The sequence below is a fragment of the Ursus americanus genome, chromosome 6 (assembly GCF_024610735.1).
Source record: "Ursus americanus isolate L20-20 chromosome 6, mUrsAme1.1.p, whole genome shotgun sequence".
Classification (NCBI taxonomy): Eukaryota; Metazoa; Chordata; class Mammalia; order Carnivora; family Ursidae; genus Ursus; species Ursus americanus.
The window spans coordinates 46,519,810-47,084,166 of record NC_142132.1 but is presented as its reverse complement, the minus strand read 5'-3'; the positions used below and the strand labels follow the sequence as shown (position 1 = coordinate 47,084,166).

The window sequence follows — 564,357 nt, the reverse complement described above, 5'->3', positions numbered from 1 at the left end:
AGACAGGGCAAAGAGCAGACAGTGCCGAGGAGAGCCAAGCATGCTTTCGACCACGTCAACCTCCTGCTAACAGCCTTCCTTGGCTCCCCGCTGTCGGGCGGATAAAATCCAGACTCCTCGGGCTGGCATGCAAAGCCCCCCCCCCACGCTGACCCCAGGGTGACCCCTCCATTCCTCCATCCCTGGACTGTCTACCAGCCCTCCCAGGGCCGGGGGGTCAGCCTCCTGGACTGCTCCCTGCTCCACCAACATGCCAGCTGCTCCCACGCCCCACTGGCTTTGTACCTGCTCTTCCCAGAGCCTGAGACACCGTTCCCCGCTGTCCCAGCCTCAACTTTATCTCATCTTCATGGAAAATTCCTTCTTATTCTTTTAGACCCACACCCAATGTCCTTTTTCTCGCGGCACTTAGCCCAAGCCCCTAGCTGGAATCAAAGAATCTGTCCTCCAGAGCGGAGCTTTGTATTCAAAACAAGCAAATCCACAAAGCTGTGCTCTCACAGAGACAAAATTCTCCCTGTCCGCGGTGAAGGGCGTCCCCACGCCATCCCCGCAGTGCCATCACTTGATTCTCAGTCTGCGGAGTAGGAAGGAACCCAGTGACACTGGCTGCCATTGACCAGCAGGGACCTAAGGTTCGGAAGCCTGTGGGGACTTGTCCATGGCCTCTCTGTCCCTGGCTAGCTGTGTCCCACACAAAGCTGGCTCTCGGTTCCGGGCGCTGGACGGTAGACTCCCAGTTCTGACTCAGTTCGCCTGTCCTTCCCTCACTTCTCGAGGGCAGGCCCTTGCCCAGGTCCCATCGTGCCTCCTCGAGCACAGAGCTGGGTGTTCAGCACGCAGGTCTGATGGTTTCCCAACAAAGGGGAGGACTCAGCAGTCCAGGGGCAACAGAGGGACAGGGTCCCCACTGTGCCCCGCAGAGCAGTGTGTCTGGAACAAGTGAGATAAAGGGCAGTGGCAGCCTGGGACAGGCAGGGCAAGGCCAGCCGGACGGTTCACAGGCATGCAGAGGCAACAGGGAGTCCCTGGAAGGTGTGGAGAGGGGGATGCATTGCAGGCCCCCTCGCCAGAGCCCCGAGGAAGGAGCCATCACTGTAAGAGGGAATTCCCAGCTCAGACCAGAACCCACAGGTCCCCCAGGTCAGCAGCAGCCCTGGGGGCCGCCCTCCCAAGGAGAGGTGGGGCAGAAGAGGCAAGCTCCAGAGGGGTGACCCAAATGTACCCCTCCCTGGGGCTTTTTTGCAGCCCATGTTGGAAAAGGCTTGGCTCTCTGGGAGGCTGGGAACATCAGGTCCTCCCAGACCAGAGACAGAAAGAGTAGGGAGCTGGTCCTCCTCCCCTGGCCCTGGGAGTCCCGCATCCCACCAGCGCCCTGTCGAGGGAGGAGCCGCTCTCTCTGCTGCCTTGGCCGAGGCCTGCTCCGGGGAGCGCTCCACACACGGCAGACAGCTCCTCGCACTGAGCCAGTGTGTTACACTCATGAAGACATGGGGGGTCTGGATTCACCGAGATGGTCTGCAAGGATAGCCGACGGGAGGGGAAAGGAGAGGCCTCTGAAGGGCCCGCGGGGGCAGCAGCCCCGCACCCAGCCCTGCAGGGAGCTCTTAGCACACTGCATTCCTCACAGGGAGGTACCCCATCAGGGGTAGATGGACGTGGTCCCTGCACTTGCCCCTCCCCTGTCACCAGCACAGGTCATACAAAGACTCGGGCTCCAGCAGGGGTCCCAGGTCCAGGTGCAGCCAAGACACCTGCCAAGAGAACATACCCCAGTTCCACGTGGGTCCGGCAGGGCTCCCCACAGCTTTCCCCTGTCCGGGCCTTCTCCTTATCTCTCTCAGGTTGACGTCCTCCTGGATCGCTACCTCCAGATGCTTGCACAGACCATTTCCCCCACTTGAGTTAGGGCAGCCAGGTAAAATACAGCACGCCCGGTTGAATGTGAATTTCAGATTCTCTATGAATGAGCATTTGGTATAAGTATGTCCCACATTATACTTGGACATACTTATACTAAAAACTTATTTACTGTTTACCGAAATTTAACTAGGCCTCCTGTATCTTTAGGCCCTCCTCCCTCCATCCCAACCCCAGTGACAGGTGCTTTTCTTCACACGAAGTGGGTGGACCCTGCTGGCTTTGCCTCCCCAGGGCCTCGGGCTTCTATCCCATTCCAGGTTATCTGTTGGTATGTCATGAACTACTCCGAAACTTACTGGCTTCAAGCATCAACTAGTTGATTACACCTTGTAGTTTGGTAGGTCAGGAATTCCGGCTGAGCTCAGCCAAGCGGACTCTCCTAAGTCCACGTGGTCTGGATGGAGGTCACTCGTGTGGTATCCAGCTGGTGGATGGGGCCATCCGAAGGTTTGGTGCTGGTTGCATTCACACGCCTGGTGCATTCACACACGATGACCGTCCCCCCAGAGCACCTGCCTGTGGTCTCGGCAGCCCGGAAGCTTTTGGGTCGTCGGACTTCTTCCATGGAAGTTCGAGGCTCGCACATAGAGTGCCCTATGAGGCCCGGGAAAGCTGCCTGCAAGGTTTCTTATAACCCAGGTTCAGAGGTCCCAAACTTCTGCCATGTGCTGTTGGTCAAGGAGGTCACTCAGGCCAGCTCAGATTCAAAGGTCAAAAATTACCCCGCACCTCTCGGCGGGAGGATTAGCAACGGAATCACAGCCCTCTTAACCAGATCACACATCGCCCCTCTCCGCCCCCTGCACACGGCCCTGGCTCCCACCTGCCTCCCTTGTCTGTACCCTCTCTGGTCTCCTGACCAGTCTCCCTGCCTCTGCCTTCTCATCCATTCTTCCGCTCGTTACCATAATACTTCATTTTTCCAGGACGTCGGTCTGACCATGCCATTTTACTACCTAGGCATTTTTAGTGGATCCCTTGTAGACTCTGAGGTCGACAAAGGTAAGCACCAAGTCCCTTTTCTTACTGGGAAATGCCCAGCACCTAGCACAGGGCCTGATACATAGCGGGTGGTCAGGAAATATTAGAGAAACGAATGGCTGAGTGAATGAGCTACAGGGTAATGTCCAACACCTGACTTTCCCAAGCTTTTGCAGAAGTCCCCACCCATCTTGGCACCCTGCATGGAACCCATAGGACTTTTCAACACGTTCCTCCATTCGGTGACTTCTCATCAGCTGTTCCCTTGGCAGACGATTTTACCTACCTTGTAATCTCTTCTGCATCCCTCACCGCCCTGCACAAATGTCCCTCTTTTCCCAAGCCCTCCTGCCCCACTTCCCATAGCTTTTCCCAGGTCAGTCAATAATGTCTTTGTCTCAAATATGAATCCCCTCTAAGTTCTAGCTTCTCAAACACACAGCACGAGCGAAGGGCTTCCTCGGGTGAGAGACAGCCTACACTGCATCAAGCGTGTTAACACACATTTATGGAAAGCAAACAAAACGTCTCTCCCTTCTCCCTGCCTGTGCCGCAGCCCCCAAGGCCGTGAGGAAGCCTTACCTCTTGACCACCATTTCCCGCAAATGTGCACCGTGGGGTATCTGGCCCTACCCTCCCGCGGCTGTGAGCCAGCACTCATTAGATACTTACTGTATACTGAGAGGCAGCACCCCTTCTATTCCTTTGACTATATTCCCTGGGAACCTGCAGCGAGCGGGGCCGGCAGTAGCTGCTGGGGACTGGCCCCTGACGCACAGAATTCACAGTCCGGCGGGGAAGGGGGGCAGGTAAATAAGCCGCAGCAACGCAGAGCCTGATGGTGTATGTCAGGAGGGCCCCCCCAGGGGATGTCCCCCCAATCCCCATCTGAGTTGGGGGTGATTTCCAGGGAAATGAAGTCTAAACTGAGATCCAAAGGTAAGTAGGAATTGGTGCGCATGCTTCAGAAAGAGGGAACAGCATGGTCAAAGGTCTGGAGGTAAGAAAGCAGTTGAAGAAACAGTTTAAAGATATTATGTTGGCTCGAACATAAAGCAGAGAGTGGGGGGAGTGAAGGCAGGAGAGGAAACCAGGGGCCAGGTCATGAAGGGCCTTACACATCCAGTAAGACGTTTGGGCTCTGGCACAGAGGACGATAACGCTAATTAATGATAGAGCTAACCTCTGTTGACCAAGTGCTGTGTGCAGCCCAGGTGGCCTGACCCCAAAGCCTCCACCCGTAAGCGCCCCGTTGTTACTGCTGGGGTGAGCTCAGTGGATGAGGAACAGTCCCATTAGCACATTCATGGCCTTTCATCTGGGCAGGACACAGCACCACCATTGTGAGGGCCAGAGAAGCCCTGAGACTCCCTGAGTCCTTGCTAGGCGGCCTCAGTTTCCCCATGCATAAAATAAGGAGTCTGGACAACTTCAGCTGCTACCAGGATGGGGCCCTCTTCAAGTATCCCTCTACTTAAGCCTGCCAGTCCCCAGAGGGCCGTGCTCATACGTGCCCTTCCCTGGGCTCCCCCAGCACACCGGGCACAGTGCCGGGCTCCGGAAGGGACTCAAGAACACTCGACCCGAGTCTGCTTCATCAGAGCAAACTCAAAGAACCCAACCTCCATTTTTTACGGGTGCCTCTAAGCAAGCAGATGCCCTTCACCTAAGAGCTCCCTGCTGGAGTTCAGACAGGGCAGGAGGGACAGGGGCACCCGGTGAACACCACCGTCCTGGCACCCAGAAGCTTGCCAGCTGGGCACATCCGCTGTCTTGGGACCAGATCCAGGTCACCTCACCTGGCCTCCCCCAGAAGTTGGCAAAGGTTCTGAGCCAGGGAGGGGCTGGCCCAGGCCACCGCAGGTCAATGGCAGGTTGGGTCTGGATATAGGGTGGTCCCCGCCCCAGAAGCTAGCAGTCCCTCCCACATCACATCATTAGAATGTTGACTGAGAGGCTGACCATCGGGTCATTGGGTCATCATCCAAAGCAGTGCCTTTGCCACCGCAGTCATTCAGAGAGAGGGAACGAGTAGCCCATGTATGTGTCTCAGTGTCTACAAAATGTTGCCAAGGGCTGCAAGCTGCCCTTGATGAAAGCAGGAAACCTTGGCCATAGATCAAAGCCCTTCGAAATAGCAGGGGTGGAGGGAAGAAAAGCATGGGACCAGATGGGTCTGGGTTCCAATCCTGCTGGGCATTCCCAGCTGGGACCCGGGCCAACGGGTGTTTCCTCATTTCAGAATGCTTATTTCCATAGCTGTGATAACAGCCCAGTGATGATGGAAGACAGTGTCCCAGTATTAGACATGCCCATTGACGGTACCATGCCCCATGTGAAGTCTGGGGTCGGCTTTACCCCAGTGCTGCTGGAACAGTACTGCACAGGCGAATCCGGGGGCTCCTGTCAAAAGGCGGATTCTGACTCCGTAAGTCTGCGATGGGGCCTGAACTTCTGCATTTCTGACTAATTCCCAGGTGACACCCGTGCTGCTGGTCCGTGGACCACACTGGGAATAGCATAGGCTCAAGATTCTTCAGCAGGAACTTCAACGGAGATCGGAGATCGGTCCCGGGTAAAGGAGTTCATACTGCTATCTCTACTTTTTTGGTAAGTTGGTGGGGGGAGGCGGAGGGAGAGGGAAGTGACTGCTAATGGGCACAAGGTTTCTTTGGGGGGATGAGGAAATGTCCTAAAATTAGATTATGGTGCTGCTTGCACAACTCTGCAAATAGACTAAAAACCACTGTACTGTACTCTTTGAATGGGTGAACTTTAAACAATAACACTGTTAAAAAAAAAGTAAAAGAGCAGTAGTTTCTTCATGGGTCCTTGCAAGGAAGAAATCAGTATATGTAAAATGCCTAGTTCCCTGGGAGGATTCAATAAAATGAAATTCTCTGCCCCTAGAAGCTTTGGATTTTCAGACTGGAAATCTTTGAAGCAGGACCCACGTGTATCTAAAACGAAACCAGCAAGTCCTTTGCATTCACTGCTAAAGCGGGGAGGGGTTTCAGAGACAGGTGATGGGAGGCTCCAGGAAAATGCTGGGGAGGACCAGAGGAATGGTTCTCCTGTCCTAAGCCTGGCCACTGTGGGCCCCATACAAGGGATGAGTAGATCCCTCCTGCATGCCCAGGGCCTGAGCCCTTCCTCCGTCCTGTCCTCCCTTCCATTCTAGTGATGGAATCCAGCCTAATCCAGGGTTTTGATGATCCCTCGGCCCAGGAGGCTCTTCTTCTTGCAACCTTCCATGCCCAGTGCCAAGGCCACCTCCTCCAAGAAGCCTTCCCTGAACTTTCCTACACCTGGTTCTGCCTCTCCTTTAGAGAAGGCACCATCCTCCCCAGCCTGAGCTATGAGGTCACATGGGCTCCCTCTGAAGGATCCAGTGGGTAGCTGGCACTAGATCTCCTACAGGAGGCTGCTCTGGTGCTAGGCCTCTACTATGGGGCATACATTAGAGAATCATTCATTCACTCATGCATTCGTGCATTCATTCATCCCTGGCTAAGCCTGCATCTCAAAGATCCTCTCCTGTGCAGTTTAGTCTTGGATTGCTGGCCTACAGTGTGCCAACCTCCTTGACTTATCCTGACTCTGGGGCAGGGGAGCCTGCACAGGCCCCTTGGGAACCTCAGCCACCCCATGTCATGGGTACCCTGGAGAGAGCCCAGGGCTGAAAGCTGGGAAGTCTGGGTCCTCTTCAGCCGGATGACCACAAGCAACACCATCCTGGTCTCGGTTTTTCCATCAGCAGAATGGGGATAAAAGCCGTGCTTGCTGCCTTCCTCCCAGGGCTGTTGAGAAATTAGAAGGGTTCCATCTGGGAGCTCACCCAGCCCTCCGGGAGCACATCCAGCCTTTGGAAATACTCTCCCACCTCTGAGGTCAAGCAGCCGAGGGCAGAGAAAAGACCCTGGACTGGAAACAAGGCAGCCCCGCTTTCTTCCCGTGCAGCGGCTCAGTTTCTCCTTCGCCTTAAGAGAATGACAAGGCCTCCCCCGTGGTACTTCTGGGAGGGGAGAGGCCTGCCAAGACCATTAGCGTCAGAGCTCTTAGCCAGGAGAGGAGAAGAATGAGCAGAAGGTGGGGCGGGAGATCCATGAACATGTTGTCTGGGGAGAGCCATGGACCCTGACGAAGCAGGTCAGGCTTCACTCGCGGGCGCTTGAGAGCATGGACTCTGGCCCTAGACTCCCTGGGTTCGAATCTCGACCGCACCACTTACTAGTTGTGGGACACATACTTTTTATCGCTGGTTCCTCATCTATAAAACGAGACAATAACAGCAACTGCCTCATGGTTTGTTAAGAGGATTAATTCAGTTAATACAGGTAGTTTAGAACAGAGCCTGGTGCCTAGAAATACTGTGCAAGTGTTAGCTATTAGCGTTCACTCCTTCATCGGGCACCTGCAGGGCTAGGCACAGGGAGCACAAGGCTGAAGGGACCCCACCCACACAGAGCCAGCAGTCTTGCAGGACAAACAGACCAGACCAAGACCACGTGAACCAATAGACAATGACAGATTGTGGTAGTGCCAGGGAAGAAGCAAACAGAAGGTGGATGAGCTGCCGAGGAAAAGAAAGGGAATGTATTTTGTGGCGATCAGGGAGGGCCTCTCTGAGGAGGTGTGAGAACTGAAGGACCTTGAAGAGCCGGGCATGAAAAGAGCAAAAGAAAAGGGGGTCCAGGCCATGGGGACAGCGTGCAAAGATCAGCACACCATGAAGGGAGGCTTGGCAAAGGGGCCAGGCTGCCCAGAAGCACATGCAAGCCCGGCCCAGCTGTCACCTGTCAGTCCTGCCTGCCCCCCACCTTGCCCCTTCTCACTCCAGGCTTTGCTCTCCAGACAACTCCAAACAAACAGGTCTGACCTTGGGCCTTGCCACCAGGGATTGGTCCTGGGAGGACAGAGCAGCCTCGGAGGCCAAGGCTCTGAGAGCCAAGCCAGGACAGAGAAGGGCTGAGCCAAGAGGGGAGGTTGGGGGCAGGGACACAGAGCAGCCCAGCTAGGCCAGCTGCATCCCTCGGGGCAGAGCCTAGGGAATTCTGACCTGGTGTCACAGTCCCCCAACAGCCTCTCAGGGCGGGGAGGGAATCCCAAGAATCACCAAGCCCAGCCTTCCTCAGGCGCCACGCTCTACCGTGGTGGGCGCCACGGGGCTGTCCAGCCCCACCCCCCCCCCCCGCACCTCCAGGGATGAGCACTCGTGTGGTCTTATCCTGAGCCTGGAATCAGTGTCCCCAGTTCTGCCCTCCAGACCAAAAAGGCCCCAGGTCCTCCTCAGTCCAGGACAGCTGAACCCTACACCCTGCCAGAACCCTCTCTTCTGAGACTGTACGGCCAGGCTCAGCCAGTGGCTCCCTCACGGACAGGCACCTTCTGCCTCATACAGCCAGTCCCTAGGAGGGTGGAGGCACAGGGAGCCGTTCTTGTTCTGCTATGCCCCGTGCTCCCCAGGGCCCCGGGGCCCACCTTCTTCCTCAAGTGAAAACCTCCTTTCAAGAAAGAAGCACGTACCTTGTAGTGATGGGAAGCACCATACCTTGAAGATGTCAATGGTAAAGTCCCAGTGGTGATGCTGTGCAGGGGTTTTACAAGACGTTACTCCTGGGGGAGATGGCGTAACGCGTACACAGGGTGGACATCTGTGGTGTTTCTTAAAACTGCATGTAAACTTACAATTACCTGAAAATAAAAGATTTAATTAAAAATAATATATAAGAGAAAGCAGCATGACATACAAAGTATTATTGTAATTATTATGAATTCCTGGTTTTCTTCCTCGTCTTCCCTCTCTGCTTCTTCCTCCTCCATCAGGCACATGGGTTTCCAAAGATGCAGTTGGACCCTTAAGTGACTGAGGATCTATGGTCACTGATGCCCTTCGAGGGCAGCCCTGAGCCCCAAGCGGCTCCAGGCACAACGCCCCCTTCAGCTTCAGCCCGGCGATCAGCCGTTCTCCTGGGTCATGGCAGAGAAAATCAAGTGTGCCCATTGTACAGAGGGGGAGACTGAGGCCCCGAGGGGAGGAATGGCCAGCATGGCCTACCTGAGGTCGGGCACACACACTATGTTTATGGCAGGGCCATGTGTCTGTGAGCCAGCCTAACTCTAATGATCAAGACACACATTAGCACGGGGCAGGCCCTCAAGTCCTCAGACATTTTAATCCCTTCCTTCCTTTGTTCTTTCCTCCTGCCTGCCTTTCCCCTTTGTTTCTTTCCTCCCCACTCAAGTACTGAATCAGACTCCAGGGGCTAGTGTTCCAGTTACCTAGTTCTGTGTAACAAACTACCCCAAAAACTTAGTGGATCAAATTAACAACAGTCATTTCATTTGCTCACCAGTCTGCCGTGAAGGCAAGGCCTCGTTGGGAAGGCTCATCTCTGCTCCATGGAGCACCAGCCGAAGCCGTTCCCCTGGAGGCTGGAGGGTCCACTTCCAAGATGTCTCCCTCCCATGGCTGGCAAGTCTGTGCTGCCGAGGGCTGGCGGCCTCCGCTCCTATCTGTGCAGACTTCCACATGGACCCTCCACCAGCCGGCTGCTTGGACTTCCTCACAACATGGCGGCTGGGCTCAAGGAGCGAGTATCCCAGAGACAGGAAGTGGAAGCTGCTGCTAGTTTCTAAAGACCTGGACACTGGCCCAGTGCTACGTCTGCCATATTTTACTGGTGGAGGACTTCCAGAGCGAGACTGAGGGGTAGGAGCACAGATCCCATCTCTCAATGGGAGGAACATCGAGACATGTTGGTTTTAAAACCATCACAGTATATAAGAGGGCATATGAAAATCAATTGTATTACTATCTACTACCAATGAACAATCTGCAAATAAAACTAAGAAAACTCATTCACGATAGCATCAAAAAGAAGTATTAGGAACAAATTCAACAAAAGAAATAAAAGAATTGTACCTAGCAAACTATAAAATACTGTTAAAAGAAATTAAAGAGGCCTACATAAATGGAGATCTGAGTAAATGTGCGTGAATCGGAAGACTCAAAATTGTTAAGATGGCAAGTTTCCTCAAGTTGCCATCAAAATCCCTATCAAAATCTCAGCAGGCTTTTTTTGTTGTAGAAATTGACGAGCTGATCTTAAAATTTATACAGAAATGAAAATAACCTAGAATAGCCAAAACGATTCTGCAGAACAAGAGGAAAGTTGGAGGATTTGCACTACTAGATTTCAAATTTTACTATAAAGCCACAGTAACCAACACAGTGTCACATTAGTAGAAAGATAGACATACAGATCAATGCCGCAGAAGAGAGAATACAGAAATAAACCCTCATCCGTATGATCAATTGATTTGCAACAAAGTGCCAAGGCAATTCAATGAGAAAAAGATAGTCTTTTCAACAGATAATGCTGGGACAATTGGCTATCTGTGTGCAAAACAAAACAAAACAAAACTTCGATTCTAACCTTACATCATATACAAAATTCACTCAAAAGAGATCACAGAACTCTATAAAAGCTAAAACTATATAACTTCTAGGGGAAAAAGTAGGAGGAAATATTTGTGACTTTGGGTTAAGCAAAGATTTCTTAGCTATGACACCAACACGTGGTCCATAATAGAAAAAGAATGACAAATCAGATGCCATTAAAATGTAAAACTTGTGCACTTCAAAAGATTCTTTTTTTTTTAAGATTTTATTTATTTGACAGAGATAGAGACAGCCAGCGAGAGAGGGAACACAAGCGGGGGGGAGTAGAAGAGGAAGAAGCAGGCTCATAGAGGAAGAGCCTGATGTGGGGCTCGATCCCATAACGCCGGGATCACGCCCTGAGCTGAAGGCAGACGCTTAACCGCTGTGCCACCCAGGCGCCCCACTTCAAAAGATTCTTAAGCGAATGAGAAGACAAGCCGCAGACTGGGAGAAAGTGTTTGCCAACTATGTATCTGGAAAAAGGATATAGGAAGAAATTGTGAGAATATAGGAAGAGATTTTATAACTCAATAATAAAACCAACAACCCAATTAAAAGAAAAAGATTTGAATAAACGCTTAACCGAAGATCCACTAATGACTAATAGGCCCCTGAAGAGCAGCTCAGCATCATTAGTCAGCAGGGAAACGCTCATTAGAGACACCCCTACATATGCAGTGGAACGGCTCCCATAAAAAAGATAGGCAACAACAAGTGTTGGGGAGGAAGTGGAGAAATGAAAACCTTACACGCCGCTGGGGAGACGATAAAATGGCACAGCCCCTTGGGAAGACCGTGTGGCAATTTCATAAAAAGGGAAGCGCACACTTAGCTAGGACTCGTAGGTGTCTGCCCGGGAGAAGTGAGAGCCCCTATCTGCAGAAAAACTCAGATGCAAATGTGCATCGCAGGTTTGTTGGACATCGCGCAAACTTGGAAGCAGCCCGTGCTCTGGTGATGGGGTAAATGCAATGCGGGCGCCCAGACGTGAGGAGACTACTCGGCGATGGAGAAAGGGGCGAGACGACAGGGACGTACCTCAAACGCACGGTGCTGCCTTACAGACACGAAAGACGAGCTGTTGCATGACCCCCTTGCTCCAAATGCCTAGAGAAGGCAGAAGCATGGAGAGAGCAAGTGGATCAGGGCTGAGAGCAGGAGCGGGAATTGATGGAAAACAGGCAGGAGGGAGCTTTCAGGGGTCATGAAGATATTCTGATGCTGGATTGTGGGGATGGCTGCACACCGTGCAAGTTTACTGAAACTCATCCTTCCCAGCACTTTCCAATGGGCAAGGATACTTCAGTACAGCTGGTTTCTCAAAAAAAAAAAGAAAAAGAAAAAGAAAAAGAAAAAAAAAAAACACAGCAAGGCACAAGCATATGAACAGGGCAAGGGGACAGGGTGGGGAAGAGCGGATCCTGGGGGAAGCCTGCCTCTTGAGAGGCCGGTGCTGCACGCAGACCCCAGAATATGCGCCCTTTTTTTGTTTTTGTTTTGTTTTGTTTTTTAAAGATTTTATGTATTTATTTGACAGAGAGACAGCCAGCGAGAGAGGGAACACAAGCAGGGGGAGGGGGAGAGGGCTTCCCGCTGAACAGGGAGCCCGATGCAGGGCTCGATTCCAGAACACTGGGATCATGACCTGAGCTGAAGGCAGACGCCTAATGACTGAGCCACCCAGGCGCCCCACAGAATACACACCCTTCATCAGCCTGAGCCCTCGCTCCACCGGAGCCTGGGGGTCAGGGACAACTCAGGCCTCTTTACCAGGCTCCCTACGAGTTCATAACTCACATGGGGACATAGACCATTATTCTCTCAGCTGTGTGGGTGGTGCTGGCCTTTCTTGCTGCCCACTTACTTTTGTCACCAGGGCTGCATAACCTGGGATCTCAACCCTCTGAGACCCTGAGAAAGTGTGGTGGGCCCTGGAACATGTCATTGAACCTCCCTGGGCGATGTGGTAACACAGCTTTCTGCCTCTGTCATGGGAACATGGGGGGGCCGATAGGATCCGTGGGCAGAGTGGACGAGTTAGAGTCTGAAGAACCAGCTAGTCATGAAGTAAACATGGTGGGCTATTAAACCACCAAGCCACGGGGCATCGTGGGACATGGGAGAGAGACGTCTACACCAAGATCCAGCCGAATGCTATTGTTCCCCAAACCCCAGTTCACAGAAGTCTCAGGGGGGCAGGAAAACCTTTGGAGATGCAATCCCACCTCTACCTTATTCAGGGTCCCTGCTGGCACAGCCTAGAGGGTTGGTGGCCCAAACTGGGCCTGGACCCCTCTAGCACCGGAGGGCTCACTGCGTTTCTAGACAGCCCTTGTCTCTCTGAAGAACTCCACATGTTCAAAAAGCAGTTGCCACCTTACGTGAGACGTGGCATCTCTTGTGACCTCCTCTAGCAAGTTGGGGCTGGGAGCACTGGGGTGTATCTGATTGCCCAGCCCCCAGCAGTGGTCTGAAAATTCCAGGGCTCAGTGATGCTCGGGACGTGTATTTTGAAAAAGTCTTCCAGTTATACACAATGCTCACACACAGAGATCCAGAAGCACTTTCTAGGACAATGGGTCTCGAGGTCTGGTCCATGGTCCAGCAGCAGCAGCATCACAGAGAAGTTATAAGAAATGCAGATGATGTCAGACCCCACCCCAGACCCACTGAGTGGAAACTCTGATTCCTGGAACCCACATGCTGTGGTTTAACCAGCCTTCCAGATGGTTCTGATGCATGCAAATGTTTGAGAACCAGTGTTGTCATAAGATGCCAGATTTGAAAAACAGATTTAACCTGAGCCCAGGATGGGAGATGAATGTCACCCACCGAGTGTCCCAATTCCCCTCAGCAGCTCTTAGTTTGAAAGCCACCAATCATAATGCTTTGGGGGACAGTGATTTCAGTTTCCCCATGAGGAAAAAATTTTTGATGAAACAAAAAACCCGACCTGAAGCTTTCCTTCCATAAGAAAGGTGGTGGCAGGTGATGACAGCCCATCAGTCAGTCCTAGGGTGACAAGCACAGTGACAAAACATCAAGGCGGGCCAGGCAGGCTGTGTCTGTCCCTACACCTGTCAGGCCATGCCCTGCAAGCCAGCAGTGCCCAGGGCCAGGCCGCCAAGGCGGTGGGGGGTGGCAGGTGGCCATTGTTCCTATCTGGCCTCCAGCAGGCACAGTGGGGTCTGACAGCCTCTGGTGAACCGTTTTGTCTCACGGCCGTGGCCAGTGCCCACAAGTGATGTGGGTCGTGGGTCTGCCACCCTCGCCCTGGCTGGCAATTAGCACTCACGTTGCTGGTTGTCGAGAACTCCTGACACTTGTGGGCAGTGAGGCTTGTCAGGTTGCTGGGTGGCCCACGTGGCTCATTATGCCAGAGGCACGGGGTCCCCCCCCCCCACTCCCAGATCCTTTGATTGCTGTGGGGCAGAGAGGGCAGGTGGGCCATCTTGTCACTTCCACTCTCTTTTAAAGAAGGTGAACCAAAGGCTCTGGTGACCGCTTCCTGTCTCTTTCCCCTCTGGTGTCCCTGAATCCTGCACAGAGTGACCCACGGGAAGGGCTCTGGCTGGGCTAAGGCTGAGCCAGAAAACAGACTGGCTGTGAAGGGCAGATGGCTTGGGAGTCTGTGGGCTTGGACCCTCCCAGCCTGGGAGATGGGGCTGGTCAGTCCTGGGCGGGCTTTGGCAAGTCCCCCTGTCAGAAAACTGAGGCAGTGGACCAGTTCAGAATTACCAAATACTGGCCACACCCATTAGTGGATCATAAAAAATTTAGTGCATCAAAACAGCATTTTTAAAACTGAGGAAAGAATGGAATGGAGTGGAACCAAATGTAAGGAATAGAATAGAATAGAATAGAATAGAATAGAATAGAACAGAACAGAACAGAACAGAACAGAATAGAATAGAATAGAATAGAATAGAATAGAATAGAATAGAATAGAATTTCAAACATGCATTAAGGGTAAGTATTGCTTCCTACACATTTGTTCCAATGATGTGTATATAACATGTCTGTATACACTGGGGTACAAAGTAAAAAGTTTTCTTCTTATGAGCAAATACAGTTTGCAAGTAGCTTCTGGAATGGGGGCTGAGCACTCCATCCTTTCCAGAGTGTGTTCATGGGAGAGGAGCTAGAGGAAACAAGAAAAGGCGGAGGCCCAAATCGTGGCTTCAGAGACCTTCCAGTCTCATCAGAGTGAAGGCAAATGGACAACAGAGGAGTCCACGTGAGACCCAAAGGGCCAGGCACGGTCTCATTCGTTTCCTGTGGCTGCCCATCCTTGCCCAGTGCCTGGCGCAGAGGGGGCCCTGAACACTCCTGAAAGTGTTTTCCAAGTGGGACTGACGCAGAGGGAGGAAGGAGTCCTCGTTGGCTGTTTTCTGCGTGCTGGCCGCCCCACTGGTTCCTCCCGAGCTCCTTCGGCCCGAATGTGGGGGCTCCCTCCCAGGTCCATGCATTTGAAGAAGAGCGCACACACATGGCGAACACTTTTGCGGTGCATATGCCGCAGTTCACGTGCGCAGAACTTTCCAGGGCACTCCATCACAATCATGCTGTTTGATCCACACACGACACACCAGAACATCTAACACTGTGCGCAAGAATTGCAGGAAACATGACGGGCTGGGGCCGCGTTCGAGAATGACCGGGGACCGATCGTCCCCTTGCATTTTGCAGTTTTCTATGAAGCTCTTTCTTCTGCACTAGGGTACACTCGTCCCTCTAAGATCAGCTCCCTTATCCCCAGTTTATGGGTGAGGAAAGAGAAGCTCAGAGAACTTGCAGTAGCCTGGCCAAGTTCATACAACCAGCAAGCAGACAGGCTGGGAGGTTGCCAGCCCTACCTGGGTCCAGGGGTCTGTCCCCTCCCCCTCCCCCTTCCCGGGCAGCATGTGATCGGACAGCCTGCATGGTCCCTCCCCTTTCAGACAAGTGCCTCTAGTTTGGAAAATCCCTGGTGAGCTAAGTCATAAGTCAAGTTCGACAGGGTCCAATAAAGGCTTTCTATTCTTCTCTTTGCTATTAAATCATATTTTATTTAAAAGGCTGAAGTCCCACAAATCACCGCTAAAGCAGCCTGCCCCACGCTGGCTAGGCCTCCATCCACCAGCCCTCCTCCCCGGAACGTGTCGCTGGCCCCGCCCCCCCTCCCCTCCCCCTGCTGCACAGAGTGAGGATATATGGGAGCTTATGACTATTATATTGTATCTGTCTTAAAAGCCAGCCCCTCTTTGCAGACACAGACACTCCCCAGCTCACATTTATCAGTTTTATTCCTTTAATGATTCAAACTTGTGCTGTGATGTGCTCCTCGGAACGGAGGATTTTATGGATTTAACAGTTTTATTAATTTAAGAGGTTTCCGCTGAGCGCCAGAATGGCTCAGTGTGACAAAGAAGGTGTCATAAATGAATTGATTTGTCACGTATCAGAATGCGATCCAGCAGTGATTTCATTATTGGAGTTATTTTCCTCCAATTATCTGCAAACTTAAAATGCTAAAGAGCAGCCCCCTGGCCCCCACCCCCAGCAGCAGCCAGCCTGGATCATCTGAGCAGGAAATAAACGCAAATCGGTGGCCTAAATATGCTACCATGTGTGGAGGCCGCCCATGCCTCCCCCTCCCCTCTGCACTGCCACCCCGAGAAAACAAAGCCATGGCATGTAGGGTGTCTTTGTGAGGCCTGTGGGTCCGGGCCATCTGCCACCCCACGTGCAGTGTCCGGGGGACTGGGCTTGTCCTCGGTGGGTCCCGGGGCCTGGAGGAGCCTGGGCATCCCAGTCCACGTGCGGTCCACCGAAAAGCCAGCGGAATGGCATCTGGCCACAGCTTCTCCCATCTGTCCTGGCTTCTAGACTGGGGTACGGTACACGGGAGAGTGAGCACTGGACAGAAAGCCTAGACGGACAGGGTTCTAGTACGGGCTGCCTCCATGCCTCACTCTGTGGCCTAGGCAGTTCCAGACCCTAATAAAGTTCCCTCTGTGTCTTAAATGTGACTGTACGCTCTCACGCCGGGGCTGCCACATGCTCCTTCTCACCGTAGAGGCCGCCTCTCCCAACCCCACCCCTCCCTTGGGTCTCCACTCCCAGCCCAGCCCCCCCAGTACTCACTCCTCCACCCTCAAGCTAGGGCCACACTCCCACAGACCCTGAGTTCCTGGCTCTGAGCCCTTCCCCGCCTGCCTTACTCTGGCCCACTGAGTCCTCTGCCTCCCCAGGCCTCAGTTTCCCCATCAGCAAGACGAGGGCATGAATGAAATTTCCGTTCCCAGCCAGAACGAGTTCCCCTGACTGCAAGGTCCCTGAACCCTTCATCCGCTGCTGAATTTATTTGTTCATTTATGCTGCAAAGAGCCAGCACGTGTCGGCCCCCGTTAGGGGCCAGGGACAGAAAGTGAGGAACTTGATGACACCTCTTCCAGATGGGGAGATGTGACAGGGGCCCCAAAGCAGGTGTGTCCAGTGCCCTCCCGGGGCCCTGTAGAAACTCTGACAAGGCATTACTGGGGAAGCTCTGACTCTCCACTCGTCCATCCACTCTGGCTCTGTGCTTTTTGGGCCTCGGTCTCTCTCTGATCAATATGGGGCCATCTGGCTTGCCATGGGAACAGGAGGGGAACAGTAGGTTCAAGGTGACAGAGTGGGGCGCGGGAGGGATAACCAAGCCAGAATTCTCATAGGCAAACTGGCTTCCACCTACTTCCCTGGTGAAGAAGATCTAAGAAGACCCTGCTCCAATCCCCTCAGACCTAAGGGGAAGGGAGAGGAGGAAGAGCCCCCACACGGGACACATCTACTTTGTCCTGACAAGATTTTACAGGTGAAGAAATGAAGGTCCAGCAAGATGAAGTGACCTGCCCAAGGTCACACAGCTGTCTGGGAGGGGGGCGACTCCGAAGCCCTCCAAAGAGGCCACCTCCCTGCCCCTCCATGCTACCCACTTAGCTCACATCCTTGCAGCATCTACCCAGCGAAGCATCCAGAAGAAGCAGGGAGAGAGGATTGGTGGGGTGCAGGTGAGGTGCACACGGGCTTGAGACCAGACCCAGCTCAGTCGCTCACTCACTGAATGCCCTCAAGGGGCTCGCCACCCTCTTTATCTGCCCCAGGGGCTGAGGCTATGAGGGCCCTCAATGAGTGAAGGACAAAGGTCATGGTAGACCGTGAGGTGCCGTGCCCATGAGAGCCAGCGCACCTGTGGGGGCCAGCAGCCCTGGACGGCCACGGGAGTTCGGAGGGCCTTCTGCCGGGTACTTGCCTCCTCTTCCACCCTCCAAGCGCCCCACGGAGACCAGGCCTTCCAGAGTCTTCATGAGGGTGGAAGGGAAGCCCTACACCTGCTTGTTCGTCAAGGAGGCTGCCCTCCTCACAGCCGCAGAGCCAAGAAGAAATCAGAGAGTGGCACCCCAAGGGATAGGGGGTCTCAAAGGGCACAACATGGGCATTCCTGAAGCACCACCGGCTAAGCAGCCCCACGGCAGAGACCCTAGAGCAGGTCAGACTGCCCAGTCTAAGGAACAGGGGCCCCGGCACTCGGCGAGGGCCTGAAGGGAATCAGCTCAGTTTCCTGGGAAGCAGCTGGAGGTCTTGGGCCCAAAGTCCCCTGGCAGGGGGAGCCCAGGCCCAGAGAAGGCAAAGGATCCACCCGGGCCACTAGGCAATGCTAGAGCCATGCGTAGGAACCGGGTCTCCTGAATCCCAGACCAGAGATCCCGAATACTGGGACCCTGAGGCTGAGAGTCCGTCCACCCCCTGTGCAGTGTCCCTCTTCCCTTAAAGAGTCTCCCCAAAGAAGCCAGCTGCCCGGAGGAACAAGCTCCTCAAATGACGGGGAGCTCACGGCTCCACAGGAAGCCCATGCCAGTTTCCTCCTGTTCAATTCGAAAGTTCCTTGCCCGCACCCATCTGCATGGAAACCCACTTACCCTTCACACGCACACACGCACAGACACACTCAGCCCTAGTTGTATAAAGACGTGCACACACGAAGCCGTGCTCACCCAGATGAGTTCACACCACACACGCGCACACGCACACACACCCCCCCAAACGCCGTACTCCTGCACGTGTGCGCCCAGATCAGATCACCGTGCGGACCTCGCTCTGCCTGCCCACCGCTGATCGGGGCTGCCTGAGGCCACACCGGGCCGTGGGCAGCGCCTGACGGATGGGCTGATGCTGCTGAAACCCAGGAAATGACCAGGCTCGAGGTGAAGCGTGGCTTCTCCCTTCTGCCCCAAGCACTTCATTACCTCCCTGACCTCCGATGGCTAATAAAGGTGCCTAATTCACGTGGCACTAAAATAGCTTCCTAATGTGCACCAGAACCATCTCCTGAAATTAATGCTATGACAAGTAATGAGGGTCTCCATTAGCTCATATCTGCACGTGGACATTCTCATTTTCACGGAGTGCGCTAACGTCTCCGAAAGCCCCCCTTCGGGGAGCTTACCTTCCCAGGCTCCAGATGTGGAGCAGATTGGAAAGCACTAGAACATGTCACCAGGCTACCACAGACAGACAACGGCCAGCCAGTTACTCCGGATAACAGCAGTGACCAAAGACCCCCAGCTACTCTGTCCTGGGGATGGCAAGACAGGCCCAAGGTGTCCCTGAGCTAACCTGGGTGAGGGAGTACCAATGTACCCATAGTGGGTGTTCCCAGGAGGTTATAGTTCACTCAGCCCAGGGGAAGTCCAGGAAGGCTTCTTGGAGGAGGTGGTAGTTCACCCTCCTCCTTGCTCCTTTTGGTGTTTGCATGAACAAGAATGGCAAACGGAACAGGGATATGATGCAAGCCTTCATCTTTGCATTCCTTGATGTTGGGACTAATTTCTGGGACTCCTTCAAAGATTTATTACTGCATCTGATTTATGATTTGGGGCAGAGCCAAGCCCTTCACACCAGAGCCCTTTCGTCTCCACCGTGCGTACATACACAGAACTTGTCAAGTTCGACTCTCACCAACTCCTGCCAGACTTCCAACAGACAGTGCCTGAAACATGCTGAACTAGCAAGAGCCGTTCAAGTGACTTCCTTCACCCCCTTCTTCCTGACCTATACCCTGAACAGTCCCCCTCCCACCTTTCTTCCTTCCTTCCTTCCTTCCTTCCTTCCTTCCTTCCTTCCTTCCTTCCATCCTTCCTTCCTTCCTCAACTCAGAAATTACCTCTTCCAGGAAGCCTTCCCTGGTTGAGGTGCTCCTGCTATATGCTCCCACACCCCCTGAATTGCCCCCATCAGAGTATGTCCCACGTAGGATTTTCTAGTCCAGCTACTTGTCTGCCTCCCTACGAGACCGTGAGCTGCGTGAGGGCAGGGGCCAAACTGTCCTATCGTCTCCCACACCCACAACGATGGCTGTACACAGCTCCCCAGGTGTGTACTTTCATCGCCATTAATCTCTTTGATCTTCCAACTCTCTCAGGAGGCAGAAAGGTTATTACTAAAATTCCCATTTTATAGATGGGAAGCTGGAGGTCCTCAAAAGGGGAAGCAGCTGCCCAGCATCACACTTCGATAGCAACTGACAGCTGGAAGGTGGAGACAGACGTGTCCTCACTGACGCCAAGTCTGGTTCTCTCCCGCGGCCCCTGGCACCCCTGGAGTTGAACGCTGGGTTTGAGACAAACTGCTGTGTAGAGGGATTGATGCATCTTGAACCACTGCATTGATCAGTCCTGTTTTCTGCATAAATTCTACACTTGGGCACCCCAGCTTCTCTGGCAAGGCAAGTCCCCTGCGCAGCCCTGCCTTGGCAAATGGTTTCCAAACAAGCATGCAGACCCCTTTTCCCCTTCTCGCTCAGCCATGAACCCACCCAGGGATCTCCTTGGGCCTCCGGAGGAGAGAATCACGGCTCCCTTCTCCACCCTGCAGGATGCTCTCTTGCTCCCTGAGAGCCCGCCCTCCGTTAGCCATTTTACCTCCTGGGTGGTACTTTCAGTCAACACCCGCCCATTCCAAACATGCACGATCACCCGGGCACACGAGGCTCCCACGCACAGCAGCTTCCTCTCTGGCGCATTCCAGGGCTGCTTATCTGGGCTTGGCAAATTCAGCCCTGCATCCCCCTTCCTGTGTGGACGCCAGCCTGCTGGCTGGTGGTATTTCCCAGAATGTCCACACTGCCTGATTGGTAGCACGGCCCCACGGTTCTGCTTCCTCTCTGCTCTCCCAGGGCACAAGAGGATAGAGGGTGTGGGGGGCTCTTTGAAGAAGGTCCTCAGCTGCTGCTGTCCCTGAGCACCTTTTCTTGTGTGGTTTATGGCATGGACTCAGCCCCCAGCCTAGTTGTCACTTCCTCCAGGAAGTCTTCTCTGATTACCAACACGGCTTCCAGTCAGAGGACTTTTCTAGTTCAATGACATGACTCAGGATTTGGGTCCAGGATGGCCAGGCACAAAAGGCACCCTTAGACATGCTCAGGGATCTGGACTCAACTTGAGGTCCCTGCAGCCACTGAGGAATTGTAAGCAAGGAAGGATTTGCTCGATTGTGCCTCAGGAAGATCCCTCAGTCTGAATGATGGAGAAGCAGTTAGAGGGAAGAGCCACTGGGTAGAAGAGAAGCAGCCAAGAGACCGTGGCAGTGACTAGGTAGGTCAGAGGTTCGTGGGCAGTAGGGGAGGAAGGAAGGAAGCAGGCAGGAAGGAAGGGGCAGTGGGAAGCAGGACTTCCCAGTGGCTGACAACGGATGGGGCTTTGGTGACAAGAAGAGTCCAGGGGGCCCCCAGGATCTTGTCTGGGGGACTTAGGTGGGTGGAAGGGCATCGCTGAGCTGGCAGGCTGGGGGCGAGGTGAGAATGCCCCGGAAGGCTGGGAAAATCACTTGTAAACCACACAGTCCTGCTCCAGTGCTATCTTGCTGGCATTTTATGAACGATTTCCACCGTGTGCAAAGTTTAGCCAGGAATTCCCAGGTCAGCAGGCAGGGCCCTGTGCCCACCTCTCTGCTGACCTCCCTAATCGTGAGCATGTCCTGGCTTCACTCCGCCTCCTCCAGGAAGGAGCCTGACCTCCTAGGACCTCTTCTCCTGCCTCCCACCAGACTCCTGTGAGTCCCGAGCTGCAGAGATCACTGGTCCTCTATCACTCACATGTTCCCTCGGTTTCACAGTCACCTGTGAGCAACACCCCCCCCCCCAAGCCACCTCTCCCACCTAGACTGGGGAGGGCCTGGCTCAGGGCCAGGGGCGGGACCGACACCCAGGTCACTGAGAACAGGGCCGGGGCTGTGTGCCTGCGGCAGAGGAACACAGCGGCCAAGGAGGAAGCTCGGGGCACGCCGTGAAGGCGCAAACATGGCCCCGCGACTTTCTAGCAGATGCCATGAGTGATTGGCTTCATCTGTCCGTGCCTCGGTTTCCTCGACTTCGAGAAGGGGATCTTAACAAGAGTAGCTTACCCCACTGGTGGTGGGTTTGTCGATCCAAAGGGTGGCTGCCGGAAACCTCTTAGCCTGTTACCTGGCCTGCAGCAGGTGATCCGGGAATTAGGGGAAAAGCCAGTCACTAACGGCCCACGTTGGAGGCGAAAGGAATTAGGCTGCACTTTTGAAAGAAGGAATGTCAAAGAATAATGGGCACGTTTAAAAACCTCACATTTGGCACCTCTGTGTGATGAAATGCGACCTAATTGTTATTAGCCATGGTGGCAGCTGGGTAGAGCACACGAGCTGACCTCACCCCGAATCCTTGCTCTTAAGCATTATCTCAGGGTGCACGCTCAGCCATGCGGGTGAAATCGCACCCCTTCTCTCCCCAAGGGCACAGCAGGAGCCTCTGATATTCCAACACTCCCGTGCTCAGAACTCAAGGGAGCCAACTCCGCTTCCCCAGGGCCGGTGGGGGCCACCCCCGCTGTCTGCTTGCGGAGTGCCCCGCTCCGAGTCTGAGAGGTGGCCTTGCCTTCCCAGCTGCCTGGTGACAGTGAAGAATGACAGGCTCTCCGTTCAAGGGTGCGCGGCGGCGCTTATCACAGGAGAGTGATGTCTGCAGCACTGAGCCGCAGGTCGTGCTCGCCCGGTCAGCGCTCCGCGGTGCGCAGGGCGGCGCTTGACAAACTCCCCGTGTGTGCCCAGTGGCCAGGCGGGAGTGGAATGAAATCAGAAGGGAGGGAGAGGGGCCCGGTGTCTTGACCAGGGGCTGAGTGGACACACCAGGCTCTAGGAGAGGGATCTAAGGGGAGAAAATGGGTGGCCTTGGTCATAAAGGGGATTGATGGGCCAGGCACCTGCTGAGGTCAGTGGAATGGCCCTGCTTCTTGGAGAAAGGGTGTCCTCAGAGACTTCCATTCGCTGAGGTTCAATTAGCCCTTAAGCTGTGCTGGGGCAGGAGGAAGCCGGCGAAGGTTTTCCAATTATGAGCACCAGAAGGGAAGACTTCGGAACCCGAAAAGGCCTGAAACTGGCCCTTGTCCGTGGGAGAGACAAGGAGCTAGCGAAGGCTATGCCTTGGCTCTGGACTCAGAGCTGAGGTTAAATGACCTCCTCAGGCAAGTCCCTTCGCCTGGCCAAGACTGCTTCCCCCTCTGTTGCACAGAAGTGACAACACCATTTATGGAGTGCCAGCTATGTGGCAAGCCCCTTGTTACCTGTCTTATGGTCTTAACCCACTTAACCAGAGCTGTAATCCTAGGTGGGGGCTTCGACTCTTCCAATCAGCATTTCACAGCCCCAGAGAATCCAGTAACTTTCCCAGGTCTCACTGAGCGTCGCATGCCAGGAGTCAAGCCAGCTCGCATCGGAGCCATTGGCCATTCCACTTTTCTGCCTCTTGTCACGCTGGACACGGCCACCACTCAGGGCTTCTAGGGACTGGACAAGGTACACTAAGGACAAACGGTGGGTCTCTGTGCTGGTCCAGGAACAAGAACACTCCACGCATTAGCTCATTTAATCCTCACAGTTATCCCATGAGGCAGGTGGTCTCGTGATCTCCGTTTACAGGTGAGGCGAGTGGGAAACAGGGAAGTTGAGTTACCTGCCTCAGTCACCAAGCTTCTGAGCACAGACAGTCTGGCTCCGGTCCTGTCCTCCCCACAAAGCACGGGCATGAAGGGGCCCCGGCTGGTGCCTTGTCTTGGCACACGCAGGGCTCGGGGAGGCCATCTCTACCCCAGGGCAGCCCTTCTCCCTAAAAGAAAGCCGAGTACGGTGAACAACGAGGGAGGCTCCCCACCAATGCCCTCGGTGAGGGAGGCTTCGGGAAGGTTCAGGAATGCACCCTGCGGCCCCAGGTCTCTGGGGCTCCTGGTCTGCATGTGGAGTTAGACAGACTCAGAAATGCCTCTGGTTCAGGGAAGATGGAAGGAGAGCTGGGAACGAGGCCCCCAGCATTCGGGGGCTTCTCAGCACATAGGAGGTGGGCAGGTGGCAGCGTGTCAGAAAGAGCACACTGCTGACAGGCGACGGAGCCCGAATGAGAGCTAGGAGGTGAGTGGCTATCAAACAGGCGAGGCCGAGGTGGCAGACGGACGGAAGGGCTGTCAGGACCTGCCATTCCAAAAAGTCCTGCAAGGCTTGGCCAGGATCGGGGGGTCACGGGGAGCAGCCAGCAGGTGGACAGCTTTGGAGAGTGATGGGAAGGAACGGGCAGCCCGACGCCGCACCCCAGCCTGAGGCTCCGGCAGCCCTGCTGCTGCCCAGGCAGGAACTAGGCGCCTTCTTCCCGAGGGGTCCCACCCTCCTCCCAGTAGCTTTGCTCCCATCCTCCAGCTGCCTGGGACCCCACCCCTTCAATCATTACCCCAGATCATTAAACTGGAAGTCCGTAATGCTGACACTCCCTCGTAGAGCATTTATCTGGAAAGTCATAAAATCACACCACAGACTGTAATTAACGATTAGAGATGCTTATCCCTTAGCCAGCTCCGGCCTGTGGGAGTCTGCCATGGGCACAGAGGCCAGCTTCCCTCCCCGGAGCGGAGGCGGGTGGCTGCCACTGCCAGGTTCCTGCCATCCAAGTTGCACCAACACAGGAAGGAAAGGTCAAGCCCCTCACTGGGGTCCCTGGAGGCTCAGCAAGCCACCTTCCCCATTCCTGTCCCCCACCACCTGACCATTCCTCCCTCCCTTGGTATGAGCTGTGCCCTTTACCAAGAGCACTGTCCTGTCCACCCCTCAGGGATCAGCCACCTCCGGGGAGCCCTTCTCGACGATTCTGGGTACAGAGAGGCTCCCCTCAGACCCTCAGGACTCCCACCTGCTCTGACCTTCACCGGGATGCGCGGACCTCTCAGCGTGTGTCCTGTGATGGCATCTTGATCACACAGGCGGACTGGATGATCCCAGAGAGTACAAACTCGCTCGTCTCCGGTCCTCTGTCCCTCCCCTCTCCCACACCTAGCACAGGACTGTGCACCCAGCGGGTCCTCAGAAATGAGCCACGACACCAGAGTGTTAGAGCGGCAAGAGGACACCCCCTCAGTCGAGGCAGAGCACTGCACGCACGGACGTCTCTGTGCAGCTCCGAGGAGTAGGCTTGTCTCCTTCTCAAAGGGGCTTATGACCCAGACAAGGCCAAGGACCAGTGCAGACCAACTTGGAGAACAGAGTCCTGGACCAGAAGTTAGGAGCGTTCTCAGGGTCTGGCAGTACCTTGGGTGGCAGAGCCAGGACCCGGACCCAAGTCTTTCGGCGCCAAGGTCCAGCTCCCCAGAAGGTGTGATGGCTACCTGAAGTCACCCGGAGAAGGCTGGGCAGGATCCTGGGCCCCAGGGTGCAGGCTGGCTCTACCACGACTCTCTGTGTGACCTCAGGCTTGTCCCTGACCTCCTGGGCATCAGGGTGAAGATGACGAGCAGGGTATAAGTCTGCCGGTGTGCAGGCAAGCTCTGAGTAAATAGCCAGGCCAACGCATTTGTCTAACCGAAACCAAGAAGGGGTCTGGGGTGGGAGAGGGCTCTGGGGGCCAAGTGGGCCTCTCATTCCTCCTCGGACACAGGCGTTGACCCTTCTCTTCCTATCTGCCTGGCCTGGGTGCCTGTAGGCTGTGGCTCCCATGGCGCTCTCAGGGAGGAGGTAAGGGCCAGGCCGGCTACGCAGATCCCTGCCCCCCGCCCCCCAGTGATGGCATTCACCCGCCCAGTGCTTCCGGCCACTGAGCCAACTCTGAGCAGCAGCCACTTGTGTTCCATCTAATCCAAGCAGCCAACCCCTGCCCACCCACTCCTGCCGAGAGCCTCCCCTCTGACCTGTGAGGCACCGAGGCCAAAGTGTTAGGTCATCCAGTCCAGCCTTGCCCAGCGGCTCACCCCAAGATGCTCGGTAGGGACGAAAAGGGCCCAGGACTCAGAACAGCTATGCAGGCAGCAAAGCTGGTCTCGGAGATGCAGAGCCCACCGCACGCTAAGGGCTCAGACAGGGTTTTGGGAGAGAACAAAACAAGGTTCTTAAGCTCCGTCTGTATGGGCCCATGTGTTTGCATGTATGATTCGTGAGCACGGAGACAGATGTGTGAGGACACAGCCCAGGCCAGGAGCATCGTGTCTGCTGTGAAGCGAGAATCACAGAGGGTGCTGGCCACTGGCATTTGCTTTGTAAGACTCCACGCTCCTCACCGGTCACAGGGAGGATGCATTTCTTTTGAAGCTAAATCAATTATTTAAATAAAGAAGCGTTAGGAAAAGAAAACTGTTTAACTTTGTTTAACCCAGTATTTCCCAAATTTATTTGATGATGAATTGTTTTGTGTAATGCCTAGAAACATCCGCTGGAACTGGGGATATGCACAGAATACACTTTGGAGAAGGATAAACTTGTCTAGTTTTTAATAAAGCAAGCCATGCCCTCTTCTGACTCTGAGAACCAGAAAGAGGCAGGGGCTTGCAGAATCCAGACACCCCGCCCATATTGGGGCTGGACTGGAGCCCACAGACCTCTCAAACCCAGTCCAGACCCTGCTGCTGTGCCCTATTCCCTCCTGGAGTTGGGGTGAGCTGCGGGCAGAGCATGGAAGGGGGACAGCGGTGACATAACAAACATCTGGCAGACGGAGAGTGACAGGGCCACAGAGGAACACCTGTGTTGGAGTTGGCAGGGGCAAAGCCCTTCTGGAAAGGACAACTGAAAATCAGGTGGTGCTGGACAGTCCCTGACATCTGCAGTCGAGGACTTCCGGCCACTCCCAACTCCATGACCAAGCCAGTTGTTTAATCCCTCTGGGCAGAAGACAGATGCCTAATGCAACGATCTCTAAGGTCACTCGAGACTGAAATTCCAGGACTCTGGGCTTTACCATGATCCCTGTAGGTACAGTCCTGTGGATTACCACCTCCACCTTACAGGTGATGGAACTGATACTCAGCAAGGGTCACTGACTTCTTCAAGGTCAACAGAGAAAAGATGGGAGTGCTCTCTGCTTCATGGCCTGAGGGACTGTGGCTTGTGTCTGAGCCAGCCCCGGAACCAGACCGCCTGGGGTTCAAATATGGGCTCAACCTCTTGCTAGCTATAGGATTTGGACCTCCACTCGGAGCCTCAGTTTATCCCCGTAAAGTTGGAAATGCCAGCTCCCTGGGTGCATGGCAGAGTCCAATAGCATCCAGATTCAGCCCAGGGCCCGGTACACTCAGAGCTTCGGAAAATGCGAACTATTACTGGTACTATAGTTCAATGAACCACCCCATGGTTAAGAGAGAAAGGAGAGGTAAGACTGACCTCAGGGTGCACTGATGTGGGGTCAGGAAGCCTGTAGTCCATGTTGGTCCCAGAACTATCTACCACGTACTGAGCCAACTCCTCGGGCAGCGGCCAGTTTGCTGCCCATTGGAGGCTCCATTTGGAGCCTCAGTTTCCCCATTTATAACAGGAGAGGCTGGACTGGATGACCCCTGGGAGCTCCTAGATCTATCATTGGGATGGAATAAGGTCTCCAGAAGACGCTCTTTTCCCACCATGGGCTGGAGAAGTTGGCTCTCCAGCAGCCTGCAATCCTCTTCTGGGATGTGGGTGTGGGAGCATACAGTAGGGAGGGAGGGACAGGCCCAAGACAGGAGTAAGGAGAACATGAATGGGGCAGTTCCTGTATGCCAGGCACGGTTCTAGGAGCTGTCCACAGATTAACTCATTCCAGTCCTCGGAACAAGCCAATGAGTTCTGAACCAGTTAACCCGTTTTACGGACAAGAAAACTGGCATCCAAAAAGATTAAGTAATATGCCCATGGTCACAAGGTTGGTGAAGCAGGAATTAAACCCAGACGTCCTGGACCCTCACACTCTGAAGGGAGCGGAGCGGGAATCCTACTGGGGACCGATGTCTGCCTCCCTCTGGGACCTGTTCAGTTATAGGGTCATGGTGCCCAGGGCAGGGAAAGCAGAGGGTTCCGCCTTCCCCACATCACCACGAAGGAGGCACCTGCTGCCTGAAAGAACCACTGGGTCCGAACTGCTTTTGTGGCCTCTGGGCCCGGGAGCCGCCCCGGTCACCCCAGCCCCGCCGCCCGGAGCGCCACTCACTCTGAAGCTGTTTGCTCGCAGACGCCACGTGCGGGATGTTTGTCAGCTCTCGACACTAATATTATTTAAGGCCCAAAGTCTAATGTAAGGCTTCCTTTTAGCAAGATTGTCTCATTTAATAAAGCTCCCTGTCTCTGTTCCCCCAAGGTAATCACGTTGATGGTAACGCATTCCCCGCGCTGTGATTTGATCTGGGAATAGAATTATCACACAGCCTTGCTTTGTTGTCGGATTTGTATTTTTATTTTTTTTCCCCTGGAATAAATAAGCAGAGAGCCAGCCAGGTGAAAGGCAGTGCTCCGCTCACCTGGGGCCTTCAGTCGCTGGCCTTCTTATGGGTTCGCTCCTCGTCCCCTGGAGTCACTCATTGGCCCCTCCATTGATTTGATCAATGCACATTTCCCCAGTGTCGGTTCCCTAGGCTGTGCCCAGGCTCTGGCTGCGAGTGGGGGGCAGTGAGACAGGAAAGCCCTGCCCTCGACGAACGGATGGTTAGTGCAGTGGCCCGCACACCTCAGCTTCCTGGGGGGGCTCCCCACCCCCCGCCCCAAGGTGGCACCAAGATGGCAGTCAGGCAAAATGGGGGTGCTCACTCACGTGGAGGCGATGCTGAGAAAGAAGGCCTGGGTCCTGTCCCTGCGTTGTGGGTGTGGCCTTGGCAGGTCCCCTGATCCTTCTGAGCCTCTGTGTGCATGGGTAGGAAGATCGGAATGAGCACAGGAGTTTGGAGTCAGACGGGGCCCGGTTCCGATCCCAGCTCGGCCTCTTCCTGATTGCGGCTCGGTGCCCTCTTCTGAGACACAGCCTGCTTCACCGGGATGCTGTGGGCCGGGCCGGGCTGCCTGGCCCCGGGACGGAGGGCCTCCTGAAATTCCGTGCACCCCAAGAAGGGGGAAAATGGAATGATGTTGGCCAAGTGCCTCGCTTGCGGCAAACACTCGGCACGCCATTGCTGTCACCGTTGCTGTCATCATCATCACCGTCGAGAAGTGAGACGTGAAAGCTATTTTAAAACTAGGGGCCTAGACTGGTGGGTGTGACCGAGGACAAGGCCCTTCAGCCCTCCCGCTTAGGTGTCCAGCTATGAAGCAGTATTATTCCCAAACCCAATGGCCCAGTGTGCATGAGCAGGCCGGGGGACCCGTCCCGCACCCCTCTGTGCCGTCTATCCCTGAGCTAGGTGACCAAGGGAAGGCCAGGCCCTGGTGGGCCCCAGGGACCCCCCAGCCTGGGGATGCCACAAACAAGGTCATACCAGGCTAGGAGCTGAACCAGTCGGCAAAGAGGGGGTACAGGGTCACGGGATCTGGGGTTCAGCCAGCCCTGCTGCAAGGATGAGCTCCCAGACATCACAGGACATGGAGCCAGGAGATCTGGGTTCAACTCCTGCCTCCTCCAGGCACTCTCTGTGGGAGGCACTCTGAGACTCAGGTCCCTTTAATGACCTGCGACGGATGATGTGTGATGCTGTGCGTGGGCGGTGCGTTCGCGGGCAGGACGTGGTCGCTCGAGACGGGGATTGAAGAAAGTTTAATAAAGGGACTTCTAGAAGGTATGGGCAGGGTCAAAGGAAATCAGACGGGCCAGGGTTCGCAGCAGTGGGAGCTGCTACAGCCCCTTGGGCTAAACACAGAAGGGGAAGAAACCCCCGTGGGATGAGAGAGCGGCCGCGGAGGAGAAGACAGGCCATCCGGAGCTGCGGGGTGTGGTGGGCGAGCACAGGCCAGGGACCCGCAAGGAGGAAGCTGCAGAATGTGGGCTGACTGAACCAGTGAGAGAGAAAGGGAATGAATGAATGAATCTCATCTCCTGCCGAGTCATCCTTTCTGATGGCCCTTTCTGCAGGACGGCTTCCCTATCTCCCACCCCACACACTGCACCCTGTGCGACTTCAACCCTCCCTGCATCTGGGCGCAGCTGTGATGACAGGAGAAGTGACACTGCGTGGCATCTGTTAGGTCATAAGGAGGTGCGGTTTCCACCTTTCTGTCTCCGGGGCACTCACACCTGGAAGCCAGCCACCGTGGCGTGAGGAAGTGCGAGCAGCCACGCGGGGAGGCCACGTCCAAGTGGCGGATGGCAAGGAGGCCCTTGTGGGACTGGCCTTCTCAGGCTGCCGTCCACATAACCGGGCGCAAGCACACCCCTTGCCCTCCCCTCCCCTGGAACTCCCTCCCCACCACACATCCACGGCCCCTTCACAGTAACCCACTGCTTTGGGCTGCGTGTTTGCCCCCCCCCCCAAAATCGTATGTTGAAGCCCTTATCCCCAGTGCGATGGTATTGGGAAGTTGGGCCTTTGAAAAGTAATTAGGTCATGAGGGTGGAGCCCCCATGACGGGATCAGCGCCCTAATAAGAGACACAGAGACATGATCTCTCTCACCTCCAAGTGAACACACAGCAAAAAGGCAACGGTCTGCCAGCCAGACTCCAGGTCAGCAGCAACCTGATCTTGGGCTCGCAGCCTCCGGAACTGTGAGACACAAATGTCTGTTGTTTAAGCCCCCGGGTCATTGGTGTTTGCTACAGCCACTGCTGGGCCAACTAAGATGTCGGCCACCTCTCTATCCTCCCCTCTTCCTGGACCCCGTCCAAAAATACACATGGATGTAATTTTCCTGGAAATGCCCACAGGAGACCTTGAGGGCAGCATCTGAGTAAGAGAGCTGTTGTGGACAAGATTTTGTCTCCCCAGAAATCTAGAAGGGTCCGCCCTAAATCCCACATGTGCCTTCTGTTGGCAGCCCTGGGCTGGGCTCACTGCCGGGTGCTAGAAAGTCATCAGCAAAGCCTCCCCGGCTTCCCTGGGTACCCACAGCATCTTATGCCTGCTCCCTCCACCCCGCCCCAGCCTCACGGCTTCCCGAACCACGACTGCCACGGCAACAGAGTCCACGTCTTCCAATGATTCCTGACTCAACAACAACCACACTTAGCATTTCCGTCACTGTTAATACAAATGATGTGTTTCCTCCCCGGACCCTCATGACAACACATGAGGAGTGTGCCTGCCTTGTTCCCCTTTCACTTGCTGAACCAGCTTGGAGAACAGAGGTGCCTTGCCCAAGGTCACCGAGACAGCGAGGACCAGAGCCGGGACTCAGAGCCAGGTCTGGTGGACTCCGAGGCCGGTGCTCTCTGCCCCTCCACCCCCCATCCCCCTGTAATGATTGATCGCCTTCCAGCTCCCACACTGAACATGGGGCTGAGCACAGAGCAGGCACTCGATAAATATTTGTGGAACTGAACAAAACCTTAGCAAATTCTTGTTGCGTGAATAAACTTCTGATGCGGAATAGAAACCCAACCACCTCAGTGATTTCCAATTCAAACACCACCAAACGCAGCGCGCATTGTGATGCACTGATGTCTTTTGTTTTTTGGAAGGGTTTTGTTTCCCTCAGCGATGAGGGTTGGCAAGGAGGTGCACAGAGTCCCCTGGGGAATCGCTTCAGCACGGCATTTCAGATGTGAGGTTGAGAAGCATTCTAGAACAAATAGGTTCTGGGTATCACAGCACCACTGAGAGGGAGGGGGGCAAGGACTCAGGGTCCCACTGAACAGGTGACAAGCCTCAGGCCCCCAGAGCCAAGGGACCTGCTTGAGGTCACTCAGAGAGGGAGGGCCCACACCAGCCATCCCAATGCCAAGGCCGGGGTGAGCTATAATTCCTCAGCTCCCTCCACTTCCAAAGTGACTGGCTCAGAACTCCATGGCCTCGTAGGAAGGATAGAGGGCGTGGTGCTAGGAAAACGTGGGGCAGCCTCCCTTGATCAAAGGGCCAGGCTCTGGATTCTGGCAGAGACCAAATAGACACACAGGCCTTGTCATCCCTGGTCACCTCCTCCTGCCTCCCCCTCTCTGTTTCTGCATGCAGCAGGCAGGTCATAAGAGCATGTGGGCTGAGTCTCCCAGAGCCATGCAGCTTTGCAGAGGGAAGGGAGGGAAGTTGGCAGCCCATACGCCGTCTTGGCAACTGATGACTCTGGCTGGGCCGGGGGTTCTCTGAGGCCCACAGGCCCGCTATCTCAGGGATGGAAGGGAGTGTGATAGAGTGGACCCTGCCCCAGGAAGCCCTCTGATCCTTCAGTTCCTGCGTGACACCTTCCCAAACCTCAATTCCCCATTCGTCAGCCTGGGTTCTTACTCCCTTTCAGCACTACCTCTAAGAGTGCATAGCCATCTCCAGAGATAAAATGGCGATACTTAATGTTATACTTGCTTTATGACTAGCTCCCCAGCCCCTGGTCCTGACTCAAGCTGTCCAAGGCCTGTTCTCAGGGCCTGGAGGTCAGTTGCCCTGGCCTGGGCCAGCAAAAGGCCAGCCTGGATGACCAAGTGTGGTTGTCCATGGCAACTGGAATCAGATTGCATCCAAGGGACAAGGTCAAGCCTTAGCTAAGGAGGGAAACAAGCCAGTTTCTCAGAAGCAGCATTATGCGTCAACACAGAAGGGAGATAAGGCAGGGGGTCAGGAACCACAGATAGGAGGCTGGTCAGGAAGCTGGCAGCGGGGCAGTGCCGCCGACAGATCAGGAAGAAGACTGTGAATGAGATCCAGGGAATGGCCACTCAGTACAAGGCCTGGCAGGCCACAGCCCACAAAACATCGACCAGGACGCCAGGGGTCTGCGTGGCCAGAGGCTAGAGGGAGACAGGCTTATGTGGCCACAAGAAGACCCAGCACCCCATTTTCAGCTAGTAGTTGAATCCTGGGTCAGCCTGGGAATATTGTGCCCAGAAGTTCTGTGTGCATGCATTTAATTATATCCCACCTTGCTCTTAGGGAAAGGATTCAAAGCATACACAAATCCATAAGGAATTTATAAGGATACTTGAAATATTATAGTAAAACATAAATTGGAAATTGATAAGAAAGAAGCAAAACAGAGGAAAGGGCGTTAATAAGTCAGAAATCTAGCCAGTTCAAAAATGAGGATGACAAAGTCCTAAATGTTATTTTGAAGGATTAAAATTTTAGATCTGAGCTTCCTGGTAGCAAGTGCAAAAGGAGAAACCTAGTCAGTTACACATTGTCCATGAAATTAAAAAGAAATATATAAAGCCTGATATCTAGAAAAACCATAACTGCCTCTGGTTGTAGAGCAGGAATTTTTCCTGGCAGACTTCATTATAAAATTCTCAGAACTGACACAAAGACAAATCTCATGGAGAGGTGTTCTGGGAAGTGAAATTATATGAACAGACAATGCAATAAGAGCAGTCCTATGGAGACCAAAATAATGTGCTATGGAAATCCTCCTCTCCTGCCCTGGCTAAAGGCACAGGCAGATGGGGCTGGGTTATTTTAAGCAAGTTGAACTATTGCCGTGACTGCTAATCGCATCGCTGTTCTTTATTTATTTATCTAAAATTTATTTGTGCAACCTACGTTTAGCAAGGACCTAATTAGTACTAGCATTGTATGGGGCGTCAGAGAAGCGGTGGTGAGTAGAACAGACACGAACCTTGGCTTCCTGGGGCTTAAGGTCTTAGAGGGGAAGCTGTCATGAAACAGGCAGTAACAGACCACCATGTAACAAGGGCCTGACAGGGAGCCTGAGCACAACGGGAAGACCAAAGAAAGGCCTGATGCTGCAAATCAGGGAAGACTGCCTGGAGGAAGTGAGGCCTGAGGGAGGCCTATAGGACAAGCCAAGCTGGCCAGGGGAAGACTGGCAGGAGAAGCAGCAGCGGCTGGACCACCCAACGTCAGCATGCTCCAAGGCCTCACGCCCCAGAGCTGCCACTGGGAAGGTCCCCTGCCCTGGGAAGGGGCCTCAGAGTCCAGCCCTGGGTGGGTTGGGTTTATCGTCCAGCCACACTGTCAGACTCACTTCAGGCAAAACCGCGAGTATGCCAAGTTGGGAGCAGATGCCCCAGCGCCCTCTCTGGGTCTTTTCAACTCCTGGGTAGTACTGCTCCCCTCCTTCTCATGGCTTGGCCCTGCTGCCCCAGACTCAGAGATGTGCTCCCTCCCTGAGTTGTTCACAGTCAGGGAAGACTCGGCCGGGGGCGGGGGGGGGGGGGCGGCAGCAAGCAGTCCTGCAGCCAAGTCACCCCCAGCTACGAAAATCAAGTGGGTCATTTTAGATCTGAAAGGGCCCTTTGACACCGGCCAGCCCAACTGCCTCACCTTACAAACGGGGAAACTGAGACCCAGAAGGGGGAAGGGACTTATCCAAAAAGTCACACAGGCTGTGACACCAGAAGTCCAGGGGCAAGGAAGAGCAGAAGTAGGGAGGAGACTAGGTAAGTTGTCCAGGAGCACTAGGGAGGGAGCACAGAGGAAAATTCCAGAAGAGGCCCAACCAGAGTAGGAGAAAGAGTCCACCGCTCAGGCCATGCCATCTGGAGCTGTGGTTTTCGCAGCGGTTCAGTAAGGTGGACGTGCCCCGTGGGGTTTTGGGGGGACGAGAGCACCTTGTAAACTGTAAAGTCCTGCGCATATGAACATGGCACAAGGGGCCAGGAAGAGGGTGAGTCCGCAGATAGTCATAATGGACTCTGAGTACCGCTCTGGCGGAAACCCTCCGGCACAGGCATTTACCATCCCTGTCTCCCAGACTAAAGAAACTGAGTTCAGTCTCCCGCCCAAGATCTCCGAGCTAGGAAGAGGTGGGGCAGGGATTATGCCCAAGAGGCCCTGGGGCAGACCCAGATCGGAGGCGCTCATCTGAGAAGGGAGTGGGCAGAGGGAGCGCAGCGGATACCGCTCCCAGGAGACGCAGGGCCCCCCAGGCTCGCGCCCTTCCCTTGGAGCCACGCTTGGCCCGGAGCACGTGAGCCCGGCCGGCTGCCCAGGGGCCGTGGGGGAAAGGTGCTGGGCGTGGGGCCCTGAGAGGACCGCGTGGCATGGCCTGGCTGGCTAGCGACCACAGCATGACAAATCACTCGCCAGCTCAGTGGCATGGAGCCGTCTTACTCTGCACCCGGTTTCTGCGGGCCCGGGGTTCGGACAGAGCGTAACCGGGATGATTTGTCCTGCTCCACATGTCTGGGGCCTCTGCTGAGAAACCTCCAAGAGCTGGGAGGTTAGACGGCGGGGCTCAGCGGGGGCCGGGCCCGGACGTGGCCTCTCCGTGTGGTGCGGGCTTCCTCACCACGTGGCAGTGGTTCTCCTCACCTCCACATGGAGGCTCGGGGCTCCAAGAGCGAGTGTTCCCGCCAACAAAATGGAAGGTGCATGGTCTTTCCTGACTCAGCCTCCCCTCTGACATTCTCTGTGGGGTGAAGGGGTCACAAACCTGCCCAGATTAGAGGAATGGGGACACTCCATTTCTCAATAGGAAGAGTGTTGAAGAATTTGTGGCCGTGTCTTTGAGACCACCACAATTGTCACGGTGGCCCAGCAGACTTGAGGGGAGCACGGCCGGGACCCAGCCGTCCGTGACGGCTTTGCAGAGACTGAAGGACTCAGCCAGGGCCACACGGGCCTCCACCTGTGCTGCCGGCCTCCTGCACCCCACCTTTGGCTCAGACTGTCCCCTAGAATGATCGAGTGGTTGGACCAGGCACTCGCGCGGGCAGGACTCCAAATCTCATCTCTGCTGTGGCAGGACGACCTTGAGTGAGTCGTACAACATCTCAGGGCCTCTGGGCTCCTCTCCTGCACAACGGTGGATGCTGCCTCCCTTCCAGGGTTCTGAAGAGGAATGGAAGAAAGAACATATGGGAAACGCAGACACCCCGTAGGCTCCTAGTGAATGCTGGGTTCCTTCCAGGGAGAATGGGGTAGGGTGGGGGTGCCACATGCGAGGAGAGGATCTAAGGGCCTGACTCACCGGGTTCTCTCCCAGGGACTTAACCAAAGCAGCATGTCTGCACTTGAAGCTGCAGCGGGCACCTCTTGGGCCTGTGGCTCCTGGCTCTAATTACAGCTTTCTGGACATGTTTCCTGTGTGGGAGCTGGCAGGGTACCTCAGACGAGCCACAGGTAACGAGCAGCCGGCTGTAGGGCCTCCATCCGGGAGGGCACTGACCCTGGAGCAGGCCCGAGCAGGCCCGCCTAGGAAGGCAGAAGGCCCTCAAAGTCACCTGGTCTCACACACACACACACGGGGCCACCAGCACGGCCACAGGACCTCCGGGTCCTCCAGCGACAGGAACCTCATTACTTCACAGACAGCGTGCTGACCTCCAGACAGGACGGGAGGTTAGAGGCAAGTCCCGCATCACGATGAAGCCTGCCCTTCAACTCCCAGCTATGGAGCCTCAGGTCCACCAAGAACAACGCAACACAGAATGGAAGAAAGGGGAACAGTCTCTGGGGGCGGGAGGAACCCGGTTCAAATCCTGACTCTACCATTTTCAATTCTACAAGCTTGCTCAAGTCCCTCTACCTCCTTGAGCCTCAGTTTCTCATCCCTCAAATGAGAATACTCTACCCAGTGAGGGGAGGCTGGGGGCGGCGGGTGGGGTGAAACGCCACAGCACATGTGAGAACACCCGGCACACCACAGATGCCAACTCAGTGTTGTCTTCTCCCCCTTCCCTCTTGGCCACGTGGCGTTAGGGTGGCCTCTCTAGGCTTAGAGGCCAGAAACACGCTCAGACTAAAGCAAGTGACTTCTGAGAACCAAGGCGGCAGAAGGCCATCGCCTCAGCCACACGGCAGGCCTCATGGCACGCTAGAGAGGACCGGGGTGGGGGGCGAGCTTTCCCGTTTCGGCTGGCGCAACTGAATGTCTACTGAGTGAGGAACGGGAGGATGGATGGATGGATGGATGGATGGACAACTGAACAGTTTAAACAAGTTTCTAAACAAAAGCACTAATTTGCAGAGATATTTGCCCCATGAATCTCAACGTACCTCCCTGCTGATTGTAGCAATATTTACTGCAGCAAAGACATGGAAACAACCCGAGTGTCCGTCCGTGGACAGATGGATAAAGAAGAGGTGGTATATAGACACAATGGAATATTACTCAGCTATAAAAAAAATGGGATCTTTCCATTTGCCACAGTGTGGACGGACCCAGAGCATAGTCGGCTAAGTGAAATAAGTCAGACCAAGACAAATGGCATATGAGCTCACTTATATATGGAATCTAAGAAGCAAAACAAATAAACAAAATCCAAGCTCATAGACACAGAGAACAGACTGATGGTTGCCAATGTGGCAGGGGCTTGGGGGGCAAATCGGTGAAGGGGATCAAAAGGTACAGACTTCCAGCTGTAAAGAGAAGAAGTCCTAGAGATGTCATGTACAGCAGGGTGACCGTAGGTAAGTAATACCGTATTGATATTTGTAAGTTGCTTAGAGAGTAGATCTTTTTTTTTTTAAAAGATTTTATTTATGTATTTACTTGACAGAGAGGGAGAGACAGCCAGCGAGAGAGGGAACACAAGCAGGGGGAGTGGGAGAGAAAGAAGCAGGCTCCCAGTGGAGGAGCCTGATGTGGGGCTCGATCCCAGAACGCCGGGACCACGCCCTGAGCCGAAGGCAGACGCCCAACGACTGAGCCACCCAGGCGCCCCTAGAGAGTAGATCTTAAAAGTTGTCATCCCAAGGAAAAAAAGACAAAGAAATCTGTGACTTGTGTATGGTGACAGACGGTACCTAGACTTACAGTGGTGATCATTTTGTAATAGATGCAAGTATTGAATCATTATGTTGTGCACCTGAAACTACTATAATCCTGCATGTCGACGATAACCTCAATAAAAAAATACATAAATAAACAGGTTTCTAGGTCTAGCCAGGAAACACCCATCCTCTTTCAATGCCAGCCCTTCTGGATGTCATATTTTTGTTGAGAAATTGTGGAGGCAGTGATTTCTAAAATTCATAAGCATCGGGAGAGGCCTTGTAGAATGCAGATTCCCGGGGGCCACCAGCAGAGATTTTGTCTGGGGTGGAGCCTGGAGTCTGCATTTCTAACCAGCCCCAGCCTGCTGTTGCTGCTGCTCGCAGGCCACGCTTTGAGAAGCTCTGGAATAGGGCAGAAAGGCTGACTTAAAAAGACCTATCAGAAAACAGGCCCATGGCCAAGATGGGGTCACCTGGCCGGGGTGGGGCTTTGGCAGGCAGGAGAAGGAAGAGGCCCCTCCCAGCCCTGGGATGCCAAGGGAGACATGACCAAGTCCACCTCCCACCTCTTTAAATCTCCTGCCCCCCACTCCCTCCCACCCTTGGAGCAGCCAGTCTGGGCTCTCTTACGAGCCATGGTGGCTTCATTAGGTCCAGGAGTTCACACCTCCCTGTAGAGGTTCAGCCTGCACAGAAATCCCAATAAATAGATGAGGTGTGCAGGGGTCACGTAGGCTAGCCACCCAAGACAGGCCTTCCAGCAGAAGGGGGGAGCCCCGGAAAGAAGGCACCCTAGCCTCCCGGCTTCCCAGACACACACACACACACACACACACACACACACGCATGCACACACATGCGTGTATATACATGCGGGGGCGGGAGAAGGCCCAGCCCCCTCCCCCAGACACCCTCCTCACTGAGGGTCCTGTGGCTGATGGCCGCAGAGCCAGAGCTCAGGACTCAGCTCTGGCACTGACTTGCTGCGTGGCCTTAAACAAGTCCCTTTCCTGCTCCGGGTCTGAGTTTCCCTGCCCGAGGTGGTTGGACTTGGCCTTGTCTAGGGAGAGAACTGGTATGACCTGAGCCACCAATGTGTTCACTTATTCATTCTTACTTCAACAGATATTGACTGAGCCATGCCTGCAAACCCGGATCTGAGCAATGGCACCAAACAAAAGAGAAAGGAAGCCCGTGCCTCGTGGAGCTGGCCCAGCTCTCGGCACCAGATGTTTCATCCCTCCTTGTGGCTTCGCTCCAGACGGCATGAGAGCTGGCCGTCCTTATCCCCCGCGTAAAGACCAGGAAACTAAGGCACAGAGTAGGCGGCAGAGCTGGGGTGCAGACAGTCAGGGCGTCCATAAACCATCACACAGCCCTGAGACCTCTGCCCCTCACCCTCTAGATCTCTGCTTGGGTGGGGGTCCTTCCCGCCCCAGGACCCCTCACCGCCACCCGCTGAGGTCCACCACCCCAGAGGGAAATGGAAAAACCAAAGGCCGTGGGAGACAACTGTTCCCACCCAGCCCCAGATCTGGGGATTCGGGGCTGGGCAGAAGCTTCTACGACTGCCCCCCCCCCACTCCCGGGAGGGCCATTCCAGTCCAGGCGGCTCCAACCCTCATGGGGCAGTAGGTGCCCTGAATTCCCCGGTGCTCTAGGAGCCCCGGCACGCCCTTTTCAGTGCTCCATTCCCCTCCCCCGCTCACCACTCACCCCAAAGGCCCATGCATGACCCAAGAGGCAGAGCACACGCACAGTGCAGGCACCAGAAAAGGAAGATGAGTGCTGCTTCTGTGCACTTACCCGCAGTTTTGCAATCCAGAAACTAGAAGCAGGCTATTTCCACTTCCAACACACAGGAAGCTTAGCGTCGCTATGGAAAATAAACTTTATTCTGAGTTACTATGCAGGGTGGGAGCGAGCACCGTGATCATTTGAGTGCTTGGGGCCCTAAAGGTCTCAGCCGGCCTTGGCCCCGTGCCTCGCCTTCCCACTTTGAAGATGTGCCCAGTTGTTTCCCAGGGCCTGGAACACTCTCCCTCTCCCTTCTGCCTCCCTAGATACGCCCATCTGTCATGGCTCCGTTCACCTCCTATGTCCTCAGGAAGCTACCAGAAGCCCCACTGGCTTTCCCGGGTCCCATGGATCCAGCTCCATCTCCAAGAAGCACTGCGCTCTTGAACCCAGTGTCCTGCCTCTGGCCGACTGCTGGGACCCTATGGCATCTGTCAGGTTGAGGAGGAGCCCGGCTGACAGGAGTCCCCGCAAGGGCCACGTCAGGGACAATCTAACACACCGGTTCTTCCAGAGGCTCTGCAAAGTTAGAAGGCTGCCTTATATACTCTCTTTTCTTTGCAAACATACAGAGAGGTTTTCCAGAGGCATCAACAAATTAAATCCAAAAGCGGACACGAGAACCCAGCTGTCTTCTCTTAGGTGAGTCATTATAGAGATCCGCAAAAATGTAAAGTGATTTTTTTTCGTGTTAGAAAATAGTTATTTTTCATGAAAATGTATTATGTTCATATGCAATGGTTTGTTCTTGTTCTTCGAGAATAAATATTTTATGATTTCTCAGCTTTAATTTCTAATATGGTAAATATCAATAGATACAACCACATAAACAAAAGCTCTTTCAAGTCTCCAATAATTTTTAATAGCGTAACAGGGCCCCGAGGCCAAGTTTGAGAACTGCAGGTTGCAGAGAAAGGGCCCCTTCCCCGCAGATGAACAAACGAGGGTGGGGTGTGCCCATCAGGGGGCAGAACCAAAGGCAGATGGAGGCAGGGGGCCGGGCAGGGGGCCGGGCAGGGGGCTGGGCAGGGGGCCTGGCAGGGGCCGGGCAGGGGGCCGGGCAGGGGCCAAGAGAGGGCCCAGGCTGCAGACCTTGAACTGGGAAGTAGGAAACAAATGGGGCAGGGGAGAGCCAGAGAGGAGATCTGGAAGAGAATCTGAGAGCAAAGTCAGTGGTATGGCAGCCGTGTCTACGGGGAGCAGGGGCTAGGGTCCAGAACGGATATGCGGAGAGGGAGAAGGGATCTTGGGAGCTGATCTGGAACCGAAAGAAAGAAGCAGAGAGATAGGAAGGAGGCCCACTGGGGGTGATGCCGAGCTGCAGCTCCGGGGACTTCTGGGTGCTGGGGGCGGACGGGGAGGGCTCCTGCCCCCTATCCTCTACACCACATGCCACTGTCCTGTCCTGTCCTGCCTGCAGCCCAGGGACTGGCTCCCCCAGGTCCCCACGAGGTTTCCCTTTTCACTCAGCCCTCCCTTACTTAAGGTCAGCTGAGTACCTCTGTTCTTTGCCTTCCTCTGAGCCCAACCAAAATAGCTGTGAGTTCTGTTCTAGCTCTGGGACCCTGGGCAAGCACAGAGCCTCCATCCCTGGTTGTCAACATGGAGACGAGTCCAGCTCACAGAACAGGGGAGGGCTCCCGGGGACTGACGTCAGCACATATGTAGAGGGCCTGGCACGTGCCGGACGCCCAACAGGTGCAGCTAATATTAGTCTGCTTGCTCCTGCCTCGACGGTTACCGTTATTATTAGTGGCGGTATTAATATCCCAGCAGGAAACGGTCTTCAAGGTCACAGAGCTCCCGATGTGACTGAGGGACACAGAAGAAGGCCAGGAGCCGTCAGAGGCAGAGCCGAAGTCAGAACCCACTTCAGTGTTCCGGGGAGACCGTAAGCTCCCTGGGGGCCAGAGACCCGCCAGAGCTGTGCACTCACAGCACCACCCCTGCCCTCTCTCGACAGTTACTTTTGGGACACATATCATGGGCCAGGCCCTATGCCAGCTGCTGTCTGCCCGCAATAGGGCTTGGCCCCAGATTGGTTCAATCAATGTTTGTGGATCGATCCTTGTCCTCTCCCATCTGGCTGGCCACCGAGAATCTAGGCCAGGCATGGAGTTTGGAAAGGGCCCCATGAGCTATCCCACAATCACCAATAACAAAAACACAGCTCAGTCCCTTAGCCAGGGAGGAAACAAGACCCAGAGAGGTGTAGTGCCCGTCTCAGGACACACAGCCACAACTGGGAGAGCTGGGGCTGGGAACACAGGCTTCTCAGTGTAGGTTCTAGACTCCAGAGTGTGGCTGGAGATGGCCACAGAGGGCCCAGGCAAATGCACGTGGGCCAAGACATGTCTGAGAGCGGGGAGCAGAGAGCAGGGTCTCGAGGGTCTATGTGGGCAGAGAGGAGGGTGTGGGAGGGGAATCTTTGCTGGTGTGGAATCCCAGAAACCGAGCCCCTAGAATAGTCCCTTGCCCCCCCTCTGTCCCGCCGAGCAGCTGCACCCACGAGGATTTCATGCTCAGGCAGCGGGGTGTCAGTGCCCACCGAAGCCAACTGTCCCAGCCAGACGCGAGGCTCCCCGAAGGCAGGCCCGGGGTGTCTCGCTCACCGTAGCTTCCAGGGCTGGCCCGGAGCAGCGCTCGGTAGCCCTGCTGAGCGTGTGCCTGCAGAGCTGACTCCAGGAGCCGGGAAACAATGGGGAAGCAGAGCCCTGCACCTGGAACAGTCTCCATTTCTGCGCCACAACGGCTTCACCCCCCTTTCCCGATCCGCTTTGGCTCTTGCGACCCAATGGAAAGAGAGTAGCAGAAAGGAGAGCCTGGAGTGGGGGCTGTCCCTACAGCTGAGGCATCAGTAAGACCCGGGCAGGGGGGTTCAGGGCCCCACCCCGAAGCCGTCGGTCTGCTGGCTGCTGAGGCCGGGCGTCCAGGTGTAGGGACCCCGGACACCCTGCCATGGAGCTGAGGCCAAAAGGCTGACCTTTGGCTCCCACTGGATCTGCAGCTGATCTGGGCTGGCTTGGCAGAGAGCAGGATCTGGGGGCAGACCTTCCTCTCTCGGCTACAGGAAGGAGCGACACTGCGGTGGCCCAGCCTGGTGTGCACACGGAAGGAAGGAGGTGGGGCCAGCACCGCTGGGGGACAGCTCCTCTTGCACGGATCCCTAACAGGCCACGCAGGGAAGAAAGGGAAGCTGTGCTCCAAGTGCCCCTTGGAGGGGGTGGGGGCAAAGAGCTGCCCTTGGTCAGCACCCAGGAGGCCTGAGTCCTGGTCCAGCGCTGCCTCAGGCTCCCTGGGTGTCCTCAGCCAAGGTGGTGACCCACCGTCTCTCAAGTCCCTGAGGGGGCTCTGTCATCAGGTGACGTGTTCACCCCCCCCCATCGCCACCTACACACACAGGCACACACGCACAGCCACTTGTGCCCAGCATGGGCTCCATAAAGCCCCCCCAGCCTGCTGGGGAGGGGATGGTGAGGCAGCCCAGGCAGCAGGCCCACAGCAGGACCCCAAACAAAGGAGGTGGATTGGGGGGGGTCGTTGGCAGCGCGAGGAATGGGGGAGGGCGGCTCGGCCGGGGAGGGATGTGGCTCCGAGCCTAACAGGCCACCAGCAGCCGCGGCATCTGCTTTTTCTCACCTCTAAAGGGAATCGATTTGTCTCTGACTGATTTCCCTGACGTCTAGTTTTCTTCTCCGCCCGGCTGTCAGCCCAGCCACTGTGCGGGGGAAGGGGGGGGAAGAGCCCTGGCCGCCTGCCTGCCTGCCTGCCTCCCCCCACCAGCCCCCCCACCTGCCCAGCATGCCTCCCCCCACCTCACAGCACCACTACCCCCCGCGCTTTCACACCACGCGCTGCACTCACACTCACGTGCCCAACAAAGAAACCCACACCCATACCACAGCCACCCTCCCAGACACCCGCACTCCCACCCAGACAGATACACGCACACGCATTCCCACCCAGACGCAGCACACACGGCTCCACGCACGTTCGCCGGCACCCCCAAAGCACTACCACAACCCACGCACGCACCGATACACACAGGGTCGTGCACGCTCACCCACACGTGCACACGTACGGCATTGCCACGGACACCGAAATAGACATCTACACACACAGCACAGACACACGCACACACACCCACACAGCCCACATCCTTACTCACACACACTCCCACTCCCTGACACCCACCAACACTCCCACGCCCTGCATGGACACCCCACGGTCACCTTTCCTGACACCCACGGGGACACACGTCCCCACACGCCCACACCACATCCACACCCACGCCACCCTCTCCTGCCTCAGCCCCACTGCCCTGCTGAACTGCCGTGGACCACGGCTCCTCGGCTCTTCTGGAGCGGGGTTCGAGGATGTCGCCCTCATGCTGCCACTGCTTGCGCTCAGCAAGGACCCGGAGTGGGGAAAGGCCTGGGTAGGGGGAGGCAGGTGGACGTGAGTGGTCAGGAGGCGGCCGTGGGTGGGCTGAGGGCGGGACCGTGTTCTTGGGCCTGGACGGGCACGCCGCAGAGCAGGCTGGGTGAGAGCTGGACCCTGGCGGGGTGTGAGTGAGCTGGGGTGGGGGGCTGTCGGGGGCGGGTGGTGAAAAACCCTCAAGGTTACCAGGATCAGCCTGGGTTTTCCTGATCACAAGCACATCAGCGGGGCTTGCAGCAACATGGGACCCTGGCTGGTCAACAACCATGCTGGCAGGGAACAGAACAAGATACAAACTGACGTTTTCCCAAAACATCTTCACTGCCATGAGAGCATGTGATTGCATCCTGCAAACACCCACTGGCGTTGGCCTAATTCCCATCTCCTGGGTGGGGAAACTGAGGTCTGGATCAGGAAAGGGACTCATCCAGGGTCCCACACGCTTCCTGAATTTAGAACTCTGACTCGAATCCGGGTCTCCTGATTGCATGCCCAAGAATTCAGACCAAACCAACCAAATCCGGAAAATAATCCACCTGCCCTCAAAAACGCCATAAGGCCAGTCCGTGATGGCACCACTCTCCAACTCGGGGAACAGGGAAGGAGCCCTCGGCCCAGGCCCTGGCAGGACACACGTGCGGAGGAGGTGTGCACACACACGTGTGCGTGTGGAAGGCATGTGAAGGTGTGTGGAATTGTCAAGGCATGTGATTGTCAAGAGGTAAGCAGGGCGTGTGGGAGCAGGCTGTCTGGGCAGATGTTAGGGGAGGGTGTGTCTATGTCTAGCAGGGTGCGTGTGGCTGTATGGGTGTGGGAAGCCGGGGGGGGGGGGCGCGATATGGGAAGACCCAGGCATGACTTGGGTTCACGTACATGAGAGGGGTAGGAGGGCCTTGTGAGCCTGTGGGGCTGCGTGTAAGCGTGAGAAAGGCAATGGGTTTGCCCACAGATTCACACATCAGGATGGGAGTGTGGGGGTGCACACCGTCTGCAGCGTGTGCCCACGGTGCTGTCCATCCAGCCCACGGGTGGGCTCCGCTCATGCCCCCTGTGTGTGTCCTGGTCCCCTGCCCCTCCCCTGGGCTTTATCTGGCCAGGAAGCTCTGTTCTCGGCTCAGGCAGCAGATAATTGATTAATAGAACTGGTTCTTGGCTCTTCAAGGTCTGGCCAGAGGTAAGCAGGGGCGGGAGTATCAGCACAGAGGGGGTGCTGAGGATTCAGGAACCACAGACGCCCCCATTCCGAGCCCCAGTCCTCCTCCCTCTGCTGTGAGTGAGCCACACCTTCGCCACGGTAGTGCACGGAGGTCAAAGCCGCCCTGGAGGGCAGGGCCCGAGGCAGGGAGCCCCCCTGCCCCAGGGCCTGGCACAGAAGCCAAGCTGAGCAATGCTTGCTGAGTGAGCTTAACTCCCAACCGAGCACTCACTCATTCAGGCATCCTCTACCCCAACACCCGGCCTAGCGCCTCCCGGGTACCCGGGGGGGGGGGGTATCTCCTGGAGCCCCAGAGGCCCGTCAGACCCAGGCCCTGCCTTGGGGCCATCATAACCTGCAGGCCTCTGAGGGTCTCCTGCAGGCCAGCTAGGCAGACAGGAAGAGTCCCATCAACTCCAAAGGCTTGGTCACAGAAGAAGAAGCCACAGAGCTCAGACCTACAGTTATTTTGGGCCCGGGGGTCTCCGGCAGACGTCAGGAGGGAAGGCGTACTTGAGAATGAATGAGCGTGGCACGCCTGGGGACAGCACTGATAGGAGTGCCACCACCCACCACTTACTTCCTGTTACGTGCCAGACACGGCGCTGCCAAGCACTTGAGAGCCCGAAGCCCTGGCAGGTAAGTACGCTTATTATACAAGCTAAGGGCCTGATCTGGAAGACTTGAGACAAATGAGGGAGGTGGACACATGGGATTTTAGAAAGACCCGGCCCCTGCCCTAGAGGAAGCAAGAGAAAGATGCCATGATTGTCAACAGAGAACACACAGCCTCTTGCGAGGCTTTTTTCAGGCTTTCACAAAACTCTCCCAGGACCAGATCCCCAGGATCACTGGGGCTTTCAGGGATGAGGGCAAGAGGACCAGATTGGTGGTGGGGATGGGGGACCGGTGCCCTTAACTCGGGTGGAGCGGGGCAAACTCAAGGACCTTGCAGTTGGGGCAAGGTCCAGCCACCACTGGGCTCCGCAGTCCTGCCTTCAAACAGCGACCAGGGTGCTGTCTCCACTCTGTCCGGCAGCCCTTTTGGAACATCTCCACGATCACGGCCTCCCTCCACATGGCCCACTCCAGACAGGTGAGCTGAAAAACTATCAAAGCCCAGGGCCAGAGGGACCCCATTTTACCAATGGAGAAACTGAAGCCAGCGAGAGCAGACAGCAGACTGGCTTCTGGTCACACAGCTGGTCTGCATCGGGGCTGGGGTTTGAGTTCCAGTCTACTGCTGACCTGTAGAGTGTGGGGCTCAAGCCAGTCCACAAGGGATGTCACTGAACTTTCCAGCCATCCTCTCTCTCTTTCTTCCACCTCTTCTCCTGCTGCCCCTTTCTCCTTCTTTCTCTTTCTTCTTTCTTCTTCCTTGTACCTTCTCTTGCTTAAGGGAAGAGTGGTTCCAGATCAGAAAAATCAGAAGCCTTCCTCCCTGTGTGTGGTAGGCAGAACACTACCCCACATCTTAGTCCCTGGAAGTGAGGAGTACATGAGGTTATCCAGACTGAGAAGGAAGCCCGCAGATGGAACCGAGGTTGTAGGTCAGCTGACCTGGAGATGGGGGATGCTGCTGGCCTCTGCAGGTGGGCCTGATGGGGTCACAAGGGAGGGCTCACATAAAGGAAGCGGGAGGCAGAAGAGAGAAGCGGGGGCAGTGGCAGCCGGAGAGAGACCCAGCAGGACATTTCTGGCCTTGAAGAGGGAGGAAAGGGGCTGTGAGTCAAGGAAAGCCGGAGGCCTCTAGAAGCTGGAAAAGCAAAGAACTGGATTCTCCCCTAGAGTCTCCAGAGGGAATGCAGCCCTTCCGACGCCTTGACATTAGCCCAGTGAGACCCATTTGGAGTTCTGACCTCCATAACTATAAGATAATAAATGTGGGTCGTTTTGAGCCATGACTTTTGTGGTCATCTGTCAGCAGCCATAGGAGCTAATCCACAGTTTCATGCCCCCCCCCCGCAAGGCGCATTCCTCCAATGACAGGGAGCTCTCTCCAAACTCAGCCAGCTCTCACCATTACTAAACCCCTCCTCATGGGATCCAAATTGTTCTCCCAGGACAGCTTTCCAATATGCCAACTCTGCCCCCCTAGGGACCCCACAACAAGCCACTTTCTGCCTTTCTAATGTTTGAAGGCAGTGACAGTGGGATGAATCCTTCTCTGTTCTTTCCTTCTCATTACCCAGCATTCCCGGAATTCTCTTCTGCTGGCCCCACCAGAAACTCCTCTCAATGAACTCTTATTCTCTGCTCCTAGCTTTCTTCAGGATTCCAGGGCTCACTCTTGCCCAGGCCAAAGTTCTCAGGAGCATAGATTCAGCCTGCCTACCAAGGAGGCCCTGGGGTAGGGTGGAGGTCGTGGTTTCTGCTGACTGTGTGGCCTTGGACAAACTCACACCGTCTCTGGATCGCTGATGTCCCATCTGTACAGTGGGATGAAACTCCCTGAGTTCCGTGGAGGGTCTTGGGGCAGAGGGGGTCTTACCCGCCCTGATTCCTTTGCCAACACAGCTCCCAAGCACCTGCCTTCTCTCCATGTGGCTTGTCATTAATAGGGGAGGAGAGAGGAAGGGAGGGGAGGGGAGGAGACGGGAAGGAGAGGAAAAGGGAGGGGAAGGAGAGAGGAGAGGAAAGGAAAAGAAGAGAGGGAGACATACATCCCTACAGAAATTGTATTCGAGTGTTTTATTATGTGCTCTGGCTCGGGCAGCACCTTAGTTAATGGTGTGTCAGATGATGGTACAAATTTATAGCTGAAGGTTTACATCACAGACAGCTGGAATGAATGACAATAAATTAATTTAAAGTGCTACCAAAGTGTTCCCCAAAGTATATGTGCTTATGAGCTCTGGGCTAATAATTTATAAATGCATGCCTTTTATAATCCCAGTCTTAAGGCTTGAAAGCAGCTAGTTAAAAAGCAGTCACATGACATAAATTACTTTTATTAATATCACAAGTGCATGATTAGGGTGGCGGAAATGGTGGTCACCCGCCCATGGTTTCTGCAGCCAAGACCCCTTCCTTCCTTCCTCCTTGTCCTCTCATTCTGAGGGGCTTGGACCTCACAGTCCCAGCCTCCATCCCCTCCCAAAACTCCTCTAGCCTACCAGGGCCTGAGCGACGCCCCCACTCTCTCATCCCCCCTCCTGGGGTGCGAAGCACTCCACGTCCATTATGGGTTCTCTCCTGTGAGGAGTAGTGGTATCTACGTGCTCCTCAGATAGGAGAAAGCAAATGTCTTTTATGTGCAGACGATCAACACGTCCACACAGACTCAGACAGAGTTCGCTGAGCCTCGGTGCTTCACCCGTATGGTGGACATCACAACATCAGGGCCATGGAGAGAACTGGCGAAGGCCACATGTTGGCACTCAACAATGCCTGTCGTTCTTGAGAGGCTCTCTCCACTACCTAGCCCACAAAGAGAGGGGAAAATCCGAAGTGGGTGATATAATCCAGAACCTGGGGGTTGGTTGACCTAGTCCAATCTTCTTGATACAGGGTAAAATGACTAGCCTCCTAGACATCTCTTCCGGCCCTCTTCTATCTAAAGCCAATCCCACAACATATGTCATGGGCCCCAACCCCTGCCATTTTCTCGATGGATTCATCAATTTTCTCTTATAGGCTCACCTCCTATGTTACATGAAAGATTGCCCAAATTCTTAGCAGCTTTTCTCATCAAGAGTTGGAGTCTCTTGCCCTACCCCTTCAGTCGGGGTTGGCCTGTCACTTGCTTGACCAAAAGAATATGGCCGGAATGAAACCATGCCACTTTCAAGATTGGCTCTTAACATATAGGCAGCTTCTGGTTTGGAGCACTGGAAGTACTCTTCCTTGGAATCCAGCTGTTACGCTGTGAAGAGACCAGTCTGGGTGGGAAGGCCACATGGAGAAGAACCAAGATGTTCCTGTTGGCAGCCCCAGCCGATGGCCGGCACCAGACTGCCAGCCATGTGAGTGACCCATCCTGGGGTTCCAGTCAAATCTACAGGTGACCACGACCCCAGACGAGCCATCTGAGCCGAGCCAGTCCAAGAACTGTGAAAGGTAATAGCCCATAGTAGTTTTAGGGCATCAAGTTTGCTGTGGTTTGTCTCTCAGCAGTAGATAACCAGACACCCCTCTCTACTGGCTGCCTCGTGCCAGCTTCCATGTACGCAAGCATCGCTCATCTGAAACCCTCCCTTGATCCCACGTGCCTCGCCGTCCCCACCCACTCCCCCCATTCAGGACCACACTGCAGGACAGAGAAGTGCCTCTAAACTGAATCCTCTTCCGCCCGCTCCTCACCAGCCAGTGCTCCAGCCTTTGCTGCCGGCCTTCCTCCAAGGAGGACATCTCTAAAGTCGACAGAGGCTGGCTGTCCTTGGGCCCTGCACTGGGGTGGGCTTGAGCCCTGAGCGGCTTGCCTCCTGGTACCTGCCGCCTCCCGCTTCGGGACCCACCCCGTTGGCCCCTCAGCACCCTGCTTGGCCTGCACCTTCTCCTCCGTGACATTTCCCTCCATCTCACTATGCCTCTTTCCTTCCTCTTTAAATCCTGGTGTTCCTCAAGTCTCTATCTTAGGCCCTCGGCCCTCCATGCTCTTCATTCGTTCCCCCCCTCCTCTGAACTCCTGACTCTGTGTGTCCAGCCCAGATTCCCTCTGCAGGCCCAAACCCCCAGCTGCCTGCTGCATTTCCCAGATGTGCAGACGTCTTTCTTTTACTCAGCAAATCCCACACTGGCTCATGGTCCGTCTACTGCTGCCCACTCCTTCCTCGGTCCTCTTCCATGGAGAGGCACTACCATTCACTCGGTTGTCCAGGTCCCAAATCTGGGATCGAGTCTTCTTTCATTCTACCACCTCCCCACATAAAATCAGCCACCAGATCCTGGCAAGGCTGTTTCTAAGTCAGTCTAACGTCTCTTCTTCCCGGGTCACCACCATCCCTTACCTGGGACACTTACAACACCACCATCCAATCCTTTCTCTTCTCTACAGTAGAGAGACCCTAATTATAACACTTCACAAACTGAAAGCCAAACCCATCGATGGGACTTACAGGCCCTCCCCACCTGTCCTAGGACCACCTCCTCAGCCCCAAATCTGACCATTCCCCATGTTCACACTGGGCTCCTTCCTCTGAAATGTGGGGTGCTCACACAGGAGACTTCACACTGTTGTTCCTCTACCAGGTGCACCCCTCCCTCCTCCATGGTCCAGCAAATACTACCCCCTACAGCCCTTGACTTCCTTGGGAAGGCTCGTTTGCCCCACCCCCCACCCTGGAGTGACTGCCCCTGCCATCTACCCCACTGCATCTCTGTCCTGCTTTTCCTCTCTCCCAGCACTGATCTCCCTTGTTGTTAACTGCCTGGTGAGTTATTTGTCTTCTCAGCACAACAGTCAGTTCTGAGGGGGCAGGAGCCCTTTGTTATGACCTAGGACAACAGTTGGCCCAAAGTAGATGCTCGATAAATATTTGCGAATTAATGAATGATAAGCAAGTCTTAGGAAAACATCATCAACTTACCTCCTTCACACTCTCCAAAGTCTGATTTAACACATTTGCAAAGGAGTTCCCACTCTCCCCTTCCATTCCTCTACTTAGCCCCTCAACACCATTTATTGAGCACCTAGTGTGTGCCCAGCCCTGGAAGGAACACGTGAATATCAAATGTATGAATTGACCAAACACCTCAGAAATAGAAAGGACCAAGCTACTGAGGCACACAGCACGCGGATGAATCTCAAAGCGATACGGTAAGTAAAGAAGCCGGTGACAGACTACACACTGGGGGATTCCATTTATATGATATTCTAGAAAAGGCAAGACAGTAGGATTAGAAAACAGATCAAGACCCTCAAGGCACGTATCACAAGAGAACAAATCGGGTGGAAGCAGAGCTGTCTTTTAAAAACTAGCCTCTAAAGTTATCAGGCATCAGGGCGCCTGGGTGGCTCAGTCGGTTAAGCATCTGCCTTCGGCTCAGGTCATGATCTCAGGGTCCTGGGATCGAGCCCCGCATTGGGCTCTCTGCTTAGTGGGGAGCCTGCTTCTCCCTCTCCTCTCACCTCTCCCCTCTGCTTGTTCTCTCTCTCTAATAAATAAATAAAATCTTTTTAAAAAACAAATAATGTTATCAGGCATCATTTCTGTCACATTCTATTCCTTGGAAGCGAGGTGCTAAAGCCAGCCCATATTGAAAGGGAGGGGAATAGAATCCACCTTTTGATGGGAAGAATGTCAAAGAAGTTGAGGACACCATTTTAAACCATCGTAAGTACTACCATTGGACTGCCAGGCAATGCCATATCCACCAGGCCCAGGGGCCAGATGCACTAACATTCGCAGTGTCTGCAAGCGATGGGGCACCACAGACAACTGGATGGCCCAAAGGCAGTATTTTTTTTTCATTCTAAGAACATTGTTATGATAACATTAAGAGAGTATTTTGGAAGAAAAGAAAATCACTCCTAATTGCTGCTTATTCTCTGTGTGACCCTAAGTCCTTTACCCTCTCTGTGCATCAGTTTCCTGATCTGTACAACAGGCATAATTACAGTCCCTACTACATAGTGTTATTGTGAAGATTAAATGAGATAATCGTGTCAAGTGCTTAGAGAAACACATGGCATACGGCAATTCCCAGTAACACTTAGTTTTTCACGGGCTGGCTAGAGGAGTAAATGAGATGATCCATGGAAAGAGCTTAGGCAGCACCTGCCTGGCACACGAAAATAAATCAATTACATGTTATTGTTATTATAGTTATCATCATAATTAGCCATAACCTCCTCAAAGCCTCCAGGGTAATATATAAATTCCTAGACGGCCATTCAAGGTCCTTTGCAAATACATTACTGTCTATCCCCCTGCTCACCTATAACCTTCCCTGCATACACATCACAGATGCCATCCCTGCACATGCCCCAAGCTCACAGCTTTCCCCTATGCAGCCCCTTCTCCTAAGATGTCCTCCTCCACACCTCTTCCTGGTGAACTTCTACTCACCGTGAACATTGGCCTGGGATTCCATAATGTCCACTTCTAGCCATGACAGAGTAGCCGGTAATCCAACTTCCCTACCACCATAAAAAAAGGAAAGAAAAAGAAAACTGAACAAAGAAACACCTATTTTCACATAGAAGCACAGGTCAGTGACTCCTGATAGAAGGGAAACAGAGGACATAAGCTATATGATTGTCTATCATTTCTAACTGGAAATATGTTCCAGACCACTGAACAAAGAAAGAGAATCCAAGAGGAGCACAGCAATCTCACTGAGCTGATGAATCAGAAATTGCAGCACAGGAAGGCCTTGGCTGCTGGAAGTTGTGGGTGGAGTACCAGAGAGAAGGGAGCTAAGCAGAGAAAGCTCTAGAAATCTGCATAGTCTTACAATGAATTATAAGTGATGTGTGTCTAAGGTGAGACTTGATAGGGCCATGCAAAGACGAACTATCAGAGAAAAAATTACTACCAGGGAGCTGTGAATTTGACAAGTCGCAGAGCTCATACAGCTCTGGGGGACTTTGAGTTCCAACCAGTCAGAGCAGAGAGGCTTTATTGATTGACTTAACAAAGCTTAAAAATGAGCCTCAAAAGGCGCAACTTGATCTGCAAGTAAACTAATTGCCTGTCAAAACAATATCTTTATTACTCTTTGACGTAGACCACAAATTCCAAATAGTCTGTAGGGAAGCATCACAATGTCCAGCATTGAAACAAAAACTACTAGACATTCAAGAAAGCAGGAGAATGTAACCCACAACTAGAAGGAAAATAATTCAGTAGAAACAGATCTAGATGACAGAAATAATAGATTAGCAAACAAAGACATTAACGTATTTATTATTAAAATGTTCAAGAGTTTAAAATATATATATAATGAAGAGATAAATGGAAACCACACCCACAAAAAGAAACAACAGAACTTCAGGAGCTGAAAAACATAATCTATGAAATGAAAATTTTACAGGAAGGAACTAATAGCAGATAAGACACTACAGATGAAAAGATCCATGACGTTGAAGATAGGGCAACAGAAACCACAAGGGAAATTAGAAAATATTTTGAACTGAATGAAAAGATAAAAACACAATATATCAATACTAGTTGTATGCAGCCAAAACAGTGGCTCAAGGGACATGTAGAGCTTTAAATGCTTATATTAGATAAAATGATACTTTGTAAACATTTGTGCGGAAAAGAGTTAACAGAGTCAGCTTGAGACTGCTCTCCTTAGAAAAAGGCCTGTTTATAAGGTGGATCCCTGTATGGAATCTGGGAACTTATGTTTCAGGAGAGTTCCATCATTCCTTGGTAAAAGGGGCTTGCTGACCCTATACTGTTTAAGTCAACAATATGGTGTATGCTGAACACTACTTTCTTTCCGGTGGTCTGGAATGTCAGTATGTGGCAGGTAAAAAGTGCCTGTGTGGTGCACCCACATTAAAAACCCTGGGCGGTGAGCATCTACTGGGCTTCCCTGGTACACAAAATTTCATATGCGTTGTCCCCGCTCATTGTTGCATCCTGCATAACTCCACCACGAGCAGACTCTTAGAAGCTTGTGCCTGGTTGCCTTCAAACTTCACATCATGTGTCCTTTCCCTTTGCACTTTTGCTTTGTATCTTTTGTTATAATAAATCTTAGCAACGAGTATCACTTAAATGCCGAGTCCTGAAATTTCTTCTGGAAAATCATTGAAACTGGTGATGGTCTCGGGGACCCCAACACACCATTGATCACCTAAGGTAGTTTTTAAAAAAAGGAGAGTAAATTAAAACTAAAGTAAATAGAAGGAAGGAAATAATACAGAGCAAAAATCAATGAACTAGGTAATAGACATACACTAAAGAAACTCAATGAAACGAATAGCTTATGCTTTTGAAAAAGATTAATAAAAATCAATGAGACTCTAGCTTGACAGATTAAGAAAAAAGAAATAAAAGATAAGTTATCAATTTCAGGAATTGAAGTGGATTCATCACTACAGATCTTACAGATGTTAAAAAGATAAGAGACTATTATGAGCAACTTTAAGATTATAACTTTTGGCAACTTAAATAAAATGGTGAAATTCCTTGAAAAACACAAATTACCAAAATTGACACAAGAAGAAGAACACAAATAATCCCCTATCACGGAAATGTAATTCATAAAACCTTCCCACCAAGGAAATTCTAGGCTCCCCCATGGCTTCATAGAGAATTTAAATCAAACATTTAAATGAGAAAAATACAAATCATAACCTCTTTCAAAATAAGAGGATGGAATATTTCCCAGCTTTTTCATAAGGCCAGCATTACCCTGAGAGCAACACCAAACAAAAACATCGCAAGAAAACTACAAACCAATGAAAAATTAGAGCAGCCCTTTTTTAAAAAAAATTAAAATTGACAGGCTGATTATAAAATGTATAGGAAAATGAAAAGGACCTATAATACCAAAACAATTTTGAAAAAGAACAAATTTGAACTTACATTGCTTGATATCAAGACTTACTATACAATGTGGTGTCGGTATAAGGAAAAACAAATGGATCAGTAGAACGGAATAAAATTTCAAAATAGGCCCACACACCTGTAATCAATTGGTTTACTTTTCACAAAGATGACACAGTTATTTAGCGGACAAATGACTGTATTTGTAAAAATAAATATATAAACGAGAGTGTTAAAATAAATGGATATCAGACATCCACTTTCCCCCCTAACAGGTAAGGAGCTCGGAAGTCATCACCCCCATCCTCCTAACAAGAAAAAAGCTAAACAAACTAAAAATCAACTGCTCTTCTTAGATCCATCAACACTGAGTTCATGGAGCAAACTCCCACCTCAAAAATTGGAGAGACAGACAGACAGCTACAAAGAATCACAACTTCTTGCAGCAGAAATCTCTGTGGGAATCGGTACCAGGTTCTTTGTATCTAGTACATCAAGTCTGTTTTCCAACACAAATAATCACGAGGCATACTAAACGGCAAAAACAAACAAAGTCAAGTTTGAAGAGACAGAGCAAGCATCAGAACCAGATTCAGATATGGCAGGAATATTGGAATTACCACACCAGGAATTTAAAACAACCATGGGGGCGCCTGGGTGGCACAGCGGTTAAGCGTCTGCCTTCGGCTCAGGGCATGATCCCGGCGTTCTGGGATCGAGTCCCACATCAGGCTCCTCCACTAGGAGCCTGCTTCTTCCTCTCCCACTCCCCCTGCTTGTGTTCCCTCTCTCGCTGGCTGTCTCTATCTCTGTCAAATAAATAAATAAAACCTTAAAAAAAAATAAAAAATAAAAAAAAATAAAAATAAAACAACCATGATTAATATAATAAGGGCTCTAAAGTAAAAAGTAGCAACATGCAATAACCAATGGGTAATATAAGCAGAGAGATGGAAATTCCAAGAAAGAATAAAAAAGAAATGCTAGAAATCAAAAACACTGTAACAGAAATGAAGACTCTCTCTGACAGGCTCAGTAGTAGATGGGATACAGCTGAGGGGAAAGTCTCTAATCTTGAGGATATCTCAATAGAAACCCCCAAAACTGTAAAGTAAAGAAAAAAAGACTGGAAAAAAGAACAAAATATTTAAGAACTGTAGGAAAACTACAAAAAGAGTAATATAGTGCAATGGGAGTGGAAGGAAGGAAGGAAGGAAGGAAGGAAGGAAGGAAGGAAGGAAGGAAATATTTAAAGTGATAATGACTGAAAATTTCCAAAAATTAATGTCACCAAACCACATATTCCAGAAAGCTCAGAGAACACAAAGGAAGATAAACATCAAAAAAAAAAAAATCTACACCTGAAACTGCACAAAATCAAAGATAAAGAAAAAAATATTGAAAGCAGCTGCAGTTGGGGAGCGGGGACCCACCCTTGTCTATAGAGGGCAGGAATAAGAATTGTATCAGACTTCCTGGAAACCATTCAAGCAAGAAGAGAATGGGGTGAAATATTTTAAGAGCTGAGAGAGGGGAAAAAGATCACCAATCTAGAATTCTGTATCCTGCCAAATTATCCTTCAAAAGCAAGGGAGACAGACTTTCTCAGAAAAACAAAAATTCAGGAAATTTTTGCCAAAAGATGTGCCTTGCAAGAAATATTAAAAGAAGTTCTTCAGAGAGAAGGCACATTATACAGGTCAGAAACTCAGATCTATAGAAAGAAAGGAAAAGCGTTAGACAAGAAAGAAGGTAAAACAGAAACTTTGATTTTTCTCTTTCTTAATTGATCTAACAGAGGACAGTTTGGTCAACATGATAGCAACAATGTAATCAATGATTATAGCTTAGGAATAGGTGAAATTAATGACAGCAATGATACAAAACAACAGGAGGAATGAATTAAGCATACTTTGCTATTATAAAGTGCTACCTGTGAAGCCCTGTAGCATTATTTGAAAATGGACTCAGATCCATTATAAACGAATATTGCAAACTCTAGGGCAACCACTAAAAAGGATAAAAAAAAAAAGCTGTGATTGATAGGCTAAGAAAGGAGACAAAACAAAATCACATAAAATGCTGGTTAAAACTACAAAAGGTGGGAAAAGAGTGGAAGACAAACACCAGGAAAATAAACCAAGGAAAAAACAGAAAACAGTAACAAATATGGTGAATAAAACAAATGGATATGCACATGGATACCATCTACAAAATAACATTTTATTTTCATTTATTATTTTTATTTATTTATTACAAAAATGAACTCAACATAAAGAGCTAAAATTATAAAGTATCCAGAAGAAAACTTTTGAGAAAATCTTTGGAACCCTGTTAGCAAGCAAAGATGCCTGTGACAAGTCATAAAAATCACTAACAAGCAAGCACAAATCAACAACTTGACCTTAGCCCTCCAAAAGACACCATTAAGAAAGTGAAAAAGTAAGCCATTGACTATGGGAAAATATTTGCAATACGTCTATCTGGCAATGAATCTTGTATCCCGAATTTTTATGAGGTGTTCTCACAACACACAAAAAAGACAAACAGCCCAATAAAACTGGGCAAAAGAGTCCAATGGATGCTTTACCAAGGAAGATACATGCATGTAAAAAGGTACCCATAATCTTCAACATGGTTAGTCATGATGGAAATGCAATTTAAAACAGATGCCATTACACACTCACTAAAATAGCTAAAAGTGAAAAAACTGACAATACCAAATGTTGGCAAGGATATAGAACACGTAGACTTCTCATGCACTGCTGGGGGATAAAATAGTGCAAACGCTTTGGAAGAGAGCTTCGTACAATGTGAAACATACCATCCCATAACCCAACAGTTCCATGGCTACACACTGACCCCACACGAATGGAAACACGTTGACCCCGATTTGCACGTGAGTGTTCATCGCAGGTATAGTCATAAAATTCGAAAACTAGAAACAACCCAAATATATATCAGCTGGTGAGTGGATAAACAGCCAGTGGTAGGTCCACTCACTGGAATACCGCACAGCAGTGAAAAGGCCAGAACTACCCATATATGGCGCAGCGTGGATAGAGCGCTTGCTGTTGAATTCCACCCATAAGAAGTTCTAGAACACACAGAACACATCTATAACAATAGAAATCAAATCGCTGGTTCCCTGTGTGGGAGCTGGGAGAGGGATCGGCTGGGAAGAAGCAGGCAGATAGCTGGAGGGCTGTTGGAAATGCGCTTTACCTTAGCGTGGCAATGTTTACACCACGGCCTACGTCTGGCAAAACTCACTGAACTGTACCGTTAAGATGTGTGTATTTTGTAAATCGTTCCTTGATAAAATTGACTTTTTTAACAAGGGAGAAAGAGAAGGTCCTTTGGGGAGGAGGGAAGGTGGAGCCTGGAAGCTGCAAGGGACCCTCTGAAGAGTGTGAGCACCATTCCAAGCCTCTCTTGTGGGTCCCTGGGGCTGCCTTTTCCCAGTGCCTTAGCAGAGGCGGCCCACAGAGAAGGCAAGGCTAGGACCACGGGCCCCAAAGACCTGATCCATCGATGGTTTTTTCTTTCAGTTCAATTTGGTGATTATTTATTGAGCACCTACTGTATACCACCTCCTATGGTGCCAGGAGATCTCGTTGCACTAATCTGTTATAGATTTTGCAGTCAGACTGCCTAGATTCCAAACCTGGCTCATGACTGAATAGCTGGGTGATCTTGACCACGTTCCCCCAACTTGCCTCTGTTTCCTTCTTTGTAAAGCAGAGAGATTCATTGTGTCTCCTGGCAGTTTTTCCGTACGGATGAAATGAGGTGGTTCTTGTAAAGCACTTGGCTGAGCGAACTGCAATGGTAGCAATTATAGTAGTTGCTGTATCTGCACATTTGCATGCGTCCTGCATGGCTCCAGGCCTCCAGGCAGACCGCCAGGCTGCAAACCCTCTCTTTACTTCTCACTGGCTGTGGGGACTCGCAGTGGTTTATTCAGCCCCTCTGTGTCTCCGTTTCCTGTAAGGTAGGCATGACAGAGAGCTTCCTTCACAAGGCAGTTGAGAATTAAATGAGCTAATAGAAGCAAAGCACTTTGCTCACTGCCTGGCCCATTGTAAGTGCTTAAGAAATGGTGACCATTCTTACTCTTGGCATGAGCTTTGCATTTGAGTAAGGAACCCTGAAGCCCAGAGATGCTGGGCCAGTTGCCAAGGTCACACAGCAAGTCAGGCGGGATGAGAACCCTGTCACTTGACCCACATGCAAACATGTCAGGAAGGAGGCTGACTGATAGTCCTCTTTCTTCCCACCACTCCACATGAGGCCTCCTAGGCCTCCCTCCCCAAACATGAAGGAGCCTGAGGAAGGCTCAGGGCACCAGGAGCTGGGGCTGACTTCTGTGGCCTGCCAAAGCAGAGCTCAGACTCCTACCTGTGGGGGCCCCAAGGAAACCAAGAGGGAGCACATGCTTCCAGAGGCCAGGATACTGACCCCTCTGGCCCACAGACAAGGGGGGGGGGTCACCCTAACCTTCCAGGCTTAGACCATGTACTACCTCCTCCATGAAGCCATCCATGACTGCCTCCCTAGATCCCCAGGCCAGGAGGGGCCACAAAGAGACATTGTATGAAAGAGTAAAAATAAGACATTCCATTTCACTCTCGGTTCAGATTTGAGACTCATAACACTGAGAGGAGGAGTCCGTGGGAGAAAATGCTTCAGGAAGTGTCTAACATGGGACCAAGCCCTAGAAGTCTTCAGCAAATGTTAGTTTCCTTAAAAGTCAGAGTGAAACTGAGGGACTCGGGCCTGAGAACACGCAGTTCATAAGCGGAAAAGCTGACTTTCTCATTTCTCCATACCTGCCAACCTCCTAGGGCCCTAATAACTGCAGGACAGGGAAACCGAAGCCCAGAAAGGGCAAGTGACTGTCCCAGTCACTGGCAGAACCCAGACTTGACCCCAGGCCTCCTGACACCAAACTCGACCCCATACATTAAGTCTTGGGCTGAGCTGGTAGACGTCACTCCCCAGGCCCAGACCCCATGCTGAAGAAGAGCCCATGGCAGGTCTGGGCAGGGCTGGGGCTGGGGCTGCCCCACTTGGGGATCAAGACGCAGCTTCAGGAGGTCCAGGACAGGCTCTGCAGCTGAGCAGGGCTGTCGCACGCTGCTGAGGAGAACCAGAACCTGGAGGCTCTAAGCTGAAGAAGGAGAAATGGCGGATGGGCCATGGGCAGCTTGGGCCAAGCAAAGGCAGGGTTGATGTCTCCTGGTACAGAGCTGGAGTCCTCCTTTCCTTCCTAGCTGTGCCACTTGCCCAAGTGGGCCTTACTGTCCTACCCGTCCCCCCGCATGGGGCTGTCTAACAGCCAAGGAAGCATGAAAAAGACAAAAAGCTGCAGAAGCTCTTGTCCCTACAAATGGCTAACAGACACATGAAAAAACATTCAAAATCAGTAGCCATCAGGGAAACTCAAATCAAAACCACACTGAGATACCACCTTACGCCAGTTAGAATGGCAAAAATGGACAAGGCAAGAAACAACAATTGCTGGAGAGGATGTGGAGAAAGGGGATCCCTCCCACATTGTTGGTGGGAATGCAAGTTGGTACAGCCACTCTGGAAAACAGTGTGGAGGACCCTTAAAAAGTTAAAAATTGAGCTACCCTATGATCCAGCCATTGCACTACTGGGTATTTACCCCAAAGATACAGACGTAGTGAAGAGAAGGGCCATATGCACCCCAATGTTCATAGCAGCATTTCCACAATAGCCAAATTGTGGAAGGAGCCGAGATGCCCTTCAACAGATGACTGGATTAAGAAGTTGTGGTCCATATATACAATGGAATATTACTCAGCTATCAAGAAAGAACGAGTTCTCAACATTTGCTACAACATGGACGGCACTGGAGGAGATAATGCTAAGTGAAATAAGTCAAGCAGAGAAAGACAACTATCATATGATTTCTCTCATCTATGGAACATAAGAACTAGGATGATCGGTAGGGGAAGAAAGGGATAAAGAAAGGGGGAGTAATCAGAAGGGGGAATGAAGCATGAGAGACTATGGACTCTGAGAAACAAACTGAGGGCTACAGAGGGGAGGGGGGCGGGGGAATGGGATAGACCGGTGATGGGTAGTAAGGAGGGCACGTATTGCATGGTGCACTGGGTGTTATATGCAACTAATGAATCATCAAACTTTACATCAGAAACCAGGGATGTACTGTATGGTGACTAACATAATATAATAAAAAAACATTAAAATAAAAAAAATTTAAAATTGAAAAAAATTTAAAAAAAAAGAAGCTCTTGTCCCTGGCCCACCCATTCCAAGAAAGATGTCCTTGGACGATCACAAACTCAGTGAGCCTCAGTCTCTTCATCTATCCAATGGGGCTGAGTACTATGACAGAGGCATGAGGCTATACCAAAATGGATAGGTGCAAGAAATACACCTTCTAGATTTTTCTCTCAAGAAACTAAATTCTGACCATCCCACCTCCATCATCATCAGGCTGTCACCATCAGCCTCAGGAAGGGAGAAACTCACTGCGCCCAGGGATAGGGCAGGGCCTTGATCTGCAGTCTGTCTGGGCACTGGGGAGGCCCTCGTGCTCTAAGATTGGGGTTGCCCCACATCCCATGGTGTGTCCTGCTTTGCTGGCATGAGGCTGGACCCGGCGCAGGATTGGTATCCCAGGCATGTCGAGGCCTGTGCAGAAGGCCCTCCATGCTACCTCATGGCATCCTGTGGGAGACGACCAGAGAGAGTACTGGGCTTGGTGTGGTTTCTGCTATAGCCCCCCCTTCGCCCCCAGGTAAAGGACTGCAAAAGCCCAGCCAGCAGGGGAATGGCAGCGTAATCTCTGGGAAAATCCTCCTGCACAGAGCCCCCTCAGATCGTAGGGGGGTAGTCAGTGGGAACACGAAGCCCATTTGAGGTCTGGCAACTGGGCTGCTGTGAGGACAAAGGGAGGGCCCATATAGGTACCAGCCTGGTGCTTGTCTGCAGAACGGGCTTCCAATCCCCAGCTCCTTTATGCTTTGATCCCTACAACCCCATGAGCCAGGCGCTGCTGGTGATGAAGGAGAGGCCTGGAGGGGTAAGAGCCATGGAGAATGTCACCCCGTGAAGCAGGGTGCCCAGGACATCCACTGAACACACCCTCCCTGCCACCAGAAGAGAGGGCGAGGCAGGAGCATTCCCGGGGCCTCTGGTTGCCAGCCTTACAGGTGATGTGGGTCCTAATGAGAGTTAAAATTAGAACTAATTGGAGAAGTATTTTTATTACAGGAATGAGCATGTGGGCAGTAAAGGAACCCAGCATGGCAGGAACAGGCACGGGGCTGGTGAAGAACAGGGTCCTTCCTCTTGTGCAAGAGACTCCGTGCTGGCCAGGAATGAAGGGCAGCGGGGGTGGCAGGGGAAGGCTGCCTTGGAAGCTGGCAAAGAAAGATGTTTGCTATTGACCAAGGTCCAGAAAATCAGCCTCTGAATACAAGCAAGGAAGCCTGGGTGCTTGGGCCTTGGTTTGTTTGTCTGGGAAATGGGTTCGATGGCCATCGTGAGACTCAAACACTTTTCTTCTGCCTGTAAAGAACCTTTGTGAGTGCAAGATTACTATGGTCTGAATGCTTGTGTCCCTCCAAAGTCCTAGGTTGAATCCTAACCCCACGAGGTGAGGGTGATAGGAGGTGAGGAGGTCATGAAGGAGGAGTATGGTGGGATTCATGCCTTCTAAGGGAGACCCCAGAGAGTTCCTTCCCCCTTGTAAGGACTCAGAGAGAAAATGGCCAACAGTGAACCAGGAAGCGGCCCTCACCAGACACAGAATCTGCAGGTACCTTGACCTTGGCCTCCCAGCCCCCAGAGTGGTGAGAAATAAATGTTCAAGCCACCTAATTTGTGGCATTCTGTTCTAGCAGCCTGAGATACTCCCCATCTGACAAATTGCAGGAGAAGGGGAAGAGTAAAGTTTCCTCTCGTGTCCTGGCTTCCTCTGCTACTTCCAGCTGCGGCCTATCCCCAGGGAAACCCAGCCCGGTGACGGAGGGTGGCTCATCTTTAAGAAAGCCTGTGACACTCATCAGGGGAATTATTTATTCGCTTTACAAAAAAGGCACTTCCTTCACAAAAGGAGACTCTCCCCCCTTCCCCCTCCAGGGAGCTCCCTGGCATTCTGAGCTTCCCTGCCCTGCTCTGGATGTGGGAGAACCTGGAGGTGTGGTGAGGAAAGTACAGACAGGCTGTACCAGCTACTACCCTGCTCTGGGGGCGAATCTCATCCCCCATAAGTGAGGGCTTGGAGAGAGTTGTCTCAAAGGTTGGGGTGGTGCCGGGAGGCTTGAAGCAAGAGGTAAGAAACCCAGTGGATGGAGTTCAGTGAGAAACAGGAACCACGATTCTCAGATGGGCCTGGATTGCCAACACTTCTCAGGGCCACTGGGGCCACTGGGAAGAGGAGGAGCCCCATCTCACACCTGGCTGTTGGGGTGGCTGGGGTTCAGGACCCCCTTTAGACACCCTATTTCTCGTCCCATGGGACAAGATAGCTGAACGTGGGAGAAGGCCAAGGGCAGAGAGCCTGTCCTGGGCAAGAGTCTGGTGCCAGACCAGCTGGGACAGTCTCCATGATTCTTGGAGGGGAGAGGGGGAGGTCACCTTATTTTTCTGAAAAGGTCAAAATGCCCATCAACAGCCTCCCAGCTTCCACTTCTCCCTTGTAAGTACTCCTCTACTCTGCTGCCTACATGGTCCTTCTGGAACATGATCTTGATCACCGCACTCCCTTGCTCACCCACCTTCAGTAGCTCCCTATCGCCTCAGCCATTTTCCCCAGGCTGACAGTTGAAACTTTCCAAGGCCCTTGTTAAGCAGACGAAGGCCCCAGCCCCCTGCCTGATAGCCTCAAAGTCTATCAGGCTCTCTCAGGGCTCCTCCAATGTTCTCATTTGACAGCTAAGCCATCTGGTACTCAGAGAGGCTAAGTGCTTTGCCAGAGGTCACACAGCAGGAGGACTTGAAACTCGAATCCAGCTCTGGTGACTTGGATAGAGTTCATCTACTCTCCCCAGAGGGGCCACAAGCCGAGAGCAGACGTTGCAGAAAGCCGTGTCCCTTGGCTGAGGAGAGCCTGGCCCCTGTGTGGGTGGAGAAAACTGTAGGTGAGGAAGGAAGAGGGTGAACGGTGAGCTCGGAAGGGCCGTGGGCAGAGCCCAGACTACCAGTCCGGAGGCCCCAGGCCCCAGCCCCCTTTGTTGAGCCCCCGTGGCCTGCTGTGGGAAATGGATAATAGATCCCCTGACCTCACGGGTTCCGGAGGGAGTGAGCAGAGAGTGGGGGCTGCCCAGCCCGGAGCCCACAGCCCCTGCCCTTTGCACAGGATCCGAAGGCTCGGGGCTGTGGGTGCAGGCTTCGCCAGCCCCAAATCCTCCACGATCCCCCCAGCTGCAGCCCACGGTGGGGCTTTGCACGCCCTGCAAACAACCCCTCGCCCCCTCATCAAATGGAAACTTTTTTAAAGCAACAGAAACCAACCTCTGGGTGCAGCTCCGCCAAGTGCACCGGTGATGGGGAAGGAGATCCGGCAGAGGAAAAGGCTCAGGGCGGGGGTGGAGGCCAGGCAGAGGCGGTGCCAGGAGGGCAGAACGGAGATCTGATAAGGGGGTTCTGCTCATCTGGGCCCCGCGTGAGCGGGGGAGGCACAGGGGGCACGGCCACAACTCAGCCCCTGCCATCGCTGAGCAGGAGGCAGGGCTTGGCGGTGCCCCCCACCCCCCACCAAGTTGCAGGCCCTCAGACCACAGGGTTCCAAGGCTCAGCAAGCTTCTCCCACCCCCCACCCCACCCGCCGCCGTTGGCTGTTTCCCGAGGTGTCTGCCCTCTTCTGGGCTCTGCCTCCCACCCCAAGTTGCTCTGAGAGAGGCAGTGGGTCTGGGCAGGGGAACCAGCCACAGGCTCCAAGGTCAGATCCTCTCTTTGTCTAGCTCTGCAGCCAACTCACCAATGGCCTTGGCCCGTCTCTGCCCCAGTGGGCCCGTGTCCCCATTCCCCAAATAGAGGTGCTGTCTGTGGTAATGGCGTCGGGGACGTGGGGCTGGCCTGGGAATTGGAGGCTCGAGAGCCTGCACTTGCTGTGCGGCCTGGAGTGAGCGACTTCGGCTAGGGTAACCGAGACTGTTGAGTTCAGCGCCGCAAGTCTGCAGCAGGAAATTCCACGGTCCTCGGAAACCACCGACCCCCCTTCACCTCTCAAGACTGGGGTTTCCTCTGCTGAGACTCTAGACGTCATTCCCAGCTCCCTGCACGACGCTTTCCATGATTGAGACATGACCTGCCCTCTTGGACAGACTCAGCAGCCCCACCTGGAGAGACGGGGAGCGCACCTGTCCCCGGGAGGCCAGGCAGCCCCTGGGCCAGGCAGGCAGAGTAGCAGGTAGGTCTCTCTGGAACCCCCAGGGGGGCAGGTTCAGAGAGACGAGGCACCCGGGGGCGGGGGGGGGGGGGGGAGGTCGAGGCTTCGCACAGCCTGGGGGCTAGACCGTGGAGGACTCCGCGCACCGCGCCCTGTACTGAGCGCTCAGCCAGACGGAGGAGCTGGACTGGCCCTCAGGGGCCTCACCGTGGAATCTCTAAGTCTACTGCCTTCGTTCTCTGAATTCCGCCGGCCGCGTCTACTGCCAAGTGACTTGCATCTAAACAAACACATAAAAAAGAAAACTGCCACAGACAACAAAGGTTTGTCTGTTTTGGGTTTTTTTTTTTTTTCTTAAGTGAAGATGGGCTTTTCACAGAAATTAAAAGTCCCCAGGAGGCTCTCAAAGTGGATGCCTCCACAACCCCCCCCCCATGCGTCCCTGACTCCCTGTGCAGCCGGCCCCAGCAGAGGCAGACCACCCCAGAGAGACCAACCGGAGGCCAAGTGGACACCCATGGTCCCCACCACACTGCAGGCCACAGGGCAGCTCTGCCTGGCACGGCCACCCGCCAAACACCAGCCCCTCAAAGCATCTCACACACAGCTTTACGGGTGGCCTGGGTTGCCGGCCCTTCCTAGTTTCTTGCGCCTAAGTGACCTCACACTTCCTAGCTGGGTCGCCCTAAACAATTCACTGACCCAGTCTCTGAGCCTCGGTTACCTCGTCTGCAAAAGAAAGCAAGGGCAGCAGGGGCAGGAAGAGGAGGAGGCCCTGCTCTCACCTGCTGGGCTGCAAGCTCCGGCCCAGTCTCGTCCAGAACCTATCCGCTGGAAGGAGGAGAGGGGCCACAGGGGGTGAGGGCAAGAGGATAGAGGTAAGTGCTGTCAAGGTCACAGTGGCCACCTCGGCTGGTCTGTGGCCTCGGAAAGGGCCAAGGCTGGACCTGCCCTTCCTCTCACCCCAGGCACCTGCTAGGCCAAGTCACATGATCCCTCCCCCACCACACAAGCAAGCTGCATGAGTTAGATACCCTTGCACTTGCCTGTTCACTGTCCTACATTCTCAGGGCTTCTATCCAGAACATGTTGGTGCTCCCATTTCCTTAATCAATTGCTGACACTTGGAAAGGAGTGACTTGTCCCGTATCCCACTGCATAAAGCAGAGCGCGGATTGCAATTAGGGTTGACAAGAGGTCTGGGTTCTTCCCACTGCATGCGAAGATCCCACAGCCAGTGGCCCGGGGCAGGAAAGGGGTCTTTGCAAGCCGCCAAGGTTTCTGAGCAGGGGAGTAACTTGATTGGGTGGGCCATTCGAAGTTGGACTAAGGACCCTGAGCCTGGGGACCCCAAGACCATCACGGAGGCTCTGATGGGGGTGGGGTGCACGGGGGAGAAGGTGCGGGGCAAGCCATGCTAAGAGTTCAGACCACCACCCCTCTCAGAGGGACTCAGAGGCGGGAAGAGGAAGCCTGGAGGAGGAGGCGTGGGGCTGGGGAGGACACGCAGAGCATGCTCCCAGCATTCCACACTGAGTAAGCCACGCGGTGGGCTTAGTGGGGTCATCAGCTCACCTCCCCAGATGGCAGCAGCAGGGGAGCTGTGGGTCTCCCCCAAGTGCAACTTGGCCGGTCGGGGCGAGACCCCCGAGCCCGCCACAAGGGCCGTGCCTGCTCCTGCACCCACTGTTTTTGCAAGCTGATTCCCCATGCCAGATTGATGAACAACGTAATAAAGGGGGCAATCACATTATTCCTGAATGCATTTTAATAAAAATCAAATAAAAGCAATTATGTGAATTTTCAAGAGGATCACCTCTCCTCCTTTCCCTGAGGTAGGAAACAGAATGAATTCAGGAAATCATTAAAATCAGAAACCCGAGCTGTGCGGCACTGCTGCGTTGGCGGCCGCCGGGCCACACAAAGGCAGCAGGGGAAGCTGGCCCCCAGCGCCCGCGCCCCTGCCTCTCTTTCGCTCTTTGAGTGAAAATTCCACCTATGGGTGAAGAAGGGTAATTAAGGGCCAAGAGAGATGCTTTGAATCCAGGCTGCCTTTTCCCCTTCAGTACCAACTTCCTGGCTTCAAAGTTGCCTCGGACAGCCCGCGTGCAAGCTGTCCAACCTGGCCGCGCCGGAGGCCTGCAGAGGGCGGGCGCCGGGCGCAGAGTGGCCCCCGAAAGCCACGACTCTTTCCTCTGTGGGGGGACACGCAGCTCTCAGCCCAGCTTGAGGCCAGAATGCTGGGACTGGGTGCAGAAGGATGGGGTCCCATTGAGGGGCGATGGACACCTGTTCCCCCCCACCACCTGCATTCTCAATAGGGACACGGGCTTTGTGATTTGCAAGGCCCTTCCCACCTGATCATTCTAGCCCCATGTGCCCCTCAGATGGGTATGTTCTCTTGGGGCTGAGGATGCTGAGGTTGGAGGGGGCCCCTGTCACACCCAAGGTCATCCCGCTGGGAAAGCAGAGACTGGACTGGAGTTCGGTTTTCCCCGGGGTTGTGAGGCAGGCCGAGGTCCTGTGGTTCAGGTGGTCTGGACACAACGTAGTTTTACCTTGCATGGCACTTACAAGATCAAGACAGGACCACCCCACTGCCGTTTCCTAGGCCCGGGCCTGGCCCACCACCTCCAAACACTGCGAAGTGAGTGCGTTCATCGTCTCAGTACAAGTTCGGGACCGAGCTTCAACGGAGCGAAGTGACCTGCCCACAACCCCACAGCTAGAGGTGAGGAATCCTGGATTCACCCAGGGCCATCAGAGTCCAGAGCTGAAGATTCTGACTGCCAAGCCACAGTGCCACCCTTATCACGGGAAAGAGACCTTCACTCAGGACCTCCGGGGTGCATCTGGGTGCTGGGGAAGGAAAGACAGTGATTGTCCCTTTCCCTGCCCTCCCCATTCACAGGGGCTAACCCACGTCACCCTCCCATCTGAAAGGCCAAGCCAATGATGCTCCAAAAGGAGCACCCAACCCCCTACAACCATCTCCCTCAGCCATCGGGGTCCTGATTTGCAGATGGAGGGCGAACAGGAAAGCTGGTGGCCGCAGGGCCCCTTTTAGGGCAGCCTGAGTTAGAGGAGCAAACCGGGACCAGGAGGCAGGAGGCGAGCAGTGGGCAGCTTCCACTGCCTCTCTGGGCATGCATGCACGTGTGCACCTGTGCATTTGTGTGTGCACACTTGTGCATGTGTGCATCCATGCTTATGGGTGTGAGTGTGGGGGTGAGGAGTGACCGGCCTCCAGTTCGAGGCTGTCCCACACCGTCCCATCCCACTCAGCTCAGTGCTTCCCCAGCCCTGCTGCTGCTAACAGCTATGGCGCCCTCCTACAGGACGCTCAGGGAATAGCGCCCCAAAGTGCAGTTGCCAACAGGCGGAAAGGAGGGTGCCGGGGAAGATTCTGGGTGGCTCCTCCATGTGCCAGGCTTCCCTGGGAAGTAGGGGTTTCTGGCAATCCCCTGGGTAGCATCTGGCACCCAGGACTGAGAACCGGGCACTGGCATTAGGGCTTCTGGTCTCAGCCTCCCATCTCCCCTGCTGTCCCTCTCTGTTCTCTGAGGCCCTCAGGGACTTCAACTGGGAAGCGGAGATGGTGGCACTTGGCTTTTAGGGCTGGTGCATGGGAGAGCACAGAAGGGGACAGCAAGACGGTGTGTGAACCCTCTGTCAGTCTCGTCCCCCCCTGCGTGGCCAACCCCGCCGGTCTGGCCCACAGCAGGTCCTCCATGCACTTGTGCTGTGTGATACTCAAAAGAAAACAGGCTTGTCCAGGAAGGGGCTGAAAGCAGGAAAAGGAAGTGCCCCTGCATGCTCTACAGGGCCTGTGGACGTGGAAGCACGTGTGTGCACACACATGTGTAAGCACTTGTGGACATGTGCACTCCTGTGCCCACACCCACTGACCTGCACACGCGTCGTGCACACACAGGTCAACATAGCAAAAAGGTAAACAGCAGCCCCAAGCCCAGGCAGTCTCCTCCGGCCTGGCCTCCAAATCCTGCATCCAGGCAGGCCTTGGAGCAAAGCCGGTGGGATTTCTGAGGTTCCAGCCCATGGAGTGCCATAGGGAGGTCCTCATGCTATCACTTTCACCCTGATTCTAACCTGGCCACTCTGGAAGCACCTGCCCCAGTGTGATACCCAGCTGTGCCTGGCATCCAGGGATAGAGGCTGCTCTTGGCATCTCCTAAAACATTTGCCCTAGGATAAGGCCTGACAGAAAGGTACCCAAGGAATCAGACTGGGTAGAGGAGGGCACACCCAGCTCTGCTGGGGATCATAGGATGGGGTTCACAGGGAAGGCCTCCCAACCAATGACACCTTGGAGCTGAACCTAGGAGCTGGTTTTTCTCAAGCAGACTGGGTGGAAAGGCATTCCCAGTGAAGGGAACAGCTCATGCAAAGGCACGGTGGTATGCCTTGCTCATGGAATGCCCAGCTGCCCAGGCCCCCAACTTCAACTTGGCTGCACCAGGAAGAAATGTGCTTTCAGAACACTCTCTGGGGAGGGCAAAATAAAGCACCACACTGCAAATATCCCCCCAGGCATGATAAGGGGTACAGATGGCAGCCCTGAGAGGGAGGGGCACACGGGGGCGCAAGTGACTCTCCAAAGCTCCCCCTGTCCCTTTAAAGAAGGCCCTTCTCCTGGGACTGCAGCATGTGATTCAATGTCTCAAAAGCAGTTAGCCCAGGATCGCACACGTGTGCTCCAAGCATTTGTTCAAAAGAGGAAGGGCGTCGGGACTGAGCTGCCGGTAGTGGTTCCCTCTGGGACATGTCTGTAATGCTCCAGTTCTTCCCTATGACGGTCATAAGTGTTCACTGTAATGAGTTTCATAGCTCACAGTCTTTTATATGTATGAAATTGAAACAGACTGTAATAAAAGTTCTAATTGTATTTATGCACAAGTTTACGGGGCTGTTCTGAAGCCAGGTTGGCTGAGATGCCTCTATGTGATTACCTGAACCTGGCATCCTCACAGGGGCCCCTGTACTCGGGGGTGGCGTGGGGTCTGGACTCTTGTCCCGGCTTCACTGGGTCCATAGAAGATTCCAGATATTTCCAGAACAAGACCGGGTGTAGCTAGGAAGGTGGTGGATGAATGCCCAGCCAACTTCCTGTACGGGATTGGACACATCCCTTCCTCTCTCTGGGTCTCACTGTCCCCTCCGCACAGCAAGGGAATACAGGCGGCCTGTGTCCTAGCTTTGAACCCAGACTCTGCCAACGTGGGACAGTTACATGGAGCACTCCCCTACTTGGAGAGTGGGACCCCACAGAGCTGCTCTGAGGGCTAGATGACACGATGCTCTTTAAGACACAGTTCCTGGCAGGGACTGAATCCTCCATAAGCTCACCAGAACAAACAAACACCCCCAGAGCAAACAGGGCGAGACTGGAGGCTGGGAGAGCTATGCTCCAGGTCTGGACCCCACCACTCACTGGCCTGCAGCTTCTGGCGTCCTTTCGTCCCTGGGCCTCACTCTGCTCCCGTGTAAAATGGGAACCACGGGGCCCCTTGGGGAGGAGAGAGAAAGAAAGTTCTTGCAAAGGGGAGTGTGCTGTAAAGGCCAGGGTCAGTAACCAGAGCTCTAATCCCCAAGACCCCCTCCCCGGGAGAGAAATCCCAACCTGCTGCCTGGGGGCTATGCCTGGGGGCCTCACCCAGGGCAGCCCTAATCTCAGGGCAGGCCCAGAGCCTGCTCCTGTTCCTGCTCAGAGTTAGGGGCCTGGGCTGGATCAAAGGAAGAGAATTAGCATCACAGAGAGCCCAGGGGGAGGGGAGGCCAGGATTAATTTATCTCCTCTTCCTGCTGCTCCTTCTGCAGCCCCTTGGTTTGGGGGAAGGGGAACCGTCCACCCCCAAGCCCCTACCACACCCCTGAGGCCCAGTTCCTATAGAGGGAGGCCGAGCAGGGCAAGGATTTGGGCGGGACCTGCGGAGTGTCCACATTCTGGAGCCATGGGCTTGAAGGGTCAAGAATGGGCCAGAGGGCCATCCACAGAGGCTGGAGGCCAGGGGGACGCAATGTGAGTTCACAGATCCCACTGGGTCATTTGGAGGACATAGGAGCATATGTGCCTCTGTGTGTGTGTGTGTGTGTGTGTGTGTGTGTGTGTGTGTGTGTGTAGGGGGAGATCTAGGGGTATGTGAGGGACACTCACATGTGTATGTCAGGCAGTGTGGCCACTGGGTGCCTAGGCATGAGTGTGCGTGTGTGTGTGTGTGTGTGTGTCTGCGGCAGGGTGGGCATGGTGCCTGTACCCATGGATGTGTCTGTGACTCAGTGACAGCGAGACCCATGTGGGACTGTCTCTGTGGGTCTGCACAACCGCGGTGTCCAGTGTGCAGGCATACGCACACGTGCAGACAGAGGAGCTGCTTGTGACCTTGGAAATGAGCAGAAAGGAGAAGTGTGAGGGTCCCCCCACAGGGAAACAGCCAGAAGGGGTGCAGACTGCCCCTTGCAGGCCTTGCTGCCAGGCTCCGTGGGCTCTTTCCACCTCTCAGGCTTCACCTGTCTGCCATGCAACTGCAGTGGGACCACCAGGCTGAACCTGTCTGTGCCTGTTTCTTTGCCCGAGTTGGGTGTCATCAGTGTGGTGGTGAGGATTAAATTAGTTAATATAATGGAAGCGTTTAAAACAGCCCTTGGCACACAATGAATGCTCTCAAAGCATTCATTAGTACATTAGTGCTACCTGGAGGGGCGCAGTGGGCCCGAAGCCGGCCGGCCGGAGGAGCCGGGTCAGCCCACAGCCTGCCAGGCGCTGTCCTTGCAGAAGCCTCGGAGGGAGATTGGTTTTAAGCCAGCAGAGCTGGGCAGCCTTTGGCAATGCCGGGAAAATGGAGCATGTGGTGTGGGAAGAATCACGAGGCACAACCTGAGCCAACTCGGCAGGCTTGGCACTCACTGGCCACGCACATGGAGCTCCTCCCACCCACCCCTATCCGGCTTCCCATGCCCTCCCCTCCACATACCTCCCACCCACTTCCTACCCCAGGAGTGTCGGGCATGGCTCCACCACCAGCCCTGTTTTCTCCTTCAACTGGCGCCCCAGGTCCACTCTTCATGCCCATTCTGCAGATAGGGAAACTAAGGCACTGAGAAATGGAGGGATATAACCAAGAGCTGGATTCCGGAACCCAGGACTCTGAGTACTCAGAGTAGCTTAAAAAGAAGCAAAATGCCAATCTGGCCCCTAGGGCAGCCCAAGTGGCTCTCAGCTCTTCAGGGTCTGTCCTGGCTTTCAGAGTCCCTGAAACAGTTCCCTCAGCTTTTTCTGAATCACAGACTAGACGACTAACACACCGTCCTTCCCTGTATTCGCCTTATCTGCTCGACCTGCCCACCGGCACCCAGGAGAAGGTCTAGACTGACACCTAAGTGAATCCCTAATATACCTCTTCCACTGTTGCACTTTCACTCCTGCTGTTCTGCCTTGTCTTTACCCACCCAGATCTTCATCAGTCAAGGCCCATTGCAAACGCCCCTTCTTCCACGAAGCCTTCTCTGATTGCCTGATTGCCTAATCCATTAGTGGCCTCTCAGTCCCCTGCCCCTAGGGACCTAGAGACATCCCTCTCTTCAGTGTTAACCACTTTACCTGTTCAGAGGTCCTAGAGGACAGACCAGGAGCTTCCCTGTCCACCCCAACCCCACAGGACAGGACAAGAATGTCAACGGCCAGGGTACCCCATGGACAGCTCCCCCACCCCATGGCTCTAGAAGCCCCTTCAAGCCCTTCTCCCATGGCCATTTAATATAGCGTTCCACAGCGACAGCCCTGGAACTGATTCTCTTGATTCAAATCTCAGCTCTCCCACTCGCTGTGTGACCTTGGGCTTGCTATCTAACCTTTCTGTGCTTCAGATTGCTCATCTATCAATGGGAGGAATAGTTCCAATGCCACGAGGCTGTTGTGAGAATGCAATGAGTTAGCGCATGTCAGTTCTTCACACAATACCCTGCACGTAGTCACATTGCTATATGTGTTCACCATTGTTGTTAATATTTATACCGCTGTCATAACCGGGAGGGCACGCAGCAGCACTGGACACAATCTCTGTCCCCCAGAGATGGGAGTCCCAGACTGGAACAGGAAAGGGGAGTTACATTTCTAATCTCATCTAATGGTCAGACCACCTTGGAAGTACTTATGACCAGCCCCACTTTACAGATAGGGAAGCTGAGGTCCCCACGGTGGTAGGAGCTTCCCTAGGGCTCACGGCCCTAAGTGGCAAGGCTGGGATTCAGGGCCAGGTCGCAGGGCTCCAAAGTCCACGCTCTTTCAGCAAGTCCGCTGCCTCTCAGTCTGGCGGAAAGATAAGCCGAGTACACAGATAGCTGTAATCCAAGGTAGAAAGTGATAAGTGGCAAACAGGGACCGAGAAAGGCTGTGGGAGGGCGGGCGCCTGCCTGCCTCGGGAGGGGTAGGGGTGGAGGGCAGGGCATGCTTTTGAGAGCCGGTGACATCGGAGCACAGCCTCCAAGGGGGCCAGGCCGAGTGGGAAGACTTTCCTGTTGGAGGGGCCAGTAAGCAAAGACATGGGTGGCCGGGGCCACAGCATCTAGCAGGTGCCTGATGGGTCACAGAGTCCCAATAAATATTTGTGAAAGGGAGGGAGGAAGGAGAGGCAGAGAGGGAGGGTGAGTATACCCTGACCCCACCTGGCCCAGGAACTTCCCCTGTCATGGGGAGAGAGAAGTCAATTCCTCCTATTCCCTGAACGGCTTCATGGGGGCCTAGGGGCCCCCTTGTCCTAGGACATCCCAGAGAAGTAACTCAGGACCCTCAGGCTGGAGCTCCTGAGAATTAGACATTTTGTTCAATACCAGGGAGAACTTCCCAACACGTATAGCTCGACAGGGCTTCTCCGTGGGGCAGCCCGGAGACGTGTTGGAGCCGGCTCGGACCGGTTCACGAGAGCCGATGGCTAAATTCTCTGGAATTCTGCGAGCTGGTGGAAGTTAAGTCAGCAGCGTGACATTGGCCACAGTGGGAGTATTTACACCATGGAAATCAGCAAATGGTATCCATCGGGTTTTCCCCATTTTGGAGAGCCAAATGTTAAACACCTACCACCACACCACTGACCAGGGTCCGCCATGTGAGGGAGCAAGCTCCCCATTCCCAGAAGGATGCAAGCAGAGACAGGCACCTCCCGAGAAGAATGAGACCTAGGGGTTCTAACTTTGATGACCTCCGAAGCCCCTTTCTGGTCCTGAGAGCCCATGAAAAGTCAGGTTTGAGAAAAAATTAATCAAATATTCATGCTAGGAAATCATTAACCACTTGACTCAGAGGCTGGGAGTAGGGCAGCACCCCGAGGACATGCGTAAGGGGCCACATGTTGGCAGATTTCACAGGTAGAAAGCCTCATCCAACATCGCACGGGGACTGGGGGCAAAACCAGGACCAGAACCCGTGTCTCCAGCCTCCTAGCCAGGGCTCCTTCGGGGGCGTATGTGCTGGGCTGGTGGAGACGGGGACACCTTCCCGCACAGTCTGTGTGCTGTCTCTCCGTCAACAGAATATAAGCTCTGCATCAGAGAGACCCCACCTGCATTGTTCACTGTCAGACTCCCAGTGCCTAGTTTTGTGCCTGGCATGTTGCAGGTGGTCGATAAACGTCTGGTAGATGAATCAGTGTGTCTGGGATCCCGTCTTGTGGCAATATTTGAAGGCCATCCTCTGAGACCATTACCACTCAGGTCCCCACAGCCTCCTCAGTGACATAAAATCAGAAGACCGGGATTCAAATACCAATTCTGCCCCTTCCTGTATGACTTTGGCCAAACCACTGGGCCCCTTGAGCCCTCAGTTTATTTCTCTACAAAGTGGGTTGTGCCGTTTCCGCCTGCCTCTTGAGGCCGCTGGGGCACTCGGGTAAGACATAAAGTGCTCTTTACAAACTCTCAAGCCCTGTACGCGTAAGATGAAAGGGGATGCTCGGGAAGCTGGCTTTGATGGCCAGGCCAAGCCCCAGGGCTCCCAGAGGACACGGGATAGAGGCCGGGCCACTACTCTCTTTGGGCTGATGCTTGGGGTCATCTGGGTCAGACCAGCTTTTTGGAGAACAGAGGTGAGGGATGTTGCCAAAGGGAACTCAAGGTTCTAAAGGGGCAGGGAGGTGAGGCTGAACGAAGGCAGCAAGGGAGAGTTGGGAGAATCCTCTTCCTCCAAAGACCAAGTCTCTTAGAGCAGAGGCAGCCGGCAAACCAGGAACTTCAGAAAGCGTTTCTCTGCCTGCTTGGCTGTTTGTTGCCACCGGCACCCTACCCCACGCCACCCCTCCCAACCCCCACCCCTCCCCTGCTGCAGATCGCCTTAACGGGCGAGCTTGGACTGGCACTTGCCAAGTCAGGTGGGGGTGGGATGGAAAATCCTGGTATATTCCGAAATCAAATCAGTGTTCCAAATGATTCCATGGAGAAAGGGTTTCTGCCACTCTCCTAGACAGGCATCCAAAGCTCCCCCGCCTTGGTAGAGTGGGGGGACAGGGAGGGGGTCCCGCTCACTCCGGGTTGTGGAGGATGAGGAAGAAAGGCAGGGGGTGGCAGTGCTCCACAGCCCTCCCAAGTGGCATCTGATTTTTGCAAAGGGGGTGAGGGCAGCGGGAGACTCAGAGCTGGGGCCAGGGAGGCAGGTGGAGAGGGTGCCCATGGAGGGGACAAAACGTCAGCCTGGGCCCCCAGGGGGGAAAGCAAAATAGAAAGGCCCTGTGTCAGCAGCCAGGCCCCTGGCGGCCGGGCTCTCGGCTCCATTCTGTTCGGCGGGATTCTAGTTGGCACCAGCTGCAGTCAGGAACAATGCCTGGATTTCTTTCTTTCTTCTTCTTTTTAAAAAAAAATTTAATAGAGGGGAGAGAAGAACTGGGGCCGCTCGTTGAACAGCTCAGCATCATGGAGGCGTCTGGGACCGTGTGTCCTTGAAAAACAGCACAGGCTCAGGGACCCCACAGCTGGCTGCAAGGTGCAAGACGGCACATCGTACTGGATGCCTGGGGTCCCAGCCCGCTGCTCCCTCGCACTTGCTGTGTGACTTAGGCAGGTCCCTGCCTCCCTCTGGTCTGCTTCCCCAGCAGAGCTTGCCTTCCAGACCCCACTCAACGCCAACTCCCCTCCTTCCCTCAGATTTCAGAGTGGGATTTGATGGGGGTAGTCCTTTCTGATAGCCTAGGGGCTCCTGGAGGGCTGGTCTGGCTCATCCTTGGGCACCCCTCGCATCTCCCACTGCCCTTGACCGCCTGTCAGTCACTCAGGCACTGTGCTGGGTGATGGGATAGGGCAGTGAGCCACCCTCTGGCCCACAGTCTCAGCCTGGGAGGAGATGGGTGCACATCAAAGTAATTTCCCTGCCTAGTGAGATATCATGCTGGGCAGATGAAATTCCCGGTGCCTCAGTTTCCTCATCTCTCAAAATGGAGACGTTACTACCACTAATAAAAAATCAGCTTGTGTGCAGAGCAAAGGAGATCGCGTGCATGAGATGCTCGGTGTCCGGCACACAGTAAGCTCTGATATGTAATCGTTACGATGATGACGATGCCGGAGGCAGGGGCAGCAGCACGTGGGGGCTGAGACCAGGTAGACAGCACATCTGCTGGAGGTATCAGAGGCAAGCCTCTGAGGACATAGCCGTGGATATGGCCTTGAAGACTGCCAGGGGTATGTCCCAGGAGGCAGGAAGAGTGTGAGGAGGTTAAGAGTATGTATAGAATCCTGGCAATTCTGGAAGGCACCCAATGTGGTTACATGCGTGGGTCAGGGCAAGGGGCTAGGAGCCTTGAGGCCGGCAGACTGCTGTCCAGGTCAGGAGAGGAGATGTTGAGGCTCTGGGATCTTCTCCCACCCCCTCCAGTGCCAGAGAGGAGGGACCCTTCCCTCGGTGCCGGAGCGGTCAGGATAGAGGGAGGAGGACTGACCCTCCTTTGGCTGCTTGTTCCCGGCCCCCCAGGGGTACAGGCCCTCCTAGCTACCAGATGGCTCTCTGGCAGCGCTGGAGAAGAGGAGCGAGCGCTGGGTCCGGACACCTGGTTCTTGTTCCCGCTCTGACACTTGCCAGCTGTGTGGCCATGGGAAAGCCACCACCTCCTTTCGGGGCTCAGTTTCATCCCTGGGAAAAGGGCCATTGCAAGGCTCAGAAGATGAGCGGTACCTTGTGAAGCAAGGTGTTAAGGTCGTGACCTACTCACAGCCCTGGCCCGTCCCCTCTGAACGCACATGTTTTCCTTTCCCTACACAGCGTAAGGAGATCTTCTGAGGGCATTCCCCAAAGCAGGGCCCCGCTAAACCCTGAGGTACCCCCTAGCTCAAGAGTCAAAGGCTCAGTCAGAGGCAGAAGTACCACTGGACATCCCGTGTCCCATACTCTCCTACCTGACAGGCAGGGAGACAGCAGCACAGAGAGAGTCTGTGATGCGCCCCAGACACCCTGCAAGTGGGACAGTGGTGGGCTGGGAGCGAAGGTGTCCTAAATCCCAAAGCAGGCTCTCCGTTGCCTCTCCTGGGCCTCCCAGCACAAGAAGGGGGCGGTGTCTGAGCCGGGTCTGGAACCATGGGGCAGAGGTCCATGATGGGAATGGAGAAGATAGCGTCCCTGGTGGAAAGCCTGGAGAGCCAAGGCCAGGAGGCTGGGCAGGCGTGGCTTCAGAGAATGGAGTGGGCAACTGGACTGGCAAAGAGGGAGGAGGCAGTCCAGGGGCACCTGCTATGCTGAGGGGCACATCTACTCTCTGCTGGGCCCAACCACCTACCTCCAGACACACAGTCACCTCAGAGCGGGGCAGGGACCAAATGCCTCCTGGATCCACCAACGTACGGAGACTAAATCTACTCCCCATGACCCACTGCCATGGGAGGGGACCCGATCATTCCCTGGCAGGTGAGTGATCATTCCACCATCCACCCCAAAGGACCCAGAGGGTCACCTTGTCTGCACCATAGCCTGGTGATGAATTAAGGCAAGTCCCCATTCTCCATCCTGAGATCTGGCCCAACTCACCAAATAACTGTGAGGCCCTAAGCAAGTCACTTAACCTCTCTGAGCCTTTGTCTTCAGTGGGGAATTACATCTTCTGGCTTGTGGAGAGGATTGAATGAGAAAGTCCTGGCAAACAGGAAGCTCTCAATAAGGTGACACTCCTCCTGCCCTTTTAGTCCCTGAGCTCCCTTTTGGGGAGTGAGGGGTGAATTGTGAAGACAGACAGGGCAGTCCTGGAGAGGTAGGATTTCACCCCCACATGTGCCAGTCCCTTGCTCCCCCAGGCCACTGAGGGCCTCCAGCCCAGGAGGCCATAGTCACTGCACCCTGTACAGGTCTTCTGTTCCCCCCAGACTTATAGCCTCTCCCCACTGCCTTCCTGCTGGCCTCCTGGACCTCCTGGCTCCTCATTTCCCAGGCCTAGGCCTAAGCAATGGCTTTCTTTCCCACTGATGGTTCCTGGAAGGCAAGGCAATTTATAAAACGTAAGTCTACTCTGAAGGTAGGTGTGAGCAGGACATTGCATGGGCACCCACAGGCCGGCCCTGTGCAGACTGCACCCTCCTGATGGGCACTGAGCTGCCTCTGGAGCCACGTGATTCCTGGGCCCTGCGTTAGCTGAGTGGGATCTATCTTCCAGTTCTCAGTGGCTGGGAAGTGAGAGCACTATTCCCTCTGCTTCACCCCCAGATCTCCAAGCCCACAGAAGTCAGGGCCAGAAAGGTGGAGGCTCAGGACACGTAATCCCCAAAGAGGCCCCGCCACTGCCATGAGACCTCACCCTTGGTTTCAAGAAGCCCGGAGAGGGTTAGCAACTTGCCCAGGACCACACAGAGAGTCTATGGAAGAGGAGGCAGAGCTGGGCTAAGATGTCAAACAGGAAACTTTGTTCACGAGAGCCTGAGTTTGAATCCTGATTGACCAAGTGACTCAAAGCAGCAGTTTTCTCTGAAGGGAAGATAGTACTAGAACATCTAAGGCGGGGTGAGAATTCAACGAGCTAATGCTGAGACCCTCACCATGGTACCCAGCACACAGTAGTACTAAGGAAGTCACAGCTTCTTCCAAGACCCCACAGGGATCCAGCCTGCCTTGTTATTTCCCTGAAAGATGAATAGAGAGAGCAAAGGCCTGAGTCCCCAGGACTGGAGGCCAGGATCCCCAGGAGGGCTGGGCAGACTCAGGGCCCAGGTGAGGTTCCTCAGACTTGCGGCCATCAAGTGTCATGCTTGCCCAGCTAGGAAGAGCTGAAATTACCCTTCGCTTGGGCCCGCTTTATAAACTGGGCTGGGCTCCTCTGCCCTCTGCGGTAGCATGCTGGTCTTCAGAGGTAAAGGAAACGGGGGTTGGGGGGTATCTTCTAGACAGGAGCTTTTGAACATGAGTGATCACCCCCAAGGCTGCCTCCATTCCCCATTTCTTGGAGGTGGTGAGCCCATGTCACTCACTGAGGAATTTGGACAGAAATGTTGAGAGGACAGTATCCTGAGCCATCCTGACCCATCTAGTTCTTGGCTGAGGCTGGATTCTTGCCCTCCAGCCTCTTAAACCCAGAAACTCTGTCCTGAGGTTTTGGACCGGGGGTGGTTGGGGGCGGGGGTGTAGCTTTCTGGCTGCTGCAATGCTATAGACTTCCCAGGGGGAGCAGCTGTGGCTCCAGCCACCACTCAGCCAGCTGCATTACACCTTCCAGCCCTGGGTCAGGCCTCCAGGGGTTTCTCAGGCTACCCCCATGTCCTGACTTATGAACCTGGGCCACCCAGAGGCTGAGGGGGAGGGGCTCAGGTATGTACTCCCACAGGAATGCACTGGGACCATGCTTCTCTGGTGTCCTGAGAGGTCTGGAAGGCTCTCATCACATCCACCTTTCCCAAGGGTGCTCAGCTGCCACCTGTGTGGGAACGGCAGCTTGATAACAGTCCATGTGACAGGTGGAAAGACTGAGGCCCAAAACGGAGTGCCTTCCCTTGCACCTAATGGCATCGGGCGGCAGAATTTCCCCTGGGAACATCAAGCAGGTTCCGGGCATCCCCTCCCACGCCCCTGTGGACCTGAGCTGCAGTCCTTTGAGCCCTCAGGAATCCAAGCTGAGTTCGCGGGCTGTCAGACTAGCGAAGCCTTGAGAATGAATTCAGAGTTGGCAAATTCATTTTGCCTCCTTTCCCTCGGTGGTGGAAGGAGTGATCTAGCCGGCCCTGAAGGAGTTCAAGCCGAGGTCAGAGATGCCCACTGGAGGATGTTTTTAAATAGGGTGGGGGGAGGGTACTCTGGCCTGCTCCTCACTCTGGCCCAGGGTCAGCGCTGATCACTGCCCAGGAGGCCTGGACGATCCTGGAATCTGCGTGGCACGTCCGCACTCCCGAGCGGGCCTCGTCAATCAGGTAATGGCCCTAGCCGGTCCCGGACGTCTTCCGCTAGTCTCAGTCCCCCGGGAGACCCCCGCCCGGGCTGCCTCCGGGTGCCCGCCCCCGGCGGTGTCATTGTTCTCTGACGTCACGCCGCGGCCCCGCCCCTCGACCCTCACCGCCCCCCCTTCCCTCCCCCTCCCTCCCTCCCCACCTCCGGCTCCTGGCGCCCGAGACCCTCTCAGCCTGCAAAGCCCAGGCCTTGCAGGGCTCCCCCCGCGGCCCGGCCCGGGCTGCGCCCCCTTGCGCTCTCCCCAACTTGCCTTTGTTATTCCAGCTCCCTTCCTCGCCTTGCCTCCGACACCGCGGCAGACTGCAAAACACGGAGCGCGGAACCGCCGCCACACCTGGAATACCAAGCGGGCGCCGGGCCGAAGCCTCCCCCGCCTGTGCAGGGAGGAGAGTGCTTGCGTGCGCGCGAGTGTGTGTGTCCAACCCGTGCCGCGCGGGCGCCGATTATGATTTGGGACTGAGGGTGCCGCAAATCACAAGCGGTGGTGGGGTTGGGGTTCTGGGTGTGAAGGAGTGGAGGAGGATATCGGCTTGTGTGTGTACGTGAGCATGAGGTTTTAAGGCACAAGGGAAATGTTTCATGTTTTTGTTTTTTTGAGTGTATTTGGTTGTACAACGATGTGTGTGTATGTGTGCAGTTGCGTGTATGTAAATGTGCTTGCTATGGCCATGTACACAGGTATATTTGTGAGGGAAAGTGTACGTGTGTGCGTGTTTGTGCGCGCGTGTGGAAGCGTGTTTGTAAAACTGAGTGTGGGCGCGAATGTGTGTGCTGTTTGTGTAGGAGTTTCCGTGTGAGTGGCAGTGGACGAGAGCCAAGGTGGGTGCGCACTTAAATCCTCTCGGGGGTGGCTCCGCGAGGGGAACCCCACGAGGGGGTGCACCCAACTGCGCCTTGTAAGTGCCATCGCTCTCCGCGGCCCCCGGGGCAGTGCCCAGCCCCGGACTTGGAACTGGGCCTGGGTCCCGGCGCTCCCACCCCGCCCACGTGCATTGGGCCTGGGGCGCTCCCGGCCCGCCTCGGGGACTCCAAGCGTCTCTGGACCGCGCAGGGTGCCGGGGTCAGACCATGCGCACTGGTCCTTCCCAGTTGTCGGGGGCACCGCGCTCCAACCTCCCCCAACGTCGCCCTTGGTGGTGGCGGTGGTGTGTGTGTATGTGGTGGGGTTCCTCTGTTCGCCCCACCAGTCAGTCCCCGGGCTTTGGGAACAACCCCAAAGCCTCCTCCCGGGGAACGCTTGGGCGATCCTTGCTAGCAACTCGTTTGCCCCCAAATAGGGTACCTTGACAGCGTTCACTGCCCGAGTGCACTCTAGTCCCGGGCGCGCGAGCCAAGGGGGTGCCGGGTGTGCCGGGTGGTTTTTGCCCCCTCCCCAATGTGGTCCCTTCCTAGGCTCAGCATTTCTCTCCTACTCTAAACTTGCAGGAGCGGGGAGGTGGGGGCGGGCAGGGAGAAGTGGAGGAAGGGGGAGAAAAGAGGGAGGTGAGTGACGGGGTGGGGGGGTGACGCGCGATGCTCTTCCGAGCCACAGAGGGGGGAAAGCTTGGAGAGGGCCGGGGCCAAGGAGCGGGGAAGAGAGAGCAAAAGAGGGGACAGGGAAGGCAAGGGAGAGAAAAGGGCGAAAAGGAAAGAGGGGGAGTGAACGGCGAGAGCGCTGAGAGAGCGCGAGCCGAGCGGAGCCCAGCGCTGGCGGCGGCGGCGGCGGCGGCGGTGCCGCGACACTCCGTTCCATCCGTGGTTCCGCGCCTGCTTTTGCGGGCGGCCGGCGGCGCGGGGCCCTTTGGAAATAGAATAGCCAATGTAATCTGACACTTCAACTTGCTCGGCTCCGGGCGAGTTGATTCACTTACTCACCCCCTAACGCCGAGTTCCTTTTCACTGTCTGTGGACATTAAAAAAGCGAGCGGCGGCGGGCGCCCGGGAGAGCAGGCGACCGGGCGGCGGGCGAGCGAGGAGCGACCCGGCGGCGGAGCGAGCGAGCAGCGCCGGCGCAGCGCGGTGACCCCAGCCCCGGTCGGCGCGGAGCAGGAGCCGAAGCGGAGCCGTTCTCGGCGCCCTCGCTGCGCTCCTCCCGGCCCGAGCCGGGCCTGCCCGGCAGCGGCCGCGGCGGCAGCGGCGCGTCCTCCAGCGGCGGCAGCGGCGCTCGCAGCGCCCGGTAAGTTTGGGTCCAGACCCGGGCGCCCGCTGGCCGCGGGCCTTCCTCTCGCTCTCCGTGGACTCTTGGGGTGCGAGCGTGGGGCGCTGGGGGCTGGGGGCTTTTCCCTTGAAGGGTCCGCCGGGGCCAGGCAAGCCGGGCGAACGGCCGCCGGCCGAGCTCCGCTGCGCTCCCCTCGGCGGCCCGGGGCCGAGGCCCAGGCGACCGGCGAACGCCCGGCTGCGAGGAGCCGGCTCGAGCTGCGCGCGGGGGCCGAGGCTCTTCGGGTGTGCGGGGCGTGAGTAAGGTTGTGCGCGCGCGGGCCCTGTGCCCGCCTCCTGCCGGTGCGCCTCCAGCCCTCGTTCTGTACACCCGGGCAGGACCGGGATTCGGGCAGGGAGGATAGGACCCGGGTAGGACCACCTCGGTCTCCCTCACCTCCTTCGGGGAGACGCGAAGTTGTGCTCCTGTGTGTACGAAAACCGCCGGAGACGGCGCTGGATTTCGGGGTGGCAAGGGGTGGCGGTGCTAAGTTGTGCATCTGAATTTCCAGGGAAAACACACACTTTTGTAAATGGGAGGTGGAGGCGCGGTTAAGTTGTTTGTGTGTGAATTGCTCGGGGAGACGCGGCGCACGGTACTAGACGGGGAACGCCAAGGGGTGTGTGTGTAGGGGCTTCCCGTAGGTCTTGAGAAGCCCGAGGGGCGTTAAGGCCATCGGCTGGACGGGGCTGCCCCGGCCAGGAGGGGAGCCCAGAGGGAAGATGTGTGTGTGTGTGCGCGCGCTCGTTGCAAATACGAAAGTAATTTCTCCGTGTTCTTTCTTCCTCCGTCTCCGGCGGCGGCGGCGCGGCGGCCCCGGGGGAGTGGGAGGCCGGCTGGGCGGAGGTTGGGGGGCCCGGCCAGGGCCGGAGCTGGGGTGGGGGGGCGGGCTCTGGAAGCTTGTTTCACATTCCTGGCGTCAGGGCTGGGGAGAAAACTGGGGAGCGCGGCCTCGGCGTCTGGGGCGCGGGCAGCGGGCGCGCGTCGCCCCCTCGCCGGGGACATCTGTCCAGGAAGCCAGGCGGGCGGGGAGAGGGCGCGGTGCGGAGGGCAGGCTCCCCGCCCCGGAGCAGCGGGGGCGCGGGCGAGGGGCGGCCGCCTTCCCGGCCATTGTGCGCCAGCAGATTTTCACGGGAGACTGCCCCGGAGCCGCCGGAGAAGGCCGGGAGTCGGCCTCAGCCCCGGGTTTAAAAGACACTCCAGGAATGTAAACAACCCGGGCAGGAGGGCGGGCTGGCGGTAGCGCGCCAGGGCAGCCGGCCCGGGCCCCCCACCCCTCCCGAGGGGACAGCCCGACGGCAGGGCCGCCCAGCCCTTACCCCTCTACCTGCCGCAAACTTTTTCCGCTTCTGCCTTCCAATTTCCCAGCTCGCCCCTCTAGCGGGGCACAGAACGAGGGCCTCTCCCAAGGCTGGGGCACAGAGCGACTGACACCCGGCGCCTGACCCTGGAGGCCTGGCGGCCCGACCCCTGCTTGGGTGTCCCGAACCCAGACTGTTCTGATTGAGAGCCGCAAGCTTCCTTGGGCAGTACCCGAGTAACTGGGGCTCTGAGAGCTGCCTGCCTGCCTGCCTCTCTCCCTCCCTCCCTCCGTCCCTCCCGCTGCTCCTTCCCCACTCTCCCCCTTCTCCTCTCCCCTGACTGCTTTTCCAATGCCTTGACATGAGGGAGGAAGATTTAACTTGGCAGCCCAAACAAATGTTCTCTCAGAGGTCCTCCAAGAAGCTGGCGGCTGCGCTGGCAGGGTGAGGGCACTGCTCGGCCAGTCTTTTCCTCCTCCCTGCTCTGCCATGACCATTTGGAGCCCCCTGGGTGGACAGCCCGGGGCATGGGAAGAGTAGAGCCCAACCGTGCAGATTTAAAAGGGCAGTGAGAAGCCGCCTGTGGAAGCCCCGGGCTTGGCGCTGGGCAGAAGCCGCAGGGAGCTGCCTCCTGGTGCCGAGGGTTTTCTGGAGGATTTTCTTGAGCAACAGTTTGTCTCCCTGCTGCAACCTGGGAACGGGGCCTGGTAGACCAGAGGGTTAACCCGCGCTGTCTCCTCCTCTCCTGTGGGTGTAAGGACAGGCTGGTTACACAGGGCAGGGCAGGAGGCCAGAGGCTGTTCTCAGAGGTGCCTGCGTTTGCTTATTATTGTTTTTTCTGAAGGTAGAGATAAAGAGGCAGGCGCTGTGGTTGGAGAATGGGCAGCTTGGCTGGCGTTGAATTCGGACTTGACTTCGCTGGCGTTGGTATGGTCCCGGGAGTTTAAAAGTTGTGTGTAAGCTATCGGGGAAGTTGAGACCAGGGGGCAGGCCCCTCGCTTTCTCTGTCCTGGCTGCTTTTTGAGGAGATCCAGAGCAGGAGTTGGGGTGATGTGGCGGGGGGGGAATTCCTGGCCCCTTGCTTCCCCTCTGCCTGGCCCTGGTGCTGTGGTTTGTGAATGCCCCAAGCCTCGCGCTGACCTTTCTCTATCCAGTTGAGGATGTTGAAACACCAGCATCAAACAAAAGACACATTGAAAGCCCTATCTGCCACAGAGCACGTGTGACTTTGGGGCCAAGGGAATGCATCTGGAGGGAGATGGTGTTTTCTTCTAAGTTTTATGATTTCGGTCGGGTTTTGTTTTTCCCAAAAGGACAGAAGCATCTCCTTGTCCCAAGTCACGAGGTTATGAAATGCTGTTTTCACATGTAAATCTCAAAACTTTAGACTTTTGAGAGTTGGTAAGAGACGCTGGAGCTGGGGTGGGGGGAGGCGCTCAGAAGTAGGGAGTTTTCAAGAGTTTTAAATGGTTCTTGGATTGGGGTTTTGAGGCATTCAGGGTATGGCTCACAGAGAAGAGTTGGGAATGAGAAATTGCCGGACTTCTGGGAAACTTTGATAACTAGCCCTGTCTTTGCAAAGAAGGATTTCTGGCTTCTTGGTGGGGACAGTATGTCCCTTTTTCCTCCTAAGGAAAGAAGGGAGGGGGTCCTCTTTCCTTTCATGGCCAGGAGCAAAGTGAAGAAAGGTCTAGAGACTGTGGGATTTGGCCACAGAACCACAGGCTCTCTCTCTCTCACACACATGCACACTCCCCTCGCAACGGTAACACAACACTCTCTCCATACATGGCCCCCAGAGATGTGCCCCCACATAGGACAGGTGCCCACCGGCAACTCATCCTGGAAAATTGCAGGGGGAAGGCTCCCACTGAGGAGAGCTGCACACTTCACTTTTTCCCTGATTGACAGAGATGGGGGGGGTAGATAAGGAAGGAAGGCACTTTGAGGCCTACTGTGTCCTGAGAGTCGTGTCACAAGAGTACCCGTGTGTGAAGCCACGGATACGGAGTTCTGAGGCCTTGGCTAGGGTCCAAAAGCAGCCATGACCCTCACCTCAGGGTGAGGCATCACTGAAAGAAATTTGGGCACCAACAAGTTAATTTCCGGAAGCTTCTCTGGGCACTCTGTCACGGAACCAGGAAGCAGGGCCTGCCAGGTTGTGACTGGGTCTCATACGTTTTCATTCATAACTTTGCTCCCAAGGGCTTCTGCCGGGCTCCTATCACCGCCCCATCTTTATGAGGTTCCTCGGGTTTTGTGTGGACAACAAAGGCCGGGCTGCAGTAATTACCCTGGACCCCGCTGCAGCCTTGCCTGGTGACTGCTCTGACCTCTCAGCAGGACACAGTGGCCTCTGTCCACGCCCTCTGAGGGGGAAGCTCTTTGTCCCTAGAGCCCCTGACAAAGGTGGGGGGGAGGCAGAGCTTTCCTGGGCTATAAACTCTAGGGGTGATTTTGAGGTTGGGCCTTGCCCTCAGGGAGGATCAAGAGAGGCTGAGAAAATCAGTCCCACACACAGCCTCTGAGAAACCCTTTGTGATTCTTGGGTCTTCCCAGTGCTTGAGGAGATGGGGGAGACGTGTCAAGAGGCTGGTTCCCTTAGGCCAGTGGCTTCACCCTGCTGGGACTCAGTCTCCTAATCTGTAAAATGGGTCCAAAGGCAGAGCAACTCTGATCCCACTAGGCTGCTGTGAGGATGAGGCAGAGATGAGTAGTAGAGCCCTTGGTGTGTGTCCTCTGAAGCCCTGGCAGGCTCTGGGTGCAGAGTGGAGCACAAAGGTGTTGCCTTGGGGGTGCTAGAAGCATTTTCCAGAAGGTGCTTCCCCAAGCCTACTTCCTTGGCAGCTTATACCCAGTCTTGGCTTGCATTCCCCCTGTGACAGGGCGCTCACCACTCCGAGCAGCTTCTGCCTTCAGTGGACAGCTCTATGAGTGTGCTCTGTTGCATGGCATGCTTTCTGGAAATCATTTCCTCCTGACCCTCACTCTGGGCTTGAGGTGCTGGGGGTCCTCCAGACCACAGTCTCCTCCTTTCTTGAATGATCACAGATTCAAGACCAGGGGTCAAGCAGATCATACTGATGGGGGGGCAGAATGTGGACACCCTCCAAACGGCTGCCTTCAACCGTTATTGGGAATGAGCTGCCGGGAGTGAGAAGAGGTCTTCCAGAGGGGCTCACCGTGATCTGTCAGTGTACGTGCTGGGTTTGCCTCTTGGTACTTTTCCCTCCTCGGATTGACAATGAGGAGAAAGAAGGAGGTACATGATGGGGGGTAGGGTCAGGTCAGGGGCCCAGCATTGGTGCCCCAGATAATTCCTAAGAGTCCACAGTTGTGACGATTGTGGCCTGTGAGACACCCAGAAATGGGGAAGATAGTTCCTGTCCCTCAGGAGCTCACAGCCAGTAAGGGCAGGAAGATCAGTCCAAATAAATAATTAACCACTACCAGCTGGCTGCCTGCCATGGGGCGTATGACAGTAATAACCACGGTCCCTCGCCTTTGTGTTTGGCACTTGGGGGATTTAGAAGCACTCTCCAAATTTATGGCACTCCGGCAGCCACCGCGGAAGCTAGCTACTCTTTGGAATTAGCCCCACTTAACAGACAAGAAAACCGAGTTTCAGAGAGGTAAGATGACCTGTAGCCAAGCCAGGAATCAGCCCCAGGCTTTAGAGCTGCGGCACTGCTGCGGCCTTCCCAGTCCTCCAAGCAGGCAGGGACACGGGTGCAGAAGTCGGTGTGGACCCCGTGGGATGGGGACTCGGGAACTGAGGTTAGGGAGGTGGAGCCGCCCGCAGGAAGGGTCACAGAGGGGCCTACCTGTGCCCCCCCACCCCCACCCCAGCAGCGTGTTCCTTTCTTTTGGCCTGGTGTCTTACAGCTGAGCTTGCTCTGAGCCCTAAATGCTGCCGTGACTGCTGGGGCACACGTGTCTGTGCATGGGTCTCCAACCCCAACCCTGGCCCTAGAGCAGGAAGCGGAGATGTTTCCAGGCCCCAGGTCCCTGTGCGGCCCAAGGCTCTTCCCTGGGCTGTGATGGTTTCTATAGATACGGACGTTGACTCAGCCTGCCCCTCCTCTGGCTGAGTCAGTCCTCGGGCTGTGTGGGGTGGCCGCCCTGTGGGGGCTCTTGAGTTCCTCCTACCCCCAGACACATCCCTCCTGCTGCCCACGTCCCTGCGCCCGCTGCTGTGGAGTTCAGCTGAGTGCTACCCCAGGACGAGGCCGTAGCTGGTGGGGTACAGAGCAGGACGCGGCCAGGCAGGCCAAGCTGGCACCTCCCCAGGAAGCCTGGCCCAGCCTGGCACACCTGCACAGGTAATGACTGTAGCCCGGGAGGGCCCCGGGGCCCCCGCCTGTCAGGCCCAGCTGCCGGGGTTACTGCAGGATCATGCTGGGGGAGGCCGGGGTGTCTGAGCTAATTAGATTTCTTAGATTTCAATGCTCCCCTAATCCTGTTAGCCCGGCTGTAATTGTAACCACTTGAAGGTTTCAGCCGTGGCAGGCTGTTGAGGACAGACGGTGTGGGGACTCCGCTCTGCCCCAGCCCCAGCCTTAGACAGCCAGCTGGGGACTGGGGACTCCTTTTCCAATTCTCCAGGGTGGGGGCCTGAGTGACCATAGGTGTTGTGCTTTTCTGTGGAGTCTTGGCCCCGCGGACCGTCAGAGCAGGCATGGCCCTTAAGGGTCATCTGGCTCCAAGCCTTCGCTGTGTGGATGGGACCACAGAATTCTGCACCGGGGCAGGGGCTGGCCCCGGGCCTCAATGGCCGGTAGTGGCAGGGTGCCTGGGTCTTGCGGTCTGGCTTTGTGATCTTTGTCCCTGGAGACTTCAGGGCAGGTCTGGAATTGTACAGGACTCATGAACCCTCCAGAGAAGTCTACCCCAAAGATAGGGGCTAGGGGTGCTTCATTTGTCCCACAGCCTGCTCCCCAGTTGGCATCACACCCCCCCCCTACACACACACATGCACGGATCCGCGTGCCCTCACACATGCTGTCGCCTCTGCTGGCCCAGGTTTCTCCCGAGGACTCAGGCCTTTTCTCCTAGGGCTCTCAGAGATGGGGGCTTTTCTCTTCCTCCCCTGTCCTAGATTCTTGATCTCTTGGAGGGTCCAAGTGAATGCAGATTAGTGCTTTGCCAGAAAATGGCAAGGCTATTCTGATGGGGGTGGGGGTGGGGGTTATGTTAGAAGACAATCTCTTTGTGCTTTCAAAGGCTCTTCCAAAATTATTTTTTTGGCATCTGGTGTGAATGGAACTTGCAGTCTGTCCCTATCCTCTCTCCTGCCCTACCCCCATCCGCATTTCCCAAAACTTCAGTCATCCACCCACAGAGGTTGGTGCTTGCAGGGGTGGTGAAGGTGGGGGGTGGTGGCTGTGATGCCTTCAGAACCCCTGTCGGGAGGTTCCCACCCAGCAGTCACATCTTGTCCTCCACTTGGCCCTGGAGCAGCAGGGAGAGGTGTTTGAAACCTCCCTTGCACTCTGGAAGCTCCATGGCTCTGAGCACGTAGTACAGAGCTGAGGGGCTGGAGGGCTCACCTAGCCTGACCGTTCCTTTCCTAGCCCAGCAAACCCAGCTATGGGAAGAAAGAATTGGCCGTATCCAAGGGCAGCAGTGAATTAGTGACACAGCCAGGCCTGGAACCCTGTCTGCCCAGCCCATTAGCTCATTAAACATTTACTGAGCATCTACTGTTGGCCGGGCACAGCCCCGTTAGCCACGCTTCGGAGCTCATCAGATGTGCTTCCATCCTTCACCAGGAAGGACCACATGAGCCTGGGAAGGACGGGGTTCATTTCTGAGCTCTCGGGGTAAGGAATAAGCATGGGGCTTTTCAGGAGTACTCCCAGATCCTGCACAGCTGGGAGGGCACGGGCATTAGCACTCCGACCCAGCAACATGTTTCTTAAAAGGTCATCGTAGCTGGGTGGCATTGCAGATTCGAGGGAAGTAAAATAGAAACCCTCCAGGGAGGGTAGAAAGTTTCTCAGCTGCCCAAGTCCAAGAAGATGGCCCGCTGCCTTGTTCCTGATAACACTTCCTCTGCGGTTGGGGAAGCAGGGAGGGAGCCCCTTGCCTCCCACCCTGGGAGCCACATGCATCAGGCCCAGGTGAGAGCATGTGAGGAGGAGCCAGCAGGCTTAGAACAAGGGAGAAGATGCCAAGGGCCTGGACCTCACCCTGTCCACAGGCACTTACCAAAACCCCCACCCTGCTCTCTGGTAGACCTCGGCCAAAGCTGGGAAACCTGGCCCACGGCCGTGACCAGCCAGCCCTGTGGCTGAAGGACAGATGGGATAGGGAGACCTCTGGGAAGGGTCCTGAAACCCTTACTTGGCATTTGCAAGTGGGTAGGCCTTTTCGAGGGTCTCTGTCCAACCTTGTCATTTGGCAGTTGGGGAGACCCAAAGCCCAGAGAGGCGAAGGGACCGGCCACAGCCACAGGGAGGCTGAGTTGTCTGAGTGGGTGGGGAGGGGTGGAATTTTCTATTGCTGTCATGTTTCGGTGCTCCTGCTGTTGTTTATGTCTTGAAAACAACTTCCCAGAGTCTACCAGAAACATCGTAATAGCCAGTACTTCTTGGGCAACTGATTTGTTTTCAGCTCTGCTTAGACTGCTGCCTTCATTTCTCAGCTCCGCCCTTTGTGGCATCTGTGACTTAGGATAGGTTCTGTTTAACTTCTCCAACTCCCGTCTCCACGTCGGCAACGCAGACATCTTCATAGTATAAAAAGTAACACACTGCCTTCCCCCTGGGCTGCGAGAACGGAGCGCCTGCAGCGCCAGGCACAGAATAACTGCTCAACAAACAGGTCCTCCCACTGACGGGTGAGGAGACTCAGGTCGGATGGATCGCCCAAGGTCCCCTGGTAATCTCAGGACCAAGCACGGCTGGACCTGGCATCCAGACTTGCTGACCCTCCGCTCCCGGCCGTTGTCCGCAGTCTCCCCTTTGTAGTGGGAAGGTCGGGTCGGGCGGGTCACCTCTAAGAGGCCCTCCGTGATAACATTTAATTGAGTTCCTTTTAATTCAGCCTACCAGTGAAGTGTGTTCCCCTTGCCAATGTGGTCCGAGGGGGAGATTGACATCTGGGTTCCTCCCTGCAAGCCTCTCTTTTCTCCCCTGTGAGGTGAGGCCAGTGGTGACACCACCTCCCTCCCGGGCTCGTCCCATGTGGAGAAAAGGAGAGCATGAGAGACTGGGCCTCGTCAGCCACCAACCATGGCAACGCGCTGTGGGACCTCAGGCCATTGACAGATACCTCTGGGCCTCAGTTTCCTCATCTGAAAATCATGAGCTGAGACCACATCAGGGTTTCCCAGAGTGGGCTGTCAGGAACCCCAGTCCACCAAAGGAAGGACCGCGGAGCACGGCCTCCCTCTCCTGGGACACTGCCAACCCTATGCCTCCCTTAGCGGTTCCCAAGTGAGAGGACCCTCCTCCCACCTCCCTTTTTTATGCAAAATAGCTTTTGAAGACACCAGTGACTGTCCCTTCCAGCTCTGGCATTGATGGCTGGTCCCCTGGTTGGTTTCTCTGCCGAAGAAGAAGCACTGTCCCAGAGGGGCTGTGCACAGGGGGGAAGTCGAAGGCGGCTTCCACATGGACAGTCCTCCCCGCCCGCCACCCCCCGCCCCCGGCCTGCTTTCTTGGCAGTGCCCCCTGACTTCTGCCCCTCAAGGCCACAGTCCTCCGTCACTATCTCTGGCCTCCTCTTCTTTTATTGTTACGAGACCACAAATCTGTCTGTGGCCGGGCCGTCCCAAAAGCCAGAGCAGCTTGACAGAGGGGTGGGACCTCTGCCATGTCCCTAGAGATGGGCCTCGAAGACACAGCAGCTATCTGAGCAGAAAGAGCCTCGCGCTTGGCCTGCCGGGGCCGCACACCCCTGAGCCCGCACACACTCTTTTGCAAACACGTATTTTTCTGGAGAGATGATCCACGGCTTTATTCTGATACTTAAATCAGTTTGGACCCGTGAAAGCAGTGTAAGAACCATGGCCTTCATCGAAGGGTCTAAAATTGCCCTGGCCTTTGAGTGGCAGGACTGCTGTGTTGTCTTTCCCCACCTCCTTCCCGCAGGCCCTTCTGTTCCAACTCATTGGTGCCACTGCCCTAGCCACGGAGGTGTCTGTGTCTACAACGCCTGCTAATCCAGCTTGACATTGTACTGGGGAGGGCACCAAGGCCAAGGGAGGATGAGGGACCTGACCAAGGTCACTACAGTGGCAGGCCCCTAGGACACAGGACCTGGTACAGAGGCTGGGGCGGCCCCAAGGGATGGCCTCCTGGGCTGGCTGACCGCACGGCTGAAACCATCTGGTCTTGTCCTCCGCGAGTGCCTGTGATGTGTACCAGAACCTCCAGAGTCACGGTCCCCAGGAAGCTAGGGACTAAGGTGAAGGGAGGAAGTTCCCACCCACTGCCTCTTCTAGAAAGGCTGGGCAGGACTGGTTTGGGGCTTATGTCCTCTGGCTCAGGAAGCCAGTTTCCCCCTGCTGTCCGCACTGCCTGTTTACCCTGCTCTCTTGGCTTAATATTTCCTCCTCTAGGGCTGCGGGGTTCACTGGTGTTTACAGACAGAGGGTCACTCTCTACGTTCGGGATGCCTGGCTGGAACGGATTCTTCATGAGCCCTGCTGCTTTTAGTGGGAAGAGGCAGCCTGAGGCCCTGCGGGGGATTCTGGGCCGAGGTGAGCTCTGTGCTGGCAAGCCCACCATGTGACCATGGATGATTCTGCCTCCCTGGCTCACAGCCCTCAGGTCCCTGAGTTTCTGGGGTCCTGAAGAGTGGGCTCTTTGGCTGCCATGGGCACGTTGGGGGGACTCCTTGGCCTTCCACCTCCCTACCGGGTTTGCTCAGCCCTCCTGAGCTCCAGGCCCCCAGAGTACTTCTGATTCTGGAAGAAAAGAGGACACCTCGGGTGCCATTTCTTGCCTGGTGTTTGGTGACTGGGCCGTGGCTGCAGAGGGCGCTTCCTCGAAGCTGTGAGTTCAGCATTGATTGATTATCTGCGGAAGGGGGGCTTTCAGATCCTTCCACCTCAGCCTGGGTTCACACCGTCAGTCTGACGTGAGCTTCAGCTTCGAGGCCGATCCTTCTAGGCAGAAGGAGTGGAGCCGCTTGGGGGTTTGGAATCCTTGAGGGCTCCAGAGTTCTCCGAGCTTCTTACCTGATGGCTGGCTCCCCTCCTAGCCAGCTCGCCAGAGTTATGATTGCCTCTCCTGACAAGGGCTGCAGACACCACTCCGCCTGCTATTCCGGGGACCTTTGAGTCTCAGGACCGCAGGGAGCTTGGCAGCCACCTCTCTGATACCTGTTCCACGGGGGACTTATGCCGCCTCTGCAGCATCCCCACAGAGTACCTTCTGGTGTGGGCTTGTACACCTCCGGGACAGGCTGCTCCCCGCCTCTCTGCAGCTCTCTTCACCTAGGAAGCTCACCTAGGATGCCTCCTTCCAGGACCCAGTGCTCCTCTCAGGACCACGGAGCATCTGGTGAATGCAGTTCTTGTGAGCTCCCTTCCATACCCTGCGTCAGAGATTTCTCCTCTAGGCTGAGTGCAAGGCTGGAGTGAGCAGAGTGGGCTTCCCGGAAGAGGTAGCCTTCTCTTCCTTGGGCCTCCTCATTATTTCTGTCTCTGTTCAAGAGCCTGGGCTTTTGGAGACCTCAGGGCTGACCTGGAAGTGATCTGACCCAGATATGAGACATGGAAGTAGGCTGGGGAGGTCCCAGCTGTGGCTCCGTGGGGTCTGAGGGGAAGAAAGTGGCTTGGCTTTAGCTCTTCAAGGGGAGGGTCAGACACGCCACATGGTTTGAAAAAGATGTCTATCTTCCTAGCCTCTGCCAGCAGGCTCACCTCCCCCTGGGACTGGGAGGGTAGCTGGGGAGGGGGAGAGGGGAGCCATGAGTAGTGCCCCCTCCCCTTTCGGCCTCTCCCTGCCTCCTTCCTGAGCCGCTGTCTGCCCAGCTCTGCTCCCTGCTGCCCTGTCAGGGGACATTCTGCTTACGTGTCCTGCGGCCCCAGAGACCTGGAGTGTCTGCGGAGGGCCCTGGATTTGGAGTCACAGCTTCTGGCACTGTCTCCTCGCAGCGGTCTCCCCCCGGGGCTGTCGCAAGAGTCCGAGGGGAGGGCCAGCACTTCGCACGCCGCACCGTGTCACCGCATCAGGGAGTGTGATGGTTTATTACGCGTGTGGTGACGATAATGTCAGCACAGAAAGGCCTTGGAGATCATCCAGGCCAACCCTCTCATTTAGCCGCTGAGTCTGACCCCAGAGGGGACAGAGGCCTCCCCAAGGTCACAGGGCAAGTCCGTGGCAGAGCTGAAGCACAAACCCAGGCGTCCTGCCCATCCGCCAGGGCCCAGTCCCCCGCTCCGCTTGTCCCTTGACAGAAACCCTTTGCTAGAGAGATGCAGCGGGGAGACCCCTCTGTGGCTGTGGCTGTGGCATCGGGCTCACCTGGGACTTACCATCTTCATCTCACAAAAGCTCCTGGGCCTTATGCCCCTGGCTATACTCACCACAACTGCTGGCCCTGGGGGCAGGCAGTGTTCCCTGGGGTCTCCATGAGACAACTGGCTCCCCCAGCCTGGCCCCCCTCCCTGGGGCTGCTGCCCTGGAACGGGGCACTCCCCTTTACTTCCTGGCCCAGGCAGGGCTGCCTGCACCCTACCAGCTGTCACCTTGGGTGGAAATGGAGGCTCCAGAAGCCCGCCTGAGACCCCTCATCTAGGTATCTGACCCGACTGGCTGCAGGGTGTGACCCGGGCCCAGGACCATGGCTTGAATTTGTGGCCCTAGTTTCAACCTGGTGTGACCCCTCCCGTGGCTCTGAAGACTTGAAGATGCCCAGACTGTTGGAACAGGAGGGACCTGGGCGACCAGCTTAGTTCATCCCCTTCTCATCCCCGTTTCTCTGAATTAGGGAACTGAGGCTCCGAGAGGGAAGGAAGCTAGCTCACAACCAGCAAGCTCCCTCCCCGCTGCCAGCCGGGCCCCCTTCTATCTCCTGCCCCCTGAAGCTGAGTCCCAGGCCTGCCCAGGCCTGGAGCATATGGAGTAGGGACACTGGTATCGAATAGCAACTGCCGATGCATCCCTGCAAGACTCTTCCAGACCCTCAGGCAAGGCCCTGCTTGCCTGCCAGATCTGGGAGGGAAGCACACATTTCCTGCTGGTGGGTCCTTGTACCAGCCTGAGAACAAGGTTTCCTGGCTCATCTGGAGCCCCCAGTGTTCTGCCCCTGGGAGAGCAGAACCTGGGATCCTTCTGTGCCTCCCCTAGCCTAGCTCCCCACGAAAGATTACTTACTCATTCACCAAGTTTGTTGAACACCTAGTACATGCCAGGCACCATTCCAGGCCCTGGGGGTACAGTGGTGAACTTGACAGAGGCCTTGCTTTCGTTGTTATAGACGAGACAGACAGTAAGTCAACAACTCCGTGTATGATGTCATTCTGAGCTGTAATAAGTGTTTTGAAGAAAAACAAATTAGGATAAGGTGATATAAGGAGGTGGGTGGGGATTGGGCTTCTTTAGATGGAGTGATCAGGGAAGGCTTCTCTGAAGAGGTTACATTTGAGCAGAGACCTCGAGGGAAGGGAGTGAACCCCTTGAACATTTGGGAGAAGGGCACTCCAGACAGAGGGAATGACATGTGCAAAGGCCCTGTGGCAGGAGTGTGCTTGACATGCTCTAAGAAAGGCAGGGAGGCCAGTGTGGCTAATGGAGTAGGAGAGGGAAGAAGAGAGGAGAGGAAGTTAGCAAGGTGGAGCGGTCACAGAAGGCCTTTTGGAGCACGGGAAAGGCTTCCGACTTCATGCTCAGCAATTTGGGAGCCACTGGAGGATTTTAATTAAACGACTGAGACTCTCTGATGTGCTCTCTAAGAAGATCCCTCTGGCTAGTGAGCTGAATGCAGACTATAAGGGACAAGGGAGGAAATGGGGAGACCAGGTGGGCAGCTTTTACAGTGCCCCGGATGAGGATGCCGGTGGCTTGGACTAGAGTGTTCGGCGGAGGTAGTGAGACAAGATCAGATCCTGGATGTATTTAGAAGGTTGACCAAGGTCATGCCCAGAAGCCCGTGGGGAATGCCTGCCCCCTCTTTAAAGCAGGCTGAGGGGCTGCAGCTGGAGAGCTGGCCGCGATCTCCAAGTCTTGTGGGTCTGAGCGCTTTTCCTTTTCTGCTCTCACCACTCCGGTAGCCTTAAGCTACGGCCGTAGGGTGCCGTAGGGGCCTGGTGAGGTGTTCCCTGCACCCTCGTCCGCACTTGTCATTTTGCCCTTCATCCGCGGGCCTGCATCTTTTTTCATTCCTGTGCGCGCTGCTGGCTTTCTGACATGCTGTCACCCTCAAGCCCTGGGGCCTTGGCCTCTGTCCGTTCCTCCACCCCCACGATTCTATCTGGTGAACTCCTGTGTATCCCTAAGAGCCCAGTCCAAAGCTACCGCCTCTGAACTCCCTTCCCTGACACTCTTGGACCCTGGGGATTTCTTCCTCCACTGAAAATTCTCCTGTTCCGCTCCCTCCTGCACTCCATTGCCTGGGATCAACCGCTACTGGGGCTGGGGCTGTGCCTCCCTTCACACCCCCTCTTTCCGCTCTGTGTCCTCACAGCCTGGCCCAGGGCCCGGCACAGAGGAGGGAACAAAAACATTTCAGTGTATTCCTGGAGCAGTAGCTAGTTACTATGGAAACAAGGAAGTGTTGCAACTTCCCTAACTTTTGAGGTTGGGGTCACAGAGGGCAGCTCTGTTTTGTCCCCATGGGATCAATCCAGGATGACGATTTTAGGGTTCTTATGGATTCAAAGTCACCTTAGGCAGGTCCTTTCCCATCCCTGGGCCTCAGTTTACCTATCAGTAGCATGGGAGCCTGGGGGTTGCTCGGCTCTCTAAGGCCGTTTCTAATATCCCCTATCTCTGTGCCCCCAATCCTGCCCTATAACTACAGGCAGGCCCTTTTTTTTTTTCTCTTTGGGCCTCAGTTTCCCCATTTTGTTCATCTCTCTCTCTCCTCCGAGAAGTTACCTGCCTGAGTCAGATGCTTCCAGAATCCCAGAGTTTCAGCAGCCAAGTGACCCTCGATAACTAACCTGGGATTCTTGGGACCTGCAAAGGCACAAAGACGGAAGTCTTGCTTTCCGAGCGGCAGCAGGAGGAGCAGGACGGTGGGTTGTAGGGAGAAGCCAGGCCAGCTCACTCTGGTCTGAACCTGCGCAGGCCCCTGGTCTCCTTCCCTCACCTTGAAGGTGGCCAGTGCCAGTGTTTGTCAGGGGGGCCTTGCCCCTGCGGGAGGCCGTGCACTCAGCCTTCCGGTGTGAGCAGAGGGTTACGGCTGACAGTGCTGGAGGGGCCCCAGGGGCCGCCCGCAGTGGTGGGGTGCAGTGGGTGGGCAGTCCCTTCTGGCCATGTGTCCTCTCCCTCCATTTCATTGCTCAGCTTCGTAGCACCCCCTCACCCCCACCCCCCACCCCCAGCAACCCCTGCCTGGCTCTTTGGAGTGACTTGGCCATCCCCAGCAGGCCCAGAACGGGAGTGATCTGGGATGAGAGGGCCTCTGGGCTCTCTGGGCCTGCTTGCTCATCTGGAAAGTGGACAGTTCTCACCTCCCAGGGCTCCCAGGAGGGGAGACTGAAGAAGGCAGTTTGTGTCCAGTAAAGACGGGTGTCGGTATTGCCCGCTGGAGACAGGCCTAGGCCTCAGCTGGAGGGATGCCCCTGTGAACAGCTTTTTCGGGAAATGAACGCTGGAAACTTTTCAGCGTGGGACTCTGGTGTTGTGTCTGAGAAGTACCTCCACCTCTGTGTCTGAGCAGCTCCCGGTGGTCAGGAGCCAGGTAGCCATCGGGATGTCCTTCCCTGGCTGTTAGCCTGCCCGGGGTGTCTGCTGTTAGGCTGAACAACACCCTCAGGGCAGTATCGGGCCCTGGAGGGGGCCCTGACCAGGGTCAGAAGACCCATTTCCCATTTCAGCCGTGGATCAGCTTCCTGACCTGGTCAAGGCCCTGGCTCTCCCTGCCCTCAGTTTCTCCATCTGTGCATTTAAGGCCTCTTCTGGCTGGAAGTCCTTTTGGAAGCCTGTTTGCATGTTTTCACCTCCAAGATAAGCAAGGCTGCCTATACCAGCTCCCCAAGATCGAATAGTGTTTATCTCACCTCTACTCAAAAAGTTCTCACTTTTCTTAAACAGGGGACTGCCATCTGCCCACATGGCTTTGGACTTCACCGTGTGGATGGTGGTCTAATGAGTCACCCAGCCCCTCCTTGCCAGCAATCCTGTTTTTGTCCTTGCTTCCTCCTGGGGGCCTCAGGTGTCTCCCTCTAGACTGCCCCAGCCCTCTGCATTCTCCCCCCCGGACTGTCCCGTCTGTGAGGGTACCAGCTGGCTCTTATTGCTATGTCCCCAGAGGGCCTAGAGCAGAGAGGGTGTTCAGTAATAGCTAGGTGAATGATGGAATGGAAGTGCTTCACTGCCCGGATAGTTCCAATTGTCTCAGCACGTCAGTTTTACTCTCCTATATTCACTTGCCGGAATTTTGCTCAGTATAAAGGATCTTTTTTTAAAAAAATTCAGTTGTTAGTAAGCTCCAAGGCCAGAACTGGTCTTCTATACTTTTGGCCAATCCCCATTTTTCAAAACTGGGGCTTTCTGTCTTGTGTTTTTGCATTTCCTTTATTCGCTTTGTTTGAGCAGCTACTTTTTCTTTTTGGGACTCTGGACAGTAAATAATCCTACCTCACATTTTATTGAGATTTCTCATGCCAAAAAGGCAGGGAGGGTTAGTAAACACTCAGTTTGGGTGGTTCTTTGCTTTGCTGTGTTTTTTCCTTTATGTATTAGATTGTATCTGTTTTTCCTGCCTGGTCCCCGGGCCTCTGACACCCCGTCCTCCTGGGGGTTGCTCAGGGGCATTGCGTCTGCTGGCTCCACCATGTGTGGTAGTGTGCGTTGCATACTGCTCAACTGGGGGACACACACATTATAGCCCCCACACATTATCCATTTATTAAATGAATTTCTGGTGGTTGGTAGTAAAGTATTTTGAGGAAGAGGAGCCTTGTTCTCATTCTCATAAAGCCACTGTGAGGATTAGGAGTAGGACTGCCATTGGCCCACTGCCCTGACTGAAACTTGGACTCTCCCTTGGCTCCTCCCCAGGACTAAACCTATGACACTGGGTTTCCGTGTCCCCACCTCCCTGCCCTGAGCCTGGCCTGTGGGAGTAACTCATCAGGGAACTGAAGCCTCCAGACTCCACCTTCCAGATGTTTTTGAAGCTGCCCATCTTCTCCACCCCCCATGCAGCAGCCTTCTCCCTCAGGTGTCTACCTCCGCCTCCCCTTTTCTGGCCTCTCCCCGACTTGGCCCCAAGTGTGACCTTAATAAAACACATCTATGATCTTATTATCTTCTCCGCTCTACCTACGACTCCTCCGTGGCTCCCTACCACCCGCAGCCTGGCACTCAGGGCCCTGTGTTCTCTGGCCCCAGCTGAACTTCCACTTGTCTGTGTTTTACACATTCCGTACTCTGCCCTGTCTGCCTGGCAAACTCCTAGGCATCCTGCAAAGCCCTGTAGAAGCCTTGGCTAGCCCTTGTCACCTGTCAGATCAAGTGGGCTGGGCCCTCACCTTTGCCCTAGTTCCCCTAGCACTGTTTTCTGACCACTGTTGCAGTCGTCACCTGGCAGGACTGTAGCTACCAGCAGGGTACCCCAGCCATAGGCAGGCTGGGACTACCGACACCCAGCCCCACACGTGGCATCTAGTAAACATTCCAGAATGCTTGCTGACTAAGTGAGTAACTAAATGATGGCTCCACTTTACATAGAATCGGTAGGTTTTGTGGTTTGGAGTAGAAAAAAAAATATATATATATATATAATATATAAATATATATATTATATATATGTATGTAAATATGTATGTTTTTGTGGGGTTTTTTGCACTCTAAGCAAATGCCATGGAAATGACTTGCACACTTTGCTTGAGAAAGAATTGAATAATCTCAGCCCTGGGGTCACAGCTGGCCCATGTACATGGCCTGACCCCTGGCCCCTTCTTTTGCATTCCCCGTCTCCAGTTAGAGCCAGAGGGGTGGCTAGGCTGCGCTGGGCCCCCAGGAGTGTCTCCTAGCCCTGATTGTCTTACCCAAAGCTGCCAGGCTCTGAGGCCGCCTGGGTGCCAGCTGTGCCCACGTTGCTGCCCTACTCCGCTCAGCTTCCTGGGAGAAATGGCTCAGCAGCCACAGCCTGGCCAGGTCGCAGCGCCTCTTGGGCAAGACTCCCTGGGCAGGGCCAGGGGCTGGAGCCTCGCATGAATGGCCCACGCACCAGGCGAGTCTGTGGGCAAATGAGCTCCAGCTTACCCTGGTGCTGGGGGCGGGCGGGCGGGCAGGAGGGACACCCTTCTGTTGGGTAAACATGGGTGTTCAGGCCTGCCTGGGCACATCCCTGTGCCATATTGGTTAGAGGCGCAGGACGGCATTTGGCAGAGCTGGGAATTGCCAGGTGTCAGGCCAAGGGTGACCGAAAAGGACACTTGAGAGTCTCCACAGACCTTGCCTGGGACTCGGGCCTTCCAGCTTTGTCAGAAGCAGAGCAGAGGCTGCAGGAGGTCCGGGGGTCTTCAGGCCCACCTGACTGCCGGCCCTCCCAGTCTTGAGTCTCTTCTCTACCTCCCCACGGGCAGCTCCCTGGGACCTGGGGCGGGTGGGTGGGCCACAGGGAGGTGACTTTGCTGAGCCAGGGCTGAGATCAGAGCTTCTAGTCAGGTGTCCCCTCTGCAGATGTATTTCATCCCACACTCACCTGAGGCAAAGCTTCTGTCCCTGGGAACCCCTGCGTGCACCAGGCATGGCTCTTTGGGGTCTCGAGATTGCTACGACAGTCCTCCGAAGTAAGCTGGTGTTATCCCCATTTTAACCAGGAGGAATCTGGAGCTCAGAGGAGTCAAGATGCGTTAGGCCTCACAGCTCCTAAGGGGATTCTGCTCTTTCTCCCTACAGTTGGGCCCCTTTGCAATTTTTCTTTTTAAATCCATGCCTCTTGATACAGATGAGTAACGCTATGGGCATGGTTGCCAGCCCCTGCCTCTGACTGGAGAGCCTGGCAGGTGCCTGGGCCGGTGCCTCATGGGGGAGGTGGACGGGTGGCTGTAAAACCCTGAGCAGCTGGCAGAGTTCAATGCCACCAAGGAGAGCACCTCTGTGGCCCATGGCTGGACCCTCAGCATATTGGACCATCCTCCCCCCATGTAGCTGGAGCCAAACCCTGCTTCAGTGCAGGAAAATGTGCCCTTGGCACTTGTGTAAACACAGATTGAGGACCACACCATTGACAGAGAAAGCAAGATTCCACCCCCCGCCCCCCCCCCCCCCCATGAATCCAGCACTGTGGGCGGGAGCGTTGCCTACTTACTCTCTTGGAGATGAACTTGGCTGAGGCTATTTCTTATCTTCTCTGATTTCCTCTTGGCTAGTTTTGGCCCAATGCTGTTGGAGTCCCTGCTTCCTTCTAAGGGAAGCAGCAGACCCGTCTTCCTGGGTCTCGAAACATAGGACCTCGGAACCCTAGGGCTGCGATGTCAAATCAGACAGAAGTCCGGTGGACATGGGCAGAGCTGGGTCCTCTGGGGACTTGGGGTGGCAGCTGCATGCTCCCTGAAGGTAGATCCCCAGCAGGACACGTCAGCAAGCGAGTCTCCATCTGGAAATAAGGATTAGCCCCTGGCTTTGGAGGGCTGCCCGAGTCACCTCTACAGGCCACACCTGGAACAGGGAGCCAACCGGCCCTTTTCAGGACAGGGGCCAGACCTGCCTTGTCCTTTGTCCCTCTTCCCCCTTCCTCCTCCCAAGGCCACCTGCTCCCTTTTTACCCACATGCGCATGTCCAAGTGTGCGCACGTGAGTTCCTGGTTTGGGGAAGGGAGGGGCAGCTTGAAGAGAGACAGGACGAACCCGAGTGTAATTTTATTTCTGTGGTTCTCCTTTCAAGCTGTCACGGTGAATCTATTTTACTTGTCACTTTGTAAATCATTATGCAGGATTAAGCCTTTTACCAGCTTTTAAGGCGTCTGCAGCCCTCGACAACCCACCTCTTCCCCACGCTGCCTTCCGAATGTCCCTCGCTGCTCTGGGCTCCGGCCCACTGCTGCTGTTCAGGCGTGTTCAGTTGGAATGAACGTGGGAGCCTGGGGGACCCCACGCCTGTCTTCAAGTTTAGCTGGCCCATTTTACTGATGGGGAAACGAACTCAGGAGGGGCGGGGTGCCCAGGCTGTGCCCTGGATGCTCGATTGTTTCTGATGTGCCTTGAAGCAGTCGGGGAAGGGGGGGGAGGGTCTGACAGTCATGCAGGGCACCGCAGTGGGAGGGTTTGTCCTCATTGCCCCCAGGGGCTGGGCCCATTCCTCTCCTCGTAAGACTGCTCAAGACCCACAGGGAGCTCCAGCTTGGAAGAGGTTGAAGGGAGGCAGGGATGGGGTGGGCTGCCCACATGTGCTTGGAGCCCAAGAAGGACCCCCTGTCTGCTCTAGGGTGCAGGGCCAGGCATTCAAGCTGGGGTGACAGGGAGCTGGAGATGTAGCTAGAGGCCCCCACACTGGCATGCATGCCATGCCCTCCTGAGAAGGCTCCAGGATGCAAGAACAATGAAAGCGTTCGTTGAAATGTTGGGAGTCGCAGACAGTGGCCAGGGCCCACTAGGCCAAGAGCCAGCAGTGTGCAATGCTGCATTCCCCATCGCCAGCCCATCTGGAGAGGCCTGCTGAGCAACACAGAAAACAAAAAGACACCCCCTTGCAAGGCTGACACACGTTTGGGGAGCTGAGGCTTGCGGGGTGCCTGTTGTGAGAAGGACAGGGATCTATGTGTCCGGGGGGCCATGCAAGGGCAATTCCTTCTTGTTGCTCGGGTTCCAGTGTCCTCTCCTGCCTGTCCGCTGGTAGAGGCCCCATCTTAGAGGCCACCATTCACCCAACCTGCTTCCCTCGTGCTCCACCCAGACCTCCTTTGTCTTGAAACTTAACAGATGAATCACTGGCTTGGCATTTCAGTCCAGCGGGAGAGCTGCTGGAGTAACCCTTAGGGCAGGGCTCCTGCTTGGCCTGGGGAGGACTCCCGATGGAGAACAGGAACCCTCCTGCAGCCTCCAGATGCTGGGTCAGCCCCCCACCCCCATGCTGGGTGGCAACTGCCTCCTTATTTTCCTAGCTTTAGATGAGCTCCTTCTAGAAGGCCAGACCCTCTCCCTTATATCCCTTGGCATGGGGGCACATGGGGCACAGGCTAAAGCAATATTTCTTGAAAGGATGGCCCAACAAAATCCTGAGACCCTCACTTTTAGGAGTTTCACAGTCTAACTTGGAGACTCAGCCTTGGCTGCATGGCAGAGCAGGAACAATACATCCTGAAGTACTAGAGAGATCAGCTAAGAAGTTCCATGGGGAACTTGGAACCAGTGAGAGATGAGAGTGGGTTAGAGTGGTCAGGGAGGGCCTCCTGGAGGAGGGGGCATTTAAGGGTGGTGTTGAAGATGGAGAGGTTTTCGCCAGAACAAAGCAGGAAGGAGGAGGAGGAAAGACACTTCTGAGAGGCAGAAAGGTGGTGACCAAAGGAAGAGAGGTATACATATCAGGGGTCTGGGGGAGCTCAGCCAGGGCCCCGTATCTTCAGGGGAGTAACCAAGGCCAAGTCTCCAGGAACGGCTGGGACCCCAGAGAGAAGGCAGGGTGAGGAGGGGACATTGATCCTAGGGCTGGGGCAGAGAAGCTTGAGCAGGGAAGGGCGGGGACAGAGTAGCATTTTGGGGGGTGAATTAGAAGGCAGGGAGCTGCCCAGCTTGGAGGGGGAGACCGAAGCCTTGCTGATGACATAGGTGAGTGAAGTCCCTCAGGAGCACCTGTGCTGGGTGGCTGGGCTGTGAGAGCAGGCCGGGGGGGGGGGGGCTCCTCCAGCGGGGCTCCTCCAGCACTGAGGAGGGGGTAGAGAAAGCAGGGGCTTCTGAAGGTCCAGCGCCGGTTTGTCCTGACAACTCCCTACTGGGTGATGTGGTCCTCAGCCTCTGTCGTCGGCCTGCCAAATGGGGAGACTTAACAGCCCCTGCCCGCCTTTCTGCCGGCTGCTGGGAGGAGGTAAAGAGGCATGGTTAGGGGAAGGTTTTTGTGAGCCGACATCGTTGGTGGGGTGTCATCTCATTCTGGAAAATCAGTGGCAGTGGTGACATGGCCATTTCATGGCTCCTGGCCTCCCTCCATTCTCTGGCTTGGAGGCACCCTGTGCATCTAGGTGTCATTCTCAACAAGCCATGTGTCTTCGGACCCGTCCCTTCCCTCCTGCAGGCCTCAGCTTTGCTTTCAGTAACTGGGTCCATCCCGGTAATCCCTGCTCCCCCCCACCCCGGTGCAGAGTGTGGCGGTAAATGTGTGCCATGTACAGACACCGCCTCTGGAGTTCCCTGCTAGGAGACCGAGGCTGGGGCGTCCTTCTGTGGGCAGGGCCTGGCAAGCCCGGTCGTCACGACAGCACCATGATCCCAGCACCATGATCCCTCCTCGTAAGCTTCGGAACTTCCAAGAGGACCCAGTACATGCCTCTCAGTCTCTGGCGACTTCTGGGTCCATTTTGTGTGTTCTTGCACTTCCTGCCCACTCCCTGAAGAGTCTGGCCCCAGCAAGCCATTCTCAGATCCCGGCTATTCCCCAGCAAGCCTTGCACACGCATGTGCCTTGAAGTGATGCTCCTGGCTGTTCGGGAATCCCAGCGCCAGCTGGCAGGGGGGCGGTCAGGTAGCTTGCTTTTCTGTAAGATGGGTGAAGTTTTTTTAGAACAGATTTTGTTTTTCTGATCACCAGAGCTGTTTGCATATGAGGCAGGCAGTCGAGGGGCTGAGTCAGTAGGAGAAAGGCTTCTGGGGACTCACTGTCTAGAGCATAAAAGGGACCATCCTGAAGCCATCCAGCAAGAGTGACTGGGTGGCTGGTCCAGTCATAATAATGGTGGCGATTATTTTCTGATTCTTCACCACCACTGCCCTGTTCAGGAGACTTACTAGGGTCTCAGCACTGTGCCAGGTGGTGTATACACATTATCTCATTTAATCTGCCAGAGAACCCTGTGAGGAAGGGACTATTTTTTTTATTATTATATTATGTTAGTCACCATACAGTACATCCCTGGTTTTTGATGTAAAGTTCGGTGATTCATTAGTTGCGTATAACACCCAGTGCACCATGCAATACGTGCCCTCCTTACTACCCATCACCGGTCTATCCCCTTCCCCCACCCCCCTCCCCTCTGACGCCCTCAGTTTGTTTCTCAGAGTCCGTAGTCTCTCATGCTTCACTCCCCGGAAGGGACTATTTTTATCCCCGTTTAACACACATGCACAAATGAAGTGGTACTCAGAGAGATTAAGGCCACAAAACTAGAATGTGTCAGAGTCACAAGTCTCAGTGTCTAGAACCTTCTCTCCCACTGCCCTCGTTGACCACTTCACATGCCCTGGATGCCTCTTCAGGGCCCATCCCTCGGTCAGTCCCCACGAGACAGCGTGAAGCCTTCTTCCTCTTTCCAGGAGGTTGGGGTACAGAGGACTTTCTGTATTGGGGAGATAAAAGAGCCCGTTTGGGATGATTTTTATCAGCTCGAGCAAGCCGGTTTGACTTACAGGAAGAAGCCAATTTGCATTTTGGGAAAGAGCTGAGTGTAAAGGCCACGGTGAGCACTGGGTGGATTTATAAATAAACAGTCGGCCGGAGGCATTGTATGTCCCCAGCCCTACAATGCTGGGCTCATACTGACACCACAGACCCGTTGGGCATGTCGCAGCTCCCCTTTGGACAGAAAGGGCCTAATCGAGTAAAAGCATGCCAAGAAACCCATCCTCTGGCCTGGCTTCCCGGTGCGGGCAAGCCAGGGAGTCCACCGGCAGCCGGGCCCATTTCCCGGGGCCATGGCATTGTGAGCCGGGGGCACACTTCAGGAGACTTCCATTCCTTGGCCTTGAAATGAGTAGGACTGACTTCCCAGGTTATTTTGAGAATTAAGGGAGGTAGGGTCGACTCCTGCCGACATACCAGTCGTCTCTGCCCTGCTGTGGGTTAACTGGGTGATTTGGGGCAAGTTCCCGGCCTCCCTGGACCTCACTCTCCTCTTCGGAAGGCAATGGAGTGGATGCTAGCCAGGGGCCTAGGACCCTCAGGCCAGAGGGGTCTGCTCCGGTCCCACAGGGTCCAGGAGCTCCAGCTCCCTGGCCAGCCAGATTCATATCCCACAGCCTCCCCGTGTGGGACCCCCGGCCTTTGGCTTCCCTGTCAGCGGTGGGGGTGATGGAGGTTGTTAAGAGGGGGTGTACTAATGCATGCTTAGTACTTAGCATGGAGCCAGGCACATGGGAAATGCTCATAAATCAATTATATCTGGAATCCTTATTTCAGGGGGAAAAAAAATTTATCTTCAAATCAGAATACTATCTGTTCAGTCAAATATTCTGATTTAATTCCAGATAATACTATATACCAGTAATAGCCATAATGCCAGTAGTTAGAAGACCACCCCTATCTGTTCACCTTGTGAACACACAGAACTTTCCACAGTGACTCTTGTTCAAGGCAGCCTTGCTCAGACGGACTTAACCAGCCTGGTCATTCAGTCTCTCCAGTCTCCAGCTCGCCGCTGGGCCCGATAAAGATCATCAGTGCTTCTTATCTGGCTGCTCTGAGGGCGGACCTGCCACTTCCCCGGCCTTCTGATCACGCCTGTCTGTTGCCTGGGGCCTGGAACGTACCTGATACATGCCACCTCGTGAACAAGGATCCTTGGCACCCGTTCACGCAGGAATATCACCTGGACCCCGGCACCCCCACAGGGATGCCCAGTTATTCTACAGGGTGCCGTGGGTCTTTTCCCCGCAAAGTCCAGGTGTTTCAAAGTTTCTAGAACATGCTGAGCACTTTCCAGTCTCAGGGCCTGCCTCTGCACGGGATCCCTCTGCCCGCATGCCCCATCATCTCATGGCTCTTCTCAGAAAGGCTGAGGCTTGTTTCAAGCCTTTAGGGGATCCGTGTCTTGTGGCCACCTGGAGCCCTCGTAGCTCAATCGTCGTGGTCAGTTTGAAGGCCAGCAGACATCGGCACTAAAGGCTCCATAGGTGTGCACTGTGCACGGCCACCGAGGAAGATGTGCACTCCTGTTGCTGAAACTGACCTCTCCCGAGGTCCCTGTGAGACTGGGTGGGGGGGAGCCCAGGCTTCCCACCCCCATTTTGTAGGGAGACCAATTGGACAGATCTTGGTGCCGTTAGTTACATGCTCTGCTTAGTGGAGAGACCAGGATCAGAACCGGTTCCTGGCCTGACCTTAAGCCCTCCATTTCCCACTTGCCTGCTGCCTCTGAGGGGTCCTAGAGGATGCTGAGGGGCAGGAGGGGCTGGGTGAGGAGGAGCGGGAGATGAGTGCTAACGGACAGATGTTTGCCCCAGGAGCTGGAAGGGAGAGTGTTTCATAGGCCCTCTGGCGTGGAGGTCAGGGGTGGGAGGAGGACCATCAGCCCTGAAACAATCAGCCTTCTTCTCGAGAACTTCTTGATTCAATATGCTGCCTTCAGGGACTGCTCGAAACTGGCTCCTCTGTCCCTGCCTACACTCAGACTCGGGCACTCATTCCCACATGGGCGAGGGGCCTGCAAGGGGTAGCGCCCCGCTAGGCTCTGGGGCTGTCACGGTGACCAGACAGATAAGGTCCCTGTCTGCAGGGAGCCAAAGGGGGAAAACAGGTCAACCAATGCCCCTTTATGAATGTGGTAAAGCGCTGAGAAAGAAACACGGGGGCTGCTGCATGGAGAATGGGGAGGGGTGGGTGTGGGGGCCCTTGAGGCAGGAAGGCCTTTCTGAGAAGAGCCACGAGGTGATGGGGCATGCGGGCAGAGGGAACATCCCATGCAGAGGCAGGCCCTGAGACTGGAAAGTGCTTGGTATGTTCTAGAAACTTTGAAAGGACTCATGTGGCTGGGGCCTAGTGGCCTGGGACAAGGTGGGCCCTACCCACACCTTCCACCTCATCTTGGGTCTTCCACTGGCCTCCAGACGGCCAGCAGAGCTGCCAGGCCTGCTGTGGGCACAGGCCCAGGTGTGGACACAGGGCCGTGTCTGCTCGTGGGTTCCATACGGGCCAGCTCCCTGCCCCAGCCAAGGGGCACATGACAAGATGACATCAACGGTTATTTCTGCCTCCCACCAGCCACCTCCATCATAGCAACATGAATGGGAGGCCTGCTCTGAGCTCTTGCTCTGTCCCCCAGCTTGACTCTGTTTGGGGACACCACACTTACCACCCTTCACCACCTGGTATTTCAGTGACCCTTCTGCTGTCAAGGAGTGAGGAGGTTGGTCACCAGGGGTCCTGGAACGAGCACAGGTTCTCCCACCTGAGTTGGCCCCGGCCCCAAGACCTTTATTTACTTTGGTCCTTGCCTAAAAACTCTGGTAGCAAAGCTGCCTGGAATGAAATGTGAAGAACTCAAGATAATAATAAAATCAATTGGACTGTTTCCCCAGTAATTCTAGAGACTGATGCATCATTAATGTTGGTAATACAGTGCCTGTCAGATCACAAACTTCTCAATAAATGTGCAGCTGGCGAGCTCTGATAGAAATTGGAGGCAAGCAGAGAATGAGATTTGGGGCCTTTGATATATGGGGTGTCAGCGGTGCGGTGAAGTTTTTATCAATTTCTGTCACTTTGGGCTTTTGTGCTCACTACATATGTGGTCTTCATGGCACCTCTCTGCGGGCTGCTGGGATGCTAACTGCCCTCCCCCCGTAGCAGGAGGAAGAAGAGCTCCTGGAGGGGCCTTGACGTCCCGCTGGGAGCCTTCTGTGGGGCCTCATGACCAAGAGCTTCTCAGGCCATGTGAGCCCATGAGATGGGCAAAATCCGAGGCTTTGGGACCTGACCCCATGTGTCACTGAGCCACCCCACGAGCGTTTATTGGAATCCTGCTGCGTCCGGAGCACCACTGGGCTCTGCCCTTGGGGGCTCCAGGAGCCTTGATGGAAGCTTTGGGCTTGGGGAGGGAGAATGGTCGAGTGGTCGTTTCCACCTAAGGGTCAAGGGTCAGAGGGAAAGTGGAAGGAACTGAGGGTCTAAACTAATGCGGTGGATCGGGGAGGAGGGCCTGTTCGGCAGGGGGCACTCAGGAGTTGATGGGGGAGCAAGGAGTTCGACAAGGTGAGGCCCCCAGGGTGGGGGCGAGCAGGTGGGAACCCTTTAGAAGCAGCATCACGTGGTGCTTCGCGTGGGCCCCGGAGCCAGACCGCAGGGACCGAATCCTAGCGCCCACGCTTATCAGCGGGGCCACCGCAGGAAAGTGACTCGACCACCCCGTGCCTCAGTCTCTTCATCTGCAAACTAGGGCTGTAGTAGCAAAGCCACCTACCTCGGAGGGATCGCGTGAGCGTCAGTGGATTAATGGCAGTATGGGGCTCAGAACAGGCCTGGGTGTGCTGGGAGCCCCTGACCAATACTGGCGTTACGTTGGCACGGCTGTCTTGGTGGACTCCAAGAACCTGAGAGCCACACACACGAGCTTCAGGGAGGTGAGGGAGGACATTCCGACAGCTGGGAGGAAGCGGAGCCGGGATTGGAACCCAGCTGCTGTGGAGGCTGGGTTGGGCGCGGCAGGTCAGGAGCCGGAGGGGGGAGATGCCGTGGGGACAGGGCCGGCACCTGTTGAAAGACTGGACCTGTGAGGGTGCCATCATGATCGGCGAGGTTAATTAGCAAGTGGCCAGTGGATGGGTTCAGGCTTTTGTAGCCTTTGGTCACTTGTTGGCACATCCGGGGGGGGAGGGGCGCAGTTCTGAGACTCAGGCTTGAGCGGGGAGCATTGAAATCGGCTCCTGGGGTTTGGCGGGAGGAGGCTGGCTCCACCTGGCAGGTGAGCCAAATGGGAATCCCTCTGTTAGCAATGCCAGCCATGGGTCCCATGCCCCCCACTGCACCCTGCCAGAGAGTAGGCCCTGAAAGCCAGCAAGGCCTTGCAGCCTCCTTGACACCCACCCCAGAGCCACAGCCTTGGAAACCAGAACCTAGAGGACTTCCTGGTGGTGGGAGGGACTTGGGGGCGGCATTCTGATGTAGTCATGACTGCCACCGGCCAGCTGGGACCTACCCTGATGGCCTGGGAGTTGGGTACGCCACAGCTGGGAAGCCAGTGCTCCTGGGGGTCCCCTGAGCACTGGGGCCCTGCTCTACTGGACAGGGGTCCCTCCCCAGTCTCCCTTTAATGCATCCCTCCCTCTCCTGGCTTTGCAGGAACCTGGGATTTGCTCACTGGTTTTGCATCTGTGTTTGCTTTGAAAGGAAGGCCAGGTTGCAAGGCCCCCTGGGGCCTCAGGAAAGAGGAAGCAATCTTGTTAGTCTGGGGTGTGGAAAAGGCAGGGGGCCCTGCGCTGCACTTCGAGCAAGGAGAGGTGGCATCGGGGCCCAGCTCACCCCAGGCTCCCTCTGTACCTCTTGGAGCCTCTGTGACCCTTACAGGTCCTCCTGGTGCTGATACTGGGACTTGCTCTGGGTTGGGGAAGACGGCTGGTCCTACATTGTGCAGGTGACTTGCCTGGGAAGAATCTCTCTCCATACACCCCTCCCCCTACCCGCCCACCCGGTGGCTGGGCTTGGAGGAAGTGTCCCCTTCCGCCCAGAAAGAGTTCAGGCCCCTGTGCGAGTGGGGGCTGGGTGAGGCGCTGAGAAGCTGCAAGGTAGAGCCGCTGTAGGAGGAGGGGCAGGTGGCTGTCTTCACTACCTAGAGTGCTGGGTCCCAGAGGCACAGGAGCGTGGGTGGTGACTCCTCCTCCCTGCGTGAGTCTCACCACTACTGCCTGTGTGACCTAAACAAACCCTCTGAACATCACTTTGCTTATCCCCAAATTGGGAGTCCTTGCTTGGGGGTGCAGTGGGCCATGCCTTATGATGCTCAGAACGTGTCTGCTGAGTACCAACCCTGTACCAGGCTCTGGGTGACAGGTCCCAGCCTGACCCCAGGAGCTCAGAGCCTCACTAGGGAGTAAGACAGGCCAGCATTCCTACAGCAGCGGGATCTAGCGGCTGTGATCGTAGCCTAGCTGAGTGGAGCAGCTCAGGTCAGGCTGCTGGAGAAGGGTATTCAGGGAGGGCTTCCCACAGGAGGTGACCTTTGAGCCGCACCCCAAAAGATGAGTCAGGCAGTGCTCAGTAGAAAAGGCATAGTGGGGGAGCATCAGGCCTGGGTGGGTGGGAGCCAAGGAGCTCAGTGGGGGACCCGATCACATCCTCGGAGGGCCTTAAATGCCATCCACGCCTTAAGGTTTATCCTTGATGCAGAGTCAACAAGAGAAGATTTGGAGGGGAGGAGTGACCCAGCCAGATGTGATTTACAGAGCAATCACTGTGGTGGCGGCTTGGAGGGTGTCGTCACAGGGCCCTTTAGAGCCCTGCTACCATCCAGAACGGAAGGCATAAGGCCCTGTATTGGCAGGGACCTGGACACGGGAGACAGGAGCAGGGGTGCAGCGGTGCTGCATGGGACAGGTGAGGGGGGCCCCTGGGTGCCGTGGTATCTGAGGGGTGCCCTCGACCCTCGGGGCTTGTGCACACAGAATCCCTGGGCGCTCATTTCATGGCGTCTGCGGGCGGGGACACGTCAAAGGCTGGTGGAGCGCTGAAGGTCCAATGAGCAGCACAGAGGCTGGGACTCCGAGGGGTCCTGAGACCACTGGAGCCTCTCAAGGCCAAGGGTGGAGCTGATAGCAGGTTGCAGACTCTCGAAGGGATACATGGAGGTGTCGCAGGGGTGGACTTGGCGGGAGAGAAGAGACAGGACTGAGCTCTTACCTTGAGAGTTAATTCAGCAAACGGTTACAGAGGGCCCTTCCTGTGCCCGCTTTGTGGGTGACGGGGGCAAGGTTCTTGCCCCGGGGGAGCTACTGACTGTCTAACGGAGCAGGGCACGTGGCGCTGGCAGGGTGCCGAGCTCACTCTGCTGGAGAAGGAGGCAACTCAGTCAGTCCTCTGGGATGACTGGGGGATTCTCAGGCCAAGAAGTGGGGGAAGGGCATCAGAGGCAGAGGGAACAGCCCCTGCAAAGACTCAGAGGACCAGAGAGATTTATCAGAGAGCTACAACCCTTCAAGTCAGGCCAGAAGGCATGGACTTTGTTCCCACCTAGGGGCAACAAGTCAGCCAGGCCTCCCAAGTCAGAGAAGAAAGGCCCGCGGCTGCTAGAGCCTGAGAGGCCGAAGAGCCTCAGCCTGATGGGTATTCGGGGGTGTAGTGGAGGTCAGTGCTTGCCGGTCACTGCCTGCCCGGGGAGGGTGACCGAGCCGGGTGCCAGTCCTCCAACACTCCGCATGTTTCTTCTTGCCATGGCCACATTCATAGGAACCGTGAGGTCAGACAAGGGCCTGTTTGTCCAGAGGGAGGGGCCGCCTCTAGGCAGGTGACTGGCACCTACCCCTCTGGTGTTAAAGTCCATCTGGGTGAACCAGGGCAGGGAGGGGGGGAGGAGGGGAGCCAGGTGATGCCTGTCCTGGCAAGTGTACGCAGCCATCCTGCACGAAGACCGGCCGTGGGGCCCCAGGGGCCGGTACTGTTTCTCACCGCCGTGTCCCCACCCCGAACACACTCGATAAGGAAGCGCCGTCAGCGCTCGACGCTCTGGGAAGGAGACATGAGGGACAAGGTGTCAGTTACTCATTGCCACTTGCCACCGCACAGAGCGGTGACTGAGGACCAGAGAGGGGAAGTGGCCGGCTCCAGCTCACACAGCGAGTTGGACAGCCAACCAGTTCCCAGCTCTCGTAGCACCATGGCCCCCAAAGCTTAGAGATACACTGGCTGGGCACCCTCAAGACTCAGGTTCTGGCTACTTTCTCTGGGCCCCCTGCTTTAGCTGCGTCTCTAACCCCCAAGAGGAGGAGTGGTCAGCTCCCTCCTGATGGGCTCCTAGCTCCCGCCGCTTTCCTTACCTCCCTCCTCCTAAAATGACCCAAGGAAGCAAACCCAGAAAGCCCTGGTCCTCGCCTGCATTGGACCAGGTACCGCCCAGGCCAAGTGGGAGATGTGCCTGGGTAATGTGGACACAGCGAGGTCCTGAACCCCTCCTGACAGGGAGGCAGAGATCCCAGCTCTGGGACTGTGTAAACATAGTTATTTTTAGCCCTAGGAGGGCTGTGGGCGCAACAGCAGCGTGACCCGCATTTGGCTCGGCCCCGTCCTCCTGCCCCACCGGGGAGAGGGGGGCTCCTTTGCCCCCCTCTCCCCGCCGTCAGCCTCGGGGCTGGGCCAGTGGATTCCAGGACCCACTAAGAGAAGGAGCAGGGTGGGGGATCTCAGCAAGGCTGCCCACGGCTGGGAGCTGAGGCCAAGCCCAGCTCACCAGGGGCAGGATGTGGTTTTCAGAGAGGCGACATTTCAAGTTGCAAGAGAAATATTGGAGCCACACGATTTCATGCTTTTTCCATGGGCTTTTATTCTCTAATCTTCATACCTTCCTCGGTCTGGGCATCAGGAGGCCTGGTCCCGAGGAAACATGCTTCCGCTCCTACCACCGAGTGCTCGCGGGCATATGGGGCGCCTCTTGGCATCTCACGTAGGCCCTCACCAATGAAGTAGGATCATTCCCAACCTGCTGTGGGGGCGGGGCTGAGCTGACGGGGTCGTGGATGCTCACTCACGTGTTCCTTCAACAGACACTCACGGAACATCGGTTTGGTGCCAGGCCCTATTCTAGCTGCTAACTGTAAAGCAGGGAGCCAGCCTGGCAAGGTGCTGACCCTCCTGGGACTAACGTCATCGGGGTGGGGACAGGAGACAATTAACAAATAAGTACATGCTTCAACAACAATCAGCCTACCATCTGTACGGTACAGGAATAATACAGAGTTAGAAGTTGTGGAGTGACTGGGGTGGACGAGGGGCCTGTATTTTAGACAAGGGCTATGAGGAAGGACCCCCTGAGAAACTTAAATAAAACAGAGCTCACCGTGCTGGGGATAGGAGGTGGTGAGAGGGAACAGCAGGTGCAAAGGCCCTGGGGCAGGAAAACCAGTGGGGCTGGAGAGCAGCAATGGTGCAGGAGCAGGCAGTGTACTTGGTGAGGTGGGCAGGGGCCAGAAGCACAGGGTGTGGGGGCCATGGGGATGCCTTGGGAGGGCTACAAATAGGAAAAGGTTGGCTCCATGCCTGCAAGGGGGAGCAGGAGGGAAATGAGAGTGGGAGGCCAGTGAAGGGCTATTGCCCTCACCCAGGCAAAGGACCTGGCGAGAGGTGGGCAGGTTAGAACCCAGGCAGGGTGGACGGTGGAAGTGGCAGATGGCCTGGCTGAGAGGAAGCACCAGAATGAAGGAGGGCTCCTTGACTTCTGCATTGGATGCCTGGGTTGTTGGCGGGGAGAGGGCTATTGATCCGGACGGGGCCAGTAGAGGGTGGAGGAGGAACAGGATCTGGGGAAGAAGCTCTTGTGGCTGCATTGCATTTGCTCTACCTGTCAATGTTCGAGTCCAGAGGGTTGCTCAGGGAGCAGCCGCATGGGGAGTGCCAGGCCCCAGTCTGGCACGGCTGTCCTCCCGGGGGCTCTCTGCCAGCCTCCAGCCAGGCTGTGTGGGCGGTTGCTCCCTCGGGGCCTGGCCTGGGGTTTCGTCCCAGTGCATGATGGATGAGGGCCTTCCGGTTCCCTGACTTGGAAGCGGGCGTGGGTGGGGGTGGGCAGTGCCTGCATCCTTGGGGCACAAGGGGTGGAAGGCTCTGCCCAAAAGGCTGGACTGCACGGACCAGAAGGCTCCCTGCTCGGGGACGTTGGAGCACCATTTGCCGCCAGCTGGACCCAGGGCCTGGGTGTCCCCTACCAAGCCTTCTCAGTTGGATTGACTTACTGTGAAGCAGCCGTGGGTCCTCGTGTGTTTGAACCAGGATGCCAAGGACAGAGGGAGTTAGCAACACGTTTGGGACTTTTTTTAAAGTAAGCTGTCCGCCCAACGTGGGGCTTGAACTCACAACCCCGAGATCAAGAGTCCCGTGCTCTACTGACTGAGCCAGCCAGGCGCCCCGACACGTTTGGGATTTTTAACAGCAAATCTGGTTTGCCTTCATTTTGACATCAGCCAGCTGTGTGACCCTGAATATGTGCCCTCCCCTCTCTGGGCCTTGGAATTCCCACCTGACGCTAGGATGGAGTGAAAGGTCCTCAGGGTCCTACAGCTTGAGATGTTGCATTTTGGTTACAGAGGATTGGTATTGAGGGTCGTGATGCGGGTAAAGACGGGGCTATGGAGATGCCTTGCAGGGCCCTGGAGTGCCGATGAGTATGCCATAGAGGCCACCTGAAAGATGGTCATAGGAGATCAGTCGGAAATGCCAGGCTGCCTATGGAAGGTCAAAAGGACTAGCTTACCATACAAGCAGTTGTGTCCTCAGGAAAATCACTAAGGATTTTTAAAGCCTCAGTTTTGCCATCTGCAAAATGGGGTCCTAAACCTCAAGGACCTCAGAAGGATGAATAACTGCTTAGGTCATGTGAGGAGAGTGACCTCGGAGCTCAGCTTCTGGCTCATGAAATGTCTTCCGTTTCTGGAGGTGGCCTTTTCCCTGTCCCTCTTCAGTTGACAGCAGGAATCCAAATTTCAGGGGAGGGGCTCTTCTGCTGTTGGGGCTTCCTCTGAGAGCCACAATCCTGGGCCTGGGCAGCCTGCCAAACCTAACTCTGGAGGCAGTGAGCCTCGCCGTGGCCTTGGGGACTGGCCCGCTGGCCTTGGCGTTCTGAGCAACAGCTCAGGTAACGCGAGGCGAGGCGCTTTGGGGCTCCAGCCAGAGGCGGTAATGAGCCCTGAACTCACGCCAGTCTTGTTTTGTGTTTTATTTCTCAAAGAAGGGATGGGCTTTGATTTCCTATCATCATCGATGTGGTTGCTGTTGTGGTTGCTGTTGTGTGTGTGTGTGTGCACGTGCGTGCATGCGTCTCTGTGTGTGTGTGTGTGTGTGTGTGTGTGTGTGTGTGTGTGTGTGTGTTTTGACTGCTCTGGGTTTTGGAGCTGTGGTGGAAAGTGCGGAAAATAGCAGATGCTGTATCCATTTGCCACCAAACTGTCTTGAAACGCTATAAATATTTTCTAAAAAGACTAGCTTCCCAAGCCCGATGTGTTAGTTATCTCCTCCCCGAGAAACCGATTCCCGAAAATTAAGACAAATAACCTTTTAAATCACAGTTGTTAACCTCAGGTGTAAAAACCGTTACCACGCCAGCCGCAGGTCAGAGTGACTCCCTCCGCCTAAGTGACTCCAAGTGGCTTCGAGATGGTAGTGGCGGCAGAGAGGGACGAGCCTTGTGCTCAGTCGGGAGGCCTGAGTCAGAAGCCTGGCTTGGCCGCTCGCTGCTGTGTGACTTCAGGCCAGCGGCCTCACCTCTCTGAGCCTCTTGTTTCCTCATCTGGGTGACAGACCTGTCACCTGCCTCCTCTGAGAGCTGGCAAGCGTCACTGCGCTGGGTTTGTGCTCCTCGAGGTACACAGAGGTGACTGTCGGGGGTTCATGCGCTACGTTCCTCACGACTGAGAGCACTCCCCTGCCCCCCGCCCCTCCCCCCCCACCCTGTACGCTCCAGTCATCTGGCTGCTTCGAGGACAGCCTCCAGGGCCTGGGATGCTTGCTGGTCTCCCTTGTCAACAGGGAGAGGCAGGGGCCTTGGAGCCTCTCGCAGGCCGGCAGCAGAGAAATGCCACGGTCCACACCCCTTGCATTGCCTTTTATGTTCAACGTCTTTGTGGCGAGGGAGGCTAACTGTGTATTTAAGGTAACACTATAAAGTTTTTTTAAAAACATTAATGTAGTTTAACAAGAACTGTGATTTCAAGAACGATATTAAGGGGCGCCTGGATGGCTCAGTGGGTTAAGCGTTTGCCTTCGGCTCAGGTCATGATCTCAGGGTGCTGGGATCCAGTCCCGCATCGGGCTCCTTGCTCGGCGGGGAGCCTGCTTTTCCCTCTGCCTGCAGCTCCTCCTGCTTGTGCTCTCTCTCTGACAAATAAATAAATAAAATCTTAAAAAAAAAAAAGAACACTACTAAACAAATGGCAGTCTAGATGGCAGGAGGAGTTGACGGAAACCAGGTGGGCGGCCGGGACACCTGGGGCCAGTGCACTGTTCATGCTGTCCTCGTCTCGCAGCCCCCTGTCGACCTCCTTCACCTTCTGTCTCCTCATAGAGGAGTGGACGGGGACGGGCGATGAGAAGGACACGCTGGCAAACTGTCTTCTGACCGCACGACACTCTCAGGTGACCACTAGGCTTCGTCACAGAGGGGCCGCAGGGTCCCGCTCCCAGGGTCCAGGCCTTACTGGTGGAGGGTAGCAGTCGCTCCACCAGCCGGCATGTCTAGTGCCATAGGTTTCGTTTTATGCTCCACCTGGGAGGGACAGCCCGGAGTGCTGTTTCGAAAAGAAACTCTGAGGTCACGTTTGACTCTGAAAGAGAGTCTGGGGATGGATGGTCAATGGCTGCCATGGTGTGGTAAGGGAGCTTGGTGACATAACCTGCCTTCCTGTCCCTCGGGACCTCCTCCAAGCCCGTGGCTGGCCCCTGTCCATACCGCATCGCCAGCACCAGGCCTGGTGGTCAGCCAGCGATGGGGCTAGAAGCTTCTGTCGGAACAAAGCAGGTGCTCCACGGGCAGCCCATTAGGCAGGGCGTCCCCCAAGCACACTGGAGGCCGGGAGGGTCCGCACCCGGCCCTGTGCTCCTGAAGCCCGTGTGCTGATCTGTATACGCCGCGGCTAGCCCCGGGCTGCATACAGGGTAGGCGCCCAGGAAGTGTGTTGACAGACCTGAGAACAGTCGGTGTGCTGCCACAGCTTCATACCCCTCATCCGTTGTTCTTGGGGTCCCCCCCAGAGCCGGCATGCAGGCTTCTGGCTTGGAAATCCTGGCTGCCATGTACACAGACGTCGTGAGCATGCTCTGTCGTCCTCTGGGTGCTCAGTCTACCACCGCTCTCATATGTCAGTAGGGGAGGCAGCCCCGTAGGTCCCCATTTTACAGAGGAGGACACTGAGGCCCAGAGTTGGAAGGGACTTGCTTGAGGTCACCCAGCGAGTTAATGCAGAGACCTGGCCTGAACCCATGGCACTCATCTGGCCATTTCACCTTCCACTCACGCAGAAAGCTCAAAAGACCTTATGCATCCTGGGGCACCTGGGTGGCACAGCGGTTAAGCGTCTGCCTTCGGCTCAGGGTGTGATCCCGGCGTTCTGGGATCGAGCCCCGCATCAAGCTCCTCCGCTAGGAGCCTGCTTCTTCCTCTCCCACTCCCCCTGCTTGTGTTCCCTCTCTCGCTGGCTGTCTCTAACACTGTCGAATAAATCAATAAAATCTTAAAAAAAAAAAAAGAAAAAAGATTCTCTTTCTCAAAAAAAAAAAAAATTATGCATCCTGTTTAAACATCCTAACTTCCTAACTTCCTTCCTTCCTTCCTTCCTTCCTTCCTTCCTTCCTTCCTTCCTTCCTTCCTTCCTTCCTTCCTTCCGAATCTTTGTAGCCTAGTGGGTATGAGCTCTGGAGCCAGATGGCCTGCTTTGCATTTCAACCACTTCTGGGCCTTGTGACCTTTGGCAAGTTCCTTGATCTCCCCGTACCTCAGTTTCTTCATCTGTAAAATGGGCATAAATACAACATAGGGCTGTTGTGACCGTTAACAGGTTAGCAGTGCCTGGCTCAGGGTGAGGGTTCTCAAGGGCCAGCTCGTGAGTGCAGTGCAGGGGCTCCCTCTCCCAGGCCATGTCCTGATCATGGGCACTGAGGAATCATAGAGGTGGGTCAACAAGAGCATCTCATGGTCTGGTGAACGTGAGGTGAGAGGTGGATATGTATACCGAGGAAGCATCTTGGGTGGACAGGCGAGGTCCAGGGCGTGGTGGACCCCGTGGGGTGGTGGGAGTAGGGACAGCATGCATCAGTCCCAGTGCATGAGGGGGTGCTGAGAAAGGCTTACCCATCAGAGGGAGGCTATTAGGGCAGGGCTTGTGGAGGGCAGGGAGGGCCCGCCAGGCAGGGGGACCTGAGTGTCCAGGGCACCGAGGCATGGAATGGGTGGTCCCCAAGTCTAGTCCTAGAATGCTGGTTCAGGGGGGCTGGCCCTACTCTGGGGTGGGGGCAGAGGGGCGTTGAAGAGAAGTGGAAAGGCCAAGTTGGTTCGTTCCAGTGGTAGGCAGCGAAAATCCTGCCCAAGAGCCTTGGCGTGGAGTGACTGTCTCGCTCCTCAGCTGATGAGCCAGCTTGTGGCTGTCTGTCTGTCTATCTGCTGGCCTGTCTGTCTCCTCTCTGCATCTGTCTGCGCAGTGCGGTGTAAACAGCCCCTCCCCAACACATAGCCACCGCAGATCTGCTCGCACGCCTGGTGCTGACACCCCGGCCCACCCGGAGACCCATTTATTCTGCCGCTGGGGCATGGGGCCGTTTTAATCATCCTCGCTCTGCCACGAGATACAGATGGTTGTATTATTAATAGTCATAATTAATCAGCCCCCACGGAGGCTCTTTTCCCTGGGCGTCAGATCCTCAGGACGAGCAACCCCACGAGGGCCCGTTCCAGTCTCTGCTTTATAGACCGGGAACGTGAGGCCAGGAGGAAGAGGTGACTCACGGGACGGCTGGTGACAGCAGCCCAGTCCGTGTTCCTGCCCAGAAAGGGGCTGTCCACCACCCCCACCCCTGGCACACCTAGGCTGCTGGGGGAAGCCTTCAGGGCTGGGATGGGAGAACAGCCCTCAGCCTGGGGGGCGAAGGAAGGGGTCCCCCCCGAGAGCAGAGGAAGAAAGGTAGAACGGGAGCAAAGGCAGAGGGAGGCAGGGCCTCGTGGGCTCACGGGAGCAAGGTCGGATTGGGGGCGAAGGTGAGGAGGCGGCCTTGAGTGGAGGGTAAGCCAACACCAGCTACCCCTCTACCCCCACCCAGACGGCGGGCCTGGGCCTGCAGCTGGCCGTTTCCCCCGCTAAACACTGTGTCCCACGGACAGTGATTTCAGGCTCGCGGCAGGCGGGTTCCTGACTCCGTGAGCACAGCGGCAGCAAGGGGCTCCTCGCGCAGTCCTGCGGATGGCCGCCTGCCCACCTGCTCCCCTTGCACACGCCTCTTGTCTTCCTCAGATCGACGCCCACACACCCACACATGCATGGACACATGGTGACCAGTGGGACCGGCCGAGACGCCCTATCCTGATCGTTAGGCTCATCGTGAGACGCGGCCGTGGCACGTGAACGCAGAGTGCCCTGGCCCAGAGTCCTGTGGCCAAGCGGGGAGGTGGGCTCCTGCTCAGAGGTGCTCCAGCCCCTTCCCATTCCCACTGGAGGAGGCTGGGAGGAGGGGACGCAGCACCAGGCCCCAGGCCCCCATGTAGCGCCCCGAGTCTCCTCTCCACACTGTGTTCACCAGCCCACACGTACGCTGTGCCAGGCCTTGGGGACAGCCCTGTGTCATGGGAGAAGCCCGGTCAGGAGTCAGGCAGATCAGGTCACACACCCGGGCTCTGTCATCAGCGTGTGGCCGCAGCCTTGGCCTCGGGATCCTCCCATCCGTAAAGCAGTTTCCACAGCAGCCACCTCGTGGGGGTCAGCATGAGGATTCGAGGAGTAGAAAAGCTGCTGGCTAAGTCAGAGCCCTTCCCCGTCAAGCTTCACTTTCCCAGTCTGTGACGTGGGCAGAGTGACCCTTGCTGGCCCTCACATAGGGCTCTTTCGAGAGTCAGATGAGAAAGGGGCCCTGTGAAGGGTGGGGGTGCCCAGGGCACTGGTTTCAGCTCTGCGCGTGCAAGATGAGGGGCTCTGGACACATGGGGGTGGGGCCGGTACAGGGGCCCGGGCCTCCGTCTGAGTCCCCAGCTGCCACGCTGTAGCCCCGGGGCTTCGGCACGGACCCCCTCTCCATCTGGATCTCTAGGAACTGTGCATAGCTCATCTTTGAAGCGGCCGTCGTGACAGTACGTACTGTGACACGCTAGGAGGATCCATGAGAACTGCGCCTTGACCTTAGCACAGAGCTTGACACACAGCGGCCACTCGAGTCAGCAGTGTTCGTTGGTGTCATCGCCAGCCTGACCACCATGCAGGTGGACGCTGGGGTCGGAAGCACAGATGAATGCATTGTGAATGACCTACTGACATCACATTACAATAGTACCTGTGTTTCCAGACTTCACATCCGTCCGTCACCACCCAGGAGTCCAGGCCCTTCTTCAGGGCAGCTCAGAGGAGGTGTGGCAGAATCACCCCCTTGGCCTGAACGATGGCGCCCTGTGGTCCGTGCTGACCTCGGCTGACTCCCGGGAACCAGGTGCCCAGCCCTGCACAGCTACCTGGCTTCCCAGCAGGAGGCCAGCGGTCACCTCTGCTCTTGCTTCCGCTGCACCCCCGCAGGCCCAAGGCCCTGAGAAGGGGGCCTGGAGGCGGACGTGATGTCTCACTTGAGCTAAGTGGCGTCTACAGACCCCGCTGCCCGCCCGGGCGCTTTCTTCTGCTGGCTGCAGCCTGAGCCAAGACACAACCCCTACCACGTGTGCGCTCCCTGGTCTGTGCCCTGCCCCCGTGTCAGCTTCTGGGGTCCAGAAGAGGTGCAGAGTCCCCGCCCTGGCAAGGGCTTTGCTGAAGAAAAGAGCCCCTGACACCTAGGCCAGGGCTGCAGGGGCTCAGGGGTTATGCAGGCCAAGATGGGCCCAGATGGGCAGGGAAGAGAGGAGGCAGGACAGGCTGGGGCCAGACCTTGAAGGACAGGGCAATTTAGTGCACTGGAAGGGACAGCCTTCCAAAAAGATAGAAGTGTGTGGGCAAAGGTTTGGAGTCATTCCTAGGGAAAGGCATGCCCTCTCCCATAAGACATCTGGGCTGCTCTGGCCCAGATGGCCTCGGTTCTCAGTGACCAGTGGCTGTGGGATGAAGCAGATGGCCAGCAAGGGGCGGGGCCACCCCGAGGCCGGAGCCAAGCAAGGCCAAGTGGCCCACACAGGCCAGAGCCCGAGACTTTGGCACCAGCCACTCAGCTCTCGACTCGAGAGTTAATGATTCAGTTGTGGCCAATTTCTGCTGGCCATTGCCTGGAAATTCCCAAGCCTGCCCCTTCCCTTGGCTCTGGGAGCTCCAAGAGTACAGTCTCATTTACACTTGGCTGAGAACATCTCACCCACTATCCAGGGAATGGCTTTTAAAATGAAAGCAGGAGTGATGCAGGTTAGCCATGAGGAAGAACTGATTGTGTGGGTGGAAGGCCAGGGGCTGGAGTGGTTTGGTTTGTACGTAGTGAAGTTAGAGGCCCCTCTCTGACTCGGTGTGCCCAGTGCTGATGGAAGGAGCCCTGTGTGTGTTCGTGGTGCCCCCTGTTTAGTCCAGAGCAAGTGTGAACAGAATCCGGTTTGGTGTAATGTGGAAAATGTTACAGTGGTTATGAGGGGGAAATAGAGCTTGACCCAGAGCAGGTCTTGACTGGGTAGAGAAAGCAATAACACATGCAAAGGCCCTGGGGCATGAAAGTCCAAGGGAAGTTGTTAGAGGAGGTTGAGTAGTTGTGGTGTGGCTGGAGTGTGGAGGGTGTGAGAGATGTCAAGACGTGTGGACTCAACTCACAGGTGAAGGGCTTCGAGGACTGGGGAATTTGGCAGTGGGAGGAGCTGGCAGGGGCAGTCAAGACTGGTTCGATGTGGGTTTTGGGGTCATTTGCCCATTCACATCTTGATTCTGTGGTCAGCAAACCTTTTATGGTAGCCTGCTCTGTGCAGGCCCAAGCCCTGCATCTGGGTGGAGGTGGGCTAGAGGGAAGGGGTTAAATGTAGCAGTCCAGGGGAGGGGTGCTGAGAGGGTGAGCACGGTCGGTGTGGAGGCAGGGAGATGGCCGATGACCTTTTCAGATCCACCCGGCCCAGTGTGTTCCTTGCAGACTGGACAGACAGCCCGGAGGTTACCCCTGTCTGGAATGATCATGTGGTCTTACTGATTCCAAATGTGTATCCGTCACTTTGCTGATGAGCAGACTGAGGCTCAGAAAGGGGGGGTGAGTGCCAGAGCGCAGACACAGCTCAGGGCCCCCCCTCCCCATCCTGGCTGGTTGCACACATATCCCAACCCCCCTGCAGATTTACAGATATTTCTCCAAATCAGACGGAAGACAGCAGCCTAATCTTCCAGGTCGAAATGTCCGGGAGCTTGGGGAGGAGGCTTCCTTTATATCTTCAACTTTGCAAATTTAATTTCTTCCGATTATTTCTTGACAGTCCCAGGCGTTGGTGGTAAACAACCGCTCTCCCCAGAATGTTTCCCTGTGACAGCAGCTTTCTCTGGCGAGGGTGCTATCAACACTTGGCAGGGCCTCCTCCCGGCTCCCAGCTCCCGGCTCCTGAGAAGTGAGAGCTTCTGAAAGGCATTCAAGAATGTGGCTCACCCGGTGTGCTGCCGGGCAGGGGCTGGGCGGGCAGGGGCCTTGCCTCTTTGTTCCGCATGGCCGCCAGGAGCCCAGCCTGGCCTCGGAGTCTCGCACGGCCCCTGGTTGTGGATGGTCCCCAGGCGGAGAGGTGGGGCAGTATCAGGTGTCCGCTGGCTCCCGAGGCCCTGGTGCCCGGGTCCTTGGCACAGCTCAGCAGCCACAGGGAGCTCGTCTCCAGAGCGTAACTCTGCCAGGCCTATCTGTGGCCGGGAGACCGGCAGTGTCCCAGCCCTGTGGCCTCCGTGGCCTGCGTCACGCTGGCTTAGGTGTCCTGAGTCAGAGCCAGGAAATGGATCTGCGTACGGGGGTGGAGGTGCCATTGCCCTGGGTGGCTGGGGTGAACCCCAACCTCCTGCCTGTCCATGCTGCGGGGGGCCTGGCTTGGTCTGGGTTTGAACAGGGCCTGGAAGAGAGGCTGAGGTGGCAGCCAGGCCCCTAACCCCACACGGCCAGTAACTGCCATGGAAGACACACGCGGCTGGGGACGAGACAGAGCGCTCAGACGGAGGCCGCAGTGCGTTTGCCCACCCGGGAGCACTCTCCTGGAACACCCCTCCCGGACTTGCCCTCTGGGCAGGAATTTACCCAAGAATTACTTCTCTGGTGAAGCCTTCCCCTACAGCCCCTCCTCTAGCCCACGCTGCCCTCTTTTCCTCTGAGTCACCCTCCGGATCTCCACCAGGGCCCCTATCGCAAGGTCCTGCGGTCACCTTTCCCTGCAGAGGGCTCCCACGGTTACCTGTGTGAGCGCTTTGAGCTTATCTGTGCTCCCTGCATGCCTGACACATAGTAGGTGCTCAGGAAAAGCCTGCTGGGTTTACGGAAGGGGTTCCTAAAGGCGCCCTTGGAGTGTCCCTTTGTTACTGACGCGGCGGAGGGGGAGGAGGGAGTTTGCCAGCAGAGAGGCTGACCTCCCTGTGCCAGCGCCCCCCACCCCCCCACCCTGGGCCCAGGGAATTGCTGGGGGCTACAAGGGACCCCTCCCCACCTCCATGCAGCCGGGCACCTTCCTTGCTGGCAGGAGCCAGCTCCCTGGGTTGGCCGTGTGATCACTCTCCAGAAAACACCCCAGTGGAAACTGCATGAATGATTGATAAGAGCTGAGAGCTGTTTAATTTTTTCCCCCTGTTTAATGGCTATCAATAATTTAATACGCTCTCTGTATGTTTTTAAGAAATAGCACCCATTTTGCCGTCTCCGGTTTAGCGGGCTAAATGATTTAAGTGTTGGAAACGGGCTCTGAGGACGGAGGTTGAGCAAGTCAGAGCGATCTGGAGGCTGGGGGTGGGGGGAGGCGGGTTCAGAGCCAGCCAGCAGCCTGTGGCCTGGGTGTGTGTGTGTGTGTGTGTGTGTGTGTGTGTGTGTGTGAAGGTGGGAGGGAGGGAGGAGGGAGGGGGCGGGTAAAAGCCAGCGCCTCTCTGCTAAGAGCAAGATAATTGCTTTTCCGGGTCTCTCTGAGCAGCAGCTTGAACAGCTGTCAGCTCGCCGCCCCCCCACCCCAATGCTGAGCTTTTCTGGATGACTCTGGGGGGCCCAGGGGGCTAGGAAGGAGCTTCAGCTAGTGCTACTGTGGGCTGAGAACCCCCCTCCCCCTGACATCTTTGCCCCCTTCTAAAGCTTTTAAATCATTTTTATTTTAATGATGCAGTTACCCTGCCGCCAGCCTTGTCTTCCAGATGGGGTAGGGCTGGTGTTGGAGCGGGGAACTCAGAATCACTAATCTCGCGGCCCAAGGGGACCAGGAAGGTCATCTGCCAGTGCTCCCCCAAACTTTCCAGATGCAAAGGATCACCTGGGAGGACTCGTTAGAAATTTAAATTTCTGGGCTGCATTCCAGACCCACAGCCTTCCATTCTCAAGGGAGAGGCCTGGGAAGCTGTGGGTTTACCAGGCAGCCCAGGTGATTGTTATCGGCAGAGAAGTTTGGGAAATGTCGAGTCCAGCTCTAGTTCTGGTGCTTGCAGCATACACAGCACCACGTGGGCACTCCCACTGCTTGCACACCTCCAGGGACAGGGCGCTCACCACTCTGGGAGACAGCACACCCCCCTGTGGAAAGTGTGCTCAGTCCAGAGGTCTCTCTGATGTTAGGCTGGGCCCACTCAGGCCGTCCTCGTGTGGGGTTACCTCTGCCATAGGACAGACTGCCTCTCCTAGGACCTCGCCCATTCTGGCTGTCCTCCGGCTTATCTATGCCTCTCTGTTGGGCAAGGAGCTTCCTTTCCTAGAAAAGCACTCTGGGTACCAGAGAAAATGACCAGGGATAGCCCAGGCATGGGGGTGGGGAGGGGGTGGGCAGATACCATCCCTGGCACAGCAGGGACCCGGAGGGAGGCAGAAAGAGACCTGGGCTTCAGAACCGCCTTGGCCTGTCAAGGGCCAGTCCTCCCGTGGGAGAGAAAAATGTGACTCATCAGAGACTGTTGACTAAGCTAGATCTCTGGGATGACAGTGAGGGATCTGAGACCAGAAGAAACTACCCCAAGGTCATGCATCTGTTAAGAACAGAGCTGGGGGGCGCCTGGGTGGCACAGTGGTTAGGCGTCTGCCTTCGGCTCAGGGCGTGATCCCGGCGTTATGGGATCGAGCCCCACATCGGGCTCCTCTGCTATGAGCCTGCTTCTTCCTCTCCCACTCCCCCTGCTTGTGTTCCCTCTCTCGCTGGCTGTCTCTATCTCTGTCGAATAAATAAATAAAATCTTTAAAAAAAAAAAAAAAAAAGAACAGAGCTGGGACAGCAAGATGGGGCAGGGGGGCCAGAGAGGGACATCAAGGATTGAGGCCCTGGCACTGGGGGTCCACTGAGACCCCAGTCACCTCCGGGCTGGGAGCCAGGACAGGGGAGGGCTCCTCGTTCTCGCTAGGAGCTGATAGAGCCAAGTCAGTACATGCAAGGATTTGTAGCAGAGCCGAAGCCCCATCTGTCTGGCATCACAGCTCTTCTTCGCTCTCCCTGGTCTTTTGCATTGTTTCCGCAGAGACACGACTATGTCAGCCTTGCTCTTTTATTTTAATAGATCATTAAGAGGAAAGGAGTGGTACACATTTCACAGGTGTCATTGTGTGCTGCAAAACGGGGCACCCCTCAAACCCTCCTCCATTGCGTAGACCCTTGTTGTACCCTCAAATTCAGCCCCACCCTCGATGTATGTGGGAGAAGCCTGGGTCCTGGCAGGTGCTGGCATACAATCCATCTTGTGATCACAAGTCCCCCCCAGGACCCCTTCACCGAAACCTGCTCTGGTCATCACAGCATCACTCTGGGGCGGGGGGGCGTAGGTCTCGACTCTGGAGAGAGAGGAGGAAGGGTGCCACCGAACCCTGACAGGGCTCTTGCTTGCAGAGCTCTGAGAGCTGGTGAGGCAGTGAAAGACTAATCCGTGCTCAGGAAGGCCCAGCCCCAGAGAGAGAGCTGTGGGAGTCTGGATACCTGGGCAAAGCCTGGGACAGTCAGGGAAGGCTTCCAGGAGGAGCTTGAATCATGGAGGGAAGAGGAAAGGCATCCCAGGTGCAGGGACGTGAGGCGGCACTGTGAGTGTGCAGGGGAAAGTGAGGGTCGGGGGCTGGGCTAGAGAGGTGGGCAGACCAGGGTGGGGCTGGACCTGGTATGGCTGGGTGGAGAGCCACGGAAGGCTGGTTTATTTTCAGCCTCCATTGAGGTGTTAAATCCATGCAGAAAAGTGTGCATATCCAAAGTGTAGCTTGACAAATTGTCACGAAATGAACACAGTCGTGTAACCACCACAAAGATCAAGAACATTCCAGACGCCCTGGAACCCCCTGTGTGCCTCCTCCCAGTGCCTGCTTCCCCTCCAGAACCATGACTCCTGATTTCCAACGACATGCTCTCCACATATCCTGCCCAACAATGCTAACACCCCAAAACTTAGTGGCTTCAAACAAATGACCACCATTTATGCCATCTCCTGGTTCTGGTGTTTGCCTGGGCGCTCCCTCTGCTGGGTTCCCCCGGGCTCATGTGACTCTAGTCACCCGAAGGGCCGGCTGGACCAGAAGGTTGGCGTTGGGCTCAGTCACATCTGGCAGTCGGCGCTGGCTGTTGACCGGGTGGCCTCAGTTGTCCCCATCCTCCAGTAGGGACCACTGGCCTCCGACACGGCCAAGGCCTGAAACAGTATGCCCCGGAAGGCCTGGTCTCTGTAAGCCAGAAAATCTTCCTTTCACTAAATCCTGTTGGTCAAAACAAGTCTCACGTCCAGCCCAGATCCAGGGGGTGGAGACGAGACTCCCCCCTCCCTTGATAGGAGTTATTGCTGCAAAGAATCTGTTGCCATATTTAGTCGACCACAAGCACAGAGTAGTGTCTGTTCTTGACTTTTTTGTAAATGGGCCCCTTAAGTGTCTTCTCTATGGTGTCTGGCTTCTTCGGGTTGTTGGGTTTGTAAGATTTCTCTGTATCATTGGATCTAATTGCAGATCCTTTGTCCTCATTGCCGTGTGGTATTTATTCCACTGTGTGGACACACCAGGTATCCATTCTATGCTTGATGGCCATTTGGGAGGCCTTAGGGTTTTTGGCCATTATGAATAGCACTGCTCTGAACATTCTAGAACACGTCTTCGGGTGCCCCCATGCACACATATGTCTAGACGTGGAGTTGCTGGGTTGCTGATAAGCCACGGGGTGGGAGATAGTTCCAAGTGAGTTTCTCAGGCAGTGACCAGGATGCGCCCCTCCAACAGTGTTTGGGAAGCCTGCAGAGGCTTTGTAGAGGGAGTGACGTGTCCGTGGGGCTTTTAGAAGATCCTCCTGGCTGAAGATCTCTGACCGAAGGTGCCCTGTAATGTCCCCAGTGAGCCCACCTCGAGCTACAGGCCTCCACGCTGGGGGATGTAGGGCCAGCAGACCAGATGGCCTCCCGGACCCCCGAGACTCAGGGGAGCTGGGTGCCTGCAGGGCTGACACACGAGGGAGCAGGAGCCAGAGGGGTGCCACGGTGGCCTCCCTCTGTGACAGCTCTGAGCAGTGGGTAAACAGTCCCCAAGGAGACTGGGGTCTACCTCTGGCCGTGCTGCTCTCTCTTGCTTTGGGACCTTGGGAGGAAACCCTTTCCCCAGCAGGGCCTTGGTTTCCGCATTTGGGAATCAGCAGAGAAGAGTATCCACCTGACCAGGTCTCCTGCCTCTCCCCAGCCTGGACGCTGTATTCTAGAATCTAATAAGGAAGGGCATCAGGAGGCCCTCGGAGAGCTCAGCGGGCTTCCCAATTTCAAGACGCACGTCAGTTGGCCAGTTTTGTTCATCTTATTCACTAAACACCTTCACAGCCCTGGCCCCGTCCGTCAGTCACTCATTTGTTTGTCCATCCCTCCCTCCAACAGTCCCTGGCCTTGCTAGCCCCAGAGGAGAGGGATAAACTCTACCTCATTCCTGTGGTCCAGAAGCTCCGCCCAGGGAGGAGACCGGCCTCCAGAAAGCTGGAGAAGACACGGTCAGCCAGAGCCCAAGCCCCTGGGAGGTGAACAGGGAAAGGAGGGGCTGGTCTGTAGAGACACTTGAGCACCGTCGAAGGCCAGCAGGGCTCTGAGACACAGAGAAGTGAGGGAAAGGGCTCAGAGCAGAGCGGCAGACCTGTCCCAAGGCCGGGGGCCCGGGGACCCGGACTGGCTGTAGCACTGAGGTGTGTGTGGGCCCGCGCACTGCTGCTGCTGGCACCCGGCTGTGGAGAGGAGGCCCTCAGGGCTGGGGACCGGGCCAGGCCTCTGACACCAAGTTCAGGAGACAGGCCCTGGCTGGGGAGGTGGGGGGCAGCGTCCAGTTTCTGGGATGGCTCCACATTGGTGGGCCAGCCCAGCCTTCTGGGAGATGGCCAGAGGAGCCCGGGCAGGCAGGGCCTGGTGGTCAGTGGAGCAGGTGGGGGCCACTGTGGTTGGCTTGGAGCTCACTGTGCCCTCTGCTCTGTCCCGCAGGACTTGCAGTGCTGTGTTCGGCCAAGTCGGAGCGCGGGGACCGCCTTCTTCCCACCTCGGCCTCCTTTCCCTGACGCCCTTAGCAGCCTCAAGTCCTCGTCGTCCGCAGTGGCCTCGGCAGGTAAGCAGAACGGGCTGGCCCCTGGCGCTGTGTGTTTGCTGCCGTGGGGGCCGGGGAGCGGGCAGCTGGGCTGCCATCACGGAGGAACGAGGGGACAGGGCCTATTTCTCAGTTTCCTCTTCTTCCTCGGCCTCTTCCTCTCAGAGGGAGTCAGACAGTGGAGGGGGTTGTGCGCTGACCTGGGACTCTGTTCCCAGGGCCCGTGTGGCCTTAGGCAGGCCTGGCCCTCCCTGGCCCTCCCATCTGTCCTTGCGCATAATGATGGTGGACGCGCTGGCGTGCTGAGCACGTCACTGTGTGCCAGTCTCCTCGCTAAGAACTGTGTAGTTATTAACTCTCTCCGTCTGCACACCAACCTGTGAGGCAGGTGTGGGTATCAGGTCCATCATATAGGCAAGAAGACTGAGGCTTGTGGTTGGGAAGTAACTTGCCCAAGGTCACATACCTGGCTGAGCCCCCATGGGGTTCCCCTTTGGGTCTACATGGCTCCAGTGCACCAGTCCCTAATCCCTGGACCGTTCTGTCCCTGGCCGTGCCTGCCTCTGTTAGCCTCTTCCTGGGGGCAGGAACTGAGGTGGTCACGGGGCCTTCAGATGGGCGGGGTCCTAATCCAACTTACAGCAAGGGGAGGGGCCTCTTACAAGGTCAAGTGGCTGCCGTGGCCTGGGGTCGTGCCACATTTGCGGATGTGATGTGGCATGAATCAGGCCTGGCCTCTGGGGTCCCCAAGGTGGTACCTAGGCCCCTTCTAGAGGAGGGACATGTTGGCTGGATAAGGTTCTCTCTCCCTCTGCCTCCCTAGTTCAGTTTCCCTAGCTTGCATTAAGCGCTTACTGTATGCCAGGCCTGATGTTAGGCCCTAGGATATAGGGGAAAGGGGCTCATCTCATTCTGTGCTCTGGCGGAGAGGTGCGGAGACCACAACACATGTGCAAGCCCCGTACCAGTGGGGCATTCTGGGGGGGCATTCTGGAGGGGGTAACCCAAAAGTGAGTAGAGTTGTAAGGAGACAGGAGCAGGGAATAGGTAGGAGAGCCTGGCAGGATGGGGATGAAGTTGGCAAGGGGATGGGAAGATTGTTAAGGGCCACAAATGCCAGGATGGAGAACTAGATCCCAAGGGCACTGGGGAGCCATGGAGGGTTCTAAGCGAGATAGGGGCCTAATGAAGGTGGCTGCATTAGAGAGACTATCGGAAGGGCCCTGCTGGAAGCAGGGAGACTAGGGGGACTGTCCCAAGAGCACAGCAAGAGGTCAGATGCCTCAGGTAGGGCCGGAACAATGGGCACAGAGCAGGAGTGAAAACATAAGACACTGAGGCAGGGAAGTTGGCAGAATTGCAGTTGGCCGGGCTGCGGTGGGGGCAGGGCATAAGGGTGGGAAAGCGGCCATGATGTGGGGTGGGGGGTAATGATAGAGCTCTGAGTGAGTGTGGGGAGTCTGGGGTCTAGGAAGGCTTCTTGGAGGTGGTGGGCCCGGTTGTGGTGCAGTGTGTCTCTGAGGGGGCCAAGATTCTCGTGAGGAGGAAGATGATTTGGGTGGTATTATAGTTACACACGGGCGTGGTGTTTTCATCTACAAGTATTGATGCACATACAAGTTCTAGAGGATTCTCCCAATCCACAGTCATACCTGTATCCATGAACACATGTGCACACATGCTCATGTACACAGACACGCATGTGCTTGTAAAGCTGTCCACACACGCTGAGGGTACACAGATGTGTGCGCACACCCACACACGAACAGTCACGTGTGGGAATACACGGAAGAACACTCCCTCACACGCACGGGTACACAGACAGGGCTCACGCACACTACAGACATACACGTGTGCACACAGACTTGCACGCCCATACACGCTCACGGACACACGTTCACAAACGACCGTGGTGACATTCCACAGCAGACAGGCAGGGACAGGTGCTCACAGGGCACACGTTCCCCCATCCGCACGGGGACGCACTCGCGTGCGCACAAGGAGCACTGTGTTCCAAGGAGAAGGAGCTGTTCAGCGGTCGGTAGCTTCTCACCGGTCAGAGCTTCCATGGCACCGGGGGTGTGTGGGGAAGAGATTTGGGAAGGACCTCCAGGAGACAGGCAGGGCAGGACGAGAAAGTTGCCAGGTTCCTTTAGAGACACAAAGCGACCGAGCACAGAGCCCAGCCCTTGTAAAGTCCCCGAGAGGTGAAAGTTCATTCACTGGCCCTGCCCCGCTCCCCCACCAGTGTCCGCCAGAATCTACTAGATTCTGGCTGTGTAATTTGCGGGGCCCAAGGCAAGACAAAAATGAGAGTCTCATTGTTCACAAATGATTACGGATTTCAAGATGGTGGCAGCAGAGCGTCAAACCGGGCCCCGTGCAGTTGCCCGGAAAGCCAGCCCTGCCGGTGTGAAGCGTAGTGATTGCGGGATTGAGTGCCAAGAACTGAGTCTGTGTGCAGTCTCCACCGGTAACTTAGCAGGTGGACCTTGGGCAGGTCCCCTGTCGCATCTGGGAGTCTTGTCTGCCAAGAGGAGAGACACGCCCCTCCTCCCCCAATGCTGGCATCCATCTTGTCCCCGGCAGCCTGGAACAGTGGCTTCAGTTGGAGTGGGATTACAGCCCCTCTGTCAGGCAGTGGTGTTCAAGGAGTCCCTGACCTTTGGCGGCCTGGTTTTTCGTGCTTTGCCAAATCCACCAAGGGCAGAAGTGGTTGGGAGGGTCTGCTCTGTGTCTTATTTGCCGAGTCTTCTGCCTGATTGTCCTTTGCCTGCCCATCTCTGCTTGGAAGATGCCATGGAGCCTTCTCTGACCCCCGCCTCTCCCTCCCGACCTTTGCCCTGGGACCTTCCAGGAGCTACCATGACCTCTTACACTGTAGACTTCTTTGCCGTGTGCAGAGCTCTTTCACACCCCACCAAGCCACTGAACAAGCCCTTGAGAGGTCCTCTCCTGTTTGCCAGGTGGAAACCAGAGGCTCAGAGGTACAGCCCCCACCCTAGCACCTGGGTGAGGGCAGGCCCACAGCGGGCAGGGGTGCAGGCAGTGACAACAGAAAGAGGCCCCTGGGCTCCGCTCTGGGCCAGCTTCCCATTTCAGCGTTCTGGAAGACCGGCTTCTACCCCTGGGATAGAGCTCCAGCCTCTAGCCCAGTAGAGACCCCAGAGGTGCCTGGGATGCCGAAGAGGGCCTGGTGGAGCTGGAGGTCTGGCCAGCTGGAATAGACCAAGCCCCAGCCCTACTCCTCCCTGCGGGTGACTTGGCCCTGTTCCCGCAGCCAGGCGGCCTGGAGCCAGATGTATGTTGTTCCAAAGCTTGGGCGAGCCCCACATCAGGCAGAGAGGTGAGAAGGCCCCCGCTGGTCTGGGCCGTAACAGCCCGCAGAGGCTGGACACAGGGAGAGGGTCTGTCGTCAGGGGCGTGACCTGTTGTACGGACAGTTTGCTGTATGGTGAAAATGCATATTATGGTGTGGCCCCATGCGGCCAGAACCTTGTGAACAGCACCGTAAACACGTTTGGTGGCTGAATGCAGAAGGTACTGACGTGGTCAAGGGTCTAGACTCTGGGCCAAGGCTTCGGGGTTTTCCAGCTCTGCCACTCCTCTTTGTGACGCCAGATTAGTGGCTTGACCTCTCTGTGCCTCATTTCCTCATCATTAAAGTCGGGATAATGATAGGACATAGCTCACTGTGTTGTGAGGAGTCCGGTCAACTAAGCCATGAGAATCTTGGCAGTGGTGCCTAGAACGTGGTTCGCCCCCCACAGCGTACGGATGGCTGGTGGGCGGGCAGCTGGAGGACAGCGATAGAGTGGACCCGAGCGCTGTGGGCACATGGCGGGGGAAGGGGGAGGAGTGACATGGCTGGTGTCATTTAAGAAAGGACGTAGGGAGACAGCAGGGTTGGGGCTGGGCTGGATTCGAGTTTCATGAGGTAATCACAGTTGTTGATCCCAGCTCTGTGGGCAGGGACGCGGGGCGACAGCCACACTCCCTGGCCAGCCCCTCCGTCCCCTGGTTTGTGACTTCGGGCTGCCAGCCTGAACACCATCAGCTGTCAGTCAGCAGACTTCCAGGGTTACACGGCACAGGGCGGGCTTGGGGCTGGCTGCAAAGACCTTGACAGCAGGCCTGGCCACGGCCACGCAGCTCGGCCGGCATTCCCGGGGCCCCATGTGGCATGCCTGTCCGTCTTCAGCACCAGCTGAGAATGCACACCCCGTTCTCCGTGCCTGGAATTTGTTGCCAGTGGCCCAGGCCCCTCCACCACCAGCCTGGGTAGCCTGTCCTGAGCCCGCATCCCTGACCTCAGCTGGAGGTGGAGATAGTCTGCAGCCCACTGATCATTCCTGCCCCAGGTGAGCCTCTCTCTGGGTCAGCGGGGGGGGGGGGGTGAGGGGGTGGCTGCTACCCTGGCAGGCTGCCTGCCCCCCAGCTGGACTTGGTTCAAACTTCAACCCTGCCGCACATCTGCTGTGTGACCTTGAACAAGTTGTTGCCCTTCTCTGAGCAGTTCTTTATTGATACATAAAAGCAGAAGGCTGGGACAGGTGGGGGGTCACAATGGTCTCAAGGGCCTCAACAGCGCAGTGAAGCTAAGATTATCCTATTATGCAGATAAGGAAACTCAAAGCACAGAGAGGTTAGGAAGCCTACGCAGGACCACGGAGCTATGGGTAGAGCTGGGATTCAGCCCAGTTTTATGTGATACCATAATATGCATTTTCACCATACAGCAAACTGTCCGTGATGGGTACTTGCGTGTTTCTGGGTGGTCTGTTCACTCTGCCAGCCAGTCTACTGAACGCGTACCAGGCTCCGGTACGTGCTAGGTGCTGGCGTCCAAAACAGAATCTGCATTTGAGAAGCTGAGCAGTGAGCAGAGTCCTCCTGGGTTTGGAAGTCCCGGGGTTTCCCGTGCAAGGCATGCTAGCAGGGGGCCCTTGGCGAGTGAAGGCAGCAGCAGCTGGGAGGAGCAGCTCTTCCTTGATACTAGAGGAGGCAGGCGGGGGGACTGCCTTGAGGGGGAGGCTGGATCCCTACACGGTGCGGGAGAATAGGGTCTTCCTGCGGGGTCTCTGCACAACGTGGCAGGACTCATCCAGTGGGATGTCCATTTGGAGAGGAAGTTTCATTCAGCCACAAGTGGAAGTGGACGCTGAGGCAGCGCCTGAGGGCCTCAAAGGCTGGGCCAGAGTTTGACCTTGATCCTGTAGAGAGTGGGGAGCCAAAAGGGCGGTCGAGCATCAGTAGCCCCTGTGTGAAGGCCAGGAAGGGAGGGTGGGCTTTGGCCCATGAGCTGGGGCTCCCAGCCCCACCCAGAGTGGTGACAGCAGAGAGACACAGGGCTGGGCCTTGTTTACTCCAGCGAGTTGGACCCCCAGCTTTACCAGGCCCTCTTCAGCACCCCAGGCCCCTCTGGGGCCTCTCCTGGGCCAGGGGCTGGAGCTCTTTACCAGGGGGAAAAGCCAGTCTTCCAAATTGCTCCCCAGAGCAGAGCCCAGGAGCACCCCTCTGTTATCCCTGTGCGTACCCCAGCATGATGTGGGCCTGACCTTAGCCCTGTTGAGTGATGTGGTAGAGACAGAGAAGCCTAGAGACCAGCCCAGGGTCATCCGGCATCACCGCGGCAGGTGCAAAAGGCCAGCAGGCCAAGCGAGAGGCATTTTTCCCGAGGGTGGGAGGGAAGGTCTGCGTCCCCCTCTGGCTCTCCCAGAGTCCAGTGTGAGCCTCGCCAGCTGGGTGTGCTCTCCCCTGTAGGTAGGCAGAGTTGCACATATGCCATAGGGGCCCCTGATCTCAGCCACCAACAGGACTCTCCAAGAACAGCCTGGGGATTTGGTAAATTAGGGCGAGAAGGATTCCTTGGGTGTTACTCACCCCGGGTGTTTCTCCCTCCCACTGATGTTTGCTCACCTGGCTCTGTCTGTGCCCTGGAGTCGGTGTCCCTCTGGTCCATAAGCCACGCACTTAGGATGAGAACAGCCACGCCCATGCCCTGGGTCCCAGGTCCCAAGCCTCAGTGACTTTGCGGGGTGGGAGCAGACACGCGTGGGGCTGCAAGGGTGGCATCTTTGTTTGAAGCACATAGCATCCCAGCTGCCCGGGGGAAGAACAGTCTTTGGAAAGCATTCGGCCCAATGCCTCATGCTTCAGATGAGGAAACTGAAGTGTGGCCCAGTGTGGCACTCCATGCTTTCAGCTGAGGCCGCTGCCACCCTCAGCTGCTTTCGAAGCACGGCAGGGGTCGGCCCTGGCAGGGCCCCAGACCTGCAGTGGGGGTGCTGGCCTGGCCACGGGGCACAGTGTTTGAGGAAAGGCAGGACCAACCCTGAGTGCCTGGGGGCACCGAGATTAGGGCCTGGGAAGTTCTGGGGGGTCTGTGGAGATCCACCCAGAACCAGGACTGAGAACAGCATTGGGCACCCTCAGACCTGGCTGTGTTAAGCCTCTTTTGTGTTCCACCTCCCATACTCACCTTGTCTTGCCAAGGCCTGAGACCATTAGGGCTTCTTCTCCCATCTGTTTACCAAGAGAAGGAGTGAGGGCTAGAGATTGCGGGCCCAGAGGCCAGGGCGGAGAGAGGGCTCTGGAGTCAGGGCCCTGTTTGAAAGCTGACAAGATACAGGGGGTGAGAAAGAACAGAAGGCTCAGGAAACCAGGGACCGCCCAAGTCCCTCATCAGCACCCTGGGCTGAGCCACAGCAGGGTGTCCAGTGGCCTGCCGTCTAGGAGGCTGTGGATCTGTGTATGGTATCCAGAAAAAAATGTCTGGGTTCCAAGGGACTCTAGGGTCAAGGAGGGCTTCCTGGAGGAGGTGGAGCTGCAGCCGGACCCTGAAGAAAGAACATGATTGTGAACTGAAAGCATTCCAAGCAAAGGGACCGGTTGAGCCAAGGCCCTGAGGCAGGCACACAGGGTGGGGGTAGGGGGCAGACCAGTGGGGCTGGGTAGAAGGCCCAGACTGGGCAGTGAAGGCGATGAGGTGGACATGCCCCCTAGAGGCCAGATAGCAGAAGGAGAAAGGAGTTTGCACTTTGCTTCTAACTTGTTAAATCCCTGAGCAGGTTCTTGCCCAGATTCTGTGCCTCAGTTTCCCTCAGATCTCCCCGGAGTTTCAGGCACAGCAGGGCAGCGCCTCAGCGGATGTGTCTGCCTTTGGGGAGGATGTAGGCAGGTGCCAGGATCCTAGGGTCCCTGGGAGTTGGCGGCCAACGGCAAGGGTACTGCTGCTGGACCCAGGGCTTCTCTTTGGCTGGGGGAGAGCTGACCTCAGACTCCAGGGGTTTACCAGGAGTCTCACCCAGCCTGGCCAGATAGGGCATTGGGCCCCCTGGAGAAGACCCCCCATGGGCTAAGCATCTGGCTCCCAGAGCAGACTCCAAAGTTGAAAGTCTGCAGGGCAGGCTTTCCCCCATCCTTCTGCAGGGAAGGGGTGAGGGGGTGGCCCTCCGCAAGATGGAGGCCAGCTCGGAGCGGGACACCAAGGAGGGGACCTCAATTTGAGTCCTGCGCGCCAGCACTGGGCCTGTGATATGCTGCCAGCTGTGTGTGCGGGCCCTCCCCGTAGCCCGGGGCTGCGCCCACACTGTGTTTGCTACTCGTCCACTGACCCACAGCAGCCTCTCTCACCCTCTCCTATCAGCGGGGCGGCAGCCACGGGCTCTGGGACACCTAGTACCCAAGATTGCGCAAATCTCCCCAGCAGTTCGCGCAGCGGCCAGCCCTGGGTTCCCGCTCGGGAAGCCCAGAACTCTCTTCTGCAAGAACACAGCAACCGCCCACGGCAGGAAGGACAAGTCACCTTCCTGCAAAGCCTCTTCATGACCCCGGCTCCTGCTACCCTCAGAAATAATAGAACGGTGGGCTTTGTGGGCCCATTTTGTAGAAACTGCAGGTTGGGAAGAGAAGACAGGAGTTTTGGCCAGGGTCACGCACACAGCCAAGCCTGAGCTCACACCCAGGGTCCTAGGCCCCTGGTCAAGCTCCTTTGGGGACCAAGCCCGTGCTTCCTGTTTGTGGCCGGAAGGCAGATGCACCAGGGCCTAGGAAGAGGAGGTGGAGGAGGAAGGGAAACCCAACTTGGGGGTCCAGGGACTGAGGAGCCGAGGACAGAGACGCCAGTCGTGTCTCTTTTCCTTGGCTCCGGCTACTTTAATTGGCTGGGTCTGCCAGTGTACTGACATTTACCTGGTGGGGAGGAGGGCCTCCTTCCTCTTGAATCAAGATGCTAAAAATAACCGGGCCCAGCTTTCCAGGGCCCCTGCCCAGCCAGCGCCTGCCTGCCCCCCTTGGCGACCTTTTTCCTGGGTGCTGCGAGCTAATTGCTCCGTGAGCATGCAGCTGCTTGTGCTGGGGACTTCACGGCAGGAATGGCATTGCACGCTCAGCTCAAGACTGAAGAGGGGTCTCTGCAAGGCCTACCTGACCGCCAGGGATGGGGGCGATGGGCCCCTGCCTGAACCCCGGCACTCGCCCCCTTTTCCCCCTGGGTGCAGTACCCTGCCAGGCCGGCCACCCTACCCCTGCCTACCCCTTCCCTGAGCTGCCGGAGTTTCCCCTGAGCTCTCTAAACTCGGGGGGGCGGGGGCTGTGCCCCTCATCCTCAGACTTATCTGGTGCTCACCTCAAGTCCTAACACAGACGTACAAGTTGTGTCCTCCTGTTACATGCTGCATGTTCATCCTGTCACATGAGCAGCCAAGGGGAGCCCAGACATTGCAGATGGACGTGTTTCAATCCAGCTGTGCAACCTTAGCAAGGTTCTGAGCCTCTATATTCTCATCTCTGAAATGGGCATCCTACGTGATCTTGTGTTTTTGGAAGAATGAAATGAGGTCACTTGCAGAAAGTGCCAGATCCAGAGAGCTGGGCCCCCAGGGCCCCCAGGAGGCATGAGTACCTCTGGGGGCTTCCTTTTCTCTTACTAAGGTATCAGTAGGACCCTAGGAACCTAATAAATTTGGTAGATGTGTTTGGACCAGAAGGGGAAGGTTTTGACCCAGACTGAGGACCAAGGACTCAGTTTCCCTGAGAACAGGGGTCCTATGTATACATGTCCAGGGTGGCCCGCCACGCCTGCCCAGCCTGTGCGTTTGTCCACTTCTTGCCCTGGGTCAGTGTAAGCAGAATTGTGTTGACCCTGGCCTGCAGGTCCTCCGCTGTGGGGTCAGCCCAGTGGAAAGAGAAGTGATTTTCTGGGCCCTGTACTTGCCAGCCGTGAGAACCTGGGCCAGGGACTGAGCTCCTCTGTGCCTCGGTCCCGCCTGTGAAAATGGGGGTAGTAACGTCCCCTGCCCCATAATCATGGTGAGATTAAATAGCGCACATGTATGGGGCTTAGATCGGGCTCTGGCCCGGGGTGAGTGCTCGGTGCGTACTGGCCGGTCCTCGAGGTAGGACGATAGTGGGGGCGGTCAGGGGTAGTAACTGGCCACGTGCCACTGGGTGAGTGGCTGGTGCCAGCTGCTTCATCTCCTTGCTGGCTGTACCCAAGGTGCTCTTGCAAGCTCTGTGCTCCAGATGAGGAAACTGAGGCACAGCAGGGTCACATACAATCTGAAAGCAGGAGAACCAAAAACAGGAAATTAGATTCAGCCCCGCTAGGGTGAGCAATGGTTAGGATTTGCCTGGGTTTTAGTACTGGAAGTTCCATATCCCACACACCTCTCCGTTCCAGGCACACCAGGACAGCTGACCATGCTAGCTCCATCTAAATCCTAAGCCCCCCAGACTCTCTGGACCCCCTCCTTGGCTTTAGGGGTGGCTGGTGTACTCTGGGTTTGGGAGCTCCCGCTGGGTCCCTTCCCCCACCTCCTAGATCCCTCTTCTAGACTGATCCTCCTTGCCCATCCCCCACAACTTGGCCACAGTTCCCCCCAACCCCCATCCAGCTTCCTCTTCTCCCTCCCTCCCATCTGCCAGCAGGAGGAGTGCGGCTGTCCCCCACCAGGCTCCACTCTCCCTGTTCGGCACGGGCTCTGGCACCACTGCTCCTGACTTTCTAGACATGGTCTGGAGACCTCTTCCTTAAAAGAGGGAAGGCAGAGTGAGCCCCCACCCCCAGCCCTGGCCCAGGCAGCCTGGCGAGATTGCACTGGCCCTTCCGGTGAATTGATGGAGAGCATTGCTGACAAAGGAGAAAGGTCAGCAGGGGGACAGAGCCGAGGAGGTGGCAGCCTGCCGGCCAGCAGTGCCCTCCCCCCAAGTCCGGGCTTCCTAGCAGGAGGGGCCCAGTGCTCCTCAGGGTCCTGGTCAATTCCTATTGACTCCGGCAGCCACTGGTTCAGCATAGCTGAACGTCCAAGCCCCCAGAGGGCTGGGGGAGATGCCCGGATCATCCTGGACACCTCCCCCTCCCTCACCCCCACCTCCAACAGTCAGTTCGACCCCCTGACCCGTCTCTGGACCTGTGTTCCCCTCACCACCCCCTCCTTCTGCTGGCTTTGGGGTCTCACCATCTTCTTGCCTCGCCATTACTCACCCCTGCCCAGCCCTCTGCTGCCCTCCCTGGCTTCCCACTGTCACCAGGAATAAAGTCCAAATTCTGAAGCTGACACTAAGGCCCTTCTTGAGCTCGGTGAGGCTGCCCCACGCTACCAGGCCTCTGCTGAGGGCTTCAGCCTGCCTGTGCCCTCCCCACCCTCAGACAAGGACTGAGCCTCTCCCAGCCCTCTCTCCCTACTTGGGGGTCTCTCCCCCACAGACATGTCTTTCCAGGACCTGGCCCACTGCTTTCCTCCCCAGGACCCCTGCCCTCTGGGGGAGGTTGGAAGAGGTCCTCTGTGAGGTAGCAGAACGCCCTGAGTGCCAGGCTGGCTCTGCTCCCCCTGCTCCAGCCTCACCCAGGCTGCAGGGCCACACCGGTAGCAAGAGCTTGTGACCAGGACACAGGCAATACATTGCCCGCTCCGTGCCATGCCTCAGACTCCCCCTCGAGCCATTCAGTGCACCTCTTGCCCTGGCTTCTGGAGGGCAGGAGCCATGTCTCCCCAGTTCGTGTAGAGGCTATGCCCCAATGAGGCCAGGAGGTACGCTGGATAGTGCGCAAGCTCTGGGATCTGACCCCACCTCCGTCACTTACTAGCTGTGTGACCTTGGCCGGTCACTTAACCTCTCTGAGCCTGAGTGGTACCATTTGTGGGATATGGGTAGTAATAGTCTCTCCTTCACAGGAGGGTAAGAGTCAGCGTAATAACAGTTGTTGAGTGTTTGCAGGGCCCTGGGACATCTTAATCAATAAAGCCATCTCTCATCATTACCAGCAAGAGAGGGCAGATACCCTATTCAGGAGATTAGGGGCCTGCCCTCCAAATGGGCTTATCCTGGTTATTTGAATGGACCTTCCACTTCTGCCCCCTCACTGTCCCCTCTTGGCCCCTCATCCTGTCTCAGCAGTCCTCCCCCACAGCTCCTAAGACCCCCGGAAGCCCAGAGCTCCCTGGCTCCGTGTTGTCTCCCACACGCCTGCCTTACCCACGCTGTCTGCACGGATGCCTTCAGACCAGGACTTACTATCGGTTTCTCCCACAGCCCCTCGCAGGTGCCTAGAGCACCTAGGTGCCTAATAAGAGTTTGTTGGGTTGCACTGATGTTCACCAAGGCCAAGTCACCTCTAAGAACAGTACAGCAATGAGCAGCCAGCCTCTGGGCTCATCCTCAGGCTGCCGAGGGGCATTTCCAAGAGCCGGTGTGAGCTGCCTGGCACCCGGTGACAGGTGACGGCGCCTGCCCGCTCTGGCCTCACCTCTGCGTTGAGAAGGCAGGGAGGAGACTGGGGCGGTGCTGGGGTTGGAGGACCGGGTTGGAAGGTGCTTCAAGGCTGGTGCCTCTCCCTGTCCTCTGAACTGTCTTGTTTGCCTGGGTCTTTTCCCCACCCCCACGGTTTTCTGTTAAATTGTGTTATTATATTTAAACAAATCAATTCCACTGCAGAGTTTTCCTGTCCTAATGATGAGTTTGCAGCACAAATGCCATTGATTTCTCACAGCCCTGAAAACCAGTTGATGAATAGCACCGGGCTTGTCTTTGGAGAGGCACTTAGAGCAGCTCTGTGCGCCCCCCTTTGCTCCCCCGCTTGCACTGCCCCCCCATTACGACCCCATCCCACCGCGAATTTCGGGGTTGTGCGACAAAAGGACACCCCCAGCGCTGCCAGGGGTGGAATGTCATCGCAAGGAGCCGGCCCCTTGTGCTGGTAAAACAATCACAGTGGAGATTTTTATTGATTTTGGCCAAAGGCAGGAGCGCAACTTACAGAGCAGAGCAGTGGTGTGGTGCGATCTTTGTCTTTCCCTTACAAGTTCCGAGCTCCGTCCCTAGTGACAGCAGATCGCGGCTCCGGCACCATTTCCAGACCGTGATGGGGCTGCTGTTTAAGGGGATGGTCTGGAGGTTCCAGAGCGGGCCAGGCTGGGGAGCGTGAGGTTCCCCTTTGTGAAATCCTTCAGGAACCCCACTGTTGGAAGTCCCTACGCAGGGCTTTGCCTTGCAGACCGCTGCCAGGGGCTTGTTGGAGCTTTTGAATGGGCCCAGGTTTGGGTGGGCAGGTATCATTGCTCCCAGTTTAGAGATGGGCAGCCTGAGTCAAGGGCAGTCCCCAGAGGGGGGGCAAGGGCTGCTGGCTGGCTACAGCCAGAGGCTCCCCAGCCCCTGTATGCCCCCACCTGTCTCCGCCACGGGTAATGACAGGAAGTTCGTCTGACTCCCAGCCTTTCTGTTGTCCCTGTCCCTTCACCTGCTCCTTGGCTTTCTGACTGTGGAGCCCAGGTTGTCAGCTGGAAGGGCCGTAGGTGGTCAGCCTGCAAGGGTCTCAGTTCAGTTCTCTGCAGCATGCCGCACAAGTCTGGGCACTGGGCTGGGGCAGGGCAGGACGGAGCAGCGGGGACAGCGGCAGATGCCGTTGCCTGCCTCCCCTAAATCCCTAAAAGCACGTAGGCTTTAATAAGCCCCGGGCACATCAAACTATGTGGGATGGGACTGTGGGCCGACTTGGTCACTGCCTGTCCCCCATTCTAGTACCGGCCTTTGTTTTGGAGACAAGAATGTGTGGCCTGGAGTTGGGAGTGACTCCTCAAGGTCACAGCGCAAGGCCGCAGAGCAGGATTTGAGTCTGGGAGGGGGTGGGGCCTCTGGCAGTGCTGTCGCCCCTCCCCTGGGGCTTGGTGAGGCCACCCTAGCAGTCAGGGTTAGGGGGCAGGGCAGGGCACTCTGTTCTAGGACAGACGGGGCCCTGGCTCAGGAGACCCAAGAGTGGCCCAGTGGTCCCCCTTCCCTTCGCTCTGGGAGCAGTCACCCACCCTCCTCCCTGCAGACAAACCTCCAGTCCCTTATAATCAGGTTAGCCTCCTGCTCTGAGCTCTCGCAGCTGAGCTGAGCCGGCTGCTTCTAATGGCCTGTGGCCCCTCCCCCTCTCCCTAGCTCTGGGGGTGGGGGAGGGGAAGCCAAGAAATGAGCTGTGAGTGGGAAGGGGCCACCCCACTCTCTCCATTCAGACGTCTCGGATCAAGTCCAAACCCTTACGTAGCCTGGCATCCAGGACCCACTGCAATGAGGCCCTGCTTAGTTTTCCACCCTCCACACCCCTGATACACTCTTTCCTACAGTCACAGGATGCTATTTCCCACCTCCCTGTCTGTGCACAAGCAGCTCCTTTTGTTACTTCCCACCTTCTCAGAAAACTCCTATGCATCCTTCAAAACCCAGCTCTTATCTCTTGCTCTGGGCTGCCTCCTCTCAGGACTCCTGCCTCTGTACCCCCACTGGGGTCTCCACTGGTCTGAAATGTAACCCCAGTGTTTGGGAACTTTATTCTGCACCTGTTTCTCCCGAGTTTCTGGAGGAAACGGGGAATACTCTAGAAGACTATGCCACTGGGTGTAGGACAGAGAATGCTTAGTGAAGGAACAGGGCCAGCAAAGAAGAGAGAAGTAGGGACCAGGGGAGGGAAAGAGACAAGAGTGCACAGAACAGCTGTTCCCAGCCCCTCCACACAGCTCCAGCCTACTTCCTGTCAGGGAGGCCATTCCCAGTGACACATGCAGGGCCTGAAATAGACACGTGGGGGCCTTGGTGTGCACTTCCAGAGCCCAGCACTGAGCACTAAGCACCCCTCCATTCCTTGGACACCGAAGCTCCTCTCTTCCCAGCACTCTGCCCCTGCAGCCAAGAACAGCCCCCCCAGCAGTGCCCAGGCCTTGTCCCTCTGTTCCTGCTAACGTTGTTTTATAAATAAACTATATAAATAGGCCCCTCTGATTCCTCGGAGCGCGCAACGCTTAAGGACTGGGGCACGGCTGCAGGCATAATTGTACTACCAAATCCATCAGCTGCCTAATTACCATTTATTTTGCATTTATTTCTGCTAATTAAAAAGAGAGAAACTCCTAACAACTTTTACGTAAATACTATATTTGTTCTATGTAAAGATGGGATGCTAATTTGCTGGTGATTAGCTGATTATCTCATTTTGTAGCTGTCACACAGGATGGCCCTGTCTCCCCTTGGCACCCCAGAAGTCACTTGAGGCCCCTGATCAGGTGTGGGAGGGATGGGTCATGGGAGGTCTCTGGAGATGGTGAGAAGGTCTGTCTGGGACCAGGAGGTCACCAGGAGCTCCACACATCACCACAGTTCAGAGAGGCCGAGAGGAACCTTTTTGGCTCATTCACTGTTTCTGTACAGAGGAAGACATTGAGGCCCAGAGAGGTCTAGCATCCCCCAGTAAAGCAGTAGTAGAGACAGACCCCTGCTCCACGTGTTTGCACTCCCTTTCCGGTGTTCATCTATCTGTCTGTATTGGGCTCGAGTCAGGAGGAATTTGCAAGGAGATGGCTTTTTCTGCAGCTGAGAAATATCTGGACCAAACTCCAGCCCCCACAGAGAGAAGATGTAGTCTGGTCTGAGCCAAACCAACCCTTCTGTGTACCCTTCTGGAAACTTACACCTCCTCCCACTTCCCCATCCAGCGCAGGGCCCTGCTCCCACAGCCCCCTGAGCACACCTCCAGAGGCTTGCCCCCCAAGTCTTGGCCAGTTTCTCCAGGATCTGCCTGCACACAGCATCGGGTCTCAAGCACTGTGGGCTACCAGGGCCTGTGTGAGTGTCTGAATTTCAGATCTTAATATTATGTACTTATCTTTATGGGAATCAGAGAAAATATAATTAATATAGCAAACCCATGATTTCACACAGTATTGCTTTGAAAGAGGGTATGTCAAAAGTGATTTCAATAACAAAACATAAATAATTTAAGTGGAACACGGATGTGGTTAAAGTATCTTGTAACTGAAGTTGGGGACATGCTCGGGGAGGCTCTGAGAACACCAGGTCAGGAGGCCAGGGTCGGTGGCGGGGACCCGAGGTCAGGGTTGCCCAGTCCCTGGCCTGCAGGCCACCACTGCCCCGTCCCACACCCAGGCCAACAGTGTCCCAGGATCATGCTCTTTTCACTGCTGTCGGTAGGAATTAGCCCACCACAGAGGAATCATTTGCCCCCAGAAGCAGTCTAAAAGGACTGTTTCAGGGAGGCGGGAAGTCGGACTCTCCTCTGTCTCGCACAGAGCGACCAGTCACTGTGGGTGAGTGACTTCGAGGGGACTTCCTGGCAAGCCAACTCCCCGGGCCTTGGTGGGCGAGACCCTGGCTGACCTTCTGCTCTCTTTCTTCCTGGAGAGTCTGAAAATGGCCCGTTCTAGATATAGAGGCGGAATGATGACGAGGCCAGGTGTGCTGTGGGTGGCCAGAGAGGTCAGGACCACGGCTGGCACGGCCTGCTGGAAATCTCGGAGACCAGAGACCCAATCCTGGCCACTGCTCTCTGGAGACTCAGTCTCGCCCCCTGTAAAGTGGGAGACGGTTGTGTTTTCCTCCCAGGGCTACCGAAAGGGTTCTGAGGGCCATGTGCCAAGTGTCCCTCAGAGAAGCACTCCTCACAGCTGGTGGTGAGCCCGGTCACCCGCTCAGGCCCCCCCTTAGCCATTCGCCGCCGCCACGGTGTCTATGTGAGGTTACTGCCGCCAGAGATCTCCCGCTCATCTGCCTTTTTATCGCCCTGCACACAATCAGGGGAAGCCTGGAAGGCTGGGGGGCGCGGGCAGATGGAAAACAGAGAAAACAAAGGCCTGCTCCAAGGAGGCCAAAAGGCAGGGTTGTGTCCTCCCTCTGCGGCAGCCTGGCCAGCCGGTCCCACTAGCACCGGGCCTTGACCGCCCCCGGGGCTGCTGGCGACCTGCCTCACCCCTACAGAGATCAGCCTTAGGCCTCATGTGGGGTCACTGCTCCCTGGGTGGCCCTGGGGAAGCCACGTTGCTTGTGTCTGTAAAATAAGAGAGTTGGACAGCGTGCTACGTGACCTTCAGCAAACCCCACTCCTCACTCCCGACAGGGGATCTCTTTGGGTGGGCCCAACTCATCTCTGGGATACCTCCCTGGCCCCAGGGAGTCAATGGGGTGCCCACTGCTGCCCACAGAGAGGACCCCAGCATGCCTTGAGCAGAGCGAGGAAGTACGGGGCTCCTGTTTACCATCAAGAAGTTGGCTCTGGCAAGTAAGGATTGGTGCGGAATGAATGAACGGTTTAATCAGAAGGGACTTCATGCACTGTCCACCCTTGGTCACCGCTGCTGTCGGAGCCTGAGTCAGAGAAAAATCTCCCGGGCCCTCCAGAGCAGGACCCGAGCGCAGTGGTTGAGGACTCATCCCTGCACCGACGCCAGGCCGTCGGGGTTCACATCCTATCTGTGTGACCTCGGGCTGGTTTCTGAACCTTGCTGTGGCTGTGTCCTTGTCTGTTAGAATAGTAGAGTAACCTACCTTGGAGGCTGTGGTGAGATTAAATGAGTTAATTCACGTAAAGTACTTAGAACGGTACCAGAGCAAGGTCCTTTAATGTTAGGTATCACGACCGTTGGCAGTTGCCTCACTGTTACTGATCGCAGGCCGACTCGCTGGGGAACTCGTGAAGCTCCAGCCCCCGGGCCCCACCCCTGCACCGCCCCGGTCAAAGTGGGAGTTTTGCGGGCAGCTATGGAGTGTTCTAGGTGGGGCGGGCAGCAGGTTGCTTCGGGAACATTTCTGTGTGAGCATCTCTGCTAAATGGTTTAGAGGGGCCCGGACTCCTGAGGCTCTGGGAATGTGGTGTTGTTTCTTTCCTCTTTTTAAATATGTATTTGGCATTCTATATATATTTCTGAAGAGGACCCCAAAATAGTATACGCTTCAGGCCCTGCGAGCCCAGTCCGCCCCCCCTGCTTATTCCTGTTGTCTTTACTGTATTTCTGAAGCCCAGCCCTGTGCAGCCCACCTCGCGGCCCCCGTGGGAAGATGGCCCAGGCCTCAGGGCTGGAGGGACCTACCTTCTCACCCTGTAAGCCCTGAGCACCCCAGACTGCAATCCACACCGCACGCCCCAGGTTGAGGGAGCCTAAAGGACAGAAAGCAGGGAGAATGGGACCCTCGAGGAGCCCCTGGATATGCAGGGCACAGAGCCGTGTGCCCGTGGGGCGAGTGCCCCTGCGCTGTAGGCCAGAGCCCGGTCCCCTCCCCTCCCCTCCCCTCCCCTCCCCTCCCCTTCCCTCCCGCGGCCCTTTCTGCACTGCGTGGGCCCCAGTGGGCAGGCACAAGCGGTGGTTGGGGTCGTGGGAAGCAGGTTGCTGAGTAGGAACGGTTGCTTCTGAGGCTGTCACCAGGGTGGCTGGCTGTGTGCCAAGCTCCGGGTTTTGTGCTGGGTAGAGGCCCAGGCTGGTGCCTGCCCTCTGAGAGCTCTCGAGGTAGCTGGAACCACAGATTCACACCTGGAAGGGCAAAGAGTGGGCAGGGGGAGGTGGTCTTAGACCCCTGTCTCCTCAGGCATCGTAGAGGCTGGAGTCAAGAGAGCCCAGAGGTCACGAGGGCTGGACACTTGCGGAGGGCCTCCTGGAGGATGGGCCCTCACCTGGGGAGGCCCCTGGAGGCGTGGGCACTGTGGACCCTAGCCCCTCCACCAGCAGCAGGGCCTCTCGGCCCGGGCTCTGACAGGGACATTTATAACTCACAGCTGTGCGGTCCTGGGCCCAACTGACTGTGGTAAACCGATCGGGCTTCAGGAAGTCAGTCCCGAGGCCACTCCCCACCCCGACCCCACACTCTCCTTCACCTCCTGACACCCACATCCTGTTCTCAGCGGGAGGGGTAGGCACCAGGGCACTGGGCTGGGGGCCCAGTCAGGGTCTCCAACCTGCGGGCAGAGTGGGAAAGGGCGGAGGGGCTCGGTGAGGTCCAAGAACCACAAGACAAGGCCTCTGGGGTCCTCAGGCTCTACCCCTCAAGGCATACCTGGGGACACTCAGGCCCAGAATGGACACCCAGAGCCACAGGATCCCGGGGCCGGGGCGCGGCGGGGGGGGGGGGGGGGTTGGTTGCTGTGTATTCTGTCCTTTCAAATCTAACCAGAGAGGGGATTATGCTTCTAGCCCCTGCTGACCACCTCTGGCCTGAGGGAGCCTGGGGCAAGGGGCAGATGTGGACCAGAGGCCTCAGAGAATGCTGGGAAAAGATGCCGTCTTGGACCCTGGTCCTCGAGCGTGGCCTGCAGCCCGCCACTGGGACACCCCATCCTCGGGACACATTCCTCACAAGGCCTCGTGCCCACCTACCAAGATTCTCACAGCCAAGTTCACGTACGGGGAAAGAAATGGTCTCACCTAGTGCTGGGAAGAAAGGACAGTATTAAGTTTCTAGCACATCCTGACTGACCGCTTTATTACCTCCCCGGGCCTCGTTTGCTAGTGGCTTCTGGAGCCCTGTGAGCCAGCTACCCCTCCCCATGACTCTTTCTCTTTCTGTACAAGGAGAGGGCTGATAAACAACAGTGAGTTTGTCAAAGCTTGGCCCGTGTGACTCCGGTCGCCTGTGACAAGATCCCGGAATTAGGTAGTTAATGAAAGACGTACACTTTTCTTTCATCGGTCGTATGCTCATTACAGCATATTGGCGATATATAACGAGCAGACCAGATGGGTTATGTCATGGATATGATCAGTTTGGACAAGGCCAGATTTATTGAAGCAAAAAAAAAAAAAAGGGTGACTTGAAGTAAAGGTAAATATTAATTAAGTCAATAATATATACGTTAATTAAACCACTGTACAGATAGGACTCAGCTGGGACCAAGAATCAGCCAGGGCAGGGAGTGAGCTGGTTTTCTGAAGAGGCAGGCACACGTAAAATGGCTCCAAGGGTTGGTCAGAGATCCGGTGAGCAGTTCATAATGAGGGAGGAATTCAGGCAGGGGTCAGAGAGTGGCTTTAGAAGTGGCTGCCGGCCGGCCCCGTGAGATAATTCCCCGGAGCCAGGCACAGCAGAGAGGAGACGCTGTGGGGGCCTGTAGCCGGCTAAAAATACCCCAACAGCTTCTCCCTGTCACCCTGCCTGGGGGCCGCACAGGAAGGCCATGGCTTTCTGCTTTTCTCACCAGGAAGAAAAAGACAACAACACAAGGCCCCCGAGCCCCAGAAGAAACAAAACTTAAATATGTTTTTTAGTCTTAAAGATTCCCACTAGGAGGAGTTGGCTGGCTCCTGCCGCGGGGCGGGGGAGACAGAGCCCCGGATAAATCAGGCATCCCGGGGTGTGCGTCAGTGGCCCAAGAGGCCGCTGAGATTAGCCTGGCCATGGGGGACCGAGATGGGGGGGAAGTGGACTGCGGTCTGTGTCCCTGTCTGTTCACACATGTCCTGTCTCTATTCCTGCGTACCCAGGACGAGGAGGAGGAGCCGGTGGGTGGCAGACCGATGCTGTGAGGGGGTGTGAGGAAGAGAGCCGCGGTCCGTCACTCAGCTACCAGACCTAGAAAGGTAACAGCAGACCCCTGCTGCATGCACGCTCCACAGCCGCCTTCACCTGCCTGGCCAGGGGCACGGTCAGGCAGCCAGGTCACCACGGGGCTGGCCGAGCTGAGGGTCATCGGTGTCCGCCTGCAGCCCTTGACCCAGGCTCCCGGGCTTCTGTAACTCCTCGTGTGTGTCCTCTACCAAATGCCGCTGGGCTTCAGTTTGTCCATCTCGAAAATGGGTCACCGTTTGCTCCAGTTCTTGAGGATTCCGTGAATCAGTTGGGCCTGACTGTTGTTTGGAGTTAATCTGTCTTAGCAGCCTGGTTCCGTTTGAACTCCGTGGGCATGGCGGGGGGTCCTGGCCCTTGTGCATGGAGCCTTACGGCCACATGTCAACAGGACCAGACGGGGCTTGAGAAGAGAGGGTTTTCCAAGGTAGAACTGGCCAGACATGTGAGTCGTTGGAAATGTGGCCGTGGTCTCCTTTGTGGCAGTATTTGAAACTTCAAAGCGATTTCCCTGATGGCGCTGGGCGGGAATGATTATCTGCATTTTTACACTGCAAGACCAAGGCACAGGGAAATGAGCGGTCCTGCCAGGGGTCACACAGGGAGCTCTGCTCGCACCATGGAGGCTCAGCTCTATCCTGTCTGCTGTTACCCGTTTCTATATTTTGACTTGTACTACGCTGCTCTGGTCTGGCCCACTCGCCCCATAGAAGTCTGGCTGTTGAGCCCAAGCTTCCACCAGTGTTTATTGTGTGACCGTGCTGGGACCCATCCCCCTATCCCTCTGTACACCCGTCACCCAACCTCTCACATAGCCATCTTTCCATCCGTCCATCCTCCCACCAAACCACCCTCCCATGGCTCCTCTATCCATCCATCCATCCATCCACTCATCTGTCCGTCCACCTACCTTCCAGCCATCCATTTAGCCATCTGCTCACACACCCAGTACTCGCTGACTCTCACCCCAAGCCAGGCCTGCACTAAGGGCTGCGTTTAGAAGATGGATCAGATCCAGCCCTGCCCTGAGATGCTGCAGTTTGCAATGGAGGCAGGCCCACCTCCATAAGTTCAGTGCTTAAGACTGACGTCGTGTCTGTGGCTACATGGGGAAGGGAGGAGGAGAGGCCATGTGCTCGTTCTGCAGCCAGGCATTCAGGGAAGGCTTCCCGGAGGAAGTGGCATCATTCCTTTATTCATATCCCAAATGTTCATTAAGAAAGTCCCTGTGTAGGGAACTGCTTGATGTTTTGGAGACCCAGCAGGAAATAAAATGAACAAAACCTCCTTTCCTCATGGTGTTTACTTTCTCATGAAGAGGCATGGACAGTAAATACCTAAAATGTGACATATAATATGTCAGGTGATGCTGAGTTCTAAGAAGGGAAGTTAGCTGAGTAAAGGAACAGAGTCTGCTGGAGGGGTAGGGTGAAGTGGACATCCTTGGACAAAGGATGGTCACAAAAGGCCTCTGACAAGGCAGCATTTGAACAGAGACATAAACAGGGATGCCATGTGGCTGCAGCGAAGTGTGGGGCTGGGAAATCAGAGAGATTCTGGGGGACCCACTCATGGAGGCAGGCAAGGGTGGAGCAGGGAGGTGGCCGGGATCCATGTAGAGCCAGTGGCGGCTGGGTCTAGGGCCAACACAGGAAGGGGCGGCGGACCACGGGAGTCTGAATTACTCCAGAGACCTTGCAGACAGGCGTGCGTGTGGATTAGAGGTGCTGGAGGAGAGAAGACGGGGACAGTCAAGGAAGGCTCTCGGGTTTGAGACAGGAGCCACCGGTAGAACAGAGCCGGTCATTTACTCAGCCAGGAATGACGGTGGGGGAGGGCCAAAGGAAACTGAGGAGTGTGTCTTAGACACATGAACTTGGAGATGCCTTCGAGACGCCCAAGTGGAAAGCTTGAGCCGGCAGCTGAGTATAGGAGTCTGGGAGGCAGAGAGGGCCTGACTGGAGATAGAAGTGTGGGAGCTGTTGTGCAGCGATGAGGTTGCAAGCCGTGAGGCTGATGAGGTCATGTCAGGAGCAAAGGGAGAAGGAGCCGATCAAAAGCCTGAGTCTGAGTCATGGGCATCCAGCCCTTGGAGGGAGAGAAGACAGGGTGGGGGCAGCAAAGGAGACAGAGAAGGTGCAGGAGAACGGAGAGAGCAGGCTCTCAATCGACGAGGAGAATGTTGCTGGCAAAGCAGGGAAAGGACACTCCAGGAAGAGGGAACAGCATAGGAAAGGCTCAGAGACCTCAGTAAATGAGCCATATTTGGAGAGGGATGGAAGAGAGGGAGGAGAAACCAGAGTACCTTCCCCCTCCACACCCGGCCGCACAGGGGCAGGGCCCATGGGTGTCTGGGCTGAGCGTGAGCCCACGTCCAGGGGCCCTCTGTGTCACCTGGGCCAGCACTCTCTGGGCTCAGAGAGTCTCTTGCCCTGATGTCTTTGCACTTTCTGCTAAGAAGTTTCCACCTGTCCTGACCTCCCACCTCCTCTTTAAGGTTCTTGGGCTCAGGGGACCTCCCCCTTGCCTGGAGCACTTGTCTGAAAACACAGGGCTCAAGGCAGCAGCTCTGAGCTGCCTGCAGGGGGAAGGGCACCCAGCAGCTTCCCATTGAATCTCTAAGCACTGCTGGATCCTTTATCTTGAAAGAAACTGTAGAAACTTCCTGGACTATGAGTGTGTGTCAGAGCTGCCCGCTCACGCTCACCAGTTAGAGTAGAGGAGCTTGCTGCCTTTGGTGGGCAATTGTGTGCGAGTTTGGGGGGGGGGGAGGCATCCTGCTTTGTGAGTCTCCAGGGCTTCGCACTCAGCACTCAGCTGTCAGCAGAGAGATGCCCACGGCTCTGTCAGAGATGCCCACGGCTCTGCAGAGTGGAGCCACTGCCGGGGGGGGGGGGCGGGGGGGGGGCGGCAGGGCAGGCGCGTTGGGCACATGAGTGGGACGGGAGGTAGGGTGAGCGTGCCGCCAGCTGGGGGGCTCCGGGGGCACGGTCCCGCACATCTGCCTAAGCTCACAGCCTCATAGGACTGGGATGTGGCCAAGGCTTGGGAGACTTCTCCTCTGAGATTAGGATGGAGCCAGGCAGGGACTTGGTAGCCCCCCAGTCCCTCTAGGAGATGCACCTCTGACCTTGCACTGGGGACTGGGGAGCCACGGGAAGCCGCTCTGATGATGCACGGCTCTGTGGCAGGAGGCTGTGGGTAATCTAATTAGCGTGCTGGGCGGATGGGACAAGTAATCCTGTGCCTTTAGACTCGCTTTTCTTTAAGCCCGTCCCCACCCAATCTCTCCCTAAATCCTTCCACTGCCGGGGTGATGTCGGGTGGGAGTGGACTTATCTCCATTGAACAGATGGGTAAAGCAGGGCTGGAGAGGAAGACGCTTGCGTGCTGTCACAGCTACAAAGTGACAGGGCAGAGCTCTGCACCGAGCCCACCTGAATGCCGAGTCCCGACTTGCGGGCACTCTCCCCTAAGCCTCCTCGTCCAAGTCCTCATTTTGCAGATGAGGAAATAGAGGCCCAGAGAAGGGAAGATACTTGCCCGGGGCCACACAGCAAACCACGGGCAGAACCTATACCAGAATCTGCTCTGGCCCCCTGCGTCCACCCAGCCCCCCCCCCCCCCCCCCCCGCCATGAGCAGGTGCAGGGACAAGGTCCTGGCCCATGCCCACTTCCTCTTGGAGCGCCCACTGCCTTCTGTCCCCCAGCAGCCTTTGGCACTCACTCTGGTTGAAGGCACCAAGTTCCTCATCAGAAGGCTCCATTGTGCCTATTGTTTAAATATAGATTACTAATGAAATGCCTTTTCATTGCCTTCCCAGTGAATAGTTTCCGTGTAAAGTTAATTTGCAGTGTTATGTAAATTCTGTTTAACTTCAATCAAGTTTCTAATTATGTTTTTACCGCAGTAATTCCCATTTGATTTGTCATCTCCTGTTAGGTATTTAATGTTCGGTGGGCGGGTGTGCGTTCCCTCTGCCTCTCGGTTTTCCAGGGCCCTCTCCCTCCCTGACCCAGGCTCCCTTTCGGTCTTTCTGCTTCTCACTCCTACCTCTCCGTCCCTGCCCCTTGCTTCTGGGTTATTCCCCACATCACCTCCTTCCCCTTGCTTGCTCCTCCCTTCCCTTCTTCCCCTCCACTCTTTCTGGCTGTGTCTGCCCTCCTCCCCTCCTCCCCTCGGCCTCCCTCCAGCCTGCCCTCCTTCCTGCTGTCAGCTCTCCTGGCCCCCTTCTCTGTTTCTCCAACCACTCCTCTCTTGCTCTTTCTCTCTGTCTGTGTTTCTGCTGTCTCTCTCCACGCTCCCCTACCCCACCAGCTCTCTCTATCTTCCCTTGTGCCTTTCCTCACCCCCTCCCACACTGTCTTCCTCCTGGTCCCTGCACTCTGGGGACCCTCACAGAAGCTTCCTGGGACAGTGGGGGTGTGCATCCCTGGGGACCCCAGGCCTGGCCCCCTCAGAAACCTTGTCAAGGGCTTTGTAGAGGATGGCCCAGCCCAGTGCTCCGGGCCGGGTCCTGGGGACCTCGGGTTCTGGTAAGAACACAGACACTCCTAGCGGGCTCAGGGGGCAGATCCTGGCCCACCCCATATTAACTCCATGACCTTCAGGATACTGAGCGCTCATCTGTCACATGGGGTCCAGCATCACCTACCTAGTGGAGTGGCTGTGAGGATTCGGTGATACAGCACAGGCCTAAGGACTTAGCCAGGCCTGGCCGGAAGTGGCTTCTATCTGAGAGCTCCCAGCCCCTCCCCTTGTCTCTTTGTCGCCTTCCTGAGGTGTCTGGGAGGTGGGTTTCTGTGCTGCTGGACTGATGGGGGTCAGGCCTGAGGCCAGGGCAGGGGGCTGGTGGCATTTCCCCCCCAGCCGATCTCAGCCCTGCCTGTCAAGAGATGTGCCCCCCCCTTCTCCCTGGGGGGCTGTGGGGACAAGCCTGCCATTCTAGGGAAGTGTCCGAGACACAGAACCTCAACGTTGGAAGAGCCCTCAAGACCCTGGCCCACTGACATTTCCCGAACAGCTGACCAAAGGCCGAGCTGCTTCTGCCAATTCAGACTAGAGATCCCCTTCTCCCAGCCTTTCTCTTCCCTGGATGCCCTGAGGGCCGGCCATGGAGCCCTGCTGCAAAACCCCTGCTCTGGTACAAGGCCTTGACAGGTCTGCCGCTGACTCACTCCGAGACTCCTCCCAGAGCCTCGGCTCCCCTCCTGCCCCACATCCAAACGCTGGGCTTTGGGATTCTCCCGGGCTGGGCGGCCACAGTTTCCCAGCAGGCAGCTGCCCTCTGGGTGGGGAGGGCGGAAGGAAAACACCCAACAGAGGCCAGCGGGCTGGGTGCAGGCTCCTCCCCCTCCTTCCCCCCCTCCTCCCCCCACTCCGCTCTCTTCCCATCCAGCATGGCCCCGGCGCGTCCAGGAAGCAGAAAACAAGTGTTTGGAGAAGGCATTCTTCTGGGTGAAGAAAGGCAGGCCCAGTCACTTGTCCTTCAGAGACATGGGAACCTGAGCTGACCCAGTCCCTGCCCTGCTGGGCCACATGACCACCTGACCCACTGTGAGTGGTTGTGTGTGTGTGTGTGTGTGTGTGTGTGTGTGTCCGTCTCTGGTCCAGGAAACCTTAGCCAGTCACGTGGCCGCTTTCCCTGTTTGTCTAAGTAAGCAGTTCAGGCCGGCTGCAGCCAGGAGGCTGAGACAGGGAGCCAGGGGAGGGGGCCTCACTGGCGTGGGCGGTGGACATAAGGATCACTGGGGACAGAGGGGGCAGCCCTGGAATTCTTGGGCCTCTAGGTTTGGTGTGGGAAGGCCTGGCCTGGGGAATGGCCCTGCTTCTGATCTCCTGCCCTCCTTGGACCTCTCCTCCCTCCATCTGTGCAGAAAAAGTATTGGCCTTGCTGACTACAGGGAACCCTCCCGGCCCCGAAATGTCCTCTGACCAGGAAGAGCTCAAAAGGGCAGAGCCCCAGCCTCACAGAGGGGCAGGCGCATACGCACCCACCATCTGTCATATCCCCTGGAGCGTGTGTGGAGCGCTGGCCCCTCAGCAGGAAAGCCCAAGTCAGGCCTTCCCATATGCATCCAGCGGGCCACTGATTAATTCAACAGACAGGTGGTGAGCACCTGCTGTGTGCCAGGACCTGGGCTGGGCTGGGCAAGGCGTAGGGTCATCAGAGCACAGATCTTCTGGAACTTCTTTGGAACCCCCCCCCCCCCCCGTGACATATTTTCTTCCTGTTGGATGGGCAGGATCACCTTTTGTTGCGTAGACCCTTGGCTCCCGTCGTGAAGCAGCCATGTCCCACGGCACTGCCAGCACCCGCAGGGCAAGGTTCAGAGATGGTGCCCAGTCTCTCACAGACTGAGCAGCTGGGGGAGGGTCCCCTTCCTCCGGAGTGGTGGGAGCCAGAGCGGATGTAGGCAGAGTGCAGAGGCGCTGAACCCTGGGGACTTCAGGGCCTTCTCTGAGGCCCGCTGGGTGGAGAGCCCCAGGGGAAGTGGGCCTCCTCCAGGTTTACCCAGCCGGCTCGGCATGTCTTAGCTATAGAAGACACAGTGCCCCTGGGACCTAGAGGAGCAGGAGGGCTGTGGGGGCCCATGGGGGCCATGCCTCTGAAAGCCCACCTGGGTTCATGTGCCTGTTTGCCCCCTTCCTCCCTGCTCCTTCTCTTTCTCCTTCTTTTGACAAACATTTCCTGGCAGCCAAGTCTGTTCCAGGCCTGGGCTCAGTACAAAACCCACCCCCGGCCCTGGAGATGCTCCCTGCCAAGCCAGCATCAGGCAACGTCTCAGGGTGGACCAGGGATCCAGGCTAAGCAGAAGCCCAGGAAGGAGGCAGCCATTGGATGCCCATCAGGGTGCGGCTGACCCCACAGGCTACCCTGGGCTCTGGGCAAGCCTAGGCATACTTTCCCCAGATGGGCTGACGGCTGAACCCACCAGGTGCCCAGGATGAGGGGCACAGAGAGCTGGCACCCAGGCCACACAGAGCATTGTCAGACCTTGCTTCTGTTGCAGTAGGATTTGGGGGTATTCAGCCTGGAATAGTCCCACAGGCTCATGAGCCCAAGGCTATCTGTTATAGCCAGGAAATTCCTATTCAAGAAAGGGATAGAGGTGGGGGGGCCAGTGGCTGAGCTGGTGACATGGGCCAACCATCCTGCCACCCACAATTGGATATGGACCCTGGACAGGCCAGAGTCCCAGAATGCCACCTAGGGCAGTGTGTCCCCGGCCTTAGCTTGCATGCCCCCAAGGTCAGAAAACTCACTATTGCCCCGTGGCTGTCTTAGTAACTTCCTGGTAACTTGTCCCTTGCTACGCACCAGGCTGGAGTCTGGCTTCTGCCTTTCACCGTGCTCACCTCAGGCCCACAGACCTTAGGCCTTCAGACCCTGACAGAATCCCTCCAGGCGAAGCATCAAGCTGGGCCCACAGACGACCCCATCAGGGCCTGTTTGATTAGAATAATATGGATAAGTCATCAGTGCCCTGCACTGGGCAGCCGGGGTGTGGCCAAAGTGAGCCCCTGCCCTCAGGGTCAGACCCATCCCAGCATGGCGCCCAGGGAGGTTCTGAGGCTACCCACGGTGCACACGGGAGACCTGGCTCCCAGCTCTGTCCCTGTCCCTGGAGTGATCTCAGGCAGGGCCCAGCCCCAGTCAGTCCCAAACTACCTCCCGTCTGGAGGAGTCTTCTGGACATTCTGGCCTCTCTGCTTTCTGAGGTGCCTGTTTGCCCAGCAGCCTTGAGAGAGACCTGGGGTGCTGGGGCTGCCTATGCCCTAGGAAATCAGGAGGGGCAGGGTTGGGGGCTAAGGGCCTTTGTTCAAGCCTTTTCTCCCTCCCTGGGCCAGGCCACCAACCTCGACATCCCCACTTAGGCACACGTGAGTTTCCAGCTCCTGAGACACAGGAAATAGGTTGGGTTCACTCAGAGGCCATGGGTGACCCCACAGCCCCTGGGCCAAGCTTCCAGCACCCCTCTCCCCCCAGACCCCTGACACGTGTAAGGATGCAGGCATGCAAGGCTGGGAGTGGGATGAAGGGCTCGCACTCCGGGTCCGTGCCTGGGCTGGACAAGGTGCTGTTCCGGGGTGGGGGCCGCACTGCCCAGCAGGCATACCACACCTTCTGCGGAAAGGGCTCTGTCCCCCCCCAATCTTTCACCACTAGGAAGTTCTGCCTCCGAGGCCTGACAGCTGTCCCTTCTTCAGCTTCTCCCCTTGTCCTCGTCCCTCCCTCACGGCTCCTCAGAAGGGACACAGCCCCTCTGCCCCTTGTCCTCGTCCCTCCCTCACGGCTCCTCAGAAGGGACACTGTCCCTCAGCCCTTGGGAGGGGCTGATTCCTGCAGCCCCCGCTCAGCTGTGCCTGGGCTTATGTGCTGCTGGGAAGAAAACCCACTGCTGCTTTTGTGGAGTCCTTTTGCTGGAAAACAAGTAGCTGGAGGTCTAGAGGTCAGAGGTCAGAGGCCAGAGGCCACCGAGCAGGCCAGGGCAGTCTGCCTACTCTCGCCCCAGAAAACTTGAGTGCTTGTGAGGAGGCCCCCACGGGGCCCTGCCTCTGTCCCGGGCCGGGTGCGGCCGGTGGGACAGGAAACCAGGGAAGGCCTGGAGGATGGGACACAGGGTGGTCTGGGCCTGAGCCAGGGATGAGGCAAAGCCCAACCCCATTCTGGCCCCAGGGCCACAGGCACACAGGTCACCCACCCGACAGGAAACCCTGCCCGGCACCCCCTTTGTCCCACCCCGTGTTTCCCGCGGGTGGCGCTTCTACTATTTCCCGTGGGAGCTGCTGCCAGGAATCATACCCTCTTGAGAAAGGAAGCCGGACCTCAGGCTCTCAGGCTGCCCTGCCTCTGACCTGCACTGACCCCCTCCTGGGTCCTCCCACGGGTAGAAGCTTTGGGGCCACGCCCATGCCTCACCCCACACATGCTGATGACTTATCTTCTCCCAGACAGTCGGTCACCTTTAGGGACTAGCAAGAGAAACCTCATGGTAGAGCTGGGCCTGGGAGCCCAGAGACCAGGGTTCGTGGTCTAGAATCTACCATGAGCTTGCTGGTGCACTTAGGCAAGTCACTCCACCACACTGAGCCTCAGCTGCAGAGAGAAAAGGGAGAAGCAGCAGCTCTGCCCAGCTAAGAGCATCCCATGAGATAAAGGATTTGGGGGTAGGAGAAACTTATACCCTATAAGGACAGCCAGGCTTGGGATGAACTGCCCCAGAGCCTCTCTCATGCACCCCAGACATTGGTCTCCAGCCCAGCCAGGGCACGTTGTCTATGCTGAGCCCCAAGCAGGGAGAGAGGCATGGGTGGCTGCTAGTGTCCGCCTGATGGATGGGGGTGATGATGCTGGCACGGCCCCTCTTTGGGTCATCCCAGCCCTGGGCAACAGCACAGGGGCAAAGCTGGGTGTCTGCACCCAGGAGGGAGCCCGCCTTTCTCCCTCCTCCCAGGAGCTGAGTGATGGCGCATGCCGGGGTCTCTGCAGTACCTTCGTGGGATCAGGCACGAGGGGCAGGTTAGCAGGCCTGGGGCCCAGAAGCCAGGAAGGGGGCCGTGCCGAGGGGCAGGTTCTGCTGCCGGTCCCCTGTCCTCCTCCTCCCTCCTGGCAGGTGCTCGGAGGCCTTTGGTTTTTCTTCAGTCATGATGTTGAGCCTAAGGCGCAGGGATCCCCGAGGGGATGATACCACGAGCTCTGCGTGCTTCTGTCGTCCTCTGTGGCGGTGCTGCTCTAAGTCTGTCTGCAGAAATGCGTACTCCCCATTTTATGAGGTCACTGCTCTCCTACCCCCCATTTGCGGGGGAGAAAACTGAGGCACAGAGAGGTGAATCAACCTGCCGAGGTGGTTATGCTGGGCTTTGAACCGGGCAGCCGGCCCTAGACTCAGTGCCCTTGGCCGCTGCGCTGCCCTGCTTCTCTGACCCTTGGCCCCCTCCCCAAGCCAGGCGCCCACAGCCTACACCCAGCTCGGTATCAGTAGGGGGACAACCTGGGGTATCACTGCTCCCAAAGTGGGACGGACGGAGGGTCAGGAGGCCAAGTGAGCAGCTCCAAGTTGCCGTGACATTGGATAGACTAACAGACGCGGGGCTACCCTGAGCTTGTCAGCAACCGGAAGACCAGAGGTCTATGCAGCCCAGCCGCTTCTTGTGGTGCGGTCACAGCCCCAGTGGCCTTGGACACCTCACTCCCTGAGCCTCCGCATCTGCCTCATGGGCCTTTCAGAGTCCTCTGGGAGGAGTCCTTGATATTCTGGGAGCACCGTGGCTGTGCCCCCGCAGCCCCTCGGCGGGTGTTCATTTCTGCCCCAGTACATCAGGCCGCTGGCACCCGGGATATTCCTGGCGGCAGGATTCATGTGGGCAGGGGTGCAGAGGTGAGAGAGCCAGACGTGTTTAGGGAAACATTACAGGTCAGAGGCAGGCTGAGGTCTCAAATATGAGGCTGAAGAGTTAGAGCTGAGCCTCGCAGACAATGGGGAGCTGTGGAAGGCTCTTGGATAGAGGAGTACCACGTTGTCGGGGAGAGGAAGTGGCAGCGAGGAAGCCTGACCTGTTCATCCAGGTATGGGGCTCTGATTCAAAAGGACTCATGTGTCTCAGGAGGTTGACCCAAGTGGGTGGCTTGGCAGGCCTCCGTTTTCCTCCTAGAAACCGGGTCCGTGGTCCCCAGGGTGCTAGCCAGCCCAGGCTGGAAATCTGCCGAGCACTGCAGGGAGGGGCCAGGGTCAGTGCTGATGCCTCTTCCTCTGCATGTCCCAGAGTCCGCGTCCCCCCTCCTTGGGCTGGTCTGGGTTTCCCACCCGGCCCTGGGTGGGGCCCCACTGCTCCTTCCTCCCTCTGTGGCTTTCTGGTCCTGAACAGGAGGGGCCTCGAGGTTGCAGTGGGCTGTGGGGTGTGAGCCAGGGTGGGGACTTTGGCGGTGGGTGGAGTCACGGGATGGGTGGCCATGAGTCAGGAATTGCTGGGCCCGTGTGTCATCAGGCTGCGTGCTGTTCTGGCTTCCCCGGCCCTCTGCCTCCCATCTCCCACCCGCATCTGCGCCTGTGGGCTGCTCTGCTGGGCTGACAGTGCTCTGTTTCCAAGAGCTCAGAGCCAAGTTGGAGAAGTCAGGGCACCTGGACTCCAGGTCTCAGCCCCTGCCCCCAGCAGTCACGGTGATCGTGGGCATGTCCCTTCCCTCCCCGAGCCACACTTTCCCCGGACTGAAGAGTGAGGGTGGGGCTGGCCAGAGGTTCTCAGCCCCTGCTGCACGGAGCTCTAGGGCAGCTTTGAAAAGTAGCGCCCCGGTTTAGTCACATTCCTGGGGCGGAGCTTGGTGGGGCGCCCATGCTCTGGGGGGCCTGTGGTGGGCTGCGCCGTCCACGCCATGGGCCTGCCTGTGGATTCCGGAGCTCTGAGCCTGCACCGAATCTAGCAGTGCCACTTTCTAACACCATGAGCCGCTGACTTCGTGTCTCCAAGCTTCAGCTTCCTCATCTGTGAAATGGGGGTGCCAGGACCTCTCTGTAGAATCGCTGAGCCCTGCGACCAGTGCTCAGCGTCTGATAGACACACGCCTGGGCTGGATGCGGCTGGCGCTGTGCGAGGGTCAGCTGCTGTGCTGTCTGACCTAAAGCCGTTTTCACCCTGCGCCTCCCCTCGCGGCTCCTTCATGCGTCCGGCAAATATTCCAGGGGCCCCAGTGCTGGGTGCTGTGGACACGGGAAGAAGACACCCATCATGGGGGCTGGCCGCAGCCCCTCTTTTTAGCTTATCCAGGGGTCCAGTCCAAGAGGTCAGGTTCTGTCCCAAAGATTGATGGGCACGTGAGAGGTGGCTCCCCTCAAATCCTTGGAAGTTGCTGGGCTGAGGGAGCCCCTCCATCTGAAAGAATGCAAGGAGACCCCACACTCCAGGGAGAAGGAGGCCTTCCTAAGCTAAGTCCTGATGCCTCAGCTGGGAAGCAGCTATGGAGGGCCTCGTGCCTCCTAGCAGGGCCCTGCCACGCACTCTGGGTGTGTGATGGCTCCCACAGGGCTGGGCTCCGGGGCCTGCCCAGGAAGGCAGGGTCAGCCAAGGCTGGCGGTATGTGGGACAGAACGGGAGCCGCCTCACAGCTTGTCACCTCACCTGGCCACATCCTCCATCTCCCAGAGTTCCTCCAGCGCCCTGGGGACTAGGCAGACAGGGTCCTCTCGCTTTACAGATGGAGGACGGGACTTCATGGGATGGCGAGGCCCTGGCCCAGGTCACGGAGCATAAAAGGGCAAAGGCAGGGTCAGAACCCACCTCCGTTCGAGCAGGGTCGGGGGGAGACAGGCTTCCCTGGGCAGCTGCATGGGAGAGCATCTTGGGATGAGCTCCCAAGGGCGGCATGATGAACACACCCTGCACACCGCCCCCCAGCAGCACCCCTGCAGACCACCCTGGGGCTGCCCTTGACGGGAGGACTGGCCTTCCTACCAACAGCGAGAACCCCTGTGGCCTGGCTCCTCCGAGGGCCACGAGTCGAGCCACGCATTTACCCCAGTTAGACTTCCTCCTTTCCCATTATACCATTGAGTAAACTGAGGCAGGGGTAGGCACAGGGACTTGGCTAAGGCCAGGTGGCTTGTAAGCAGCAGAACCGGGATTTCCTTTACGCCTGTGTGACCTTAGTGCCTCAGCTCAAGCCTGTTACCTCCTGCCAGCAAGAACAGGGCTTTCCTTTGTCCGGAGTTTGTAAATCTGGGCCTCGGCCACCACCTCAGCCTGGCCTGGCCCCCACGTGGCCAGAGTCTGAGAGGGACGCCTGTGCGGGGGGGCTGTGACCACTGGGGGCTGGCCCTGGCCCAACAGAGGGGTCATCAGGAATGCTCAGGGCTAGACAAGGTGCGGGTGCCTCGGGGAGTCCCTGGGCCCTTCGGCCTCTCGACCTCCCTGCCCACCTCCTCGAGTGGAGGGAGCGCAGGGCTTGGAGTCCAGGCTGCCCATGGAGCTGCACAACCCTGTGCCAATCACGGGTGAAATGTCAGCTAAGCTGATCCTTCAGCCCATGTTAGCCAGATAAGGAGACTGAGACCTGGGGGGACAGGTGACTTGCTCATGAGTCCTTAGCTCCTTGGTCCAGGCTCGACACCAGAACTGACCTGCTCTTCAGTTCTTATCTTGGTCGTGGGCCCACCCCTGTTCCACTTTGGACTTATGTCCCCTCCCCGGTAAGGTGGCAGGCTTAAACTGAGCATTTGCAAGGACTCTTCTGAGAGCTTCTGCCAGCCTCGGTTAATGCTGTAGAGGAATTGGGCTTGGGGAGTTCTAGGGGTGGAGATAAGGGGTATTCCTCCAGGGCTCCCCTCAGATAGGCAGTGCAGGACCAGGTGACAGGTGCCAAGCCACTCCAAGCAGAATGGGCAGAGGCGAGAGACAAAGTCCCTAAGAGGGGGTCATTGACAGAAAATTCAGCTTAGATCCTCAGCCTTGGGAGTGGCGAGTGCCCAGGTGGGCGCCAGGAGCCCTGGTATGGCCAAGCCCAACTGGGTGCCCTCTAGGCAAGACCCTAGCCCCTGGCAAGGGAGAGGCTATGCCTATCCCCAAGGGGCTGATGGGAGGGTGGGTGTGGAAGGAGCATCTGGTTCAGAGCTGACTCCTAGAGGGTGCCCAGCACCTTTGGCTGTTGTATGGAAAGGGATTGGGAGCAGGTGACCCTCGTGAAGGCCCTCTCTGGGGAATGGACCCCCTGGACCTGCTCCTGAGTCAGCCCTAGGAAGGGCCTGAAGCCAGGTTTCATCTTCACAGAGTCCCGGGTCTTTCTCCTTCTCTGTGAGAAGAGATCCAATGTCTTTCCCCAGGCAAGACCCCAAATCTGTGCTTGGCAGCAAACCAAAGCCAGTAACAGCCCCTGTTTATGGAGCATTTCCCATGCAAGCGCGGAATGGGCATCTCCTTGTTAAGGCCTTACAACTCTGACACGAGGGACTCCTATCATCCCCATTTTACAGATGAGGGAACCAAAGCCCAGAGAGATTCAGTCTCTTGCCCAGCGCCTTGGCCTAGGAAGTAGTGGAGCAGAGGCCCCGAGTCCTGCTATGTCAGAACCCAGAGCTGCACTGTGTGCCCTCAGGCTATGGTGTGTCCTTCCCCCTTTGCACGAGCCCAACACCAAGGGGCTGGGCGGCTTGCTGGGGTGAAGCCCACCTGCGTGCCCTGTGAGGGGCCGGATGCGCAAACGCTGTCCCTTGGGGCCTGGGCCACGCACACTACTAGTGAGGAAGTTCTGGCTCTTCGAGCACTCTCTGGAGAAGGCGCCACTCCAGCTTGCCCTGAAAAACAGAGCAAATCAGGCTTGGGCACTGGGTGAGGCTTTGGAAGGGCCCCCCGGGATGTGTCTATATGTGGTCGGGGATGGTGGTGCCCCCGCTCCTCCAATGCAGCTTCTCTCCTGTTTGCTGATGCCACCTACAATTCTCTCCTCAGTCCAGAACTTTGCTCCTGCCAAGCCTCTGGGCTTTTGCCCTCCTGCCTGAGAGACTGCCCAAAAGGATGATGTCCCAGGCCCTCTGTTTCGCTGCCAGGCCAAGATGGGCACACCGACCAACACTCTGTCCTAGAATTCTCCATCTTTCTGTGTTTTGCCTGCCGCACATCAGATGGTGTGCAAACCCCCTTGGGAAGCATACAGGCTGGCACTTGTCAGCCTTTGACCCTGTCTTCCCTCTCCCCACCCACCACCCCAGCCCTGCCCCATCTCGTCCTCCTCCAGCAGATGGTAGGCACTGTCACTAGTTGTTGAAAGAAGGAAATGGATGGATGGATGGATGGATGGATGGATGGATGGATGGATGGATGGATAAATGGTTGGATGGATGGATGGATGGATGGATGGATGGATGGATGGATGGATGGATAGGTGGATGGTTGGATGGATGGATGGATGGATGGATGGATGGATGGATGGATGGATGGAGAGATGGATGGAAGAATGGATGGATGGATGGATGGATGGATGGATGGATGGATGGATGGATGGAGAGATGGATGGAGAGATGGATGGAGAGATGGATGGATGGATGGATGGATGGATGGATGGATGGATGGAGAGATGGATGGATGGATGGATGGATGGATGGATGGATGGATGGAGAGATGGATGGATGGATGGAGAGATGGATGGATGGATGGATGGATGGATGGATGGATGGATGGATGGAGAGATGGATGGATGGATGGATGGATGGATGGATGGATGGATGGATGGATGGAATGAAGGAGCAACTGCCAGAAGTCATGTCTCCATTTTCAATAAGGGGAAACCAATCTCAGATGTTGTGAGGGTGGAGAGGGCAGTTCTGGGAGCCCTACTCTTCTCCATCTCCTGCTCTTTGGGTCCCCCACGGAACCAGGTATGGCCCCAGGTTTGTGCTGGGCATCTCTTGGCACCAGAGCTGTCCCTACATAGAGGCATCCGTCAGGGCCCCGCAACAGACTTGCCAGGCCTACAGTTCATTCCTGAGTCCCTGCAGGTCAGCTATGACACTGGTCTGCCCTTCCCCCGCTGCTTGCCAAGATTCCACGCTGGAGAGAAGGAGGCCGGAAGCCCAGGGGCCTGGGCTGGGCTTCCCTGGGCCTGGGTGTGGGCAGGCTGTCAGAACAGCTCTGAATACTCTCAGAGGAAGTGAAGACAGACAGGATTATTGAACCAAGGGTAGCTCGGGATTCTTGGACAGCCCTACCCAGGAGTTCTCCAGACCCCAGACAACCACTTACTAGGTCTGCTTTCTTATCTGTTCCTTAAGGACAACTGCAGCTACTGCTGTTTGGTGAAAAGACTCAGGATTTCAGTGTTACCCTGAGCGCTCGCGAACCCCCCCCCCCACCACCACCACCGCCCCCCCCCCCCCCCCCCCCCCCCCGCCGAGCCTCCAGGCTCAACTCTGCTATACCTGGAGTGAGTGGACAAGGGTCTCACAGCCGAAGAGATGACCGGGCACTGGATTTTACTTACGCAAGGAGAAGAAAAGAAACAGCATCAAAATGTCTGGGAGTTTGGGAATGGAAAGATCATGTGGGGGATGATCAGGGAGGCCAGCATGGTGGAGGTGATCTGTTGGGCATCGAAGGAAGGGGCAGAACTGTTGAAATATGGTTGGGGTAAGACCGTGCCCGTTGTCTACCATTTCAGTTTCATGACCTCTGGTCTCTGCTGGGCATTTCTTCAGCTGTAAGATGGCTCCCTGGTGACAGGATTATGGTGAGGATGGAGTGGGGCAGCGAGGGCTCCTGGGGTTGCTGAGGAAGGGCCCTAACAGGGGTGCCTGGGTGGCTCAGTTGGTGAAGCATCTGTCTTTGGCTCAGGTCATGATCCTGGAGTCCCAGGTTCAAACCCCGCATCGAGCCCCACATCCGGCCCTAGCAGACTGGAGAATCTGTGTGTTTACAGCAGGCTGAGTTTCTCACGTGTGCGTGTGCACACATGTGTGTCTGTGTGGGGGGTGACTGGCAGCAGGGGTGAGGAGCTGGAGGCCGGGTGCTGGAGCCCTCAAGTGCAGGCCCAGAGGTGGCCCTAGGGTAGCTCCCAGCCCCACCACACCACGCTGGGGTAGTCCAGCCCCCTCCCCCAGTGGCCTGTGTGTTGGTCCGTGCTCTGGCCGTGTCCTGCGTTACAAGATCCGCCCGGGGCCTCCCGCTAGTCAGGGTTCAGTCAGAGGGACAGTTCGAAGCTGCCCTTTTTCCTCCTGGCCAGCAGGCCCAGGCTTCCAGGACCCTCAGTCTGGCCCTTCCCTATGGTCTGGCTTCCTTTCCCCCAACCCCCTCCCCCCACCCAGCTTGATGAGGTCAACGAACATGTATTCCAGGAATGTGGGGGGGCGGGGCGGCCAGCCTGGTTTGGATAACCATCGGGGTAAATATTTGCCTAGCTCCTGGAGCCTGTACCGTCCGCCAGGGGAGGGCGAGGGGCCTGTTCCTAGGGTCATGTAAGGGGATGCTTTCCTGGGTAGATCTCTGAGGTGGGCGAAGCCGTGTCTCCGCAGTGAGCCTGGGAGCTGGGTCTGAGGCCACCCCCCTGTGCAGGGCCCGAGACAGGGCCCCTGGCCCACAGGACCAGCAGTGGGTTGGCCCATCCGTAAAATGGGGATAAGAACAGCCCAGCTGAGGAAGGTGCGGGCCACGGGAGCCGGTTCAGGGCAGTTCAGCTGGTGAAGCAGCAGGATAGACCCAGTTTGGGTGGGTCCCATGTGACCATGTTTTGGTCCCAGCTTGGCCGCTTCTGACCTTGAGTAACTGCCCCCTCCTTCAGACTTCAACAGCCATCATTTCCTGACCTGCTCTTTCATATGTGACCCCTGGATCCACACACCCATTTCGTCTTAAGTCCTCACAGCCACCGAGGCGTGAGTCGCAGCATGTGACAGGAGCCCTGAACTCCGGCTCAGGGACGCCATCCGTATGGCCACCTGCGTACAGTCTGACCCCCTCCCCCCAGTAGCCTGTGGGTAAGTCAGTGCTCTGGCCAACGTGGGGCTCTATGAGGTCAGCCTGCCGCCTCGCTGGTGGACAGATCTGGAGGGGCCCCTCGTCCCTGTGTAGAAAGGAGATGAGGGCTCAGAGATGCCAAGTGGCTTGCCCAAGGTCACCCAACATAAAGGATTCCAATCCCGCTCTGCCCACCCTTGCCCTTGACCTCACCACTGAGGACAGGATGAGGGCTCCAGCCCAGAATGTGGGTTCTGAACCTTCGGCAGCTGTAGAGAATAACCAGTCACTTAGCCACAGGCCTGGAGCCACAGTACAGAGCCGGCAGGGTGCCTCTCATCCCGGATGCCCCATGACATGGGCCCCTCTGTCCTCCAGTGAGCCCCGATCAGCCCTGCCGCTCTCCGGGCCAGCCCCAGCCCCAGCCCCAGTCAGCTTGTCCTGGTGCCTCCCCCCAAGCCAACAGCCAAGGCCAGGGCATCCCTGCAGGAGGAAGGGATGGGCAGGTGGGTGTTTTGGGAGAATGTATCTGGGTCCTGGGATGCTCCCCACCCCACGACGACCTTGGCCGTGTCCCAGACCCAGAGTTGCCACTCTCCAGCTGTGAGACCTCTGGCAATCCTGTCCTCTCTGAGAGCTCAGTTTCCTGCTCTGCAGAATGGGCACCCTTCCCTGCCCTGCCCTGCCCTGCCCTGCCCTGCCCCGCCCCTGCCCCTGGGAGCTCTAGATAGGCAAGGAGAACGGAAGCATGGTTGGCCTGCGGTCTGCACATCCCTTTCTGCCCTTGTGGATTTTGTAGTCAGAGGCTGCCCCTCGGCCAGGTCCTCACTCCCCTCCCCACCCCTAGAGTGAGAGTCCTGAGCTAAGGATGCCAGGAGAGCCCTCTGGGCAATGGGGTACCCACCCCTTGGGGACACTGGGTGGGCCCCACCACCCCGCCTTGCCCCTGAGTTTCAGCCGGTCTCTTCCCCGCTGCGTGGCACCGAGAGCCGTTAAAGCAGAGAACATTTCCCTGCAATGGACTGTGTTGTTTCTGGTGGTCAGGCTGAGAGCAGGCACGGTGACAGCTGGTCCATCTCCATCCTTCTCCCTCTGGTCTCCAGGGTGCCAAACCCACATAGACTGTGAGCTTCACCTCAGGGCCCCCAGGGGGCCGGGACAGGGGAGATGACATCACCTCCGTGTTCACAGCTCTTCCGTACCTCTGTGAGTGGTGCCCAGCCCAGTGGCAGGGGAGCCGGGTGCCCAGAGCCGTCTGTCTCTGAGCTGGTCCTCCGGGAGTGGGCCGAGCATGGGTGGGGCAGATCGCCTGCCTCCGCATGTTATAGCTGTGTTCTTCGTACTTATTAGCTCCTTCTTACCTGTGTGACCTCACGGAAGTTATAGAACCTCTCTGGGCATCATGTGTAAACTGGGAGTACCACTTTAGTTTCTGCCTCATAGCATTTACCAAAGGTTAAAGAACTATCCCAGGCAGAACTCCAACATGGACTCAGTGAAGGCAGGCCTCCTAGTCCTGTCTCTTACCCAGGCTCACACAAAGGGGGGGTCACTTCCCAGCCAGGGCCCGAGTTTATATCCTGGTGCAGCCTCTAACCTATCTGTGCACTTGCTGTGTGACCTTGGACATGTCTCTTCCCCTCTCTGGCCTGTGTGCCCCTTTGCCCAAGCCCACCAAAGAGCCTGGGGGGCTGAAGGCACGTGTGTGTGCGCTGTGAGCCAGAGCGCCCCTGAGAGGCAGGACGGGCGGGTGTCATTCCTTGGGGCCTGGACACGGCTCGCTGTGTGAGCGAGGGCTTTCCGGCTCTGGCTTCGATCTCAGCTGCCAGAATCGTGATTTTCTCTCTGTCAGCGGGTCTGCGGGCCAGCTTGCCTGTGGGAAAGGCCTGAGCCGTGGGTGGTGGGGAAGCAGGAGGCTGGTTCCAGTTCTGCCCCAGCCACTGACTTGCTCTGTGACCCTGCGACAGGGGTGGTCACGGCCCCTCTTCAGTCCTCTGATTCCTCCTCTGAGAAATGGGAGAGTTGGGAGTCCATGGGCACCAGGGCTGTCTGTGTCCCCACGTCAAATGGTTTGGGCGCTGCCAGAACCAAAGGGTCGGGGTGCAGAGACATTGTCTTTCCCTGCCGGGGCAGGGATGCCAGCCCTGGCTTTGGGAGCTTGGGGCTTAGGGGCCTAGTGCCCCATGGAGCCCAGCACCAGTCCCTGCAAGGTCACTGCAGCCCCAGCTGACCTCCCCGGAAAGCCTCCTGTGTATCTAGCACTCCTGAGTGCTACTTTCTACGGTCCGCACAACGCTTTGAGGGAGGTCCCCTCGTGGCCCCTATGGTCCCATCCTGCTGATAAGAAAACCAAGGCACAAAGAGGTTTAAGAAATTTGCCCAAAGACACACACTTGGTAAGAGGGTAAAACCCAGGCTTCAAACAGCCACAGCACGCACTTGTCCTCCCGGGTGCGCCTGCCGGCTGCCCAGTGCAGTGGGCCAGGTCTGCAGCCTCCCACGGCCCCTGGCATGTGTGGGAGCCCACAATTCATGTGACCCACACTCCTTCCTCTGTGAGCCATGGGGCTCACCCCGAGAGGCACTCGGCCCACAGTTAGGTTTCCCATTTCTTAGAGGACGCACAGCCCAGAAAAGCGTGGGAATTGCCTGGAGCTACCCAGTGAGGCGCCCTCATCGCTGGGGCTCAGATGTGAGGCTCTGTGGCCTGCACCATGTAGCCAGGACTCCAGAGAAACCCAGCTGCTGGGCCTCTGGGTCCGGTCCTCCGAGATCCCTATGGGGAGCAGAGCAGAGCGAGGAGTGCTGGTGGCCCTTGAGGAGATGGGCGAGCAGGACTCCTCCCCCACACCATGAGGGTAATCAAGCCCCAACAACAGTGGGGGGCAGGGGACCAGAGTGCCCATGACTTCTCCCTCCCTCTGTCATCACCGCGTACCCAGTGCACTAGCGGTTCCTGCCACTCTGCCCGCTGTCCCCTCTGCTACGCGCACCACCATCTCCTGCCTGGACCCCGGGAACAGCCTCCACACTGTCTCCTCCATTTCCTCCTGTCCCTCCCAAGCCTGTCTCCCCCAGCAGCCATAGGAGCTTCGCAAACCAGAACTAGGGTCATGTTCCTCAGCTGTTCAGACCCTCCTGAAGCTCCTGTCCACCTCTCAGTGATTGGCCATCCACTTGACCCCCACTCACCCCACCTCTCCTTCCCTCACCACCCCTACCACCCACCCACTCTCAACTCCTCCCCCAAACCAAGCTTTATTCCCTGTCTTCGAGTCTTCACATAGACTGTTCTCTCCGCCTGGAATGCTGTTCCACGCATCTTGGCCTGCCTGTCTCTGGCTCATCCTTCCATTTCACTTCCCCAGAATCTCGAGTCTATGTTGTGTAGCCTCTATAACTCGTTCTTTCTGGCAGATGCCCTTTCTAGTTACATAGTGTCTAATTATCAGAATCCCCGCAAGGACAGCAGCCACCATGCCATTCACAGCTCGGGTGTTTGTTCAGTGTTTCTTGAGCAAATGAGTGAATGCCGAGTGCTTCCATCACCGTGTGTCCTCAGATGCTCCTAGAAACCCTGACATTTGACAGGTGAGGCCAGGAGCATATCCACATAGCTGGTACCTGGCAGACGTGGGGTGTCGGGGGGCTGCTGTGTCCGGGCACCCCATCTTTGTGCCCTTCTTCCTCTCAGTCCCCCTGATTCCCCAGCTGTCAAATCGGGATGACCGGGTTTTGCTGGCAGTAAACTTCCCAGTAGGTGGGCGGGTGGGCGGTGGCGGCCCAGTGAGTTCCAGGCCCTGCGGCGAGGGGCCCCTCTGACCACCCCTTCCTATTGCAGCAGGATGGAACTGGAGTGAGGCGGAGGGGCTGAGCGCTGCTGACCAGACGTGGGACGCTGGTGGTTCGTGGGTCACTGAGGTAGGTGTGCCGCGGGGCCGGTGGGGGCAGGCTTGGCCCGGATGCTTGGAGAAGGGGTAGGCAGGTCCTGAGTGGGAAGCGGGTGCTGGCCAGGGCATGCTGCACCTTTGACTGGGCCTCAGTCCTCACGGGCGGCGTGAAGTGCCGCCACCCCGGCTTGGACCTCCTCAGCCCCCGGAAGGGCCCCCAGCGGGCTCTAAGGCCTGGCCTTTCTCTAGAATGGCTGCCAGGGCAGGGGGCGGGGGAATGCAGCCAGGGAGAGGGGCAGGTTTGGTGTCCCCAGCCTTGGCACAGCAGCTCTGTCTGTACCACTCAACCGCGTGGCGCGTGGGCCCCATCTGCCGAGCGACATGGCAGCCGCGCAGGAAGAGGCCTGGCTGAGCAGAGGGGCCCGTGTGCTGAAATGGGTGCCCCCTTCTCTCCCGCAAATACACGGAGGTACGCACACGAGGACACACGAATCTCTGGGCTCTGGAGTTAGAGTGACTGCGTTCAAATCCTGGCTCTGCCACTTGTCCACCATGACCTTGTGCGGTTTCTCTGTGCCTCGATTTCCCTGTCTGTAAAAGAGGGAGGCGTTCCCAGCACCTGCCCCCACAGGTGCGCCGGCATGCCCAGTACCAGTATGCACGCAGGGGGATAGGTCAGCATTCTTGCCGAGGATGGGAGACCCTTCCTTCTTTCTAGACACCTCAGTTCCCACCAGCCCCTCCACCCTGAGCACCCATCAATGCCAGAATGGACGCGGACTGGTCATCCACCATCATGAGGGTCTGAGGCTCCCCGGGGAGCCCCTGAGAGGAGCTGGAGCCAGAAGGTCCTGGGGCTGAGCCTCCCAGCCCTGCCTCTGGCCTGGACACCCGCGTGTCTCATCACAGAGTGGCATTTCAGGGTTGATCACACTTGGCCCCATGTCAGAGGGTGACCTGTATAATCCCTCTTTACTCTGCAGCTCCCAACCCAGAGATGAGAGGCCTTCACAAAAGTGCTGACTTGGGCCAGGGCCCTTTGTCCCAAGGCTCTGGGGCCCAGCCAGGGGAGGCAGAGTCTCTGCTCTGGCTTGAGACTTCGCCTAATCATCTCCCTGCTGCCCTCGGCTCCTCTCCTGAGGCCCCTTGTGCTCCCAAGACACAGGGCCAGGCGAGCCCAGGGATGCTCCATGCTACCGCCGAGCTCTGGAACCAGGGAGCAGGGCCGCAGGAGAGCCCAGCTCCCTGCTATCAGCTCATGACCTTGGGCTAGTCCTTTCTCTCCGGTGAGAGTGAGAGCCAGTGTTCTCATCTGAAAATGAGGATAATTATACCAACACTGCTGAGAAGGCCATTATGGGGATGCTTAGAAGCCTGAAATATTTTTAAATGTTAGAGCTTAGTGGGAGTCTACTGTGTACCAGGCACTACGCTCCTTAAATACATATTTCTCCCCGCAGTAATCCCGTGAGGAGGTGTGTTTAGTGCCTCGTTCTCCAGAGGCTCAAAGTGGTTAAGAAACCCATAGAGCTCTAAGTAGTGGCGTGGGGATTTGAACCGTGGAATTAAGTGGTCCACGATGCCGTAGAGACCGGGGGCTGAGCCGCTGGCAGGCCCGAGGTGGGTGCTCAGGAAACCACCTTCCTTTCTGCCTGGCGCCTTTGCCCGGCCCTCTAAGCCTGGCTGCCCTTGGGAGCCAGAGGGTGGCCCCCAAAGGCTGGTGGCCACCCCTCCTCGGAGGGCCTGCCAGCAACTCGCTAAGGCTAGGGGAACCCACTGCTAATTGTGGGGTAACCTCTGAAATTCTCCTTCACGGTGGGTTCTCTTTTCGGGTGTTTTTCAAGGTAATTCATTCCCTTTCCAGAAATTGCCAGTGGCGGAGCATTAGGCAGCTGGTAATTAATCATAGGAGAGGCTTGGAGTTTATTCTTTAAAAAGAAAAAAAAAAAGAAAGAAAGAAAAGGAAGACTAGAAAGCCTTGATGGAAAAAGAAAAGAAAAGAAAACCACTCCAAGGCAAGGGTGGTAATCAATACCTCAGTGTCCTAGAAACGGCTGGGGGCGGGTGGCGGACATGCCGCTCCTCCCTTTCTTCCTGGGGCTGACAGATGGTCAGCGCCTGCCGCAGCATGTGGTACTCTCTGCCCTTCGCCGGCAGCTCCCTGGGCCACTTGGAGCAAGGCACTGCCTCTCCCTGGACTCGGCTTTGCCGCCTGTAAAATGGGTAAAGGGCAGGTGTCAGACGAGTAAAGAAAATTCAATGATTTATTTGTTCACTCCTGCATCCTGGTGCCCAGCACAGGGTTGTTGCCCAATTGATATTTTATTCGTTGAGCACGTGAGTGAATGAATGAATGATTTTCTTGGTCCTCATTAGCTATCACCAGTCAAGGAGATGGTACTGGCTGTAGAACATCGTTTCTCAGGTTCTGTTGTAATTCGGAGTGATAGCTGGAGTGAGGGGGCAGCTCTGTCGCTTTGCAAACTCCTGATGAAAGGACACTCTTGCCCAGCAGACTGGTTGGCAGCACTCGGGCCCCTAGTGGCAACCGCGCTGTCTCCCTGGTATCCTCAGGTTCAACTTTCCAAGAGTCTGAGCTGTCTGGAGATTTTTCTTTTAAGTTGCCTTCTGGGTGGGTAGTGAGTTCCTCATCACCAAAAGTATGCAAGCTGGGGCTGCACCAGGCACTCGGGCAGCAGACTAGGCGGGGGTGGGGTGGCAGGCACTCAGAGCATGCCTATGTTTGAGAGAGAACGTCAGATTCTCCGGGATGGACGCAGGGGAGGCTGGACCAGCAGACAGGGGAGCCCCTTCCCAGAGGTCCCCTGGGGAGGGCTGTGGAGGCCGCTGAGAAGAGGGGATGGCCGTGCAGGACACCTATGCTTTGGTGCCTGTTCCCTTGGGGGGGTAAGGAGGTGTGTGTGTGTATGTGTGTGTGTGTCTCTCTCTCTCTGTCTCTTTCTAGATAGTTCTCCCTGTGCATGGGCCTCTCTCCTGCCCAGCTCCCCTGTCTTCTCACGTGGGCAGCCCCACTCTGCCTCCTTAGCTCACCTGCTTTCTCCTGTCTAGTCATGTCTACAGCTCCCCGTGGAGCTCCCTCTGGAATTTCTTTCTGAGCCCCAGGACCTTCTCATGTCTGCTCTCCTTACCCTCAGAGGCATCCCTAGCCAGGCATCCCCTCAGACATCTGCTCCATGTCATCACCTCTGTCGTCGCCAGGACTGAGCAGAACTGAGAATTCCCGAGCTTCCAACTGGCGCCCTTCGCCTTGATCTTCCAGCTCTGGCAGCGCCCGGCTCCCTCCCACCCTGCTCTTCGGAGGGATCTGAGGCAGTGCCCCCCACTCCCAGCCTCGGAGGGGGCGCCCTGTGTGTGGCCTGTCCCCAGAGACCCACCGTGCCACCCTGTGCTGTCCTGGGCACGTGGGCCTCTGGCCACAGGCGAAAGCAGGGCAGCGAGAGGGGGCCTGTGTCCACTAACAGGGGCACTTAGAACCTGGCCTTTCCCTCCAGCGCTAATAAAACCCCTGCTATAATTAGAAGTGAGGTGTCCAGGAGCTGGCTGCCTGGCGGGAGCCCGTGTCCGCTCATAAAGAAATAAGCTGTCCTCTCCGGAGGGGAGAAGGAGGCGGAGGGTGGCCTCCCAGAGAACCATGGGCCTGGAGGGTCTCAGAGGCCTGCGAAGTAGGCCGGTGTGTTCTGGTGGCCAGGTGTCTCCAGTCCGCTGGATGCCCCCTGGGCACTCCCTTGGTCCCCATCCCCGGCCAGTCAGGCTTCCTGGCAGCGCCAGCTGTGTGCCCAGCGGACTCCACCTGGCGCTCCAAGCCACCACCATCTGCCCCAGGCTCCTCACATGGCCGCATCACACCCTAGCCGTCCGCCAGGGCCCTGGGCTACCACCCCCTCCGCGTCTTTATCACCCGTCCCCACGGCTGCGCCTTTGCTCCTGCACTTCCTTCTGCCTTGAAAGCCCTCCACCCCTGTTGCTGGGCAGCCTGAACCTTTTGGAGCCTTCCTCGAGCCCTGCTTCCTCCAGAAGGTCGGACGTGGCCTCCTGCCCGCTGCCCCCCCGGGCCCTGCAGCCTCCACTTCCCAGAGGCCCTGGTCATTTCCTCCCTGACCGCTTCTGAACCCGAAACCCTCTTTATGCTCTTAGGCCCTTCAGAGTGCTCGCCAGACTGGCCCCACCTCGTCTTTGCTTTTGTCTTGATTCAGTATTGGAAGGATGACATACTGGCTCTTTCACACTGTTTTCCTTTGACACCTGGTGTGTATTTAACACACACGCCACGTGCAGACTCGTGTTCAGTTGCCACATGTGGTTTCCTCATTTGCTGGGGGGAAACTGAGGCTAGGGAAGGAAATCTTGCAGATGAGAATTGGCAGAGGGAGCCAGGCTGCCACCGTCCTGCCATTCAAAATAAGACAGGGGCATGCCACACCGGTCATAAAAGCAAACTGGGGCAGGCAGGACTGCGGCTAGGACCTAGGCAACCAGACCTCAAGAGGAATAGGGGATCCCCCTCACAGGGGGTTCCAGTACTCCTGGCGCTTCCCTACCTCAGCCCCAAACAGCCCTAGACCAAGGGGACAGTCACAGGCTGTGCCGCATGGGGATCAACGCTGCCCCTCATCACTTCAGACACAGCCTGTGGCCTAGGACACTGGGGTTCAGGGGGTTAGAGCACCCAGCTCCTCCCAGGAAGAGAGGACGCCCCTGTCCTCCCGTCACTGCTGCACCATCCAGGACGCATTCTGAACTGCAGCAGGCCCAAAGTGTGTGTTCCCGGGAACCCGGAGGATTCCCACAGGGTGGGGAGATGCCTGGGGCAGGGCTAGCTTCGGAAGCAGGAGGGGGAGGAGGGAATTGTCTCCCCAGAGCCTGGCCCCACCCCTGCCAGCCTGGAGGGACCTCTCAGGAGCTAGTTGTCGCCTTTAGTTCCCACAGCCCCCTCCCGCAGCACTTTGCGGCCTCCTCCGTTGACAGGTGGACTCTCGTTTGCCTCTGGTCAGGCATCGTGGCAGGACGTCTTGGAAGGTTCGGGTGCTGGACTTGTCCTCCCCACACCACAGGCAGGGCTAGAGCCACTGCCCAAGGAGGACCCCCTCAGAGGGGCCACCTCCTCCTGCCGGCTGGGGGCTGCAGAGCTCGTGGGGGCTGAGCTAGCCCAGTGAGACGCATCTGTCCCCTCCTTCAGCCCCATGCACCCATGGCTTCTTGCGTCTGCACCTCCAAGCCAGCCACTGCTGGCGCCCCTGCTGGACCCAAAGCATCTCAAAGGCGCGGGACAGACTGAACCATGTCCCGGGCCCAGTTCCTGGGGCGCCTGTGCTGAAGAGCAGCGAGCCAGCAGGCACTCAGCCGGTGCGCCCTCAGCTCTCTCTGGGGATGGCGAGGAGGTTCTCTGGTTTGCCGGTTCTTAATGTATTGGGGGGGGGGGGGTTGTGTTAAGAAGGGTTCTGAGGCTCTGCGCAGGCTCCGTGGCAGATGTGTTGTGTGCTGCCTGTGCACGTCTGTCCTTCCAGCCCCAGCTCCCTAGGCATCCCGTCTAGCTGTCAGGTGTCTCAGGTCTGCGCTGTGGCCAGTGCGGGCACAGGGAGGAGACAGTGACCTCAGTGGGGCCTGCAGGTGTCCGTCTGCCGAGGCTACTGGGCAAACTGCCCCGAGGACCTTCCAGAGCCCTGGGGTTATGGGGACCACAAAGCTCCCAGAAAACTGTCTGGGGTGCACCAGCCCCAGGCCCCCCAGGCTAGTTAATGGGAATCTGTGAAAGCTTTTCCCTCACATCTGTCTTTCCTGTTAAGTGCTTCTCACCCTGTTCGGTTCCGGTTTGGGAAGCAGCATGTCTTGCCTCACAGCTGTTTGGGACCCTCCACTGCTTCTCTGAGGCTCTTCGGGGGCCTCTTTTGGCACTCATGGAAGCATCTCTGCTTCAGAACCCGCATGGAATGCTCCCATGCTGCCTCCTCCGTCTGGCCCACACTTGGGTTGGCCGGTGGGACAGCTCTCGCTGGGTGGCCCCTGCTGAGCTCTCTCTCAGCCCCACCCCCAGCCAGACTCCCTACCACAGCCAGTCCCCAGACCCCCGTCCTTGTCACTGCCGGGGGAGCCAGCCCCCTGCGCCCTCATCCTTTCTGTCCCCAGCAAATGCCCTCTCTGCCCTGCAGCTCCAGGGTGGCCAAGGATTGAGCCAGGAGAACTTTGATGAACTAAAACCTGTAAATGATCTGTGAGTGGAAGAAACACAATAAAAACCCTTGCATCCTTTAGCCAGCTCGGCCCATCCCCAGTCGCAGCTCCGGGAGGGCTGGTCAGGGTCATCCCATGCCTGCCGGGGGCTCCTCTCACTGCTGCTTGCACACCTCCACCACTGGAGAGCTCACCGCCTCCCATAGGGGTTTGCACATGCACGTGAATTTCAGTGTGGTCAGGGGCACAGTGTGACGTGTGGTTAAAGCACGGGTTTCAGGAATAGGTGGTTCAGGGTTTAAGCCCTTGCCCTGCTACCTATCCGCTGGGTGAGTCTGGACGAGTTACTCCATGTCCGATGCCCTCTGTTAGGTTATAGATGAGGAAAATCTATAAACAGGGAGAAGCCTGCCTGCAAGGGGGACAGATACGCAGCAATGGCTGGCTGGCACGAGTCTTCTCTGGAAATGGACGATGGATGCCCTCAGGGAGCTACCCCCCACCCCTCAGCACTGGAACATCTGCCCGGGGTTGGCATCGAGTCTGGTACTCAGATACTTCCCTCCCCAGGGATCCTGGCCTCCCAGGTGCTCTCTGGAGCTCTCCCGTGGAAATTTTCAGGACGGCACTTCAAGATGGAGACACCATACTTCCCCCAAGTGCCAACATCACCGGGGCGCTGGTCCAGTGAAGCTTCTCAGGCCTCTCCCTTGAAGTCTGCTGCTGTGGGTCTGGGACCCAGGGCTCTGAATTTGTGACCAGTGCCCCATTTTAACGCCTATGATCAGGCCAGTCTGGGACACAGTGGGGCCTGTCACAGGTTGCCGGCCTAGAGGCTGGGCCCTGGACAGCGTCAGAGCCTCACTGGTAGAACCAGGACAAAGCCGTCCCTCCCTGTGGCTGAGTTTTCTCATGAATACACCAGGGTTCAGCAATCTGTAATGGCTCTTCCTGCTCTTCCAAGTCTGTGCTAGTCAGAAGGACGTCCCCTGGGGGTCCTCTCTGCCAGGATCCCTGAGGCAGACCTCTGGGTTTCAGCCCCATTCCCTCTGGACACAGAGCACTCGGGTCATCAGCCACCTGCCAGCCCCAGAGCCCCAGGGACAGAAAAGCTGTTCCCTGGGCGCAGTGTGCCATTGAGTGGCGGTTCCCCTGGGCCTTCCAGGAGCCCTTTAGATCAGCAGGCATCTGCCGCGTCCACTCAGATCTGACATCTCTTCTGGAAGCTGAGAAGGACCACTAACCTGGAGCCGGCCGAGGGAGGCAGAGTAGAGCGGGGTCACCTGGCTTCTCTGAGGGGCATTGGAGCTTTATCCGTTAGCAGACATGGAAGCCTGGAGTGTCCGAACTGGAGAGTGGCCCTGTGGAGCACCTTCCTTTTCTAGGTGGGGAAACTGAGGCCCCAGGTGGAAAATGACTTACTAGGTCATGCAGGGAGAAGGGGGGTGCAGTGCTGGAACCCAGGCCTTTCGGCTTGCAGTCTGGTCTCTGGACAGTGCCTGGCCATCCACCACACCTCTCCTTGGGCTGTCTGTCTGGGATGGATGGCCCCACCGGCCCTGAGCCCTCCACCAGCCTCTGCAGCCCCTGGGAAGAAGTGAGGCCATGTCAGGACAGGGACCAAGGGGCTGCCTGCTCCTGAACACTGGGCCCTTCTTTGACCTGCACTGTCAGCCTAAATCAACAGCCCCTGCTCGGCTCCCAGCGCTCCCACCCCAGCCAGGACAGCCCCCATGGAAAGTTTCCAGGAATATCCACGCTGAGGGCAACATGATCCAGAAATGAAAAAGGCTCTCACTCCCTGGCTCCCTCCCATTTTCCACTCGCTGGTGCTCAAGGGAGTTAATAAGCAGAGGTGAGAATGCCGGCCCTGTCCTAATGAGACCTCGTTTGAGGTGGCTGGGGCCTGGCAGGTGACAGAGGAGGAATTATTCACTGCTGGGGCGTTCACCCTGCCCCCCGACCTGGGATGATGTCAGGACCTGGGGCGTAGAGTCTGGGCTATGCTGTCACTCCGATGAGGGACCAGGGCTCCTCTGACCACTGGCATCCAGCTCGCACAGCCAGGCTTGGGTGTGGGCCGGAGTGGGCGGCTTAATCTCCTCCCTGGGCCGGGAGCCCAAGCGGGCCCTCAGTTCACAGCCGGCGCCTGGTGCAGGACCCACCTCAAGACCTTTGCAAAAGCCAGCCCCTCCTCCCTACACTTTCCATTTGTAGTCAGTAAGGCAGCAGTATTTAGTAAGCACCTACTGTTTGCATGGATCTGTGCTCAGCTTTTGGGGAGATAAGGCAACCGAAGACCCCATGCCAGCCGTCAGGTTGGCACAGTCTAGGCCAACGATCGCTGGCAGGGAGAATTAGTCACACCCAGTGCCCTGGGGCCAGGAAGGTGCTGAGATCAAAGAGAAGGAGTTCTCGGGGAAGTGTGAGATATGGAAGGCTTCCTGGAGGAGGCTGATTGGAACAGAATGACACTCTAAGAATTTCAAGGATTTCAGGTGGGGCTGAAGGTGAGACAGGAAAAGCACAGCCTCAGGTCAGGGTATAGCCCCCACCAGGACCCCGGATGAGTGCCCGCTGCATATGTGTGTGTTCGTGCAGCCTGAGCTCATGCTTGGTGGTGGGGGAGGGGGAGGTGGCCGAGGTGATGGTATTTGTACCAGAGCACCAGTGAGCACACACCTGGGCCCTCTCCTGTGGCAGGAGCAGCAGGAAGGCCGCTGGACAGAGTGAGGCTGGGGCTGGCTGTGGAGGCAGCCCGGGGCTCAGCCTGGTGCCCTGTAGGCCATAGGCCTATCGAGTGAACGAGCGGTACAGACTATTCCTTCATCGTCGGGGGGCTGAGCAGCACGTGGTAGGTTCCCCGAGCGTGCGGATTGCACGAAGAGCACAGGGCATTGGCTTGGCTATCTGAGGAAGGAGAACCCAGGTCATAGCAGAGCCAAGGAGAGGGGGGCCAGGCCTGGGGAGATGGGGGCAGAGCCCGGAGCAGCCCAGAGTACTTCCTCCGAGCCGGGGGTAGACGATGCCCGTCGGGGCACAGAGTGAGGACACAGTGGGCGAAGACGCTCAGGGCCTACCTGCAGAGGAGTGGGAGCCTCTGGGGGCATGCTGGTACACGCATTCGGGACACACCCCACCCTAGAGCCTCAGGGACACGAGGAAATCCCTGCCCGCCACACACCTGTCACTAAACGGCGGAGGCCAGGGGAGCCACAGAGCCCTCGGTCGGTACTAATAACGAGAGCAGTCACACTGCCGGCAGGGAGTATAGCCCTGCCCTCGGTCCTGACGCTCTTTGAGGTGGGGGCCAGCAGCATCTCCGTGTAATGGATGAGGGAAACTGAGGCAGGGGGTTAGGGGGAAAAAATCTCTGGGGGGAAGAGCAAAGCCAGGATAGGCACTTCTGCTGTCTGACCCTGCCTCCCCTGTAGGGCTCGTCCCACCCAGCCCTCACTGCCGACACGTGAAGCATCTTTTTGACGCAAGGAAGGAAGACGCAAACTCTGAACAATCATTTGAAATCTTCCATTACCGATCAATCAGTACACGGGCCCTTCTGGTGCCTTCCCAGCTCTGTGGGCAGATGGACACCCAGTGGCTAGAGAATGGACCCTTCCCCCGAATTGGCCTTTGGTAATGCAAGTAAATGATCTGCCAGCCCTTGGTGCCCGGCAGTTTGGTAATTCAGGTGTTTAAATGGTAATGACTGTGTGGCCAGCCGGGGCAGGAGGCAGTGAGTCAGATGGCAGATTCAACAGGAATTACAGGCCCTTAATCTCCGTGCAGTATGACTTTTCTAGATCTGCCTGCTCTGCACGAAGAATGAGCTGACCAGGGACACCAGGCCCCCTCCCCCTGGGGCTGGTGCACGGTTCCCCGGGGCTGGGCCATGCTGGACCCTCTTGGCTCTGTCAGAGGGGGTTTGGCTGTGGACCTTCTGGGAGGTGGCAGGAGCTTGGTGGCTGTGAGTGCAGAAGAGGGGTAAAGGGTCAGGGGACAGCCTGTGTGTCCCAGTTGCCAGCAAATCCCTCAGGCTCCAAGGATAACCTGCTTTTTTAGGGGTTACGGGTCTTCTGGAGAGTAATAGGAAGAAATTTAAGAATAGAGCTTGACCAGCAAACAGAGAGAGAAGTAACTTGCCCAGGGTCATGCAGCCAGGAGTTAAGATCAACAGCCCAATCCTTGCTGTTGGTCACTGTGATATTGCCGTGTGTGTGTGTGTGTGTGTGTGTGTGTGTGCACGCGCACACGAGTGTTTTAAGGGAGTCTTAATGACAGTTGTGTTAACACCTGCCCTATATATTTTATACACATTATCTAATTTAATCTTCCTAAACTGTGTTTAGCAAATGAGTAAGCTATGGGACAGAGAAGTTAAGTCACATGGTCACATAGCCCTTGGGAGATGGGGTCAGAACTTGAACCCTGCTCCGTCTGACTTTCAAGCCTGAGCCCAGCCAGACCCAAGGCCCAGAGCTCTGGGTGTTACCAGGGAAGAGCCATTGGCAACTAGGAAGATCAGAGGTGGCTTCCTGGAGATGGGTTTATTTTGTCTCCAACAGTCCAGGTATCTTGAACCTTCAGGTCCCAAGTGGTGCGTAAGGCCAAGTCCCTGACCTCCCAGAGGCTCTTCCTCTTGGTCGTAAAATGAGAACAAGAAGGCCTCCTTGCCAGGGCTCGGGAGGACTAGGCAGGTGGTCGGTGTGTTCCCAAGGCTCGGCTGGGATAGCCGAAGTGGCTGACGTAGCCTTGGGTGAGGTCTGCCCGGATCGGGGCCCAGAGCCCTTCCTAGCGTCAACTCAGACGGCTCTCGCAGCCAGCGGGGCTCGGCTTCAGGGATGCCACTGCGAGGGGCGGGGAAGGGCGGAGACAAAGTAGGTGGAACAGTGTGAGTGAAGACAAAAGGCACCGCCAGTCCCCAGTGCCCAGTTGTTGGCTGCAGAGACGTGAGTGGGAGCAGTGGTGTGTGATGAGGCCCGGTGGCTCGCGCTGTCTGTGACGGCCAGCGAGGAGCCAGCAGACATTTTACCTGTTGAACGACACAGCGCGTCACTTCTCACTGAACTGTCACTGAAATGCAGCGTGTCAGGGTCCAGAGACAGAAGGTGGTCAGGTCGTGGTTCTGCTCCCCTGGGTGCTGCCAGGGAAGGGGTGCCCGTGTCGGGAAGCCCGGCTGTCGCTGAGATGTACTTCCGCACATCTGGGCTTTAAAGTGCAAGCCCATTGGGCGCGGGGATTGGAAGAGGCCAACGAGTTCCTTCAGAAACGGGGCTGGGATGGAGAGAGGTACACAGAAGGCACATACACAAGGCACCTGCTAAATGTGACATTCCAGAGACATGGCATGGGAGGGGCCAGGGCGCTAAGGAGCCAACAGATCCCATCTCCTCTATATAGGGGAAACTGAGGCCCAGGGACAGGAAGGTGCTTGTTCAAAGGGACCCGGGTCATTAGAGGTGAGCATGGATGCTTCCTTGCACTCCTGCCCCCCTGGTTGGGGGGGGGTTGCCACCTCCCGCTCAGCCCAACCTTCCTCCCCAGGCCTCCCCACGAGCACGAGCGGGAGGCAAGGCTGGAAGGGACAAGGGTCAGCATGCTTCACCCAAGGCACCTCGCTAAGTCTCAGAGGGCACAGAGCAAGGGGATTCCTCACAGGACATGGTAGGGTCACTCGGGGCTCCGCAGCCTGTCTTTCTCGGTTCCTAGACACCAGCCTTGCGACACCTGGCCAGGGAAGGAGGGCGCCAGTGACAGCCGGTCTTCCCAGAAGAGTCTGCCGGGGCTTGGAGCTCATGCATCTGCAGCAAGCTCTGTGTGTCTGCCCCGCGGCCACCTCCATACCCCCTGCTGGCCCTGGCTCCCTGTCCTCCCCGTGTGGCCCTCCCTGACATACTTCTCCTTCCACCCTCTGTGGCTCTTTCAGGCACCCATTTCTGTCTGTCTCCTTCCGTGGCTCTCTTGGGTGTGTCCTGCCCAGGGCAGTGGGTCCGCACAACTCCAGGGGATGCCCTCCCACAGATGTTCTCTGTGGGCCTTTTCCTCACTCTCTCGGTGTTAGATTGTCTCTTGGCGCCTCCCTCTTTCTTACTGGCTCTTTGCTGGGTTTGTCTCCGTCTCTTTTCTTCCCTCTGGGATGTGTCCCTGCATGTGTGCGTGCCCGTATGTGTGCGTTGCTCCCCCCCATACGTGTGTGCGCGCACACGGTATCTGCCCCTTGCTGGGGCAGGGTTCCTCCCCGTTCCTGAAGGCACAGTGTGGCTCCCTGTAGGCCGGCCAGCAGGAGGGCAGCCTGGAGCTCGAGCCCCAAGCACCCACCCCCTTGGCAGCCTTGGTGCAGTCCGTGCCGAGAAGGTTCTGTGTCCGTGTCTATAGTGGGCCTCCCTGGCCCAGCTCGCAGGACTCCTGGGAGCCAGTGCGAGCCTGGCCTTCGCTCGCCTGGAAAGTGGCTCCCGTTTGGGAACAGGAATGCCCTGGATGGGAAGAAGGAGGGAGGGGACAACTGGTGAAAAAAACAAACCAGCAAGGGATTATGATCCCTGAAAATGTGCCCTTTGTCTAAGGCTGGAATGTGCCCAGAGAGGGAGCCGCGGGACCCAGGGAGGACGCTGCGCAGAAGGGGCCCGGGTGGCAGCCACGATGGAGGGGTGGGATGGGGTGCCACTCGGGCAGGGATGTGTGTCCTCTTTCCCTAGAAATATCATAAATACGTGGCTAATGAGAAAAGCTTCCGGGTCTCCCCAAACCCACCGTGTGAGCAGAGCCTCCTGCCCGACCGCCGGCCCCTGTGAGTGGGTTATGCAGCACTGCCTGTGTACGGCACTCTTCTGAGCGTGTGGGAAACGTCAGTGACCAGGAGGCAAGGCCGCTGCCCCCACGGAAGTGACTTTCTAGCTGGGGGAGAAAGAGCGTAGGTGTTTCGAGCTTCAAGGCCTTCGGGACAGTCCCCCTGCCCATGCGTGCAGCAGGCAGCGGGCTGTGGTCCGCGAGGGCCCCCTGTGCACCTGGGCACGGCCTCCTCCCCGCCAGCGCAGCCCAAGGCTTTCAGGGCACGGGGGCTGAACGCACAGCCCGACTGCAGGCAGTGCTCAGTTTACCAGGCATTTCCAGAAGCACCTGGAGAGGGGAGAGGCCCCCGGGACCTGTGTGGTGGGAGGCTTTCAGCCAGCTGGGGCTAGAGCAGCTCAAACAGCGAGGAACAGAGCTGAGAGCGGCCCCAGGAAGGGGTGGAGAGGGGGGCTCTGCAGTGCAGCACGGGGCTCCCAGCTCCGTGGTTGCCCACTGCCCGACCCTAGAGAAGCTCCCGAACCCCGCTGTGCCTCAGTGTCCTCATCTGTCGGATACGAAGGTCAGACAGCTCACCCAGCCTTGCTCTGGGCTGAAATGCGATCACAGTGCCCGGCTTCTAGGCCCGTGGCGTAGGTCATCTGTCCGTACCATCATGGGGGGGGAGCAGGCCCACTTTGCCAGGGGACTCAGCTGGGAATCTACCAGTCTGGTGAGAGGGGTTAGAGGTCATTCTTTCTTTGCCAGTAGTCTGGTGGCATTGGGAAGCCTCGTCTCTCTGTGGGCCTCAGTTTCCCCCTCTGTCAAGGGAGGAGGGCTCGCTGACGTGGGAGCCCAGGAGCCAGGGATTGCAGTTTGTGGAGTGGGGTCACGGGGTGCATCAGCTACTAACAAAGCCTAGTCAACGGCCAGGCACGTGTGGCCAGAGCTGTTCCGGAGTCGGGCCCCTTGGGGATCCCACGGGGTCCCTCTGGGGCCCTGAAGCTGCCCCAGGCCTGCCAGGGGCTCCCAACTGCAGCAAGGCCTGGAATTTCTCTCCTCACACTGCCCGCGGCTGGTGGAGCGCAGGCTGCTCACAGCGCCTGGCAGGGACCCGTAAATTGAAAACATGATGTTTCCTGTCAGAGGCCAGCGCGGGGCTGGACTCGGTGTGGCCTTGGAAAGCTGGCCTCGCTCTCAGGAAGCCCTGCTCCCCACAGCACCGCCACAAAAACAGTGGAAAAGTGAAACCTTTTCAAGTCTGTGTTTCCACTGTAAACAGGGGATGAAAGCTGGCCCCTCGCCTCTTGGCGCTGCTCAGCCGTTCCCCGCCCTGCGCCAGCCTGCCCAGCCTTTGGAGACACCTCAGCTGCCCCCTCTGCCCCAGACAGCGTCCCTCCAATCAGAGAAGCCCTGTCCCCTGAATCATGAGGGCTCCCAAGTTTAGATCAAGCATCCAGCCTCAGTACCCATCTCGTGAGGTGAGAAGGACCAGGGCACAGAGAGGGATAGGACTTGCCCAAAGTCACACAGCGAACTGAAGGCAGCCCTGGTCCCCTCCCTCCTACCTGCAGTGACTTGAGGGGGCCTGCAGGCTATGGGGGGGGGGGGGCTCTGGGGGATGGGCACGCGTGCCTACGTGCAGCTCCTGCCTCCTGCAGCAAAGGGCTCCTTTGACTTTGTCCCGCAGATGAAGAGTAGCATTTAGTGGAAGTGACTTCTTTCTTTTCAACTCTCAGAATGTCCTTTTCTCCTTATCGTGAAAGTAATACACACTTGTTGTGGAAATCCTGGAAGTCACAGAAAAGTTGAAAGAAGGAAAACAAAAGCTGTCCGTAGCCCTCCCAACCACTGGTCTTCCTGATCCACGTTCTGGTGTATGTCTTTCTGGTCACTTCATACTTTAACTTCTCTTTTGGACTTATGTCACAAGCGGGTTTCAGGGTGATTCCGTGTTCCTAGAAAACATGATTCTTTATGGCCCCGTGGGAGGGGCTGTTAAGTATCCCCCGTCACAGGTCTGTTTGGCCCCTGGCCTGGGTGTGATGTGGCATTGGTGGGGACACGGAGGGGAGAGGCCCTGGCCCTGGAGTTCATGGTGAAGGTGTCCCAGCCTGGACCCCAGGCCGGGGAACCTAAGCGGCTCTGATTTGCCACATGACCGTGGGCCCATCTGACCTGCCTCCCCATCTGTGAAATGGGCGTATGGGTTCCATCAAGTCCTCGTGGCTAGTCTGCCTGCTGCCGAGGCCCTACTTACCAGCCGCCTACAGACAGAGACTCGTTCCTTTGGTCAGTCCAACACTGAGTGCCTACTATGTGCAGATGTTGGCACATCGGCTTGACAAGAGGCCCCTGTTCCCAGTCCTGTTCTCCCCACAGTCGTGCCTCCCACACTCCTGCCCTTTCTAACCCTCAAGCTTCCCAGGCCCTCCTCCTCACGAACCCCTCACCAGGCGGGAGCTGGGGTCCCAGGAGGAGCCATCTCCGGCCCCCTCCATCCGCCAACGTCCTTGGTGGCCCTTAGACAGCTTTATGGAGGACGGATGGAGGCTGTCTCCCTCCTGGCAGGTTTATTTCTTCATTTTTCAAGCCTTGCTCTGATTTTTCCATGTCGGCTTCCCTGGTCCCCCCACCCCTCCCTCCGCATGCTTCCCCTCCCTCCCCCTCCAATCTGTCAGCCCAGCCAGGAGAGAGGGCCACTGGCCTCCAAGGTGATTGAATTATTGGGGGGGAGACAGGCCAGGGTTTTCTGCGTGAGTGCTTCTGGCTTCCTGCCCTTGGAGAGGGGCTGGAGGAGGGGTGCGACTGGCGGCGACTGTGGGCCGTGGGTTTCCCAGACAGCCCTGCTCTCTCCTGTCTGGGCCACAGATGAGTGCTGCCACTGATGCTGTGGGCTGGCCGAAGGCCACTGCCCCTATGCCCGGCCCGGCCCAGCGCTGCCCTGCTCGGGCCTCGGTTTCACCTCCGACTGAATGGGCAGGTCTCTATCCAGGCGAGGAGAGGAAGGAGAGGCGTGAGGGCAGCCTCGAGCACTGACTCCCATGGGGGAATCTCTTACACAGCTGCTATCAGTGCCGCGGGCCCGGCACCCAGGATGAGGAAGAGAAGGAGGTGGACTCCTAAAACGCCTACTGTGTGCACAGACATGTTCACCCGCATAACTTCACGTCCGCCTCCTCTCTGAATAGTTAGTAGCTCAAAGATAGGTGGCGACAGGTATGAGTTCCTGGCCTTGTTTTTACAGCGGAGAAGTGTGCCTGAGACGAGCTCCTCCTGCTGACCCACAGACTCCTAGACAACCGGGGCGCTCTGTCTGGGCCTTTTCAGGTTCTCCAGGGAAAGCAGAAGGCCGGACACTTGAAAGGGACCCAATACATGCTTGGTGAACTTCCTTCTACTGAAGCGAGACCAGAGCGGTGAAGTCACTAGCCCAAGGTCACACAGCTAGAAATGGAGCCCCGCTATGCCTGTCCCCAGGCCACCTCTCCTGGTCTAGGTGTTGGCAGGGAAGGCTGCCATTCCGGCCGGCGATGTCCAACCCCATGGCCGCTGTGGTGGGCTGAGAGCTTGGTGGCTCCAGGTCCCACCCCCTTCCCGCTGGTGTCTGGCCGCTGCTGGCCAGGCCGAGCACACACACTCTCTCTCTCCAGGCTGCCTTCCCCCAGAGGAGGGGCCGGGAGGGGAAGCCCCCTCCCCCGCTCTGCTCCATGCTCCGCTCATGGAAATGAAAAACACATTGGCTTCATTATCCCGGACTGAATGAGCAGGGTTGCCATGGCGACAGCCATCTCAGGCCCGCGAGGGGGCAGGGAAGGGGCCGGCAAGGCCATGGCAAGTGGGGACGGGGCAGCAGGTGAGCGGGCGCACGGGGCAGGCAGGCACTAGGGGCAACTGCCACTCGTGCCACCCACCCCTGCGCCGGGCCCCTGGCTGTAGATCCCCACCCTTGGGCAGAGAGAAGCAGGCAGGCCCCATCCTCCACTGACTAGCCCCTCGTCCACCTGTACTCCGGCCTGTCCTTCTGACCTCTTCCTGGAGGATGGCTGACGGTGTAGGTGGGCTTATGCCTTACACCGTCCTAAAGGTCAAGAATGAGGAAGAAGATGCGAGGTGGGGGGCCAGATGAAGGCAGGAAGCCCACTCCCCCCAGAGACCAGTCCTGGGGCTCCACGGGCCTCTCCAGGGGCAGGGACGGAGGAAATGCATGAGGGTGCCAGGCGGTGCACAGCCCCGCACTGCTGTGTGACTGGGCCCATCCCGGTGCCCCGGTCCTCAAGCATAACCCCCTTATAAGAGGTTGGGTCTTCAAATGCCCGACAGCGAAGCAAGTGTGATGGTGATTGTGGGGATGCCAGCAGTGGGGCCTGGTCCGGCGCAGCCTGTGCCGGTGCGGGCCCCAAGGAGGTACCCTTGCCTCCAGGCCTGAGCTGGGTCGTCCCCATGACCCTGACTCTGGCCACAGCCAGGCGCCCTGCTACCTATATGGGCTTATCTCTTCCCAGGGCCTGTCACCCCAGGGCTTGATTCTGAGAGCAGCACCCCTAGGTAGGGCCAGGCCCTATCACCTCTGTGCTCAGGCTGGTCCAAAGGAAACTGACTGTACCCCCTTTCTCCTCTGGGCTCCCCGGGGGTGTGGGAGCCCAAGCTGGCCCTGTGGAGTAGCCCCAAGCAAACACTAAGGCCTGTCTTAGAGCAGATTGTCTCAGCCGGTCCCTTCTTGTGATCCAGAGGCATTGGGACAGTGGCCAAGGGCCCCTGCTCAGGAGTATTGAGTGCTCACAAGGGACTTTCCTTTCAGGCAGCCCTGGTCAGAGAAACCCCACACTGACTCCAATTCCAGTCTCACCCTTGTCCCTAACCCCAACTTCAGACCGAGCCTCAGCCCCAGTCTTCTGGCCCAGCCCACCTGGGCACATTTCCAGCCGAGCCTCGTCCAGCCTCTGTTCAAGCTGTCCTGTCCACCTGAACCTTCCCTCACAGCCTGCACTTCGCCAGGTCTGGCCTCCTCCTGCTTCCTAGAAGGGGAAACCCATGCTGAGAGAGGGCACATGACTTGTCCAAGGCCACAGAGAGTCAGGGAAACATGGCCTGGGGAGAGGTGTCTTTCCCAAGAGATAGAACCTTCCATTCCCAGTGAGCTGGATCAGGGGTCCACGTGGCCCTAGACCAAGAGCCTGACAACTCTAGGGGCTGGAGACAGTCTCCCTGCCAGAGCGAGTTTGGAGGGGAGGCTGAGCACGCCAAGCTTTTAGCTCCTTGACAGCTGTTCCTGGTGGAGAGGGGCCCAGATGGAGAGCTGAGGGGCCGACCCCAGCCTTGCTGACCAGGCCTTAGTAAACTGACACAGTCGTGTGGCCCCTCCCACAAACGGGCCATGTGCCTCCGAGGAGACAGGTGGTGAGCAGCCGAGCTCGGCAGATGTGGTCGGGGTGTCCGTGGCACTGTCGTCGCCTTGCCTTCCTGCCAAATAGATCTTGGTGCCGAGGGGAAGGCAGCACAGGCAGGAGAAACCCCAGGCCCTCCCTGGGGCAGAGGAAATTCCGGGGTTCCCAAGCAGCCACCTGCCACTCAGCTGCAACCAGACCCCAGGGGCTCATTCGAAAATGCTGATTCCCCAGCCCTCCCAGGGAGGCTGGGACAGAGCCCAGGAATCAGTGTGCTTGCAGCTTCCCAAACCCCAGACCTCAAACCCTGGGCGGCGCTTGCCCTGCTGCCTCCAGGGGCCTGGCCAGCCTGCCTCAGTGTCTCAGGCCCTCTGCCTTGAGCCTCCCTGCAGAGGTCCCCTCCCTGTGCTTCTGGTCCCGGGGTCACGTCCCCTTGCTGACCCTCCCTGGGTCATGTCCTACAGAGGGCCAGCCTCAAGCAACCCTGGGGCCTTGTGCCTAGCCCTTCCCCCACTCCCTCTCATCCGTTGTCCACCCGCCCCAAAGCCCACAGTCCCCATGGCATTTGTCCCCCACCATTGACCTCCTCTGACTGTGTGTCCCGGACCCGCCTCCCAGCTACCACCACGGCTACCGCCCAGCTCCCTGCCCATCGGCTGAGGGCAGCCGCCGGGCAGAGCTGTCATTTTCCCTGCCAGGAATTATAGGTTTGGGACTAAGGGAGTCTGAAGGGGAGGAGGAGGGGCCGGGCCTCTCACCCTGATGCCAACCCCAAGAGACACCTCACGGAAAGGGTGGCCTGGTGTGGAGTGCTTTTTGGGCCGGATGGGGATTCCTGTAACCTCGTGTCACCCCAGCTCTGTGTGTGCACGTGTGCGTGTATGTGCATGCACGTGTATGTGTGTGCATGTGTACACGCCTGCGTGTGTGTGCATGTGTGCGTGTGTATGCATGTGAGTGCGTGTGTATATGTCTGCGTGTGTTCCTGTGTGCACGTGTGTGTGTATAATCTCTCAAGAGTCACGGACTCTCTCATACTCATTTAATTTAATCCTCCCGAGTATCATGTCGACAAACCAAACCCATTTTCCAGCTAGAAAAGACACAGCTCAGAAAGGGCAGTGGACTAGCCTGGATCACACAGGAGACTACAGCAGAGTCAAGACTAGGCCTCCCCTGGCCCTCAGCTGCCCCGCCCCGCAGGTGGCAGCTCCTCCTTGCCCTGCCCGCCACCACCCCCACCCTGCCCTTCTTGTCCTCCTACCCACGGGGGCGGAGCAGAGGAAGTGATCGGGCTGTCACAGACCTCCACAGGGGCCCAAGTGCTGGGTCCCAGGGTCCAGGGCCGTGTGCCAAGCCAACAACCTGGCTGCCGGGGAAGGCTCTGTGGGGCAAGGTGGGAGGAAGAGGGCCCGTGTCCCTTCTCTGCTCGGCCATCACAGTGCCCCCTGGAGCTGGGTTTGGAGAGAATGGTGTGAGCCAGGCCTGGAGTATGGCAGCCCTGGTTCAGCGTGTGCAGAAGCTGGAAGCATCTCCTGATGGTTCACCCACCCGTGGGGTGACCCCAAGCAGACCCAAACCTGGGCCCCCCATTATCCACTCTGGAGGGAACTGGAGTGAGTGTCTGTGTGCCAAGAACAGGGCCCAGGGACCGCTAATGGGTTTGAAGATTTGAGGGAACACAGTGGAGCTCTGGGATCGGGCTGCCCGTGTTGGGGTCCGAGCCCAAGTCACAGAAGCTCTTGGAGCCTTGCTTCACATGAGGCAGACCTGAAGCACTTAGGGCAGAGCGATGAGGCGAACAATGCGTGTCAGTAGATGTCTGCTAGGGCCCCCTTCTCGGTTCTACGGGTGCTAGCGGGCCTCCTCACCGTCTGACCGGCGAGGACTGCAGTGTGAGGGCTGGCATACGGTGGGGCCTGTGTGGGGGTGTAACCACCTGTCCCTTCTGGGGCTTCCTCAGGCCCGGGATGGCTCAGGAGCCAGCATTTCTGATGAGGACTGGGCCACGAGGTCGGCGGCCACTCCCTGGGCTGAGCTGGCCCACTCAGCTGGGCCCGTTTCAGGAGCAGGGAGCACGAGGGAGCCAAGGCTGGGGGAAGGCCTGCCTGTTCTTGGGAATTCACGGCATGTCTGCCTGTCACAAGTACCTCGATAGGGAAGATTTGTGGGTGAGATTTGCAATTCTGTTTTCTCCGAGGGTTATAAATCAGCTGCATGCACACCCTGGCTGCAGTGTGGGCCTGAGGCGCACACACACGCACACGCACACGCGTGCGCTGTGCAGAAATGCAGTCCGGCTCCTGCCTGCCATTCCCTGGGCTAGGAGAAGGAGCTCTCCAGAGAGTTGAGCTCTAGGAAGGGAAAATCGCAGGTCCCCAACTGCTGCCTAGCCTTACAGGATCCCAGAACCATCCAGACTCAAGTGCTCCAGGCTGGGAGGCAGGATGTCCCAGTGGTTGGAGAAACAGCACAGTGTGTGGGTGACTAGTGTAAGGTCAAGAGTCTGCCTGCCTGGGTCCAGACCTTGGCCCTATGCCTTACTAGCCATGTTGCTTACAGAGCTCTGTGCCTCAGTTTCCACATCGGTGAAATGGAACCAATTATAATATGTACTTCATAGGAGGGCTGAGGAATGAACTAAGTTAATATGTGTCGAGGGCTTTAAACGCCACAGGCACATTGCGTGAGCTCAGGCAGGCTTGGCCACTCAGCACCAGCAACGTCATGAAGAGCTAGCTGTATTTTGGCATGAGACTAGGGCTTGACTCCCTGCCCTCCCTCTTGCTAGCTGTGTGAACTGAGGCATGTTACTGAGCTCGCCGTCCCTCATCGGTGAACGGGACCATGACTCCCTACTTCATGGGGCTGTTCTGGGCATAAGGGAGATGGAGCTTATGAAAGACATAATATCAGGCCCTCAGGCCGTGTCTACACTCTGGTTCGGAGCCCCCAGCTGGCTCTGCTCCCCGGCCTGTCTTCCTGGGGAATGTGTAGAGGCCCAGGGTGTGGAGGGGTGAGTTCTGGAAACTCTGTCTCCCTTTTGCCAGCAGGGGAGTCAATCTCCAGCCAGGCCACTCTCCTGTCCCTGCCCCTGGCACAAGAACAGGCTTGGGGGCTGGCAGGTGTGGCTCCCAGCTCTGCCACTCGCTTACTGGGTGGCCTTGGGCAGGTCGCTTGACCCCTCAGTCCCCTCCAACAAGGAGTAACGGTGCCTGCTTCACCAGGCAAGTAGAGGGCAGGTTAAAGGAGCTAATGCGTGTGGGGCACTTAGCACAGCACCCGGCGGCCAGATAAGTACTCTACTGCGAAGGCAGGGCCCCTGGCTGCCTTCTCTCCTTCCTCCCACCTGCCCCCCACTCCCTCCCACACCTGGTACACCGAGGGCGTCTTCCCCAGCCAGGTGTTTAAATATTCCTCTCTGGGAAGATGGGTCCTCCAATCCAGGGGGTGGCTGGGGAGCCACTTGAGCGACGCTGGGTGGAGGGAGATGAGCTCAGAAATTTGGACCTGCTCTCTTCCGAGACAGTTCCCCCGTGCCAACCACACGAGGCCAAAGCGTGCCGGACAGGAGGCTCGGCCTTGCTGGTCCCTTGACTGTCCACCCTAAAGCCTTCACTGCTCCCTCGGGGTCCTCGGGTGCCGTCACATGCAGGCTTGTGTCCGAGTTGTTTCTGGCATTTTCACCTGCTCTGTCCTAAAGCCCTAGGAAGTGGTGATCTGAGGATGAGTAGCTGCGTGCCCAAGGGCAGGGGGAAGAGAAGGGGACTGGGGCCCACTCTCTGCACCTCCCCCCTCCCCCTCCAGCTCGCAGCCCAGGCGAGCAGGACAGTGAGGCCTTGGCCATGGGTAATTGTGGGGAGCATCCCAGGCCAAGCTTCGGTCTCCCAGCAGAACTTTGGAGGCTGGACTTCTCTGTTGCCAGGGAAACCAGTGTGTTCCCTGGAAAGAAAACCACAGTGCTCTGGCTGTTAAGACACCCCCCCTCCCCTCTCCCAAAAATGAGTTCCCTCCAAAACTGATGCCCCCAGAACTGTCGAGTCGGCAGCATCCCGCCTCCTCCCGGAACCTGCTGAAATGCTAGAAAATGAAATCTGCCCCTGACCTTGTGCTCTTCACCTCTTCTTTAAACATTCCACTGTAGCACAAGGACATGTTTTGTTTTTTCTTATTTATCTTCCTCCCATGCCAGCTGGGGCTCTCAGTCCTTCTCTCCTCTTGTTGACTGGAGCCAGAAGGGGAAGGACTTCCACATTTTTTTTTTTTTTTTTTTGCGTTCAGCTGTCAGCAGAAATAAGACAAGCAGGTTTATATTTGGAAAGCAGAGGGTCTCCGCCACCAGATCGCTATGTCCGGGATAGGTCACAGCCTTCGTGTCCCCTCACAGCTTGAAATTTGATCTGCAGATTTGGAGGGGGGGGGCTGTGTGCAGCAGGCCTGGCTTTCCTCACGTTGACTTTTAAATGGCATTGGAGGGTCATGGGTGGTTCCTCAGTGGCTGACAACTCGGGGCCCAGGCCAAGATGGTTCTTCTCAGAAAAGAATCCTTTGGGAGGACCTAGAGCGGTCAGGTGGGGGCAGGGTCTGGAGAGCCCACATTTCCTTCCCATCCATCTTCTGACCCTGTGCAGGGAGGCAGGGAGCCCTCACTCAGCGGCACGGGCGAGGCACCTGGGTCTCGGAGAGTCCTGAGATTGTCTAAGGAGGGGAGTCCGGACTCCCAGCCAGGCCACAGTGACCCTGTGCATCATCTTGTTAGGAGAAAAGCCAACACAGGGAAGGAGGGAGAGAGAAATATGGCCAGTGTTCACTTTCAAGAGCCTTGAATGCTTTGGGGGTACGGTAGAGAAGGGAAAGAATGTGAAGGGACCTTGTTCCAAATCCCAGGCACCGTCCCGCCCCTCTTGGGCCTGGGTCTCCCCCTCTGCACAACTTCCTCGGACCTACCTCCTCCCAGCGCCCCTCCCAGGCCTGCCCCCTGTCCCTGCTCTCAGGGCCACTTTGTTTTGGTGATCTGAGCAGTTAATTTTCCACCTAGAAGTGACTCTCTGTTCCGTAAGTAATTTTAAACAAATTCTGTTCCTGTCCTTGCACTTCCAAGGGGTAGGGGAGAAAAACAGGAGCTGGCCGGGTTTCCCACCGTCCTCTTTTCCGTGGAGGAGGGTTTGCAAGCCGCGTGCACTCTGGGGCAGGTGCGGCAACGAGAGCACAGCACTGTGTCCCTGAGATCAGCCTCAAGGGGCCCAAGACCCGGCCCCAGGTCAAGCATGTGGGTCCCAAGGAGCCATTTTGATGCGGTGTCAAGCCCTCTTCGGCCCCATGCTGGATTTGCAACAGGTCTTTCTTGGTGACTCCTGAAACCCTCTGTCAGATCTTGCTATTAGCATGAGGCTCTAAGAGTGTAGAGTAAACTAATGAATTACGGCATGATTACACAGCACATAATTAACTTTGTAATTAATATGCAACTGCCACTTAAGCTAAAACACTGCTTATAGAGACGTACGGCAATAGTAAATCACAGGTCAGAAATAGCGCTTTGGAATTTTCAAAAGAATGAGCGTAAGCAGGGAATCACTTAAGGCAGCAGGGCGAGTTAATTAAAAAACAGATGAATTGTGAGCGTCCTGCTTCATCTCAGGACCCTCTCCCTTAAGAAAGACCCTGATGCCACCCTTCCAGACTGGCCAGGGTCTGGTCAAAAAGAGACTGGGCATGCGGTTGTTTTTCCAAAATAAGACAGGCCTTCCCTGCCCCGTCCTAGCCACCCCCACGCCTTAGCCCTCTGCCCAGTCCCACCGCCCCTGCTGGGAGCCAAGCCCCCGGCCCTTGGGACCTGGCTCCACCTCGCCTCCTCCAGAGAGCTTGCGGGAATGCCCCCAGCCCAGCCCCGCGCCTTCCATCATCCGGCCCCTGTGGTGGGTTCTCCCTGCAGGTGGGTTGGTGCAGTTTGTGGGCCTTCGCCCGGATTCTGGGTTTCTAGAATGCAAGGATGTCATCTCACTTTTTTTTTTTTTTTAATTCTTTCTTCCTCCAGCCTCCTGCCAGAGCATTAAGCTAGAAAATGCCTTAGGAACCATCTCACCCACCCCCATTTCACCAAGGCCCGACAGTCCAAGAGCTGAGTGCTGGGGTCACACAGGGGCATGGGCCCACGCCTGGCAGGAATCCGTCCCCTGTCCTCTGTTCTAGCTATGCATCAGGCTGGGGAGGCCTTTGAAGTGTGTCAAACCCAGGTTCCCATCCCAGCAACTCCACCACCCTGCTGTGTGACCTTAGGCAAGTTACGTAACCTCTCTGGGCCTCCGTTTCCTCATCTTGTAAAGTCTGAGCAGTGATGCCCAACTCCTTGGGTCAGTGTGAGGATTAAGTGAGGGAATGTGTGTGAAAGGGCCAGGTACATGCTGAGTGCCCCCGGCTACCCTCAGAGCTTTAGGGGTGCTTGGGGAAGTATGTGACATCTCAGTCAGCCCCATTGTTCAGGGGCTGAGAAAACAGGCCCAGAGAGGCCAACTGTGTGTCCACGGTGCTGCATGTGTGTTGGCATGCTTGGGAACCCCAGGCCAGGAGCCCCCTGAGAACGGACCCCTTGCCCACATGGCCCACTTTGGGCTGGGCACAGCTGGTGCAAGCTAGCCCAGAACAGCGCCTGAGGATGACTGACCTGAAGGCCTCTTCCAGGGCCACCTGGGGCCGGCCCATCCGCAAAGCCCCAGGATGGTGCACAGGGAGCCTGGCTTGGGGGATGGGATGGGTGCTGGGTTTTGAGGTCTGACAGGTGTGGGTTCAGATCCCAACTCTACCATTTTGTCATCTGGGGTGAATTCCTTCATCATTTCCTGTCTTCGTTTTCCCGTCTGTAGATGGCGCTCTTCAGTCTCTGCCTTCAGGGATATTGTTATAATGAGAATTCACATAAAACGCCAAGTAGGCTGCGTGACACACAGCAGACACTTCATGCTGCCCGTTCTGTTCTCGTTATTATTCTCAACTACCAGCAGAGGTTTCCGAGTGGCTGCTAGCAGGCTCCCCACCCCCACGGCCTCCAGGGTTCTCTGAACTCTGGCCTTCTTGGCCACCTTGGCCCGTGCCCTCCCTTGGCAGTTCTTGGCTTGGGTGGGGCGGAGGAGGAGCCGGGCTCTGCCTCAGGCAGCTCATGTGACCTTCCAGCTCTAGCCTTTGCCCTGGCCTGGGCAGCTCTCCTGACCTGGGCCAGCCTTGCTGGGGGCGGGGAGCCGAGGGGGCCGCCCCGGGGCAGGCTCCAGGCTGGTTGGTGCATCGTGCTGGCCTCGATACTGGATTCAGAGTCCAGGGCCCCACTCGTCAGAGGTGGTGGGTTTCTTATCTTGACACAGGTGCCCTGTGGCTTCTCTTCCCGCGGACATTTCAGTTTCTGGTCCCCCTCCCTCGGCCCTCTAGCCCGCCTGTCTTCCTCTCTCTCTTCTCTTCCTGCTGCCTGGCCTCTACCCTACAGCCACCCCCGCCTTAGGTCAGAATTTCTCAAAGCCAGTTCCTGGGAAAACTAGTTCTATGGAATTTTAAAATGTGCTTAGTGAGAAAAAGTGGTTTACAATCTAGTAACTTCGGGAAAAACCAGGTTCTTCAAGGCCCTCACATAGGAGAGTGCCTTTGTGGTCCGCCAGGGAGGGTAGAATACACAGCTTGCTTCCAACTAATCAGACCAGAGAAGCCTTTGTTTAGGGAGGCTCTCAAGGGCCCGGTTTCTGAGGAATAGACCTCAGGCAGCCTCATCCCGGGTGTGTAGGACTCCACCCTCTTTTTGCCCAGAATAGGCAGTGTTTTCTCTCTGGCCTTCCTGCCTCCATTTGTGACGCTGCCCACCTGGACAGACTTCGCATGGGTGTCCAGACTGCTTCCCTGGGAGGAACAGAGCTCAGCTCACACGTTGTGAAGCGCCAACCCGATCCCGCCTTCCATCTGGAACTCTCCACGACTGGCCTTTGCACTTGGACAGATCCCTTCAGCTCCTCAACCTGGCATTCTGATCAGGGGGCATGGGGATACCTCAGCCACCCATGTCCTCATAGGCCCAGCCTTGAGCCCGTGGGGTGGTTCCCAGGGTTGCCTGTGTGAGACCAAGCAGGGTGGGCGGCCCCTCACCCCTCCCTCATCCAGGGCACAGCCCCTTTTGTTGTTGCAAAAACTGAACTTCTGCCTGAAATGTTGCTGCCACTAGATTTAAAACTAGATTTAAAAACTAGATTTTTTGAGTACATTATAAAAAAAAAAAAAGAAAAGGTTGAAGATCTTTAGTGTCTAGGGCGGTGGCATTTACCACCCACCCCCAACCCCAGCAAGCAGCGGCTCCTCTCTGGCCCTGGTTTCCTCCTGCTTGTGATGGAGACAGACGATAAGGCCCACCTGGGCCTTGTGTAGAGGCAACGCTCTCATGTGCTCGGGCTTCCTACTCCCTCACCCAGTGAACAAAGCGGGCACTGTTATTACTGCTTCGGTTTGACGGATGGGGAGCCTGAGGCACACAGAGGGTAGCATTCTGCCCCAGGTCACAGAAGCTAGCAAGTGGCACAGCCAGAACTTGAACCCAGGCAGCCTGGTGATCTTGACCGCTAAGCTCTACCGCCTGTATAAGGGGAGGTGATCCAGGGCCAAATGAGGCTCCGACGCCAGGGCTTTGTAAACTGTGGAGGGCCTTGCACAGCCAGAGTGCACATCGGCATGCGGCTTCGGAACCCCTGGTGTGAATTTTGTCTCTTTGCCAACATTCAGGAAATGTGTTTTCAGGTTGCCTGCGGGATGCCCGGTTTGTGCCTGGAGGGTTCCAGGGATGAGGCCCCTACTCCCTGCCTGGGACAGGGGTGGCCCCGTCCCTGAGTAGCCTCACATGCAGCAACTCCCTGAGTACAGATCAGATGACAGGCACCAGACCCAGCCGACTCACCCCCTGCTCTCCAGGCCTTCCAGAGGGCGGGCGCCCTTGAAGGGTCAGTGCGCCAGCCTTAGCCCAGCCAGGATGCTGAGAATGTCTGCATGGAGCACTGGGACCTCACTGTCATTCTGCAGGGAAGCCGCAGGTGCTTACCAGCTGGAGAGGAGCCCCTGCTCGCCCAGCAGGCCCCGGGTTGAGCCCTCTGTGGCCACAGGGAGTGCCTGTGTCTGCCGGGAGTGCCTAGAGACGGGGAGGGGCAGAGAGAGAGTTGAGTTCAGGGCAGCTAGGGCCCGGATGTGAGCCCTGGCCCCACCGCTGACCCAGAGTCTTCAAGGCTCTGCTTCACCCCCACCCCCCCACCCCTGCTGTGGGCCTCAGTTTCTTCATCTGTAGATGTTAGGATAGGCCTGAGCAGATGCCCGGATCCCTGCTAGATCTAAGGCATGAGGACTGTGGGTTTTTTTATCATCTACCGTGTTTAGTGCAAATAAATATCTGCTTTCTGATTCCTTTATTTCCCTCCCTAATTTTTTATTTCTTGAGAAGTCAAAAAAAAATAAAATCTGACCATTCATAGCAACTAGCTAAAGGAGAAGGCACACACAGTCAACAGAAGCCCAGGCTCGGGACAAATCCCGTCCTGGGTCGGCCACACTTGCCTGCGCGACTGGGTAGAAGTCGCCCATCCCTTCCGAGCCCTAATTTTCTCATCTGTAAAATGGTTCACAGCTGCTGTGAAGCTGTGGTACGGGGCTGCTTCCAACATGGTTGGCTCACCTGAGTGGTCCCTATGTGGCCTCTCTGCTCCGAAAGAGCCCGGCTCTGACTTCCGGGTTAGGGGAAACAGTACAAAATCAGAATTGAGAAATCCGAGTGCAGATTTGGCTGACGCCTTGATGGGTCATGACCCCAGGCTAAGCCCTCCCGTGGCTGGGCCTCTCTGTTCACTCTCCTTTCAAAGATGGGTCTGCCAGGAAGTTGTCTCCTCCTGAGTCGGTACCAGGTGGTTAAGAATGACTGGGCAGAAGGGCGTGTGGAGGATTGGCTGGCCCTGCCTGGCTTCAGTGGGAAGAGTACGGTGACTGATTGGCCGTGCTGCCGTGGGAATGGGAGGTAGGGGTGACGTCTCAGCCTGCCATCCCTGCCCCCCGGGTGGCCCTTAATGGCTCCTCTAGGTGTATCTGGCTCTCCCTCAGCCCGAGCTCCTGCAGAATGCCAGGCCGGTGGTTTGGGGGCCTGGAGGAGCTCGGCTGGAGAGAGGGCGGTGGAGAGCACCTCTGTGTCTCTAGAGGACTCTAGCTGGTGATCCGGGGGTCCCGTTTGCATCTCCAGCTTCATCCCACCGCTGTCCTCCAGCGGCCCTCAGAGAACCGTCCCCGTGCTTCCCCTGCCCTACCCCATGGCATCCGAGCCTTCGGAATTGCCGGCAAGAGCCTCAAGTCAGAGCCGGGTGAAGGCCGCTGCCTGAGCGCCGTGGTCCTGGGGCAAGTTCATGAGCCAGGCTGCCGCAGGCACGCCTCCCTGTCTCTGCACTGTCCTCAGCACTCCTCAGGCGCCTTCCTCGCACGCAGGGCGGCTGGGGCCAGGGGAGGAAGCGTCTCGTGGAGGAAGGCCGGCCGCGTGCCCAGGGAGAGCATATGGGTCCCAGTCCTGGCCCTGCTCAGTGCTCGGTAGCAGGGCCTCGAGCGGGCCAGAGGACCTCTCCGAGCGCCGGTGTCCGCGTCCATAGTACCGTCCGGATAACTGGAACCCCCCAGAGGCTGTGGGATCCTGAGGCGTAAGGTGGGGTGAAGTAGAGAATCTAACGTCCGCCACACGCAAGCTCAGGACTCGTTTAGGTTCTCTTCTCACCCTGATGAAACACGCAGCAGGGGCAGCACGGCCCTGGGGATGCGGGAAAACCCAGTGACCTTGTCCGGGATCGAATGTGGCCTTCCTTTGCCGTTTGGGGAGAGAAGCTGTCAGAGCAAGTTCAGTGTGAGGTCATGGAGTTGGGGGGGGCAGGAGGGTTCGGGCGTCATCCCGTGCCCCGGAGGGATGGGGCACACCCCGATGCGGCTGGGATTCCCAGCACGGTGTGGGCTGGGACCGCAGGCTGGCACTCTTGTCGGGGGCAGTACTGACACATGTTCTCCCAAGGAAGTTACCCCGCCCTCTGGCTTAGCGTGCGGGTTCCAGAATGGGCTGGCCGGCCGCTCTGCAGGGCCAGCCCTCAGGAAGCCCCCCTCTGAACAGCAAGGGTCTGTCGTGTTGTCCCATTACCCACCATTGACGGTGGGTGTTCCTCTAGACCAGGGTGGGTGCTCCGAGATGGGGTCGTGGAGAGAAGCAGGCCCACCCTTCTAGGAGCTTCGAGTGCCAAGCCAAAGCATCTGCCCCGTGCGGCCAGGAGTCTGGAGCCTTGTCACGTCTTGGCATGGGGGCACTCCCTGAGTTGAGGAGGGAGGAACTGGATTTGGAAGAGCTGTTGTCCAGATCAGAATTTCCCTTTTCAGAAGCCGGTCTCCTGAGTGAGTTCCCTTTCTCAGCTCCTCAGCCCGGGGGGGGGGGGGGCGGAGAGGGCTGTCCCTTCCGGGTTGACAGATGACAACCCCAGGCCCAGGGAGATAAAGTGGCTTCCCCCAGCCTCTCAGCCGGGAAGGTCTGACTGTCAGGGCCCACCCCCTATCCGGGGGGCCTCACCCTGTGCGAGGGCTCACGCTGGCCCGGGCGAGGGACTGCTCCAGCTGCCTGGCCAAGAATGGGAAGCAGCTGGGCCTGGTCAGCTGCCTGGAGCTGCCTCTTCCCTCCCTCTCCCTTCCCATCTCCCGTCCCTCTGCCCTTCCCTGACTTCCCTGGGCTAGGGCACAAAGTCACTCTCCTCTGACTGGCTTTGCTCCACCCCCGCCCTCTTTCTCTGCCACCAAGTGGTGTGCCTAGTGCAGGCCACCAAGGAGTGGAGGAGCCATGTGCTGTGTGACCACAGGCCGTTCCTGCACCTCTCTGAGCTTCTGCTCCTTCACCTCTGAGACGAGGAGGGTGTCAGATTAGATCAGTGCTTCCCTAACCTCAGTCACTTCCATCCCATTTATACTATGTTGAAAATGTTTCTTTAATCCACTTCGGTCTGCCATGGCTGCTCCCCAATTTAGCCTCCTCCTAAATAATTATTTCCACAGACTCGCAGTGATCATTGTTCTAGTGCAAGCACTTCACTGTGGACATGCCCAAGTGTGCCCACTGGCCACCTAAAGTCCTCCTTATTCTACCAAGGGTATAGGCATCACCCTTTGGGAAGCTTAGACTGGGTTAACGGGAGTCACTCCGAGGCCCAAATTCCTCTGATTGGGGCCAGGTCACTGGGTTTTCAGCTCTTGCCACTGTGGGTCATGTGTATGCCCAGCAATGGCCGTCCATCCACCCGTCCGTCCATCCATCCATCCATCCATCCATCCATCCATCCAATGAGCATTGCTGAGCGCCTGCTGGGTACCAGGCCCCTAGGGCTAGGGTCTGGGAACCCATAACCAGAAAACAGCCCCACTGATGGGGCAGGCAGATACAAAGACATAGCACTGGTCTAGTACCACCAAGATGGTGCGTGACCGGGACACTGGGGGCACAGGAATGGCAGTGAGTGGCTGTGCTGGGGGAAGTCAGCCAAGAGGGTGGTGGTTGTGCCAGGCCTTGATAGATGAAGGGGGCCAGGAATTCTGGGCTGAGGAACAGAGGCAAAGACACGGAGGTATGATCTTCAGAACGTGGTCCAGGATGCAGGGAGCAGCCCCATGTGGAAGACACCAAATGTGGCTCAAGTAGTGGGAGGTGGCGGCCGGGCCAAGGAGGACCTCGGCTGACACTGTCATATGCAAGGTTGGCAGGTCACTGCTGAACACCGGGCCCCTGACATCTGCCCCTCCTGGAGTCTGAGAGCTGGTAAAGGAGCCAGAGGGGATCCATCCCCTGGACCCCCAGGCTCTCCCACCAGGCTGAGCAGTGGGTAGGTCCCACACTCGCTGGCCCTGGCGATGCCTTGGAACACAGCCTCTGCTCTACCGGCTGTAGGTGAGTTCCCCCCGCCCCTGCTGCCAGCCCCGCTCGCCCCGGGGGAGCTGAGCTGCAGATGTGCATGGAGATTGAATCATTTCTGCACACCACTGCTCACACAGCTCCCCTGGGGACCCCGCCACTTGCCTGTGCAAGCTGTCAGGAGATGTGTGTGCTTGAGTGCATCTGTGGCAGCCCTTGCGTGCGTGTGTGTGTGTGTGTGTACCTGCACTTGAGTGTGCAAAAAGGTGTACCTATGTATGTGAGCGTGCACACACGTCTACAAATGCCTCTCCCCTGGGTGCGTGTGAGCAGAGTGTAGCAGTTAACTGGTTTGGCCTCAAACGTGAAAAATAAAACATCCTGATGTTAGTACAGCTGATGTTGGCCCACCACCCTAAGGAGCTGCCTCCGGGGCTCCAACAGCCCACATTTCCGTGGGGCAGCTAAGAGCACACTGCTCTCCATTTCCAGGGAGGAGCCTGCCAAGGGCCATGATGCTTTCAGGGAGCCAGCCAGATCGGTGCCAGTCCCACTCAGCCCTTGTCTCCCTCCGTGCCCCCCTCTTTCCACCTCCACCGTCCTGCCACACAGGGCATGGGACCAGGTGGTTCCCGGTATCCTTCCGGCTCTCGACATCTGACTCTGAGCTGCCCCCCGTGTGGAAGGGTGGCTAACTTCTCTTGAAAGTGCCTTCTGTGCTAGGTACCACCAAGAGTCAACTTGGCCAGCACTCTGCTAGGTGGTGAAGAGTGGAGAACAGGAGCTTGGCCCTTCCGGACTTCCCTGGGTCAGAAGACCACACAGACTCGGATGTCCCTAGCAGAGAACACCTAGATGCGGCCTGAAGCCAAGCTGAGCCTAGGGGGCGAGGAGGAGTGTGTGTGCAGTCTTAGGCTCCCCCAGACCAGGGGCTCCCCCTCCCGGAGTTTCCGGGGCTGCCTTAGGACAGGCTTTGTAGTTTCAGGTCAAGCATTCGACACTTGTTGAGAGAGTTCCAGGGAGCTAGAGCTCCCGACACATGAATCCTAAGATGTTGGAGTTCGAAGGGCTGCCAAAGGCGGCCTGGTTTTCCGGGTAGGAAAACTGAGGCTGGAGAAAGGTATCAGAGCAGGGTCCCCCCAAATTCCCCAAGCTGACTAGCTTTGTAAGTCCTACAGACACATGGCTGCCCTGACCAGGAGGGGGGGGCCAGGGGCCACAGGGGGTTGGGGGCTTGACTCCTTGAGCCCACTCCCCATTCAGAGACGGGCGGGCCACGGGGAAGGCCTGAGGCCTTGAGTGCACCCCGAGCCAGGCCGTCGGCCATCTCCAGTTGGGAGGGAGCCCGGCTACCGTGGGCACTGGAGCTGCAGCCACGGAGGATTTGTAGCTACTTGTAAAGGCTTAAAGAGGCCCAAGGTCTGAGGAGGGAGGCAGCAGCCAAGCCAAGCAGTGGTCCCGCGGCGGAGGGCGACCTCTGCTGGCTGCCAGGCATGCCACCTCCCCGCGCTGCCGGCTTGCGGGGAGCCCGGTGGCCCTGGGAGGGCCTTGGAAGTGGATGAGTTTGGACAGGTTGGATGGAACAAGGGGACATCTCTTTGGTCCCAGACACAGCCCTTGAGTGGGGACTTCCAGGAGGCTGATCTCCAGTCTTGGAGGAGTGGAAACAAAAACACATGAAGGGTTAGAAAGGCAGAGGGTTTGAATCTCAGCTCAACACCTTCCTGGCTGTGTGACCCCGGGCAAGTTGCTTTTTAGGATTCAGTATATTAGCAATGCACGGGATCAGGCCTGCTGCCTAAACGTGGCGGGTACAGGACAAATGGGAAGATTCCAGACTGCCCCACAACGAGCAAACTCTCCTAACTCCTTCAAGCCCACGCTTCCCCTCTCCATGCCCAGCACCCTTAGCCTTCCAGGCCTTCACGCTTTTTCTGTGTGGGCTGGAGCTGCCAGCCCATCCATTCCTGGTGTTAATAACCAAAATTTTCCACTGCTCTCGGCAGTTTAAAAACATCACCTCACCTGTGAATGTCTCCTTAATAAACTGGACATTTTGTTCCTTTATAGATTAAGACGTATAGGACACACAGTTGTCCCTGTGATCTGTGATATCTTTCCTGCTAGCTTCCTTGCCGGTGTTCTAGGCCTAGACTAGGGGGGCACTGAGCAGAAAGAAGAGCCTCTGGGTGCCAAGGTGGCTGCCTAGGTGGGTCTGGGCACCTGATGCCTGCTTTGGGTTTCCCTGCGTGGGCTGAGTGCCCCCTCAGTCTCCAGAAACGATCTGCCAGCCATTCAACAAACATTTATCAAGGCCCTGCTAGAGCTCTGACCCTAGATAAAAATGCTGTGTACATCCTGGGAAAAGTCTACCTAGAGATAGAGTCTTGTGAGGTCGCTTGATCCCCGCTCACCATCCTGCTCTACAAATGGGAAATCCAAGGCCTAGAAAGCCAGAGAAGTCTGCTCGAAATTCCTCTGTTTGGGGCACTCAGGTACTCCTTGCAGGAGAAAAGGGCCCTGAAGAGAGAGCCCCACAGTGCAGGTTTCTAGCCTTCTGGGTACTTAGCTTCATCAACAGCGCCCCCTGCTGGCCGGCTTCGCACCATGGTTTGTCCCTGGCCCCAAGAGCCCTCTAGGAGCTCTAGGAGCGCTGGCTGGGACTCTGTACGAGCAAACCCAGGAGAAGAAACTCAGCCCCTGCCTGGGGCACCTACAGGGGTAGCAAGCGGAGCAACTCTTCTCCCATGACACGTGCCTACCGCACCGCAGCAATCTCCAGGGGGGACCCCGGCCCCTCCCCACTAGCTGCCCCAAAGTTTAGGTTGTAATGCAAAAGTCAGGATTCTAGAGCTGGCTGCTAAAACCTCTGAGCCTTCGTTTCCTCATTTGTCAAGTGGGGCTACAGTAGCAACGTCTGTCTATGCCCAGTGCCTGGACCAGCCCCTGACTCACAGGAGGAGCTCAGCAAATAGTCACTGCTGGGTCGCATAGAGGCAACACTGGTTTGGCCCCAGAGAATGGTTTCATTCTGATCTCTCCGTGGTTCAGAGACCTGCCGTAGGACCCAGCCCCGTATAGATATCAAAAAGTACTTACCGGGTGAGTTGGAAGCATGCATGGGTGGGCACATGGAGACTAGAGGTGTTTGGATGGATGCATGGATAGGTGGATGGATAGACAGATGGACAGACAGGCATGTAGATGAATAAATGACGGATGGAGAAGTTGGCTACCTGGGTGTATAAACGTGTGATCAGTGGGGTGAATAGAGGGAGGCTGGAGGGTAGAAAAAAATAAATGTGGGGCACTACCCCCACTTTTACCTTTTTGTGGGAGAGCTCCAAGGAAGAGTGAACCCAGAAAGCGTTTATCAAAAGTACAAATCCCCAAATGACCCAGAAACTCCACTTCTAAGAATATGCTCTCTAGATTAATTCACACGTGGATGATGTGGCCAATATAAAAGGTGATCCTGCAACCCCGTTTGCAGTCTGAATGTGGGGACGGCTTCAGTCTGCAGCATGAGCCCCCTGAGCAGAAGGGCCTCAGCCAGGGCCTCGGGCCTTAGAGCAACGCCTGGCAGGGGTGGACATTCAGAATTTGATTGGATAAATGATTCATCAGTACCTAGGAAGACTGTTCTGCCATTAAAAAATGAAAAGGCTCTTTACAGCTTGATGCGGAATAAACTTTGAGATATGGTTAAGAGGAGAAAAACAAGGTCCCAATAGTGTGTACAGAAGGCTATCATTTTATGTGGTTTTTTTTTTAAGGGGTGGCAGGGGATAATACCCATAGATCTTTGCTTCTCTAAGATGAGACCCTCACGAGACTAGTGACATGGGTCCTCCCAGGAAGGCCATCTGGGGGCAGGGGACGGGGCCAGCTCTTCACTGGGTACCCTTGTGGACTTTGATTTTTGACCCACGCAAATGAGTTGCCTTTTCAATACAAACAGAACAATAGGCCGAGCTTTGAAGGAGCTGTGAGGTAGAGATCTCCTCGGAAGTGTAACCAGGCCTTTCTTCTCCAGGTTGGGCCCAGACATGTTCTGTGGGTAGTGCCCTTGGCCAGGGTGCTCGCCTGGGGTCAGAGAGCCAGGACGTGGAAGCAGACAGGCTCCTACTAGCCATGGGGACTTGGCCGATCTCAGAGCTCAAAACCTCAGTTTCCTCGTCTGTAAAATGGAGATAATTCTAGTCTTACAGAGGGGGCATGAAGAGTAAAGGAGAGAATACAGAAAGTGCCTGGTAAATGGGACTTTGGTGACACAGCTGGAGATGAGGGGACATCCAGGGGGCAGTGCCACAGGAGAGCGGAGAAGGCTGGGGGCCAGAGGCCTCTGTCCAGCACCCTGTGTCTGTAGCCTGAAATGCCCACTGGGTTATGGGAGAGCAAACCCAGCGGCCGTGGGCAGACTTCTGCTTTGGCCCAAGGACCTAGACTACTGAGCAGTGGGTGGACTCTCTCCTCTCTCTCCAGCTTTCTCTCTCCCCCTCTCTCTCTCTCTCTCCATCTCTGCCTTTGCCATTGTGGCCTCTCTGGAGAGGCCTGGGGACTTTCTGAGCTTTCTGGAGCTGAGGGGGCTTCCTCCACTTAGCTTCACCCCCCCGGAAGGAAGTCACATTCATGTTAGAGTTCCTGAGGCCCACGGCTGTTCAGGAAGAGAGCCTGGTGGCCGTGACATCTGTGGACCCTGCCCCCTGAGCCATGAGCTGGCAGCCAGAGCCCTAGTTCCTGGTTTGGACTCTGATACTGGCTCCCTGTGCCCCCGTGGGTAACTCCCGTCCCCCTCTGAGCCTCAGTTTCCTTGTCTTGTCTTGGAAGAATGGAATCGGGGTTCGTAGCGTGAAGAACTCGAAAGCGTGGGGGTTTGGGGTGGGGGGATCGTGGTACCCATGGCAGGTTGCTGCACTTACACCACGTACGTGGGAAGACCCCTCCACGTGTGTTTGCACACACGCACACACACACACAGCTACGTCAGGTAGGCTAAGCCCTGAACTGGGGATCTGAAGATGGGGTTGCCATCCCCACCAGCCCCCCCAGTACACACACGTGTGTGTAGAAATGTGTGTGCCCGAGTGTGCTATTCCACGTCCCGTGGCGCACATGCGTACCCAGTGCCGACGGGAGTCATCCACAGAGAGCACCCAGGAGCACCTCCTGCCCTCAGCCCAGATGGGCTTCCCCGTGCGCCGAGCAGCTGTGGCCGAGGTTCCTCCCTCCAGCACGGGGCTGGCTGGGACAGATGCCACCACAGCTCACAAAGGGGCCTCGAACCTGCTGGGAGCCACTGGGGCCAGCACATCCGTGTTGGGGCCGGGGGGTGGCTGTGAGGCTGTCAGGCTTGGTGCAACCCCAGTGACACCCACTGTCTTCTGTCTTCACAGGCTGGACAACGTTCATGGCTCTCGGGTAGAACCCAGTGAAACGGCCAGAATGAATTCTATGGACAGGCACATCCAGCAGACCAATGACCGACTACAGTGCATCAAGCAGGTGGGTGTGGCCTGCGCTCCGCCCCCTCCCCTGCCCAGCGTGGCCCAGCTGGCAAGAGCAGGGCGGGCAAGGCAGACAGAGCGGCGGGTGGGGGAGGGTGCTGGCCTGCACTATGGAGCTGGGCTTCTTGGGTGCTGGCCGGAGGTGATGGCAGGCCAGGGCTGACTGCCCAGGTCTCTCTGACCACCCCGTGAGAACGTTGCTGGCATAGACAGGCCTGACGCTGACATCACACATCAGGGTTCATATGCCAGCTCTGCCCTGTCCCTCCCCTCCCCTCCCCTCCCCTTCCCATCTGTGTGATGTGGGGCGAGCATCATGCCTTCTCTGGCTCTGCTGTGCCATCTGGGCCACTGTGAAGAGGCAGTAAAGTACTTAGTCTCCTTCCCAGACCTGAGCTCCCCGCCCCTCTGCTTCTGTGGTTCTCTATAACGAAACAGAAAAGAAAAAGTTCTGGGAAATTAGAGCATCTTACAGAAAAGGAAACTGAGGCACAGAGAAGAGAAGAGAGCTGAAGTCACACAGCCCAGCTTCACCCATTCTGGGAGGGCCTCATCCCCCAGGATGGCACGCTCCCTCCCCTGCCCATGCTCACACCACGTTCGGGAGGCGATTTGCCTGCCAGCATCCTCTCTGGACTGTTCAGAGGTGGGGCGTGTTCTAGGTGGGCTCAGGGCCCCCCCCTTTAAGAAGCCTGGTTGAGCCCGGGCTGGCGGGCACCCCCCAGTGTTGACCAGGAATGGTGTGCCGTCTTCTGGGCACAGCCTCCTTGCAGCCCTGTGTGGCAGCGTCTATGCAGACTCCTGAGTGTTACTGTACTCCAGGAGGGAGTGATATGGTAGAAGGGGCATGGGCTTTGACGTCAGGGACCTGGGCCCAAATCCTCACTCCTCCATATGGCCACACTGTAGTCTCAGGCCTGTCCCTTTGTTTCTCCGAGCCTCAGTTTCCCCACCTGTCCCATGGTCCAGGCTGTCATAGCGTTGCAGGGGCTGTTGCCCTCAGTGTCTCAGCAGCAGGGAGGGAAGCGCAGGGGTGAGGCCCCTGGCTTCGGCAGCTTAGCAGGACACTGGGTCACCAGCATGGGCCACTGGCCTCAGGACCCCTGGGGGGCAGAGCTTCCAGCCCCAGCCCTACAGCCTGCCCTCCCTGAGCGCCAGTGGAGCTGAGGCCGGTCCTCGGGAATGAGGGTGTGTGTCCTCTCATAAATACCAAAGAGAGCTCTCTCGGAAGCCTGGGCAGGGTCTGAGGAGAGGAAATTGAAGAAGACTTGTTACAGATTGAACCCAGCCCGAACAGCTCCCCCAAACGCCAATTACGCCTCTGCTCACGGTCACAGAATAGAAGCCAGACGGTGCCCTCCCTCCAGCCCTGCGCTCGCCTCCTCCTCGAGGCTCTCTGCGGGGCTCTCTCCCAGCTCGGCCCCGGGCCCAGCTTCTCCCAGCCCTGAGGGACCCGCGGTCCGTGGCCTCCACCCCCAACAGCACAGTCACGCCCCCCCACCCCCTGCATGAGCCCCTCCTAGCGCCAGGCACACAGCTCCTTCTGAGACCTGCTCGCCACCTGACCTTTCTCCTGTGCCTGGCTCTGCACCCCCAGAAATCAGGGCACCCTTTACCCCCTCGGAGCATGGTCCACGGGGCTCAGATTTGCCAGTCAGCCAGTCTGAGCCCCCATTCCACCACTTGCTAGCTACCTGACCCTGATTAAGCCGCCACTTCACCCCACTCAGTCTGTAGAATGACATCATAAGGGGCGCCCAGCCGGTGTGTGCCAGGGCGCCTGGAAGGCCAGGGATCTCCCCGGCTGCCCTCCCCCGGCCTGTCCGACCCGCACATGCGCACACACACACACACTCCCAGAGCTCTGCGCTGGGGCCAGACCCTGAAGCATTTGCAGGGGTGAGCAGGCTGTCCGGACGCCCCCTGCACCATCCAGAGCTCCCGACACCCCCCACATCCCCCTCCACACCTCCGGTCAGACACAGCTCAGCACTTAACGTCTGTCTGCTCTACAGCTGCCCCAGCGGGCGGCGCGTCTGGCTGAAGACTGTTGATTCTCAGACGTCCTCTATCCTAATCAGAAGAGAAAGGCGAGCAGGTCTGCGTGCTCTGAGGATGACAGATGTGTTGGCTGGGCCTCGCTCTGGCTGGTGGGTCTGTGGCTCCCATCGGGGGCTTTGCAGCCTCGGACACCCAGCCCTGACTTACTTCTACAGCATAGCTTCCCCCCCACACACACACACACACCCGCCCCACCCTGGTTCTAGCCGTTGCCCATGCTGGCCATCCCCCAAGCACCCTGCTGCCTCTCTTCCCTCCGGGCCTCTGGCTCAGCTGCCTTTCCCCCATCTCAGCCTCATGTACTGGGAGAACCAGTGCCCTGTCTACAATGGGCCCCACTCAGAGGTCACAGACACATCTGGGCTGCATGTGCAAAGCCACACAAATTGGCTAATTCCTGCACAGCCCCACAGGCCCTTCTGAGCACCTGCACTCCCCATCGCTGAGCCCCACCGCTCCTAGGCACCCAGCTGCCTCACCCACCCTGCTCTTTCTCCCTTGAGCCATCGGCCCTGTGTGGTACATATCAGGCCTCCCACCAGGCTGAGTTCCTTGAGGGCAGAGAATGTGCTGTATTCATCTCAAAGTCAACAGAGCCTAGTGCAGCCCCAGGCCAGGGCCCACATAAGTTGAGGGGGAGCAGGGGAGGGATGAACTGACCGATGGATCGCTAAGGGAATGAGTAGAAGAGTGGATGGATGGACATAGGGATGGGCAGTTAGGTAGATACAGATGAGGAGTGGATACATGGATGGATGAGTGCATGGACAGGAGGTTGGATAACTTCTGGATGGATAGATAGGTAGATGGATGGATGGATGGATGGGAAATGAATAAAGCAGTGAACATTCGAATGGGTAGATGGACGGGGATGGATGGGTGGATGGATGGATGGATGGATGGATGGATGGATGGATGGATGGACGGACTGATTCATTTTTGGATGGATGGACAGATCGTTTGGTTCACAAATGGACTATTAAGAAGATGTATTCATCACTTGGTCTGGGTAGCCAGTCCCACGGGTTTAGGCTTTGGTGTCCCCTAATCCTCCTGCCCCAGCAGACTCAGTGGCCACTGGCTATAGCCCAGATCTTCCTAGGAATTGTGGAGACAGGCAGACCGTCTGGTGGGAGGTGCAGGTTAGTATCCAGGGAGGCTTCTGTCTACGATTCACATCTGTGCTCCCATCCCCAGACCATCCAAGGCTGGCCAAGCTCCCCCATCGAGCCCTGTCTGTGCCACATGCTGCTAGGGACCTGTTCGGAAGCGGCCAGGTGGCCCGCCTACACCAGAAAGGACCATCCTTTGGACAGTTAATAGCTCACCAGCCGTTTCTGCGGGGGCCTGGCCTTGTGCCAGTCGTGAGAGTTGCAGAGGTGAACAGGGCACTATTTCTACTCTCCAGAAGCTCCTAGGACAGAAGGAGCTGTACAGAGGTCAGAGCAGTAGCAGTCTTTACCTGGCACCTGCCCTGTCATGGGGCTGTCATGCTTTACATTGTTCCTCGACTGCGTGGCAGCCCTGCAGGCTGTCAGCACCCCATTTTACCAGTGAGGGGTCTGGAGCTCAGGAACCCGCCCAGGACTGTGGGGCTCAGTGGCTAAGATGGGGTTTGATCCAGGCCACTGGCTTCTGTGCAGTCCAGTGACCTCACAGTCGAAACGGGAAACAGAAGCACAGAGAAGGGCAGGGGCTTGGACAAGGCCACAGAGCCACTGAGCAGCAGCCCCTGAATGGGAGGCCTGTGTTCTCTCTACCAGTGAGCTGCACCCACCAGGGACCACCCAGAGCCCAAGCTGAAGGCCACGTGAGCTGGCTGGCGTCAAGGTGGAGAAGCTCGGAGGTGGGCTGGGCAGGATATGGAAGCCTGCAGGCTCGGGGACCGAAACAAAACCGGGCCCCTGAGACTGGCCTCAGAAGCCACTTGTGAGCCCAGCGCCCCAAAGGGGGTGCCAAGGGTGAGGGTACTCTGGGCAGGCAGCTCTGAGAGCAGCCGGTGGTGGCTGCTGACCCTGCTAATTGGGTGTGACATCACGTAAATAAACGGAATAACTCAGTTAGCCGAGAGAGGCTGCCGGGCAGGGAATTAGCCGATTTGCATGGCTTTCCACATGGAGCGGATGGCCCCCCTGCCCGTGGCCTCAGGGGTGGGGGGGCGTGTTAGAGAGGGAGCACAGGAGGCAGAGGTGAGGACTCCCCGCTGCCCTCTCAAAGGGCCCTGTCCCCCGTGTGGACGCTCCTCCCGTCTCCTACACGTCTTTGCAGAAAGAGCCTGTGTGAGCCAGGGCCGAGAGGTGCCAAGTGCAGCTGTGCTTCCCGGGGAGCCTCCGGGAGCCAGAGTCAGGGCCAAGGGCAGCCCCACGTGGGAGCACCCCACGCGCCAGGCGCCCTGCCAGGGGCCGCATGAGCCTCATCTTGTCTAACCCTCCCCGGCCCCGTGCTGGAGGGCTGTGCCTCCGCTCGCTTGCCCTCTTTCTCGCCCTCACCGCTCTCTTCCCTAGAGGCACCATGTTCTAATTCATTTCACTGTCTTCCATCCATTTTTAAATCTTTCTTGCACGAGCCACGTTGTAAGAATAGTCATGAAACCCTTCGCAAAAGAAATAAAAATAACCGCCACCAAGCCGTGAAGGGTCATCCCCCTTTTATAGATGGGACAGCGGAGGTTCGGGAAGGTGAGGGACTGCCTGGGGTCAGCAGCTAGCAAGAGGAGAAGGCAGAGGGAGCCTCCGGGGCCCTGCCCCACAGAGGCTCCCACTGTACATTCCATTCCTTCCCAATTTCGGGGACCTGGCAGCTGCGAAGATCCCTCCCCGCCGTGGCTGCAAGCAGACTCGTGTTGCGGGTTAGGGTAGAGTGCCCGCCCCAGGGGAAGCTACTGTTCCTGTCTCTCCCAGCAACAAGGCAGCAGGGGCCTTAGAAGGTCCCACCATCCCTTTTGCAGTTGGCTTGCGCTCGGACCCTTGCAGACACACCCTAGGTGTCCCGCTGGGGGACCCACAGTCTCTGACACCCATTGCTGGAATTCCAGCTCTGCTCCTAACCTGCTGTGTGACCCTGAGCAAGTCACTCCTCCCCTAGGCTAAGGCTCAGCTCAGCGGGCCCTGGGAAGACCTACATGGGAGTTAGAGAATGCAGCTACCCCCACCCACCATGGCAGCCCTGTGGCCTGGGTCTGAAGCAGCATCTAGAAGGTTGGCACCAGGATTCAGTCTCTGCTGACTCAGATCCCGTGACTGGGAGGGGCTCGAGCTCAGGCGTGGACCCCTCCCGGCAATGCCAGCAGCCCCCGAGCCTAGCCAGACTGGGCCCGGGAAGTCTGGCTTTGGGGAGCTAAGCCACATATGCCAGACCCTGGTGTGAGAATATCCTGGGCACAGTGTGCTTATAGTTCAACTCCTGGGCAGGGTTTGGCCCAGAGACCTCTTTGTAACCCACCTGACCCTCATGGCTGAGCTTCCTCTGAAGCCAGAGCTGGTGGGCGTGTAGACCTGGGCTGTGCTGGTGGTGGTGGTTAGTGGGAGAGGCCTTCATCAAGAAGGAATCTCCAGGGCTAGCCTGCCCTGGCTTGGGGAGAGCCGGCCCTCAAGCACGGGGGGGGGGGGGGGGCCACAGGCCACCCTCCTGAACGCTGCAGAGTTCCCCTGCCCCCACAGTCAGCATCCAGAAAACACGTTAAGTTGTCTTTCTTTAGACCTTGGTTTTCCTGTCTTTGCAATGGGGCTATGAATCCCCATCCTGCAGGGATTGAGTGGGATGGATGCACAGGGGAAAATGAATGACAGGTTGTTTAAGTTTCACCCCCAGCGAGGCCTGGGGTCTTTGTCATCCCTGACCCACATGCTGCCCTGCTGGCCTTGCTGCTGGAGCTTCACGCCGCCTCTTTCCCTCTCCCACAGCACCTACAGAACCCCGCCAATTTCCACAATGCCGCCACGGAACTGCTGGACTGGTGCGGAGACCCGCGAGCCTTCCAGCGGCCCTTCGAGCAGAGCCTGATGGGCTGTTTGACGGTGAGTGTGCGTCCCCGCTCCCCGCCCTGCCCACCGGCCCTGGTGCCCCGGGAGGACGCCCCGGGGGCTCATGTACCTGGCCAGATGTCAGAGAGGCCGCAGACAACAGAGGATGAGAGCTGGCCACCAGTGCCGGAGGGGACAACCCCCAACATACACCTTCGGGGAAACCAGTGTGATGGGGAGATCCGGCCCTCAGGATGGTGTGGGCTCCCCACGCTTGATGGGGAAGCACAGGGCCTACTTGGGGCGAGTTCTAAGGCTGATGAGGGCACGTGCTCTGCCCGAAGCAAAGCGGCGTCGCGGAGGGTTTTTAGCCATCCTTTTCCCCAGTCGTTCATTCATCCGGTTGGGCAAACATAAAAAGCTCTTTTTGTAGTCATCCATCCTTCTATCCGTTCATAAAGCTTTTATTGAGCTCCTATTATATCCATCCATCTATCCAAATAAACGCTGATTGATCCCTCATTTATCACGTCTGATCCCCTCTGCTAAGTCCTAGGAAATCACAGAATAAGACTTTGCCAAGCCTGAGTCCCTCTTTCGCGGGGGAGCCCGATGTGGAAAGAGAGGGCCAAGAGAATTGTGTGCAAGGGGAAAGCAGCAGCGAGCAGGGAAGTGCTGACGGCCCGGGAGGTGGGGCAGCGGGTGGAAGACTGAGGGAAGGAGCCCCAGACACCCCTGCTGGATTCCCGAGCAGCGGGGCAGAGTGAACGAACACGTTCTAGGCACTTGGAACAGCATGTGCAAAGGCCCGGGTGGACAACAGAGCCCAAAGAGCTGGAGTTCGCTCAGCTCAGTGAGGGCCCAGGACACAGGCTGGACAGAGGCCAGGCCTGGAGCCTGTGGCATGATTGGCCGCGGCTTGGGAATGACTGCAGCCGCGTGACCTGCCTCTGTAAGCCTGAGCGAGGCTTGGTGGCCAGGGAGGGCAGCCGCCCAGAAGGCCCTGAGTCAGCTTGGAAGAGAACATGGGTAAACAGATTGCCGCAGAGCCCAGCTACCCCAAGGCTGGGGAGGAGGGGCCCGAGGTGGATGCCTGGCCAGGAAGGAAGAATAGGTAAAGGGCGGGGGCACCCTGTTCTCTGAGAAGCTCAAGATGGGAGGGAGGCGAAAGGCCCAGCGCGGCCCTGGCCTGGAGCGAGAGGAGGAGTGACATGATCCATCGATAGCTCGTGGGCCATCCTTACAAAGCACCCCTCTGTGCCTGCCACTGAGCTGGGCCCATGACATACCCCTTCTCACAGAGTCCTTGCACTCCATGAGGCTGGCCGTGCCAACATCCCCATTTTATAGAGGAGGAAACTGAGGCTGGCTGGGATGGCTTCCCAAGGTCGCACAGCCAAGACCCCACTGCCTCTAGAGGAAATGCTCCTGACCCGTAGGGATGTCGGCCAGGGGTGCAGCCGAGACCCTCAGAGGTCCTCCATTTGTTCAAGGCTGATGCCATCTGGCCCCCTGGGAACCACCAGGCCAAATCATGTGGCTACCTACACAGCCCACCCTCCTCATCTCCAGGGCCCTGGGCTCCCCACCCTCTACCAGCTCCCGTAATCCTCTTTGCAGGGATCCTGGTTCAGGCTAAGCCCCGCGGGCAAGGACAGATGTTACCAGAGGCCCCCCCTCTGTTTCCATCCCAGCTGCTGGCAGCCATAAGTAGGAGGTGGGGACCACGCACAAGGTGTGGACAGACTGGCCGCCACAGTCCCCTAGCACCCTGTTTCCCAAGCCTGACCCTGCCTGTGTTGTAGGGATTCAGACGATGGCCCTGGACAGGCTGGATGGGCACGGGGGCACGAGCTGACCAGTGACTGGCCCTGCTCCAGCCCTGTCACTCATTTATTCAGTTGACAAACATTCACTGAGGCCCTGTGCTCACTGGAGGCAGACCAGCAAGCACGGTGGACCTCTCTCAACAGTGTACGTTCCAGTGGGGGTTGGGGGAGGTGGGCTCTAAACACTAAAGGAGGAAATAAGGACATACGCCAGCGCCCTGTGAGAGGAGGTGGGGTGCTGGTCAGGAGAAGCCTCCTGAGGGGGTAACCCACACCTGAGACCAAAGTGGCAAGAAGAACTCAGCCAGGAGAAGGGAGGGTCTCCAGGCAAAGAGAATGGCTAGTGCAAAGGCCCTGAGGCTTGAATTGTTCAAGAAACAGAAAGTCGTCTCAGGGGGCACCTGGGTGGCTCAGTCAGTGAAGCGTCCTTGGCTCAGGTCCTAATCTCATGGCTCATGAGATCGAGCCCCGACATGGGGCTCTGCACTCAGCGGGAGTCTGCTTGGATATTCTCTCTCTCTGCCCCTTCCCCTGCTCACACACACACACACTCTCTCTCTCAAATAAATAAATCAATCAAGAAAGAAAAAAGAGGAAAGAAAGGAAGGGAGGGAGAGAGACAGAGGGAGTCTCAGATGGCTGGAGCGCAGGAGAGGGAGAAGGGTACAAGATGAGGACAAATAGGGAAGCAGAAATACGCCAGCACAGGACCTGCAGGCCGAGGGAGAGGAGTGGATATTATTTGAAGGTTGACGGGGGGCCTTGAAGGATCTTCAGCAGCTGAGTGATAGGATATGATTTATGTGAGGACAGGAGTGCTGAAGGGGAGCATCCAAGGAGGATAGGCTAGAGGAATTTTGGAGGTCTTCCTGGAGGAGGGAGCCCAGGGAGGAGCCTATAAGATCTGGCTAAACAGCGGGAAGGCCGCGGCTTCCGGGGCAGGGATGACGGTGTGAACAGAGGCACAGTGCCAGGTCTTCTGGGCCTCTCCTCATCGCAAGCCAGTTTATGCACACACTTGCTTGAATGGTGGGCTTTGACCCCCGCCTCTCTGGCCTGCTGCTTAGCCAGAAAGGGGCCTTTGGTTCACCCACCACAGTGGCAGAGATGTTGAACTTGACTGTCCCTTGGAGCTCAGTAGAACCAGCGGCAGGAAAGTGCCGGGAATGGGGAGGTCATAGCAGACCCCTTCGGTACCCGAGGCACTTTCCTGGGCCCTGTCTCCTGGCATCCTTAGGAAGACTGCAGGCCAGGCAGGGAAGGGATCTTCACTTCTGCTTTACAAACAAGGCAACTGAGAAAGGGGGAGCAGCTCGCTAGAGCCCCAGGCTGGTACTACTGACCCCCCAAGGCCCTGCTGCTGCTCCTCCTGTCCCCCTGCACATCCTCAGCCTTGTCCCATTGGAAGGGAGGGGATGAGACCGCAAGGGGCCTAAGCAGGGCAGAACTGCTGAGCTCCCCCCAACACGGGCACCCCTCCCCATCTAGGTAGCAGGGCGAAGTGCTCCCGGTTGCAGCAGCCCCCTGGGTGACCCCTGGGAATGAACTTCTGTGGATCCGGCTTACTTGGAGGATAGAAATTAAAAGCCACTTAGCCTCCAGCAGTAAACGGGCCCATTTTTGTCATACTGGGGTGGGGCCCTGGGGTGAAGAGCTGCTGGCAGTCCGCTACCCCACGCTCTAACCCCACAATGAAGAAGTGTGGGAGCCCTGAGGCCCCTCCCAAGGAGTGAGGGCTGTGAGCTCTGGTCACCACTTGCTTTTCAAACCAGGTTTTTCCTGACCGTGCTGGCAGCTTACTTCCCGGCCCCTCCCTGAGCAGCAGGGCTGAGCCCCCTGTCTGAGTATCCCCCTCAAAATCAGGCCTCTCTGGACTCCCTCCTTCTTCCTCCCCTAAGGTGGAACATGCTTGATATGCTCAAGGAACAGAAAGGAGGAGGCCAGAGAACGGGTGAGGGGGGACAGGAAGGAGAGGAGGTGGCAGAGGGAAAGAGAGGCCAGCCAGCTTAACAGTGGTGCCCCCCCATCTCTCCAGGGAGAACTTGCCCATAGCGGCAGAGAATTCACCACTGAAGCTGTCAGGGTATGTTCACAAATGACGTTCGTTGAGCTGTGTGCCTGGTCCTGACTCTCATCTCCGCAAGGAGGGCATTTCACAGATGGGGAAACTGAGGCCCAGAGAGGCTGAGTCACTTGGGTGAGGTAGAACAGCTAGTAAGTGGCAGAACCAGAAGCCCATCGCATGCCTGACTCCAAAGCAGCAGCAGCAGCCACAGATACCTGCCCACCCCCGCACTGAGAGGAACAGCAGAGTGGGGAGAGGGCACTGCGCTGAGGGGCTTCTGTCAGAGCCATGAGACAGCACGGGGCACATGGAACTCAGAGCCCACTGCACCGGAGCCTGGCAATAGAGGACGACCTTGTGCTTTTACAGAGGAGGAAGCTGAGGTTCAGAGAGGTTGGGTAACTTGCCTTAGGTTGCACAGTACAGGGTAGAGCAGAATTGGAGTATGGGCCCGGCACGCTTCCTGTTCTCCTGACTCCCTCAGAGGATGTCAGAGTCCAGCCCCGTGCCTGGAACAGAAATCCTTTCTCTCGCATCCCACAGACAGCTTGTCCTGCTTCGTAGCCAGGAGGCTCACCGCTTTTCAAGGCAACACACTCCCTCGGTGGGACTGACTGGTCGCCTGACCTTGAGCACACGCCCTCTGTCATCTCTGGGCTTCAGTTTCCCTCTCTGACACAAGGGGCTGGACTCCCTGACCCGTAGTTCCCCCTGGGCCCCCCGGGGTCTGCGTCCCAGAGAGCCAGGAGCTGGCTGGGCCTGAACAGCCAGCAGAGGGCAGCAGCGCTGCGGCCTCTCCCTGCCAGCCTTGGTGGAGGAGGGGTCTTCCTGGCCCACCCGCACACAGCACCCTCACTGGGGGTGCCATGCCCACTGAAGTGGGGGCAGGCCTCTGAAACACAACCGGCTACTAAGCGAAGTCCACCCTCCCCCACACGGTCAGCCAGACCCACCTCACAGGACTTTCCCGGGGGTCCTCAGGCTGGGCCAGAGGAAGTCAGGGGGTACACATAAGGTCTTGAGGGCCTCAGGGTCCAGCTTAGCCACACTGTGCTGTGCTGCCCTTCAGCAAGGTCCTGCCCTCTCTGGGCTCGGTGAAAGGTGGCTGTTGCCAATGACCCTTCTGAACGCTAGGGCTCAGGGGATTTGGTGACAAGCAGACATTCCCAGGCCTGCAGGACGGCCCTTATACCAGCACTAGGCCCCTCTTGCTCAATTGAGCTAGCTTTTTTGTTGTGTTTTTTTGTGTTTGTTAAACCCCAGCGACAGGATTAGCCAGTATTGGCCAAACAGAGGGACCTTTGCCTTTCTGCCCTCAACACAGGGCCTGAGGCTTCTTCTCCCTGCAGTTGGGGGTTATGGCCTTAACCCTTTGTGGGCTAAAAAAGAGATCCTCTCATGGAAACAGCCCGGACATTGTAGCCTGACTGCCTGGGATCGCATCCAGGCTCTGTCATGGACAAGACTCGTAACCTTTGTCTCATAGCCATACTCAGTTTCCTCCTCCGTGAAACAGACACAATAATACCACCTTGTGGAGCCGTTGTGAGAATCTGGCACTTCACTGCTTACAAAGCGTTCACGTGGCCCTCCTGCTGGGGAAACAGTGTTCTCATTACTGTTTGCCCCCGTCAACAATTCCACCAACAGCAGCCTCACTGATGCACTAGTCCAAACAAATTATCTATGCTCACTCACATCCACCCCAAGGTTCCACCATAGTCAACATCTAAGCTGAAGTGACTCTTCTGGGCCCACTATGGTGAGTCCTAGCTCTGCCTGATCTTGGGGACCTGCCTTAGCCTGCCCCCATCACCTGCCTCACCTGCTAAACGGACAGTGCCGGTCTCCAGACCTGAAGTGTTCAGCAGGCCGCAGAGAGCTAGTGACCTTGGTTTTTCTGCTTGGACAGTGAAATGAACAGTGGGAATGCCCTGCCCTGAGGTAGCCCAGAGCCTCTGGTTCGGGGGGTGTATGTAGCGGTAGAGTGTGCTGTAAGAACTACAGTCGGGGGCAAATAGAGCCCATGGAAAAGAGGCCTGGAGGAACAGAGGAGCTCTGCGTCAGGGGCTCCTGTTTGCAGCAGAGAAGCTGAGCAAACATTCAAGCCTGAGAGGTCCTTTTTCCTCCCTGCCCTGGGAGTTCCCAGGAGGTGGGGGGGGGCAGGGAAACAGCGCCCATTCCAAGAGGCCATGGTGGTCCTGAGAAGAGGGCGTCCACTGGCTCCTCCCTGGTTCACCATGCGCACTCCATCCAGGCCTTAAGTGTTCACACTTTTTAAATGACAGTGTTGGCCTAGATTAGCGGTTTTCCCACCCTTTGAGCCCTTGTAATGAACCCTTAAATATAAACAGATAACAGCAGATAATGGGGAAGCTACTCTAATAGTTACAGGTGCCAGGCCAAACCGCATGGCAGCCCGAGGCCCTCAGAGGACCTCCGAGCGCCTCTGGAGCAGGTGGTCTCTAGGGGCTTGCTGACGGAGTCTTCCCTCTCTTGAAAGAGCGAGCGCCCACATCTGGGAGCGCTCCTTTCCCACTCAGCCGTAGCCGCTCCGGCTGCTTCCTGCACTGACTCCGTTTTCCAAGGTCCTTCCTTCTTCATAAGGAAACCTCATTCTGTTGCTACTAATGAGGGAGGCGGGCAGGAGGGAGCAGGTCCGGCTGTGGCAGGACACCTGGGACTGTGCGGGGAAGGAGCGAAGCCTGATGGGTGTGACCCTGCGGAGCCGTGGAGGGGCCTCCCAAGAGCACCCGCCCCACACTGCCCCCAGGGACTGACAGCCCTCCCAGTCCCTCACCTCTCCCCCTTCTGGCCCATACTTTAGAGGTTCTCAAGGAGAAGGGAGGGACCTCAGGGCTCCAAATCCACAGCTGTTAGCAGGTTTCCATCGACCCCCTGAAGGAAGCCTCCCATGCGCCGAGCAGGTGCTTGGCGCTGGAGACGGACCCCAGCTGAGCAGGAGGGCCCTGTGGTCTCTGGGCCCAGGCCTGGCACAGAGCCGAGCACTGAGGAGCACAGACCTGTCCATCTGGAGAAGCCTTAGCAGTCTGTCCGGCAGCTCCAAGCTGCAGCTCCGCGGAGTGGTGTGTCCTTAATCCGTGCTTCTCCTCAGGCACAGGTTTTGACTCAGGAGGGGACCATGCCCGGAATGGTGAGGGCAGCGAGCACCCACAAAGGTGGGTGCAGGAGCTCGGGGAGGGGATGGGGAGAGGTGCTAGGTGTGGGACACTTCCCGGGGACGGGACTTAGAAGGGAGTTTGGGGAGCTGCCCCCGGGAGGGGGGGGGGAGCAGGCCTGGCTCGTAGCCATCCAAAACAGGGCTAGTATAGCACCTTCTGGAATGTGGCCAGATCGAGTCCTTGAAAGCCGCGGGGCCTGGGCTTTGGGGTTAGGCCCACCGGCAGACTAGAAGGCCCTGAGGGCAGGGGCCAGGATCCCAGGGCCTGGCATGGAGGAAGGTGCCTATCAGTGTTCATGGAGTGACTGAGCAAGGCACAGTTTGAGTCCCAGCTCTGCCTGATCTTGGGGACCTCACCTGCCCTGCCTGCTAAATGGACACATCCGCCACTCTGGGCTCGGAGGCCTGGCACTGGCAGTGACTCACCCTGCCCTTCTTCTCTCTCTCTTGCCGACAGGTGGTCAGTCGGGTGGCAGCTCAGCAAGGGTTTGACCTGGACCTCGGTTACAGACTGCTGGCGGTGTGTGCTGCGAACCGCGACAAGTTCACTCCCAAGTCTGCGGGTAGGTGACTGCTGGGGGTTCCACAGATGTCACGGGGCGGTGGGAGTATAACCAGATTCGAATCCGGGGCAGCACGCCCCCCCGCCAGCTGGTGCCTTGGTTCATCCAGGTGTGGTGTGAACCTCCAAGGAACAGCAGCTTGTCCACCAGGCTGTGCAGCCCGCGGCTGAGGCTTGTCCCTCCTCTCAGACACTGTTCTTACCTGCGGGGGTGCCTCGGGGCCAGCGAGGGGCCCAAGCATGCCACCCCCCGACAGGCTAAAGGGAGACACACATCATCCCATTTCATCACCGTAATGACCCCTTGGGGTAAACGTTGTGATCATCCCCGTTTTACAGACGAGGGAACCGAGGCTCCGAGACGCTGAAGAGGTTTCTCCAGGTCACATAGCTGGAAAGTGACAGAGCTGGGGTTTGAGCCCAGGCCTCTATGCCAGAGCGGGCATTCTTAACCCTGACACTCCACTGTATGCATTCAAACCATCTGCCTTTAAAATAAAACACAAGCTAGAAGTGAATCGGTACATGCAAGGTTCTAAAAGCGCAGTATTCTCTGCATAACGTTCTCCGTCGCCACCCTGTCATTGCGTGGGACCTCCTGCCCCTGTGCTAAACCAAGGCCACATAAGCTGCTGGCCACATTCTGTGCGTGAGGGCTTTAAGCACACCCAAGATACAGTTTTACATCTCCCGTCATCCTCATTGTCTTGCTTAAGCTGGGGGCACGGTGTAAACTTTCACTCCGACAAACCTGGGACAGCCTGGCCCTGTCACTTGCTGAGCGTGTGGCCTCTGAGCCTCAGTTTCTCTCCTTGGGAAGGCAGGAATGACAAGGAGTCTTACCCTGCAGGGTCATTGTCAGTTCTAGATATATGTGCACTGCCAAACGCAGCGTCTAGATGTTGTTAACATTTTTTATGTTCGAGCAATTCATTGAAAAAGAAAAAAAATCAATTCTTTCCTTTGTGTAACAATAAAACAGACGTTTTCTCTGAATTCGTCAATCAGTTCTTTGGAGTAGATCTAGAAACAGGCTTCATGAAAATGTTTAAAAGACATCTCACGATGTATTTTCATAAACCGGCTCAACCTATAATCTCTCGAGTGCGGGTCCGTGCTCCTCCCCGTGCACGTTTGCAGACCACGCACGCGCACTGTGGGTCGTTTGCGGGAGGTGTGCGAAGCAACGGCTAGCTCTGAGGTCCTTGCCGCACCAGCCAGTGGTGGGATGGCGCTATCGTATTGAGCTGCTGGCCAGAAAATGGTCTGGGAATCTTATAAGTGATGTCTATTCCTAATGGAATCTGCAGTTTTAATAATAACTTAAGTCGATACAATTTTGACAAGGTAAAAATTGCTACTTATCCAAGAAACCTTTATCTCCATATCTCTGTTGAGCGCCTGCTCCGTGCGGGCACCTGGCCAGGTCTGGGTTCCGATGAGGAACAACAACCGATGCGGTCCCACCTCGGGAAACTGAGTCTAGAGCAGGGGTCGACAAACTTCCATGAAGAGCCAGATAGTAAATCGTTTAGGCTTTGCAGGCCACCCAAAAGCAACCTCAGACAATATGTAAACAAAAGAGTTGGCTCGTTCCAATAAAACCTCGCTTATGAAATCAGGTGATTGGCTCTGGTTTCCCAACCCCGGTGTAAAAGAAAAGAAAAACATCAACTAATCATAGGCGTATGCGGGCGTGCATGTGTGGGTGGGCGTGCGTAAATTCAAGCTGTGGTAAGTTCCAACAAGGAAAAGTTCAGGGATGCTAAGAGACCACTCCGGGGTGGGGGAAGGCTTCCCTGAGGCCCGGAGATTGAGAAGTGTTGAATAGGTCAAGAAAAAAAGGAAGAGCTTATTCGCAGGTAAAGGGAACAGCCTGAACAAAGGTCCCGAGGTAGAAGGAAGCGAGGCTTTGTGGCAGAACCAAACCAAGGGCAGTAGTTCCAGAGCCCGGAGGCAGGAGTCGACAGCAGTTAGACAGACACACGGGCCCTGGCTTGAGGGTTGTGGTTTTTGTACTGAGAATAAGAACATGGCTAAATTCTCCTTTTGCAAAGATCGCTCCGGCTACAAAGGAGGAACAGATTGCGCTGTCGGGGGTGGGGGGCGGGGGGCAGTGTGGATGCAGGGAGCGGGTTGGCAGATTGCTGGGGACATCAGGATGATGGTGGCTGGACCAGAAAGGTTCCGCTTTCTGTGGGATAGAGTGGAGAGAAGGGGATGAATCCAAACACTGTGTAAGAGGCAACCCCAAGACAGGGAAAGCGTGGCCAGGGGGAAGGAGGAAAACATGAGAGTGGGCCGTCCCAGAAGCCTCAGCTGCTCCTTTATTGGGGAGGAAAGGCTCAGGTCCCTGTGCAGCCCTTCCTCAGCGGTCTCTCTTGCCCTTGTTGGTCCGTGCTGGGTGCTCTCTTATACTTCGCGGCAATGCTCAGCTCTCTGAGACACGGGTATTGTCTACATTTGGGGATGAGGACATTGAAGCTCAGAGAGGTTTGTGACTTACCTGTGGTCACACAGCTCATCAAGGATAGAGCTGCGACTTCAACCCATGGCCTCCTGATTCCAGGCCCAGTCTCTGGCCACTCCATCATAGCTGACGCTGGACCTTAACTTCGGAGGCCCCTGTGCTGCCGGGTAGGAAGCCACTCTTCCACCTGGGAGAGCCCTTGACTTGCTTCAAGTCACTCTAGGGTGGCCCTGCCCTCGGCTAAGTTGCATTTCCAGCATCACCTTTCCTGAAATAAGGGCTTTCTTCTTCCCTCTGTTTGCACTCCCAGTTGTGCACAGCTCTTCACAGTTTATCAAGCCTTTTTCCGGGCATTGTATCTGTTAGTTAAGTCACGTGATTGACCCTGAGGTGAGGCTTCAGCATACCCATTCTGCAGCTAAGAACACTGAGGCCCGAGGCCCGGCAATGCCTGTGGCTCTGCTGTTGCTTTAATCCCCTTCTTGGAAGTCAAACCCCTGTCGGCACCAACAGGCACCAACAGCCGTGAGGAACTACCTCTCAAAGGTCGCCCCCGCCCCCTGGAGAAGTACAGGTCTCAGGACTCAGGTTCCCGGCTGGGCCCCTGCTGGGCCCCTCCTCTGGGAAGGCGGCCCCCCGGCTTGAGGGCCAAGGCTTCAGCTGCTGTGTTCATTGTCAGCATAAAGGGTCTGCCAGGCTGGACCGTGAGAGGGGTGGAGGCCACAGGGAGCTAAGCGGTGACCCTGAGTTCCAGAGGGGGCTCCAACACGGGCTCCCGTCTCCGCCATGCTGCCTGCCTCCCAGAGCCGTGGCCTCATCTGTAAAGAGGGATTCTATGCCTCCCTCCCAGGCTGCCTGTGAGGATTAATAAGATTCCCTCCTCGTGGAAGTGAGGGGCCCCGCCAATTCCTGAGGCACAGTGGGGCCAAGTAAACAGTACTTTCCAGCCCTCCTTCTCTGCTCCAGTCGGCCTTCCCCCTGCCACCCTCCCCCAGCACACCGCAAGCTTCCTGACCTCTCTAAGGCTCTTTCTGCTCCCCCAAGGTTGTGTCCCGCTGCTCCATTTCCCTGAGCTCTGTGGGTGGTGCACGACCTGTTGTAACCCCACCTCTGGGTGCAGCTCTGAGGGTCCCTGTGGGCTCAGATGTGTGCGCAGTGGCCACCCCGGCCACAGGCAGGCCCACAGGCCACTGCAGTTCTAGAACCTGGTCCGTCCGTAGAGCTCCTGCAGCCAGCCCACGCTCCCTCTTGCCCTCCTCTCCAGCTCTGTCTGGGCTCCCATTGTGCCTGACTGGTGTGGGCAGTTTTCACCCTCCTGGTCTCTCCCTCCCCTTTCTCTCTGAGGGTCTCTGATGTCCTGCGTCTGTCTCTGCCTCGCTTCTGCCCCTCAGACTTTCTCCCTGTGTGATGTGGGTGGATGTCTGTGTGTGTGCGTCTGTGTCTGGGGTACATGTCCGTGTATATATGTGTCTGTGTGTGGTAGTGAGCATATCTGTATGTTTGTGTGTCTGTAGGGGCTACATGTCTGTGTGTCTGTGTCTGCGTGAGGTTATGTGTCTGTGTGTGTGGTGGTGAGCTTGTCTGTGTGTGTGTCTGGTGAGGTTATGTGTCTGTGTGTGTGGCGGTGAGCTTGCCTGTGTGTGTGTCTGGTGAGGTTATGTGTCTGTGTGTGTGGCGGTGAGTATGTGTGTGTCTGTGGGTCTATAGGACACATGTCTCTGTGTGCGTGTCTGTTGGAGATACGTATCTGGGTCTGGGGGGTACGTGTCTGTGCAGTGGTGTGCATGTCGGTGTGCTTGCATTTGTGTGTGTGTGTGGTGGTGAGTGTGTGTGTCTGTGGGTCTGTAGCGACGTGTCTGTGTGTGTGTCTGTGTGTGTGCATATGTGTCTGTGGGTCTGTAAGGACACATGTCTGTGTGTGTGTATGTCTGTGTGTGTGTGTGTCTGTGGGTCTGTAAGGACACATGTCTGTGTGTGTGTATGTCTGTGTGTGTGTGTCTTTGGGTCTGTAGGGACACATGTCTGTGTGTGTGTGTCTGTAGGGACACATGTCTTTGTGTGTGTGTGTGTGTGTGTGTCTGTAGGGACACGTGTGTGTGTGTGTCTGTAGGGACGTGTGTGTCGGGGGGCTGGGTGCATGTCTGTGTGCGTCTCCCCTCTCCCCCTCCGCCTCCCCCCTTCTCGCACTCCGTCTCCCTGTCTGTGTCTCTTGTCAGGAGGCCAAGCTGGGGCCAGACGAGGGCCGGTGGGATGAGCTCATGCGGCGAGCAGCGAGGAGCGGGGCTTTGTCAGGAGGGCCGGCGGGGAGCGGGGCTGGGCTGGGCTGTGTGCGCCGGCATCGCCGGCTCTGGAGCAGGAGCTCGGCCCGGGGGCAGTGCCGCACGGCGTGTGCGTGTGCGCGCATGTGTGTGTGTGTGTGTGTGTGTGTGTGCGCGAGAGAGAGACAGAGACGGAGCGTGAGCGCAGAGCAGACACTGCAGCAAACCGCCAAGTCAGGCGTCTCCACGTGGGCCCCTCAGCTACCCAGCCCCCAGCTCTTTGTTCTGGTGCAGCCCTTAGCCGTGCGCTCGCACACGGGAGCACGCGCACGCGGGCACGACGGCCAGGAGCCTCCCTGGGGGCAGGTCCTCGGGGGGGCCCCCGCCCCTCCTCTGCCTCGGTGCGGAAGGTCACCTGCCTTGCGCCTCCCCTCGGCCCCCCGAGAGGCCGCGACGGGTCCCCCTGCCCCCACCACCACCGCGTGCCAGCCCTCAGCGACTTGGCAGGCGGCGCGGAAATGTCAGCCTCCTCGGCACCGAGCGGGCCCACGCCTGCTGGCTGTGTAGGCACCGAGCAGCAGGCAGTCACCGTGTCCCGAGGTCCCCGAGAGCCCCCTGCGTGCCTCGGCTGCTGTCCCCGTTTGAATGACTCCGTGTCCCCTCAGCTGACCCCAGCAGAATAGGGGATGTCAGAACCCAAGGGAGGGGGACCCCGGGACCCAGAGAATGGAGCGGGACCTGCCCCAGGTCACAGTGAGGCAGGGCCGAGCCCAGACGAGAGCCCCGGGTGCCTGCTGGCCATCCTCTCGCCCCTCCTGTCTCCCTGCAGAAGAGGGTCTGCGGTGGCTCTGGGCCCTCATCTGGGAGAGGCCCGGGGCTGCTGGCAGAGGGGAAACATGCGGAGAGCCGCAGGTACGGGAGATGCCAGCTTCCCAGGAGCGCCCGGGCAGAGGTGACCAGTGGGCTTTGGAGAGGGACCAGAGAACTCAGCAGACAGATCAAGGCTGGAAGAGGCTGCCCCTGACCCCTCCAAGGAAGAGGCCAGCCTTCTTTAGGGACAAGAGGAGGGCGGTTGTTGCCAAACACCCGCCTGCGGGCTGGATGTGGCCCGCAGACAGCTAAGCTCCGACGTTTGGTGGTTTTTAAAAACGCATATTAGTTGCCAACATCTGCTCTTTGGGAGATGGCACGGTCAAGTCCAATGCCTGTCTTCCTTTCAATGGGAACCTTGGACCCACAACCCACGGCTGACTGGGGCGTAACTGACCCCTCAGATGGGCTCTGTGCTTCCGCCATTGTCTTTTGCCTCAAGCATTTGCTGAATTTGAGAACCCACCAGGCCCCGTGGCCCTGTGTGTTTCTGACCTCTGCTCTAAGCACACCCTCACATCCCAACACAGCAGCCTGAGCCCAGGGTCCTGGAGTGGAGCCCTGGGCAAAGTGCGGGCAAAGTGGATCACTTGCTTTGTGTCGACAAACACCTGCTTGGTCCAATTTCTCTGAGGTGCTAACAGCCCCCAGAGGAAATATTCATGGGAAGGGGACTGAGACATGCCCTGGGCCCCTGGCCAGCCTGGAAGGTGAAGCATCAGGAATATGATGAGGCCCCTGCCTTTCCCTCCAGGTCAGTGGCCCACGGTTCACGCAGGAGGGGCTCGGGAGAGGCTCAGTCCTTTGAAGCTCTCAATCCCAAGGGACCTTCTTGTAGCAACTGGTATAGCAGCCCTGGGGTTCAGACACAGACCCCGACCCAGGGGCCCCATCCATGGCGCATTGTACCTTCATCACACGGTTGGGATGGGACAGGCATCAGAGGCCAGCCAGGTCATTTCCCCACTTGTACCCAGGACTCTTAAGCAAAAGAAGGAGGCTGGTAAACTGCTTCCTTCTGTCTTTGAAAACAATCCTTCTTGCTCCCTCCTGGCTGAATGGGGGCTCTCAGACCTCCCTGGTGGTGGGGATATTGCAGTCTCTCTTAGAAGCTCTGCTTCCAGCTCCACCTTTACGCCTCCCCCAGGACCTTTCCCTGCCCCCTCTGCCTCTGCCCACCCCAGAGCACGCAGCCACCTTCCCGTCACCGTCACCAGGGAGGACAAATGGCCTCATTCAGGGACACCCTGCCAGATCTGTCTCTCTAAGACAAAGCTGTGCGCAGCTCTGCGTGAAAAATGGCTCACGGCCGCCCAGTGAGCGGGCGGGATTGGTGGGTGCAAATTGCAGGGGATTTGTTAATGCTCACTGGCTTCCCCAGAAACAGCGGGGCAGGCGGGCCCTTGCCCTTGAAATGCCAGGCCGTCAGGCTGGGCGCCTTGTCAAGGCTGGGGACAGACTTCCTCCTGGACACCAGCCCCCACCCCCACATCTGAGCTCAGCAGAGCTGGGATGTGGGGGAGGGATTTGGCTTCCTTCCTCCTGCACTCCGGGGCAGGTCCCGCTCAGGAAAGGGCTCTGGATTTCATCACCAGGCCCCTGGGAACCAACTCATGGTCAGCCCTGTTTAATGGATGAAACCTGTTCACAAGGCTTGCTCACCTCCTGCTGATTCACTGCTATGGGAGAGGCCGCCGGGGCTCTTATCAGCATGCCCATTTTATAGAAGAGGAAACTAAGGCTCTGATGAGAGAAATAGACCCAGGCCATGTGACCTGTGCTGGAAGAGCACTTGGGCCTTCCAGCTGGTCAGATCTGGAGCATAGGGAGCCAACCCCCCTCCGAGTGACCCTGAGTGAGAAGGTGGAGTAGGTCGTCCTGGGCCAATGGCCCCCGGCTCCCCTTCCCTCCCCCAGCTCCCTGAGGGCTGAGGCCTGGGATCGGGTGGCCTCACTCTGCTCTTGGAGAAAAAGAACAGTGGGGAGGAGCCCACGTGACAGGGTTTGTGGACACAGCGTTCCCAGGCTAAGGAATTGGGGGGAGGGGTAACTGCGACAGTCCCTGGGGTGTCCAGAGTGAACAGTGAGGAGCCAGGCAGTGCCATGGAGGAAGGGGAAAGGACAGATTTGGAAACAGCTACAGGGCCCTGGAAAAGAGAGCTGAGTATTTCGATGGCCACTCCACAGCCATTAAAAAACCGGGTCTCCCAAGAACTACTATATGGAAATGCTTATGATATAATAGAAATTTTTAGAAGGGTAACAAAAATGGTAAGTTCAGCGTGACCTCAACCAGGTGCACGGGAAATAGAAAACAGAAAAGAATATACCAAAATGTCAACTTATAAATAATGGATCTATCTGGAACTTTATTTCCCACATTTTCTGCGGGGAGCACGGATTCTGTTTTTAAGCAGAAGCAGCCATGGGCATTGTTGGTTCCTCTGGCGTTTGGCTGGTGCTGGCAGGGGTGGAGCGAAACGAGAGTGCCCTCGTCTCTAGGCTGGCTCAGCAGTTTTCCCAGTGCAGCCCTCTCTGGTTCCCCAGGAGCCCCGGGGGGCAGGCCTCTGCTTGTCAGGAGGCTCTTCTTCCTGTCTCCCTCTCTTCTGCGGGATTAGCTCATCGCTGGCTCCCCCACAGAGCCGGGGTGTGCAAGGACACAGCTAGCTGCCTGAGGCCCAGCTGGTGCATATCTGCTTTCCAGGCCCGTCCAGAATGAGAGGGGGCAGAAGGCTGAGGGCATCGGCTCGTGCAGGGGGGAGGCGGGGGGGGGGTTCTGGGGGCCAGGACCCTGACAGGCAGTACAGAGCCCTCTCAGGATGGGGCTGCTTCTCCTACCTGCACCCTCCCAACCCCAGTCCAGAGCCCCAGCTGGGACTGCACACACTCAGGCGGAGTGATTGGGGCGGGGCTGGGGGGGGGGGTCTGCAAGGGGAGGGGAGGGGTTGGTGAAGCTCGTGCAAGGGGAAGGCGAGGCTGCCGGAGGCTTCTCAATCAAATGATGCGTGTCTGAGTTTGGGTTCCCCCAGACGCAACCCCCAACCAACATGCTGGCATGAGAGGTTTATTTAGGAGGGGCCCAGAGAACACACGTCGTAGAGAAGCGGGGAGAGACGGGCGAGGGAAGGAGTTCGATGAAAACGTGTGGTTAGGCACTGTACCTGCTGTGACCACCTGCCAGGGAGCTCTGCGAGACAGTAGAGCACACCCCTCAGCCTGAGAGGCGAGGACAAGGAGCTCTTTATCCTGCAGCTGGCATCCGTTCTTGGCTGAGGGCTGCTTGGGGCTGGGGCGTGGGGGCACCGCCCAGCGCTCGCCTTGGCGACGATGCCCGGCAGAGTCGGGACACACGCGGGAAGCAGAGGGGGTGTGACGACTCACCCACAGGGGCAGAGCAAGGCACCGGCCCTACATACATCACTTGCAGCCCCTCCACAGCATCTCTGCTGTGTTCCAGTCCTGTTCGTATTATGGTTGTGTCCCTCATAGTGTGACCTGCTTCTTTTGACTTTCAAGATAGAAATTTGAAGAGGCAACTTTCTATCTTCTATGCTACAGTAACTGGCAGACCAGCCTCCCTCGCCACATTTAGAAACTAACTGTCACAATCAAGACGGCCTGGAGACCATGCCCTGTGTCTGGGTTGGGCCACAGGTGTCTGGCCCATCCCTAGAGCCTGGGCCAGCTCTCTGACAGTTAAAAAAAGAGGTGGGGGTTTAGGAAATTGGGAGTCCCCTTCTTGAAATAGCAATATCCCAGATGTGGGAAGAGATCGGACATGGCGTGGTTTTCTCACTGGGGCCCGTGCCCACCTGACGCATCGCATGGGCCACAGGCCCTAGTCCATACCTGAGTGTGCTCCTGTCAAGGAGGAAAGTCCTGTCCAAGGCGACGGGGGCCTGGGCTCCACCCCCTACCTCGAGGCCCTTCCAAGTCAGTTTCTTCCACAGGTCAAGGGCTTCACTCCTTTTCTCTACCTTCATGGCTACAGAAAGAATGATGAGGTCACGGGCGTGAGAATCCCTCTCAAAATAAAAAAGTACTGAACCGGAATTTGCAGGCAAGGAATGATCACTCTTGTCCAGTCCCACTTCGTGCCAAGCACAGGGGCTACAAGCATATATAAATGCACCACACACAGTCGCTGCTCTCGAGATTGGAAGAAAATGAATGGTCCCATTCTGTGGGTGAGAAATGACAGTAATCCTACGCACAAACACAGCCCTTGACACAGCCTCCCTTGTCCAGCCCCCTGAGAATCCCCAGGGCAGGCCGAGCCCCCGTTTAAAGGGGATGGGACTGCAGCTTCGAGGGGTGGGCAGGTCGCCTCAGCTGGAGCAGAAGGGGGACCAGAGCGCTGGCCAGCCCATCCCTGCTTCTCTGCATGCGTCCCCCAAGGAGTGGGCTCAGCCTCTGGGGAGATGCGGGCCCACGGTTACCGCCCTACGGGCACCAAGGTTGTCACCCTTCAGCCACCGTGCTGTCCAGCCCCAAAGGCACGTTCGGGACAGAGATCCTGCCGAAACAACCCCACTGCCCCGGGTGCCCTGAGGATGCCATGGCTGCCGGAGAAGTTAATAAAGCCATCGGCAGCAATTAATTCTGCAGAGGAAAGAGCCAGGTAAGAGGATTAAGGAAGCCAGAGCTTTGGTTTTAAGATGGAGCTTAGCATTCCCACCAACAGAGGAGGGATTTCAGGGGGATCGGCGCCGGGCGTGAGAGTGAAATGGAGCAGGGGCTTGGCAGAAAGCGGACGAGGTGGTGACAGGACTTCCGAAGCAAGCTTTGCAAGCCACAGCCTTGTGAATACCTTCTGGGTTAAACGGACAGACGGACCGGGATGCTGGTGCCGGTACCGGTACCGGTACTGTCCACCTCGCCTTTTAGATTTACAGGGCAGGGCCTCGGGATTGGCAAAAAAAAAGCCTGATTTCTAGCCCCTTCAGTCATGACGATGGCCAGCATGTGGTCAGTGTGTTCTCGGTACAGGGCCCTCACTGCATTTGGCAACCATGAACCCATTTATCCCTCCATGATGATCCCAGACCCACATCTACCCCATTTTACAGATGGGGAAGATGGAGTGGTTTGGTCAAGGCCGCTTGGCTAAAAAAAAAAAAAAAAAAAAAAAAAAAGCCAGAATTGTGGTTCGAACCAGAATATCTGACCCAGAGGCCATAGGCTGCCCCATACTCTGTGTGAACAGGTCGAAATGAAGTCCAGGGAAGGACACGTTCGTGACTCAGGAGAACATGTCGGCATCACCTGAATTACTTGCAGGTGGAGGTATTAAGTATCCGACAACAATTTGTCCTTGTCCGTACGTTAAACACCGTCCTGTTGTCGGGCTTACTTGACACTCACAGTCCCATGGATGGTGAGTAGCAGACAGGCTGGCACGTTAGAGTCAACATTCGGTGCGTGCCAGATGTTATGATCAAAGTGTCCTGGTCAGCCCCAATTTCAAATAGTTTTCCCCAGAAGCCTTCCAGCTATTTCGTAGGGAGGAGTAGTGGTTAAAGGCATGGACTCTGGAGCAACCTGCCTGGATATGAATCCCCCCCAGCCTTCCACTCATCAGCTGTGTGACCTTAGAAAAAGTCACTTACCTTCTCTGTGCCATGGTTGCCTCCTTTGATAAAAGGGGGTCATAAGAATGCCTATGTCGTGGGCATTAAGTGGGTGAACGTATGTACGGTGCTCAGAAAAGGACCTGGGGTATAGCAAGTGTTATAGACATGATAGCAATTTTATTCCAAGTTTTGGCGTTCAGAGTGTCTTAGGATGCCTCTTGTACCTGGAGGTTTACACAAAAGTCTGTGCCTGACCCTGTGCCGTGACGTGGGGTGTGGAAAATATGGAACCTGTATGTGTAGACGGGGCCAAGATAAATGCCACCCATGCCCCTCCTCCGAGTGGGTAGGAGATGAGCTGCGTGATGGCCCCTTCCTGAGGCTCCAAGAGAGGTTCACATGGCGTCAAGAGCACATCTCCCTTCCCCCCAAGAAGAGGAGGTTGAGCCCCAGAGGGGGAGGCAGGCTGCCTGCCGGTGTCGAGGCAGAGCTGGCTGAGGGAGGCCAGGCAGGGCCAGCAGGGCCCTGTCTGTGCCTTGGGACAGCAAAGTTTGAGGGCCTCTTTCGTCCCAGCAGCGCTTTCCAAAATTCTCGAGAGAGAGAAAGTAACACTTCAGGTACCATTTACTGGGCTCCTGCTTCATGCCGTAGGCTGTACTGGCTGTTTTATGAACATCAGCACTGATCCTTACAAGGAACCAACCCATTTTATAGATGGGGAAACTGATGCACAGAGATTTAGTCACCTGTCCAAAGTAACCCAAATCCTTTGTAACAAAGCAAGGGATGATTGGATAGATGGCTCTGAGCGGGTGGATGTTCGATTAGTTGGGACCGAAGAGAAGGAGGAAAGAAGCGAGAGAAGGAGGAAGGGTGTGGAACAGAGCCAGCCCCAACTCCAGGCACTTGCTCCCTCTACTGCTCCCTGGTCGTGCCTTCTCTCTCTGGGATCAGGCTCCTTGGGAGTGAACCCCTGCCAGTCCCCAGGGCCCGTCTGGCAAGCAGGGTCAGAAAGGAAGGTCTTGCACAGCAGACCCTGCCCTCTTACCACGCCTCAGCTGCCATGTCAGCGTGCACAGCAGAGCCGGGAGAGGCCAGGCCTTGCAAACTGTGGGTCTCGGTCTGCAGGCCCCTCGTTCTCCTTGCCTGCACATTTTCAGCTTCCCTCAAATCAGGCCCAGGTAGCTTCTGTGATAGGACTGGTCTCAGGACACGCACTGCCAAGATCTGGAAACCAAAGGGGGGCAGCATGAGGTAGGGGTCCAAACTCAGGCATCAGGGTCAGGCTGACTAAGGCACAGCCCAGCTCCATCACTGCCATGCCACATGTGACCCTGGCCCTGTCTCCTACCCTCTCGTGAAATCATCAGTACTAAGTACTTAACACAGGCTGGCATCTCAGAAGGGCTCTGTCCCTAATCATTCAGATTAAGTCTTACATTGCACCGCAGGCTCTGAACCCTACTTGCTGTGTGACTTTGTGCAAATCACTTGGCTTCTCCCAAGCTTGGGGTCCAGCCGATCTAGTATCCGGGTCTCCCGGCTAGAGCAGCAGTGATTCTGTTTCCATGGCAACCCAGCTGCCTCTCAAGGGACCATCTGGATCACATCACCCTGGCAAGGTGCTGCCCAGGCAACCAGGTGTTTGCGTTTTGCAGTGCGAGCTCTGCAAGGTGGTAATTCCCCTCACTGGGGACAAGGTGGTGGACAGGCAGTGGCTGGAAGGAAGCATGGGCACCTCGGCCAGGCCTGCCGCCCGCCCCCCCTTCCTGCAGGCGAGAAACACACCTCAGAGCTTGGGAGCTCTGACCAATGACTTTCCTTGAAGAGCTGTTAACAGTTGCTTCTTTATATTCCTGGGCACATTTCCTGGCTTGTTGAGGCTGGCCAGGTGGGAAAGGCTGCCTGGGGCTGGACTCCTGTAGGGAATTCCAAAGGACCCAGTCTCACCTGTTTGGGGTGAAGAGCTACTATTGTCTTCTGGCGGGAACAGGAATTACTGGGGTGGGGAGGGGGAGTGAAATTAGGAGTCTGCCTTTCAAACAGGCACATAATTATGACAGCAGAACCTCGGTGCAAAGGATAAACTAAATTCACGCCTTCGACAAGCGGGCACGGGCACCCATTATATGCAGACGTTGTGATTAACCATGGAGTAAGCCTAGAAATTGTCTGTACCCTCCAGGAGCTTACAGAGACCCTACATGCTCAGGAAAAAGGCAATGCCAACAGCCCCACATCAGCTGAGGGTGAGGCTGAAATGGGGCGATGTGGAACCCACAGGGGCCAGCCGCTTCCAGTAGGCCGTTCCCAACCCAATGGGGTTGGACAGTTCAGAGAGAGCCCCTGCTCTGCCTCCACTTCATGTAGTACTCTTGCCGTAAACAGTCCGTGAGGCAGAGATCTAGCCCCTTTTCCAGCTGAGGAAGCTGGGGCTCTGAGAAGGGAAGTCATGCCCAGGCTCACACAGCTGGGAAATGGCTGGGCGGGGATCAGAACTGGGGTCTTCTGCCTCCTCCGGGACCCCCTGTGGGCGTCACTGCTCTCCTAGCGGGCTGCCTGGGGAGGCTCCCATGTCCCCTATGCCCTGAGGCCTTCCTCTAAGCTGAGCAAAACAGTCCTGCCTCTCTGTCCCTCTTTCTCCCTCTCTTCCCCTCTCTGCCTCCCTCCCTTTCTACCTCCCCTCCCTTCCACTCCCCTCCCTCCCTCCTTCCCCTGTCTCCTTCTCCCCCTCTCTCCCCCACTGTCTTCTCCCCTCTCCTCCCTCTCCCTCCCGCTCCCTGCTCTCTCTCTCCTTCAGTTCCTTTGTCTCCCCTTTCCCCTTGGGACCGCAGCTCCATGCGCCACTGGGCCCACGGGCTACAGCTCAGCCCTGCCCGGGAGCCAGGAGCCTAGGGCAGCTGCTCCAGCCAGGCCGCAGGCTCCCGGCCGCAGGTGCGGCACCCGGGTCCTGCCCCGGGCCAGCCCTGCGCCTGGCCCCCAGAGACCTCGGCTGCAGTGCAGGGCTGCCCCCCTCCTACGCACCCTCCGCCCAGGAAGTGACATAATTGCCTGTATTCCCATTTCCTCCAGGCTCCCCACTCTCAGATGTGTGCCCCAGATGTTTAGACTCACTTCCTCCTAATTAAGCGTCTGCTGGAGGCCGGGAGGCAAGGGGCGGCTTCCAAGAGAGAAAATGGGAACCCACCCTTTCTGGGGACAGACGGCAACTGGCGGGCTCCCGAGCTCCCCGAGCTCCGTGGGGAAGCCGAGCGCTGGGAGGTGCGGCCCAGTGCCCCTTCGGCTGGCTGCCAGCCCAGCTGCTGTGGAAGCCCTGGCCCCTTGTCGGTCTCCAGGGGAAGATCTGGGTGCCCAGCCCCTGGAGGCAGGGCTCCCGTATCTGGTTCTTTTTCTGCTATATAAGAAAGAGGAGGAGAAAGGCACTGTCTCCCCTCTAAAGAGCAAGGTCGGGGAGTGGGCAGGTGACCACGCAGATTGGATCTGTTTCCTCTGAGACACTGGTGCCCTTCTTTTGGCTGAGGCTGGGCTTCAGGGTCTGGGGCCCAGGCCCCCTCCTTGTGCAGAAAAGGTCACCCGGTGTCACATTCACATGTCCACACAGCCAGGAGTCATGCAAAGAATAATGGCATCCAGGGGCGCCTGGGTGGCACAGCGGTTAAGCGTCTGCCTTCGGCTCAGGGCGTGATCCCGGCATTCTGGGATTGAGCCCCACATCAGGCTCTTCTGCTATGAGCCTGCTTCTTCCTCTCCCACTCCCCCTGCTTGTGTTCCCTCTCTCGCTGACCGTCTCTATCTCTGTCAGATAAATGAAATCTTTAAAAAAAAAAAAAAGAATAATGGCATCCAGGTGGAAGATACAGAATGGGTCTGGGCACCAGAGAGCCCAGCGCCCCCAACGAGACAGCTACTGCAGAGGGGGCCCCCTGGGGCCACGCAAGACACAAGCCGCGGGACCACCAGGGTTTCCAGTTCTGTGAGAAATCTCCTGAGGTGTTTAATGTTGAGACCACTCCTAATTTAAGACCAGTGCAGGGGCGCCTGGATGGCGCAGTCCTTAGGGGTCTGCCTTCGGCCCAGGGTGTGATCCCATCGTTCTGGGATCGAGCCCCACATCAGGCTCCTCCGCTAGGAGCCTGCTTCTTCCTCTCCCACTCCCCCTGCTTGTGTTCCCTCTCTCGCTGGCTGTCTCTCTCTGTCAAATAATAAATAAAATCTTTAAAAAAAATAAATAAGACCCAGTGCAGGCTAGTCCAGCTGTGATGGAGGGCTGGCTCTCAGGCGGCCAGTGGAGGCATGGGACTTAAATCCCTGGGATCCAAGACCAGGACGGATGGACCCATGACTCTTGGGAGAAGGAAGGTCAGTCCACAGAGTCCGTGGGACCGGGTCATGTTCACGGAATACAGAAAGAGACCTCAGGCCATGTCAACAGGGAAGGGTCCTGAGGAGCACCTGAATGGGGCTGAGGGTGCGAGGGCAGGCCCCTGGGAGGCATAGCAATCACCCATATGGTAAGTATCCAACGTGCAGGCAGGCCACCCTGGGCTTGCGTCCTGCTCCCCTGCTTTCAAGCTGTGTCACTTTAGGTAACTGGCATAACCTCTCTGAGCCTCAACTGTGGCATCAGGAAATGGGGCTCACCATACCTCCCTGCGAAGGTTGTTTGTGTTGGGGTGTTGAGGATTAGACGGGATGATGCTGGGGGGGAGCCGCGCCTGTGGGTAGTGAAAACTAGGTACATCTGCCACATCCCAGTAACAGGCAAACTGGGTGGGTAGATAGCAACCTTCCCACCCAAAAATCAGCTGTGAGAGGAAGAAGGCTAGGTCAGGGAGGAGGATTCTGTATGTTGGACAGAAAGGGGGAAGCAGGCAGACAGTGCCCTTTTGGAGAACATGAGGTATGTAATAATAATAAGGAATAGTATAAATAGTACGGGTCTGTTGTTTTTGCTGCTACTATTACTCTCAGATGTGAATGTCCGAGTACAGAGGGCTTTGGGGATCACCTGGCCCAACCTATTTTTATCCGAGAGAAGATTGCCTTGGAGAGAGGGAACGATCTTCCCAGCGTCCCTCATCATGCCAGGGGTGGGGCTGGTGTGAAATGATAGTTACCACCTGACACTCTTTTTGTTACTACTAGTAGTACCATTACTCCCACAACAGCTATTATTACTGCTAATGCTACCATCATTAATACTACCGTGCTAAACCCCTCGTGCTATCATTTTTCTCCTACTGGTCAATTAAAGAGTTAAGTTTTATTGAGTCCTTACCATGTTCCAGACGCTGGACCAAATACGGCATGCACATCCTCTCATCTTTACAAAAATATTGAGGAGACTCAGAGAGGTTAATTACTTGCTCAAGGCCACACAGCTAGCAAATGGCAGGGCTAGAATTAGACTCGGGCAGTCCCACTCCAGACCTGCACGCCCGGGTACCAGGTGAGTTGCCTTCCAGAAGGAGGAGGGAAGCTAGACCAGCTCACGGTCCCAGATGAACGAAGGCCTGATGTGTCTCTGGAGCAGGGCTGCCTTGTGCGTTAGCCCAAGGACCGCTGCCTTTGGGGAGAGTCTAATAACCTCCCCCTTGCCTTGTTTCACGAAACCCAAAATTCCAGCTGAAATTCAACTGGTTTTCTTTACATTTAAGTAGTTGTCCGTCTGTAAAGGAGCCTTCTTCGTTCGCTCTGGCATTTGAGAACTGTGGTGGCAGGGGAGGCAGTTCTGGCTCTGTTTGCAGGCTGGGTGGCCCTAGGCCTGTCCCTTCACTACAGAGCCTCACAGAGCAGGCATCCTATCCCTCTGTCTTGGAGGCCACTATGTCTGGAGGGTGTCTCTGCCCTGAAGCGTCACTCTACCTCCCCTGTGACTGAGGGACTCCTGGCACAGCCCCAGGTATAATATTTCCTACAGATGAGACCTCCCCCACACCCCGCCCCGGCCAAGGCCCAGGCCAGTGATGGCAGGGAACCAACTCACGGTGTCCGGAAAAGACCCGGAATTTAGAGTTTTTTCAGCCATTCATTGGGTAAATATTTAGTGAGCACCACAGCATCCCAGGCCCTGTGCTGGGTGCCTGGACACAGTGCGTGTGAGGCGGATGTGGTCCCTGCCTTCCGGGAACTCAAGGCTTGCTAGAAAGGACAGACTTGGAATAAACACCCTCCAGTGATGATGTCATTGAGATCAGTTCTGCAAAGAACGTCTTAGAGGCTGTCTCGAGGAAATGACCCTAGCAGGAAGGAGAAAATCCACCCAGAGAGGAGGGCAGAGAAGGGCATTTCAGATAGAGGGAACAGCATGTGCCAAGGCCCCAGGTGCAGAAGAAATGTGGGTTCAAATCTCTCTACTTTACCTGAACTTGGTGTCCCTGCATAAGATGCTTCTGGGCCTCAGTTTTCTCACCTGTAGGATGGGAACAATAGCACCTGCCTCCCTGGTTCTGAGCGACTGAGAGACAAAGGAATGTGAAGATGCTGGCATCTAGCATTGCTACCTTGAATGCCTAAGGAGTCTGGAGGCTGCCACTCGGCTCCCGGTTTCCAATCACCCCCTGACACCCAGAGGCCTCTGTCAGTACCGGTTGTTCCTCAGCGCAATTAGGTAACGAGGCCAAATTCAATTACACACCACACTCCCAGGTCTGTCTGGGGCCCGAGGGAGGCGTGGGCTCCCCTTGCTGGGGGGGAGCAGCGGAAGCGCTGGCTGGGTTCCCAGGGCTGTGCCTTGTTACCATGCATCCCAGAAAACTGCCTGCATCCCAAATGGGGAAACGGAGTCAGGGAAAAGGAAGTGCTGCTTGGCCCCAAACCATAGTACCCCCAGGGCTGAGATCTCTGGGCTGATTTCCTTTCCCCTCCTTAAGCACCCCATCTCAGACTGCTGGCCCATGGCTTGCACCACCTTTCAGATTTGTCAGGGGTCCTGGCTCCTCATTCCTCTGGACAGGCCCCCAAATTGGAGGGTAGGGTTCAGCTTCTCTGTCACTCCTGGATTTGTGGCAGTATCCCCTCCATGCTGCAGGCTGGCTCCCAGTCACTGTTCAGCACTTTGTGTGGCATGTGGGTTTTTGCAGTGAGCCTACCTCCAATATACCTGGGCAAGCCAGGGTTCATAAATGCCTTTAAGGGACTCGCTGGAAACCTCTAGACAAGAGCAACTCAGGTCGAGGGTAGCAGAAGGGCCTTCCTTGAGACTATCGTAAGACTTCCAGGGCTTTGAATGGCAATCTAGGGAGCTCAAGCTTGAACTTGATCCTGGCAGCACTGGGGAGCCATGGAAGGTTTTAGACAAGGTAGTAACATGGTCAGATTTGCCTTTTATAAAACCTTAGCAGCTACAGGAGGGACCGAGGGGCCGGAGGCAGAGACAACAATGTGGATGCTCTTCTGGGTGTCCAGAAACGAGACTGCTGGGGTGGAATTGTGCCATGTGTAGAGGGAAAAGGACAGACGGGAACTCTCCAGCAATGCCTCTTGCCCATGGTCAGTCCCTGGCCACACAGAGCTGGGCCTCAGAAGCTCCGTTGGTGACTTGGGGTGGTTTTAAGCTTCGCTGTGGAGTTACTGGTTTCTGAAGACAGTATATAGCACCTTTTGGGGGGAAAAGTCTTAACTTTGGCTTCATATCATTCTAAGTGGTTTTATGGGGTGTTTTGTTCTAATCACAAGAATAATATATACTCCTTATAAACAATTAAGGCATATAGAATATTATAAAATAAATCTGAAGTCCCGCAGACATAGGATAATAACTTGGTCAATAATCGTTATTCAACAGATATTTGTTGGGCACCTCCTATGTGCCAGGTACAGAGCCACCAGGGATATAGCAGTGATCACAACAGACAAAAATCCCTGCTCTCCTGGAGCTCGTGGTCTACCAAAGGATATGTTTACAGATACACCGTGCACGCATTTACAAGAGTGGACCTTAGTAGACCCACTACTTTGGAATTGGCTTCTTGGTCTTAAGAGGATTGTGTATACTGTAGGCATCTCGCCTGGCTTGGACCATCCTTTATAAGTTATCAATGTGTGTGTGGGGGGGGATGTCAGCTCAATTGTGACAGTGTTTTTTGGGGCATTCCCAATCAGACTCAGGGAGACCAATGCCCTTAGTAGCAAAGAGGCCAGCATTTGCACTAGATGCCCACACTGTATGGGGGAAGCTGTGTCCCAGAAAGAGATGGTGACGTGCTCTTGGTCACACAGCAAGCCCCCAGCCTCTCTACTGGGCAGCATCTCTCAGTTGGGGCCTTGGCCTCCAGTGGAGGGGTGTGCTGTTCCCACCTGCCAAGCTCAGCTCAGATCCTGATTTCAACATCAAGCCTCCCACTCCTTGCCCTGCCCTGGCGGCCACTTTGGATTTTCCCCAGACAGACATTCCTCCGTGGCCTGTCTGCTCACGTCCAACTGCGCCCCCCCCACCCCCGGGAGAGGGGGGGACACCTGGGACCACACGGGGGAGTGAAGGAAGCTGCCAGATTCCCTGGGCTGCTGTGGGCTGGGAGCAAGTGTCTGGAAGGGAGTGGGAAGTGGGGACAATGTCCTCTCACTCAGGATTGTCAGGAGGAGGGAAGGAAGCACACAGGTGATGAAGGGCTCCTGGTAAACTTTAATGCGTCTGGAAGGTTCGGAGAGCTGCTCTGTTGCTGCCCAGAACATACTGAGGTGCTTGGGCATGCTTCTCAAACACCCATCCTCTCCTCTTACCTATGAGAGCACCCGAGAGCAGAAATGGCCACCGAAGCCCTGGCCTGCTACTCCGAGATTCCCTCTACATTTTTGCATCCTCAGCTTACACACCTCAGGTGACAGGGTGCTCACTACCACCCCAAGACAGCCCTGACTGTCCTTCTTTTGAGCCCAAATTGGATGCCCCCACCCATCTTCCTGATGTGCGCGACCCTCTGTGGATGAGGAAAGGAGCAGAAAGGTCCAGAGTCTGGCCCCCAACCTCCCTGTGAAGAGAAGGAAGATAGAGTTGGACAGACCCTCCCCATCCAAATGCCATCAGCTCCTAAAAAGAGGCAGCTGATGGACAAGAGCCCTTTAGAATAGTAGACCTCCCCATCTGTCTAGCACTTGACAGTTCGGAGAACATGCCCTTGCTGGTACTCTTGGTGGGAACACAGCATCGGGAGACATGGCCTGGGGCTATGGAACAAGCCAGAGGTCTTAGGGCTAGTCCTGGCTCTACCACTAATTTGCTGTGTGGTGGCAGGAAGCCCAGGCCCCTCTCTGAGCTCCCGTTCCCTCATTCCAAGTGAGGCTAGGGCCTCTTTACTCCAGTGCTAAATGACGGTCAAGCAGAGGCTCTGCAGGGCACAGGGCTGGCTGTAACCGGCCACGCAGGCTTGGGGGCACAATGGGGTCACTACTGGCTAGGGGCAGCCTACATTCATCTCCTCCAGCCTTGGGCCAGAACGTGTGTGTGTGTGTGTGTGTGTGTGTGTTGCCGTAACTCTGTCCCCTGTCTGAGCTTCATTTCTGCTTCTGGGGAGTGTCAGGAGTGGAATTCGACCGCCCCGGCCCAGACAGGGAGAAATGCTGCACGGGCAGGGAGGCAGGCAGACAGACAGACAGCTTCAGCAGGAAGGGAAATTGCCTTCCCAACTGCAGGGAGCTTATGTCAGTCCAAACCCGGGGGCCGTCCGGAAGCCCCCTGTCAAAGCTGTGTCCAGGGAGAAGCAATAAAAGCCCAGGACTGCTGAGGCACGGACATTCGAGCTGCCTCGGCCGTCCCTTCCCTTCAAAGGCGACTCCAGAAATCAATGGAAAGAGATTCATTAGAGGCCTGGGTGGCGAGCCCCCCACCGCCTCCGGTGGCCCCTTTGTGAGCTGGCCTGAGCTTCCTGTCTGAACAGGCTGCCTCCACATAGAAGCCACCCCGTGTTCTTCCAGACAGTGGGCAGGGGGCGGGGGGCAGGCGGGGGGCGCAGGACACCACAGCTCGTCCTGTTCAGTCATTCATTCCTTGCCTCACTCATTCGTTCAGGCAGCTGGTTCTCGTGTCCTTGCTAGTGCAAATATCCCGCCTTTGCCCGGCACCCCTTAGATCCCTGTCCACACAAGACGTCCAAAACGGACAGAAGTCGTTGCTGATGTGGGGCTTGCCCTCTAGTCAGGCGACAGCGTTAGCAAGAGAAACAAGCAGCCCTAAAAGCAGAGGGGAGAGCGAAGTCAGGAAAGAGTGGGAGGAAGCGTGGGGAGGGGCTGCCATTTGGGGCAGTGTGGCTGAGGAAGGCTCCCAGAGAAGGGGTCACCTGTGCCAGGCCTGCAGGGAGGCGGGACGTGCACTTGGCCACCTGGACAAGAGCGTGCCTGGCGCACCTCGGAGGGTGCGTCTGGGGCACCTGCAGCCAGGAGGGCAGGGAAGCTGGAGCCGAGTAAGCCAAGGGCAGACTGGAAGGAAATGAGGTCAGGGAGGTCACGCGGGGGCTTGTGGGTAATCATAAGGGCTTTGGGCCTTCAGGCTGGCTGAGCCAGAGCCACCGCAGGGAGGGATCTGGGGAGAGCAGGGATGTGCGGGACTTCAGCTTTAGAGGTGTCACCAGGGGCGCTGCTTTGTTAGGAATGCCACAGCAAAGTACCACCTGCCAAGCAGCTCCGGCTGGAGAATCACAGGGCGCTGTGGGCCAGAAGCCTGCCGACCTGAGATGGCGCTATCGTGGCAGCAGGGCCCTGCGCCCTCTGAAGACACTAGGGAAGGATCTGTTCCAGGTCTCTCTCCCAGCTCGTGGCACCATGACGCCACTGTCACTAGGCGTCCTCCCGCGTGCGTGTGTCTCTCCGTGTCCAGATGTCTGCTTTTTAAACAGACGCCAGTCATAGGGGAGTAAGGCCCACCCCAATGACCTCATCCTAACTTGATCATCTGCAAAGGCCTCCTTCCAAATAAGGTCACATTCACAGGTACTGGAGACTAGGACTTCAGCATCTTTTGGGGGACATAGTTCAGCCCACACCATCACAGCACAGACTCAGCCTCTCAAGAATGGTCGCTGTTAACTCCTCTGGTCTCCCTGACGACCTGGTGTTAGGTGGGTTCACTTGCATCGTACGAAGGAGGCGGTACGGGCCCAGGAAGCCTAAGGGACTTGTCCAGGGCCAGCAACCCGTCAGTACTTGTTTCCTGAGCCTCGGCCTCCAAATCCAGGCCCATCGCCTCCCTCCACTGCTCCTCAGCTAGCAGGGACCTGGCCGGTTCCTTCCTGTCCGCCAGCCCCTGCCTGCCAGCCTCTCTGTCCCAGCAGCACGGGCAGACAGCTGAGGGGGTGGCCGCCTTCCCAGCTGAGCAGTTAAAGGGCAGACAGCTCTTGAAGACTGAAGCCACCCAAGTGCCCATTTTGTGCCCACCTCCTGGGTTCCCTCCCCCATCTTCTGTCCTCCTGGAGCCTGGCAGGAGGCTTTCCTGGGTCCCCAGTAACCTTGCCATCGTAGGGCCTCTCAGAATGGAGATGTGGGGCAGGGGTTCGTTTTGTTTTCTGAAGAAAATGATGGTAAGATTTGGGTGGAAGCCAAATGCAGACTTCTGGGAGCGCAGTCGGAGTCTGGGATGAGGGCCCTGCTCGGGGAGAAATCCAGGAAGGGAGGGTGGGGTGCAGTGATAGGAGCTTCTGAGCCAGGGAGGTCTCATTCGCCACCGTGTCCCCAGTCCCCCCTCATGGGGAGCCTGGCCAACCAAGATGTCAGGTGGATGCTTACAATCACGCAGATGGTAAATAGGAGAAAGAAACACAAAGAAAATATTTCAGTATATGTAATGCGGTGTGCTGGAAGAAATATAAAACAAGAGTCAGGGGATACAGCTCTCATCAGCGAGCTGGAGTGACCACGGTGGCCCCTGACCTCTGGATCTTTGAGTCCCATCTTAGGAATATAACATGATAGGTCCAGGGCAGACTCTGCAGTCAGACTGCCAAGTAGTTTAAATCCTTCTGGCAAGTTGTCCAAACCTCTCTGTGCCTCAATGTTACTGTCTGTAGAGTGGGAATAATGATCACAGCTCATCAGAGAGGGTAAGGATCACACGTTGATACTTGGAAAGTGCCTTTAAGCGGGCCCGGCAAACAGCAAACACCCAGTCACCCTGAGCTCTGTACGATGAGGAACCAGGAGAGGCCTGGATCCAGCTCGGGGGTCCCAGCTCCGTTTCCCAAGTAGGAGTGCGCCGTCCTGCGGCCCCCATGCACGGGTAGGGTTGTGAGGCCTGGAGGAGACACCTCCATTGGCTGGCTGCTAGACTTCTGCGGGGCCTTCTTCAGGAGTGTACAAGTAGAGTCGAGGGGATTGACGGGGGCGAAGGGAGAGGGGAAAGGGGACAGAGGGAACAGCATTATCAAAAACCATAGGAGCTTGTGCCCTGGCCCCTCGGAGGAGGGCAGGAGAAGGTCTCTGGAGGCAGAGCCCCTGAGTCAACTCCGGCCCCCAGTGCAGTCCCTTGAGCCTTCCTGGGCGGGCCGAGCACGACCCGTGACCCCCAGTACGTGCGCCTTCCTTTATTGAACAGACTCTGGACCCTGAACTTCCTTCGTGGGTCCTGAGAGGGACCAGTTGTGGGAAGGTGGACAGCCCAGGTGGCTCCCAGGCCCTTGCTCCTGCCTGTCACACTCACGTGGCTCCCCACAGGGCCTCCCTGTCTGTTTCATCCTCCCTCTGAGCGCTCGGGCCTGCATGGGTGACATCTGTGAGTCATCGGGATCCTTGCTGAGACCTGCTGAATCAGCTAGCCCCGCTCTGTGGCTCTCAGCACTGAAGGCCCAGAAGAGCCACCTCTGGGGTTCATTGTTCCGCCTCTCCTCAGCCTCTGTCGGAGGAGGCTTGGCGTTTGTCTGCCCCCAGGCCTCCCACACAAAGCCTCGCCTGGGTGGCGACCGAGTCCTGAGCCTGGAAGCCCTGGGCGGAGCCACTTTCGACCCCTGGGTGATTTACAGCCTAGATGGCTTTGCTCGCTCTCTCCTTACCGGCCTGGCCTGGGCCGGGCTCCCGGAGGCCCTGCGCCCTGGAGGTTAGCTGCGGAACCCTGGAAGAGGCTTTTCCTGAATCCCCAGGCGCCACGGCGGTCCCCTCCCCCCACGGTCCCGCAGAAGTGCGTTCCGCATGACAGGTTCCCCCAGCCGGGGGAAGAATCCCCCCGCCCGCGCCCTCCAGAGCGAGCCGCGGCTGCCTTCCTGGCTGCAGCGCCGTGATTTATTGGCGGCTTTTCCTCGCCAGGGCCCATGGCAGGAGGAGTTCAAACACCCGCAAGAAAAGCCACCCGCTATTGATCCCCACATCAGGCTTCCCGAGCGCTCGCGGGCATTCATCAAGGAGCCGGGGCCGCAGCTCTCCCTTTCTTCTTCCTTTCTTCTGCCTCCCAAGTCATTCCCCCGGGCTGTGCCCCCCTCCCCGGGGTCACTCGGAGAGCTCGGCGAGCGACTGCCGGCAGAGGTGGAGGGCGGCTTTGTCTGCAGCCCCTTTCCGGCAGATCCTTATCAAGGAGTGCGCCCAGGGGGTGGAGCAGGCCACTTTGGGCTCGGGGCTTTGGAGCAGATCTTTGGAAGTTGGAGAAACGGAGTTGGAACGTGAAGTCCGGAGAAGCCCTTCTGAAGCAGGAACTGGTTAGAGTACCCGTATTTCTGTAGGCTTGGGACGTGTGGCGTTACTAAGAGCTTGCTAACCTAGTGGGCCCGAGAGGGGCTGAAATAGGGCCAAGCGGGCCTTGAAATTAGCATGTGAAAACCCTAGCTTCGGCCGGGAAGCCCTGTGTGCCGGCTGGTGAATGGATGCTTGAAAACAATTTGTTTTTCTAATTACGTAAATCTGCTGGTGGATAGTATTTTTTTTTTTTTTTTTTTTTTTTTTTTGCTTACCTGGAGAAAGTAAAAAACGATTGGTCCCAGGCCTGAGGAATTTAAATAAGCATATTAATGCTTTTCTCACCCCGCCCCCCCCCCCCATTCTGCCAGAACTGAGAGGCTGGGGAGGCGGCTCGGTAGGGCTGTCTTACTCGTTTTCCAGGCAGTGACGCCCGGTCTGTGTCCCTCTGGTATAAACCCCAGCTCCAGTCCGGATTCTGGCTCAACGTACAGGAAGTGGTTTTTCTGAACTCGGTGCCTGGGGGCTGGCTACTTGGTACCAACGCTAACAGGGAATTTCAAGAATGAACCTGAAAGTTCCAAACATTTAGGTCTTTGGTGGCTTGGAAGGCTCTAAGGATCAGATTAATACTGTAAACTATCAGGGCGCAGAATTTCTGGGAGGAGAGGATCCAGGAGGCATGTATTCCGGTTATTTGAAGTCTTGGCTATGTGAATTCTGGGTAATCTGACACCATGTTAAAACCAGATTAATGTTAGTGGTTTTGTGGACTTCCATCTCAAGTGTTTTCTTCTGCAATTTGGGCCAGATTGTCAGGCCCCATCTGTTTCTGGGTGTCACTGGCTGAGCACTGGGCTTGGGAGAACATTGTCTAGGGGATCTGCAGTGGGGACTGCGCCAGGCAAAGTGAGAAAGATGGGAGTCTATATAGAGCCATAGGGCTCTTCCCGCTTGAGATCCCAAGCCCCGATGGGGCTGCTTGGGAGGGCAGGGCCCCAACGAATGTCTCACTAAATGACTGTTCCCCGCAGAAACCATTCTAACCCAAAATAAGGAAGACTCCTTGGAAGAGGGGAGACTAAGTGGAGCCTGGAATTTGTGTAGAGCAGAGAAGTCCCTCTTTCTGCGGCTGCCCCTGGGGTTGGCCCTGCAGGAAGGGGATGCCAATTAATCTCTCTTGCAGGAAGCTAGTTCTTGTCCAAAAGGCAGCAAGTTATGAAGTATGAATTAATCCATTTAACCAGCTCCTCGGAGGGAAAGCCCATGACAACTGCATTTCCAAATGCCATCCCCGAAAGTGATATTTCAAGTGGCAGTGGGTGGGATTAGAGCCTGCTAACGATTTATGTCAAACAAGGAGCAAGAACATAATTTCTAGATAAGTGATTTGTCTCAGCCACTTCCAGGGCGGGCAGGAGGACAGACAGTAAGGTTTAGGGGACAGCCAGAGGCTGACTGAAAAAGGAGGGGAGCATCCGAGAATGAAGTCTAGAGAAGCAACAAAGGCTAGGGGACCTGGTCAGTTCCCCGCAATGTCTCCCAGAGCAGGGCACAGCAGCCAATATAGAGGAGATTTTAAAGACAGCGCTGGCTGTCTTTCTTTAGGATGAATGATGGGACCCCTCTTACCTTCCTAGTCATTTGAGTTAGTTAGGTCACCAAGAAAATTTCATTGGCAGGTGGGTAGGGCTCGGGAAGGGGACTATCAAACCTTTCTCTCAAGAGGGTAATGGTAGTGGAAAGAGGGAGGGACGCAGAGCTCTTTGGGCAGGACAGTGGGTGGGCTTCCAGGGGTGTCTCGGGGGCGGAGGGGTGGAGAGGGGGCAAGCTCAGCTCAGCGCCAGGAGACCTTGCGAAAGACAGGCTGGAAGGAAGAGGCTGCGGCCACCACAGGATGCAATGTCAGGAAGGCAGCAGCTCCCGGGGCGGGGCAGAGCCGAGTCGCGCACCGCAGCCGCCCCCGGCTTCCCTACAGCCGCTGGCCCAGGGCACAGGAACTCCCCGAAGTCGGGGAGGTAAAGCGTACGTACGCCCGCTCACCCTGCCCCCAGCTCCGCGTTCGGGGAATCCCGAAGGTAGAGGGGCCCCTGTGCCAGGTTAGATGCCAGGTCTTCTGCTTTCTCCGCCCCCTAACCGGTTCCGAAAATCCTGCAAACCGAGGTTGCAATCCGGATGACCCAGTACCGCCCCGCCCCTCCCCTCCCCGCCCCCCCCCCGGCCGAGACCGCCCCCAGGCTAGCTCCCTCCTCCACCCCCACCCCGCCGGGGACCCTCATTAGCATGACCACTTGGGAGGATTCGCTGGGGGGCGGTGGGGGGGCGGGAGACACCCCAAGTCAACCACCTCCAGCGCCTTCTTGGCGGCCCCCTCAGGCAACAGCGCTCCGGGAGACCCACTCGCACAAGTGTTGCTTCCAATTAATTGCCCAGGCGGCGGGGGGGGGGGCGGTAGGAGGGGGCCCTGGTCGCCGCCCCCGCCCGGAGGCTGGAGCGCCGCTCGTCGGGTTGTGCGTTCGCTCGGCGGCGGCGTGCACCAGCACCACCCCTGCGTGCAAGTTTGAAATGTGAGCTGCCTCCGATTCATACTAGCTCGCGCTCCCTCGCAGCAAAGTGGCTGGGCCGACGGTCTGCGCGCGCGAGTGAGTGCGGGCGGCGGGCTGGGGGGGCGGGGGTGCGGACCGCGAGGCTCGCGGGGCGGGGAGGGCGCGCGCGAGCCGGGGCTCCCTGGAGACGCCGAGGCAGGTCTGCTAGCCTTTCATCTTCCTCGCGCGCTCCTCCTCCTCCCTCCCCTCCCCCCTCCGCGGCGCGCCGGGCCTCCCCGGAGCCCCCAGCCCCACGCGGGCGCACGCAGGGTGGGTGGTCGCGCCGGCGGGGTCCCGGCGCGGGGCGCGGGCCGTGGGAAGTTTCGCTGGCGCGCCCCGTGCGCCCCCGCCCCCCGCGCGCCCCCGGCCCATCCCCGTCCCCGGAGGGCTGTCGCTTGCGCCCGGGCGCGCGGCTGGCTGCCTCCTCGGCGGCGGCGGCCCCATTAGCGGAGCCTCCGCCTGTGATTGGCTTCGCCCGGGAAGCTGGAGACGGGCGATGAATAATTGATGTGTGCGGTGCGGTAGCCGGACGGCGGCGGCGGTGGCGGGCAGCAGCGAGCGGGAGCGCGGGAGCCGGAGCGCCCTCGGAGCGGGCAGCGCGGAGCGAGCGGGCGCCGGAGCCGCCCGGGCCCCCGCGCCGCCGCCGCCGCCGCCCCGGCGCGGAGCGGGGATGCAGGCGGCGCCCGCTGCCTGCGCGCAGCCTTTGTTCGGCGCCGGCTGAACCCTGCCCGGAGACGCTCGCCGCGGCCGCTCTCGGCCCGGCCCCAGCCCCCCGCGGGCGCCAGGGTGGGACCGCGGCCGGTGCAACTTCTAGGTGAGTGCGGGGCTGGAGGGGTCGGCGCCGGGGCGCCCGCGGGCCGGGCCGGGCTCCCTCCGGGCGCGGGGGTGAGTGTGCGTGCCTGTGTGTGACAGAGAAGGGCCGGTGCATTGTGGGTAGCGCCGTGTGCTGCATGGTGTCAGCCCGAGGCTTGGCCGCGAGAGTGGCACAGGCGTGCACCGGGCCCGTTTTGTGCGCCCACAGAAGGGGCCCTCGTTTTTCCGCGGTGCCTGGGGCCTGGGTGCTCCCCCTCACTCTTCCCGAAGGTGAAGTGTTGGCTCTCCAGCAGACATTTTACAAGGCTCCGTCCTCAGTTGGCTCCTATTGCAAAAATAAGAATCAGCCAGGAAGCTTTCCATGGAGGCAGCGGCGGAGGGTCTTTAACTTCAAGCTGCTCCTTTGTCAGGTTGCAGCCCTAATGTTGAAAGAGCCCAGAGACCCCCACGGGCGCTGGTGATGCCACCATTGCGGCAGGGTGCCCTTCCGAGAGCTGGTGGGCACGGAACAGACTTCTGACAAGTGTTGGCTGGGAAGCCGGCTGGAGAAGGAGCGAGAGGGTTCGCAGTAGCAGGCTGGAAGGCGCCTTCCTGGGGGTGCCCGCCGCCAGGCTGTGAGGATCTTGTTTAAGGCCTTGGAGAGAGGGTTTCTCAGAGGGCTGCTGGGGCTAACGGGTTGTTTCCTGCTCCTGAGCACATGGTTTTGCTGTTGGGGTCTTACTAGCCCTGGTGCCCAAGCCACTAGATAGGTCCTGGTTCCTGGGTCCACCTGGAGGCTTGCCCCGAGGAGACTGGGAGAGATCAGGCTGGGACTTCCCCTGCCCTAACCCTTTGCACCAGTGCAGGGAGGTGGCGCCTCCTCAGATGGCCTTCGTGTAACTGTCATTCTCAGGGTGGGGGTCCAGGACCCCTGTGCTTGACCGTCACACCGGACTGCCAGATGGGCACTGGGCATGGCTGGTGGCTCTTCCAGCAGGAAGATTTTGTGAGGAAACTGGCAACCAGTTGGTGTCAGAATGTTGCTTAATGGCCCAGCCTGGAGAGTGGGTGCAGTATGGGACAGAAGTCCTGCTGGGGGGTGAGTTGGCGTGGACAAGGTGGTGCCACCCTGAATTCAGGCTGCCCCCGATGGTGTATACGGCCTCAGGCCCCTCCAGTCCTGGGGCTGGATGTTCATCTCCCATCCACTACAGAGCAAAACGTTCTGTCCCGTGGCAGGGGCCAGGGTGGGGTGGAGGGTAGCTCTGAGCCTTAGGGTCCACGTGGCTACTAATAAGCCTGTTCCCCTTTTTTGTGTATTAGCTAAGCAGTGACTACCCCCCAACTAGCTGGATTCAAGTCCCCTCCTGAGCTATTTTTACCATGAACTTCCTTAGTGAGAAACCACCGAACAGCGATGCTTTGGTGAGAATCTGGGTCTGAACCGGAAGCAGCAGCCTGCACAGAGTTTGACTTGCTTGACAAGGCCGTCTGCACTCCCCTGCACAGCCGCCCAGCCCCTCCACCGTGCTCCCTTGTCTCTGGGGTCTCACGACAGCCTGTGCACTCAGGGACTTGGGAGCCCCGGTTTCAGATGGGAAAACGTGTGTGAAACCCTGAGACCACCCAGTAGGGGACCGAGGAAGCCAGTCTTAGCTCCGACTGGAAGGAGGCCTTGACCCTGAGCTCCTTGAAGGCAGGGGTCATCTGCTCCTCATCACTGTGTGTCCCAGTACCCAGCACTGTGCCTGGCTGGCAGCAGACCCTCGGTGACTGCTGAGGGCTGCATGAGCAGAAGGCGGGTCTGGTGCTGCTTTCTCTACTAGGGTGGGGAGGGGACAGAGGACTGAAAGAGCACTTCTGGATCTGAGTTCGTGTTGGTTGAGCACTAAGCTCAGTCCCTGGGAACTTTCAGATGAGTCCCCACTCTGGTGTCAGCCAGTCAGACTGAGAGAGGTGCCCCCACAGATACTCAGCCCAAGTCCTGCCTGGGAGTTTCCTGATGGCTCTTTCTGGGTCACAGCCTGGGGAGTAAGGATGGCAGAGTGCGTCTGGAACTGTGCTGTCCAGTATGGGAGTCCCCAGCCCTGTGTGTCTGTTCAGGTTGTAGAACATTTGCTCTGTGACAGAAAGTTCCACTGGACAGCGCTGGCCCAGAAGGATGGAGACTCAGAGCAGAAGTGAGGTGAGGACACGAGTCCAGAGCCCACAGGTGTGACAGTGCAGATAAAGCGATCTAATTTCTTAGCACTTGTATTTTCTGACAGCTTCCCTGCGAGGGGAGTCCAGACCAGCCAGGTACTCCCATTTAGTGCAGGAGAAAGCTGAGGTTCAGTTTTGCCCAAGGTCACCCAGCGAGTGGCATGAGCCCCTGCTCTACCAGTGCTCTGCCACCCAGCAGAGGTCAGCCAGGGGGCAAGGGTGGGCAGCGGTCCCAAGAGCAGCCTCAGACCTCCCTGAGGACCGGTGGTGCCTGCTAGGCGTCAGTCTTTGTGAAGTCATCCATCGATCGGGCGGGAGCGCCAGCTCAGCCTCTGGTCCCCAGGAACAGAGAGTTCTGTGCTGGCAGAGCTGGGTGAGGGAGGTGTTTACCTTGATCGATGCCGCTCTGGTCCCCACGGAGAGGCTGGCTTGTCTCTGAAGGGAAGGACCCCGTCGGTGGGCCTGCGGCCAGGCTCGTTAGCACCACCCCAGAGAAAGGTGTGCAGACCCCAGCCCAACGGGAAGAATTATCTGGGGACTTTGGTTGGCACAGGATGCCCTTTGCTCCCTCCCTGCCAGGGCCCGCTGCCCCTTCTGTCATGGGGCATTTGCTTGGCACACTTGCCCTCGCTCACCCTCCCCCGCCACCCCCCCCCCCCCAGAAGCCTCAGCTGCTGGAGGAAACTCTCCCAGGGCCTGGGAGAGAAGCATCAGCCTCATGGGGAATCTGCTCAGGGAAAAACAAGCCCCTGCCCTCCAAGCACACCCAGCTTCTCAGGGAGCTCCCAGGCCGCTAACCACAGGCGGGGAAGGACAGTCAGCCCACGGCCCAGACTAGGGAAGGGACTCCCTGCCCCAAGGTCACACAGCAGGGCAGGCCTGAATGGAGCTAATGCCCTCTCATGGCCCACTGCAAATCCCAGTCTGTCATTTTGAACTTGAGGTTTATATAAGATTTAATTGTGTCTTGCTTCAGTTTCCTGTTCCAGCCCTGAGGTGAGGTCACTTTGTGTCTGGCCTTGGCCCTGTGTCCTGAGGTACCCCCCCCCCCAACATCAGCCTCACTGCAGCTTCCAGGTCTTAAATGGCCCTGAGCTGACTGAAGGGAAGGGTCTGAGAAGGGGGGGCCCTCTGCCAGGGACCCCCACATACCTGGCAGGTGGTCTTCAAGGGCCATCCAGGGGAACTGGAGGGATGAGAGGACCCTTGGCCATATGCCCAGGTTCCCAGTCCCCTTGAGTAAGGTAGGGCGGTGTTCAAAGTCCCTGGGCCTTTCCCTGGGGTCGGGGTGGGCTGCCCTGGGAACGCCCACAGCACTCTTGCTCCCCGGAGTCTGATGTGCTGTGCGTTCTTCACAACAGACCGGCAGAGACAGGCCCTCACCCTGCTGCCCAGAGCATTAGGCTGGGCTGCCAGGCAGTGGCCAAGCAGGTGAGAAAGTGGGCCCTTTTCTTGCCTTTCGGTACCCAAGCCGTGGCACTGACTTCTGCTGGAAGCCAGCTCTCAGGCCTTCTCTGAGCCCCCTTCACCCCTGCTGGGTCCTCCCTGCCCCGCCCACCAGTGGGTAAGGCCCGCCCCGTGAGTGCCCCGCCCAGGGCAGTAGTGGGTGCTTCCTGCATGTTTGGTGAATGAAGAACAGGGGCTTTAGCCGGGATACGCGCGTTCCTGGACGCTGAGGCTCCCAGTCCCTTTGGAGATTCAGTAGTTCCGAGGTAGGGCCTGGCCTCTGTGATTTGGCTTTGGTTTTGTTAAGTTCCTCCAGATCATTCTGATGCCATTCATGGAAACATGGCTCCCAGGGCCTAGCCCTCAACTGATAACATCTGTGATCTGGTTCCAAATTAGCGTGAGCCCTTTGGCGAGTCACTTCCCTTCTGGGGCCTCTGTTCTCATCTCTGTACTGAGAGCATTGCTGTGTGTCTCATCTCTCAAGGGTGAACTCCACTCGGGGAGTCTTGTGCTAGAGGGAGTGTGTGTGTGTGTGTGTGTGCGCACGCGTTTGTGCTGGGGGAAAGGCTTGGTGCTGCCTTTGGGCACTGCCAACAGCATCTGATGGTGCTGGGGGAAATATTGAGGTGCAGCAGGGCGAGGAGAACTGGGTGAACAGAGGACCCTAAGAACTGTGGAAGGCAGAGGGGAAAATGGTAAATTCGAGGCTGGAGTAGCCTGAAACTCCTCTCAGATGGAACTTGATTTCGGAAATGGTGGGATTTGGGTCTTGGGCGCAAAGGGCAACGAACCTCAGGTAGGAGGGTGGGAAGATGCAGAGGTGTGGTAATCTAGGGGAAGGGAAGGTAGCCCTCCGGATGAAGCACCAGAGGTAAGCGTGGGAAGTGGAGCCGTTGCCGAAACTCCATGGGGAGCCATGGAAGGCTTTGGGTCCACAGATGCCTCCGGGACTCCCAGGGCTTCCAGGAGCAGGGATGCTGCTGCGTCGCAGGCAGGGATCCGTGCAGGGAAGTGGGGAGCAGCACGAGGTCTCAGTGCGAGGTCACAGTTCTGCTGCGGGAATATCCCTGCCTCTGCTGACGCAATGGAAAGCCTCCTCTTGTTGCAGGGTTCCTGTTTTGTGGTCGCCCATGGTGGGGGGCGAGGGCAGCCAGCTCTTCTTCTGAGGAGCTCCGGGAACTTGGTGGCACTTGTCCAGACCTCCCCTTCGCGCCCTCAGCTCTGTCTTGAAAAAAAGAGATGTGTTTGTGTCTCCAGCTCCCCAGGGGTGACAGCCAGGCCCCGGAGGTTTGAAATCAATGTGGGCAGCTCCCTGGGACTGGAGGGGACAGGTGACAGAGGATAGCCTCTGGGCTTGCCAAATTCATTCTCGTACTATCTCAGTGGTATCCTGAGTTGGAGCCCGAGGCGGCTGGAGATTTATAGGCACCCTCTCCACCTCCCAAGAATGTAATCTGGTTAGCAGGCTCACCGGGTGCACAGAAGATTAGCTGGGTCTGGTTCAGTTCCTACATGTGGGCGGGGGGCTGTGAAAGATTGAGGGGGGTAGGGGAGAAGCCCAGAGAAGGCTTCTTCTCTCTGGTCTCTGTCCTGTGGCTTCCAGGCCCAGCTCAAATGTCACCAGCCAGGAGGCCTTCCCTGGTCCCCCAGCCCCAGCACACAGACAGACAAGGGACCCTGTCTCCTGGCAGCCCTTCTCCCTCCTGTGGTTGTCCGGGTCCCACCACCTGATGCCGGTCTGTTTCATGTGGTCACGTGTCTACCCCACCAGGCTGTGAGTTGCAGGACAGGACATCCATGCCTTATATCCGTGCTGGGTGCTTGGTAAGAGTGTCTTAAATAAGCAGCCCAGGGCATAAGTGGGTCACAGCAAAGGCAGTGACCCAGGAAGAAATGGAGAGGCCTGAGTTCCTGGCCCAGCTCTGGCTTCCCGGGTTGACCGTGTGACATGCCCTTGTCCTTCTTGGGGAACCCACCTGTAGGGAGAAGTGCTGGGTTTACTGGGCTGTCCTATAGGATGGCCAATAGCCACGTGTGGCCACTTAAATGTATATTAGGAAAAATGAAATGAAAGCAGATTTTCAGTTCCTCAATCACAGTAGACTCATTGCAAGCTCTCAGTAGCCCCAGGAGGCTACCGTGTTGGACAGGGCTGGGGTTGAACGTTTCCCACCCTCACCCTTCTGTTGGATGGTGCTGCCCCTGCGGGGCTCAGCGGGGCTCTGTAGCTCTGCCCTTGTGCTTCTGTAGGGGGGCGGGGTCCCAAGGCCTGCCTCTCATCCCCTGGCTCGGGGCCCCAGACTTCCCCCCGCCCCGTCCTTTTGTGAAGCACGGGGTCCCAAAGGACCTCCCTGCCCCATCCCCACTGGGACTCTTAAAATGGGGCCACCAGCATCCTTCCAAAGACTGTCGGGGAGTAATTATGAAACCCACATCTGTCACTTACTGGGTGACTTTGGGTAAGTCATTTCACTTCTCTAAGCCTGTTTCCTGGTCCCCAAAACAGAGCCGCCTGTACTTGCCCCTGCCTGGCAGGGCTGCAGCGGGGACTCAGTGAGATGGGGTGGGCAGGCACTGAGCTCGGTGTCCAGCACGTAGGATTGCTCATTACGTGGCAGCGTCCATTACCGTCGGGTTGACTTAATTCCCTCACAGCGGACGTGTAGCTTCCAAACCAGCTGGGCTTTTGGTTTCTCCCGAATTCCTGAGTCTGAGAGACTGGGTTCTTTCTTGTCCCAGCTCCACCTCAGGCCTCAGTGTCCTCGTCTGTGAGATGCTCCTCCCGCTGTGTGTTGTGACCAGAGACCTCACTGTGCTGGCTGGAATGTGGGGCCGCCCAGGGGCTCGTCCCCGCTCCTGCGTGACCACAGTAACTGGCGAGCCTGTGCAGGCCAGGGGAGGCAGCGAGGGTGTGAGTGTGCCTGCCACTCGTCTGTCCTGACGGGGGGCTGCGGGGCCGCCCCTGCTGGCGGCCTTCGGGAGGTCCCGGTGTGTGTCCTAGCAGGAAGTGTACATGGGCCCCCACGTACCCACTTTCATTTCCCTCTTGGGGAAGGAGCTGTAGGTCTATGCTTTGCACTCCTGAAGCCCTCTGGGTGGCTTGCACGAGAACCTCCCCGCTTTGAGGTGCACAGACCGTTTGCTGGGGTCTGCGAGCCCCCAGACTGTGTGGGTTGTGTTTCCCGGGCACAGGGTCCCCTGAGCCATGCCATGTGGATGTGGCTCTTGGGACCACAGTAGCCCTGAAGAAGGTAGGCTGACAGGGTAAGGCTCTGGGTCCAGGCCTGGCTTCCAGGGGTCCAGAGGGCTTCTGGAAAGGTGCTCTGTGAAAGGAAGTTCTAGGAGCTGGGGGAGGAGGTCCCAGGAGCTTTTGTGCTTGGTGCTGGGCTCTGGGCAGCGGAACAGGACTCAGGCCCGGCCTTGAGGAGTGAGGCAGCAACAAGTCTCAGGGAACAGACTGCGTGTAGGGAGGGTGCAAAGGTAACTGGGGTGGAGGCCCAGATGGGGGGCTCCCCGGGGATTTGTCCCCATGCAGAGAGGTAGAGGAAGTGAGGGCTAGGCATTCACAGGGAGGATTCTATGGTATGGGGCAAGGGTGAGGGGGGCCAGGTGGGAGGGGTATGGCCCTCCTGTGGCTCCCCCTATTATAGGTTGGCGGTCCTTAAGTCCTTGGAGGTCCCCCTCCTGAGCCTTGCCCACCAATATCTCCCCCACCCCTTCTCCTGCCCCTTCTACACACCGGAACTGGAAGAGACATACTCTAACCCTCTGTAAAATGGGCCAATAGTGCCCATCTCATAGGGTCGTAGGAGGATTAAAAAGTATGTTCCAGCTATAGCTTTAAACACAGTGCTAGGGCCTAGTCGGCCCTGACTACTACTGGCCCTCCTTGCTGCCCCGTCATGGGTGTCCTTGTATTTGTGCAAGGCCCATTCCTCTGGGGACACATCCTCCCGCTTTGCTGCCTCACAACCCTCCACCACAGCCCAACCTCTCAGAACACCCCCCACCTCCACCCGCCCATGTGCCTGCGTGGGGTGCCTTTACTGCAGCATAAGCCCTGAACTGGTGAACACGCACAATGCCCACCTCCCCTGGCGAGCCTGGGAAATCCTGGAGCCAACAGCCCCGCTGCCTACCACTGGGGCCTCCCAGAGCTCTTGGCCAGGAGCTCAGGGCTCCTCAGCGTTTGCTGAGAGAAGCTTGTGGCTTCTCTGCAGGGGCTTTGGGACAGCTTGTGTAACCCTCTGGTGTGTCTGCTTTTCATCTGCCAACAACAGGCCCCTAGAAGCTCTTGGGCAGTCCTGGGGGTGCCCTGGGGAGCGCGGACACCACCGTGCTAGGGGCTTAAGGCAGTGGGACCCAAAGCAGAGCACCCTCCCCCCAACCTTAGTGGACCCAGGGCAGCCTTAACCACTGGCCCTCCACTTTTGAATGCCCCCCCCCCAACCAGGGTGGCAGCCCGGCCCAAGGAGGGGGTGCCCAGAGGTCAGCATTTCAGGTCACCCTTTTCATGCTAGGAAAAGGTGCCAAGGGCCAAGCATTGCTTCTGTTTGTAAGCACGGGCTCTGCAGGGTATGGAATTCGCCCTTCTGTCCAGACCACTTTGACCCTTGAAACAGGGGTGAGTCCTCTGCCTTCTCCGTGCCCGCGCCCAAAGGCACAGTGAGTAGCAGGCAGCCCTCCTGGGCCTGCCCTCACTGGGAAGCAAGGAGCATCACTGCCTGGTCAGGTCACCCTCCTTACCCAGCACCCACAGCCCGCGCACCCGAGAATTAAGCCTCCCCAGCATCAGGCCTGTCGGGCTGATAATCCTCTCAGAGCTTCGCATGGAGTTGTACTTTCTCCAAGAAATACGTTTGATGACCTGGATAAGCTCTTTGTCCTCAGGTTACCGTCTCTTCGATGGAGATTGCTTCCCAGGTTGGGGCTTCCTGATTGCTCCCTTCTCTCTCGGGACTGTGGGGTGCCCCCCGCAGTGCCCTTGGGCTCCTGCCCAGATGGAACCCAGTCTCTGTCCAGGCCAGGACCGGGCTGGCTTCCCTGGACACCTCCTTGGTCTTAGAGACCTTTTACCTGCAGCCTGACAGGTGACCTGAGCTCGAGGTTTCTCTCTGCCTCTTAAGCTGCCTCTTCCATAAAATGGGGGCACCGCCCCCCCACAGGCCTGTTGTAACAGGAGCTAGAGCGCGCGTGCAGGCGTCCTGCTGAGGGCACGGAATGCACGCCCTCCGCGCTTGTGCGCTTACTAATACGCTCGCCTGTGACCCTCTCCCAGTTCACCGTGCAGTAATTACAGCGCTCAGCACAGCCCTGCGTGTGTGCAGGAATATTGGATTTCTTCAAGTTCATGGCTATAGTGCATTCGAGTTTTTATGATCCACACCCAAATGGGCAAAAAAGTACCTACTGCTGGTTCGAATGAATGAGTAAACAAACGAAGAGCTGGTTCTGGGTGGGGCACTGTGGGGAGTGTGGAAAAATAAAACACGGTCCCTGCCTTCTGGGAGCCCGAAGTCCCCAAATGAAGACGTCAGCTGGAAGGCCCTGGGTGGACAGGGCCGTGGGTGTGCCTGGCAGTGGAACGAGGGTGAGCCTGTTGCAGGGGGTGGGTACGTGTTGGAAAATCGTAGAAGCTGGAACATTTGAAATGTTCTGTGGGTTTTGAATTTGGGTACAGATACCACACAGCCATGCGGTGGAACGCGCCTGTGGACGCGTGCGGGGACTTGACAAGTTCAGTGATAGCTGCATGAGCGTATGTGGCCGTACTCGTGTGGGTTTGTATAGCTTTGCGAACACCGGGGTGTTGGGAGTGTCTCTGTGATGCGGGAGCCAGGTGTGTGTGTGTGTGTGTGTGTGTGTGTGTGTGTGTGTGTGTGTGTGAGAGAGAGAGAGAGAGAGAGAGAAAGAGAGTTAACATGTTCCCATCCCTTTGGGGCATGCAGGGGCCCACATCAGCCCCTTCACCATGCTGGGCAGCATAAAGCAGAGGCAAGGCCGGGCTGTGGGCGGCCAGCCCCTCCTCTCACCAGTCGTGTGGCCTCAGGCAAGTTACTACGTCTAGAAACAGGGATGATAGCAGCGACCTTGAGATGGCTTGTGAGGACCTATGGAGTCCGTGTGCCCAGCACAAAGGGTGCATTTCATAAATATCAGTTGTTCTCATCGTGCTAGGGTAGGAGGGATGCTCCCTGACTGGCCTGGGGGCCCATGCCTCTGAGAAGGCGACCCTAGATAAAGGCAGTCACGGCGCCCAGCCCTGTCCCGCCCCTTCCCCAGTGTAGGCATGCCCTTGGCCCACTCACACGGGAAGGTGGACATGGAGCTCTGGGACGGGTCTCGCCCCGAGGCCTGGACATGTCTAGGGATATTCTCCCCGCTGAGGAGATGGCCGAGGGCATCCAGCCCAGTGGCCTTCTCGGTGCATCGCTCCAGGGACTAAGGGAGGGCCTGGGAAGGCTTGCTGGAGCTGACCCCAGAAGGCCTGTCCCATCCTCAGGAAGGTGACTCTGGACCCTCCCAGCCCTCAGGAAAGGGTGTTCCGTGGCTTCCCCGGGAAATCAGCCCTGCCTCTCCACAGCTTCCTCTCTGCCTGTCTCAGGGATGGCAGAAGAATGCTCTCAGAGCTATTTGCAGAGAGAGACTTCCAGATTGGTGGTCTGTCAGAGCACCGCAGAGCCGGGAGACTGCTGCATCCCACCCTTCACGAGAAGGCACTTGCCTCTCGGGGCCCCTACTTTCCCCATCCGAATAATGGGGCTGTTAATTCCTGTCCTACTTAGCACTAGGATTGACTCAGGGCAGCCCGCATCTCTGTGCCCTCACCGCCCTGTCTCTTGGCCTCAGCCGCCGGGGCGGGGAACAGCTCCCACTCGAGCTGGCCCTGGCCTTTTCCTGCCAAGCCTCAGCATCCTGTTACCAGCTCCGTGAGCTCGCCTGGGCCGCTCCTCCCCTTGGAGGGCTTGGTGTGGGGAGGGGAAGCACCCTGGCCGGGTGGCCTTACCTTCAACTTCCCACCCTGGGCCCCGACTTCAGGGTGCTCCATAAGCAGAGGTCGGGGGTCATGGGCTGCCCCACCCTTGAGGTTACAGGTTGGAGCAGAGTCTCTTACCCACGGGGTACCTTCTCTCCCCTCGGAGGGGAGCTGCTGTCATTGCCAACACCGGGCAGATTGGGAGGCTGAGGGGAGGGGTCGGGCGGTGTCAGCGGTGAGCTCAGGCTCTCCCTCTGGCCTTCTGCCTTCAGAGCCGGAATCTTCGTTGCCCGCTGGTGACTACATCCGCGGACGCGTGGGGTCTAGACCACAGGATGCGAGGCTTGGTGACCGGCTCCTGAGCAGAGAAAGGACAATACAGTGACCCCAAAAGATAGCCACCTACTGGACATCCCGCATGCCCGGCATGGACGCATGACGTGCCCACGGCCCTCCACACAGACACAGGCACACACGTACTCCCCACCCCGGGGGTATTCCTCTCCATCTAGACAACTCGACTGCAGTTTCAATTCGTGTTTTAGCCAACTTTGTTTTTAATGTTGAACAACTATCACTTGTTTGTATATACTTCGGCAGAACAGTCCCTGGGGGAGAAGCCGTCTGTTTTCTTAAGCGGAATCCTGGAAGTCCAATTAGGGAATGATTGTTCCACTTCTAAGATTTTTCCAGCGGCTGCCTGGCATGCCCTGCTGAGCCCCTAATTAGGCAGCCGGGGCACCCCGGTTCAGGGCCCAGCCCGGCTGGGGGTGGCCTGTTGGAGGGCCAGGTCAGGGCGAGTTCGGGGCCTGAACCCAGGCCGGGGAGCACCTGTAAGGGACAGGGCACGGTCCTCTCCTGCATTCAAGAGGGCTGATCTGACTGCTTACCATCCACGGTCTTGACTGCCTTTCAGGGCACCATGCAGGACACGACAGCAGTCAGGGCGCTCTGGGTTTAAGGGAGTCCACACCAGTAGGTCACGGTGGCCTTCCAGCCCACGCTGAGACTGTTTGGAAGGCTGCTGAATGCCATGCTCACTCCCGCCGCTGGGAGTTCATCCGTGATAGGGTCCAGCCTGCCGTCCCGTTCGCTGAGCTAATTAGAGCCAGGTCTGTGGGCCGCCCAAGTCCTGCCTCACGGTCGGCGTGACATTCGGTATCACGGAGCCCAGGAAAGGAGGATCTGCTCGGGTGGGGGAAGGCCTCCCTGGAGAGGCCAGGCAGCTCTGTGTATGGACAGTGATGAGGCAGGCGGTGCAAGGACAGCTGGCAGAGACCAGGGCGTGGGGCCTGTAGGCTTTGGGAAGCAAACACCCGATACTTTCACCAAAGACGTGATTTTCATTCACTACGTTGCCCAGTGGGCCCCGTGCACTTTTGCTGGGGAAGAAGAGCATGTAGTTGGAAAAAACACATGCCTTGTAGCCAAGCACAGCCTGCAACCTAGAGGCTTGTCTGAGCTGTAGCAGCTGGTGTCTGCTCGCTCCCCGTGAGCCTTGGCCCCCATCCTGGGCTGGCTCAGTCCTGTGGTGCCACCGAGGGCCTGTGGCTGCCCCAGGGGGCATGGCCTCTCCCCCGGCCCAGGCCTGTTCCCGACAGCCTCTGGGAGGTTCGGATTTCTGCCAGGTGGGCAGCTCCCTCTGTTCCCCGCAGCAGTGGCTCAGCTCCCAGTACTGCCAAGCTCCTGCCACCTGAGCCCCCCAGGTGCCATGTGCCACCCTGTTTCCAGGCAGCAGGTAGGTGGCCTTGGGGCAGGGGCGAGGGGAAGAAGGGAGGCAGATCCCAGATGGGGCGGGGAGGGTGCTCTAGCCCTGACGGGCCAGTAGGGTCGGACCTGCCACCTGGCACCTGGGTTGTCCCGCCGCCCTAGGAATGGGTGAGAGTAAGCCTAGTAGCACCCACATCTGTGTATGTGTGCGTGTGTGTAGGGGGCATTCCTTACTATATCTCTCTCGGTGTCTCTGCAGGTTTGAGCAGTGGGGTCTGTCTGGGCGTCTGTGTGTCTGAGTATCTGACCATCTCTAGCCCAAGCCTGGCCATTCCCCAGGCTTCACCGCCCACCTCCCTGTGTCTCAGTGGGTCTCCAGCTGCACCGACCATGTCTCTCGCTGTCTCTGTATCTCTGCGTCCTTGCCTGTCTCTGTCTCCATTCTGAGCCGATGAGGGTTCCTTTGCCATCAGAGCCACCTCCCCCCACATCGAATTGCTCTGCTTAATTTCATTTTCCTGGGGCTCCAACTCACAGAAATAAACCCTCCCTTCCCACCCCTGCACTTTTTTGATTTCACAAGCCTGCTGGAAAACAATAGTGGTTTCCGCATCGATCATAAACAGAAGTGATTACCATACAATTACAGCCTGAACCATCAGCCTCCGTGCAATCACTGCGCCGCATTGTAAATCGGAAGACAATTGCCTGCAGAATTACCCCCAAATTGGTTTAAGTGGCAACAAAAGAGTGTTGGCATTTTGGCATCGTGGGGAGGGGTGGGGGGGGAATGCTGGTGGTCCTGGCGGCAGAGGGTCCCCACTGGGGAGCTCTTGGGGTGGCTTCCTTGCCTTCAAGCAGGTGGCTTGCTAGGGAGAGCTGCCTGCCACCTTCCCCCACCCCATTCTTTCTCCTGCAAGTATTGCTCCTTGCCCGTCTTGGCACAGTTTGTTATAAACTCATTTATACTAATGTGTGAGTGGCTAAGTGTACCATCAACTGAGACAACAGAGGAGGAGGAATCTGGGGAGAGGGGGTGTCCCGGGAGGCCTCCTCGGCTCCCCTGCTAGGCCCCTCTCCCCACTCCCATCTCCTGTGTGGCTCTTCCAGGTCACCTCATCTCTCTGGACTCCTCTGGTCTGGCTCCCACCTCACAGCCTTCCCTTCTCCTCTCCCAGCCTGGTGGAGCTCTCCCGCCAGGAACCTCCTACATTCCATCCAGGGAAGACTGTTCTCTCCTACAGCTGCAGTGTGTCCCCTGCATCCTTCCCAGCTGCCCAGGCTGGCCCACTGCTGGGAGCGTGCTGGCCACCAGCACAGAGTTTCAGGAGAGGCTCCCAAGGCGGGCCTCTGTTCACCCGGGCCTGCCCCTTTCCAGCCTCGGGCTTTATGAGAAGTCCACTGGCAGCTGGATGTCTCTTGAGTGTCTGAAGACCGGACTCTGCAAAGTTCTGGCTGATTCTGCAGGAGGCTTGTCTTCTCTTGGGGAGGTGATTTCTCTCTAGGGTGAGGCTGTTCTGAAGTTCCTGGGAAAGCCTTCCCGCTGGTACACTTAGATCCTATCAGATGTGTCCAGATCCAGGGTATGCGTGCATTTGCCTGTCCCATCGGACCCTCACCAAGGGGCTTGCACATGCCTGTGATTTTATTCTTGTTTCTGATAAAGGAGACCCTGAGGGTGACGTGGCTTGTGCCAGAGCCTGTCAGTAAGGAAGGGGGTCTTCAGGCCCCTGTGAGAGTGCTCATTCCTAGGGGCCGTCTCTCCAGCCTGGCCAGCCCTGCACACAGGCTGGGGGAGTCACCTGGTCTGTGACCTGCCCTGAGACCTCACGCAGTCCCAGTCGTTTGAACAGGTACCCCGTGAGAGAGCACTTGTGGGGTGCTGTATCCTGTTCCCAGGTTTGTGAGCGCCCCTCGCCGCCACTGCGGTCCCATAAGGGGACTCAGCTCCCCCAGGACCCTCAGGTTCCTGGTGCCAGAAGCCGGTGTGAACGCACTTCTGCTGGCCTTCCTGCCTGTGCTCAGCGGCATCCCGTAAAGCAGGAACGACGTCCCTGAGCTTTCTCGCTAGTCCTAGAGTCACCGAGGCTCCATGTCTGGTTGCTCTGGTCACTCTGCAAAAGCCTCAGGATGGGGTCCCATCTAGACTTGGTATGTTTAGAACCACAAATTCCGTTGGCTGCTCCAGCTCTGCCCTGTGCTGGGAGGGGCCTCGGGGCTACCCTGGGCTTGGCCTAAGGGGCTGGGGCAAACTGGACCGGGACTGTGGGGTGCCCCTCTGCCTGGCACCCACCTCCTCGGCTCTGGCATTGAGAGGGGACCGATCCAGAGAGAAGCTGGCCCACGTGGCATCGCCCACTGTGGTGGTCAGGGGAGAGGCTGCCGCCAGCAGGACATTTCTTGAGAGTCCGAAGCCCCGACTCCTAAGTTCCAGTGTCCAGTGGGAAGACGGGGCGGGGGGGGGGGTTCAAGATCGCAATGACCTAGACTCAAGTTCTGCGCCTGCCCCTTTGTGGTCCGTGCCATCTTTAGCTCTAAGGCCGCTTTCTGTTTCAAATGGGAGCGTACCCACCCTGCCGGACTACGAGACGACAGGTGACCGTGTTATTGGTTCAGGGTGTCTGGATAATAGTGGCTGTTATCCTTGGCCTCAGAAGCCAGCCCTCCCTTTGAGAAGGAAGGGGGCCTAGCCTTCGGGGAGCGTTGGGCACACGCAGAGCCTTGCGCTGGCCATGCTAAGGCTGTCTGGTGTACCCTTGGCCACAACCCCGGAAAGGAAGCAGCCCCTGGATTTGCGACGTTCAGCTCCGGAGCCAGAACCCTGTGCGGCCATGTACACTGTCATTTAATGAAGTAGAAAGAGTGAGATGCAATTAAACGCTCCGCTCCTCGCAGGAGCCCCACATCAGGTGCTCTGTCCTCACATGTGGCCTGTGGCTCCAGGCTGGACGGTGCAGATATAGGCCACGTCCGTCCCTGCAGAGGTCGTGTCAGACGGTGCCGCACTGTGTTGTCGCCCCATTTCACGGGTGTGAGGTCGAGGACTAGGTCAGTGACGTGTTACTCTCGGGGTCCCAACCAGAGGAGAGGGAGCTTGGGGCGTAGACCTGGGCCCACAGCTGCATCAACACACCGAGCTCTCCTCTGGCCAGCTCGGAGATCTGCCCTTTCACGAGCCCTCCGTGGGCTCCCTCGTGGCGAGGACTAGGTCCACTCCTACCCCGGCACCCGGCCCGAGGCCTGTGCCAGGGTGGACACGTGGGACGGTGTCTGCTGAGTGGATGGGGGAAGGCACGACCGGGTGGGCGCCGCCTGCGAGGACTTGGGTGCACGCTTAACTCCCCTCCTGCAGGAGGAAGCACAGAGCCAGCTGCTGGGGAGTGATGGATGGCCCCTCTCCAGAGATAAATGTGGCAGTCAAGGTAATCGGATTGTGTGTGACGGTCTAATTTGTAGGCGAGGGTAGGAAGCGCCCAGCCATGCCTTGCCCCAGCCGCCCATATTAGTTTAATCAAATGCCCAGTATCTAAATGACTGGGCCCCCGTGATGGATGATCTGAGCTTTGTTAAGTGCTGTTGCCCTGTCAAACCGAACTTCCCAAGGCCCTGCCAGGCTCCTGGGCTCTTTAATTTGTTTTTTCTTGCTTGGTTATCTCTGCATGGGGCAGAAAAGGGAGGGGGGCTGGGGCTCTTCTGTCTGTCTTAAGTCTCTGGTTTTTTTTAGAAAAGAAGAGGCCAGAGCTGAGGGAGGAGTGAAATGGAGTTACCTTCTGCCTCTTCTGAGAAGCCCTCCTGGGTCACTGCAGACAGTCTCGGGGAATCCTCCCCCCCAGGGCCCTTGAAACTGGGCCTGACAATGTGCTGTGTGTCTTCTGTCTCTTCCAGACTCTCCCACCACCCTGGGCTAGCTTTTTCATTCTCTTAATGGGGAATTTTGGGATAGCAGAGGTTCTTTGCTTTAATGGCAGAAAATTTATCAGCTTTCCCTTATGGTTAGTGTTGGTGGTCTTCTTGGAGAACGTTCCTCAATCCCAAGGGCATGGAGATATTCTCCTATACCATCTTCTAGACAATGTATTGTTTTGCTTTTTTTTTTTTTTTTTTTTTTTTTTTTTTGGTCTGTGGTGTGAGGTAAGGGTCAAGTTTCCAGCCTGGTCCTTCTGTGCTCTGAGCATCTCCTGTGTGCCCCCAGGCAGGCTGGATCCTTGGAGAGGCAAGAGGTAGAAAAGGTTCCATCCTGTCCTCCAAGAGTGACAGTCTCTTTGAGCCACACCATATGTTCCTAGAAAGAAGGTTGAGAACAGCGTGTGTAAGACACCACCCTTCATGTCAGAGGTGGGTCTGCCCACACGTACTGTGGCCGGGGCCAGCTTTTACATTCACGTTGTTACCCGCGTGTAGGTCATTGTTCTAGGCACTGAGGTTGTGACAGTAAATGCAACACGTGGAAACCCCTGCCGAGGGAGAGCTTCTGGTCCGGCTCAGGGAGTGGGGCATCAGATAATAAATACGATCAAAAGCAGAAGGGAGTGAGTGCTATGGAGAGCGATCGCTCGGGGGAGGGAAACGGGGAATCGGGAGGCAGGGCAGGTGTCGCAGTGTATACACTGGCAAGGTCAGGGAAGCCCTCACCGAGTAAGGACAACTGAGTAGGGGGATGAACCACGTGGTTATCCAGGGTGAGAACCTTCCAGCCAGACATCACTAAGGCCATGACGTATCAACTAACAGAACTAACAGAACAGCTCTGGGAGGAAACCCCAGAGCCTCTAGCATGACTCCCCTGGTTGAGAGGAGCTAAGCAGCAAGCGTGAGGTTGGAGGAGACTGTGTTTTCCAGTACGTGCCCTTTATCGACTTCTGTCTGTATGTCATCACATGCACGCATGACTTCTTCAAAATCACATTGAAAAGTTAAAGAAGGGAGGGCCGCGAAGTGGAGCAGAGCTGGGACCATGAACGGCCGTGGAAAAATGAGGGGTTCTGAGGCTAGCAGCTGTGGGCCCCAGTGGCTCTGCGGCTCTCTGTCCGAAATGTCAGCTGTAGAAGGAGAATGCGATTGCGTATTATGTAAGAGGTAATGGTGTTAATTGAAAATAAATAGTCCCATGCTGCCGGTTGTTATGGCTGATCGTCCTTGGGCAGGTTCCTTAACCTCTCTGAGTGCCAGTTTCCTCCTAGAAAATGGGAGTCGTGATCCTGACATCACAGGACTGTCAGGAAAATGAACGGTGCAAAGGGATGTGTTGAGTTTCTGCCTGGCTTGCGGTTGACCTTCATGAGGGCATGTCCCCACGTGGCCTGGCCCTCTTCAGGGCAGAGGCAGAGAGTAGATCCCTGTCCTCAGAGCCTCTGAGGGCTTGAGATCCCAGGAAGGTCCAGGCTCTGCATTCCAGCCCCCTCAAAGGCAGTTGATTTGCTCCGGACCCCCAGGCCGATGGCCGTCCAGACCCTGGTGCCTGCTGGGCTGGGACCAGCCAGTCATCTGGCTCCGACGCCCCTCCCTGCCCCGGTGTTTCCTTCTCTCTGGGTGCTGTGTTAATTTTTCATGGCTTCCATCAGAGGCAGAAGGCAGAGAGCCGTTTCCTGCAGGGAGAGAGCAGGCGCTGGAGTGGGGAGGAGGGAGGCAGAGCTGCGTGGTGATTAAACACTGCAGAGACCTAAACTAATGACGGCTCCCTCCCCCAGCTGCTTGGGAAGAGAAACACAGAGCCAGGCCTGAACCGAAGGCAGCCCAGGCTGCTTGTCTGCCCCAAGCCCACCTCCCCAGGGCTGCCTCCTGAGAGCCACAGCCATGCTGAGCCCGGCAGGACCTAACTCCGTCCTTCCAGCCGCTCTATGAGGCAGAACCCAAGGCAGAGAGGGCTCAGGGCTGCCCGGCCAACACACTAGCAAGTTCCGGGGAGACAGGAGCTGTTGCCTCACGGAGTGTAGGCTTGCACAAGACGGTGTGTGCAGAGTGCTCAGAACAGGGCCTGGCCCCAGTCCAGTTCTCCGTGCAGAAGGAGCCACTGTCCGGGTTGTCCCATTACACCTTCGGAGCAGGTAGGTGAGACTGGCTGATGTGCAAGGGGAGAAAGAGGCGCATAAACCCGCCAGGGTCTTGCCCAAGACCGCACAGCACACAGCTAGTAGATAAAACTGGGACTCACCCAGTTTGGACTCCCTACCCAGTGTTCTCTCGCCTGTACCAAGGCCAGGGAGAGAGTCCAGGGTCAAACCTCTAGGGCCTTGAATGTAACAATCGAGGAAGTCAGCAGCAGTGGGGAGACCATGTGCCAAGCACAAAGTTCCCCTTGGCCTGAGAGCTGGTGTGTGTTCTGAACCCAAAGAGGGAAAGGGAAGAATTAGTCCTTCTTTCTCTGTTCATGCAGCAAATGGCATCTGAGCTTGCCCCTCAGGCAATAGCAGTGGTTCTCAAAGCGGGGTTCTCGGACTAATGCTATCAGCATCACCTGGGAACTGGCTGGAAATGCAAATTCTTGGGCTCCATCCCACCCCACTGAATCAGATACCCCACTGGGGGTGAGGCCTTCCAGATGATTCTGATGCACAGGCAAAATTAGGAACCCCCGGCCTGGAAACCCAGGTGGTTCAGTCCTGCCCTAGGACCTCAGCATCCAGGACACCGATTCACCCAAACATCCCCCAGGTGTGTTACCCTCTGAGAAACAGGTGCAGCCAGGAAGCACTATATGTAAATGGAATTCTTATAAATGATTATTTTCATTGCAACAAGGCAGCTGGATATTTAAAGAAACCTCACAGAGAATCATTTCATCTCATAAAGGAGCTTCTGCACAGAGAAAACTCTTCTCCCGTTTCCTGCCCACCCCCCTCTCCAGTGTTCTAGAAATTCAGTCTCTAAGTCATGTTTTCTTCAAGTTGGTGTCCACCTCTCCATAGCCAAAACAGATAGACTGGATGACAGAGAGTCGCCAGAATGCACCGGGGGCCCCAGCAGTCTAGGGAAGCCCAGCAGGACCAGTCTGGTGTTTCAGGCAGCCAGGTTACCTAGAGCCAACCCCTGCTAGGCACCCGGAGAGGTGGTGACAGCCAGACATGGGTGGCTTCCAGGGTTCTTTCAAACATCCACATACGCAGGGTTTCCCAGAAAAGGAGTGATCGATCAGGAAGCCAAGGCAGAAACACGAAATGTGTAGGTGATGGGCTGCTCTTGCTGGTTATGAGGATAAGAGGGGAAAAAAACCCAAAAAACCCTGCAACACAGTTTTGGATAGAGAACCCACGGGAAGGTTGTCATCTCCCACTGTGTGGGGCCAGGTCACCTGCCCCTGAGCTAAAACACCTGCCTGATTTGCAGAGTGACTTGCAACGGGAGGAAGAAGCCTGTGTCCACCTCTAAGCCCCCTGCCTTGTGGCTCAAGCCTTTAGCCCGGGCTGGGGAGGATGGAGGCGTGGTCTGCCTCTCTTATGCTGTGGACCCGACATTCTTGCAGGATGATGAGGTCGCTCGGGCAGGGGAAGCAGCGGAGGGTTGTGGGTGGTCCACATGGTTGGAGGCAGAAGAGCCAGGGGTCTGGTCAGCAGGTTGGTCCTGAACTTGCTTTTTCTCAAAGAGCAATGAGTGACCTAAAGCCAATTCTCAGTAGTCAAGTGCATAGATCACCTGGCAAAGTGCCACCTGCCCCAGATCTCTCTCTTGCCTTTGTCACCATGGCACACACACCCTCAGTCACTCTGGGGCTGGGGAGCTTTCTAGGTGGTTCCTTAATAGAAACAAAGGTGCCCTGGGATCAGCACCTTCCCAGGGCCTGATCCCGGGACCCTAGGATGGTCTGCTGTGGCTCTGTGAGCCCAGGCTAGGTGAAAAGGAACCTTCATCTGAGGGCCCTGATCTTTGTTGCTGGCTTATGCTCCCAGGAGATTCAAGAGCCTGGGTTTGACCATGGGAACCAGAGCTAATAGTGGGGGTGCACAGCCAGGCCTCTCAGCGCTCAGACTCACAGCCGTCTTGCCTTCTTCGAAGGTGGACAAGCATGGTGTTTAGACTCAGCTTCTGGTTGAGCCTGGGAAGGCCTGGCTTTACTCTGACCTCTCCTTATGCTGGGAGCAGGAGGACACAGACCAACTGCCAAGCGTTAAGCTGGGAAGCCTCAGGAAAGTCAACTACTCAGGGAAGAAACTGATTCCTGTCACCTCCCCGCTGCCATCCCTCCAGCTCCCTTCTAGTGAGCCACGGGCAGTGGTGTTCAGGCCCCAGGAGAAACGCTGTGTAGAAACAGGCTCTCCAGGTCGCACCTGCTGGAACGAGGGGCATGGGCATTCCATGACTCCCAGGGGTACGCTCTGTGCCTATGGGGCCCAGGTCTGGTCTTGCAGACCCACTGGGGGTGTCACCCCAGGGCCAGCAGTGTGGGGAGAGCACCCTCGCTGTCCTAAGCCTCTGGGCTCTCCTCTGCCTTGTTTGGGCTCTGCCTTGAAGCGAAACGGAGCAGAGATTCTCGACTCTCAGGACCCTCCTCCCAGTTAATATTCTGGTCAAACCTTGGGTAGCCAAAGGGATCTGTCCTGTTGGAAACCATGTTCTCCCAGAATATGGCCCAGAGGCCACCTGGCTTCAGTCTGTTGTGGGGGTGGTTCAGGGCCCTTCTCCCCTTCCCAGCATGCTTGCTTTGCTGTTAATGCTGTGTAATTTTCAGCTGAGGTGATCTAGACCCCCACCGTAACTCTGCTACCAGCCAGTAACCCTGGGGTAAGAGGAGGAAGTCCTGCCAGGCCCACCCCTCAGGCTGGGAGGACTGAGGGGCACCACTAAGGAAAAGGGGGCATTCTCTTTCTGATGCAAAGAGCCCCTTGAGCTGGTTTGGGGGTATCTTTACAATTAAATGGGTTATCCTGGAAGGCTCCAGATAATGGTGTGAGATAGGCAGGGAATCTTCCAGGCTGGGATTTTCCTAAAGTCCACAGACAGGCTCAGCCTGTCTGACATCTCCTCCCGGGTCTGATGGGTCTGACGATCCTGCCGGGCAGGATCAAGCACGGCCGAACCGGTTTGGGAATCATCCCTGCCAGCTCTGGCTCTGAGGTCCCCTGGAGTTCAGTTCCCAGGGTGAGTTCACATGCCTTGAGACTCCTAGGTCCTGCCAACCCCGGGCAGCCCTTGGGGAGAGAGGGCGGGAGCGTGTGAGGAGTGTTCTGGGAGGAAGGGCACAGCCCAGAGGCCCTCTCTGGCCAGCCAAGGACCTGAGAGGATGGGATGTGGAGCCCAAGGACATAGGTAGGGCCAGGCAGGGCAGGCCTTGAGCCTCCATGCATATCCGGGCCAGCGGTAGCCCCAGCCTGCTCAGTCCTCCCTGCACGCGGGCCGGAGTGTGTGCACAGGCGTACATGGAGAGAGGCAGGGTCACTGGCAGCCAGAGGGCCAGCAGATGATTCCTCCTTGTTCTGACTTTCTTGGCCACACAGCAATGAGCGATGACAGCAGGGAGCAGAGTGTGGGAACGATGTAGCCCACTGCTCGGTGTGCCACTGCTGCTGCTGTATAGTGAGTAAGGTTTTCCCCCAAGGAAAACATCTCTTGTTTTATGGTCCAGGGCTCAGCTGTCAGGGCCACCAAAGTCCAGCCTACAACCCCCCAGGAGCAATGTTTTCTGGAACCAGAGAGAAGTCCTAGCCCCTCAGCAGCCCCAGCGGCAGAGACCGCAGAGTCCTCCTCTCCTGCCGACCCCCTCCCCAGACCCACTGACCCCCAGGTCTTGCGCATGCTGGCTCTCAGACCTCAGCACATCCCCTCCCTGCTCTGGGCTCCTGGTTTTATTAAATGGGGTACCTGGGCAAGGTGAGATCTCTGGAGCCCTTTCCATCTGTCACCCAGGGAGGAGGGGATGGACGTGTCCAGACCAGACATGAGGATAGGCAGCTCCTCCCAAAATCCCATAGCACCTGTAGGGTTGAGAAGGCTGGAGGCTAGCCTCAGCCCTGAGAGCCATGACCCCATTATGAGACCAGGGCTGATTCACAGGGCTGATTCTCCAAAGCCGCAGACTTTGGAGAGTGCAACACCTACCCCCACTCACATATGGCCCAGAGACAGGAGGAAGTTGCCTGAGGTCACACGGGAAGTTGGTGGCAGGCTGGGGACAAGGAGCTGGGATGGCGCTGAATCATGGGACGGGAGGTGGGCAGAGGCACAGAGCTGCCTCCCAGGGCTGTGCCTGTTCTCAAATCTGTGACATCACAGACTCGGGGGGCAGGGGTGAGAGGGAAGCCATGCTGGACCAGCAGCAGGGTCACGGTCCTGTGGCATGATTGCAATTGACTCACCTTCTCTTGGGCCTCCATTCCTTCTTCATAAAACACGGCCAGCCCCATCCTTGGCCAGCCCCTTCTGGGGGGTTGTGAGGCTCGGCGAGGCAGAGGGCACCAGGCAGGTAAGAAAAGTCAAGGGCTGTCTCTGTACCCTCATGATCCCATCAGGTCCTCCCTGTCCGTGCCAGGGCAGAGTCACCCCATTTCACAGGCATGCACAGGGGGCCTCCGGCTGGCCCACTGGGTCTCTTGAGACCCAGCAGCTGCTGCCCCCGGCTCTGCCTCTTTGTGGTCATGAGCTTCCTGTGCCGTTTTCTGGGAGGAGATGACCCAAGAGAACTGGCAGGGAGGGGCCCCCTTTTTCCATTTCCGGGGGGCCCAGCAGAGGTGGACCACCGAGGAGGACAGGCAGAGGAACAATCCCATGGACAGCTGTGTTCTCAGGAGTCATGGGTCAGAGCAGGAATCCTGACCTTGGCTCCTGTCCTGTTAGACACACCGAGGGATGGGGACCGAGGAGGGGCCGAGGGTCTGCCCAGGCCTCCCAGCTGACCCACCCCTTCGTTGGGGCCAAAGGAGAGGCTCTTTGTCAGCCGCTCTGTTGGCCCAGTTGGACAGGAGGGCTGCAGAGCCCGTCCCCACTCCCAGGCACTCCTGAGGGGCGAATCCACCCAGACTGGCCACCTGCCCTGTGTGGCCCAAGAGCTGGGTCAGAAGTGAGCAGCTTCTGGGGCTCAGATACATGGGGGCCTGCCATCTGCCTGATTCAGAGAGTCTGACTGGGAAAACGGAGGGTGCGGGCATAGCTGGGAGCTAGGGAGCGACGCTGCCTGCCCAGAGAGCACCCAGCGAGAAGGAGGTGATACGGGGCTGGCCCCAAGGTGTAGAGGCTTTCTGTGATCCTCTTGGAGATGAGGGAAAGGAATTGTATTTTATCTGAGCAACAGCTTGTAGAGGGGGAGACAGAGAAGCCTCTTAACCCTAAAAGGAGCATGTGCTTGGTAACAAAAACAGAACTTTCTTTGTATATCGTCCTTCCTGGATGCCAGAAATTACATTAGCTGGTTTAATCCTGACACTTTAGGAGGTAGATAATGTTTATTCTCCCCATTTTACTAAAGGGAAAACCAAAGCACAGAGAGGTTAAGTAACTTACCCCAGGTCACACAGCTGCCAAGTGGCTGAGCTAGGATTTGAACCCAAGCTGACTGGCTCCAGGGTGTGTGCTTGGCCACTGTGCCTCCTGGGGGCAGGGGGTAGTCAGCATTTTACATCTTCTGAGTTTCCGGCTGAGACTCTGGCATAGGACTGCCACTTCTTCCGTGTGATTGAAAGTTTGGGTCCTTCTTTCATCTTGGGACTCCTCACACCAGGCCTGTGAACAGAAGTTCCTCTTATTGTCTTCCCACTTTACAGATGACACGGAGGGACCAGTCCACACCTGAGTCATGTCAGCCCCCGTGGCCTTCTCCCCCCTTCGTCCTCCCCTCCCAGTCCCTCACTACTCTTCTCTGCACGGCTCTGGAGTGTGGGATCTTGGGCCCCAGGCGCAGGCAGGAGTCCCCGCTGCCTGAGTCCCCACAGTCTCTGACTCCCAAGCTTCCCCAGGGCAGTGGTCCCAGGGTCCCAGGGTTGGGAGATGAAAGGGGAAGGTCAGAGATTGGGAGGGCATGGCCTGGGTCCTAAGGCAGGAGGAGAAAGAGCCACGGCATCGCCAGGGAGCCCTGGGTGTGGTGCTCTGGGAAGGCCCTTGGCCTTCCCCTGTGGGGCGGACACCGGGTCAGGCCATGAGCAGGGAGAACCCAGGGCTGCAGCCAGCCTGCCAAAGTATAGGGGCCCATGTTGTTCTAGAATCTGTTTACCTTTCCTTCCGTGTTTTGGTGCGGCCCACCAGCAGGAGTGCACAGAACGGGTGTCAGTTGACTCAGATACAGATGTTTTCGGATGCCAGCGCCCATTAGACACATCATGTTGGGATTCCATGCAGGGCTCATGCTGCTGAGGCCAGGCCCCTGCCCCCCAAGGAATGGCGAGGAGGGATGGGGGCTGCTGGTAGATTTAAAAGCCACAGGGAGCCTGTCACAGGGTTACCCTGATTGTCCAGCTCTCGGACGCGGCGAGCGCCATCTGTCCAGCGCTCCCATCTTCCGTGTATGAGGTTCTCCAGCTGTGATTCTTTTCAGTCCGTTGGTCATGTCGGTGTGTCGCCTTTGCCAAGGGCCGTGCTGGGTGCTGGGGTTGCAGACGCGAACCCCTCGGATCCCGTCATGGCCCACGGGGCTCATGCTCTCGCGGGACAGCGGTGCACCTTTCCCCTGGGTAGCCCGGCCCTCTTCCTCATTTCTGGAGCCATGAGCACCTTCCATCGACCAGGCCGTGTGCGGCCTCCGGGAACACAGATTGGAAAAGAGGTGATCAGAATACATGTGTGGAAAAATTCCTCTGGCCGCCTCACAGTGTGGGTTGGCGGGAGGTAGTTTTGGAGACAGAGATAAATGAGGGGCCGGGCTTGTCATAATTCAGGGGAGAAGGGACAAGGCTGCAGAAGGTGATTGGAACAGGCAGGAAGCAAAGGGGACGCGCTACAGAGATGATCACCTGCAGGGGCCCCCCGCATGTGGTGGGGTGGGGGGCGTCTTCCTGAGGTGGCTCGAGGTGCTCCTGGGGCTTCGGGGGGCTAAGGGAACAGGAGGAACTCAGACGTGGGGTGGGGGCCGGGAGGAGCCCCGCGTGGAGGCGGGTACTTCCCCCTCCAGCACCCCCGTGCCAGAGCTCCCCGCTCGGAAGTGGGGTGTGCTCCCACTGCCACTTCAGAGGGTCCTGCGTGCGTTTAGCGAGCCGAGAGCACGGACACGTGTGCACACGGGTCCTTCACACTTCTCATCGAGCAGTGGCGTGCTCCCAAGGTTCTTCGTGCCTGGCCCTAGAAGACTCTTTCCTCACCCCCTTCCCCAGGGCACACCTGCGTCCTGCCCCGTCCCTGGGTCTCAGAAGCCCCTCCTTTCTCCCTCCTTCCCTTTCTTCCTCCCTCTCCCCCTCCCTCTCCCTCTCTCCCTCTCTCTGGCATACACACACACACACACACACACACACTCACTCACTCACATACACTCACAGAGTTCCTCTGTTCTCCAGCAGCCTTTTAGCCGCTAAGATGCTCTTTGATACTTAATATGCCTTTGTTTCATTTCGCGTGTAGCTTCCCCGGGCTGCAGTGCATTTGATAATTCTCTGGCTGGGCCTCGCATCCAGGTCTCTGCGCCCTCCCCCTCATGCCGCCCAGGCCGTTCCCGTCCCTTCCCTATCCCCAGACCTTGCCCAGAATGAGCAGACCAGGCTTCACACTGAACATCCCCTGCTCGCCTCCATAAAGAACAGACGCCTTGTTTCCCGTGGCACTTGGCTGCCTCTGGTTCCTGGCTCCTTTTCAAGCTGGAGTCCAGCCTGGCAAGGGGCAACCTTCCTCATGTGCCCGGGTGAGCTCGTTCACCCCTTTGATGCTCCCACTCCCAGACCCCCAGCCTCTGCCTCTCCTCCACCCACACCGGCCCATTGTCTGCTGGTGGCTAGCCTGGCCTGGAGAAAGCAGCTCCACCCTCCCTACCTGGAGCCCCGGTGATTCCCAAATCCGGCCAGATGGCCGTGCAGCCTCTTCCCCCACCCCCACCACCTCCCTGGGAAGACCAGCCCGTCCCACTGGTCTATCTGGTCGGCCCATCCTGGGTGTCTGCTCTGCCAGGAGCTGCGGGTACAGACACAAGCACCGGGCCTGTCACTCTCCCCAGGGAGGACACATCTGGGACAAGCCTGGACTAAGACGCTGTAGGACGCCACTCCGGACCTGCCCTCACTTTAACATCTGGTTTCTTTTGCTTGTCCCTCGAGCCTACTGTGGTGGCTGTGGCTGCAGAGGGAGTGGCCAGGAAGATCTTGGGGAGCAAATGTCTGCAACTCTCCCTCCCCCCCTCCCTCAGACCCTGCCTCGTGATGCTCAGAACTGGAGCTCATTTCCCCTTCTCTTCCAGAAGAGTTCGTGCCGTCTTAGCCATAGTATCTTCTGGCACAGGGCTCCCTAGATACGCCTGCTGTATCTCATTCATAGAAGATGCCCCCCATTGTCATACACACCACTGTTTTAGGGACCACTGGGAAGGAACTCATGCCACGAATCACACCACGACGTGGCATCTACTGTAAGACACGTGCTGTTGGCCAATGACCTTAGTTGTTGAAGTTCAAGGTGGGTCTGAAGTGGGAATCCTGGTGCCCCTGTGGCTTCCTGGGTAAGCTGCAGAGACAAGTGCGGGCAGTGGTCAACCGTCATGTCTTCTCCCAGCCGGAACCCCCTCTCCCTTCCACTGACCCTTGGGCTGCTCTTTCCCCTATGACGTGGCCATCTGGAACTTGGCTGCTAGAGACTAGGGCCCAAGATGGGGCGAGGTGAGGCGCCCCAGCCTGGGTCTTGGGGTGTTTTGGATCCCAAGGAACCCCTTGTTGAAGATGGCAGCTGTTGGGCTAGGATCCTAGGGAAGCCAAATACCTCCCTTCCGAGGCTGAAGGTACCTTTCCACTGGCTAAAGCAAAGGCCGAACTGCCTCTAAAGGGGGAATTGACTTTAGCCTTCTGTGTCTCAGGCAAAGCAGGGCGCATGATACTGTCCTCACTCTACCCCTCCATACCCACCTCAGCAGCTCAGAAAGGGGGCAGGAGAAAGGGACCACTTGGCAGCCAAGCGGGCAGACATACTAGTCATCTGCTCCGGGGCCTGGGACTTAGAGACGCCCTGCAGCCAGCCCAGCCCCTGGGCACTTCTCGAGCTGCAGACCTCCCCAGGTCGCTTGTCTGTGTTGTATGGTCACAAGCGGCCAGAGACACCAGAGCTCCATCCTGGTGGCCACTCCTCTACTGACCAAGGTCAGTAACACTAATTGTCATTGTAGCAAACGTGTGTATAGCCCCTACTAGTGCGGTCCCCACGCTGCGTGACGGTAACTGACGACTGCCCTACGAGGTGGGGAGTGGGATTACCACCACCCCATTTTAGAGATGAGAAAACCAAGGTGCAGGAAGGGTAGGCAACTTGCCCAAGGTGCCACACGGGGGTGGAGACAGAGCTGGGATCAGGTCTCGTGCGTTGGTTCCAAAGCCGATGCCTCACCAGCTTCCCTCAGGGCTGTGTGAAGGGCGTGGGATCGACTGGCTGCTTTTCTGGGGCTACTGTGGGTTACAGGGTTCCTTCATTCCTCTGCCCACCCTGCCTCCCTTTCTGGCTTCTGTTTGGATACTTTGCAGGTGATTGACAATGCTGATTTATAGCTCACATCCGCTCCCTGGACAGGCAGCTCCTATTAAGCCCATTTCACAGATGGGGAAACTGGGTCTCCACGCCTTATGAAATCTTACAGCCAGAGAGAGGCAGGACAGGTTCCAAGCCCCATCACCTGGGGCTCCCTTACCCCTGCTCCCCATGGGCTGCCTACCATTGTTCCCCCCCCTGCCCTCTCCTGGGGCGGCGTAGGCACTGGTGTCTGTTGGGGCTGCCTTGACACCTCCTAGGTGGGGCCGGGCTGGCTTCTTCCCATTCACAAGGCACTTTCCTCCCACAAGTGGAAACAGGGAACATTCACAGACCCTCACCTGCTGTCCAGAGAGCACACAGTGCTTTCCCAGCCATCCACGCTTACTACACCAGACGCTGTTCTTAGCACGTTGTAGGTGTTAGTGTCATTCCAGTGTCAGAGCAGTCCTAAGGAGTGAGCATTATCATTACGCCTATTTAACAGATAAACTGAGGCCCAGGGAGTTGGTGTAATTCGCCCAAGGTCACACAGCTCTCAGTGCTGGAACCCAGACTGTCAGGGTGAGTGGTACCCCCGGGACCAGATGCAGGACTGGCCGCGGTGGCTGTCCAGGCAGCAGGTGGGCACTCCTGCCCCTGCCTTAGCCCCTTAAGATGGCTGGTATCTCTTCCTGAAACTCCGCCCAGTGTGGGCATCCTTGTGCACACCGCACCGTGCCTTCCCATCTCTCCCACCGCATCCGGGGACTCTTCATGCCTGGCATCCCTCCCGAGCCCCAGAGCCTGTGCTCGGTGGTCCCTTTTCCTTTGCCACCGCACAGAGGGCCCAGAGCAGAGACCCACAGGACCCGCCGGACGTGCAGGCGGGCCTGGCCCCATCAGAGCACACGTGCTCTGCCCCGCCCGGATGCAGGCACAATGCAGTGTGCACCCAGACACCCACCCTGCTGGCCTGTCTGTGTGACCCCCTACCTGCCTCTGGCTGTCAGTCCTCCTGTGTCTCGGACAGTGCCCAGACCCCCTCTTGGGCTGCACATTCCCATCTGCTGTCATTAACCGGCCTTGCGTCAGAACAGCTTGTGTGGGTCTGCAGCACGGGAGCGCGTGCACCGTGTCCGTGCTGCTGCCACCGTGCGTCCGCCAGTGCGACTTCTGTGCTAGCAGGCTGCTTGGGCCGAGGGGGGAAGGCTGGTGCCTTCCTCGCTCCCTGTCCTCCTCCGTGGCTGTCCTGGCATCTGGGTTCTGTCGTGACTGGCAAATACACATGTCACATCTGCTCACAGCATCCCAGGCTCTTCACAGCCAGGCCCTGCGATGCCACCAGCTTCCTTTCATTCCCTTTATGGAAAACCACTCCACTAGCGATTGGCAGACAAGGGCTGTCCTTGACCAAGCAGGGGGGTGGCCCGTGACATTGGAGGAAAGCTCCCGCCTGGCGTGGTGGCCCCCGGGAGGAGCGCGGCCTGGGAGGGGCGGCCGCGGGCCGCGGGCGGCACCATCTGTGGCTGTCCTTTGTGCTGGCAGCCGAGCAGTCCTTCCCTCGCTGCGATCCGGCAGGCCTCGTGCTTGGCGTGCAAATGAGTTCCCAGATGCCCAGTGCCCGCCCCCCCCGCAAGAAGCGGTAACTAGGGGCTGGGGAGAAGAATGGAGCAATCTGGAAATTCATTTCTGTTTGTTCCAACCTCCCTGAATAGGCTGCCTCCCCTTCCAGCTGCGGCAGATGTGTGCTGGATGCCCGCTGTAGGGGCGTTTTGCCACGGTCGGGGCAGACACAGGCCGGGCTAGGGGCCTCTCCGGCACCCTCCTCCCTGTGCAGGGGGTGGCAAGATGTGCCTCACAGAGAGGGGCAGGACACATCTTTTAAGGCGTAGCTCCCCCATTGGCACCCCCTCTCGGAGGCAGAAACAGGTGCTCTCCCGGCCGGGGGCACAGGCCGCTGTTCAGCCCCTGCTGACCTCCTTGATTGGGTGTCTCTGGGTACCGCCTGAGCAGAGCAAACGAACCTGGTACCCTGGAGGGCCCCTCCCCACCCTGCCCCGTTCCCTGCAAGAGCCGCGGCCCTTCCCTTGCCCGGCAGCCCCCGCGCTTCCCCAGGGACAGGTACACGCCCCCCTCGCAGGCAGCTTCCAGCAGGACTGTGTGCACAGGGCTCTCCCACTGGTCCTAACAGCTGCCTCTTGCCCCCTGCCCACCCGGTGAGGGGCAGGAAAGAACCCACCGCTCACCACGACTGACAGCTGATGCGGGCCACAGGCAGAGTCGGACAGGGCTGCAAGGGTCCCAGCCCTGCCTCCCGGGTCTGCAGGCTGACAGGGCACCGGGTCCGGGATCTGGGCGGTTTGACGTGACAGCCCTGGGCAGCCGCGGCAGGGCTCTGTGCCCCAAGGCATCTTCCCCAGTGCCGGCTGAACGTGGTAAAGGGGGGAAGTTCAGACGAGGCCGGAGGGCTTCCTCGCTGAATTGGCGGGGCTGGGGACCTTGGCCACTCAGTTTCTGCCTTCTGAAGGGTTTCAGTTTGCTCTTCCACGTTCTGGTCCAGGCTTGGGCTTCACCAACGGGGGGCGGGGCGGGGGCCATCTGCGTGTCCGCCCTTCTAGCTGTGGTTAGTGTGAGCGAGTGACTTCCCCTGCCTGAGCTCAGTCTGCTCATCTGTAGAATGGGGATAGCAGCTGGCGTTCTGGATCGTGCAGAGCAGATTTGGGAAAAAGGACACCGAAGCAGGTCGTACAGCGTCTAGATGGGAGAGCCTGGACGTGAGGAAATGGGCTTTGCGTCCAGCAAGTGTCCAAGCGGTCGTGGTTCCACGGGCTCCTAGCTGCCGGACCGGGCTGACTACCGCCAGAGCTCTCAGACCTGGCTGGCCGAAGTCGTCATGGCAGGGGTGGGGCAGTGGCCAGGGTGTGGTCACCCCGTTTCTGCTCCCACACTGTCTCAGCAATTCCCCCGTCCACCCCTCACCACAGCTCTGGGAGGAGGGCAGGGCAGGGCTCATTATTCCTCTTGCCCTGCAAGCAAACTGAGGCCCAGAGAGGATCTCTGAGCTCCAGTGGTTCACACAGCAAGGTGGTGACAGCCCAGCCTTCCCAACTTGCTCATGTTCGTTGGACAGACTGGCCAGACCAACTGACCTGGAAGGTGCTTTTGGCCCCTGGTGGCCACGTTAGGACAGTGAAGGGTGATTCCCTGGCACCCCCGTTAGCTTCACCTGCTTTTCCCTTGGTGTCCAAGGGCTCAGAGCCTGGATGTGGAAGGTTCTCCTGTGCTTCTGTCGTCCATGCCCCCGGCCCACTCTAGTTCAGCCCCCCACCCCACCCCTGGGCTGCCCTCTGCCCTACAAATCCTTAGTCCTCCGAAGCGTGGGTGCCCAGCAGCACAGGGACCAGCCGCAGGTCTCACTGGAAGGCATGGGCACTTCTGCTGGGGGGACTTTCAGGGAGAAGCCTGCGGGCACTCCTGGGATTGTCAGGAGGCTCCAGGAAGGCTCCGGATTCCAGGTGACTTTTGTCCCTCCTCCCCTACCCACAAGGAGAGGCCATGTTGAGCGGATGGTCTGGATCATTTGCTGAGATGTCTGGGGGAGGCCAGCACTCCCTAAGCTTGCCGCACACAGGGTCTGTGCTGGGCTCCCTCCCTCCCGCTCCGGTGGTCTCTCCTTGGCAGCATTTCTGATGCCCCGTCCATCCTGTCCGTGCTCTCCTCTGTGCCGCCTCTGGCCTGTCCTTCTCAGAGTGGTGGCTATTAACATCGGCCCTCCTTCGGGGTGTTAGTGCCACTCTACAGGGGAGAACACCGAGGCCTCCCGAGGAGGCTCGGTGGCTCTCCCAGTGTCACACGAAGGTGGGAGCGCCCAGTCTGGGAGGACGAGGTGGGGTGGGCGTAGCAGGGTGTGGTGGCCACAGGGCCCACTGACCGTCCTGCCCTTCCTTGTAGCCCTGCTGTCGTCCTGGTGTGAGGAGCTCGGCCGCCTGCTGCTGCTCCGACATCAGAAGAGCCGCCAGAGCGACCCCCCCGGGAAACTCCCCATGCAGCCCCCCCTCAACTCCATGAGCTCCATGAAACCCACTCTGTCGCACAGGTGAGTGGGCATGTACCTCCAGGGGTGGGCCGGGGGCTGCCGGGTGGGTGCTGGGCAGGGCCCCTCAAGTGGTAGAACTGGGTGGGGCTCTCTGAGCAGCCAGGTTTTCTAGGTTTTCTAAAGTGCAGTTGTGTTTTAAATCCTGGTGGGGTGAGCACGTCCCCCATGCCAGCAGCGGTTGAAAGCACTGGTCTTACGCAGCCTGGCTGCTTTGTCCCTTCGGTAGAGGGCTGTCTCTTCCTTTAGGTTCTAGACTTCGGGCCCAAAGTGGACTAGCCTGAGCTCAGGGCCTTCCCTTTCTCCTAAGCAGGGTCCTGGGCAAACCCAGAGATATCCAGGGCCTACAAGGGGCTCAGGAATGTCACAGAGCTGGTGCTGCCACCCACAGATGGGGACAGACCCAGCCCTGGCCGACAAGGCAGGAGCTGAGTGAGGCCGGGCCGTCAGCGCAGGGGCGGGGTCCAGAGAAGCCCAGGGCCACAGGTGGGGCCGCCTTGGTGGAGGCCGTGGGGCCCTGAGGAACCGGCCAGTCTGCCCAGCAGCAGCCTCTGTAGGCGCACGCGCCCGGGACCAGCAAGCCGTGCGGGTGATGATTCTGCACTTCCCTAGCTGAGCCGGGCCGCTCTCCCTGCGCGCTCTGCCGGCGGACCCTGGAGCACCAGGGCCTGCCCTGCTGTCTGCTTTCCCTCTGCGGGTCCCGCTGATGACAGGCTTGGCAGGGTACATTTGTAGTCAGAGCTAGGCTCTCATGCACAACGCAGCCTGAGCGAGGCACCCGCAGCCCGGAGCACACGGCAGGTGACCTGGGTCCCACCAGGGAGGTGCTGCCACGAAGTCGGGCATTGGCCACACTCCACAAATTGCAGGAGGGGTTTCTGATTCTCAGAGCCAGGAGGGAGCTCCATAGGTCCAGCACCCTGTGCAGACAGGATGGCCCCCAACACGCGGCTCTCTGCCTTGGTCAGAAGCACTTTGTACGACAGCGAGCCCACCACCACCCCCCAGGGGCGCTGCCGCGCCACCCCCTCGGCCCAGCCTGTGACCCCTCAGACTCAGGACAGCTCCCCTTCTGTGTGGATGTTCCTCGGTGGGGGGCACTGCTGGCATTGGGTCCGGGGCATTTACTGTCTCGGGCCCTGCCCACTCGGTTCTTTTAGTGCCCCCACCCCCATGTTGTAAAAGCACCTTCACACACTTTGCGGGGGAGGGTACCACCCGTGGTTAAGAACCGCCGCTCTCGAAAGGCAGAACCCACCTCGGGCCGCCTTCCTCCCGTTGCCCTGGCTCAGCAGAAAGCCGCAGGGCACCTCGGTCTGGATTGCTGCCAGCCGCTCTGCACAGACTGTGGCTGAAGACGGCCTCAGCTGCCTCCCTTTCTTTTAGCTTCTAACCGCCCCGCTGGACTCCTCCCGCCTCTCGTTGCCTCCCGTCTCTTGTCCATCCAACCTTTCCTCCTCCGAGCCACTTTGGAGAGCAGTCACTGATGGTGGGCCAGGGCCCTGCAGCCCCACGAGAGACCTGCCTCACACCTTCGCGGCTCTGGACCCCGGCCAGGCCTTTGCCAGGTCATTGCAGAGCTGAGCTGTAGGCCCGAGGCCGTCCTGTCCTGGAGTCAACCGGATGAGGGATGTCTGTGCTCCGGGAGCTGCGTCTCACTAGTTGGGGAGGAAGTAAGACCCACTGAGGCAAAACTGAGACCTGACACATCGAGGCAGGGTGAGGGTTAAGTGACAGGCAGGCCTGGCCTTGGGGTCAGAAGGAGGAAAATGGCCGGGCTGTCAAAAGGCTGCCCAGAGGACATAGGCCATGACCTTCAAGGACTTGGTCTAAGACCTAGGCAGGTGCATTCTACGAGTTTGAACTGGCTTTCCCTTGGGGGTCTGGGACACAGTGCCCTCCACTGATGCCTCCACTGGCTTAGCTCCCTGGAGGGACCTGTGAGTGACAGAGGAGGCAAAGAGGCGGCCTCTCAGAGACGGAAGAGCCCTGTGCTCTGGAAGATTCACCAAGAACGGAGGGGTGACCGGTTGCTTCCGTAGAAGGTGGCCTCCTTACATTCTGTACCATACATTCCACCCCAAATGGCAGAACTAGAAGGGAAAGCCGGCCCAGAGCAGGACAGTGACTTGCCCAAGAACACACAGCCAGTAAGGGGCAGGACAGCGCACTGAACCATACGCAGTGCGCTGCCCTTCTCTGTGCCTCTGGCCATTCAAGATCAGCAAGGTGGTGTCTGGTTGTTAACCCAGCTGTGATCCAGACCTTGCCCTATTTCCCAATTCTGTACGAGGGCAGTTGAGATCGGAAAGAAGTGTCATCGCTTGAACAAAGACTGGTCCACATCCCTGCAGGTCCTACACTGAGGCCGAGGGCACATCGTGGCTGGGGATGGGAGGTTGGCTGGTCCCTACTTGTAGCTTCATGAATTTCCCAGGAAACCCCAATAGGAGGCAATCACCTTAGTCAAGTACTTTTCACAGAGGAAACTTTTCGAGCTCCCTCCTCCACCGTTGTATGGAATGACTTGGAGAACAGAAGCCCCTCTTGCCCTTTTAATTCAGGAGACCCTGGACCATGGGTGACATTTAGCATTTGGGGCTTGGAGGTGTGTGGCCGTTTAAAAACTCAGGGGTCCTTGTCTACGGGCTCTGAGGACAGGTAAATAGGAGAGGGTGGGGGTCCCCGGGAGCTGTCTCTGTGGGGCTCCGTGACTGTCACGCTTCTATAGTCCTGGCCACTTAGGGGGAAGGTGACACGGAGGTGGGCGCCACAGCACCAGGCTGGGGGTTGGGGTCCGTGACCCCTGTAACTGATAGGCGCACGGTGGCACTGAGTACCGTGCATTCACAAGGAGTCAGAAGGGGTCAGGCTCCCGTAGCCCGGTGGCTGCTGCTGAAGGGGACGGCGGTCAAGGGGACAGCAAGTACGCACACATTGGGAGAGAGCTTTAGGGTCTGTGGAGCTGGCCTTGGAGTGGCTCTGAGTCTGGTCGGGATGAGCGAGCATGGGTGGGTGCTGTCCTCCCCACTCTGCAGGCATGCGCAGAGCTTCAAGCAGGAGAAGGCAGGCCGGGAGAGGCCAGCCCGGGGCCGGAACGGGCCTCGGGCGCACAGCCCCACAGTGACCTGGACGTGCTGCCCGCAAACACTGCTGCCTTATTTCTCTGATTTAAATGAGTGGTTAAAAAAGCCATTGGTGATTAGCACACTGTCCATATGCAAATCAGTGCTGCAAAAGTAATTAAAAGCCTAATAGATCTTGTTTACACTCCTAACTTAATTACAGTCAAAGCCCGCTAGAGCTGGGGATGACTCCAAAATCAAGGGGTGCCTCCCTTCCTCTTCCGGGGGAGGGGTTTGCGCCCCCCCCCAAAGGAGAGGTGCCTGTGTGTGGCCCCAGGGCTCCCCTCTGTGCAGCAATTGGGGGGCAGAGGCACGGAGCCGGCCACTCTGCCCTCTCCCGGCTGGGGGACTCTGGGCAGCTCTGTAACCTCTCTGTGCCTCAGTGTCCTCATCCGTAGCTCTGGAAGCAGCAGTGCGGGGCCTCCAGCGTGCTCGCTTTGGTCAGCTAACAGAAGGGCTCCGTCAGAGCTGACCCCCCAGCCTTCTCCTTTCCTTGGTCCGATCACACCGCCTTTGCCACGTTCATTGGTAGCTGCTTTTGTAGAGCTGGACCCAAAGCTCGGGTTGTAACAGGTCCTTCTTGCCCCCAGAAAATTAAAAAAAAGAAAGGGAGGGAGGAAGGAAGGAGGAATTGAACGAGCCATAAATTCTGCTCCATCGGTTCCAGATTGCTAAGATACAGGATCTTTTCCTTTCCTCCTTCCTACTGAAAAAATTTAAAAGCCTCTAATATGCAGTTAGCTGCGCAGGTCCCTCTACGTTTCACCGCGAGGAGGGAAGGAAACGGCCCGAGTAATTGTGATGATGGAGAGCCCCGTTAACGGCTCCCCTAAATGAAAGAGGGTGGGAGCTTCAGTTCCTCACTAGCTTGGTGTTTCATTAGTGGTAACTCTACAGCCTTTGCATGGAGACGGGACCAATATAGCCGGATCGGGGAAATTAATTCGGGTCTGACAATACCCTTAATAGGAATTTGTTATTTCTCCCAAATAAAGTGGCTGTTAGAAGCGCAAGGGAAGAAATAACTCAGCCCTCCCCGCCTCTTCCCTCCGTGAATGTCTGTGTAGACACTGCCACAGGAGGTACCCAGGAGCCAGGAATCAGCACTCCCCTCTTGCTGGGCTTTACTCATTTTCTCACATTTAGTCAACATCAGTCAGTGCCTGTGGAGCTCCCAAGCAGACGTGTAAATCGTCCACTCTAACTGCAGTGTGAAAAGCTCTTTTATGTGACAAGAGCTGAGGGAATAGAGGAAAATGTCCTTGGTTCTGCTTGAGAGAATCACAAAAGGGAGTATCCAGGCTGGGCTTTGAAGTATAGGTAGGAGTTCACTAGCGACAGGAAGGCAAAGGAACGCTAAGGAAAGCCTCAGAGGCTTGGGAAATCTGTTCAACAAGCAGGAATGATAAAAACACCCCCTCTCATAGCATTTTTGCAAAACTTCTAAGCACCATCACCGTATCATGAAGTAAATGGGGGTACTTGCACGCAGTCAACCTGGAGAAACTGAGAGAAAAGTGTAAGTGCAGGTTAGGAGGGACACGGCCAGGCACTGTGCCAAACTTCACCTGTGTTCATAGGCTTCCTCCTAGGAGCGTGTTAGTCTCATTTTGCAGGTAAGAAAGTTGAGCGACCGAAGTGATATGTCCGAGGTCATAGAAATTGTCAGTGGCACAACCAAGGCTTGACCCCAAGGACTCTGAAGTTTAGAGCCCAGATAGTTAGCCACTGTGCCACAGGACCTCCTCGTGCCATCTGGGTAGCAGCCTCACAAATGGTCAGTCGGAGGCCCTGAATATTTGCCAGGATACGCTGTGCAGCCCAAAGCTAATGATTTGATGGATAGAGTGGCTTTTTTCCTGGGTGTTCTCTGCAGTCAGTCTTTGAGACTAAACTTTACATGTCCTCTGTCCCTTCATGCTGGGTGGCTTCCCCAAGAACCTTCGGGAAGCTGTGCCCCTTCTTGGAATTCTTGGGGACCGTGAGACGTTCCTCATAGCGTGAGCCTCCCTCGCATTATCACCATCTTTTTTTTTTTTTTTTAAGATTTATTTATTTGAAAAGGGGGGAAGGGGCAGAGGGAGAGAGAGACAATCCCCAAGCCGACTCCCTCTGAGCACAGAGCCTGATGCAGGGCTCGATCCCACGACCCTGACATCATGACCTGAGCTAATCAGAGTCGGTCGTTTAGCCACCTGAGCCCCCCAGGCGCCCCTCACCATCTTGTGCAGGGAAGTGCTAGCTTACCAGATCCTTAGCTCGCTGAGACAACGGGATGTGGTCAGGCCCACCTGGCAGTCTTGCCCTTGACAAGCTCTGGGGCCTTGTGAGCCTCCGCTCCTACAGCTGTGTCTGTTGAGCCCACTTTAAGGGAGGAAATGAGCTCTTAGGTGAAAATCCCTTCACATAGTTCCTTGCTTCTAGAAGCCACTCAATAGATCATAGCAACAGCAGCAGTCAGCAGTTTTAGGTGCCCCAGGTAAGCTGCCTGTGGTCACTTTGCTTTACCTGTGTGAGCTCACTCAAACCTCACGACAGCCTTCTGAGAGACGTACTGTTATTATCCCATTTTACAGACAGGGACACTGAGGCATAGAGAGAGTGAGGAGCCGTTCATTAGCTTCCCTTTGTCCCTCTCCCTGGAGGGTGGGACCTCTTACTTCCTGGGTGCCAGTGCCCATGGGGTCACAAGCACACTGTGGGTGGTCATCAATCAGGTTTAAGGACTGGACACCGTTAGCCGTTCTCAGGCATCCGTCTGAAGACAGTGTGGAGAGTTGGTGTTTCTCTGGCACTCTGGTTAGCAAAGGCTTTGTGAGTCCTAGAGGTGTGTGGAGACGTCATGCCAGGTACAGGTAGCCTAACTCAGCACTCCTGGGGCAGAAGGGAAAAGGCAGGAGGCTCTCATTTGGGCCCCCGCTCAGGCCCTACAAATGTGAGGAACAAGTGGAGCTCAAGCCATTGAATGTCTCAAGGGCTTCCTGGAGGAGGTGGCCTTTGGAAGAGGAAGCTGGGAAGGATGAGTGGCATTTTTCAGGGTGAGGATGAAACATCCAGACTACGAGGAGGCGCAGAGGTTGGAGAGCAGCTGCCTCCCTGTGAGGACGTGCTTGGCAGGCAGAACGCTGCTGAGATTCCAGATGGCCGCCGGGACTGGTGCCTCTCTGGGTGGACCAGGGCTCTCGGGGTGGTTTCGTCTGGGCTGGACTGCAGCCGGGGGCAGCTATGGCATGAGGCCGTGCTATGCGGTGTGCCCGTTGGGGGTGCACAGAGCTGGGCAGGATTACTCAGAGTGGGATTCTCACGTTCCAGGGGCCCTGGCGTCCCTTTGAACTACAACCAGCTACGGAGAAGAGGAGAGAAGTGGTTCCTAGCAGGCAGTCCCAAAATGCCAGGGATCCCTGACCTGGGCTGACCTCATCTGCAGGTCAAATAGTACTTGCCAGAGGAAGGAAGGGCCTCAGAACACCCTCCCACAGGCCCCCCAGCCCTCCTCTTCATCACCCTAGGCCCACTCCCACCTTGGGAGGGCCCAGGAGCCAGGCTTGTCCTTGCTCCTTGGGCCACAGGGAGCTGGAGCCGGGCAGCCCCCCCGGTGGCGGTGTCTGAGTCCAGGCAGAGGCGTCGGCAGGGCTGACTGCCATGGGCCTGTGGGGGCGAGAGCTTCGCTGCGACAGCAGGAGCCGTCTCCCCAGGAGATGAGTCACAGCCGTGTTGGTGCGGCTGCCACTTCTGCTTCTGCAGCAGGTGCGAGTGGGGGCGAGCAAGTCCCTGAGGCCGCCCCTCCACGCGTGTGCGTCTCTGCCCCCGCGTGTGCACGGCAACATGGCAGCAGGGTGCGTGTGCAGACACACGTCCGTGGCCCTAGCCACACACATGCACTCCTGGGGTGGGCCCGGGGCTCTGGGCTGCACCTTCCAGCCAGCCGGTGGGCATGCCCAGTTTGGGAACCATGGTTAAGTTTGCTTCTCACCAAGGTTCGGGTGGAGGGGACGAAACAGGAAGGAGTGGTTTCCGCCCACAGGGCCCACCCACGGAGCCATAGGGCAGTCAGGAGCTTGTTTGCGGGCCTGTGCAGTATCCCGGTGAGCCGGGGCCTCTCCACCCGCGGTGGTGAGGCACCAGCTGCCCACTCCCCCCGTCCCAGGCTGGGGGCGGGGGGCGGCTGCCAGGCTCCAGGGTCTCCCAGAGGGCTTTACTTCTGAGCCTGGTGGGCACATTCTAAAAGGACACGAACTGGACACCACCCTGGGGGGTTGCTGGGAGCTTGTGGGGCAGCGAAAACGCGCACTTGTGCTCTGTTAAGTTGCTGGGGGTCCTGTGTTCCATCCTGCACCCCTGGGACGATGGCCCCAAAGGACAGCTGGTATCTAGGAGTCTCCTCTCTGTTGTTTAAAACTGTAGCCTTCAGGGCCTCCCTGCGGGACTCTGGTGTGCCGGGCCTGGACTAGGTGGTACCCCCGTCCTCCGTAATCTCGCCCAGCGAGGTTCTCCCAGCCCAGCCGTGCTCAGGAGCAAGCTCATTGCTTCCTTCCCTGGGCTTCTCCGCCCCTTCTGAGCTCCCCAGGCTCCCGGGGCCCCAAGCAGCCATCCCAGATGCGAGTGTAAGCTGTCTATCCGCTTTGGCCGCTGCATTGGGGCCTCACCCCCTTTCCACTGACCCATGCCATGTCTGGCCGGCAGGAATAGGGGGCAGGCAGGAGGTCTGGGTTCCTGAGGGCATCTCCTCTCCCCTGGAAATCATGAGTAATGCCCAAGTCTGTGTCCCTTTCTCTTTGAGCAAGCCAAACTTTGGGCTACGTGCTCCTCTCTGAGCTGCATCAGACTTACGCTACCAAGGCCTGGGTTGTTCAAACCTCTTTGACTGAGACCCACAGTAAATATGCACAGGACACCGTGACCCAGGGCACGCACACACTCGCACATAAAGTCAGGACATGGAGGAATATTATTTATTCTTTACCATGTGCTCACGCTTACCTACTTTCTGTTGTACTCCCTCTTTTGTTCTCCTCATGCTGGTTTGATGTCATGACCCACAGCTTAAAAACTCTGAGAGCAGAGTGGGGGAATGCCCTTCTTAGGCCCATTTGACAGATGAGGGGACTGAGTGCAGACAGGCAGGGGAACTTGGACCCTGAGCCAGGAAGGGACAGGACTTGTACCCAGGGTACAAAAAAAAAAAAAAAAAAAAAAAAGCCCGGGCAGGAGGAAAAGGGAGTGGAGGGGGTGGGATTGCTATTATCCGAGGAGGTCAGGGCCGGCCCCTCCAGCGAGGTGACTTCTGAGCAGAGATAGGAAGGAAGCCAAGGGCTGGCCGGGCAGAGAGGGTGTCCAGGCCAGGGGGTGGGGAGGGGAGAGCAGGCCTGGGTGGACAGCGATGTGGCCTGCCTCCAGTCTGATCACCCCTGCAGGGCCCTGCCTGCCTTGACTGTTGGCTGCCGAGGGCTCTGCCCGGCAAGAAGCAGGGACCAGACTCAGCCCCCCGGGACCCCTCTGCCTGCCTGTCATGCAGGACAGTGCCTCCCTCCTGTAAGTCCTGACCTCTGGGCTGGCTCCCAGCACCTCCAGGGCCGGGCCTGGCTTGTCTGCTAGGCCAGGGTATGAGTTCTTCAGGAGTGAGCGAGCACTTTTGCCTTCTGCCGACTTCCTGTGGTGACGGCACAAGCCAGACAGAGGCATGAAATGCTTCCCTAGCACACCAACCTCCCCCAGACTCCCTTCCCCCATCCTGGTACCCAGCAGTGCTGCCCTGCAGGCCTCCCCCTCCTCGCGAAGCCGTGCAGGGCTGGTACAACAGATGTGGGTGCTCTGTGTTTCTGCTCCTTTGGGGACCATGTCTGGGATTGTCTCTTAATGAGAGGTGCCAGAGAGTCAAAGCAGAGGCATCTCCATCTCAGCGCTCCCAGGGGCTGGGACCCCAGCAGTTTCTTCATGCTGTAACTCTGACAGCCCCTCCCGTCTCCCGGGGGTCACTCTTCACCTGTACCACAGCAACTTAATAGGAAGCCATTATTGAGCACTTACTGTATGCACGGCAAGGTGTTGGGCCTAAGGTGAAGCCCGTGCTTCTGGTGTTTGGGGGCTTCTCAGGGGATGTCACCAAACAAGGTGGGTGCTTCTGGGCCTAGGAAGGAGACTGGGGACATGGGGCAATGGGGCATCGGCTGCGGGTGCTCAGGCAAGGGTGAGAGCCAAGGTGGGAGGCAGGATAGGGTGGGATTAGCCAGCAGGGTAAATCATTCTGAAGTGTGTGAGTTTGGACTTTGCCTTGTAAACACTGGGAGCCATTGAAGGTCTTTGATTGTGGAGAGTGTCTTGGGTGTTTGAGGGAGCTTAACTTGGCGGGGATGTGTACAGGAGACTGGGGTGGGAGCAGGGATGGAAGCGTGGCGGGCAGGCCCGTACCTGTGATCCAGAGTCAGGAAGGAAGGGTGACGTAAGGAATCTCTTGCCAAAGGCCAGGTCAGCTGGGCTGGGTGGCCAACCTGCTACAAAGGGTCGGGAGGAAGGGGGAAGAGGCGAGATTCAGACTGGGGCCCTTCCGATGTTTTCTGAGAAGGGACCAGGAAGTTCCAAGGAGAAGCTGGTGCAGGGGAACCAGAGCTCTTTCTGGAGAGCCACTTCAAGTCAGAGCGTGGTGGAAGGAGGAGCTCAGGTGGGGCCTGTGGGTCTCTCCTCTTCCTGTGGACTTGGGGCTGAGGTGAGGCCGACAGCCATGGGGGTGGTACCCCCACAGCGAGGGGGGGAGACATGGTCACTGGCACGGTCTGCCACCACACGAGGTGTGCCTGTTTGGCATCGGCCCCCGTGCCAGGCCTGGGGGTCTAGAGTGGACAGAGATGGGGGTCACCTAGGTTTGACTGGGAGCCGTGGAGGATGGTGGAGTGATGGGGCCCTCCTGTGTATGCAGTTCCTGAGGCTCCCCCTCTGTCTCCCTCTGCAGTGATGGGTCATTCCCCTATGACTCTGTCCCTTGGCAGCAGAACACCAACCAGCCTCCCGGCTCCCTCTCCGTGGTCACCACGGTTTGGGGAGTGACCAACACATCCCAGAGCCAGGTAAGAGCCTGTCCTGCCCCCTGCCGCAGCCGCCCCCGGCAGGACCATCCCTTGAGCCCTGGGACCTTTGGGTCATTCTCCCATGGCAGCCGTCCTCACGCTGCCCAGCTGGAAAGACCAGCGCTAGGGGCACGCTCAGCTGTGGACATGCTGCTACCCTCCATGCCTGCTCAGGAGGGCGGCGGCTGGCCCCTAGGCAACCGTCCCCACCCGAGGGCCTTTCTGGGGGAATGACTTTCATCTGAAGGAGAGCCGGGAGTTCCTCCCTAGCCCATGTTTACTTGGGTTGGATAAATAGGAGAACTTCCTGGGTTATTGGCCTCAGGGCTCCAGCGTCTGGGGTCTTTGACCCTGGGTAACCTGGGTTAGATTTCAGCAAAATGGTGAGCTTTCGGCTTGTGACAAACCCCTCCCCAACCCCCTGGCCAGCCCTGCCTCCCGCTCTCACCCCTTCCTCTTTCCTCCACGCCTTCCTGTCCAGCCTGCTCGGCCTCTGCCACGGCTTGGGGCTGGTGGCCTCCTCTGAGGGGCCCCTCGGCCGGGATCCTGCTGCCCTCCAGAGCTGGCAAGTTGGGCTTCTCTTTGCCCTGACAGAGCAGCAGCCCAGGGCCACCATGTGGCCCAGCTCTCTAGGCATCCAGGCCCCTTAGCAGGGGAGGGCCGAGAAGTCCAGTGCCGTCCACCTGCCACCAGGGGCAGGACCAGCCCCTCCTGGTAACGTCACGGGCCAGGGTTCTCATCCCCACGCTGCCAGCTTCCGGGCTGCGTTACCTGCTTCGAAGCATTTGTGTGGTCTGGGGACAATTCATGCCTCCACTTTCTCCCGCTTTCCCTCTGCTCTCCCTGTTGCACCATTTCAGCAACCCCCCCCCCATGTCTCCTCTTTCCCTCCCATGCCCCCCGGGGCACCACTTGGGTGACACCCACTCTCTGCCCACAGGTCCTTGGGAACCCTATGGCCAATGCCAACAACCCCATGAATCCAGGCGGCAACCCCATGGCTTCGGGCATGACCACCAGCAACCCCGGCCTCAACTCCCCCCAGTTTGCCGGGCAGCAGCAGCAGTTCTCGGCCAAGGCCGGGCCCGCTCAGCCCTACATCCAGCAGAGCATGTACGGGCGGCCCAACTACCCCGGCAGCGGGGGCTTCGGGGCCAGGTGAGCAGCCCCCAGGAGCGGCGTTGGCCCTGCCCTTCCCTTCCGTCCCGGAGCAGCAGTCAGTGTGAAACGCCAGCACCGTGCTTCCGGCACCTCTCATGCTCCACTGTCCTCTCCGTTAGAGGACACGGTCATTCCCCCCGCGCTCGGGCCAGCGTGTGGGTTGGACACTAGAGCAGCTGGTGGTCGTGATAGCCGCCAGGCCCATGGTGCTAGAAGGCCGCTGCTCTGTGCCCGTGTCCGTCTATGCTGGCAGACGCTGTGAGGGCGGGGCCGGCGGGGGCAGGAGCTGCTCCACGCAGGCGCAGGAAGGCCACTCTGCCCCTCCGGCGTTGCAGGCAGGACCGTATGAGGCTGAGAATCGCCAGGCGAGAGAAGGCCGGGGGAGGAGCAAGGAGCCCCAGGAAGATGCTACTGGGATGTGGGGGCTGGGCAGAGAGGCACCGCATTCCTCCTCTGCGGCCCTGCCCTGTCCAAGGCCACCTCTTTGGCTTCAGGCCACCGTCCACTGCTAGGGCCCGTGGGCAAGGCGCTCAGGGCTTTTTGAGGCACCGTGTCTTCCTCCAGAAAGTGGGCTGCCCTTGGCAGTGAGGCGCAGCGGTCTAGTGCCCGGGAGAGGCCACACTGGCCGGCACCCTGCCAGGGCTTCGGGGACTCAGCAGCTTGCCTGTCACCAAGGGGCACGAAGGGCTGCCAACCCCCGGGAGGCCCCTCTCCCCTTTGGGTTCGGAGTCTGGACGCCTCCCCTGCCTAGGAGCTGGGGGCAGGAGGGCATGGAAGGACCCGTCTTCTCCCTCCCGGCTGAAGGCTTACAGTGAGTTGGTTCATCTTCAGAATCAGGCAGTGTCTAAGTCTCCCCTTCTTCTCCCTTGCAGTTACCCCGGGGGTCCTAATGCCCCCGCAGGCATGGGCATCCCTCCGCACACCAGGCCGCCTGCTGACTTCACTCAGCCCGCGGCTGCTGCCGCAGCAGCTGCGGTGGCGGCGGCGGCGGCCACGGCCACGGCCACAGCCACAGCCACTGTGGCAGCCTTGCAGGAGACGCAAAACAAGGATATAAACCAGTATGGACCGGTAAGGGCCCCACTAGTCCAGCCTTGCCCCCCCCGCAGAGTTGGGGTGTTGGTGCCATGTGTGCTGGAAGAGCTGATGGTGTCAGGGTGCGTCTGGGTTTCCTTGGAGGCATGTGGACGGGTGTGTGTTAGGACGTGGGTGTGTCGGCGTGGTTGGGTGTGGTGGGGGGAGGCCGTATGGGTGCTTGTGTTTGTTCTGCGTGGGTTTGTGGCTCGTACGTGTCTGCGAATGGGGAAAGAGGGTCTTTATCGCCCTCTGGGCGCCTACTTACCAAAATGCGGGCTCAGTGCCTAAAACGCCTTGTCACTAGTCTGTCCCCATGGTGGCTTCGGAAGACCATATACTCCTAGTCCTCCCATCTGTGGATTGAGCCCAGGTCCCATTTCTGCTCCCCTGACCTTCAGAAGGACTGGTGGGGTGTGAGGAGAGAGGGTTCCCCACAGGAACAGGGGACAGGAGGTGGGGACTGTAGGAAGGGGACAGCCGGGCAGGTGGGCAGAGGTGGGAGCTGGGACTGCCTCAGACTTTGTGGATGGAGGGCGTGTCTCCACTGGCCGAGGGCGGGGCCAGGGCTTCCAGGAAAGGGGCTCCTGTCTCCATCCTCATCCCCCTCCATCCTCCCATGCCCCTCCCCACCTCTGCACCTTCTTCCCTGGTTCCCTGCCTGCCTCCCTGGAAATGCTGCCTGCTCTCTGGAGTGACTGCACCCCACCCCAAAACACCCCTTGGGCTGCATCTTTCCTGTGCGGCCTGCAGAGGGCAGTGGTGAGCGCAAGAGGCCAGACATCCCTTGGGGCCTGGTCACCAGCTGCAACCACACAGGAAAGTGCCCCCCCCAACCCAGAGCCTCCCACCTCCCCCACCCTTCCCTCCCTGCACTTTCAATGCATGTGGCATTTTATTCTTTTTTTTTTTCTTCTTCTCCCGTTGAAGGTCTGTTCCTCTTTCCAGATGGGTCCCACCCAGGCGTATAACAGCCAATTCATGAACCAGCCCGGGCCGCGGGGGCCTGCCTCCATGGGGGGCAGCATGAACCCCGCAAGCATGGCGGCTGGCATGACACCCTCGGGGATGAGCGGCCCTCCCATGGGCATGAACCAGCCCCGGCCGCCCGGCATCAGCCCCTTTGGCACGCACGGGCAGCGGATGCCCCAGCAGACCTACCCGGGCCCCCGGCCCCAGTCCCTTCCCATTCAGAGCATAAAGAGGCCATACCCGGGAGAGGTGAGTGTGACAGCAGACAGGTGGTGGCCAGGGTGGGAGGCGGGGAGGACCCAGGCCTTGAAAACAGAGGGGCTGTGGGCAGGACTTTGGAAGGGCAGGAACTGACCGGTGCCAAACCTGGACCAAAAGTCCGAGCCTTAGGACGGAGGAGTCAGGCTCCTGGCTTGGAGACCAGATCTGCCATTTCCCAGCTGGAAGTCCTTGATCAAGTCCTGTCCCCTTCGGGAGTCTTGGTTTTTCATTTGTAAAAGACAATGCCAGTCCAGCCCACCTCCTAAGGGCTACTTGGGAGACATGGACGTGGGGCCGGACGGGAAGCACTTGGCCCGGGGCCGGTGTGGGCAACAGCAATGCGGGGAGCGTGGTGTTTTGTCTCGGCACAGACACTAGCCGGGTGACTTTGGTGAGGAGCGAAGGCTCCTTGGGTGCACGTGTCTCACCTGCCCACGAGGGCTTCTCACTGGCAAGAGTGAGAGAGGGAACAAAACCCTGCAGATTTCTAAAGGCTGTGCATGTCAGAGAAGTGATTGGAAGGCAGACAGCGTGCTTCTTAGGGCTCTTCTCTGCCAACTGTCAGCTGCTCTTCCGGGAGAAACGCTGCCTAATTGGCTGCCTGGCCAGCTCAGCCAAGGGAAAGGTGAAGATTTAAGGAAGTAAAACCCACACCTGTCCTCTGGGAACCGAGACTTCAGCAGGAATGGGGGTCACCTTCCTGGAAGCCTGTCTAAGCAGGAGTCCATAAGGAAGCGATGAACAGGGGGTATCCGGAATTCAGCATGAGGTCAGAGAAGGAGGACTTCCGGGAGGGGGTGTCATAGGGCCTTCAGTGAGCAATGGGAAACAGGTTGGCAGCAAGTGACCTATCTGGGTAAGGCTGCTGGTTCACCTGCAAAAGACACAGGGACCGTAGAATCCTAGCCCAGTGCGCATTCCTCAGGAAGCCTGCCTTGATTCCTTACCTAGGCAAAGCTTCTCACCGAGCAGTCTCCCCCACAGCTCTCTGCTTGCTGCCCATTCTCAGACGGGCTCCCCGCCCCATCCCCACCCCACTTGCCTCAGAACTGTGGCCTTCAGCTTGGTCTTGCAATGGGTTTAGAATCCAGAGCTTAAGTTTCTCGAAGGCCCGTGTGATTCCCTCAGCATTCTCCCTACCTCGGGCTTGGCCATTGTTGGAGGTGTCTTGAATCCAGAAGGGAGAGGTCAGGGACCTCCTCAAACACCCGGGAGCCTGGCTGAAGCCCGCACAGTCCTGGGTGGCACTGGTTCAGGGAGGCACCAGCCAGAGAAGGACGGTGACTCTCAAGGTCCTGGCTGTCCTTGGGGGGTGGGGTTCAAGCTCCTGGCCTCACTCTCACTCACAGCCCCCATGGGAGTTCTGGGCCCTCTTTCAGCCCCTCTGTGCTCAAACTCTCAGCGTCCCTGCTGGCTGGGCTAGGCATGCATCTGCGGAGCCAGCCTCGGGGCTGCCAGCACCCCAGCAGGTGATCCCAGGAAAGGAAAGGCAGAGAAATTCCCAGTCATCGCTCCGGTGTCCACCTGCACCTGTGCCGTGCTCTGGCGAAGGCACACTCCAGAGGCCTTGAATTATTTCTACTAAATCATCCTCTTCAGAGAACGTGGATGCTGCCCGGCTACGGAATGCCTGCCGCTGGGCTGGGACACTGGTTGGTCACAGCCTGCATGGCCTGACCCCGTCTGGGAAGGCGGGCCTCACCCTGCAATGGCAAGCTTCTAGAATCTCTGAATTCTTGGAACGTTGGGGCAGGTGGCAGGTTGGCTGATTCCGCACAGGACTCCGCTTTGGTGGCCTGATGGGCAGGCCCCCCGCTCTACTTGCACTCCTCTGGTGATGTGACGGGAACTACACCGTCACGCAGAGCAGCCGCCGTAAGGCCACAGTGTGAGTGGCAGAGTTCTTCAGCACTGACTCGGACACCTCCCATCTTCTGCTGCTTACCTCTGGATCCTTCTTTCATTTGTTGAGGGAGTATTTATGGAGGGTCTGCTCTTTGCCAGACGCTGGGACATAGCCGGAACCTCGAAGCCTAGGGCAAGAGATTTAAATAGATAAGGAGTTTCAACAGACCAGGAGAAGAAACGACTGACCTTGTAGGATGTCATGGCCTGGAGTGTTTGGGTGGCTGGTGGCCCTGAGGGTCACCTAATCTTACAGAGGAGGGAGGCAGCTGCAGGGTGGACATTGGCAGGTCACCTTGTAGATCTCCAAGGACAGGGGTCCTGCCCCTCCCTCGAGCTGTCTCCTCTTCTCTCTCCGTTGCCTGTCTTGAGAGGGTTCTGAAATCTCCGCAAGTCTGCTGCTCCCAACGTTTGCACACATGGCCCAGAACTGAACATCAGTGTGTGCTGTTCAGTGTGGCGTATGGGGCCAGGGCCTCCCATATGCAGCCTCCAAATGCAGGGGTTGAGGGGGTCACCTTTCTGGAAGCACATCCCGTTGTCTACATTCCCCTGCCATACACCAAGCGCTGGGAGAGACATAAAGGGGGTTTAGAATCGAGCCCCCCTCGATGGCATGAATGAGAGGCTCTGAAATGCCCTCATTTTGGGGGGCAGCGTACTTGGAGAAGACCGCTTCACAGGGAGGTGGCCCTCGAGCCAGACAGAACGTCGTGTCCCTGGATGTCAGGGTAGCCGGGGGTTCGGGCATCCTCTGGTGGCCCCTCTCTGGGTGGAGAAGGCAGTTCGTTGGTGGAAAACAGCAGGGACAAAGGTTAGGGGCCAGGGCACTCCTGGCCTTCTGGTGAGTGGCTTGGCTCTGCGACACTGACCACCTTTCTCCTCTCCTCTGTCTGCTGCCACAGCCCAACTATGGAAACCAGCAATACGGACCAAACAGCCAGTTCCCCACCCAGCCAGGCCAGTACCCCACCCCCAACCCCCCACGGCCGCTCACCTCTCCCAACTACCCGGGCCAGAGGATGCCCAGCCAGCCGAGCACCGGGCAGTACCCACCCCCCACGGTCAACATGGGGCAGTATTACAAGGTGAGTCCTACCACCCCACCGGCCCCTTGCTTCCTCACCACCTCATATCCCCATCCCCACCCCCACCCATGGCAGCTTGGTCCTGAAGTCACCAGGGGGCAGGCGGAAATTTCCGGATGTGTCCTCGCCCGCTGGGAGCCATGGCCAAGATGTCAGGCTGGCTTCTCTTGGTTCCTGTTGTCGTGGGTTGACAAGGATTTGCCCCTCCCCTTTTACTGTTTACAGCACACACCAGATGATCATAAAGGAAACATGTTTTTTTTTTTGGGTTTTTTTGTTTTTTTTTTTTTTTTAAAGATTTTATTTATTTATTTGACACAGAGAGACAGCCAGCAAGAGAGGGAACACAAGCAGGGGGAATGGGAGAGGAAGAAGCAGGCTCCCAGCAGCGGAGCCTGATGTGGGGCTCGATCCCATAACGCCGGGATCACGCCCTGAGCCGAAGGCAGACGCCCAACGACTATGCCACCCAGGCGCCCCAGGAAAACATGTTTTTTTTAAAGGAAAAGCATCCACCTGGATATATTAATATTAGCTTCTAAAGCCTTCTTCCTCTAATGCACGTGGGCATCAGTATGTTTATGGTTGTTATTAAGGTTGTAATTTTAAATCAGTCTTTCACCCGACATGAAATCACGGGCGTGGTGCTTATTGCTACGGAGTCTCTCTGGTTCTCACGGCTTAAGGGAGCCTCACCGGACCACGCCGTATTTCATCATTCCCTTCCTATCAGACGTTTACGTTGTTTTTGATTCTTCACTTTCGAAGTAACACCATGATGAATTTTTTCAGGCACATTTGCCAGGGAATCATGCTAACGTCCATGACCACCCACCACGGCTCCAACTTTTGCAGTCTAGGTGTTTCTAGTCTTGCAATTTCTTGCTATATTACTAGCTGTGGACAGGGAGACGAAATGCTGTCCCCGGGATGGAGGAGGGCGTGACCTGCTCCACCCCGGTCCCGCTCCGCACCCCAGCACTGGATGGGCCTCGTCAGCACCCCCTGTATCCTACTCCTGGCCAGTTTTCATATCGGGAGAGAAAGCAGGCTTCCGGTAGCTTTTCTGCCTGCCACTTTCACCTCATTGTGTGTCTTGCTTTAACAGCCAGAGCAATTTAATGGACAAAATAACACGTTCTCGGGAAGCAGCTACAGTAACTACAGCCAAGGGAACGTCAATAGGGTATGTTGCAGTGTTCATCTGAGTGCTAACCCACCTGTACTCGTGTGTCTAAGGGGCCTGGCCGTTCCCACTGCAGGCCCATGTGGGGGTGCACTTCGGGTCGTCAGCTCTGGAGTACGGTGCTGCTCAGACAGAATCCACAGGTCCAGGCAGGTGGGCCAAGGAGGAGTAAGGACTAAGAGCAGAAGGGAGAGGGGCTCCTAGGGAGCCAACTTCCCGGGGTGCTGCAGGCCCAGCTCCATCTGAGGACCCCGCTGGGCTAGGGGTGGAGAGTGTAGCCCAGAGTGATGATGTAGGCGGTCAGAGACCTGAGTGCTGGCCGGGATGGAAAGATTCCCACAGGGGGACTGGCTTTCCTCCCTTGGGGGAGCAGGGACCATAGCCTCAGGATTACAGGGTGGGTAGGGTGTATGTCCATAGCCATAGTGCCTCCTATCCCTCTGACCCCGTAACCTATGTGTGGCTTCTCTTTCCCTCCAGCCTCCCAGGCCAGTTCCTGTGGCAAATTACCCCCACTCACCTGTTCCAGGGAATCCCACGCCCCCCATGACCCCCGGGAGCAGCATCCCCCCGTACCTGTCCCCCAGCCAAGACGTTAAGCCACCCTTTCCACCTGACATCAAGCCAAATATGAGCGCTCTGCCGCCACCCCCAGGTGAGTGCCCTATGTCCTACCTCTGTCTGGCCAGCTCCACCTAGGGCCCTGCAGTGGCCTGGAGCCAGGGGGCTTGGAAGTTGGACTGCCTGTGGGGGTGGGGCATGTGGAAAGAGCGGGAGGGCTTGGAAGCAGATAAGCCACACCCACAAGGGAAATTTGGGGTGGAGCTGGGCTGCCAACAGCCCTGAGCCGCTGGAGGTTGGGAGCAAAAGTAGCTTCCAGCCCTGGAGAACTGGGCGGAGGAGCCTGGGGCTTCCAGAGTAGGGGGTATATGGGGTCAGAGGGGAGTAGAGCCAGGATGAATGGGACATGGGACCCAGGGATGGTGGGCCTGGGGTGGGGTGGACTGACAGAAGCAAGGGGCTCTCTGGCTCTCTGCTGTGCCTATAGCCCAGCTTCTGGGGCCCTGTTTACACACTCAACTGCATGGTCCCACGAGCATGCAGCTAAGAGTGCACAGCACGTGGGGAGCGAGCTCCACCCATAGCCCCGGAGCCCATGCTTCTGTGTGCCCATGGTGGCCACGGGCATGAGACTCATCCAGCTCCCTCCCTGCCCAGCCAACCACAACGATGAGCTGCGGCTCACGTTCCCGGTGCGGGATGGCGTGGTGCTGGAGCCCTTCCGCCTCGAGCACAACCTAGCCGTCAGCAACCATGTCTTTCACCTGCGGCCCACGGTCCACCAGACACTGATGTGGAGGTGAGTGTCATGCTGGGGGCACAGGCCCAAGCTGGGTGGGGGAGGCCTCTGGTGGTGACCTCCCTGGCCTAGGCATTGCCCTGAGCACGTAGGAGCAGCACCTGCCCACTGCCTCACCTGTTCGGCATCATTGACTGGGCCCTGCTCTGGGCAGGGTTTGGGGGATGTCGTGGGGAACCTGCAGGCAGGCCGGCCTTGGCAGGTATAGTGGCCCAAGGGCAGGGAGCAGCTTTCACTCACTGTAGTCCTGAGGGCGGGGTCAGGGATGACCTCCCAGAAGACAATGTGGCTAGCTCAGACCCAAAAGCCAGTAAGGCAGCCAGGAGGGACCCTGAGCTGGCAGGAGGAACTTGAACGTGGCTTGTTGTGGCTAGAGCAAGAACGTAGAGGGATGAGTCTGGGCTGGGCAGGACCAACAAGCCCTCCAGGTTGCCAGCGGCTGGCCACTGAGCCAGGCCGCTGCTCAGACATCACGACACACCACAGGACAAGGGCTGGAGGTCCCTGGCTGGGCCAGGCCCTGTGTTCTCTACCTTCTACACCCAACCTGCCTTGATCTTGTCAGTGGGCAAGGCTTTTCCCATTGACCCTGAGGCGAGATAAGTCGATTAGCCTGGGGGGAGTTCTCACAGCAAGCGACAGAGCTGGGACTCGGTCCCAGTTCTCTTGGATGCCAGAACCCGTTGGTGTCTCCACCCTCTGTCCTTCCTCCTCAGGCAGGACCCACACTGCCCTGCCACCACTGTGACCAGAGTCTCTCAGCCGCCCAATGGGCACCCAAAAGGCACAAGATGGCTTACAAGCTCAGTGCCTTGACCACGCCAAGCGGGCTTCAGTGGGGTCTGCAGACAGAGCTGGGGTGGGGGGAAGGGCACAGGTGCTCAGGCAGGAGGGTGGAGAGGCGCGGGGTGGGGGTGTCCCTGCTCACCCGTCCCTCCTTACCTGAGTGCTTTCGCCTGGGAGGTGCCCTTTGGCCCTGGCCTGCTTGGTTTCCACATGTACGTGGTCACTGCTGGGCTCACGAGGGTCTCCTTCCGTGCTGTGTCTTAGGTGCCCCTCTGGGCAGGGAACTGAACCAGACATGGCCCAGGCCCGGGTGATTCTCCCAACTGAAGTCTGGGTTGGACATAATCAGCCTTCCGGCTGGTCTTGTCACATTAGTGTCTGTCCTTTTTGTCCGTCTGTCTCTGTCCTGGGAGAGCAGCGGTCACCCTGTAGGGAGGGGTCCGGAGGAGACCGGCAGAGCTGTGGGGTGTGGCTGGAGTGAACAGCGTGGGGGAGTTTGGGTTGTTGGGACGGGTTTTGACTGGGGATGTGGGCAGGGGGCCGTCCAGGGTGGGAGAGGAGAGTGCAGGGAAGCAGGGGCAGCCGTCGCAGCTGAGGACTGGGGCCGTGGCGAGGTGGAGGCGCGCTGCCTGGCCGCGTGTCACCGAGGCCGTGCCGTCTGAGCCCCGCCCCGCCCCTCAGGTCTGACCTGGAGCTGCAGTTCAAGTGCTACCACCACGAGGACCGGCAGATGAACACCAACTGGCCGGCGTCCGTGCAGGTCAGCGTGAACGCCACGCCCCTCACCATCGAGCGCGGCGACAACAAGACCTCCCACAAGCCCCTGCACCTCAAGCATGTTTGCCAGCCGGGCCGCAACACCATCCAGATCACTGTCACGGCCTGCTGCTGCGTGAGTGTGCGGGAGGGGGCGGGCTGAGGGCGTGGCGTGGGGAGCCCCGCGGCGCTCCAGTCCGCAGCCCTGTCCTTGCGGCTCTGGCCCCGTCCCCATAGCCACTGAAGGGACCTTTCAGAAACGTGCGTCCACACACGTACGGTGGTGCCCTGGGGCTGTGGGATAACCTTCAGAGCCACCACCGTGCTCCGGCCATAGATGTGGCCTTTTCCACTCTCACACCACAGGCCCCATGCAGTCCGCACACCTACCTGCACTTCCTCCCGCGGGCCCTTCCTCCTGGACACCTCCCGTGCCCTCCACCATCTTCCACTGGTGAAGGTCTCTGTGCCTCGAAGCCGGGCGCTGTTCTGGCTTCACTCACAAGAAATTTTATATTCTGATCACCTTTTGACCCAGACCCAACTCCATCAAGTCTGGAGTTAACTTTCTCCCTTCTTCACCCAACCCTGGTATCTTAGAATCGTGTGTGTATATGTCCCTCCGATCTGTGACCTGCTCTGGGACCACATCTGAGCCACTCTCCTATCCCCCCAGAGATCAGGGCCTGGCACACAGCTTGCCCAGGGCCCTGTGTGGGAGTAGATTGCCAGTCCCGCTCTGCTGGCCCCGGTGGGGGACAAGGAGAAGGAAAATCACTGATCCTGCCCTTAGGAGCATAGGGACACCAAGGCTACCTAGAGTCGGGAGTCACAGGATGGGGAGTGCTGTCAGAATGAAAAGCCTGTACAATCCTGGAAGGCTTCCTGGAGAAGTGAAAACAGGGATGACACCCTCTGGCAGGAAGGGTTGAGGATACATAATGGGGAGCAGTGCTGGGCGAGGTTAGGAAGTCAGGCCAGCTCCAGTCCTGATGCCAGGTGTCCCGTAACCTCATGCCAGGGGTGTTTCAGTGTGGCCAGGCAGCTGTCCCAGGTGGTGACCCTTGCCTGGGTCTCCAGGCTCACAGGTCCCAGGACACATCCTGGGGTCTCAAGGGCCCCTCTTCTAGAGTGGCATCACTATGGATCGTGGGCCCTTTCCTGAGCTTGGCCTTCAAAGGGGGCCTTCGGGCACACGTGGGGCCGGCCGTGGGGGCACCGCAGGGTGGGGGCTGAGCACACACTCTTTCCCGGCAGTCCCACCTCTTCGTGCTGCAGCTGGTCCACCGGCCCTCCGTGCGCTCCGTGCTGCAAGGCCTCCTCAAGAAACGTCTCCTGCCCGCAGAGCACTGTATCACAAAAAGTGAGTGTGGGCGCGGGGAGGGAGAGCCGGCCCCAGCCCGTGCTCAGCGTCCGTCCGTGCTCGTCATGTGCCAGGACCAACCTTGGGCTCCGTGCACAAACCCCGGGGCCCGAGTGTCCCTTGGCCCCAGTCCCCACCCCCAATTCATGTCCCTCCCTCCGGAGCTGTGGGGACAATCAGATGAGCATGGCCTGTGAGACCTGCCTAGCCTAGACGAGCTGGCTCCCAGCACAGGGTGTGAGGCAAATTAAAAGGAAACACCATAGTGTAGACAGGACAGGCAGGCTTCCTGGAAGAGGTGATCACCTAGAAAATCACTTCTAGAAACTGGGCAGAGGGGATCTTCAGCAGAAGGGGGGGCCGGGGGTGGTTTCTTGACTGGCCTCCCCACCTGGACAGCTCGTGGCTAAACTAGAGAGAGGGACTTGGCCCAGAGCCCAGTCCTTTGGAGGAAACACCCAGGTCATTAGCGAGGGACACCATGCAGGGAGGGGCCCCACAGCCCCTCCCTGTGACTGTGCTGCTTCACATGACCTCCCGAGCCCCCGGTTCCCGCCAGGTGCTTGTCCGTTCCCATTCCCACCCTTGCAGAAGTGAGTGCAAGAGCGCCTGACCCAGAAAATCAGTGGGCAGTGCCAGACTGGGTTTCTGCACGTGTGGTAGGAAGTGCCCCTTCCTGATGAAGGCGGGCCTCTTCTGCAGAGACTGGGGAGCTGCCATGGTGACCTCTAGGGACACATGCCTCCCGCACATCACCCATGGGGGCTGCCGTTCCGGAGTGCTGGGTGGCCCAGGGCACCCGGAGGGCCAAGCTCCCCTGTGATCAGGCCGGGGTGCGCCAGTTATTCCTGGGGCCTCCCAGTGTCTTCGGGGCAGTGGAGAAGCGGCCGGGGGCGGGGGCGGTGTTTGAGCCCCAGCAGGGAGTGCCACCTGTGCGGGACAGCCCTGTCCTCTGCACCCACCTGTGCCTCCTGCCCCACAGTCAAGCGGAATTTCAGCAGCGTGGCTGCCTCGTCGGGCAACACGACCCTCAACGGGGAGGATGGCGTGGAGCAGACGGCCATCAAGGTGTCTCTGAAGTGCCCCATCACATTCCGGCGCATCCAGCTGCCTGCTCGAGGCCACGACTGCAAGCATGTCCAGGTGAGTGGTCCCGGCGGCAGCGGCTCCGGGGGAGTGGGGGGGGGGGTGTCCAGCTGGGACGCGGAGGGGCAGGCCGAGGGGCCAGCGGGGTCTGGCTCTGATCCCCGGGGCGCTCTGTGGCCATCAGAAGCCGATCGTACTCACCCACCCCAGCCATCATTTGTCTTTGGGGCAGCTTCTCTACGTGCCCAGGGCTTGGTTCCCAGAGGACCGCAGAACCCACTTAGTCCCCGTCCTGACAGATGTCGGGTGCCAGCTGGAAGTCCTGCACACACGGCCATAGCTGGTTTGGAGCCCAAGAGTAGGGACACCTCTGCCTGATCACGGCTGTGTCCTGGGACCTTACCCCCAGCAGGTGCTTAGGAAGTGGCCAGGGTTGCTTCCGTAGAGCACTGTGCAAATGTGGGCAGCCTGGGTGGGTGGGATTCCCTGTGGGGGGTACTGCTCAGGAAGGAATCCCAGAAGAGGGTGCAAGAAGGCATCCCTGTGGAGGCTGGGGGCCAGGCCAGGCGAGCCCTCAGCCCCACCCTCCCGTATAGGGAGCAGGTCTAGAGAGCTTCCCTCTGGGAAAACAGTGTGGGCACAAAGAGTTTGGGCTCTCGATTTGTCTGACACACGTTGACTAACTGGACTGGATGTGTTCTCGGTGCCAGGGCTGGGCTGACGGGGCGGATGGCGTCCACACTGCCCCCGGCCTCCATGAGAGGGGCCATCACGTGTCAGGGTCAGTGATGGGCACCGTTGGGCGCCGCGAGATGGCCACCCACAACCCCGCAGCCCCAGTCTCTCCCAGCACGCCTCTCTGTCCCCTCTGGGAGACCTTCATGAGGGTCCCGGAGGCAGTGGCACTTACATTCTCTGCATCTTCTCATCTGTCCGTCTGTCTGCCTGTCTCCTGGCCTCTGCAGTGCTTCGACCTGGAGTCGTACCTGCAGCTGAATTGCGAGAGAGGGACCTGGAGGTGTCCTGTGTGCAAGTGAGTAGAAGCCGCCCCGGCAGGCGGCTCCCCACCCAGCGGAGAAGGGGAGGAGCTCCCCAGCCTCCCTCTGGCCCTGCTGTCCGGGGCGCAGCTGCCTGCACCTGCCCTAAAAGCAAAGCAGGGAACCCCGACACGGCAGAGGTGCTCAGAGCACCTGAGTGGGCAGTGGGCAGTCCTCTTGTCTCCAGCTGTCACAGGGCAGCTGCCTCCTGTCACCGTGTCCCATAGGAACCGGCAGCAGAGGCAGAGCTCTTCGACACAGTGGGGAGGGCTGGGCTCTGCTCCTACTCTCCAGGGTGCAAGAGCAAAGGCAAGCCCCCCTCTTTTTTTTTTTTTTTTTCCCCAGTAAAACCGCTCTGCTTGAGGGCCTGGAGGTGGATCAGTACATGTGGGGTATCCTGAACGCCATCCAACAGTGAGTAGGCCTCCCCGGCTAGGGCCCTGTGTGGGGGGGTGGCAGGGTGCTGGCCTGATAGGATAACGTGAGCACGGGGATGCTCCTGATACCCGCTCGCTCTCCAGGCTGGCAGAGAGCTCGCCTGCTCCAGCTCTCACTTCCCAGTGACTCTGCCTCAGGGACTTCTCTACCTGGGGGCAAATGAACTTTCCAGAAAGGACCAAACTCAGCCAGAGCAAGACAGTGCTCCAGACAGCCACTCCTTGGGTGGGAGGCCTTGGGACCAGCTACCCTGTGCCCAGCCAGCCACTTGCTTTTCCTTGCCTTAGTCTCCCCGTAAAATCCCTCACACCTCTGTCCTGTGCAGAGCGTGGCGAAAATGGGGACGGGAGCCTGGGCAGAGACATGTCACTGCGTGTCGGAGCTGGAGGCTCAGGACCTCACTTCTGTCCCCTTCCTTCTCCCAGCTCCGAGTTTGAAGAGGTCACCATCGACCCCACATGCAGCTGGCGGCCAGTCCCCATCAAGTCAGACCTGCACATTAAAGATGACCCAGATGGCATCCCCTCCAAGCGGTTCAAGACCATGAGTCCCAGCCAGATGATCCTGCCCAACGTCATGGAAATGATCGCAGCCCTGGGCCCTGGCCCGTCCCCCTACCCACTCCCGCCTCCACCGGGGGGCACCAGCTCCAACGACTACAGCAACCAAGGTGGGTGATACTGGACAAGGAGGGGGAGAGGAGGCCCAGCAGGGGCCCAGGATTTCTGGGCTCACGTTGGCAGGTGCAGGGGGGTTGTGGTAACGTATACCCCCAAAACACAACCCAGGTCACTGGACTTGGGGGTACGGTGGCCCATTCAACACCGTCCTCCTCTCCTTTGCCGCCTGGTTCCATCCAGTCCTGTGGGTCAGCACCCAGTTGGGAAGGCCTGAGTGAAGAGCTGCCCCATGGGCCAGCCTCCTGCTTCTCCCACGCTGCCCTGCCCGCCTCCCCAAGCTCCAGGGGACAGACCACTCCTTGACTTCTTTGGAGCCTGCTTTGCTGGGGTCGCTAACAGAGCACTCCCACTTAGAGTTCTCAGCCCTTCCTGGGGCCGTCCCGTGTTTCTCTGTGACATCTGTGCTGTCCTGTCCCCACAACACTCCCATCCTTCCAGGGGCAGAGTTTAGGGGCCTGGAGCTCCAGTCTTTGGCCACCAAGGTCACCGTCACTACCTCTCACTCTCCCTGCCGCCCAGACCAAGCTGTACCCTACTGCCCTGGGTTCCTAGAAAGTTCCCAGCCCCCTTAAACACAGGGCATGGCAGCTCCTCACAGGATCCGGGCTCCCGGATGATTAGAGGCCCGGAGAGGTGAATCCACATAGCAGGGTCCCACAGCGTGCAGAGGACCCCTCTTTCCAGCATGCTGGCCTTGCTATGGCCGTGCAGTGGAAGGAGCTGTGGCCAGGGAAGCCAGACAGCTGACTTCTCTGGAATCTGACGCAGCTTTCTTTGCGGGCTGGGCAGTTCCTGACTTCCCACTCTGGGCCAGGGTCTATCCATCGAGGAGGTGGAAACTCGTGGGGGCAGTGGGATACCGGTCTGGGGGTCTAGCTCAGCAGATCCTGTGGAAGGCTCGGACTTGGGCCTCGTCCTGCCTACCCTCCCCCGACCTCAGAAGCCTGGCCTACCCCTTGCTCAAGCTCTGCCCCCATAACTGTAAAACAGCTCGTGTCCTGGGGTGCTAAGGCCCACCAGAAAAGGCCGCATCACTGCCCTGTCATACAGCCCAGAGGTCTGAGGCCACAGGAGCTGACTCCAGCCAAAGGGGGCAGGACTCAGATCTTAATTTACATATCCCCCCCCCCCCGCCGTCTTTCCTCTGGAGTAACACTGCCCCGCTGCCGTCTTGTTCCCTCCCCAGGCAACAACTACCAGGGCCACGGCAACTTTGACTTCCCCCATGGAAACCCTGGTGGCACGTCCATGAACGACTTCATGCACGGGCCCCCCCAGCTCTCCCACCCCCCGGACATGCCCAACAACATGGCCGCCCTCGAGAAACCCCTCAGCCACCCCATGCAGGAAACTGTGAGTACCTCTTTCTCACCCTGACCTTCCCCCGGTCCCCAACCCCTTCGCCCCCATCCTCTGTGTGGGACTGATGGGAGCAGAGAGCTCCCCGAGGACCTTTCTGATGTGTGCCTAGTTCTCTCCCAGGCAAAGAGGAGGACTGAGAATGAGAATGGGTCTGGGGGTGCTCAGAGGGAGGGAGCAGCCTGACCCAGGCTGGGTCGTGACCCATTGCCATCCTCGGACTTGGCTGTTCACTCAGGACACTGGATTCTCAGCTGGGGGAAGCTGTAGGCTCCTGTTTGCGCGCACCACGCATACACGTGTCCACCTTGCATGTGTTCCCACCACGCCCCTGCACACACCAGCCCCCCACCCCGCACCCTCTCTCCCTGACTTACACACACTCTTCTGCGGACTAACTGTAGCCCCAGCCATCTAGAATTTTGTCTCAGACCCAGGCACTTGCTCCCCAGGGGTCTGAATCTTTAGGGTTTCACCACCTCCTGCAGGAAGAAATGCTGGCAATTCTGTTTAGCCTAGAATATTCCCTTCTTGTCCTGTGTCCCATGTTAACACTCACCCACCAGTGGTAAGAGGCCCGGCCACCCCCCAGGTCCTCAATAGTGAGCACTGCATGGTTCTGTTCAACTTCACAGACATTTCTTGGGCCGGTGCCCCAGGCCAGGCCTTGCACCCAGTGTGAGCAAGACAGACATGGGCCTTGTGCCAATGGGGCGAAAGTTCTGGCAGTGCTCGGACAGAGGGAGTTGGGGTTTTGGGAACATGGAGGCCTGAGGGCTGAAGTCAGGCCTCAGTCATCTTGGACGTCCCTGGTCTCTCCCCTTAGCAGGAGGGATGGTCACAGCAGGCCTGGCAGTGGGGGTGGGTGGGCCTACACCGGAGGACGAGGCTCCGGGCCCTCTCATCTTCCACCATGTGGCCTGGGAGGAAGGGCCCCTGGATGGTATTGTGTTGCATACGGAGTTGGCCCTGCCAGAAGCCGTCTTGTGGGCCAGAGCCACGGATTCTCAGCAGGAGTGACTGTTAACTGGAAGCTAACGGGGTGAGGGCAGTGTAGCAACTTTCCTCTGGAACTCCAGAATCCACCCCAGACATAGCTGCTGTCACAGGGCTTCTGACTTCTGGGGGCCTCTCTCCTAGGCCCCCTTCCTCAGCATTCCATGCCCGAGTCACCCAAATCACACTCCACACACACTCGCGTGTCACACACCCTGACTCACGGTTCTCAGTTCTGGAAAACGTCAACGGGAGGCCACGTCCTTCTGGGTCCAACAAGGCTTTCTCCTGCCTTCTTAACCGGCCCACCTGGGGTCTTTGCAAAGGGACCTAAGCCCTTAGGTGACTTCACAGGCCCCCCCGCAAGATGCTCCCCAGATAGGCGCTGTCTTTCCCCATGTCTGGGCTTTCGCTAGCCGGCAGCTGGACCCAGAAGGACAGCCGTGCAAGAGGGACGGTGCAGTCACAGATTCACCGCCCTACACCAGAGCAGCCTGGCCCTGGCCGAGCACCCGCCAGGAAGGACACCCCCGCGCGGGGACTGGCGGAAAGGCTCCAGTCAAGTGTTGGTTCGCCAGAGGACCCTCCCTTGCAGGAGAGGTGGCAGGTTGACCAGCAGGTCCCATAGAGCACCTGCCCCTCTGGACCCTGGGACATTCCAGCAAGTTGTCAGGGCCAAGGTGCACAACTGTGTCAGCAGATCCGGGGACTGTCTGTCCTGGTCTGGGCTGCTCCAGGAGTGTGGGGCCACTCCCTGCCCCCCAGAGTGGGCACTGCGGGGCACCCACAGGCATGGGTGGGGGGTCACAAGCTGGCCTCATACTGACAGTTGTGGTGGCCATCCTTCCCGCCTCTCTCGGTCCTTCTTACCTCTTGTTCATCCCCCGCACAGTCCCACAGTCCTGCAGTCAGGTCCCAGCTTGGAGGGGCTCGCTGAACCGAGCCCACCACAAGGCTGGGAGCAGCTTCAGGAGAAACGGGAAGAGGAACTAGGGTCTGGAGCTGAGGCTGCCGTTTCCAAACCCATGAAGGAAAACAAAATGTCATGTGGCCTGGACGATGGGGTGGGTAGGAAGGTACAAAAAGACCCAGGAGACCCATGCTCATCGGCGGCCTGGCAAGTCAGTCTCTCCTCGACAAGTGTAGTGCAAGCAGGGTGGGGGCAACCTGTCGGGGCCCTGGCAGTGGGCCGAGGGTGTGGACTTGCGTGCCAGGATCGAGACTGTGAGGGGAGGCTGCCTGGGACAGCACACAGGCCAGTGGGGAAGTTTAAGTGTCACCCAGCGTATGGCCCCTGGCCAGACACAGCCCCGTGTTCCAGTGCATAGGCACATGGCAGAGCACGGGCCCTCTGGTTTGTCAGGGAAGTGCCACCTGCCCCAGCCTCAGCAAGGCACCCACGTCCCCTCCCCCGACTGACTCAGTGAGCCCTCGGGCCCAGGGCGGGGCCTGGAGGGGACTGCCTTCCTCAGCTCCTGGGGCTGCAGCCTATTGCCGCCTAGGTGGGTGACCAACAGGAAGGGTCTGGCATTGCAGAGAAGCCCCCCGGCTCTACTCCTCCGGCTTGGGTTCAATTCCACCCTGCCCCAGGCAGCAGGCAGGGCTCATCCTGAGGTGCCCGCCCCTGCCACCTGGGGCTCTCGGAAGGAACCTCTGTGTCCAGCGTCACCCACCGCCCAGGGCCCATGGCGGGGCGCAGACCCCTCCTGAGCTGCACGCCTGCCCATGCTGTCTGTCCGTGTCTGCTCTCCGCTGCCCTGGCCCGCAGGGGGTCCTGCACCACGCTGCCAGCAGCACCCCTCCCGCCTCCCCGCTCCCTGGAAACATGCCCATTTTGCTTCTCCATTCTGCCGTTGCTGTTCCTTGTGGTGATGGGATCCGGGCCGCAGAGGCGGAAGGGCTTGCCGGGGCCTGGACCCCGCTCTCAGCGTCTGCTTGTCTCAGAGCCCCTGGCCGCCTCCCTCCCAGACCCACACGGCCTCAGAGGCCCCCTCCCCGCCTCCCCCTCCACAGCCTCCCTGACTGGCAGTTTGGGGGGAGGACTTATGTTTGTTTGTTTCTCTGCAAAACAACAACAACAAAGCATTGAGCTTCGTGAGGGGGTGGCTTTGTTTTGAGGGTTTGTTATTTTCCTGGTTTTGTTTGGTTTTCATTTCTCCAGGCATCTCGTCGCTGTACCTCGTCACCTCACATTTCTTTTCTCCTGCTCTCTCCTCCTCCACAGATGCCACACGCTGGCAGTTCTGACCAGCCCCATCCCTCCATACAACAAGGTTTGCACGTCCCACACCCCAGCAGCCAGTCAGGGCCTCCATTACATCACAGTGGGGCTCCTCCTCCTCCTTCCCAGCCTCCCCGGCAACCGCCACAGGCCGCTCCCAGCAACCATCCACACAGCGACCTGACCTTTAACCCCTCCTCAGCCTTAGAGGGTCAGGCCGGAGCACAGGGAGCATCTGACATGCCGGAGCCTTCGCTGGATGTAAGTTGGGGTCACCACTGGCCTTGGCCTGGGGCTAGGCCTGGTGCCGGGTCCTGCCCAAGAGCAGGGGTGGGTGTTGAGGGCTCAAGGCCCAGGGTGGAGGAGGTGCAGCTATGAGGGGGTGGGTGGGTGGTGGGTGGGCCTAGCCAGCCTGCCTCCCCTGGCTCTAGAACCAGGGAAACCCCCAACAGGGAAGCCTCCCCGAGGGTACCAGCATCCTTTCCCTGACCTTGCCGGCACCTGCCCTCTGGTCCCCTCTGCCACAGCCCTGCAGCGCCACCCTGCCCCGCCCCACCTTCCCCCCAGGCCCTCACAGAGTCCCCCCTGGGGCAGGGTTCTGGAGGAAGCCCAGGAAGGCCCCTGCCCTTCTTCTGACCCCCTCCCCGTACCCCGTCCCCAACATCAAGCTTGCCATCTGCGTGTCTGCCACACTCTGGCCTGAGGCAGGAGAGGGGCTGGAGTGACAGGGTCCCTCTGTCTGTCTCGCTGGTGTGTGTCTGTGTCCAGTTTCCTGTCCGTGCGTCGTCCATGCCCTGTGCTTCTGCTTGCTCCATCGCTCACTCTGAGAAAGGACCAGCCTCGGGTCTTGCCAGGGTTCCAGGGGCAGAAGTGGGTGACTGAGATTCAGGGGTCTCCCACGTTGAGACCCGAATGGTCTGGAAAGTGGGGTGGAAGGAGGCTCCGTGTGGTGGGGGCTGGGCGGCTGGCTAGGGTTGGCCAGGAAGGGAGGCAGCAGCTGCCCCTCCCCTCCCACCCCACGCCCCTGGGCTGTAGATTCCCAGAGAGGAATCTGCTCCCTCCTCAGCCACTCCCGGCTGCCCGCCCCAGCCCCACTGTCACCCTCAACCCCGGCAGCATCCGTCTTTATGGTGAATGGGGTTTATTCAGCGGTGCGGCCATCTTGGATTCTCAGCCAGCTCCCCTCCTCAGACCAGGCCAGCGGGGGTGCTTATAGGTGCATGAGGATCCCCATTGTGACAAAAAGCCTCCAGGGGCCTCACAATGGAGGGTAAGGACAGTGTGCAGCCTTGGCCCCAGGGCCGCAGGGAAGGACGGTGCTATGCTGCCCTCCAGTCGTAGGCTCACCAGGGAGCAGTGAGCTCTTGAAGGGAGGTCCAGGGTGGCGAGAGAGCTATGGGCACCACGCGGCCTTACGTGCAAAGCCACACGGTTTCGACTGGGAGACCCTCGTGACCCACACCCCCTCTGGGCAGAGTCTTCGGGCCGGAGGCACACTGGGATCAAGAGAAGGCCCCTTGACCTGCTATGAGCCTTGCCAGCTGGTAGGCCAAGGCCCCCCACCACCACGCTGGAAGTAAGCACAGGTGTGCCGCAGACTAGCACAGTGGCCTGGGTGCCTTTGAGGACAGCCGGCACGGTTAGCTTCCCCTGTTGGGCCAGGACTCCGGGCAGCAGCTAGAGGGCACGTGCCCCCGCAGTCCTCACCCTGGGCCATCCCAGCCCCTCAGCTGACACCTCATGTGGGCTTCTGTACTTCTTTTCCAGCTCCTTCCAGAACTCACAAATCCCGATGAGCTCCTCTCGTACCTGGATCCCCCTGACCTGCCGAGCAATAGTAACGATGACCTCCTGTCTCTCTTTGAGAACAACTGAAGCCCACCCCTCCATTGGGGCCATCCCTCCCCACTCTGCCTCCTTCCCCATCTGTCCCCCACACACTTTACCACTGGGAGCCCATGCCCTCAGACCGCCCCTGCTGCGGCCTTCTCAGAGCGGAGGGGCGGGAGGGTGCACTGTGAAGGCTGTGTGGGTCTGGTGCCCCTGAAGATGACCCTCGCGGTGGGGAACCGGCCCGGCGAGAGGGCACACGCTGACGAAGGCATCCGGTCCCTCTGTGTGTGCTGATTCCAAACGACCCTCCAGTGCCCCTGAGGTTCTTCCGGTTTCTAAACTGTAATCCTGCCTCCCTGCTTCCTGGCCCAGAGCCTCCTTCAAGTGACTGTGAGCCTGAGAGAGGGGCACCCCGAGACCCAGGCAGGCCCCACCCCCCAACCTTGGAGGAACAGTGACGGTTGGCGGCAGTGAGAACGGCCCACCCACCACCACCACCACCACCCACCACAGAAAAGCACAAACCTCTGGGAAAGAGAACTCTCTCAGGGGCCAAGGTCGTCACTTTGACCCCTGACCTCTAAGCCAAGATACCCTGTAAAAACACTCCTCTCTCAGAAAGCAGAGAAAAAGGACAAGATTCTGTGTTTGAGAGAGGGTGTGCCATTCCTGCTTGGGGACTGGTGGGAAAGGGGGTCAGGGCCTCCTCAAGAGCCAGGACAACACAGCTGGCCCCACGACCTCTGGACTCAGGCCGCGGAGGGAGGGGGGGCGCCCTGGCCTCCGGGGGCGGGGGCGCGGACAGAGAGAGAGTACCCAGCCGAAATTATTGTGCCCTTAGTTGGGGGGCAGGGGGATGCCGCCAGCCAGAGTCGGATAGGAACGGCAACTTACAACTTTGCTCCAAGCCACTCCCTGTTTTTAAATGACAATTTAATTAAGCTACGAAGTCATCTGAGAAAAGGGACGGTGGACTTGGACGGCAAGCAAACCATTTCTCTCCATGCGTCCTGTTTCCTTCCTCCCACCCCCACCCACCTCTCCCAGACTGTTACATGGGACACCCGCTTCCCTCTGTCCCTGTTCTCCCTTGTCCACCCTGCCAGCCGGGGGTGCCGGTGGAGAGGCAGGGGAGGCGCGGGCTCGGGCGCCTGCGTAGCCTTGGCAGCAGGCACCCCGGGCGTTGGCGTCTCTCCGGCCCGGCTGCCCCGTCTGTCCCTGTGCTCCAGGCTGCCCCGGCTGCACCCCAGTCCGTCACCACACGTGCCGGAATGTGCCCGCCAGCATCCCGTGGTGTTTCCGTGCCGCGCTTGGCTGCCGGCCTCTCTCTCCCTCTGTGTCCCTCTGCCCTGCAAAGCTGCCCACACTCCTGCTCGCTCGAGCAGAAGCAGCCTCTGGTTTTCCCTCCACTGCTTCGCTCCATCCGGCTTACTGCTCTTGGAGTCTCCTGGGGAGCTTGTGTGGGTGTCCGTTTGTTTGGGGGGTCCTCTGTGCCCCCACCTAAGTCGCATGGCCTGTGATGCTGCTGGGCCGTCGGGTCACTTGGGTCACGTCTGTGAATTCGTTGCGCCCCCTCCCTGCTGCTGCCTGGGGCCTCCTGCTTTCCGTCCACTGTCCCGTGTTCTCAATCTCCGTGTCCCCCCTTCCCCCCTCCCCGTGGCGGGTGGTCCCCAGCACTCCTCTGGATTTGACCGGAACGGTGGCCCCAGCTGTTGGTTTTCCAGTCACTCTACCAGACAGCCGGCACAAGGTTCTCTGTAGGAAAGCTGCCATGATCCCCGCCCCCTTTTCCTTTGTCCCGTTGTCGAGGTTTTTTCAGACAGTGTGGTGTTCAGTATGCAAATCAATTATTTTAAGAATTGCTTTTGTAAATATCTTTGTGAATATTTTAGTATTGTCTTTGATAATATTCAACATTTTCATGACCTGGTTATAGCCTTTGCTGGTGTTTTTAAAATACCTTGACTCAACAACAGAGACCGAGTCCTTTTTTTTAAAAAACAACAAACAAAAACAAAAAAGCAACCAGGGCTATTTGTACAGATGAAGGGACAAAGTACGTGGGTGAGTGAGATCAGGCCTCCCGCTGTTCAGAGCCACCCCCGGTCGGCTGGTGGGGACTAGACGCTGCCAGGTAGCATGTGGCCGTCCTTGCCCGGTGGCCGAGAGCCCTGGCAGGTGGCCACACTCTGTGTTAGGCCATCTGGGAATGTTCTGCCCCAGACAGACTTACAAATGCCTTCCTTAGAAGTTCCTGCTTCCTGCCGTGCTACTTTTTTCCCAGAAAGGCCTGGGGTCCATTCTGGTTCTTATCGGGTGTCCCCACTCTGCTCACCGACCTACCCACAGCTTTCTAGTACAGAGGGTCGATCTGCTCCCCACAGCCCGGGCTCTGGGCACCTCCCTCAACCATCGCCGTGGAAGCCAGGGCTCGGTCCCCTGAGGCAGGTTTCCGGGGGCCCCTCCCACGCGAACCTCCACCAGCACGTTGGGCAAAGAACCTTCCTGAACCGCGGTGCCTGAAGCCCGTGCTCTGGGGACGTACTCTCCCAGAGTGATTTTGGAGCCAGGCCAGGGGGGTGAGGGAGGCAGAAAGGTGTCCGGGGCTAGATCAAGCCCCGGCTGGTGACAGATTCAGGTGACAACAGCCTCCCTGAGCCAGGGCGGTTCTGAACTCTGGGGAGATGCTTCCCTCATCCTTTTGGACGACTACTTGGAGCCATAAGTAACCTCAGCAAAAACGAGGCCTCAGCAAGCCGCTTCCGTAGGACAAGCATTCACCCCGGCCATAGACGCGTTTCCGCTGCCACCACAGGACGGACAGGGTGCCGGCGGGCAGGCGGGAAGGCCCGAGTACAGGCAATCACCCCATCTTCTTGGTTCGAAGCTTTACCCGCGTATCATGTTCCCTGTAGCCATTTTATTTTTTAAGAAACTTCTAATACTTTCTCCCTCACGGAAGCCCGAAACCCCCCAGAGAGCTACCTGTCTGCTCCCTCGACCTGACCATCTAGACAGGACGACGTCAGCAGCAGCGACTCAAGGGACAAGGGACGTGTGTACATATGTAAATGAGAAATAGAGACACATTAACAGATGCATTCATTTCCCTTGGAATGTGTATTGTTTTTATTTTACGGAACAAAACAAAACAAAAAAAAAGGCTTGGAACTCCATCTTAACGTGGAAAAACTAGAACCTGTCTGTCGCGTTTGTGAGGTCTCTCCACGTGTCTCCTGTACCGTACTCTGACCCTGCGTGCAAAGGAAGTTCTGTTCTGTTTTTCTTTTACCACATGTACTGTTTAGCTTCAGTGTACTAGTCCTGCCACCTGTGTATTTTTAGGGTGCTATGGAAATAATGCGAAGAAATGGGGATTTCAGAAGAAAATTGTAACCAAATTCATACTTTGTATAATTTTTGATATCATGATTGCAGGTGATTCACACGTACACACATAAACACGCCCACCGTAGCCTGAAGTGACCCCCACAGAAACCGTCATCGTCTTTGTACATCTATGTACAATGCAACCATTTCCTACTTTAAACTGGTCAGAAAACTAATTGTGGTTTCTAGTCTTGCAAAGCTGTATGTAGTTAGATGATGTGACAACCTCTAATATTTATCTAATAAATATGTATTCAGATGAAACCTGTATATTAGGTGTTCATGTGGTTATTTTGTATTTAAAGATCAAATTATTTGACTATTGCTAGACATTTCTATACTCTGTTGTAACACCGAGGTACCGCATTTGCCCATGTTAATTGTTTTCTAAATAAATTGACAAAAAACGAAGGTTTGGCGAATTAGCTATTTTGTGAATTTTAAGGAGTGGTTTGGGTGTTTGTTTCTGCTTCTAAACCACCACCCCTGCCCGGTCACCCGGCAAAAACCAGCAAGCAAGCGCGCAGTCAGCCAGTTTGGTGTTGAGCTGGAGGAGCCCTACTGTGGGTGTCCCTGGACGAGGCCCCGGGACCTGGGGCCAGGTGATCGTGGCGGGAGCCCAGTCTGCAGCAGACTGCGTTCCTGGCAGGGGGCAACTGGGGTCTCGGGGATGGTGTGCAATGCTGGCCTGGCTCAGAGAAGCCCCTTATGGATTTCCTAGGTTTCCCAAGCCCCAGAGGGTGCTGTCCAAAGCATCCAGAATGAAGAGCTGGAAGCCCAGCGAGGCTTCACAGAACCTGGAGCGCTGCTGACTCAGCTGCTCTCCCCGTTGGCTGGCTCTTTCACCATCTCCCTCTTTCACCTACTCCCTAGCACCCCTGCCCCCCATCCTCTAAGGGGACCTTGGCTTTTCTCTTCTCCGTGACTGTGCTTTGGTAGGGCTCTGTAGCCATGGTTCTAACTCTCCTTTATAGCCTCAGCCCCCGACACACACTCAGTGCCCTCCCTGTGTCTCCTGCTGGAGTTTGGGGAAGTGAGTCTGATTCTCGGAGCCCAGCAACGGGCCGCCCCCCCACCTCCAGCTCTGGGCCTGCCCACAGGAACAAAACACAGGTGGCTACCCGGCCTTCCCACCACAAGGACTGGGTGGGGGCACGTTCCAAGGAGGAAGTGGGGGCTGGCAGGCACCCCCAAATGTATCCCCCTAGAGTGTATGTGGAGTGTGTATGGAAATGCATGTCAGGAGAGGTTGCAGGTCCCCTAAGTGTGAGGGGGTGGGGGTACGCAGGAAGCAGCCAGGGTGAGGGGTGCGTGGTTATGTCAGCCACGGAACCGCCTGTGGGGAACGGGGTGCCTGGAAGTCCCCTGTCTGTGGGGCTTCTCCAGGGTGGCCAGTTTCTCTTTTCGGTGGGAGATGGAAGGTGGGGGGGAGGAGAAGTTACATCAAACATGGAATCCTGTTCACCGCTAAGCCACAGGCACTGCCTTCTGCCGGCATCACGGGGCCAGGAGGCGTATGCTCTGAGATTAGACACCCCTCCTAGAGGAGGGGCCGGTAGCAGCAGTAAGAGGGGACCGCCGCAACCTCCGGTCGCCTTAGCACAGTGCTTCTCTGGGACCCGTCGAGGGACCCGCGAGATCCACTTGGGCCGTAACCAGCATTCTTCATGAAATGGCTGAGAGCCCAGGAGGACAGCCAGAGCACTTGGGAGGGTTACGGGGTAAGGGTGGAGATGGACGGTGAAACGGCTGTTGCAGTTGTGCGTGCGTGCGTGTGTGTGTGTGTGTGTGTCTGCTGAATCATGATGTCAAATTAATTCTTACTTGTGGGTTGTGGTTGCCAACAAAAAGTTTGAATGCCATGGCCTTCAAGGCAGGAAGTGGGCAGGGCATGGGGAGGGAGAGGCAAGGCAGTCGGCTCCCCCAACTTTACATAAAAAGCAGCCCGTCCATCCGGGCGTTCTTGCTTTGGAGCCTGAAACGCCCGGGCCACTGAATATGGGCCTGTGGCCGCCTGGGGAGGCTACGTGGAGACCCGCCCGCCCCACCCCACCGGCTCCTCCTGAGACGGTCACTTCCTTCTCCGGGCCTAGAATGAGAAGTCCCCAGGAAGAGCCCAAGGAGGGCCTGGCTCAGGGCTGCTTGGAGGGCGGCCCCCCACGTGGGACCACACGTCACCTCCTCCAGCTTATGCGTCATCTTGGGTTTCTGTTCTCTGCAACCCACCCCACGAAGCCCCCACCCTGAATCCAATGACTGTCCCTCCACATAAGACCACAGGGTGCTGTTGGGGAAAGTCACTCAGTCCCCCAGGTCAGTGCCAGGACAAATTAGGGTCTCTAGCCCCCCTGAGACCTCAGGGCATGGTCTCTGCCCCCCCCATCCACACATGTCCCTTGTTCTGTCCTGTGCTCCCATCTCCTGCTCAACCAGGCCCACCCCACTCTAAGCAGGTGACCCAACCATCACCTAAGCACCCCCACCATGCTCCCCCACCCATGACCCTACCTCACCCTCCGCCAGCCTTATCTTCTTCTGTCCAGGCCCAAAGGATTTGGTGGCCCTTCTCCAGTCAGGGCCAGCCCTTTCCCCAGCCCCTGACAGCACTACCTCCTCTCCCGGAGGGGCTTCACTCCATCCGCTGGCCCCTTTCCTGCACCTTCCCCGGGGTCTGGAGCTTTGGGCCCTGGCATGGTGAGGTCTAACACCCCACATTCTCACCCTTTGCTGTCCACCTCTCTCCACTCCTTCTCATGCAGACTCCTCGGCCGAGGAAACTGCCATGCTCACATGTCATCCTCTACTCCCTTCGGCTCATGTCTCAGAGGTTCTCTGAAACTTCCCTTGCAAGCCCACCTGTGACCTCTTGGTCACTAAAGTCCGTGAGGCTCTTGGAGGCTGGCCCTCACAACTGCGTTTGACGGTAGCCGTTCTCCTTTGAAGCTCTTCTCCTGGATTCCATGACAACCCATTCCGGTGGGCCTTCAGCTCTCCTTGAGTGCCTCTGACATGCCCGCTTTGTTGTCTTCATGGGTTCCTGTGGCAACTAGGTCCTGTGGAGCTCCCTCCAGTCCCCCTGCATCTGGCACGCAAGATGCATCCTCTCCCCACCAGCAAACTGCCCTCCGCTGCCAGAGACCTCCTTGCCTGGAAGGTTACCCACTCCCCCACCCCCACACCTGCACCCCTGCCAGGAAGCCCCCAGCCAAAGACAGTGCTAACAGCAATCCCAGGACAGCCTCTTTGCTGCGGTGTGGTTAGTGTTCCAGTGTCTTCCCTGTGGATCAGGCTAGACTTTCCCTGAAGCCGTATGCTTGCTCGACCCTGTCCCCTTCTGTCTTCTGCCTCACAGCCTCCCTTGGAGGTTCCCCTGAGAGCAGTCCCCCGGTGAATCACGGGAATCGGAGGCCCATCTCAGGCTCTGCTCCTAAGCAGCCAGACCTAAGGCAGCAAGTGCTGGGAGCGGGCCTGGGAGCCAGCCTCAGAGGACAGGCTGCTGGAGACGGTCACTGGCTGGATGGGAACGGGCCCCGGTCGTTGGTGACAGCACTGGCCTAGGACAGCCACCATGAGCCGTGACTTCCGCCTGCGGAGAAGGGGGATGGCACGGGGGGGGGGGGGCTGCGCCCGCTGGGGCGGCATCACTGGCCTTGAGAGCTAGCAGGCAAGAGGAAGCGTGGAAACTACGGAGTGGAGTGTGTATTGCTAAGTGCCACTGATTCGTCGAAGAAAGGAAATTACAATCTCAGATCTCTTACTTGGCGATTTAAACCAAAGTTGTGCAAGTCTGACGATAGCACTGAAGGCAGGAAGTGTTGCAACAGGCGCTTCCCACGGCCGGAGCCAGCCACGCGGGTCACAGCCGGGCTTCAGCGGAGCGGAGGGAGAACTTCAGAAAGCGCTCAGCGCTCTGTCCCATCAGGTGTCCTACACCAAGGTCGGGCCCCTAATAGGGAAGGAGTGAGACCCCAGGGGTGGGGACACTTGCACCCACACTTCCCTCTTGGCAAATATCTGTTGCCACTCGGAGGGTCTTTTACAACCAGCTAACGGAGAAGGAAAATTTCTGAACTTGGCTCACAGGTGAGCCAGCTTGGGATGTGGGTGCAAGACACAAGGGGAGCCCCACTCCAGATGAAAAGACCGAGCTGAAAGGGAATCCTTCCACTAGGCAGGAATTTGGGCAGGACACCTGACCATCTATTCTGCACGGAGAGAGAAGCGACCTGAGAAAGGGACATACACATACCCATGGGCCGTAGCGAGTGGCTTAACTAGTTGGTCAGAGGCCTGGAAAGAGCAAGACTGGACTTGGAGGGACAGGGAGCACCTGGCAGGGGGCAGGCGGGTAGGCCTGTGGGAGTGGGCAGGTGTGAGGATCCACGTAGCACATTTTTACACACACCGGAGAGCGTCCAGTGCGGAAGACAGTGGGTAACCGAGGACGTAGGACAACTTGGCCAGCAGACATCGGCAGTCTCTGTTCTCAGCCCTCGGCCCCATCTAGGCTTGAGCCATCTGGGCTCAGGAACAGAGCATCTCGGAGGCAGAGATCAGGTTATACAGGAGCGCGCCAGCTTCGCTGCCCTCCCTCCAAGGCTGGTCCAGCTGCCGCCACAACGGAACGGCTGCCCTGCCTTCAACAGAGACCATGCTGAGTCCTAGACATTAACACGCCATGAGGAGACCAACCAGGCCCTGGGCGGCACGTTTCTTACCCAGGACGCCTTCTATCCTGGAAAGGGCACCCGGACTGACCCATACTCCGGGGGAGGGTGTTCCTCTCCTTGGTATGGGGGCTGAGGCCGTGGCCACAGCCCGGGAGCTCGCTGACACGGCTCTCAGACACCACTGCAGACCAGGAGAGCCCACACACGGAGAAGGAGGCGTGGCTGCGGATGCGCACTCGTAGGTTCCGCGGGGCGCAGACCTGATGCCGGGTCCAACGGCCTCTTCCAGATGCAGCTGAGGTACCGGAGGGGTGGCATCCTGGGAGGACGGCGTGCTACCCTCCGGCTGCACCGGCATCGCCCACCGATGACCGCCCGCGGCTCCCAATGGGCAGGCGGATTAAACTCAAGGCGAGAAGCAAGTGGGGCTGAGCAGTGCAAGGGGAGGACGGGAGGACGGTGTTAACATGGGGGCCCCACCCAACCCCCGTGCTGGGCCCAGGCACCCCTTCCCCAGCTGTGGGAGTGTTGGCTCTTCACAGCTCACAGCAGCCCTTTCTCTAGGGAGTGGCCCTGAGGTGGCAGGAGCTGCCTCATCTGGGAAGCGGCCCCCTCGTGGGGGCAGCCCACAAACAATGGCCAATACAGAGTATAAAATGCCAGGCCTCTGTCCTTACCAGGAGACTAGGCTCCGGAGCCCTCGTTCTGTGATCAAGCCAAGGGCGGGGGGCCTCCCCCTGCTCCACTCCCCTCTTCCAGGTGCTTTCAGAAGAGCCCCCCCTCAATACAGCAACTTCGCAAGAATCCCGGTCTCGGGCTCTGCTTCCCGAAAACCCCATTCAAGGCAACAGCTCTTCGCTCTTGCCTTCTCTACGCGAGGGTCTTGCACCCTTTCCTCGGTCTGCAATCTCTCCGTGTGCGTCCCCACCTCTCCTGTGACCTTTTTCTCCAGTTCATATATGCTTTTAAAATTTTTAGTAGTTCATTTTTCCAACAACATTGAAGTACTTGAAAAATATCGAAAACCTGACAAAGGGGTAATAAAACTTACATTATTTGAAACTTAAATATTTCATTTATCCCTGAAGCAGATCTATGATCCTTTTACTTTCCCGTCTTCAGTGGAAGCAAACTCATCAATAATACCCTAAAAATATACCTGTTACCTATCTGCTTTTCAACTGTGAGGTTTGCCGTGTGTTATCATCTCTCATGATCTAGTGCCAAGCTTGAATAAAATTTCATGTTGATTTCAGCTTACTAGAACCTCATTCACAGGACCCCACTGTGTCTATTAGTGTTAAAGAAATGATCAAGACCACTTTGCAATTTGCATAAGATTGCACTAAGCAAAATCTGTGAAGCAGTTGCAGAGGAAAAAGCATGATGGCGTTTTTTTCAGCGTATTCAAACTGATACCTGCATCCACCGATTTATACATTTCTGATTTCTTTTTTATTTTCTAATTCAGATATTATATTCATCTATCTTCCTACGTTTTAAAGTTTTGATGACTTGACTCCTTAAATATCTGTTGACTCTGTCATCTTCTCTCCATCCCTAATCCTGCTACTGAAATTCAAGACCACCGTCAGTTCCCATCTGGACAATACAGCGCTTTTACACGGGTCTCTTTGCCCCGGTCTTGTTTTCTTCAGATCCATGGGATACAGACTTCCGTCAGTCACTTAAATGTGGTTCTTCTAACCTTCCAGACACCTGGGAGTATCCTACCTCCCCACCCCGTACAGGGGGACCCGTGTGAACAATTCTGGAAAACAGGTTGTGAGCTTAGAAAATGTGGGGTCCCTTCTAGGCCACAGCATTTAGTTACTATCGTAAGGGTCCCCAGCACGCCCGTCCCCTGCCCCGTGACAAGGAGGCTATGGGTTATAAATGGTGCAAGTACAGGATGGTGGGGCCTCTATCAGCCTGGGTCCCCGAGTGGCTTGTGGAGCCAAGCAAACCACTGATCTATGTTGGAAATGTAGCTTGAATTTTTAAAAAAAAAAAATCTTTATTATTTTTAAGCAGTGAGTGGAGTGTTCCTTTCCCCCTGCAGCACACCCAGCCTAGCCCGCGTCCGTCCTTGCACGGCGAGCTGCCGCTGGTCATACTGCCCGCACCGGACGTTTGCTACCGGCCAGGTGCTACGCCAATTGCTTTATTTGCTTAATTTTGTTTATTCATTACAACGAAACCACAGGGGAGATGCCATTTTATAAAAGAGAGGAGTGAGGAGCAGACAGGTTAAGTAATTCACCTTCTCCAAAAGGAGGTTCCAGACCCTAGTGCCTATAGCACCAGACAGGGAAGGGTCAGGTGTAAGATACAACTTATGGGCCAATTAAGTACACAGAGATATTCCTCATTTTCATTAAGACATACGCTTTCTCACATTTTTCCCCAAAGACACCACCTCTTAGCTGATTGTTCGTTTTGGTAAGAGACATGGTTCACTAGTTTTCTGTTGCTGCTGAAAACAATTGCCCCAAACTTAGTGACTTAAAAACCACACAAACGTACTATATTACATTTATGAAGGCCAAACGTTCAAGATAGTTCTTTTTTTTTTTTTTAGATTTTATTTTTATTTATTTGAGAGAGAGCACAAGTGGCAGGGGTGGGGGCAGAGGGAGAGCGAGAAGCAGACTCCCCGCTGAGCAGGGAGCCCCACACGGGACTCAATCCCAGGACCCCAGGATCATGACCTGAGCTGAAAGCAGACGCTTACCCGCCTGAGCCACTCAGGGGCCCCTAGATAGTTCTTACCAGGCTAAACACCAAGGTGTCAGCAGACCTGTGTCCCTTTCTGGAGACTCTAGGGAAGAATCCATTTTCTCACCTTTTCCTGCTTCCAGAGGCAGCCATGTTCCCTGACTCGTGGCCCCTTCCTCCCTCCACCTTCAAAGCCAGCAACAGCCGGTCTAGTCTTTGTCACACCTCATCCCTCTGACACTGACTCCTTCTGCTCCATATTCCACATTTAAGGACTCTCGTGATTACACTGGACCATATCAGGATCATTTCTCTATCTCAAGGTCAGGTGACAAGCAACCCTAATTCCATCTGGAACTTGAGCTGCCCTTCGCCACGTGCCATAACATACTCAGAGGTTCCAGGGATTAGGGCGTGGACGTTTTAGGGACCCCGTTATTCTGCCTCCTCATGGATTCTGAGAATTATTTCTCTACTGTAAGAAAATAGCAGGGGCAGCTGCTGAGAGCAGCGAGGCCAGGGCATCAGCATTGGGACGGGAGTAGGGAGCGGTAGAGACTGTGGACACCAGCAAGCATCGGCTGTGACCAAGGGGCATCTGTGTACTGCCAGGTCAGGCTGCAGACCCACTTGTTGCCAGACTTCTAATTTTCCAAAAGGATCTGAAAATGCAGACTTTTTAAAATATTAACAAGCAAACCAAAACATGCACAGACACCATGTAGCCCAAGAAAGCCCATATGTGCGCTCCATCGGATTCAATGGCCCCTAGTCCTTGACCTTGACCCGGGGCCATATGCCAGTATAAGTGGCAGGACCGAGGGGCAAGCCCAGAGCTGTGGGACTCTGGAGGGCAAAGCTTAACCGCCATGTTTGCTCCTCCAGGTCAGCTGGACAGACCCAGACCTGCTTAAAGCCCTTCAGAGGTGCCCATGGTCTGCACATCCCAAGACTGGTCCCATCTCCCACCATCTCAGCCCTGAACTCCACGCTCTCCTTAGCCATCGTCGCACACCGCCCTGCTCTCCCTTCCATATCTATGCCAATGACTGTTCCCTGTCCTAAATGCCACACTAGACTTCTGCCCACCCCTACCCTCCTTCCCTGGAAACCACCACCTGCCGTTGCTAAGGGACTGCCAAGTTTGGCCCACACAACCAACCCCACATCCCCAACCCCCCCACCCCCCGCTCTCAGCCAGCTAGACCAGGAGAGACACACAACCCAAAGGATTAGCTGGCCAGTGACCCATCACATTCCCTCCCTTGCTCAAGAATTTGGCCTGAGATGAAAAGGCTGCAGGGTGGCTGCCTGCGGCCCCAGTTGGGCTGCAAGCCTGGCCTCCTCTCTCCACTCTTCCTGCTTATAAATGCTCTCTGTTGTTAGGCCCCATCTTAACCCAGGACTTTCGTCCCTTCCCCCAGACTGCATGAATTCTTTGTCCCTTCCTAGGAATTTTCTGATATCAAAAGTTAAGTCTTCTGACACCTGCCACTAGACCAAAAGGAGATTTCTAGCTTTTAATTAAGAGGGCGCCTGCTAGAACAAGACTACACAGCCAACAAAGACCAGGCCTCAGCTTTAGCAGCTCAAGAGACTCTGAGGTCCCGCCAGTGGCCCTATCTTCCTATTACGACTGCTCACTGTCCAGGACCCAGTGTCACCCCCGTGAGGCAAGAAAGACCACCCTAGCCAGAGCGCTGCTGGTAAGGGAACACGTAACCACACAGACCCTGCCCTCGGGAGCACCCCAGAGTCTCTCATTGCGTTGGTTTTAGAGCCTGACATTCGAGGTGGTTCCTGGCTCCCAGAGTGGACATTTATTTATTTACTTATTTTATTTGAGACAGAGAGACAGAGATAGCAACAGAGATAGCAAGAGAGAGCACAAGCAGGGAGGAGAGGGAGAAGCAGGCTCCCCATCGAGCATGGAGCCCGACACAGTGCTCGATCCCAGGACCCTGGGATCATGACCTAAGCCGAAGGCAGACGCCTTATGGACTGAGCCACCCAGGCGCCCTGGAGTGGACATTTTCTGTCCTGCCTTACTGCAAGGACACAGTACCTTCTTCTTCCGGGCACAGTACCAGCTGATTTTGGGACATCACTCTGTTCCTCTTTCTGCCCCTTTCTGATATGCGAGCTGAACTATACTGCCGTAATAGTTAACACCGTACTTTCAGTGGCTCACGTCACAGCTCGTTGTGGGTATTTCTGGTTGGGCACCATCTGTGTGGTCCCTCAAGAACTCAGGCTCTTCTCCTCTTGTAACTCTGTCCCCCTTTCCTGTCCTGGAGCTTTCTGCATTAGGCAGGCAGGTGGGAAAAGACAGGGGTCCCCCTCCGCCCCAACCAGGGAGTGAGGCTCTGTTCCCACGTCCTATTCATTGGGACTCAAGCACATGGCTACCTACCTGCAAAGGTGGCAGGACGGAGTTCAGAGAGAGGGCAAAGATCTGAACAAATTTGGCCTAACCACATGGGGCTACAAGGGAGAATCCTAGGGAAGGATTCTGCTTGGCCAGCTGGGTTCTTTGTCCGCTTGCCGGACCAGTCATTGTGGACTGGAAGGCGGGGCTGTGTCCGTTCCCGTGGCTTTGATGCTCACTTAGCCAGTGTATCAGTTAACTTCTGCTGCATAACAAACAGGTAGTTACTATTTGTAGCTTAAAACAGTTATTTATTTTTGCCCATGAGGCTGTGGGCTGAGTGAGCGGTTCTGCTGAGCTGGGCTCTTCCAATCTCAGTTGGCTCGCCCCTGTATCCGCAGTCAGCAGGTACGTTGGTTTAGGATGGCCTCACTCGCGTGTTTGGTCGCTGGCTTGCAGTCAACTGGGGTGATGGGGTAACTGGGCCATGTATGTCTCACCACCGTCAGGCCAGCCTGGGCTTATTCCAATGGTGTTAGCAGTTATGAGAGATGAAGAGAAGGTAGACAGGATTTCTTAGAGCTCAGAATCGAGACAATACTACTTCTCCCTCATTCCTTTTGTCAAAACCAGTCACAAGGCCAGCCCCAATTGAGGGCATGGGAAAATAGACTCCGCCTCTTGATGAGGAGAACTTCAAGGTCATATCACAAGAGGTGTGGATGGAGGGAGGAAATTACAGGGCAAACAACGGCAATCTACCACAGCCAGTTTCTGCTACATGGTTCCATGGGAGCTGACAACAGCCCTACTCCCCAGTCTGTCATGACAGGGTCTGGGGGCGAGCCCAGAATCCCGCAGCACCATTCAGAATCCTTCCTCAGATTTTCCTTTCTGGTGCTAGAATGGAGAGACTCTTTCCCTGGCCATCAGGTTCTGAGGATGTGAGGAAGTAACTGGCTGTCATGTGTCAGGCCGCATGGAGAAGGAAGCCTGCAGGAAGGGACCATGCGGACGAACAGAGAAAAATGTCAGAGACAAAGAGGCTGGTTCTAGTATTTCTCAGTCACACCCATGTCTTCCTCAGTTACACGAGCCAGTGATTCTCCTCTTCTCTAAGCTAATTTGAATTGGGTCTCTGCCAGGCACTGCGGCAGTTGCTGGAGAAACAATCCGACAAGGACAACCTCTTCCTTGTTGATTGGCCTAAACCAGGGTATAGTTGCTTCAGGATAAATTTATGAAGGGGCCCTGAGAGAGATATAGACTTGGGCAGGGCTGGCACCAGCCGTCCCTCCTCACAGCTGCACCATCCCATCCCAGGAAGGGTGAGTTTCCTGGGGCCCACAGGAGAGAGAACCTGGGGACTTGGAAACTCCAAGGTCAAACTAGGTAGCGTCTCGGGGCCTGGGATCACAGTCACCATCCCAGGGCTGAGGATCGTGGGGTCCACCGTCCTAGGCTTTTCTGAGTTCCTGCATCCAGAACGCATGCTCAGAAAATTCCACTATGGCTGGACAAAGTAAGATGCCTAGTGTAGACGTGAGTTAGCAAGCTTTGGGTGCCAGCAACAGAAACCAACTCTGATTACTGTAAGAGAAGGAAGAGGGCATTTGTTGGTAGGATGTGGGTGAATTGAGAGGCTGGGAGGGAGGAATGGAAAATGAGCTTCTAACAGACAGGACTATCACTCCAGACAGGTTGAGAGGAGGAACGAGTAGCATAGCTTATCAGGCACAGCCATAGGAAAGAATGAAAGAATGCTTGTGGGTTTTTTTTTTTTCTTTCCTGTCCTGGTATCACATCCTGCTAGAGAACATCGGGTTCTTGGTCAAGCTGAGGTCACAGGAAAACCGTCCCCCACTTCAACCCCCACAGACCTCTGAGGAAGAGTCTAGTGGAAGATGCCTCAGGGATCCCTATAGTTTATACCAGGAGTTCATAAACTATGAGTCCAGAGCCAAATCCCAACTAGGTTCCTATTTTTAGGGCCCATAAAGCTAAAAGTGGTTTTCATATGTTTTAGTGGTCACATTCTAAATGATTATATGAGTACTTACATCATGGCCTCAATTTTGCCTCTTGGCCTGCAAAACCTAAAATATTTATTATCTGGCACTTTAAAAAATATGTTTGCAGACCCCTGACTTACACCATAGGGCTCAGGCATCTGGACGCGTTGATCTGCAAGCACAGAAGCTGTAGAATGAGAAAGAGCTCCTCCAAAGGAAGTAAGAGTGCTGGCAGGAAGGGGAGAATTATGGGAGAGCAGACAGACAAAAGTCTGGTGCGTGTGTACGCGCGTGCACACGTGAGTATGTCTTCAAGCCGAGATATCTCCCCACCAGTTCTGCAGTCTAGGAAGAACTTGGGAATTGAAGTGACGGGGTTTGCACAGGATGCCCTTCATTGTCATTGTCATGTTAACAGAAGAGATACGCTGTAATGCAGTTCAGAGCGGGGAGGAGTGGGAGCTCTCTACTCAGCAAGTAACAGCGAGGTGACTGTCAGGAAAAACGTCAGGTCGATTTCAGATGGAGAAACGTGGATGTTCCTTACAGTGTTCAGAGATTTTAGCCACCATGGACAAAGTCCAGCTATCTCGAAGCCGCCATGAGGAAAGACCACATGGAGACACCACAGAGAAAGTAAGGGATACCCACAGAGTCCTGGCTGTTCCAGCCCCACCTGTCTCTGTCTTTTCAGCTTGGGCACCAGACACGGGCATGAGGAAGTCTTCAAGGTGACCCCAGCCCAGCCACCATCTGGCCGAGGCTGTAGGAGACTCTGAGAGAGAACTGCATAGCTGGGTCCAGTCAACTCCCAGACCTGCGAACACAATCAGCGGTGGTTTTATTGAAGCTGCTGTTTGGACCTAGTTTGTCATGTAGCCATTGGCCACCAAACCAATAGTATGAAGGGAATAGATCTTTTCCACATATGATGTGTTGGATTTCTATTTTAGAAGAGCACAAGCTTGGAGAATGGAGGGATGGGGGTAACCCCTTGCCATTCTCCCCAAACGTGAGTCCCGGGGCCAAACCAAACAAGACCCCTGGGCTCCAGAGTAGTGCAAGGACTCCAGGTCTAGAGAGGTGGCAGTTTCTTCATCCATGTGGCCTCTGAGGTGAGCAGGGCACTTGCCCCCTAGTGGTGTGCAGACGGAGAAATGAGAGCATATCCTGCGAACCTCTTTTCTCCAGCATCAGGAGGAGGCTGGGAGAAACTCTGTCCCAGGGTTTAATTCACAGGCCCAGGGTGTGACGCCCACTGGACGAGGGAAGAGCCCCAGGAACTACTGGGTCGCCTGGTGTAATGGGAGCTCCCTTACCTCTTGCTGCAGCAGGAGAAACAGGGATAGTGACAGGACCCCAGGCAGGCGATTCCAACAGCCCTTGGGTACCTGACCCCAGGCAACTAAAGCGAAATGGGCTGGAAAGATCCAAGGATGGAGGTGACATAGAGGTCTCAGATACCCCACACTGCCTACTGGAGACCCAGGCCAGCCCCTGCTGCTGCCAGAACAGACCAGAAGGAACAAGTGTAAAAAGGAGCCAAGTGTCCACAGGCCCTGAGGAAGGCTGCTCCGAGCCCCCATCTACATGTGAGCATGAGTCACAACATTAAGGAGGCATACTTGCAGGTTCCTCTCCTGTAGCTTCCCTTGTAAACTGCACATGTCCTGGGAGAGGAAGCCCAGAGGACAATTTCATTCTCTGGTGTTTGTGACCTGAGTCAGGCTGAGGGCAGGGAAGGAGGTTCAGACCATACAGTCCTTCCACATGCTGCTCCAGCTGGAGAGATGGAAATACCCACAGATAGTGACCCACGACACCAGCTCCTGGCCCATGATCCTGGCTGGGCCCGGAATCACTTCCTGATGTGGGACCACCAATCCAAGGCTTTCAGAGCTGACCACACTGCAAGGAACCTTCCCAGGGCAGAGAGAGAGAAACCAGCTTTCTGTCAAAATTCTCCAGACAGCTGTGTGAGCTTGTAGAATCCAGCCGTTCTCCAGGCCCTCAGTTACCTAATCTGGATAGTGGACATCCTGCCTTCTCATCTCCTCTTCATGACTCCCCACTTACAGTACAGGCAGGGCAGGTGAATGGGCAGATAAGACCAGGGCTGCATAAGGGTTCTATAGCTATGAAGGGAAACGTACCTGGAGGAGGCATCGTCCCTGCTCTGATGTCAGGAGAGCCGGTCCTAGGTTCCTACCTCAGGGAGTCCCCAACCTTGTCAGGGAGGCAGACCCACCCTCCCTCACTTGGGAAAGCCCAGAGGGGTTAGTGTTGAAACAGAAGAGCATACGGCATTATGGGAACGTCAATGAGGCCAGCAGGGCAGGGGCTGGGTACAAGGCTTCACCTTTACCAAGTGCTCAATTAATATTTGTTTATGCAGACAGTCCAGAAGCTCCCTGATGGACATAGTCCTTTTGTTTGCTGCCTGGAATAGAGCCTTGGTATATAGCAGATGTCTAATAATTACTTGAATGAATGAATGACTGAATGAACAGAAGAGGGGTAAGAGAAGGCTATCAGGTGAGCTGAACCACCAAGAATGAGTCAGAAATGATATGGAACAACATTCCAGGAAGAAGATACTGTATATGCAACACTCAGACGCACGCTGGTATACAGTGCATCTGGAAATGGCAGAATGCCCACGGTGCCTATAGACGAGGGAGATGAGGAAACTGGGTCTTTACCCTGAGGACACTGGGAGCTACAGAGGGTAACTGGCTAATTAATATGGTTGAGCTTTTAAACTTTACAGAGATACAAACCATACAATTCACCCATTTAAAGTGTGCAATTCAATGGCTTTTAGTATATTCAGAGCTGTGAATCACTGAAACATTTTCAGTATCCCAAAAAAGAAATCCCAATACTATTAGCTATCGTCCCTCGACCATCCCATCCCCCCAGCCCCAGGCAAGCATTAATCTATGTTCTGTCTCTATAGATTTGCCTACTCTGGGCATTTTCTATAAAGGAAATCATACACGAGGTAGTGGCTAACCTTCACTTAGCATAACGTTTTAAAGATTCATCTGTGTTGCAGCACGTGTTGACACTCGATTTCTTTGTATTAACTGAATATTATTCCAGCGTATGGATTTGCTGCATTTAGTTCATCCGTTCATCAGCTGATGGACGTGTGGTTTTTCACGAGATCCTCTTATGGCTAAAATTAACAAGACCGACAATATCAAACGTTGACATGGATGTGGAGCAACTGGAACTCTGGTACATTATGGGTGGGAGCCTGTAATGGTACCACGGCTTCGGGAAAGTTTGGCCTCTCTTATAAAGATAAACATACACCTACTACATACCTGAGCAAGTCAACTTGTAGGCATTTCCTCAAGAACAATGCAAATGTATGTCAAAACAAAAACCTGCCGCATTTTTCATAACAGTAAAAATGGTAAACCTCCTAGTTATCCATCAATAGGAGAACGAACAAACAAACTGAGCTATTTTCCTAAAATGGAATCTTATCCCACAAGTCACAAAAGATGGATGAGGGTGGAAAACATTATGCTGAGTGAAAGAGCTAGAATAAAGGGTTATGTACTGTGTAATTACTATGGAATCCCATTTTTTTGGTGAATTTCCAGAACCCACAATACTTATCTATGTGAGTAGAAGTCAGAACAGAGGTTGTTTAGGAAAAGAGAAGGTGATTTGAAGGGGGCACAAGGGAACTTTCCAGGGTGATGGAAATGCCCTATACCTTGACTGGGGTGTTAGTTACACAGAGATATACATTTGTCAAAACTCTTTAAACTCACCTACGGACGGCCAGCAGACACATGAAAAGGTGCTCAGCATCACTAATTATCAGAGAAATACAAATCAAAACTGCAAGATCTCGCCTCACACCTGTAAGAATGGCTATTATCGAAAAAACAAGAGATAGCAAGTGTTGGCCAGGATGTGGAGAAAAGGGAGCCCTCGTGCACTGTTGGTGGGAATGTAAACCGGTGTAGCCACTGTGGAAAACAGTATGGAGGTGCTCAAAGAATTGAAAATAGAACTATCGTATGATCCAGCAATTCCAGTTCTGAGTATGCATGTGAAGGAAACAAAAACACTAACTCAAAAACGATGTCTGCACCTTATGTTCACTGCAGCGTTATTTACAATAGCTGAGATACAGAAGCGACCTAAGTATCCGTCAATGGATGATCGGACGAAAAAGTGCGATATATATATATTATTTATATATATATTATTATTATATTTATATATATATTTATATATTATTATATTTATATATTATATATTTATTATAACTTATATATAATAATATATGTTTATATTATATATAATTTATATATATTATTATATTATATATATTTATATATATACAATGGAATACTATTCAGCCATAAAAAGAAGGAACTCTTGCCATTTGTGGCAACATGGATGGACCTCAAGGGCATTGTACTAAGTGCAATTAGTCTCACAGAGGAAGACAAATACTATTTGAACCCACTTATGTGTAGCATTTCAAACAAACAAGCAAAAAGCGCAGCTCATAGAATCGGAGGATGGATTGGTAGTGTTGAGGGGCAGGAGGTGGTAGAAATGGGTGAAGGGGTCAAAAGGTTAAATGAACATCAGGATCTGGAAAGTTCTTGGGGTGCTGGAATAATGAGCCGAAGGGGGAAAAATAAGAAAAATTTCATAGCAGTGAATGTCAAGTCCTGATTTTAGGTTAAAACACTTCACAAGAAGGGGCTTGAGGATTTGTGCGTCGGCTCACGTGAGATAAAACAGAACAAAACCCTCTTTTGATTTTGTTAAGGTCTGTGCATCTTACTGAAATCAGGTATACTTGACTAAAGCCAGGGTGGGGGGAGCACGCTCTGGAAGCCTGAGGAGCACGGACCAAGGGGCTCAGGCTGGAGCACGTGGAGGGGCCTCCTGCAGCCTCTACGGCAGGGCTGAGGCCTGGACCAAGGGCAGGGGCCACGGAACGGGGAGGGATGGTTGATGAGCCGGAGCCAGGGAGGAGGACAGGGCACTCCGGATAGGCAGGAGTGGGGCCAGTGGGGAGAGGAAGGAGGCGAGGTGACTTACAGGTTCCTCTCCTAGCACCTGCGGCACGTTGGCCCTCAGCCTGTCCCTGGTCTGCCCCGTGGCTTCCTGCCCACGCGGCTCCACTTCTGGGTGCTCGGAGCATCCTGTCCCATCACCCGTGTCTCGTGATGCTCCCTGACTCAGGGGAGAGGCAGCACACATGACTCCAACCCTGTGAGGTCAGCAGAGCGGAGCGGGCTTTCCAGCTCTGCTTGCGGCTCTCTGGGAGAAGGGCGTGGGCCTGGCAAGCCCCTCGCCTACTGGGTGGTTCGGGGCGCTCCCATAGCAGGTGTCAGCCAACCGCCCCGTGTAAGAGGAGAGACCCCGAGGGGAGGAGCTCAAGGCCAACATGCCTCCGATTTTGCCGGGTGGGCACCTGCTGGCACCACAAAGACCCCTCCCTCCCAGAGGCCTGGGGTGGGAAGCTAATGAGGGGTACCCTCCCCTCGGAATAGCATGCAGTGGGGCAGGGAGGCACGGAAACCCCAGCCACCTCCCTCTGTGCCTCAGCAGGCGAGGTGTGCGGTGGCCTGGGGCAGAGCTGGCAGGAAAGTCCCAGATGTGTGTCACCTTGTCGTCACTGACCCCACCCCGTGGACTTCCCCATAGGTGCCTCCTCTCCTTGGCATCCCATCCGGCCCCCTGCCCCCGGCAAAGACCAGCCTCTATCAAGAAATTCCTCTGAGATGTTTTATAATGCGTCCCAGGAACTGTATACCTTGGAAGGGCCATGGTAGTGCTCCCTTTAGGCTCCTCCCTGGATCCCATTCCCATGCCTGTGCACCGAATTCTTCCAGAACACGGAAAACTCAGATGTGTTTTTTCAAATGTTTTGTGTACCATAAAAGTGTGCTACAAAGTATAATGACTGCACCCATCACCCAGGCAGAGTGTGCTGACTCTTACACATCGCACCACCACTGAGAACAAGATACAGAGCATTTCCAGAACTCCAGAAGACTACCCCCTTGCCGCCAACCCCACCCGTGAAAATCACCACTATTCTGACTTCTCTGACCACAGATTAGTTTTCCCGACTCTTGTGCTTCCTATAGATGGGATCCTAGAGTCTATACTCTGGCTTTGCTCGCCCAAGCTTCCGTCCGTGAGATTCTCCCACGTTGTATGCGTCAGTAATCTGTTTCTTTTTTCTCACGAAGTGGTGTCCATCGTACGGCTGTACCACAAGGTACTTACCTATTTTACAGTTAATGGGCATCTGGTCCTTTCCAGTTTGGAGCTGTTATGAACAGTCCTGTAAAGTATTTGCATAGACTCACATACTCGTTTCTCCTGCTGTACCGGGGGCTGGAATTTCTGGATCATAGGTAAGCATATCTTCAGCTTTAGGAGATAACTATCAAACAGTTTTCAAAAGTGATTGTACCAATGTACACTCCCACTAAGAACCTATGGAAGTTCCAGCCACCTACATTCTCTCCAACACTTTTTAATTCTAGCTGTTCTCGCGGCTGCATAATGATAACCCCCTGGGACTTTGACTGGCCTCCCCTGTTGACTAGTGATGTTTGGTGCCTTTCCACGCACTTCTGGGTCATTTGGTTGCCCCTTGTTTTGTGAAATGTCTGCTCAAGTCTTTTGACCAGTGTTTACTGGGCTGTCTACCTTTCAGTATCGATTTATAGCAGTTCTTTTTACTCCTAAACATATATACAGATATATGTCTTATGAATACCTTCACCCAGTTTATGGCTTCATTTTTCATTTCATTTTTAGATAATTTTTTTAAGTAGGCTGCCCACCCAATGTGGAGTCCAACACAGGGCTTGAACTCATGACCCTGAGATCAAGACCTGAGCCGAGATCGAGAGTCAGTTTAGCCAACTGAGCTACCCAGGCGCCCTTAAATGATATCTTTTGATGCCCAGAAGTCACTAATGTCAATGAGGTCCAAGTTTTCCATCTTTGCTGTTATGATTAGCACTCTTTGCATTCCCTGCAAGAGATCTTGGAGAAGCCTAGGTTTTTTGCTGGTAAAGGTCATGCTGGCTTCGTTTCTGGCCTCCCTCTGGTGCAGGACTCAGTCACTTATTACTCAGCAGCCCCGGCTGTGAAGTCAGCTGTTCATCAGTTTGCCCACCCACCCGTTCCCCTCCCCTTCCACCCTCTGCCACTATGCACACATTCATCCATCCATCTGCCCATGGGTCTACCAAGTATCTATCGCCATCGCCCAGAGCTGAGTGACAACAGGCAGGAGACAATGAGATGGTAGCAGAGTTACGGAGATGAACGAGACCCCCAAGGAGCTCATGATCTGGTGGGGAAAATATAACAGACACAGAATCCCCGACAGATTTCTATCCAGCTCCATGTTGTCCTGAAAGCCCTGTAGCTTTCATTCATTGTTCTCCAAAACTTCCACTCATCTGTCCCTGCTCCATGGCACTCTTTCCAGTATTTGCCGACAGTCCAGTCCCCATAGCTCTGAGCTACAAATGGCAAAGGTGATTCCCACTCCCCTCATTCTAGATACCACATTGATGTGGCCTGAGATGTTTGGCAGCCCTGGCCCATCATCGGCTCAACTCCTGCTTGTGACTCGCCCGTACTCAGAGAGGTGGCCCCCAGTGGGGGTGGGCTTAGTTCCCTCAGGCTGACTGGGCAGCAGCGGATGCTTGAAGGCTGGCCCCGTGGGACCAGCTGATGGCTCAGCCTGGCAGTGGGCCTGAGCCGGAGTTTCAGTAGTCCGCTGGAGCCGGCTGAGAGTGAAATAGGGGCTGGGGGGAGGGGACTGCACAAGCTGCCATACAGAATAGTGGCCTCCTTCCTGGCTGAAGGAGGCAGACTCCATTCTCTGCTTGTCGCAGGTCAAGCTCGGACCAGGGGCTTGAGGTGTGGCCTGGGCCCCCAGTGGGGAGGGAAGAGAATCCACACCCCTCCTGGGGGCCCCACATCTAGCCTCTAGCCACCAGCTTGGCAAACGCCCCTCAACTCCCCAGCCTGGACTTCTGCCAGCCTCCCTCCTCGGACCCCTTCCTAGGAGCAGTGGTTCAAAACCAACAAAAACAATGAAGCACCCACCGGCCCTGGCCCTGACCAGCCCCCGTCACTCGTCTATGATCTGACCGCCCAGGATCCCTGGCAGGCCTGACCGCTCTCCTGCCTGCACAGCACCTGCCCTGTTGAGGACACTGGTCCTTTGTTGGAGGAGACGACTTGCGGGGACTGCCCTGAGGAGGGGCTCAGCCTGTGGGCCAGGCTGGCGCCAGGCGGGACCAGGATCTTCAGCAAACAAGGCCTCCTACACAGCCAGCGCGGCGGGGGCAGGACTGGGCCCAGCAGCCCAGCCGCAGTGCCTGACGGGCCCGGAGCAGGGGTGGAGGACGGGAGGGGAGCAGGGGTGGAGGACGGGAGGTGGGCAGGCCTCCGGCCCCTAGCCTCAGGACCCACACCATACACACGGTCACGCAGATGCCGCCTCTCCCTCTCCCCACCTCCCCGCTCCAGCTTGGCCCCTCACGGTGACACTGCCAGGTCTGCCTCAGGGGATCCCATCCGCACCTGCCAGGGGTGACTGGACCCACCTCTCTGGTCCCTCCACAGGCAGGGAGAGCCCGACAGTGACCCCTGTGCTCACTCTTCCCCCAGAAGTGTAGGGGTGACAGAGACCCCCTGACATGACGTCAGCCCCTTGTGGGCTTTATGGCCATGCTGACTGAGAGGCAGGTCTGACCGGAAAAGAAGGTCATTTCTACCATTTCTCTGTGCCGCTGCCTTCCCCGCAGCTTCTCACTGGACCCCCACAACCACCTTGGAGCGTGTACAGATAAGAACATAAAGTGACGGCCCCAAGGCTCCAGGGTAGTTGGCGGGGGGGGGGGGCTGGTGTGAGGTCAGGCTGCCAGGCTGTCTGATTCTAGCGCCCACGTCCCCAGATGGTTGGTGCAGGGGTGAAGGGTGGAGGCCGTGATGCTCAGCTCAGCTCAGCAATCTGCTCCTCATCCCATAGGAGACAGGAATTCGATTTCCTGGGGAGAGATGTGTGTTCTGGAATGACAGCTGTAGACACGGTTTGGGCAGAGGGACCAGAGAGGAGGCTGTCTCGATAACCAGGAGGCAGCCACGGAGGGTGGCCGGGGCTCTCCCTTCAGGAAAGCATTTGAGGTTTGGGGGTGAGAAGTGGAGGAAGCCTGCAGCACGCCGAGCTCACACTCCTCCGGGCAGCCCGAGGAACAACCGCGCACAGTGGGGCTACACAGGCCTGACCCTCTGAGCTCGGTGGGACCCCTGTATCAGCCACCTGTGCTCGGGGGCTCCCGTGCGGTGGGCCCAGGCTTCAATCAGCACAGAAGCCTGGGGCCGCCCCTGCCCAGTCCAGCTCCCCGCTCCGTCTCTTACACACACGATCCCCCGGGAAACCCGTCACAGCCTCTGCTTCCACGGCAGCAGTGGAACAGGGGAGGGGGGTGGGCTGGAAAGAAGCTCCATCTCAGTGTTCCCACTTTCTACTGCCGTCACTTCCGGGACCCCACCCAGCCTCTTGGCACCCCGGTTTCCTCCTCTGAAAAATGAAGCTAACGATCTCTGGAGCTCATAATCTCTTCCTCATGGAAAGCACGACTGAAAGAACATGAAGGACCAAATATTAATCAAGGCACACAGGTATGAAGATACTAGCCTTTGCAACACTTGTAACGAATAATTTGCTTGACCGTAAGCTCCCTGAGAGCAGGGACCAGGTCAGTCTTGCTCCCTAGCAAGAGTGGGTGCCGCACAAAGGTTTGCTAAATGACAGATGGGTGGGGATAAATGGCATGAGACGGTCAGGCGGAGGGAGGAACCAAAGGTGACACCCGTGTGCAGCTGGGGGACCTGGGAGATGGCGGTGCTGTCATCTGACCTCTGGGAGAAGGGGTGAGGGAGGGCAGAGACGTAATGAGTCCCCACTGGGCCGTGTTGTCTGAAGAGTCTAGAGACCCAAAGGTTAGGTGCCCAGGGGGGGCTCCGGGCAGCCCATCAGGGGCCCACCACATCACTCCACGGGGCGTTCTGGTTAATTCCAGCTGCATAACGAACCACCCCACAGCTAGTGGCAGGCAACACGAGCAATCTTTCGTTATTATCACCCCTCGTGGCTCTGAGGGCTGACGGGACTCAGCTGGGCAGTTCTCACCTGGGACTCTCAGGTGACAGCAGTTGGGGGGGCTGGGGCTGGAGTCTGTTCTACGGCCTCCTCATGCACATGTCTGGCAGTTGGGAACCTCAGCGGGGGCTGTCAGCTGGAATGCCTTCGGGTGGCCTCCCTGAGTGGCCTGGGCTTCCCTATGGCGCTGCAGCGGGTGTCACAGCAAGAATCCGGTGGAAGCCGTGTTACCTTTATGGCCCAGCATAGGAAGACCTTCGGCCTTACTTCTGCCTCATTCTAGCAGTTAGAAGTGAGTCACCGAGGCCAGCCCACAGTCAGGTGAAGAGGACTGACCCCACCTCTTGATGTCAGGAGCGGCAAGTGAGATTGTGGACGGATTTTAAAACCACCCCAGCAGGGAATCACTGGCAGCTCAGCCCCGTCAGACTCCAGAAGGAGTCCTGCTTCTAATGGGTGCATTTTAGAAGCTCAAGGGACAGTTGGCCTGGCCAAAGAGCTCAGCGTCTGTGGCACGTAGTTGAGTCTTAATAACAGCTGCTCAGTGAAGAAGCGAATACACGAGTAAGGAAGAGAAGCAGGGAGAGTGACCAGGACCTGACCTTGCCCCCAGCTGTCACATTTGGACCACAGCTGGTCCCCCAGCCTTCTGTGTCCTAACTCTGCTGGCGTTCAGGCTACCAGGATGGAAAACTGCTTCCGTCCCCCCTGAAACTTGGCCCTGCCCCCAGCCCCACATCCTGCGGTCAGAAACCCTGCTATGGAAGACCATCCCTTGCCAGTGGCGGCTCCAATCGAGTCCTTTCCAAGACCCCAGCACGGGTCGGTCAGGACCTCCCCCACTGCAGGACTTCTCAGATGCCAGCTGATGGTTTAGACTCTCACCCAGAGATGCTCAGCCTGCCAAGATCCCTCCCAGACCACCCCTGCCGAGCCCAGAACAGTCCTGGGATTGAGTGAGAGGCAGACAGAGAGGAGAGAAGGCAAAAGATAAATCTCTGGGAAGTCCACTCAAAAGGGCCGGGAGGGTGGAGGGAGGGCTGAGAGGGCGATGAGAAGGAGCGCTGGAGAGGACAGTGGGAAAGCAGGAGACACCCAAAGACAGCCTGGTGTCCGAGAGAGCCAGCTTTGATGAGGCTGTTGAAGGGGGCCCGTCAGTGGCCGCAGGGACAGCCTGAGGAGCAGCCACTGTAAGGAGCCAGGAGAAGCCACTGGGGAGACGAGTATGGGTGGGGCGAGGAGGGCAGCGAGCTGAGGGGTGAGTGGAGGCGAACACGCAGAGGTGTTTGCTGCTAACTTCACCACCACCTTAGAGCCTGCCAACGAGCCGTGCAGCCTGGAAACCTTGAACTTTCAAGGGCAGTGCCCGGGAAGCTTCTCTAGTTGACGCAATCACAGCCCAGAACATTCCAGGCTGTGTGGGTGTTTCTCCAGAACGGGCACCAGCAGAGGCCAAACACCCTCTGAGATCCCCTGATAACAGCCCAGGTCTTCGGGTCAGAGACGTGTGCGAGGTCTCTAAGCCCACCCACTGCGCTCCCCGACATTTGATGGCGTCCTGGGCGCTCTGAAAGGTTCCAGATTAGAAGTCCTCCATTTGGGGGCGCCTGGGTGGCACAGCGGTTAAGCGTCTGCCTTCGGCTCAGGGCGTGATCCCGGCGTTATGGGATCGAGCCCCACATCGGGCTCCTCCGCTACGAGCCTGCTTCTTCCTCTCCCACTCCCCCTGCTTGTGTTCCCTCTCTCTCTGGCTGTCTCTATCTGTGTTAAATAAATAAATAAAATCTTTAAAAAAAAAAAAAAAAAAGAAGTCCTCCATTTGTCCCAGTGGATGTTCGCAGATGCCACACACAAGAAGGGTAGAGAAGTGGGGTGGCACCTGTCCCTGAGGAAACGGCCAAGCTAATAGCCCTGGAAATAAGCGTAGCAATACTAACTGTTCATTGCGTGCTCAGTGGGCCCGGCAGAGGGCCTTACGGACATCACCTCATAACAGCCCTGAGGTGGAAAGCAGGGCTCCGCAGCACGCCACACAGCACCTGTAGTCTACAGGGAGAGAACTCATGTCTATGAATTGGGTTCCCGGCTGGCATCTGAATGGGATTTGGCACATCAGGGCCTGCCTGGTGCGCTGGTAGCCTGGCCTACCGAAGACCTTGCTGGAGGCTGAGGAATCTCCTGGGTGAGGTCTGGGCCCAGCCTGGTCCACGAAGAAATCTCTGTGTTCAGAGGGAAGGACAATTCTGACTTCGCTCTGGTCCCCCAGTCCTGTCTCCACCAGGCTCATGACCATGTCCTGAGGGCTTTGAGAGGCGGCTGGTACAAAAGGAGGGGAAAGAGAGTCTCTTCGCTAAAACCCTGGTGAGATGTTGAGGCCCAAGTGGCCCTGTCAGGGGACCCCACTCAGGGCTGAATGGTGTCCTTCCCGAGTGTGGAAGTCTTCACCCGCCAGGATCTCAGAAGGTGGCCTTCCTTGGAGATAACGTGTTGCTGTTGGAGTTAAGATGACGTCATTAGGGTGGACCCCAGTCCACTGTGAGTGGTGTCCTTCTAAAAATGGGAATTTTGGACACACACAGGCATGGGGGGAAGATGGTGTGAAGACACAGGGTGAAGATGCCGCCGACAAGGTGAGGAGAGAGGCCTGGAACAGACCCTACCCTTGTAGCCCTCAGAAGGAACCAACCCTAGAGACATCTCGAGTCTTCCGACCTCCAGAACTGTAGGACACACTTCTCTGTCTGCAGCCCCTCAGTCCGTGGTACTTCGTTTCGGCTCATTGACGGGGGCAGAGCAGGGAGGACCCTTTGCAGAAGCAGACTGGTTTGGGGGTACCTGTGATGCCTCCTGGGGTGGGGGGCAGGAGAGCTCGGAAGGAATCTCTGAGCAGCAGGTAGAGCAGAATCTGAGATCTCGTAGTACTGTAATGCCCCTCGTGTGGCCACCCTGGAGAGCTGCGGGGAGACATCCAGCTACAGAGCGCAGCAACACCATGGCCGTTAGGGAGGGAGCAGACATGTCTGCCGCAGCGGACTCGCGGGGAAGGAGCCAGTGTGTGGAGGAGCCCTGGCTGGGTGCTAGTGGGATGTCTCTAGAAGCAGACACCAAGACAGGATTAGATGTGAAAGAAGCTTATTAAGGAAAATGCCTGTGAACGGAAATGGGGTGGGAGAAGGGGAAGGGTAGGAGAGCTGTCAGACTGTTATTCAAGTCTGACCTTGACTGAAGGAGAGAGGGATGGAAGGAAGGCGGTGGGGAGGAGAAAGAGAGGGAGAGAGGGACAGGGGGGAGGTTTGGTTGGATGGCACCCTCTTGCACAGCCCTTGGGGAAGTCCTCCAGCCAAAATCCGCCGCCAGAGGGGGCCACGTCTCCCAGAAGGGGGGCTGCCTTAGCACCCCTGCCACAGTCTGTCAGTGGCTGTGAGCTTGGCTCGGGAGTGAACGTGAGGATGGATTTCAGAGAGTGGCAGCCTGGGTCCCCCCAACCCTGCCCCCAACCCCCAGGCCTTGCAGGCAGAGATGGGAGCAAGGCTCGCTCGGGCCACCACACCGGGGGTGTCAGGGAGGGAGGCTGGAGCTGCTAGAGAACCACGAAGAAACATTCGGCTCCTGGGGGTAAATGGTGGGCCGGCACGCAAGGCTGGTGGTGTAAAATGATACCCCACACCTTCCGTGGACATTTCCATTCCTCTTTTTCAAAACCCTGCCTTTTTAAAAAAGTAATCTCTATGCCCCACGGCGGGGGGGGGGGGGGCTCAAATTCACAACCCCAGGATCAAGAGTCACATGCTTTACTGACTGAGCCGGCCAGGCGTCCCTTTGTGTGGACGTTTCTTCCATAACTTGCAGTGAGCTCGAACATTCTTTTTCTTTGGGCTACTGGCCATTTATTTATATTTTGCATTTTGTGACCTGCCTCCCCATTTCCTCTCTGTGTTTTCTCCTGAGGTGTTAACATTATTCTTGTTGATTTTCATGAACAATTGTTGTGTTAAAGTGACGCGTGTTTCGCGGATATTTTCCCCAGTTGTTCAGAAGGCTTTGAATCACATAATGGATATGAATTCCAGCCCATAAATCCAAGTGTGCAAGAACCACAACTAAATGTACTTTCTGTAACAGAACTTAATTTCTTTTTCAAGTTCCTGTTTTGGCCAAATGGTGGAAACTATCTGAGTCATCTGGGGAAGGCCCTTCCCCCACCCTTTCACCCAGCATGGCCTCTAAGCCCCTGGGGTTACGGAGTGCCAAGAGAGCAGGGCTGGGCCTCTGTCGGGCACTGTCCTTGCCGGTACCCTGGCGTCTACTGTCCTTGTTTCCATCTGGTTCTTGTCCCTGCCCTGCCATGATCTCTAAGGCTTCAGACTTACTGGGTCACTGTGCCCTCTTGGGCCACCCCTCCCCTGCCCCCCAGGAAATCAGGTTCATGGCTCCCTATGCTACACCGTGGCCGGGGGAGGGCGCAGAGCCCCACTTGCTTAGACACACAAGAAAGCTTTCTTGTCTAAATAAGCCCAGATCTGGCTCCTGCTGGTCTTGCTTCAGGCCTGGAGAACCCCACTGTGTTGTCTGCCCAGGACAGTCCTCATCGCCCTGGAGACGGCATCATGCCCACCCCCTCCCCTCTCCAAGGAACAGCCTTGCTGGAGCTGCTCTACAAACCTGATTCCCAGCGTCCCTGCCCCCCCTTCCAGGCTGCGTCCTGCTGAGTCTGTTGGGCTTGTCCTCGTGCCCCTGAGGCCTGCACAGTGATCCCGACGTGCCCGGACTCGCCCAGCACCGGGGCCTCGGATACCGACATGCTGTTTTAGCCCGTGAGTCGATCCATTTTCAGAGCCTCTGCTCATCTTTGTTATCTAAATTGACACCTCTCCCAGCCTGGCCTGCACCTGCTGACCTTTTGTACTAATATTCAGCGACAGTGGAGGGTAGAGCAGCCAAGTTCTGGGATTAGGCAGAGCCAGGCCAAATATAGCTCAGCCACTTATTTAACCCGAGGGAAGGCCCGTGTAACCATGGACAGCTTACATAACCTCTGTCAGCTTTGGAGACCTCATTTACAAAGAGCAGTTAACCCTAGTACCTCTTCTCAAGGGCCACGGGAGGGTTAAGAGGTAATGTCAATTCTTACCACGCACAGTTTATTAAGCACACGGTAAATCATAGCCGTGCTTATAGTCATCGAGCACCTAAGACTGCAGCGAACTGGAAAAAAAGACAAACACTTGTCGTCAGTGATGGGCAATCTCAATCGGAGGGCAGGCGATGTTGATTCGCAGGGGACTTATTCTAACAGAGGCGTGAGCAGGATTAACGTTAGTAAGGAGAGATGGACGGTCAAGCTAATAGATTCAAGAAACTTACCCAGGTCAACAGGAGAAGCAGACCAAATAAGGCAAAGGAGACTGCAGAATGGCCGGCTGTTTGCCTCCTGCAACCACAGGGCAGAGAGCCCAGAGCTCAGACGAGGTCTGGCCAAGCAGCATTTCAGTCTTGGCAAAGGATCAAGTCCCACTCCTAGGGAGCCTGGCAGTGGGGCTCTCCCCTCAGCATAACGATGCCACTCAGTACATGGAAAACAAAGGTGGAACTGGGGCACGCACAAAGGCCAACCTGGGCTGTGCTTGAGAACCTCCTGGGTCCTGCCAGCCAGCTCCTTTTCCCATTGACTCTAGTTAGGGGTTGTGTGAATGAGCTCAGTGTACTAGGGGAAACCACCCCTACAGGGCTGGAAGGCAATGGTAGCTTCTCTAGGGCAAAGAGGCCCAGCCAGTGGCGGAGGACAGTGCAAGCTTTGGAGTCAGCAGGACCCAGGTTCAAACCCAGCTCAGTCATGTGGTATCTGTGTGGCCTTGGGCCAATCACAGGCTCCCCCTCGGGTCTTGGCGCTGTCAGCCCTCACATGGGGACCACAGCCTGCCCCTTGCAGAGCTATCACAAGGACTGGATGGGATTGTGCGTCTAAGTCACCAAGCACAGGGCCCCGCTAGCTGGAGAAAAGGCCACCTAGAGAGAATGATACCTGGCGGAATGCGTCTGCGAGGTGCTGCTTGGAGCCCACCCACTCTTAAAGGAAGACACACAGCCCAGCAGAACTGGGAAACATTTCAGGCTCCATGCTAGTGTGACTTTGGACAAATCGCTTACCCTCTCTGGGTCCCCATTCCTTTGTTTGTATGACAGGGATAACTTTCACTGTGCAGGGTCCTCCTGAGGACCAGGGTGATGTCTAGAAAGTGCTTAGCGCAGAGTCCGGCACGGAGTTATAAAGTGAGGCACCATCCCTTCCCAGAGGCCACAGAGACGCCATGGCCAAACCCCTGCTCAGGCCCTCCCCCTGACAGCTTCCTCCCAGCTCCTCCTCTCTCGCAGCCTTCACCATGGGCACCTTCGGAGGAATGAGACAAAAATAGCCAGCCCACTGCACGTCTTCACAGAGACAGCGCAGCTCTGTCTCCCGGGGCCGGTTCTCTCCAGCTGTGCCCGTGAGGTCTCTGCCAAGAGCCGCTGATGACACAAGCCGGCTAAGATGGCGGTTCAATGACTGGCTGTGTGTGGAGCAATGGCATCTGAGCTGGCCTTTAAAGGACCCCAGCTGGGGGTGTCTTAGTTCCCCGTTGCTGCCTAGCAAATGACCCCAAAACTGAGGGGCTTAAAACAACAAACATTTATTATCTCACAGTTCCTGGAGTCAGATGTCCAGGTGTAGTTGAGTTGCATGCATCTGGCCCAAGGTTTCTTGGGGGTTGCCAACAGGTCACTGGCTGGGGCGACAGCCACCCCAAGGCTCCACTGGACCCACAGGATCTGCTTCCAAGCTTGCTCACGTGGCTGTTGGCCGACTGCACAAGATCCACGTTCAAGTCCCCCACAGAGCTGCTAGCCAGCCTTGGTGGCTCACCTCGGCTCACCTTCTATAGGCTGCATGGGTGTCCCAATATGGCCGCCGGTGAGGAGAGAGAGAGAGAGAGAGAGAGCCCAAGACAGAAACCACAGATGCTTTGTAAGCTAGTCTTGGAAGTGACATCCCATCACTTCTGCCACATCCCGTTCACTGGGAGGGAGCCATTAGGTCCAGCTCACATCCAAGGTGAGGGGACTACAGCAGGCTGCGGCCAACCAGGGGAATCCCATCAGGGTGGGCACGGGGAAAAGGCAGAAAGAAGAACAGAAAATTGTAACTTTTTTAGAGAGTGGAAAGAGCCCGAGCCCAGTGAGACAACTCAAACGCTGGCTGTTCCGTGTGGCCCTGGGCGGCCTGCCATCCAGCTACTTAGAGTCCCAGCCTCCTCTTCCATCAAGTGAGGTAACAGCCCCGCCCAGCCAGCCTCTTGGGCCATTTTGTGGACAAAAGATTCAGTGGCCGTGAATACACTTGAGGAGGCCTCCAAACAGGACACGGCAGCTGGTGTAAGGATGGCATTATCAAGTTATTAAGGGGAGTCTTGGGCAGACAGGAGCAAAAACCCACCCACAGGGGCACCCGGGTGGCTCAGTCGGTTAAGCACCTGACTCAATTTCAGCTCAGGTCCTGACCTCAGCGTCCTGGGTTCAAGTCCCGCCTCGGGCTCCGTGCTCAGGGTGGAGTCTGCTCCAGATTCTCTCTCTTCCTCTCCCTCCCCCACGCTCGCTCGCACTCCCTCTCTCTCTCAGATAAATAAAATCTTTAAAAAAATGCACTCATAAAACCGCCACGGGCACAGCTGAGGGTACGTATGCACGGGGCACGATACCATGCCCTCAAGACCACCCTTTCTGCCGTGGCCCTGACTCCTCCGCTGGCCCGGGCGAGGTGGGGCGCAGGCGTAGCCGGTGCACGTCCCTTCGCTCACCGACGCCCTTCACCATGTCCTTCTCCTTAATACGGACGATCCTGTGACACGGGCGTTATCAACCCCTCTTTACAGATGTGGACAGTGAAGCTCTGAGAAGCCAGAAATGACCTCCCCGAGCTCACACAGCTACATGCGGTTTGGTCCGACTGTCTCCTCCTGGGTCAGGCCCCGCGGGCCCCGCTCACAGCGCAGCCCCACCCCCAGGCCCGACGCGCACGGCACCTTGCTCCCCTCGTGTGCGGCACCTAGCACCGTCCAAGAGCATCTCCCTTCCCCTCTGCTTCTTTTCTTGTTGTTCTCTGTCTTCCCAGTGAGCACATAAGTTTACTTTTCTGTCCAATGACCGCCGTTATTTCTAATCCCTGGAGAGGTGCCAGGCGCCCAGCAGGGGGGCAGAGCAAAGCCAGGGAGGGAATGAATGAAACGGGAAGCTGGCTTTCAGCGGAGTTCTGCCTGTCTCAAAACCCACACTTTCAGGCCCCGGGGCTGGTCGACAGTCACCCTTCCCCTAGGGCCTGCCTCCACCGTCCTTCCCAACTTTTCCCTTTGGGGACAGCTTCTCCGGAAGACCTCCTCGGCCCCCAGGACCGTCCACATCACGGTGGCTAGCAGATACATTCAACGAGTCAGCTTCCTCCACTCCCTTGTGTGACCGGGTGGCTTGTGGGAGAGCCAAGCCCCTGGGGAGGTGAGGATGGTGGGGGCCGGCCCTACCCCCTGGCTGCCTCTCCCAGGGGCCCCCAGCACCCACACACCCAACTTTGAAAGCCCAGCTGGACTCTGGAAAGGGGAGTTTCCCCAGACCCTCCTCTTGGGCCTCTTTCTGGTCACAGTGCCTCCCACCCCCCTGGGCCTAGAGGGAAACCTCCCCTGCGGGCCTCTTCCTGCTTCCCATCATGCTATGGTTCACAGCACACTCGGGAACAGACTCACCCATGGTTCCTGGAAGCCAGCGGAGAGACACGGAAGCTTTCATGCTGCTCTGTGAAGGCCGGGAAGGCCACGGGGGAGTACCCCAGAGTGCAGCCATCCCGGGGCCTGTGAGCGGGGTCTGGCTCGCTTTCTGAGCTCTCAGCCAAGGACTTTTCTTCCAGGCTCCCTGTCAGCTGCCCATGACAGGTACTCTCCTGGACCCCAGCCCCCTCCAATGGAACCAAGGGAGATGAAGTCCAAGGCACATTGTCCCTGCGACTGATACTGGCTATGATCATTCACAAAAATCCACCCCTTGCCCACAGCAAGGCCACTTCCCTCCAGCCCCTCCTGCAAGGGTCTCCAGGACCACGGTAACTTCATCCCTCACAGCAGCCACAATATTCACCGCTGCCACACACACAGGCTGCCTGGGAGAGGCTTGCTCAGTAGCACTTAAAACCACATGGCACTGTAACTGCCTGTCCCGGACTTTGTCCCCTATCTCCAGGGCAAGGCTCAGGCCCAACATACAACAGGTGCTCTGAAAACATGTCTGCTGAGTGAATCGTGCAGAAAGGGTCCCGGCAACAGTGAAGACAGGGTTTTTGTCCACAGTCCAGGTACTTCCGGGCTGTGTGACCATGGGCAGGTCCCTGTCCCTCCCTGAGCCTCGGTTCTCTCATCTGTGCAGTGGAGATCAGAACTTGCAAACTACTGGCCCAGGGTTCCCATCTACATTGTGGATGTGTTGTTTATGGTTCATGCGGTGTCTAATTTTATTTTAAAATTCGTTCCCAACATTTAAAAATGGGGAGATTTCCACAAAACCTAAGGTTTTCAGCTTTTGTTGAAAACTGAGAAGATCTGGCTATACTGGGTCCCTGGTCTCACATACACAATTGGCTGTCCCGGACAGCAGCGGCCCCTTTAACCGGGGTGTTTGGACACAACACTGCCTCCCCTCACTCCCTAGAGCCTTGCCCAGTATGCTTCACTTGTGTATGTCACTGCCTGGCCCCTGTAGGCATCTGAATTTGTCACCCCTGAATGTCAGCACGACCTGTCTGTTCCTTGGCTCTATGATACCTAAAGGAATCCTACGGGATCCCCAGGTGACAAAAGCCATTAACACCCTGGATGAGAAGCCACTTCAGCTGAGTGGAGAGAAACTGCTCTTTCTGAGGATGACACAGAGTCTATAAATAGCCTCGGAGCCAGGTGAGTGCTGACACCTGCCCGATCTCACCTGCGCTGGGAGTCCTCGAGTCCTCGAGGCTGGGTGTGTTCCCTTCAGGGCTCAGCCCAGGGACTGTCCCTCCTCCTGATGCCACTAAGGACAGTACAAGTAGGAATGACTTCACAGCTCAGCCTGTGGGGAAGGTGGAACTTTTCTCTGGCTTGGGCAGGAGGTAGTGATGACATTTGATTTTCCAAAGAGGGTAGAAGTGACATGAGTGAATGAGGCCAGTTCTCAGTCTGGAGTCCTAGGGATGGGAGTACTGCACCATCAATGGCTCCCCAGTGCTATCCAACAACGTTAGACCTCTGCCTGGCTTTCAGGACCCTTTGTGATTGCCCTCTACTCACACCCCAGCCTTTCAGCTTATGGCCAACATTGCAGCCTTTCCTTGAAGGTACCCTGGTCTGCCTCTGGCTCATTCCCCATCTGGAACCTCCTCTCCACCTCTTTGTGTCTCTGCCCTTCAAATGTGGTTGTGTCCAGGCTGATCCCCCAGGCAGAAACCACCTTCCCTGTCCCTTGAGTTCCTCAGCTTCTCTCTTGCCGTGTTGTCTGTCCCCAGCTTATCTCTCCTGCCCTCCCCACCCCATTCCCAGCAGCATGATGGCAGAGCCAGACCCTTCAGTAGGCCCAGCCCTGACCCTGGAGTCAGACAGAGTCCTCCCAGCTCCAACACTCCAGCCCCGGGCAACTCAGTCTCCCATCTCCTAGGGCTTTCCTACCGGTACACAAAATGAAACTGCCTCCCAGGCTGTGGGGGGAAGCAGACACACAAAGGGCGGGGGAACGGCTCTGAGAACTAAGGTGGTTGAGCGAACGAAGGCAGCTCTTCCCTGGGTTAGGGCTGCTCAGGCTTCAGTGGGGTGGGGGACACACGGAGGCCCCCCAAGGAGCAGGCTTGAAGGACAACAGGGCACTGCTAACCCACCTGGCATAGTGAAGGGCTGTGTGAGCTGAGGACCGGGAAGTGACATGGCAGTGATTCCTCTCTTCCTCTTTCAAATCTATCGTATGCACTGATACGGCCGGGGCGGGGTGGGGGGATCTGGGAGACTGCTGAGGGCCTGGATGGGGCAGGGAGCAAGCTGGCTCCCCACTCAGGCCCATTCTACTTCAGGGCACGGTAATCATGAGCAAGGAGGAGCCATTCCCTGGGACAGAGTGAGGCTCCATCCTGGGCTGGAACCTGGGGAGCCTCTGGGCTCCAGGATGCCGCTGGGGCATCACTGAGTCACCAGGCTCCTCCTGGGCCAGGAATAGAGAAGGGGACTGTAAACTTCCAGAAAAGGGCCAAGCCAGAATTCTAATGAGCCTAGGACACGCTGCTTTAACCTCATGAATTCATTTGGGCCAGCATTTTGCCATCTGACCGCTTCCCAGGAGCTGATTCAGGTCTCAGCTCAAGCCCGCTTGACTCCAACGTTCAGCTCCCACCCTCTTCTTGGGCCCCTTGGACCTCTGAGCCCCTGCAGCTGAGACCCACTGCTGTCTGAGCCTTACACCTGCAGCAACGGCAGTCTAGACCCCGCCCATCACTGATGCTCACAGCATAGTACTTAACGGTGGACACCCTCCTCCTCACCTTCTTGAAACAGACCTGGAAAGAAGCAGGGTAAGGACTACCATCACATCCTTATTCTCCAGAAGGGAAACTGAGGCTCAGAGCGGTCCGAGAAGACTGGCTCAGGCGAGCAGCGGAAGATGCCGGTGCTCCTAGCCCTGGGCAGTGCCTTCCTCACTCTGGGTCTTTGTGTCCCATCTGGAGAGTGCAGGTGTTAGCTGAGATGCTCTCCCAGGGCCCCTATTACCTACTTACTGTGGACCCCCCACACCAACCATACTTCTGTGAAGCCCCCCTCAGCATGAGAGGTAAATCCTCTTCACCATGGTTCTCTGTTCCCCTTCTTTTCTTGTCTTACCTTTTCACTTCTTGCACTCCCTATGAAATGGCCCCTGTACTGTGTTACCTTGCAGGTGTGTTGTTGGGGTGACTGGGGTGGGAGGGAGCCAGCAGCCAGCTGACCCCGTTGCTGGGGACCAGGCCTGTGAGTCTATGGGGTTGGGGATGGGGCATCGGACCCAACCCTGGCGGAGGGCTGGGGCCGGCCAGAGCCTGCTGGGCCCCTGCTGAGTTCCAGTCTGTGGGAAGAGGATCTGATGTCCGGAAGCATCTGCAGACAGGGCCAGACTAGGGCTAGGAGGCCTGTGGTCAGCAGGGGAGGGGTCTCTGCCTGTGTCCTCCTGCACCTCTCACTCTAATCCACCTCTCACCCCCACCTTCTTTGTCTCTCACCCACGTCTCTCTTGGTCTCTCTGTCTGCAGGGCCTATGCCCGGAGGGAAGGGCTCAAACATAGATTTTTGTTATATTCAAATAAAAACATATGGATGCTCATATTTTGGAGTTAACCACGTTTTAGCATATTTCCCTCTCTCTTTTTTTCATCTAGGAACCTTACAAAATGGAACCGGCCCCCTTTTGCCGGGTCGTGTCTGTCCCTCAGGTCTCTGGTCCTTGGGGAACCCCTTGAAAGGAGTTCACGCTCCGTAGCCCCAGCCGCCTGGCTGCGCCGCCCGCTGGGGCCGCCAGGGGTCGCCCGCGAACAGGCTCGGAGGGGGCGGGCTGGGCGGGCAAGGGCGGGGCCTCGAGGCCGGCCCAGCCAATAAAAGTGGCGGCGCGCGGAGGTGGCTGACTGTAACCGGTGCGCGCGCGTAACTGTCGCTTCCGTCGTCTCCGTTCCTACCGCCGCTCTCCCGCCGCTTTCCCGCAGCGACCCGCAGCCGCGATGCTGGCGCTGCGCTGCGGCCCCCGCCTGCTCGGTCTGCTCCCGGTCCCGCGCTCCGCGCCGCTGCGCCTCCCCGCGCTCCGCGCCTGCAGCAGCAGCAGCGGCGGCGGCGGCTCCCGAGACGCGTCCTCTTCCTCCCGGAACCCGCTCGTGTACCTGGACGTGGGCGCGGACGGGCAGCCGCTCGGCCGCGTGGTGCTGGAGGTGAGCGTCCTGCACCGGGCCGCGCCGGACTGGGCATGGGGGACGGGCCCGGCGCTGTGTCCAACTTGCTGGGTGACCTTGCCCCTTACACCTGGCCATGGGCCTCAGTTTCCCCATCCCTAGAAGGGGGCATCAGATGGGTCTCTTCCGGTCTCCTCTCGGCACTTTGGCGTAGTAGAGGCGGCAGGGAGGTCAAGTGTGGAGGAGAAAGCTCAAGGTCAGGTCATGAACTGTGAGAGCCGAGCCCTGCTGGCTGACCCCGGGGTCGGGGAGAGGTCCCGAGACCTCGCGGGGTCAGCGCCCAGACCCGGAGCTCCGGGGCAGGGTCGGGGGGCTCGGGGGTCGGGGCAGTGGGCCGGCGGGGTGCTCACGTGGCGGTCCTTGCATAATGCGAAGCCGGCTCGGCCCCGCCCCCTCGGTGGGACTCACCCGCCTCCCGGCGCTGGGGCAGGAGCCGAGGTGGTTTCCTGCCGGCCAGCCTCCTCTCGTGCAGGGCGGGCCTTGCGGGCTCCGGCCCCCAGGCTGACCTGGGACGGCCCCCCTGCAAGTCGGGGCAGTGTGCCCGGGGCCCTTCACCCCAACTCTAACCCCGCCACACTCCCGGACTCAAAAAGTAAGAAACAAATAGAGGGAACAAACGAGGGGGAAGCTCAGGTGTAGCCCTCAAGCCCGAGCCCCTTTTGAACAGAGAGACCTCCGTTAGGCCTCAGTTTCCTCTTCTGGGAAATGGAGACCACCCTCCTTATTCCCGTTTATTTTAGGGGTTCGGCGCCACGGTGGCTCTGGAAGCCTGGAGGCAAGGGGCCGGCTTGGTTGGGCCTCTAACCTCTCGTTACCCCCCTCCCACTCCTGGCCTCTCTAAGCCCATTTCCCCTCTGCGCATTGAGCTTGGAGTGGCGCCTCTCCGGGTCCTGAGTCTCTCACACTTGGGGCCCAGCTGTAGTAGCTCTGTCAGTTTTGCCCCTGGCAGTGGACCAGGATGGCAGTCATCTCTTCTGACAGTTAGGGAAACCGAGGCTGCCTCCGCCCAGCCTGGGTTCAGGAAACAGCTGGCAGAGATGATAGCTGCCTAGGCTGCCTCCTGCCGAGGGCTGGGAGCCCCGGGAATGGAAGGGGCTCCTTGGCCGCTGTGGGGGTTGGGTGGTGAGGAGGTTCCTTCCATCACCTGCCTCTGGACTGACCGTCTTCTCTTGTCCCTCTTCTCTCCCCCTAGCTGAAGGCAGATGTCGTCCCAAAGACAGCAGGTAAGACGGGGCTTGGGACTTCTGTGTCTGGTCTAGATGGAAGAGAGAGGGGCCAGGCCAGGTGGGTGGGAGGCTGAGAGGAATTGGGGCAGAGACCTGAGACCAGATGGGAGTTCCACATGAGGCTCGGCTGCTGGGTACCCTGGGCCAGCTTTCTGTCCCTCTCTGAGCCTCGGTGTTAGCCCTGCCCACCAGTCCAGTATAGCCTTAGAATCAGTAGAAGCACATGTCAGTTTCCACCAGGACCACTACTTCCTCCTGGTGCCCGATGGGGCAGTGGCTGCGTGGCCCAGAGACTCCCTGCCAGGAGCGTGTGCTCTTGTCACGGTGCTGGGACACTGGGACACTGAGCTTTGAGAAGAAAGTGACTTGCCTGGGCTTACGCAGCCAGAGCAGACCCAGAGAGCGGGCCTGGGGTCTTTCCACCCTCTGTTCACCTCCTGGGGGGGGTGGGTAGAAGGGTGCTGACTAGAACGAGTCATGACCTTGGAGTTGAATCCTGGCCCTGCTGACCTGCGTCTTCCTTCAACCCTCAGAGAACTTCAGAGCGCTGTGTACCGGGGAGAAGGGCTTCGGCTACAAAGGCTCCACCTTCCACAGAGTGATTCCATCCTTCATGTGTCAGGTATTGTCGTCCTGTCTGCCTCGGTTCCCCGTCTGTGAGTGGGGCTGCTAACAGGGGCCACCTTGTAGGGCGGTTGTGAGGATTAATGAGTTACTGAATGGAGAGCGACGGGTTACTCTGTTGGCCTGGCTTCTTACCCAGAGACGGTGGAGCTGGTTGGGCTGCCCTGGCCGTTGAGCAACAGGGCGGGTGGCAGGGTGGCCGGGCTGGCAGAGCCTGTGGGAGGGGAGGGGGGACTGGCATTGAGATCTGGATGTGCACAGTGCCACGGGGGGGTACGTCTTCAGGCTTTGGAGGACCAGCATATGCCGGCAGGCTCCCACCATGTCCCCCTGTGTGTCCCACTGAGCACTTGGCGTGGGAGATGGTACCGACAAGAACGCACAGGTCTGGACTTGGAGCTTCTCCTTCTAGAGCGGGGCATCTTTCTCGGTTAAATGAGTGCTCGTGAGTCATGTGTGCTGCCTGTTTTTCAAAAACATCAGTATTGCTGTGTCAGAAGTTTGGGGATAGATGTGGACAGCAGGAACTTCCCCAGGGGTCGGGACCCCAGCTGTGTTGGGAGTCACCCTCTGTTAGGTCAGGCCCTGGTAAGACGGGGGTTGATGTCTTGAGGCCAGCAGACCATAGAGGCAGGGGCATGCATGTCATGACCTCTCCGAAGTCCTTCCAGCCTGGGATTCCCTCCCCCGTTCCCTCCACTCCGACCCGGGGCTGTCATGCTATTGTGGTGAGTGGCAGTGGGTTGGGGCCGGGCCTGCTGACGTGTCGAATGTGGTGAATGCAGGGACGGGAAGGGAGGCTGTGGCAATGGGACAGGCCTGGCCAAGCCTGTGGCTTTCTGCCGCAGAGGCCCTCCCAGCTCTGCCTGAAGGAGGATGTCGGTGAAGCCGGAGCTGAAGGGGGCTGTCCTGAGCCAGGCGAGGGTCTTCCTCTGAATAGCGGCGGGTAGGGGCGGGCCTTCCAAGGCTGGACGGCTCTCTGAGGCATGAGTTGGCGGCACCAGGAGGCCCAGGCCAGGGTTTTGAATCGTCCCTGTCTGGGGATAGCCTGCTGGCATCTGTGGACGCTTAGGTCGGGCTGGTCGGGTCATCCCTCTCACCTGAGGATCAGATCTCAGGAAGACAGCCATGAGACCTTGGCCAGGGGCTGGGGCTTGCAGCCGTTGGGCTCTTCTGGTCGCGGCTCACTGTGGAGCCTCACGCAAGCTGTGAGGACGGATGCCTTTCCTGGGTCTGCAAGGCATAGGGAGGCCCCTGGACCTGGTGAGGAGGGAGATCCGGGCAGGGAGTGGGGCTCAGCGTAGAGAACTGGCTCTGTGCCAGCCACTGCTCCCCCCAACAGACCAGACTTGGGAACAGGGACTCCCTGGCCACCTCCCTGTCTCCCCTCCAGGAGTGGTGGGTAGAAAATTCTAGGTCACTACCTACAAATCCTCTCAGAATGGCCGTTAGATCTTTTGCGAATCATTTAAAAAACTTGCCCAGATTAAAAAAAAAAGTGAATCACGTGGGAGGTAGTTATTAATGGCAGAAAACACTGAAGCTTTATTTTTGCTTATTTTCCTTGTTATTTGGTGAGTCCGGACATCCGTGGATGTGTTCTGACCCCTCGGCCTGCGGGGCTTCTGGCTGGGTGGGCCCCAGGTGGGTTGGCGGGTCCCTCCCCGCGCTGCGGCGGCCTCCCCCTGCCAGCTCCGGGGGGCGGCGGCTCAGCAGGTGCTCTGTGCTCGCAGGCCGGCGACTTCACCAACCACAACGGCACTGGGGGCAAGTCCATCTACGGAAGCCGCTTTCCTGATGAGAACTTCACACTGAAGCACGTGGGACCAGGTGAGTGGGGGCCGCCGATCCCGGGTCGGCATGCCCCGAGCTCTGGCCCGGCCGCGGCCACGTGCAGCACACCTGGGAGGCTGGGACCGTTGCCTGATACGCGGTGATGCCCCTTCCCTCCTTCAGCACTCCGTGTCGGAGTGTTGGTTGTCCTGGAGCTCTGTCATGCTGAGCTCTCAAAAACTAAGCCTTTGTTTGAGAAGCTGAGGCAGAAAGCCAGCAAAACCCAGCGCTGTGTCACGTTTAAGGCCCAAGTGTCGAGGTCAGTGTGCCGGAGTCCCCTGCTGTGCCACGGAGAGCTTCCACAAGGCCCTGTCCTCCCTGTGCAGCACAGGCGGACGGGCCCCGGGAGCCGGTCACCCTCTGGGCCCTGCTGGTCCTCTTCAAGCTCCAGGACCGTCAGACTCCGGTGTCCTTGCTGTGGTGGGAGCTGTCCGCTCTTGTGAATGGCTTCCCAGTGAGGTGCCTCCTGGGGCGGCGTGGCTCACCCCTGCCTGTCTTCACAGGTGTCCTGTCCATGGCAAATGCGGGCCCCAACACCAACGGCTCCCAGTTCTTCATCTGCACCATAAAGACAGACTGGTGAGTTCCCCACTCCAGGCTCCAGGCCGTCTGAGCACGAGGGGCGGCCTCGCAGCCAGAGGAGGGTTTGCGTGCTTCCAGGGGAAAGTAGCGTGAGGCTGGCCTGTGCTCTGGGGCAGGAGCCTGCAGCTGGGCTGTGTGTCCGCATGGGAGAAGGACTGAGGGCGAGTTTGGGTTGTTCTAGAGCTTTCATTTGCTGTCACCTGGAATTTTCTCCATGTGCTCTGTGCACACACACAAAAGTACTTTTACCGAATATGTCTGGGACACGCGGCAGAACTTACCAGGCCTCGCGGTGGCCTGTGGCGGCACCCTGTTTGCTTGGTTCAACCTGCTGCTTCCTGGTGTACCTCGAGCCTGGAACACACCTTGGAGCCCTCTTGCCCATGTGCCTGTGCATTTTAGGGATGTCTTCCCTGGTCGATGTCTCACTACCAAATAAGTTCCTTTGCCCAAAGTCCCCTGTGTCCTAGGGGGACGTCCTGAGACATGTGGAGGTGAGGGGACAGTAGCTGACCAAAAGTAAGACTTAATAAAGTCCATTTCCTAGAACTTCAGGGAGACCTGAGTGGCAGGTGGATACTAGCTGCCTCTGGCCCTCAAACCAGAAGGGACACAGGTGTCCGGGCTGGGCAGCTCGTTGCTGGCTCTGCCTGCTCTTTGCTCCTTCCGTGGAACCCCTCATAGATCCCGCATTTCTGCCCTTGGCTGTAACCAGTGCTGGCCTTGCTGGCGCTGGACTAAGCTGCCTTTTAGATTCTTGGAACTCTCTCAAATTAAGAGCCGCACTTGCTCTCTTGGCTCTTACCGTGCTACTCATGACCGTTCAGATGGTTCCCTTTACACAGGCCTCTTATTTCTTGAGAGTAGTTTGATACCCTGTTATCTTCCCTGTGCAGAGCCAGAATAATTCACTTTTCATAGAGGAGGTTACCAGGATTCAGGTTAAGTGGCCTGGGGCAAGGTCACATGGTGTGGGAGGCAACATGTACCCCGTAAGAGAGGGATCCTCCCTTGTATTTTGGGGAGCTCAGCAAGGCTTGATACTGAAGCTGTTAGGAGTGGGTCCAGATTTTCAGTGTGAGTGCCTTTCAGAATTGCTGTCTCACATAAAATAGTTCCAGGACCAGGTAAGCATGACACTGGGTGACACTGTGCTACTCTTACTCTTACCTGGCTCGACTCACAGGTTGGACGGCAAACATGTCGTGTTTGGCCATGTCAAAGAAGGCATGGATGTCGTGAAGAAAATAGAATCTTTCGGTTCCAGGAGTGGGAAGACGTCCAAGAAGATCGTCATCACAGACTGCGGCCAGTTGAGCTAACTGGCCACAGGGCGCTGGGCCGGTAGCAGCCGCACACGTGTTCGCTCACCTAGGCGGCCACCTCGGGCGCCAGCAAAGGTGCCCCGTCCAGTTGCCTACACTCGTTCCACCGTCACTGTGTGCTTGAGGAAGGCCTCTCCGGAACGTCCGATCTCCACCAGGACACTGCCTCCCCAGTGTCCGCCCTTCCTCACGACCCGATTTCTAGACACCAGTCGTTTATGTGATGTCACCACTCGTCATCAGGCCTTCTCTGTGATCCCCCAGCCCCAGTTCACGGGTGCCTTGGACATCGGGGGTGGTGATGGCTTAGCTTCGGGGACAGGTTTCTGCCTTTTCCTCGATGGAGGGGGGAAAGCCTGCCGCTGCAAAAGGGCCATTATATCTGTTTAATGTCCTCTTCTAATTGGAATAATGTAATTAACAAGATAGCCTGGAGATGCAGCTGTGACACTAACTATTCCGGGCCGTGGTCGGACCCCAGTTGGTGGCCAAAGCCACAGAACCCCGGAGGTTGGCCTTTGGAACACAGTCGGGGCTTTTGTGAAGGGTCCCCGGCCACGGCATTTATCCCACTGTGATCCATGTCACTGTGAATCCTGTCGGTTTGCTGCTGTGGATTTGAAGGAGAGGCCGTGGGGGTAGAAGCAGACGAACCTGGGAACAGACCCACTGCGTACTGTGCCTAGTCCTGGAAACGGCCCGTACGTGCTCTGGAAGAAAGGAAACATGTCTTTTCTGGAGGGCTTTGATTTTTCTGTGCTTAATTAATCTACTGTTTGTATATAATACACTTGTGGCACGTTTATTTGTGTTCACTTGAAATGTGAAAATAAATCCTATTTTCTGTAGAAGACTGGTGTCTGGTGATTTTAGGAAGCAGGGTTTATAACTCGGGTATTTGGAGCCAACCTTGACTGAGTTAAACTACATACATGCCTGGGCTATGCTGAGGGTGTTTACTTGGACCATCTCTTTTAATCACTCCAGCAACAAAACACGGTACTGTCGTCGTCCTTAGAGATGAATTGGGCTCAGACAAGCGATCTTGGCACCCACAGCCTGTCTGTGAGCACTGGCTACCCGCCCCCCCCAAATCCCAGCTCCACCTCTTGGTGACCCAGAGTCTGTTTTCTTCAGCTGCATAATAGGTAACAGTAATGGCCCATCCTTTTAACACACTCTGGAGTGACAGGGATGACGACATTTCCCGTGCGTCAGAGTCTTAGAGAAGGATCTGTATTCATCTAAAGTTAGGTGTGGAGTTCACTATCCTAGATTTGCCACTTAGATTTGGAATTCTAGGTGATTCTGAAGTCTCAGGGCAAGGAGATTGGGGAGTGGGAGAACAGGATTCAGAACTCACTTAGCCAGAGATGGCAGTCTGAGTAATGGAATAATCACATTCTAGTCACAATACGAATGGAGTTATTTCACATTGGGCTTCCCAGAGTTCGATTATGTGTGCCTTCTGTCATTCTAAGGTCACGGTGGCTGGAGTTGGGTCATTTGGAGTCTTGGAAGGTTTCCGTGATGGGGGTTTCCAGAATTCAGCTGTATGGACTGGGAGCTCAGCTAGCCTAGCAGTTTTCAAACAATTCTCATGCACCGTACGGGTCCTCAGAGCAAGGGGGAAACAAGGGACATGGGCCCCTAAACCCCATTTTCAATCAGATACCCTCTTTTTTCTTATTGGGGCTCTACAAAGGGTTTCATTTGAAGAAGGGGATCCTGAGCCCAACAGTAATCATGACGATGGTGATAATCACTGGTGATGACTCATCCAGTCCAGCATTTTACGATGTGTGGACTGCGGCCCTGAGCAGGGTCATGATGCCCCAGGCGACCCTGTGAGTCTGCTGGCAGAACAGGGCTTAGAACCTGGGACGGGCCAATCCAGAGGGCTCCCTGTTGGGGGCCTCTCCCAATGCCCCTTGGTCCTCCGATCCCCACATTCAGAGCACTGGTGACTTCTGAGGTCAAACCCGCAACTTCTGTCCCTGTGGAGTTTTCTCTTGACCTCTGGGGACTCTAGGGAAGGGAAGCAGTGGTGCTGGTGGCAAGTGTGAGGGGCAGCCCCTCGAGTTGTGACCTGCCGGCCCCGTGATGATTTCTCAGGAGTCTCAGTTCTCAGTCTTGCGTTGATCCCACAGTGCCTTTCCTTTTCCATGAGCAGGAAGTACGTGTGTGTCCCTCTACCTGGAGGAGTGTGGTGTGGAGCAGGGGACTGGAAGGCAAGAATTGCCTAAACACAGAGTTTCTAGAAGATGGGGCCACTTGCTCCACTTGCCAGTTCTCTTCTAAGCACCCCGCTCAAGGGCCTGGGCCTGGGCTTACTGGATCAAGACGGAGCCTGATAAATAGATAAGAGGGTGACTTGCTGGCACGCGGCACCTGATTCATGAAAGAAGAGGTGAGTCATACACGTGCTCTCAGATGTCATCTGTGACGCCACAGAGCACAGTGTGTAAATACCAGGAATATCCTTTTTATGAGACGACACATGATAAGCTTTTCAAAATGACTTCGCTGAGGTTTGATTGGCACATAAGAGAACTCACACATTTTAAGTGTACAGCTCCATCACTTTTGACAAATTCACACACCAGATAAATTCTAGAACATTTCCATCTCTCCAGAGTCGCCCCTGGGCGCCTTCCCATGCAGCCACTGAATCCTGTCACCGTACGTGACTCTTGCCCGTTCTGGGACTTGGTGTGTATGGAGTCATGCAAGATTTGTTAGTCTCTAGCATGTCGTTCCATGAAAAGGAATGTCTGTGAATGTTTCCCGGGTCCGATGAGGCCGGAGGCAATGCTTCTAGGAATCCTGGGGTGCTGGTAAAGCGCGAAGAGCCCTGGGCCGCACTTGAGACCTATTGAATACGAATCTCTGTGGGTAGGATGTAGGAATCTGAATTTTAAGATAATAATTCTCAAGTTTGAGAATTTGAGCACAGGCCAGGGTAAGCGAGATTCAAAAGGAAACCACTAGACCACTAGCATCGTTGGTTACTTCTGGAAACATTTTTTTGCTGGAAGCTCTGGGGATCTGAAGCAAGCCCTCAGCTTATAAAAGGTGCCTCATGACTCTTAGATGGTGGGGGCGAGCAACCTGTCCAGCCCAAGCTTCGTGGGCTGCCGCTCTTCCAGGGCTGGCAAACGTGGCTTCCCAATGCCTCACCGTCGTGAGGTGCCTTTGAGGGGAAGACCTCTGTGTGGTGGTCTCAGCTCTTCTTTGTCATCAGGAGGAAGGTCTGGCTTGGGTGGGTCCAGACTGGACAGCATTTCTCAGCGAGTGGCTTCTGGGAGCCAGAAGTCAGCTGGGTGTCCAGGCCACTGGAGCCTCCCAGATCCGTCTCAGCCTTAAGAGGCTGTCCAGAATTATGATGGTATTATTATTATTATAACATTGACAGTTAACTTTATGTGTCAACTGGACTGAGCCAGGGGTGCCCAGACATTTGGTCAAGCATTATTCTGGATCTGTCTGGGAGGGTCTTTCTGGAGGGGACTGACATTCTCACTGGTAGACTGAGTAAAGCAGATTGCCCTCCTTGGTGTGGGTGGGCCTCATCTAATTGGTTGAAGATCAGAATAGAACTGAAGGCTGAGGGAGAGGAACCCCCCTTCCCTCACTGTGCGACAGCGTCAGCCTTCTGCCGCCCAGCCGGAACATCTGCTCTTCTTGGGGCTCGAGTCTGCTGGCTTTGGACTGGAGCTTACACACATCGGTGCTCCTGGTTTTCGGACTTGGACTTGGACTGGAACTACACCAACAGCTCTTCGGGGTCCCCAGCTTGCCAACTGCAGCTCTTGGAACTCCTCAGCCCCCATAATTGTGTGAGCCAATTCCTTATAATAAATCTTGTTCTCTCTTTCTATATATATACACACACACACACTATTGGTTTGGTTTCTCCAAAGAATCCTGGCTCATTTCTTTTCTGCTTATAAAACCAAAATACACTTGTAAAAATTCAAATGTTACATAAATATATAATACAGAGAATCTAAATTACCCGTAACCCTATTATATTAATAGTCAGTATGGGTTTCTGCATTTGCTTAGAATATAGAACGCCGCAAAAAACATTCCTGCCCCGACAACAATAAAAGGGTGAGTAAACTACAAAGTCATGACGTTTCTTGAGTTCATCAGAAAGGCAACGAGGTCATCTGAGTTCTGAGGAGAGAGGACAGCCAAAGCGTCTCGCCTGTGGCACAGCACTGCAGGAAGTTCGGCCGCGAGGAAACCCAGTACAATGTGACTGGATCGTTAAGGCAAAGAGGGGACTCGTTTGTCTGCAATGGCTGGGCCTCCTCACAAAGCCCAGCGTACATTCGCTCGCAGGCTCTCTTCCCCAGGCCTCCACAGGAGCCTCAGGAGAAAGGCCCGAGACCTGCCTCGCTGCTGAGGGCCTGCCGTGATCTTCAGCTCCTGGCATGAAGTCTTGCTCACTTCCTCAGATGCTCTCCTAGGAAGCAAAATTCTTAATCCACTAGAGAAAGGGCCGTAGTCCCTCCATCTCCAGGAAGAAGTAAAAGCTCATGCCAGTTGGGGGAAAGGTAGACGAGAACACCCTATAACCACCAGGGAGGGTCAGGAAACCATCCAGAGCCCAAGAACCCATTCTGATACCAACTGGAAATGAGCTGCCACTGGAGAGGAACAGACGCGCACCCAACACATGGCTAAGACTGGAGCCAGATCAGGATAACACGCCCCGACCACAAGCTGCAGGAGAAGGAAAGGCATGGAGAGGGGTACCATCTATGCTGCACCCCACTGGAAGTGGAGTACAAACCCTGAGAAAAAGCCTGCCGCGGCCCAGCTGCACCCCAAGCACCGTGGCCGCTGCCACACGAGTCTGCATCTGCGGGGCTCTGAAGGTAGGGACAGCAATGACACAACCCACACCCACCTCTCCTCCTGCATCAACTGATTTCCCCCAGTAGACTAGAAACAGAGCAGCGTGCCCCGAGAGCACACCAAACTGCTATCTCTTCTATGGTACAAATAACGTTCAGCATTCAAGGCGAAAACACTGTTGATAAATAAAGCCATCAACGGAATCGGACTCAGATACAACCGTCCCAGATGGGGCCATTAAAATAACCGTGATTACTATGTGGAAGCATCTAGTAGGAAAGATGGACAACATGCATGAACAGATGGGGAGTAATTTTAGCAGAGAGAAATTACAAGAAAGAGTCTAGCCGAGATACTACAAGGGAAAATATATATATACCAATAAGAGACACGAGAAATGGAGACGTCCGCGGATGAGCTCCGCGGTAAAGTCCGCGCAGTGGAGGAATACGTCTGGTTTGCCAGAGATCACAGAGCTGACACCAAGGTACTGTCAACAAAGGAAAAAACAGAGAAATTAGACTTGATGTTAATTCAAATTAAAACTGTTTGTGCTGCGGAGGACGCCATCAAGAAAGTGGAAACCCACACAATGGGAGAAACCGATTGTTGATGCTAGGATGTAAAATAGCCCAACTGCCTTGGAAAACAGTCTGGCAGCTCCTGAGACAACTGCACCCACAGTTAGCAATTCCACTCCGTGGTGTATACTGGAGAGAAACGAACATCTACACGGCGACTTTGATGCAAACGCTTACCGAAGCATTATTGATAATAGTCAAAAGGTGGAAACACCATGTTCCTCGATGAGCAAATAGGTCAAAAGTGGTGTATCCACACAGTGGACTATTACTTGGCCATAGAAAGGAATGAGGTGCTGAGCCACGCTACGACCTGGGGGAAGCTTGAAAACACCATACTGAGTGAAAGAAGCCAGGCACAGGAGACCACAAACTGTATGATTTCATTCATATGAAATGTTCAGAACAGGAAAATTTCTGGAGACGGAAAGTAGACTAGTGGTTGCCTAGGCTGAAGGGGTAGGTGTCGGCGGGGCGGTAAGTGGTTGATAGGTAAGGTGTATGAGGTTTCTTAACGGGATGATGGAAATCTCCTAAAATGGACTGTTCTGGTGGCTACGTGTATCTGTGCCTAGACTAAAAACCATCGAATCATGCACTTTAAGTGGATGAATTGTATGACATGTGAACCATAGCTCAATAAATATGCTTAAGAATATATATTAGTGAAGTCTCACAATTCTTTGGGTGTATGATCTGTTTTCTCTGGAATCCTCTTGTTCCTCTGGAAGATGCTGGGACTTGACCTAGTTATGGGACTGGTGGTGGTGGGTCTAGGGCATTGCCTTTCAAAGCATCTGCCCTGGATGAAGTGCTCACCGTGTTTGTAAGCAAAGAAGCCTGTTCCTCTCCGACACAGAAGGGCAAGCTACTTCCACTGGCAAGGGAGGGATGGAATGACGTGAGGGTTCAAGTTTTTAGTTTTATCTGGATCCAACCAGATGGCCCCATTACAAATTTCATGATCCCATTCTTTTTTTTTTTTTTAAAGATTTTATTTATTTATTCGACAGAGATAGAGACAGCCAGCGAGAGAGGGAACACAAGCAGGGGGAGTGGGAGAGGAAGAAGCAGGCTCATAGCGGAGGAGCCTGATGTGGGGCTGGATCCCATAACGCCGGGATCATGCCCTGAGCCGAAAGCAGACGCTTAACCGCTGTGCCACCCAGGCGCCCCTCACGATCCCATTCTTGCCCTCTCACATGAAAAACTTAGTGAGACTATGATTTTAAATGATTGAAATTGAATTTCAATGGAATTGAAATTTAATTCCACAACCTACATAATCAAATGTTCGTTTGATTTTAAGGAATATCAGTCTAGTGTCTGTAAGAAAGGAGAGAATCTTTTTAGAGTTGTCATGGAAGCTTTCTGGTTCTTGACCAGAACTTAAGCTGAAAGTTTGTCATTCTCTTTTGGTAAACAGTCGAGCATGCTCAAAATAATCCACCCCACATCACAGTCCTTATGGTCATCATTACCGCTGCAGTAGTCAAGTGGGGCAGCCACCTGGCCTCCCAAGGCACATGCTTCTTTCGTCAGATAACCACAGGCGAGAACGTGATGCATTGTGACGTCACTGCATGCCATGCATTGCTAACATTCCGTTTCCCACTAGCAGGTAGTTCAGCGCTATCTTCAAGCCCAAGGACACAGCCAAACAAATCTCTAAATCCCACCTTTGTGGGGTTATCTCCTGTGACCACTGGCCAGTGTTAATTCTATATTGGTCAGGGTCCAAACAGGATACAGAAACAGCACAGTAATTCTAACAGGGAAGGTTGAATATAAAATTTATATACTGCCACCAGAATAGACACATAGATCAATGGAACAGAATAGAGAGTCCAGAAATAAACCCACGCTCTTATGATCAATTAATCTATGACAAAGGAGGCAAGAATATACAATAGGGAAAAGACAGCCTCTTTAACAAATTGTGTTGAGAAAACTGGACAACTACATGCCAAAGAATGAAACTGAGCCACTTTCTTACCCCGTACACAAAAATAAACTCAAAATGGATTAAAGACCTAAATGTGAGACCTGAAACCCTAAAATTCCTAGAAGAATACATAGGTGGTAATTTGACATCAGCTGTAGAAACATTTTTCTAGATATTCCTCCTGAGCCAAGGGAAACAAAAGCAAAATTAAACTATTGAGACTACACCAAAATAAAATACTTTTGCACAGCAAAGGAAACCATCAATAAAACAAAAGGCAACCTACAGAGTTGAAGAAGACATTTGCAAATGATGTATCCAGTTAGGAGTTAGTATCCAAAATACATAAAGAACTTCTACAACTCAACACTAAAAAACCATAATCCAATTTAAAAATGGGCAGGGGATCTAAAGAGAGATTTTTTCAAAAAAGACATACAGATGGCCAACAGACACATGAAAAGATACTCAGCATAGCTAATCATCACAGAAATACAAATGAAAACCACAATGAGATACCACGTCACACCTGTCAGAACGGCTAAAATAAAAAACACAAGAAACAACAAGTGTTAGTGAGGATGTGGAGAAAGGAGAACCCTCTTGCACTGTTGGTGGGAATGCAAACTGGTGCAGCCACTGTGGAGGGCAGCATGGAGACTCCAAAAAAAAATAAAAAAATAGAATTACCATATGATTCAGTAATTCCACTACTGGGTATTTATTCGAAGAAAATGAAAACACTACTTTGAAAAGATAATATGCACCCCTGTTTATCGCAGCATTATTTACAATAGCTAAGATATGGAAGCAGCCCAAGTATCATTGCTAGATGAATGATCAAAGAAGATATGGTATATATATATATATATATATATATATATATTGGAATACTACTCAGCCATAAAAAAGAATGAAATTTTGCCATTTGTAACAACATGGATGGACGTAGAGGGTATAATGCTAAGTGAAATGAGTCAGTCAAAGAAAGACAAATACCATAAGTTTTCACTCATATATGGAATTTAAGAAACAAAACAAACAAACAAAAAACCAGACTCTTAGATACAGAGAACAAACATGGTTGCCTGAGGGGGGTGGGGGATGAGTAAAATAGATCAAGCAGATTAAGGGTACACTTATTGTGATGAGCACTGAAAAATGTATAGAACTGTTGCATCACTATATTGTACACCTGAACCTAATATAACATGATATGTTAATTATAACTGAATAAAAGAAATTATTAACCATAATATGCATTTATCTACTAAGGGGAAAGAGAACTCTGAGGAGTAAAGTGTCTCTCCAGTGCCCTCTACTGATAAAGTTTAATATAATTGTAGATGGCAAAGGAGAGTATCACAAACAGGGTGAGGCAGAATTTAGAGCTAAGAGACAAGCATCACACGTGGTGAGCTTTGCTTTCTTAGCCAGTCTGACAATCTCTGCCACTCAAATGTTTAAACCACTTATATTTAATGTAATTATCAATATCATCAGATTTAAATTGACCATCATGCTATTTATTTTCTCTGTCCCATCTGCTTTTTCCTTTCTTCTTTTGGATTGAGCTTTTTTTCTCTTAAATGATTCCATTTTATCTCCATTATTGACTTACTAGACTTAGTTCTTCATTTTATATTTTTAGTGGTTTCTCTAGGGATACATTATATAGCGTAACTGACCACAGATTACCTGCAAATATATTGTACCACTTTACATATAATGTAAGAATTGCTGGATCATATAGTAATTTTATGTTTACTGTTTTGAGGAATGGCCAAACTGTTTTTCAAAGTGGCTACAAAATTGTACATTTTCACCAGCAGTGTATGAGAGTTTCGGTTTCTCTACAGCCTCACCACACTTCCGATTATCTGTCTTTTCAATTCTCGCCATCCCAGTCGGTGTAACGTAGTATCTCATTTCAGTTTTGGTTTCACTAATGATGTTGAGCATCTCCTCATGTGTTTCTTGGCCATTGGTATGTCTTCTTTGAAGAAATGTCTACGCAGATCCTTCGTCTGTTTTTAAATTGGGTTATTTGTCTTTTTATTGTTGAGTTGTAAGAGCTCTTCATATGTTCTAGATACAAGTGCTTTATCAGATATGGGATCTGCAGATATTTTTGCTGAGTTAAAATTCTACATTGACAGTTTCTCCTTTAAGTAATTTAAAGATGCTGCTTCCCTCTCTTCTGGCTTGGATGTTCCTCCCCCCCCCCCGCCCCCCTTATGAGACGTGTGCTACAATTTTAATCTTTGTTCTTCTGTATGTAATACCCTTTCCCTCTATCTTCTTTTAAGATTTTCTACCTGATTGGGGTGCCTGGGTGGCTCAGTCGTTAAGCGTCTGCCTTCGGCTCATGGAGTGATCCCACGGTCCTGGGATCAAGTCCCACATCAGGCTCCTCCGCTGGGAGCCTGCTTCTTCCTCTCCCGCTCCCCCTGCTTGTGTTCCCTCTCTCCCTGGCTGTCTCTCTCTCTGTCAAATAAATAAATAAAATCATGGAAAAAAAAAGATTTTCTACCTGACTTTAAGCAATTGGATTATGATGAAACATATGGTTTCCTTTATATATTTCTTGTGTTGGGTTTATTGACCTTCTTGGATTTATAGATTTCACAAATTTTGAAAATTTTTCATTAATTATTTCTTTATATATCTTTCTCTTCCTCCTCTCCTTTGGGGATTCCTAATTTGTACATTAACCCAACAGGAGTTGCCCCATCTCATTGACGCTCTGTTTTGTTTTGTTTTTTCCAGTCTTTTCATGTTGGTGCATTTCATTTTGGATAGTTTCTACAACTATGTCATCAAGTTCACTAATCCTTTCTTTCTTTCCTTTTTTTTTCAGACCACTACCATGATTTTATTCTTAAATAAATGCTCAGTCTAAGGCCAGATTAGGCAGACAAGTGGGCCTAAAGCCGAGGAAGTGCAGGTTTTACTAATCCTTTCTCCTCTTCATTTGCTGTTAATCTCCACTGTATTTTTCGTACCAGAAAAATTTTTTCGTCGCTAGAAGTTTGATTGAGGTATTAAAAAATATTGTTTCTGTATTTCTTTTTAACATGCTCATGCTTTCCTCTACCTTCTTGAAAACACAGAATACGGTTATAACTGCTTTAATGTCTACTCAGCCATTACCTGTGATTTCTGTGTCTGTTTTTACTTATTTCTACTTCTTTATACGCCTACCTTTTAACAGATGCCAGACATGTTACCTTATTAAAATGTGTTGGATATTGTTGTGTTCCTGTAAATATTCTTAAGCTCTGTTGTGGAATGTAAGTAAGTTATTTGGAGATCGTTTTAGTCCTTTAGGCTTGCTTTTGAGCTTTGTTAAAGAGACCAGCACATCTCTCAGTGAAGAACTAATTTTGTCCTACTTCTGAGGTCATGTGGTTCTCAGTGTTCTGCCCTGTTTACCGTGAGGTTTCCCAACCTGGCTGGTGGGGACTCTGACTATTTCCGTCCCCCTGTGAACTTTGGGGATTTAGTTCTGCCCATTCCTTCCGGGGTGGGGAGTGGTCCTTTGGTCAGCGTTGGGTCATCTCACATGTAGGGGCCAATCTGTTCTCTGCTAACTGGGTGAGGGGGGCCCTCTGCACGGGTCTGAAGGCTCTCTCTGGGACCGGACCTTCCTCCTCTCCATGACACTTTTCATTCTCAGTGCCTCCGTCTTCTTTCCAGTGCTCTGATCCAAAAATGCTACCTAGCCTCTGCCCCCTAAGTTCCCCAGTCAGCCTCCTCAAGTAAGGGAGCTGGCTGGGCTGCGTGGCTTCCCCCGCCCTGCCTGGAGACCTGGAGACTCTGTCCAGGCCGTACTCTCCACAACCACAAGCCTCACCTCATTTGCTTGTGTTTCTTTTTCTCTGGAATCCCTGGTCTGTCCAACAGCTGGACAGCATCGGGTCACATATTTTGTCTGTTGATTTGGTTATTTAAAGTGGGAGGGTGACTCCAGTCTCTCTGACCCCAGAAGCTGAAATCTTCTGCATTGGTTTAGTTGTTTACAAGGAGAATACGTTCTCTTCTTACTTGGGTGATAGACAAGTCAGCTCAGGACAGGGGAAGAGGCTGGAGATGCCCACATGTTCCTCCGAGAGAAAGCAGCCAGCCCAGCTGTCCTCGGTGAGCTGCAGGAGAGGAACGTGCGTCAGACCTCACTCTCCCTCAGACAGCCTCGTCCGATACGGGGCAGCGGGCAGCATCACAGCCTGTCCCTCTCCACAACTGTCCACGTTCCCACTGGGCCCCCCCAGGCCCCCTCCCTGCACCAGCCCCAAAACCGTATGGATGATCCCAGGACAGCCTCTGGGATCACAGCTCAGAGGAATCATCAGAGTGAAGGATTCTAGATGGAGCCAGGTGCCCTACCTACTGTGTAGATGGGGAAACGGACCTGGAGGGGCAGAGCAATGAGCTCAGTGACAGTGGCCTGAGACCTGTCAGGTCAGACCCTGGCTCTCCTGACCCCAGATCTTCCTACTGCACAAAACAGAAAAGTGATTAAGAAAAGATCGCCCGATCAACATGACACGTCACATCAATAAAAGGATAAGAACCATAGGATCCTCTCCATAGGTGCAGAAAAAGCATTTGACAAAATACAACATCCACTCATGATAAAAACCCTCAACAAAGTAGATTTAGAGGGAACATACCTCAACATCATGAAGGCCTTCTATAATAAACTCCCAGCTAAGATCATCCTCAATGGGGAAAAACTAAGAGCTTTTCCTCTGTGCTCAGGAGCAAGACGGGAACCATCTACTCTCACTGGAATTCCTAGCCTCAGCATGCCGACAACAGAAATAAAAGGCATCCAAATTAACAAGGAAGAAGTGAAACTTACACTCTTTGCAGATGAAATGATACTATGTATAGAAAACCTGAAAGACTCCACCAAAAAACTGCTAGGGCTGATAAATGAATTCAGTAAAGTCGCAGGATACAAAAATCAATGTACAGAAATGTGTTGCATTTCCATACACCAATAATGAAGCAGCAGAAAGAGAAATTAAGGAATCAATCCCACTTACAATTGTACCAAAACTAATAAGATACCTAGGAATAAACTTAACCAAAGAGGTGAAAGACCTGAACTCTGAGAACTATAAAACACCGATGAAAGTAATTGGAAATGACACAAAGAGGGGCGCCTGGGTGGCTCAGTTGTTAAGCGTTTACCTTCGGCTCAGGGCGTGATCCCAGGGTCCTGGGATCGAGCCCCACATCAGGCTCCTCCACTGGAAGCCTGCTTCTTCCTCTCCCACTCCCCCTGCTTGTGTTCCCTCTCTCGCTGGCTGTCTCTCTCTCTGTCAAATAAATAAATAAAATCTTTACAAAAAAAAAAAAAGAAAAGAAAATGACACAAAGAAATGGAAATGGAAAGACATTGCATGCCTGTGGGTTGGAAGAACATTGTTGAAGTGTCTGTAGTACCCAAAGCAATCTACATGTTTAATGCAATCCCTATCAAAATACCACCAGCATTTTTCACAGAGCTAGAACAATTCTAAAATTTGCACGGAACCACAAAAGACCCCACAGAGCCAAAGCGACCTTGAGACAAACAAAGCTAAAGGCATCACAATTCTGGACTTCAAGTTATATTACAAAACTGTGGTAATGAAAACAGTATGGTACGGGCACAAAAACAGACGCATAGACCAATGGAACAGAACAGAAAACCCAGAAATGAACCACAATTACATGCTTCAACAAAGCAGGAAAAAATACGCAATGGGAAGAAGAAGTCTTTCCAACAAATGGTGTTGGGAAAACTGGACCACTTTCTTGCACCCTAAATAAAAACTCGAAATGGATTAAGACCCAAATGTGAGACCTGAAACCATAAAAAATCTTAGAAGAGAGCACAGGCGGTAACTTTTTGACATCGGCCGTAGCAACTTCTTTCTAGATATGTCTCCTGTGGCAAGGGAAACAAAAGCAAAAATAATCAGGACTACATCAACATATAAAGCTTCTGCACAGCGAAGGAAACAACAAAACTAAAGGCAACCTACAGAACGTGAGAAGATATTTGCAAATGACATATCTGATAGAGGGTTAGTGTCCAAATTATACAAAGAATGTATTAAACTCAACATCCAAAAACTGAAAAATCCAATTAAAAAGTGGGCGGAAGACATGAATAGACATTTTTCCAAAGAAGACCTACACATGGGCAACAAACACATTATAAAATGCTCAGCGTCACTCATCATCAGAGAAATGCAAATCAAAACCACAATGAGATGATGTCGCCTCACACCTGTCGGGATGGCTAAAATCAACAACACAAGAAACAACAGGTGTTGGCGAGGATGCAGAGAAAGGGGAGCCCTCCTGCACTGCTGGGGGGAATGCAAACTGGGGCAGCCACTCGGAAAATAGTATGGAGGCTTCTCAAAAAGTTAAAAATAGAACTACCCTGTGGCCCAGAAATTGTACTACTAGGTATTTACCCAAAGAATACAAAAATACTAATTCAAAGAGATACATGTACTCTGATGTTGATAGCAGCATTATCTACCATAGCCAAGCTATGGAAACAGTCCAAGTGTCCAACAATTGATGAATGGACAAAGAAGATGTAAGATATATATGCATATATATGTGTGTGTATATATGTATACACACACACACACACACACAGAATATTAGCCATAAAAAAGAAAGAGATCCTGCCATTTGCAAGGACATGGATGGAGCTAGAGTGTATTATGTTAAGCAAAATGTCAGTCAGAGAAAGACGAATACCATATGATTTGACTCATGTGGAATTTAAGAAACAAAACAAATGAGCAAAGTGAAAAAAAAAGAAAGAAAGAAGAAGAAAGAAAGAAGAAAGAGAGAAAGAGAAAGAAAGAAAGAAAGAAAGAGAAAGAAAGAAAGAAAGAAAGAAAGAAAGAAAGAAAGAAAGAAAAGAAAGAAAGAAAAAGAAAGAAAGAAAGAAAGAAAGAAAGAAAGAAAGAAAGAAAGAAAGAAAGAAAGAAAGAAACCAAGAAACAGACTCTTTAGCAAACAAACTGATAGTTACCAGAGGGGAGGGGGATAGGGGGATGGGTGAAATAGGTGATGGGGATTGTTGTGACGAGCACCGGGTATTACATGGAAGTGTTGAATCACTGTATTGCACACCTGAAACTTGTATTGCACTGTATGTTAACTAACTGGAATTTTTTTAAAAAACGCTTTTATTTATTTATTTATTTATTTATTTATTTATTTATTTATTTATTTTTGAAGACTTTATTTATTTGAGAGAGAGAGCATGAGTGGGGAGGAAAGGGGGAAGCAGGCTCCCCACTGAGCAGGGAGCCCGATGGGGGGCTCGATCCCAAGACCCTGGGATCATGAGCTGAGCCGAAGGCAGATGTTTAATGGACTGAGCCACCCAGGTGCCCCCAAATAAAAACTTTAAAAAAAAAGAAAAGCGATTGACTTTTAAAAACAATAATGCTTCCAATCCTTCTATTCGGAAATGACAAATACATTAGTGAACAAAGAAGTACAGTCAATTCTTAGACAAATGAGCCCGACCTACGTGCTAACAGGGCAAGACAATGATGTGGACAAAGCTGGTTACAGAATAGCATGTCAAGTGTGAGCCCATTAACGTGTGTGTCTAATCCCGTTAACGTGTGTGTGTACACACCACAGGCACACAGATTTACGGAAGCAAAAAGATTACGGAATGATATGGCCAAACCCTTCACAGTAGTGATCTCTGGGGGAAGTTGGGCCACTGGGTGTGAAAATTCACATCCTAGTTCCTATTTCTCTGTGTTGTACCCATTTCATATCATGCATGAATTATTTTTATAATTGAACTCAGGTGTTAGCACTTGACAATATTGCTCATAGGTGCTTAAGGTGGCGAGGCCTAGGTAGCCCTGCGCCGGCGAAGTCTGGAATTACCTGGAACTGGGGAGGAAAAAAAATTTCCCAGCAGGAAGTTGCTGTTCTCAGATATCGCCACCAGAGGGAAGCAGAGGACCGGCCGATTGTTGCCAGAGGACTGAGGGGTGGAGGGGTTGGGTGGCTTCTGAACTGGCGAGGATGTCAGGGGAGAGAGAACCTGACCACAAGGTTTGAAGCTGACTCCACTGTGGTGCGGGGCTGGGGTCAGGTCCCGAGGGAGAGGAGGACGAGATACATGCTAGCCAGAGGTCTCTTGCCTCAGCCCGCGGAGGAAACTGAGGCAGAAGCCCAGTCAGCGCTGAACTAACATGGTGTGGGTGCCTGGGGAGGGGAGGAGAATGGCCTGCAAGGAGCCAGCAAACCCAAGTCCCTTCCAGAAGCGAGGCATGGGCTCCACATCTGCCAGCTGCTCAGAGTGAAGGTTTCAGAACACAGAGCTCAAGAGGTAGGAGGCGGAAGGAGACCCTGGGGACGCCCCCTTCTGAGGCAGTGCAGGCCAGGGGACTGTCACCACCTCTGTGAGGGCTGCAGTAGCTAACAGTTCTTGAGCACGTTCTAGCTGCCAAGCACTTTGCCTCCTTTTAATCGTTAACAGTGACCCTCGGGGAGATAGACGGGCACTATTCCCATCTTGCGAGAGAGGACACCGGGGCTCGGGGGGGGGGGGTGACTTACTCAGGACGACAGCTGATGAGCTGCGGCTCAGTGTCCAGTCCATCTGACCCAGAATCCCTGCCGGGATGAGGGTGGGCAGGCAGAGACGGAGGTCGAGGCAGGTGCCGTGGTCCCAGACTGGGTCCCAAATCGCCCCCTGGGCTGCAGGAACTGTATGTGGAGGGGCCTGTGGGGGCTGAGCCCGACCTCAAGGAGTGACCACAGGTGGGGGCGGTGGCACGTCAAGAGGGTGGTAAAGGGGACTGCTGCTCAGCTCCCAGCTCGGACTGCGTGGGGACGGGAGAAAGTACTCTTCGCATCTTGGACCAAGATGCAGGATGTGGGAAGGTAGCCTGCCTGCATGCATGGCTCTGGGGAGGAGAAGGAAGAGCAAGCATCCAGGGAGAGGAGGCACAGATGCTGGGCCTGACTGGCCCTGGAGGCAGTGGAGGCAGAAGCAGTGGTACCGCCTCGTCCCCCCCGAACTTTTCAAGGGCAGAGGTGGCAGGCGGGTTGGGGGCTGTGAGGGGCCTGGGCTTGGCTCTGGCTCCCACCGCGGGGCGTGCACTCCATGGTTATTGGCTCTGAGCAACTGCAGGAAGGCTGGCAGGCCAGGCTGGGCGGGTGTGAGGGGCCTGAGAGCAGGCCAGGTCAGCCCGGATGTCCGACTGGCTGTCTGGGAGGGTGCACAGCTGCAGGAGGCAGGGATTAGGCCCCCGGGGCTGAACATAGCCTCGGAGACAGATGTCTCTGGGAGGGGCCCAGGGAGGGGCTCTACTCTTGCTAGCCAGGTGATCTTGGACAAGTCACTCAACCATCCCAAACCTCAGCTTGCCCATCTGTCAAGTGGTCCTCGTCCTAGCTCCCAGCTCGCAGGGTGGTTGCAAGCGTGGAAGTCACATAGTTCAGGGGCTGGCACAACGGGGAACCTGCTGGATGCTGGCCAGGTCTTATTTCCTCATTTACTCCACATTCAACCCCGCGAGGTGCCAGGCCACACTGGCGCTGGAGATGCATAGAGAGAGCCCTGGCTGCTGGCCAACAGGACCCTGCAGGGCGCTGGGTGTGGGTGAGGCTGTGTCTGGGGACCGCCCCCAGCCCTTCGCCTACACTTGGCCTGGGTGCACTCCCTCGGCCTGGCTCCCCTTGCAGCTCGTCTGCTGCCCCGGAGGAGTGGAGGGGGCAGCACATGAGACCCCAGGCGCTCATCACTCCAGCGTCCTCACCATCCTGCCCGTCCTGTGTCCTGGATGATTTGAAAACAGTGCAGGCTCCGCCCCCCTGCGCCCATACATCCTCCAGTACCAACAGACGAGGACGGGGGTGTTCACGCCCCCAGGGCTGTCATCCCACCTCACAACACAGGGACACTCTCCACCGTTTGAGATGCGAGGACGGACTTTCGGTCCCTGCGTTGGGCCGAGGGTCGGGGCTTGGCTTCTCCCACCTACCCGAGGGTGCCGTGGTCTGGACTCATGGTGAGGGACTCGCGGGGACGGGGATGTGGGCAGATTCACAGGGAGTCCCTTACCCTTCCGGGCCGGAGTTTCCTCCTCCCTAAAAGTGACCCTTGGGTCGGAGGGGTCAGGGAGAGGAGCTGCCCTGGGGACCCCCAGCTTGTAGACAGCGCAGTAGCACCGTTCTGGCTGGAGAGGGTGTCCCAGGGCTGCCCACTCCCGCAGGACTCGCCGGGGCGCAGCCAGGCGTCTGAGGGCGGGTGTGAGCGCATGGCGTGCGTGTGTGTGAATACGTGTGTGGCGGGGCGAGGTGAGCGCGGGGCCTCTAACAGCGCTGGATGAAGTGGGTGTGTTTAGAGGGCCCTTTGTGCCTGAGGACAGACCGTTCCTGGCTCTGCACAGAGTTCCAGGGAACAACCAGATTCCTGACTCTGGAGGCGGCCGCCCTCCCCCCGCAGGCCGCCCCCCTGTCCCAGCTCCTCCTGCCCCTTCTCCCTCCCCCAGAGGCCACGGGGGAGCCTGGCCAAGGCAGCCCTGGCTGGGACACTGCTTGGGGTGCTGTTGGGATGCCCGACCCTGGGTTTCCGAGGCCAAGGGGAGAGGGGTCAGGGTGTCTGAGGGCAGGCGGGGGCCCGACTCCCAGCTCCATGTGGGGCCCAGCCCCAGCTCGGGGCACACACCTGGCCACAAGGAAGTCCTCCACAAGGAAGTCCACTGGGAGTCTGTCGTCAGCATCAGAAACCGCAGCGCGTGCGGAGGCCAGATGGCACAGCAGAGCACCCCGCTTGTCCGTGTGGGGCGTCATGCCCTCCCTGGGCCTCCGCTTCTCTACCTGCCCTGTTAGCCTCTTGTTCCCTGCCCTGGCTCCTGCTGGGACTGTTAGGGGCACACGTGAGGCCACGGAGAAGACACGGGCCTGCAGCTGGAGGGCGGCGCGGCCCCGCCTCCCAGTGTGAGGAACCCCAGCGCGCGGCGGGGGCCCCGTGGGAGGAGAAGCAGCCATCAGCCCACGCGGCCCGCAAGTGTGTCTCGATTGCCCCCAGCACACAGATAAGGACGCCGAGGGGTGCTAGGAGCCTTGTCTGGGTCCCACGAGGGGTCCCAGGGCTCCCAGCAGGTGCCGGTGCTGAGATGGGAAGGGGGGGTGAGACACTGGCCTGGTCTCCCTCCCCGTGTCTAGAGCAGGCACCGAGGGGGCTCCGTGCTCCCAGGCCTGGGCTCAGCCCCAGTGCTGCCTCCACATCCCTGCACGGGGACTGAGAACTCGGGGTTCAAACCCTGTCACTGCCCCCCGCCCGTGGGGTGACCCCGGGCAAGCCTTCCCCTCCGGGGTCCTCAGTGTCGCCCCGACAGAAACGTGAGGGGTGTGAGTAGGTGTCCGGGGGAGGCAGGGGCAGGCCCAGCGCGGGGCCGTCCTCTCCGGTCCCCTGACACCCCTTCTGAGGTGGACTGTGTTCTCTCGGGGCCTTGCAGCCAGCTGCCTCTAGACACGGACGTTAAGTCTGACCGGAAATCCTTCCTGTCCAGGGGAATGACTGGTTTCCACAGCTCCGGGAGATGTCGAAATGCAGGCTGTGTTTGCCTTCGGTTTGTTTTCTTTCCACGGAAAACAAAACACACACATGGGCGCAAGCACATCGACGCACCAGGGTGGATAACCGAATGTTAACCTCGAAGTCTCAGCCCCGGCGCACAGCGGGTGCCCAGGGAGCGCCTGGCGGCCAGTCAGTGGACCTAGGGGTCCTGGGCGGGGGGCTTGGCTCCCCCTCTGACTTCCTGTGTGACCTCGGGCAAGGTGTTTCCGCCCCTGTCACAGACAACAGGAGCAAGAGAGCCACGTCCCTGGGGACCCCCCGGGTGCCAGGCCAGGCACTGGGCCTTGTGCTTACAAGGCCATCTGATCTGCCCGATCTGCACACTATCCCTGGGGCAGCTGGGGCTCAGGGAGAGGCGGAGGAACAGCTCAGCTTCACACAGCCGGGGGAGGCAGGGCTGTGGGGCACAGGGGCACCCTGACAGACCAGGGCTCCAGTCCTTGGATCTGTACAGATCCCTACTGGGGAGGGCGGCCCCCTCCTGGGGCTGCTGGTGGGGTGCCTGCCACCAGACAGGCACTCCTGGGAGATAATCCCCTCCTCCTCCTCCTCCTACGTGTTGGGGTTGGGTCCCCCTCTCCACTCACCTGCTTGGCTCTGGTTCCAAGTCCAGGTTGACTCTGGCCCTGTTGGCCACATCACTCACCCTGAGGGCAGGCATCTCGGGGTGAGTGTGCCCGCGAGCAGGGAAGGGCTTGGTGGCTTCTGGGAGTCACTGGACACTCCAAATAATACAGGGGCAACACTCCCTGCTTCTGAAGTCAGGGATTTCTGCTCCTGCCAGTTCCCTCCCCCTCCCCCACCGTGCTCCCTGACCCCAAGGACCCACATCTTTTCTCTGCTCTCAGAGGCCACATGCAGTCTGGAGGCAAGTTCTGGCCCACAGACACATGGTTTGACCTATATACTATTTACAAGTTTAGTAAGCTAGTTGCCAAAATTTAAAATCGTAAAATTTCACATAACCACCTGGATCTTCAGGACCACTCCTCACCCCGTCCCCCGCGCCAAGCAGTATATTCTTAGATAGCAGTAATTGGCCAGAGCTGAGGATGGAGTGCTCCGCCAGTGCGGCCAGAGCCTCTGCCCACTGGCCTCCCCCCTGACATCACCACTGTGAGGAACCATTTCAAAGCCTGGCATTTCTCAACATTGTACACTGGACTTCTCTGGGGCTTTAAAAACCTGAGGACACAGGCCAAGTTCTCAAGCATCTCCTGGGTGGGACCACAGCTCCCATCGTGATTCCAGCGAAAAGCAAGTTTGAGAGTGACCAGAGCGCTGGCCCCAGGCCGAGGGGCCCCCATGTGTCGGTGGCTTCTTGAGAGCCACTGCTTCCTGTCCACGGCTCTCAGCAAGAACCCCACCTTCTGACAGCCCGGCCTCATCCTGGCTTGTTCAGAAGAGAGAGATCCTCTGTTCCCTCTCCTGGGGACTTCCCAGGAGGCCTGGATGCTTCTGATTGCTCATCGTATGATGCCCAGGGTCTAAAGCCCAAATCCTGGGCTTGGCAAGAGGGCCAGCCACGGCGGTGGGGCCCAAGCTGTTGCCTCCAAGGAAGATTCACTCCTATATATGGTCACCCGGGAGTCCCATTGCTGAGCTAACGTGTGACCTAATGTGCCGACAATCTCGCCCAGCCTGGGGCCCAAGCTGGGGAGGGCCCTGACTCTGGAAAGAGCGTCCACTTGGGGGCAGAGGGGCTGGGAGCAGGCAAATCAATGGGAGGAGGCAGGACAAGGACAAGAGGACCCAGACCCGGGACAGGAGAAAGGCAGCTCGAAGTCCTCCCCACCCCACTTGGCCTCACGCATCGGAGAAGACGTCCAGCTCCCCACGGATGCTCTGTGTAAATAAGGAAACCCAGGAACCTCTCTTGCTTTTAAAAGTTCTTTTAATACAGCATGAAAAGGCTATATTGCTATAGGCAAGCTGTATACAGATTTTCCAGGAATAAGGCACACAACGGAATGCCATCCCGAGGGCGGCCCTTCGGAGAGGTCGGGAGCCTTCTCCATGCACCCTCCGAGCTGGGCCCACGGGTTCTGTTTGTCTTTTTAGCTGGACACACACGTATTAACAGATACAGACACGGACAGGGTCACCACACGGGAGCGGAGGAGGTCCGACGGCGAGGCTGGCGACAGACGGCAATGGGCCCTTCTGCCACCATCCCTTGGGGGACGGCTCAGCCACCTCCCTGCGGGCCGGAATGCCTCCCAAACTTCAGGATTAGTTGTTGCACTGGGCTACAATGTAGTGATGCTGGATTAAATATTCATTTAGAGTAGATTCAAGTCTATTAGACGTTGGAGGGCAGGTGTAAAGGCTCTGGTTGACGCATCCAAGTTCAAAGAGTGCGGGGCCCAGAGGCGTGGCTCAGATGGTAAAGCTCCACAGAGGAGCGTGGAGAAGTCTGCTCCCGTTCCCTCTTCCCTCCTGGGCCCCGCTGACGGGAGCCCTCCGCCAGGCCAAGGAGGCCATCTTTGGAGCTGGCCAACCGTGGAGGGGCTAGTTCGTCATCAAAGGCTGGCTGCGTAACACTGCGAGGCCCCTTCTTCCCCTGGCCCACTCCCTGTCCCCCCCCACCACAAAGTTAATAACCATAATAACAAGATAATAATAAGAAGGTGCAAAAGAATGGATTACAATGCTGTGTTTGTTACCCTCAGCTGAAGAGGCTCAAAGGGGTCACTATTCCCTTTTTGGCTACGTATCTAATAATCGCTTCCCTTAGAAAAAGCAATACTTTCCAAAATACACGTATGTATAAATACAGGACACGAACATATTAATAAGTCTAAGCACTTGAATAATATGCTTGGCTACTTAATACTGATATTTTCATCCAAGGAAAACAACAGAGAAGAACAACAATATGGCTTAAAGAATTGCAAAGATTTTTTCTTCCTCATCAGAATTATGTACCAACTTCATATAATATTCTATGTAGATAATATTTCCTTCTTAATGTAGTTCGGTTGCATACTTTTTACAGATCAAAGCATAGTAAAAAATCAAACCAAAAACAAAACGAAACAAACAAAAAAAAAACCAACAACAGGAAAAAAAAAGAAAAGTTCTCACCATAAATATTTTCTGGCAGCGCAACCAGAAGGTTTGCAAAAATACTTCCAGAAACCTTCATCTGATATTCTACCGCCCTCCTGAAAGCTCTGAACTTCGAAAATGCCTCTCTTTTTGTTTTTTTTTTTCCTCAAAAATCAAACAATTATATTTTTCTTTTCTTTTTCTTTTTTTAAAAAAAGGCCCTCAAATATATACAGACAAAGATCACCATGAAGATGTTTTTCGGGAGAAGGTAACAAATTCAGTGTTGTGAGAAAAATGGGTAACCAGAAGAAATTTTAACATCTATGATTTTTTTTTCAAAATACACACATAGTATTTTTCTTAAAAAAAAAAAAAGGAATTCTGTGTCAAGTATAACTCAAAATAAATACAAATTCACAAGTAGAACTATCGAATACTTCATATGGGTTAAACACTGTTATCTCTCAGCTAGATCCCTAGATCTACTCACTGCAGGCGATTGTCCCTTTTGAACATACAAGCCACACACTTTCTTGTCTCCCGGGCTCTCAGGCCCTCTGAGCACTCTGTCCTCACAGTACCCGGCCTGGACAGCACAGCCCCTGCTGCCCACAGAGAGCTCCCACATTCAGCCAGAGCCGTGCAGGGGTGGGGAGTGCGGAGGGGCTGCCTCGGGCAGGAGGGCCCAGCCCCCACACTGGCCTGCTCCGCGCAGATGGCAGGGGCGGCCGCTACCAGCTGGGCAGCCCTCCTGAGAAGGTCACTTTGGGGTGATATCCCATTTCCTACTGGCCCGGGGAAGGCCCTGGTCTCCAGCAGTCTGGAGCCTGCGTTCTTTTTAGGGTGTGGGCTGCCCCCACCACCGCAGCACGGTTGGCAGGCTCCGGGCCTCCTGGGGTCAAGACCCCCGCCACCGGGTCCAGGTCCCTGGAAGGGCTGGGTCCTGGTCCTCACGGAAGAGACCAGCACATGGGCCACCACTGTGGACACTACCTTCCTCAGTGCACTAGGATGACTGACAGTGACAGCTTCCCCTTGGGGACAGAGAGCCTTGGGCCGGGATGACTCCAGCTCACCTTGCCACCGCAGAGAAGACAGGGAACAGCTGGGAGGGATTCCTCGGTGGGAGGCGAGGGTGTTCACAGTCGGTTGCTGGGCCCTCTGCCCCTGTGGGCAGCGGGGAGGTGGCCACAGGGCTCAGGCTGGAGCGAATATCCTCTTGTTAAGTGCTCAGAGGGCATGGCCCCTGACATCTCCCCTGAACCGCCCTCCCCCCACCCCGGGGTGCAAACACACTCACACCATCTCTTCAACTTGCTCCCTGGACCCCTGGTTATCACTTCACTGTTAATTCCTCAGTTGTACACAGCATTTTCACTTGAAAACAAAAGGCGACCAGGCCCCAGTTGGGTGACCTTGAGCCATGGTAAACACTGAATTTCAGGCCCATTTCATGGTCTGATTTTTTTTTTTCCACAGAGGCATAATGTTGGGGCAAAATCAAGTGACCCATTCCCGCCAGCCGACTCTCTCCCTCTCCCTGGGAGAAAGGAGGGACGATGGGACAGTAAAAATAGGGCTTCTCACAGGGGAGAGAGGAGAGAGGTGAGCGTGATCCCTCCCGCCAGCCAGGACAGCGGTCTCCCTGACCAACATGACTTGCCCAGGGGCCTCCCTGCTCCCTTGGGAGGTAGGAAATCCTTGTCCCCATTTTATAAAAGAGAGATTCTGTAGCTTAGTTGGGGTTGCCCTGTGTGAGGGGGGGATCCTTCTCCCTCATTTTTGCTGGGGTGGGGTGGGGACATCAGACAGGGCGGGGGTTACAGGCAGTGACCGGGAGAACCGGCATCCTTCAGCTCTGTCCTAAGTGACTGACAGGTGACTGCGTGTGGTGTGGGGCTTGGCGAGCCTCTCTTGGTGAAGCTCCATGTGAACCCCACAACACCAGAGCTGAGATGGGCCTGTGCGCCCCGGAGCCGCTCTCTCACTAACTAGCAGGCGCCCTGAGGGCCGGAGATGGGAAGTCCTTCCCGAGGCTTCGTAGTGTGTGAGCAGCAGGGCCGGCACGTGAACCTAGGTCTCCAGACCACCAGGTCCGTGTCTGTCCTGCCAGAGTGTCTTCCCCACCGGGCCCTACGGCCTCGATCAGGGCGCGGACCCCAGTGTGGGTGGGGGTGAAGGAGAGCGGTAGGGAAGCAGCCTGACAAAATCCAAGCACGAAATCCCATCCCAAGGGGGAGACGTGTGTGGTGGGGGGCGAGGGGAGGCGTTGTCTGAGGTGCCCCACGTCACACCATGGAACACTGTCCCACATTCAGCGCCTCCCTGTCCCTGACCTCTGGGTCTGGGGTATGCCATACTAATGATGTCACAGGCAGTGGGGTTTGGGGCTCATGGTGGGCAGGGGGCAGAACGTCCACTCCCCAGCAGCTGCTAAAACAGGCGTCAGCTCGCCAGGATTGCTGACTCAAACTGGACAGAAACATACGGCTCTCTGAGAGTGGCTTTGCACACGGGGCAAACTGGAAGGTTCTGGGTAGAGAAGGGGGCCTGGCTAGTCTTGGGGAGACAGTCCCCTGCAGGCCTTGGGATTCACAGTACATTTAGTGCACTTGTGGCCAATACAAGGCTGCTCACCCCAAAGGGAGTCTCAGAGGAAGACCGCCGGCAGGGGACACACCAAGGGCTTTCTGGGGTCCTGGGTGCTGACCTCTGCTCACCCTTGTCCCCTCCACACAGAGCCCAGGCCCACCTGTAGAGAGTCCCAGAGGCCCGGCGTCCTGTGGGGGCAGCCACATCCATAACACTGTTTGTCAACACACATGAGACGAGAACCTAAGACAACCCTGCCTAGGCGTGTAAGGCTGCAGGACCCGAGGCACCGCGGAGAGACCCAGGCAGGGGCGGCTCCTCCGGCGGCCGGGCAGGCGGCTGCAGGCACGGCGGGCGGCGGCCGGCTCACTGCACCCGGCGGCAGTAATAGCCCAGCACCTTGCACTTCTCACAGAGGTGCTGGGGGTGCTCCTTGCTCTGGTCGGACACATCCAGGCCGTCGGGCTTCTCCAGAGGTCTCTGCAGAGAGGAAGGGGGGAGTGGAGAGAAAGACAGAAACACAGAGAGAAGCAGGGAGAGTGAGACAGATGCAGAGAGAGGCACAGAGAGAGCACGAGACAGACACACAGACAGGGGTGGGGGTGCCTGGAGAGAGAGTCTGGAGTCACAGAGGTTGTTTCCCTAGGGGCCTGGGTCCTTCCTGCCTTTTGCCTGTGGCAGGTGCACGGCTGGGGCTGGGGGGCGGGGGTAGGGGGCGGAGAGGCTCCTGGACCGCGAGGTCTGGGTGCCACTTTGCCCTCCCCCAGGACTGTGGGAGCAGCCACCCCCGAAGCTCACAAAAGCCCAGGACACAGGCAGGATGGTGAAGCACAGACATGACCCAGATAAGGAAATCAAGGCCCAGAGCAAGGAAGCCCCAGGCCCACATCTGATCTCCAGCACACCTGGCGCTCCTTCCCAGGCTACCTGTCACTCCCGGGCTTGAGGTCAAGGAGCCCTCGGCTCTGTGAGGTTAGCAGCCAGTGCCTCTCACCCCAGGGCCTGGTGCAGTCCTTCCCCTGTCCGTTCAGTAGCCAAAGGAGTTGTAGAACCCCACTGTGTCCTAACAGGGAAACTGAGGCCCAGAGAAGGGAGGTGGCTTGCCAGACCTGTGGCGCTACTCACGCGCTATGTGACCTCCGGGGGCCTCAGAAAGTGGGCCGTCATTGCACGTGGGTTGTGGGGCAGATGTTTGTCAGCTAAGCAGTCTTAGGCACGCAGGAGAGCACTTCTGCAACGCAGGGTGTTTCCTGCTCCCGCTCCCCCCCCATCCTGGCTCACAAAAGCCAGGACAGCTTGTTTCCCTGGAAAATATATGGAGGCGATTAGGCCCACCTCCTGAGGCCCAGGGTTTCTTGGCTGGTCGTCAAAGCCCCAGCCCAGAACCCCCACCTGCAGAAGGGTCCCCTGCCTGGATCTGGGGGGACTCAAAGGCAGCCGGTTGGGGACAGCTGGGACCCACATGCTGAGGAGAGGGGGCAGGAAGCACAGGCTGCTGGGGGGCCACAGAGCCTTGGTGTCAGTGGGATGGTCCTGGAGGGAAGCCGCGGGCAGACGGCAAACTGCCCGAGAGCAGCACCCGGGCTTTTCTGGCCCGTCACACAACTCCCGGCCCGAAGCAGACACTGAGAGCAGTCTGGGAAGTGGAAGAGCCGCAAGGCTCCAGGAGGTGAGCACAGAGACGGTGGAACGGCAGGGTTCTGATCCCAGGGTCGTAAAACCCATCTCCGTGCTTCCAAGCCTAAGGCCGCATAGAGAAGGTGTGCGAAAAGCACAGGAGCCTCGGCCTTGTCTCAAGGGGCTTTAAGATGACCGGCCTTCCTGGCTAGGGGAGAGGAGGGAGAGTTTAGCTTTGTGTCAGACGGGCTTGAGCTACCTACAAGCTGTGCGACCTTGGGCAAGCCACCTGGTCCCGCCACCTGGTCCCTCCGATCCTCCCTCTCCCCATCTGTAAAAGGGGAGGTTGGTGACACTCTTCTTATGGGGTCGTTGTTACAACTCAATGATCAGAAAGAGCAGAGCAGATAAAAGCTCTTCATATTGCTTGTTATGATGACTGATGGGGGGGGCACCACCACGGGATAGGGCACCGAAGCCATGACTGCAAGCTGGAAGGCCCAGGAAGGCCCCCTGACCTACCCGCGCAGACATCTCGGGAAGACAAACAGCAACCCACGGGCCTGGCCTGCAAGCCAGGGCTGGGGAGCGCCCTGCCGGCCCAGCTGCCGGGCCGTAAGAAGGGCTTCCTGACCTGGAGCTGAACGCTGGTTCCCCATCCCCCCACCCTCGTCATCACCGCACCCAGGGGCCCCACACTCTCGGCTCCCATAGGTCGGAGAAAGGCCGTCCTCAAGTCTCTCCTCCCCCACATCAGACTTGGCCTGGTTTCCAGCTCTCCATGCTGGCCAGAACGCCTCCCTGACCCAGTCTTCCGGGTGGGGCCAGAGAGGCCAGAGTAGGCAGGCCCCATACCACCCCGCCCCCCATGGTTTATACTTCGCAAGGTATTGCCACGCAAACCATACCACCTAACCCGACAACCTCGCCGCAAGGGGGCTATCGCTATCGTCGTTTTTACAGCTGAGGAAACCCGAGGCCCCAAGACATTCAGGGTCTTGGCCAAGGGCCTGCAGCTTCCCCTATCTACCCAGGGTTGCTGGGTAAGAGCTTCTCCTTGAGAAGCTGGACACACCCTTCTGTAACCTGGGCGGGAGTTAATAACATACACTGTGTGCATGATGGAGAGAGCCGTGACGAGCTCGGCAAGACTTAATAATGGCTGTGTGACCTCTAGAAGTTACTTAACCTCTCTGTGCCTCAATTGTCTCTTCTATAAAATGGGGTTACTAAGAGTAGCTACTTGATAAGGTGGTTGTGAAGAGTCAATAAGATAATACACGCAAAGGCACCTGGGCAAAGTGTCGGCCAGTATTACTACCATGTATGTTTGTTGCTATTGTCAGTGCGATGGAGCACTGGGGGCAGGCTGGGGGCAGGGGAGGCGGCTGAGTCCCCGGGGAAACGGCCCCGCAGTATCCTTACCATCCCTCCTCCTTGGCCATGACCCCATCCTTGCCCTTGCCCTCCACGGGTCCAGGCTCCGCTGAGCGGGGGAGCTGGGGGAGGCCGGCAGGACGATTCCCCTGCACGGAGGGCAAACATCCAGCTGCTGGGATGGATCGCGCCAGGGCGCCCACACCCCCAGCAGGGAGGCAGAGCCCTTCAGTGTTTTCTTCTCCTGGGGGGCAGGGAGGCTGCAGCTGGAGGCTGACGGGAAACAGATGTGCAGGGGAGGGAGGAGAGGGAAAGTGGAGGGTTCTCAGGGCATAGATGCTGCACAGGTCAGAGCTCCGTGGGGGGGGGGAGCAGGAGAAATAAAGCAGCCCTCTCCACGACGGGGGTGGGGGCGGACTCCAAGTCCTCCTCTCAGCAGTTCAAAGGCCCCTGATTGCGGGGCAGGGGGTACCTAGGCCCCCTAACACTGCCAGGCTAAACAGCCTTGCTCAAGCCCTACCGTCTCTCTTGGCCTTAGTCTCCTGGCTGCACACAGTAGGGCTCAACAACAGGGACGACTGACTGGGAGAGGGGAAGAGCAGAGCTGCGTGTTCTCAGAAGAGCCTTCTGGACTGGGTACCCACGAAGAGACTGATCCTGAGTGTCGGGGTGCACGCGGCGTGGCAAGGCTGGCTGGGGAGGCTGCGCTCAGACTGAGTTTTGCAGGATGGAGCCGATGAGTCAGGTGAGGCCGTAGCCGGCCTGGGATGGTGGTGCAAGCCAAGAATGGGCCTCCTCATGGAAGGGGAGCAGTGGGGAGCCCTGCCCCGCTGGATGCTGGGCAATACAGCGGCAGGGGTGCCGGAGGCTGGGGCCACGGCAGGGAAGCAGGTCCCCTGGCCTCAGGCCTGTGGGCTGGGCCCTGCCTCTCTGCCTGAGTTGCAGAGGGTGTGAGCATTATAAGGATCGAGCCTCGCAGACCCCCAACACACACCCAAGCCCCGTACATCTGAGCCCCAGTAGGAAATGGGGCCTTACCAACTCCCCTCCCCAGCCCGCCACCGTGACCTGGCCTCCCTGCTCCCCTCCCCTTCTGGCCCCAAACTTGATGCTTCTTCATGAATCCCAGCTTCTCTACTGACTTTGGGTAAGTCATTTATGCCCTTGCCTCAGTTTTCCCCTCTGTACAATGGGAAGCCAATAGAGTTGACCGGGGTAGCTAAGAGGATGACAGGTGGTAAGTACTGGTACGGTTTCTCCATTCTTGCCCTCTCCCTTCACGGGAATCCACCTGCGGCCTGGCCTCCTCTCTCCCGCCCTGGGAGCGCACCCAGCACTTTGCTCCGGCCTCCCTGGGGCCTGTGCGGCAGAGTGGGGACACATCCTGACGCCTGCCGGCCTCCAGCCTGGGCTCCTCACACTTCAACAGACTGTCCCCAAACACAGGTGTAAGGACAGCTCCACTTGCCCCCTGGGGCCCCTGGGAAGACCACGTGGCTTCTCAGGGCCCTGCTTGTTCTCCCTGTGGAAGGGGGATGAACAGAACACCGGGTCTAAGCACACATGACGCAGGAAGGCTGTCAGGGTGGGGCTCAGCAAATGGCACCCAATGGGTGCCAGGGTTTCCCGAAGTGCCAGTTGCTGACCCTGACTGGATCCCATCTCTCCCGTTGGAGAAGGCGGTCCTGGAAGGCTTGGCAGTCCTGGAATTGGGTGCTCCTTCACCACTACTCGGATCTGGCTCCAGAGAACTCCTCAACAAAGGGCATCCAGTGAGAGGGCATGAACCCCACTGAAAGGCACTGGCCATGCCCAAGGGCCCCTGGGAAAGCAGAGTCCAACCCAAAGGTGAATGTGCTCCTGGTCCGACACGGTGGGAAAGGTGTGTTTGGCCTGGGGTCTCAGACCTTCTCAGGAATTGGCAAGGAATTAGGAACCAGGACACCGTGTCTCCTTTACCCCATGCCCTGGACATGCTCCTAAAACACCGGGCCTCCCACTGGGTCATCAGGCCTGTCTTGGCACTGCTGGGCCTCAGTATCCCCCTTGACGCCACTAGGATGTGGGCCAGGGCCTGCCACTCAGGAGACCCCTGTCCACCGGACCGCCATGGCCAGCTTTGAGTCTATTTGTCCGTGTGCCACTGTGTGGCTGATGGGAACCACAGAGACCCCTGGGGCAGGAGGAGGGATGGAGGGTCTGCAAACAGAGGCAGTAGAAGCGGGCACGAGGGGCATGAAATCACAAAATATTTCCACCACAAGAATCCACTCGGACGGCTTCCCTGTGCTCCTAGTAGAATAAAGACCAAATTCCACGCCACAGCCTGCAAGCCAGCCCCGTGCAGCCGGCCCCCACCTCCGACCTCTGCTTCACCTCTCAGCTCCCCCAGGGCTCTGTACCTGACCCTGGCCTCCCCACTTTGCACACGCTGTTCCCTCCCCCTTAGCCACTCCCTCCTAGCCCCCTCCACCCTCCACCAGAGCTCAGCCGACATCAGTCCCTCAGGGGAGCCTTCCCCAAGAACCCCAAAGCCCCAAAGTCCTACCCCCGCCCCGCTCCCACCATCCTTCTCAGTGACTCAGCCTCCACAGGGAGGACTGGCCCCAGCCCTGGCTCCTCGGTGCCCCCCACGACGTCATCAACATGAGCTCTCCCACCACCCCCTTGACTGCACCGTGGACTTGGTCTTCTTCAGAACCCTGCTCTCTGTACTGCTCCACACAGTGCAGCCCCCCCGCCAACCTCCCTGTCCATCAGGGCCCCCCTGGCTTCCCTTCCCCACCATCTAGCTGATACCCCAGGATCGTGCACCATCACACTTCTGCAAACACGCCAGCTCTTCGGCCTTCTTCCCTGTGAATCACGGTCCAGCAAACCTCTGCCCTGTACCGCTGTCCACGGACTCTGGCAAGCACCTGCCCATGACCCCCACTGGAGCAAGTCACAGAACCCGGCTCGCAGTGCTGGTGACAGTTACGACCTTACACCTCCCGTGGCCGGGGATACAGCTCGATTTCTCTAGGAGGCCCACTTCCTCCTCCATCTTTCCCCAAGGCCACCCCACCCCTCCTCACCCTCACGTCTAGTTGAAAACCTCCTGTCCCGTTTCTCTGAGAAGACAGAAGCTTGGGAAGGGAAGCTTCTCTTCTCTGCACCAGCAAACCCACCACCCACCCTAACCACCCCCCCTTGTCCCTCCCTCCTGTGCCCATGGTAAGGCATCGCCCTCCTACCCCTGTATCATCCACCTTTTGCTTCCTTCTGGATCCTTCTCATTTGCCTGTAACAGGCTCCAGGCCTTCCCATCTCCATCACACCTTCCTCAATGCCACCTGCCCTACCGCAGCGACTGCCCCATCACTCTGCTTCTCTCTACAATCAAACCCCCTCGAGGGAGTGGACAGTGAAGGTATTCCCTCTGCAGCCCAGCCCCACAAACCCCTTCCTCCCCCGTTATGGCTCCGCGGCCACTGCCCCAGCCGGCAGGTCCGCTGTGAATCAACATCTCTACTCCGCCCTTACGCCTGACCTGCAGGGTATCCGCTTCGAGGCTCGCAGACCCGAGCTGACCTTCAACAAGATCTCCATGTCAAAGTGGTGCCCCACGAAGTTTGAGGACCCCCTCCTTAGTGCCAAATCCCAAGGCCACTTCTCCACGGCCATGATACTGACCTCTCTGCACCAACCACACCTGTCCCTGACCCCGACCCTGGCACAGCCCCAACCCCAGGACTCTACACTCCCTGGTTCTCCTCCTTGATGGGCTTCTCCTCCCTCTGACCCCCCAGCGCTAGGATTCTGCAGCACACGGTCTGGGGAGTTCTGTCTCCACTTTGTCTACATTCTGCAGGAAATCTCGTCCACTCCCTAAACACCTGAAGGTCAACGATGCCCAAGTATGTAGCAGCCCTTGACTTCTCACATGAGCTCAACATCACAAATCCAGCTGCCTTCTTAACATCTCAACTTGGATTTCCAGGCACCTCTCAAATGTAACATGCGTATCAGAGACTCCTGCTTTCATCTGGGACCCCTGGGTCTCACCCTGCCCTGCCTCCAGCCCAGGCTGCCCACCTCAGTAAGCCCATTTCCATCTGCTCAGGTGTGACTGTGCTCCCGGCTTCCTGCCCCTCCCTCACCTTCCACATCCAACCCAGTGTCCGACCCAGGTCCAAGGCCACCTCTTTTCCCAGCATGCACAGGACTATAGCCAAGACTTTCCCACGGGTCTCTTTCGATCACCCAGCCCCACCAAGACTAATCTCCGCATACACCAGAATAGTCCTCTCAAAATAAAGCTGACAGCTCTGCTGCTTGTGGGTTTTGAGTAGTCCCCAAGGCTGGAAAGCACCCCGTTCGGCTTCCCACCCCATTCTTCTTGTTCGGTGCTCTTGATCCTTCACTGAGGTTTGGGCCTTGAGCACCTAAGTCCTTAAGGCCACAGGGCATTTGCACCTGCTGTATGGTCTTCTTAAGATGGCTGTCCCCCACTTGTGACAGGTCTGGCTTCCTCCCATCCTTCAGCTCCCAGAGTAAACAGACCTCCTCTTTGCATCCTGCAGGGAGTGGATCCTCCCTGGGATGAGCTGCCTCACCACGTCTGCCCCCCGCCCCCCAGCATGCCCACGTGCACCTTGGCCACCAGCCCCACACACGGGGCCTGGAACACTGGAGCTGCCCTGTGTACATGAAGCAACTGGGTGAGCAAATGAATGAGATGCGTGTTCTCTTAGCACACTGCTGCCCCCACATCCCCGCTCATCCCCCGGCAGCAACCCCAGCTCATTAGTTTCAGAACTCGCCTGGGTCTGCGGTCTCAGGGTCTTACTGAACTTTAACCTTCTTTAACCTCCTTCCCTTCCTGGGGAAATGGTGTTCTCTTACTCCCATTTCAGAGGAGACCAACGAAGGGCCAACTTGGAGAGATCTGGTCTCATCCTTGTCATATGCAGGAGTAAACTGAGGCCTAATAAGGAAGAAAATCGGCCCCAAGGCCCTTGAGAGAGCCCCTCTGGCCGCTGCCTCCCGCCCCAGCCCCGCCCGGCTCACCTGCTTGTGCGGATACACGTTGATGTGGCACTTAATGCACTCCTGCCCCATGTTGGCCCACGAGTTCCCGCTCATCCATTTTCTCTTGCACTTAGGACACTTGTACTCGCCGAAACAGCGCTTTTTGCCCTGGTACGGGGTCAGACCCTCACCTTTGGGGCGTGCCTAGAGAACAGGAAGCAAACACAGAGGGCATTGGGGTCCACCAGGCCAACATGATGCCCCTGCAAGATCCCCACGGTCCTCCCCGGCAGCCTTCATAGCCCACGTGCAGGCGCCTCTCGCGTCCATCCAGAGAGCACCAGGGTCACCCCCAGAGCACCCCTGGGAATCCCAAGGCTGGGAGCCCGCACAGAGGACAGAGGAGGTGGTGGGCGATACACATCTTCTCTATATTTCGGGGAGCAAAGTACGTGACGGTGGCCAGGATTGACTTCTCTGACTCACATCATAAGGAGGCAGCTAGTGGTCGCATGTCGCCGCGCCCAGGTGCTCTCTGCACCCCCCACCCCCCGGTGGTGTGGTTTGTGTGGTCACTGGCAAGGCAACACGGGCGCAAGGATGCAATCTGGGGTGCAGTGAAGGGGTGTCTCCCCTCCCCCGGGGCCCGGCCACCGGCTCCCTTCCTGGAGGCGGTCTTCATTTCCTTACCCCAGCCCGGAGATGGGCTCTGCACTTACAAACACACGCAGCACACGCCAATGCACACACGTCCCCATCCCTCACCCCAGGGGTACGTTATGCATTCGGTTCTACGCCTTCCCTGTTTTGCATCTTAATCTACCTCGGACATATTATTACTGTAAGAGACATCATGAATCTCTTTTCCCTACTGTCTTGCGTGTAACACTTGCACAGCATGGCATCCCCGTGAGTTCCGGCGTCTGCCAGGCTCCGTTACAGGGCCTCTGGGCTGCTGCACTCTTGCGCTCTTATTACAGACGACGCTACAATGAATCATTGTGTGGGTGTGTCACATTTTGCACACAGGAGAGGACATCAGAAACAAAACCGCGGGGTACGTGCACTTTCAATTTTGATGCGGGGTATGTGCACTTTTAATTTTGAAAGGTAATGACAAGTTGGCACTGGCTCCTGCTCCACCACGCTGCAGGGGCACCAACTTAATGTCCTGTCTCCTCGCCAGAAGTTTCCACCGTCGCCAATCTAAGAGGTAGAAAATCTTCTCAGAGCAGCTTTGATGTGTATGTCTTTTATTACGAACCACCACGGAGAATTCCTCATGCATTTAAGAAGCCACGTGTTTCCTTTGTGAAGTGTTGGTATGTTTCCTTTGTATCTTTCTTCTGCGGGTGGGGGTTGTTATGTTTCTTGTTGATTTGTAACTGTGCTTTATCTATTAAAGAGACTAGTTCTCTCCTGCATGGTGTTTTTTGTTTTTGTTTTAAACAGCTTTAGTGAGCTAGGACTCACATACCCCACATCTCACCCGTATATGGTGTACAATTCAATGGGTTTCAGGATACTCCCAGAGTTTAACAACCATCACTACAAGCTAATTTTAGAACATTCTGTCACTCCCCCAAAAGAAACCTGTATCCATTAACGGTCACGCCACAGACTACCTCCACCTTCTCACCCTCCCCAGCCCGGGGCAGCCACCCGTCTACAGAATTCCCTGCTCTAGCTAGTCCATTAAGAGGAACCATGCAGTAATTGTCCTCTTGTGCCTGGCTTCTTTTATTCCGTGCAATGCTCTTAACCTTCATCCATGTAGTAGCACCTGTCAGTACTTTATTCCTTTTTGTTGCCAAATAATATCCCATTGTATGGATACGCCATGTTTTATTTACTCATCAGATGATAGGCATTTGGGTTGTTTCTCATTTTTGGCCACTATGAGTAATACTGCTATGAACATGGGTGTCCAAACTGCAGGGTGTTTTATAAAGTTGGATTCGTAACCCCAGTATTTGAAAATGAAGATTTCACATGGAACTATGACCACGTCGGTCCAGAAATCTCGGTGGGGATCATCAGCTGGTGCCGAGGAGCGTTCTCCCCATTCCGACCAGCGGCTCCCTGCATTCACGTTATGTCCTTGGCGCTTACAGGCTCTGGGTCTGAGACAGGCTTAAACACAGGTTCCACGCTGGGTCCTAGACTGGAGTCAGCAGCATTGCCTGGGAACTTGTCAGAAATGCAGCGTCTCAGGCCCCACCTTGGATCTACCGAATCGGAATCTGCACCTTAACCGAGGGCGCCAGGGAATCCACGTGCCGTTATGCCTAAGAATCTCCGGGCCACGCCGTGACCTGTTTCTACAGTCTTGTTTCTCTGGGCGATTGCCCATTTATGAAGGAGTGCGTAAACGTTAAGCGCACGGGCTCGGGATCCAAATCCTAGCTTTATGATCTGGGTCAAGTTACTTCATAAAGATAATGACAAGAACTACCATACGAGGCTGTTCTGAGGATTAACCGAGGTAATACATGTGAAACACCTGAAACAGTGCCCGATACATAAAACAGCAGTGTTAGTTATTGTTATGATTTACTTATACAGAACAATAGCAGCATCTAAAATGATAATTGCTTCCTTCAGGAATCATGTCTCTTATTCCCAGGAGCCAGTACCACCACTTGGTGACAGCCTACTAGAATTTCAGGCAAAACACTGGAAAGGGACATAGGTGCTGAGTATGTGAATCTAAATCTAGAAAGTGACAAGAATATTGCCCTGAACTTTTGGGCCTGCTGCCGAATGTCTTTTGGACCTTTATTGGCCTTCCTGGCAGCCACGATATCCTGGGGAGGAGGCTCAGTCTGAGCTCTAAGGCAGGGCTGGCTCTCAGCACTGGCGAGTTTGTGAGAGAGGCTGGTTATGCCGAGGGGAGCACTCGGCATGCAGTCAGCGTCCAGGCCCCGGTCAAATTGCAGTAGAGTGGTCCACTTATATCTCTGAAGGCACTTTGACCTCTGTTGGTCTCAAGTTAGCGGGTGTACAGCGAGCCCTCTAACCCCTCCCAGGGCCACCTTTCCTACCTGGTGCCTGGAATGCAGGGCGTCTAAGCCACTCTAGCTTCTATGGCCTCCCTTCGTCAGTAATCCTGAAAGAAGTACCACGTGAACTCTATCCCTAGTGTCTCCATTCCCCAAGGCACCTCCATTCAAAAGGGAATGACAGGTGGCCCTGGGGTTCCTCACCAATGGTAAGATTTGAGACTCCTTGATTGAAGGGAAACTTGGGGGCCATGGTCAGCCAGGCCCACTCTGGGATCTGGTTCCACAGGCTGCTTGATTCCTAAACTGACAGGCCCTGCAGCTGGGGCAAAGGGCCGGGGGCAGGCATCAGAGGGAGGGGGCACTCAGCCAAGGGAAGGGTGAGGACCGGGGCGGGGCTGACAATTCGGTTCCCAACGAGTCTCTGCTTCAGAAACGAGCAAGAAGGAAGCCCACACGGAAAAGATGATACGGAGTGTGCACAAAGACAGAAGCAGGCAGGTGAGAGGCAGGGGTGAGGGGAGGGGAGGGAAGCACCACCATGCTGTGTAAGTAGAAAACCAGCCATTCTGGAGCCGTCCATCAGGGAGTGTGAACTGCTGGGCAGGGCCCAGGAACAGGGGCTCCGGCCTCCTGCAGGACCAGAGGTCCTCAGCACACCATTCCCACCCTGGGAGGCCCCTGCTCTGACCCCCCACTGCATGGGACATGGCCCACACCATGGATGTCACAGCCAGATGCTGGTGATGGCATTCTGCCTCTGCCTGGGACGATCTGGGGGACCCTCTGTTACTCAACCTCTCTGTGCCTTGGTTTCCTCTTCTGGAAACCTGGGCTGATGGTATGGGCCCGCCCCCCCAGCGCTGCTGGAAGGATGGGGTGCATTCATGCCTATGAAGGGGTCAGCTGGATGGCCGGGCATTGCAAGTGCTCACTGACCATTAGCAACTTGAGGATGATTTTCTGCTGGAGCTGGGAGCGGCTGCATTCTGGGTGGGGCAGCGGCTGCGGCTGCCACCAGGGAGTGGAAATCACAGGAGGAGAGCTCCGAAGATGGGAGGGGGCCTGGGTACAGCGTGGGCTCCTACCCCCGGTGGTGGGGGAGGTGGCAGGCAAAAAAGGGATGGCAGTCTTCGCCTTCTAGAACTTTCGGAGAGGAACCAAGAAAGAGAGAGGAAGGCCATGGCAGCTCTGCAGGCGCTGCTGGCAGAGAACAGAGGAAAGGGCAAAGAGGGCAGACGTGTATGAGGTGCTACCACAGCCTGACAGGCTCCCACTCAACTCTTCACATAACCCCGTGGGGCAAGGAATCTCGTCAACCCATTTAACAGATGGTGAAACGGAGGCACGGGGAAGGGGCAGGACTTGCCAAAGAGCTTCCAGCCTGTGAGCAGCTTCCCCTTGCTGTCTGTCACCCCTGAGTGTGTCTCCACCACAAAGCTGAGGCCTGTGCTCCGGAGGAGAAACCCCCCAGCCGCTCTGCTCAGCCCAGCCTGGTGGCTTTGCCATCCTGCGGGCAGAGGGGAGAAATGAGGTGCAGGGCGGGGGTGAGGAGGCAGTGGATGCAGGGAAGGGAAGACAGGCCAGTGAGCAGCTCTCTCGGCTCAGCAGCGAGGAGGAGCCGCTTCCTGGAAGGACTTATTCCAACACTGTTTATGCTTACAGAGGAGGGCAGGGCCAAAGGGAGGAGGAATGTTTGACGGAACAAAGGCTTCTCTACCCCCCACACTTTCCCCCTGCCTCCTCCCAGAAAGGCCAGCCTCTTCTCATAAACTTCAACATGAAACAGACGCTGACTGCCGTCGGCTCTGCAGGGGCCGTCACCCGCCCTGGCTGGGAAGGATGCCAGGTCTGACCTGCTCTCTTTACCCAGGCCCCTGCCACGTACCCCTCTGGGGAATCACATCAGCCAGCAACCCGGGCAAAACTCACTGGTGCTCACACACCACCTCTTGTAGCACAGACAGGGCCTCCGGGGCCAGAGAAGCAAGGCGACTTGCTCAAGGACACACAGCAGACCAGGGACTGAGCCAGAAGGCAGGGCTGGATCTTCGGACCTCCACACCATGGCTAGAATCCCTGCACAGGGCAGCCTGGGAAGTGGGCAGTGGCGGCTGGTGTGGGGGTGGGAAGGGGGAGCTGGGCCAAGGAGCAGCCAGGGCAAAGCTGGGCGGACTGTGGGAGGAGCCATCCAGGCAAGCTTGGGAAGAGAGGCGGAGGATGCTGACACTATCTGGGCACTTCCTCAGAATGGCTCCATGTTTGTTTCCCAGCAGCTCATGAGATTTCTTACGGTTGATGGAAAGATGGTGAGCTCCCTGTCACTGGGGGTATGCAAGCAGGGGGCTGGGTAAACAACTATCAGGGAGGCTGCCGAGTGGACCTCTGTCTTGGTCAAGCAGTTGAACCAGGTGATTCTGAGGGCACTTCCACGTCTATAGTCAAAGCGTACTCCAATTCTCGTTACTGGGGAAGGCCAGCCAGCAGGTGTGGAGAGTGGGCCCCCTCAGGCACTGCTGGGGGGGTGCTGAACACGTGTATTTCCTACTAGATTCTTAGAACACAACTAGGTGACAAGCCTTCAGATTTTTAGAAATGTCCATTCCTCCAGCAAATCTATTTCCGGGCAACCGTCCTAAGGAAATGCTCAGAGATGTGGACCAACAGGGTGTTCGAGAATGTTCATCGTGGCATGGTTTAGGACGTGCAAAACTAGAACGGGCTAAACACTCAACACCAACGCTCTGGTTCCCTCGGTGATGTTACACCCATTGGATGAGTGACAGCAAAGCCGTTAAAATACTCACGAGGAATTTTTTTAAGGGTTTGGGAAAAGGTTTAGTAAAGAAAACAGGACAAGTGATAGGCTACAGACTGCTCCCCAGAGTAAAAGCATAAAAAGGAAAAGTGGGCCAGAGAAGGGCCGGCAGGAGAAAGGTCAGAAGTGTTCAGAGGTTGCCTCCGGGAGACGGGATTCTCTATTCTAATTAATGAATTGTCTTTAATGAGTAGGTATGACTTTGATGGAGAGGAAGAGGACAGTTCATCAGCCGACTCCCTGGCCTGCCAGCCCCTCCTGCCCACGAGGGGGCGCCCTATGCTTTCCCAAGGTGGTGGCAACCCATGGAGATGGCAACTCTGTCCATACTTGCCTCCCCCTTTGCCCCTGCAGGTGCGGCCACTGGGGCCCGCGTGCTGGACGCTGGCCGACCTCCGGCTGCTGGCTCTCCTGTCCGTAGAGATGCCCTGCCCCAGCCATGGAGCCTACTTCCCACCTCTTAGATCCCATTCGCTCCTTCAATTGAGGACAGCTGGGAAGTATCCACACCTGTCACATGACATAAGAGCTTGGCTGGTCACTCTGCCAGTCAATTTCCCTGCCCCTGCTTCCTGGAGTCCCACCCAGAATGAGTAAGCCTTGAGGATGAAGCTTGCTCTCCTCTTGGCCCCTTTTAGATTGAGTCCCTTTTGCAGGGAGAGGGCATTGTCACCTTTGGTAGCTGGTGGCCGAGAGTCCTGGGGGGACCCTGGGCCCAGGAGAGGGCAGCAGGGGGGGACTGCTGAGGCTCTGTCCCCTGCCTGTCAGGACTCCATGCCCAGGTTCTGTGCCAGGATGCATGTCTTCTGCTCTCTGGATATGGGACTCCAGCTGTGGCCCCAGCCGCAGGCTGCACCCCAGCCCCGGCCGCACCACCTCTGCATGCCTGGGAGGGCAGCCTGTGGCCAGCCAAGCTCTGTGACAAAGGAACAGCCACACTCTTTACAGGTCTCGTCGGGGCCAGGCTCTCTTTGTATTCTTACAACCACCCCCCCCTCATGCGCCAGGCATGATCCGTCCCAGGTTTCAGACGAGAACACTGAGGCACGAAGAGGTTAAAATGACTTGCCCAAGGCCACACTGCTAGCAAATGGTAGAGTCTGGATTTGAACCCAGGCCACCTGACTCGAGCCCACTCTCTCAATTGCCCTGCCAGACTTGCACAAAGATGAGGAACCCGCCCAGCCAGGACGGGGAGAAACGGGGATCGGCTGCTACCATCATGGGTCCCGGCATGTTGGGTAGCCTTGGGGGCGTCCCTTCCCCTCTCTAGGCTTCAGGTTCCCCATCGCCAGAATGAGGGTGGCACTGGCTGCTGGACCTGCCGGACAGGGTCACTTTTCTCTCCAAGGCCCGTAAGTCAATGTGTGCCTGGCAGCCTCAGTCACGCTCCCCTCTCTGCTGGGGAGCACGAGGCCAGCCCACGGTGCATCCAGGGGAGAGGCAAGGGCCGTAGCCAGGAGGAGCAGAGGGAGGAAATAAGGAACAGATGGGCTCCTTGCAGGCTCCCCGTCCCACCCTGTCTGCATGCTCTCCTGAAGCCGGGTGCCTGAGGTGCTCCTGGCCCAGAGTCGAGAGAGGAAGAGCCCTGGGTCTCAGGAGTTTGAGATGCCCTTCCACACGGAGGCTGAAGGGGCAGCTTTGCTGGCCCTTCCTGGAGAGTTCAAGAGGATTCTGGGGATCCTTTCTGGATATTAGGGGCCCTCCCCTGGCAGAGGCACTGCCCCTGTCTTGGATGCTCCTCTCTTGAGCCCCCCTTCCTCGGGCCCACCCTTTTGCCCTCCCTGCTGTCTGGGCCGATGTGGGGTGAACAGGGGCTGTGGCTAGAGGCCCGGGTTTGGGCCCTGGCGCTCCCACACTCATCACCAGTTTCCCCACCAGCAAGTGATGTCCGGCTGCTCCGGACATCTAATGAGCACCTACTACATGCCAGCCCCACCCCAACCACAGCCTGCCCATTTGACAGAAGAGCAAACTGAGGCCCAGAGAGGCCAAGCAACCTGTGCCGGGCCCCACAGCCATGGAGTCAAGCCTTGGACCCAAAGCAACACTTTCCTCCTCATGCACGGCCTCTCCACGAAACAGCTGTGAGAAAACCAGAGAACAAGCCTGTTCCTAGGAACAGGACCCGCCTCTGGCCTCCAGCCCCTGGCCCCCACCTCAATTACTCATTCATTCAACTAACAGCTATTGAGTACCTACTCTGCCTCGGGCCCTGTGGAATATTCCAGGAAGACAGATGAGGAATGACACCATCAACCACACACTTCTAGGCTCTGGCCCAAGCTGAGACCCACACCTGTAGAAACACTCTTAGACCCATATCCTCAGGCAGAGGCCACGCTTCACCCTCCCAGGTGACAGGCGGTGCCCATGCGTGACACTTGAGATGATCTCTAATGGAAGCAACAGCCCTACAAACTCAGCACTCTTAACCCTAATGGCAGAGAAGGAAACGGAGGCTTGGGAGGGGGCAGTGGCTTTGTCCGAAGTCACATAATGAGTAGGCAGTGGGGCCAGGTTCTGAGCTCAAGTCTGTCCCGTGCTGAGACCCCCACTTTTCCTTCCCTGCTCTGGGGACCCTCCAACAACCCCACACTCACGTGTCCACACACACGGCCCGCGGAGGCAGGCAGGAGGGCCGCCCCGGTGTCTGCAGCCTGGTCCTGGCAGCTGCAGGCTCCACGGAGGCCCCAGAGGAAGCAGGGATCAGAGGGACAGGTGGGCCGGGCCGGGCGGCCCGCAGGCTGCTGGGAGGGAGGAAGGACACTGCAAGAGGCCACCCGGGGTTTCCTCTGGAGCCTCAAGGGCCCCCTTGTCTGAGCACAGGCGTCCTGGCCACCTCCCCCGGCCCCCTCCCCTTTTCTGGGTTCCTGCCGCAGCCCAGCATGGGCCCAGAAAGCCCAGCCTCCTGTCACCCCTCCCGCCCCGTTCCCAGCCCAAAGCCACCGCAAAAATGCCATCCTGATTCCACAACACTAGGGTTTGTCAAAGTGCCGGGAACAATGGAAGCTTTCACAGTGCCAGGAAAAGGTCTCAGGAAAACCCTGGGGAAGGGGCATGGAGAGGGGGTGTAGAGAGTAGGGAAGGACTGAGGGGAGGGGGGGAACCAGGAGGGTGGGGCAGAGAGAGGCAGGGCAAGGGAGGCAGAGATATCAGAAATAAGGGACAAGGAGGGTGGGGGTGGTGGTGAGAGCCAAGAGTGAGCAGGACGGGGCAGCAGGACAGGGCAGGGTCTGGGAGAGGAGGACCAGGGAGAGACAGGACGAGGTGAGAGAATGCGGGAAGCGAACTCAAAGGGAAAGCGGAAACGGACACACTGAGATCAAGGAGCCCCTCCAGGCCTCCCTTCTGCACCCCCACATGCCTGCAGCTCGGGGCCTATGCTTCGAGGAGCCCTGGCAACAGCAGGGCAGAAACCCCTCTCTCCCATCCCCACCCCGAGGCCAGGCAAAGCGAAGCACTTTGGGGCTCAACGTTTTGGAAAGCAGAGACTTTGGAATCACATGAACAGCCGCTCCCTGAGTTATCTGTTTCCTGCTTCTGGCCTTCCTCCACCAGCAAACCGCACGGATCAGAGCTCAGGGGCGGGGAGGGGAAGAGGGGCCAGTCCGAAGGGGTGAAAAACATCCGAATCATAGCGATTGCAAAAGATGTGGATTTTCCTCCCCTCGTGTGACTGCAGAGAGAACCGCGGCCCATGCCTCGGCCGCTGCAGGAGACGGAGGGCAGATTCGCGACCGCCCTGCGGTCGGCCCAGAGCTGGATGCTACTGAGTCTGAAAACCATTGGTTCACACTGGGCCCCGAGCCCCTGCACATCTCTGTTTGGGTGGCCTGTGGGCTCTGCGAGTCCTTTCTTCTGACTGTGCTCCCTTCTCCTGCTGCAGACATATGCCGGGGGCAGCCGGGCAGCCTCCCCCAGGTCCTTTAATGACCCCAGCGGGCTTGGACACCCCCCACCCCACCCCCACCTGCAGGACTGCGGCAAAACACCGAAGGCTTTAGGGACCCTTCCCCATGGGGCCCAGATGACCTTTTTTTTTTTTTTTTAAAGATTTTATTTATTTATTTGACAGAGATAGAGACAGCCAGCGAGAGAGGGAACACAAGCAGAGGGAGTGGGAGAGGAAGAAGCAGGCTCATAGTGGAGGAGCCTGATGTGGGGCTCGATCCCATAACGCCGGGATCACGCCCTGAGCCGAAGGCAGACGCTTAACCGCTGTGCCACCCAGGCACCCCCCAGATGACCTTCTAACCTTAGTGGCAGCTACTCCCCCTCCTACAAGACATACACGCAACGGCAACAAAATCATTTTCTGCAAATGCTGTGTCCTCCTCCCCACCCCTCACCCCTGCCCCAGGCCTCTGATCTTGCTGTTCTTAATGCCCCAAACATTTCTCTACCTGGTGAATGGCCCTGCATTCTTCAAGGCCAAGATCACAGGCCATGCCCTCTGGCCTCTCCCACCCCAGACAGAGTTAAGGGCCCTCCCTGAGGTGCTTAGTCCATGTTCTGAGTCCCAGGCCCCTGTGCTGAGAACCCTCCCACCGCTTCCCCCGGAGTCGGGCCCCGCTCCCCAAACTCCCAGGGGACGTTGTGGTCTGCACCACTCGCTTGGCTGCGGGTCATGTCCTGCCCTGACCCTGCCTCCAGCATGCCAGGGATGATCCAGTATGCTAGAGATTTCATCCCGAATTTAACCACTTCTGCCTTCTCGTTTCCCACCAGTCTATACGTGTGCTGTGCTGACGCAGAGCGCTCCATATCCCCTGCTTCCCTCGGGCCACCGGGTGGGGCTCAGAGCACATGGGCTCTAAGGGGACACGGGCATGGGCAGTGCCCAAGACGGATGAAGCATGTGGGCCAGAGCTGAGGTCCCGCTGGCAGGAGGGGGCCGTGCTGGGGTAACGCTGGGTCCTGGTGTGGGCTCTTCCTCTCGCAGGACGCCCCTCCTGGGCTGCACTGACCACTCTGGAGGGCCACCTCGGGCCAGCAGCACCATTTCCCCAGGCTGGCTGGTCCCCAGCTCTGCATCTGAGGCCATCCCCGGCCAGGCCAGGCCAGATGTGACCAGCGCAGCCCTATCGCTGGAGGAAGGCTCTGCGCTAATCCTAGGGGTGCCGCTGGGGACCAGAAGGTGGCAGGATACCCAGTGGTGATCTTCACCTGGGATGAGGTTTTGGTATGAGGTCCACGGCCCTGGGAGGAGGGGACAGGGGAACTCAGCTCAAAATAGCGATGGGGGAAGGGTGTGGAGGGTGGCCCAGAGCCAGAAAAGAAATCTGATCTGCCCTGGCCGGTAAAACGCTGAAGTCAGCAGTTTGGGGCCACTCTGGCAGGAGCCAGGGCTGGGGCTCTCACGGCTGCCTGGAGGGAGGCTGTAGGCCCGACCTCCAGCCTCAGCTCTGACCTCACAGCAGTCCCTCCCCTCTCTGGGCTTCGATCTCCTCCTCTGGCCACGGAAGGGCAGAAAGAGAAGCAAGCGGTCCACCTCTGAGAACCTTCGGCAGGTGAGTGCTGGAGCCCGAGTCGCTTGGGAGACCACAACCCCACAGATGGGAAAGGACCGTGTTGAGTGTCCACCGCACGCCAGTGCTGGCCACGCACCCGCCCGGCAGGTGGCTTCACTGTGACCCCGTTTCCAGATGAGGAAACAGAGGCCCAGAGAGGTTCAGTCACCTGTCCAAGGCCATCCAAGCAAGTAAAAGGCAGGCCTTGAACTCCGGTCTTGTTGGCTGTTGTCCAATCCCCTCACTGCCAAGTGAGGTCCTGAAGCCACGGACTGGTTTCAAGACCACCCATGGCAACTGTGACCGGGCAGAGCAGAGGTGAAGCGGCTCCTGTGGGCCAGCCCAGGTAGCTAGCAGCTTTTCCTGTGGTTCCACGGTGTCAGATGGAAACCAGAGAAGGGGCTAGTGGCAGGGGCTGGGTGGGCATACAGACCCGTGTGAGCGTGCGTGCAGGCATGCCTGCGTGGGCCTCTCATGGTCACTGACAGGCATCGGACCACGGCACAAACCCGCCTGTGCTCTTGCCCTTCAGCGTGAGGACCTAGCAGAGGAAGAGCAGCCCCCATGGGACTTTCCCAAAGGTTCCTAGGGAGGCTGAAGCCTCCCATTTCTCACCTCCCTAGCCCAGACGGCAGCAGACCTTGCTTCTTCACCTAGGTACTAGAAAAGTCTGCAAAACCATCCCTTTCCCACTGCCCCCAAGGGCAGAGTGCTCAGTGCAGCAGGGCTCTGGGGCAGTGCTGCTTTATGCCCTCAGATGCTCCGTTCCCCTCCCTGGGCCCCGGGGTCCGCACTGTAAAACCCAGCCCCTGCCTGTGTGCAGTGTAACGTCCACCAGCCATTCCGTCCTCACTGCAGCCCCTCTGGATGGGGAATCCGAGGCTCAGAGAGGTGTGGGGACATGCGCCTGAGGTCACACAGCCAGGAAGCAGTAGACCCAAACCCGGGGCAGGCTGACTCCCACAGCGCTGCGTGCCTCCCAGACGGTCTCCACTCTGATTTCTGGGGCATGGGCATTGGAGGTGTCCTTGCCCTTGTCTCTGGGCAGCCCCACACGAGGAAAGAGAGTGTATACCCGTCATGGGGGGGGGGGCGGGGGGAAGGCTGGCTCGTGGTACTCGTTCTCCCATTCCCCTCTGTGCACACCAGTCCTGACTACCTGGCATACCTTGTCTCCTAACCCCATCCAGTGGAAGCTTCTCCCCCAGACACTTTCCTTGCCCCCTCCTGCCTGCAGGGACCCTTCCGGTCTCTGCACCCTGGGGGTGGGGGGCACTCATCTTGTCGCTCTGGGGCACCGACCCCTCAGGCGGCACGAGGGCCCACTTCACCCCAGTGAGGACAAGCAGTGCCCTCACGCCCTGCAGCCTGGGCACAGGCCCCTCTGGGCGTTCTGAGCCAGATCCTTTAACGTGCTGACGTGCTGGCATGAGGCAGGCATACGAACCTGCCCTCGCAGAGTGTCTCTGCCGGAAGCGTGGTTGGAACCAGGCTGACCGGTGCTAAGTGTCCACTTCATCAGCACAGCGGGAGGAGTACCGATCCCTTCTCCTCACCAGGGAACTGAGGCGTCTGCATTCCACTGCCCCGCCTGGAGATGCCCACGCTCCTAATTCCAGAGCACAGGCTTGTTTCCCAGGCTTGAGCCGGCATCCGAACCATCTAGCGGGGCGGGGGGGTTCGCTATGACACAGGCTGCCGGTCCCATCCCTAGAGCTTCGGAACCAGGAGGTCGGGGTTGGGCCTGAGAATCCGCATCTCTCGCAAGTTCCCAGTGATGCTGATGCGCCCGCCGGGGACCCACTGTAGGAACCACTGGTCTAGAGGGTACTGCTAACCGCCTGTTAAAGTAGGCCTGTCAGTCAGACGCGGTCTTCTCTACCCCGCCCCCTCCCCACGCGCCCATTCCATAGCCCTGGAAACCGAGGCACCCAGAAGGCAAATGAGCAGCCGCAGCCCTACAGGAAGTGAGGGTCAGAGCCGGGAATGGGGCGCAGGGCTCCTCGCCCCAGGACAGTGAGGCTGCGGGGCTGGAGCGGGGCGACTGCCTGCGGAGGGAGGAACGGCCATCTCTTTGAAAGTGGGACCGGTGGTGGTGGTGGAGGTGGTGGTGGGGGGCTGGGGGAGGGCTGGCCTGGCTCTCCTGGCTCAGCCCCAAACTTGTGACTCCTCGGCATCTGGAAACCATCACAGGGAACAATGGAGGGAGCAGGGGGCCTGGCCGCTTGGGGCTCCGGCCCTGTCTGTTCAGGAGAGCAAAGGAACTCAGGGCCTACAGGCATCTCCCCCCTTCCCCCACCCCGCCACTGCTGTTTGCCTTGGCACTGGCACACACAGCTCCCGAGGGGCCCAGCTATCAGGAAAGTCAGTCCCTGAGCTACAGATGTGGGGGCTGGTGGCCAGGTTGGGTGCTCAGAAGTCAGGAGATTCTGGCTCAGCTCCCTGCCCAGGTTGCAAGACTCCCCTGCAAGCTCACTACTGTGGCTCTCTGGGCCTCAGTTTCCCCACAGGAAGCTCAAGTACCACCCCGACTGGGCTGGCTGCTTACCACAGCCTGGCGTGTATGTGACCAGCTTGGTGGCTGGGCCAGTGTTGCCCCTGGGGGTCCCGCTTGTCCCCTGCAGGCCAAGCGGGGGCCAAACCACCAGGCCTAGAGTGGGGGAGGGACTGAGGAGTGGTCGCTGGGTACGCTTACGCCTCCCACCACAGGGTCTTCCACTCATGCCCTCGACACTTCATGTACCGAGTGCCAACTCTCTACGAGGCACTGGAGCAGGGTGGCTAACGGGACGGATGGAACCCCAGCCCCCAGGAGCTTACGGTCAGGTGGGAAAGAAAAACCCAAGCATCTCATTCAAATCGTGACATTTCTGAAGCAGTGGGGTGCCACCACCACGGACTGGTGGGGTCTCTTCTTCACAGAGGGGGGCCACACACGAGGCCTGTCCCAGCCTCTGAAGCCTCACAATGGAAACCTTCAGCTGGGCCCCAGCACGCTGCCACCAACGTGCTCTGTGACCTGAGGCAGGCCCTTGCCCTGCCTGGGTCACGGTCTCCCCTGTGTCAGTGAGGGGAGGGAAGAGAAACAGGAAGGGCAGGTGTGTCATCCTGGGTGTCACTCCAGCTCCAGCCATCAGACATCTGGCTCGCGGAGGATTCTCCAGGAGAGGACGGGGTGACGGGGGGGGGGGGTATCCACCTCACTGTGCCCGTGGGCTGGGGGCTGACAGGCACCCATGACTTGTGCTGGCATTCCTGGCCTAGGTCCCTTCTGGTGCAAACGTTCTGCACGTGGACGGCACACAGGCTGGAGAAGCAGCCAGAGTTCGAGTCCCGGCATCATGAGGTGGAGACCATCGCTTCCTTCCACCTCTGGGCCTGTAACAGAAGCTAGTCCTGCCCTGCCTGTGCCACATGGCCGTTGTGCCTTCAAAACCTGACCCCGGATGCAGGAGCACTTTAGAACTATGACTCTTCCTCCAGAAAGACTTCCCTACCAGCCCTCCCTGCAGACCCATCCATCCTTGCCCACTGCGAGCTGCTGTGCCTTGCATATCCCTGTAGGAGGACGTGGGATGCCCTACTTGGTTCGTGTGTCTCTTGCCTCGTCCTTGGTCCCCTCCCCGGGGAGAGACCATGTGGGATTCTTCTCTGATCCCAGGGCCCAGCATAGGTCTGGCACAGAGCAGGGAGCCTCTGGGGAGGAGGTGAAGGACAAAGTGACCATTTTGGACCTTACTATCAGCCTGAAAAACAGTAGCTAGAGGAAAAAATCAGAGGGGTTGGGGAGGCCTGGGGAGGGGGGCAGGCAGCAGCCTGGCGACTTCCTGGACAAGCATGCCGGCTGATGTTCCTGGTCCTCAGTGTGGCTATTGTCCCTGCTGGTCCAGAGACTGAGCTCAATAGGGCCTCTGTCCCTCCTTGGGCAGGCCGGCCCGCGCGGTGGCATCCCACCCGGGCAGCTGGGAGGCGAGGGCCGACACTTCCTGTCCCCACTGTGAGTGTTCCGAGGGGCAGGGGGAGGGGAGGGGGCTCTCAAGACAAGTGCCCATCTATGTCCCCCAGAGGAAGGCTGCCCAGCTGGGGGAGGAGGTGGGAGAAGGGAGAGCAGTGCTGGGGACTTGCTCACTCCTGTGCCTCAGCCCCTCTCCTCCCAACCAGCTCTCCCCCCTGAGCTGGAGCTGTCAGAAGGGCCACTCTGGCCGTCCTTCTCTTCCTTGAACAGGGGAAGCACATCCTTGCCTCACCTCAGGGCCTCCACTCTTACTGTTCTCTCAGCCAGGACTGCCCTTCCCACAGACCTTTCCCATCACTTGCTCCTTGTTTCACCTGTCTCTAGCCAGCTGACCCTTTTTCTCAGAGGGGCTGGCCCTGACACCCCTAGCTGAACCTGACCTAACCCCCCGAGCGCACCCATTTGTATTTATTTCTTCACTGCCTGTCATCCCACAAAAGTGTGAGCTGCACTCTTCCGCTGTCTTTCTGTTCACCATGGTACATCCCCAGTACCGGGAACAGTGCGTGGAACATACTAGACTCCCAATAAACCCAGGTCAAATTAACCGAGACAAGTCACATACTTCAACAGTGATCCACATAGAGATGTGCTCTGAGGAGTAGAGCGCTGTGTTCAGGGAGCACGGGACAGAAGAGTTGGGAAGGAGGCCATGGGGAGTGCAAGAAGGGCCTGAAGAAGACAAAGTGCAGGGGGATGCCTGTGAAAGGCTTGCTCTCGTGTGAAGGGCGGGAGGGCAGGAAGCACAGGGGGCTTCCAGACAGCCAGAGCACATGGGCTCCTGGGTCTACATGGCAGAGTAGGAGGGTAGCCCAGGAGCTGTGGGGCGCCAGGGCAGGGTTTCAAATCGGGGGTGGCCAGATCGGCCTAGCATTTCAAGAAGGTCTCCAGCTACGCAAGGAGAACAGATTGAATGGGGGGAGGGACTAGATGTGAGGACACCAGCTATGGATGGGCTGCTGCGCCGTGCTGCTGAGAGGAGCCGCTGGTCCGGTCTGGGGAGGAGCCGCAGAGAGAAGAAAGGTGACCAACTCAGGAGACAGGCAGGAGACAGAGTCCCCCAGACTTGGGTTGGCCCTGGGGAGGCAGAGCCAGGCGTCAAGAATGACTCTGAGGTTGTCTGGCTCAACCATCCTGCATGGCTATAGGGGTCTGCCAGGGGCCCCCTCCTGGCTGATGGTTGGGGCAGGAGGAGGGGGGTGGGGGGGTGATGGCAGTGCCCCGCAGCCGGCAGTGAAGGATAGAAGGGGGACCGGCTGTCACTGGGCAGCAGGCAACAGGGGTAGATGGGACAGCCTCGTGACAACTGTCCGTCCTGGCTCTCTCCCAGAGGCCCTGCCCTGAAAAGTTGCCTATAAAACTGTCACCTGAGCCTGTGTAAGATGCCCCTGGGGACAGGGTCCACCCCAGAGCTGACGTGGATGTGGGGGCAGCTACCCCGCCATAGTGTTATAATTACACACACACACACACACACACACACACACACACTCTCCCCTGCCAGTGAGCAAACAGGCTCAGTGCAGGAAGGGCCACGCTGGAAACAGCCAGGCCACGGGAAGCTCCCACTGCTCCCAGTTGCCTTCTAGGCCCCAGAACAATTGATTCTTCAGAGCCCAGGAGGAGCCAGTGGGAGAGGTGTTGAGTCTCCAAAAGGAGAAGACCCGGGGGGAGGGGGGAGAGCTGGACGTGGCGCACAGAGCAGGTGATCCCCGTGGTCTCCAGGGAGGCCAGGCGACCTCAAGCATCACGCAGCCTGTGAGGGGCAGGACGGAGCGCAGACCCCGAGACCCAGTCTGGTGCTAGGCGAACGTGTGAAGCAAACACAGAGAGGGACGGGGGAAGGGCAGCCACTTCCAGACAGCTCTCCCAGCACCCACTGGAACCATCTTCTCAGGGTTGGGACCCCACCATGCTCCCTGAGAGAGGCTCCAGGCCTCAGGAGATGGCTGTTCAACCTGATTCCGGCCACATCACCAGGGGGGCAAGTCCCCCCTCCCCAGGGATGACGGCAGGGCAGTAACTCGGTACAGGGACCCCAGACAAGCCCCCCAGAAGCCCACCGTCCCCGGGCCCAGCAGCTCACCCACATGGGCTCCTTCCTGGTCCTGGTCTCCTACCCTCACCTCACTCCCAGCAGCTGAGAAGGCCAGGATGGCAGGGGCGGCGGGAAGCACCTAGGAGATGCTGGCGTGTGGAAACTCTGGAGCAAAGCCTCCTTGCTCGGCCCACAAATGGGCATTGAGCCTGTGCCCCGAGCTGGGCCTGGGCAGCCACAGGTCTGCAGACATGCACGCACGCACAGGAATGTCCCAAGGGCACACACCTTAAGATGACCTGCCAGCTCCATTTTAAGTCAACCCACAGGGAAGCGAATGGTCAGGAGGACAGCAGCGGCCCTTCACACTGCTCCAGGACCCAAAGGGAGGTCGGTCTGTCCAGTTCCTGTCAACCGCATAGCTCCCTGGGGCTCGGCAGCAGCGTGACCCCTGTGCGCGCGTGTGCACCAGCCTATCAGCCAGGGGCGGACGTACCAGCGTGCACACTGGGAGCTCCGTGCACGGGTGCCGAGCATGGGGTGGCATGGCCCCTGCTCTACACCCATCCCCACAAGTCTCAGTGGGTGCGGGGGAGGCCCAGCCACAGGCAGCTCTGGGTTTCTCAAAATGACACAAATGATGGCCTGCAAAACTGAGAGAACCATGCGGAAGGAAGGAAAACTGCAACCGCCCTTCCCTGTTCTGGAAAATGTCTTTCTCCTCCCTGGCGGCGTGAGGAGGTGGCCGCCGTCTAGCTCCTGAGCCAGCCAGGTGCAAAGCGCAGGAGGGCGCCGGCCGTGCGCCTCCGACCTGGGCTCGAATCCTGCCTGTGCGGCGACTGGCTGCACACACACCTGAGCCTCAGTTTCCCCTCGTGCCAGGAGGAAGAATGACACATCTGGGGCAGGAAGCCAAGATTTAATGAGCTTAGGAACACAAAGTGCTTGGCCCAGAGTTGGGACCCAGGAACCAGCGGAGCTCATCCTCATTACAGGGACACCTGCCTAAAAGTTCAGATGCCCACAGCCCCGATACTCTTTCTTGCCCATCCTGCCAACCCTGTAAAAACCCAGGAAAGTGTCTGAAATCCCACAGTCCCCTCCTCCCTGCCCCACGCTGTTACTATATGTAAGCCCAGTCTCAAGCCAGGCTCAGCACGGCTCTGCGGGAACACCCGTGGATGAGGCCGGCCTCCGCCCCATCCCAGTCCGTCAGCCTTTCCTGTATAGAATCTCAGTTAATCCTCTAACCAAAAAAAAAAAAAAAAAAAAAAAGAATTTTGTTTCGGATCCACCAGTCCCCAGGGAGGAGCTTTCTCGAGGTGACACAGGGAGCACACACACACCCCCCAAGCCCCACTGCTCCCAGCACACCCTCTGCCTCCCCGTCTCACAGCCTGACGTGCCCTGGTGCATGCCAGCACCAGTCCTGGGGGAGTGCAACGGAAGACGGTGTGGTCTGGCGGCAGGAAACGGCCAGGGGAGGTCATGTGGGGCAGGGAGAGCCGCTCCTGGGCCTGGTGAATGCCGCCACGCTACCGGCCAGAAATGTGTGATCCTAAATTGCTGGGCTGGTCTCCGTCACCTCAGAGGGACCTAAACGTGGACTTGGTCCTCTAGAAGGTCCACGGCTCTGTGCAGAAAGCACAGCCTGAGGAGGACTGGCTGGAGGGCACCTGGCAGCAGCCAGACCCTTAGAGGAGTCCAGGCCTTGGGCACCAGCTCTATCGGGCAAGTCACCTCCTGCTTCTGGGCCTCAGTTTTCCCATCTGGAATGAGGGTGTGTGCATGTTTAGGGGCGGGGCTTTGGATGGGATAGACTCTAATGTCTTGAGCCAAAGCTGGCACCCTGGGAGATGACAGCTCAGTTTTGAGATGGGGTCAACGCCCTAAGCGAGCTTGAGGTGCTGCTACGGGCGACCCGCCAGCCTATCCGCTGCGGGGTCAGACGTGGCCTCCTACTCGCCCTGCCCTCCACTCCTCTACCGAGGTAATACAGCTGGAACCGGAGCACAGAGAGCTCTGTGGGGTCTCTGCTCTCCCCACCCCCACTCCTTCCAAGAGAGGCCGTCCAGGCCAAGCAGGGGAGGGGGCACGCATCCAAGCGCGCACAATCACCACCTTGTCTTGGGGAGACAAAGGCCAGGCTCCGGGCCCTGGCGGCCAACTGCCTGGATGAAATGACAGATCACAGAGTTGCTGAATTTAGAATTTTTTTTAAATGTTAGTACCATAATAGCTTAGATTCTTAGAATCCTTGAAAGTCAGTCTAATAATATGTTAGAATCAGAGATGCAGGGGATCTTCATTTTAAAGGACAATAATAACAGCAGGTTGAAATACAGAAAAGCATGGATGAGTGCAGAATCGCAGTCTCGATATGGAATGACTATAGAACCTCGGACTCTTAAAATCATACAATTCAGAATAACCAGGTGTCACAATCATCCCGTGTAGAAGCCCACTTCCACAAAACAGTAACACTTTGTAACCATGCGATCTAAGAAATCTGGGATTGAACGTCATACAGTGTTAGAAGGGGGACTCCTGGAATGTTCATTTTTGAGTTTCATGCAATCTTGCCATCTCGCATTCCCAGGACTCAGAAGGACAACGATGGCTTGCTCACCTGCAGAGGCCTTTCCCCTGCACCTGCCTGAGCTCCCCACCCCTTCAGACCTGGGCAAAGGTGCTTTTGCTCAGCTACACACCAGAATCACCTGGAAAGCTGAAAAAATGTCATGGGTAGGCCTACGCCAGATTTCCTGAATCAGAATTTCCAGCACCAATGTTTTAAGAAATTCTCGAGGTGACCCTAATGAGAAGCTCCAATGGAGAAGCACTGATCTGGTCCACCTTTCCTCCATGCTGCAGGTAAGCAAACAGAATACAAGTAGCGGGTCCAAGGGCCACAGCAGTGGCCACTACACCAAGGGCAAGCCCCTTGGCCTTTGCTTGCGTCTTCTACCTGGATCCCTGTCTCCAGGGCCCTGTGCCCAACTCCCCCTTTCCCCAGGGGTGTTCCCAGTGGTTTTGGGGACCGAGTGGGCCAGGACAGAGTGAGACACCTGGAGGCTGCTGGACTCACAAAGCCAGCCCCTCCCTTCCCCCACCCGCATGCTGCAAGCCCTCTACAGCATTTCAAAGGGTGGCTGGAGGAACACTACGAAGGTCATCCAGGTCAATCCCCAGCCTCCAGAGAGGCCTGTAATGAAGAAATGCCCTAGGCATGGGGAGTCAGAAGCCTGGGGTCCTCGCTGTCACTAGCCTGCTCTGTGGTCTTAGACAAGTCACCTGGCCTGTCAAAACAGGCAGAAAAGCTGGACAGAGAACCTTTAGAAATCCCTTCTAGCTCTGCCTCTTGACCTCCTGCAACATGGCTACACATTTAAGGGGATGGGGGCCCTCAACATCCTTTGTTGGCTGGTTCCCAATTAGTAAGTTCCTTCTTATGTCCAACCCAAAACATTCCAGCCACTGTTTCAGCCTTTGCCTTTCTGCATAAAGATGGAGAGTCTGGGCACAGATGCCCTTCCCTTGCTCCAAGGCAATCCCCAGCTCTCCTGCACCCCACCTGAGGATGCCCCCCTCCCCACCCCTCTTGCGGGTCTGGCCAGCCTTGCTGACTCACAGGGGGGCTGCACTCCCAAACAAATGGGGGCAGCCTCATCAGGGGCTACCAAAGCCCAGAGGCAGTCAGAGCCTCTGCCTGTTCCCAGTTTGAATCTGATGAGCTCCTATCAGGGGCAGAAGCCCTGCTGGGCCAGAGTGCTTCCTAAAACGAGATGGGGATTTCCACCCAAGAACCCCTACTGGGCTAAGGAAAGGTGGCCCAAGAGGCAGGCTCAGAAATGGGGAAGTGGGAGCCCAGATATTCCTTAGAGCAAACTGTAATGTGCCCAAGAGTCACCCAGGAGTTTGTGAAAATGCCAACTCTGATTCAGCATGTCTGGGGGAGGGCCCAAGGTACTGCATTTCTGGCAAGCTCCTGGTGATGCTTCTGCCAGTCCACGGACCACACTTTGAGAAGCAAGCCTCTAGATGTTCATAAATAAAATCTTTTTATTCCGAAGAACCCTTTACTTTTGTTCAGCTTGGCTTGCAATTCGTTCCAGCCCTGCTGGCCCGTGAGATCCACACTGCAGCTCGGAGGGGCAGATGGGATGTAAATCGCTGTCCAGAAGGAGAAACTGAGGTACAGCAAGGACAAGGGGCTTGTTCTAAGTCACCCACCTGGCTGTGCTCCCTCCTCTAAACTCCCCCACCCGTGGCTGGGTAGAACCACACAGCTTAGCAATGAGTGGCCTCACCCAGAGACTGACTCCCTGTCCTGCAGGGTGTAGGCCTGGGGGTAGAAGCCAGCTCCTCTGCCCTGAGGCCTCTCGGGGATCCCCAGGGAGCCCTCACTGAACTGTACTGGCTACTGATATAGCTCCTGGTGGGCTGAGTAGGTGGAACAGCGGGGGGGGGGGGGGGAGGTTAGGAATCAGCCAGCCAGAGCCTCACTCCTTGGGCTCAAATCCCAGCTCTGCTCTAGGCTCCTGTGTGACCATAGGGGAATTCCTTGATGTCTCTGAGGACGCTGATATTGTGCAAGGACTCAGCACGGTCCCTGGTACATGGAGGGTACTCAGCCCGTCAGCTCCCTGCCTTCCCCCCATTCCAACTGAGTCTTGTCCATTTCTGCCTGCCTTCCTCACAAATTTATGAGAGCACAGCCTCCGAAGCAAGACTGCCTGGACTGCCTCTGTGCTGTGTGACGCCGGGCAAGCCACTTGCCCTCTCTGCGCAATGGGGAAAATAGGATCCCCAGCCCAGAGGGCTGCGGCAGGAAGTAGATGAGTCAACATGTGCAAAGTGCTTAGAGCCGCACCTGGACGTAGTGAACACGCCCCACATGCAGCTAACGTGCTTTCTCGCCCCTCCAGGTGATGGGCCCAGCTCTGCAGCTGGTGCCTCAGCAGACACGGGCATCCAGGGTCGAAGCTGCAGAATTAGCTCACATTTGCTGAGTACTCGCTGCGTACCAGCACTTCCTGCGCCCACCCACTCCTGCCCCAAGATCATAAGCAGAACACATAAGACGAAGCTGGTTGTGTGCGGATCTTTGGGGAACACAAAGAAGGGAGTAACTAGTGAATGGGGAGAGCTCAAAAGGCCAGTGGGAGAAGGGGACACCCCCAACCCTGTTCGAGCTTCATGCTCCCCAGCAAGGGGCAGAGGGGCTCGGACTTCTGGCAGCTTTTACTCCTTGTCATCATCCTCACCACCCTGGAAACACAACCCCCTCTTCCCCATCACCCCGATCTGTGGGATGAGAGACACCAGGTCCCATACAAAGCCTCCCTCCTGGGCCAAAGCCAGGGAAGCACCAGGATGCAAGGGAGCGAGGAAAGCCTTGGGCAAGAGGGGGGCACACGTTCTCCCACGGCCTGATCTTTGCCTGGGTCAGAGCACAGCAGGTGCACCGTGCATCCTGGTGGACAGAACCGTTCTTGTAGGCCGAGAGGGACAGGGGGAAAGGCTGGGCCCTGGAATGGGGCACACTTGGCCTGATGCTCACCAGCTGTGAGACAAGTTACTTAACCTCTCCGTGCTGCTTTGTTACAAAACAAAAGAAGGAAGAAAGGAGGTGAGGGGGAGATGAAGAGAGAGAAGAAGGTGAGCCATCGGACTGCAGAAACAGCCCAGGCTAGAGTGAGAATCCCATCAGCCAGTGACAGAGGTGTTTTGTAAGGCAGGCAAGAGGGAGGTGTCATTTCCCCTGGCTCCCCACCCCACCCCATGGGCGTTCCTTCTCTGCCCCTGCTGCCCGATTTCTCTGCAGCCCAATCTTCAACATGGTGGGGAGAGAGCCCAGCTCTTAAAGGCAGGCCAGGTCAGTGGTGCCCAGTCCCCGAACCCAAAGGCTGGGCCGCCTCCTTCCCCAGACAAGACCATGGGGCACAGGAGGACCCAATGCAGGCTCTGTCCCTGGGCGCCACCTCAGACATGGTAGGAAGGGACGCTGCTGCCATCACAGATGTTCCTCCAAGGCCCAGGCACAGAACAAGGCAGGTGCCAGAAGCCCACATACCCTCTAGTCATTCAGGCAACGTTCTGTGGGCTGCACTTGGCTGCCTGATGGCCAGTGGGGCAAATGGCACAACTTGACAGTTTTCAAAACACATCTGGCTGCCTCACCACCCCTGGATCTCACGCAGGTCCTGACACGGGCTCCCCGGCTGACCCCATTTCAGAGGCTTCGGCAGTGTTGGGGCTCAAGGGCAGGACAGGCTTGGCCAGAGTTGAACAGCTACTGAAAAGCAGGCCTGGGACAAGAGCTGCCCGCAAAGCCCATGCGTGCCCCCTCTGCTGGCCAAGCAGACACAGCCCCCGCCTGGGCCAGGCCCCCAGAAAGTAGGACGGAGGGTTGTGTGAGGGTCAGCCCAGGGCTAGGCAGGGCTCAGTGAGATAGGGTAGCGGCCAGGTGGGAGGTTTGGGGGGGGGGGCGCGCAGGAGGATGCTCGACACGACAGGGGACCTGTGGGCTGGGAGAAGAAGGTGGAGAAACTGAGAGAGAAATATCAGCCAAAGGCATGGTACAGGCAACATCCTGGGGCAGGGGAAAGCTCAGACCTCAAATGGCAAACCCAAGGGCCCTGCCTCCTGAAGCCTCGCTGGGCCCACATTCCAGGCCTGGGGCAGAGCAGAGCCCACAATATGAGGGGCCTGGTCTGTCCTCTGGGGACTAGATGGAGAGGCAGTACAGGTGAGAAGCCGTTGAACGCCTGGGTTGGGGTGCTGGTTGTGAAAAGTGGGGTTCAGAGAGGCGAGCCTGTGGGTCTAGGATGGCTGGGGAAGGTGCCTGAGGGAGGGGAGTCCCGCTGGGCTCTGAAAGAGGGTAGGAGGGAAGAGATGAGGGAAGGGCACTGCAGGGTTGGGGGAATGGCACGAGCCAAGGCAGAGGCTGAGAGTCCGGGTGTGCGTGCATACGCGCAGGTGCGCTGTGCACCTGTGTGTGTGGTTAAGCGGCCTGGCGGGGGTGGGGCAGGGAAAAGAAAAGAGGAAGGTTCCATGCCCCTTGCGTCCTGGCCTGCTTCTCATTACCTCACGCCAACCCTGTGAAGGCAGGCTCCTTACAAATGAGGGCCGATAAGGCTCGGGAGGCCCTGCAAGGTACCGTGTAGGGCCGAATGCCGTGCAGTGCCAAGCTCTGTATCAGTGGCTTTGCCCACACATTTCCCACAAACACCCTACAAGGTGGGTGGGCCCATTTTACAGATGCCCGGGTGACGCTGTGCGACTAGCACAAGGCCATACGGCTGGGAAAGGGCAGAAGTGCGGACTGAGCCCAGCTCTGTGAGATCCCACTGCCTTGCCCTCTCTCGTCCTCAGTGAGGTTGAGGGGGCTTGGGATGACCCTGTCAGAACCTTCCATGGTTCTGAGCTACTCCCAGAGGAAAACAACCGTGTGAGAGGGGCAGGCCAAGAGCCTGGCACAAAGGAGGCCATGGCTAGGTAAGGAATTAATGAGTGACTGAATGGGGTCCTTCAGGTGTTCGGAGGAAAGCAGTCCCTTTGGGCTTCGAGAACAGGCGAAATCAGAGAAGGCTGCCTGGAGGAAGTGACACTGGGGAGCCATTCAATCCAGGGATGCAACTGCTTGGCTCCAGCCCTCCATCCACTAAGCCATGCAGGTGGTTCAAGGACCAGGGATGGGTCCTGGCTCCCAGTTCTGCCAACCTCCCTGTCCCTCAGGGCCCAGGGGCAGAGGATTGAAAAGGTATGGCTAACCGACACAGCAAGATTGCTGGGGGCTCCGAGGCACCATCTGTGGTCCACTTAAAAGGAGAACTGGCAGCTGAGGATGTGAAACTGGCCTTCTCGGACTCTTTCCTGCCAGGCCCGGGACAGCAGGAAGGATGTACAAGTGGCTGCCCAGGGAGCCCCCACGCCCTGCACCCCACCCCTCCGTCTGCCCCGCCCCCCACCCCGCAGCTGCTCCCACTCGTCTGTGCTGGGGCCAGCGCTTGGCTGGGCCATCCCTCGGCCTGGGCCAGAGGGGAGCTGACAGCCCACAGGAGGTGCTGGGAATGTTCCAGCCAAGCCCAGCGCCCTCCTCCTGGAGCACCCCCTTGGGCAAAATGGAGCCTCTAAGACCCTACCTTCCTGTCCTTCACACAAACCTGGGTTTGTGTCCTGAGAGCCTGCCCCTGCCCCCATCCCAAGGCTCCTGCCGATCACACAGCCCCTTTATGGTCCCTCCCAGTGGCAGCCCCCTCTGTGGGACCAGGATGGCATGGGAGGACTGGGCCCCCTCTGATAAGCCCACAGCCCGGGAGCACTTTCTCAGACCTCTGGAATGTCTTAAAACAGCCTGAAACAGCCAAGCATAACAGTAATGACGGTCATCACCACAGTCACAACAGCTAACACTTCGTGTGTGTGTGAGGTGCCAGGCTCTCTGTTATGCACGACAGATGCGACAACTCATTTATTCTCACAACATTCCACGATCTTCATCTTACACAGGAGGAAACTGAGGCCCAGGAACAGTCCATTAATATTCCCAAAGACACGCAGCTAGTACATCCAGGGCCGGGGGTCAAACCCAGGAGGCCTGGCGAAAGGGCCTGTGCTCAGAACTACCACGCCACAAGGACGGAGTCTCAGAAGAGGCTGCCACACTGGCTCTGGGGTCCTTCTCCAGCGTCAGCACCTATGCCAGTCAGGAAGCCCTCCACCGTCCCCCGTCAACACCCACCCCGGCTAACATTCCCCAAACACTTGAGACATTCCAGGTCCTGTGCCAAGCGCCGGAACCTCACAGCCCAAGCCCCTCAGCCGGGCAGCCAGCCCCCGGATCCAGAGGAACCCCTGCAAAACTACATACACACGCAGGCCACCAGCCCCAGGCCAGCCCTTCCTCGCTGGAGTCACATAATGACGCTGTTTGTCTTCCCTCCTTCCCTCCCTCCCTCCCTCCCTCCCTTCCTTCCTTCTTCTCCCCTCCTTCTTCCTTCCTCATTCTATTGATCCTTCATAACATGTAGTCCTGGCCTGGTGCTGTGAGAACACCTCAGTTTCCCCACCAGCACACTGATGTCTCTGAACTAATCAAGGGTTCTGAGCCCAAGGTTCTGCAGGGAAAATTCTGCATACCCTCAGTCCCTCTCTGCACCTCCCCTTCCCAGGCTCCAGTCCCTCTGGCCCCAGAGAAAACCCAGGCCTGCAGTGAGGTCAGGGCAGGAATGGGGAGCTGGAAACCCCAGGTAGGGGTCAGACATGGGCTGGTGATCACAGCCCTCCCTGCCTCCTTCAGAGCCCCAGAGGGACCCCAGCCCGCTCTGGCCTGGGGAGCAGTCCAAGGACTGGGGTCCAGGGGCTGCAGAAATCAGGATGGGGAGAAGGGGGCTTGGGCCAGCGTTTGTTCTTCCCTTGACTCTCGCCCCTCACCTGAGCAAGACCCTGAAACTATTTACATGCCACCTCTAAGGTTTCAGCTGTTCTAGGATTGATTCTCTCCCTGCTCTATTTTTCTTCTTCTTTTGCAATCTCCAAGGAACCCGAGCTGCCAGATGGGTGGGGGCGATGATTGTTTTCTGTCTGACATCTGGATTTCATTAGCAGCCCTGGGCATGCTGACTCAGGAACGGCAGCTCCCCTGGGCTCAGGCCCTCCCCGGACCCCTCCCAGTGCCCGGCCCTTCACTGGACACAGGAGGCACAGGTGATGACACCCCTCAGACCTCCCTCAAAGATGTAAGCAGCCCCCTCCCCACCGCCACCAAGAACATCCCGGGACTGACAGAGCCTGAGAGCTTGGGGAATTTCTGCTCCCAGCTCAGTGCCTGATGGGCGGCTGTCAGGCTGAGTGTGGCTGGGCCTGACCACCATGAAAGGTGGACAGAGGGCTTAGGGCAAGGACACCAGGTCCTGGATGTCCTGTCCTCATCCACACCCCAGCCTCCTCCATTCAGAGATGCTGAGTGGGCCATCAGGGCAGGGAGTCCTGCACGGACCCCAAATCACAGGTACATTTTGGAGATGAGGAAAGGTGGCCTGGAGTGGTCACCATGCCCCAGAAATGGTACCTTCTTACAGTGTCTGGAATTTGTCCCCTCACCTCCAACCTTTGCTCACCCTTCCTTGCCCAATATCTGGTCTTAACATCCGTCCACATTACTGGACTGGTTTTGTTTGTAGTCTTGCCTCCTCCAGCCCGGCCTCTGACCTGCCCCAAGTGTGAGCTTTCAAAATGCCAATCGGAACATGTCACCTAAACCCTTGGATGGCTTCCCCCTGCCCTCCAGATAAAGTCCAAGTTTGTGCAGCTTGGCACGCAGGCCCTTCACCACCTGCTGTGGCCACACCCCCCTCTCCTCCCCTCAGGCACCCAGCGCGCCAGCCACAGCCAAGCGCTCGCGCTTCCCGGAAAGCATACCCTCATTATTTACACACTTGCTTGGAAGCCTTCCCCAGTTCTAGACTCCTCCTCTAGGAGACTTCACATGAAGCCCCAAGCCGAGCCGGTCCTTCACTGCCAACCTCAACCAGAGCCCTGGTCACCCTGAACAGCCTGCAGTCTTTCTGTCTATCCCACTGAAGACAGGGATGGGGCCTTACTGAACATTGTCCCGGCACACAGTAGGAGCTCAGAGAGGGCTGGGCGACTGTAGCATGTCCTGGGCCCAGCTCTGTCCTGGACAGATTATGGGTCGTGGGCACAGAGGTGGCACCGAGCCAAGGCCCCACCACAAACCCCCGCACCCATGCAGGCTCGGGTGCAGCTGGCTCAGAGCCAAATGCTGCCACGCAGAGCTTCACAGCCCTACACGCTGGGGCGCAGAAGCCAACATGAGAGGCCCAGGTAAGCCTGCTGGTGGGCCCCGCAGACAGCAACCATGCCTCTCTCAGAGCCAGCTGGGCTTCTTGCTGCCACCAGAGCTGGCAGCCCCGACCCAGCCCGGCCTTCTTGACTACACTGGGGGCTGCAGACACCCTGGGGCTGGACCAGTGTTGCAATCTTCCAGACACAACTTGGCCAGACCAGGTCTGTTATGGCCTCTCTCACATCGTCCTTGTCCCTCTTCATTCCCAGTAACCCATCCTTTTAAAGAACCCTGACTTTATGAAAACTAGGAATACACACTATGTGAACTAACTTGAATTTAACTAAAATCTAAAAAAATTAAAAATAAATTAAAAAAATAAAGAACCCTGACCTTCTGAGAATGACAACGGAGATCCAAGTCTGGGGTGCTAAAGCAGGTCATAGAACTTCATTTAAAAAACGTGGGTTCTGGGAGCACCTGGGTGGCTCAGTCAGTGGAGTGTCTGACTCTTGATTTCGGCGTAGGTCTTAATCTGAGGGTCGTGAGATTGAGTCCGATCCCCCTCACACTGCCCCCAGGACCTATGAGAAGCCCCATCAGTCCAATGGCTGAACCCTGGACATCTCTCTCCACCCTTAAGATTGGGAAAGAATCATTTAACAGAGTACAAGTCTCCTGTACATTCTGTAGTATGTCCTGGGCCCAGCTCTGTCCTGGACAGATTATGGGTCATGGGCACAGAAGTGGCACTGAGCCAAGCCCCCACCACAAACCCCCATACCCACGCAGGCTCAAGCGCAGCTGGCTCAGAGCCAAATGCTGCCACTCGGGGCTTCACAGCCCTACACGCTGGGGCACAAAAGCCAACATGAGAGGCACGGGTAAGCCTGCAGGTGGGTCCCGCAGGTGGCAACCATGCCTCTCTCAGAGCCACCTGGAATTTTTGCTGCCACCAGAGCTGGCAGCCCCAACCCAGCCCGGCCTTCCTGACTGCACTGGGGGCCACAGAGTATCTCCTGGTTCCTGTGCGCCACGACCCAGGCTGTTGACAGTGAATGCCTAGGGTTCCGCACATTCTACCCCCAGTTGGACCATTTAAGATTTTAAAAGCACTCAGACGACTCAAAATCACCCCACAAAAGGAGAGGCGAAAAAGGAGCAGAAAAAATGTTTGAAGAAATTATGGCTGAAAACTTCCCAAATCCAACAAAAACCTTAATCAACACATCTAAGCAGCTCAACAGAGTCCAAGTAGGATAAACACAAAGAGATCCACAAATAGACACATTGTAGTAAAACTGCTGAATGCTAAAACAAGGAGAAAATGTTGAAAGCAGCAAGAAAAAAATGACACATCATTTATAGTGGAATTCCAACAATATTAACAACTGATTTCTCATCAGAAATGATGGCGGCCAGAAGGCAGTGGGGTAACATTCAGTGTGCTCAAAGGAGGGAAAAAAAACCTGTCAGCCAAGAATTCTATACCCTACAAAGCTATCTTTAAGAAATGAAAGCGAGATAAAAACTTTCCCAGATAAACAAAAACACAGGATTTCATTGCTGGCACACCAACCTTTCAAGAAATACTAAAGGAAGTTCTTCAGGCTGAAAGCAAGTGACCCCAGATGTAATGCAAATACACATGAAGAAACAAGGAGTTCCAATGAGGGGGTTATGTAATTATAAAAGTCAGCACAAATCAATTTTTCTTTTCCTTCTCCTTAGCTTCTTTCCTTTCTTCTTAGCTGATTTAAAAAGCAAATGTATAAAACAACAAACGTACATAACTGTACTATCTGTCCTATAACATTTGGAAATATAATATATTTGCCAATAATAGCACAGAGGAGGCAGGTGGAAGCAAATCTGTCTTGGGCTAAGGAAATGACTCCAGGTGGTAACTCGAGTCCACAGGAACAAATGAAGAGAGCTAGAAGCTGGAGATAAAACAAAAGGCCTAAAATGTCAAAAGCTATGGACACAGAACTGCTCTCTTTTCTTGTTCTACCTTGTCTAAGACACATAAAATTACATAAAGTAATGATTTTAACAAGTATTGTTGAATTGGCAACATACAAAGATGTAATATGTATAACAATAACGCCACAAAAATCAGGAAAAGAAAATAGAGCTATAAAGTCGCATTTCTAGATCTCACTGGAATTAAGTTAGTATAAATCTGAAGAAGATTTTATATGTTGTGGTATGTAAAATAAGCCCCAGGGCACCTACTAAGGAAGTAGCTTAAAAAAGTGCAAAAAATCATTAAAGAAATCAAAATGTCACATTAGAAAAGTATCACTTAATGCAAAAGAAAGCAGTACAGGAGGAACAGAGGAACAAAAAAGACATGAGTAATTCAGAAAACAAAAAGTAAAACAGCAGACCTCCTTCCAACTATATCAATACTTGCATATATCACAAGAGCATTAATCACAGCATTATCGATAACAGGAATGGACCAAACAATCCAAGTGAATAAAAAGTGAATTGGGATCCAACTACATGCTGTCTACAGGAGGCACAATTCAGATCTAGAGATACGAACAGATTGAAAGTAGAATGAGGCACAGAGATCTATCATGTACACAGTAACCGTAAGGAAGCTGGCTCTACTTGTATCCGACAAATTAGACTTTATTTTTTTTTTTAAGAATTTATTTATTTATTTGACAGAGAGAGAGACAGCCAGCGAGAGAGGGAACACAGCAGGGGGAGTGGGAGAGGAAGAAGCAGGCTCCTAGCGGAGGAGCCTGATGTGGGGCTCGATCCCATAACGCCGGGATCACGCCCTGAGCCAAAGGCAGACGCTTAACCGCTGTGCCACCCAGGCGCCCCACCAACAAATTACACTTTAAAACAAAAAGTGTTACTAGAGATAGATAGGGACCCTTCAGAACAATAAAAAGGATCAATTCGTCAGAAAATACAACAAATATAAACGTAGAGGTAGCTAACAACAGAGCACCAAAATACATGCAGAATTGAAGAAAAAATAGTTAATTGAACAATAATAGAGATTTCAACACTCCTACACTTACAGTAATGGTTACGAGAATGAGGCAGAACATCAGCAAGGGGACAGAAGACACCAACAATACTGTAAACCAACTAGACCTAATAGACACCTACAGAACACCCCAACCACCGACAGCAGAATTCATTCTTCTCAAGTGCCCATGAACCATTCTCAAGGACAGTCCACATGCTATGAAACCAACCACAACAAATTTAGAAGCACCAAAATAATATAAAGTATGTTCTCTGACCACAATGGAATTAAAGGAGAAATCATTTTTAAAACACATTTGGGAAACTTGCAAATATGTGGATATTAAACAACACACTTCTACATAACCCATGGGTCACAGAAGAAGTCTCAGGGAAAATGAGAAAATACTCTGTGATGAATGAAAAGGAAGGTACAACACACAGAATTATGGGATGCAGCTCAGAGGAAAATTTATATCTGTGAGTATCTACATTAAACATGGAAGAAAGATGTAAAATCAGTAAGCTAACTTTCCATCTCAAGAAACTAGACAAAGAAGAGCAAACAACCTAAAACGAGCTGAAGGAAGGAAATAATAAAGATTAGGATGAAGAATTGAAAGTGAAGACTCAAAGAGCTATCTGCACACCCATGTTCATAGCAGCATTATTCATAGTAGCCAAAAGGTGGAAGCAATCCAGTTGTCCATTAATGGATAATTAGATAAACAAAATGTGGTCTACACACACACACACACACACACACACACACACACACACACACACACAGGAATATTATTTGGCCTTAAAAAAGAAAGAACTTTTGAAAACTTGTTACAACGTGAATGAACCTTGAGGACTTTATGCTAAGTGAAATAAGCCAATCACAAAATGACAAATATTGTGTGATTCCACTTATATGAGGTCCTTAGAGTAGTGAAATTCACAGCAACAGAAAGTAGAATGGTAGTTGCCAGGGGTTGGGGGAGGGAAAATGAGGGCTTATTGCTTAATGGGTACAAAGTTTCACACACAGAGATAGAGAGAGAGAGACAGAGTTCCATGGATGGATGGTGGTGATGGTTGCCCAACAATGTGAATGTACAGTTGACCCTTGAACCATGTGGGGGTTGAGGTGCCAACCCCTGGAGCAGTCAAAAATCTATGTATAACTCTTGACTCCCCAAAACTCAACTACTAATAGCCCTACCAATAACATAGTCAAGTAACCCATATTTTGCATGTTACATGTATTCTATACTGTATATAATAAGGTTTGCTAGAGAAAGGAGAATTTTATTAAGAAAATCATAAAGAAGAGAAAATGGTTATTGTACTGTATTGTATTTACAAAAAAAAAATCCATGTATGCGTTCAAACTGATGTGGTTCAAGGGTTAACTGTCCTTAGTACCACTGAATTGTACATGTAAGAATAATTAAGATGGTAAATTTCATGTTGTAAAAATTTTACCACAATTTTTTGAAAGATTTGAGTGAAAAGTAATGTAATAGAGAACAGAAAAACAATACAGGAAGTTAACTAAATCAAAAGTTGTTTCTTTGAAAAGATCAACAAAATTGACAAACTTTTAGCTAGAGTGACCAAGAAAAAAAAAAAGAGAGAAGACTCAAATTATAAGAATCAGAAAGAAAGAGGGGGACATTATAACTGACCTTACGGAAATGAAAATGATTATAAGAGAATTTTTTTTTCCAAGATTTTATTTATTTATCTGACAGAGAGAGAGACAGCCAGCGAGAGAGGGAACACAAGCAGGGGGAGTGGGAGAGGAAGAAGCAGGCTCCCAGCGGAGGAGCCCGATGCGGGGCTCGATCCCAGAACGCTGGGACCACGCCCTGAGCCGAAGGCAGACGAATAACGACTGAGCCACCCAGGCGCCCCGATTATAAGAGAACATTATGAACAACTGTATGCCAATAAATTTGATAACTTAAACAAATTCTGCAAAATACACAAACTACAGAAGCTGACTCAAGAAGAAATAGAAAATCTGAATAGACCTATAACACAAAAAGAGATTAAATGTGTAATTTAAAAAATCTACCCACAAAAGAAAGCCCAAGCTCAGATGGCTTCACGGGTGAATTCTACCAAACAAACATTTAAAGAAGAATTATTTTTTAAAAGATTTTATTTATTTATTTATTTATTTATTTATTTATTTATTTATTTTATTTGAGAGAGAAAGAGAGAGCATGAGGGGGGCAGAGGGAGAAGCAGACTCCCCGCTCACAAGGAGCTCGATGTGAGACTGGATCCCAGGACCCTGGGATCATGACCTGAGTCAAAGGCAGACGCTTAACCAACTGAGCCACCCAGGCGTCCCTAAAGAAGAATTAATATTAATTCTTCACAAACTCTTCCAGAAAACAGAACAGGATAGAACACTTCCCAAATCATGGAACTGATAAATGCTACTATGTGGATGAACCCTGAAAGCAATACGCTAAGTGAAAGAATCCAGTGACAAAAGACCATATATTACATGAGTCTATCTAGATGAGATGTCCAGAATAGGCAGATCTATAGAGATAGAAAGTAGATTATGGGTTACTAGGAGTTGGGGAACCGGGGGGTGGTGATACCTAGAGTACGAGGTTCCCTCTGAGGTGATGACAGTGTTCTACAGTTGGGGCTCCTGGCTGGCTCAGTCGGTAGAGCATGCAACTCTCGATCTCAGGGTCGTGAGTTCAAGCCCCACACTGGCTGTAGAGATTACTTCAATCAATAAAATCTTTTTAAAAAATGTTCTGTAATTGATTGTGGTAACGGCTGAGCAGCTCTGTGAATATACTGAAAATCACTGACTCGTACACTTTAAATGTGTCAATTACCTGGTATGTGAATTATATCTCCCTAAAGGTGTTACCAAAACAAGCATTCCCACTCCACTTTCAAATATTATATATGCTGAGCTCATAATATGTCATTTGAAATAGAGGTTTCCATGGCTTGTCTGCCCATTCCTTCATTCCAGAAGACTTATACTGAGCACCTGCTGTGTGTGGTATCTTGGGCCAGCATGGGGGTACAGAGATGACTCCATGCCCGTGGAACTTGTGGTCAGGTGAGGGGTGGGGAGCATCTAATTATGTTCCAGCCTGCGAAAATACCTTGTGCCTTGCCAAATAGGCACACTCTCCATTGTTACCCAAGGGAGAAAGAAATAATGCTAGCCAACATTTATTACTGTATGCCAGACACTGTGCTAAGCATTTTCCATGCATTACTTCCTTGAATCCTCCCGTTACGATGTGTTAGTGTTCTCATTAGGTTTGTTTTATAGATGATGAAACTCTCATGAAAGGTGGAAGGAGGTTGTTGGGCCTGCAGGAGTCTCTGATAGAATCAGGTTTGAGGTGGAGCTGGAAGAGGGCCTCTACCAGCTCAAGAGGGAAACTGAGGCCCCACAGGCCATGGGCGTCTCAGCCTGGATGGGTATGGACGCTCAAGAAAGCAAAGAGCACTGAGGTCCCAAGACTGGGATGTTCTCATAGGCATTCTGCCCTGTCCCCAGCACTTCAGCTCTCTGAGACTCTGTTTCTTCACCTGTAAAATGGGGCCAGTACTCCTTCTGCAGAAGAGTTAAGAGCCCAGCACGAGTGAACATGCTACGTAATCCATATAAAGGAATATAAAGGAAGAACCAGGATTTGTATGGTGCTGGAAATCGAGAGGCACTGACATGAGGGACCCTCTGCCCCCACATTTAGGAGAGCTCTGGCCCCTCTGGAGAGAGCACCGGGCATGCATACACACTCACACACACACCCTCACCTCTGCCTTGTCATCCCTTGCCTTTGGATACTGGTCACCCTTCTTCCAGCAACCTGCCAAGCCCACTCAAGCCCTTCTTCTCCTGGAAGCTTTCCCAGGTTGCCAGCTCAGCACGGGCACACCTCCTCGGAGCCCCCAAGATCCCCTGCTGGTGTCTGAATATCACCTGCCGGCCAGGGTTAAAATTCCAGCTCCTCCTCAGACTGGCTCGATGATACCATGTGAGTGGTTAACTCACACAGAGCATCACATAGCAAGAGGCTAATGAGAGACTTGACACATTGGGTAATTGAGAGCACATGCTGTAGGCAGGAGATGATAGGGGAAGTTTCCAAGGTACGGGAAGTGACTGAGAGTCCCCTCGCAGGGGTCAGCTGGGGAAGGTACAAGGGGCTGCTGCCTGGGTGGGCCAGGGTCACATCCTTGAGGACCAACCAGATCCTTTCCTGCCTGTTTGCGCCTCGTCCCATTCGGGGAACCCCTGGGGGGGTAGGGGCCTTAGCCCACGCTGAGATCTCCACATGCCAAAGGCCCCTGGCTTACTGCGTATACTGAGGGCAGACAGGGCCCACTGGAGGGTGGGGTTTGGAGCACAGCCATCAGTGGGCCAGCTCCCATACGCAGGGTCAGGGGCGGGATTCTCTTGGACAAGGGTGGGGGGAGGCTGAGGTCACTGGTATACACAAATCCCTAGGACTTTTACTAAAATGCAGTGACGGGTTGGGCCTAAGAGTCTGCATTTCTAACAAGCTCTCAGGCCATCCCAACATAGCTGTGCCCAGCCATACTTTCTGCAGCAAGGACCTAAAGCATGGCACAGCTCTTTCTGAGCAGAGCAATGAGCAACAAGCACATGTCGGCCTCCCATTGGTCCAGAGGCACCCAGCCCCACCCAACCACACCCTGGGCTTCCACCATCTGGAGGGTAAGACTACATGGATTTTCTGAGTTTCCAGGATCCATTTCCATTACATATGTAAAATAAAAGTAAAAATACACTTTATAAAAACATTAGAAAATATGAAAAAATAACAGGAAAAAGAACCACGGATCATCTTGTACTGTATTTAAAACGACCTTAACTTCTCTCCCCAGGATGCCAAAGCCATGTCTGTCAGTCAGGGGTCACTCCATGAGGGGGATCTGCCCCCAGAAGCCCCACGCTGTCACAGCGAAGCACTGGGTGGGAGACGGGGCTGTTCCCCACACTCTCCATCTCCTGGTCCCCTTCCCACCCCAAGAGAGATGCCCGGCTTGCGTTGCCTGAGGCCTTCACCCAGACCTACCCTGGGGGCACCAAGTCGGGGCAAGGCCCTCTCCCCTCCCCCTCACAGGCAGGAGACTGAGGAAGCACACTGCTGCAGAGGAGGGAGAGGTGGGGTCTGGGGGAGGGGGTGCACATCTGGATTCCTGGCCCAGAGCCCGCATTCCTTCCCTGTGAGTGTGAGGAGATGGGGTCTCTCTCGGGAGAGCTGCGAGGAGGCTGCTGGCCCCCGTCCTGCCCCACTGTAACAGGACCCACCCTGGCAGGAAGACTGGTGGAGACGTGAAGACCCAGAACCTCATTTTGGGGCCCCTCACCCCAATTGCTCACTAGCCAGGGCAGGCCCAGGCTGGGGCTCTGTCCCATCCACACCAGCCAGCCTGCCTCAGAAATACCAGAGGGGAGAAGAAGGTGGAGACCAGAGGGCCACACAGCCACTTGTTAGTGGAAGGGGCCCTGGGGCGGGGAGTTGGGGGGGGGGCTGTTCTGCCTGTTCTACCCAGGGAAGCGGGGCCACCTTACCTGGGGGCAGTCCTTGATGTAGTGTCCTTTGTTGAAGCACAGGTGGCACAGGTAGTTGGGCGGGGGCCTCTTGCTGGGCTTGCGGGTCTCAGAGGTGAGTGTCAGGTCTGAGAAGTGCTCAGTGAGGGAGCTGAGGCCATCGGCGATGTTGTTGAGGGAGCCGTAGGGCGAGGCGCTCTTGTATACGCCGCTGCTCAGTGCCTGTGGGGGGACAGAGGCTGTGAGGGCTCCCCAGGCCTGGGCAAGCTCGTGTGCAGCTGCGGCCTCCGTATGGGCATGCACACGCACACCTGTGAATTCACACTGCCTCTTTCGCTGCCCGGGGGCTCCGGCCTCCTGGAACTTGAGTTCATATCCTAACTCTAGCTGCACGTCCATGGGCAAGTCAGGGAACCACTCTGGGCCCCAGTGGCCCCGTCTGGAAAACAGGAGTAATGATGGCCACCTCCTAGGGGTCCTATGAGGCTAAAGTGAGGTCACTTTATTTCCCACCAGGCACTTAGGAACCACTCAGGAAGCGGTGAGGAGGAGGAGGAAGAACATGGGCTCTTTACGCACCGCCAGGAGGTAAGAAGGCGTAGCAGAAAGCAACTTGTTAGATCTGGGGCTCTGCCTTTTACTCGTGTGTGACTTTAAACAAGTCACTTATCTCTGAGCTGACTGTTTCCCCATCTTAAAAGAAAGAGGAGCATCAGCTTATAGGATTGTTTCCATTGTACAGAAGAGAAGACTGAGGTTCAGCACTCTGTCTGGTCTCCTGTGGCACAAGGCCTGTGTAGATGGTGTCCCCAGGAGCCCCGAGGCTGGCCCAGGCCCGCCCTCTGGGAGCCCGGGAGGAAGTGGCCCACCTCTCCCACCTCTCCCACCTCCAGTTGACAGGAACCAGATGTCTTGCCTGGCTTCAAAGCAGACGCTGCCAGGCCCCCTCCCGGTGTATACAGCCTCTATTTATAGGAGTCACGGGCTCTGGGCAGCCAGGCACACTGGAATTTAGCAAAGGTGGGGCCTGTGGTGAGGCTGGCAGGGAGCAGCCGTGGTCCCCTTTTCCTGGGGCAAGGCTGAGGCTGTAAAGAAGCAGCTCCTCCAGGAGGGTCAATGACAAACCTGAGCATGGGGCCTGGGCATCCTCTGGTCCCAGCTCAGGTGCTCTAGGGCTCCAGGAGGCAACCATAGACCTTGGGGAGCCTTGGGTCTAATGGGAAGACGGCCTTGGTCCTGGAAGTCCCCAGGCCACTAGGGGAAGAGAGCCCCTGAGTGCAAGTGGCCTCAGGCTCCCTTATGAAGATGGGGCAGATGGAGGCTCAGAGTGGGCACAGTCCTTCCTGTGCCCCCTCAGTGTGGGCAGGGAGGGAGGGGAGCTGAGAACAGGCCCCAGGAGATCAGGTAGCCGTCCCCCAACCAGGACAGATGCCACCCCTCATACATGTATACCTCAGCCTCCCTACTTGTTCCATCTCTAGGGGCCTGGCATTCCTTCCTAGAGGACACAGCCCTCACCATCTGGGGACCACCACTCTTCTTGGCTCCCTGGACACCCTGCTATGTGGCCCCAGGGCCAGTCCTTTCCTTCTCCGGGCCTCTGTTCCCTCTCCTATAGGTTTAGACTGGAGTCTAGAATCTGGGAAAAAAGAAGACACAGACACCATGTCCAAGGCATCCGGGCCAAACACACAGTCGGCCTATGATGTCTGGGCACGAAACTCAGAGGCTCCCCATGACCACCTCCACTCTACCGCTGCCCGGGCTTCCATGAAACCCAGGACCAGTGGCAGGTATCACACAAACTTGCACTCAGTGTGAGGGCGGTGCTCCAGCTCTCAGAGGCGCCAAGAGAGAGCGGTCCTGACAGGCAGAGGGTCTCCCTTCCCTGGAGGTGTGCGAGCCAATTCTGGACGACCTTAAGGGGCGTGGGGAGGGGTCCGATGGCCACGGGATTTGACGATACCAGTCACATCTACTGAGCACTGACAATGTCCCAGGTACTGGAGACTGTACACTTATTAAGACAGCCGACGCTCACCACAACCCTATGAGTCACTGTCCCATTTTACGGATGAGGCGAGTGTGTCCAAACCTGCATTGAATGCCTTGGGAAACTTTGAACAAATACAGTTCTCTAGGCCCCACCTCAGACCTACCTACTGAAGCGGTCACCCGGGACCGAGAGCCTGGAACCGACAGTTGCATGGTGGTAGGAGACACACCACACAGAACCGACCATGTTCGTTATGTTCGTAAGCGTACGGTTCCGCGGCACGAAGTACGCTCCCATGACTGTGTGACCATCACCGCCATCCACTTCCCGTACTTCTTCACGGTCGCAAACTGAAAGTCTCTCCTGCCGACACGCTAACTCCCCCCTCGGCCTCCCCCCGGCCCAGATCTGCATGTTCGAGCTCCCCGGGGCAGTCTGTCCAGACCGCCCAGCCCTACCTGGCCTCGGGAGCACCTGGACTGTCCAGCCACCCAGGTCTCTCCTTCACTTGAGTGGAGGCCTCTCCTCACCCAATCTGGCCGGAGGGAGGACAGCAACACCACAGCCTCCCGGAGAAAAGTTCATCCAAACAAGAAACTCCAAGCTCCAAATAGTGTGACTCACCCTCATGGCTGGGAAATGCAATTTCACAAATAACAACCCTCTTCATTTTTTCCCCCCGTTCTTTCTTTTCTTTTTTCTCTCCCCCCCCCTTTTTTTTTTTTCTGGATAAGATTTAAGCAAGTTCACAGGAATCGGGGCTGTTTTGGCAGCAAACTGTCAAGAGGAAGGGGAAGTCTGGTGGGTGCCAAAAAGTGCATGAATTATACCCTGAACAGCCTCTCCCCCGTCTTGCGGCCACACTGCCCTGCCCACGGGTGACCCCTCGGGCGTCCCTGGGCAGCCAGAGGCCTCCGAGCAGACTGTCCTCTCTGCAGCAGCTTGACGCCCGCACCCCCCACCTCAGGAGGGTCACAGCTTCTGTCCTAGGAGGAGCTCCGGGTAGAGAAGCGAGGTCAGAGCTCTCCTCTTCACTGCCTCTCCCCCCTCTCCTGTGCTCTGGCCTGTCCCTCCTGGTGGCCCCAGCTCCCTTCCCCCAGCCCCAATTCTGCACCTTTGAGCAGAAAGGACAGAGAGACAGCTGACCCAACCGCTCTCACGTTCCAGATGGAGAAACTGAGGCCCAGAGAAGCCCGGGGCACAGACTAGGGAGCACAGCCAGGCCTGAGGGCCACGAGTCCTGCTTGCCGGCTGGCTAAAAGGGCGGGTGGGGCAGCAAGCTGTTTCCTCTTCGAAGCCCCAAGGAGCTCTGGCCATGGAGGTGAAAGGCGAGTCACCTGGTGCAGAGGCCAGGACACGCCGAGATCCCTCCCCTCCGGCTGCAGAGTCAGGCCTGGCCTCGGGCTTCCCATCTATAAACTGCAACCCGGAACATGGGCAACAAGGATGATCCCTGCAGTCCTGCTTTCTCAAGGTCCAGACACCAGCTACTGAAAGACACCCCCAGAGCCCGACACACGGAGGGCACTTGGTCACCATGGGTGCCACCTGTTTTGAGTCCTGCTGCCTAGAGCCGGAGGGGGAGAGCCGGAGAGGGAGGCCCAACGGGAGTGGCCCTTCATCAGTTAGCTCCTAACCCCCAAACAGCCATGCTGCTCCTCCTGGTGTCCCACAGGGCACCTGCTTTCCCCCTCTGGTTATACATGGGCTGTCCCCCCCAGGATGCCCTCTCTGTGTCCATCCAACCTCCTCCGGGACCTGACTCTTGATCTGGTCATAACTCTAGTGGTGTGGCCTTGAACCCACCCCTTCCTCTTACTTGGGCCTCAGGCCCCAAGGGACAGTGTGAAAAGCACAGACTCAGGTGCTCCGGAGCCCTGGCCTCAGATGCCCCTGCCTCCTCCGGAGGCCTCCCGGACCTCACGGCCATAGCCCTGTCCATCAGCTCTGCTGCTCTTGACCGAAGGAGCTCTGAAGCCTCTTCATTTCCCCCACACGGCTGGACATAGTGAAAGGCAAAGATTCTGCAACATTCCGTCACCCCCAGCGCCCAGACTGCTTCTGTCGTTCCTCACACCTGCCACTGTCCTGGGTGCAGATAATCACAGGCAGAGAAGCCTGGGAGCCCCACTTGACAGACGAGGTAATGAATGCCCTAGCACCTTAAAGATCTAGCTTGGGGGTCTCCGAGTTGCCATGGACTAAGTCGAAGGCACTCTCACCCCAGATTAAGCTATTCTGGGCACTGGTTGAGGGCAACCCCACTACGGGGGTGGGTGGAAGCCATGGGCCCAAATCACCAGCCTGAAGGAAGAGACCACCTCTCCCTCCGCCCTCCTTTCAGCAACTAGCAGAAGTGTGGGATCCTCATACCATGTCTGGGGGACAGAGCTTCGGACTCCTGCCCATTGCTGGAACTTCTCCAAGGCTCTGGCTTGGCTGTTGGGGAAAGTTAGAGGGGAAGACGCTGAAATCTATTCTGATCCTGCTTGTGTCACAGACTTCACTGGATCTTTTCCCTTTCTTGGTTTTCTTATACCTGCAAGAACACTATTTGGATGGGGATTATTGGCTCCATTTTACAGAGCTGGAAACTGAGGCTCAGAGAGACTGAGTAACTTGCCCAAGGTAAAGCAGCCAGCTTCACATGCAGATCAGCTGGCCTGTTACATTTCAGTTCCCAGAAGGCCTCCAAGGCTTGGCTTCTCCTACAGCAAAGAGAGCCAGAGGAAAACACAGGCGTGGACCATTCTCCCTGGGCCTGTGGCTTCATATTGCCAAGCCCCTCGGCCCTACAAGCTGAGGCATCACCTTCTCTGGGTGGCATGAGGGCTCTGGGCCCTCCGGCTGGGGGGTTCTGCGGAGGGACCTGGGGTGCGGAGGCAGAGACTGCCAGGGCTGACTCAACCTGCCATGCTGTGCTTTCTCCCTCCCCCCTCCCAGGACAGGAAGAGGGCACCGCGAGAGGGGGCAGACAGGAGTTAGGGCAAGTGCAGAGAAGCCTCCTCTAGGGAGAGGAAAGCAGTGCAGAGGAGAGGAGAGTCAGCCTGCAGAGGTGGGAGCACACCCGCAGAAAAGGACATGGCAGTGGGCAAGGCCATGAGAAGGGGAGCATCTGAGAAAGCGTGGCCAGAGCAAAGGCTGAGGCCTGCCCCCCACCCCAGGCCAGAGACGGCCCTGGGGGGAGTGGTGACTCTCTGATCCTAGAGCCCAGCTCTTCTTTCGTCAGCTGGACAACTGCTTTCTTATCCCAAAAAGTCACCCCACACCCTCTTCCAGACACACAGACACGCGCACGTGCACACGTGCACACACATACACACCCACACCCCCCTCTTTAACACAAGAAACCATTCATTTCACAAATGGCTCCACCCCTTTGCCAAAGGGATCTGCACTTCTTCTACCCTAGGGTCTGTCTGGGGCTCCAGCCCCCAGAGTCACACCCCCCCCCCATCACAGGAACAGGTGGACGCATGCTCCGCTCAGGGAGAAAAGGAGACGACCCGTTGGCAGAGCAAGGGGTTGGCGGATGGAAAAGTGAATTCACACCTTGACTAAAGATTTCTCGGGTGTGGTCAGAGCCCAGCTTGGCTCCGGTTTCCAGAGTCCGAAGCTGAACTGTGGGCCAGGAAGGTGGCAGGGCTAGCTGTCGCCAGAGGCAGCAACCCCTCGCCCAAGACCCCCAAGGGCGCCACGGCCTCCAGGAGGCCCATTCACCCACGCAGGCCAAACACAATTCCCATACGCAGCCAGAGCTCGGCAAAAGATTCTAACTTAAATAAGCGGTCCGTGTGCCTTTTGGTAGGGGGTGGGGAGAGAGAAATGGGGAAAAGACCCGGAGAGGGGTCTGGTGGCAGCAGGACACAGCAGAGAAACCCCAGGGAGACCCTCCCTCCGGACCCCATCCCTCCAGCTCACGCCCAGCTCACCGCTCACCTGACAGGTGCCCACATTTGACAGCCCACGCCCTCCGTCCAGCTAGAGCTTAAGCGCCGGGGACCAGCTGCCTCGCCCTCTAGAATGTGGTCGTGGAATGGAAGCAGAAAGCATGAAAGGGGCCCTAATATTCAGCCAGTCTGGGGGTACCACTGAGGTCCTCAGCCTCTAGAGCAGGGGGCCTCGGTTTGGGATCTGTTGTCGACGCCATGACCCCCTTGAAACCACGCGCAAATGTGCGTGTCTGTGCGCACGTCTGCCTGAGCTCTGTGCCTGAGCGCTGAGGAGCACTCTTGTGCTCTTCAGATTCTCGAAGAGGTCCGTCACCAAAGAAGGTCAAGAACCATGAGCACACCTAAGTTTCTGCTGGGACACCTCTAGGGACAGGGCTTTACCCCAAGTCAGCTCTTTCCAATGAGTCAGGCAATCCACAAACACTTCCCCTGTGAGATAAAGCAGGAGATAAGAAGCCGAGGAGAACATTCTCGCCATCGCAAGTCACCCATCCGCCTAACCACTCAGTACCTGAGCACCTAGTCGGTCCCAGCCACTGCCCAAGCCACAGCAGGTGGACAAAGACAGGATGTGCACCCTGGCGTGCTGACCACGTCGCTGTCGAGACAGACCCACGTACAGCGGAATGTTCCTCAGCACCAGCAAATGCTACGCCGCCTTTCACCAGAAGCGTGCACAGCTCTCCCACCACAGGCCGTGGATGCTGGAGGGAGGGGTGCTCCCCTGTGGCAGCTGGGGAACGCCTCTCGGAGAAGGGGCAGCCTCTTGTGCCAGAAAGAAGCTGGAATCTGTCAGCTGTTCAGGGCAGGCAAGAGCATTTGAGGTACAAGCAGCAGCCAGCGCGAAGCTTCGTGTCTTCGCGAAGCTTCCCAGCATGGCCAGAGGAGGACAGAATAAAAGATGATTCTCCACCACACCCACACCGCACAGACCAAGCCTCCGGAGACCTCGGCTGGAGCCCCGGTCCCACCGTGGATGCCCTGACTGTATCACCCTCCTCTTGAAGAGCCTTAGTTTCCCCACCTGGACCATGGGCATGCTGCACACGGGCTATGACATGAGACAAAAGTGCCAGCAAACCCTCATGCTCATCCTCTGACTCTCCCAGGCCAGGCCATCCTTGGCCTTCTGTCCCATGGAGCCCCACGCCAGGTTTCTGGGGAGGGGCTGGAGCCACAGGCGCCACTGAGGCACGGACACAGCAGGACAGCTGGGACCCAGGATCAATGCACCAATGCCTACCACTCCTCAGAGGGTCTGCGGTCAGAGACAAAAGAGGTCTGAGGTCAGAGGCACTGCAGCCTGAGAGAATGTCCCTGGTGACTGCCTGCCCTGGGGCCCGGAGAATGGTCCAGGTGATAGCCAGCACGACAAGCCACAGAGCCAATCGTAGCTGGAATATGGAAGAGTTCCAGGTGTAGCCCTGCCACCGACTTGCTGGGTGACTTGTCAGGCTGGTTTTCTCTTCTGTAAAATGGGAGCTAGGAAGAGAGAGATTTCAAGAAGAAAGCAGCACCCAAGAGTAAGGGACTGCGACTCGGGGCCATCCTCTCTGCGAGGAGCCCCTCTGGGTGCTGACAGAGCCTGGCTCTCTGCCGCTACCAATTACAAATTATTAATTGTGCCTGCTTTCCTCCCTCCCACCTGACTCAGAAGGTCCGCAAGGTGTGGTCTCCCCTCTGAGTCCAGGCCTGCCCAGTCAACTTAATTTGATGGAGGGAGAATCAGGCCACCTCAGCCTACAGGCCCTCGAATGACAGTCCTCCTTGTCTGAGTCAGAGCTCAGCTTCCCAGGGCTGGCCAAGGGAGCCAGGCAGCCTCCCAAGATCTGCGGGGCTGGAAGGCCCATTCTTCCTTGGACCTGGCGCTGCCCCCTCCCCGCATCCACACACAGACCACGATAGTTGCTAGGAACGAACTCCAGCCCCGGCAGCCCACTCTCAGCCCCGCTGAGGCAAACCTCCGTCCTCACACAGATATGTGGCTCTGTCCCGCACATTCACACTGGTCAGGCAGCCTGGGCTCATCTACACCTGTGGACGGCACAGGCGACACACAAAACCTTCTCAAGACTGTCAAGACCCGGGGGCCCTTTAGGGCAGACACCTTAGTGGCTCCTCTGAGGGTCTAACAGCCCTGTCTGCATAAAGCCTTGTGTCACCCTGCTGCCGTTCTCAAGCCCCCAGTGGACAGACCAGGGCTGCAAAGAGGAGGGCGTCTTAAGAGCCGCAGCTGATAGTGGCAGGACCGGGCCGAGGCTGGGGAGAGGGCTTGGGGTAACAGCTCCCGGAAGAACATTCTAAGGATTGGAAGAGATGTGACTTAATGGAGCTGTCCCTGGGCCTGGAGATGTTCAGAAGAACACTGTCAAATGTTCTATGCCGAAAACATTCTCTGGTCAAATATTGGTAGAAGTGCGGGGCTGAAGAAAGGGAAATAAGTTCCCATGCTGCGGGGCTTCTCAGAGCCTTCACGGTGCTGGGGGAGGGAGGGCGGGCATTGTGTGTCTCCAAGGGAAGGACAGTCTTCTGCTTTCCAGACATATCTGAACCCAAAGCCCTTCCCCTCGGCCTCCACAAACCATCATCTGACTGTTGGGCCACATTTGTCTATCCCTGGAGGAAGAGGGAAAGATAACAGCTGTCCTCGGACTCTGACCTGGAGTGGGACAGCCAGAGCTCCTCTGAGAGTACAGGCACAACCCAGGAGGGCTTCTTGGCATCCCTCTGAGGGGCCCAAGAGCCTCGACAAGGAGGGTGCGTCTCCTTTTCTGGAGGTATAGTCCCACAGCTCCCACTCTGCTGTGAGTTTAAATTCCAAGCTCAACTTGGCAGGGAAGACCCCCACACCACCCAACCCCACGCCCTCTAAGAATGCCTTCCTTGGGTACTTAAGGGGAGAGAGGAGGGGTTCAGCCAAGAGCCCCACGAGTCTCTCTTCAAAGACATACAGTTGTTGCCACAGATCAGGGGTTGAAACTGAAGCTCACAGGGCCCATATTCTAGACCAAGGCCTTTTTAAAACCTGCATAAAGTGTCTGTGCCCGCTTTGGCCTGGCCCCCTTACCACAAGCTGAGGAGCTGAAGAGCCCCCACCAGCGTCCAAGACACCTCTGGTGCTCACTCCTGCCCTCACACACGCACTCGGCCATCTCTCTCTGCGCCCAGGGCCAGTGTTCCACTCAGAACCCTTGGCTTATCTTCAGCTTCCAGAGCTGAGGTTCCAGGGGCACAATGGGCTTCTGTGCCCCCATGTCCTCAACCCCCCCGCCCAAATCCCAGCTGCATTCATGGTGTTTTGCTATTGTGGTGGGAGCAGCCTGGGGGTGGTGCAGGAGGGGGTGGGCTCTTGGCACCGGGACCGGTGCAGACAGGCTGTGGTCAGCGGTCAGCATGCAAGTCACATCCGCAGGCACTGCCACCAAGCCTGCCAGGCCTTGCACAGAATGGCGATGCTCCTGAGTCCCTGGGTCCCTTCGTAGAGTCCCCTCCCGCCCACACATGATTTGCTTCTTCTCCACCCAGCCCCTTGGTGGCATTCAGGTGGGGGGTATGTTTTCATGCCCTCTCAGCCAGTTGCTATTTTGAAGCCATATTAGGTCACTGGCTAAGCCCTGGACGCAGGAAAGCCCGGGAGCACAGCTGGGGCTCCAAGAGGGTTTAGGAGGCGCAGCGGGTGAGGGGTGAGTCTGAGAGAGTCTAGAACCAAGAAAGCCTTCCGGAAGTCAGCCGGCACAGCCCTCCGGCCCCTCCAAGGAAGCCACTGGCCTGTGAGCGTCGACGAAGCCCCTCTTACCTCCCCCAACTCAGCCTGTCTGTTTGCGCACATCTCTCTCAAATCCCATACGTTCCACCCTAAGGGGCAGCAGAGACTAAATTCAACGGACGCGGAAACTGAGACCCAGACAGAGACGGGAATTCCCCCAACGTCAGGTCATAAGATACTTTTTTCTACCATTGCTCTGTATAACCTTTACCAGCTCCTTTTACACTGGCCCCGGAGAAGGAATGTACCTCTTCACGGGGAAACTGGGGTCGGCAACGATGAAGTGACGGGAGACAGGTTTCACTGAGATCCATCTGGGATCCTGGATGTTAGACATTTCGAAGAGAAGGCACCACGTCCTAGTCCTATGGAAGACTCTGGATGGCCCCAAACTCCCAGGCCTCTCAGCAGGGACCCACATTCAGGGAAGAAGGCCACCATCGGGTAGGAGCTGGGGGAGGCTAGCAGAGGCTGATTAGGGACCCCCCCACTTGACCTGGGAGGGGCAAGAGTACATGGTCATGTGGGTCATGGTCACTGTCCTCCCTTGGGATTCCCATAGCACCCCCGAGAAACCATCTACCACTCACACTGCATCGTCTTGTCCGTCTTCTCATCTGGGGCCCCCACTGTCCTGTCCCTGCTTCCTCAAGGGCCCACGTGGAACTTAACAAACGTTTGGTAAGATAGCTACTAAAAAGACCCAGGCAGTGAGGAAACTCCCAGAACCTGCACTCCAAAGTCGCTGGTCACTGAAGCCAGTGCTCTGAAGAGATGGCAAGGTCTCTTCTAAGAGAGAAGGATTCCCAGCCAAGAATAATTCCTCCCGTGGAGAGAGTGCTTTACAGTTTACAAAGAGCTTTGGTAGACAAATGCTTTCGCCTGGCACCAAGGGATTGTTCTCCAGACCCCTCTCCCTGCACTATGCCCAACCGGCCCAACACAGGTCAACCAATCCTTCTCTCAGCTCGCCCGGTACTGGCCCACCTCTAGGCCTCAGGCCAGCGTTTTATATGCCCACATCCTCCCTCGTCAGTACTGGCAGAGTTGAACACATTATGGGACCAGAAAGGGAGACCCTCTGCCTTCCCCCTCTCACCCCTAGCACACACACATTCACAGGCCCTTCTCCGGACCCACTCTGGACTCTGACTCTCCTAAACCTAACCGCTGTGCTCAGGTCTGGAAGGAAAAGGAACCCTCAAGTGTGTCCTCTCCTCCACCCCTTCCCCCTGCACTTTTGCAGGGAGAGCTGCCAGAAGACGGATGAGTGAAGGCCACAGGAGGGTATCTGCAATTCCCAAAAGAGGCAGGAGTAAATGGGAGGGGAGGAGGAGTCCAGCTGAAAGGAGAGAGGAGTGGTATCTAGGAAAGCTCTGGAGAAGACCTCTGAAAAGGGGCTGGGAGGTCCTGGCAATCTGTGTATTTATCTGGCTGGGGGAAGACACGCTGCCCCTTCCACTTTGTAACCGAATCCACCCAACAGGCAGACTTTGCAAAGCAGCGAGCCCAGGTTTCTGGAGAAGGCACTGGGCAGCTGAAACCTCTCCCCCTGGCTAGCCCCCCTCCCAAGAGCTCAAGAGGATTTCCCTTTCATTTCCTTCCAGGCTGGGAGGGCGGGGGACAGCGCAGTCTGTGGGGTCAAGCCCTCAAAAACCACTTCCTATGTGGCTGGGGGAGGGCAAACAGCTGGAGGATGTATCTGGGGGTCCCTGTGTAAGAACAGCAGGAAAAGCCCTGCTCTCCAGGGTGCCCTTCGGGTCAGCCACCACCGAGGTCTGAGGGGAAAAGATTTTAGGCCCCTGCAGAGGAGCTCAGAGCAGAATCTGCACTCCCGGTCCCAGCGAGCGGTGGCCAAGAGGGGGATGGGGTTGGGCGTGGGAAGGACACTTGGAAGGGGCTCTCCGCCCTGGCCGCGCCCGGGCTGTCTGGAGAGAATCCGGAGCCCCCCGCGCAGCCGGGGCTCCCCCCAGTCCCCTCTGAGCAGGGCGCCCCAGGCTGGGAGAGGGAGCAAGAGGGCCCCGCCCGCGCCCGAATGCTCCGAGCCCAGCTCAGCCGGGAGGTGACGCGCTCCCGGCGCCCCGGGGACATCGGGCGGCGAGTTTGGCAGAGCTGAGCGAAGCCAAGCCAAGCAGGGCCGGGCAATACGGAGCCGGGCCGGGCCAGGCCAGGAAGAGCGGGGCCGATAGGAAAAGGCCCGGCGCGGTCGACGGAGGGCGGGGGCGCGCGGGAGCACCCACCTCTCCGCGCTGCAGCTGGAAGAAGCTGTTGAGATAGCTGGAGTGCAGGGGCGAGCCCAGCTGCTCCGGGCGGCCCTTCCCGAAGGCCAGCTCTGGGGGCGCGGCGCCAGCAGGCGGCTCGGGCCGAAAGGCATCGAAGGCGCTCGCCTGGTGCGTGTCCTGAAGCGACAGGTAGACCCAGTTGAGCAGCTGGGCGGGCTGGTACACCGAAGCGGCGCTCGTGTCGATGGCCGACAGCAGGCTCATTTTGCGGCGGCGGTGCCGGCCCCTCCCCGGCCGCCCGCTTGCGCCCCCCCCCCCCGCAGCGGAGGGGCGGGCACCGGGGAGCCTTCGCCCACTGCCCACCGCCCGAGCCCCGACGGCAATCGCCCAGTGCCGTGCGCCCTGCGCTCTGCCCGCAGCCGCCGCCGCCGCCGCCGCCTCCCCCCGACTGCAGCCGCAGCGCGCGCGGGCGGAGGAAGGAGGCAGCGAAAGTTGGGCAGGAAACTTTTGGGCCCGCCCCCTCCGCGCAGCCCGCCCCGCCCCTCCCCGCGATCCGCTATCTGCCTCAGTGCTGACCCCTTCGGCTGCCGCTCCCGGGGCGGGGTCCACGGAGGCCCCTCCCCTTATGCACAGTCCTCGCCTTCCATTGGCTGTTTTATTGAATATGGAGTAGTGGGGCGGGGCTAGCGGGGAATTGGGGCTCATCTGCGTTTGCAGCGTTGTGCTGGCCCGCCCATGGGCGGGCCCCTCTCAGGCCCCACCCCGCCCCCCGCCCGCCCACCCACCGGCCCTGCTCCCGGAGCCCGCGGGAGCCCAGGACAGCCCCGGCCTAATCAATCTGCTCTCGCTCTGCTTGGCGCTCTTCTGTCTCTCGTTCTTTCTAAATCCTCTGCAATTATTTCATTTTCACTCTTTTTTCTTGCCCGATTTTTCTTCTTTTCTCATTCTCTCTCCGCTCTCTTTCAGATTAATATTTCCTGTGTCCCTGTCTCTGTCCGGCTCGTCGTCTTTTTCTGTGGTTCTGTTTCTCTTAAGTGCGTGTGTGTGTGCGTGTGTGTGTGTGTGTGTCGTCTTTTCTATTTCCGTCTAGTCTGATGTGTTTCTCTGTCTTCCCCCCCCCCTCCCAGACACACGCGCGCGCACACATACACGCCTCGCTCCCTCCCTCCCTTGCTATCACCGTAGGACCCTCCCCCTCCCACTTAATTCCTTCCATCTGCGGAATCGCTTTGCGGGCCGGCTCCGCCAAGGGGGGCCCGGGTTCCTGCCCCAGGAAGGACTCCCCGCCTCCTTCCCTCGCCTTCCCCCCTCCCCCTCTCCCTTCTCCTATTTCTGCTCTGGGCCGGCCTTTTCCTCCGCCCAGACCCCCGGCCCCAGCCCAACCCGGTGCCTCGGCGGGCCGCCAGGACCCCAGATGGGACTGGGGGAGCTCAGGAAGACGACTGTCACCCACCTTCCAGAACGATCCAGATACTCCAAGTATGCCTGGGGGGGAACCTCCGCCCCTGTCCCCTCCTCGGCCTGACACAGCCCGAAGCCCAGGGCCTTCACCCGCTCAGTCTGGGGTAGTCATCAGGCGCCTGCGCTATGCCATCAACAGGGACTTGGAGGAGAGGCATCTGGAGGGGACCTAGTCACCTCTCCCACCTCACCACTGGCTCTGGAGCCATTCCGTCAGGAATTCAATTGCCAGGTTGGCTACCTTCCAGCTCAGTGACCTCGACATGGCACCTAACCCCTGCGAACAAGCCTAATTTCAACTCTGTAAAATGGGAACGGTCACCGTCCTTCCTCTGGGGATGTTTATGAGCAGACTAGTTTGAGTATGGTAAGCAGAAGACATTCCATAAAAGTCAGCTCTCCACCACCCCCTCCACGAGGATTTCTCCCACTACCTACACAGACAGCATCTGTGGGTGCTTGGACCTGAACAGCCTTCAGGGATGTGTCCCCCTTTCCCACCATGTCACCAACCAGGAACCCCTTCAGTGTTTTCGTCTCAGATCATTTGACAATGTCAAAGATTTTTTTCTATCAAACAATCTATGATTATTAATACAAATGATAGTGTGTATACCAGGTATATTTTAACATATGTTTATTTATCAGAGACCTATCCCTTTACATTTTAAATCAGTGTTCAGTCTATTTGTTTAAACAGAAGGTACACATTTGTTAGAAGTAAATGTGATAACTCCTGGAAATATTCAGAGTCATCTCTGGAGCTCTACCACTCTCATTAAGGTTTCAAGATGGGAGGAGGGGGAATAGGATTTGAAACCCCCGATTTAGACTTCCCGTGGACATTTTAGAGAAAACTGCTGTTCAGAGAGGGGACATCTTCCAATTGCACAAGCAGGCAGTTGGGGAGCGCAGAGGAGACCCCGAGGCACCCAGGCCCAGCCCAGAACTCTCTGTCTCTGCCGCTCGCTCTCCTTCTGGGTGAAGGTAGTCCTGTTATTTGCAGTGCTGATATTTTCCTAGTGTGGGTTGCACATTCACATTGTTTCGGGGGCCAGGCAGGTACCACTAGATACAAGGCAATAAATAGGAAGTAGTGGAACCTATGGAGAAGGGTAGCTACTCAACACCTTTTCTGTCATGGTTCTCATGAAACTCTGAGTCTGTCACCTGCCCAGAGAGGCATCTGCTCTGGGGTTCCCTGTCCTTCCGTGATTTGATACTGTGAGGGTTCTTGTCATACCTGGCAACCATGCTGGTGGCCTCTGCCCCTTTTACCCCCTCCCAACCCCACCCCTGCCACATAGCTCCTACACAGGGCCTGCTGCATAGAAAGTAGACGATCCCCAAATGTTTGCTAGGTGGATGGCTGGATGGAGGGTTGGAGGGTGGCCAGATTATGCTCCCCTTTGAAGCCTGAACGGCTCCTTTGGTTTTGCACTTTGCTTCCTCTTGGCCGCAGCACAGCAGCCCAACACGTGGGCTCTGTACCCAGTAAGTAATCAATAAATGTGAACAACTGACAGACAGTTTGTCTGAGTAGCAGCTGTTTGTCCTGAGGTCAGCCCCTCAGCCTGTCCCAAAAGAGTCCCTAAAACAGCACCTCCTGTGGAATGGGAGGTGATGGGTGCAGATGGCCAGATGGGTATCTGGGGCCTGGGTGCCAGGCTCAAAAGACCAACCCAGGCCCAAACTCTGTGCTTCCCCCGTCCCCATCAGGTACACATCAAGAAGCCTTGCGTTTAAATGTCAGAGGTCCTAGCCCACGCCCTCACTTCAGGGAGGAGGAGGCACCATGGCCCAGAGAAGGAAAGGGACTTGTCCAAGCTCACCCAGGAAGCCTGATGGCTAAGCCGTCTTCTCCTAATCCACTCCACATTCTCATTCCCCCCTCATTGGTCCTCATCTGGCAGTCTCCTGGTGTGGCAGCTGTGGCCCCAGAAATACAGGTAGGAGGGAACTCCCAGGTGAGGCTTAGGTCCCTGCCCCTTTCCCTTTCAGTTAACTCTGTCTACCTCATGGTCTCTAGAATGGAGAAGAGAGAGAATTTGGAGAACAGAGGTCTGGCCACGTGGCCTTGGGCAAGTCTCTGCCCTCTCTGTAAACCTCCATTTTCTCAATTACTGACTGGCATGGTCCAGTGAGATGTGAACAGGAGGACGGTGCTTTGCTAACTCGGAATAAGCCATCATTCAAAAGACAAGTGTGTAGTAGTAACTTAAACAAGAGAAATACTCAATTTACCTGGAGTGTTGGTTGGGAGGAAAAGGGTGCATGGAGGGGAGTCTCTATCCCTAAAGTTCCCCCAGCCCACAGTCTGATAGATGTTTGGGGGAGTTTCAAACCAAGAGCTTTGAGCTCAGAGAAGCAAGAGAAACTTTGGAAAGAAGGGCCAGCAGAGGTCTTCATGGGGGAATCAGCCTTCAGTTTGGGCTTGAAAGGCACCAGACATGAGCAGAGGAAGAAGAGGGGGCTTCACGATCCTGTGCTAATTGACGCTGCTTATTTCTCTAAAGCACATCGCATGGTGACATACAACCCTTAACCCTCTTGAAGCTGCCCACACTCCAAGCCTCAGCAGTAAACAGCAAAGTGCACCCTGGGAAGGCTGAGCACTGTCTCTCCTCTGGGCCAGGGCTAGGCATTGGGTTCCTTTGGACTGTGTGTTGACACAGAAGGTGTCAGTTTACAGCAGTGATAGCAAAATGGCAAAGACTCTCCCTGCACGCGCCACTGCCCCATCCCCCCACCCAGGACAGAAATCGCTGGGCACAGAACCCTTCCCCAGGCACGACTGCAGACTCCTTCTCAACACAGCACCTGACCCAGAAGACGAAGACTGTTTGCTATCTCCTCTCCCTGTGGACGCAGTGTCCTTGCTGCCAGGACATGGGACTCGGTGACTGCTAGCTCGATTTCAGCATCTTCAAGCAAGGCTCTGACGGCCACACCATGGGGGCAGCCTGACCACTCCAGGCCCCACCCACAGACTCTTGACTCTTGATGAAAGAACCATAAATGGTGAGGGGATCCATGAACTTTAAATTCAGCCAGCCACTCTGTGTAGGTTCTGAGTTGTGGAAAGTGCCTGGGCCTTTGGAGACGGTCCATTTCCCAGCTGTGACTTTGGTGAGTTGATATCGTCCTCTCAACAGTTTGCTCATGTGCAAAGTCTTCTCCCTGCTACTTGAATCCCAGGACACAGGAGGGCATTGGACACTCTGATGGCCTTGGCCTCTGGAAGGCCCTCAGAGGGTGCTTGCTTGGTTTCAAGGTTGGACACTGTGCATGAGCATGGGGGGCCCCAGCCTGGCTGTCAGAAGCCTCGGGTTCTCTGCCCTACCCTTTGCATGGCCCGGGGCAAGCTGGCCAAAGGCCCTGGACCTCTGATCACCGGAAGTCATAGGAGCAGGCCTAGTAGGCCCCTGTTCCCGAGGAAGAGCCCTCAGAAAAGTGCTGGGGCAGAGTTGGGCCCTTCCTCACACAGGAGCTAGAGGAAGCCATGACTTTCCTCCGCTCCTTTCAATTTCACATCTACTTCTTAAAAAAAAAAAGAAAAAAAAAAACAAACCCAAAACCCATAAACAATAAACAACAAACAACAAACAAAAAACAAGCTATATACATTTTATCAATGGCCCCTTAGCAAACCTCAATCTGTGGAGACACCCTGGGCCTCCAAGGCTGGAAAGAAGATGCCTGGTCACTCAGGACCAGTGATCAAAGCGTGGTCCCGTCCTCTTGTGGAGCACGTGGGGGAGTGGCTCTGGAATTTCCATGTATTTGGGCTTATGAAGCCTCTGTTTGGAAAATGGGATTTAATATACTCACCCAAAGTTGAGTGCACAGAGCTCTCTTCATTGTTATGGGAAGTCTTGCCCATATCAAAGAATGGAGGCAGCTGGCTGATGGCGACTTCGGGAGGGGCTCAATCTGCCCCTCCAGGCACCTCTTGGCCTTTCTTGCCTACTAGACAATTTTTCCACGGCCGCCCACTGAATAAAGTCCAAACACCTACTGAGCATGATGTTCGAGGCCCTTTGGGCCTCTGGCTGTTGAACACCTTTCTACCCTAATTGCCAGCACAACCTACCTTCTAGCTCCTAAACCGCATGTGTCCCCCGCCCTCCAGCAAAATGAAACAACTGGCCTTTCCCACCCATGAAAGGCCTTTCTTGCCTCGGGCCTTCACACATGCTGTTCCCCTGCCAGGAAGAGCCTCCTCTGTTAGCCTCTTGGCAGTCTTCTCTCCCCCTTCAAAACCTGGCTGAAAAAATGACTTTCTCAAAGAAGGCTTTTGTAATCATAACCCCTGTTCTCACCCTCACACCCACCCATTCGATATTCTCTTTTATTCTTGACTAGAGGGTGTTTGCATGGCATGCAAACGGTTGTAGAATGGTCAGTCCTCCCTTCCCACCCCCTTCCACCCAGCAACACTATTGGACTATGAGCTCCTTTGGCTGACCCAGCCCTGGAGCAGAGTATGCCTTATGTTTACTTAAGGAATGAGTGAATAAACTCAGCGAGCCTTTGTGGTTTGTGGACTCAGAGACAGGAGACTGTCAAATCTGGTCTGGAACAACTCAGAGACTCGAGGACTGCAGAAAGGCCGGGGGGCTCTGGCAAGAAGGGTCACTGTTCACTAAGCATCCATGTCCTCTCTCCACTTCCCAGCCTCCCTTGCAGCCTCCCTGGACACTGCCTGGGACTCGTTCTCAACAACAGGACAGTGAGCAGAAGCAGTGTGTCTCTAATAAGGCAGCAAGTCTAGGTGTGGCTTCTCCGTGGTTTCTCTCTCCCATTCTTGAGGTGGGAAGTGAACGACTCCAAGACACAAGAGGCCAGATCGCTGAATCAGCGCTGCAGGAGATCTGAGGCAGAGAACCTCCCAGACTGTGACTGTGCGCTACGGACAAACTTTCTGCTGTCTGGGCGCTGAGACTGGGGGTTTACTTGCTACAACAGCACAGCCGGCTCTAGCTCAGCCAGTGGAGGGGCTCGAAGATGATCTGGTCCAAAAACCTCGTTTTACCCATTTGAAAACTAGTAGTGAGAAGAGGAAAATCACGTGGCTTCTGATTCTGTGATTTTGAGTTGGCCCCCTGAAACATAAGCTCGTGGCAGCAGTCACGTCTTCTGAAGTCCAGTGCCAACCTTGTCCCTCTCCCTCAGCCCAGGTGCGTGGAAGGGCATTAACCATAACCCTTGCTTTGTAACATTCTTTTGCAAGTAACTATTTTGGAATGTAATCAGCCCCTGCGAACAAACCAGCCAACATAAAAACTAGGACCTTGACAATAACTTATATAGAACTATGAGGTCTATCCCTAGCCAGTCCCCCAGGCTCCCCAACCCGACATCATCACCGTCTGGAACCATTTCTTTGCTTTCCTATTTAGAAAGTTCTGTCTCATATATGTGTGTTCTAAAAATATATCTTTGATTTGTTCTTTAACATGATTAAAAGGGTGTCGTGCTGTTTGAAATTGTTGTGACTTACTTCCTCCACTTCCCATAGTACTGCTAAAGTGTAATCGTATTAAAGTCGTGCCACTGTCATTCATTCATCTGGATGCTATATTCTAGCCCGTAGTGCAACTACAGCCGTTTCTTCAGCCACTCTCCTGCTGATGGCTCTTGCCAAGTGCCGCTGGGACCCTTCCTGACATACGTGCGTAAGAGCATCTCTTGAGTATATGCGTTTGCTGCGTTTAGGACACATAGATGTTCACCTTTGCAAGACACTGCTGAATATGTTCCAGCATAAGGGGTCCTGTGGATCCACGCCCTCCCCAACACTTGATCTCAGACTTTTCAATGTTGCCACAATGTGTGTGCCGTTAGTTCTCTTGACACTGCGGCAGGCTCCCTGAATTCCCTGGACCTCAGTTTCCAAATCTGCGGCAGGGAGGTGATCCTCAGAGGGCCTCCAAAGCTCCCAAATTGAAGATGACGTGGAGACTGGGTGGTGTCTGTGCCGGAGTCATGAAGTCAAGAGCAGAAAGGCGGCCTTGCTTCTGCCGTGGCCCTCGCAGCGGGCACTACTCTGTCTGAAGCCCGGGGGCCTGGCAGGAGGGGCCACTGCAGAGAAGGAGCTCCTGACACGCAGAGCTGTGTGCTCAGCTGCAAAAGGGGAAGCAGAAGCAGGCAGAACAGGAGCGCTCAGGGCTGGGAAAAGATTCAGGCCCTCCCGAGTGGCCAGCTCCTCACAGGCCCATGCTTGGGGGTTTTCCTGTTGGCTCGTGAAGTGATATCAAGTCAAGGGTATTGTTTACCCTGGTCTCTGCCATTGATAAGACAGAGAAAAACGGCTCCAACAATAACATCGATGCCGCCAGCTCTTCCTGCCACTTGCCTTCCTGGTTAGAGCCCTTCTCTCCTGGGCTCCTTCCTCCCTCTCCTTCCAGAGACTGTGATTCAGGCCCAGATGCCGTGTGGGGCAGAGGAGCAGAGGGTGGGCTCAGTTCCCACCGCCATGACCTCCGTGGGCTCCCAGCCCCATCTAACCTTGGACCTTCCGCCTGTCAGAGCTCGAGAGGCTCCGGGGCAGTGGTTTGCTGGAGCGGGCTCACACGCCCTCTCTAGAGAGACTGCTCCGTGTTTGCGGATTTTGCAAGCCAGTTGTTAAACACCGCTATTATTGAACATTAAGTTATATAAGATTACAACTAAGTTACTTTGAAAACAAAGGTAATAAATACTCCAAACTCATCAAGTCCCAATTATTTTATTATGTTTTGCCGTTATCTATGCTCTTGATAACAAGAGTATTGTATTTTCCTGGTGGAAATGCTATGTAATGGTGAGCGGCTGTGTATCTCTTCCCACTATACGTTGGTCACCTGAATACGACCTTGAAACTGGTGGGAATATTTATACCATGGAAATCACTCACTGCTACAAATCAAGGATATTTTTTTTTTTTTTGAGAACTAGTTGTTAAACATTAACTGGGATGCCACTGTTCCTAGGCCCTTCCCCAAATCCCCCTCTGAGGTCCAGAGAGGGCTTGAGACTTGCTCAAGGCCACACAGTGAGTTGTGGAGGGTACGGAGAGGAGAGTCCAGGTGTCCTGAGGTTTCCACCACGACACACACCACACTTGTCCTGTGGGTCTGTGTTACTGTAAACTCTCTAGATAGGGAGAACACGATCTCATTTTCTCCCCATTTTTAAAGGACGTTCTTTTACAATGGCTGCATATTATCGTTGTCAAAAATTGAAGCCACCTGTGATCCCACCAGCCAATGATAACCAGTGTGAACGTTGTGATATACATCGTTCTAGTCTTTCCTCTCTCTAGTCTTTTTATCTTTTAAAATAAAAGCAGATCAAAAACTGCATCTACCTTTTACTGTCTGAATCCTGCTTCTGTTTTTCAGCTCTGCAAGATAATGTGACATCTTTCCAAGTCAAGAGTCATCCTTCTCCAAAAGATTGAGTACCTCTTCCCTTGACGAGAGCTACCTTTTGCGGTCAGGCAGAACTGGTTTAAATCTCTGCTCAGGCAGGTATTTGCTATGTGACTAAAGACAAGGAAAGTAACCTCTCTGTGCCTCTTCTGTAAGATGAAGACAATAATGGCCCCTATTTCATTGCATTATCCTGAGAATTAAATGAATATTCATAATGCTCTTAACACTGCCGGGCAGAGAGGAAGCTCTGAGTAGCTATTAACTAACTTTTTTGTTTTGCCTTAATGTTTCACCATGGGCTGCTTTCTACCTGTTGTGTACTTTCTCAGGAGCTGGTGCTAAGCCTGGAGCAGGAACAATTAAGAGAAGTGAAATTGTGCTGAAATTGACATCGCCCAAACAGAACTCTTGATTACCTGCAAATCTGCTCCCTCCCCATGGTAACCCGTGTCAGTAATCAGCACTGCTGTTCCCCAGCAACCCAAGCCAAAAACTAAGTCATTACTAATTCCTCCCTCTCTCTCCCTTTACATCTAATTCATTAATAAGTCCTGTCCATGCTGCTTCTAAAATATATCCCGTGTCTGCCCATCTGCCTCTGTCTTCACCGCCAACATCCCAGTCCAATCCTCTATCCTTTTGTGTCTGGATTTGTGCAACACCATCCTCACTGGTCTTCCTGCCACTCCTCTTGCTTCCCCCCCACACACACCCCACAATCCACTTTACACCCAAGGGCCAGAGAAATATCCTAAAAGCAGTGTAACCTGTAGGTTACAACCAGTTAGTGGGCGTGAAATCAATTTCATGGGTCATGACCTGATTTTCATTTTAATGAAACAGAAGAATTGGGACTATCAGAATACATGGCACCAAATATCTATTGTTTTGTGACACTTTTGTTTTATTTTGATACGTTTAAAAAACCTCTGTTTGTATACATACCTGGTGTACCTGGTCATGATATAACGTGTATTGCTTTCTTTCCGTGTGTGTGTGTGTGTGTATGTGTGTGTGTGTGTGTGATAGGAGCACTTAACATGAGATCTACGCTCTTAACAAATGTTTAAGTATACAATACAGTATAGTTAACTGTAGGCACTCTGCTGTCTGGTAGATCTCTAGGACTTAGTCATCTTGTATACCTGAAACTTTGTGCCCATTCCCTCCTCCTCTCAGCCCCTGGCAACCATGCTTCCACTCCGCTTCTCTGAGTTTGACCATGTTAGGTTCCTCATGTAAGTGGTATCGAGTCCTTCTGAGCCTGGCTTATTTCATTTACCACAATGTCCTCAACATGTATTTCTGAAGCTACTGTTTTAAAACATGTATCAGATGCCACTGCAGTGCCGTTCAGACTCCTCCGACAGCTTCCCGTCCACTCGAACCAAGCCCAGAGGCCTTACCCTTCCCACAGGCCCTGCAGGACTGCCCTCCCTCTCATCTCACCCTCTCTTTTAGACGCTGGCCTTCTTTTCGTTCTTCTAGCATCTTCGGCTTCTTTGCCCCTTAGGGTTTCTGGACGAGCCGACTCCGCTGCCTGGACCCCTCAGTCCCAGATATGTGCCTGGCTGCACGCTTCATACGGGCTTCACCTCGAACGTGGCCTCCCAGGTCACGTATCTGTTCACTTATGTATTGTCTGTGTCCTCCACTCCACCCACCTCCAAACAGGATGTCAGCCCCATGAAGACAGGGGCCTTGCCCAGTCCACGGCACACTGCCTGGCACACAGTAGGACATCACTACATGTTGGAGGGTCAGTGCACTGACCCCAGCACCTAGAGCAGCCCTCAGTGTCTTCCCACACCTGGAAATGAGCTTGTGGCTCTCCCTGAGCGCCCCTGAACAACTGCCCTTGTGAACTGCTACCTAACTCACCGCCCACCAAAAGAGATAAGAGATGCCGTAGGGTCAGCGAGCGAGTGTGCGGAATCAGGAGTGCAGCCACTGTCCCCTGCTGCCCCTGGGCTCCCCGGCCGGTAGCCAAAGGCTCTGTCCTTGAGCCTACCTCGGGCCCCAGCCCTGGGAGTTCGGCTCTCCTGAACCTTTATCAGATAGTTTGGCACCTTTATTCTTTTTAGCTTTGTTATTTTATTTTGTCTAATTATATTTAATTTGGGCTGTATTTAATTTAATTTCAGTATTTTATAATAACAGTCCACAGCTTCTGTATTCTGGCGAAGGCTAATGATTTACTAGGAGATCCGGAGCTTTGGTCATTTTTCTTCTCCCTGCATCTCCCTCCCTCCCCAATGAAAGCTCTCTCAGGCTGATTCCCCTCCCCGCTCTGGCCCGCTGGCTTGGGAGGAAGGCACTACGCTCCCTGGGCCTTCGGGGTGAGTTTCAGGGTTTGCCACAGCTCCCCCACACCCTACAAGAGCTGATGCCCTCCCCAGAGAACCCTTCCTTTATGGGCCCCAACTCCAGAGCCTCAACAAAACCTCCCTGAACCTTGGTGTTCTCATCAGTGCTTTTGGGATTTGCGCTGTGCCTACTTCCTAAGGCTGAGAGGATCCAATTAAAATAACAGATGTGAGCACCCTTTGTGGGCTCTGAGGCCCAATCTGATTGTGAGCGAGTGTGCACAGTCATGAGCAGAAAGCACTCTCACCCCACGGACGCTCCCGTCCAGAAGCTGACTTGGCTGGTTTTGAGCCCTTTCCCCATGCTGGTCACCGTCCTCAGGCTGATACTCTTCTCTCGCCCATGCTCAGACCTGGCCCTGCCCTCCCAGCATCCCGGACCACTAACAAGGCTCTCTGATTCATACGGCCCCGCTATGGCCCCTCACCTTCCTTCTGGATTGCCAGGTTTAGCAAAACAAAACAAATCAACCAAAAAACAAGGCTGCCCAGCTGAATTTGAATTTCAGATAAACAATAAAAAAAAAAACTTTTTTCGTGTAAGTATGTCCCATGAAATACTTGGGACATACTTATACTAAAAAACTATCCGTTCTTCATTTGAAATTCAAGTTGAATTGGGTGTCATGTATCTTATCTGGCAACCCTACTTCAGGGGCTTCCTCAATTTGCCTTGGGTCAATCACCTAAATCCCATTCTGCCTTGGTTTCGTTTTCTGAAAGGGAAACATAACAGATAATTTTCAAGAAAGTTATGAGACTGAAAAAAAATGCTTGAGAAAGTCCAAAACTGTATGACTCATGTATGAGGTTGAGCAAATCTTACTCTCCCCCTGGTCTGCAGGTGGTGCCTGTGTCTGCCACTGTCCCCAGCCAAGCTTCCCCCGTGCAGGCTCTTCTCCCTCTTTATCCCTCTTTAAAGCCCCTGCTTGGCAAGCTTCTTGGCACTGGTCACGCCACCTTGCCTCACTCTGTGCTCCCCTGCCTGCGTGTCCCATCAGTCCTTAATGACGTCACAGCGGGCCCTTCAGCTTCTTCCCCATCCTGAGGACTGCCATCGGCCTGAGTGGCTGAGCACCAGAATGATCACATGCCTCAGTTTACTCAGGACAGTCCAGGCTCACGCCTGTTACTCCTATGTGGACTGTGGATTAAGAAAACTTCCTTTCCCTTGCAAAGGTAGATAGTCAATCATATGCTGACCCATCGCCACCCTACCTTTCAGTTCCTTGACTGCTTCGTCTCCAGGGACCATCACTGCCACTGCCCTCTGGTCCCCATACTCCCCCCAGCCATACTCTGGCCGTGTCACCCAGAGCCACCCTGCCTCTGACGTTGAGAATGCAAACATCACTCTTGGACCGTAACTGCTCTCCTTCCGACTGACTGGGTGATAACCCAGCTTCTCCTACTCCCTTTTTTCCTTTTCTCCCCATTTACCTTCCATGTCTTGGCGCACCTTGTCAATCACTCTTATAAACATCCCTCTCATCCCATTGGCCCGGCCATCTCACCTGGGTGAGAAATTTCCAAGACAGATTCATTCATCATCAGCCTTCTCTGGACTGGCCTGGGCCATCAAGGGCTGCTGGAGAACCTCACACAATCGGACAGTCTGAAGTCACTAAATGCTTGGTCTTGGCAATGGCAGGAAGGAATATGTGCTTCTGGAGGGATGCCCTGGCTACAGCGAGGAGCAGAGACGGCAGGGGAGGGCCTGGCAGGCAGGAAACCAGAGAGGAGTTATTCACTCACCAAGACTTTACTGAGTACCCGCTTTTGGTCATTATCGGGTCATCATTAAAGCTGTAATTAATTGCATGGGCCATGGGACAGAGAGGGAAGGATGCAGTCAGGAGTTGTCAAGGAGGGGCATGTGGGTGGCTCAGTCGTTAAGCATCTGCCTTCGGTTCAGGGCGTGATCCCAGGGTCCTGGGATCGAGCCCCGCATCGGGCTCCTCTGCTGGGAGCCTGCCTCTTTCTCTCCTACGCCCCCTGCTTGTGCTCCCTCTCTCGCTGGCTGTCTTTCTCTCTGTCAAATAAATAAACAAAATCTTAAAAAAAAAAAAAAAAAAGAAAAAGAAGGAGTTGTCCAGGAGGGGCGCCTGGGTGGCTCAGCTGTTAAGCATCTGTCTTCGGCTCAGGTCATGATCCCGGGGTCCTGAGATGGAGCCCCGCATTGGGCTCCCTGCTCTGCAGGAAGCCTGCTTCTCCCTCTCACACTCCCCTTGCTTGTGTTCCCTCTCCCGCTGTCTCTCTCTGTCAAATAAAAAAATAAAATCTTAAAAAAAAGAAAGGAATTGTCAAGGACGTTTGGTGGGGTATGGGGACTGTGCAAGAGCAAAGCTGTAGGAAAACATCCGTCCTATCAGACACTAGACACTTGTAGACCTCACCTCATTTGCTCACACAGCCACCCTGGGACATCAGTCACACCATTTCCCAGATGTGGGGGAGACCCACAGAGGTGTTAAATGACTTACCCCAAATCACACTTGGATTAAGTGGTAATCCAATGTAGAAACTATTCTGATACCAAAACCGGGTTCTTTCCATGGCCTCTGAGTTTAGCAGGGACATGGTACTCTTTTTTTTTTTTTCTTTTAAGATTTTATTTATTTATTTGACAGAGAGAGAGACAGCCAGCGAGAGAGGGAACACAAGCAGGGGGAGTGGGAGAGGAAGAAGCAGGCTCCCAGAGGAGGAACCTGATGTGGGGCTCGATCCCATAACGCTGGGATCACTCCCTGAGCTGAAGGCAGACGCTTAATGACTGAGCCACCCAGGCGCCCCGTGAGGGACTCTTGACCCAGACACCAACCCAAATACCCACAACGCGCCAGGGAGGGAGCTGAGGTCCAAGACAGAGAGCCCTGTGGGACCTGGCACGGGCGCTTGGTAGGAGCTTTCTAAATGATGCCAGACTGGAATGTGCTAGTGAGTCCTGCCAAAGCCCATGGGTGTGGGCAGCTTGGAATCTGAGGCTGGTCAGTTGTGGTCCCCATCCACTGCTCAGGACTGGTTTGCCCCGACACGGCCTAGGAAGATCCCCGGAGTCCCACAGGGGTCAGCTTGAAGTCAGCTGACCAGAAGGAGCTGCCGCCTCAGAGTGTCTCTGGAGACTAGGGGCTGAAGAGCCACCCTCTTCCATTCCCTGCGTCTGCCTGCCTCACCCGTGTTACTGCCCTTAGCCTGAGCTGACGGCATTAGAGACTTGACTTTGCTCAGGGAGCACAGTGTACCCTCTTGTAGTGGGGGAGGCAAGGCCAGCTCCCAGCCCCCATCACCAGCCCAGCACAAACCGCTGCCCCTGGCTTGGTGCAAAGCCAGGCTTAGTGGAAATTCTTTCTACTGGTGGGCATGCTCCAAGCAGGTCAGCCGCTCCTGACCCCCTCCATGGTGTCCAGGGGTCGCCCCCCTTCTCTGGGGCCTTCACGTCAAAGTCATCCTCAGCACCTGGGAAGGGGAAATGGATTTGTTCTGCCAGATGAGGTTCGACCCAAGGGGAGGACTTACTGGCCTCTGGATCACTATCGTCTTCATCGTTGAAGCTTTAATTAATTGCACAGTGTGAACTTGTTTTTCAGAATTGGTCACTGCCCTGGGAATTTGTAATCTGAGACAGACAGGCTTGTTCAAGATGCAAGTAATAGAAAAGACATTTACAAACCTCAGGCAGAATTCAGAACTATGCAGATGGAAAGAATCTGACGTTAAGGTTGAAGACTGAGAGTATCTTCGATATGCCCCCAAAAGCATACGTAACAAAAGATAAAAAAGGATAAATCGGACTTCACCAAAAATAAAGATTTCTGTGCTTAAAGGGCACCATAAAGAAAGTGAAAGGGCCACCCACAGAATGGGAGGAAACATTTACAAATCATAGATCTGATTAAGAATCTGTATGCAGAGCATATGAAGAATTATTGTCACCTATTACTAAAAAGATAAATGACCATTTAAAAAAAATGGGCAAAGGATCTGAATAGACATTTCTCCAGGGGCACCTGGGTGCCTCAGTCAGTTAAGCATCCGACTCTTGATTTCGGCTCAGGTCATGATCTCAGGGTCGTGAGATCGAGCCCTGCATCAGGCTCTGCACTCAATGGGGAATCTGTTTAAGATTCTCTCTCTCCCCTTCTCCTTCTGCCCCTTCCCACCTTAAAAAAATGAATAGACATTTCTCCAAAGAAGAGCTACAAATGGCCAATGAGCACATGAGAAGATGCTTCACATCATTAGTCACTGGGAAAATGCAAATCAAAACCACAATGAGATACCACTTCACACCCGCTTAAGATGGCTGTTTTTTGAAAAAGGAAAATAACCAGCGTTGGTAAGGATGTGGAGAAACTGGGGGTGGGAATGGAAAATGGTGCAGCTGCCGTCGAAAACAGTTTAGCGGCTCCTCAAAGACGTAAACTCAGAGTTACCATATGACCCAGCAATCCTAGGCAGATGCTTCGAAGACCTGAAAACAGGGACTCAGAGAGACGCTTGTCCACACACGTTCGCAGCGGCACTCTTCCCAGGAGCCCCTAGGTGCGAACAACCCCAATGTCCATCACCTGATGAATGCATAAGCAAAATGTGAAGATCACTGAGCCATGAAAAGGAATGAAGGGATGAGCCATGCTACAACGGAAACCTTGAAGCGCAGAAAGCCATACACCAAAGACTTCGTTGTGCATGATTTCATTAAGACGAAATGTCCAGAACAGGCAAATGGATAGATACCGAGCAAGCAGGCTTAGGGGTAGCCAGGGGTGGGGAGAGCAGGGGTGAGGATGGGGAGTGATTGTGAATGCTTGCAGGGTCTCTTTTCCAGCGATGACAATGGTCTGGAACTTCAGAAGGGCGATGGCTGCACACACTTGTGACTACACTAAGAAACCACTAAATGGCATACCTTAAAAGGATGAATTTATGTTTGTGGATTATATCTCAATTTTTTAAAAAAAGGCTGAGTGGCCACTCCAGGGTCCTGTAGGGACCCATTGTCCAGTGCTCCCATAAGGCGAATGTGGACCCTGCTTGTTGCCCATCTCGGGCTGTGTCGAGGGAACAGGACAGCAGGGGCTGGATGGGTCGGGGGGGGGGGGGCGTGGAACAGGAGCCTTTTCAAAGTAGCTTGAGTAAAAGGGAAAATTTGCCAGAGAGATGTGGAATAGCTCATGCTACCCGAGGGGAGACAGGGCTGGACTCTGGAGGAGTGAAAACAGGAAGGGAAAGCTGTCGGGACCCAGGGCTGGCAGGTCCCCTCCCAGCCTCCCTCGGAGCACTGCCCCCAGCTTCACCTCGGCTTATGGAAGAATCCTCATGACTGCCCTTCAAAGGTTCTATTTACCTCAAGAGCTCCGCACTGGCTACCATCTGACCCTGAGCATCTGTACTCCAGTTCTAGGAGACGCATCTGATTGGCTCAACCCAGCTTCTGGACTGACTCCCCCAGGGTCAAAAGTCCACCCACAGTCCCTTCCCTCAGACGAGGCTGGGGGAAGCGGGCTGCTCCTTCTGTAGTCCCAGGCTGGTTTGGGCCGCCAAGCGGTGGGACAGGGAGGGCGGAAGAACCCTGAGCCGGGGACTCAGCCAAGCTGTGTCCTTTATCTCTGCTCCTCTCTGTGTGTCAGCTTTGTTCTCTCGCTGCAAGCTGGTGCTTTCCATGTGGCTTCCAGCAGCTCCGGATCTACACGCCTTCGAGAAAGAAAGATGCTTCCAGTTTCAAAGTGACGAGTCCCAGAGAAGAACCCTGGTTAGCCCAGCTTAGGTCACGGAGAAGGTCAGGAGGTCAACAGAAACCCAGGGGATGAGCAGTCAGCTGGCAAGGCGCTCCCTCAATACACATGTGAATGGGGTTGGGACGGTTTCCAAGAAGAGGGAGGGAAGTCAGAACTACAGGTGTCTTCTAGAGGCTGGGGACAGGATAGGACCCCTGCCCTATCTGATTGATATGTGAGTGTGTCCTGGACGAAGGCAGGAGTTCGGGAATGTTTCTGTGACTGAAGAGTTCCCATCTGGTGCCTTCAAAGTTGCAGGGTTACCAGAACCAAAGATGAATAACCCTCTCAACAGATCCTGATGACCCGGGGAGCATTGAGGGAAGCTTTCGCCACTACGGCTCCATAATAGACCCATCTGTGAAGAACCTGGTGCACGCCGGGTACTTTCACTTTCCCAGAGCACCTCCTCAAGGGAGTTCTTTCCTGTTTTTCAGATAAGACAAACTGAGGCTCTGAGGGGCAAAGTCACTCATCCCAGTGAGGCAGGATTCCCTGGAGGACTTCCAGCTCCAGCCTGGATTCTTTCCGCCGTGGCCTACTGCTTCGCTCTTTGCGGACCCCTGAGGTGAGGAGAGGTCAGGGCTGGGGCTGGGTGCGGGGCCTTGCTGCGTGTGGCCAGACGGGAGCAGCCTAGACCTCAGGACTCCAGCCACAGGGCATGTGGCCATCGCCGGGCATCTCAGAGCTCCCGCGGGAGCTGCTGGGGTGGGAGGCAGGCAGAGTGTTTGTGCTTCTGGGAGGTCACATCCTCCAAGTAAACACATCCATGAGGGAACCGGAGCTCCTCCCTGTGACTGAGACCGTTGGATTGGCTTCTGAGCCGTAAACTGTCGCTGACCTGGAGACTGGCTGATCCTTCCGGAGAAGAACCCATCTGAGTCTCCACCATCTCCAAGATGCCTGCCCGAGATGTCGAGGCCTTTCTGTGGCCATCATGTGGGAGATGACAGGCTTCTCGGTGGTCAGCGTTCTCCAGGGAAGTCTTGGGGGAAACATAATCACTGTTTACACATCCCCGTGGGACAGATTGAGGGCAGACGGAGCAGATGTGTCTTGGAAGCCCCAGAGAAGGCATAGGAAGATTCCAACGTGATGTGATGAGAGACCTCCAGTGGTTAGAGATGTCTCCAGGACAAAGGTGGGCTGCTGGGTGGGGAGCAGGCTCCCCGACGTTGGAGGTATATGGGCTGAGATCGAATATCACATGGGAGGACAGACGGGGGCAGCGCAGGGGCATTATACTAGGTGACGTTCATAGCCCTCTCCCGGCCCCCAGCTTGCAGGATTCTGTAGTCCCTCTCTTGGAAGCTTTGTTTCCATTCAGTTCCTTTTGTCCTAGAGAACACTTATGTGATGAACTTTGCCGTTTGCTTCCCAGGATCCTCCCTGCCCTCCCAGCAGTCCAGAACAGCTGCCATTCCGTTCTGGTGGGACTGGCCCCACCCCAGCCCTGGGGGGAGGCCCGGGTTCACCTCAGCCAAGGAGCATGACCCCATCTCTTGCTACAGTGATAGGTGGCTGGGTGGGCAGTCACTGAAGACAAAGGCGATCAGGACCGAGTATTCTCCTGGACACAGGTTCCGGTTGGCATGGGGGCATGGGACCTCAGCAGGACAAACCTCAGCGGACCCCAGGACTACGGGGCGCCAGGGGTGGGAAGGACTGCTCCCTCTCCCAGCGGGCCGGACGAGGAGGCACGCATTAGGGGTAACAGAGATGCTCAGCGCCCTCCCCGAAGTCCCCATCCCGTTGCCAATTCCAGCTCTGGCTTTTTTGTTTCACTTGATCTTAGGCTTTGTTTGGCTGCTGGAGCATACCGTGCCTGCTCCCGGCACAGGCCAGGTACCACAGGGCTACTGGGTGGGATAAGTGATACATGGTTCTACACTGTTCCCCAAAATTCCTCAGTGGCCTTGCACTCCAGTCCTCTAATGGTCTAGATAACCCTTTGTGGGCTATTTCCCTTCCCAAGTCAGTTTGCTATTTTCCTGCTCGTGTTTCCTGGGATCACGTCCCAGATAAACTACTTAATCTTACATCCTCGGCTCAGGATCTGGGGGAAACTTAGCCTCAAGTACCTGGAGCAGCCATCCTGAAGCCTCGTGAGAGCTCGTGTAAGTATGAGACCAGGACCACAGGAGAAGGTGGGGCAGGAGAACAAGGTGAAGTGGGTCCCCGGGGACGTCGAAGAAGTCTCGCTTGAAGTCTGTCTTTCCTCTCGACATTCCATTCCTGTGAACCGCACGTTTTCTTTCTAGTTTAGGCCAGCTCAAACTGGGGCTTCTATTGCTTGTACCCAAAAGCATCGTGAGTGATTTAATTCATGACATGGAGAGCCCCCAAGCATGGCCTTGGAGGTTGGGGTGGCAGACAGTGGATGTTGGGTGAGACAGGGAAAGAGCGTGGCGTGGCGGTCAAAATCACATGGCCCTCTCAGCTTGGCCGCCTCGCAGAGCCGCTCACTTGGCCTCTCCAAGGCTCGCTTCTTTCTCTTCGAAACAGGACCGTGTTACCGGCTTTTCAGGATTATGGTGAGTTTTGAAAAAATAACCCTTGAAAAGTAGCCAGCACATAGCAAATATTCAATACACAGTAATTGTCATTGATAATAGGAGAAGGAAGAGGAGGATGTCCTTTTGCCCTTGAAGACTCCATGGTACAGATCAGAGTTGGGAGGGAAACAGGGATGGTCTGGTCTGAGCAGAGAGGAGGCTGCCCCTCGGACTCACAGGAGGTGAGGAGAGTAGGGCTCCACTGCAGAGCACTTGCTGAGCCCCAGGCACTATTCTGAGCCCCTTTCACTCGTTCACTCATTTCATCATCACGAAACCCCAAGAGACACACGCTTTATGACCATCACTTACCGGTCTGCAGAGAAGGACACCGAGGCACAGAGAAGTTGAGTAACTTGCCCGAAGTCTCACAGCAAGCGCACTGGCAGAGTCAGATTGGCATGCAGGCACCCCCCGCTTCTAACCTCCGTGCTCCCCTGACTGCAGCCCCGAGATAAGGGCATCCTGCAGATGTTGAATGGCTTCCATGACAGGACGGGGAGTGTGGGCTTTGTCCCACAGGCAGCTGGCCCAGGCCTGGCGACAGTGAGAACATTGCATAAGCCCTCGGTCACTGGTGGAATGGCTGTGGAGTCATCCCAGGAACCAGATTTTCATCCCACCCTTCCCATGGGAACAAAACCTCCTGTGTATTTTCCAACAGTGAAACCAGAGAGCCGGGAAGCTGTTTTTAACCCCACTGAGAGATGAGCTAATGATGCAGGAGAAAACATGGAGGTTAAGATAAACTCTAAGAAAAACTCGCACGTGTTTGTGAGACCCTAAACTGTGCTGTCGTAAGAGGCTGGGACACCTCCCTCTCCAAAGAAAGCAGACTTGGACTCGTCTTAAGACGGCTTGGGGGCTGAAGGAATACCACAAGGCCCTTCAAAAATGAACCCCAGGAGAGGAGATAGGCGTTTTTTCTAGTTTCAAGTCACACAGCTGTCTTGTCCCCCACCCCCACCCCAGCAGCTCGAAGACCTAAAAAAACTATAGCAAAGACATTTGAAAGCTAACAAATAAATACATAACAGTTCTCAGAAACAAGAAGACAATATGTAAGTGAACCAGAAACTTGGAGGAATCCTTCAGAAACCCAAACAGATGATGGGCCTGGATCTAGAAAGGGCCAGCATGGCACAGAACACACACAGCTACTATGCCTGTGGCACGCCCAGGGCAAACCATTGCCACTCGGCTAGAGTAGGAAGGGCACCGTGGCCGGAGATACAACTCGGGGAGTCCTTAGGCTACAATACAGACTGTAAGTGAGGACGCTGAGTAGAAGGACTTACCAGGGAGAAGGTATTCTGGGTAGAGTGAAAAGAGATAAGGACAAGATTACTAGAGGATGGGCAAAGGGAGGTGATTCCATTCAATGACCAATCATTCAATTTCTGGACTATAACTGCTTCGGTCACTTCCCCAGAAGGCTTGCTGAAAGCCAGACACTGCTTGTTGGGGCGATGAGGATGGATGTGCCAGAGAGTAGAAGATGTTTTGTGCCCGTGGGGCTCCTTCTCTGCTGTCCCACCTTGGTGTCATTTCTCCAGACACGTTCTTGCTCTGAGGCCTCCAGCTCAGAATGTCGAGCCACCCCCTCCCTTCCCCATAAGCGTGAGCCTTCAAAGCCCCAAGGGAGAGAGCACCAAGGGCAGGGAGCTGGGACTGAGGCCCTGGCTGGAACAGACAGCAGGGACAGATATGGAGCAGAGAGTCGTCTCCCATAACTGCAGTGGTAGCAGGCGTGACTTGACAACCGTGGGCTCTCCCTACTCCACACCCAGGGAGATCAAATCGCAGCCTTGGAGAGAGGGAAGGGGAACGCGGCTGGGTGCAGTTGCTGGGCTGAACACTGACATTCGCTTTCACTCCCTCCCACTAAAATGACAGTGAAAAGGGTCAAGAGAAGGTATAAACCCATGTAAGTAATGGAAGGAGAAGAGGGGTAAGCGACATCATATTCCAGGCTGGAAGCTGATGGAACAGGGGGGAGGCTTCGCACAGCAGAGAAAGCTGAATCACACATGGGCAGGTAGAAAGCCATGAAGCGAGTGGGTTTACACTGCAGGACCCCCAGAGCCTTGAGAGCAGGGGGCATCCCTTTCCCCTGGAAGTGCATGTGAAGGGTGGGGCCAAAAAGAAGAATGATGGGTCACAAGTCTGTTGAATGACCCAGCTGATCTGAAAACGTGTGTCCACACAAAACCCTGCGTGCAAACGTTCACAGCAGCTTGATTCGTAATTGCCCTGGACTGGAAGCAACCGAGATGCCCTTCAGTAGCTGACGGACAAACAAACCAACAAGCCAACAAAATCCTGTATCCACCTAATTGCATGCTCTTCAGTGATGAAACAAAATGGGCTATGAAGCTGTGAAAAGATGGCGGAAACGTCAACGCATATCGCTAAGGGAAAGAAACCAGTCTGCAAAGGCCACATACTGTGTGATTCCAAACAGATGGCATCTTGGAAAAGATGCAACTCTAGAAGAAGTAAGGAGTTCAGTGATGCCGGGGAGCGGGGAGTGGGGGAGGGCTGAACAGGTAAAGCACGGGGAAGGGGTGGGCGTTTCTAGGGCTGCAAAACTACTTCGAAGGATACCGTCGTGGTGCATTCGTCAAAACCCATGGAACTTATTTACACAGAGAATGAGCCTTAATTTATGCAAGTTTAAAAGAATCATCTAGAAGGTCATCAGATTCCAGGACGGAATGCAGGATGGGACAGAACGATCTTACTGAATTACAAATATATGAATGAACCTGACTGGAAGGGATGGGGCAACGGCGCTGACCTAAGTCATTCTGGAAATGAAAGGAGATAAAGGCAAAAGGAGCTGTACGTAATCACTGTGCTCTAGCTGTACTCGAACCCCCCCCCCATGGAAGTACAGGTGCACATTCTGACAATGCTTTGCATGGACTCGAGCACTTAGGTAAACTGAGGGAGACTGGCTTCTCACTGTCAGAGTAGGTTACAAATAGGTAGGAAGAAGAGGCTAGAATAAATGCATATTTGGCTTAATATAGATACCGTACAGATGGCTACATACAGGAATATTTATAGGTATGTGTATGCACATGGCTTAGTACACACACAGATATGTTTCTACTCTCTCAGCTGAGCAAGCCTGGAAGCAACGACATCCCAACATCAATGCACACATGCGGGACCCAGATCTTGGTTTCTAACCCTACTCTCCAATAAGGCAGGACTCCTTGGAGAGATGGCTGATTCTAGAAGTGGGGCAGGAAATACACAGAGGAGCCAGGGGCATCTTGTAGTGCCAAAAAGTAAGAAAGCGCTCTCTTGTGCTCCCCCCCCAACACACACAATGCACACACAATGATGGGGACATGTCAAGGGACACAGGAGCCAAGTGAAAGCGTCCCTAACAGCCAGAGCTAGAACAATTTGAGCAATGAAATAAAGCAGTCTTGGATTATAACTCAAAAGTATAAAATAAAGGTCCATGAGTCCAGACTGATATAAAAGAATAAACAGAGAATAGGCAAATCTCCTGTACGGAAGAATCCCAAATAATCTATGTAGACCCTCTGCCCTCCAGAAGGTGGAACGTAACTCCCTGGTCCTTCAGTATGGGTCGTGTGCAGTGACTTCCCCCCAAAGATCACAGGATGGCGGTGGGGGAAGGTGGAAAGAGCCGCATTAGAATGGAGAAACCTGACAAACAGTACCTCAGCGAGGTGACCAAAGTAACCTCATCAGTGACAAGCCATGTTGATATTACATACTCTTGATAGAATGTGATGAAAATAGCACCGGGCTTCTCTGTGGTCTTGCTCTCAAGAACACATAATTCCTGTCTGATCACTAGAGAAACTTCAGAAAAAAAATCCCAGTTGGAGGACATTCTACAAAATCCCTGACCAGTACTCCTCAAAACTGTCAAGATAATCAAAAACGAGGAAAGTCTGAGAACAGTTCTAGTCAAGAGGAAACTAAGGAGATATGAGTGGACACAAAAAAATTTATTTTTTTTAATCCGTGGAAACAATAAATGCAGATAAGGCTAGCGAGAACCCAGAACACTCGAAGAATCTACCGAACTAGCAGATAAAGAAATATTTTCTGATAAGAGTATTTTGTTCAAGTTCACTCATTAGAAGTACGGATCAAGAGTAAAAAAAAAAACCAAAAACCGGATCTTTGGATGAACATGACAAAAAAATATAAATTTTAGTAAAATCTTATCTTAGGATGACAGAGAAATAATTCCATCATATTTTTATGAAAAGGGAGTTATTAGAAATTAGTGTAAAGTACATATACTCCCATATCATCACTTCTGATTTTAAAATTTAAGTCCAGGGCCGCCTGGGTGGCACAGCGGTTAAGCGTCTGCCTTCGGCTCAGGGCGTGATCCCAGCGTTACGGGATCGAGCCCCACATCAGGCTCTTCCGCTGTGAGCCTGCTTCTTCCTCTCCCACTCCCCCTGCTTGTGTTCCCTCTCTCGCTGGCTGTCTCTATCTCTGTCAAATAAATAAATAAAATCTTAAAAAAAAATAAATAAAATAAAATAAAATTTAAGTCTACAAGCGCCATAAAAAGATGTTAGATGTTACTCTTGTAGAATATGAAAACATTGGGCAAAAATGAAATTTTCTCTTCGGAATGAACTCAATATATTATGCCCCCCAAGACAATCTAAGAACAAGTTTAACCCCTGGATCCATTCTCTCCCTTGCTACACAGGTTGAAGACTCTCTGTTCTCCAGCTCAGAAGAAGCCTGAGGCTTCATTTTCTGGACAGGATAAAACAAGGCTATCCAGGGGCGCCTGGGTGGCTCAGTCGTTAAGCGTCTGCCTTCGGCTCAGGGCGTGATCCCGGCGTTGTGGGATCAAGCCCCACATCAGGCTCCTCCACTTGGAGCCTGCTTCTTCCTCTCCTACTCCCCCTGCTTGTGTTCCCTCTCTCGCTGGCTGTCTCTATCTCTGTCAAGTAAATAAATAAAATCTTTAAAAAAAAAACAAAAAACAAAGAAACAAAAAAAAAAAAACAAAAAAAAAACAAGGCTATCCAGACAGGAAGACAGCAGGCACGGATGAGGGGGGAGTATTAAAAATGGGATTAAATGTAAGTTTACTTAGTAGGTGTTGAAGCCTCCAGTCTTCTTCCCCCACTCTAATCTCAAAGCACCAGCAGTGAGGCCTATAGGATCCAGGCACAGACTGTGTAGGCAACTCCCTCACAAAACGTCTGGCCTGATGGCCTAGAGAGAAGCCCACAGTCACCAAACACCCCCTCAACACACACATGCATACACACACACATACACACGCGCGCACACACACACACACACACAACATCCGGTCAGATTTGGGGGCCTTCTTCGGACAAGAAGACAGCCAGGAATCACCTATCTTTGAGGAAAGCCTCTACTAAGAGACAAAATCAACTTGGAAGAAACAGAGGCTGTGTAGGGAGAAAATGTACGAAAAATGGTCACAAATAGCTTCAGAGAGATGAGACGGAGTATTGCATACATGAAGTGAAAAGAGGAACATCCAGAAAACAAAAACAAGCCCTTAGAAATTAAACACATAATAAGAACCAAAGTTCAATATGTAAAGAGAATGAAAAGACACACCAAAGACAAGAAGAAAATATTTGCAAAATACAGATGTGGTAATGGCTTGTATCTAAACTATACAATGAACTCTTACAACTGAACAATAAGAAAACAAACAACCCAATTAAAAAATAAGCAAACTATCTGAACAGATTCCTTCTCAGAGAAGATATACAGATGGCAAGTAAGCATATGAAAGTTTGCTCCACATCATCTATCGTTAGGAATTATAAATTAAAATAACGAGACACCACTACACACTTATTAAAATAGGTAAAATCCAAAACACGGACAACACCAAATGCTGGTGAGCATGTGGAGTAACGGGAACTCTCATTCACTGCTGGTGGGAAGGCCGAGTGGTACAGCCACTTCAGAATGCAGTCTGGAAGTTTCTTACAAAGCTAACCGTAGCCTACCATACAATCCAGCTCCTTGGTGTTCACCTAAATGAGTTGAAAACCTTTGTCCACACAAGAACCTGCCCGTGAACATAGCAACTGTATTGCCCCAAACTAGAAGCAACCAGGATATTCTTCAGTAGGTGAGCTCAAAAAGTATCAATGCGGGGCGCCTGGGTGGCACAGCGGTTAAGCGTCTGCCTTCGGCTCAGGGCGTGATCCCGGCGTTATGGGATCCAGCCCCACATCAGGCTTCTCTGCTATGAGCCTCTTTCTTCCTCTCCCACTTCCCCTGCTTGTGTTCCCTCTCTTGCTGGCTGTCTCTATCTGTCAAATAAATAAAATCTTCTAAAAAAAACCACACACACAAAAAGTACCAATGCAAGCAAGTTATTTTGAAATATGCAAGTAAATACCAGCAGAATTGTTAGAAAGAGTTGGAAGTAGTTGCTTCTGCGGGAAAATAACTAGTGAGGACAGAGTGAGAAACTAGTGTTCGTTGCAACAAAAGACCCATTTGCCTCTTTGACTCTGTCCCTGGATAACTGTGATAAAAATAAAAACAACCACAAAAAGAAAAATAGGAAAAGAACTGGAGAGGAGGGAAAGCTCACACATAGACTGAGCACCGCTCCGGGCCAGCGCTGTTCCCGACACGTCCTCATGCTTTTCCTCACTGATTCCCGCACCCCCAACCACCAGCTCGCATCACCTCTCCCATGATGTAGGTGAGAACGCAGAGGCCCAGAGACGCCGAGACCCTGCCTGGGGAGCTGCTCAATCTGTCCGTCTCCCTCTTCCCACCCCTTTGGGCAGCTCTTACCAGCACATTATTTTTCTTCTGAGTTAGTTCCTCTAAGGAGTAAAGGTCCAGTCCCTTCCCCAAAGCCTTCCTCCAGCCCCTGCTGACTTGGGGACTAACTCGGTCAGTGGTTTAATTCAATCCAGATGGCAGGCTCCACTTGGCTTTTAAAGTGTGCCCTTTGAGAGTGCTGAGATTTGCAGATAAACCTCGAGATGGGAGAGGAGAGCAAGAAAACAGGAGGGTGACAGCATATGAAGGTTGGGGGTGGGGCAGTCATTTAGGGATGACTTTGAACCTGGTGGAGAGCCTCCTGCACAGCTGTCAGGCCTGTGGCCAGGGTTTGGGCCTTGGGCCACCAGCCCAGGATCGTGGAGGCAGAGACTCATGTGCCCCACCCATTCACAAATTCCCCAAACACTTTTGAACGCCCAGTGGCAGGCGTTGGGGTGGGAGCTGGGGTGCACTGTTGGGTCAGACGTAAACCTCTACCTTGAGGGAGTCACAGTCTAGCAAATGAGACAGTAGGATGGGCAGACCGATGGGTAACATTAGAGTAGAGGCAGGGACAGTATAGGAGCAAAAGAGTCATAGTCTTGAAGGAATTGACATGGGGCTGGGTTATGAAAAATGAACAGGCATATGCCAGGGAAAGAAGCTGGGAGGCCCACCCCAGGCCAAGAAAAGAGCAGGTGCAAAGGCACAGTGGCTTGGAAGGATGGTTAATCATAGAAGCTGGGTGAGAAAGAACTCTAGGGTTGCTTGGAGCAGTCCCATATGGCCCAGAGGAGCCGATGTCACGAGACAGGGCCTCCATTCCTGCTCCTTCCTCTTGCTAGTGGTATGACCTAAGGAAAGCCACTGCTACTTTCAGGGCTGCAGTTTCTTCATCTGTTTAATGAAGAAGGTAGATTTGAATTTTTTAAAATAACCTGAAAATAATGTATTACATTGTATTCTTTAAAAAAAAAGAGAGAGGGGTGCCTGGGTGGCACAGCGGTTGGGCGTCTGCCTTCGGCTCAGGGCGTGATCCCGGCGTTCTGGGATCGAGCCCCACATCAGGCTCCTCCGCTATGAGCCTGCTTCTTCCTCTCCCACTCCCCCTGCTTGTGTTCCCTCTTTCACTGGCTGTCTCTGTCAAATAAATAAATAAAATCTTAAAAAAAAAAAAAGAATTAATAAAAAAAAAAGCGGGGGACGCCTGGGTGGCACAGCGGTTAAGCATCTGCCTTCGGCTCAGGGCGTGATCCTGGCGTTATGGGATCGAGTCCCACATCAGGCTCCTCTGTTATGAGCCTGCTTCTTCCTCTCCCACTCCCCCTGCTTGTGTTCCCTCTCTCGCTGGCTGTCTCTATCTCTGTCAAATAAATAAATAAAATCTTAAAAAAAAAAAAAGAGAGAGAGAGAACCCAAGATACATTATATACATGTGTGTGATGAAAAACAAGTTTCTTGGTCCAATCCTCCCCACCTCTGACTTATGATCCCAAGACAAGCTCTTTTAATCATTTATGTTTTTGTTTATTGAGGTCCTTAGTCTCTGAAACTCTGAATAAAATGTTTACGGATCTGTTTCTTGATTTACTGACTTTAGGTAGTCTATTGACTTCGTAGTACGAAAAACAAGAATTTAGGTCACATAAACTCCCTCCTTTGTCTCTTCCTCTCTGTTCTATCTAGCTAGCTAGCTAGCTAGCATCTAACTCTGTGTTCTATTGATTACATTTGAACATTTTTAAACAATATACTTATACTTCCATTTCTTGTTTTCTCAACTCTATTCAATATCTCAACAACCTGTTTGAAAACTAGGCTATTAACTCTTTCACTTTTTATTTCATTGTTCCCCCAACTTAAGTAATCCATTGACTATACATGTATTTTTATATTATCAAGATCATTAACACTGACATTCTGTCTTTAATCATCACTAAGTTTCCATGTTTCGTTTACAAGTTATTTTAAAAATCCAAAACATGATGGATCACTAAATTCTACACCTGAAACCAATTTTACCATGTATGTTAACTAACTCGAATTTAAATTAAAAAATTGAAATAAAAAATTTTTTAAATAAAAATAAAAACCAGCATTTATATTCTCATGACTACATTAATATTATTTACTATGTAATCAATAGTATGCTATTATTACGTTGCTTTTGTCGTTTCTCTTGTCTTTTTTTTCTTGGAGCTGAAAATTGCCTTTCTTTTTTCTTTGCGTTGTCTGATCTTGTCCTATCCCTAAGTTATTCCAGTGTCATAAGGATAATATAAAATCTATGGAATTTCTAGATTATAAGCTCCACCAGGCACACATTTTTATGTTTTGTTCACTGCTGTGTCTTCAGTCTGCAATCTTGAACCTACAGTCAGAATAATTTTTATCTAACTCCCGAGAATTTAAAAACTCAGTTGTACTAAAACAACTTATTTTTTAAAATCTTGATTTTATTTTTAAGTTTATTTATTTCTTTAAGCAATCTTTACACCCAACATGCAGCTCAAACTCATGACCCCAAGAGATTGAGTCGCATGCTTTTCTGACTGAGCCAGCCAGGTGCCCCAATAAATTTATTATTTTTGAAATTTTATTCATTTATTTTATTATTTTTTTAAGTAGGCTCCACACCGAACGTGGGGCTCAAACTCACAACCCTGAGATCAAGGGTCGCATGCTCTATCAACTGAGGCAGCCAGGCTCCCCTTCAAAACAACTTATTAAATGTCAAGCACCATAAACATAAAATTATTTTCATTATTTCTATTTAATTGTATTATTTTTATTCAAATGTAGTAATCTCTCCATCACCTCCCAGACTAATGATTATTCAACATCTGTGTGCGGTAATGAGAAGCTCACTTTCTATATTTGGGCATCTCTGATTCCGAGAACATCTTTCCTCTTTTAAGCTTAAAATTGCTCTCTGTAAGTTCTTGCCCGGGAGCCTAGCTCTTCTTCCTAGGGTCTCAGAGTGTCAGGCAGCTCGCTGCTTAGTGGGTCAGTCGTTTAGACATAAGATAGCTGCACCACGATCTTCTTCGGGCTTACCTTTTGTAAAGCACGCCTTATTCCTCCCTTCCTTCCAGCCACCGTGCAGGTCCCCGTCCTTCACCACCTGGCCATGCTGCCCAAAAGGCAGTGTCTACAACTGCCCGCAGACTCGAGGCCCATTTCAACACTCACAGTAAGCGGTAGGTGTGCAAATGGGTATGAGTTTCTTAAATTTTCTTAAACTCTCAATCCTGGGAACAGCACGAAGCCCAAATATAGAAAACAATGGCAACACTATCTCTCTTTACTTTAAAATGTCGGGTCTTTATAGGACACAAAATACGTACTGAAAGCCCAGGACTGACGCTGCGTTCGTATCGCAACCATGACTCAGCCCCAGCATGGAGCTGTGTTCAAAGCAGGAGCTCATATTGGTTTGCGCCTGACCCCAGCCCAAAAATACAAGGGGGTGTGTGGTTTTTCACTTGTTTATGCAAAATAGAAAAACTGAGGACAACATAGGTAATATTTCATAAAGTTAAATTTATTAATTTAGAGGACTTTTCTTTATTGGGACCCTATTCCTCTTCCTTCTTTTGATATTAAAATAAAAATAGGGGCACCTGGGTGGCACAGCAGTTGAGCGTCTGCCTTCGGCTCAGGGCGTGATCCCCGCGTTATGGGATCGAGCCCCACGTCAGGCTCCTCCGCTGGGAGCCTGCTTCTTCCTCTCCCACTCTCTCTGCTTGTGTTCCCTCTCTCGCTGGCTGTCTCTATCTCTAATAAATAAATAAATAAATCTTTAAAAAAAATTAAAAAATAAAAATAAAGATCTTACAATTTGTATTTGATTATTTTATAAAAGGGCGAATGATTCCCATTTAAAAGCTCCAGGAACATTTTGGGAAAACTGAAGCACAGATCAGATCACATTTTTTTAAATTAACTACTTATTTATTTATTTTGGGGGGGGGGGTCACTTGTGCGGGAGCCGGAAGGCAGGGCGGGACAGAGGGAGAGGGAGAGGGAAAGAGAATCTTGAGCAGGCTCCCTGCTCAGCGCAGAGGCAACACAGGACTTGATCTCACGACCCTGAGATTATGACCTGAGCCGAAGTCAAGAGTCTGATGCTTAACCAACTGAGTCACGCGGGTGCCCCAAGATCAGATAATATTTTGATGGGTTTCTTAGAAGTATTCAAAGTTGGGAATTTCATTTTGTCTTCTAAATTGGGAGTGTGGGGTAGGTTTGCTCATAGGCCGGTGAAATCCAAAATCTAGGAACCAAAGGGCTAAATAAATGGGCTGGGAATGGAAGTCCAGTTGGTCTCTGACTTCCGCTGCGATGACCCGAGGTCCCGTCCGGGCACAGGTGTTTACTCCGCTGCTCTGGAGACAGCCCAGGGCAGCGGCAGTGAGCTGGGGGCCTGCATCGGGCAGCCCTGATTGAGGAGATGGTGAACTGGGAAGGGACACGGGCCAGCTTGCGGGCGCTCGGGCTATGGAACGGGCTGGACTTGTGCGGGCCTGGAATGAGCCTTGTTGTCTTTTCCTCTCTTGGAGCTGCCTCCAGGAGGGCCTGAGCCTGTACTCCTCAAGGAGGAAGGGAGGGAAGAGCTTTCGTTATAGGAAGACAAAGACGGTAGAGCTGAGCGTCCAGTAAGTGACGAAGGAGGAGATACAAAGGGGAGTGATTTGAGGCCAGAGTCCTCCGAAGGGCCAGGCCGGGTGGGGTAAGGAGATCTGGGAAGTGTCTAGGAGAGAGTTAGGGGAAGGTAGAGAAGTGGCAAAGTGCACGATGTCTGCAGGGACCATGGAAGGCAGAGTCTGGTCAGGCCTGATGGTAGTTACGGCAACCGTTCTATATGTAAGGAGGTGTCAAACACGGGAAAGGGGGTTCCCTGTTGATTAATTTGGGGAATGCTACATTTAACAAGTCACACAGCCTCCTTTACCACAGGGCTTTTAACGTAGTGGTAGGACCTGCGAATCTGCAGGAAGCCAGTATTCCGTGTTCCCCCAGTTATGGACCCTTTACTCAGAAACTGCTCCGGAAAGTAGGCAGAAAAGCGTGAAAAAGCTTGACCGGCTAAGCTCATGGCAAGCCTGGCGGATGTTCTCAGTCTTCCCTGTGTAGGAGAGGAATGTGGGCTGAGTACTAACCATGCAGATTCCCGGGCCCCATCTCCCCCCCCCCCCGCCCCCCCCATAAGAACTCTGGAGCAGGGCCCAGGAATCTACGGGCCTAACAAGCTGGTGTCCGTGCAAGGGTTCTAGCGACCACAGTTTGAGAACCAGCAGTACAGATGAGACAGTATGAATGATCCAAAGGCCTGGAAACTACGGTTCAGACAGAAGTCCCGGTTTCAAGCCTCTGCTGGGGTAAAGGGCTGAGAGCTGAGAGCTCCTCCTCCCTCTGCTGTAAGGGATGGGGGTGGGGAGAGCGGAGCTGCCTACCCTGCTGCGCAGCGGAGGACGTCCCAGCGAAGCCACTTGTCTTCCCCCTGGTGTCTGAGGCTAGGTACTGCAGGTCAGGCCTCACGGACCCAGAGAGCAGGCGGACCAGCCGCTGCCCCAGGACGAGGCTCAGCTCAAACCTTGCTCCTTTCAGGAAGCCTCTCCTAACCTCCTCCTCCCCTCTGTGCTCCTGCAGCGCTCATTCCCGAAACACACCGCCTCACGTTGCTGCCCCTCCTCCTGATGTCTCTGAAACAGTCATTTTACTGTCTCTCATTAAGTGGGGAGCCTTAGGGATAGGTCGACAGCTGAAGGTCTATGGCTATTAATTAGAGTTACAAAGATAGCAACCAAGGAGCAAAGGCCAGGAATATCGCTGAAGGGAGAAGGGGGAGGGGAGATAGAGACATCTTCCCTCCAATATGACCCAACTTCAATAAAGCAGATCAATCAAGAGACAGCAGAAAGGCTCCCCACTGTCAGGCTCGTCTACATGACATTATGGAAAAGGCAAAATCATGGAGACAGAAATGAGCTCAGTGGTTATCAGGGAAGGTTTGGGGATGAGCCGAAGACGGTAATTGCTTTGCAGTCAGGCTTGGAGGCAGGAGGAGGGGGAACCACACGGCAGAGCAGGGGTGGGTTAGAGAAGGTCCCAGAGCACACCCTACCTCCTGAGACCACGTGGCAGTACTGGGGAAAGATCAGCCTGTTCGGCCAGCGCACAGAAGCCTCCCCACCCAGCCTGGGCCACTGACTAATGTCTTAGGGACGCAAGAGGCCCAGAGAGGACACTGCCAAGGATTCCGTGAACGGCGGATCACAGGATCTTGGGTAGGAAATGAGATCAACAGTCAGGGCCACTGACTTGATTAGAGCTTCCCATGGGCCAGGTATGGTGTGTTACGGGCTTTACAGGAATTATCTCATCTTCACAACAATCTTACGGAGCTGTTATGACCCCCATGTAACAGAGGAGGGGACTGAGGCCCAGAGATGTTAGGTAATCCACACAAAGTAATACAGCTCGTAAGACAGGATGAGATTTCAATCCAGGCACCTCTGGCTTCAGAGCCCTGGGCCTTAACCAGCACTGCTCTTTCTTGCCACACGGGCCATCTCCCACCGTCCCAATGACAATGAGTCTCTTCCCCTACCTTCTTGCAATGCACTCAAACTCCCTTGGTTTGCACACTTCTATGGGCAGGTACTCACCGTTTTCCCAGGAAGGTCGAGCTTCAGTGAACTTAAAGTTGACTTCTGAATCAAGGCACCCACACTCAGTTACCCCTCTGGGCCCTGAGGCCGTTAGTGCTGCCCAGGCAACATTGCCCCCTGCTTTTGGGCACTGGGGAGGATTGTACTTCTGGCCTCCGGGAGTCAGGTGTTTCCACGTGCCTTCTTGGGGCCAAGGAAATGGGGACACTTTCTAGGCCAGTGTGCAGTTCACCTCCTTCTTATGCTGCAGTGTTTGGGGGGCTCACGTCTGGAGGAAACCCCACTCGGCTTGGATCCCTGAGTGCCTAGGACGAGCAGAGCCCCCTCCTCATCCGTGCTGTGAGCAAGAAAGAAGGCACGGCTGGATAAGCCGCTGAGATTTGGGGGTGGTGCATTACCGCAGCAACACGAGCCTACCCGGGCTGAATGGGCCACAGAGCAAGTCAGCAACAATCCAGCCTCCCCACATCTTCTCTAAGCTACATTGGCCCAGTTTTTTCAGCCAAGCCTCCCATGACTTGGTTAGCTGACTTCTTCCCTGCTCTTCTCTTCCGGATACATTGCAATGTGAGAACTGGACACAACACTTGGCAAAGACTGTTGCCTCTTCCCTCTTCCTCAGTGCCCTACCCTAGGGATGCGGCCAATGACTTCACTAGGCCTTCACCGGGAAGGCAAGGCCAGCTCCACCCCTGGTTTCTAGTCTGACCTGCCTGGCCCTAATTCTTTGGGCCCTGGATAAAGAAAGGGCTCAGGATTTAGAATTAGACTGACCTGGGTTTTTATCTTGGCTCTGCTACTAACTTAACTGGGTCACTGTGGGCAAGTTACTTAACGTCTCTGAGGCTTTTTCTCAAACGAAGGATGGATATAAGACCCACACTGAGATAGCTGTCAGTATCAGGTAAAGTAGCCAGCCCCTCCCTGGGGTTCAGTGGCTCTATTTCTCTTCCTTTCCCCTCACTCCATCTCCTTCAGCTCCCAAGATGGGGAAAGGGGAAGGCATTTCTGGAATGAGGCCCTGGGTGACTCCTGTATTGCTGTGCCCTAAGCTGAGTTTCAGGCCAGTCGGGGGGCCCAGCCTGCCCTTGAATGTCGCAGCTGTCTGCTCCCCCACCCCCCATTCCAGCGTGCTGCCCCACGGGGCTGGGGAAGAGGGACGTGGACTCCAGGCTGCAGATGTTCAGTGCTCCGAGAAGGCTGCTGAGCTAATCCCAGGGCTGCTGGCAAGGCTGGGCCAGAGCCTCAGAAGTAGGCTTCCAAGAGGCCCTCTCCTGCCTGCCGGCTGCCTGTGGCTCAGCTCGAATTTCCGAGGCCCTCAGCTCAGGAACAGCTGTGTGGCTGCCCCTCCCTGCCTCCCATCTCTCTCCTCTCTTCCCCCCACGTGAGTCAAACGGACAGTGGAGCAGGCTAGCCGGGCCGGACGGAATCCAGACGTCTCCCAGCCACTCAAACCAGTTCTCTGAAGCCTCAAGGAGCTCAGAGCCGCGGGGTCTCTCGGGCCTTTCAACTTGGAGACACGTTTCCCGCTGCTCTTCTTTTGGCAGAAAACCTCAGGTCCAGCTCTGATGCTCGCATTTTCGCCGGCCCTTCTGCTCCCTGGCTGGCTGCACTTTCTGAGATACCTCGAAGGAGTGTGGTGGGGCGGAACTGGACCTGGGGTGGGGTTCAGCAGCAACCTCACCTACGAGCCTCCCCAGCCTCCTCCTCCCGCCCAGGTCTCCACCCGCCTCTTCTAACTGCCTCCGTTCCCACGTCCCCGTCATCGCCACCCCCAGCAGGGGTGTGCATGTGTGTGCACGTGCCCGTGGGTGTGTGCTCACGACCAGTTTCTGAATGCGTGTTACAGGAAAAGCTTGTGTTATTTTACTCTCTTGCTTTTTCTCTTTGACACACACGGAAATAGACAAAAAGAGAGGGTGAGAATCTTGATTTGTTCACAGAAATAGGAAATGACAAAGCCAGGATGTGACCCCAGCTCTGATGCTCTGATGACTTCTGCACCCATGTCCTTTCTCCAGCCAACCGTGGTGCCTGGTAAAGACCAGTCATCTGCCCGGGAGCATGTGGGGCAGGGTACGCAATTTACCCCCACTCGGATTGGGAGCCCCACCTGAGCCATGGATGTATGTGCCCGTTAGCGGAACACATTTCAAGAGTGACACTGAGGAGAGCTTGATTTAGCTGGTGGGGACATCCCCACCACCCCAGCGTGCTGGCAGGAAGCATGCAATGCGTTGGCAGGATCTGTCGCCCTCAGGGACGCCTGGGTGGCTCAGTTGGTTGAGCGTCTGCCTTCGTCTCAGGTCATGATCCTGGAGTACCGGGATCGAGCCCCGCGTCAGGCTCCCTGCTCAGGGGGGAGTCTGCTTCTCCCTTTCTCCCCCTGCTCATGCTCTTTCTCTCTCCTTCAAATAAATAAATACAATCTTAAAAAAAAAAAAAAAAACGACCAAATTTCAGCTGGGTCCCCGGGCTCTGCCACAGGACTGCTCCTTTTCAGGCTGGGAGTGATTCCAGGTGAACATAAGGGTACTTTTCATGAGTGATCTTAAAATACAAGCCAGCGTCCGCTGAAGAAACCAGGTTTGAGCCAAGGCAGAAGGAGCGCCTGCCCTCCTAGGTCTGTTGAAGGATGGCATGGAGGGGTCCACCAGGTGTCTCCCACAATGTACCCAAGGGTAATTTTGATGCAACACAGTCCCTGTCTGTGATTACAAACTAAGCCCAAGCATGAACAATGGTCCCTTACTCACGGGGAACTTGCCTCAATGGTGAGATTCCAGGACTGGAGAGAAGTCTGCAGAGAGACTGGAGACCCGGGGCTTCCAGGGACCTTGGTCTCACTTTGAGGTCCTTGGAGTTCCCTATTGCTCCTCCCCATCTAGGTTTTCAGTGTGGGGCAATGCTGGACAGAGAATGGGATCCGGGCTCCAATGTGGCTCTGCGAGGGGACCCCGGGCAGGTCACTTATGCTCCGTGTGGGCCCCACCTTCCCCAACTGTCAGATGAGGCTGTTGGACAAGTAATCCTGCTGAGACTCTGGGGGCCCTTGGGGACTCCATCTGAAATGGAGAGGACTCCAAACCCTGGCCCGGGGGCAGCACTGACTCTAAGATGGTTGTATCTTGCCTGAGGCCCCTGGACGATTCTGCCCGCTACTGGTGGTTGCTTCTGGTTCGGGGCTGGCTTCTAGATCTGCTTCCAGAGATGGTATCATCACCTCATTCTCCAGGTAAGGAAGGCACCTCTGTTGCCTGTGGGGCCTTCCCTGACCCATGCCCTTTTCAATACCTCCATCTTCCTCTGTCCCTCGTTGGGAAGCTCCCATGTCCTCTCCCTGTCCTACCAGGCCTGCCCTTCTGCAGAGTCTCAGGCTCAGGTCCTCGCAGGACCCCCCATAACCAACCAGGTGCCCCTATTCCCTGAAGAATTGCCCCCTGCCCTTTCCCTCTGTTTCAAAAGTCTATGTTTTGGCGTGAAATAGTCAGGGGCCTGATTGCCCTTCGACTCCAGCTGGGTGACCTTGGACAGGTCACCTCAACTCTCTGAGCCTCAGCTTTGCTATTTGAAGGAGGGGCTACAATAGTAACGGTGACTGTAGCAGCGACCTTGTGTTGGGTGCTTGATCATGAGCCAGCTAGAAATCAAGTCCTTACATACAACTCAACAGCAAAGGAAAAAACAAACAAACAAACAAACAATCTGATGAAAAAATGAGCAGAGGACCTGCATAGACATTTCTCCAAAGAAGACATCCAGATGGCCAACAGGCACAGGAAAGGATGCGCAACATCACTCATCATGGAAATGCGAATCAAAACCACCATGAGATGTCACGGCGCACCTGTCAGAACGGCTAGAACCCAAACGACAAGAAACAGCAAGTGGTGGCGAGCACGTGGAGAAAAAGGAACCCTCGTGCACAGTTGGTGGGGATGCAACCTGGTGCAGCCACTCTGGAAAGCAGTATGGAGGTTCCTCCAACAATTACAAATAAAAAAATTAAAAATACAAATACTGTATGATCCACTACTGGGTATTTACCCAACGAATAGAAAAATACTAATTTAAAAAGATATATGCTCCCCTATATTTTTTTGCAATATTATTTACAAGAGTCAAGACATGGAAGCAACGCAAGTATCCATCCATAGGAGAATGGATAAAGAAGATGTGGTATATATACACAAAGGAATATTTCTCAGCCATAAAAAATAATGAAATCTTGCCACTTGCAACATCAGGGATGGAGCTAGAGGGTATTAGCCTAAGTGGAGCAAGTCAGAAGGGGACCAGCATTGGAAGCCAAAAGTCCTGTCATCATCATTCAACCCTTGGGGTTAGCAGAGCCCCAACTAGAGTCATCCCTATAAAGTGCCATGGGGACTGTGAGTGTGAACGAGCCCATCAGGCACCGTCCTGCCCAGGCAGCATTATGACGGCCACAGTGGCTTGCTGGGGCAGCTGCTGGGCAGTGGGTCTGCTTTGGCCTTTATTCAGATCCTATGGCCCATGGCTGAGGGAGAAGAGGATGGGAAGAGAAGGGAAAGTGGGAGGGAGGAAAAGGATGAGAATGAGCTCCCGCAGAAGCCTCTAAAGCTTGTGGCCGGTGAGTGGAGTCCATGGTCTACAAAGCCTCATTGTGCCTGAGTCTCACCAGAGCCCTCCTGACCACCATCAACTGGACAGGGCTTGGGCTGTCCAGGTGGGGAAACTGAGTCCCAGGAAGCAGCAGTGGCTTGCCCAATCAGTAGCGAAGCCAGGGATTGAACTTGGATCTTCTGATTCCCAGTCTGGGCTTGCTCTGCCTTCTAGACATCAGTGCGAGGCCTGGGTGCAGGCTTGCAGGGGCTGTCCTGCCTCCCCTGTGGGCCCATTCCACAGCTGGGGAAGGAAATGAGCCGGTCAGTCTCCTTCCATCCGACGGGCAGGGGACGGAAGAGCCAGTGCTGGAGCTGGGGTCCTGGTTCCAGCTGCCCCCCACTGCTCCCGCAAGCCTCTTCTGCCCTTGCAGCCTCCCTCTCCCTCTGCAAAATGGAAAACTTGAGTTCCGTGGCAGGTGGTTCCAGGGCCAAATGAGACCATACCTGGGAAAGGGGTTGCAGGCTGTAAAGCCCTGGCCCGAGGGAAGATGAGATCGCTAACTCCTCTGGCTCATCGCGGCCCTGGGGAAGGCGAGGTCGGGCTGTCCTGTCCTGCTAGAGGAGGGACTGGACCCAGTGTGTATTTACCTCGCCCTGCTCTGGGGTCAGCTTCAGGCTTTGTTGGCCAGGAACACAGCTGAACCAAACCCTGGCCCCCAGCCCTGGGAAAGAGCTACACACAATGTGCTTTCATCTGCCCACCTCCCCAGACACGGGCTAAATTAAGTGCATCCCAGGCGGTAGTTCCGTCCCTATAAACTGAACACACTCTTCCTCCCGCCCCCTCCCACCCGCAGCTGTGCCTTCCTTCCATCAGGCCCGATGGCTACAGAGTTGACAGGCACCCCAATCACAGCCCCAGGGGCTGCCCTCTGGCCCTTGGTTGTCCTTGGGTGGTAAGTGAGTGGGGGGACAGCATGAGGAGGGGAACTGCCCCCATACTGTCACCACAGGCTGAAACCCAGGTGGCATGTCGGGCAGGGCAAAGTACCCCCCCACAACCGGCCTTCCCCACTTGCTTCCACACATACTTTTCCAGCCCCTTCTAAATGCTGTGCCCTCTCCTCCAGGCTTGTGAAAGATTAAATGGATCCCTGCCCTCACGGAGCTTACATTCCCACCGGAGGCACAAAGAGAGGACCTCCTGGGTAAATTAAGCAGTGCTACAAGGTGGCCAGTAATTCTTTGAAAACAGAGAAAGAAGAGACCTCGTGAAGGGGTCAGGATGCCAGTGGGGTGGCGGGGGACAGGGAGGCATTGCAGTTTGAAAAAGGGAGGTCTGGACAGGCTTCCCGGGGAGGATGGCAGCCGAGGCCACCAGACCTCCCCCCGCCCCAGGATTTAAGGTTTTAGATTGCTGGCATCTGGCATTAGTTTTGACTTTTTCAGGGGTGGGAGGATATAGAGTGGTTGACAGAGCTATTCTGAGTCAGGCTCGGGGACAGCTCCTCCCTGTGCTGGGCAGCGGGGAGGCCCTTCTAGGGGTGGAAATCCCCCCTGGAGCTCAGGGCAGCTGGTGTGCCTAGGGCAGACCTGCGGTGGGGATCAGGCCAGAGTGAAATCCCCATGCATGCCAAGCATTTGGGCCTTATTTAAGACAAAAGAAACCCCAGTCAACACACTGCAACAGGCCTTCGCGGGGCATGCTGACCTAGCTAGCGGGGGCCCTGCAGCGCCTGGGGTCCATGAGCCACGACGCGTGTCCTGCTAGAGGTGGGGGTGTTTGTCCCAGACCTGCATACGCTCACACACACTCACACACACTACACCGCACACACTCATACATATTTCTCATCACACATCTGTCCGCACGACAAGAACATACCCGCCACACACACACACACACACACACACACACACACACACACACACTCCTACTACATCACCAGACGCAGAAGGACCCACCACACACACTCACATGGATGGATCCTCACACGGCATAGACCCACGACACATACACACCCCATACGCACGTACACAATATACCACAGACCCATCACACATGGGCACACAGACACACAACTTACACCCACCCACTACCGCACACACGCACACATGCCACATGCCTCCACACTTTGTCCCACGAAAGGAGCAGGCCTAGAGCATCTGCACACGCTGTCCCTGTCTCTGCCACTTACGTGGTCCAATGAGCTCTGACTTCCTGACCCAGGCCCTACAATGTAGCCATCTGACAACCACTAAGAGTGATTGATTGATTGATTGATTGATTCATTTGAGAAAGAGATAGAGTGAGAGGAGGGGCAGAGAGAGAATCTCAAGCAGACTCCCCACTGAGCGGGGAGCCCGTTGATGCAACTTGGGGCCCAATCTCAAGACCCTGAGATCATGACCTGAGCGGAAACCAAGACTCAGGTGCTTCACCGACTGAGCCACCCAGGCGCCCCCTTCCTGACAACCACTTCATCTCTGTTCCAAGGCAGCTCGGAGTGAGAAGGTCCGAATTTTCTATGCGTCGCTTCATAAAATGCCCACCAAGGAAGGGACTTTTTCTTTAATCACGTGGAGCTCTCTGGGACAAGGGGAAGGTCCTCTGGCCTAAATATCAGAAGCCAGGTTTTACTCCTAGCCTGCTGGCTACCGGTTACATGTATGTCACTGGGTAAAGATACTTTACTCCTCTAAACCTTAGTTTCTTCATGTACAAAATGGGAATGAAAACTGCATTTTCCAAACTTCTCAGCTGGAGTGAAACTCCATGTGAAATGGCTTTGCAACTTGAAGCAATACCAATATGAAACAGGATTGCCAGTAATTTCGATGAATTTTATAGGCTTTGCTGCCTAACCAGGCAGGAAGCTCGGGTGGGTGGGGGGAGAGCATGTCTTCTTGCCCTTTGTCTCCCCGGCTGCTTCCAGGGGGAGGCTTAATGGAGTCACATGGAAATTGAGATGGTCCTGAAGGCCATCTCTTCTTATTCCAGGACCCAGCAGGGAGTGCTTCTTGCCGGCAACCGTTCTCCCGTGGGCTGTCCGGGGCCAAGAAGTCGGGGTTGGGGAGAAGAGCAAGGCAGGGCAGAGCGCCTAGCTGGGGAGGAGAGACAGAGAGCTACAGCACCACCAAGGCTAGTCTGCCTACCCTGCTCAGGGCTGACACCGGCCCACTCTGCAGAAAGCACTGGAAGGACGCCTGTGCTGCGAGAGAGCTTCTCTGTGCGAGGTTATAGCGCCCTGAGCAGTCGCAGGGCGGGGGTCCTAAGCAGAAAGGTGGCTACGTCCCTGGGTCACACTGTAAAAACACGCAGTAAGCTCTTAAAGCTTCCTGGAAAGTGGGGACTCTGTCCTTCTCAAAATCCACAAAAGGCTGTAATAGTTTGGGTGGGGGCCCCAGGTTCGTAACTCTGACCCACTGCTACTTTGTTTGGGTCTCTCTCATTGGACAATCTTAATGGCACTTTCTGGAGCTGAGGCAGCGGCCCTGTGGCTTTGGGGACCAAGCTCACTCATTCTAATTTCTCTGCCTTGTTGGGGTTCTGCCCTCATCTGAGGTGCCTGCATTCCAGCCCAGGAGATCGTGGGGCAGCCTGTAGTCTCTGCCCCAAAGGGCAGGGAAAAGAGCCCTTCCTCTCTTTGTCACCCCTCCCCCCACTTCTTTCTTCCTCTTTCTGCTCTGCACTTGGGGAGGCTCACCCCTGTAGACCGAGTCCTCCTGGCTCCTGTGCCTCTGGTTACTGATCAGGTAGACCAAAGGGAGGCGCAGGGGGCTTCTGGAAAGCAGGGGAGCGAGTCCCGTGGTTATTCCTCCCTGACTCCCCTCCCTCCTCACCAGCATGTCTCCATCGCCAGGTGTGTGACCTCCATGATGACAGTTCCCTCAGGAGACACCTCTTCCATGGTGCCGGCTCTCAAGGCGTCGAGAACACAGTTTCCTCTTCTAATTCCAGCAGCTTGGGGTGGTAAAAGCTTCCCACTGTGGCTAGTCTCGAGAGCCTCTCCATTTCCTGCCTCTTCCCCTCACCTGCCCATATCTCTGTCAGTGACCTATTATAGCGTCATCGTGGGTGTCACCCGACTCTGTTTCCTGTGGAGACCCCAACCCGTACAGCCCATAAACATCTGGACCAGATGGAATATTCTTGACTCTTGGTGTCTAAGCTCTGGGTCATCCGCAACAATCGTTCTCCCTCTTCTCTCCTTGCAGATTCTGCTTCTCCTACGGTAGTTCTTTCTAGATGTGCCATGTGTCTCTCCAAGCATTGGTCTGAATACCTTCCATTAAATAAAAAATGGCTATTGGGGCACCTGGGTGGCGCAGTCATCTGGTTTCGGCTCAGATCGTGAGACCCAGCCCTGCCTTGGCTCAGCACAGAGTCTGCTTGAGATTCTCTCTCCCTCTCCCTTTGCCCCTCCCACTCATGCATTGCTCTCTCTCGCTCTCTCTCAAATAAACAAACAAATCTTTTTTAAAAAAATGATTTTTTTAAAAGCCTGAATGAATTGGCTGAGAACCCGAAGGGATGAGACTGCCTCTCTCAGCCTCAATCAAAAACTTGGGGACCCCAGGGTCAGCTGTCAACATCCCTCTTTATGCAGCAATCATGTGAGCAGCCTCTCTCTAGCAGATGGCCAGCCAAGTTCTGCTTGTGTACTTCCAGAGATGAGGAGCTCACTACTTCTTGAAGCAGTCCGTTCTATTTACAAGCAACTTGCTCTAATAATAAGCTAGAACCAAAATCTGTCTCCCTCTCATTTCTGCCCACAGGACACAGTTGTGACCGTCACACAAGTCTGCTCCTTCTTCCACACAGCAGCCCTTCAGAGACTCAAGTGACTGTGTCCTCCTGAATCTTCTTTTCTCCAGGCAGTTTGTGTCTAATACAGCCTCCATGTGGACCTTGAACTTGAGTACCATCACAATTCACAAGGTTTTTGTTCGTTAAGTCCCACACCTGACCAGTGAAGGCTGCATCCTCCCTTGTTACTCCTACGTGGAACAAAACATACTCCATGGCCAGCAAACCATGGCAGGTTCCCCTCCTGTGAAGGCCAGCTCTGAACATTTCCATCACCCGTCTCTATCCTCAACGTCAGCCAAATTCCAAGACACTCTCCCATAATCTTGGACACACAGTAGGTGCTCGAGAAATATTCGTTCCCTTTCACCTTACATGGTGATCTCAATACCTTCATGTTATCATTAATCCAATAGAGAAATAATGTGTTTTCAGCACATACTAGTTCTGGAAGACACAAAGTTTTGTTTGTTTGTTTGTTTTAGATTTTGTTTTATTTATTTGACAGAGACAGCCAGCGAGAGAGGGAACACAAGCAGGGGGAGTAGGAGAGGAAGAAGCAGGCTTCCCTGAGGAGCCTGATGTGGGGCTCGATCCCAGGACCCCGGGATCACGCCCTGAGCCGAAGAAGGCAGACGCTTAACGACTGTGACACAAAGTTTTTTTAAAAATATATTAAGGCTTCACCAAAAGAAAAAAATTATAAAGACATGTTCCCCACCAACCAGGAGCTTAAAATAAAATATAAATAAGCAAATGAACAATGATGAGACATTGTAATAAGTGTTATATAGTCGCTCCTTCCAAATTTTTGCAAAATTATTCTGTATAGTTAGTTTCCTGGAATATTTTAGAGTGAGGTGGTATTTCGGTCCTCTTAGGGGTAACCAAAAACAGAACATGCATTTGTATTTTTTTAAAGTATCCTTAGATTCTAGATATAATATACCCTGAAGCACACCATAGTTATTTTTTCTAATTTGTACATTTAAAAAATGGCCTTGGAGTAAACAATTTTTTCTTTATTGATTTATTATATCTTATAGGTACTTAGAAGTTTTCATCCCCAGAAGCTCATAGAATGACACTTTTAAAGTGTTGAAAGTAAAAAAAAAATCTGCCAACATAAAATTATACCCATTGAAATATACCTCAAAACTCAAAGTATGGGATTGTGGGAAAATTATAATGACATTATTTTTATTATTTTTTAAAAGATTTGTTTATTTATTTATTTTAGAGAGAGACAGAGAGCGTGTGCATACCTGGCGGGGGGGGGTGGCAGAGAAGGAGAGAGAATCTCAAGTTGACTCCTGGCTGAGCAAGGAGCCTGAAGCAGGGCTCGATCCCAAGACCCTGAGACCATGACCTGAGCCAAAATCAAGAGCCGGACGCTTACCAGACTGAGCCACCCAGGCACCCCATGACATCATTTTTTTTTAAAGATTTTATTTATTTATTTGACAGGATAGAGACAGCCAGTGAGAGAGGGAACACAAGCAGGGGGAGTGGGAGAGGAAGAAGCAGGCTCATAGCGGAGGAGCCTGATGTGGGGCTCGATCCCATAACGCCGGGATCACGCCCTGAGCCGAAGGCGGACGCTTAACCGCTGTGCCACCCAGGCGCCCCACCCCATGACATCATTTTTAAATCTCCCCTAATCATCACATGTAAACAGAGCAAGTAGACAGCAAAACCAAAAACTCGTGGACAACACAACAGAAATACAAGATAGGGGCGCCTGGGTAGCGCAGGCGTTAAGCGTCTGCCTTCGGCTCAGGGCGTGATCCCGGCGTTCTGGAAAGGAGTCCCTCATCGGGCTCCTCCGCTGGGGGCCTGCTTCTTCCTCTCCCACTCCTCTGCTGTGTTCCCTCTCTCGCTGGTTGTCTCTCTGTCGCATGAATGGATAAAATCTTTAAAAAAAAAAAAAGAAAGAAATACAAGATAAAATTATAGCAAAAACAAACAAACAAAATTCTGACAAGACTGATCAAGGGAAGAGATAAAAATGACCAATGTTGGGAATAAAAAGAAGACATTTAAACCCTACAGATATTAAAAACATAATAAAAGGGGGCCTCTGGGTGGCACAGTCGGTTAAGTGTTGGACTCTCCGTTTCTGCTCAGGTCGTGATCTCTGGGTCGTGAGATGGAGCCCGCTTGGGCTCCGTGCTCAGCACCACGGGATCTGCTAAAGTTTCTCTCTCCCTCTGCCCCTCCCCACGCTCGTTTGCTTGCTCTCTCTCTCTCTCTCTCAAAAATAAATGTAATAAATCTTTAAAAAAATTAAAAATTAAAAGATCATAAAGGAATATTACTAACAACTTTATGTCAATAAACTTGACAACATAGGTGAAATGAATTTCCTTGAAAGCTACAAATTATCAAATCCAAATTGTCCTATAGCTACTGAAGAAATCAGACCAAAGAGAATCTACAACTGAGTTATTTGAATGAATAAGAATATTTAGCAGGGTCATGGGATGCAAAATCAAAATATAAAAACAGCTTGCATTTCTATTCATCAGCTGCAAACAGGAAAGATACATTTTTAGAAGATGCCATTCAGAGTTGAAATAAAAGATACAAGGTGCCTAAAAACAAATTTTTCAAAAAGATCTATAAGAGTGGAAAAAAGTGTGAATCTTTAGGAAAGATATTAAAGAAGACAAGTAAAGAAGACACAGACCATAGTCATAGATAGTAATAGTCAGTATCTTAAAGATGCCAATCCCTCCCCCAGCTGACTTATAGATATAATATTATGATCCGTAAAAATATCCCAACAGGTTGTCCTATGAAATCTGAACTATCTTAATCTTATTTGGAAGAACCAAAAGCCAAGACACTCTTAAAGAACAAAATGGGAACATTACTTTACCAGACATCTAGAATTAATAGAAAGCTATAGCAATTAACACAGTGTGCGTTTGTTACAAAGACGAATTAACAATGACACGAAATAAAGAGGCCAGACACAGACCTTCCTTTGTTCGGAAACCACATTCATGACCAGACTGCACTTGCAGATCTATGAGGAAGAGATGGACTAGTCAATAAATCACATCAGGACAAATTCTTATCCATATGGGGGAAACTGGAGTCAGATCTCTCCTCCACACCGAGGCGGGGGGAATCAATGTTAAGAAGTTGTAATAAATGTGAAAAAGCAAAAATGGAATCATGTTAGAACAGAGTGTCATGACCTCAGTGTATACAGAGAATGATTTTTTTTAAACTCGGAAAGTGAAATAAGTACAGGAAAATGTTGATAAGTACAACTACTGTATTTCTTTTCTATTGTTGCATGACAAATTCAACAGAGCTTAAAACAGCCCCCATTTGTGGGCTCACAGATGAGCAGCCCAGAAGCCCCCACATGGCATGGCAGGTGGGCTCAGGGTCCTACGGGCCAAAATCAAGGTGTTGGCCGGGCTGCGATCTCATCTAGAACTCTGGGTCCTCTTCCAAGCTCATGGGGGTGTGACAGATTTAGCTCCTTGAAGTTGTAGGCCTGAGGTGCCTGGGTCCTCATTGGCTGTCAGTCAGGATCTGTTCTCAGTTCCTAGAGACCACCTGCATCGCCACCGAGCCCCTCCATCCTCAAAGCCAGCAACGGTGTGTCAAATCTTTCATGCTTTGAATCTCTGACTTTTTCTGCTTCTGATCCCTAGAGTCAGGTTTGAAGGGACCATGTGACTTGGTCAGGCCTGACTGGTTCATCTCCTGCTTGATTAACTCATACTCCATGATTAGTTATCACAGTCATATCTGCAAAATGCCTTTTGCCATAGAATAGGACACAGTCACCAAGGATACCTCGACATTCACAGGTTTTGCCCATACTCTGGTGCGGGTCATTACGTCATGGTGGTCATCTTAGAATTCTGCCGACTACGACTACATTATCATGAATAACTTCCAGTCTTCAAAAGGCATTTATAAGAAGGTGGAAAAGCAAGCTACAGAATGGATAAAAATTTACCAATATACATAGATGATAAAAGAGTTGTATCTCAAATGTATTTCAAAACTCCTACAGATTAGGGGCGCCTGGGTGTCTCAGTCGTTAAGCGTCTGCTTTCAGCTCAGGGCATGATCCTGGCGTTCTGGGATCGAGCCCCACATCAGGCTCCTCCGCTGGGAAGCCTGCTTCTTCCTCTCCCACTCCCCCTGCTTGTGTTCCCTCTCTCACTGGCTGTCTCTCTCTCTGTCACATAAATAAATAAAATCTTAAAAAAAAAAAAAACTCCTGCAGATTAATGAAAAAAAAAGAGACAAAAGGAGAGAAAACCAAAGAAACAAACAGGCATCTCACAGAAGGAACGCCAAACAGCGAATGTATGAAAACATGCTCATTATTAATTGGGGAAAAGTAAATGAAAACCCAGTAAAACACCATTTCACTTTCACCAAATTAGCAAAGCTGTAAACAAATCTGACAGCATCAAGTACTTGCAGTGAATTTGGAGTCATGGGAACTTGCACACACGTCTAATGTGAGTTTCCATCAGTGCAACCTCTGGGGATGATGAATTGTAATTATCTCTAAAGTTGAAAACGCACCTGGTCTATAACCCAACAATTCCACCCCCTGGGTATATACTCGACAGAAATATACATGCATGGATGTCCAAGGCAGCCAACACCTGGAAATAATAGGAAACAATTCAAATGCCATCCACAGTAGAATATATAAATAAATTATGATATATTCATATAATAGACGACCTCAGAGGCAACAATATGGTACCCTTTCTTAAAATTGGTGGAGACTACACAGGCCTTGGTTCCATTCTTCCTTCAGAAGTCTTTCCAACTCCTCTGTCCCGTTCCCTGAGCAGAAAGAAGTCAGAGGAGGACAGGTGCGTAGGGATCCGGAGCCTAACCCACAGCGTCATAAACAAGGAGACAAGGGAAGAGGACACGTGTCAGGTTTTCCAAGGGCTTCTCTTGACCCCTCCTCCTTTCTATCTCAGTACCTTTCAAGGTCCTCCCTCCAGTTGCTTGGAAACCATCCTAGTCCACGCACCCAGTAAGAACCCCCAAGTTCAGAGAGGTTGAAGGATGTGCACACAGGCACGGGGAGGTGGCTCTAGCTCTCCGCAGTCTGTGCCCTCTTTAGGGACAGCGTCCAAGGCTAATTCATATCTCTGTTCAGTAGCATCCTCAGAGATAGTCCCTTATAAACAGTAAGTGCTCAGCAAATGCCGCCTTCTCCCTCCTGGGTCCTTTGCTCAGTTTACACAGGAGCTTTGCAAAACTCTTATTTTGATGCTGCTACACAGGAAGTGACCAGCAGATGACAGCATTTACCTTTCCTGGCTCCTAGCTCTTCCCAGTTGCAAGCCTAAAGGGAGAAAGTTGGCTTTTCCCTTCTGTTCTCCATACTGGGCTGTCAGTACTCCTGAGCGCCTACTGCTCCTGTTCAGAGCACTCATCTGCCTGCTGCTTTGCTGAGACACACACTCCACCCCTGCAGAAACTCTGGTTTTAGACACTGAAGGAGGAGAGCACAGGGATATGCAGCAAGAGCATGACCCTTCTTACTCCCTACAGAGTCTTATGAAATACTGATTCCCCCGCAGCGCGGGGATACAGTGGGCAGAGAAGGCGGCTTATTTAAGGTTCCCATTTTCATTCGGGGAAACAGGCTCAGAGAGGTAGGGCAATGTGCTCAACGTCACATAGCAAGGTCAGATTTTCTGACTCCTAATCCAGTGCACCCTGTGAGTTTTACCGAGTTCGTTCTCAAAGGCAAAACCTACCCTGAAGGCATTTTTCAGCCTATATATGCAGACAGGAGGTCTGAAAGTTAAAACCCAATCCAAAATGCTTTTTGGGGAATAATAAAGGAACAGCATAGAAAAGGTGTGGGGGCTGAGGAGCAGACCTTACCATTTTCAGGGTGGGGGTGTGTGAAGGACTGTAAGGTCAGGGAAATGCTCCTGGAAAAAGAGGAGCTCTTACCCTTGAAAGCAGTCAAGATGTACAAAAGAAAAGGAGCAGTGGTGGAAATTGTAGATCAGGATGGCAAATGTGTGGCCTGGGTCTGTTACTTCCTTTGTTCTTTCGCTGCCTCCAGCACCCCTGCCCATGGCAGACATCATTAATCGATTGTTGGACTCTTTCTCCCTGAGCTCAAGGCCTGCCCATAATTCATTTAAGCACAGGGCTCCGGGCATCCCCAACGAACCCGTTGCAGATGGTGCGGCAGATGAAGGCTACTTGCCCCTCCCAACCCTGCTCTGCGGCCTCCCTGCTTGCTTGCTAGCCCTTACCGCTCACTTCCTGGGGGCCAGGAGCTGTGCTGAGCCCTTTGTACACACCTTCCATTTAATCCACTTGACAACAAAATCTCAGTTTTACAAATAAGCAAAACTGAGGCACAGAGGTGCTGAAAACCTCTACACGGCAGAGCCGAGATGCACACCCCAGCATGCGTGTCTCCAAAGTCCATGCTCTGAAACTGCTAGAGCTGCAGAAGCCGGTACGGGAGAAGCTCTGTGATTTAGGCCTTCGATGGGAAGATAGTAACAGGACTAACGGGGCTGGAGTGGACACTGAGTCCCAGAGAACGGAGGGCGTCAAAGATGTTTGTTTGCTCATGCATTCCTTTGTCGTAGACTACTATGTGCCAGATACCTTCTAGATGCTGGGAGTATAGCCGTTAACAAGAGAGACAAGACATCCCGCCCTCAATCGGGGGAGTCTAACAAATTAAGTCAGTCAACTGTACCATGTGTCAGGTGCTATGGGGAAAAGTAAAGAGTGGAGAGAGCCATAAAGAGCTATGCGGGCTTTCATAGAGCTTGAGCAAAAATTTTTGCAGTGACTGAGGCAAATGGAGATAAAGCCCTAATGAGTCCGATTCTGATGCTCTCACGGCACATAATAGTGGTGAGGCGTACGTGCGGGGAGCAGAGAGCAGGGCCTGAGAGCAATATGAGGAATTCCAGAGGCCTTCCTCACTCTGCTGAAGGTGATGTGGCTGGGGGAAAGGCAGTCTTATCCAGAACACACAGGCTCCTGAGCCCCCCTCTGACTCAGGTAGCTATGGGATGGAGGCAGAGTTCCATGTGTGCATCATACCATATTTGAGCACCTAACGGAATCGATTCCATTCTTCAGGGCTCTCCGACCACTACCAATGCAGCCCTGCGGATGGGGTTGGATCAGGGTGGGAGATGAACTTTCAGCCTCTGGGCCCTTACTCCCAGCATGGCCATGAGTAGGAACTTACCATGCCATGAACAGTAGAAAGTATGGAAACGTGTTTGTCACTATCGACAAGTAGCTAGGTGTTCAGTTGGTGGAGGAAAATGACTATCCGTGAGTCTGTTCAATAGGAACCCAGGAAGCCTGCTGTTCAGAGCACAGGGCTCTCCATGTGCCCAAGCTGACAGACAAATTACCTAGGCTTTGGGGGAAATAAATATGCAAAGAGAAAATGGGCTTGGGGCGCCTGGGTGGCTCAGTTGGTTAAGCACCCAACTCTTGATTTCCACCCGGTCATGATCTCAGGGTCCTGGGATTGAGCCCTGTGTTGGGCTCTGTGCTCAGCATGGAGTCTCCTTGTTCCTCTCCCTCTGCTCCTCCCTTGGCTCGCAGTCCTTCTCTTTCCCTCGCTCAAATAAATAATTTAATTTAATTTAATTTAATTTAATTTAATTTAATTTAATTTAATTTAAATAAAGAAAATGGGCTTGCCCTGCTAGGAGGGTTCGGGTCTCCCTTGGGTGCATGAGCAATATGGAGGGGAGTGGAAAAGGTGGAAGAAATGTCACCCTCCATAACTAGGACAGGATTTTAGACAGTCTCATGGTCAGTTCTTTGACGCCATCTTGCCCCCCCCCCCCGAGTTGAGTGACTTATGGAGGCTTTCTTCTGGCCCCCAGGGAACCATGAATCATGTTCTTCAGTTGGGGTCTGTGAACACTCTAGTAGTTCTCCCCTGCCCCGGCAGGGTGGATTAGTATACATACGTACACATGCATGGATATATGTAGCCATACATGTGTGTATCCAGCTTTCTTCAAATGCCCCTAAGGTGTCTATGCTAGTTATCAATTTAGTACTTTTCAGCTCCAAATTCACCCACAAACAGCTGCTGTGTGCTAATGGACAGAATCCCCATAAGCGTCTTGCCTTTACAGTGAGCACACTGGTACGCCCTCTCAGCAGAGCATGCTGGGAGAACTCCGCAGGAGGAAGGGGCTTCTGCTGCTGGCTTTGACAGGTGTAGGACATCCTTTGGTGCTCTGCCCCAGCTGTGTGTCCAGGAGGACCTCCAGAGACCTTACACTCCTCTCCAGCCTGGTGATCGCCTTCCCACGCCCCTCCCAACACAGGCACTGTGTGCTCCTTGCCGCCCGCCTACACTGCCGTCTGACCCCTTCTACCTGCCCACAGACCCCACCACCAGGTTGTGATTCACCTGTGCTCTAGCCGATTGCTTCATCCTTGTCTACCAACTGAAGACCAACTCTGGCCAAGGCACTGCAAATTTCTCCACCATCCACGGGGCTGCCATGATACGTTCTCCAACAAGGTCTGATCCACAGACCTGAGAGGTGGCCCCCTTCTGAGGTTGTACCCCTTCCTTGAGTTCCCTTTCTCAGCTGTAGGGAGAGTTGCCCTAGAGGGGCTCTCTTTACATCCTATAGTTGCTCTTTTATCATAGCATAATATTCTTTATAGTAAACTCCCCTTGCTTAAACCCCTATGTGGTTTCTGTCTCCTGATCGGACCTAGACTGATACAGTACTTGGGGCTCCCCAAAGATCCACCATACCTAGTCCCAGGTAAAGCAAAAATAGAAAACTCTCAGTTCATTGCTTAGCACACAGAAAACAATGAATCTACATGGCTATGTTACTACGCTATGTTAGAGGTGGAGATCAGTTCCCCCGCTACCAAAAGGTTGGCAGCTCTGGAGAATCTCTCTAAGGCACTTCCTCTTGCATGTTTAGCTTGAGTTCTATTCTCCCCTGGGCTGGCAGTAAAATAACAGGAAAGTAGAGGTACCATTTATAAAGCACACACTTCATAGGAAGTGGTGTGTCAAGAGTTTTATGTATATTGTTAGTCCCATTTGCAGACGAAAAAAGCTAAGGACTAAAGAAGTTATAAAGTTGCCCAACATTTCACAGCTGGCCCAGGAAGAGCTGGAATTTGAACCCCAGTATAGCCTATTCCGGAGCCCAGACTCTTAACCACCATGATGAATTTCTTCATAGCAAACATCTATTGCTGTGTCAAGCTCTGTGCTCGATGATTCACAGTAGTTATATAATGTGTCTCCATAACGACTGTGTTTGGCAAGCAGTGTTTTGGTTCCTGTCATACAGATCAAGAGACTAAATTTCTTACCCAAGGCCACTCAGCTAGTGAGCATAGAGGCAGGATTTGAAATTGGCCCTCTGACTCCAGAGCCATACTTTTAACATCTACAGTGTACTGTTTCCCCGGCTCCCATAATGGGAGTGAATGTTGGAGGCAGAATGTATGTCGATCTGGAGACTGTGATGGGTAAAGCAGTGGGAAACACATGGCACTTGACTATGGTGCCCATTCATTTCCAACCACGCCATGTGTGATAAAAGATAGAAAGCTAGTGAGGGAGAAGGATAGAAGACTCCACAGGCCTCTCTCCCTGTGTCATCACCCTACTATACCTGTCCTAACCCCAACTCTATGTGAGAGGGATAATCGGTGCATTTCTATAAGGCTGGTTTGGAGAAACCTATGCTGGTCTCCGACCCTCCTCTAGGGAGGGGGTCCCCTGACACTCAACATGGTAGCACAGCCCCTAGAACACCTTGCCAACACCCCATGCTCTGATTCCACTTCACCAATGGCACCAGCCTGAGTGATTAGTCCCCTTTGCATGGTCTCATGCTTCTTTGTCAGCTTAGCTCTAAGACCCTAGCAGCAGATAAGGAGGGGGGAATAGGACCTATTAGAAGATCCCGAATATTTGCAGGTTGCTTTAAAAAAAAAACAAAAAAAGGGCAACTATTCCAGACAGTGAGACCAAATAACACATTCATTTCTATAAGTTGTCCTCTTGGAGAGGTCGCTGTGGACATAACAAGCATTGTGTTCAATGACACGGCTGCAACAGACAAGGCGTCAATGTTCAAAGCCGTATTTTGCATGATGTCCCTCAGTACAGGTTGAAGGCCACCAACCACAACGCAATCCACTAAAAGTCAATCTTTAAGAAGCCACGGGAGGCAGCCAAGCACACAGCTCTGCTGCCCCGGCTGAGTTGGTAATACATAGATTTCAGAATATGTGTCTAGAGATTGAATAAAATATGTACTTCCGAGGTACTTGTCCACAAACGGCATTTCTTTTAGCCAAACTTTTTTTTTAAGATTTTATTTATTTATTTGACAGAGAGAGACACAGCCAGTGAGAGAGGAAACACAAGCAGGGTGAGTGGAGAGGAAGAAGCAGGCTCATAGAGGAGCAGGGAGCCCGATGCGGGGCTCGATCCCAGGCCCCTGGGATCAGGCCCTGAGCCAAAGGCAGACACTTAATGACTGAGCCACCCAGGCATCCCATAGCCAAACTTTAAAAAAAAAAGTACACTGTGGCTCTGAGGCTGAGCTTCGACTTGGAATGTCGGTTCTTTCCGTTGCCATTTAAGAAATGAGCCACATGCCCTAATCAACTGAACTGAGACTTCGATTCAATCCTCTTTGGAAAACTCAGGCTCCAGCAAGCACGTTCCTAAAGCAAAGGCCAACACACATCCCCTCCAAAGTGGGTCAAGGGAGTCCCTGCGGGCAGAGCCAAGGATCGCTTTAGGAGAAACCCCGAGAGTTCTCTAAGAACGCCACAAGCAGGTAACTGAGGCCGCACAGTTCCACGTCCTACCGTGCGATGGCAGTAAAAATCAGCCTGGAGAAACAGGAGAGCAGGTGTAACCACAGACCCTATTTGGCCACACATGCACATACCTGCAGCACATCTCACTTAGAGCGCAGGCCCTGCTAGTTAAACTGGTTGTGAAAGGCACTCCCAGAGCAACTAAACAAGGGAGCTTTCTGTTCATAACTATTTTTCTATAAATCCCCGAAGGTTGGAGGACATCTCTTAAAATGATTGTTTTGGATCCAGAATTGGTAGCCCTCGTTTCTGGAGGTGATAAGATAGTAGTATCGATTGTCTATTAAGACCATGCTGAGGGCCGCCCTGGTGGCGCCGTCGGTTAAGCGTCCGACTCTTGGTTTCAGCTCAGGTCCCCATCTCGGTGTCCTAGGATTGAGCCCCATGTCAGGCTCCGCCCACCTAAGCACAGAGTCTGCTTGAGATTCTCTCTCTCCCTCTCTTTCTGCCCCTCCCACTCGTGCTCTCTCTCTCTAAAATAAATAAATAAATCTTAAAAAAAAAAAAAAAGAGCATTCTGAGTCCCTGATATCAAAATCAGGTAATCTGCATCCCAGAGAACGCTTAGCTTTCTGTTTTCCAGTACAGGGCAGGGACGGCATGGTGATACCACATTCAATGACCCGCGTGGCACAGACATTCAGCCTTCAGAACCAACACTGGCTGGTGAGCTGTACTGAGTTCAGCAGGAAAACATACCTGAAGCCCATCCAAAAGTGGTCTCAAGTGATTAAAGATAGAGCTAAAAATTAAAGGAGCCATTTTGACATACTTTGTTGTACACACCTGGCAGTTACCAATAGCGTAGTCCATATCCTTCCCTACGTATCATGTCAAAGGCTGGAAAAGGATCAGCAAAAGTCACAAACCATTTATTACAATTTTTGGCAGATTTTACCACCCGAGCCTATAAATTATAGCAGATGACCATGCTCCCAGCTTGTGAGCTGGGCGAGTAGGTCAGGCTTGCAATGTATGACGCAAAAGCCAAGCTTACGGAACTTGCTTACACATGCTGGAGTAGGGTGACCGATTCATCCTGGTTGGCCAGAGACTCTCCAGTTTCAGTCATGAATGTCCTGTGTCCTGGGAAACCAGGATGGTCGGTCACTCTACCTGGAGGCCCTCCTCCCAGGCCGGTGATCTAAGTTGGACATTCGCATTTTGGGATGGGCACAAGACGGTGACTGGAAGCTCTGCGTGGCGGTGGGCTTGTGGACTGATGGTGTTCACTGCATGGTGCTGACGGATGGCGTTCAAGCATCAGTCAGCTTTGCATTGAGAGAACCAGTAACCATCAGTCATTGGAGGACATTTGTCTGGGTGCTCATTTTCTCCACAGGTCAACCCTCCAGTTTCCTGCCTGTGAATTTTCAATCAAGTTGCTCACCTCCTAGGGACTAGGGTCCCATCATTCAATATGCAGGTCTTTGCTTAATCTTTGTGTAGCCCCATACCCTACCTCCTCCTCCCAAATTCATTGTGCCTCACGTATCCCATTCTACAGTCCCCACGGTTCAACTTATATGACAAACAAGTCTCCTTTCTTGGAAGGAACTTCAGGTGAAGGGGCGAGGGAAAGTGATTAGGGTTCCACCCATGTCCCTGTTCCCATTTGCATCCTCATACTCTACCCGCCATCTGTAAGGCTAAGCCTTGCTGACTCTGGGGGTGGGTGGGGAGAACCAGCTGGCTTCTCCTTGACTTCTCCCTCTGGGGCACCCAAGTTAAAACATCCTCTATTCTACCAAGTCAGTTACCACTCCTCCATCTGCCTTCTGTCTTCAAAACACGTGGTGGGGGCGCCTGGTGCCTGGGTGGCTCAGTTGGTTGGGCGTCCAACTCTTGATACCAGCTGAGGTCTTGATCTCAGGGTCGTGAGTCTGGGCTCCATGCTGTTTGTGGAATCTACTTAAATTAAAAAAAAATGTTCACATTTTGCCCACCATTTCTTCTCTCTTGTTCCTTTTGCCTTTGCGAGTTTTCACCTATGCTGTTCTCTATAGCCACAGTACTGGGATTTGGGGAGGGAAAGAAAATAAGCTTGTGCTGCCAATCAACAGTTTATTTTTCAACACAGTCGGAAAAGGTGCTGGAGGGCCCCCTGTTCTAAGCATTGCCCCTTTTGTTGCTCAATCAGGGGAAGGTCAGGGGTGGGGGTACTGTGAGTTCTCAAGGCAACCGCTATGTACCAAGCAGGATGAAAGAATTTTGATTTTTTACAATTTACAGTACTTTACCAATGTGTTTTAGGCGAATATCAGCCCTGTGTGTGTGTGTGTGTGTGTGTGTGTATTTCAAAAAAAGGGGCAAAAATAAGTCCAAATATTTCTGTAATCATTATTCATATAAACTAAACTCACCAATTAAAAGCAGATACTCAGATGAATTTTTTAAAATTTATTTAAAAAATTGTGTCATTTCCAAGAGATGAACTAAAGAACAGTAATGCCTGAAAACAAGAGAGGAAAAGCCTATAGCAGAAAAATACTATCTTAGATAGCAATACTAAGAGCAGGCACAATAATTTTTTAAGGAGAAAAGTGATAAAAGAAGGTAAGTCACCAAAAGATAAACCAATTATGAACTTGTGTGACCCTAATAATTTGCTCTCAAAATTATAAGGCAAAATGAGATCAAATTATAGGGGGAAACTGGCAAAAGTACAATAAAGGTAGAAAACATTAAATCAACCCTCTCGGAAATCAACGGCTTGAACAGAAAAAAGCTGAGGTATAAACAATCTAAATAACTAGATTAGCACACTGGATGGAGAAACACATAGAAAGAAGCTTGCGCACTCACAAAAACTGGGACATTCAAAAAGAAAGTCTATCGGGCCACAAAGAAGTCTCAACAAATTCCAAAAAGAGCACATTTTCTCATCTCTAAGCATTAAAATTAGAAATCTATGACAAGATGTTTTTTTAAAAGCCATGGAAACACACTTCTAAATAATCCATGAATTGAGGATAAAATCCTAATGGAAAAAAAAAACCAAAATATTTGTAACTGAGAGATAACAAAAGCATGGTATGTTAAAACTTGTGATATGTAGTTAAAGCAGGATGTAGAGGGAGATTTATAGCCTTGGATACATTTATCAGAGAACAACAACAGAGAGATTTGGAAAATAAGTGATCCAAATGTTCACCCCTAGAAACCAGAAAAAGAGCACCAGGGCAAATCCAAAGAAATGAGGAACAGAACTACAAAGATAAGGGGCGCCTGGGTGGCACAGCGGTTAAGCATCTGCCTCCGGCTCAGGGCGTGATCCCAGCGTTATGGGATCGAGCCCCCCATCAGGCTTCTCTGATAAATAAAATCTTTAAAAAAAAAAAAAAAAGAACTACAAAGATAAAAGCAGAAATGAAAGCAGTAAATAATTTTTTCAAAAGAATGAATGTGATTTCAAAACGTTAGGGACGCCTGGGTGGCTAGGTCGTTTAAGCGTCTGCCTTCGGCTCAGGTCATGATCCCAGGGTCGTGGGATCGAGTCCTGCATAGGGCTCCCTGCTCAGCTGGGGAGCCCACTTCTCCTTCTGCAGCCATTCCCCCTGCTTGTGCTCTCTCTTTCTCTCTCTGACAAATAAATAAAATCTTAAAAAAACAAAAATTAATTAAAAGCTGATTGCAAAGTCCGGCCAGACTGATCAGAAGCAGCCTTTCTGGGTCCCATCCTCTACACTTCCTTCTCATCATTGACCCCAAGGATCCTTTTTACAAACCTGTATTTTGTGGGGTATTTGTGATTTATTTGTTTCTCCACTAGAGAAGAGCTGTGTTGAGAGCAAAGGAGTGTTCTTTTGTCCCTCTCTCTGTGGCACCCAGCACAGGGCCAGTCACATTGGCTGTCCTCTAAAACACTGTCTGGTCTGTGCTATGACTCAATATAAGAGAGAGGATAAGGGTCCTGTGCTACTCAGAGCTGTGCAGCTGGCCGGTTTACAAGGTGCTCACCTTCCCTTACCCGAGCTGATGTTTGCATCAGCCCCCAGCAGCGATGAAGCAGTGGTTACTTTACAGGTTTCCACAGACCATGTCCAAGATCTTCTAAGCGAGAACACCGAGGCTCAAAGAACGGATCACTTCCAAGGGACAGGACCCAGGTGTCTGCGCACCAAACCTAGAGTCTTTTCACAGACGCAAGTGTCCCCACCGAGTCGGAGCTCAATAAAAAGTTTGTTAAAAATAAATAGTTAAAAGTCACAGAAAGGTGAACACAGGAGTAGCTATTCACCGTCCTGGCCTTGAAGGGCCCAGGCCCGACCCAGGAAAAGGGTGTGCTACATGCAGAAGGAATTCCGCCCTTACTGATTTATTTTATTTTTTTAAGATTTTTTGTTTTATTTATTTGACAGAGACAGCCAGCGAGAGAGGGAACACAAGCAGGGGGAGTGGGAGAGGAAGAAGCAGGCTCCTAGCACAGGAGCCCGATGTGGGGCTGGATCCCAGAACCCCAGGATCACGCCCTGAGCTGAAGGCAGACGCTCAACGGCTGCGCCACCCAGGCGCCCCTGATTTATTTTTTTAAAGGTGGTATTTAAGGAAGCAGTAGCTCATCAACGAAAAAAGTGAGCCATTCAAAGAAGCTTGCCTTTGAGGCCGCCGGGAGCCGGGGCACGCGCGGCGCAAGCGCAGGGTGTCCAGGCAGAGGCTTGGGTGGGCGCCAGGTGGGACCTTCCCTGACGAAGCCCCCAGCCCAAGGCGCGCCAGGCGACAGACGCTTCCTCTGAACGCCGCGGGCTCGGTGGGGGGTTCTCCCCGACTCCCTATCCTGTGTAGCCGCGGGCACCCCCACCGCGCTAATGCCCAAGCCTGGAGGAGTCTCCTGGTGCCACTGCCCCTCGGCTCGTCTTCTGCTGGGGGCGGGGGCGGGGCGTTTCCTCCGAGTCGCACTAGACCCTTTGGCCCGAGTTTCACGCTCACCCGCCTACTCATCGCTAAAAAAATGCAGTTCAGCGCCGTAAAAGCGCCGCGCCTTGCGGGGAGAGGGGTGTTGCACAGGCCGCGGAAAATGGGTTCCCGGAGTTCGTAGTCGGGCCGCTGCAGGCTGCCCGAGGACGCGGCTTCCGCACCGCACCCGCAACCCTGCCCCGCCGAGCCGAGGTCAGAGTCTCCCCTTTGGCCTACAGCTCCCGGTCCCTCCCGCTCTGTGCGCTCTGAAAATGGAAATAGGACCAGCAGCGCTGTTTTGTAATAGCCCCAAATGGACAGCAACCTAAATGTCCTTCCCTAAGGACCTAGGTGACCACGCACGTTTGCGCACCCCTTGGGTCCTTAGGAAGAACCAAGTAGACCAAGGGGCGCTTGCATTAGAAAGACCCTACAAGATGCAGTGAGTAAAAAAGCATGTCGCAGAAAAATACTGCAACGCCGTTTTAAACAGTACACCTAGGAGAATATATACACACATAAGAGTGTTACAGAAAGATCGGGAAGGGCACACCTAAAAGTGGGCTGCAAGAGTAAAGAGTGAATTTCAGTCTCTAAAAATTGCTTTTAAACTACCATATATTCATTTATTACCCGTGCGAACTTTTTTTGAAAAATAAACTTTAAGAATAGTTTTATATTTACAGAAAAAATGGTAAGTTAACACTTGGTTTCTTCTATTATTAGTATTTCCTGTTAACATGGTGCGTTAGCTACAATGAGTGAGCCAGTACTGATGTTTTATTATTAACTGACGTCCATACTTTACTTAGATTTCCTTAGTTTTTCCCTAATGTCCTTTTACCAAGATCCCAACCAGGATGCCACACTACATTATTTTCGTATCTCCCTAGGCTTTTCTTGGCTGTATTCTTGGGAGGAAGACCGCACGGGCACATCCTATCACTGCTGATTTATCTCTTGATGTTGGCCTTGATTACCGCGCTAAAGTAGTTCGTCGGGTTTCTCCACTATAAAGCTCCTCTCCCCACCCCCACCTCCATTTCCATACTGTTGCGTGACCTTTTTAATGTGGAAGGTGTTTTTTACCTGAAGGAGAGTCGCTAACAATGGTACACAGGGTTGGAGGGGGCTTGGGGAATGCCCTCCCCGAGAATGCGGCTCAGGGCGCGACGGACGGAGGAGGCGGGCGGAGCGAGGGGCTCCTTGCCGACCTTCTGGCGCCGGCGGAATCCCCTCCTTTGCTCAAGAGAGCCAGAAGGCCCGCGATTTTGTCTCTCGCCCCAAGAGGCAGCCCTCGGCCCGTTAGCCCTCCCGGCAATCACCTGGGGGCGGGGCCGCCCTCCGGCCCCACCCCTCATCCCCCCCGCCCCCAGCGCGAGCGGCTCCGCCCCGGGGCGCGCTGGGCCCCGCCGAGTTTTCCGCTCCGCGGGCTCCTCCTCCGGCCCCGCCCTGACGGTTGCGGCGCCCGAGTGCCCGGAGTGCCCCGAGTGCCCCGAGTGACGGAGTGGGACAGAGCTCCAAGCCGACCGAGGCGCCGCAGCCGGGACGCCCGCGGAGACAGCCGCCGCTGCCCGCGGCCCCGCTCGCCCCTCCCGGCCCCCACTCCTGTGGTCAGTGACCAGTGGCCAGTGGCCCGGTAAGTGAGGGCTCCCTGGCCTGCCGGAGGCACGAGGCGGGGCGGCGGCAAGGGACGGGGTGGCGGCCGAGCGCCGCGGCCAGGCCGGTGAGCTCCGGACCGCCCCCCGCCGGCTCCCGCCCCGGCCCTGCGGCTTCCTGGTTGCCCCGCAAAGCGGTTGGGGGTTGGGGGGGATGGTGGTGTCGGGCTGTCGGGTTGGCCCTCGACGGGCTGCGTCGGCCTAGCTGCCGGGTTCGATCGGGCCGCGGGGGACTGCCCTCCCTGTGGGGTGGGCGGTGCACGGGCCGGCCCCCTGTGGCCAGGGCCACGTGACTGTGCTGCGCTGCCGGGGTTTGGGGCTCAGCCGCTCCTGGGTGGGCGTGGGGTGACTGGGTGAACTTGCGACCAGGTGAACCTGCGACCAGGAAGCGACTGGCTGGAATGGGGATGGCCAGTGGCCCGGGCCCCCCTGACCCAGCGGAGTTCTCGAGAGTGTAGGTGCCCTTCCGGCTTGTGCTAAGGAGAGCTCATCGAGGACGCTGGCTTCAGGAGGATGCAAATCCTGGGAGCTGCTGCTGTTGGAGATTATTTGTAAGGCCCTTGGAGAGAATGCGGAACCATCCCGGGCGATGTGTTCACCTGCGTGTTTAGCGTGTTTACCCTCTCTGCCTTTCGCCTTGAGCGACAGTTTCAGGGAGGGATTGAACTTTTTCATCTCTCCGTGGGCTCTACCTAGACCGTTGAAGGCTTAAAAAGGCAGAAACCCAGTTTATTGGTTTAAAGGACAGTTGCGAAGTTCCCCTTCCGAGAAGAGAAGTTAAGCTAGCCAGTTCCAGCCCAAGCAGGTTACAGTTGTCCCCTGGGGACAGTTCTCTCCGCTCCCCCCATCAGTGACCTTGCTTTGCTTTGGGTTTCCAAGGTAGCCAGCCACTCTGCTCTCTTTCCCGACCCCCGCTTTACTCCTGACTGCCCTCACCCGGCCTGGAGTGGTGCTGTGAAGGGTGAGCCTCTCCCCTGCTCCCACAACAGGAACAAAAGCTTGCAGGGGAGGGCAGGGCAGAGTCCAGGAGCTGGACAGGCAGGGTGTGTCCTCTTGCTCACTCCTAAATGGCTGTCATTATGTGCCTTCATTCCTGCCTTGCTTCAGTCCATTGTTGGGGATTCCGGGAGGATTAACCACGCTCCCTCCCTCAAGGCACTCTCCTGTGCTTCTAGGTGGTCCCTGACAGGGCAGACCAGGTGAGGTGCCAGGGAGATCTCTTGCCCTGGCATTTGGTGCTCAGTACCTCAGGGTCCTGCCTCCCTCCCTAACTTTGGCTCTTAGTACTCTCTGTGCCTTGGTTTCCTCATCTTTAAAGTGGGGGTAATAATACCTACTTCACAGGGGTATTGTGAGGGTTAAATGAGTTCATACTTTACAACCATACAGCCCAGGCACTGCCCTGAACTGGTGACTGTTAGACCATACCTGTGTTTTTTAGGTGGATGTCACCCACATGGGGTAAAGCTTACGGCAGAGCCTGGGACAGAAGTGCCATCAGTAATAATACAGTAATAATAGCTGTCTTTCTTTCATGCAGCTGGAGTCCAGTCACATTGAACTGCTCTCCTGCCAGTTCCTCAGTTTTAGTTCATGTTGTTCTGCCCTCCTGGAATGCCCTCCTTCCCCCCTCTGCCCATGATTCCCCACCCTCCTGGGAGCCATCCAGGGGCCTGCTCCTAGCAGGAAGGGACAAGACATACTCTGAGCCCACGCAGCAGCCCTCCTCCTCCACTCCTTTGGCATCTTCTCCATACTCGCCTTGCTTAGTATTTGTATGGCCACGTGTCTTATCTCTGCCCTGTCCTTTGTCTTCGGAGGGCGGGGGCTGTTTCTTACTCATCTCCTGGTCTCACAGCACCCAGGATGGCCTTGCCTAGTATATGTGCTCAGCAGAATTTCGCTCCGTGAAAGAGGCAGGCCAGGGAAGTAGGGTTTGATCTTAGACCTTGAAGGCTGGGTTTGGGTAGGCAACAAAAGAGAGCCTGAGATGGAAGTAGTCCAGACTGAGACGTGGCCGTAGGGGCTGGCTGAGAGGCCCTTTTGATTCCCTTATGGAGCCAGGGCAAGGGTGACAGATGGGGCCTGTCCTGGATTGCTGTACCTAGAAGGCCAAGATCGATTAGTGATGCCTTGCGCATGTGATTCTGGGGAGGGTGGGTAGTTTGGAGTGACAGGAGTAAGAATCCAGCCAGAATAGGTTAGTGTGGGTTCTTGGGAATTCACCGCAGAACAGAGAGACAAAAAAGCCGGTGTAGGCAGGAGGTGACTGTAGAAAGGAAATCTGCACCGAGCGCTGGGGATCTGTGCAGAGGACCCAGCACCTTTCTGGAGCTCACCCTCCTTCCTCTTGGATTCACCTCCTCCTTTCCTCTCTCCTTAAGCCTGAGGCAGCTCCTGGTGCTTGATCCCGGTGGGGGGGGGGGGGGCACTTGGGGAAGAGTCTGTGTGCTGGTGTGCTTCACAGTCACAGCCAAGCAGGCAGACTCAGGTCTTTCTGGACTTTTCCCTATGGCACCTTCTGATGCCATTGTCCCGTCCCGTCGTCGCCCCCCCCCCCCCCCCCCCCCCCGCCCCGTGCATCAGGAATTTGAGTGATCCTGGATAGGAAAGCTCTTAGGGGAAATGCAGAAACTGAAGTTTCTTTGTTGGGAATTTGCATTTTTAAAAGGAGTTGTTGAAATTCAGTGGAGCTTTCTAATAATGGCCAAAGCCACACCACAGACCACAGTAGGCCCACCGACCCTGGCCCCAACACCCCCATGAAATCAAGGTCTGATGTCAACCGGGGGGTTGTATTTGGGAGGACCCTGACAGTTTGTAGGGCCTGAACAGTGACTCAAATATGCTGATGGGAAAAAGCAATGGGTGAGGGCAACAACAGAGGAGTCAGGAGACAGAGTTCTCATCCGTTTTGGGTCACTGGGACAAGTGGTAGAGCTCCACAGGGTCCCAGTGTTCTGGATGGTAAAATGCCTTACCTCATAGGGTTGTTCGCAGAATCTGGTGAGAAGATGTTTGCAGAGGGGGTTTTAAGATCAGTCAGGGTGTGGTCATGACAATGTTGATCTCTCAGGTGCATTGCAGCAAGGACCCTTGAGAGGGGATGGAGTGTGGGGGTGGTTGGCGCCCGGCTCTGCCATCCCTTAGTGTCTGGTCTTCCAGGGGCTTGTGCTCCTGAAAGTCCCACTGCCTCAGCAGAAAAGAAGGTAAGAACTGCTCCTGAAATTACGAGGGAAGTCTGGTGTCCCCAGCCTTTGACACCTGGAGCTTGGGGGGAGACTGGCTGAGAGGACCGTGAGCAGAGAGGAATCTGAATGAAGGTGGACAGGCGAAACCCAAAGAGGGTTAGCTGTGCAGGGGGAGCATGTGGCAGATTAAGCCTGGGAGTGGCATCTCGGGGTGAAAAGGGTGTTTATGTGGGGGGGGCTGGTGATAGCCGATGTGAGCTTGCCATGTCCATCTAAAAGGTCATGGCTATTTTTAGGAAGTGGGTGACAAGGCATGTTTCTGTTGAACCAACATGAGTGAGTCCCCACTGTTTGCCCAGCCCTGTGCTATGTGCATAATAACACAGTCTACCCCCCCCACCCCAGGTTGTCTTCCTGGATTCCCCGGAGACATGGGATACTGGATGAGAACCAGGTCTGGAGGGTGGGCAAGATCATGATCGTGAATTCCATTTTGGGCGTTTGCGGTGCCTTTGGGGTACCAAGTAGGCAGGTGTGTCTGGGGCTTAGGAGGGGTCTGGGCTAGAGAGACATTTTTGTCTAGAATGTATCTGCTGTAAAGGACGTTCTGAGATTCAAGAACTGACCTTGAACAGCTGAGTAAAGGAACGTGAGCCCATGAAGGAGCTAGAAAAAGAGCAGTACACAAGGGGGAAGGAAAAGCCGGACAGTGTCAGATCACAGAAGCCAGGGCGAGTGCACTTCAGTAAGAGGGAGTGGCCCGTGGTGGCTGTTGTCGCTGTGGGAAGTGACAAGGATACTCAGCACGTTAGCTGTGGCTGTTTTGCTGGGATGCTGGTGCAGAACCCAGATGGGAGTAAATGGGCAGAGGAGTTGGAGGAGGGCAGATCTGGCGATGCTGAGTGTAGACAAGCTTTGAAGGGGAGGAGAGGGACTGGGTGGTGCTGGGGGAGGCCTGCACTGAGGGGGTGTTTGTTTCTGTTTCTCAGCTCATCTTTCTCCCATTCTACCCTGAGAAGTTAGAGGTGTGGGTGGCCTGCAGCCCAGGCGCCCCCCTCCATCCCTCTGTGTCGTTGGACACAGGCACCTGTAAAGGTTTGCTGCTTCTTTTCCTTTTTTAAAAAAGATTTTATTTATTTGAGAGAGCAAGAGAGAGCACAAGCGGGGTGGGGGGCAGAGGGAGAGAGGGAGAAACAGACTCCCCACTGAGCCGGGACCTCGATGTGGGGCTCAATCCCAGGACCCTGGGATCCTGACCTGAGCTGAAGGCAGACACTTAACCGACTGAGCCACCCAGACGCCCCTGTAAAGGTTTGCTTCTTTCACAGGATGGATTCATGCTGCCCACCTTACTCCGCAGCTTGTGGTTTGGATTAGTTTATCACGGGCAGTTAACTCTGGGTGACCGTTGCTCTGGGTCGTTAGCCACTGTGGAATGTTCTATAGTGCAGAGGGACCATAGTTTATACAGCCTTTCCTTTATGGATGGGTTCTGACTACTTTTATAATTTGAAATACTGTTGGAATAAAAAACCTATGGGACCCTGATTGGGATGTCATGGAATGTATTTATTTATAAGGAAGAGTTGACATTTTATGACATTAACTTTTCCAAATCAGGGACAGAGTACAGGCCTTGTAATACATCTTTCGTAGAGATTATGAATGGGATCCCAACTGGATTTGCTAACCAGATAATAATTTTTTTGTATCCTTTCCACTTTTTTTCTGTTTTTTGGTCATTAATTTCAACCTTTATCATTATTCATGCCTTCTTACTTTTGGCTTATTTTGTTGCTCTACTTTTAATATCTAAATTTGTTCATTTATCTTTTTTAGTCTTTTGTTTTAATTTAAAAAGCATGTAAAGCTCAACATTTTTTGTGTGTGTACCGCTCTAGCTGGTGGGCCTTTGAAAGGCTCACCTTTCCGTTCCTTTACGGTCACCATGTAGATCAGGGATTTTTTTTTTTTAAGTTTATTTATTGATTTAAGTAGTCTCTGCATCCAACACGGGGCTCCAACTCATGACCCTGAAAGAGTCGCACACTCTTCCAGCTGAGCCAGCCAGCCGCCGTGCCGTGTAGATCAGTCCTGATCCAGGGACGTTTTAGAAGACAGCATCCTGAATTTCTAAGTGGTTTTGTGGGGAATATGATCACATTTCAATGATGACTGCTGATTTTATTGCGTTATGATTAGTGAATGTGATCGACAACATTTCTTCTCGCTGGGCCACATGAAGATTTTCTTTGTGGCGACTGCATGATCCGTGCCAGAAGGTTTCACAGACAAGAAGGGCTGTGTGTCCTGTGTGGGGCACAGACAGTAGATGGATCTGTTAACTTGAGCTTGCCTGCCTTTCCTTGCGGATCCGTCTGTCACATTCTGAGAGATGTTCCAAAAATTCTCGCTGTAATCTCTATCTAAGTCAGCCTGTACTTACATTTGTTCTAGAAGTAGTAATCCGACATCCCCGTTTGGTGTATACGGGTTTATCATACTTATCTTTGGGGGTTGTACTTCACGTCATTGGTTGCTTATTTTAATGCTTTTGGCCTTTGGCCTTAAGTGCCACATTGGCTGTGTTTTAGAGAACTATATGCCCGAGGGTCAGGGAGGATCCTTTCTTTTTTACAGACGTAAAACGAATAAGTAAGTGTGTTTTGTAAGACAGTAAGTGCAAGGCTCCGAAATACAGAGGCAGGCGTCAGCCAGGGCTTTACGCCAGGGCGTGTTTCCATTCAGGCTTATGGAGAGTAGGTGGTGCTCAGGTCTCCCCCACCTGCTTCTCAGCTCCCCAGTTGTCATGAAAGAATCCGGTCTCAACAGTCGCCACGATAGCCAGCTTCTCAGGAGGGATGGGTAAAATACGAAAAGCTCCAGGGACAGGCCCGGGTACAGCTCCTCTCCCTTTGCGGTTCTCGCCCCTTCCTTTGTGTCCAAAGACAGGGACAGCTCTGACTGGCAATATACACTGTTCCTTCCTCGTTTGCGACAGCACAGGGCCTTTCTCCATTCCTCAAGGGATGTGACAAAACAGTCAGTACACAAAAATGTCCCAAGGCCAAATGTCAGATACGAAGACTTGGGCCCCCCCGCCTGGGTGACTCGGTTGGTTGAGCGTCCGACTCTTGGTTTCGGCTCAGGTGATGGTCTCAGGGTCGTGGGATCGAGCCCCACGTCGGGCTCCACGGTCAGCAGGGAGGCTACTGGAGAGTCTCTCCCTCTGTCTCCCCCTTCTAAAAAAAATAAAAAATAAAGTCTTGGGCTCCCAAGTCTTACACTCTTTTCTGTGCTTGGTTTTAAGTTATGTCAGTGATTTAAGGGAAAAGCCTAATGAGTAGTTTTCAAAGTCCTGTGTTTTCAGGTAAAGGCAAGGGGCTGAAAATGGACTGGAAAAAAACCCTCAGCCCGCTGAGACAGGATTATTGAAAAGTCCCCAACATATTTTTAATGTAAATATTTCCACTTCTCATTTTCCTTTGTGTTTACTTAGTATGTCTTTGCCAGCCCTTAATTTTTAATCTTTCTTTCTCTCTTAAAAATGTTGGGGCACCCAGGTAGCACTGTCGGTTCAGCGTCTGACTCTTGGTTTTGGCTCAGGTCACAATCTCAGGGTCATGGGATCGAGCCCCACGTCGGGCTCCAACACTGAGTGTGAGCGTGGAGCTTGCTTGAGATTCTCTCTCTCCCTCTCCTGCTTGTGCGGCTCTCTCTCTCTCCCTCAAATAAATAAATCTTTAAAAAAGAAAAAAAAGACAAAATGTTTCTTTTGTGCTTAGCACATGCCTGGGGCGTGGGGTGGGAGGATGGCAAAAAGCAGTGATAACAACAGCAAGTCCAATTTGGTGGTTTCTGTCTTTGGTAGAGAATTCAGGCGGTTCACATACCAGATATTCTTGATTTTATTCCTTGCATCTTGTTTTCTGTTTGTTATTTACTGTACTTGGGTGTTATTTCTGTCCTGATTTCTGCTGACTTGGGTAGGTTTCTCATCATCCCTCTTCCCCAGCCTGCCAGCATTACGATTCAGGTTTGGTCGTGGATTGAGGAGCCCCCCTTTCTCTTCAGAAATTGGAGGCCAAGGTCAGTGTTTGCTCCGTGAGGTCGTCCTGGCTCCAGGCTCCTTGTGTGAAGTTGCCCCCAGCATTCTCTAGGGGCTGCGGTTTTCAAATGTGAGCATACGTAGGAATAACCAGCGAGGTTTGTTAAAACACAGATCTGTGGGCCCCACCCTTTACGGCTCTGATTTAGGACGTCTGGGGTGAGGCCTGGGAATCTTCATTTTCAACAGCCATCCCTGCTGTGGCTTCCGTGTGGGGACCATCCCGGATAGCGCTGCTCCAGGGACTTCTCTTGCAGGACAGCTGACTGGCAGGCCTGGGCCCTGCCTGGTTGCCACGGAGGCCTGGCAACTCATTCTTTTTTGAGGCTCCCATGTGCCAGGCAGCAGTTTGTGTTCTGCGGCGGAAGTAAGAGAGGGCAGATGGTTGAAGGGGACAACCAGAAGCTCCTGGGACACCACCCACTGCTGTCCTTAATTTGAAACTCCTGCTGGGCTTCACTGGAAACTGCAGACTTGCCGTTGGCCGAGCCGGTGTTCCTTAGGTTAGGAAGCTAGGAAGCGGGAATGGTATGTCGCCACGGTGGCAAGCCAGCAGGCAGCGCAGGGCATGGCCACCTCTGACCCTGCGGGCTGGTGCCCAAATGGCCAGCGGCCGCTGCCACCGCTCTGCTGATGCTCTGAGGACTCTCGCTCCTTCTAGGCTGTCCCCAGGAGTCGGGTCGCTTCCTCATTTTGTCTTTCCTAGGGTAGCCTCTCCATTTCCCCAGCCCGAGCTCCATCCAGCCCGGGTGGGGGGGGGTGGCACCCCGAAGGAAGCTGAGTGGAGGGGAGCCAGCGTGGGCCGTGAATGCATCAGCCCAGACGTCGAGAGACGTGCTTCTGGTCTATGGCCTGCCTCCAGCCAATCCTGAGACGTGAGGCAGATCCCTCTGCCCCCCGGGCCTCGGCTCCGACCGTAGTAAAATAGGCCACTTCCAGGTCCAGTATTCTGGGATTACTGTGTAATCCGAAGCCAGGGCACCGGCAAGTGACTTTTTATTTCTAGGAGGTGTCTTTCAGGACCGACTCGCTCAAGCGCAGCCCTGTGGTAAGGCTTAAACACCACCCCATCGCCACCTCGGCCAGCCGGCCTTGTCCGCAGCATCCCCAGGCTGCTCAGCCCCAGGTGCCAGCCCTCCGAGGACAGTGGGAGGCAGGCCTCGCTAATGATGGACAGAGGCTCCAGCGAGTCTTAATTCCTGGCCTGTGGGTGGGGTGTTCGATGTTTAACAGCTACCTTGTGCAGGCTTTCTGTTCAGTGTCTGGGAAAATAGGGTCGGGATTGGTGGGGTGCTGCCTGGGGCTCTCTGGCTCGTTTGTGCCCACAGCCGAGAGGTGAGGCAGATCCCCATGAGGGCAGGGCACTGGGGCTCTGCCATACCTGCCGACAGTCAGGCCGCTTACCCCCTTCCCAGCAGAGTTAGGGATGTTCCTACACCCTCAAAACACTTGCAGTCCTGCCTCGGTGTGGGAGGGAGAGAAGAGAATGTCCTTGATGTGTCGTCCTCTCTGCCCCCAGAGTTCCTGGAGCCGATGCATCCGAAGCCCTGACCAAAGAGGCTCTTAGAACAGGTGGCACCCAGGGTGGGCAGGAGATGAATCGGGGTCCACTGCTGCCGTGTCTCTGTGCCCAGCCCCGTGCTACCAGTGGCAGGAGGAGGAGAGGCCTGTCCTACAGCCTGGGCTGCGCCTCCTGCACTGAGAGGCCTAAGAAACAGCAGTTCCGGCTCTGACGCCAGTTGGGTGTGTGACCCTCCTGGCTTGTCAAGAACCCTCTCTGCGCCCTGGTTCCCTTGAGGTGATACTGTCTGTCTTGCAGGAACATTGTGAGGATGAATGAGGCGATAGATAACGAGGTAAAACACGTCTCGGTCACAGGTACTGGGAAAAGGGGAATATTGTTAGTACACTAGAGGATATAGAAAACATTTTAGGCCAAGTGCTGGTAAGTTCCAGGAACAGGAATTATTAGGGGTGGAGAGATCAGGGCGGGCTTCCTGAAGGAGGTAGGGGCTCTATCGTGGCTCAAGGAAGGCCAAAGTTGACATAGGCTTAAGGGAGGCATAAGGAGCCAAGGAGGACAGACCAGGTAGAGGGAACTGACTGAGCAGAAGTCCTGAAGATAGAAAGTGCCAAGATAGTGCCGTGGCTGAGCCGCGGGCATTCATTTCCTGGGATTCTTTTCCATCACACATATACCTCCGGGAACCTGCCATTTGCTTGCCGTGGCACAGTGTAACTCTTGGCCCCGGGCGCTTTGGGAGAGCTTAGGATCCCACCTCCACAGGGGTCAGCCCATGCCTGAGATGTGAAAGAGATCTTCTCCTCTACTGTGATCTGTAGGCTCTGGTGGGGATTTCTTTCCACTTCCAGCTGCACAAGGTTGGCCGGGGACTTTGTCACCCTTAGAAGAGAAGCTGCTGGTGTTATTTGAAGGAGAGGTTTCCTGGGGCTTCTAGGTAAGGCTGGGGGGCGGGGGGGCTCAGCCATTTGGTGCTGGAATAGGTACTCTCTCGTGTCTTCTAGATTTGAAGGGATGGAGCTTCTCCAAAGCCATTTGAACAGGCACCCCCTGCTGCCTTCTGTCCTGGTCCTCCCTGCCATCCCTCTCCCCCCAGTTCACCGTGAGAGAGGAGCTGTGCCGGGCTGTGGGCTTTCGTATGGCTCGTTGCCTCTTAAGTGGCAGGGCCCCGGGTGACATCATCTGTCCCTTTGACTACACGCGCAGGTGCCTACAGGGGCAGCCCAGGTTGGGAAGGTGGGCAGCTGAAGCAAGCACGCCTAGCTGAAGGGGCAGTCGCTCCTCCCTAGCTGTGTGCTACCACGAGGAAATGCAGGACCCATGTTGCCAGATCTCCCATTTTTCCATTAAAAAAAAATTTAAGTCAGGCCCGGTGCTCTTATAGCTCCTTCCCCACCCCCCCACCCCCGAAGTAAATGTGAACCGTAGAACCCTCATGGAGCCCCAGGTTCTGGGCAGCACAAGTGCACCACCACGGGCCCCTCGCAGGCTCAGCCATTTAATACGTGAGGGAGAAAATGCCCAGAAGAGCCTTAGGGTGGCCAAGACCCGACCGAGAGAAGCCAGTTCTCTAGACTCTTCTCCCACCTTGCTCTCCCAAAGAATGCATTTCCCAGCCATAATCTCCATTCTTCCTGGGAATGGCTCTTAAACCCCTGGTGGGTAATTTCCTGCAACTGCTCTATTGTGTTTATGTCCCCAGGCAGAGGGAAAGCCTGCTACAGGCCCGGACTTCGTGTTTTCCTTTTCTTTCCCCAGGTAGTCTCGCCCAGCCCCGGGTGCCTCTCTGAGCCCAGAAGTGAAATTAATGGGAAGATACTGGAATATAAGCTTCAGCTACAGGAGACCCCCTGCCTCTGCCTCACTGGCCTCAGCCCTTCCAAGGGAGGGGTCCTAGCCCTGAATTCACAGAGTCCTAGCAATGTTGTGTATTCATTTTCTTAAAGAAGACCCCGAAAATTATATAAGCTCCAAGCCCCACAAACCTGGGACCAACCCCTGTAGGTGCGGCAGCTGACTGGCGTCCTGTCTTTTGGGCAGTGAGCTCCTATTTGGGGGGTTCTGGGCCAGCCCTCTTAGGATCTTGCTGTGTTACCTGGGCATGTGACTTCCTCCTCTCGGGTTGTCAGTTTCCCCATTTGTGAAATGGGAGCCGAGGTGGCGTGGGTAGGAATGAACTGAGTCATTGCTGGGCTGACTGAGCTCCGGCGCCCCAGCTGCGTGGTCCTGCTGGTTGGGGTGTGATTGCCCTGCATGTGGGAGTCCACTGCCAGCCTTTTCCCTCCCCAGAGCATTTGCATTACTGGCTGGGTGTGTCTGGCCTGGCCCCACACAACCACTCACAGCCCGGAGTCTCACCAGGGTGATTCATGTTGACTGATAATACAAGGGGGCAAAGCTTAATTGAGCTTTTATCCCCAGGCCTGCAGGCAAGGCCAGCACCTGGTGGTCCTTCCTTTCTCGGGTGGAATAGTTGGTTTTGTGGTCTTGGTGGTTTATTGCCTCCCTTGTCAAAGAAAGCCTCCTAGGTTACATAGACTTGTGCCTGGGTCTTTAACGCAAGGAGAACAGAGGCCTTTTCAAAGAGAACACCATAGAAGGATCTGGAAGGAAGGAGATTACTGTCTGTGTTAGTTTTCTATTGTTGCCATAACGAATTACCACAAACTTAGTGGCTTAAAATCACACAACTTATTTTGGTGGTAAAATATACACAACAGAAAATTTACCATTTTCAGTATTTTTAAAAAGCGTGTAGTTCCAAGGCACTGGGGACATCGACACTGTGGTGCAGCCATCACCAGCACCCATCCGTAGAACTTTTCCACCTTCCCCAACTGAAGCTCTGTCCATAAAACAGAAGCTCCCCAGGCCCCCCTCCTCCCCGCCCCTGGCAACCACAGTCCTCTCTGTCTGCATTGGGCTGCGCCAAGCACCTCCCGGGAGTGGAGTCACGCGGTGTCTGCTGTCAGTCGTGGGCTGATTTCTCTGCATAATGTCCTGTGCTCGGCCCTTTCGTTGTACCTGTTGGAATCTCCTTCCTTTTTAAGGCCAAATAGTATTCTCCTCCGTGCTCTCCACCGCCTTCCGTCTGTCCATTCCTTTGGATGGACATTTGGGTGGTTTCCACCTTTGGCCCTTGTGAATCACGCTGCTGCGAGCCATGCTGTCCCTGTGGGCTCGGGGCCCTGCTTTCCGGTAAGCGCACCTGCCGTGCTGTTTACCACACAGCTTTTCTGTCTGACACTTTGTCTCACGTATCTGCTGGTGTTTGTGGGTGGGGTGGTGTCTTTTCTGGAGGCTCCAGAGGAGAATGCACCCTCGCCTTTGGCCGCTTCTAGAGGCCATCTGCATTCCTTGGCTCATGGTTGCTTCCTCAACGGTTGGAATCCCTCTCATGCTTCAGATCTCTCCTCCTCGTTCTTTCTTTTCATCCTTAACCGGCTGGGAAGGGGTTTCTGCTCGGGAAAGGACTCCTGTATTTAGGTTGGGCCCACTGGATGGTCCAGGAGAACCTCCCCATCTCAACATTGGTAATCGTCACCACCCCTGTAAACTCCCTTTGGCCATGTCAGGTCACATGTTCACAGGCTCTGGGAGATCAGGGTGTAGACTGGGATGTTGTTTTTAAGGTTTATTTATTTGACAGAGAGAGAGTGAGTGTGCCTGAGAGCAGGAGCCAGAGGGGCAGAGGGAGAGAGGAGCTCAAGCGAACTCCGTGCTGAGCGCAGAGACCCAACACGGCGCTCGATCCCATGATCCTGAGATCATGACCTGAGCCGAAACGAAGAGTCAGATGCTCTACCGACTCCGCCACCCAGGCGCCCCTGGGATGTTTTTGAAGGTCCTCATCAAGGAACCCGATGGTGCCTTGTCTTAGGCTTACAAAAGCCCTCCCCTCCACCCCGTCCCCTTACCAGCATTTTCCTGAGACACCCCATAATCGTACAGTTGGTTAGCCCTGCTGTGTGGGCTGGACACCTGGTACCAGACAGTATACAATTTGGGTGTATGTCCCGGATCTTTGATGACCCTTTCCCCCTTTCCAAACATCAGAGCCTGTCCTCTTGGGCCACTTGGGAGAGACCAGTGCCGTGTGAGTTGGTCACAGAGTTAAGAGAGCTATCCCAGGGGGCGCCTGGGTGGCACAGCGGTTAAGCGTCTGCCTTCGGCTCAGGGCGTGATCCTGGCATTATGGGATCGAGCCCCACATCAGGCTCCTCCGCTGTGAGCCTGCTTCTTCCTCTCCCACTCCCCCTGCTTGTGTTCCCTCTCTCGCTGGCTGTCTCTGTCTCTGTCAAATAAGTAAATAAAATCTTTAAAAAAAAAAAAAAAAAAAAAAGAGAGCTATCCCAGGGGCGCCTGGGTGGCACAGTCGTTAAGCGTCTGCCTTCGGCTCAGGGCATGATCCCAGCGTTCTGGGATCGAGCCCCGCATCAGGCTCCTCCGCTGGAAGCCTGCTTCTTCCTCTCCCACTCCCCCTGCTTGTGTTCCCTCTCTCGCTGGCTGTCTATCTCTGTCAAATAAATAAATTTTAAAAATCTTTAAAAAAAAAAAAAGAGAGCTATCCCATATTTTACAAAGATCTTCTCTTTTTTTACTTCACTCAGTCCTCACATAACTCCAAGGTAGGTGGGCAGGTCATAGCTTTGCAGAAAGCACAGAAGTTCAGAGACAGAAAGTTAGCCCCGGAAGGTCACACAGCAAGTGGTGGCGCGAGGACCCAGACCACAGGTTCCAAGCTAATGCGTCTGAGGGAGCAAGTTAAAAGTAACTGAGCACCTACTGTATGCTAATACGCTTCATGGTGGGTAGCTTTATATGTGTGTATCAGTGTATCCAGTCGTCACGGCCACTTATAAAGATAGATCGATGTGTCTTCCGCAGGTTTACAGGTAGGAAAAAAGACTCAAAGAGGTCAGGCAACATGCCCAAGGCCACATAGCCAGCAAGGGGTAGAGCTGGGCTTGGAATCATCGTCCTTGGACTTGAAACCCTGTGTGTCACCCCGGTTCCTCCACAGCAGTGTTAGAAGATGCTATCAGAGCTGTGTGGGCTGGTAAAATGCATACAGCAGAGTCGAGAAGTTTCCTGTGACTGTCCTGTTGATATTTGTGGCTCTTGATGGGGGAGCGTGGGTTGTTGTGAAGATGGGGGACGGGTTTAGAGTGTGGGAGAGAGAGTCATTGGCAGCAGAAGGACCCTCAGAGTCTCTGGGGTTGGACATTGGTGTTGCTTAGGCTGCGTGACCTCGGATGAGCCACTTGGCTGCCCCTTTCCCCACCCAGAGGAGGGAGGGGTTCAGGGAAGGAGCTCCCCCAGTTCCCTTCCGGCCCGGCCACTGAGGAGTCATGTTGTACGGACAGTGACCGCTGCGGGGCGTGGATATGCTGCACCCCCGGGGGACCCAGGTGATACTGGAGAAGGGGCACTTGCACTGCACTTGGTGGGAAAGGGAGGGACTTGAGAGCTAAGGGAGCGGCCAGGAGGGCTCAGGCACCGCTGGCATGTGCCAGCCCCTCGTACTTGGCTTCTCGGGCCGTCTGGGAGAAGCCCCTCGCGCAGGTGGTGTCACTGGGAGCAGCACCCCCCCGCCCCGCCCGGGCAGAAGTGGTGAAACACAGACACAGACCTGTCTCTCCTTGGCCTGCACTGCACTTGGAAACACAACCCACAATTTCCCTTTTTGGGGTGGGGGGTGTTTCCTTAGGGCCTGACCACAACTTGGACTTGTCACTGCCACTGTGTCTGTCACAAGAACCCTGACATCTGCAAGGACTGCGGCCTAAGGCCTCATCACATTCTGGGCTTGGGTGTGAGCTGATGTTGGCCCCGTGTATGGGTTCGCCTTCATTTTCCATGGCTCAGAAATCCCAAATTGGGATTGACCTTTGACTAAGGGTCGGCTGTTCCGGAAGCCTGTTTGGTGTGGTGTCAGAGCGAACCGTCCCGTGAACAGGAAGGAGCCAGTTTTGTGGCTGTGGAGAGCTGTGCTGTGGAGGGGTGGGAGGGAGACCCACGAGCACAGACTGGTGTGTGAAAGCGGTCGCTCCTGCCTCACTCCTCCCCTTCTCAACGCCAAGGAGCCAGTCTAGAAAGGCAGCTGAGAGGAGAGAACATGATTTCTGTCTGGGTGGGGGGCCCAGGTAGAAGTACTGACAGCAGGTGCCTGGGTGCCTGCAGGCTGGAGCTTTGTGCAGGGACTCGGGGGCTGCTTCCCCAGGTCCCTCCTCGCAGGCAGTGGCTTCTCCAAGAGGCCTTTCCAGAGGTGCTTCTCTCCCCGCTCCCGATCTCCCCCTGCCCCATCCGCTTCTTGCCTCTGCTTCCCTGGCCCCTACCATTCCTGGGGCTTGGACCAGGCCCCCGGGCGCCCAGGCACGCAGAAGGGAAAGAAAGAAAACTGTGCCCGTTTCCTGTTGGTGGATTCCCCCTTGGGGAGCTGGGAACATCCAACATAGCCACTCCCAGGACCTGCTGCTCCAGGGCCGGGCTTGGTGTGGGAGAAGGAACTGGTGGGCTGGATTCCACTCGTCACATCCTCTGCCCCCACCTCTGGTGTTACACCACCAGACTCCACATCCTCTCCCCGCACTGCCCCCACGTTGTCATCCCGAGTGTTATCAGATGGCCCTCTAGTCCTGTTTGCTATTTTATACTGGAGAAACGGAGATCATGAAAGGTTAAGTGATATTAGGAGAACATATTTGTTAGTAAACTATTAATTATCCCCATTTTACACATGTGGAAAACTGAGGCCCAGAAAGGTTAGGTAACCTGCCCAAGGTCACACACCTAGTAGAGAGCAGGGCCGGGATTTGAACCTATGTGGTCTGGCTTCAGAGTTCTTGTTCTTCCCACCACCCTATCCTGCCTTTGATGATGTACCTGGGGTCACAGTGAGGCCTGATGTCCTGATTCCTAATCGCAGGCTATTCCATCAGCCAGTGTTTTTCAGTTTCTGAGATACTAGTTTCTGGGGCCAGTGAGGTCCAGGAAGTAGAGTATAGCATGGAGGTCAAAGTCCTGGGCTTTGGAGCCTGGCTGCCTGGGTGTGAATCTTGGCTCAGTCATTCACTACCTGTAACCTTGGGTGAGTTCCATAATCTCTCCATACCTCAGTTTCCTTATCTCTAATAGGGGATCATAATCTCAGTGTTTGTTTTGTAGAGTTGTTATAAAGTTGAATTCCAGGTAAAGCACTGAACAAAGTGCCAAACACACATTAAAGTATTAAATAAATGTTAACTGTTGTTTACGATTGCCTAATAAGCTGGAGAAATTTGGGGATAAAGTTAAGCAGGCTCCTTTGTTACAGGACTTCTCAGAGCCTTTACCATGCTGTTATGAATTGACCCTTTGGGGGAGGGGACGTAGTAGGCAGCATTTTCCAAAGTTTTTGGACGACTAATCTCCGTCTCCTTTTAAATTGCATCCCTCTACATTCTCAGCCTGCAAGATGTTAAGCTGGTGTCGGAGAACACAGTTCAGGAGGCGTTGAGCTGTACATCAGGCTGCCTGTTTCTGCTTGCCAAGCCTGAGTTGGGGATGGGGGTCCAGGTTGTTGCTGAGCCAGCTCGAGTGACCGTATGTGGCAGAGCCGTGGCTGTGCCTGGCTTCCCTCCTCCCCTGTAGGTGTGGGGAGAGGGAGGAGGTGTGAGCCTACACACCTGAGGATCTCTGGCACCTCCTGGCCATGAGGAATGGCCTCGGCAAACCCTGGTTCAAAGCCTATTTACTGCACTTACTTCTGCCCTGGGAGGAGGGGTCTTACAGTAGGTCACCTGTGGTGGGACTGGCTGGGACCACCAGACAAGCCAGCCTAGCTCAGGTGGTTTCGCAGCGTGGCTCTGTTAGGAGAAAGCAGGTGGCGAGCAGAGTTCTTCCATGGACACTCTCCCTAGTGTGTGTGTGGCTTGAGAAAACAGTGTCCCTGGTGTATTTTAGCTGCAAAACAAAGGGGGTTGGAAATTAGACAACCTTCAAGGTCCTTTCCAATGGGAACATTTTGGGAGTCTGTCCACCTGGGACTGGGGTAAAAACCTCAAGAGGTGTCCCCTTTCAGAGTCCTAAAATGCAAAAGCAAGGACGAGCCCTGAGAGGGGAAGGCCCCCTCCCATCCCCCCTTCACACTGGGATAGCAAGGTCTAGGGAGATTGGACCCGCCTCCGGGTCATTGGTTGGGATCCTTTTCCATAGGAGATTCTTAGAAGGGGATTACTTTTTTTTTCTTTTTCTTTTTGAGAAAGAGAGTGAGGGAGAGAAAACGTGCGCGAGTGGGGGCGGGCAGAGGGAGAGAGAATCTTAAGCAGGCTCTGTGCATAGCATGGAGCCGGACGCGGGGTTCCATCTCATGACCCTGAGATCATGACCTGAGCTGAAATCAAGGGTTGGACGTGTAACCAGCTCAGCCACCCAGTGCCCCAAGGAAGTGGATTACTTTAGGTAGACGTTTCTGTCTTGCTTTGGGCCTCATTCGCACCCTGTCTGGGTCATTGCCTGCTTTTGTCCAGCCCCGTGACCCGGGAAGGAATGCCCACCGCTCCCAGGGCTGTGTATGGGGGCCAGGAGCTGCTCAGACTGGCTGAGGGCGGGCTAACTCTTCATCTCCCCGAACAGTGCCAGGAGCAATGCCAGGTAGGAATGTGTACCATTAATCACACCTGAGTCTGCCCAAACCTGGCCTGGTGCTGGAGCAAGGAGAGTTTGCAGATAAGCAAATACATCTCTTGTTTTAAAACAGTTGTATACACATATGACAAACATAAACCATATATACACACATGCACATGCATTTATGTGTGTGTTTGGGGGGCATCTTGATTACACATTAGAAACTGCTCAGTGGCGACCTTTGGGGAGAGAATTAGACCTTGGGTTTTCACTTTGTGCTTTTCTGGTTATATTTTAATTTCCCTACAGTGTGTTCTAATCTTTTTGTTTTATTCTTTTATTCTATTTTTTTATTTTCAGTTTTAAATGTAATTTGTTTTTTAGAGCAGTTTTAGGGTCACAGCAGAACGGAGTGGGAAGTCCATTACTATCAACGCCAACAGTATCCATTATCAACACCCCTGCTGGAGGGTTTCGCTGTTGCAACTGGTGAATCTACATGGACAGATCCAGAGTCCATAGTTTACCTTAAGGTTCACCTCTGCTGTTGTATGTTCCATGGGTTTTGACTAATGTAGGCACCATTTTAATATCATGCAGAATAGTTTCACTGGCCTAAAAAAGTCCTCCGTGCTTTGCCTCGTCATCCTTCCCTCCGCCGTAATTCCTGGAAACCACTGACCTTTTTACCACTGATGAGTTTTACCTTTTCCAGACTGTGGAGAGTTGGAATCATGCAGTATGTAGCCTTTTCTCATTCGCACTTAAGCTCCCTGCGTGTCTTTCCATGCACTGATAGCACACTTCTTTCTAACACTGAATAATATTTCATCATCTGGGCATTTATCCATTCACCTACTTAGGACTTCTGGGTTGCTTTCAAATTTTGACCATTATGAACAAAGGTGCTTTACACGTCTGTGTGCAGGTTTTTGCGTGGACAAGTTTTCAGTTCACTGGGGTTTAATACCACGGACTGCTGGATCATAGGGCCAGGATGTGTTTAGTTTTGTAAGAAACCGCCGGACTGTCTTCCGGAGAGTCTGTTCTGTGCCATTCTGCACTCCCATCAGCAGCGAGTGAGAGTTCCGGTTGCTCCACATCCTTGCCAGCGTTTGGTGTTGTCTCTGGTTGGGACTTCGGGCGTTCTGATAAGCGTGCGGTGGTATCCCGTTGTTTGATTTACAACGCCCTAATGAGGTCTGATGGCGAACATCTCTCCGTGTGCTCAGAAGCCATCTGTGTGTCTTCTTCGGGGACATGTCCAGGTCTCTTGCCCATTTTTTAAATCAGATTGTTTTCTTACTGTTAAGTTTTTAAGAGTTCTTTTCTATATTTTGGATAACAGTTCTTGATCAGATGTGTCTTTTGTAAACTTTTTCTCCCAGTTGGTGGCTTGTCTTCTTTTCATTTTTAAAAATGTATCAGCAGAGAATCATCTGAGCTGTATGACTTAAATTCTATATTTTAAATTCTTGTATCAAAACAGATTGAGGATTTAATATTAAAAGATGAATACACAAATGAATCCTCCAGCCACCAGGCTGGGGAAGGCCAGTGGAGGGGTCATCCCACAACAGCCTCCACTCCAGTCCTGGGCCTGCTTGGTTTGCTGCCGGGCACAGAGGGGCGGGAGGTCTCAGAAATGATGCTTCCAGGCCTCAGCCTCAGCCTGCTGCACACTCTGTCCCTGGCTGGGTCCCACGCCGGCCTTCTGGGGAGGACGCTTCTGTATCCTTGTGCCATAACACTGCCACCACTCACCCCTCCTTTCCCTTTCACGTGCTGGAAGTCAGGCTAGACTCCAGGAGGTGTGCAGAACCCAGCCTTCCTGGAGGCCCCCGTCTCCATCTCCCACTGTTGAGGTGGGGAAATGACAAGGCTCTCCGTTATGGCAGGGAGATGAGTGAGTGGGAGGAGTAAGGTTCTTCTTGTTCTGGATGATTCTGTCTCTTCTGCCAACACAGCATTTCTAAATTCCTGTGTTCAAGGACTCTGGCTACTGCCCTTGCGGAACCCTTGAAATTTAACAGTATACTTGCAAATGTATACACAGCTTGGAGAAACAGGCCCTCTTACAGTCCTTGAGAAGTCCCCCACGTAGTGGCCATATACTTTCAAAATTGCCCTGGCCCTCTGAGGCTTGGTTCTCATGGGATCCCGGGATGCCCAGGTCTTGGTGCTTGTCCTCAGAGCCGACGACTGGGAATAAAGGCTGGATAGTAGAAGCTAGAATGTGTCCCAGTACCTGCCAGGAAGGAGTGTTTCCTGGAGTGTGGAGCACAGAACGAGTTACATCAGAATCTCTGGGGGTGGGGATGGGGTGCTTGTTTCGATTTCAGAGTCCTTGGCCCAGCCCAGGCTGAAGGGCCCAGAATGACCGGGGCCAAGGCATAGGCATTTTCAACGAGCTGTCCAGATGATTCTGATGCGTGATGGAGCAGTGCCACCCAAAGTGTGGTCCGTAGTCAAGCAGCATCAGCACCACAACACGGGACGTGTGTGGGAAATGCAGATTTGGGGGCCTGTCCCAAACCTGCTGATTCCGAGACCGTGGGGAAGGGGACCGAGCAATCTGAGCTTTAACAAGTCCCGCAGGTGACTGTTTTGCAGACTGAAGTTTGAGAAGCCAGAGAGGGCCACAGCTGGATGAAATCGAGTGCCTAGCGGCAGGCGGATGGACCCAGTGGGAAAGTAAGGGTGGTCTTTGTGCCCCAAAAGCCCAAAAGTGGCAGGCCTGGAGGCTGGAAGTGCCCCAGAGTTGGTTTCTAAGAATTGGCGCAATCCCTAAAGAGGCCGGCTGCCTGCCATGCAGAATACGCTCTCTCCGGTGAGTCCGCGTGGCCGTGTCCTGACCAGAGCCACCGCAGACTGGGGGATATACCCCGGCCTGCCAGAACTATGGAAGGATAGGAGGACGAGAGGCTTGGTCTGTGTGGCAGGTGTGATGATACCTGTGGGCACCAAAGAGAGAACAGATCTGCTGGATTGTAACTCACTGTGTTCTCCTCTGTGGTGGAGAGCGAGTGCTGGACAGGTAGGGGGGAGGGGAAAGCAAGGTTCGGACCACCTAGAAGCCCTGCTCCGAGCGGGGATGGAGCCCAGAACAACTTCAACTGGTATAGCGTGCCCTGCTGGTGGCCAGAGTTACCCGAAGACGATGATGAGCAGATTTCTTAATGTTGAGAAGAGGGAAAGCAGGTAGGCATTGTGAGTCGAAGAGCTGAATCCCCACAGCCTCCCAGTTGGGTAGGCACTGGGGGCAGGGATGGTGCACCCAAGGGCACCCCAGGTCATCCAGCTGCGTGGCTTTTCTCCTGGGGATTATTAGGCAGGTAAACGGGGCGGGGGGAGCTCTAGGCACGAGCCATATGTTCAAATCCTCATTTGACGCAGGTCCTCTTTAAACTGGAGTGAAGTTGATGGGGAAACGTGTGTGGCGTCCTTGTGGTAGAGTTAGGGGCCGGGGTGCCGGCTGCGTGGCTGCACGTGCAGCTGCTGCTGTCGGGCTGGGGCGTGGTCGGCAGTGACAGTTCAGGAGTGTTGTCCTTGGCCCTTTTCCTACCAGTTGCTTGGAAGAAACCAAATGTCATGCTTACCAAACAGAGCTGAGGACTAAGATGTTTGATGCTGGAATGTCCGGACACCTCAGCAGGCTGAGCAGCAGGCAGAACTCGAGGGAGGAGTTGGACAGGACCCACATCAGGGCTCCTTGTCCAGAACACTCTGTGTCCCAACCCGGGGAGGAGGGAGCTGGTGGTCCGGCCCTGCCCTGTGCTCTTCGGGGACCACAGCTGGGGCCTTGGATTCTGAACAGAGCTCCGAGACAGAGAAGGGAGCGGTACTGCACACAGGAGATGGTGGGGAGGTGAGGCTGCTCTCAGGGGAGGCCCAGACTGGAAGTGGTCTTTTCAGGGGAGGGGAAGACCCAGGGTTGAAGGCCTGCTGCTCCGACATGGGATTAGACCTGGCTTGCTGCCAAAGGAGAGCTTTTGACTTTTGCTGGAAGTCCGCGAAGCCCTCCCGGGAATGCCGTGCCATCACCCTGGGAGCAGCCCGAGGCCTCCCTGTGCTCCTGCTGCGGGCGGGGACTCACGAGCGGACCCTCCAGGTCTGGGTCCCGTGGTGCGTTTACATAGCACTGCTAACCCCAGGCTCTGAGCCGGGCTGCCTGGGGCTGAATAGAGCCTGTGTGAGGTGTTCAAATGTTGGAAGCACAGCCATGGCCTTCCAGTGAGCTCAGAAATCGCCACCTTGAATTGAGCCTTTTTTAAAGTTGTTTTTTTTAACAGGCAGTACATGCATGTGGCCAAAGAATGCAAATATAAACAGTGAGCTTCATGTCTGTCCCCAGTTTTCCCTTCCAAAGGCAATCAGTGTCACCAAGTTTCTTGTTTATCATTCCGGGGATGGTGTGTGTCTGTGTATATATATTATATGTACCAGCGAGTCTGTTTGCATCTTCTATTTTTAAAGAAATGTTAGCTTAGTAAGCACACCGTGTGCACCGTGTGCACCTTGATCAAGAATTCCGTACGCCCATACACAGCCATGGCTGATTGTGAAAATAGCTCCGGAGTATTCATTGTACGGACCCGCTCACCAGCCTGCTATGGGTGGGTCGTTAGGGCTTGTTAGCGCAGAACGGCCCCGCTACAGTCCCCGTCCCTGTCGCTTCACGCAGGCCTAAGCGTGCCTGGGAAATACACTTCCAGAGGTGAGTTTCTGGTTCAGAGCGGGTGATTTGACATGTTGACATCTCTGTGTTTGTAATTGGCGATTCTAGCATCTTAGCATGGGTAAATTCCGTTCCTTTTATGTGACTGCCTGCTTGCATCATTGGAGTTTCTCTACTGGTCACTGGGTTTTGTTTTTTGGGTTTTGTTTTTGTGTTTTTTTTTAATTGCAAAATATTTTTCTTACGTTTATTTTTCTTGTCTTATTGTTGTTTTCCTTATTTGTTTCTTATTGTGCAGAACTTCAGTTTCAGGGGCGCCTGGGTGGCACAGCAGTTGGGCGTCTGCCTTCGGCTCAGGGCGTGATCCCAGCGTTATGGGATCGAGCCCCACATCGGGCTCCTCTGCTGTGGGCCTGCTTCTTCCTCTCCCACTCCCCCTGCTTGTGTTCCCTCTCTCGCTGGCTGTCTCTATCTCTGTGGAATAAATAAATAAAATCTTTAAAAAAAAAAAAAAAAAGAACTTCAGTTTCATGTCTTTGGGGTTCGGGACCACTTATATTTAAATCTCTGGTCTGGCTGAGATTAGTTTTGATGATGGAACAGGGTTGTATCCAGCTTTTGGTTTTTTTTTTCTCTCTTCTGGCTGTGGATGGGGCCTTTTGGTCTCATTCCTCTGGGATGAGAGGGGGAGGGTGGCGAGGGGTCTTTGGTACCCAAAGCTTCTGCTTAAATGTGGTCTCCAGAGGAGAAGGGTGTCAGGGACACGACCACCGCTCATGCTGGCCTCGTGCAGGGCTCTTCGTCTTCCTCCCAGCGTGAGGTTCCTGGCCCATCCAGTCAGTCAGATTTTCAGGCCCTCCTCATCAGCAGGGCCTGAGGATTCCGGCAGGAGGGTCAGGCCGAGGGCAGGGTCTGGGAGGGCTTTGGGCTGACAGCTCAGCCAGCCACAGGGAAAGGAGTCAGACCGAGGGCCTCACCATGGTCTTTGGCCCACGCTGCAGGTGGCCAGTCTTCGCTCTCTCCAGGGTCACTAGGCTGTCATCTGGCCTTTTACTGCTCTGCCTACAGTCACCTCTGGACGCACTGACCAAAATACATCCCCATGCCCATCATGCCTGTGGGCCCCGTGGGGACAAGTGGCACCGAAGCAAGCCCTTCAGCCTCCTTGCAAACACCACGCGCAGATCTCCAACGTAGCTGTGAAGGGCAGCTAGAATCCTGTAGGTGAACGATGGCGTCTAGAGCGGTGCTTCTCCAGGTGGGGTCCCCGCAGCAGCAGCGTCACTTGGGAGTTAGTTAGAAATGCAGGTTCTGGTTCTGCGGACTCACTGCCATGGAGCCCAGCTCCGTGTGCTCAGCAAGCCCTTCGGGCGGTTTGGATGCACACACTGCACTTTAACAGCTTGACTGGCGCCCGACGTGCAAGGGGGGAGCCAGTCTCCTGGGTCAGCAGGTGTGATGGTTGAGGGGGCCTGCAGGTCCCCTGACACCCTTACCGGTCACTGGACGCCTCTGTGACTGCAGCAGCCACTGGCGAGTGAGAGGAAGTAGGTTGCACCACAGTGTGTGTGGCTCGGGTCGCAGCAGATCTGTGTCCCTCCTGGGCAGTGTAACTGGCGTGGGGCCAGGCAGAAGGATCTGTCTGCAGAGGGACTTTGTGAGAGCAGTTGTCCCACCCTGCACCAACAGGCAAGAGCCCTAGGTCCAGGCCTTTCTCCTTCCCTGCTGGTGATCTGCAAGTCACTTCCCCTTTCTGAGCTCCAGCTGTCTCACTTGCCCTCATTCCAGATCCTGGATCACATGAGGCCCTCCTGAGGTCTCTTGTCTCTAGGACTGAGGATTTCATGCCACACTCCCATGCCTGATGAGCCAGCGGTTGGAGAATGAAAACTGTAGCTTGGGGCAAATCCGTGTTGGAGGTCACTGTGGATAGCTCGGGGTCTCTATAGGCTGGGCACAGGGGACGGGGCCTCTGGCTGGATGGTGATGAAGACACCGGAAAATAAAGATAAATAGACCCAGGCCCCTGAGAACGAGGCAGTGTGCGCTCGCCTCTGAGGTTAGAGAACAGCTTCAAACACGCAGTGTCCCATGTCAGCAGAGGTGGGAGTGAAGCGTGTGGGAAAGGGGTCTACGGAAACGCAGCCCCTGGTGTGTGGTGAGCCCTGCATGGCTGCATGTGGGCACGGGCATGGGTCTGCCCCTGGCCACCGTTTCTAGCGGGGGACTTAGCAGGTGGAAGGTAAATTGGGTTGACCCAAGACAGGGCTGATGCAGCCTCTCCTTCTGCAGGGACCTGGCCTGTGGCTGTTGCTGTGCTCGGCGAAGCTGGTGGGAGCTCCCGGCAGAGCCTGAGCACGCTTGCTTTCCTCTTGCCTTTCAGATTAAACCATGAGCTACCCAGGTTACCCCCCGCCCGCAGGCGGCTATCCCCCAGCTGCACCAGGTAAGAAGGTCTGGAGTGGGCAGGGGAGGGAATGCCCTCTCTGCTCAGTGACCAGGAGCGGACAGGGAGGGAGTAACAGTGCTTTCCAGTCACCTCCTCTCTACCCCAAGGGTGCAGCCAGGAAGCGGAGAGGCCTGGATTTGAAGCCCTTCTGGAAAGCCAGGATGAGGCCAGCATGCAGTTTCTTTCTTTGTTAGCTGACAGCAGCAGGCAAATGCCTTCTTTTTCTGGGACTCTGTTTTCTCCTTTGCAAATGGTTTCCCATCTCTCTCCTTCACTGGGTTGTCCCTGAGACTAGTGAAATCGCCAGGTAAAGCCCTGGCACCAAACAGAAGCACTGTTCAGTGACGATTGCCCTACCCTGCGCTCAGCAGCTGGGCGCCCCTGCCAGGGGAGGAAGTGGGGGCAGTGGCTAAGGGTCAGATGTTCCTGCTGCAGCTGCCAGAGCTGTGGGCTGATAGCACTGGGGCTGCACCCTCGGCCAGGCCAGCAGAACCCGCACCACCACCACCCCCGCCCCCGCGACAACACATCTCTTCACCCTTAGACATCCACTCTTCTGGTCCGGGCCCTCCCAGATTCCTGAAATGAGACTGGGTCCCCAGGGTAGGGGAGGAGACGAGAGGATCATTCCAGGCTGGTCATCCGGAGGTTGCCTGAGCAGTGCCGCCCCTTGCCCCACAAGACCCGTGAGCGCATTCATCTCCCCAGAGCAGAGGTCCTTGAGTCTGAACCCCTATGACCCTGCAGGCCATCCGTGCCCACCCTGCCATTCCGCAGGTGGAGAACATGTGGAGAACAGGTCTCGGCCACCGTCCTGTGGCGTAGCGGGTTGAGTGGGGCCATTTCCCTCTGAACGAGGCCCGGCGCAGGTGTGCCAGCGCTGGCCTCATGGTTGGCCCTCTCTGCAGTAGGGATCCTGCCGTTGTGTCCTACCACCGCCACCTCCGCCACACTGAGCAGCAGAGAGGGAGCGAGCTGGGGATTCCTGGCAGGCTCCAGCCTCAGTGTCCCGAAGCCCTGGATCGGAAAAGCTAACCTCGAGGCCCTCAGGGTCTGTTCACTGCCCTGGTCAGGAAGGCATCTCAGGCCAGCGGCGCACACAGCGATGCTAGCTACAGCATGGGAGCCCCCACACAGGCGTCAGGTCTTCGTCCTCACCCAGGCCGTTAGAGGCAAACTCGTTATCATCCCCATGTCGGCTGAGGAAGCCGAGCTAGAGGAGCTGAGTGCCTCGCCCCAGGGCACACACCTGGTCCCTCTGGGTTCAGAGCTGGGGCTTTTCACTGCTGTTCCCCAACCGCGCCCCCCAGTAGCGACAGGTGTCTGTGTTGCACGACCCAGCGCTGTCTCCTTTCACCCTGTCATCCTGCTCTCCCTCTCTTCACAGACTTGTGATTGCAGACAACCAGTCAGCAGGACACCCACCCTTCCCTGCCATGCTTTCCCTCAGTGTGGGTTCTCAGTGCTCTCTGAGCTCACTGCTGTTGTGGGCTGAGCACAGTGTCCCCGAGTGACCTGTTTTTATGTCTGTATTCCCATTCCATGATGGTGAGCCCAGGAGGGCAGTTCGGTCCTTGGTCCTCCTACCTCCTTAATCCCATAGAGGTCTTGGGAATGTTTGCTGATCCCCCACCTTCCTCCCTGAAAGGAGGGGGATGTTCCCTCTTTTCTCTTCCTCTGGCAGCGGGATTGGGCTCAGCTTTCTTGCCTGAGTGTTTTCTGTGGGGTCTGTAGTGCTGTCCGCAAGGCCCTGCTTGGGCCCCCCCTCCTGACCACCGGAGAGCTTCATGCCCTGCCTTTCCCTGTTGGGAGTGCCGGCAGGTGCTAAAGGGCTTAGTGTTGCTTTCAGGTGGCGGTGCCTGGGGAGGTGCTGGCTACCCCCCGCCCAACATGCCCCCCATCGGGCTGGATAACATGGCCAACTACGCAGGGCAGTTCAACCAGGACTACCTCTCGGGAATGGTGAGTCCAGCCCTCCTGCTAGGGCTGCCCCTGGGGGTCACACCTGCATGGCCAGAGGGACAAGGGCTGCTGGCTTGAGTGGCTTCAGAGGTGTCTGTGTGCGTGCCTACCTGTGGGCACTGAGTACTGGGTTGCATCTTAGAACGAAGGGTTTTCGTCGGGGCTTTGTCTGCTCACGGTCCTCTGCATCTCGATTTCCCATCTGTAAAATGAGGGGAAGGGGCGTGCATCGGGTTGCCTGGCCTTTCAGGTTCCTTTCAGCTCTGATTGGATGGGGCGGTGCCTTCATAGAATAGTACTGAGCACCTTTTGTGTGAGTGCAGCAAAGGGTCAGGAGGGAAGTGAGCATATGTGTGTGTGTGTGTGTGTGTGTGTGTGTGTGTGTGTGTACGTGCGGATGACTGTTCCGCTCGCGCCTGGGAGCGTAGGCAGACGTGCTCCTTTTATTTGTGAATTGGCTTGTAAAAGAATATCTTTTATAATCTAAAAACACATGCTTGCTCGGTGTCAGCCATCCGGCCAGTATGCAGTCCCATTTGTGCCAGGCTTGTTCTAGGCACCGGGGATACGTGGACACCACAAACAGAAATCTCAGCCCCGAAGCTCCTGGGAAGACAGTCGCCATAAGTAAACCATGTGGCGTTAGAGCAAATATGGGTGCCTTGGGCATAGGAGCAGATAGAGAGCTCAGGGGTACAGGGAGAGGGAATGGGGACAGTAGTTTCAAGTCGGGTGGTCAGGCTGGGCCTCCCTGAGAAGCCAGGGGTGCTCGGACTCTGAGCTTTGAGTGCTTAGGGCTCAGGTCAGGGAAGGACTGATGGACAGGGTGTGGCCGTGCTCCTCGGGGGGCTGTTCATCTTAGGCCTGCTTTGTGGACTTTCAGGCGTCCAACATGTCCGGGACATTCGGAGGAGCCAACGTGCCAAACCTGTACCCAGGGGCCCCCGGGGGTGGTTACCCTCCCATCCCCCCTGGGGGTTTTGGGCAGCCCCCTTCCGCCCAGCAGCCTGTTCCTCCATATGGAATGTATCCACCCCCTGGAGGAAACCCACCCTCCGGGATGCCTTCATATCCGCCATACCCAGGGGCCCCTGTGCCGGGCCAGCCCATGCCACCCCCTGGCCAGCAGCCCCCGGGGCCCTACCCCGGCCAGCCGCCCATGACCTACCCCGGCCAGCCGCCCATGCCGCCTCCTGGGCAACAGCAGCAGCCAGTGCCAAGCTACCCAGGATACCTGGGGTCTGGGACCGTCACCCCTGCTGTGCCTCCAGCCCAGGTGAGTGCCCACCCTGTGCTGCCCTTTGTCCAGGCTTGGGTGCCAAAAGCCTGAGCCTCGTGGCCCAGTGTCCTCTGCCAGCAAGGCCAGGGAGGATGCAGCGGATGGAGAAGGGCTCTGTCCTCCATCTGTAACTTCTTGTTTTAAAAGAGTGTTGCTTTCTCTCACACACCCCGCTCCTGGTTTGTATTCTAAAGACCTTAGGGAGCTGCCCTGTCTCTCGCAGTCTGGTTAGATGTCCCACGCACAAGTTGGATCCGAACGTCCCAGGGTACTCCTCATTCCTCCTGTGTCATTCACTGCCAGGGCTCTGTGCTTTGTAGGAACTGCCTGGGCCCCCGGCCTCAAGCCTTGTGCCCGGTGGGGCTTAGTCTTCAGTCCCCCGAGGTGCCTCTCAGACTGGTCTTAGAGGGTTTTTAAAACCTCCTTTGGCTAGGGGAGATTGTTGGCAGTTCCTCTGGGGAACTGCTCTCGGCTCATTTTGGAGAGCATTTCGTGTTTGCCGTGCCTAGAATTCATTGCCATGGTTACGGGGCCAAACCAGCCAAGCACAGGGCTAGTGGTATGTGCTCGACTATTATTAGACGGAGGGTCCCTCTCCTCCCTGCCCCCACACTCCCCTCCCCCTGTCCTGCTCTCCATCTTACCTCTACCTTCCCGGTTATCTCTTCTCTGAGCTTCTCTTCCTAACTCTGTAGTGCACTAGCCCGAGAAGGAACCCACCAGAAGACCACTTAGGCAGGAAAACGTGTGTGCTGGGGAGTGCAGCAGTCAGTGTCGGGAAGGAGTCTGGCAGGCAACTAGAGAGCCTAGAGGACAGTGCCAGGAAGAGCAGAGTCCAGGAGGTAGTGAGGTGGTGTGGACCAAGGTAAAGGCCGGACACCAGCATTTCTGGAGGGAACACCTTTTTCCATGTGCACAGAGGTGCTCTGTGGACCACCCAGACCCTGTTAGGAGGGCCCTAATGCGTGCTGCCATGTGCTGTGGCAGTGAGGTTCCCAGCCCCGCCCCGCCATCAGGAACCCGGGCCTGTGCTGGAGGAGCTGGGCATAGGGCAGATTTTCATCGGCAGGACTCGGCTAGAGACGGGCTCTAGCCACGGGAGCCAGGCAAAGCCGCAGCACCAGACGTGAGGACGTCTGATGGCCGCAGTAGTCTCGCTCAGTTACTGATTGCAGGCTCCTTCAGGTTCCCGGACTTGTAGTCAGAAGGTCACTTTCAGAGTCTGGGGCGGGGAAGTCTTGCATCTGGGAGATACAACATCTTACGTGAGTCCGTTTGTCCGAGCAGTTTGGAAACCGAGGCACCATCACAGACGCTCCCGGCTTTGACCCCTTGCGAGACGCCGAGGTCCTGCGGAAAGCTATGAAAGGCTTTGGTGAGGGACCCCGGGTGGCTCGGATCCTAGCAGTTACCTGGCGGCTCTGTGAAGGGTTGCTGGGAGGAGGGAACCTGGTCCCGGCGGTGGCGGTGGAAGAGGAGGTAGATGTAGGGGTGCAGTTGGGATGCCCAGGAGAACGGGAGGGCCCAGGCCAGGGAAGCTTCCAGCTGCAGAGCTTCCCTGAGACCCCAGCCCTGCCCACATCCACCGCTTCCTCCCACAGGGACTGATGAGCAGGCCATCATTGACTGCCTGGGGAGTCGCTCCAATAAGCAGCGGCAGCAGATCCTCCTGTCCTTCAAGACCGCTTATGGGAAGGTGAGTGGGGGTGGGGGGAAGGGAAGCCTGGTTCCCGCTGAACCGAGGCCTGTCCTCCAGCATAGCCCCACTCACCCCTGCTTTTCTTTAGTGCCAGGAGAGCCTAGATCTTCTGGGTGGGCAGTAAGGCCCATTAGGCGTTTCCTGCTACCCACCCAGCAGTGGCCTCTCGGCTGATGGCATCTTCTAGAACAGAAGGGTGCTCTGAAGGGAAAATCCAAAAGTCCACAGGGTACTGAGGTTTGATGAGAGGCGCCCGGAGATGTGGGTTCTAGCCCTGGGTCTGCCATGCCTCACGGAGTATTTCCCTTCGGTTCCCACCAGGCAGTTTTTCCTCCTGGGCACCCAGGCTGCTAATCCCTGTTGTCTTCATGACCACCCTAGGAGGTGGGGCTTGGAGAGGAGCTTTGAAGGAAAAGGCTTGCAGTTCTGCACACATGCGTGGGGATGTATTTTGAACTCCTGGGCTTTTGAACCTTAGGTAAACACTGGGTGAATTGAATCGACTGGTGTTCTAGGCCTGGGTTCAGCCTGAATGTGCCATGGGTCCCCTGGGAAGCTGACTGAATTGCAGCCTTCAGCTCAGCAGGTCTGGACTGGCTGATATTTGGCTTTTCTGCCAGGCCCTGGCCGACAGAGATGCTGCTGGTCCTCGGGTCTGCGATATTGTCCCTATTAGTCACCTCCTGTGGATTCTCAAAATAGGTTTGTTTGTCTGTTTGAATATTTGATCAGGATTTGATCAAAGATCTGAAATCTGAACTGTCAGGAAACTTTGAGAAGACAATCTTGGCTCTCATGAAGACCCCGGTCCTCTTCGATGTCTATGAGATAAAGGAAGCCATCAAGGTATGTACGTGTTTGTGTCTGTGTGTGTGTTCATTTGCTCACGTGGACACACGGGCCAGGGAACAGTCTGGACTGCACGGTGGGGCTTAACCCATTCATTAGCTGCTGTTGTCAGCGTGGTTCCTGGACGCTCTCGGGTTGGTGCTGTAGAAAGGGTGACTTCAGTGACTTTCCCAAGAGGTGAAACAGGTGTCATTTGTCATCAGGGAGCATCTGAGGCTGTCCATCCTAAAAGCACGGTGGCAGCTGAGTGATAGAGCTGATGGTGACGCGGTGCCAGGAACGGGTATGAGGCCGAGGGTGGAATCATTCTCCTTCATTAGGACTCTGTGTTAGCAAACAACAGAAACAGGTTTAAGGGAAACAGGTGCAGAATCCATTATGAGGGTAAAGGTGAACGGCCTGGCTTGAGAAGGGGCGGGGACCCAGGCAGGATTTCTCTTGTCTCTGCTGCTTCCTGAGTGCCCACCTCATTCTTCCATCTGCTGGGGGCCCGATCCATTCACCTCTCAGAAACTGGGCCAAAGAAAAGACCAGCTGTCCCTCAGTCCAAATTCCAAATAGAAGCAGACTGACTAGCCTACTTAAGGGTTACTGTCTGTCCCCTGTCCAGTCACTTGTGACCAAAGGGAGTGTCGTCTACATTCTGTACAGTCCCGTGGCTCCTAAAACCCACAGCAGGTACCCTGTGAATGGGGCGGGGGCAGCTCCCAGAGAAGGGGCACCTCCTTGTGAATGGAGCGGGTGCTCCAAAAGGAATCTGTCACTTTTCAGCGGCTGGATAGACACAATGACTCTTCCTGCCGCCAAGAGGAGAGGCAGAGAATTCAGTAAGGAGCATGGAGGGGGGAGAGGACCCTGCTGAGATCCTCAGACCTGCTGTCTTCTAGGGAGGGGTCAGCAGGCAGCTGGGGACAGCACCCAGGGAGCGGCCCCAGACCTCTGCCCCGTGCAGCCGCTGCCCCCAGCAGGCTTCATGAGCTGGTGGCGGTTCTGGAGTCTAGGAAACCGCACAGGGCTGGGGTCACCCGTCATTGACGGACAAGCTCTGTGTCCTTGAGCAAGTGCGACAAGCTCTTTCTTGTGGCGTGTGGTGACACGGAGCATGGTGGCGAGCAGAAGCGCTTTGCGAGCTCTGAGGACTTGAACAGTGGTGCTCATTATGAAAATAGCTCCCCCTCTGCTGTGCTGCCTACGGGCCTGGCGCTGTTCTAAGTGCTTCACATGCATAACATGTAATCCTCAGGACTTTGCAGGAGGCAGGTGTTAGCGGCACTCCCATTTGACGCACAAGGAACCTGAGGCACAGAGAGGTGAAGTAAGGTGTCTGAGGTCACACAGCTAACAAGCAGCAGGCCCACCTTCAAGCCCGCCTAGCAGCCAGACAGCTGCCTGTGTCCTCCACCTTCCCCCCGCCCCTCACGGGCTCCTCTCTCTCGGCCTCGTCAGTGCTGCCTCTTCTAGATATCTTCAGGTGCCCCACAGTCCAGTCCAGGGCTCTCCTCTTTCCACACTTCTACTCATGCTTTATACCCATTTTTCACTTGTGTCTTGTCTCGTTCATGAGCTGAACTTGGAATAAAACAGATCTGGGTCTACATCTCAACCCACCATTTACTGTGTGGCCTCGGACAAGTCACCACACCTCTCTAATGCTCAGTTTCCTGGTGGGGGAATGAGCGTGGTCCTTCGTGCGACCTCTGTTCGTGACCACATCACGCTCATGATCTGGCACTTTTCTGGGCCTGGGGCGGTGGAGGGGAGCTTGGCTGCCTCAGGCCTGGACAGCAGCAGCAGCAGGGCCACCGGGGCGGCCGCTACTGCTGGGATTTGTGCCATGGGGCAGAGGACACCTGCTCTCTTCCCTGGGTGCCGGTGAGGGAGCTGTGACAAGCTTGTGGTTTGTGTTCTCTGCCACCTTAGGGGGCTGGCACTGATGAAGCCTGCCTAATCGAGATCTTCGCCTCCCGCAGCAATGAGCACATCCGGGAATTAAGCAGAGCCTACAAAACAGGTTAGGCTTGCACCCATGCCTCAGCCCTGCACAGACTCCTATGCTTCCTGGGCCTTGGCCACACCCTCTCCCACGGCCTCTCAGACCTTCTTGGCCTTCTTATCACCTCATCTCTTGCCCCCCCCCCCCCAACACGTGGGGCCTTGATGCAAGACCCAGCCCTGCCTGCTGTTTGCACACAGGGCAGGTGACTAAGGTAAGGGAGGGGTGGGGAGGGAAGAACCTCTTGGGTGTGGTCTGGGCCGAGCCTGACAGAGGCCAGGTCGGCCTGGAGGTCACAGCCCCCGTGTCCCTGGAGGGCCGTGTGGACCACCTGTCTCATCGCACCCAGGACTCCTGGGCCCTTCTCTTGCCGGTGTCTGCAGCTGACTGTGGCTGCAGGGTGAGACTTCCCTGTGTCTCCCTTTCAGAATTCAAAAAGACCCTGGAGGAGGCCATCCGAAGCGACACATCGGGGCACTTCCAGCGGCTCCTCATCTCTCTGTCTCAGGTACCCTTCCCACCCACGACGGAGCTCAGGGCTCAGAGCAGAGAGAGGTGGAAAAGGCACGGGGGCGGGGAAGGTACGCAACTGCAGGGAGCGGCCTTGACCGTACCTCCTGCTTCCTTTCAGGGGAACCGGGATGAAAGCACCAATGTGGACATGACGCTGGTCCAGAGAGATGCCCAGGTGGGTGTGATGGTCAGGTGCCCCAGCTGGGCTCCTGGAGTCAGGGCACGCCCCCCGCTTTCTTCTTCATGAGGGAGGGGCTCTGGGGTAGAAAGAGCAACTGATAAGGAGCGGGTTCCAGATGCTGTGAGTCTCGGGTGGGCTCTGCTGCTTATCACCCCTGAGACCTTGAGTGTCCCCCTGCCTCTGTAGGCTTCTGATCCCCCCTCGGCGTGAACCTGGGAGACAATCAAGTGTGACAAGAGCTGGTAGGTTGTGATGGGTGTGGGATTTCATGTGACCTGGTCCTCTGCCTGTGTTCGGTTGCATATGTCATTGTGTTTGCAGACGGGCAGACATTACACTTGCCTGTTTCGCTTTTGAAGGTCAGAGCCTAGAAACCAGCTGTCACATTAGTTGTGCGGTCTTAGAATTGTGCCTGGGTCCCCAGATGGGCGTGATTGTAGACAAAAGGCAGTGGTCTCTCCCATTCCCTCTCTCTGTTGGGTCGTCACCTCTCTGGAGGAGCTTGGGTTTCCCACTGATGAACTTGGACCACAGCAGTTCTGGCTGGAGAGAGCCATAGCTTCCTGGTGGGATGGAGCTGGCTAGGCCTCTCTCCCCCTTTGTCGCCCCTGCCACCCCCAGCCTGGCATTTACCAGGAGCTGCCAGTGGTCCCCTTATTTCTGCCATCTGTCAGGCTGAAGAGGACCTCTGTGGAGGGCCCTTTTTTAGGGCTGGAAGATAGCTGCTCTTCTGATCTGGTCCATTTCCTTTCCAGATGGGGACACTGAGGCACAGGGAGGTTGAGCCTTGTCTCGGCCATACCCCAGATGCCCTCCTTTAGAGTCTGCCTTCACATCTCCCCTGGCTTGAGACATGCACTCCCATTTCTGGACTCAGGGCTGGGCATCCCCAGGCTCCCAGCCCTGGCCCTTGCCCCAGTGGGAATTTTCCTGTTCCTGCTTTCCTGTCTGCTAGTCGGGCCTGCATTCCCTGACCGAGGCAGAAGCTGCCTTACTTTCAAGGTTTTGTGCCCACTTCTCTGTCTTCTTAGTTGTGGACCTGTTCCTGCCTTACCTTGACCTGTGGGATCTCTGAGCCCCTGGTGGCTGCCCTCCTCCCCTGGCCATCAGTGCCTTGAGATCCAAGAGCCATCTGGTGTGGGGGGTTGAAAATTGGCAAATATTTGGGGCGCAAACTTGCAAAAATTTAACAAGCAAGTGCAAATTCTGCCTGTTTGCAAATATTCTTATGGTATACGCAGGGAAACACAGGGAAAGTGCCAGCCGCATGCAGTCCCACATCCATAATTGTAATCTAGTCATTGTCCTAGTACTGTCGTAATATTTATTGTTCCCCCTTATAGATAGGGAAACTACTTATAAAGATTGGGAAATTTTATACAGAAATCTGAATTTCTGGAGGCGCCTGAGTGGCTCAGTCAGTTAAGCGTCTGCCTTCAGCTCAGGCCACAGTCCCAGGGTCCTGGGATCGAGCCCCGCATCGGGCTCCCTGCTCAGTGGGGAACCTGCTTCTCCCTCTCCCGCTCCCCCTCCTTGTGCTCTCTCTCTCTATCAGATAAATAAATAAAATCTTAAAAAACAAATCCGGATTTCTGGTAACCGTGGGCCCGCGCCCCTCTGTTAAAGGGCCCAGCGGTGTGCTGAGACCGATCACCCCTCCGCATGCCCAGCCTCCGTCCCCACCACCCTCTGGCCTTACAGCTGGCTTGTTTCCCTCATTTAAGTTCCCCGGCTAACCGCTTTGGGCTTTCAGATTTGTGACCCCGAATCTAATCTGACCTTCGCATTTCAGAGGTGAGGAAGTGCGGCTGCAGGAGGGCCCTGGAGCCCCCCAGCAAGTTGGCAGCAGAGCTAGGACCAGCCCAGCCCTCGTTCTGCTGTCCCCCTCCTTGTGCTGCTGCTCCCTCACTGGGATTAAAGCTGTCCCTTGCCTGTCCCGGCCTCAGCAGGCCTTGGTGCTCCTGGTCCTGACTGTCCTGCCCTCGCCCCCTGCCCCACCCACCAGCCTGCCTCAGAATCCTGTGTTGCCTGGCGAGACGATGCGTGGATGTTGTCTAGTCCATGCTGCATGGAGCACAGCCAGGGCCCTGCTCCTGTTTCCTTCCCGGGTGGACCCGCACGGCTGTCCTTGGTCACCTGGGCCCGGTCTCTGGGGTGAGGCCCACATTGCATGCCCATCTTCCCCTCTGTCCAGGAGCTGTATGCAGCTGGGGAGAACCGCCTGGGAACAGATGAGTCCAAGTTCAACGCAATTCTGTGCTCCCGGAGCCGGGCCCACCTGGTGGCAGGTAAGGCGGTCTCAGGCCTCCTTAGGGCCAGGTAGATGAGGGCAGACAAGATATGAAGGGGAGACAGCCAGCAGGAACCCTTGGCAGTCCCACTGTGCCTGGGGCTTACTCTTCCTTAAAAGAGCCCCCTGGTGGTGATAGAAAAGATCTTATCAGCGGGTTTCCGGAGTTTCCGCGTTCATCTGGTTCTGGAGGAAAGCAAAGGAAGAGGTGAGAGAAGTGGCAGCCTCCTGCTGGCTGCTGTCTTTATACCCCGGAAGGTGGAAATTAGAGTTGAGAACTTAGAGTTGAGAGAGCCTTCAAGAGCTCCTGATCCGATGCTTTCCAAAGCGTGGCGTACAAAAATCAGCATGGCAGTTGATCGCTGTGCTGTACGAACATACATTGTATACTCATTCATTCGGGGTCTGTAAACCAGGCTCCTGCCCCGTGCCAGGTCCCGGAGTGGGCGTGGGGAAGCCGCAGGGTGCAGCGTGTGGAACCGCTGCTGTCCTGAGGCTCACATTCTTGTTCTGGGAGACAGGCTGTAAACAAAAATTAAGTGAAATCCGTGCCAGATGGTAAATACTTTAGTGACAGACAATAAAGTTGGAAACAGGGATAGGGAGTGGTGCGGGGGTCAGGGATGGTGCTTGGGGTGGTCCTTGCTGAGGTCATGACATTCGAGTTAAAAACAGGACAGGGTGCAAGTGCAAAGGCCCTGAGTTGGGGGGGAGGTCAGGACTGAGAATGACAGCCACACTTAGCAGCACGGTGGGGGCCTGAGTGAACACCCAGGCCCCTGGTCTGTGCACGCGCTAAGGCCAGAGCTAGAGTTAGCACACGGGTCTCCACTGGGCCACCTGCCTCACTAGGAGCCTGGAGTGCCGCTGCCGTGGCCGTTCAGCTTGTCCTCGGAGAGGCTGTGGGGGCCAGAAGGGCATTAGCTCATAGTCCGACTGAGAGACAAGACAGACACGTGGAATGATGGAGAAGGAATGTGGGCATGGACTGAAAGTGAAGGGATTTGAGAAGAGAGTGAAAACTCTGCCAGTGTGTGTGGAGGGGTGCTGGTGGGGTAGTTAAGGTGTGACCCGGGTGAGCCATGAGCTGATGGGAGCGGGTTGCTCATGCGTCGTGGGGTGAAGAGCCTGCCTGACTCGAGAGCTGGGTGGGCCTGGTCAGTGGGGCCGCCTGGGGTACCGTAAGCCGAGGGCAGAGGTGGGCTCTGGCAAGGCCGGGAGTGTCCCATGATCGTTTGCTCAGGCGGCCACAACAAAACACCGCAGACCGAGTGACCTACGTGACAGATACTCATTTTCTCACCATCCTGGGGGCTGGAAGTCCCAGACCAAGGTGTCAGCGGGTGGGTTTCTTCCGAGGCCTCTCCTTGGCCTGCAGATGGCCGGCTTCTTGCCGTGTTCTAAAACATTCTCTCCCCCTTGTGCATCCCTGGTGTTTCCCTGTGTGTCCAGATCTCTTCTTACAAGACCACTGGTCAGATTGGGTTAGGGGCCACGCTAAGGGCCTCGTTCTAATTTAATCACCTCTTTAAAGGCTGTACGTCCAAATATAGTTACATTCTGAGGTGTACTGGGGGTGAGGACGTCACCGTAGGACTTTGTGGGGACAGAATTCAGTCCGTAACTTGTTCCTTCTCTCTTTCCACTAGTTTTCAATGAGTATCAGCGGATGACAGGCCGAGACATCGAGAAGAGCATCTGCCGGGAGATGTCCGGGGACCTGGAGCGGGGCATGCTGGCCGTGGGTAGGCGTCCCGGGCCCGCCTTGCCGCCTGCCCACCTGGGGCTGGTGTGCGTTGTCCGTTTGCAGGGTGCTCACCCTTCTCTGGCTGCGGAACTCGTGATCCAGGATTGCTAAATCCTGTGCCGAAATGGTGGGAAAGCAGCGTGCGTCCCGGCTCCCGGTGTAGCTGTACCTCCAACTGCCCGGGGGGGGGGGGTGCTGTGTATATTTCAGGCACCGCTCTGGGGAAGGAGCTGCAGCGTGGGCACCAGTGGGACAGCGGCCAGCTGCCCTCCCGGAGGAAGATGACTCACATCCTGCCAAGTTTCCTCTAAAAATACATCCCTGCAGGCAGTTGTCAGATGTTTGTGATAGAAACACGTGGAAAGCTTTTTACTTGCAACAGCAGAGCAGGCCCTGGCTCGGGAAAGCTGGCTTCGCTCCCGGAACCGTGGAGTGCCTCTTACGGGGCCCGTGCCCTCTGCAGCAGGGCCCGACCCGCTCTGCGGCCGCCTGCCTGCCCAGGCCTCGCAGCTTCTCCGTACCCTGTGGGGAGGTCACAGTCTGGCCGTCTTTTGCTGTGCTTTTCTTGGAGCTTTCTGGCCAGGGCAGATGGCGAATCCTCCCCATTTCCCTGTGTGTCCCCCAGGACACAGGGATCGTGGCCTGAGACATTCGTGCCACTCGGTCGTCCTTCCTCCGTGGAGGTCACAGCCCCTAGGTTGCCCCGCACGCCGGAGCAGCACTGTTGCCCGGAAGGAGGTCAAGGTTGGGGTCCGGGCTGTGCGTGTTTCTCTTCCAAAGAGCCGGAGCCAGGATCACAGATAATTGAGCCTGGAGGAGAACGAGGAGAGGAAGGTGGATGTGTCCCATGCGGCCTCGCACAAGGGCACTCGTTCTCTCCATGGCCCCTTGGCCCGAGAGTTTTCTGCAAATGGAGTTATGCTCTGTTTCTCTCTTCTAGTGAAATGTCTCAAGAATACTCCAGCCTTCTTTGCTGAAAGGCTCAACAAGGCCATGAGGGTACGTGCCTCCCATGTGCAGGGGTCTGGGCAGGGAATGGGGGGGGTTGTCTCAGCCCCCCCCCCCCCGTGACCGGGACCTTGCTCAGGGCAGAAGGCACGAGGAGAGCCACCCCTCAGCCAAGAGGACAGAGGGCCCACGGGGGGAGGGTGGGACAGTAAGGAGGCCCGTTGCTCATGCCCTTGGTGGACTCTCTTCAGGGAGTGGGAACGAAGGACCGGACCCTCATTCGCATCATGGTGTCTCGCAGTGAGACCGACCTCCTGGACATCAGAATGGAGTACAAGCGGCTGTACGGCAAGTCGCTGTACCACGACATCTCGGTACGGCCCTCTGGGGGACGAGCGGCCTGGCTCCTGCAGACCTCCCTGGCCACTCCCCTTGGCCCCTGTACCTCCCTGCTCGGAACTGTGGCCACCTTGGCCCCTGCCGTGCACGGGCGTCCTGCCTGTGGGCTTCGTACTTGCTCTCTTCGACTTCTCTTGGTTTGTCCAGTCGCCCCCCAGACTCTTAGAAGCTCCTGAGGGCAGGCTGGGTCTTGCCCCTGCTGGTGCCCCCGCCCTATCTCCCCAGCACCCACCATCCCTGCTGCTCAGTAGATGCAAGGGAGGGGGAGTCCCAGCACCGGCATTGGGGAAGAGGCAGGGCCTCCCCACCTTGGCACTCGGGCACCCTGTGAGTCCGTGACCTGTCGGTGAGGACTCCTGTCCCGAGGCGATGAGTCCTTCTGTCACCCAGCTGCACGGCAGAGGCAGCCCTGGAAGCACTTGAGCGCCAGGGCTCTGGGGTCACGCGGCCTGGAGTCCAGTCTGGCTCTTGTCACTTGCTGACTGTGTGACCATGAGCAGCTTCCTTACCCTCCCCGAGCCCCAGTGCCGTCATCCCCAAGAGAGGGACAACAGTAGTCCCCCCGCCCCCAGGACTTCAGGGAGTCTGAACGAGGCGGTCCTTGTCAGGCACACAGTGTGACCCGTGTTAAGTGTCTCAGAAGCGTTAGCTACACTTTTGTCGCCGTGCGCGGGGGCCAGTCTGACAGAATGAATGCCTTCTGACCGTTAAGTTCTGAACTTGCATGAGAGCCTTGAAACCAGAGTCACTACAGCCAGCTTCTGATTTCAGACCCCCTCGGACTGGATGTCGGGCCCATCTGATTTCAGACCCCCTCGGACTGGATGTCGGGCCTGTCACCGAGAACAGCTCATCACTTTCTGGCTATAAAACTGCTGCTGTTGATAGCAGACGATTCGTAGTTATTCACAAAGTGGCTCCCGTGTACCCGTGGGCTACTGGAAGAGGCCATAGGCCTCACCCCCGAGGAAGGACGTGGTGGAAGGACATGGTCAGACGTTAGCTAACCGTGGGGCGCCTGGCTGGCTCAGTCAGTAGAATGTGCGACTCTTGATCTTGGGGTTATGAGTTCAAGCCCCACGTAAATAAAGAATAAATAAAATTAACATTTAAAATAAATAATTTTTTTTAAAGACGTTAGCTAAGTGTGTTCTGCACTTCTAATGGGAGTGTGACAGAGTCAGGGAGGAGAGGCCGGTGTGAGCGGGGACACCCAGGTGGTAGCTGTGCCGTGCACTCCACGCTCCGGCCGCAGGAGATCGCACTCCAGAGCGCGTGTAGGACCGCATCATGTGAGCCTTGGTCCAGCACAATGAAGATGCACCAAGAAAAGGCCGCCATGAGTTAACCCTGAGTTAGGGGTTTGGGGGAGCTGTTCTAAATTTTGCGTGTCTATTTTTCAAATTCTGACTTTGATCATTGGGGTGAATGTAGCTGTCTTTTTTCCAGCAGGGGGTTGGGGAGGCCGAGCCGCATGCTCGGGGCTAGGTTTGGGCTGCCTTGAGCCTGTCCCACACTGGGACCAGGGGTGGGGACTCTCCCCGCCGGGGCCCACCTCCCTGCAGCAGCGCTTGGGCAGAAGAAAATCAGGAGATAGGCCAAAACTGGCCGCAGCTCCCTTAACTGATGTTTTCCTTGTTTCTGCGACCAGGGAGACACTTCGGGGGATTACCAGAAGATTCTGCTGAAGATCTGTGGTGGCAACGACTGAGCTGTGACTGGTGGCTCACCCTTCTGTCCGCCTGCCAGCAACAGCGATGCCAGGAAAAGGTCAAAAGAATGTCCATCTGTTTCTAACAAGTTCACAAAAGAGTCCCCCGGGTGTCCCGGTGCAGCCCGTCCGTCAGTAGAGCCTTGGCCCGTCCCCCACCTCCGCCCTCCTCTCCTGCTCCGTGTAACGCGCTCGTGCTGTAGGACCTGGGTCCCTCTCTCAGGGCGCCTTTTCCTCCCCAGCCCTCACGGCCGCTTGCTGCTAAAGCAGACATTTTATTTCCTGACTCACACAATCAGTCTCTTTTGCTTGTGGCTGAGACTCTTGGCTTCCTATTAGTCATGTAATTTTAAATTTTTATTTGGAGACATCTTTTTTTTTTAATAGTCCTTGCCAGACAGATGCATACGAGTCTTTGCTGCGTACACATTTCGGGTGAGAGGTTGGCGGGGGAGCACCGTGTCCTCAGTAAGGAGTAAAAGGGAGACCTTTAACAATAATCTTTGCGTCTGGTGAGAATGTGTCATCAGCTTTGTTATTGCCAAACTCACTCCTTAGAGTTTTCTTAGAAAAGAAAGAAGAAGAGAAAGGCCAGAAAGTCATCTGTTCCTTCTTCCATGCAAAACCATGAGAACAAAGCCAGCTCCCTGCCCGTGACAGGGTTTCTTGTAATTTGGAATGTGCCTTAAACCTGAATGTTAATAGCCAAAAACTTTCTAAATTAAAGACAGCCAGCTCTGGAACATTTTGGAAATGTTTCCCTGGTGCCAGCTTGTTTTCTTCTGCCTCATGATTCTGCCTGTAGCTCAGGGTTCTCGCCTTTAATAGCCAGTGAAAATTTATATGACTTTAAGTAGAAACTTATGCTCAGGAGACTGTGAGCATAGGTAATTTATGGAGGCCCAGGTTGTAAGGAATGAGAAGGGAGGTTCCTGAAATCCGTGCTCCGGGCCCAGATGCTAAAGAGGTGTGTGGATTTTCAGATGCGGGTGTGGTGCAGTCCACCGAGGACAAGGTAGGAAGAGTGTGGTCCTTCATCCGGGTCCTGAAGAAGAGGCACGGGCAGGAGGGCATGGGCATGACTCCTGGGGTAGGCCTCATGGCTGGACGCCAGAGGAGGAGGGTGGGAACAACCCAGAGAGGCACAAGACTGGCGCCTCCCCTCACGCCCCCTCAGGGACCCTTCGGTCTGAGAGGGTGCTCCTGGCTGTGGTCCTGGTGGGCCGTTGGCCCCTTGGCTGGTGGTGGTGGGAGAGGGTGAGTCCAGAAGGAGCAGAGTTTCCAGACATCATTCTGTCCAGAAGCCTGGAGCTTGCCTTGCTGGCCAGGGTTCTCCACTCACTCCCTTTCTGACCTCCTTTGTTGGGAGTTTAGAAAGGAGAGCATTCAGGACTGAGGTGGGAGATCAAGCCAGCTGGGCCCTGGCAGAGGCCCCAGGGAATGGCTTATCGCCAGAGTAGATGTCTGCCTGGGAACACCACCCTCACTGTCCCCTGGACATAGTGAGAGAAAAGGATGGCCCAGGGGCATGGGGCAGCCATGAGCTAGACCCTAGCCTGCCCCTCTAGATCCACCTGCCTGAGCCAGAGAGGTTGATGTGGGCACTGCTCTTCGAGTCAGATCCCCTGTCTCCATGCCTGCAGCCTCAAAACAAGACCCAGCATGCTTGGCTGAGGTGCTCCTCCCCTAGGACAGGCCCCTTGCTCTTGGGTGCCAGGTGGGCCCTGCCTGGTGGGATGGACTGACTGGCGTGACACGACTTGCTGCAAACTCAGGTGGACCCCGGCGGCGTCCTAAGCTGTGCCGGGGCCTACGTTCAGCCCCCTCTAAGGAGACTGTAGATGTTCTGTGACATTCCTCTGCCTCGTCGTCTCACCAGACGTTGCAGCCTGGTGTCCAGCAGGCAGTTTCTAACTGCACATGCATTTATTTTTCTCCCCAAAGAGTCTTTTCAGACATTTGAATTTATTGCCAACATTGAGGTATTGAGAGATTTTATATTTTTAAAAAATCTGGAATTCTGGCTTCTCTTGAAAAATCAAATTCTGGCAACCCTGCAGACCCGGAGCCGCTGGAGCCAGGTTGCAGCTGCCCCCTTTAAGCCTATGCTGTCTTTTGCCACAGGCCCCGCCACTCCCTGTTGCATGTTACCTGTCTGGCCCCTGTAGGCCTTTGAGCCTGTGACCCCTGGTCCACACAGTTGGGGACCATCTGTGTTCATTCCGGTCCAGGTCCTGGTTTCTCTCCACCTTCCTGTCCCCCAAGCTGCCCTCTTGGTCATGCCCATGGGATCCAACCCATAATAAGTATGGGCTGGAGGACAGCATGAACTCTTCACTGAGCTCTCCAGAGGTAAAGGCATTTACTGCCTTCCAAGGTCAATGGGCGGTTAACAAGTCTGGTGATTATGCTCAGAACAAAAAAAAGATGGGGAAGGAGACCTTCAACCTTACAGGTCATCTTTCTAGGAGAGAACTACACTCGCTCTTTCTTTTTTTTTTTTTTGCCTCCTGGAGGTGTTAGCAAGACCAGTTCTTGCTGCACATCTAGCATCGCTTTCAGAAGCTACTAGAGGGTGCGATACCAGGTGAATTCAGCCCTGAGTGAATTCTCAGCAGCTGTGGGGCATTGGAAGGAGCCCCGTGTTAGGGGCAGAACCAGGACTGGGGTGAGGCACAGGAGTCACTGGTCTTGGGTACAAAACTAAAGAAACCATCCTGCTGTATGTCGGGCTGCGTAAGGACGCTGACTTTGTGGATGGGGAAATGGGCCCGCAGTGGCGGCACTCAAACCCTAGTGTGCAGCGGGACCATCTGAGGAGCTTCTTAAAATGCAGGTCCCTGGGCCCCAACCGCACAGAGCTGAGCAGGCCTGGGGGCCAGGAAACTGCTTCTGTATCCTGCTTGCCTCGTCATTCTGATGCTGATCTCAGTGCTCCTTGGCTGAGACAGAACTGAGATAAGGGTGTTCGTTCGCACACACGGCAGCAGGTGGAGTGGAGGCAGGCTGAGTTTGGAATTCAGTCAGGTGATGGAAGATGCGACAAGTGTGCTCCCAACTTGGGAAAGAGGGATTGGAAAGATGAACCTCTGCAAATGCCCATGGTCAGAGCGACAGCTGGGTGACCGTGCCGTGTCCCCCCTCTTGCTTTGGCAAGGAGTTACTGCTCTAGCTTAGGACTTAGCCCCTTATTTCTGCTGCCAGTTCCTTCTGCCCTGGCTGGTGGAAGTAAAGTCAGACCTGGAAACAGAAACCAAGCTAAGTCATCACAGATATCTTCAACAGGTAGATAGCAGCTTAAGTTTTCACCCCATCAAACCTGAAAGCTCTCTCTGGCTGTGTTCCTTTAAGAGACTGGGACATCATTACTCAGTCCTCTACCTGGCCCCTTACAGGGACCCTCTCAAGTATAAGATGCAGTCGGTGAACCCCTCAGCTCTACAAGGGTCTCCTACCCTCAGCCCTCACTTCTTGGAAAGCCCTCCTTGGCCCAACACTGGTGCCCACTCTGAACCTGGTTCCTTCCAACAGCAAGAGTTGACATTGTCCTGGAGCAGAAAGAGCACTCATCTGGGAGTCAAGCATCCTGTCCTGATATCAGGTCGGCCACGGATTTGCTCTGTGACCCTGAAACAGTCACCTCTTTAGGCCTTTGTTGTCCCTTTGTAAATTGAAAGACTGAATCAGAGCTTCTTAAACTTCAATGTAGTCAGCCAAAAATGGTGGCGTAGGGACCTCCAAAAGTGTGCCTCGTGCACAAAAGCAACACATAAGATGGCGAGAACTGTCGAATCAGCTATCCAGACCGAAAACCGATGGAAAGTCTGCAGCAGCCGGACAATGCTTGAGAAAAAAAAGGTCTCAGTGAGAGGGTTTTGTTGCATTTTCATGTACCCCAGCCCTGTCCCCCACAGCCCCCCAGCTCAGCAGCAGCCTCATAAACAACACCCCACGGTCCCTGTATGGGTTCTTAGCACTGGAGGGAATAAAATGGATCTTGTTCTCAAGAACTTCGGATATTTTGATCTGTCTGGTTGCTCCTTGAAAAACTGGCTCAGATGACTTGCTTTCATTTCACCTAATTTGAAACTCTCCCAGGGTGGAGGTGGCAGCCCTGGGGGACCTTGGAAGGCAAATGTATTAGGAAGAGATAACAGTTGGAGCAAACAGGAGACAAATTGAAAAGTTTGGGGAAGAGAGGCTGGCAATAAGATGCTTTGGGGAAGAATGGTTTTGGAGAGGTCCCACAAATTCTGGAAATCTAGAAGGCCACACACATGCCCAGGGCTGAGTGCCTGCTTAGAAAAGACCTGAGAAGGCTCTAAGTGCTCACCTCTGGCGGACTTTCTGGCCCTGCACAAGCGGGAAGTGAAGGCTAAGGTAGGTCTTGGCTTGGCTCCAGCACACAGGACACATCTGCAAAGACCGGGAGATTGTGGGGTGGAGGGTGGGGAGTTGGTTCCAGGAGTTTAAGGAAATTTGTTGAATCACTAGTGACCACGAAGCTAACTGAATTCAGAGACTTCAATGGCCACACCTGACAAAGAATACAAACTTTAAAAACGAATTCCAAAAATAATTAAAAAAAATAAAAACTTAGTTCAGAAAACTCCCTAAACTACAACTGATACAGCAAGCAGCAACAATAAATGCTGGGGAAGGGGAAACTCTGGTTTCCAGAGTTGTCACATTATAGTGTTCCAAATACCCAGTTTTCAACAAAAATTACAAGGCATGCAAAACAAGAAAGTATGACTCAGACACAGGAACACAAGAAATCTGTGAATAGAAACAGGAAAACCCAAATATTGGACTTACCAAACAAAGACTTTAAATCAACTGTCTTTAAAATGCAAATTTCTGTTTGGTTCCTTTTTGTAATCTCATAATAGAAGTAAAATCTATATTAGAACAGAATAGATAAAATTTCTGTTATTATAAAAAGGAACCAAATAGAAATTCCGGAGTTGAAAAGTACAATAAAAATGAAAAATTCACTAAAGGGGTTTAAGAGGAAATCGGAGAAGGCAGAAAGCATCAACAAACTTCAAGATAGACCAATTGAGATTTCCCAATCTGAAAAGCAAAAGGAAAAGAGAATGAAGATAAATTAACAGACCCTAAGAGACCGTTGAGACACCATCAAGTGTACCAAGATGCATGTAATGGGAGTCAGAGAAGAGAGAAAGCAGAAACAATCTGAAGGAACAACGGCTGAAAACTTACCAGTTTGATGGAAGAAATTAATCTACACATCCGTGAAGCTCAGTGAACTATAAGCAAGATAAAGTGATCCACATGGAGACACAATCAAACCGTCAAAAGACAAAGAATCCTGAAAGGCATAGCGAACCAACTTGTCACATGTAAGGGACCTTCAATAAGATTAACATCTGACTTCTCGTCAGAAACCATGCAGGACGGCAGTGGGATGACATACTCAGTGTCCTGAAAGAAAAGATGTCAGCAAAGAATCCTATATCTGGCAAAATATTCTTTAAAGATGAAGGAAACATGAAGACATTTCTGGATAAACAAAAATGGAGATGGTTTGCCACTACTAGACCTGCCCTATAAGAAACACTAAAGAAAGTCCTTCAAGCTGAAATGAAAGATACCAACCAGTAACTCAAATCTGCATGAAGAAAGAAAAGATGTTGGTAAAAGTAACTACATAGGTAAACATAAACATTAGTATTAATATATATATATATATATATTTTGGTTTGTAGCTCTTTTTTTTCCTGTATGATTTAAAAATGACACCAAACAATAATTATAACTCTGTTGATGGGCACAAAATGTATAAAGATGTAATTTGTGACAATAACAAAAAGGATGGTGGTAGAGCTTTGTAGGAGCAAAGCTGTCATATACTTTTGAAACCTGGTATTAATTTGTAATAGATTGTTATAAATTAAGATGTTAGGGATGCCTGAGTGGCTCAGTCAGTTAAGCACCCAGCTCCTGATTTCAGCTCAGGTCATGATCTCAAGGTCATGGGATTGAGCCCCGTGTTAATACAATCCCAGGAAATAACTAAAACATAGTAAAAGAACTGAGAAGGGAATCAAAATGGTATAGTTAAAACCATCTGTCTCACACAAAATATGGCAATAATGAGGAATTAAGGAGCCAAAAAATATATAACATAGAAAACAAAAAGCAAAATGGTACAAGCCTTTACTTATTAGTAATTGCTTTAAATATAAATGACATAAACTCTCACTCTCAAAAAGGCAGATACTGGCAGACAAACAACATTATATCCTGACAAAAGGGTAAATCCATCAAGATACAACAATTATAAACATATATGCACCTAGCAGTAGAGTCCCAGAAAATTTGAAACAAAACTTGACAGAATTGAAGGGATAAATAGTTAATATTAGTGGGAGACTTCAACGCCTCACTTTCGTATTGGATAGAACAATTAGATGAAAGATAACAAGGAAGGAGAACACTCGAACAACACTGTAAACCGACTAGACCTAACAGACATAAATAGAACGGTCAAGCCAACAACAACAGAATACGTGTTCTGAAGTGCACGTGGAAAATTCCCCACATAGACCACAAAACAATCTAAATATTGAAACTATACAGACTATCTTCTACTACGACAGTGGGATGTAATTAGAAATAAAAGGAGGAAATGTGGAAATTTTACGAATATGGGGAAACTATAAACAATATACTTTTTAAAAAAGCACTCAGAGGGAAGTGTATAGCTATAAATGACTACACTAAAAAAGAAAAAAGATTTCAAATCAATAGCCTAACTTTCCACTTTAAGGAATTAGAAAAAGAAGAAAAGGTAAACCCAAACCCACCAGAAGGGAGGAAATAATAAAGATTAGAAGCAATAAAATAGAATACAGGAACAGTAGGATCAATGAAAGAAGTGGTTCTTTGGAAAGATCAACAGAATTGACAAACTTTTAGATTGACGACGGACTGACAGAAAGAGGAAACTCAGTTTCTGAAATTGGAAATCAAAGTGGGAACATTACTGACAACCTTATAGAAAAACTTTTATTTAAGTTTATTATACAATTATAAGAAAATATTGTCAACAGTTGTATGTCAACATATTAGATAACCTAGATAAAATGGGAAAATTCCTAGAAACACGCAAATTCCCAAATCTGATTCAAGAAGAAATAGAAAATCTGAATAGACCTGGAGCAAGAAATTAAATCAGTAATAAAAGCCTCTCAATAAAGAAGAAGCCAAGGCCAGGAGGCTTCATGGTGAATTCAGTCAAGCATTTAAAGTAACACCAATCCTGCTAAACTCTTCCCAAAACGTAGAGGAGGGAACACTTCCTAACTCATTATGTGAGACCAGTGTTACCTTGATACCAAAGCCAGACAAAGAACTCACAAGATTCGTGCAAAAAATCCTCAATGAAATAGCAGCAAACTGAATCTAGCAGCGTATTTAAAGGATTGGCCACCACGACCAGGTGAGATTTATCAAAGGAATACAAGGATCATTCAATATACAAAAATCAATCCGTGTAATAACCCTATTAATAGACTGAAGGGGGATAAAAACCAATTGATGCAGAAAAAGCATTTGAGAAAACCCAATGCCTTTGGATGATTAAAAACAAAAATAAAAGAAACTAAGAAGGAATATTTATCACCCCGTCTAAAGGGCATCTATGAAAAGCCACAGCTGACATACGTAATGGTGAAAAGATCAGAAATCAGATAAAAATGTTCGCTCTTGCCACTAGTAGTCAACATTGTTTTGAAAGCTCTAGCCGGAACAATAAGGCAAGAAAAGGAAAAAGCACCCAAATTGAAAATTAGTAAAACTTGCTATTCACAGATGACATGATCTTATGTAGATAATTATAAATCATATCCACACAAAAACTAGCAGAGCTAAAAAATGAATTCAGCAGAGTTGCAGGATATAGGAGACGTGATCAAAATACAAAAATCAGCTGTGTTTCTATATAGTAGCAGGTGAACAATCTGCAAATGTAATTAGGATCCTACTTATAGGGCACCTGGATGGCTCAGTCAGTTAAGTGTCTGCCTTCGGCTCAGGTCATGATCCCAGGGTCCTGGGATCGAGCCCCGCATCAGGATCCCTGCTCAGTGGGGAGTCTGTTTCTCCCTCTCCCCCTGCCCTCCTCGCCCCTGCTTGTGCTGTCTTTCTCTGTCAAATAAATAAATAAATAAATAAATAAATAAATAAATAAATAATCTTTTTTACAAAAAGATCCTGTTTATAATATCAAAAAGAACAAAATAAGGATAAATTTCAGTTGGTATAAGACTTGTACACTGAAAAACAAAAAATACAAAACATCCTGTGCTCATGGATTGGCAGACTTAGTATTGTTGACATGGTCTATACTCTCCAAATTGATCTACAGATTCAATCTAATCCCTGTAAAAATTCCAGGTACCTTTTTGCAGACTTGGACAAGCTGATCCTAAAAGGCATATGGAATTGTAAGGGACTGGTCCCCAAATAGACAAAAAAGTCTTGGAAAAGAACAACAAAGTCAGGGATCTCACACTTCTTAATTTCAAAACTTAAGCTACAGTACAAAGCTACAGTAATTCAAACAGCGTGATACTGGCATAAAGATAGACATATGGATGGGATAGAATTGAGAAACCTAAACATCTCTGCTGAATTGATTTTGGACAAGGGTGCCAGAACCATTTGAGGGGGAAGGAATATTCTCTTCAACAAATAATGGAGGGACAACTGAATATCCACAAGCATAAGAATGAAGTCGGATCCCCGCCTCACACCATATACAAAAAGTAATTCAAAATAGATTTTAAAAACTAAATGGAATACTATAAATATCTTAGAAGAAAACAGGAATAAATATTCATGACCTTGGATTTGGCAATGGATTCTTAGATATGACACCAAAACATAAGCAATAAGAAAAAAACATATAAATTAGACTTCAAAATTCAAAATTAAAACTTTTCTAATTCAAGGATACTCAAGAAAGTAAAAAGACAACCTACAGAACGGGAAAAAATATTTGCAAGTCCTCTATCCGATAAAAGCTTAGTATCCACAATACATATAGAACCCTTACCACTCAACAACAAAAAGACTGCAATTCTCTAAATGGACAGAGGACTGGAAGAGACATTTCTCCACGAAAGACAAATGGCCAAGAAACACAAGAAAAAATGCTCATCATCATTAGGCAAATTGAACTTAAAACCACAATGAGTTACCACTTCACACCTCGTATGACGGCTATAAACAAAAAGACAGGTGGTGAAGATGTGGAAAACCTGAAACCCTTCTATACACATTGTTCGTGGGAGGGTAAAATGGTACAGCGACTGTGCAAAAACAGTCTGGCGGTTCTTTAGAAACTTAGACATAGAGTCACTATTTGACTCAGCAATTCCATCCCTAGTTAGGGACCCAAGAGTGAAAACATGTCTACACAGCATCTTGTACATAAATATTCACAGCATTGTTCGTAATAGCCAGAAAGTGCGAACAATCCACATGTCCACCGACTGATGCGCGAGTAAAGGTGGTGTGTCCAAGGTGGCGTGTCCGTACAGAGGACTAGCGTCGGCCCTAAGAGGGAATGAAGTGCTGATACAAGCTACAGTATGGATGAACCCTGAAAACATTGTGCTCAGTGGGAAAAAAATTTGACATAAAGGCTACATACTGAATGATACCATTTATATGAAATCTCCAGAATAGGCAAGTCCACAGAGATAGAAATATTAGTGGTTTCCGAGGGCTGGTGGGAGGGGCAGTGGTAAGTTACTGCTTATAGGTACAGGGTGTCTTTGCGGGGAGATGAAAACGTTCTGGAATTAGCATACAACCATGTGAAGCCACTGAATTGGTACCGTTGAAAATGATTAAAATTTTGAGATTTATGTTGTGTGAATTTTACATCAAGAGAAAACTTTAAAAAAATCGCACACAGATTTGCACACATCTCCCCTGGGTATCTCACTGAAATGTCGGTTCTGATGCGGGAGCTCTGGGTTGGGCCCCAAATTCTGCGTTTCTGACAGGCTCCCAGGTGAGGCCACTGCTGCTCGTCGATGGCCACAGTTTGAGTAGGGAGGCTACTCTGAGGGCCCTTGTGCTGTGTCACCTTCTCTGGGCTTCAGGTGCCTCATCTCTGAGCCAACTCCTGCCCTGTCTGCCCCTATAAATAAGGAGGGCAGCAGCACAGACCACCGGGGGTCTCCGCGGTCTGAGCCCCCAGGAGGACGTGGGCGTCAGGGTCTGGGAGTCGATGGAGAAGGGGCTGTGGCTATAGGGGTCACTGTCAGCCAACACGGGGGGGGGGGGGGACACAAGGGAGTAGCTTTTATCTTGCACCAAGCTGAGGAAGGCAGGCTGGAAGGCAGGCTCTGTTCTCAGAGGAGAGCTGTCCCCCACACACGTGTGTCACTTCCAGCTGCTGGGCAGGGCAGGCTCGGGTGCTCCAAAGCCATCTGAAAGAGACGGGCAGCTCGGAGTGCTGCAGGCCCCTGCCCTCCCCTCCCCTCCCAGTCCCCTGGACCTCCCAGGCCAGGGAACACAGGGCACAGGGAGGGAGTAAGGGGCTCTGTGGTGGCGCAGGACGGGCTCCTTGCAAGGGACCTGAAAGGAGCCCAGGAGCTTTGGGGGGGGGGGGGTGTAAACGGCTAGGGCAGTGCCAGGTGGGAGCCACGTGAACTGCGCCAGCCCTTCCAGAAGCCCTGACCAGATGCCAGGCTGCAGCGCCCCCAGGCGGGGGTAAGGGCAGAGAACACTCTGGGTGTGTGTGTGGGGGGGGGGTGCCTCCCCACCCCGCCCCAGGAGGAGCCGAGGCCTGTCCCCGCTCGTCCAGGCCACACCTGGGCGGTGGCGGGCAGCCGTCCCCAGTCGGAGCTGTCCTCTCCGCTACGGGGGCGCTCACCGTCTCCGAAGAGGTCGGGGGTGGGGCCCAAGGGCCCCGGGGGGAGGTTCCAGGCCAGCTCCTCCAGCTGCCCCAGCAAGACTTTCACTTCTGCCTCCAGGTGCTCCACCGTCTTCTCCACCGTCTAGAACAAGAGAGATGGGAGCGGCGTGTTGGGGGCAGGGGGGCAGGAGGCAGGAGAACTAGGGCGCAAGCGTGGTGCCAAGTCTGGCTGCACCAGCCGCGTCCTAAGGGACACCTGGCAGCCCAGTGGGGTGCAGCAGGGAGAGAACGAGCGCTAGGGGACCCGAGTCCTCCTTGTTCAGGCTCTGCCCCCGGCGGCCTCTAAGTTCCCCAGCTGACAGAATCCTAGGGCTTCGCTAAGGCCGCTCCGTGCTCTGGCACGGAGCGATGCACCCAGGGACAGGTTTGGCGTGGAGCAACCCCGGGATTCCTTTTTCCCTTTCCGGACGGCACTGGGAGCTCACATTCTTTTTGTCGCCCCGCCCCCTGGTGGCCATTCTGCCAAATGACAGGTTTGGGATTTTGAAACGTTCTTTAGTCAGGGTTCCTAACTCCTCCGTGAATGAACCCCATTAGCAGTCTGAAGCGTACAGACACCATCTCAGAAAAACACTTAAACTGAAAAAAATAAAACATATAGGATTTCCAAGGTACTGTGAAGGCAACAGACCCTTTCCCAGAAAAACACTTAAATTGAAAAAAATAAAGCATATAGGATTTCCAAAGACACCAATTGCATTAAAACCTTATCCAAGTACTAAATATTAAATCTTTCATGTAAAAATGTATGTATTTATTAACTCTTTAAATAACATGATCTAACATCAGGTTTAACAACTACTGTAATTTCGACATACAGATTAAGATGAATGATATGTTGATATAGTCACAACAGCTATAATGGGATGAAATGATCTGATTTCTATTGCGAACAAAGTCACGGTACTGGTAATACTACTATGGTTTGTTGTCTGTACTTATAATGAATGAGAACGCTAAATTTCAATTAAAGGTTTGTGAAAATGAAGTGGAAATCCTTTCCCACACAAGTATACAGACCCCAGTGTTACAAACCATGGCTGTGTAACAAAACACAGTGACTGTCCACCCTCTCGTTGTGTAATGACGTGGAGATCTCTAGCTGAGGGGAAGAAAGGCCCCTGGGGAGGCAGGGTCTGTTAAGGGCTGGTGAGCCTAACAGCCCGGGTAGGGCAGGGAGATGCTTCACACGGTGGCCAGGAAGCAGGATTGGCCTGGATTTCCCATTTTCCAAAGCAAGATTCTCCTGAGCCCTAGAAAGCTACCAGCCTAGCAGGTGGTCCTGAAGTTGCATGGGCTCCCAAGTCACCCTGATTACCTCCTCTATGACGTCTAAACGGTCGTGGACAGCTATGTATCTGTCACACCCCACGTTCCAGGCCGGGTCTCCACGGGAGGACACAGAGGGCTCAGCAGCTGTGGGAAAATGAGCCTTGTCACCATTTCCTATAACCCCAGAGACCCCTGGAAAGCACTGGGCTCCACGCGGTGGGTCCTGAAAATGGTCACAAAGAGAAGCAAAGGATGGCCGAGTGTAGGTCGGGACGTGAGGATGGAGCTGCCCCAATCACTCACTTGCCTCTATAGCCGTGGTCACCTCCATACCCAGGTGGGCTTCTTCAAGAAGGTGCTGCCTGAACTCTGGAAGGTAAGGAAGGGAGGAAAGGCTCCCGCCAGACAGAATGGCACGTGCAGAGAGAGAAAGGCATAAAATAACACTGTGCCGTGTCCAAACCCTCAGGGGGTTGGAGTGGCTGGAAAGTACAGGGTGGACGGGAGGAGAGCGAGCCTGGACACAAAGCCAGACGCCCCAGTAAACAAACCATGATGCTTATTTTGGGGTTTATTTCAACAGAAGAGTCACATGGTCATATAGGAATTGTTTGAATACAGAGAACGGGTGGGAGGGATTTGTCTTGGAAGGCAGGGAGTGAGTGCGGGAGTCCGCGTAAGGAGTGAAGAATCGAGGCAGTGCAGTAGGAGTAGAGAGGATGACGGAGATATGTTAGTCGTCGCACTGACACTGGTGACTAGTGAGTAATATCGGACACTCGACGAGTTCTTACTGTGTACCCCAAAGCACGCTAACCAAATGTGTGAACTCAATTGACCTTCACAACAACCTGTGTATTATCCCCAGTTGATGCCCAGAGGGGTAGAACGTGACATCCAGCATCACGCAGCAAGTGAGTGGAAGACCTGAGGTTCATCTGTTCAGCTCTCGGTTCATCATTTTTCTCCCCAGCGTTGGGTCCTCCTTGGTTCTTTTGGCACCAAGAGAAGACGTCACACCAGAAGTCTCAGGGCCCTGGTTCTGAGCTCAGGTTTCAGCGTTGGTAGCCCCGAGACACCTATGGGGCATCAGAGTTGGCTGGAACCTTGGAGGACCCTGACACTCAGGAAGAAGGCTACTGTCCCCGAAACGAAGCGAAGTAAAGAGCTTCACTGAGGAAGAAGCGGTCAACGCGGCCTAAAGCAGCGGGGGACTCGAGCGAGAGAAGGATGGAAAGAGCAGGAGAAAGTCGCTGCTAAATCCCACCCCAGTATTGCTCACGGAGTTGTGCAGGCAAAGCAGAGTCTAGATGCCGTGGGACGAGAAGGGAAAGAGAGGTCCTGAGGCCGAAACTTGGATCCTGGGAAACGTTTTCCTGAAGCTTGGCTGTGAAGGAAGGGAGATCAGATCACATGGTCTCCAGAATGTTTCTTCTTGTTGTTTCTGTTCTTTGAAGAAATAACCACGCTGATAGCCTGAAGAACAGGTGAGCTGAGGAGAGGACAGGCTGGGAACCCAGCAGAGCTACAAGGGGGGAGGGTGGGGGCAGCACTCGAAGGAGGAAAGGGAGCGCAGCGGAAGTGGTAAAGGCAGACCTCTCCTCAGAGGGCCAAGAAATGGGTGCGTTCTCACCTGCTGGCCTCTCTTCACTCTGTAAAAGAAGAGGGGAATCATCTGCTGGAAATTCACGTTGGCTTACGAAAGAGGGAGCTGGTCGTGAAGCCTTCAGGAATTCTGTGAGGGGGGCTATTAACCCAGCCACGAAAATGGAGTCAGTGTGAGAGTATTTACATCATGGAAATCAGCAAATGACTTGTTTTTGTCTTCATCTTTGTTTTTGCAAGCCACTTTGTCAGCAGACCACTGGGGAGGGGACTCGAATGCAGAGGGGGCTTCAAAAGGAGGTGAGGAGAAAGAGGAGGCCCATGCAGAAGGACCCCATTTCAAGGGGATCTTCGGAAGGACCAGTCCCCAGTGAGCCACCCAGCAGGCTGGGTACAGAGTGGCCAGGACAGGGGGCTGGATGGAGCAGAAGCTGGGGGTCTGCAGAGACAGTGTAGGGGAGAGCAAGGGAGCAAAGGATTGAGGATTTGACCAGCAAGGAGTCCAGGGGATGAGCTCTGGAGTCTAGCTTGGATAAGGAAGGAAAGGGGGCCATTAAGAGGGCCAATAAATTGGGAGAAATGGAGGAGCTGACAGAACTGAAGGTCTTGGTAAGATGATGGAATAACAGAAGGAATGAGTGGTGATGGACATTACAGTTTCGGCTCTGAGAGGTGAAGCAACTTCCTGGTGACCCTATTGAGGTTGTGGTCATGATGTGGGCATCTGAGGCAGAGTGGGGGCAAGGGTTATTGGGCTTGATCTATCTAGGTGCAAAACTGTTTTAACTGTAAGACCCTGGTGTTGGCTGGGTTGCTCAAGAGGACATACAGAATTGCCCAGAAGGCTGACAGGTCTTGAGGTAAGGATGGAGATGGTGAGCCATTTTGCTGGTGATGAACGTGTAACTCTGGGAGGTTGAATGACCTGCCCAAGGTCACACAGGCAGCAAATGCCTGGACCCCAAGCACCCTGGCTCTCTCCTAACCCCACCTCAGCAAGCTGGCCTTCCAGAGCTCTGGCAGTCACCCCCCACCCCGGTGCAGAGATGTTCCTGTCCCAGCTCTGTTGGGATCCCAGCTCTTCTACGTAGGGCCGAGAACCAAGAGCAGAGGCAAAACTTCCTTCCACTCTGAGCATCTTCTATGGAGATCAAGTTGTTTCTGTATTCTCCTCTTCATTATTTCCTTCCACTGAACTTCGAAGAGCCTCTTCAAAAGACAACGGTCTTGTTGACTTTGAGGAGAGGGGTGGACAAGACAATGGTACTTTGGTTATGTTTTTCGTCCATGTGTGGCTGGAGTGAGCACTGCTTGTTTTTAAAAGCGAGTCTAGAGATCCGTACTGAACTATCTAGAGACGAAATGCTATGATGTCTTGGATTCACTTCAGAGTAATCCAGGCCTGGGAGTGGGAGGAGACATGGGTGGCCAAACAAGATTGGCCAAGATTGATCATTGTTGAAACTGAACGATGGAACATGCGAGTTCACTCCACTCCTCTCTCTACTCTTGTATTTATGGTTTGAAATGTTCCATAAAAAAAGCCCATTGTCTGATGGGGTTGGTCACAAAAAGCAGAAGCCATCGTGGGCTGCATGTGTGGACAGGAAATGTTCAGGAGCGGGGCGGGGGTGGCCTGAGGGACCCTGCCTGGAGGGTCATGCTCCATTCTGGGCCTTTGAGAGGCAGAAGCAGGGCTAGAGGTGGCTGTGGTGAAGGGGCTTGGAAACTTGACTCATTTGTCTCAGCTGAAAGAACTGGAGAGCCCTGCCAAGTGAGGAAGGACTTCCTGGGGGCAAGAAGAGCTGCTCTCACGCACAGGGAGGGCTGTCCGTGAAAAGGGGGTCTGCCCAGTGGGGATCTGGGTCCACACACCCTCTGCAGGCCCCGCCCACGGGCCTCTGGCCATGTCTCTCCCCAGAGCCACGCCTGCCCTCTCCCAGACCCAGCCGGGGCCGGGAGGAAGCAGTCTGACCTGGCTGGCCAAGTGTGAGGATCTGCCAGCCCTGGAAGTCATGAACAGCATGAATCTACTCCCCTCCGTTGGCCTAAAACATCCTGTTTTCTCCATGTCTGCAATGAGGTCTAACTTGGCTCCAAAACCCCTCCAGGGAAAAGGATTGGCTAAGGTTGCTGTCCACATCGCACAGCGCTAATCCCTCACATCTGGACAGAACTGCGTCCTGGGCTCCGCTGCGCAAGTGTCCGTGAGCTCATCCGGGCCTCCTGACGAGCTCACCCGAGAGACAGAACTGGGGCGGGGCCCTCACTATGAGCCCTCACTGCCGCTCCCCCCCCGCCATGCCGGAGTGGGGGGGCCTCACCCGAGCACTGACCTCACTGCTCAAGGGCCAAAAAACACACCAGAGACCCCTGTTCTCACCCTGCTCGGCCACGAACTGGCGTGGGCCTGTGGGAAACTTCCCTGTCCTCCCTGAGCCTCTGCTGCCCCCTTGCTAACATGGGCTGGGGAGGCCTGAGGCACTGCCCCCCATGTAGTTCACACTGGATGCGGGATGCCATTCTGTCTTTCAGAGCCTGCCGAGAGGCCTCATAAACTAGCCCCAAGGACAGAACTGGTGTGAGTCAAGGACAAGTTGCTTCTTAGACCAGAAGCTCCTGCAAGGCACGAGCTGGGTGGCTTCCATGTCTTTGAGCTCCTCAGTGGGAAAGGGGCTCAGGGTAATGCCTGCTTCAAGGGGTTGTTGGGACCCTCACGAGTGGGGAAGACTGCAGCGTGGCCATGATCGTGCTTGAGCGGCCAAGGCTGTGGTTCCCCATGTTCCCGTCCTTCCTGTGCTCCCGCCCTCCCTGCCCCGGCCAGTTGGGAAATGGACCTTCTTGGAGGCTGGGTTGTTTTCCCTGGCCTGGCTCCCACTCAGGGCCTATGTGCACCCTGGATGGCGGCCATGGGTGGAACACAGTGCTCTGGTGAGAGCAGCCTGCAGTGGAGGCCAGAGGCCCCTCGGAGGTGCTGGGCTCACTTCTCCAGTTAAAGAGACATGGCTGCCGGGTCCTCATCCTCTGAGGCAGGAAGTATGGCCTGTCCCACGTACAGGCAAAGGAGACCCTTTGCATCTGGGACCTAAACACTAAGAAAGCATGTACAACTCAAGTGATTTCTGGGATGACATGTAACTTCTCAGAGGCGACTGGAAATTGCCGTGCCTCCTGAGTCACCGAAGACACATTCTGCTTTGACCAGCGATGTTTGTCACTTAGGGGTTATTCATATTCAATATAATGGGATAATAAAATTTACCACATTCAATATTTGTATTAAAATTTGTGATTCATTTAAAACCATCAGTGGTTTTTAAACCTTTTTTTAAAGCAGAATGCTATTTTCAAACAATTGTATGAAGAACTCCAATAATAATATGAAGAGCTGCTCTGACAAAACCAAGAGAGGGAACCTCAAGCCCCCCAAGAAAGAGCTCAGATTCTGAGGCACATCCTGGTTTTGTTTTGGGAGAGACACGTCCTCCTATCCTCCTTGGATCTGCGTCTCGCTGATACTCTGAGAGCCCATCAGTGTCATTCCAGTACATTCAGTGTCTGATTGCGGCAGCTAAGCTGCGCTCCTATCACAAAGGGCCCCCTCAGCTTCACACGTGTTTATTTTTTTTCTCACGTGTGACTTCAGAGGTAGACTGCGAAAGCCCACAAGGCAGAGGTCAAAGAAGCCATCCAGAATAAACCTCTCTTGGCGTGCCATGAAAAGCGCACGAGGCTGGTGTCAGAGATGCAGTCCCACCTCTGGGCTTACGGACGGTGCCCTTTGCCTCTCCCGCAGAGAGTGGGGGATCTGCCCTGCCAGGTCTGCTTTGCAAGATTGCTGTGTTGATCCAAGGCAGTCATGCACTTGAAGATGTCTTGGAACTGCCAAGGGATATTCGAACGCCCTGTAGGGCATCCGCCAGGGGAGCTGAAGACGGAGCAAGGCGGGGATTGTTCCCCAGGGCTCCGCTTCTCCACGTGGAGCCAGTGCTCTGCTGGATCACTTTGACCAGTTCTCAGGAGGGAGCGGCATCTGTCCTAGGAATAAACCTATACGAGGGTCCAAGGGATGCTTGGGAGGAACTTCTCCAACAAGGACACCGAGGGCGCAGTGCTGACCCGGCTCTCTGCGCTCTCTTAGAAGCCAGTCCCACTCACCTTTACAACGGGCATAACCATACTTTATATTGGAAGCTACTGTGGATTAGTGATCGCTCACGATGCACCAAGCTTTCTGCTAAGTGCTTACGTGTATTCTCTCGTTTGGTTCTATTAAGAGCTCAGTATTCTCACCTCCCTTTTTTACAGATTAGAAAACCAAAGATCAAAGTGACCGAATAACACGCCCACGGTTACACAGCTAGTGGGTGGGAGAGACGGGATTTGAATCCTACCTGCCTGACACGGTCTCTACTGTGCACTGGCAGTGACGTGACCTTTTCTAAGTTAAGGGCCTCCTAACCTGGGGCCTCAGCCCCATCCTCTGCAACAGGGAGAAACTTGGCGTGTCTGACTCCATAGTGCTTCTGTTTCCCTTGCCGCTGTGACCTGCAGCTTAGAAACTTCTGCCTTGCCCTGCACATAGGCTTGTGAATCGTTAAAGGAATTTTGCTTACAACTGAGGTTTACAAAACCTGCTTTCTCACCTGAAACCTACCTCACTGGAAAAGGCACAGAAGTACGTACAGAGTTGACTATACTATGTTTAAGATTTACAGGAACGACAGGACCAGATTCCTACACGCAAAGATCAACTGACCAGGAATGGAGAAGTTACATGACCTTTTCCTTTTCTTTTTCTTTTTTAAAAGATTTATTATTTATTTTAGACGGAGATAGAGAGAGAGTAGGGGGGAAGGGGCAGAGGGAGAGGGAGAATCTCAAGCAGACTCCCCGCTGAGTGCAGAGCCTGACTCAGGGCTCGATCTCAGGACCCCGAGATCACCACCTGAGCTGAAGTCAAGAGTTGGACGTTTAACCCACTGAGCCACCCAGGTGCCCCAACACGACGTTTTTCAATGTCTACAGACATCTTTTGACTCCAATCCCCTCCCACTTCGCCGTCTTCCTAACATAAAAGAAGCTCGACTCTCATGCTCAGAGAGGTGGTTCTCTGGGACAGTAGTCTACCATTATCTCAGTTTGCTGGCTTTCCAAATAAAATCGCTTTCCTACCCCAGCTTCTTGCCTCTCAACTTATTGGCCTGTCATTCGGCGAGCAAACAAATTTGGACACAGTTACAAAATGAGGGGGTGGACAGGTATGGGGCCAAAGGGACCCGTTCACATAACACCTTTGCAGCTGTCTTGGGACCCCACAAGAACCCAAATGTGTGCCTTGGATCGAACTGTCTTTGAGTGGTTCGCTCCCACAATACCCATTTTTGTAAAAAGAAACGCCACGATCCTCACAACAGCCCTTCAGCATCTTCCTCTTTCCCTCGAAGCAGAAAGCGGAATCCCCATGGAAGACAGATGGCCATGGGGACTTGGAGCAGTGGTAGACTGTGAGAGTGCGTTCAAAAGGCCCCAATGCATGGGTGACAATTGGTAAAAGGACCAGGCTCTAGGACTTTAGATCCCTCTGATAGGAAAACAGGAAAGGAACTCAGCAGAAATTGTAATTTTTAAAAAGGGCTCTGGAGGTATCACAAGCAGTTTGCTTCCATCAACACCTAAAGAGCTTTCACAGATCAACAGGAACAACACCAGGACCGCAACCGAAAAGTCTAGAACAATTCACAAAAATTTGTAGAAATCACCACTGCATTTGAAGAAAAAGACCAACCTCAGTAGTAATCAAAGAAGTGCAAATTAAAGCAACAAACCCTCTTAACATATTCTTGCATAACAGCAGATGTTTCTAGATCTAACTACCAGTTTATAGATGATATGGGGGAGAGAAGAACATTTAGAGAACTCCTGGGGGAGGCAATCAGCAGCAATCTAAATGTGGAGAACTTTATAGGACAAACAACCCAGTTGCTTCCGCTTTCCTTAAAATACACTTTAAGGAAAAGAAGGGGAAGAGAACCTACATATTAAAAGAAACATAACTGACATACGTGCCAAAAGCAACGTGTGTACCTTATTTGGATAAAACAAAACCAAATATAACAACATGACACAATTAGGGACATTTAAACACTGACTGGATATTTGATGATGTAAAGAAGTTATCGTCCAGGGACGCCTGGGTGGCTCAGTCAGCTGGGCATCCGACTCTTAATTTCTGTTCAGGTCGTGGTCTCGGGGTTGTGGGATCAAGCCCCCGCATCAGTTTCTGCACTCAGTGGGGAGTCAGCTTGAGATTCTCTCCCTCTCCCTTTGTCGCTCCCCCTGCTTGCTCTCTCTCTCTCTCAAATAAATAAATCTTTAAAAAAAGAAATCATCGTCCATTTTTTAGGGTGTGGTAATGGCACTGCAGTTATGTTTATTGAAAGATTACTCATCTTTGGGGCACCTGGCTGACTCGGTGGAGAGAGCATGTGACTCTTGATCTTGGGGTTGTGAGTTCGAGCCCCACACTGGGTATACAGATTACTTAAATAAATAAAACTTAAAAAACTATCTTTTAGAGATACTTAAGGAAATATTTATGGACGAAAATATATGATGCCTGGAATTTCCTCTAAGATTACTGGAGGGAGGAGAGAGAATGTGGGTGACAAAGGAAACAAGACTGGCCGTGAATCAGTATCCCTGAAGCAGGGTGGCAGGCACATGGGGGTTCACCGTGCTGTTCTCTTTCCACCCAAGAGATTTCATAATTCAAAGTTAAGAAAGACAATGGTAAATTGTCTGAAGTGTGAAAGATTATACATAAAAATGTGTGAGCTCAGGGTGAGATTACATTAATACTTTCCCCCTTTTAAAAAAATCTGTAGCAAGTAGTGTGCATCATCAGAAAGGAAGTAATGTTTGAAAAGGGTTTTAAATTAAAGCGTATACACCGGTCACGACTAAAGGGGCTACAGAAAGTCCGCCACTTGTGGGCGGCAGTCAGCTCCTCCCCCTAGGGGTGCACAGACAGGGCTTTGTGCCCTCAGCTCCTGGAGGTGGGGACTCCGGGAGGAGGGGCGGGGGGGGAGGAAGTGCAGAGGGGGGGCCCTGAACTGTGGGCTCTGTGCTGAGCACAGCCCCAGCCACTCCTCACTCAGCCTCTGAGGAGGCCGTTGTTGGTCCTCTGTAATTAACAGGTGGGGAAACTGAGGCTCAGAGAGATCAGTGAAGCTGAAGGGATGAGAAGGGGAGAAGACATGTGCTGAATTCCGTGCTGGGGACTTGTTTCATTCAATTCCTGCAGCCAGCTCTGCAGGGTGGGTATCACTTCCCCACCTTCCAGGAAAGGAAGGTAACTCCCCCAAGACACTCAGCCAGGGGCTGCCCAGGATCAGCACGGGCCTGCACCCTGCCCCTGGGCACTCATTCCCACCGCGGGCTGTGCCCTGAAAGGCCCCAGGCGGGAGACTTCCAGCCTAGCGCAGGGCACTTCGCCTGTATGGTTCACATCCTCTGGCTCTGGGCTGATGGGTGCGCAGCCTGGCGGGGGCAAGGGCCCCCCTGAGGGGGTAGGAGGCCTGGATGCCTGGTGAGCCTTCCCCTCACCTGCACTGCTGGGATGAGCGCCAGCTCCCACCGGCAACTGCAGGAGACACTGGGTAAATGGGAGCGTGCCCTGTAACCTGTGAAGTACCGCGCGATGTGCTGAGTCTTGGGGTGGCGGAGTGAGCATCCGTGTGTACAGAAGTCTCTCTGCAGCCACCTCATCTGAGCCTCACCTGAGAAGGGGCAGCACTAAGGCTGCTGTCAGGGGAGGGGAGAGGGGACAGTGCAAGGCAAGGACCCCAGCGGGTGGAGCACCAGAGGGCCTCTCCCTCCTGCACCCCAAGCTCCCCACCCACCACCCTCACCCAAAGCAGCTCAGGCCCCCAGGGAAGATCTCTGGAAGCAGGGAGACGGGCCTCCTCACCCAGAATGTAGAGCGCCCCCCCCCCCCCGGGGGCCAGACGGCAGGTGAAGCCTTGGCCTTTCTCCTGGGGTTGCCTGCCCTCCCCACTGGCTGTGCTGGGCCAGGCCTGGGTCATCGCCTGCCGGAACTCAGCTTCCAAGGCAGTGCCCGTAACCCCAGGCCTGGGCGCCTCTGCGGGCCCTCGGGAGGCAGCTGGCCCGGGAGGGCTGGGAGGAAGTGTGCCCACCCTGCAGACTTGACCTCCCTCCCTGCGATCCTTGTCTCCTCTCTCTCCTCGGGGCGTCGCGTCTCTCCACTCTCTCTACCTTTCGGTCGCTCTCACGTATTTCAATCCCCCCCCCACCCCTGCCCGTCCCCTCCCCTCTTCTCCAGCTCTCTGCTCTCCCGCCGGCTCGGTTCCACCCCCGGCCCGCCCGGCCCGGCCCCACTCACCGGCGGCGCGGAGCAGGGCGAGCCCGGCCAGCGCGCAGAGCAGGGGCCGCATGCTGCCGGCTGGCGGAGCGCAGCGCAGTGTCTGCCCGCCGCCGCGCCCCCCGGGCCCGCGCCGGCCCGCCCGCAGGAAATGCTCGCCGCCCGAGCCAAAATTCCTGGGCGGCTCCGGGCTCTCCGGCTCGCGCGATCCGCCCCCTCCGGAGACCCCGGGGGCGGAGGGGCCTGCGTGCCAGCCTGGGCGCCTCCCCAGCAGGGAGAGCGGGAAGACGCAAGCGCTGGGCTCCCGGCCGCGGCTCTCCCCGCCCAGGGGTCCAAGAGCCCATTTCACAGCCCAGCACACTGCAGCTCCGGCCCCGGACCTGCGCCCCGAGCGCAAGCTTTTCTCCGTCCACAGACGCATAAGTCATTAATTCCATCGGACAGTCTGGCCCTGAGAGAGGGACGCAGAGATGGTGTCTGCCTTTTATAGAAACTTCGGGTTCAGCTAACGGGCCCCTAACAGTGTTAAAAGGTACTTTTTCAAAAAAAAAGTAAAATCGTGACTTTCATTCAGATATAAGATGAGCTTGTGCTGAAGATTTTCTGCAGCTGGCTATTTATGAGGGAACCAGGAAGAAGTGACAACCAGTCGAAAGAACAGACACACATCTGGAACACTGGCAAGAACGTGCAGGAGGAGGTGACGCCGGCTTCCTCCACACAGAGAGGGAGAAGTAACCGAATCTGTAACAGGAATCATTTGCATATCTGTAGACAAGAATTACTTTGCATTGCTCTCTGCAACTTACAGACTTGTAAAATGGCTTGAAGCAAGGAAAGACCGAGAGCCCTGATTGAATCAAAATCAGAATCACTGGGTGCGGGGGTGGCTCAGTCGGTTAAGCATCTCTGCCTTGGGCTCAGGTCATGATCCTGGAGGAGAGCCTGCTTCTCCCTCTCCCTTTGCCTGCAGCTCCCCCTGCTTGTGTGTGTGCTCTCTCTTTCTGTCAAATAAGTAAATTAAAAAAAAAAAATCTTAAAAAAAATCAGAATCACAGTGTTCCGCAAATACTTAAGGTCTGTACTAGACAGTGTTAGATAAAGCCTGGAGGAGGAAGGAGAGAAGTAATTCTCAACATCGCCTATGTCTGCCTCCAGTTCATGGTCCAGGCACCACCGTCAGATTCATAAACCGCAGCTCAGCTCTGATGGATTTGTTTCTACGTAGACAACCTCTCTGATCTTCACCACAACTCCATGAGGGGTGCATCCTTCCATCCCTTCGGCAGATCAGGACGTTGAGGCTCAGAGACGTTAAGAACGTTGCCCATAGGGGCGCCTGGGTGGCTCAGTCGTTAAGCGTCTGCCTTCCGCTCAGGGCGTGATCCCGGAGTTCTGGGATCGAGCCCCACGTCAGGCTCCTCCGCTGGGAGCCTGCTTCTTCCTCTCCCACTCCCCCTGCTTGTGTTCCCTCTCTCGCTGGCTGTCTCTATCTCTGTCAAATAAATAAATAAAATCTTTAAAAAAAAAAAAAAAGAACCTTGCCCATAATCACGTAGCTGGCAACTGCGGAGGCAGGATTTGAATCCAGTTCTCCCGCCTCTGCAGGCCCGCCCTTACATACGCTGGACTCACACATGGTCCCTGAGAGCCGGGGGCTCCTTCTCCAGCTAAGCAAACCCCGAGGAAGAGACGGGGGAGTTTTCCAGGGAACTTCAAATCTCCATCTCCCCTGCAGTTTAGAACGTAATAGTCGAATACTCACGCACCCAAAAAGTGCAAAAAACAAAAACAAAAAAGTTAACTTTTAGTGAAAACAAAAATCGAAAGCTGCAGCCGTACGGTCTGCACTGCAGAGCTCTGCGTGGCTGGCCTGGCCGCACTAGGCCACTGGTGCAGACCCTTACCCACCGGGTGTCCCCACTGGAGTTCCCGAGAACCCTTGCGGATGCAGGGCGCCTCACCACCTTCTCGGTTCCCACCCACGGCGGTGCAGCTGCCCTCTGCAGCCACCACTCTACCCAGATAATAGCCACAAGCACAGAGATTCCTGTGCTGAGACAGCACATCTTTTTTTTTTTTATGATTTTATTTATTTAGGACACAGCGAGAGAGGGAACACCAGCAGGGGGAATGAGAGAGGGAGAAGCAGGCTTCCCGCTGAGCAGGGAGCCCGATGTGGGACTGGATCCCAGGACCCTGAGATATGACCTGAGCCGAAGGCAGACCCTTAACGACTGCGCCACCCAGGAGCCCCCAGACGGCAGATCTTGGATCTAAAGCTCTCCTGGGGATGAGGATGCCCAGAGGAGCTGGCTCACAAAAACTTTGTTCAGAATGCCAACAGTTTCTCGCACTCAGTAGGACATTCTTCAGTAGTTTAGCCAGCGTTGTCAAAGAACAGCCGGACCCACAGGGATTCTTGCAGCTCAGAGCAAGTGGGCTGCTTAATATTTGTGATTTGCAAAGAAAACAACACAGATGCTGTGCTTCCTTGTGGTGGTAGAGTCACGAAGGCATCGAGCATGCGGAGTAAAGCCTGAAACTCCTCCCTGTCACCAACCCCCGCCACCCCGGGGCCAGCCAGTCCAGTCCAGTTCCCTCAGCGTGGCGAAATCTTCCAGTTCCTTGTCTATGCATTTTCACCCACAAACTTATATACTTGGGATTGAATAATAGCTATTTGGGGGATTCTCTTTCACCTTTATGTCCGTCTTAGTAATGACATTAAATCTTGAAGATCATTCTGTTAGTACACATAAATCCACCTCATCCCTTTGAAGAGTTGCAAGATATCTCATGAATGGCTGCACCATTATCTGTCCAGGCAGTCCTCTATTGATGGTTTGTTTCCTGCCCCCCCCCCCCCCCCGCCCCCAGTAGAAAGCGGGCTTCAGTGAACATCCTTTTGCATGTATCTCTGGGTACACATTACACATCCATGTGTTTCTGAAAGGCTGGATTCCTGGAAAAAGAATCACTGAGTCAGAGGGACTTGGACATTTTGCTGGATATGCCAAAACTCTTAATTAAGCTCGGAGGAGGAGGCACGCACGGAGTTCCGCTCCATGGGGCACCCAATTCCCTCCTAGTTAATGTTGGAGCCATGCTGCAGGGGGCGCCGTTGACATAAAATACTTCTGGAGTGGCGCGCTGAAGTCCCACATCTAGCAGCCAGGCACATTCTCCAACGCCGGATATTTATTTCTTTAAAATGTTGATAATTGGATGATGAAAAATGTGATCTTGTTGCTTTCATGTGCATGCTATATATTATGATTGAAGTTGATCTTTAATTGCCTAGTCAAATACTTTTTTCTATTTTCCCTCATTTTACATATTCTGATTATTAATCCAGTGCCTGTGATGTATGTTGGCAACATACATTCTTCCACTATCTTTAACTTTCTTTGCGGTGTCTTTCATCATCCAGAAGTTTTAGATATTTAGGTGACCAAGTCTCTCGGTCTGCTCTTTTACGGCTTCCAGGGTTTACAACTTGGTTATGATTCCTCACATCAAGACTATAAAAATATTTTCCAATACTTTCTCCAACTAGCGTAAAGCATGTTTAAGGTATAATCTCTGTTCCATCTAGAATTTTTATGTGGTTGCAAAGAAAGATTCAAACTTAAAATTTTTTCCCAAATGGGCATTGAAATATCCTAACACTCCTTCTTGCATAATCAGACCATAAAATAAAATAGCTATTCACTCACAAGTGGAGTTCTAGAAAAATCTCTAGCCATCGTGTCTGTCATAAGGTCAAAGAAACACAAATAAGAGAACCTTATCATTTCAATAAGTGCTGAAATTATTGTTTGATGAAATTAAACAGCCATCCCAGACTAAAACACAACAAGCCGAGAGGTAGACAGAAAGGAAGTGAAGGGACATTTCCTTAACAAGGAAACCGCGTTTGCCTCAAACGAACAGTTCACACATACACAAGGGAGAGAGGAGAGAGGCATCCCCTGGTAGGCTAGGAATAAGGTGAAGATGAAATCGTAGGGGCACCTGGGTGGCTCAGTCAGTTAAGCGTCTGACTCTTGGTCTCCGTTCAGGTCTTGATCTCAGGGTCATGAGTTTCAAGCCCCACATTGGGCTCCATGCCCAGTTAAAAAAAAAAAAAAAAGGCCCCAACTGTAGTCACTATTAGTTATGCACAGTCTATGCAATGAAGCGGAAACAAAGAGGCATTCTGAAGGAGACAAGCGTTGCTGATAGAAGGGTCCATTGCTTTCTTAGAAAACCCAGCAGGAGCAGAACAACCTGAGTTACCGCATGAAC

General features: G+C 55.3%; 5 protein-coding genes across 20 annotated transcripts; 3 read left to right on the top strand and 2 right to left on the bottom strand.

The window, feature by feature from the left end:
• The first annotated feature begins 81,866 nt into the window (after positions 1-81,866).
• On the top strand, positions 81,867-316,290 carry ZMIZ1 (zinc finger MIZ-type containing 1). 12 transcript variants are annotated; one of them, XM_045783339.2, is made up of 25 exons: positions 81,868-82,199; positions 128,956-129,076; positions 148,795-148,890; positions 170,159-170,235; positions 206,858-206,966; positions 212,932-213,045; positions 220,524-220,629; positions 280,600-280,744; positions 290,813-290,927; positions 291,868-292,085; positions 292,961-293,159; positions 294,093-294,383; positions 297,206-297,388; positions 298,497-298,574; positions 299,055-299,229; positions 299,793-299,934; positions 301,402-301,612; positions 302,734-302,839; positions 303,822-303,982; positions 304,891-304,958; positions 305,308-305,376; positions 305,826-306,070; positions 307,267-307,433; positions 310,660-310,917; positions 312,424-316,290. In XM_045783339.2, the coding sequence occupies exons 5-25, from the start codon at positions 206,907-206,909 to the stop codon at positions 312,529-312,531; spliced, it is 3,219 nt and encodes a 1,072-aa protein (XP_045639295.1). In that variant the 5' UTR covers positions 81,868-82,199; positions 128,956-129,076; positions 148,795-148,890; positions 170,159-170,235; positions 206,858-206,906; the 3' UTR covers positions 312,532-316,290. The 12 variants fall into 12 exon arrangements, with proteins under 12 accessions (XP_045639303.1, XP_045639295.1, XP_045639301.1 ...); XM_045783345.2 differs by having other exon boundaries at positions 170,156-170,235; positions 294,111-294,383; XM_045783337.2 differs by having other exon boundaries at positions 170,156-170,235.
• A 34,228-nt stretch (positions 316,291-350,518) lies between these two features.
• On the top strand, positions 350,519-357,280 carry PPIF (peptidylprolyl isomerase F). The gene is made up of 6 exons (XM_045783587.2): positions 350,519-350,818; positions 352,032-352,062; positions 352,599-352,687; positions 354,423-354,519; positions 355,026-355,101; positions 356,291-357,280. The coding sequence occupies exons 1-6, from the start codon at positions 350,615-350,617 to the stop codon at positions 356,424-356,426; spliced, it is 633 nt and encodes a 210-aa protein (XP_045639543.2). The 5' UTR covers positions 350,519-350,614; the 3' UTR covers positions 356,427-357,280.
• A 20,064-nt stretch (positions 357,281-377,344) lies between these two features.
• On the bottom strand, positions 377,345-438,299 carry ZCCHC24 (zinc finger CCHC-type containing 24). Of its 4 annotated transcripts, none has more exons than XM_045783368.2 (5): positions 437,839-438,294; positions 430,253-430,318; positions 425,905-426,105; positions 389,161-389,325; positions 377,345-381,594 (listed from the first exon to the last, which is right to left on the bottom strand). In XM_045783368.2, exons 1-5 carry the CDS (start codon positions 438,082-438,084, stop codon positions 381,481-381,483), a joined length of 792 nt encoding a protein of 263 aa, XP_045639324.1. In that variant the 5' UTR covers positions 438,085-438,294; the 3' UTR covers positions 377,345-381,480. The 4 variants fall into 4 exon arrangements, with proteins under 4 accessions (XP_045639324.1, XP_045639326.1, XP_045639325.1 ...); XM_087862991.1 differs by lacking the exon at positions 377,345-381,594 and adding an exon at positions 381,601-382,418 and having other exon boundaries at positions 437,839-438,297; XM_045783370.2 differs by lacking the exon at positions 389,161-389,325 and having other exon boundaries at positions 437,839-438,299.
• Positions 438,300-497,503: 59,204 nt separating this feature from the next.
• Positions 497,504-538,605, top strand: ANXA11 (annexin A11). 2 transcript variants are annotated; one of them, XM_045783150.2, is made up of 16 exons: positions 497,504-497,699; positions 498,088-498,269; positions 522,211-522,273; positions 524,126-524,238; positions 525,122-525,514; positions 526,805-526,892; positions 527,119-527,213; positions 527,949-528,062; positions 529,986-530,076; positions 530,487-530,566; positions 530,690-530,746; positions 532,947-533,040; positions 534,692-534,787; positions 535,730-535,788; positions 535,989-536,111; positions 537,788-538,605. In XM_045783150.2, the coding sequence occupies exons 3-16, from the start codon at positions 522,219-522,221 to the stop codon at positions 537,845-537,847; spliced, it is 1,518 nt and encodes a 505-aa protein (XP_045639106.1). In that variant the 5' UTR covers positions 497,504-497,699; positions 498,088-498,269; positions 522,211-522,218; the 3' UTR covers positions 537,848-538,605. The 2 variants fall into 2 exon arrangements, with proteins under 2 accessions (XP_045639106.1, XP_045639105.1); XM_045783149.2 differs by lacking the exon at positions 498,088-498,269.
• Positions 538,606-540,334: 1,729 nt separating this feature from the next.
• PLAC9 (placenta associated 9) lies at positions 540,335-560,327 on the bottom strand. Its single transcript, XM_045783585.2, has 5 exons — positions 560,089-560,327; positions 550,126-550,223; positions 548,766-548,889; positions 542,181-548,319; positions 540,335-541,690 (listed from the first exon to the last, which is right to left on the bottom strand). The coding sequence occupies exons 1-4, from the start codon at positions 560,138-560,140 to the stop codon at positions 548,273-548,275; spliced, it is 321 nt and encodes a 106-aa protein (XP_045639541.2). The 5' UTR covers positions 560,141-560,327; the 3' UTR covers positions 540,335-541,690; positions 542,181-548,272.
• Positions 560,328-564,357: the final 4,030 nt, after the last annotated feature.

What these genes read in the sequence shown, in the direction of transcription:
- PLAC9 (XM_045783585.2), bottom strand. Translation starts at nt 560,140, where the DNA reads ATGCGGCCCCTGCTCTGCGCGCTGGCCGGGCTCGCCCTGCTCCGCGCC. An exon ending in CGCCCTGCTCCGCGCCGCCG is followed by an intron (nt 550,224 to 560,088) that starts GTGAGTGGGGCC and finishes ATTTTCCCACAG; the next exon opens with CTGCTGAGCCCTCTGTGTCC. An exon ending in CCCCGACCTCTTCGGAGACG is followed by an intron (nt 548,320 to 548,765) that starts GTGAGCGCCCCC and finishes CGTCTCTTTCAG; the next exon opens with ATGGCTTTGGAGCACCCGAG.
- ANXA11 (XM_045783149.2), top strand. Translation starts at nt 522,219, where the DNA reads ATGAGCTACCCAGGTTACCCCCCGCCCGCAGGCGGCTATCCCCCAGCT. An exon ending in GAAAGCTATGAAAGGCTTTG is followed by an intron (nt 526,893 to 527,118) that starts GTGAGGGACCCC and finishes TTCCTCCCACAG; the next exon opens with GGACTGATGAGCAGGCCATC. An exon ending in GCGGGGCATGCTGGCCGTGG is followed by an intron (nt 534,788 to 535,729) that starts GTAGGCGTCCCG and finishes TCTCTCTTCTAG; the next exon opens with TGAAATGTCTCAAGAATACT.
- ZMIZ1 (XM_045783344.2), top strand. Translation starts at nt 206,907, where the DNA reads ATGAATTCTATGGACAGGCACATCCAGCAGACCAATGACCGACTACAG. An exon ending in GACTACAGTGCATCAAGCAG is followed by an intron (nt 206,967 to 212,931) that starts GTGGGTGTGGCC and finishes CCTCTCCCACAG; the next exon opens with CACCTACAGAACCCCGCCAA. An exon ending in TGCCGGAGCCTTCGCTGGAT is followed by an intron (nt 310,918 to 312,423) that starts GTAAGTTGGGGT and finishes CTTCTTTTCCAG; the next exon opens with CTCCTTCCAGAACTCACAAA.
- ZCCHC24 (XM_045783368.2), bottom strand. Translation starts at nt 438,084, where the DNA reads ATGAGCCTGCTGTCGGCCATCGACACGAGCGCCGCTTCGGTGTACCAG. An exon ending in TCCAGCTGCAGCGCGGAGAG is followed by an intron (nt 430,319 to 437,838) that starts GTGGGTGCTCCC and finishes TTTCCCCAACAG; the next exon opens with CCAAGCCAGAGCCTTGGAGA. An exon ending in ACGTGTATCCGCACAAGCAG is followed by an intron (nt 381,595 to 389,160) that starts GTGAGCCGGGCG and finishes TCCTCTCTGCAG; the next exon opens with AGACCTCTGGAGAAGCCCGA.
- PPIF (XM_045783587.2), top strand. Translation starts at nt 350,615, where the DNA reads ATGCTGGCGCTGCGCTGCGGCCCCCGCCTGCTCGGTCTGCTCCCGGTC. An exon ending in TCGGCCGCGTGGTGCTGGAG is followed by an intron (nt 350,819 to 352,031) that starts GTGAGCGTCCTG and finishes CTCTCCCCCTAG; the next exon opens with CTGAAGGCAGATGTCGTCCC. An exon ending in ACTGAAGCACGTGGGACCAG is followed by an intron (nt 354,520 to 355,025) that starts GTGAGTGGGGGC and finishes CTGTCTTCACAG; the next exon opens with GTGTCCTGTCCATGGCAAAT.